The 466,106-nt window shown below is 42.4% G+C and overlaps 12 protein-coding genes across 19 annotated transcripts; 9 read left to right on the top strand and 3 right to left on the bottom strand.

Annotated features, from left to right (window-relative positions):
* Positions 1-6,588: 6,588 nt before the first annotated feature.
* Positions 6,589-13,765, top strand: YWHAH (tyrosine 3-monooxygenase/tryptophan 5-monooxygenase activation protein eta). Its single transcript, XM_082293131.1, has 2 exons — positions 6,589-6,899; positions 12,341-13,765. The coding sequence occupies exons 1-2, from the start codon at positions 6,813-6,815 to the stop codon at positions 12,995-12,997; spliced, it is 744 nt and encodes a 247-aa protein (XP_082149257.1). The 5' UTR covers positions 6,589-6,812; the 3' UTR covers positions 12,998-13,765.
* Positions 13,766-40,033: 26,268 nt separating this feature from the next.
* SLC5A1 (solute carrier family 5 member 1) lies at positions 40,034-65,029 on the top strand (the record flags this gene model as incomplete). Of its 2 annotated transcripts, XM_082293704.1 has the most annotated exons (15): positions 40,034-40,120; positions 42,188-42,259; positions 49,632-49,736; positions 51,689-51,748; positions 52,095-52,199; positions 56,706-56,811; positions 57,044-57,124; positions 57,479-57,699; positions 59,527-59,662; positions 60,409-60,516; positions 61,455-61,605; positions 62,210-62,378; positions 63,394-63,609; positions 63,914-64,016; positions 64,806-65,029. In XM_082293704.1, the coding sequence occupies 15 exons, from the start codon at positions 40,034-40,036 to the stop codon at positions 65,027-65,029; spliced, it is 1,944 nt and encodes a 647-aa protein (XP_082149830.1). The 2 variants fall into 2 exon arrangements, with proteins under 2 accessions (XP_082149830.1, XP_082149831.1); XM_082293705.1 differs by lacking the exon at positions 60,409-60,516.
* Positions 65,030-71,993: 6,964 nt separating this feature from the next.
* Positions 71,994-140,416, bottom strand: RSPH14 (radial spoke head 14 homolog; the record flags this gene model as incomplete). The annotated part of the gene is made up of 6 exons (XM_082293426.1): positions 71,994-72,253; positions 73,244-73,380; positions 74,688-74,913; positions 138,560-138,678; positions 138,863-138,965; positions 140,218-140,416. The coding sequence occupies 6 exons, from the start codon at positions 140,414-140,416 to the stop codon at positions 71,994-71,996; spliced, it is 1,044 nt and encodes a 347-aa protein (XP_082149552.1).
* On the top strand, positions 107,905-133,351 carry GNAZ (G protein subunit alpha z; the record flags this gene model as incomplete). Its single annotated transcript, XM_082293191.1, has 2 exons — positions 107,905-108,627; positions 133,007-133,351. The coding sequence occupies 2 exons, from the start codon at positions 107,905-107,907 to the stop codon at positions 133,349-133,351; spliced, it is 1,068 nt and encodes a 355-aa protein (XP_082149317.1).
* Positions 140,417-144,765: 4,349 nt separating the features above from the next.
* On the top strand, positions 144,766-155,027 carry RAB36 (RAB36, member RAS oncogene family; the record flags this gene model as incomplete). The annotated part of the gene is made up of 10 exons (XM_082293707.1): positions 144,766-144,837; positions 145,993-146,081; positions 148,564-148,629; positions 149,284-149,385; positions 151,002-151,066; positions 151,650-151,701; positions 153,086-153,167; positions 153,974-154,064; positions 154,611-154,730; positions 154,963-155,027. The coding sequence occupies exons 1-10, from the start codon at positions 144,769-144,771 to the stop codon at positions 155,025-155,027; spliced, it is 801 nt and encodes a 266-aa protein (XP_082149833.1). The 5' UTR covers positions 144,766-144,768.
* A 5,865-nt stretch (positions 155,028-160,892) lies between these two features.
* BCR (BCR activator of RhoGEF and GTPase) lies at positions 160,893-259,995 on the top strand. Of its 3 annotated transcripts, XM_082293243.1 has the most exons (24): positions 160,893-161,312; positions 161,460-162,563; positions 208,000-208,184; positions 218,040-218,144; positions 218,645-218,830; positions 222,410-222,517; positions 223,907-223,967; positions 224,424-224,476; positions 224,820-224,960; positions 233,654-233,775; positions 235,014-235,182; positions 236,504-236,623; positions 237,564-237,639; positions 238,223-238,327; positions 238,926-239,000; positions 239,579-239,676; positions 240,345-240,476; positions 247,528-247,587; positions 247,722-247,831; positions 248,660-248,799; positions 250,221-250,355; positions 250,955-251,060; positions 251,865-252,027; positions 252,745-259,995. In XM_082293243.1, the coding sequence occupies exons 1-24, from the start codon at positions 161,054-161,056 to the stop codon at positions 252,832-252,834; spliced, it is 3,903 nt and encodes a 1,300-aa protein (XP_082149369.1). In that variant the 5' UTR covers positions 160,893-161,053; the 3' UTR covers positions 252,835-259,995. The 3 variants fall into 3 exon arrangements, with proteins under 3 accessions (XP_082149369.1, XP_082149368.1, XP_082149370.1); XM_082293242.1 differs by having other exon boundaries at positions 160,893-162,563; XM_082293244.1 differs by lacking the exons at positions 160,893-161,312; positions 240,345-240,476 and having other exon boundaries at positions 161,636-162,563.
* Positions 259,996-263,509: 3,514 nt separating this feature from the next.
* SPECC1L (sperm antigen with calponin homology and coiled-coil domains 1 like) lies at positions 263,510-326,937 on the top strand. Of its 3 annotated transcripts, XM_082293502.1 has the most exons (16): positions 263,510-263,644; positions 277,330-277,519; positions 282,778-282,937; positions 283,661-285,294; positions 286,688-286,895; positions 292,987-293,060; positions 293,550-293,725; positions 294,944-295,110; positions 296,746-296,837; positions 301,536-301,626; positions 303,533-303,616; positions 304,793-304,949; positions 308,336-308,438; positions 317,404-317,520; positions 318,058-318,117; positions 319,876-326,937. In XM_082293502.1, the coding sequence occupies exons 2-16, from the start codon at positions 277,367-277,369 to the stop codon at positions 319,963-319,965; spliced, it is 3,366 nt and encodes a 1,121-aa protein (XP_082149628.1). In that variant the 5' UTR covers positions 263,510-263,644; positions 277,330-277,366; the 3' UTR covers positions 319,966-326,937. The 3 variants fall into 3 exon arrangements, with proteins under 3 accessions (XP_082149628.1, XP_082149629.1, XP_082149630.1); XM_082293503.1 differs by lacking the exons at positions 263,510-263,644; positions 277,330-277,519; positions 282,778-282,937; positions 283,661-285,294; positions 292,987-293,060 and having other exon boundaries at positions 286,775-286,895; XM_082293504.1 differs by lacking the exons at positions 263,510-263,644; positions 277,330-277,519; positions 282,778-282,937; ... (4 more) ...; positions 294,944-295,110; positions 301,536-301,626 and having other exon boundaries at positions 296,765-296,837.
* Positions 326,938-349,513: 22,576 nt separating this feature from the next.
* On the top strand, positions 349,514-358,201 carry ADORA2A (adenosine A2a receptor; the record flags this gene model as incomplete). The annotated part of the gene is made up of 2 exons (XM_082293122.1): positions 349,514-349,952; positions 357,241-358,201. Exons 1-2 carry the CDS (start codon positions 349,603-349,605, stop codon positions 358,199-358,201), a joined length of 1,311 nt encoding a protein of 436 aa, XP_082149248.1. The 5' UTR covers positions 349,514-349,602.
* Positions 358,202-383,094: 24,893 nt separating this feature from the next.
* Positions 383,095-395,773, top strand: UPB1 (beta-ureidopropionase 1; the record flags this gene model as incomplete). Its single annotated transcript, XM_082293213.1, has 10 exons — positions 383,095-383,195; positions 383,844-384,015; positions 385,442-385,529; positions 386,231-386,325; positions 387,292-387,453; positions 390,280-390,449; positions 391,118-391,199; positions 392,044-392,086; positions 392,786-392,940; positions 395,690-395,773. The coding sequence occupies 10 exons, from the start codon at positions 383,095-383,097 to the stop codon at positions 395,771-395,773; spliced, it is 1,152 nt and encodes a 383-aa protein (XP_082149339.1).
* Positions 395,774-396,834: 1,061 nt separating this feature from the next.
* Positions 396,835-406,384, bottom strand: GUCD1 (guanylyl cyclase domain containing 1). Of its 3 annotated transcripts, none has more exons than XM_082293616.1 (6): positions 405,989-406,384; positions 404,305-404,389; positions 402,676-402,841; positions 401,857-401,948; positions 400,020-400,261; positions 396,835-399,542 (listed from the first exon to the last, which is right to left on the bottom strand). In XM_082293616.1, the coding sequence occupies exons 1-6, from the start codon at positions 406,362-406,364 to the stop codon at positions 399,451-399,453; spliced, it is 1,053 nt and encodes a 350-aa protein (XP_082149742.1). In that variant the 5' UTR covers positions 406,365-406,384; the 3' UTR covers positions 396,835-399,450. The 3 variants fall into 3 exon arrangements, with proteins under 3 accessions (XP_082149742.1, XP_082149743.1, XP_082149744.1); XM_082293617.1 differs by lacking the exon at positions 405,989-406,384 and adding an exon at positions 405,643-405,743; XM_082293618.1 differs by lacking the exon at positions 400,020-400,261.
* On the top strand, positions 406,332-409,860 carry SNRPD3 (small nuclear ribonucleoprotein D3 polypeptide). The gene is made up of 4 exons (XM_082293632.1): positions 406,332-406,392; positions 406,908-407,057; positions 407,661-407,853; positions 408,693-409,860. Exons 2-4 carry the CDS (start codon positions 406,932-406,934, stop codon positions 408,752-408,754), a joined length of 381 nt encoding a protein of 126 aa, XP_082149758.1. The 5' UTR covers positions 406,332-406,392; positions 406,908-406,931; the 3' UTR covers positions 408,755-409,860.
* Positions 409,861-419,705: 9,845 nt separating this feature from the next.
* Positions 419,706-439,284, bottom strand: LRRC75B (leucine rich repeat containing 75B; the record flags this gene model as incomplete). Its single annotated transcript, XM_082293127.1, has 4 exons — positions 419,706-420,228; positions 430,877-430,989; positions 433,853-433,981; positions 439,027-439,284. 4 exons carry the CDS (start codon positions 439,282-439,284, stop codon positions 419,706-419,708), a joined length of 1,023 nt encoding a protein of 340 aa, XP_082149253.1.
* Positions 439,285-466,106: the final 26,822 nt, after the last annotated feature.

The raw sequence follows: 466,106 nt of genomic DNA, 5'->3' as shown, positions 1-466,106 counted from the left end.
GATCCCAAATAAGGTACTTTAGTTTTCATCCCTGCTGATATGACATGTCAGTACAATGACTATGATTTAGGCAGTCAGTGGTATGTGATACATGTGGATGAAAGCCAGGGAGGTTCCACTTTCCTGCTGTTGAAGATGTATTGGAGTAAAGAGGAATGACGCCTCTCTTACAAAGAGGTGTATTTTCAGTTCCTTTCAAATACTTAGTTCTGTTCCCTGGTAAGGGAGATAAGATTAGATTAACATTGCCGGTATAGAAATTTTAGATACCTGTCATTCTAAATAGGTTCTATTGTAAAAAAGCAAGCCATGCTAGGGAATGCACAGATTCTGGCTTTGCATATAAGTGACCTTTGTTCTACCACCTTAACAACACCAGTGTCCTAAGGCCTTGTAAGTTTTTTAAATAGTTCAAGAACGCAGTTGTTTTGAGTTTTTAGTTAAAAAGAAGAGGCTCAATACAGCAAAATTCCTCAGGAGTGCTAGAACAAGTCTCTTTTCCAAACTTAGATATGAAAAAGGATTTTCAGCTAAAGCAGAATTAAAGCCTTTTCTCTTATACTTCATGAATTTCATTTTTGAATTTGTGCAGTTGTTCCCTGGAGGACAACTGAATTTTCTAGGTAATTTCCTGTAAATTTATCTTAGACAATTCGAAGCTTGATATGTGAAATCAAGCAAATTAAAAGTATTGCCCTTTAAGAGATGTAAAGTACAGTGTATTCTGGCCCACTATTGCCCCATGTCATCTGCATACTGAACCTGCACAAAGCACCTTTGAGGAGCTAATTGCATTTGGACAGGAATTTGCAAGTGGTGCCTACAGGTGATCTCACAGGACTTGGCCAAGCTGGGTTACAGGGGGCTGAGCAGAATTCAGGGGTGGGCTGCTCTTCCCCATCCATGAGCCAGCACTGATGGGGTGCCTGGCCATGCAGTAGAGGAAGAGAACAAGTGAATCTCTGCTGAACGCCAGTGGTGCTTTAGGCCTTCTCTGCCTGTACTGTTGGCTGGAGTTAGTCTTTCAAGGAGAGCCTAGTGGAGTTCTTTCCATTGTATTTACATTGGGGTAGCAGTTTGTTCAATTTGTGTCTTACCTCATTCTGGTTTCCTAGATGTGATTTGCGTCCCCACCGTGTTCTGCTTTCCTTATCCTATCATCTATAGCAAGCTCTGGATGTGTTTATTTTGTTCTTCCTTGGAGCTGTACTTGGAAGCACACTGAGCACGTGGCTGACCTGCCCTGAGCTGAATGTGCTGTACCTGCTGTTGTCATTCCTCCTCCTCGACATGGCATGGCCTAGCAAAGAAAGGAGCTTGCCCTAGATAGAAAAAAACCGAAGTTATTTTTATCCTAAAATGCATATAAGGGCCCAGAGAACAGAGCCTGTATGTGTTAATTGGTCACAGAAAGGGGATGGAAATCTAGGAGCACTTTCAGAAGTTCCGTTACTTGGCTCTCCTGAGGCGAGAGGGACACTTTCCCAATAGGCAGCATCCACGTCTTCCAGCACTGCTGCTAGAGGCAGCTTTTCTCTTGGCAGTTCAGCAGACAGCCCTGAGCCTGGCAAGGTCAGAGGCTGAGGATGGTTCTACCCTGGAGGTATGGTGTGGAAATGGCTGTGTGGAGGACCTGCACAGCAGCTGCCATGAAAACTTCCCTGAACTAATCCAGGAAATTGCTAGAGGAGACTGAGGACATGAGTAGCAGCTTTTTCTGCTTGCAGTCCCATTGGCAGTTCCGCTTGCTGTCACAGTCACTGGTGCATCCAACACCCGCTCAGGACAAATGCTGCGAGATACAGCTTCAAGGCAGTATTTTCAGGCAGTCTCCCATTCTGGATGCCTGGATTACCTTGCTTGGGGCCTCATTTTTAGAGGAAACGAGCTCTTTACGCAGTGACTCAAGTAGGGCACCCAGAATAAGAGGCCACTTTTGAAAATGTTGGCAAAGGCATTTTGTTTTATCTCTGCACTTCATTAGTCTTACCCCAAAGTCTTTCATGTTATGTTCTACAGTGAAAGGTCATTGTTTCAGATCAATCATTTTCAGTGGGATTTAATCCCGTTCTAAGTCAACTAATCCACTTTGGTAAAGGTTGAAGGGCAATAAAAATTCATTTGTTAAGACAGATCTGGTTTTATTTTTTTAATGTGGCTGCTGATGCTGAGTCCTTAATTGTGTATGCTCAGCATGAGGTGTCTTCAGAGAGGTTCTAGAAATCATGGGCATCCAAATTCTGATCTTATCTGTAGGCTGCAAGCGCTCAGGACTTCTGGAAAAACCCTGGGATTTAGTCGGATTGAGTTATTTTGTATTCATATTGGTTTTTTACTTCCAGTATTTTCTTAACACAGGTTGTTTCTTCTTCCTTTTACCTGTAGAACCTTTTTTCAAAATGGTACTCTGGTGGCAGCTGCTGATAAGCAAGCTTGTTCATGTTTTCCTGTTGAAGCTTGTGAATTCTGGTTTACTTTCCCTTCATTATATAAAGAGTAAAACTGCATTCTTCTGTCTGGGCAGGACTAGCAAACACCGTAGTCTGAAGTAGCTCATGAGGAGTTAAAGCTGCTTTCAAGTAGCTACTGTGTTCTCACCACTTAAAGGAACCCCCACAACTGAGCATGCTTGACAACCCCCTGTGCATATCCCTGAATCATTCTGGCAAGGAAAAACTGCCATAATCTTTTATTCAGACATAGTGCTGTTTCCTCACTGGACTCTGAAATGAGCAGGTGCTGGAAGATAGCACATTTTGCCAGAGAGTTCTGAGGGTTTATCAGCTTGTGTCTGCACAGGATTTTGAACATCCAAAAGGCTACTGTGTGTGAATGCCAAATGATATAAAATACACTGCAGTGATCCCAAATAGGCTTCGGGGTACAGACCTACCCTTTCTATGAGGGAGCAAGAGCTTTGCAGGTTTTGTACAAATCACTACCCTCCTTTTTTAAAGTTCTTCCCCTGCAGGGGAATAGATACACAACGTACTTCACCACAGTGTATGGTATGAACCCTGTTGCTGTTGTTGAGCAGCACTCGGGCAGTGTCATCTTTCTTCATTCCAGGATTTACCCTTGAGTTATGAGGGAGGTTCTGTGAGAGTGATTCAAGATTAATATGAAACTGAAATATGACAAAGAGTAGAATATTTTCACACACTGTGGCAGCCTAGAGGCTTGTTGAACTGTGGTGTATGGTTTGGCTAGAAATATGTCTCTGAAATTACAGTCCCTTGTGGTTTGGGAAAGAATCATCACTCTACAGCTACACCCACTGCTATCTCATGCTCTGATCTTGTCATTGGTTACAACACTTATCCTCCTGATGCACACTTATCTCACTTTACTGGGGGAATGTGCTGCTAGAATTCTAACAATAAAAATTACAGATAGTCCTAAGCCTGTGGAAGAATCTGTCCTTACAGCACTATTTGAGCATCATGCCCCATGTAAGGGCCAGTCACAAGTATTTCCAAGATCAGATGTTCACAGACTCAATCTCTCTTTCTCTTCCACAGTTGTCTCTATTTCATTTGCTGTGATGTGGAAGCTGGTTAACCTTCCCCACCAGTGGGTGGTTTCTCTGTTCTCTCTCTGTTTTTCAGTATCTTGTCCCCAAGACTTTCATCATTTAGCAGCTCCCTAAATAAAACGTTTCCTTGCTGCAGAAAGGAGAGGGAAGATCATTTGCTCCAGGGATCAGGAGGATGTTAGTGGCAGGGACTTTTTTGCAGAACTGCTGTAGTTCCATGAGTCTCAGAATACTACAAAATGTGTGTGCTCCCTCAGTGCTTCCAGGACAACAAAAGGGGAGGTTTTCCACCGTGGGGAAAGCCTGGGAATGGCACATGGTGGTTTCCTTGTGGTGTTGCCTCTTCACCAGTGTCCCTGCAGCTAAACATTAGCACTGGGGAAGACACCCTCTGAGACTGCTGTGGTGTCCCCAGTGCCCCTATGTGAGTGAGCACTGAACTGGAATGGCATTTCAGCAGGAAGCTATTTATGGAACATGGGTGCTGTCCAGTAATCAGATATGCCTGTGGAGCAGAGCCATAGCCTTAGGTCACAGTGCAATTTTCAGTGCCATAAATTTCTCCATCTACAGATTCTTGCTGGGTGTGGTCACTTTGGGAACAATTCTGAGTCCTGCCTCATGAGAGCAGTATTCCTGAGCTTTGATGGGAATCACGGAGTGCTGCCTGGCATCCAAGCTCAGCAGGGGAACCACAGTCAGGCACTGTTTGCACCCGATTCGGCACTCTAATAAAAGGCCTGCTGATATTTCCATTTCCTTTCCATTTTTATTTTAAGACATTGTGACTCATAAATATTGTAGTAGATTATAAAATTCATTGCATGAGCTCTAATTTCTGTACCTCAGTAGATGTGTGGAGCCACTATTGAGGATGAAGATCCAGAGCGCTAGGCACTGTATGCGCAGGAGAATATAGGTACTCTCCTCCAGACCTTGGATGTGAAATGCAATCTCTTCCCTTTCTTTAGGTTACAGTCAGACTGTGGAAGTGCTGCACACAAGGTTGCCTTATTTTAGCACTTCTTCTTGCTGTTGAATTTAGATGTGTATCTGGTTTTAGAACAGTGAGGTTACACATGACCTCATGGATTCAATGTTACAAAATTTTGAGATGCTTTAGACTGAGAAATAGCTCTTTTAAAGAAGCCTCAATTAAGGGAACCAAAGCATTTCACAAGAATGTTTGTGCACGTGTAGCTATATCTACATATATTTGGCAGATTAATGCAGATTGGTTCAGTGGGTGAATAACTCGTTTTAAAAATACTTTGTAATCTGTTTCCCTGGGGAGTCTGAAGCTGCTGTACAAGACTAGAAAGCTTCTGCTAAACCCTGCATATTTTCAGAGCTGTTGGAATGTTTTGCAAACTGACTAATCTCTACTGAGAAATTACTACAACTGCAAAGGTTCCCAACTGAAGTGAACTGGTCAAGTAGGATTGGCCCGTCTCTCACTATTCTTGCCTAAGGGTCAGATACTTTAAAATCTCTATTTTTACATGGATTCATATCTTTTCAAAATCATATCCCTTCTGTCCTCAGCTAAACATTTATTCTAAGGTAAAATCAATACAAGTTTTACAATAATTATGATAATAAATTGAAATGATACTTGGGATCTATTCTGTTAAGGTTTTAGATGTCACTGCCGTCTCTTAGATAGTGAGAACAAAATCCCAGCAGGAAAAAGCCTCATTTGGCTTGCTGCTATGTGTGCACAGTGGTGTATGTGCTTCACACTACTGCAAAGAGCTGTTTCCAGAATGTTCTGCCAATCGGTTTTTAACTTGCTGGGTGTAATTTTTATCTTTCATGCCTTATTACATATAACTATCATTTATTCTTATTTGTCATATTTATTTATGTCCATTAAAAAGATAGCAATATTCATCTAATCCCTTTTAAAACCGCAGCATTTATTTTAAATGGCATTAGGGCTTAATGCACAAAAGCCAGCAGCATTAAAGTTAAGGCTAAAAACTTTTGTCTGACACAAGGGACTGGATTTACTCATTTGAGGTAGCACAAGAGTACTGAGGGTAGTGGGAGAGCATCCGGAGGAGTGAGAAAAGCCTTGTCCGTGTTTCCGGGGTGTGCTAATGGACTTTCTTTCCTTGTCTTTGGGGGGCGAGGACAGATGTGAGCTTAAATTGCCACAGGTGCTCTGGTGCTGAACTGTCTGCTGGTGAGCAAACCTTCCACTCAGCTGTACAGCAGCTCCCCATACCTACCGCGGTGCAGGGATGTTTAAATGCTGGCCAGGGTTGAATAGGAAACTTAATCCATGATTTTTTGTAAGAGATGAGTAACGGGGCTCCCAGCGTGTCTGTGGATGCCAGCAGTAGTTTGTGGTTTGTGCAAGGTTCTCACCTTGAGATGATTTTTATGTAAGACTGGTACTCTGTCAATTTATGAAAGAGGAGCTTGACTATTACACATTAAAATACATGGTAAAATTGAATTTAGCTGCATCTGTTAGGCAAGGTAGTAGAATCGGTCCGTGGTACCACCCCCACGACTAGGGCTGTTTCAAGGCAGCCGGGATGCGAGATCCATTTATTTCCCTGAAAGAGGCACAACCGTGCCACTACTGCAAGACAACGCTGGCAGGCTGCGGCCGCACAAAGCAGCCATGGCGCTGGGCAGGAAGGCAGGCACACACGAACGCGGAGCGTGGTCACACCGAGCGCGGTCACACAGCCGTGACCCACCAGTGCCTCTGCCAAGGCCAGGCAGGGCGGGTGAGGCGGTGGCGGTGTCCAAGCCCGTGTCGTGTCGTGTCGTGTCATGTCATGTCGTGCCCTGCCCGGTCCGGTCCGGTCCGGTCCCGTCCCGCAGTGCCCGCACCCCCCCACCCACCTCCACCTTTGCAGCAGGAAAATGCAGCACTCTCAGCGCGCACGCGCGTCCCGCGGCCGGCGCCCCGCGATAGCTATTTATAGCAAGTGACGTCACCTAGAAATAGAGCGCGGGGGAGCGGCGCCCCCTCCCCTCCCCTGCAGCACCGCGGCTCCGCCCCCTCGTTGCCTTCCCGGCGCGCAGGCGCGGGCGGCGGCAGCAGCGCGAGGCTCCGAGCCGCACACGCCGCGGTCGGTCCGGGAGCGCGGCCGGCAGGCGAGGGAGCGGCGGCCAGCCCGGCACAGCCCAGCGGGCGGCTCGGCTTACGGTCCCTGCTCCCGCCACCCGTGCGCGTCCAGCCGCACATCCCCGCCCGCCTTCCGCTCTCTCTGAGGGGCGCGCAGAGCCCAGCCCGGCAGCCACCACGGAAGCGGCCATGGGGGACCGAGAGCAGCTGCTGCAGCGAGCCCGCCTGGCCGAGCAGGCGGAGAGATACGATGACATGGCCTCGGCCATGAAGTCGGTGAGTGGGGCCGGTAGCCTGGCGGCCGTGGGGCGTACTCGGAGAGGAGTGTGTAGGGGGATAGTAGCGGGGGAGGGAGGGAAAGGAAGTGCGGGCTGGTCCGAGGCGGGGTTGGGTCCGGGGAGGATGCGAGCCGCCGGGTCCCACCCGTCGCGGTGAAAAAAGGAGGGCGGGAGTAGGAGCCAGACCATCCCGCCGGGACACCTCGCCGCCGCGTGGGGCGGTGCCCAGTACTACCTGCCTTCGGCACAGATGAGACAAAGAGTAGCCGGTCCAAACCGGACCTAGCTCTCCCTTTAAAAATCTATTTCCTTCCCCCCTCATTCCTTCCGTTCCCTCGTAAGGGCTGTCTCGCAACCCTCCCGCTCCCCGGCTGTCCCTGTCCCGGGGGTGTGGCTGTTCCCATGCCCTCCTCTCTGTCTCCCCACCGCGCCAATCGGGCTCGCAGTGCGGCCATTTGAATGCCGCCCGCCTCTCCTCGCGGCGGGAACGCTGTGCATTCCTTCTCTCCTAGAGATGGGGCCCATCCTCGCCCACCTCGCTTCCACCCCGATGGTGTGGTGGGTTTGTCCTTGGGGTGCGTCTCCCCTTCTGGGCACACGCCAGCGTTTGGGGGCGCTGGTTCGGTGGAATGGGCACTGCGGCGGGGGCTGTTTGGGGACACAGCAAAAGGAGCCCCTTCCTCTTCTAGACGTTTCTTTTATCTCGCCGTAAAAGACGCGAATAGAGGCCTCACTCACTAACGTCAGTGACTCAAAGACAGTAGCTGCATCCAGGTGTCAAAGCTACCCCCTGTTCCAGGAGCATTTCACGAGCTTTAACGTTGCCTTTTTGCCTCTTCTTTGTAGAGTAAGTTTCTCAGTGCATTCCGTACCCTGTTGAATACTGACATATGTTTAAACAATGTTACATTTACAACTCTGCTTCTTTCAGAACCAACCAATGAAAATTATTTGTATTGATCTGCCTGTACTGATATGTAATAAAATTGGAGAATGATCAAACCTATTATGTCTAGTCCCTTTTTTGAAAACAAAGTATTCACACGATCCGAATGTTATGGGTAATGTTAATGCCGTTGGATGCTTAGCAGCATCTTTGCTGTTATCAGTTTACAACTGGTTTGTTCTTGCTGATCTGTCCTCTGAATACCAAAGGCCCTAAGAGGAACTTTTTCCTGTGAGAGTGCTGCTGTTTGAAGGCACGAGATGATTTTAGTTTGAAAGAGCAGCTTCAAATGGAGTCCACATTTTTGTTGTAAGAATGTCTATGTCACCTCCCTTAAGTGAGGGCAGTAAAAAGACTCTTAATTTTGCTGCTCTTGTTCACTTTTGCTGTTATGTTGTAATAAATATTACGACCAGTCCAGTTTTAAAACAGTGATACTTCTGAGTATCTCAAACCAGAGCCACAAGATGTTAAAATAAGTTGTATTTTAATTGTATCTCTAGAGTTTTTAATACCTATAATGTAATAGTAACAGCTCTGCTTTTGGATGGTAATTTTAAAAGATGAAATAGAGAAACCACTAAAATGTGCTGTTCTAGAAGACAATTTCTAGCTGTTGTTAGTAGAAAGCTTTATATTTCTCTAAGAGCTGCAGACCTGCAGTGTATGTATGGTTTCTGGGCACATGTGAAACCATGAGAACACAGCTGCTGTGCTTCAGGAAGTGTGTAAATAAAGTACTTACAACTAGTGTGTATGTCCAGTTGTTTGTAAACTGTTCTAATTACTATGCAAATTTTCATTCATCTGGAGCCATGGTATTCTCATCTGTAATGCCACTTCTGCTCGCAGATAAGTTGTGTGATTGGGAGTTTGAGAACACTGAGGGGAGTCTTGAAGCTTACAGAAACTTTAACTTTTAAAATACAAATGGCAATCTCAATTTAAAAGGCAACAGTTCCCTTATTTTGAGCTGTTCATGTACTGTTGCATATCTGTAATGTAGCATCTGTTGGCTACTTGGCTTTCACAGGTGTTCACTCTAACACGGCAATTTCCAGAATGCTCTTTAGTGTTTGAGGTTGATTTTGTAGGTCTGAGCATAAGCTTCTGTGGAATGCTCTGAGGGCTGTCTGTCCTCACAGCTCATGCTTCTGTTTCAGTGATTGGAAATAACTGAGAGATAATTAAGAGAGCTTTTTATCCATGTAGGTTAATATTGAAGTAATATTGCAATCCAGAGAACTTAGACTTCCTCCAAAAGGAATGAAATCAGTATTCTAACTCTAATATCTATTCTCCAGGATACCTGGATTTGAAAAGTTTATTTAATTTTTTTCTTTTTTAAAATCTCTGAATGTAACACATCTGATCCTTTAAAAAGGTGCTATATGAAAGTAGTGTGCTTTCAGTGTACACTGAATTCTGAACAATTAATTTCACTTTTAGATATTACTACACTTTACAATACAGAGTATAGCCAACAGCCTGGTAGTTACTTCAGAAACATAAAGTAACAAAGTATTTGTTTTAGTGAAAGTGTATTTGCTTGATTTTTGATTCTGCCACAGAAGAAAAAAGTGTGACAGGGCTGCCATTTCATCTGTCAGCATAAAGCTGGAGAAACATTTATTTTTTATTCCCATCAATTCCTTCTTTAAAAAAAAAAGCCAGACCAAGTAGCAGTTGTAGCTTAAATAAGGAATTTACTGCTCAATACAAATTTTTTGTTGCTGTAAATTTATTTTTCATAGAAGAACTCCAGTATTTTTGCTTGTAATGTGTAAACAGGAGAAGAAAAATAGTTTGATGGGTTTAGTTTACTTTTTCCCAGATGAAGTTATTTTAATAGAAAATACAGTCATATGTAAATGGCGTTCTTCCAAGGGGCATGGCGTTCCCATTGCATTAAATGCTGCTCCAGGATTTCAGCTATTTCAAATAAAGTTTACATGGTAGGTACAGAATTGTTTCTCAACACACTGGAGAAAGATGCTTTTGGCGTACGTGTGAAAGGTTCCCAGTTGATGCAACAAATCAGATGCCCGAGATTACAGGATTGGGTACCTTTGGTTTAGATAATTCCAGAAATCGTGAAAAATGTATAAGCCCTTCATTTTTCAGACATTATTAATCCTAATATGTAGTGCTTAGGACCTCCATTGGTTTATGTTGCTTTTCCAATATAGCTACATAGTGGTAAAAAATAGTTTACTTTTTACAATTGGTAACATGAACAATGGGCGATACAGAATTTTAAAATTAGTCATATGAGAAATACTACATAGTGAAATAAATGTAAGTCTTGAACTAAAGTTTTTGAAACAAAATAGTTTGAGGTTCTAGTTTGTTATATAGGCTTTTATCTGTATATATAAATGGACTTAATTTTGGGATGTTCTGTATTTTTAGTACCTATCCCTGAGTGTCTGGTTTGGGCTTAATGAAGGGTGTTTGTGTAGGAGAGGGGAATGAGTTGTCTTTAATGTAAGTAGTGCCCTCCCCTGCTGGGAGATGACTTCCTCATGGGGTTCTCTAGGGTAAATGTAGCTATAGAACCTCCAATGCTTGGTATATAGCTCTGAAACCATGTGATGCAAGAAATTGATCTGGTTTAAATTCATTAGTCTGGTTTCTATTTGTTCCAAAATTATGGACTGTGTAAGTTTCTATCAGGCAAGTTTTATTAATTAAACCTGACTTTATACTGGCTCAGGTACAGTCATTTTTGCAGCAGCTGGCTCAGAACTGGCTCTAGCTGTGAGTGATGTGCTCTGGCTGACAAAACAAGTATAATCACAGACAGTCAACTCACCTGGGTCAGGTTGTGGATCTGCTCTCCATTGTGGAACATTCACTTTGGGGTGTTTTCCATGTGGAAGGAGCTCAGCTTGATGTATGGCATATGTGGGATCAAACGCAGAAGTAATTTCTGAGCTGATGGAGTACTGCCACGCTCATTAGCATGTGGAGTTCGGAATTTCCAGGGTTATATTCCTTTTATATACTCCCAATTTTTGGTCACTAAACTGCAAAAGAACTGTTAATATCTTTATTAGAGAAGATGAGTTAGGTGAGTTGTAGTGGAGATTGTTGAGGAAAATATTGATTGGGAGCTATGATAAAGATTCTCAAAATGTCATTAGAGTTGACTCTTGTGCATTTTGTCCTCTGTAGGTTGCCTCTAATTCTATTAGGACAAGCAGAGCAGTGTCTTTTGGGAGTTCAGGTTCCTGAAGTGTGGAAAGGCATTTTGGAGATAAAACTAATTGACATAATATATTTTAAGAACAGAACCTAAATTTGGAAGTAAGCTCTCTGTTGGTCTAAGAGTTATAATTTGCATAAAGTATTTTTTTAGATCTGCAAATAAGCACATTTGTTAGAAGGTTCACTGTCTATACCAGCAGTCTCAGAATAGTGCAAATAGTTGTGACTTGATTGTTTGTACTATAAGTATTCGGTGCCTGTCAAGTAGTGTAAATGTGCACATTTTTTAAAAGAAATAGTTAATGATTTTAACAGTGTCTGAACAAGGATAAGTTTATTTTCACACCAAAGTACATATCCTTAGAATTCTAGTGACTACTTTTAAAGCAATATGCTTGAGGTAGGGGAGGTACATTTTTCATCCTAATTCCTTTGAGTTTAATTTCATGCGTATAAGTTTTAAAAAGTAGAACAATTTCAAGTGACTGTGAGTCTAATAGCCTAAATTAAAACAAGTGAAATAGGCCTAAATATACAGTATTAGAAGTATTATTCTTCTATCTCAGCTTTTTGAAGGAGGAGTTTGAAGCTGTTCATGGCTTCGTTCCCGATTTGCTGTCCTATTTCTATGCAGTTTCATGTTCTATCCCTGGAATTTGTCTGCAGCCAGTTAGCAGAAATCAGGGTAACTTTTGTATTACACTGTATAATCGCTAACTATATGTCTGAAAGATACTATGAAACACTAATTCCATTTGTACTGTGCAGAGCTTAACGGCTGCAGCGCTTCCATCTCTGCTGTTGAATGGAAGCAAGCAGCAAGGGAAAGAAATGCAAGAATTGCACCAGCTTCCAGTGTTGGTGCTGTGTTCCAGATTCAAAAAACTGGTGTTCTAGGTACATTTAAATTCATCACTAAATGTGTAGTCTGTATCATTATAGCAGACTTCCTAAAAAAACTGAGCCTTCCTCTGTGATTGCTTCTCAATTACACAAACCTGACTCTTATTCAGTGAATATTCTTTGCGATGGCTTCTAAATACCCCTTCTATTACAGCAGAACTGTGGGGATTTCACTGGTTTAAGTCCTGACTGCAGAACAGTTTTAAACTTTCAATGTTGTAAAGTTACTCCAGTCTAGAAGGAATTTTGGGGTCTAGGAAGAATTTCGGCATCTAGAAGAAATTTGGAATATTGCACTTCATGATGAAAGTATTGAAGGAAGTTTGCACACTCTTCTCTAAGACAAACCCTTTAAATTTGCTTTTTGTCTGTATTTCCAGGTAACTGAGCTGAATGAGCCCCTCTCAAATGAGGATAGAAACCTGCTGTCTGTAGCCTACAAGAATGTAGTTGGAGCTAGACGGTCCTCCTGGCGGGTCATCAGCAGCATAGAGCAGAAGACTATGGCAGATGGCAATGAGAAGAAGCTGGAGAAAGTTAAAGCCTATAGGGAGAAGATAGAAAAGGAGCTCGAGACAGTCTGCAATGATGTTTTGGCTCTCCTAGATAAATACTTGATCAAGAACTGCAATGACTTCCAGTATGAGAGCAAGGTCTTTTACCTGAAAATGAAGGGGGATTACTACCGCTATTTGGCAGAAGTTGCTGCTGGAGAGAAGAAGAACAGTGTTGTGGAAGCCTCAGAAGCTGCCTATAAAGAGGCTTTTGAAATCAGCAAAGAGCACATGCAGCCCACTCACCCCATTAGGCTTGGGCTGGCCCTCAATTTCTCAGTGTTCTACTATGAAATCCAGAATGCCCCTGAGCAGGCCTGCCTTTTAGCCAAACAAGCCTTTGATGATGCCATAGCAGAGCTGGACACACTAAATGAGGATTCCTACAAGGACTCCACTCTCATCATGCAGTTACTTCGAGATAACCTCACTCTGTGGACGAGTGATCAGCAGGATGAAGAAGCAGGAGAGGGCAATAATTAAAAAGCTTTCCTCTGATCCCTCTTTCATCCACTTGGCCATCCCCATCATCACCAATATTTCCTTGCCACAGTCACACTAAATATCTAGTGCTAAGCATATCTGTATTGTACAGCTGTTCAGATCTGCTGTCTACTTTATCAAGAAGCAGTTTCAGATGAGTCTTCATGGGCATTGATGGATTGATTGGTTTATTGGCCCTATTTATCTTAGTTGCACTTGAGCAGTGCAGAAGGAGGCATTTTTAGTTTGCCTGTTGATTGGAAAATATGGGAAGGAATAATGGAAAGTGATTGAGGATAACTAGATTCCAGTTAAATTTTTTCCATTTGAAATGAGCTGACAGTTCTGTTAAGCAGTACATTTTGTGCATGCAAAATAAATTAGCCACCCCAAATTTTTTTCAGTCAATGAAAACAGTTAAGCTGATGTGAAATGACAACTCTGTTCATCAGTTTACAATAAACTCTTTGAAATGTGAGGTTTTGGTAGCAGTTTGTTTTTTTTGCCTCTAACTTATGTGCACAGTTTCTTTAAATGCAGTGCATCTACCTAAGAGTTTTGATACTTGTAACCTTTTGCAGTTGTTTTGAAGAATCATGAATTTATTTTTTGTAAACTCTTTGGCTGTTTAGTTGTCTGTGTATTCTGACAACTCTATGTCAATATTTGCCCATGTTAAGATGGATGACTGGGAAGCCAGACTTCTAAATTAAATGTTTTGGAATTAAGTGAATAAAATAAAATGCTGCTTCAGGGATGTTATCTCTACATGAGCTGTCCTGTCTTTTGTTCAGAGCAGAGATAGAGTTATATAACACATCACTTACAGGTTAAAACATATTTAATCAAAAGTTTAATGAGAGGTTGACATATGCTAAACAACACAAAAACACAACATAGTATGCTGAAAGAAGAAAAACCCAAACCCACAAAACCCCAAAGCACCCACAGTGGGGGTCACCTCTGTTAAAGTGGAGTTTCCCAAGGTGGTATATTTAGTTGTTTGCTCAGTAGAAGAGTTGCTGAACAACTGTAAAGCCCACAACTTACATCAATGCAGAGACTTGTATTTGCTTCTGTCCACTGTAACTTTTAAGCTGTTTCTCTGAAGTGCTGATCACCAAGTCAGCTTTACATGTGAATATCCCAGTAGCTATTTCATATTTACCTGCTTCAAACAGAGGCAATACTTGTTGCTAAAGACTGCCTTTCTCTATTTAGCTCACTTAAGTCTAGTGCACAAACTTAACACTGTTGTTTTTGTTTTCTCCCAGCAGTTAGTGTACATGTACATTTATTGGTGCCGTACATACTTCTGTAATGGTATATCCTAGAAGCAGGAAAAGTTAGCTGTATCCAGACTGCCACTGGCACCCGAGTTAGCTCAAGAATCATTTAAGTTCTTATTTATCAGAATTCTTATTCTTTAATTAGTGCAACGATTATTACTAGTCTGAATTACCCACAAAAACTGCTCTTACTTTTTAAAACAGGTGCACTAGTTGTTCTTAAGTATATGGAGTTTTAGAATTTTTTAATGGTAGATTTGTGTGCATTTATGTATTCTATCATTCTAGCATCTATGTATTCTATAATTCTAGCTTCATTATATCAGTAAAATTGACAATGATTGAAAGAGTAATGCAACATTTGAAAAAGATGAAAATACAGGTACACGCCTACCTACCTGCCCCTGTGTAACCAAGGTAACACTTGGCCATAAGGTTGCCTTTTTACATTGAAACACTCTGGATGGTTAATAATTAATAATATTGGCAATCAGTAGGTTTATTTCCCTGTTGATAGAAGTACCTGTCTTTTTGTTACCTTTTTTAATTAATGTTTTTCTTAATTCAAAAGCCAAGGAGTCCTTTCTCATTTTAGTTACTGTCTTGTGCAGACCCTGTATCACAAAACTATGAGCATTATGTAGTTTGCAAGTGAGTCAGCAGGCCTGGCATCTGGACTGGGCAGCTGAAGGTTGGCTGTTGCCTTGGTGCATAGGATCCAAAGTGGAGACCAAAGGGTTTCTGCAGAATGATGCTGTGTAGCAGTGAATTAGATTCCCAGTATGAAAGCAGATACTTCTCCTGTGTTTTCCAGCTGTCAGTGAATGAGCCAATGACATGGAGAGCATGTTTTTGTGGTTGTGTTTTGGTAGGAGTTAGTAGAGAGTTTTCTGTAGAGCAAGAAAAAAAATGCTCCAGTGCAATCCATATTCTTGTTTCCACTTCAGCAGCTTTTTCATTTCCTGGGCCCTAGGATTGCTAAATGCTTTTTTGTAATCCTTACTGTGATCTGGAGGAAACCAAAGCCGATGAATAGCACATGTTTATTCCAATATTCTTCAGTAGACCACAGGATTCAGGTATTTTGGTACTGGTATTTCTCATAGGTGACTCCCAAGTCATGTCTTCTGCCTATCACTCTCTAAAATAAATAAAATCCTAGGGTATGCCCAATTTATTGTTTGAAAACACCAGATATATTCACCAAAGGTGCTTAGTTGAAGTTCACAACATTTTTTGAAGCAGGGGTAATTCCATTAGAAAGACTCAAAACTTTCCCCCCCTGCCCCCAGGAGGGTTTCTTTATGTGTCCTTGGAGGCATAAAAGATTGTTTGCTGCTCTTGACATGGTGAGGGTTTTGTTAGGGTCCATCTGAGCATTACTCTTGCCCGGAACCATACTTTTCGTGTCCTTCACAGGCAATCCTTGTTGACAGATTAAGTCACTCTGAGGGTGTTGATATAATATTAACAAGGCCTGTACATATCCTTGAATTTTTAGCAACCTGACAGCTGCTAACAGTAAAGCAGCATTTTCTGTAGTGTTAAAGGAACTTGAAAGCTATGGCACAGTCAGCCCTTAAATTAATTATGTGGTCTTTATAGGGACAGAGATGCTTTCAATCTATGTCCTAATCTGCTCAAATATGTTCAAGTTTTATAGAAATGGTTGTGTTCACCTCTCAGAGTACAAACACACCCACACCCTATTGAACCCACTGGAACAAAATGTGCTAATGCTATGGGACACTAAGCTATGTACCAAGAGGCTGTTCTTCAGCATAAGCAATGGCACTGAGAATGTGAAGATTCTAGGGAAGCAGAAACCCTAAGAAGAGTGATGAGACTGGTTGTCCATATGGATAACATATGAAAGGACCACAGCTCCTCTGGTAAGTAACAATTCACTCTTACTACTTTGGTCTCACTGTGAATTTGAACAGTTTTTCCACATTCCCTTTCCCTTGCTGTAACTTCTGGCTGTGGTTTTCCATCAGTAATACTCACACTTGTGATCTACATCTGTAAGTTGGATGGACTGACTTCCAGAGCCAAATCTATTTCCAAAGGAGCGTGAGGGTATTTCCTAACCTACTCTTGGGGCCTCTTCCAGCAGCTGCAATAGGCTGCTTTATAATAATCTAGAAAAAAATTATGTGAGTACACTTCAGGTTGAGGGAAATGAAGTCTTGGCTGTATTTTAAGTCATACAAGAGAATGACTTAGTGATAATGGAAGTTAGAAGAGTGAAAACTGATGTCATTATAAAACATTTTCTGTCAGCATGGGACCAACCGGAAATCTTTCAATAAACCAGTTCGAGTTTAAGGACAGAGAGAAAACAGGAAAAATATTCCAGTGCTTTGGATCCTTGTGGTTTTTTAATTCTGTCCCCACCTCATATTTGAATTAATTTAACGTAATTGATCAGGGAAAATTGGCTAAAACACTTCAACAACACGAGAAACCTATTTGGATAGGTCTTAGGTTCATTGAAGTAGCTCCTTGAAATCAGTGGCAGATTTTGAAGAATGTGAAGTTGATGATACACATAATTGACAGAAGATGTTTAGATTTTGTTCTGAACAAGCCTAAAGTACTTGAAGTTCCATGGATGCAGATGGTTTAGTGTCTGAGCCTTAATGATTTCTGAGATAAAGGAAGATGTTTTCTGAACACTGAGTTCAGGGCAGGTAGATTTTTAGTTGGTGTTAGAAATTGAACCATCTGTTAGAAATAACAGTGTTTATTATGACTCTTTCCTATGCCAATTGTGATCTAATATTGCATAACTATAAATGTAGTAATACACTTATATATATAAATACATACACTTCAAGTATACACATTTCTTTTTTCTGAATCTTCAGTGTTACTAGTTGTCTTATATTTTAGTCTAAATGATTTTAACTAATGATTATGAACCAGCTTGGTCAGTCCCAACTCAAACATTATAGCCAGATGAATTATTTTCATTCAGTTGGGTTTTTATAAACCCCAGAGTGCACCAAAGCAAAGTACTGTGAGTACTTCAGCAGTGAATATATATTTTTTATGGAGGTGATCATTAAAAAATCGCTTATGTACAGTGATGTACTTAAATTAGTATGAGCTATTTTCAGATAATTTGAGAATGTGATCGATTCCACTTTAGGATTCAATCTAATAGTAGTTGAACTCTTCCATCTCTGAAGAATTAAGTGGTTTAACAACATGTCTAAGAGAAGAAACACTGTCCATACACTGTCCATATGACTTTCAGTGTTTTGCCAGTTATAAATATTAGATATAATAATTATTTATAAATTATAGTAAACATATATGTTGGGGCCCTCGCCCTGCCATGTGGTCCTGGGAGAGGGGCCCTGCCCCTGGGCAGCCTCGTTCCCCATTGGTTGTTTTGTGTGTCCCTGCACGGGCAAGGACCCTCGGTCCCAGGACTGCAGGAGTTCCTCGGCAGAGCTCCGGCCATGCGGCTGGAGAAATCAACATCTCTGAAACATCTATCAAGAATCTGTCCATATATATTTCTTTTCCACGGGCCTCGTTGTCTGATACGCGTGTTACAGTATCTGCACTGTAACACATATATGTTATTAGAAATAGAAGCCAGTTATATTTGCAGTAATTGTCTATAAAATTTGTGGCATTTAGAGAACTGCATCCCTGTTTGAGCATCTGAGGAATGTCCTTTATTCAGGGATTTCTCCAGCAGAGGCTACTGAAAGAGCAGGGATGGTAGTAAAGCGTTGATTCCATTCCCAAGTACGTAAGGCACATTGGAAGGAAGCAGGAGTTGTAGGGGGTTGGCAGGAGGAGCATTTTACTAACATGCTTTGTGGCTGTTGTTGTGCCCTCACAGCACAAAAGGACATCTGACTCTTGCAGAGGGCAGAGAAGTAGAGGGATGACAGTGATTAACTGGTTTCCCTGCTGAGTAAAATGGATCATATTCTCTCTCTGCAAAGAGAAACTTGTGCTTGTCCATGTTTACTTTGTTTTGACTCCCAGCAAAAAGCCAGATCCCAGGTGGTTATTTGTTTTTGAAGTACAACCCAGTTACTCCAGTGACACACCTGCCCAGGGTGTGGGGCCTTAAAGCACCACCCAGAGGGATGCAAGGTGTGGGCACCGTGCTGGGGCAGCCTGGCCACCATCTGTAGTGGTTTCCTGTCTCCATGGCAGCCAGAGGCATCCTGGAGCAATCATCTCTGTTCCTGTGACTGCATCCCAGATCCAGAGCAGGGAGCAGAAGGCCAGGCCTGCGTTTGGCAGGAAATGGCCCAGGTCTCTCCAAGTGTTTGTTGGCTGGTCATCCGTGGGGTGAGCGAAATTCCAGCATGTCTTTAAAGGGCAGGAACATCTCCTCTGTTCTCTTGTGCCACCTCAAGCTGTGTAAGGACTGCTATTTGCCTCTTCTGAAACAAGTTCTGTTGAGCCTGTCTGGGCTGTAAAATGGTATGGAAGGATTGGGAAGTTAAGACTTTTCCTGTCATCGTTATCATCAGAGCCCAACATTGCTAAGAGATGAACATGCTTTGGTACCACTGCTGAGTCATTCTCTGGGTTTCCACAGCTGACACTTCCTCACTTTGAGATTGGCCACGAGCCTAGGCTGAAATGGGTCAGAATTAACTATTATTTTTAGGTTAGTGAAGCCCAGCTTTAGCTGAGTTTATTAGCCCAGTGTTAATTGTGTTTAAGACAATTGCTTTAAATTGTTACTAAACACATTATGTGTTGTTAATTCTGCCATAAAGATTATGCTGAATCCTTGGATTAGGAACGGATTAAGAACCACTAATGTGCCAGATCTCTGGATAAGGTATAATGAATTATTCATCCTGTTATCCCAGTGCAATCACAATAATGTCTTGGTGCTAATTAGCAGGTGGATAGGCTGACACAAAGTTAGGAATACCCAGGAGATATTTTATTCAACCTATATTCTAATTCCTGATGATAAATATATTTTCTGGCCTTATAATTTATTTCTTACTCAATGTAAACAAGTCTTATTTTTCTTTCTGTTATTTCAATGTTCATTTTTAAAAATCAATTACTTTTTTAGGGCTAACTGTCCTGAGAGCTGAAGCTTTTAGCAGCTTCTGGGACAGCTGTATGCCAGTTTTACTATTATTCCTCACTATAATACTTTGTCCCTTTTGGTGAGCTGCATGTTACCATTTCTTTTATTATGTGTGATCTTTATTGTCTTGTACCAATCAGAGCAGAATTTGTCTTATTTTTAATTCATCTATAACTTGTATGTTCACTTGTAAAGCATGGAACTTATTGTGGTAATGAATTAGATATTTGTGCCTATTAATCTTTATTACTTAAGGCAACACAATTTATAATAGATTTTGGTTTTGCTTGGCCATTAGTAATCTATTTTTTCCTCTTTCTCCCTTGTAAGTAAATTCTCAGCATTTCATTTTGTTTTACTTAATGTTTGCATATATCACTGTTCATCAAAGGGATTTATCAGAAGTCAAACTAAAGGACGTTATCTTTCATTCTGCCACAATTTCTTAAAGATTTCTAGTTTTTGAAATAAGAATGCAGCCTGAAGCATAGCTTAAGGCAGATGTTTCAGTCTCACAGCTCAGCCTGAAAAAACCCAACCCACAAATCAAAACAGTCCTCACCACCTATTTCCCACTTGATTTCTTCTCTAGGAGTAATTTCCCTTCATTTTTTGCTGACCCTGCTGAGATATCCTTCCACTCCCCTGCAGAAATACATTCTGATAACTCCATGAAGATGTAACTGGTTGATGAGACCTGTTGATTGTCTGAGAATACCCAGCTTAGCCTGATTTTTGTGTGAGATGTGCAGCTGGCTGCTCCATGAATATCTTTTGATTTAGGGAGGAAGTGTATGAGGACAGAAGAATAACTTGGGGAAACCGCTGCTGGCCTTCTTTGTGTCTGTCTCTGGTGTTTGTGTTTCTGCTCATCAGCAGCGTGAAATATTTATTCTCCCTTTCCTCTCCTCCTCCTCCCCTTTTCCTGTTTCTCTCCCTCAGCCACCACATCCTTGCTAGTGCTGCCTATCTCTGAGAATTTTCTTCCCTCTCTCAGTTCCCACTCTGCTGTGTGTGATTAAGCACATGGAAAATTTCCAGCCTAATGACTGCAGGGTTTTGCAATGAAACGCCTTGGAGATTTACTGAGTGGGCTGCTCTGAAGGAGTTGGACCTATGAGCCCTAATGCCTGCCTTTGTAGGGATTTGGAAAGTGCTTGGCATATTAAACGTGTTGTTGCTACCTGAGTAACAGCAACAATCTGCATGAGGTCTTGAGGTACAAAAATGTTTCCTTGTGATGAACTGTACAAAGTCCTTCATATAGAAATCTGCTCTTTTCCTTTGTGTTGAACTGTACAGACAGCTGAACTGATGGGCACTGCTGCCAGTGACTTGTGAGAGTCTGTGGGTTAGTCTGAGACAAATATCTCATCTGCAGCCATGCTCAAATTAGGTTTCTAAACTTCACATTACTTGAATTTTGGGTCTGAATAGACCACTAGAAGTTCATCTTCAACTGTAAAAAACAAGTCACTTTTAGTAGAAGATGTCACAGCTGCAACCCTACATTGCTGAACTGCAATGTTAAAATCACAATCCCTAGATCTGATTCTACATTAACTCCATCTGAAAAGAGTGGTGGGGGGCAATTACTGTGCTGATTAAATTATATTAAGGTTTTGCTTTAGAGAGAGACTATGTGAGGATGCCTTGCTGGATGCTGGATAGAAAAAAACTGTGTGGTGGACTTGAAAGCTTCCTCAAGAACATTGCCCTAAGCTTTTAGCCTGCAGGCTGTCCTCAGAAGGCAGAGCTTTTTGTTACTTTATCTTGCACTCAAGGCTGTGTACACGGATAAAACACTGTGTATCAATAAAGCTGGGCTTTTATTGCCAAGAAGCTTTTTCCCAGGGGTTTTATAGCCATTTAACATAAAGCTGGTAGTAACATTGTCTGCTGGCTGAGACTGTCCAGAACTAAAACAGGATTGAATGCAGAAAGGGTATTTGTATTCAGTAAATTCAAACATATGAGAGTATAACAGAATTAAAATTAAAGAAAATTAAAGAAAATTAATCTAGAAAATTAGAAAGAAGGGACATTCTTCCATCTTGGTGAGGGTCTGAAGGAGCTTTCAGTAAAAGGAAAACACATTTTCATTTGCCAGCTGGCCAGGTTCTTATTATTTGGCTTCAAGTACAAAGAACAGAAGGAAGAGGGCAAAGAAATCTTCTCTTCAAGTCCTGAACAGGTGTGGCAGCAATACCTGGTTATTGGCATTGCTGTGACAGAGCCCTGGGTAATCATCAGAGAATGGAAATATATTAGAAAATGTACCTATATATTCTATGTAGTGGGATTTCCTTCAGTATCTCTGGAGATTTCTGACAGTTTCTTCTGGATTTTCAGAAGTCCCTCCAGTAAATCAGTATTTCAACCATGCCTAAACTTCCTATGACCATGCATGCTTTGCTTCAGCATCCTGACCTAAATAACATATCAGCAGTTATAGAATTAAGATTTTTTAAAACAAATCATAGTTCAAATTACTTAAAATTTTTCTTCTTTTGTTTTCTGGCTGTCTTCCAGTCCATCCATCCATTCCTTTCTCTTGCATCTGTCCCTCTTATAAAGTTCATATTTTTACCTCAATTATCTTTTATCCTGCTCTTCCCTGAGCCCTCCTTTGTCCTTTCTGACCTATCTTCCCACTTAAAATACTTTCTTCCTGGCCTCATGGAGCATTGCCATGGTGACCACATGACATCATTGCACTGGGAACAGTTGCCTAGGAAACCATATGATGTCATTGCACTGGAGGCAGTTGCCGTGGTTACTGAGTTGGCTGAGGTAACTGGGAAGAAGGGTTTGTCATCTGACGGGTGCCAGGAAATGTTCCCATTAACTGGAATAAAGAAGAGACTTTTATTTATATTTTTGTGTTTCAGGGAGGGCCGCCTGTGACTCAAAGACCCCATTGCTTTACGTCCTGTAACATTCTCCGGCTGGGCCATTTCCATTGGTCTCTGGGATCTTGCCCACTTGTTTCTGCTGTTGAATGTTACTGTGAACATCAAGCCACAATAAAATGGAGAAAAGCTGTATTGTCCTGTGTTTCTGCATGAGATGGAATTGCAGCTTTTACTGCTCTTTGATTTTTCCTGTTTGGTTCCTTTGGTTTCTGAGATAAATAGCCCAGCCCAGTATTCATCCCAGCAGACATCAGAGGTGCAGTAACAGTGAATGTCACAGCCTGAGCTTGCTGCGTCTACACCAGGCTTTGTGCGTGTCTATAATTTGTTTTCCACTTCTTTCCTACCTTTCCCAATTTCTATTTCATCACTGCTGACATGTACCTGTCTTGTTTTAATAATTCCAGCAGTTCCCAGAAATGTCCTGTGTGAAAGATGAAGCAGAGGTTAAATAAGAAGTAGGAGGCAGCTAGGAGAGATGAGAAAGGTACGCAAGAACAAGTTTAGCGAGTGTGTGTGATTCATGTAAGGATGTGGGGAAGTAAACAGTGGTTAGCACTGTTCGTGACGTGTAGATCTGTACCTCTGGCAGCTTTTGTGTATATACATAAACATACATGCAATTGCTCTATGGATAAATAAGTAACTTCTAATGAAAATAAGCTTTTCCAAACTTTCTGCAATTTGACTGAATTACATGTCTAGGGCATGTTAGTCAACTTATGCATGTATAAGTGTCTGTCTCCACATCTCAGATAAAGTCTCTGCTCTCAGAACCCCTGCAGATGCTCTGGAGATCACTAGAAACTGGAATGAGCCCTTCTTTGGCCCCACTGTGTGCAGTCATCTTCAAGCTGAAAATCAAAATCCTTACAATTACTGTGGAGCTGCAAACAGGAATGCAGTCAAAGAAGCTATGGAGAGTGCTGGTGGCAGGCCAGGTAATGAGGAGTTTTGGGGCACCTGAACTATTCATTGAAATCAAGGACTCCAGAAATGTTGGGAGTAGGCTGGAATGGGGATAACATCTCAGTTCTGGCATAACTAGGAGAAAAATCCAGAAGAGGGAACGTGACTTCATTGGGCAGGGAACAGAATTTCCACTTAGGCGTGGGGGGAAGCAAGGGGATAGAGGTTGGGGTTTTTTGATATTTGTTTATCTTGGATTCCCCTCCTTATGCTTTACAAATACTGTCTGATTGACTGTTTATTTGTTCAGCATACTGAACAAAGAAATCTCAGCCTTTGTGCCAGAGTAACTGTAAAAGAAAGTTGTCCTTCATACCTGAAATAATTTAATTTAATTTTAATCAGATGGCAAGGAACAGAACAGCTCATAGAGGGGGAAAGCAGCAGCCAGTCTGTGCTCAGGTGTTCCCAACAATCAAGTGAGACATTAATAGTCACTTGCTTGTGCTTCAGATCTGCATGTAAATTCTTGAATTCCAGTTTGGTAACAGTGTCTAGTTATCAACATACAGTGGTGGGGTTTGCAGATCAGGCTGTTCTGTTCATGGTGAGCAAAGGGACTTGAATCACTGTAAAATACGTGTCAGTAATCACGGCCTTTCCTGGGCTTTAAGGGACTGGAACAACCTTGCAGTTACTCGTCTGGGATGCTGCTGAATCTGTAATTGAAGGGATATTTTATCCTACTATTAATGGCCACTTGTGTTACTTTTTCTGTTAACTGAACTTCAGAATGACCCCTGAACTTGGGTTTGTTTTATTTCAACACTCTACCTGGCAATTTGAGGTTATTGTATTTAAGTACATTTTAAACATTTATGTTTGGATGACATTTATTGGTAAAACATGAGAAAGAAAGCAAGAAACTTGGCTGTGTTTGTTTAACTGTCAGGGATGTGTGGGAAAAGGTTGGTAGAGCTTATGGGGTTTTGGTAAATTTTACCTGAAATCCACGTTTGTGATTCATATTCCAGCTTTTCCTGTCTCTGGACTTTCACCAGTGTCAGGTTTCTGTAAATATTTAAATAATAATTGTATGCTCTGCAATAGCAATACTGGAGATCTCGAGGGGTACAGAATTATAGATTTGTTTTCCACCAGTGTGAACCACTTGGAGTTTTTACATGGTGAAATTCTGTGAGTACCAGTGGAGCTGGTTTGTGGTGCTGCAGGACAGTCCTGTGAGAGCTCAGCTTTTGCTGGCTAGTGCTTCCATCTGCTGGAGAACTTTGTTTGCACAGAATTCACTCTGTACTGTACTCAGAGATATAAAATCTTGCTCGTTAAAACCCCAAAGATTTAGTGATCATTAGTTACTATAACAAAAACAGTTCATCTGGGATTTTAAGCAGCTAACAGAAATCACTTAGGCGCTCTTTTAGTTACGTCTAAAAGATGTAACACTCTGCCTAGCTGGAATCAGTACTCTTATGTTTTATTCTAAAATATAATAACTTACACAGTAGTAATATAAGTTAAAGTACAGATACTACAAACATCTTCCCAGTGGGTGATTTTGTGACTTGTGACTCAAACTGGTGCTTTCACTGAGAGACTGCAGAGGCTGCAGGACTGTCCCTTTCCACATCATGGCCAAGCAGAATGGGGGCAGATATCCATTGGGACAGGATGTATTTCAGTGCTGGGACTAGAAAGTTCACTCAGTATTATTTACACTGCCACAGTACATCAGGATCTGTGCTCCTAAAGCATATTTTTGAATTTTGGAATTAACTTATTTTGCAGTAAACTTGAGAACTTCGAAAAAACTTGTGTCTGTAGACACTCTAGCCCAGCTAACAGAGTACTTCCCAGCCCACCTTTATCTCCTTAATGAGTTATTTTCTCATTCTTTCCTGCAAATACATTGATTTATTGAAAGAACAGCATGAGGTGGTTATTCCATCCTTCATTATTTTTTTATTCTTACTAGGTTGTGTAAGAAAAGTGTGCAAATAAAAAAACCCCACCCCAAATCATAAAATGTATAAATAGGGTTTGTTCTGTGTTACTTGTTGTTTATGACAGTGTTGTTAAGAGTAGTGATATCAGAACACCTTTGGACTTGATACAGTGGCATTACAAATAAATACAGCATTCTTATATTAGATATAGATCGTAAACTTATAAATATAAAATTAGATATGAAGTAAATTATAAAGTATATATAAAATTTATAAGCTTATATATAAGATTAGATGTACAAGTTAAGGATCATTTTAGAGGAATTCATACAAACTATGTAGGTTCTTATATATAGTATAATCCTAGATGAGGATTACATACTGAGATATGTTTATTTATATTTATTTAAAAATACTAATTCAATAAACAGTAAAAAGGACAATAAACAATAAAGTCAGAGCACTTTGCCCCTGCTTACCTTCAATCTCTGCAGTTCTGTGCCCTTTGGGATCATTATTTCACTTGATAAGTATCTTCCACTGTGCTCATGAAAGTTTGACATGTCCTTCAACAGCCAACCCTGTGGAACACATCAGCTTCGTCTCCTTGAAATCCCTGGGTTCCACAGGGCGGGTGTCATTTGGGTGTTGGGCTTTCCTGTGCAGGGACCACACCAAGTGTCCTTTGCTTTAAGGCAGGGAGTTGGAACATGGTCAAACACCAAACACAGGGATGGGTTTCAGAAGCTTAATGTTTTTAAAATGATGAGTGGTAGGAAATAGAGGCTTTAGATTTGCTTTTGTTGTTCTTCTATTGCTAAGGAAAAATAATTCAAGGTGTCTTTCACTGATGGCACTATGTTTTCTAAGTAAATTGATTCTATATGTGTGTGGGTTTGTGCTTTTTTGAAAATGAACAGCTCAGTACTTCTAGGCAGCATATATTCTGCTCTGGGTGTTGAGAATGTGGGAAAAGAATTTGTAAATGGTATGAACACTACAGTCTATGTCCAAAATCTGTAATTGGTGTGGACAAACAGCTACTGTTTACCTTAGCAGCCATCAGAAGCTATCTTTGATGAGGATTAATTGAGCTGGATGCGCAGTTTAAAAAATCATGTGGAGCCCAGCAGCAAAGCTTTAGGCAGTTATTGTTTTCCTTGTATTGTAACTTCATTTGCAGGGCAACAATATCAGAAGGTCCCATTGGTAGTAATTTAATGAAGAGGATTTCCTTGGATTTTAAGAAAACCCCCAGGCTGTCCATCCATCGTGTTATATATGCAAATAAAGGCAAAAGAAGTGCTTTTCCCTGAGTGCCCATGCAGGAGCACATTCCATTGCTGATGTGTGTGCTTTCATCCTCAGAGTGTTTTGGCTATCAATATCTTTATGGCTCACATACCTTAGCAGGCTGTAACTCACACCTGCAAGTCTCTACACAGGAGGCTTTAATTTCTTTTTACTGCCTGTGGACTGAGATGAAGCTACTTACTCTCCTTGTTAATGGATGCATTTGTTCTTGCTGCTTCAAACTGTTTTCTCAAAAAGTGATTAGTAATTTAGTATTTAGCCAATTGTCAATTTTTAATTTTCACTAAGAATCTTCTTAAAGTGGCCTTAACTGCCTCTTGAGTGATGTCATAACTTTGGACAGTGCCACATCCCAGGGAAATTATGTTTTATGTCCTTCATATAGTCTTGTAAACACAGAGATGTTGGGATGTTGGGTTGATGGACATGATTCAAATCATAAATTGGCATAAAATTTCAGAACCAGTTCCCTAGCGGGTGAAGAGCGCGAATGCAAAATTGTCACCCCAGCTGTCCATGATCAGCGTCACAAGAACTGATGACAAACTTTTCATTGGATAAAGTAATAGGCAGAAAATGTTTTCCACTGAAAAATGTATTTATGCCAGATTAAACACAGTAATGCTCCTTAACTTTGAAGATAATATTGTTTATTTTAAAGGAGGAAAAGTGTCTGTGTGTGTACAGGAGGAGTGGGAGGGTGAGTATTGATTTGAGCAGTTGAATCATGGAAATCAATTTACTTTTCAGTTCCTGGAGAATGGCATTGCAGCTGGTGGTTCTTGACTGCCTCATCCTTTGTGTCATTGATGGGGTAGAGAGCAATTCTGTTCTGAAGCAGAGAGCTGCTATGCCTTGGATGCTTTGTTAAACTGGGAATAATGATTTATTTCCAGTGGTTGAATGATGTCAGCAACATTCACAGGTGAAACTGTGGCTGATGTATCTGTTTGCAAGCTTTATAGAAATTGTCTTCTCTACACTTTTGCTATTATAGAATATCCTGAGCTGGAATGGATCCACAAGGATCATTGATTCAAAGTCCTGGCCCTCCACAAGACACCCCAAGAATCCCACCATGTGCCTGAGCATGTTCTCCAAATGCTTCTTGAGCTCTGGCAGGGTTGGCGCAAGCTGGGGCTGCTCTGTTGTGCAGTGTCAAGGTCGGTTTTCAGTGTCATTCTCTTCCATCTTGTGAAGCAGCAAACAGAGGCAGTTTTGTTTTAACATTCTAAATGTTTGGTGATGCTCAGCTTGGTGCAGAAGCAGTCAGGGAGTCCTCATTACACTGATCGAGCCCAGTGTGATGGGAGAGAAACGAGACAGGGTTCTCTGCCTACACAAGCTTGCCTGATGTAAGAGTTTTGCTGTATTTTTCCTTCCCTGTGCCACCTGTACTGGTTCAGTGCACACCTTATCTATTAATATCAATTATGTTCAGTCTGATTTGCAAGATGTCTCCCATACTAATTGTTCCATTGTAAATTTTGGTGCTCCTTCCACCTTCTCTTTTCCTCCCTATCTATTAGATCTTGTTTCCACATGTTTAATAATCCTTTCATTGTGTTTCTTGGTTCAGATGCAACAATAGAACACTCTTTTTCCATGTTTGTAATTGTTTCTTTCTAAGTTTCTGATTGCTTTAATAAATAAGCCAAACAGATGAGTGCTGATTGTAACTTTCCTCTTTTTTTCAGTCCTGATGCCAATGGATGTCAGGCTCCCTTAACTCTGAGCACTGCATGGATTACTGGTTAGTAAATGTTTTAAGGTGCTTATGGATCGCATGGTTGTACTCTGCTACTTGCATCAGCTACTATGTGAACGACAGTCTAAGAACATAAATGACTTAATTACCTGACACGTTGTGTTAGGGTGTCCCACCCCTTTTTACCTTTGCTGTTGTCATAGTGTTAGGAAGGTTGGAGCCAGCCAAGACTTATATGGTTGCTTTCATGGACATGATACTAAAAAAAAAGTCTTCATCTCTATCACTAAACTTTTCCAGACTTGTACGTGGAGCTTTTATATTTGTTGTGAAACAGAATGTTGAGGTGCTTAAGAGTGGCACTGTGATGATCTCTGCTGACTTCAGCCACAGGAGTTCGCTGTATCTGTGCATATTCAACACAAGTCTCTTTTTTCACCAGTATAGTTTGTGTAATTTAGGGGTTTTTTTCTGTGGATACCCTCTTGTGGATCACAAAGCATGTTGAAGTTCTGTAACAGAATGCAGCCTATTTCCTGTAACAAGTTGTTCCATAGAAAAACATGAAATTAGATAGGTAACTTGTTTTTTCTCCAAGCTTTCTTCCAGATAAACCACAGTGCAGCCTTACTGGACAAATTTAATTCCTGGAATATAATTATGCTGCTTTTTTTATTGTAGAATATTTAAGGGGATAACCACGGAGTTAATGAAATTTACTGATGTAAAGTAAGTGAAGATGGTCTTTGCATGAATAAGGACTTAGATACTAAAAGCAGGAAACTGCAGTTGGAGCACTTCTATAAAGACTAGGGAAGGCTCTTGCTCTTCTGCCAGTGTGGTCCTTGCTTTGTCAAAGGGTAGATCCACTCTTCTGTATTCATGTTTTAGAAACCTTATCAGCAGGGATCTCTGGCATGGTACTGTACACAGCTCATGTACAAACCTTATTAAAAAGCACATGATGTGTTTGTTGCCAAGGAAACATAAGCCATTAATCCCTAGAAACATAATTCATAAAACCAAAATTTTAGCTATTAACATCTACTTTCTCCATTAGTGCCATGAAACCTCCATGAAACAGCCTTGCAGTCTCCAGCTAATGGGTATGACATAACTGGGAATGAGGAGGGGAAATGAGGGATTGCAATTCACTGAGCTCGAAGTACAGCTGGAGTAAGGAGAGGGCAGGACTGGGTATGTTTTCATCTCTTGTGTTCCTAAGCCACTGAGCACCTGTTTATACCACTCCTGTTACTGTACATTATCAATCACATTAAAGACAAGTCTTTGCTAAGCAAGGAAAGATCAGGCCTGTATTTTCCAACAGGTCTATTTGGAATATGACAATAAAAATTAGGAGTGGGAAAGGAAAAAGTGAAGTATTTTCTATTGGTTTCAGATTTAATATCTTAGTAATTTTAATTTTTACTTCTCTGGATTTAGTATGTGTATTCTGTTATAATTAGCTCACAATGAGTTTAACAAGAATTGTGGTTATAGATAGTTTTTGTTTTGTTTTGTTTTGGTCATTCTCAATTTGTTCTTAAAATCTGGAAGCTCTATTCTTCCTCTTCCTCCTTCTCTTTTTAGAAATTAAATTGTATTCATTAATTTTTTTTCATACTAATACTGAAAAGCACTTAGAAACTTCTTGTGAAGAATCCACTGTGGCTACACAGGTGCTCTGTGCCAAAAATCCACTGTACTTGTATTCTAGGAAATATTTCTTGCAGAAAAATGAGGAGTAAAGTGAATGTGGCTCAATTTTTGTCTAGTATAAACTGTTAGTTGCCACTCCCAAGTGCTGTCCAGGACCACAGTCAGTCAGGATCCCAAGGCTGGCCTGAGTTATTGTTGACACCTTGTGGTCACGCATGTTCAGCTTTGGGATCAAGAAGCCAAAGGGAAGTCAGGGTCCTTACTGCACCTTATCCTCAGGCATTCCACCGATTTTGAACCATCATTTCTGTATTTGAGAGCAGAATTAACATTGCTGTCTGAAAAAAGTGCTGAATTTCTTGTAACGGGGTGAGGCTAATGTATCACTGCGATATGTAGCCTCAGTTGCCAAGTCATCCATCAACAATTAAGTGCAATAAATCAATTACAGTCAATTGATGAAGTCCATTGCCAACTTTGTCCAGACTTTTTTTGGGCACCTCTCCTGGAGCTCTGGAGAGATCTGTGCAGGAACAGAGCAGTGATTAGGAGCTCCCAGACTTTGCACCCACAGCCCTGGTATGGTTTCAGTCAGCTCATACACAGTTTTTGCTCAGATTAGTCACAATGAAGTGTGGCACCAAGGTACACTCTGCTTTCTCCAAGGTTTTATTGGACTTTGCCTGATAACCTCAAGGTTACTCACTTTTACTAGTGAGTAACCTCAAGGTTACTCACTAACCTCACTGCCTTTGCCTCAAGGATTTGGCAGTGAGTGATTAGTAAAAAATGAGTATATGACACTTCTGCCTTTTTCCATGGCATAACTGTGAGAATGTGCATCAAAACTCTGACTTGTGAGCCTGTAGACCTGAGTGCAGAGATGAGCTTGTCAAACAGCCCTATGCAGCAGGGAAGACCTAAAGAAAAGGAAACGTGTCAGAGATCTCCAGATAACATAATTTAGTTTGAAGTGGTCCTCCAGAGACCATGAAGGGCAGGGCTACCTTCAAAGCTAAATCGATTGCTCAGGGCCTTGTCCAAGAAATTTTGAAAACCTCCAGGAACATAGATTTCTGTCTTTCTAGGCAACCTATTTCAAGACTTGAGCACTTATACTGAATTTTTTTTCTTCTATATCCACTTGTGATTTTTTCTGCCACAATCTGTGACCATTGCTTCTTGCCCTTGCACTGTTACCTCTAAGAAGTGTCTCTGTCTTATGTGTAATTGCCTTTTAAATGTTTGATTATGACAACTGGATTCCTCTCCCAAACCTTCTCTTCTTGAGGCTGAACACACTCAGACCCTCAGCCTCCCCTCATATGCCATGTGGTACAGGCACTTCACTATTTAGTGACCCTTCCCTGAGCTCTCTCCAGTTGATCAGTATCACTTGACAAAAAGCCCAAGGTGGGACACAGTGTGCCAGGTGCTGCCTCACAGGTGCGAGCAGGGCTCCCTGCCCTGCCTGCTACCTGTGCTCTGCCAGTGCAGCCCTGGGTGCCCTCAGCAGAGATGTTGCCATCGCAGAGTTTGTGCTTGCTGCTAGCACAGTGTACCAAAGGATGTCCTCAAATGATCTGTGTCCTTATATCCATGTGTTTTCCTCTTCAAAGCAGGAAATCAGGACAATTGTATAATGCAGAAGTTTGTGGAGAAGTTTGATATTAGCTTTTTTCCAGGTTCAATGTCAGGAAAAACACTGAACTACTGCAAGGGTAGTTGAGCTTCATGAGTGCCTGGATACTGTCCCATTTTTGATCTCCCATTCAAACACAATATGCTAGGCTGTGGCAAAAAGCATCCTGAGACTGGGAGAGACAACATTTCTGTTATTGGTGGGACTCCAATGCGTATTTGGCAAAGCAGCAACCAGCATGGAGCAGGGACTAAGCAGTGAGAAGGGAAGCCTTGAAATCTGGGCCTGCATTGCACTATTTTCGAGCAGTTTGGGACTTAAAATCTGCCACCACAATTTGGGAGGTGACTTCAGCCACGTGGGAATTTCTTGGCCCGTTGTTATGGATGCACAAGTATTAGTAGCAGGCTTCCTTTGTGCGGCTGTAGGGAATTGCCTTTACTCCTCTTACCTCTGACAGTGAAGGTATCCCCTTCTGTCCCCAAAATGTTGAACAAGTTTGTCTTGATGGATGTTATTTAACAGTGATTTGCTCATAAACGTCACCTTGGCTCTGACATGGTCTGAGGCCCTGTGTTGGATTCACTGGAGCATCTGATCATGATGAAAAGTCTTACATGGTAAAATAAGTCTCCTTTCTCTTACTGCCAGTTGTTCTGGACTCTTAAGGAATCATTAACAAGTAGCAAAACAATAGCCACTCTAAATCAGTTTGGTGTCCTGTGATTGTACAACAATGATTACTATTCTCTACCCCTTGTGATCTCTTTAGAGAAAGTACAATTTAAATACTGTTTCAGTCAAGTGAGGTAACTTCTAATGTATGAACATGTAAAAGTAGCTTTTTATGTGTTTCCTAATTTGGATGTTCAGCTTTCTTATAGAAACTCCTGTTACTGATAGGTAGGAAATCTCTTAGAATTTTTCAAAGTGGCAATGTAGTGTTAAAATGAATGTTTCAGGACATGGAAAGAATACAAACAAGTTGCAAATATACAGTTTTTCAGCAAACACGTGCTATTCCTTTGACAACTGAAAGGGCCTCACTGGTATTGTCATCAAATTACTTTTTTAAAAATAAATGTGTGATTTGCTTGCCCTCTAAAGTATTCAAATCAAATTTTATCTGCAAGCACAAATGGAAGCTCAAACTCTTAACTGTCCCTCTGGGCTACACCCAGAGTGTTCTGGAATGTGCATCTCCCATTCTATCTGTGATCTTTGCATGATGTTCCCTAAACATTTACTCTTCTTTTGCATGAACTTGAGGGAGGACCACTGACATTTGAGGAGTTAGAAGAGATTTTTGGTCTTCTGGGACTAATCTCTCAGAGCAGATTGTGAGCTTGTATTCCAGTGTGATGTATTCCCTCTGGATGTGATCTGTCTGGATAGTGTTGGGAGCTACATTCTTAGCTGGGGTGACTTCAGTACTCCCCCTGATCTGCACAGGTCAGTCTTACAGTCCTCAGCACAGTTTCCAATAAGCAATGTCCTGATGATATGAAACTTGTTAACTGATGCTGAAAAATATGCTCCACATTCTACACACCCTTCTTAAATATAGTGTACTACACTATGCAACTGCATCTGAATCACCCCAGTTCCACACCTGCAAGGTTGTGAAAGTACAGGGCTTTTCAAAGCTCTCCGCCTTCTCCCCCTGTAAGCAGGTACAGAGAACCTGTCATCAGTGCTAATCACTCTGCCCAGTTACCACCCTCTTCACACTCCCAATCTGTGGTATGAGCTGGGCTGTCAAAAGCTTTATTCCAGGATCCTTGTTTCTGATAGATCCATATATGGATTTTACATGCTGTGTTAGTGTATGGGGGAAAAGCGTAGGAATTATTACTATAGGTACAGGAAACAGAACAAGTGTAGCTGCTGAACAAACTGGATGTAGTTACGGCCTGTTCTGTGGATCCATTACAGATCCTGCTGGGCCCCGAGCTTCCTGGCAGCTAAACAGGCTGTCAAAAGCTATCCAAGCCCACAGGAGCTTTTCCTTGTCAGCACTATTACTTGAAAAAATAGGTGAAGTTGTTATATCCTCCTGTTAAAACTGTTCTTTATGAGGCTCTTATTGATTTCCTACTCCTAATTGCTAATAGTACCCTTCTCTGGCTTGAAAAAGTAAATTGGAAATGTGGAGTCCCCATAGGACCAAGATTACAACTTCTATGAGGGTTTTTTTGGAGGGGGTGGGGAGCAAGGGAAAAGCATACCAGTAATTTCTCTCTGTTCCTTTAGTATTGGTATAATTATCCTATATGTGGATGTGTCATTGTTTTCATTTAACACTGTTGAGCTGAATAATTTGGTATATGGTAGTAAATGTGATTCTAGGCTGTAGCTACAGATTGTGCCATGGATTGGATGAATGAAAAATATTACTGTAATGACTGGTTTGGGTAGAAATGATAATTTTGTAACAAATCTTGGAGCAAGAGCCTGGCACCACTAAAGAGAAAGAAAAAAGGATACAATGCTGAATTTTTAGTTTTTTTATGGTAATCCTGGGATGGCAGGATGCTCCAGGAGGTTTTCTCCCTTAAGAACATTTCTTCTGGTAGAGAATATCCATAACTGAGTCCCACTCTCACCCCCTGTATTCCCTAGGTTCTGTAGTGGTTTGGGGAATACCTGCTCATCCAGTCAGTCGGGCTTTCTGCCGTTTTCGGTTCACAGATAACAGGAAAGATATAACTTTTGAAGCCAGTGTATTCCTGAATATTTTCCTCCTTGTGCCTGAGTGGTGCATTCTTAGGCGTAATCAGCCTCTGTGCTCCTGTAACAAAGGGGCAGGTGGCTCTAACTTTGGGAATGCTGATGGTCCTTGACTGCTGCCTCTGCTTTGAGCACCGATTCAAAACAGCGCTCTCGGCACAGTTTGAAACGTGACATCTAAAACATCAGCGACCTGCTTGCAGCAGGGGTTTAGCTGTGCCAAAACTGGGGGAGCTGATTTGTCTCAGCAAGAGCTATAGACATTTTGAAGAGTTTCCTTCCTGTAAAGAGACTATTATATTTAATTATCACTTTGTCTGTCTCGGTGTAGCTCCTTACATCATGATGTGAGGAAATAGATCTCATGGCACCTCTAAAGACCAAGCAGGGGTTTTTTGATGTGCTGCTGTCAGCAAACACTCATCTGAAAATGTAAGCAACCAACTCGTGCCTCAGTCAAAATCCTGGAAACATCCAGACCTATCAAGACGTCATCTCTCATCGTGTCCTGATGTTCTGATACACATGGAGAAATCCTCACCTAAATGCACACATAGACTGAAATAACATCGATCTAATGGATGAAACGATTGATCTCTGAGGCCCATGAACTATAAATCCTTATAGAAATGTTCTTCTTCATTCAAAAGAACGTTTAAAATCTATCCAAAGACTGTGTCACAGTTTTTTTGGGGGGGAGGTACCTCTGCAGAAATATATCTGGTAATTTATTGATATTATTTGTTTTCAGATGTCAGTATTTTTTTCACACTCTTCCTTATTGCTGTTTCTCTCCTTTCTTTTTCCAATAGTAATCTGTGTATAATCTGTTTTGTTGTTTGTTGGGGTTTTTTTGTTAGTTTGTTAGCTTTTCCTTTGCCCCAGCAGGAATTTGTTTGCAGGCAAATTTTTTCACTTTTATCCTGACCAGAGTTTCCTTGAAGAGTATTTCCGCTGGGTTCTCTCCAGCAATGTTTTCTGTTCTCTCTCATTTTCAAGAAGTTTCATATGTATTTTGTACAGTATTATTAAGATTTTGTCCTCATTTAATTTTACAACCAGACACTTTGCAAACACTTTTAACTGAAGAGCCCCTGGGACCCTGTGGAGCAAATTGGACATTTTATTAGGCTATGACATTAGTAGATTATGATATATTTCCCCCCTCACTGAGATTTCTGTAATCAAATTAACCTGTCAGATACAACAAATAATAATATATTTGTTGCTGTTTATTGCTGTAGGGCAATCAAAACATACCAACAAAGGCTGAGGCTGTCTGTTTTTCAAGAGTAATTACATTGGTTTTGAGAAAATGGAATAAGGCAGCTAAGGCTTTCATTGGGTCACCTGGAAAAGTGGAGAATTATTTCAGTGGAAGGGACATCAGCAGCTCAGCTCCTATTAATTTCTCTCCTGTGTTCTATGCAGTGGAGATACTGTTTTCCCTAAAGCATTTCTGAAACATGAGTGGTAAAAGTATTTGTGAGAGTTGGGATGCTGATTATGCAGCTCCTCTGCATAATTACTTCTATTATTTAGGTTAAGCAATAGTAGAAGTGGCAGCATGCATCCATCTCTAAAAAATGTTTTTCTGGACATATTGTTTCAAGGGCCCAAGAAGGATTAACAAGACTCGAATGTATACAAAATATAATGGATAATGTCATGTGTTATTTACTCTATTATTTATGAGATAATACTACTACTAATACTACTACTACTAATACTCCTGTTTTAATGAGAATGCTACTCAATTGAGAAGTTGCTTGTGAGGAATAATCTGCCCTGCTATCAGGTGGCTAAATCTTGTGACAGCCCGGATTGGCTTTGGGGAGTAATTTTTAATGTGTTATTCAGCTTTATTAGTCCCAGTGGAAATTTCAAACCCATCTCTTGCCATTAGTTCATCCCTATTAACCTCCTGAAATATAAGAATTAATAAAACACTAATAAACAAACAAAAAATTAAATTATTTGCTGTCTTGGCCTGTCCTGTAGGAAGAATATAGCCCTGAGACTGTTGTTTTTGTAAGATTGGCAATGCTGAGATATTGCAGGGCTGAGTGTACTTTAGTGATCACACAGATAGTTTAATCAGTTGCTGGAGAAGTGAATGTATTTCCTTGCTTCATTTCTGTTGGTCTATCTGCATATAGACCTATTTTTATGTCCTCTGGTATTTCTCCTCTGTGGAGATACTAATCAGAAAATTAGTCTTGAAAGTGTTCATTTTTGTTATCTCTTTTGTCTCTTGATAAATATGTGGTTTTGTTCATGTTTCTTAATCTGATCCTCTCAGTGCATAAGAAAAGAATGACCTTGCGTTCTTTCTGATAACCTTTTAGGAAAGCACCTGTTTTCCTACTGATTTTTTTTCTTCTATCTACATCACACCTACTGGACTTCGGATCTTTTTTCCTTTTAGTAATTCCTCTTCAATTTATTCCACATTTTAGTTTCCCACATTTTTGTCATCCTTCTGTGACTAATTCTTCTAATTAGAACCAAGTTTTTCTCACTTAATCAAGATTGCAGAAAGAGAAAAAAGACTTTTGGCATCAGCAAAAGGTGTTAAACATTCTCTATCTGCCACCCCCTATTATTAGAACCATTTCAGGAAAGCTGTGCTGAGAGCCTTATTTTGTCCACTTGCAAATATGAACTCTTTTCCAAATTCATACTGCATGACTAGGAAACCATTAAAGGAGGGTAGAGAATTTACTGACATAGTATATGGCCTCCTGCAAATAAAATAACTGCAAATTTTTGTCTGTTTTTGTCCTTTATTACTTGTACAATAAATACTGTATAAATTAGCATTTCTGAAGAGCATCCCCAAAGAAATCTGCTTGCTTTATCAAGAGAGGTGGAGGAATGCCAGGGAAAAGATTAGAGGAGTTCCTCCGTGGGAGGTACTTTGCATGCTGATGCATCTTTCTCTTTGTTTGTAGTTTGTTTTACTGTTGCTTTATCATTTGTCATTTCTCAGGAGGAAAACTTACACATGAGTTTGGAAGAGCCTTGGTTAAGTGCCAGTAACTCTCAAATTTTCTGTGCTACAGTTCCATTTTCTAATGACAACACAGCAATTGCAGCTTCTACACAGTTCATGAGCTGCCCTGTGTCCCATCAGACCGTTGTGGCTGGTCAGTCAGGAATGCAGATCCATGACATTTATCCTGTTTGGTCTCCATCAGCAACCTGGGGTGGGAATTTGAACCAGTTCCTCGCTGGTCTGTAGCTAATTGCCCGCTCCTCCATTCTCTGTTTTGTCTATCAGGTATGAACAGGCATATTCATGATAAGCTAAATGTCATCAGGCTTGATCCAGAGGGGAGCAATCATTATAGATGTGGATCAGAGGCACTGTGTTATGTTACTTAAACTACTTGGTTTTCTCACTCCCCTTAAAATCTCTCTTACTTCAATAAATTGCCCTGGCTCACAGGCAAGAGTAGAGAAATACCTCCAGTATATCAAATTATTTGTCAATCTGTCTAGTACTGGAACCCTAAACCTGCTTGAAGAGACCCTCCAGGATGATGAGAGACCCACTGAAGTACATTGCTAGCTGAGAGGAAAAGAGGTTACTGTTGTGTTCTGATGCAGTGTTCACTCATCACATCAGGAGATTTACTCATGCTTATCTTTCAAAGCTTTAACACAAAGGAAGATTTAGCCTATTTCCAAACTTAAAACTTGCCTGACCTTCCAGAGATCTTTCAAATGCACTGAATTCATGCAGTGAATCACTGGGTACACCAACAACCTACAGTGCTTCCAAGTTTTTCTTTGGGCTGCAGATATGAGGATGTGGAGATGAGATATTCAGAGCCTTGACAAAGCTGTCTCCCCTTCTGACAGTCTTGTAAATAACGTTGGTTTCTGTTTGGTTTCTGTTTGTGGTGTACAGAAATAAAATACCAATTGTTTCCACTGTACATGAAGATAGGAATTGTGTGATTAGTATTTTTTAGACATTGATTCTCCATTAGTGTTTCAAACCTTGGAATGTTGTTGGTGTGGCCATACTAGGAGCTGTGGACAGAGGCTGTGGTACTGCTCAGCCTCTGAGCTCTCTTCTGCAGAGGCCTGGATGAGAACACGAGGCACATTAGAGTAGATCAGTTCCTGACTAATGTTTTCTTTTGCTTGCCTCTGTAGACTGACACAGAAATGGAATTAATGAAAACCAAACTTTTTGTTAGTTGCAAGGACTCGGAGGAATATATGTCAATCTCTGTAAAGAAGTGCCATCTGCAGCCTATCTTAGGAAAACTGTTTCCTGATAATTAAGGTTAGTAAATAAGTCTTTTATTTTCTACTGAAATACACAGCGGAGAAGGTCAGAACTAATGGGAATTCTGGATGCTCAGCAGCTTCCAGGGTTAATTTTTTCTCTGTTGGATTTAAAGCTAACATTTCACAGTCATGTAGAACAAACTGAAGAATGTGTTTTGGGAGAGATGCCTAAACTATGAGAGGGTAGCATTGTTTTATAAGAGTATAGGTGCTCAAACAATAGAGAGATTTTAATTTTATTCTTATGAGTAATCCCACTGTATTATAGCTTCTTTGCTGCTTTTTATTAGCCACACTTACCACAGGGTAGTTTGCCTAGGAAAAAATCATTGCCAATGAACAGAGTGCCAGCCCTCGATTTCATCTCCAAGGAAATAACACCTGCAAGATCAGTCAGACCTGCTGTGCTTCCCATGTCCTGGACTGCTTGTTCTGCTCAGTGTAACTTCAGGGTCACATTTTACACCCAAAAAGCTGTAAATGAATAATGAATGATTCCCTAGTATCAAGCAGAGAATGGGATTTTCAGATATCCTCAGAACCCAGAAATGTGCCTGGCACCCCTATCTACTGTTCTAAATACCTTGGATTTCTCTGACCTCTTCAAGCTCAAACAGAGGATCATGGGCATCATTTGGGGAAGCTTCCTTACACAGAGCTGTGAGGATCTGTCTGTAACCAGTGTGTTCCACATCTTTGTGACCAGTTGCTTTGCTTAGCTTAATTCTGAAGTCAGAGGAGCAAATAAAGGGAGAGCAGACCCAAGCTCTGATGAACTTTGAACTTACTTAAACGTGAAGCTGATTAGCTACAACAGAGAGAGCCAACACCATGGTCTAAACAGTCTGAAATTCAGCCCAGTAAGCTCCTGGTTCCAGGTCTTGTGTTCACATGCATCTTTCCGTGTATCCATGTGAGAGATGGAAGCAGATTCAAGTTGTCTCCTTCCCATAAACACAGGCCTGTTTCTCCATTGAGTAATGCTGCTGAGTTGAGAGATGACACAGAGGGTGTCCCAGATCCTGGACCCCTGGGTTTTCCCCAGGTGTCAGGTCACTCCTCACAGATAATTGCTTACCATCATCAACTAAAAGAACTACATCTTCCATGACTAGATTTACAGGTACAACCACTTAAAAAAAAAACAAACAACAACCCAACAGTATTCACCCACAGCGAGGTAAATATGCGGGTTTATTGCAGCCAAGCCACTCCTTTCCGTGTCATTCCTTCTCAGACATCTGCTCGTGGTTGTTAAAACCCCGAGCACCTTTGGCAGGGACACTGAACTCTGAAATCTGCAGCACCTGTAACAGAGGAGCACTATTTGGGAAAGAGTTGTTGCCCAAGGAAAAGCAGCAGCTTCAACTTGTGTCCCATTGGAGACAAGTGAATCTGAAGTTATATATTATATAAGACGTAGGGGATGACAGCAGTTTATCATTAACCTGAACTCTGCAAGAAGCACATAAGGAGAGAAAGAAGAAGAAAGCCAGAGAAGCAGCCAGGATGGAATCCACCATAAGGATCAACAATCCTGTGGACATCTCTGTTATTGTCATCTATTTTTTGGTAGTTCTGGCAGTGGGACTATGGGTATGTTGGGATTTTATTTTGTTTTACTTAGCAGGTAGTTTATAGAGTCTTGGCAAAATGGCTCAGTAAGTGAGAATGTGTAATTGTATAAAGATTTTGATGCTTAATTGAGATAGTTAACAACTGCATGGTGGGCAAAATGTGGGCACTTATTTACTGTAGAGGGGACAGTGACCCAGGGAGGCATCCCTTTAGGTGGCTGAATGGAACTAGTGGGAAAGGTGGAGTAATGAGGTTTGTGTGGGACAGAGCAGAGAGACGTGATCAGTAAAGATCAGCCAGGGTCCCTCTTCGAAACAGGCTGGACCTGAGAGGTGGCATTTGGCCACGGAGCACTGGGACTGCAGGGAGAATTGGTGATGTGAGGTGATGCCATAGGAAATAGCGGGAAGGGGGAACTGCAGTGGTGGGAAGGGAGGTGTGGGCGGGGGTGGGGTGGCCGTGTGGCAGCGCCGCCGCCGCTGGGGCTGGGACGGTGGCAGGGACGGGATGGCAGCGACGGGATGGCGGATCCGCCTCGGCCGGGGCTGGGGGTGCCGTTTGAGGGCAGCGTTGCCGGGGCTGTTTCTTGACTCCAGGGTGCAAAATCATTGTACCTGTGAGGCAGGAACAGCTCCGGGGGCGGCAGGTGCTGGCGGTGCCTCTGTGGTCTTGGCCCAGCTCCGCGGTGCCTTCTGGCCTCGCCCGGCAGCGCTGCGAGGCGCGCCCGGAGCCGAGGGAAACAGAGCCCCGGGAACCCGCGGAAAGGCAGCCCCCAGCCCAGCGCTGGGACCTCAGAGCTGGAGTGTTTGGAGGGAATGGGACAATACTGAGCTACAGTGGTATGAAGAGTGGAATGTCACTGAATTCGGGTTTCCCTGACTCTCCTGGTGACCTGAACACCTGACCATTAACAAGCAGAGAGGAGGTATGCCCCTCAGGAATCCTTTGCTTTCCAGGAGCATCCCAGGAACATTTCACGGTGCAGAAAAGTCAGCTGCAGAACCAACTTCCCTTTCTAACAGCCTGGCAATATTTTGAAGGCCACCAAAAATTTAGGGTTCACACAAAGTAGACACAATCTTTTCTTTGCCTCCAGCATGGGAGTAGAGGCCAAAAATATAGCCAAAAATTTGAAGCCCCAGTCCACCAGAACACCTTGTTGTCTGGCAGGAGGGAGCTGGGTCTTTGCCATGAGAGTCTGGCTGTTGCTGTAGTTGAACTTTATGTTAAAAATCTCTGACAATAAAGGGCTGATCTGTGGCTTCTCAAGCCATTGTGTGCTGAGTTAATTCCTGGAACTGTTTCTTTCCAGCCACGATGACATCATTATTGGACAAATACTTAGTTGCTGTGTGTAGTTGAATGTAAATCCATCATATGTACTTCATTTCTTCTGCATCAGAAGAAAATATATGGCTGATTTTCCCAGGTCTTCTTTATTTACTTGTTCAAGTCCATCAGAGAAGACAATGGCAATCCAGTAAATAATGGCTCAGGGTCATTAACAAAAATTGGAGGAAGCTTCCCTCTAAAGCCCATCCCTTGACAAAGACAGAATGAGTTTGTGAAAAGGAAATTTTCACTGGCTTCTTCTTTTGGAACTTCAGAGGGAATCAGGCACAATGCTGATATCACAACAAGAAAACAGATGCCTGTAGAGGCAGGATGATATTGAGTAAAAAAAGCTGCATACTTTCTGTTAATAAACTTGCACCTTATAGTCTGTGTTGATGCCTGAAATCAAAGGCTTTTCACCCCAATGAAAAATTAATGTGAGCTTTTATTTGTGTGATGACTTTTCTTGGTTAAATTTAATTTTATTTTAGTGTTTCACACTATAATGAAAGGTGAAGCAATGAAATTCGAATGGCTAATGTAGACCTAGATAAAAGAATCATTGCTACATTGCATTATTTTCTTCATCATAAGATTGTTCTTTTCAGCCACTCTGTTTCTTTCACTTTACCCTGCCCCCATGTATTTTATTATCCCTTAATTCTAGCTGTTTGTTCTCAGTCTGTGTATAGTACTCTTGCCTAGTACACTTGAAATACAATTAAAACTTTCTGTTTTCCTTTTTTCCAGGCTATGTACTCCACCAACCGAGGCACAGTGGGTGGGTTTTTCCTGGCTGGACGGAGCATGGTTTGGTGGCCGGTGAGTGCTGTGTAGTGTATATATAAAACACAGGATGTGCATCTGCACCCCTGGGACTGTCCTTACATATCAAGATCTCTATGATACTGCTGGGGCTGTGGTAGCTTGGTTGTGTAAATGCAAATCCAACTCTTTCTCCAGCCACGGTGTCACAGGGCAAACTGCATAAACAAAGCCACTGGATGGGCAGAGAAAAGTGTTGGCAGAACTTGTCTGCGTTCAGCTCTGATCTGTCTTGATTATGTGATCAACTTGTTTGAACATAAATACATTAGTAGTGTCAGTACAGACAAATCCAGTGCTTTGCCTTTCATCCTACTTTAAAACTTTTTAATATTTGGAATATATTCTTTCCATTCCACTCAAAGAAGCTGGTTCATTTTGAGGTTATCAGAGACAGGAATTAATTTATTGAAATTTTCCCATTTATTGCTCTATTGTTTCTACTTTTGATAGCAAGTTCTGGTCTTATACAAGGAGAAGAATCCTGGAAATGTTCTGATATGTTGTTGGTAAAATATATTTTAAATGTATTTAAAGATTAGCTGTGGCTTACATTGTTTGTCTTCTGTGGATCTCTATTATCTTCCAAGGTAGAGGAGTCACAGGCACAAAGTGTTCTTAGCCATCCATTCCATCAGGCCTTTAGCAGAAATTATATTAGAAACAATTACCTATTTCTTCCTGATCATACAGTCTCTTTAATATGAAAAGCAGAAAACTTAGACAAACGTGCATTTTCTGTATTACTTGTGTTTTACATGATTCCATTTGTTTGAATGGAATTCCTCAACATTCCTGATCTTGCATTCAGTTTCAGAAAATGTTTTTGTACTTCATTAAGGTTTGGGAGTCAAGACTCTGCACACATTGGTTCAGTTACAGGACCAGAAGAGTGAGAGTAAATATTGGTTCCCTAAAGATTTAAGAATTTTCTTGAAGTAGGCTGCAGAAATACCTACACACCATTCAGTCTTGTGCTTCAGAGAGCTGCCCTCTGCCTTTAGAAGACATTGGGACAGCCTCTTTAAGGACAGGAAAGGATTAAACCCCAATGACAGTAAAAGGTTTCCTCATCTGATGTAGTAGATCTAAGAAAATTCAGGTTCCATTGGAAGATTGAGGAAAGAGAAAGTTTCCAAGTTATTTTAAGATAAAACCCATAATTCTGGGAGAAGAGAAAAAAACTAAAACCAGATTACTTTGCTTAATTGTCACTTTAATTGGTGAGCTGGTTTTAACCTTGTGCAATTCTGTCTGCCTGTCAGGGGGAATATGAATATCCTTTTGTGCAGATGTAAATTGAGATGGAGGCAGCAAGGCAGCAAAGACTCACCATAGAAAAGTTCTGTCTTGCTGCAGTGGCACTGAGAACTCCTAATGAGTCCCATGAGACTTGGGGGAGAGGATCTGACATCGAGTCCTCTGCCAACACAAACCCAACAGACTCAGCAAGCTCTCCTCCTCCAGGGGGAAGCTAACAGGGATCACCCCATAGTTCCTGCCAGGATCCCCTCTCTCCTTCCCAAACTCTGTGAGCTCGGCATGGACAAAGTGCTAGTCCTCAGTGGAGTCCTAGATCTCCTCTTCAACCCTTCCCTTTGGAATGCCAGGAGTGTCTTCCCATGCCATAAAAATAAACCCTTCTTGCTATTCTTCCTCTTATCACTCAAAATAAACAAAGAACAAGCACTCCAAAACCACTAACTAAATACCATGTCAGCAGCATCACCCTGGAAAGTTTGCCTTGGATAAAAAGAGATTCCAAAACACCAATTCCCACAGTTTAGCATGTAGATGAGATGTCCATCACCCAGAGCAAACTAGGCTGAAAGGATGAGGAAACCAATGAAAGTATAGAAAGTTTAGTCAGAGATGTGATCTCAGTTCTGCAACAGCTAAAGCTGTGTGTGATCTTTTACTTTTGTGCTTTGACTTCTCTTTTGTTCCAAGTCAGGGCTAACCTGGAATAACCTGGAATAGCTCTGAATAGACCCAGTGCATTTCCACAGTCAGGGTGGGGGCAGTTGTTTCGGACTCTAGTTTATCAGATTTCTCCCCTGCCATTTCAGGATAATGACCCTTGTCATGTAATTGCTTTCTGGAACAGAGAAAAATGAAGAAAAAAATCCTTCCACAAACTTGTTATAAACGTACTGCCCCTAAACTAATTCTATTTTTCAGTGGTTGCCTGTGTTCTATGCTCTGCAGGGCACCCACAAATGGCTTTTCTGACCCCACGAGGAAAGAGGCTCATTAGCAGTGTATTGGGATCTGTTACTGACAAGCAGGGAAAGGGATTCTGTTCACTTAAACCATATAATAGCTGTGGTTTGGTAAACTAGAGGAGACGCTGGTAATGAAGGGCTAGAGGTTACTCCTACTTTTAATATGGATTTTCAATGTTTGTCTGTCACTGGCAAACTGTGTTTGTGATTCAATTTCTCAATGTGTAAGGTAGGACCAAGACACATCCTGGGCCAAACCTGTCCTGCTTTGGCTCTGTTTGTTCTGCTTTAGCAGAATCCAAGAAAGTCATTCAACATTTTGCAGAACCAAGCCCAGAGATAGTTTTCTGGCTGAGATGAGAGGTCACTCCCTTGTTAGTTCACTGGAATCACCGCCCTTGTGCAGTGGCTGAGCCATCTCAGTAGTTCCAGTGGTTAATTAGGAATAAAGGTATATAAGAACATTCTCACTGATTACTAGAAACTGGTATCTGTCGTTGGTTAATCATAATGATATGAAATGCTGTGCCCTTTCCACAGTCTTTTTACAGAAACTGAGAGAAGAATCTTCAAGAAACTGGTTTTGGTCTCTTGGGTTTTGAGGGAAATACCTTCAGGAAAGATTCATATGGCTCTTTAAATCCTCATAATCAGCTCTGCTTTTTCCAAAAAGACACAGAGAAGTTCAAGGCAAGTGACAGCTCTGTAGCAATGGGCCTTGCTAACTTCAGCTTCCTTTGCCAGATGAAGGAGTTGGTTTCAGCAAAATACTTCCTGCCATTGTACGAAATGAAGATCTGTTCCTGCAGAACAGTCAGCTTTGGTAGCAGCCACTCTCACAAGATTAACAGCCTTTCACGCACAATTAAAAATCCCCAAACTGTTGAAGTTCTCCTGCTTTTGAATTTTCTTCTTCAGGTTCTGTAGTTTTGCAGACAGAGCTGTCTGCACAAAATTATGGGTTACCTTCTACACCTCAGTTCATGAGGCTTGAATGGTAATAGGACAAAGAGTTATCTGCTGGGCATCTGAAGCCCACGTCTGTTAGAAAGATATACTGAACAGTAGGTAGGAAGGATGCAGGGTCAAAGGCACTCCAAACAAAAATGTAACTCAGCTAGTTTGTTGTCATGTACATTTAGATCTTTGTGAGACAGATAAGAATTAGGGGAAAAAACCCAATAGATTCTTGCTTTGGCTGTGCACAGCTTATCTTTGTGGCCATCAGAACTGACTACTGGCATGATTTCTCTGATCTTTGCAGCCAGTTAAGTTTTACATATTCTCAGAATTTTCCCCACTTGCTGAATCTGACACTGCTATGAGGAACCAGGAGCGACAATTCTGCTGTGAATAAGATTTGCATTTCCTTTTCTTAGGTAAAGTAGAGTGAGAAATTACCTTATTTTGTCAAGTTCCATGCAAAAAAATATAGGGTTAAATCAATAGTTTTCAGGGTAAAAAGAATAATAAAATAATCAAAGCAAAGCTCTGATGCAAAAGTAAAAATTCAGTGAAATGGATTTCTACAGAATCTGTGAGAATTCCAGCTGGCTGGGAGGTGTTGTTTCTGTCTCAGAGTACAATGTGGGGAGGTACCAGATCAGCCTTCTGAGCCTGTGCTGTTCCAGTAACCATCGGGTTTGTCAGAGCACAGACATTTTGATGAGTATTGTATATCCATCCCTCCTGCTTAGCACATTGGGAAATGTAGAGATGTGGTTTAGTTGGGTAATAATTCATAGAATTTTCAGATTAATCGGGAAAGAAGAGTAAAACCCCACACTTCCTTCTCTGAGTCTCAGAGCCTTGGAAGCATGGCAGTAATATTGCATTTTACTGATTTTTCCAAAGTGGCTAAGAATGATCCCAAAAAACTCAGGCAAGAAAAATTACACCTTTGCATCAGAGTAAAGCCACATGTTGCAGGGAAGAGCTGTGAATTAAAGAAAATCGTGAATGGTCTCAAGTAGTTCTCAATCCAGGTAATGAGAAATGTGTCAGGGAAGAGGGATCTGAGAAGCAGCTTCTGCAGGTGACCCACGAGGAGCGATAACTCAGGGCATGAATCTCAGGACCCAGTGGTGTGAGAGGAGCCCCTGCTGTTCTCTGGAATGGGGCTAAGAATCCATTGGGAAAAGGGTTTGGTACTGAGCTAATGCCTTCCAACAGGTGGGTGGGTATGGGGGCAGGGGGATGTGCCGGCAGGTCCTGGCAGGGAGAGAAGCCACAGGCTGTGCATTCTGCACACTGTCAGTGCAGCTGCCACTGCAGAGTGCATCCCATTTGACTGGGAATGGCCAGGGCTGGGGTGTCAGTGCATCCTTCACTTCATGAGAAGAGCAAGGTGAAACAGTTAATGAATAACAGGAAAAACCACTCTGATCGTCATCTGTTTCAGGGTGGTGTTACTTCTGCTGAACAGAGTGCTCTTGTTAAGACCTGACCTCTTAAAATATTTTAAAAGAGTTAATGTTCCACGTTTGCCTCAGGTTAGTTCAGGTTTTTTGTCCTCTTTCCCTCTTAGCAGTTTTTGTCCCTTTCAACCAACTTTCTACTTTACCTTTCCTCCTAGATCTGTCTTTAAAATCAATTCACTCACACATTCACTGAGAACAGTTAATACTTCCAGAGATTGTTTCCCTCTGCCATTCCCAATTTCAGCCCAGAGTTCTTTAGATGTTCAGCAGCATCTGCCAATGGCAAGTCAAGAATTCCAGTAATCAGCCTTTCCAGCACAAAAATACCACAGCAGTAAGTTCTTCAGCAAGGCACCTCAGGCCCAGAGCCCATCTGCCTTCTTTCCTCATCCTTAAAATAAGGCAAATGGGAAATTTCCCTTCTCCCTCTGGCATCAGCAACTAATGGGGTGTGAGGGTATTTGGTCAGCACTGCTCTTGCTGTGACTGTGCTGCAGTTTAAAGGGTAATCTGCATTTTCCTGGCTATGAAGCCATGTTCTCCCTTCTCATGTATACATAACTGAAACCCATTTTTAAAATTGCATCCATTATTGGTATGTGTTGATCTTAGAGTTCTGCTGCACTGGATGTTCCCTAATTCAGTGAAAAAAACCTTAGGATGTGAATGTGGGCTCTGCATTCACATTGTTTTGTCCTTGTGCTGGTCCTGAATATGTTGGTAGTTTTGCATTGGTTTGGTTTTGTATTTTTCACCAGCATTGCCCACAGGATGTCCTGGGGTTTTAGGCACTGAGCTGAAGCTTGTGCCTGTCAGTTCTCAAAGTTCTTCCTTATCTGCTTTTGTTACTTGGATCTGCCCTTAAACTTTTGGAACAGGAGAGGGAACACATTAAATAAAACCAGAGATTAATGTGGTTAATATTTTCTGGTGATTGCATTTCTAATAACCTAGATTTAAGTTTAATTATTTATCTCCAAGGAAAGCATTGGGCAACAGTGCTAATGCTTGGTATTAATGGTACTTTTATCTTCACTATCATTTCTGGAAAAACGGTTGCTGTCACAAAGAGGTTAGAAGAAACACAGGTCTTTTGTTTGCCAATGTTTGTTGCAAAACTTATCATTCCTGTAGAAATATGTCATATGACAAACTGGTTACAGTTCTGTAGGGCACAACTGACTTTTAGAAAAGTGTAAAAAAACCTCAAATCCAAACCTAATGAACTTAGAAACATAAATTTCCTGTCACAGCAAAACAACAGTTTGTAAAAAGACTTGAAATCAAGAGGTCAAATTGAGGAAAGAGAAAAAAAAAGTAAGCCTGGAAAAGAAAGAGTGGAAACCTCTGAATTTTATTTGTATGTTGCATGTAACTATTTGTTATCAGAGATCAGGATTGTGGGTTGAAGGGCATGGTTGCTATTTCTAGCTATGGCATAGCTCTATAGAATAAATATGCTCTCTAGAGGTAGATTTCTATGATGAAATCCTTCATCCTCCCAAAACTCAGGTGATCATCCCTGTACTGCCAGAAACATTGGTTGAATATTTGCTGCTATTCAAATCTGTTAAACTCAATGGTCCTTGTGGGTCCCTTCCAACTCAGGATATTTAATGATCCAAATGACAGCATTAGAAGAGGTCAGCAGAAGTTCTCTTGCCTGCTTTCTGTGTGGTTTTTCTTTTTAACCCTGTCTTGGGGTTTTTTTATTGTTTTTTTAAGCTTTCACAGGACATAAGAAAAAAATAGAAAAGAATAAAAAAATGTTCACTTCCATTTTTTCATCTTGGAACTTCTCCAGCTTCCTTGTCCTTTGCTCACAACACCCCATCCAATCTCTTTTTCATGCTCGACTTCTCACCCTGCATCCTTCAGTACCTGACCCAGTAAATTATCACTAGGTATTTCTGCTGCCTTTAATGTGTTCATTTTGAGGAAATGAAGCTCATTCCTTTTCATCTTTTCTATTGTCTAAGATACTGGATTAAGAATTAGATCTTTGTGAATGGCTCCTGCCTGTCTGTAAACCAACAGGAACCTTTCATTTTTTAATCTCTCCCTGTTTATCAATTCCCATGTTGCCCCTACTGTTCTGTTTGAATGATCAGTGCAATATTTGGGGGTCTTAAAGATTCAGACTTCTTAAATATAACTCCTTGATTTGCTGTTGTTTGTAGCTTCCAGAAGCACTTTTTCAGCAGACATTTCTGCTGTGCAGTTTTTAGAATTTAATCCAGTAATCAAATACCTTTTGGCTAAAAGTGAACCAAGCCCAGCTCTCACGAGTGACACATTTGGATGCACAGGCTGTGCAATGTGGCAGTGCAGGTTTGACAAGTGGGGATGTCCTTGTCATTTCCCCCTTGAACAAGGAAGATCAGTCTTCTTCCCTGATTGTCTGGATATCATCCCAATGTCAGTTTGGCAAGTTTTGCAAATATTTTAAAATCTATATTGGTGTAATATATTTTCTGACTCAATTGGAAGACATTTTATTCAACATCCTATTCTCCCTTGCTGTTGTAGATGTGATGGCTGGAGGACCTGGTTTCAGTGGGAACAGTGAGTGGAAATACTGAAAGTTATCAAGGAAGTTGGTTGTCAGTCATTCTCATCATCACCACCACCATAGACAGGCATGAGTTCAATGTGCCAAATGAAGGTGATATTTTTAAAATTACCATGAACATAAGAGCCAGTTTTTGTTTTTTCTCTTTGTAGATTGGTGCTTCTCTGTTTGCCAGCAACATTGGCAGTGGGCACTTTGTGGGAATAGCAGGAACAGCAGCAGCTGGAGGAATTGCCATCGGAGGATATGAATGGAATGTAAGTGGCATATATGTCAACGAAAGTACTTGTGACATCTGGATTGTCTGCTCAGCTTAATCAAAATAACATTGCCTAATAATTTAGGACTGTCAAAGTTTGGGCTTGGCAACACTCGTTTTCTGCACAGACACGTAAGAGCCAATGTAATCTACTATTTAACCTGTCCAAGCCACTGGAAAAAGATGACACTTTTCTGTTGAGGCTTTTTAGAGAGAATTTGAACCAAATAAATTGGTGGATTCTCTTCTCTATGCATACCTTTTTATTACTTTTAAAGTATTTATGAAGAACATTTTCAGTCTGCAGGATGCTGGGAAGAATTTATCAGGTTTGTAATCCATGGTAATTTTTGCTTTGTAGAAATTATTGAAAGGGCTTTGATTTCTTCACAGGCTGTAAGGAATTTTGCACATCCTTCAGAAGCACCTGCATTCCACAAATCTTTTCCTCTTTACCTTTTCCTTCCTGTTATTATGCATGTGTTTTGTTATAGTTCCAGTTCAGGGTAGAGATATCCAAGCTGACTTTAAATGAACTTCCTGGAGTGCCAGAGAAGTGTAAACTGCAGCAGCACAGAGACTCCCATGAACGACTTCGGTCCATTTTCTTGTGTTCTCAGGCTCTGTGGGTGTGGGTGACAAGGAAGGGATTAGACCATGACACAAAGGGTTCAGTGAGCCTCCACAGGTCGATACTTCCCTCACATTTACTTTTGAGCAGTGAAAGAATCATCCCACCCTGAGGGATTTGGCTTGTGTTCCTTAGCAAATAAATGGTTGTTGCAAATAATGAAGTACTGGTGTGATATAAATGTTTAAGAAGGACATAACCTAAAATGAACTGTACAAGATGTGCAGTTTATCTGTCAGCTCCCTCTTCTTGGTTATATTAGGCCTGTGACAGACTTGATTTTCCAGCAAAACAAAGCAAACCAAACCAGAACACAAATCTCTAGGGCCCATGTACTTCTTCAAACATCTCTAACACTTCATCTCCTGGGAGATTTCTGGTGGCCCAATATCAATGCACAGTGTACAACAATGGTTGTTTGGGAAGCAGCAATGATATCTGTGTGTGTTGGAGCAGGCACACTGTAGAGTTCATGACAGTTAACAGACATAGTGGAAGTAATGAAAGTAATACCAAATTTGACTGTTGTCATCCTCGTTTATCCCTGTTCCATTGAAATTGTTTCTTTCTTGTATCAGAATGACAGCAGAAGCTGACCCAGTATTTCTTGTCCATCTTACAGTTTTGACCTAAGATCAGAACTTAAAACATAGAGCTTTAAAGCCCTCTAAGCCCTGCGGACAAAATAAATACAGAGTGCATCTCTGAGGGCGGGAATTTGTTTTATATTTGTTGATTTAAGGATGTACAACTCGGTATTGGACAGCATTCCAGCCATTTAAGTCAGAAAACTGGCACTGCTATACAGTAAGATCAGCAGTTCACAGAATACACATGGATACACAAAATGTATTATTAAATGGTAATATGAAAATACAAAATATTTTACAAATTGCATGTGGTGCATCCTGTACAGTCTATGAGATTGTTATAAAACATTCAACCATCATGGGCTTGCTCTGAAGAGAGCTGGGATAGTCTGGTGCCACTGCTGGAGTTGTGCTTCAGTACTAGACGGCAACCCTGTGAGGAGAAATCAGCTGGTCTTGTAGAAAAGACATAATCATGTGTGCTTCTTCTTTCATGCTTTAGCATGAAAGCCGGGCTGCATTATACCCGAAGTTTTTAGCCAAGATTTCATCCCCAAATTTTCAACTGTAAATCAAAGGACAGAGCAGAACCTCCCCCCCCACACCCCCGCAGTATGCAGCTTTTTGTGGTTTCACTGGTGTCTAGCTGCTGTTGGGCCTGATAAATGGTGTTTGGGAGCAGTGTCTAGAGAGAGGAGGCTAATTCAGCTGATCTTGTCTTGGCTGCAGGCTCTGATATTTGTGGTGATTCTAGGATGGCTCTTTGTACCCATCTACATCAAAGCTGGGGTAAGTCAAACCACTACATTACACTTGTCTTTGCTGCTCATATTCGCAGATCAGGGCTGGAATACTGCAAAGTCATTATGAATAGCATGAGATCTGAGTGTGCCAGAACAGCACTATATCTGTGTACTTGAAAAATTAGGATTTTCTGTTCTAAGACCTGAGCTAAGAAGTACTTGGTGCTTTCTCCTTGTTCTCCTTTGATTCTTGGAGCTGCTCTTCCTTGAAACTGCATTTGCAGCTCCCCTAATTTTGTGCTCCACTCTTGCAGTATCTGAGCACCAAAAATCTTCCTCTGATTTGATTTGTACCTGTTCCCCATTATCTAAAATCTTCTCCACCCCCACAGGTGGTGACAATGCCAGAGTACCTGAAGAAGCGTTTTGGTGGGAAACGGATCCAGGTCTACCTGTCAGTCCTTTCTCTGATGCTGTATATTTTCACAAAGATCTCAGTAAGTGAAACTTCTACAGCATTTCTTCCGTTCTACGGTGATCTAAAGAAAAGAAACTCCCTTTTACAATATTGCTCTCACAACTGGTCAACAGTTTCAGGTTTGGGACCCTTGGTTGAATTAACAACTGTAAAAGTATGATTTTGTGTTTTCTTTATTCTGTCCAGTGAGACTCTGTATCCAGATCTGTGCTGCAATTCAAGGTTTTTTCTTCCTGGCAGTGTCTCTTGATGCTTTTTGTACTTTGTCTTTCTTTTTAAAGTTTTAGGGTTTACTTTTACATTTGCTCTCTTCTAGAAAACATCAAAGTGGAGGGAAACTTGTATTGTATTATGGCCTGTTTCTCAGGGATCTGTGAAACCTGGAGCAGGAATTTTTGTCCCTCGATTTTGTATTTATCTGTTTTAGTATCCTCTGGTGAACATGCCATCAGTAATACAAATAAGGGAAAAGAGCAAGTGGGCTATGGATAAAAAAAGAACAGCAGGAATTAGGAAATGGAAGACTGGGGAAATGGAAATGAGAGAAATTGTAACAGCTGAGGTGAAAGGAGGGAAGAGGACAGATTCTTTTAATGGGCAAGTGGTTGGTGTAAACTTTAAGGTGCTATGAAGTTAATGTTTATTAAGTAAATGGATGTGTTTCTGTGAAGTAAAGGGAGCTGGTATTTTCCATATATCTTGAAACTACCAAGCTTCTAAAGAAGTCCACAGTTCAGGCATACCTCAGTCTGTTGTTTTGCAGAAATTGTCATAGCAGATTACTCTTTGCCCTCTGAATGGGAGCTGAGTGATAATAGTGCAATTTAAGCTAAAAGACTGGCCTTTTGCTCTCATTCTCACATCATGATAACTGATCATTAGAAAGGTTATAAATTAAACAGGCTGGTAGCGTGAGCTGGCCTCAGAGCTGGATTTCTGTGTATTTCAAAAGGATTAGACAGTTTGCTGTAGTTGTGCTCAACTATCATAATCAGAACTCCCAGGTACAACACAGAGTTCTGGAAGTTCCAACAGCAGAGAAACTCTTCTAGTGGGGTGACTCAGTCCTTTTCAGCAACACGTGTTTGTAGTGAGCCTATTAAGGTACTATGTAGGTTCTGAATTTACTGTCTAGCTTTGATTTCCAGCCTGTGTCATGCCTAAGGATCTGATTATGGGATTTTACACTTTCAGTTGGAGTGTCCTATTTCCAGGAAAGACAGGTTCTGAATTTAAGCTTCCAGTGTGGTCATGAGGATGAAACACCCTTTCCATAGTCGAGGGATCCATACAGCAGCAGGTTACCTGGGCCCCACTCTACCATTGGCCCATCCCAGCTTCCCATCAACCCATTTATTCCAGGTGTTTGTGGGGAAGTGCCATGGAGCTGGGTCTTTGTGCTATGCAGAGGAAAAATAAATATGTACAAAATAAGTGTATAATTTCCTCTAAGGATTTCTTCTGTTTTCCCCACCTGCCCCAAGCAGCTCTGGCAGTGTCTATGCCTGTACAAGTGAGATTCCTGTAGTGTACCAACAGGTCTCTGCATTGCTGCCTCATGTCACTGCATTTGGATGGGCAGGATCTGCCCAGGACTGATTTACTTGCTATATCTGATTCAGATTAGGCAGAGCAGCCAGTCCTTGGAGGTTTCAGGTGCTGTCAGAGGATCTCAGAGTAGGTTTTGCCATGCCATGCTGTGCAACACCATGTCCACGTGGTACCCAGAGAAAGCAGCCCTGGAACAGGGAGGGAAGGGCTGTTCCCTGCTGGGCTGTAGGGAACTGTGCTGTGGGAAGAGGCGCAAACACAGGGAGAGAGCACAGGCCTCCCTTCCCACAGACACGTTGGATATCCAAACACATGCACGTGTTGGCAAGCCATTGTACTTTACTTCCCTGAGTGCTGGCCTTGGCAAACAGTCCCTTGTGATCTCTGGGGCTCTTTGAGATTTGATAGAGAAGGATGGGCTTCTGCCCTGCCCTGAGGGAGGTCACACCTACCAGTGTGACTGGCAGTGATTCTCACTGCCCTTTATTCTTGCAGAAGAGTGGCATCTCTTGCTTCTGGGGTAGTTACTTCATGTGCTTCTTCCTTGATGTGTTGAAATACTACCGTAGTGTACTTAATATAGTTATAACAATGCATTCTAGTGAGCAGTATCACACATCAGGTTGTGTGACTCTTGCTGTGCTCTTTCTGGCACAGTGCCACCACCATGTGAGGATCAGATTCCCTGTGCACACCTCTACAAGGTCCTCACCATTTCTCTTTCCCTGCAGAAACCCATTTTCTGTGGGTTTTGTTGATTTCTTACCTCGCTTTGTGGCTAATCAGCCACTTGACAGACAAGGACATGCTGCAAGGAGTTCATCCTTGGGATCAGGACACGTGATCTTTGAGCCCAAAGGATTTCTGTCATACAGGGGCCTCGCCTGTACCTGCTCCCTAAGTGTGCAGCACACTGTGAGTAGTGCCCACAGCAGCTTGCAGAGGCTTTTTAGCCACAGTGTTGATGATATTGGTCATTATGCCAAAGGAAATGGTCTGGTAAAAATAAAGTCTTGATGGATAGCAATAGACTAAGTTATGACAAGACAAAAGGCAATTAAGGTCTGAAATCAGACCTTGTGTTTTGAAGAAATCAGAAATAGTAAACTGGAGCTTCTAAATCTGTTACAGCATTTTCTTTCTGTTCATTGTGCATAATTTCAATAGGAAATCTATGGGCATAGACTTGCCAGGGGGAAGAGGAAGAGAAGGATAACCTCCTCCTAGGAGTGCACAGTGCAGAGGTTAAAGAGTAGGTGCCCCTTCCCTGATGCCCACAGCTGTCATGGGTCTGGCCAGTTGCTCCTTTGTGATCCATGCCTTGTAGAGACAGCTTGTAACATAAAGGAATGAGTCACTCTAATAAGAGTGATAAAGATTAAATAGTGTCCATAAAACAGTATAAATGGAGAAACAAGGAAATATTGGAAGGCAATAATCTAACTGGGAAGGAGGAGCAGTGAAGTTGGAAGGTAACTCAGCAGTTTGAAGAAACCAATACATTGCTCAGAATGCTCAATAATTAACTACATTTCTTTCTGGGAATCATTTTAGGACCATTAATATGTAATGAAAGGTAGGCTAAGCTAAAGCCAAGAACAATAAAAGAAAGCTCTGGGACATAGACTGACTAGTGGTGTGAAAAGATAGGAAAGAAATTACCATAGAGAGATGGGGCAAAGGATATGGTCTGACAGCCACCGGGGCAAGGTCCTGGTGTCCAGTTCCAAACTAAAGCCTATAAGAAATCTGCTCCAGAGTCAGAGTTTTGGGAGTGGGATACTCTGTTGTGACTCACACTCTGATCCATAGAAGTTGCTGTATCATGCCAGGGCAGTGGGGCCACAGAAGTCCGGCCTCTTCCTCGTTCTTCAGCATGAAGCAGGGTGAGGTCCTGCCCTACAGTCTTATTAGTTTCAGTGTTTGGAATGAAGATGGTTTTTCTCTCTGGAATCTCACAGCTCCCAGGCTGCATCACTCCCTGTGGGGATGTGTGCCCTGCTCTCCCCAGGGCAGCAGCGGGGCCGGGGCTGTGATCCCTGGCTCTGGCTGGCCCCTGGAGCCCCGGCAGGGATGGCTTTAGCCCAGGGCTCAGGCAGAGCTGTGTGTCTTTGCTTCAGCTTGTGATCCCACGGAGACTTGCTGTTACCTGGGGATAGGAGCCCCTGTGCAGAGCCCTCAGACCAGTGGTGTGGATATAAAGGGAGGAGGGCGGGTGGGCTGCACAGGACCCCACGAACTGGATGAAAGCATAATTTATAGTACTGCATCACAAGTGCACTGGGGCAGATGATTCTGATTGCAAACTTGTATAAATGACATTGATGCAAATTATCTCTAAATCAGGAACTGATTTAATGTGATTAATATCCCAGTGTTACTCTGAAACATGAACAATTCCTTTCTTATGCAAGAGCTAAATAAAGGTCTCCTCTGTTAGCCAACTGCTGTCAATTCTTGTAACAGGAACTTAAAGGCAGAAACAATATAAGATGTTTGCCTTTAATGCAAATACACTGTTTGTCCCGAACCAGCAAGATGAGCTACACCACGTGAGCAGTAAAGGGACAGAGACTTGTGGAGCGGCACTGAAGGAAGAGAACTGTGCTGTGTCTTAGAGGTGTCACACAGTCCAGCCCTGCACAAATGGAACTCACACTTGGTTTTAAACAGTTTGTTTTGAATCTGTCTCTCAGTGCCTAAGCACTGATCAGTGAGGTGACTGTCTAGAGAAAACACTCCTGTTGAAAAAGGCCTGGAAAATCTCTGAGAAGTGTTACACCTCTGGTACTAAGAACTCCACAGCTCTGAGGGGACATTGGCAAGGGCACAAAAATGGCTTCTCTTTTCTTTTTGATTTGTGTGGGCAGTACTACAAGAGGCAGAGTTGTGTATTTCAGTGCCCTCATCATGGAAGTGTAACATGTCATCATGAACCTAAACATTGCTGAACCTATCATTTTTTCTTTTCTAGGCCGACATATTCTCTGGAGCTGTATTTATCCAGCTGGCCATTGGGCTGAATCTTTATGTGGCCATAATTATCCTGCTTTTAATTACTGCTATTTACACCATCACAGGTGAGTTTGCAGAGCAGTCTGATAAATCAAAGAAGTTGGGGGAACCAGAAGAAAGAGAAGACGGAAGGTGCAGAAAAAGAGAGAAATGAAAACTTGAAAGGGAGGTTATTTACAGTGGTCTTTGAAAAACAGAGATGGTGAGAAAAGGAAAAAAAAAAAAAAAAGCAGCGCATATCCACAGAGACATTTGCCCAGAGCTGACTTATTTGTCCTGACTTTTCTCTGCCATCAGGTGGCCTTGCAGCTGTGATTTACACAGACACCTTACAAACATTCATCATGGTAGTGGGATCCTTTATTCTCATGGGATTTGGTAAGTAAATCAGATGACTTAAACTGGAATGTTCAGCCACAAATCCTGGAGTGGATATGGGAATGAATCCTGCAGAGTGAAACTGTTACCTTAACCAGCAGGTTTCAGCTCATATATCTATTTATCAGGGAAGAAAATAGGCATGTTGCCAAAAGTCAGACATATTGCCAAAGCCCTTTAGTCACTGAGTCACTCTGTCTCCTAAGCACAAGTGAATGTGTAAGGTAATAAACAGCATCCCATGACAATATTTTTATGTCCACATTAAGGAGGTTTCCCTTCTCATTCTCTCAAGCTCTATTTGAGATTTCAGTAATAAATCCTTTATCACTACTTTTATTTTGTATTTTTCAGCATTTGCTGAAGTAGGAGGGTACGAGGCTTTCATGCAAAAGTACATGGAAGCAATTCCATCCAACATCTCCTATGGAAATACCGTGGTGGATCCGGAGTGCTACACTCCTCGTAAGGATGCCTTTCACATCTTCCGAGACGCTGTCACCGGGGATCTGCCATGGCCAGGGCTCATCTTTGGCCTGAGCATCCTTGCCATGTGGTACTGGTGCACGGATCAGGTACTGTGGGAGCCAAATGCCTTGGAAAGGCCAAACACAGAACTCTGGGGTCCAGTGTGATCTTCCCCTGTAATGCAAAGCTGGGCCACAGAACTGGCTGTTATTTCAAGACTGGTGTCTCGGTTTTGAAAGACAGGTGTCTGCTAAGGAAGGCAGAAGCCCCCCTTGAAGTGGCAGATATAACCCCTTTTCTCTCTAAGTTATTATATTTTGAAATCAAGGGCCTTTAGGCAAAGATGTGGGAAATAGGAATAACAGTTCTTTACTATTATATATATAACCAGTCAAACAAAACAACAATAACTATGGCAGTAACAGCACACACAAACCCAGTCCCAGCCTTCTCGGCTGTCGGGCCCTTTCCCCTCGGGTGCAGTTCCGCTCGCAGCCGGCAGGGGCGCTGGCGGCTCCCGGTGAGCAGGGCAGGTGCGATGGTTCCCCCGCGGCTGCAGGGGGCGCTCCGGGGCGAGCTCGGGGAGCACGCGGCACCGGTGCCCCGGGATCCCGGGGAGGGATGGAACAAAGGCTTCACAAACCCCTGGGCAGCCGATCCCGGACTCTCAGGAGCAGCAGGCTGGAACGGCAGGCTGGAACGGCAGGGACGAGCACAAATCCCGGGTGGCAGACGAGATGTATCCAGATGGGAAAACCCCACGGAGGCCCAGGCAGGCAGGGCGAGCACGGCTACAGCGTAGCGAAAGCTCGAAGCAGCAGCGGGGCAGGGCAGGGAAAGCGGCTTTTGGGGTCCCGGCGTTGTTTCCAGCAGGAAGAAAGAACGGCCAAAAGAAAGAAGCAGCAGCTCCTTTCTCTGCAGCTCCTCTCCCCGGACGCTCAGAGCGAACTGACCCCACACCCAGGTGTAGACAAAGGAGTAGCCAGGCCCACCCCACCCCTTTTTTTGTCTTTCTTAAGTACAGCTATTTGTCCCCTAGCAACATGCCTATGGGAGAAAATTCCTTTAACAGGAAAAAAAACTAAGACTAAACTAAAACCCCAACAACTGGTCAGTGACTTTTCAGTTCAGTTTTCTAGATACCTCTCACATGAAAGAAAACGGAATGGGTGTTCTTTCAAATCTTCCTGCATAACTGTGCCCAGCAGATTCTGTGTCTGCTTCCTTTCTCATTTTTTGTGTGTGACCATGTGTGAAAACACAGAGATGTCATGCTGTGAACACTTACTTAGGAAACCATGCAACAAATGACTCTTGTTAGACTGGGTCTAGGTACCATTCCCTTTTCAGTAAGACAAGTTTGTTTCCTATATATGCAGCTTTCCTCTTTGTCTGCATAGTCTTGGGGGGATGTTCTTTATATGTCTGGTCTTTCAGCCTGGAGACTCTTCCCCAATCATCCTTCTGTCTAAAACCTACTGTACAGTTTGCCCAAGAGATCACACTGACATGAGTAAAGAAAAGTGTGCCTCTGCACCTGCAACATGTGAATGTGTCTCTAACAAGTGATTTATCTGCATCCTGAATTGTGAGAAAGATCATCCTCACAATTTCTAAACAAATTAACAAAACCCCCAATGTAACTGTATTTACTGCTCAGTTAAATATTCTATTCCTTTTTAGCTTTTTAGTCTGTCTGCTTAAAAAACTGTTTGTGAGAGAAGTCTTACCTCTCAAATATACACCAGATAAGTGATATTTTCCTTTACTTATTTCATTCATATCCTTTGATTTTCATGTAGTTTTCATTTTTCCTAGGGACAGAAATGCTTAATAGGCTCTTTTGCTATCATAGAAGTTAAGAAGCACCTTGTATCTGGAACATGGCATGGTGTGATCATGGAAATGTTATATCTGCCATGTCTCATTGACAGGTTATTGTCCAAAGATGTCTCTCTGGCAAGAACATGTCCCATGTGAAGGCTGGCTGTATCATGTGTGGGTACCTCAAACTCTTGCCCATGTTTATCATAGTGATGCCTGGAATGATCAGCCGTATTTTGTACACAGGTATGATATGGATACAGAAATGCAAAGTTCTTGCTGCCTGCCTTTCATTGCCAATCTCTCTGTCCCTTCCAAAATATCTGTTAGACTGTCATCTTCTCATCCAAATAGTCCAGGCACCTACAGCTAACTACACTGTAAGAAGCCACAGGTCTTCCTGTTTTCCCTGTTCCCAGATTTCTGCTGATGCTATTGCTGTCTGTTTTCGGGGAAAGAAATGCCACAGTGTCCCTCCCCAGCTGTCTGTTATTGAATGAGTGGAAAATGCTGTCGAGGATGGATACTCTGCTGGCAATTGGAGGGACAGGGCCATCAGTCACAGACTGCAGGGTTTGGGCCATGGGCAGTCCTGAAGGCTGAGTGGGAAAATGCCACCCTCCCAATCTCCCTGACCAGCCAAGAGTTTGGCTGTTTGGCAGCAGGCAGAGGAGAGAGGTTCAGGCTGCAGCGAGTGGGCTTTGTGTTCCTCTGCTTGATTTTCTACTTGCTCTCCTTGTGTTGTTCAGCCCTGGTCTGACAAATGACTGCTGATTTTCTTTTGACCTGCAGCACCTGTCAGTATTCTTTTAGAGAGGAAAGGAGGGAAAAAGGCTTAGAATCACCTTCCTCCCTTCCAGAAAACCAAGGATGAAATCAAACATAACAATCCGGTGGCTCAACACAGAGATACATTCTAGAAGCTCTATTAATTTGGGAGCAATCTGTTGTTTATAGGACCTTGTCTCAGTGTCTCATTATCCTCTCCTCAGATGTGGTGGCTTGTGTTGTGCCTGAAGTCTGTCAGCAGCACTGTGGCACCTCAGTGGGCTGTACAAATATTGCTTATCCAAAAATGGTAGTGGAGCTCATGCCAAAGGGTAAGACACTGTCTGTATTTGTTGTTTCTTTGTTTTAGGAAAGCTGAAGCTGCCAGACTGTAAAAACAAGTGATAGAGGGAGTCCAAGACCCATCTTTAGTTCCAAAATTCTTGCTAGAATTAAGTACTATTAACCAAAGTGGTTGTCTGTATTAGCTGTGGGTGCAGAATAGCTCCACACTGACAGTGTCAGTTCTCAGCTGGCAAATACTCGGTGTCGAAATGGTAAATGAACTCCCTTTTTGTGAAGGTAAAAAATAACTTGCTTGGCCAATGATTTATAAAAGACTCCTTGCCAGATGTCTGAGCTGGAGGCCTATTCCTGTGGTCCTCCTGCCAACCCCATGGAGGTGGGTGCTGGCTCATAAGGCAAAAAAGCCAGGTTATTATTATAGAGACCATGGCACTTCCCTGATAGCTTTGGTACTGCCCCATCATATGATAACTGTTGTTCATAGGATTGTTAAAATCCTGCAGTACTTCCCCATGCTCTGTGACCAGACCACACCACCTGGAAAAGTGTCTTACTCTGGTTTTTAGACAGTAAAAAACTTGGGGATTTTGGCAAATACCTGGTTTACAAATATACTACAAGCAAGTGAGCACTCTCTTGCAAACAAGAGGAATTATTTTTATAACTGTTGGGAAAAGTCTGCTTAATACTATTTTCTTTTTATTCCAGCATTTAATCAGGCAGCATTCACTAAAGAAGTAGCTATGTGCTAAAAGCTCAAGAGTTTCCCTGGCACTGCTGTAAATAGCTTTTTCCAAGCCCTGCTTGCCCGGCGAGGGAATGTCAGGCAGGATTTTACGTCAGGCACATAAATGTACCAGACACGCTCAGAGCTGGCCGATGGAAAGGGTCGGAGAAGCACCTGGTGCCAGGTACTGAGGCTCTCCACGGAATGCTCACCCCCATTCCCATCTTCTTGTTTCAGGTCTGCGCGGTCTGATGCTGTCAGTCATGTTGGCCTCCCTTATGAGCTCCCTGACTTCCATTTTTAACAGTGCCAGTACTTTGTTCACGATGGACATTTACACCAAATTTCGGAGCCGGCCATCCGAGAAGGAGCTGATGCTGGCTGGCAGGTGAGCGCAGCCGAGCCTCCCCTCTGCACAGATCCCGAGCACTCCATGGGCGCAGGCTGCCTCCTCCCAAAATCCCAGCGCCGGCTGGAGCCTGCCTGGCAGAGCTGCAGTGACCTCCTGTGGCCGGAGCGGCTGTCCCGCCCCACGCGCTCCTTTTGGGAAAACGCACCGTGCTCCCGAAGGAATCGGCGGTGTGCAGGAAGCAGCCAAGCTAATTCCCACTGCTTCCCACTGTTATTCGAAGGGAAATATTGTCCATTATTTTCCTGGGCTCCGTGCTGCACCAGACTGCAGCATCAATGAACTAGTTCTAGTTGATCTGCTATTGATTTGTCTCTGGACATAACAACCATAGGAAAAAAGTGATTTTCTATGTTTTGATTGCACATTTAACTGTGTGCTGATGGATAGTTGACAAATACAATACCTAACTTGGATTTCTTTTGTTTGTTCAGTGCTAATTGGCCATTATAATTGATTTCACTAGTTGAAATACAAAATGAACATGTAAATTATTGATTAATTTACATGGGGTTTTTTCTTTCTGATAGATCATAGATACTTCTAAGCAGATGGCTAATTGAATATCTGGCTATGTTCACAGGGCCTTTATGTTACTTTTAATTGGCATCAGCATTGCCTGGGTTCCTGTGGTGCAGTCAGCTCAGAGTGGGCAGCTCTTTGATTATATTCAGTCAGTTACCAGCTACCTGGGACCTCCCATTGCTGCTGTTTTCCTGCTTGCTGTCTTCTGCAAGCGTGTCAATGAGCAGGTAAGTGCAAATTAGGAAACAGGTATGCTGCATGTTCCTTTAGGAATTGGGAGAACTGGGGAGTTTTTTTGTTATGAGCAACTGCTTCTTGTTTATTTTAATCCCAGTATAGCCCAGGGATTCTGTGTCTCCATACCCCAAGGCCTGAGATTTCAGACATCAGTTTGAAAAAGTTCTTTCATAGTCTGATAGATAAACAGTCACCTAGGAATTCATAGATAGCTCTGAAGCTTAGGTTATCTATCACTTTGCCAAGAAGTGTGTTAAATGGATAATCTTTGGACTCATATTTGAAAGTTATCATTTAGGATATTGGTCACCAAGCTGCTTTACCAAACATATCACCTCTTACCTGTCCTGTCCAGTTCGGTTTTGAATATCCCCAGGAATGAAGACTCCACAGTGTCTCTAGGCAACCTGTTCCAATGGTCAAGCATCTTTACAGTAAAACAAAAAAAAATTACGTTTAAACAGAATTTCCCATATTTCAATTTGTGCCCACACATGTGTCTATTATACTTTGGGCTGGAGTACTGTACACCAGGCACCCACCAACACTACTGAGAATTAACTCATTACTCTCAGGACCATTGGCAGGTAAACCAGACACATATTTCAGAAAGGATGACACAACATTCTGGCTGGTTCCATTGTGCCAGAGCTGTCACAGATTAGGCCTTCAAAGGTAAAAAGGTATGAGAACAGCCCCTGGGGTGTGCAATCCATGGCTGAAGCCTGTCCTGTAGGAGAGAGTTGTGTGGAGAGCCAGATGGACTGTGAGAAATGGACGAGGTGTCTTGAGGTGTGCCTGACATCTCAGAGCTGGTCATTGCCCCTTTCATTTGTACTCATACATTGAGCTGTAAATAAGGTCACTAAAGTATCTGGGTTAAAACCCGCATGCCAAAGCCATTGTAACACATAACTACAACTGTGTTTTCTCCAGCAACTGTTTGAGAGCTCAGAGTTTATTTCCATCCTGAAATTACTCATTTTGATCCCTTCTTGTCCGCAGGGTGCCTTCTGGGGCCTAATTGTTGGGCTGCTGGCTGGACTCAGCAGGATGATTGCAGAGTTTGCCTACGGAACTGGCAGCTGTGTGGCCCCTTCCAACTGCCCCTTCATCATCTGTGGCATTCACTACCTTTACTTTGCAATAATCCTCTTTGGGGTTTCCGCCATCGTCATCCTGTCAGTCTCCTTCATGACCAAGCCCATTCCTGATGTACATGTGAGTATTACTGCAGTCCTGCTCCCCCAGAAATGGAACACAATGAAATCATCAGTTTTAAAGCCTGGAACTTGGTGTATTACCTCTTGACATTTCAGCTACCCCCAGCATACGGCTCTTGTACAAAAGCAAAGGAAATAGTCTTCATTTACCTGTCACAGATCTTCAGTGACTCCTAACAGCCTTAGACATACCAGACATTTGAGATGCTGTGGTCTTACAGCTGGCTCAGGTGCTGGCCAAGTTGGTTGGTCTCTGTGTAGTCAGACCATGGATCAATTAAACTCCTTTTGTTCCATGGCAGCTTTACCGCTTGTGCTGGTCCTTGCGGAACAGCAAAGAAGAACGGATTGATCTCGATGCAGATGAGGAGCAGGACAAAGCTGATGAAAAAGATGATGAATCAGGTAACTGTTGAATACCTAGAGATTCTGTCATATATGTGAGTATCCCTACTTCATTCCTGAAGGAACATTGACGTGTTTGATAGTTGAAGATGTCCTCCCTTCCCCCAACAAAACCTCAGCCCCCACAAATTTAAATGGCTCATGAGCTGCCTTTACCAATTTGTCAAGCTCAGTGTAAATCAGAAGTGAAGTGGATTTGAAGGGAGAAAATCTTGTTCTCGTGGTAGCTGGGTGGCAGCTCTAGGACTAAACCAATGGCAGTGCTCTGGGTCAGAGGCACTGTGCATTGGCAGAACTGTGTGACTCCAGCACTTGGAGGGAATTCACCTGGAAATAGTGGGTTGTGGTCAGGATTGAAGGCACCATGAAAGCAGACTGCAAGCCCACCTGCTCTCTTTACTGGGTTTCTGGTTCTGCTCCCAAGTTCATTTTCATCAGTATCCTCAAATTCGTTTAGTTGTCTTTCAATTAAGAGTGTAGAAAGTATTGAAAAAATGGGGTTTAAGCTTTGAAGCATAGTCTGCTTCTCCAATACCAGGCCAAGTCTCTTGGCTGCAAAAGGCCCAAATGCCTTCTGCAGAAGGCTCTCTTGGAACATGTAGAAAATCCCTCTTTTCCCAGGTGAGCTGTGAAAACACAATATTAACTTGATTCCTGTACTGTTTCGTACTAAAATGTTTGCACTGAATTATGACCATAAATTGGAACGGGAATGTGCTCAGTCCCAGAGATCAAGTGCATGCCATGATCTGTACTCACTTTTCCTGACCAGAGTGTTATTCCTTCCAGTTAATGAGGAAAACCAGGAGGACCCGGGATGCTGCAGGAAAGCTTACAACTGGTTCTGTGGCTTGGATCAACAGAAAGGCCCCAAACTGAGCAAGGAAGAAGAGGAGGCACTGAAGAAGAAACTGACGGACACCAGTGAAGTGCCACTGTGGAGAAACGTTGTGAATATCAATGGCATAATCCTCTTGACTGTGGCTGTGTTTTGCCATGGCTACTTTGCATAAAACCCTGATCACAGTCCTGAAATTATATTGCATTGTTCAAGCAAAAATGATGGCTTGTAGATTTACAGAATTAGATACACATTGTATTTTCATCATCTACATTTGTAACACATCAGGGTGATTTACTCAGTGATTTTGTGATCATAATTTCAACAATGTAAACATGAAGGCGACTGGGATTTCAAGAGAGAATTTCTATTTAGACATTGAACCAATCCAGGGCTAAGTGAGGTTCAGAATTTCCATCCAATGTTCTCTCTGCTCATGATACATTTCATATTTTAGGTTCAGAATAAGGCTGCGTGAGCCATATTTCATATCAGGTTTTGTGAACTATCTTTTAGGGTTGACGATACTATTTTGATTTTCAACCCATCTTCTGATCATTCAATTTCCTTTTCCTTTGGCTATGATAATTTGATTGCAAAATACCAACAACCATTGAGGGACTGTATTACAAACTCAAATTAAAACATTGTTTTTGTCCCTCCAAACATGGGATATCTTAAGTAAAGGATTTATGTATATATCAATGTATTTGACCCTATATATAACTTTCCATATCACTTTCCCCCCCTTTTTCTCACTTTCCTTTGGGTTGTGTTTCTCAGCTATCAGTGGAACACTAACCTCTGAATTGATCACATTTTGAAATTGGGGAACACCTGTCATGATGATCCTAAAAAGAATTTTGCTTACATTACACTGTCTTTTTAAGGTTAACCCCCAAACGTCCTCCTCTCTTGATATTTTAACATGTACTTATACTTGAATGTGAAGCTTTTTATACAAAATACATATATATACACAGGCAATACATTCTATATATGCACTATATATATTACATATATTTTAAATATATATTTATGTGTGTGTGTATATATATTTATTTTTTACTGATCGGTTCCCACCCTGGTGTGTCAAGGACCTCTTTACTGTGAGGTTAGAGTGAATGCACTGCCTCTCTGTATGGACTATGCTACAAACCAGCCCATGGTGAAACATCCACAGCATTGGAATGCTGGCTGCATTTTGCAAATACATTGAAGGGCTCTGTACCACTTTTCTGCAAAGCTATAAATCGTTCCTCTAAAGATTTCATTGAGAAATAGGATTCCTGCTGCATGGCAGCATGAGTTAGCAGTTCAGGAAGGAGAATAGTCACAGCTGTGGGATATCAGCTAAACCAGGCTGATTGTCTCCACTTGATAAATTTGGTACCAGCTGGGGACACAGGAAAAGACAGATTTAACACTTCAAAGCAAAAAACAATAGATCTTCTTTTCATTTCATTCAGCTTCCTGGGGAATCAAGTGTAGAAAGAAGATGCTGGTTGCTCAATCAGGCAGCACCACAATTCCCTGTTCCTTGTTGCACGTGTTGGTGGGACTGTGGTGTCCCAAAGCATTCCCGAGGTTCTGCCACAGGATCCTCCGGACTGGCAGCAAGTGCAGCAGAAGGGGAAAGCAGTGCAACCCCTCCATGTGCCACAGCACACTGCTCTGGCTCCTGGGCTTTCATCACTCGCACTTCATAATCTCCTGGCACGATCTTTGCTTCATTTGGACCTAACCCCAAATGTTCTGGATTCCAGCAGAATTGCTGCTCTTCAGTAGAACTGCTTCTATTCAGCATAATCCCTGCAGGGTCCTTTGCATACACCAGATCAAATCAATACCTCAGAAATACCAGTGCAAACCTTGTTTTCCTTACACTTAACACAGTGATAAAGTATTTTAAAGACCATGGAATTAACTGTATTTAATGAACTATGAAGACTTCTATGTATTAAAGTATTTGTATATTTTGAAGTATTTGGTATCCACAAAGTGATGGGGTTTTTATATAATATGACAGAAGACAGAGAAACTTTATTTGGTGTCTAGGTTTCGGCTCTGGGTAATAGTAATGGATGAAAAGCAAACAAGGAAGATGTCACTGAGGATTGCCCAGATCCCTCTTTGTCATTTTTTGCTACAAAAATACGGTGAAATTATAAAGCTATTTGAATAAAGACAAATAACACAAGTGATTTTCTGGCAGTCTGAGCAGTCTTTGGATGACCTCCTGGTTAATCAGGCATTGTTGAATGATTTTGCTCCTCAGAACTACAGAGATTTGAAAATCTAACCTGCAGTTTCCATGGGATATTCACTGTATATCCTCAGCAACCTGATTTCATTCTGGTCTGAAAGTGAATGTTGTGGTGGGAAGAGCTCAAGTGTTTACATGAAGTTTGACAGCTACTGTTGACTCCTGTAATTTTGTAAAATTTCAAAGAAATATTGCCTGATATTGTGAAAAGCTGATAAAATTATAATGTTTAGCTAACATTAAATGCCAACTCAGGTTGGTAGCTATTGCATTCAAGGATAGTTTCATGATTTTAAGGAAGAAAATGTCTTTTCTTCAGTTCTCAGGGGAGCTCTGTCCATGAGCTGGTTTTGGGGACACTCAGATAAAAGTAGTAGCTCACTGTCCTGGGCATTCTCATGCTTTAGAGATGAGAACTGTGAGCACACTCTTGTCCCCCATGTTTGACTTTACATTTGAAATACTTCCGGTTAGTGATGAGACTCCAAATAAATCTCTGGCTCACAGCACAAAGTACCTGCATGGCATGTACAGCGTAACACAGCTCTGTTTCAGGGGATCTTGAGACAATCTGATCTTACCCTGTCAGGTAAGATACAGGGTTAAAGTTTATTTTAATGGACTTTAGTTAGATATGCAGAATTATTTTAGTAAAATAAAATAGAATAAAATATGCACTTAGTAGCACTGTCAGCCAATTGTGACACTGCACTGTAAAAAACACACACTAAACAAAATCTTCCATTTAAGAATTACTACATAGTTCTTGGGAAAAATCCTGAAAAAGGGTAATCGCTGTTCATTTATGTTTTAATTTTTCTATATGGCCCACAAAAATGTATCCAAGCATCTCACAAATGTTTAGTATTAATGATGATGAGAACACTCGGTTCTTAGAACTCAGAATTTGGGTTTATTCCTATTTTGTTACTGAAAAAGCTCATGCACTGGAATGCTGGGGGAGGGAAGGCCTGTGACTTCACTTGGAACAAATTGCAGTAACCATGGCTTGGTTTTAAGGAGACTGTCTGGCCCTGTTGAATTAGGCTATGGCACAAGGCTGAGTTCCTCAGGTGCAGGCAGTTGTGGTGACTGGAGCCCCATCAGCAGCTGGGATTGCAGGCCTCAGCTCCTGCTCCCTGACCTTCTTAATTGCCAAAACCAGGAGTGTTCTATGAAGTAAAAGCCAAAACAAAAACGAGGAGCAAAGGTAAACAATAAATCCATGTGTTGTCAGTCATTGAATTTGAAGGGCACTTGAGCTCATTGGTTTGAAGTGTTGAGCCAGAGGACTTTAGAGCTGATGTTTCTGGGGCCAGACTGCACAGAGAAGGGTTGGTCACAGGTTGTGGGGTGACAGCAAAGCTGTTCTCAGGAAAGCTTCTGGGTGTTTTGTTTAGTGGTCTTATGTGCCAGCTGCAGGTGTCTGTGCCCTGCCCTGCAGTGTTCTCTGGGGGAGCAGAGAACCCATAGTGAAGGAAGGGAGCAGCAATCAGAGACCTTCACTTGTGCTGAACTGAAAATCCATAGTCCCAGATTTAATAACAGTGGGCAATACACTGCTGAGAAAGATGGGTAATGCAAAAAACCCCAGGTTTTACTTGGTGATTTGTGGCATTTTCTCATGGAGTGTGTATTGCAGGCCTAAAGGACAGAGCAAGACTTCACTCACTCCAATTTCTAATTGTTGTTCTGATGCAAGACAGTATAACCAGTGCCTTGGGTTATCACCCTTATTACTAAAAAAATAGGGGGCAGCTCTGAGAAAGAATAATTCCCCTGGAGCTCCTATGCCCACCCTCTCCCCACCTGGCAGAGTTGAGGCCAGAGCAGCTGTGCCTGCTTGGGTCAGCACCTCCCCTACTTTTATTAAGGTACCTGGAATAGCTTCAAGCTGTGGTAAGTGAGAGTTTGTTGTTACTCTGTGTAGTATTTTTGTTTACAATACTGGACCCTATAACTTTAAAAATGTAGCTTATATGCTGAGCATCCTAAAACAAATTAACAAAATGTGTTTTATTCATTCAAGTTGCAAATTTTGTCTTGCTAAAAATAGGTCCCGTGCTTTGAGCATATTACCTTTGTGTGTAGCTGTCTCTGCCCTTCTGGTTTAATGTAATTAGGCAAATCTGACTTTTCCAGACTATTTTGTCCTTAGACAAATCTCTCACTACATGGTTTTCTAATATTTTTTCAATAGAAAATGTAGTGCTGGGAAGCAAATATACTTCCTGCTTTGGAACATGAAGACATGGAATTAAGAGCTGCAATTTTCCAGAGCAGGACAGAATGGTTTCCACCCCTCGGCCTTCTGAAAGCATATAAGGACAGGGGAAATGAGTCTGTAGTTTCAAGAGCAAAGAGCCATGACATTCTTAACCTTCTGGAAGCTGTTAGAAAAAATTCAACATTAACTCTGCCTGGGTGGGACACAAGACACCACAGGAGGTCTTGTTTCCCATGGATGCAGCTGTCTTGTCTTCTGGTGTTGCTGAGGATTGTGGGGCAACTGGTTTGAAAACTCAGTCTGTATAGAGTGTAACTACATTAATTCCAGTATTGATTATAACTGGGCCTTAATAATTGTTGGCTTCAAGCTAAAAAGGCAAATCGCTTTCATTGATGTTAAAAATCTGCCTTGGTGCTAAAGCCATTGGAGCATAGAGCACTGGGGAGGGCAGAGTGCTAAAACCAGAAACTTGCTGTAGACACAGCATTTCCTTTAAAACAGTGAGTTTAATTAGAGTGTGAGGTGCCAGATCCTGAGATGTTAATTTAAGTATTTATAATGTGCATGAAGTGATTCAAAAAGATCTTCAGCATTTTTGTGACCGAGTCTGTGGTGGCTATATTATGGAGTATTCTCAGCTGAAAGCTAAGTCAGTCCAGGGAAAGTGTTCATCAGCTGTTTCTTTGATCCAGGCAACTGTTTCACTGACACCTACAGTGCTAATTAATTCCCAGCCTCATGAACTAGGGACTCTTGTCTCTCATCCCAAAGTAGGGAATTAGCCCTCGGCAGAGCATGTGACTTTCAATTATTTTATCTGCAACCTTTTTGCCAACAATGCAGCTTTGTAAGTAGAAAACCCAAACTAACAGTGTTTTGTGGCTGTTCTGTATGCAGACTTTGAATTCTGGCGTTTACAGAGGGAGCCTGTGGTCAGAACAGCCCAAGGGAATTCCTGTCGTGCTTGGACTATGATGGTTTCATATTGTCAGGTGTAACAGTGCCAAAGAATTGCTGAGACAAAGGTGGACATGTGGGAGGGCACCACTAGTGTCCATATCTCAGAGTTCACCTGCGGCTTTGTTCCATTTCTGTACTGTGTGTGTATGTAAGATGAGAACACTGATCCATGTAGGGGCTTTTTTGGGAGCAGTTGTCTTTAAAGCACTGATCAGGCAGATATTTGGAATGCAGTACTTAAGGTCCAAGTCAGCTGAATTTCTTCTACTCAGAGAAGTTCAGTGTGGATGGTCTTACTTCTGCATGTGAACAAGCTAATTATTTTGGGAACTCATTGAAGGGCAATACCTGAATTATCGGGGAAGGCCGTGACAAGATTGGAACTGGGCTAAAATGATGATTGTTACCAGTAAGAGCAGCTGAGCGCACACTGTGCTGCTCTAGTCCTTCAGCATGTTATTAAAGCTGCCTGGCTTCTCTTATTGAGTTGGATGCACTCTGGCACCAATATGTATTATGTACAAGTGCCTTATGTGTTTAAAAGGCAGAGTTCCTCCAAGATCCTGCCTGGAGGGAATGAATCCAACTGACTCAATACGTTTAAATCACATCTTTATAGGAGAAGAAATTCACCCTTTGGTTACATTATGGAAGAGAAACATTTTAACTGTAATCATTCCTACAGGAAGAGTTTATACTGTGTGTAAGGGTAATGCAGTGTGCAGTGTGACTGTGGGTTTGAATGGAAAAGCAGCCCTGACAAATAACCCCTTTTATAAACCTGATGCAGCTTCTTTGTAGCTACAATTCTAGATATAAAACTTCTATGTGAGAACAAAACCCAAGTGAAAACAAATGGGATGTGCTGTGAAGCTGCACCAGCTGCTCTGTCACATCGTCTTTGGTGGCTGAGAATGGCCAGGGTTGTCCTGCTCATTTGTGTTATTTCTTTGCCCAGGCCTCGTGCTGAAGCCTCTTAAACTACACTCTTGTAACTGCAGACAGAAGTTTGCAACATGTCTGTAGTGACCAGCCTCGAACTCACAGTGAATAAAATGCTACTGAAACTTCCCACCACTTCCACTGCCTTTCAGCTCAAACCTTGAGGTGCTTTTGTTCTGTACTATCAGCAATTCCAAACATGGGCCAGACCCCTCTCCTTCAACAGGAGAGGGGTCTGGCCCTCTTTTAGTTTTACCGGAGGCTACCCTAGTAAAGGCTTTTCAACTTTGGTCTTAATCCCATGTTCAATAAATGTTTGCAGCAAAATTAATGTAAATTTCCGTTGTTAGATCAATTTGTCAGTACAGACAAGACTGCTGGAGGGGCTAATTGCGAATCTTTCTGTCTAATATAATTAATTATTGATTAATGCTTGATAGGCTGAGGTTTCAAAAAAAAGAAAAAAGAGAATATTATGAAGAAAACAAAAAAGGTTGGTGTTTCATAAGAAATTCTTGGTAACTTAGGAAATAACTTCTACTGGAGAACTCCACACTTCCTAACTTATTTCTCCATTTTTTTCTCCACTGTGACACGGAATATCGATGTGAAATTGTTGGCAAGTGACTTTTCAGGAGGAACTGATCCAGAGTAAGTGAGGAAGAGAGTTCTGGTGTTGAAGGTCTCATGTAATCATGTACCTTTTACAGCCAGACAACAACAGAGGGCAATAGATCTCTAGAAAAGATCCCGGCTGCAGAGGGGTTTCCATTCGATCACGGTGATGGCGATTTGGGCAGCTCTTTGCACGGCCTCGCTGGGATCATCCAGACACCGCTGAAATGTGTCCCTGTGATCCAGCAGTGTCTGGCGGCCCTCTGGCAGCTCAGCCAGCAGGGTGAGGGTTTTGATTGCATTCAAACGGGCTTTGCTGGTTTCCTCAGCAACCAGCTTCAGTAAAGGTGGAATGGCTTCAGCACCCATAGCTGAGGATCTCCCTGTAGGGAAATAAACTGGCTTTGAAATGTGTTATGACATCTAATCAACATCCTTTCCGACTGATACGTTCCATCCCCTGCCCAGCTACAGCTCTGAACAGCCCTGGGGGTGCAGTGCACAGAGGCAGAACATGCTCTTCTTTCAGAGACCAGGGTTGGCTCCCAGCTGTTCATTTTTAAGGAAAAAGATCTTTCATAGTTAAGTTTATCTGCCTTGCACATTAGTATTTCATTTGCAACAAATTATCTAAGTGAGGCACCAAATGATAGAATAAACTATGTTTTGGAGGGGGGTGAGGGGGAGTGGAGTGTGTTAGATGCCTTTAAGAACATCCTCCAGCCTTTCATTTTTAAAGATACTTCAAAGACCGAGATCCATTCCTGAGTTGTCTTTGGAAGCCCGAGAAAGGTTTGCAGAGGAGGACTGGAACACAACTGCTGTTATTAAGAGCCCTTAATGTCTAATTACTCATTCATCACACTGGAAATTTAGCAGTTAGTATTTTCAGTGTCATGTAAGTTACTTGGGAGAGCTACAGACCTTATTAATATTCATTGCTCTCCCAGCTGTGAGAGAGGAGCTACCTCTAATCCCAGAATGTTTCCAGAAAGCAGCGCTCCTCTGCTGAGCACTGGTGATTCAGTGTAGCTCCAGGTATGTGGATCTCTGTGTGGTCTGGACTTGGATGGAAAATGTTCCCCCTCTGGACGGTAATGATGCAGGTGAGGTAGATAAATAACTTCTCGGCCTACTTCAGGGGAATGAAATGTGGAATATCCTGTCCCCCCTAGGCACTGAGGAAGCAACAATAGTTGCTCAAGACAGTTATAAAGAAATGTCCCAATCTTAGAGTTTCTTGACGAGCATTAAAACTGTCAGAAACTGAGGACTTGGGGGGGGGGGAAGGGAAAATGTTTTGTTTTGTTACTGAGTTGCCCTAGAATTGGATTTCTAGGAGGTACCCCAACAGAATTGCCTCTGTCTCTCACCCTGAGGTGTAACAGCAGCAAACATCAGCGCTCCTGTTGTGTTAACTTGAACTTCGGGCTGTGTGTCTTCCAGCAGGCTCACCAGCAGAGGAATCACCCCTTCTTTACACACCGCGATTTTCCCCTCTGCATGAGAACTGTGTAGAGAAGATGGTTAAGTTGCTTCCTTGAACAGTGCCTGCTGCCCGAGCAACCCCGCGGCCTCTGTCCACGCCTGGAGCCCGCAGCCCCGCCCCCGGTGCCACCAGCACTGTCCCACTTCTGCTGTGCTGCCCCTGGAGGGACTGTCCTGCTGGGAGGCACAGGACAGGTGCTGCTGCCCAGCCACCGAGGCGCCCGAGGGGATGGCTGTGCCTGGTGGCTGCTGAACCCACGTGCTGACGCAGTCCTGAGGATACCACACTGACCTGAGTGGATGAGCTTCACAGGATTTTAGGTTATTCCTAGGTGATATCTGGATTTTTTAAAAAAGCTTTCTATGGTACACTGTAGGATTAAGGGTGTTGCTGGTCCTAATTGCAATGGAGTTACAAACCTCGCTGGTGACGCCTCTAGAGATTTTAAAACCTGCTAAATCAAGGGGCTGAAATGAATTCTTCTCCCAGGTCACTTTTATCTCTTTCTTTCCAGCCTCTCTAATGAGGAGAGTATTTAATGTGGCCCAGCTATTGCAGGGACTGAGAATGTAGCTCATGTCCATATTTCAGTTGCATTTTGCTTTTTTTCTAAGACTCACATCAATTATACTCTTTTCCTCTAAGACCCCGCTTTATTATAGGCCATGAGGAAAAGGTTTTGTGCCAGTTGATATGTAAACTACATCATCTGTAGACCTTTTAAAACTAGACATTTGTTGAACACCTTTATTATATCTTCTGACTGCAGGACAGTGGACTTAAGTTGTTCCTTTCATCCATTCTCTGATACACAAATTTAATATAAAGATTGCTTTTTCTGATCCATCACTGACGTATGTGGCAGCCTGTGGCAGAAAACTATTTCTGTCTTCAATCACAGTGAAAGTTTCCCAGGACCTTTAATTTTCTGAGAGAGAGCACTTTTCCAAAAACATAAGGGAGCTTCTCTCTTATCTCTGTAGTGGTCAGAATCCTGTTTCTACAAGATTTTTCAACCAATAATTTTTTCCTAGCAGTGCCGTACCAGGAAAAAATCTTGACTCCACTGCCAATATTGAAAATGAACAGAAGGAGAAGGAATGACTGATCAGCATCTGCTTTCTTCAGAGATTTATAACAGTTAGGAATTTTTTAAGTCTCGTGTGTCCCATTTTGTTTTACCCATGTGTGCATTCAGGCTGATAGTGCTTTATGTGTGAAATATGGCAGCTTCAGTGTGTAGTGGAACACAGCTGTAAGTGAATGGCATTTATTTACTCCTGGAATTAGTTCTTTTTTGGATGTAAGCATTAGAGAGGTTTCTTTACCTGATTTCTAACAGGACCCAGGCTGCTTTGCTCCTGGTGGCTGTGGAGGGGTGTGAGAGCTTTTCCTTCAGGACAGTAACAACACCAGCTGCCAGGGCTTCAGAAACTTCCACATGGAGACAGTTGGAGAGGGTATCAAGGATTAACTCCTGGATCTCATCCAACTCCGTCTTCAACTTCAGGACCAGTGGGGGAATCAAATTGGCCCGCAGGACACCACCAGCCCCTGCAGAGGAGACAGGGAAGGAACGTGGATGAGGGCTGAATGCAGTTACTATTGCTACCTGCACCTGGAATCTTCAGAGGATCAAAAGACATGTGGGAACTCAGTTCCTTACACAGAAGTGGGATTGAGAGATGGAAACTATTCCAACACTGCCCTGTTTATAAATGTCATCTTAGCATTGCTTCTTCAGGAAGCTTCCCCAAAACGCCTGTAAAAAAATCAGGACCAGGTAATAACCAACATGACAACTGCTCTGATGTCCCCAGTTTCTTCCACTATAATATTTATGCCAAAATTATTCTTGCAAGGAAAATATAGGAAATATATATACATTACAAAGTCACCTTCTATCCAGCCTTCCCAACTGTTCTCAACATGAACAGATATTAAGAGAGGCAGAGATGTTAGCCTTTAGAGCTCACTCTTTGATTCTCCATGGTGGTTTCTGGGGGGGGGGGGGGGGGGGAAGTTAAGATTTTGGGAACAGTCAGCTTCCTCACACATTTCTTTGTAGTAGTTCTGTCCAGGCAAAAATTTAAATCCAGAACTTTCTAGCAGTCAGTACTCTTGCACTGGCTCCTAATATATAACATCAAAGGCAGAGACATCATAATTTGTCCTGCAAGTGATGTCTTTGCTATGAGTAAGAGTCTGATTTTGTACCTTTTCTTACCCTTTACTAAGTCAACCCTGCAACAGCAATACCAGGGGAAAGCAGAATGTACTGTCCACAAGTAACTATGTGAAAACAAAATTCTCTAGCTTGTCTTGTTGCTAGGACTGATTCTTTGGTTGCTAAGAGAAATGTGGCTCCTTTCAAAGTGATTCATATGTGGTTAGATAAGGAAGTTTTGTGGATAAGAGTCATCAAGGTATTTTCAAATGAATCTCCACAGCAGAGACAAGTGGGAAAGAGATTTTAATGACCCTTGGTAGTGCATAGGAGAAATCCCTCAATTTGACAATTGCATGAAAAACATTATTCTAATCTAGAGGTTATTCTGTTGTACATATTTCTGAGGCTTTGCTAACACTGAATAACTTCTTCTGTTACTGACTTATTAGGATCCACGTTACAATGCCAGAGCAAAGGAAATGCCTTGGGGTGATACTACAGCTTTACTACCTGTACTACATTTGGAGGTCAGTTTCTGTGAGAATTCAAATAAGTAAGGAAAACCAGTTCTGAGACAATTTACTTTGAAGGCTAATAGCATCTTACAAACAAGGATTTCTCCTTGTGCCAGAAAGGCAAAGCAGGAAAGGACAGTGAAATAATGTTCTTTGAAGCTGTGGCTCTGTGTGTCACTGCACGGGGGAGGTGGCATTTTCACAGTGAAAAAACCCCCAACCAACTCTATATTGTTCCCTGGAGGAACAAAAGAAAATTGTCCAAGAGTAACTCCAGCCCATTTATACTGTCCCTGCAGAAGGATGTGATAAGGGGCACCTGCACTATTGCTCTGGCAAAGGACTCTGTTGGAGGGTCCCTGAGAAGGAGGCCCAGCGCTATTGCTCTGGCAAAGGACTCTGTTGGAGGGTCCCTGAGAAGGAGGCCCAGCTCGCCCATCCCCAGCATCAACCCTCTTGACAAGGATTGCTGGGGTTTGGATTGGACATTGTAGTACAGAAAGATTTTGGTAGGTTAGACAACAGCAGGAATATGTCTGGGAATTCTTCGTGCCTTATGGAACGCCAGGCAGTAGGGAACCCACTAGTGAACTGCTCCCAAGGAAGCAGACTAAAGCAGTCTCAGATGACTTTAAATCGTGCCCAGAATTCCTTTAGCCACACTTCTCAACAGTCTTTTGAAATGGCCTGTGAAAGACAAGATTTTTCAAAGGCAACTTTCTGAACTCCTCCTGAAGTTTTTCATGAAAAGAAACTCCATGGCCTGAGTGCATGAAATTGGGATCCCTAGACTGCTCACAGTCACCACATGCACTTCTAAATTCTGGGTTGCTGTGGAAATCCATACAAAATCGCAATTTGGGAGGCACAGTTTCAGAGGAAGAGTAATGAATCGGAGGTGACACTTCCTGTCACAAGCACCTGTGTGTAGCTTTAACTCCCATGGATCCCACTGTTCCTTGGGACAAACCTTCATTGAACAGAGCAGACACACTCTGGCTTGAGCCCAGAGAAACCACTGCTTGATTTAACTCAACATTCCATCTGACTGTAACAACTGCTGCTGTAGCATTTCCTCTACCTCCTTCATGCAGGGAGATGTACTTTGTTCTTTTCCTATTTTTTGTACTCACTTTCAAATAATTACTAGCCAGTTTTTAACCCATCATCTTCATTTTCATTTTCCTGCAATTCCCTCTTTTTCAGGACTTCTTGCTAAGTTCTCTCAATTCTCTCGATCACTTTATCATCATACAGCCAGGAAGTACTACCAGCATTCAGGTTTCACTTCTTAGTGTCTGTGTGTCAATTATCTTTAATATATTCCACCAATACATTCACCCAGCCGGGGCTGCTTTTACTGGCCCTTGGCTTTATTCCTTGCAATTAATGTTTATTGACTTTCTTTGCCTCAGTCATCCCTCATTCATTGCATTTGCACTTCATGTCTTCTTTTAGTGATGGCCTTTACTGTTGCACTGCAGTCCTGGGTGTGAAACCCAACAAAGCCACTTTGTGTCTATGTCTATAAGCAGCTGAGATAATGTACAGTGTTGTCTAGAATAGCTTTGATTTTGTGCAGCCATTAAGCAGTAGTTATTCTGGGGCTACTGGTGCTTATTTTGTCTGAACATTTGGGATGTTCTAATTTTTTTTTTAAATTAATTTTGTTTTACCAGGCCAGGTCTCTGTACCAGGAGCTTTCTGGTCTACTGTTTTTCTCAAGCTGTCGGAGCTGAAATGCTGTCATGCTACTAGAGGGAGCTTCCCAGATATAAATATAGAAAAAAAGATTAATTGTTTGACCTCGTCAAAAGTCTCAGTGTGGTGAAGACAAAGAGGTTGGAGAGGAAAGGCCATCAACAACAACAAAAAGACTACCTAACATTGAGACTCAAATTTCCACATGGAAATTTGTCATGGTTTTACCAGGGGAACTGCAGGTTGAAAGGTCTAGGGAGGGAAAAGGGAGGAGGCAAAATCAGTGGCAAGTTGTTTGGGAGTCACTTGTAAATTAGAGCAGTCTCAGATCCATGGATCTTAGTGAGCGAGCAATAGGAGGGGAAGGTAAGCTGGGGTTTTGAGTAGTCCTATACTGAAAAATACAGTGGCATCCGCAGGATATCGAATTTTTCATTAAAATACTGCCCTTTCAGAGGGGATTTATCTATTGCAGAGAGTGTTCTAGATACCCTGGGCCCAGTGAAGTAGTTGGGAAAAATGTTTTCAAAATGCAAATAGTTGCATTTGCAGCTGCGTAGTTAACATCATTATTGATCTGTTTTTCTGAGAACTTCTAATCTTCCCTTGGGCTGCTTTTTATCTGAGAACTCATCTTTTCCTTCTCATAACCCTCTGGCCACTCTCATCCTCCCTTTCCTGATTTTTTTTCAAATAGGCCCAAAGAGGAGTTGCCATTTATTCTGTTCTCTGAGTATGGCTGCAGGGCATGTAAACAAGTTAAATTTTGTAGAAGACAAAGGAGTAATTTATAGTACATAACAGGGGTGTTTTGTTTTGATTTTCAATTACATAAATCAATTAAATCACATTACAAATCCTTTTCCTTAAAAATGCTGGTTTTAAACTCAATATGTTTGTTTTGGTCTGAAGCATATGCCTCATGCATGGCCACAAAGTGACGGTGTAATAGAACATAGAAAAATAGTATGGAAACACAGATTATCTAGAATATGAATCTTTGCTGGCACTCTGGATATCTCTCTGCGATGGTCACACAATTATTTGAAATCCTCAGTAAAAGCATTTGTGCTTAGGAAGGGGCAAACCAGGAAAAGCAAAGCAGAGCCAGACATCACGAGAAGGTAACCTGCTGCCTGGCATCACACCCAGCTGTGACAGCCTGGTGGGAGCTCACTGACTGAGGAGCCAAATGATCCTGACAAAACTCCCAGACCAGCAGCTCTCTTGCTCACCCTGCAATAGTTTATCATCATTTTAGAGGGAATAAAGGGTTTATTAACCTTGTGAGTGCCACCCTATATTGCAGACAACGGCAAACACAGTGATGCTTTCGGGTGATGCTTCCTTTGTGACAAGAGTGATACCTTGAGTGGCAAGATGAGTGCAGGGGATGCTGCCCCTGCACACCTTCCTTAATGACTCCTTGCTCACTACTGTTTAAATGGAAAAAATACAATTTATTCTGGGAAGATCTCTGAGTCACCTGTCACAAGAGCACAGTTTGAGAACCTTGTAGTAGCTTATTTAATGTTAAGATTCAGCATTTTGATTCGCAGTGCTTCCAGCATTATGGCTGTGTCAGGGAGTAGATTAAATATAATACTATAAATACTATAAAACTGGGCTGAACTTTCTGGTGAGTTTGGAGCAGGAGGCAGACCACATTAAATGAATTTAATCACCTGCCTATAACCCAGAAGGCTTCACCAAGCCTTCTACCTGAAGAGGAGAATTCTCTTGACGTCTTTGAAAACCAGAATATTTTCCTCTTCTTTGCAAGAACAGTTCTCTATATTTCCATGACAATTTAGCAGGAACAAACAGTAGTGTCCCAAAGGATGATTATGCCTAGAGACAGAGGGTGTCTCTTATCTGAAAGGACTGAGGGGTAGGAAGTCTCTGTTTACATGAACTGAAGAGCTACTGGGATATGAAGAGAACTGAGGAAAACACTGCAGAGATTGGATCAGACTAGAAATAGTAAACAATTCTGTATCAAACCATTTCAAATGTGAGCATTGGCTGGGTGTGTTTATCTTATGAGAGCCCTAGGGTTTTACCAGGTACAAAATCACAACCTCAACAGTAGTGTCTGTCAGATCCGTCAGATCCTTATTAAAAATACAAAACCTTTATAAAACTTTATAACCTTTATAAAAGCCTTATGTGATCTGCTTTTGAAGCTACTGAGAATTTTTCCCATACTCAGGATTTTGGGATGTTGTCTGAATGAAAGGCATGACAGAAATTAAGGTTATAAAAATAGTATAAAGTCTGCAGTACCCTGCAGGAACACATAATGTGGCTGCCTCTGGGGATGCTTTAAAAACCTAAAACGTTTCCAGCATTAACAAGGAAGAGGAAAGATTGGTCTGATAAACAAGAGATTCCTAAGCCTCAGTAAAGAATGAAAGAGATTCCTGCATATCTTGTTTTCGTTGTTAGAAACTTTGCTTTATAGTGTGTGCAATTGTAGTATCAAAGCACCACTGAAAAAATTAAAATAGAAACTACATCTGATATATCTGCATTAGCTTCTCTGGTATAATTTAAAAATCCAAGAAACAAGTTACTTTAAAAAAAATTGTCATTTTGATAGTAATTAAGACTGCCTGTAATCAGCTGCTTGAAAGGAGTGGGTTTAACTATTTAAATCATTCAGGGCCAATGAGATGACCTCCTATGTACCTAAATGTGTGAATGCATGTGCATACACATAGTATGCATTCACCGATCTTCCATGCATATTGATCACACAAACTGGGAAATTACTTGGATTTTATTTCTCTGACAAAGTATCTTTATCATGAGAACATTTTTTAAAGGCAAACATTGGTTTCAAGTAAGTCAGTTGAACAGCTGAGAAACCATCCAGAGCCATTTTACAATGTTTTACACGAATAAAAAGAGTTTTAACCTTTTAAGTCCAACTGCCTTACAAGCCCCTAATGTGAGACCAATGCACAATTGCAAGTTTTCAGAACTTCTGCTGAGAAAATAGATTGAAAGAAAAATAAATCTTTCCTCTTTTGGGACAGAGGGCCAAACAATTAAAGCAATGTGAATGAAGTTCAAGAAACAGTTTTCTCAGCGATCTTAAATTTCTATACCTGGAAGTTATACCTGTGCAACTGGAATTCTGCATTACAAAATGGCATTACATAGCCAAGTAACCATGATAACATCTTGGTTATCTTTAAGGTTCACCTTCTGTAACTAGTGAATTAATCCCATGCATGCTCAGGCATTAAACAGCAATTTTTCAGTTTTGTTCCTTAGGAGAAACATGCCATTAAGATGGTGAAAGTATTCTCCGAACTTCCATAGTACAATTGAATGGCAATCCATCAGAAACAGAGGTATATGAATGAGGAAGTTGCCTATAGAGATTTGATTATACTACTGTCAAACATTAAAAGTGAGAGGCTTAAAGCAACCAAATATCTAGAATTAATTATGTGTCATATTCTGAAGAATTTTGTCCTGAACATTAACACAAACTTACTTTGAAGATATGAATCAGTGCACAGACTGAAAACTGAACAGACTGAAAGACTGAAAATAGTGGCAGAAGACAACAGGAGGAAATTAATGGGAACATGAATGCAGTCTCATTGTGTAAGCACTTCTTTTTTACATTTTCTCCATTGTTAGAAGGGTGGGAGGTTTTATGATTTGATTTAGTTTAGTTTAGTTTAGTTTAGTTTAGTTTAGTTTAAAAAATGACCTGATAGAAATTTCAAAGAAGGAACTGGAGAAATTGGTGTTGACAAATCCACTGCTTATATTTGCTGGTCAGACATGCTGGCAAAGCTGCAATAAGACAATTTTATCCTACAGTTCACACTGCTTCCACTGGTGCCAAGAGGAGCATAATTGACTGGTGAGAACTGATAAAACCTCCTGAAAAGAAGAATACAGTACTAGAGGTGGGTGAAATCCTTTTCTGCTTCAGATGCTCCGGCTTGGCAATTTTGTCTGAAATGGGAGTAGAAGAAACACATCTTGATTAGAACCGCAGGCCCAGATGGCTGCACGACGTGAGTGGAGCTGTGTGGAAAAGGCAGATTGAGCCTCCCCTTTCCACTCTGCTACTTTGCAGATTTCATGTTTTCCATGGGAAGCCATGTTCTTAAGGAAAACTACTTTCTGCTACTCAATGAAAATTGCATTCTGTTCTGACCGAGGTTCTACAGTAGTGCTTTCCAGTGTGTTTTAGCCTATATTTTATTTCAAGCAGTGAAAAATTTAAAAATCTTAATTGAATACAAGCCTGCCAAGGTGTGGGCTGCTTTGAGGATGATTTGTTTTTTGAAGTACCTCCCCAGTAAATGTTGGGCACAACAGCAAAATGAACCTGTTACTTAACCTGGACTAGAATATTAGGTCTAGCTTCTGTAAACATGTCAGATTAAGCACAGGTACTTCAACAGTACTACTTATGTGCTTATCTATAAGAACATTATATACAGAGGATTCAAAACACTGTTAAAAAGAAACAGAGAATACACTTTGTGTATCTACTTTGTGCTTCATAAACGGGTTGGTAGATAGATGGGAAACTCTTAGAGTTTATGTAGATGCAAAACCACCTGTGGACCTGACATCGAATAAGTGGACAATTGTCTAAACCAATTACTTAGTCCTGACTGCAGTATTCCAAATTTTTTGAAGAACTGGACTGGCATTTGAAGTCCTCATAATAAAGCTACCTGGATGTCCCCAACTCTTCTTCCATAGCTTCCCAGAATTACCTTTGCTCCTCAAAAAAAACTGTCAGTCTTTTTCTTTTTTTTAAACTACCAAATCATTTCTGTTAATCAGACACAAGGAGGTTATAGAAGAGATAAATAACAGTGCCTGGTGAAATTGTAGTTACATCTTGTGGTTCTCATATGAAGTAGAGGATACAAGAAAATGTGAAGTCCAATTATAACATTTTTTCCAAGTATCTATTAAAATCTATGTAATCCTTCTGAGGTCCCAGTTTGATGCTTCTTTAGCTGTTAAGAACGTAAGTGGCAAAACTAAATATATTTGAAATCAATACATTTCTTCTTTTTGTTCGTTTGTTTGTGTTATTACAAAAATTTTTAAAACCCACTAAATGCCTACCTGTATCCTCAAGTGGGAGAGACCTACTTTCAAGCCACTCTTGAGTGAATATTTAATCATTCTTATGAAGTAGAAAACCCCCAGGAAGGAAGACTGCAGGATGGAAGTGGGTACCCTAGGAGTAACCAACAACACATTGCTCAGACCACTTTAACAGAAGATCTGAAGCTGGTACAATTTGTTTTAAAAGCTTCGGTTTCAAAAAATTCCTGGCACTCTCTAATTGCATCTCCTGGGTGTAATTCCCAAATATCTCTGTATTTTGATCTCAAGTGATTTTGTCTGTTCAGCCTTCACAGATCCTTTGTTGTATACTTTACTAAGTGATCCCCAATTTGGGTTAAAGTTTGAGGGGTTTTGTTTTGGTTTTTTCCCCATTCCTTTGCCCTTAATAGCGAAAACTGAGCATAGAGTACTTTAATTTGCCTTTTTTTTTTTTTTTTTTAATAACATAATAATGCAGCCTTGAAGGATGGGCTCTTTACAAAGAACTATGTTCCTTTACCTTATTTCACAGTATCTCTGTTGCTTTCTTCCTATGGAGGCTCTGAAGGTCCATGTATCCACCCAAAGTTTGGATAAGCAAGGACTGCTGTGTAGTTTCCTGCACAGGAAAGCCAGGGTATCTTCCAGGGCTCCAGGAGAGCAGCTCTCCTACAGCTGCTGGATTTAATGTTTGTTTTTCTAAACTTGGCTTCAGTGGCAACTGGTGATGCAGCAGCTGAAACAATGACTGAGCTGCAAACACAGTAGGTACATAATAAAACTTTGAAGGAAGGTACGTAAAGCACTCAACTTGTAGGGCTTGTTGTTTTCTTTTTAAGGGAGCCCTTTTTCAGTTGATTCTGATATTAGAGGTAATGCATTGTCTGGGTTCACATTCTCAAATGTCTCTCATGATTTGGTCTCATAGGAAGAGTAAACTGTTGATACCAAGCAAAACTCTCAGTTACCTGAAGGGTGAGAGAAGATAAAACGGTGAAATCCTGGTAGAAAGTGAATTTTCATCCTAAATGATAAAGCCAAATGATGTCAGGCTGATACTTCCTGATAGAAGGTGCATTCATGATTTTTTTCCCCACCATCTCACAGTCACTGATAAAAAGTAACAATATATCAGATAGATATAAATATCAGATCCCAATCATCTGTACATGATGCTATTTTAAACTCTTCCACGTGAGAAAAATGGTTAAAAATAAAAATACAGCCTTTTTATTCTCCTTTAAATGTTCTGTTCAGTTCTTCATGCTGAGAGAATCACAGACCTGTCTATAAATATCTAACCCAGATCTACAATTGCTTGTTAAAAAGAGGGTGTTTGGTAGAAGACTGAATGAAATACAAAATGTCTTTTATTATATTTTTTATTAGAGACCAGATGTGGCCTCTCAATTTACCCTCTATCATTTGGAAATGTACATTCACCAAGAACATTGCATGTGTGCATGTAAATATTTTGATGTTGTCATGATATAATAAAGGGTAACTGATTAGAAAAATCCCCATGGGATTTTCCACTTAAGAGCACGCTTTTGTTTTAGTACTATTGTCTTCAAAATAAACATGTATGAATGCATCTATTTTGATTGATCCAGTAGAAAGCAACAGTAAACAGGCAAGGCTTTGGCTTTTGGTCAATGAACAGCACTGGCAAGTTGAGTGAAACTCTGCAGCCAACAGGCCCAGGAAGTTGCATTTTGGATGCTGCACCTCAACAGTCAAATGCTGCTCCCTTCACATTCAAGCCTGCTCTGGTAGGGGAAAAATGGTGACCTCCCTGACGTGGGAAAGGGAACTGAAAGGGAACCAGTCAGATTGCCACAGGTCCCTAACATTACTTTTTATATTTCCACACAAACGATTCACTTTCTATAGTTATTTCTGTGTTTTCAGTCTATCCATATACAAAGCACAACATTCAGAGTCCTGAGCTAAGGACCTGGATTTCTGTGCTGTTTGACTTTGGCATTTAATCACCTGTCTATGCTACTTGGAGACGTATTTCTCTTTAAATTCCTGTGGGAGCTTAGCTAGATGTAATGCAATCAATACATGCTGAAAGGCCCTAATTGAGAATTTCTGGAAGCAGGACAAGGCAAGACTGAAGAAAACTTAGACATATCTGCTGAGGCATTTTTTGGAGAAGTTGGTTTTTAACTCTGCCATTAATCAACAGCAAGCTCCCATACGGTGGTGTTGAAACAATAGCCCCTAAACTTCTCAGACCTGTCCCGTCCCATTACTCAGGTACTGCATGTTTGTAATTCCTTCACTGCCAACATTTGATCTACGGTCTGGTGCCTCCCTCAAAGCTGGAGAAAAGCAGGTGTTCTGTTATAGCAATGGAAAATGCCTAAAAGTGCTCTCTCTGTAGACAGCATGCAAACGACGATCTTCCTACCCAGGATGATGGTGGTTGGTGCTATTATTTCTGCCACAGTTGGTTAGTGTGTGGAAGTTGCCTTTTCTCACATATCAAGTACTATACTAAAGATACATGTAATGTGACAGTTTCTATAGTAACTACTTTATGGAATTGCAGATTAAACCTGTACACCTTGTTATTGTTCTTTTATCCTATTATCTAGACTACTCAGTTACCACAGATACTTTTTTTTATTCTATTCCCTTGCCAACATAACTATATCAGGGATTTATGCACTTGCAAGTAGAGAGTATATATAAAAAACAAAACACTTGGAAGTTTTAAATTGACCACTGTCTGATCTTGTAAATGCACTGAGATGTTTGTGCATGTATATCGAAAGCAAAATTTCAAAATAAGACTGTAGAGATATTTTTATTAAAGCAGGTCAAATTTATGATTTGAATATTGTTTTGCTGGGAGAACAATGCAAGTTAGGTATATGAAATTTCTTTTCTAACAAATTTTACTAGAACAAATTTGCCAGTCTACATGTACTGGCAAACTCTTCTAATATGGAACAATGTCTAAGATTCCTTATTATAGGAAAATTTCCTCTACATGGTATACTGATTTTTACATGAAAGTATTTCATTATTATAATTCGTCAATGCTACAGCTCTGCAAATAATATCAGTACTGGAAGTGCTATCATTCACAGGAATCAGATGCTTTCTGCTTCGTATTATGTTAGCCTTATTGTGGGAAAAAATGCCTGCATCCCATCTGTGTGAGACTCTCTGTTGCTATCTCCAGCAGAAGTGTATCAGTAACAAATCAAGCTTATAAAATTAGCAGTGTAGGGAGAAATCAGCTATTTGATCAGGGCTGCAGATTCAACAATGCAACCGGTATTGTAGCCAAAAGGAAAAAAACACGAGGAAAAATGTAAATTGGGTAAATCAATTAATGAGATTTTAAAAAATTATACTCATGGTTAATTTTATAAAGCTGTGGTAAATTACACATACACAAATGCAAAAGGCAGAAAGGGAAAATCAGAAAAAAATATATGCCCAGTACTGAGAGCAACTGAGTGATGGCAAAAGTGGAAAGCAAACAGTAGATAAATTCCATGTAACTAAAGAAACAGTTTTTTCTCCCTTTACCCTTGACCGCATCCTTCCAAGATGTATGTGACTCGTTCCCCCAAAAACATGCATTGTGAAATCAATCATAAAACTCCTGCTGCTGCCAGAGCCGGGCACTGCTGTGCTGCAGCGAACATGGACCCGCGGAGCGGCCCCGGGTGCGGATGCAGTTGTGCAGAGGCAGAGCCCGCGGCACGTCTGTACCCGCACATTATGTAACGAGCGAGTGCAACGGAGCGTACGAGCCGGGAAAAAGCCACAAACCCCTCGCCAACACCCAGCTCCTTCTGCGCCGCGGCGGGGCGGGGGCTGCGGGGGCTGCGGGGGCTGCGGGCCCGGCCGCGGAGCCGGAGCCGGAGCGGAGCCGCCCGCCGGCCGCGCCACCGCCCCGCCCGCGGTACCCCCGCCGTTGGCGTGGAAACGGGCTGGCGGCTCCGGCTCCTCCTCCAGCGCCAGCCCCGCGCTCCCCCTGCCCGGCTCCCCGGCGAGAGCACGGAGCACCTCCCTGTCTCCCGTGGGGGGCCGCCGGACAAGTGTTCCCACTGCCGCCTTTAGAACAGCCCGGGTTTTTACGGTTGTGTTTTCTAAGGAGAAGATGGGAAAGGGTAGGTTCCTGCTCCTGCTGGGGCTGTGGGGCTAGTCCCTGCAGTCGCGGTGTGTCTGCTCGGCAAATCACAGATGCTGATGTGAAAAAGGGCCAAAGCAGGGGAGAGGCGTCAGTGGATGCGGGCGTTTGTACTGATGGATTGAGGAGGTGGAGGCGCCCTGCCTGGTGCTGGAGAGGTGAGTGCAATATTCCGTATTTCCTTCTCTCTTAAATCAGTTCAGTGATGAACATTTCCAAAATAAAAAGGCACTGCTAAAGCAAGAAGGAAAAGATGTCACTTTGAAACAATCAGCTATGCTTCTGCTGGATAAAAAATATGAGTGTCACTGTGAGGTAGGAACATTTCACTGTGTGTAGACAAAAAATAGTAAGGGGAGACAGGCTGCTGATACATTGAAAATGACCTTCTCAAGGGATACTGGCCTTCTATTAGCTGCTGCTTCAGCTTGGGCCCTTTTTCTAAAAATGAAGTGGTCTCCCTTTCCTAGCCTGAATCGTAACGCATTAATAGCCAATACCTGAGCCTTAATAAGATTCGTTGTGTTCTCTTAATGCTTCAGAAAGATAATCCATTAGAATCTGCGTGTTGGGAGAAGAACCTCCACGCTATGTAACACCTCCTCCCAGGGAAATGCTGCCTGGATAACATTCTATCAGAAAAGGCTCCTGCTGCCGAATTTCTGTAATAAATCCTCCTGGTAACAGTCACTCTGCTCATTGGAAGGATGTGTGGCTCTGCAGAGCCTGGATGCGTTCCCTCTCCATGTGTGCCCATGCATGTGAAGGAATGAGGAGGGCTTATATTAATCTGCACCTGTGGACGGCTCCCATCTGCACTTGTGAACCACAAGTTTTTTGGTACCTTTGCATTTGCATTTTGGGTGAGTGATTCATACACAAAACCCCCAAGCCTTCAATGTTAGCTAAGAGAGCTGCAGATAAATACATTTGTTTTAATTTCCGCTGATAGAACTGATCTGATCTGCTTTAGGCTGTTTCTGTAGAAGCTGTTTAACGTGTGTTCTTGCAGTATTTATTCTGCAAGATACAGACCTATCTCCACATTTTCCTGTGAAGATTTGAGAAAAAATCACTAGTTTTCCCTCCCTCATTTCTTTATAATTGTTTATATCCATTTTCTGATAACATCACACCCACAATTTGATTTTTATTTGGGCTCTGTATTTCGCGCCATTGTGGGTCACACCCTTCGGGTGGCCATCAACATTTCATCTATAAAGGTCACAGCAGCAGGTCAGGTGCTGTGAATACCTACTTGTGGATCACAGAGGAGCAAAAAATGAGTGTGTATTTTGAACTTAGGGGAAATTTTTCTGACTTTATGGATATAGATGTTCGAAGTCCGAGCTGATGGCTTAGGTGCTGTTACAGGCAGAAATACTCGCTTTTCTTCAACAGGCACAGATTTGACAGCTGAACAGACACAGCTCTGCAGAACAGAGAGTGTTTTGCCATTTACTTGGCTGTCTCCATCAAATCATTTGTTTGGAAGCTATCATACAAAAAGCACAGATCCCTGCCCTTGGATAAAGGACATTATCAGAGGAGAGGCCTATGTGTATAGAAGGATGAAGATCCAGTCTTCAAGAAGCCAGTGACAGGTGTAATCAAAAGGAAACCTCTTAGTTATAAGGCATATTTAGGAGAAAAACTCATGCTATCTTTCATTACCAAAGCACTGACTTACATTTTCAGACAAGAATCCCCTTCTGTGTAATATGTATGCTTATAAGTAAAAACAGCTGATTAATTCTGTGTAAGCCATGGAAATTTCATTCTGGCAATGGACCTTACAGAGATGAATAAACTCCGTAAGCTGCATAAAGAATGCTACACCTCTGTCTGAGATTATGTGCTTGTCACTTCACAGGTCACTGGTGAGCAGAGTTGAGTAAGTCTTCTGGAGGTACTACCTTGAGTTTTGTAAGCCTCCAGTACAGTTTCATATTTCACTTGCAGGCCTTGGTTTTGAATTTAGCGGTGATAATCTAAAAATAACCAGCCAGGTAGCTCTGAAGGACTGAAGTGAAAGTGTTCTGGTTGTCTCAGTTCTGATTACACACAGATGAAACAAGGTATGTTAAATTTTAAGAAATGTAGACAGAAACAGAAATTTGTCCCTTCTTAAGGAATCTACCTGCTAAGCAGTGGGGAAGGGGATAAGGATAACAGAAAATGCAGTAGGCAATAAAAACCCAGATCCTTAAGTGGTGAAGTCAGCTCTTCCTCTCCAGCTTAAGCAGATAAGGATTTTGACAGCAGATAGAGCCTTGGTTGATATACAGGGGTGAGGCACTATAAGGGAATGATGTCTTTTTCTCTCTCCCCCTCCATGAATTAAAGAAAAATACTCTCAATTCCTTTGGGTTAAATCACAGTAATCCCACTTATTTGAGAAGAGATTATTCAGATTTATGTAACTGAAAATGAGAGTTGAATCTGACTATTTCTTCTAAAGTTTTGGTCCTGCTTTCACAGGAGTCACTGGAAGTTTTGTCACTAATTTCAGTGGAAGAGAGCCCAGGCCACCAAACACGGTTTCACTGATCAGGTTCTCCCTTGCCTTTAGGAACAACAATGTTGAACAGTTTTGTAGTTGGTTTCAGTGAAGTCAAAGGCTCAATGACAAATTCAGTAACTCTCTACTTGCATCACAAACTTTAATTCATAAATTATCAGTGATTTGAATCATGCTTTTTTTACTGAGAAAATTGGAGTGTTATTCCCATGTTGATTGATAGTACCCACTTTCAGCAGTAACATTTTCTACACAAACAATCAACCATTTTCTTTTATCTAAGAGAAAACTTATTTAAAGGCCCTTAAAAATCAAAATACTGGCCTAAGTGCATAAAATCATATTTATACTTGGAGAGAAAAATTGTCCTATTTTTATTAAAAAAGAAGGCTAAATTTTGTTCTTTGTGATCCACAAAGTATTCAGAATAAATCCACATCCATTTCTAGTTACAACAGATTCCCTTCACTCTACTTGACAGGATAATACAACTTATATTTTGTAAGTTATATTCAAAGTTCACATTTTTATTAAAACTTTCCAGAATTCAAGAGTGGTGATCAGGAAGTCCAAATTTAAATTATTACATTGATGAAAGAATAATCCCAAGAGGGAAAAACTATACTGTTCCAAAGCAACCAAAATTGATTCTCTTCGCAAAGTTCCCTGGCAATTTAAGGTATGTGGAATAGACAAGAAGACAGAGAAGGGCTAAATTCAGCTTGACTTATTCTGTTATTGAATCAGGAGTTGATACATATTAGCAATTTAAGTGGTTTATTCAAGTGTAATCAAGGACAGAGTTTCACCCTTGACATGAAAGCTACAGAGAAAATACTCTCTCAACTGTTGCTTTTCCTTAACACTGAAGGGCACTGGTGGAGTTGGATGGAAGGAACAGATCAGTGATGGCAGCCATCTCTTCCATCTTACTCAGACTTCAAACATTTGCTAACAACTGGCAAAAATTCAGAAGGCAACCGTTTGTTTTTTGTTTTTTTTTTTTTTTTTTTTTTACTTCTTCAGCTCAGAGCATTTTCTGTGGTTCAGCAGAAGCTCGACTCTCCTCAGAATCCCATTTTATTATTTAGTATTGGACACCCAGTGAATCATTAGGGAACACAGTTTTACCCAACAAATCCTATTTGCCTTTTGTTTTCTCTTTAAGCCCCTTAAACCGGAGAGTTATTTCTTCTCTGGATTCCTAAGTCATCATATCAAAAAGACAAATGTAATAACACTTCCACATGATTCTACATTGCAGAAATAACCTGTTGGATTACCAGTCAACATCTTAGCCAATAGAAAAACTTAAAGAGGCAAATGCGAAAATTCTAAGTATTCATTTTGCTCACACACATCAAGAATAATGACCACAAAGTAAATAATAATTTCATAGGAACTACAATTGATTAATCTGTTATTTTTACAGTGGATTTATTAAATAGTAATTGCCTGGACTTGGCAGTTGGAAGGATATATTCTCATCACTTTCAGATGTCTATAACATTGACACGTACATAAGGAGTAGTTGTTAACGCTTCCCTTTTAGTTGGTGGAAGAAAAAGAGATTTCTCCCTTGGAGTTAACCAGACTAGCTTCTGGCTACCATGTTAGTGTGAGATCAAGTGGACCTCTGGAAATGACAGCTCCTCTCCACAGCCTCTAAGGGAAGCACTAAGTGAGTAGCTCTGAGGTAGCCACCTACATGCAGATGCTAAATCTGCACAGATGAATCCCACTCTTACTGTCTATAATGTAATGTTTAACCAAGCTTTACTAGTTAATTATGAAGATATTTTCATGGTTCACCATAAATATTTGTAAGTCATAATACAGTTACTATTCCCTACCTACCAGCCCTGTTTCCTTGATAGTAACTAGGCTGGTGCTGGCTTCTTCCTCGGAGTATCTCAACAATGGTATTGCTCATGGCACTGGAAAGACTTCACTGAAACAGCACCAGTAATCCAAATCTTTTATCAGCTTTTCCTGGTGATCCAGGCAGTATTCTAGCATACATTCCCAGTGGTTTTCTACTGGTTTTCTGTGCCTGCTTTCAATATTTTCAAACCTTACCCAGACAATGTGGAATAAGCACCTTTATCTTCATAAATTGCACGAACGCAAATACAATTAGGCAGCATAGCAAGTGTTGATGTACAAATACAGTTGATACAGTTGTGTTGTGGAAGGAAACAACACAATTGAGCTGAATTGATTACAATTCAGTGTTATGGCACAGTAACAAAAGCCCAACAGGATGTTTAGCTCTGAGAGGGCTTGCTGTTCAGAGGGGTATGCACCTGGTTATTATACTTCTTCCTTTAAAAGAGAAATGTATGTATGATTCAAAAGGATACTTACCTACCATCTAAGGGAACATCTTTCTGATGATAATACAATTTGAGTTACTAGGCTGGATTTTTTTGTCTCTGAATATTACCAGCTCAAGTCATATAATCCAAATATTGGAATGTATTAACAAAACATAATTTCTTTTGGATATATAGTATCTATTTATACATATATATGCATTAGAATATTTTTTAGTTTGGATGTCTTATGAGGAAAGAAAGACCAGGATATTGGCTGTTACCCCTCTTCAGTGTTTACGTTATAGGAGAAGATTCAAACCAATACTACAGGGAATATTTTTTATATCATTTAAACCACTCAATTCAGTAAATTAATGCATATGATGCTAACCAAATCCATTACAAACTAAAATTTTCCAGAATTAACACTGTTGCACTGGAGCATCTCTCTGTACTGCCAGCAAGTTGATTGTTGCAATGGGGCCTTGGCAGGAAGATTTTCTCTCAGGATGCCTTTCTGTGCCTGACCTTTTAAATTTGGCAGAGTTCAGGGTACCACAGTAGAAGCCATTTTATAATGGGACGATATTAATATATTCTTAAAATTGCTAAGAACCTATTGAGCTTCCATGTTGTATTGCTCAGTAATGGTAGAACCTCACCTTAACCAGTCATTTCAGAGACATGTTTTTAATCTTTTTCAATTCATCTATGTCCATCAGCAGATAAACTCACCTTAATTTGTAATTCAGTGACATTTATGTAGGTACTTAAAATTCTAAGGCTAGTCTACTTCAAATTTGAAGAATTGTTCTATTATCATACTGTTTCTGTTCCCTGACTAGATATGCAATAAGTCCTCTGATTATGTTTCATGCTGTGAATGTTACCAAAAGCAAATCTGAACTTTGCCTCATGGCTGTGATTACACAGGTGTGTCAAGTTTGCTTTTTGCGTGTGTAGTCACAAAAAGAAATGGAATACTGAAGACTTTATGTATTTTTTTAAAGTAACAGGAGCAAAGTTTCAGCTTCTAGTTTCAAGGGATCAACAATTGTTTTAAATGTGGCAAGACTGGAGGTTGACATGCAGTTCAGTATTATATCAGCACAATATTATTTGGTCTCAGAGGTCAAGTAAATATACAATGGTCTAAACAAATTAAAGTATCAGGTATTGGCACCAAGAAGAGGTAGGAACCAGTGACTTTTAACATTACAGACTACAATTCTCCCTTTTTCCAGAGGCCTGATTGTACATTGCAGTCCTGAACGGTGCAAATTCTATATAACAGAAGTTAAAACATCGATAAAGTAATAACCTACCATACAAAGAACTGAATTATTGAATCTCATACAATCTCCCGTTCTCTGTCAGTGCAAGCAGGTTATAAACTAAAATTAAATGTTTACAGAGGATATTACCCTGGTCTGTCATAAGAAAAACCTCTCTCTTTGCTATATCCATAGCATAGCAATTCTACCCTTTCCCCACTTCTGCAGTCAAGGAAACCAAGAACAGCCATTGATATGGTGGCCTCTTGCGATCATACCTGGAAACTGTTCTAATTCATGCTGCGATTTAGGCAGCCCCAGCCTGGCTCTACAATAAAGGCTGGATCATGAAAATTCCTTTCTCCCTCAGATTAAGACTAGAAGTATCAGAGTTTCTCTGTATATTTGATTACTTTATGTTGCTTTTCTAGTTGTGTCTTCTGATACTGGAAAGCAATGAAGCCCAAGTAGAAAATACCGGAATATTCTAATTCAGAAATCATTTAGGCAGAATTGATCTGAAAGAAATGGGTGATGCCTATTATAGTAAAAGTGTGCTTTGAAGGGGAAGTTGCACAACAGGCATATGGAACTCTGGGAGTACCTTTAAATATTGTAGACATAATTACCAAGTGATGGGAGAACTTCTCAGTGAGCAGCACAATTACAGTCTCTAGGTATTTTCATTCACTCTTTTATTTGTGGCTCTGCATATCTCCAATGACAGGAGTCTATAACTAATCAAAGTTTATCTATACAACTGTAACTTTGGATTTTGGATACTTTATGTTTTCATGATTAATCTGTCAAGAATTATTCATAGACTTCATTGAAAGTTTACATAAACAAGTCTATTCAAGAAAATAGTAAAGTGTTTGTTTTAAAGGAGACCAGATGGAATGCTGTCAATCTATGCAGCACTGTTCTTACTCAGCTGTGAGATATGAAGTGCAAATGGAATTTCTTAGACGTGGTGTTTATGTCTTTATCTATGTTGTAAAGATTTATAGTCGATGGAGGTACGTTAAGAGTACATCAATCTCATTGTTTACTTGGTGCCTGCAGCTTATTTAGTTACAAAATACGTAGAAAATACTATTTTTCACTACAGTTTCTTCAGCTTCTGTTACGATTGGTCAGAGGCACGTGGTGATCAACAGAATATAAGCAGTAGAAGGTAAAGATTAAAAGATTTCAGAAAATAATACAGGTGTGCAAAAGGTCAAAGACTCGTCTCTTCCTTTTAACTTTTGCAAAAACCTTTAGAAATGTCACCCTTATCAATGAGCTCCCTCCTGCAATCAACACAAAAAATGAGAAGGGAGAGTTAAAATTATTTTTGTGCAGAGCAGTCATTTACACTACTTAACAGCAGACATGAGAATCTGAAATACAAACCAAAACTGTACCTCATTCTTAAGAACTGAATAAAAAAAAAGAGTTCTCAGAATAGCCAAGGAGACACAATCAGTATCATGATGACAATATACTGACTTGGTCAGTGCCATTCCTGTGTCTCTAACAGAGCAAAACTACTTACAACTTTTAGTGGAGGTTTCCGTATTGCACTGAACCTTCAGCCGGCAAAGAGGTGACACAAACTGGGGTTTATTCCTCCTGAGCTATTTGGCACAAAATATACTTTGGGATGGGGAGACTGCCAGTAGGTGTGTGTCAGTGGCACTGCAACCTAATGGGATTGCAGCCAGCTGGAAGAAATTGAAACCAAGTTGGAATTGCTGTAAGGTGGGTTTGGGCTGAAAGCTAAGTCAGCTGAACTCTGTAACTACTGCCTGCTTTTGTGCCTTTGGCCAAGGCGGGAAGACACCTTATCAGGCATTTTCCTGGAGTTGAGAGGTAAGAAATTTTATGCACCTTGTTTTCTGGAATGCCTGTAGCTTTTTGGGTTGCTAGTAGATCACGAGTTGTTCTCTTGCTAAGGTGCATCTAAGGTGCATCCTGGGGGGTAGAATTTTTCAGCCTTGCTACAACAAAGATGCAAAAGCTGTTTGAAAGACAAAGATGGCTTTAAAAGGCAGTAGCCCGTGTCATCTTTTCATAGTTATAACCCTGATTCCAAAATGTCAATTTAAAAGTCTTGAGGTGTGTTGGAAATGAACCGAAACATAACAAAAATTCTGCTTTTAAGCACAATTATCCTGGTAGTTATCAGTCAAGGAACAGTGTTATACCTAACCAGTAGTACCTGAGATCACTCAAAATGCAGACCCCGCACCTCATCCCAGTCAGCCAAGTAATCTGAGTGCCCTCAGAGGTGTCCTTGTAGTCCTTTAATGAAGTTTTCAAGATGATTTATTGTTCTGCTGTGCACTGTGGACATTTCCCTCCCACCCTCTCCCCTTGGTAAATCTGCTTTGTAAGTTTAACGTAGATTTGGAATCCCTGCAGCTGCAATAGCTTTTGCACTGTTTTGACCCAATATGGCTTGCTGAGAAATTTGTGTATAACCCCTCCGCTGAAGGCCGGATGTGCTCTGGGTAACCTCCACCATATGTATTATTTTGTGTCCCAGATCTGTGCCTGTTTCACATAGTTGTTTTTACAACACTATCAACAGCAGATTTTTAGTGAGCAAAAAGAAATAAAATGGTGAGTCATCAGCTTTTTCCCTGCATATCTCATCTGTGTGAAATGCAGAATGCTAACTAGAATAGTTAGGAATCAGCGATAAAATTTCAGCTTTATGTGCCATCTTAATACTAGGCTAGAATGTTACCAGAAGTATTTTTTTCCTGGTAATATGAGAAATGAATAACTAAGGATCCGTTGCTGAATAATGAATAAACTAAAGGCTCGATTAGCACCTTTCAGTTTTAAGATAATTTTAGTGCTGCAGCTACTTGAGTCAAGAAGAGATGTCACAGAGAGTAAAAGGAACAGAAAAGCAACTACCTGAGATGCTGCTGTTAAACCTGTGCTGTGAGGGTGGCGGTGTACATTTGGCTGGTTAATGAGGCTCCCCCTTGAGCTGATAGGACAGCCTCATGCAGAAAAAACCTGCAAAATTTGGGGGTTTTACTGTTAACAGTAGCAGTAGATCATGTGTGTAGGCTCATAAATCAACCCATCAGTTCTCAATATATGATTCAAGAGCCTGATTCAAACAAAATGAATGAAATTATAAGGGTCACAAAATGGTGAGCTGACCTCTATGACCTTAAAGAGGAGGAGACAATTCCAGTTGAGGTGTGATACAAAAGGGAAACTTCTCTGACCTCAGCAAAGGAGAACTTGTACAACAAGAGAGAGATGAATTATTTAGAGACAGAATTGAAGGGCTAAAGGATAAGTAAAAATATAGACATATTGGCTGCATACCTAGGAAGTTTGCAGGACTATAGAGAATTAAAAAATTGTAATTGGGGGAAAATATCTGAAGGATAAGAATGCCCTTACATACAACACAGCTTGAACAGGAGCAGTCATTACCCTCCTCCCCCTCTCTCTCCACATATATACACAAAAGTACTGGTAGCATTAATAGAACACCAAAAAATCATCAGTATGTGTAACTAAGTTTGAAGCTACACCTGTTAATATTATTAGTAGTAGTACAGTTACCAATGAAAAATAAAACATCAAGAAAAATTACTGGATTCTGGTTTATCTCCAATAACAAACATAAATCCATCTATCATTTATATGTTTCAGGTTTGGGGAAAAATAACTATTTACAAGCTTGCTTGAGGCTGAAAAATAACAACTTTGCCCAGCTAAATCTAAATCATGGTACTCCTGTGTTGGAGTAAATACCCAGATTAAAAATCTACACAAGCTTCCTCAAAAGATGGACTTATATTTAGTAGCTTATTTTGTTAACTATCCATTTAAAAAGTAATTAATATTAACCAATATACAATTTAAAAAATATTTGTTTTATAGGCAAAAATCTATTCTTGGCATGATATGAAAGCAATCCACAATACTGACAGAATCAGTATAGCCCTATGAATATGTGAAGCCATCCGGCCAAGTCTTGTCATAGTATGATTCCAAATGTATGTGGTCAAATCTGGCTTCTGTTCTTCTAAGATTGATGAGACCTATGAATAAACACAGTGAATACCAGCAGAAGCCAGGCTGGGAACATGTGCACAGAGGCAAGAAATTAATGTTGAAACACAATGATACTGATCATGCTTCAGCATTTCCTAGTAATACAGTAATGCTGAGATCATATAAAAGTGGGGAGCTGAAAGTTAAACTATTTTCATATCTATTCTTACAAAAGTTCTCAGCATAGATATTCTGATATATGAAGAGCACTAAATATCACGCACTAAATACTAAATTTTCATAAGTAAAACAGTCTACATTGCTGGCACTTTGGTATCCTGCTTGCAGTGTTTTTAAATACATTGTGTTTATTTTCATCCCGTTCAAAACCTAATACAGGCTTATTTCAAAACCTACTGAAGTCGTCAACAAAATCACTACTTTTTATGGTAAGTGGATCACAGCCACAGCACTTTACAGGGTTTGGGATGTTTTTATTCTTATTTTCTCCTTAATAAATACTGTCTCTGTTTCTTATGAGGAAGAACTATGAATACCCTCGCCCCAAAGTGTCACTTACCATAGGGCACCATTTCAGCACAATTACTTAAGTTCCTCTAGGTCACTTTGCATTCTCATTTAGTGCCACAGAGAAATATTCTTCATCTCAGTAGAAAAAACAAGGTTGAATAAGAGGAAAAACCTAACACTACCTAAGGAACTTAAACTCTTCAGAGCACAAGTGGTGAAAAACACACTGAGACTATTGCTACCGATGTTTGCACTGCTGCTTTGGCTTCACTCTTTGGATAAATCAGGCCTTCAGCCTCTTCAAATCTGCAACCTGCATCTCCATCCATGACCAATTTGCTTATTAAAAGACTTTTTAAATCTGATGAAAGGAATTTAACCACTCCAGTGTTCTCTAATATTCACTGTATGTTTAACATAAGCTTCTTGAAATCACTCGTGAGTTAGGAGCCAGCAGGGAGTGACTCGGATCCCTCTGAGTGGTGGTGGGTGTGTAACTGCAGCAACTGCAGATGGGGTGTGAGGAGGGTGTGATCACCCCTCCAGGGGGAGGGAATTGAAAGGAGAGACTGAAGAGAAATCCTAGTAGCTGTTAAACCTCAAAAGGATGTTAGGTTCTTTCTGGCAGCAGCAATTAGTGGGTGGTGGGGTTTTGTGTTGGTGTTTTGTTTTTGTTTTGTTCAGCAGGAGGTGTCAGTGAAGGAAAAACGGGAGCTAAAGAAGTTGACGCATCAGATACCAAGGTCTTTTTGCTTTACTGTGAGTGAAAAAGAACTTAGTTTCTGTAGGTCTACACAGAACTTTATCTGGACGGCAAAATGATGTACAAGTCTTGGCTTTTGAAACTAGGAGCTTATTAGCTATTGTACAGTGTTGTACTTAAATGTTTCTGGTTGCAGAGTTATGTTCTGTGAAGTAAAGTATATCTGTGTTTTGCATTTGGCACAAAGCAATTTCATATCAAAACCAGAACATGGGTAACTTCCTTCATATTCATCTTACTAAAAAAGCTCCTTAGAATTAGAGAGTAACTCCAACAATGGCTCAGCTGTCTGAGATGTACCTACTGAAGCTCTTGCAGGCAGCAGGATTGTATGACTGTCAAAGCTTCTGAATTTCAAAAGAGAAGCAGAATGAGACCAGGCGTAGGCTGCAGCTGTAATCTGTGCTTGGTAGCATCCAAGTCCTCTCCCATGAGTCACACTTCTGAGAACATCGTGGATTCTCTTTAGCCTCTTGGGATGTTTTCTTTTTGGCCCTGACTGCAGTGTAATACTTCTTCCACTTCTCATCTCCCTTCTGTGGATAAAATCATGTTTAATTTGAGTTGTTAAGATGAAACCTAGAAAATCCACAGTTCTGATGTAGATACCTTCTGACATAGTTCATATGGTTAATTTTACATGTGGCCAAAGGCTGGAAAATACTCCCTACCCTACCTACCAAATTAATCCCTGATGATAGCCCTGCCTTTCATGCTGATTTTGACACTCTTTCTTCCTTTCTTGCTCTTATTATATTAGGAACAGCATTTTAATCCATGATTCAGTTTTCTTGTGAGGTTCATAACTTGACAAAACTGCTGAAGTTTTCTTGTCTGTCCCTAAATTAGACCATTATGAGAACTATTGGCTTTATTCTTTCACTGTACTCCTAGTCTTCCATTTTGACCAGTTCTTTGATGCTTTTTCCGCCCCATGTTGCTCTTTCTTCTCATGCTTTCGTTGAACTGCTGCCTCTGAACTCCCTTATGATTCAGGTGAATCTTCTATATTCCTTTTTTGACTTTTTCTCATGTTGGTAACTTACTGCTCCTGCATACTCATTCAATCTATGTCTGTTTTTCTGTTTTTTCATTCACCATTCTTTTGATTTGTTCTCTGTGAAACATTACTCATTCTCTGTTGCTTAGTTTCCAACTTCATCACATCGACAGTCCTCTTCTCCCATGCTTTCACCCAGCCTTTCCATGAATTCAGTGTTTATTACTTCTACTGAAACAGTTCCTGTGTTTTGCTCTTCTCCTTCCAAAACCTTTTGCTCTGCTTCTCCCTGCAAGGTCTATTCTTGCCAACTTTCTAGTCCTGACCCACTCCCAGCAATGTCCTTTCTCTAGCAAAACCATTCTGATCGAAGTCTGATGACCTAAGCAATTTCTTCCACCATGAACACCCTGGCACCCTGGATTTATTCTCTCCCTTTTTTTTTTCCTCCTAGTGTAATTAAATTCCATATGTGCAGACCCATCTTTACAGATTCTGAGTCAGTCCTTTCCCTCTGGTCTTTTTTTTTTTTTTTTCTGTGTGCAGATTTCTGCTGATCTTATGCCAGTATGATATAGTAAGATGTGCCCATCTGCTCTTCTTGCCTCATCTTTCCTTCCTCTATTGCTCTCTCTTCCTTCTTTTTTTCAAAGATACAGGAATTTCTCGCTTCCTGTGTTTATATACCATTCAGTTTACTCAAGAAATCTTACCTAGCTTCTGTGACTTTATTCTCTCATTCCTTGCCTTAACCTTTGCCTTTCCTCTAGTTCTTAAAACCCCAAAGCAGAACAATTGTGATATATTTCTGTCTCCAACATGCCTTCTTATGCATCACCACAGATACAACTCATCCCATTTACTGGAGCATCTTCTCCTTGCCTCTTGCTTGGCCTTGAGCATCAAACATTGCATCTTCACTGGCTGCTTTTCTCTATTGCATTAAACAAACCTCTTGTATTCAGGACACTGTTATCTGTACCCAAACTCTCATGCTCTCACTACAGAGATTGTCATTAGCTCATGCCTGTCACTGGAACAGCTAAAACAAGCATGGTTTTGCTTTATTATGTCACCTTTTATGCACAGGAACAGAAACTTCCTTTTACAAGGCTATATTGTTCTCCTGTTACAAATCCCTCTTAAAATTTCTTTTGCTATAACTACCAAAATGTCCTTATCTTTCATAAGGCATTGTGTGCAATAAGGTTGAATGAGTGATAGGAAAGTTGCCATTATATTCACGAACAAACCTAATGTTTACTAGTGCTTTTTTTTATGTAATAAAATAATCTCCTTAGCCCTGTGAGATTCATGAAACAGCAACCCTGTGGTAGTGAGTCTTAGCTCTTGAATCACCCACATAAGGGTTATGGTCCCACTAACGACAAAAGCCAAACAGCAACTCTAATGAACGCATAACCTACACTGCTGTCATCACCTGAGGTGCTTACGAAACAAGAGTGGCTACTGCAGTTTGTTTGTTGCTTTCCTGCACACTTTTAAACGAGTCTGATATTTGTATGTCCCTAAAGCAGATGCTGTGTGTGGTGTTTCTTCTCACCCTTGTCTAGCAGCTGGATTTCCTGCACACCCACTGTTAGACCCACTGTAATATTCTTGTTCTTGTAATGCTTTTTTATGCCAGTCTAAAGGTCACCTCTAAACTGGTTGCTGTGGCAGACTCTGGGCTTAGTCAAACTGCTGTGAAGCACAGGCAACTCCCCGTGCAGTCACTGACACTGCTCTGCTTTTTTGGCCATGCAGCTCAGAACAGAACTGTTGTGTATCTGGCTCTACTCAACAGTCAGTCAGTCTTATGTACTGGTTGTGTTGGTGCTTCTTCTCACTGTTTCACAGTAGTTTGTGGATGTTGCTAAAACAGGTTGTAATTTAAATACCTACCAAGTATTTTAGGTATTAATGCTTCACAGGATTTATGTTTCCAACTTCCTGCAGTAAGTGGGGTGTGCACAGTTAAAAGAAAAATAACTAGTAGGTTCTTGTTGAATGCTTGGTTTATAAGAAACACTATGTTCTTAGGTTCCAAAAATCTTGGATGAAGCCTGTATGCTAAATTTTGGCTGGATGATATACTTAGCTAGCGGATACCCCTAACCAGCATAATTTGTGTTGTGGTTCTGCTAAGGTATGTTAGATATTTTCCAAACAACAGACAAAGATGTTTAAGCTAATGAATATAATATCTCGCTTCAGCAAATCTGTTCTATCCCACGTCAGGTATACTTGGTTACATACTGATAGGTCTATGCCTACACAGCAAGTCAGTTTCTTTGGGTTTGCCATTATTTCCTTGCTAAACATCCTTCTGTCATGTATCACAGAATGGTATCCCTAGGTGGCAATTCTATTAGTTGAGCTCAGATTTCATGCCACAAATCTGAGTATTTCTATAAAATCACAGTGAGAATCAGCAGATGAGAACCTACGTGACCTACCAATTATTCTTCTGGCAAGTGTGCTGGAAGCAGTTGTCTGCAGGGCTGGTAACAGTCAGTGATGGTGACACTAAGGAGCTCATGGTATGGCTCTAGTTCTGGTCAATGCCCTTCTCATCCCCTGCCTTGGGCTGAGTTCCAAATTAAATTTTTTAAATCATTGTTCTTTTACCTTCTTCAGCAACCTTTATTATAAGAATCCCATCCTTACAGAGCAGCTTCTGTTATATGATGTTGTTTACTGTGGGCAAGGTCCTGTGCCATGAATATGCATTTCTTGACTGACTTTGCTATTCCTCTCATTTTGTTATTTTTTGCATAGACATTAATAATTTCTTGGCTCTACCTTGGGGAGTTGGTATAGAGGTTAGGCCCTATTTCTCAAATAGAGATCAAGATGGATCAAGTGAAAAAAGATTACTTCTTCAATATTTGAATATGTAGAGCACAGCTATCACTGAGGTTGATTATACTTGAAAACTCAGTGCATTTTTTGGTCACAAACAGTATCTCGAGTTGGGCATCTAAGAAATGAAAATCACAAGCAGAGATATCTTTGAAAAGATGTGCTTAAGGGAGTTAATTAATGTCACAAAGAACCCCCATGACAAAAATGGACAGAATTTGGCAGTGTCCAGTCAAACACTCAGCTAATTAAATAATGACACTTCTTTCTTCACTCATCTGACTAACAGAATATGCATTATAACTGCTGCAATAAATAAATCACAAAAGATAACAGCTTTCTCTGCTGTGTTCTTGTTCAACAACCACATCTGGCCCATCCTTTGTTTTGGGTGGGATTGTAGTGCCTTAATGTGTAATTACAAGTTTTGTCATAACTTCAATATACTTTCTTGTCTTTCAGGTTTTAATGATTGTATAAAGAGAATGTCAGTAATATCTGTGGCCACAGATTTAAAATAACTTTCTTCTGTAATAAATGGACTTCAATCACCCTACATTAAACAGTAAATTAATTCCTGGGAAGTTATTTCAACCTTGCATTTCTACTGCATGCATCTCTAGGACTCTTTTCTGGATGCTTCCCAGATTCAAAAATCTGGACTGATTTTCCCATTTCTTCTGAGCCTCAGTTCTTTTCTTTTTCTCTCTCTCCCTCAAAAAAAGCCTGCTTAGTAGAACACTTGGTTTCTTCCTCAGTAAATACCTTGGGTATGTCCTGATATATCATAATCCCTTGTGTCTTCTTCTCTTTCATTAATAGTATGAGAAATGACTGAAAGTTAAAACGTGCAGAACTAAGGTTTTGTTAAAGTACTGGAATTCTCAGTGGGTATGTATAATCATTAGAAGCTGATTACAGTACCTTGGCTTACACTTGTGAGTCTTAGATGTGTTCTGTGCCTCTTCTTGCTAGATTTGCTTGAGTTTGCTTTTACATGGGTGTAAAAGCTTTTTACTGTTTGTGAGTAGGCTGGTGGTCATGAAGCTACATTATCAGACTACTGGTACCAACTTGCATTTGAGGGATAATACAGCTTTGTGCCTACAATTCCAGCTGAAATTCCTGCTGCCAGCAGCATACTGTATGCTCGGTCTCTGTGCTGTGATAGCCACAGCCACTGGTTTTGTTCTCAGCTTAGGAGTCACTACCTTTTTACAAGATTGTGGGGGAAACTTCTGAAAGTTCTGTAACTCTGCACTCCATGATGATGTGTCAGTAGCTAATGAATCCAGAGATAATACTTGGATCTTTCCTTATGGAAGTGTTTACAACTGAATTGTGGTGGTGTGTCATTCTCCTTCCCTATCCCTTCTCCCTCTGCTGTCATAACTTGGGAACATGCTGGGAAAACGGGTAAGTGTTTATGATTATACACACACTGATCAGTTTGCACAAGCCAGAAGTGATGGATAGGGGCAAAGAATGAGCCTAGATATGAAACCAACAATAATGACTGTTTTTTTTGGCTACAAATGGGTGGTCAGAAGAACATGGTAGCACTAAACAGCTGCTCAGCTTAATGAGCTTCAATGCTTTAATACAGTAGCCAGTGCAGAATTTTGTTCAAGTGTCCTTCCCACTCCAGAAATTGGTAGCATTACTCTTTTGATAATGGAAATAGATCAGTGTTAGGTCAGGATTTGGGGCATGTTAATCTTATCTTGTGGGAAAAGCTACCCATTCTAGTCATGACAAAATAGCCCATCTATATATCAGACTTAAAACCCAGTATCTTCTTAACATTTTGAGCCTTCAACTGTCAGAAGAAGGCAGATGTGTTAGTTTAGACACACATATACGGTATAATCTGGTGATTCCAATAATAAGATTTTTTTAAACAAACTTTAGACAAGTGTGCACAGTGAAAGGAAGCAATGAGGCTTTCCACTAGAGTAACTGAAAAGACACTTCTCTAATTAGAAACTTGCAGCCATAAAACACTTACATGTTTAATACGAAATCTGATTTTAAAAACCCAGCCAATTCTAGACTGCCTTATTTTCTGAGTGTATTTCAAGAAAAAGTAAACCCGATGAGAGAAAGTTCATCTGTATGTAGCCAGGGCAGTAAACTGTAGTAATGTAATAATTTGTGAAGTTTCCTGAATTTTAGAAAGTATTGACTGTGAACATGAGAGATGCCTTTCACGGTATATGGGAAAACTTACTCAAATAAACCAAACTTTCTTACTGTAGTGCCTATTTGAAAATAGCATTTACTACTCTGCTTCACAAAGCAATAATATAATTACCTCATTGTCTTACAACTTGAAATAGCGATATCCAAATATCATTACAGTGTATGCAATAAGAATGACTAGAAGTCAAAAAAAAATTTGAGAGTGTAAAACTAATGTGTATTTACATATTCCTGGTCTTTCCTACAATAAGGAGATCCTAGTTTACCTTTTTTTTGGTGTTAAACATATTCATGAATGGCAAACAAAATAGCTGATATGTAAAACACTGTGGAATATGAATGATGCATCCGAATGTGTTGTGAAAATAGGCAATAGGGAATATTCTACAGAATGTTTGAGCTGAATGAAAAGAAAAAATTATTCTTGACAGAGTCTTACTACCAAATAATTTGTCATAAGTGTTTTGAGGCAAATAACATGAAGTTTAAAAAAGATCTGCTTGTCTTTATATAGTCATAGAATCTCCATATTTATCCTAAGCACTGATGCCTCTTGGAAGGAATATGTGGCCTCTTGCTGCTCCTTGCAGGCAAGCCTCTTTTGTTCAGGATGGAACTACAATAAAGAGAGGGAGTCTTATATGTGTTTCTTGCAAAATTCTTCATCTGTAATCACACAGATACATAGAAAATGTCATAAAGAATTCAGCAAGTGGTTTTATCAATGACATGAAAATGAGGCCTGTGATGATGAGGATTTAAAGGAGAACCAGTTTGAAATGTCCTGAATGTGTCAGAGTAAGTGTGATTAATGGAAGAAACTCTGATTTTTATATATGTAAAATAAGAATCTGGCCTGATATCTAATACAGGAATTTCATTCTCTCTTTGTGGCTAGAAAGTTATTCAATAAGAAAGAGCTTCCTCAACTCTGATTTTTCATTTTCTGTGACTATTGGAAAAAGTGAATTATTTGAAGAAAGTGTGACTCCTCCCTTGGGAGGGTTTTTCTTTCTACATCTTCAGAGTAAGTAAAGCTGTGCTAATTACCATTCTATTAATGTGTACACTATTCTTTTAATTTTTCTCTGATTAATCTGCTCCTCATGTGCTAATGTCCTGTCATACAAAGAGAAGTAAGATAAATATAGCTGATATTAAGACACTCTTGTAGAATTTTGGACCAGGTAAGAGCAATACATGGTGCATTTTGCAAAGGATTTGGATGTCTTTACATTTAAGATACCCAAAATCCTTAAATTGCCAACGTGTTCAAGCACTGTGGTCCCTACAGGCAAAGACAACAGAAAAGCACTTCAAGCTACTATGGAGAGGTGACTCTCTGTACTGACTGGATAGTTGAGAACAACTCAGAATAAGATTGTCATGGTTAGTTAGAAAGTCAAGTACATGAGGCTGTAAGTAGTTGTAGTTATATTTCTTTTCTCACAAAAGCTTGAGGTTCAACATCTGGCTTGGAACATTCTATCTCTCTCCTGGTAGTGTGGAATCATTTTCTTTAATATGTGTTTTAATTTATTGTCACATCTACATTTAAATTCAAACAGGAAAACTTCTGAAGGCTTTTAGGGCAACTTTGAAAATGGTATTGGGAGACTTAGTTTTATTAAAATGTAGTAGAAAGTTTTCTTTAGTATCCTCTGAAACTTTCTGTAAGGCTGCCTCTGAGGGGATCTCAGCAACATGTAATTTCGTTTGCAAATATACTCACTGAGGACCCTCTAAGCACAAGTAACTAGGCAGCAGGAGAGGTGCCAAGGTGTGCTGGGGCAGCACTCGGTGAGGAAGCCCTGACATCTGTGATTCTGCTGCCCACTGTGCTCAAAGCTTAGTGGGAGCAACAAGCCCTTCCTAGAAGAGAGGCAAATGGTCACCAATCAGCTGTTAGTAATGTGTTTTCCCTCTGTGAGTAACTGCTTCCTGCTGTTGCCTTCTGCAGAGTTCCAGCTAGTAGGCTTAAACTCTGATTTGGGAAAGAATAATTGCTCTAACAGTCACTGAAAAGCTCTCTGCCCTTGCTTGGGATGGTGTTTCCTGTGCTTCTTGTATGAAAAATTCACTTTGTAGTCACTGCTGCCTTTTATTGCATCTCAGAATTTCCCGTATTGAAATGGAAGGAGAGGAGGCTCATTAACACTTAGCTTGGCTGTGGAAAGAACCTTACTGTGGCTTGCTGTGGTAGTGCATCTCTTTACTGATGAAGCAAGATGCAGGCACTGTGTTTAACAATACTGTTCTCCAAGGGGAAAAAAAGAGCTGTTACAAAGATCAGTAACTCTTTCTTTCTCAAATTCATGAAGTGAAGTTAATCAGCATATTTTGCTTTTTAATTTAGTTATTTAAATGTTCAGTGGAAATAGATAAGATGAAAGAAAACTTAGGAGGACATCTGTCTGAGTACAAGATATTGATATAAATAGAGAGGCTGAGAAAAGTAGTTGTGAGTCTTCCATTTTCTACTTCAGACAAACCAGTCGGAACAGAACTGTGCAGGAAAAGCACTGCCATAAGCTCTTGCTGAGGGAGAAACTGGGGCACAGCTCAGCACTGTTTGTTTTCACGTAGGTTTAGATAATAAAACACAGAAGGCTGAAAGGGAGATTTGATTTTCTATTGTTCAGAAACCACATTTTCTTACTCTGCGAGCTTCAGCTGTCCCTATGCTTTTACTATAATTTTAGATATTTGCTTTTCTTTACATAATTTTTCGATATGTATTTTCCATTTGGCATGTTAAAAGGTTTAGAAGCCTAGAAGAGGAGGAGAAAGTGAGTGACTTGCTGCAAGGAAGCAGAGTCTCTCATTCATTTCTTTTCCCGTTGTTTGGCAGGTGGAAAGCACAGATTTACAGAGCTGAACTGGATCAGCTGAAGAAGTGGGGGAAGAGAAACAAAACAAGCACAGTACCAGTGAAAAGAGCTTCAGCTTTATCTTGCAGCATCACCACAGCAACCAGAGAATACAATCAGAAGAAAAGGCTAGAGCAGAGAAGGCGAAAGTGTGGCTTCTTACCTTTGGACAGAAGGCAGCAAAATAATTATGCAGAACAGAAAAGGGTATTTGATGGTTCTAGACAAACTGTGGCAAAGGGAAGTGTCCCGTCATTAACAGGAATGTGCCACAGTTTATGCACTGGAAAGGGGAGTGCCATGAGATCTACTGAAGAGACTATTTCTGTGGTTGCATATCTACATGTGTTTGCACCCCTGCTGGGACTCAATTAGGTATCTGTAGGCATCGGGGATCATCAGGTATTGGATAGCGACCTTTTTTCCATTCAGGGTGTACCTGGCACAAGAACTGAAAGACACCACAGATCTTTTTGAGAGACGCCACAGAGTGAGACAATCTGCACCCTTTCCCTTCTGTAACTGCCTGCTGTACCATGGGATGTCGGCAAAGCTCTGAGGAGAAAGAGGCAGCGCGGCGGTCCCGTAGGATTGACCGCCACCTGCGCTCTGAAAGTCAGCGACAACGGAGAGAGATAAAACTCCTTCTCCTGGGCACCAGCAATTCTGGGAAGAGCACTATTGTAAAGCAGATGAAAATCATTCACAGTGGTGGCTTTAACTTGGAGGCCTGTAAGGAATACAAACCTCTGATTATCTATAATGCAATTGACTCTCTCACACGTATCATTCGGGCTCTGGCCACCCTTAAGATAGAATTTCACAATCCTGACAGAGCATATGATGCAGTGCAGCTTTTTGCCCTGACAGGCCCAGCTGAAAGCAAAGGTGAGATTACCCCGGAGCTCCTAGGGGTGATGAAGAGGCTCTGGGCAGACCCCGGTGTGCAGGAGTGTTTTTGCCGCTCCAACGAGTACCACCTGGAGGACAACGCTGCGTACTACCTGAACGACCTGGAACGGATCGCAGCTCTGGACTACATCCCCACAGTGGAAGATATTCTGCGGTCTCGGGACATGACCACAGGGATTGTAGAAAATAAGTTCACCTTCAAAGAGCTGACTTTCAAAATGGTGGATGTGGGTGGACAGAGATCTGAACGCAAAAAGTGGATCCACTGTTTCGAGGGGGTTACAGCAATAATTTTCTGTGTGGAGCTGAGTGGGTATGACTTGAAGCTGTATGAAGATAACCAAACAGTAAGTACAACTTCTGCTCCTTGTTCTCTTTCCTTCTTCTCCTTTCTCCTTCACCAGTATTGTGGTCTTTTATCTCCCCCTCCTTCCTTCCCTCCCAGGGCAGTAATCCCCAACCTTTTGGAAAACCCAGAAGCTATGGTTCCTTTATTTGGATAATTCTCCCCGCTGGACATAGTTAGTTATTTAATGTTACTTTCAGGAAACTGAGGTGCTCCTCACATGACAGCCAATTTATTATTTTTTTAGTGCCTTTTAGCTAAATGTTTACATGGTTAACTGTTACTTCAAACACCACTTAAAAAGGCAGGCAGTGGTGACATCCTGGTGTACAGGGATGGTTCATTTGGGCACCATGTGTGCAGGTCCTGGGAAATGTTGAAGGTAAAATAATAATAAGTAACAATCTCCTCCCCCTGCCCTGCCTTTTTTTCCCCCAGAATTTTCAATAGGAATTTGGGATGAAATTAATTTTTAAAAGTAATTAAATATGGTTTTGAATTAATATAACATTTTTGTATTTAAAATTTGCTTTGACTGTTTTTGGTTAAATGGCTGATTTGCCTTGTCTGAAGAACAGCTATTCCCATTTAATAGTCTTTAATGTTGTTAGCTTCTGGATTTCACAGCATGCAAATACAGTTTTGTTGGTATATCTTATCATATAGATAATATTTCCCTATTCTTATCTTCTGTAGTGATTTTACAGTTTATAAACTGCTCTTCTATTTTCTTCTCTGTACTATTCTGATGAGCCATTCCACTGTCCTGTGTGTGGACTTACGCTTCATTATCTGGAGATTCTTGTCTTAGCATTAGTACCTTCCTATTGTAACAGATTCCTGTATTTGATTCTTGGTTAGTAACCTCCTGTTGACATGAGAGAAATATTGCCACTAATTCTTTCTCCTTATTTTCAGACATATTAGGAAAAGTATTTTACATCTAGACCCTGACTAGGAGTTAGTTTCTTGCAATTCTTTTGACTTTTCCTGCCTTGCTGTTCAGGTTTAAAAATCAAAAAGTGCTACCTGAAACGGGAAAAAATCAATATACCCTGAAAAATCCTTGTGGACTTTGGTCCATATAGGTCCAACAATAGTACCTACATTGGTATGTTACTGGAACTGCAACACTGAGACTTCCACTCATGAGAAAAGCCCTACAGATTACAGAGTTGCAGAGTGTAAAATGCTTCCTGGTGTAGTATCTATGGTGAAGAGAACTGCTAAATAAAACTAGTCTACTGCCAAACATAACTTACTGCTTGAGAGAGCATGTAAGAATCTGGCTGATTTATAAACTGTGAAAGTTGAGCAAATGATCTGCATGAATACTATAACTTCTGTGATCCTGTTGACAGGAGTGGAGAAATGCTATGCATGAACTCTGTCTTTACTGCAGATGCATTAAAGTAATGATTGACAGACATGGTAAAAAATGAGGGGAAAACCAGTTCTGCACACTGTGGCTTCTGATTATAGCTGAGTCGTGAAGTCTGCTGAAAGTGAGATTGTTGTAGTGACACCAGTGTGCAGAAGGGAGAACAAAAATAATGCCTGAACTATCAGCTGCCTGGACAACTTTTCCTTTGAGTGTAATTTGAAGTGACTAAGTTAAATTTATCCTGCCTGAAAACAAATAACAGAAGGGGAAGGCTGACTTTTTCAGGAGCTTTTGTCTTTCTCCTGATATGCTTTATTCTGAGTAACATCACGTCCAGGAACAAAATCACCTGAGTTGACAGTTTGTGGAACTGGACAAACCGATTTTTTACTTGTCTGGTTAACGTATATGATATTTAGCTGTTTACTAAAGAGAAAGATAAATGAAGAATTCCAGTTCACTTTTTTCCTCCACCTTGTGTGTTTTCCTCTGTCACCTTGTAACAATACTTTTCCTGCTTATCTAGGGTTATCTGGAAATATGATCTGTGTCTGGTTTCATTTCTACAATGTTTTGGGAGGCTTTTTTCCCCTACCTAACGTAATAAATATAGATTTAGCATTCCTTGTACCATAGCTAGTTAGCATGACTCAGCCATATAACAGCCACCTCTTCTTTTGACACAGTTGCAAAATTGGTTTTTAAAATACCTTTGGATTGGTATTATTGTATGCTTATTATTCCTGACCAGCACTCTGAGAAGGTTGCCTTAAGTTTTTATATCCCATGCTGATTTCTTCTCTATTATGTCAAATAAATTACTTGTTCTATTTTTCATGGCCCTTAGCAGCTGATTGACCCATTTGTTGGGGTCTCCTCCCCTGCCATGGAGCCCTGGGAGATGGGCCCTGGGTGGGAGACACGGGGTCTCCCTGCCCCTGGTCAGCCTCATTTCACATTGGTTGGTTTGTGTTCCCTGGTGTGGCCAAGGACCCTCGAGTCCCAGGGCCCATCTCCCAGGGCTCCATGGCAGGGGAGGAGACCCCAACACCCATTCTATCTTTTATTACATATTAAGATGCCATCTCTGGTCTTTGATAATGTTAAATTATCAAACAATTTTTGCCTTCTTACATGTTGCATCGTGCACTTTGAAGGCACTACCCTTTAATATCTAAGTGTCTCATCTTTATTTAAATTTCTCCTTAAATTAATGTGTGCTAAAGAATGTTAAACAATCTCAAAAGATAGTGCTGCTGCCTGTCACCATGAAAAGCACTTTTGCAGTTTCTCTGTGAGTGTCCCCATCTGTCCAGCTCTGTCTTGCTATACATTCTCATGGATGGTTTTCTTCCACAGCCTGTAGCTGCAACAGGGTTTGAGACTATTGGAAACACTTCAGAGATGCAATACTAAAGTACATAATGAACTGAGTTACACATGAGTGTGTGCCTGAGAATTCCTGAGGTCAGTAGTCACATGAGAGAGTCACATGGTGCAGGAGATACCAAGTAAAGGTTGTGCAGATCTAAAAATGACACTAGTTCAGTAATTTTATAAATATGGATGTTAGAGGAAAACTGCTTGCAGGTAACAAGTAATTTTTGTTCCCTTTCTTCCAGCCACTGCAAATGAATATAAAAATTAAATTTTAGGTTTTTTGAAACTATTTTTTTAGTATCTTGTTAAAAAGAAGATGCAGATGAAAAAGCTAAAATGCTTCCGCAAACAGTTCAGGCTGGAGTAGGCTTCATGCAACACTAATTGCTGGGGTCATAATGGAACCTCTCAATTATCTATTAATAACTGGGAAGCCTTCTGTCATATGTTAATTGTATGAATTCTGAACAGAAATCCTATTTCTGCCAGGAATTCTTTTATCAAGTAAACAACATTGGTAACATTTTTTTCTTCTTTTTTTTTTTTCCCTGAGGCCAAATACTTAAGGGGCTTATTTGCCTTTCCAGATAGTTCAACTTTTTGAGTAATACAGGGTATTAAAAATCCTTTCTGGCATGCAGCTCTTTTCCTGAAATGCTAATACTAACAGTCAGGACAGAGGGGAAATTGTGATCCATGTACCCATAGCCCTTCCAGCACCTGTTATTATCAGTGGTAAAACATCATGTCAGAAAACGTTTTTCTGACAAACTAAGTCACTTGGGAATCCTAGAAAAGGATTGACCTAAACTGTTCAATTTTTTTATGAAGCTTTTCCATTTCAAGATTTTTCAGAGTGAAGTTTGTGTGGGAGAAAAGCCTAGATGACTTCAGCATTCATGTGTGTAATCTTTCAGCACTGCAAATGAAATTCTAGCCTTTTTTCACTTAAGAAAGTAATATATATAGTCCCTTACCAAAATTTAACTTTATATAGTAATGCACCACAATTCCAGCCTCAGGACTTGTATGCAGGTATGTACCTTCTAAAATATGTAAACAGCAGTAAAATAACCAATATACATAACAGGAAATGATTGATCAACTGCCAATTTTCAGGTTTTTACTAGATATTCTTTCAAGTCTAAAGATTTCTTTTTGGTTACATTGTTCGTTATAACTGCATGCTCCTTATGTGGATATTCTCACACAGAACACACAGGACAGCATTTTTTAATATTTTGGATTTGTTGCCATACCCTGAACTTTACATTCTATGTAAAGATACTAACTTCAGATATAACTTCAGATACTAACAATAACTTTATAGGCAAATAATTCTGTGTGTTCACTAAATTATTTTCTCTAGTTGGAAAAAAAAAAGTCATAAATATGATAATGTGTCACATTATGGAATATAAAAAATAGACACATTCTAATGCCATTGTGTGATTGCAGGAAGATACCAATATCAGATTGTAAAAGCCTGCGAAGCTTTCCTGTGAGGCTTATCTATTTCATGTCAATAGACTAATCCCTAAGACAATCCCGTATTTAAACCTACAGATAAATAAGTATTTCTGTCACTGTAGAGCAGGAGGCTTAATTAGCAGAAATTCACAGGGGCAAAAAGAAAAGAAAAAAACAGAAAGACTTTTATGCATTCTGGAAAACCATGACATGGAACTAATGGTCCTACTGGGCAGTATTTGTCTGCTTTGGTATCCAGTGTTGGTTGTCAGACTTACACCTGAATTAGATGACTGAATTTCCCAGTGTATTTAGGTAACAGCAGGCAATGGCTCAAATCCCCCTATGACAAATGCCTGAGAAATTATGTAACTCTTTTTTTGGTCTCTCTGACTGGCTGTATTCAAAACTCCTAGACTAGGTAAGGTGTTTTGCTGTGATTTTTAAATTAAATTTCAAGCATTACAGCACTAAGGTAAATAAAACATTGAGGCATCAGGAGTGGCAGAATGCTCCTAAATATCCTATGAACTTCAGGCTCAGAATAGTTCTTAGGTGGAAAGATATGGGTACTGACAGATTAATAAACAGAACCTAAGTTAAAATCTTGGTTACCCAGTAACACTACTGTTCTTCAAACTATAAAAGAAGGAAAAGCCCCCAACCAAAACCCAGCTGAATTACAGTAATGCCTATCAATGTAGAGGTAGTAAAGCTTGCTCTGTAACTGCAGGGTTAAAGCAGCCACCAGCGTAGTACACATGAACACAAGGCACCTGTCAAGCACTAGGAGAATTGTAATGAGTCAGAAAGCCACTGACACTGACAGGCAGAAGAGCTGATCATATACACTGGATAATATCAATTGGATAAAGAATCAGTTTGTGAAGGAAAGGAACTGAATGTCTCTGCCTCTCTCAACAGGGTTGGAAAGCCATGAACATCTTCCCAAATATATTGTCATAGAAAAGATACAAGTGAAATCGGAAAACTGGTTATGGGAAGGCAATGACAGGAGTTAGAAGAGGAATACACCACAGCAATACAAGGTTCTTTGACAGCATATTGTCATCTTTATGCGCAGCTGTCTAGATGACTATATTGCAAATCATTTACTTAAAAGCAAATTCTAAATTTTTCCTTGAAGAATCCCTTGAACAGTAAGGAATGCCCCATAATTTTAGGGCTGTGAGACACATGTGACAGGCCTAGCCTAGCCTTATGGAAAATATGCTTCCTGGACATTTAGAGGTTTAATCTTCGTAAGTTAATTGGATTCTCTGAAATTTAATGCATATGAAGTAGAGTGGCATAGTTCAGGCAATCAGTGTTACTTCTTTGAGATGAAAATATGTAGCTTTTTATGCGAACTTTACAATAAACTGAGCAACTTTTAAAAGACACGTGAGAAACACTGATGATATAGATGAAGCTTGGAAATTCACTTGACTGTATTGTAAGGGGTCTAGATCCCACTTGAAGTCCAATGCCATGAAAAGAATAATGTGAGTTTCGAAACTTAGAATCAATCCAGTGTAGAGAAGTGCTGATATCATCTCTCATAATTCTGTATGTTGTCTACTTAACCATCACAGTGAATAGGAATGTGCCAACATGAAAAAAAGGAAAATTCCATCCTGGTCTAGAAAAACAGCTACTTTGGGTTATTTTGTAAGTGTATAAGCTGTAACAACTCTCTGTGGTATGCCAACCCTGGAGAGTGTAGTGGAGCCCAATTAGCCTTAAAAACAAGCAGAAATGCTGGAACGAAGGAGGATCCTTGCTGTTCATACAGCTTCAGAGCGAGTTTTGGTGGTAGTGAATTTTTCAGAACTTTCTTCCATTATTACAAGTCAGTAATTTAGATTGCAGGTCAAATCAACTACGTTGTCAGGTCAGCACTGTCCACGGACTGGTCCCTGAGCATTCTTGTTCTTGGAGGGCTACAAGATTCATCAGGTTCTCTTTTTAAAAATTTACTATTAAGTCTGTCTACTGCCTTTATACTAACATCCTTGCAGGGTAATCATCCTAATAATCTTTTACACTAAATGCAACACTGTCAAAACCACTCGGTGGTTATACTATCAGGATGTTCTGGCTGAGTTGAATGGCACTGGTAAAAGGAGCTATTCTAGGCCCTCAAGGAAACTTTAAAGCTTAAGAAAACATAGGGGTTTTTAAATAGGTTTCTGGAGAGGTGGTCAGTTTTATTTAAGCTATAAAGTTTTGCAAATACAAATATTTGACCGCCATACCATATCTAGAAATATTTTCATGGGGCAGTTTCAAGTGGTACTTAATCTAGACTAGAGCCTTTCAGATACACTTTCTTTGTTCTTTTTTTTTTTTTTTTTTGCATTGAAAATATTCTGTGGATGCAAAACTCTTATCCCAATTGGAAACTCATTTTGCTCGTTTTCTTTGTAAGGATAATTAGTGACTACGCTCTGTCAATTCTGCAAAATCCCTGAATTTAATTACTTATATGAATTTTTAAAAATCTCAGTGACTTGGCATGCAGCTGAAATGAATTCTAATTCTGCTATATTGTTGTCTTAATCCTGGCCTGTGTTTATGGCATGTTTTAATGTAGAGTTATCTGTGACTATAGTTACTCTTTCTGTCATTAACTGAGATGTTAAAGAAGCTTGGATATTAAATATATCCTGTACACTTACAGAGATTTAGTACTATGTGCTTGTTACTGCAGTTTTACTGCTTTCAGCCTTTTATTTTCTTTTTTTGATTGTGCGCTGCCAAGACGGAATACCTATGTCTGTATCTTGGGAAAGATTTTTGAGCATCAAAATGCATTTTTGAAAGCTATTAATACGCTCAGTTAAACTTTTAACTTGTCAACCAATGACAGTGTCCCCTGATTATACTTCAAAATTAGCAGACAATGAATAACTCCTCTACTCCAATTAATTCAGCTCTCTAACTCCTGTCACTTATTTTTTAGATATTTAAGCTTGATACTGTCCTTTCTTTCCATTATTAAGCTGATTGAAACAACTTGCTTTTAAAATACACAGTCCACATATACTTTTTCTCATTATTTACTGATTTGCCTTATTTTACTTTGCATACAGGAACCAACTCCCAGCCATTTACCATCAGAAGAAATAAACTATTGATAATAGTTTAAGACAATTTAGCATAAAATGAGAAGCAAGAATCCATCAGTCTATCAGTTATGGGGAGAAAGCTTGTGACTAAACTGATTTTCTAGAACACCAGGATGGTATGTCAGACATGTGCTGCACCTCCTCCAGGACAGCCGGGCCCTCCAGTTTAACACCCTGATGTTCTCTCCCTCTGCTGTTTCTCTGGCAGCACAGCACTGGGGTGTCCCAGCAGCTGACAATGGGCTTCAGCTGTGTCCTGCCAAAGCTCCCAGTGCTTCCAGCAGCCTGAGCTTTCCCACTGCAACTCTGACATAGCAATGAGCTTATTTCCATTAATATTCCTCCAAATCAGTTGGAATTCCACTGGTGTAAATGTTTATGCAGTAGCGCCCTGATAATACTGACAAGGGATGTCATTTGACTTGTCAGAGTACACTAATTTTTATAAAGCCTGTATTAGGTGTAGTCTGATAGCATGGATTCTCATGGCAGTGCTACAGAGAGGGATGGTTCTAGTAAGAGCTTGCATAGTGCCTTTGCTGTTCTTCAGAAATCAAATGAAAGCAGGATTTAGAAATAAATAAATACCCCCCCAACAACCCACACACGGAAAAAGGAAAATAGTCCAATTGAATTGGAAATGTGAGAGGTTAACAAAGGTGGTTAAAGATATGTTAAAAAAAAAAAAAATGAAAGGTCGACAAGAGTAAATGTTTTGTGGCTGTGCCTAAAATGTCCTGGAGGCAGTGCTCTGCAGAGCATCTGGCTGTCATTGCTATCCAGCAATCCAGACTGAGACTCACAGCATTTTAAAAGGTTTCAAAAGGTTAATTAGTTTTGTAGAGCTAAAAAGATTGTGAAAATACCTGCTTAGTGTATAAATACCTGAAGGAACAAAAAAATGCTCAATATTTAAAGAAATAAGTAATCTAACAGAGAAAGGCAAAGTAAGAACAAAAGGCTGGAAGTTAGATTGGATAAATACCAGCTTGAAATAGTGGGGATTTTAATTCTATTTTTTTTAGGAAAGGGACTGAACCACCTTTTCTGGAAGCTAAGGCTGATGTGGGTGCAGCAAAGACATAAAGGTCATTAATCTGTTAGAAACCACGGAAAAGCCTGACAATGGTCGTGTGTAGGAATGAGTGCTCGTTCCCCTCCCAAAAGTTGGTGAGATCAGTAGCTAAACTGAAGCGCACCTACACCAACACCCACAGCATGGGCAACAAACCAGGGAGCTGAAAGCCACTGCACAGCGGGAAAGCTGTGACATAGTTGCCATCACAGAAACGTAGTGGGGATGACTGCCACAAATGAAGTGCTGCAATAGGTGGCCAGAAACTCTTCAGAAGGAATAGGGGAGGTGGTAGGTGATGTGCTGCTTGGGGGCTGCATTGGCACAGCAATCACAAAATGACAGTTTTCAATTCTCAAAAAGTAAGAAGGGAGGTCAGCAGAACTGACACCTTGGACTTCTCCTGCTTAGGAGACTGGTTGACAGAGTCCCTTGAGGGGACAGTCCTGAAGGGCAAAGCAGTCTGGGAAAGCTGGACGTTCTTCAAGAAGGAAATTTTAAAGGCACAGGAGCAGGGCAGGCTGTCCCCATGTGCCACAAGATGAGCCAGTGGGGAAGAACCTGCCTGGCAAAATGTCTGCTCCTGGCTTGGATGGGTGTAGTGGTTTAATAGAGTCCTGTAAAATATACAACTAGATGATGAAAATCCTCATATCATCACACATGTAGCTTAATAGTTGAAATCTTTGTTTTACTGGAGAAGAAGTACTGGGAAATTGTACAGAATTCCAGCAGATTATATTGTAGATGCTGATTTTATTTTATTGACAATACTTTTTAAACAACAAAGTGAATGAAAATATTATTGCCACTGATTTTAATATGAGCAAAACCAGGCTCCATATTTTAATTCTTAGTACTTTGCTTTCCTGATTAATACTTCTGTATTTCTGTGCTCTTCGCATTCATTAGTTGCTGTGAGGAAATTGCTAATTTTTATTAGTATGAATTTTCTTTATTAATACTGCACATTCTCAATTGTTTCCTTTATTGGTAAATAGATCCTGGATGATATCTTGCTTTCTGACTCATAAAGCTGAATTTCCTATTTAGAAGTCAGTTCTATATGCAATTTGTTGTATTGCTCAATGTATAGGTACAATATAAATAGGGACGCTTTCTCTGTTATGAATATGATTATCCTCTGAACGATAGGGAAATTATGTTATTATCCGAAAGTGCAAGCTGGAAACCAACGGGTTTTTTCCACAGTAATAAATCCTGGACATAAAATATCTCCACTGTTCTTAAAATTAAGTGGTAAAGTGGTATCTGTCATACAGCTCTGATTAGGGCATGTGGCATTTCTGGTGGGAGAAAGAATATAAGTTTTTAAAAAATAGAAGTGTAATATGACTGAAAAATGCACCTTCCAGAAAGAATGACTGAGCCATTGCTGTCTAAATCCTCTAATGTATCCTCAAAGGATCTTTCCTTCAGTAGTTGTTTTGTGTCCTGCTGTTCTTTCTCGTTGTTCATCAGATGACAAATGCTTCCTCTAAATCCTTGCTATTCCTTTTGATGTGCTCCTCTTGATTCAGTGTTTGTCACACACTGCCATTCAGGAAGGAGCCCAATCCCCAGAGCTGAGCCCTGAATGGCAGCATGAGAATACAGAATGGTGTATGAAAGGGTGTGTATTATCTTTTAATTATTAAACTTCATAAATGCGGTCAAAATAGCGTATCTGCAGTGACTGTACAACAACAATTCCTAAACTTTTATGTGTTAAAATGTTCCTTTTCTGTGGTAGAGCAGTGGAGATGAGGGCTTTATTTCTTGATTGTTCTATCAACTTGCATCAGTGGCTTCATCTTTGTTCTGTCTTGTTTTTCCCAGTTCCAGAGGTGTATGGCTTATTAAAAAAAACAATGTTCTTGAAAGAGATACTTCTTTAAACACTTTTTGTAGCATAACAATATCTTGGAGTATTAGTTGCACACAGAGCTTGGATAATAAGTTTAGCAGGCTGGTATGTTACCCTTGTTTGAATGTCTTTCAAAAAAAGGATTTACCAATAAACATGCCAGAAGTCATGCTGATTTTATAGGTAAAGACCAATAAACATTTTGATAGATCTTCATTAATATGCACTGGTCATCTGCCTTATGATTTGCAAGTTTTTTTGAGAGTAATTTCATGCAAACAAGTCAATACCACATTCTTGACCTCCACTACTAAAAGTGACAGTATTTTGACACACTGAAGTATTTTTTTTCATAAACTTATATTTTAAAAATACTTTTTTCTTGGAAAATGAAAAACACACTAAGTGTCTATGCAGTAAATATTCTAATAGCAGGGTTTTAAATTATACATCTCTTTACTGTTTGTTTCTCATAGATTTTTAAAAGTTGCCTTTATTTTACAAATTGTATTCCATTCTCCTTGAGGATCAAAGTACTACAGTGGAATCCACCCATACTATCGTCTTTTAAGGACTGGAGCTTATATTTTGAATCAGAAAAACAGATTTCCTAGAATATAAATGCTTATTTATACTACTAGAATAATTTTAGTAGTGCTCAAGATTCAAATCTCTATAATGAGCAAACAACCAAAATAATTAGTCTGAGTAAGATTCATGAATAAAAATATAGATAAGTCAGTGTATTTCCTGCTTCCAATTAGATTTTCTAAGATTAAAAGAATGTTGAGGTTTTAGAGTTATTTTAGAACATTAAATATACTCACAGCTCAAATGTATGAGAGTCTTTTCAAAAGGGTTAAATTTTAATTTTGTACCAAATATTCTATTTGCAGTAAGTGAAAGGAATTAGAAGCTTTATACAGGTAAGGCTTTAAAATTTAATTAAAATAGTTTGGAGTTGTGAAATATTTTTTTCAGTTACCAAAAGTAATTCTACAAGTTTAAATCATCTTCTGTGCCCTTGAGAAAGCTTTCAACTTCTGATAGCAAAAACTTAGCAGCTTTTTATTTTGCATTGTTCTGGGAAATCTTACATTCCATTCCTGCTTTTTCTGCAGGTCAGGTTTGTCCTGCCTATCCCTTCTACTGCTGTCAGGAATTAATTCTGGGTCTGCTCTCTCCACAATGCATTCACTCACACACATGACCATTTACAGACAAGAACCCTAAATTTGACTGCCTGCTTCAGCAATACAGCATCTGTCATTTAAACCATCTCTTTATCCCTTTTTATGAATATTTTAATGCCAAGAATATAAGCACACTTCTCTGCTATTTCCATGGAAACCTGAAGAGGGACTTGAAATGAATACAGTAGAAAACAGAAGTTGGAGGAGAAGGCATCTCGGGTTCTCTCTCTGTGCTTAGGACAGGTTCAGGAGTCACTGGACCAAAATTATTCTTTGTTATAACTGGGTACAAAATTAATTACAGTATTTCTGATCTAATATTTAAACACTAAGTTGAAAATAGGAAAGCAGTACGCAACCCAAAATACAGCCTTTTCCCTTTTAATGGATTGAACAGAAAATCAATCTACACTTACGTAAGAAATCCAAGAAATGGACAAGTGATAGGCAGCCTTGCAAATAAATGAAATCCCTTCCAGCCTGCAAAAACTGGTAACTTGGTTAGTTTTTCCTTGTTTCTTCTGGTATAAATAATTCTCAGAATGCCTCTTTCTTGATTCAATCCTAGATCCATCAATTAAGAGTCCTCCAACCAGACAGCAGCTATTTTACAGAGACAACATTACGAGTTCATTTGTTGCAAAAGACATCAGGCAGGCTGCCAAGGCTACTGCATTGTTACTCACATGGAGTAAACATTTTTTAAAAAGTTACTCACATGGAGTAAACATTTTTTTAAAAAGTTAGTATGACTTGTAGTTCTGTATTAACAGAAAAGATCAAATGTTCAAACAGCTTCCCTGTTGCTTATTCTGTTACCCAACTTGTCCTTACTCTACCAGCACTTCCTATGATTCCCCTTGTCATCCCACAAGAACCAATACAAGTGACATGGTAATGTTTTTGAAATAAGCAAATAATGCTGTTTCTATTGTCTCCTGAGAGCAGGAGCATCCCGTGAGACACTTCCTTGGGTAACTCAATTAGTCTCAGCAATTCTGACACTCCTCCTGATCTCAGTTATCAATTTCAGCTGGAATTGTTAGATGGCAAGTTAAAATAAATAATGTGACATACTTAGATGTATAGAATTCTGCGGTTTAATGAAAAACAATCTAGTCTACCTGGAATGCACACACACAATGAATAATAAAATTTGGTGATGGATGTACAAAAGGCACAGCCCTATCTTCTAGCACTGCATATTCTAGGATTAGTGTAAAGTACCGTAAGAGCTTTTCCCCAGTGTAGGAGAGAAGGAATTTTAGAATAATACAGTAGGATCAATTTAGAAGTAGCCACAGCCAAGATTCTTTATCAGATGCCTGATACCTAGAGACACACTTAAATACACCAAACTGACTGACCCTTGCTGTACCAGACTAGTCATGAGGAAGCTGGGGACAGAAGACAGTAATTCTACCTTTCTGCAAATGGTAAAGTGTATGGTGATTTTAAAAAAATACTCATTTGCAGGAAAAAAAACCCTTTCATTATTAAAAAAGAAACACAATTAAGAATTTCACAATTTTAACAAGATCTCCTTAATATTTGGCACAGACATGGTCTCAGAGATGCTGGGTTTTTTTCTTAATTCCTTTGCAAGTTTGAATTATTTTAAACTGTGCAAATTTCTGTGCTAATATGAATGGTATGAACCATTATTATGGAGATCTGATTAGCCTCTAATGGTACAAAATTATGTAAGCACTGTTTCTCATATGGAATGTACAAGTCAGGGGAGGAAACAGCACTGGAAGAGTGAGAAGGTTGGGAGTAAGTTTAGATTGTGAAGCATTGTGAGTTGAGGATGAGGTGGAGAGGAGTTTAAGTGCACTGGTACAATCAAATAATCAAGTTAGTAAATGGGAGAACGTTGTTGTAACCTTATTTTGACTGTCGTGTTTCTCTATATTTTGATTCCGACTATATTGATGATGAGTTTTTTTCCATAGGTTTTATGCCTCTTTCAATGAATGCAATGATTTTTCTATGATTGATGGAGGCTTGTGATAAATAAGACTGTCAACTGCAGGAACACTGCCATCATCCCTAGCAGGAGGAAAATGTGAAATGAATGGAATCTTATGATAATAGGAAAACAGAAAGTTAATATGGCTAAAGCAATGGAAGGCTACTGAAAAACTGTACTAGAACCTAGCATAGGTCCATGTTCCTTTTTAGTTCCAAATGTGTTTATTAAATGACAATTTTCTTAGATAATCCCATATTCTTCTTTACTTTTCTCAAAGGGACCTAATTTGAGATTCTGTGATTTGATGTGTAGTAGGTCTGATTATTCAGAGCTACATCAGATATCACTGATAGCTTGAAAAACCTATTAAAATTTGTTAAATAAATTAATGTATGTGCTGAAAATGTATGTTCTAGAAAATGAGATTGGGTGTCTAGAATTACTGGGTTCCTTCTAACTATAATTTCTCATTGTATAGATTGTTTCATTCCCTATTTGTAAGTTCCTTTTAACAGCACCGCTTGATCTGACAACATGCTGTGGAAACAAATGTAGTCAATGAAATACTCAGATACGATAATTATAAGCTTGAGAAGAAACCAGTAATTCTGTTTTTGGAGCAGTTCATAAATAGTAAGTCTATAGTAAAGCACAAGTTTATAAATTGAGTTGTGACTCTAAAGACAAATACTGACTAGCACATGACATTGTCCATCTTGCAAGTTGAATGAGACAGAGTTCAGTGAAGAAAAAATGTGTTCCTGTAACCAGAGACCACAATGTCAGGTTGTTTGGGGTTTTCCTAAATACAATCTTATCAAACAAAATTATTTTTACTTTGTCTGTAGCCCAACAGATTAGAATTTCCATCTCAAATACGAGAGAAGCATTTTTTTCAGCATGTATCACCATTTCTTTCATTCTTCTCCAACTGCTCTAAAATAACTTCATAGAAATTATCTCTTGAAACTGATTTGATCTGAATCCCAGTAATGCTGCTTAAAACCAGAAGAATTTATAGAAAGTGAAGACAAGATTCTCCATGATGATAAACATGCTGGTTTTGCACTCTTAGTACTTTTCTCAGCTTGCAAAAAAGGCCAACATCAGATCCAGATTTAGACCCTCTGCTTGAGGTTGCTTTGCAGTTTTCCCTTCAGCTTTCTTCCTCTTGCCTTCCCATTCATGACTCTGAACACTGAACTTTGTGCCCCTCAGCCTTTGTTTCTTCCAGGTTAGCATGAGGCAACCTCAGAACACCCATGATGGGAAGAACTTTTTTAGAATTACAGGCAAGGGTGCTAAAAATAACCACTTGCTCCTGCTATCTTAATTTTGCAACATGGACAGGCTACAAAGGGAATGCAGCTGTTGTTTCCACAAGAACAACACTAATAACACTTGCTGGACTAAACTCTGTAAGCATCCTATCTGAACTATCCTTAAAGGTGCAATAAAACAAGAAGACAGTGCTCCTGCAAGAATTTCAGCTGCCTGAGGGCAAAATGCATCCCTCTCCAGATGTCCCACAGTCTGAGAAATGGTCTCAGGGTCTGTGGGAATTTTTTTTCTCCCCTGCAGTAAATTTCTCAGTATAAATGGCTATTTACCTTTGCTGGTGTATAATAGGCTGCTTTTATTGTTCAGATTACTACTGAAGAATGAAACGACTGGCCAACTTTTTCTGGTGAAAACTGGTTCAGCATCAGTGTGGACCAGTCTCTCTCTCTTTCTTTCTTTCTTTGAGAAAATGTAGTTATCTTCCTGTCATTCAAGCACTCCAGCACTGGACAATGCAAATTACTAGAGGTCAGTACTTCTAGTGCCAAGAGCCTTTGCCTACCTTTCAATGAGAAACACTCACTGCTTCAAATGATAGAGAAGTGTGCGAAACAAACTTTTTCTAAACTGGGCAAGACTAATGGGAAAGGCAAAATTGCCTGGGATCTGAAGCGATTTTACATGGGTTACATAAAGAAGAGGTTTTCACCAACAGGGAAGTAAACAACTGATTTCTCCCCAAGGATGAGCTGTTCTGACAGCCAAAACACATAAACCAGCTGTACTAGGTCACAGCCAGTACCTGCAGCAGTCTGTGTCTGACTGTGGGCAACAATGGACATTTAGGAAAGAATATGGGAACAGATCAAGCATACACTGATATTTCCTGCAATTTACCCTCCCAGGTAACTGAACAGCAGATTGCATCAACATCTTTCTGTTTAAGTGCCCTTTTAATTTAATTGCTTCTTGAACCCAATTACACTTTTCTGACTTTTACTATTATCATTATGATTCTCTAACATCTCATGACAGAGTTTTACATTTAATTATGCACTTTATGGAAGGAATACTTGTGTGGTGTCAGAGAAATGAATTTCATGTTTCTTCTTGCATTGTAAGAAATGGTGAAAAAATCATCTGCTATTCAACATTTCCATACCATTCATGGTTTTGTGAGCTCTCCTGTATTCTCTCTCAGCTATTTCTTTTTCCAGATTGTAAAGAACTAGTTTATTTAATTTCATATGATATTCATGCCATGCTTATGATAACTCTTGCTGTTTTTCTCTGTTTTCTAATGCTACGGCTACAAATGATTCCTCATCTTACATCCCTTAGCTTTCAGAAAGATCCAGAGAGTCTTGTTTGAAAGATGGACTTGACTGGGTTGCAATGAAAACCTACTTATTTGATAAGCCCTCTTTTCTTTATATCATATGGGTTTTTCTCCAGAGAAAGGGCATTCACAGGCATGAGATTTTGCAATCTGTCCCCCTGACATTTTTTCATTACACTAGATTACTGAACTCACTAGTGCATTCTAGTAGCACACTAATGGGAAAAAGTAATGGAGTCCTTTCATTAAAAAAAAATTAATTTCCTCTTATGTATGCAATATATTGTTTTACTTCAATTAAGACAGTTGTCAGGAAGCAATATTCACCCTATTAATACCCTTTACCACCCAGCAATGTATTAGAAAAACGCCCATTTCAAAGAAGGTGCGATGAAAAGCATTCTCTCCTTTTACATACAGTATCAGCCAAAGCTTGGGTTATGAATAAACTATATGAAAGGTAGGTTAGTCAGTAGCCTGCAACAGTGAATAAACATTTCTCTTTTTACTCGTGTATTTCCATGTAGTTCTCTTGCAGAATTCTGCACTATCTCAATAGCTTAAGGGCTATTCTAAGGATCAGAGAGCATAAAAGAACAGAAAACAGTAAATCCTGGGTATTCCACAAAGGCCACAACTCCATTTGTTAACTATTTCCTTTTCATCCTGCCTCAACAACAGGATAGTGACTCTTTCCATCAAATAACCCCTGTCCTCGGATTTGTCTCTTTGGAAGGCAAAGTCTGAGACCTGCTCAGAACTGTGGGCATAAAATTGACTTCTTATTTATGCATTCAACTATGAATATGGTTTTACATTTCATGGAATTACAGAAATGTAGGCTGGATGTGATCTCTGAAGGTCTGAACTATTGCCAACAGTAAATCAGGCCAGCTATGGCTTTATCAGTTAGCTGAATGAAAATCCTCTATGGATGAATATTTCACAAAACTCAGCAAATTCTTCCAGAGCTGTGCTAGTCTTCTAGAGAAAAACTAACATCTAATCTGAACCTCCCGAGCTTCAATTCATATTCAGTGCTGTTTACTCTCTCCTCTGATACTGCTGGGAAGAGTTCTGCATCACCATTACTTCAAGTAATTGTAGGCTGTTACCCTTTGGCCTCCTCTTTCCCAGCCCAAACAAGCCCAGTTCCCTCAGCCTCTCCTTGAAGGTCAGTGCGGTGTTACGTCTTCTGGGTAGACAGAGACTGGAATTAGGAAGAAATTATTAACTATGAAGGTGGTGAGGCCCTGGCGCAGGTTGCCCAGAGAAGCTGTCATGCCCCATCCCTGGAAGTGTCCAAGGCCAGACTGGATGGGGCTCTGAGCAACCTGGTCTAGCAGAATGTGTCCCTGCCACGGCAGGAGTTGGAAATAGATGATCTTAAAGGTCCCTTCCAACTTAAACCATTCTGTGATTTTACGACTGTCTAGACACAGAAGGCTGATAACAAACTTAAGGGTCTCAAACAAGGACAGCTAAAGTCCCAGACCACTTTATGTGGTAAACTGTGCAACACAGGAGCTATGTGGAATATGTGTTTGAAATGTTCCTTTTGCTCTTGAGCTAAGCAAGTAATCTAAATGCCTGGAAGAAAACAAAAAAACCCACCCCACTTGAAAACACTGAGTAAGTGTTGAAAGCAAGTGAAATATATTACCAGAAACAGAAAAGTTGGATTTTATGACCATATAGAAAACTCAATCTAAGGATAAAACTTCCAGGTGTTTACAACTGAAATATGGATGTTAAAGATACTTTGAATATATTTTCAAGAATTGTGAGATTTTAAATGAATATGCTTTTATCAAGAAAATGTTTTTAAGCTAGATTTTTGCTAACCTCCAGAAATATGCAGTTTGCCTGGGATAATGTACAATGCTTAAAAAACTCCACCCCCCAAAGCAAGCATAGGTATTATATGCTGCAAATTTACTTCTTAGATCTATGTGAAGATCCTAATTTGTACTTAGAAAATCTTAATTTTCTGGCACTGTGAAAGACCCTAGAGATTTATTTTTATATTCCTTTTTTGAGATGTTTGCCCTCTTAGAACTGCATGTGCCCCAAAATGATACACAGAGAAGCAGAGCACATGCACTCATAACACAGCGTCCAGAGGCTTCTGTAGCGGGAAACTTTGCTGACCTTTGAGGCAGTAAAAACAGAGTATTAATAGTCGTTTGCTGAGTAACTGAAGCACAGAAAGCCCTCCTTTAAGGAGAAAAACCAAACTACCTGCCCATTTCTTAATTCTCCTGGGTACTTTTACTGCAGCCCTAGCTGGACACTGTCTGTGAAATGCACAGGTTTTAATATGCTGGCCCATTGCAACATTAAGTTTCTTTTGGCCTGTGTCAGCTGCAGCAGCATTACTTTGGCCAATCTATTACTGCTTTCCAGAAATCTTGACTTGCGTGAGTGTCCTATCAGGCACAGGACCAATACTGACTGCCCCATATTTCTATTCTCTTGAACATACCTTTCTCTAGAACTTTCCTCTGGACTTGTAATTCTCTTACGGGTAGTGATAAATATAACACGTACCACATGCCCATTTTGTGACATCTAAATATAATTTTCCTCTACTTCATCTTACTTAAAAGATATGTATAGCCGGTCACAAGCAATAAAACAGTCTATGAGTATGCCTCCACTTCTATTTTGCCCCTTTCCTTGTTTATGGAACAGCCTTTAATACCCTGGCCAGACATACAGGAGTAGCTTTTATCTGTATCTTCTAGCATTTCTGTGGAATGATGAATGTCCCACCCTTTCTGATCCTTGAACTCAGTAACCTTTTCCATTGCTCTTCTAAGAGTTTTCTATATATCCTTTCTTTAAGTTCCCTTCAATTTATAGGTCCTAGCAGAAGCACCTGTTGTCCCGCTCTTTCCTTGGAAATCCCCTGGCTCAAAATCTAATCCTCCAGTCAAGAAATTTAATCAAACTTCTTTCTCAGCTCAGCTTCCTTTACTACAACCATAGCTTGGTGTCTGACTGCACTTAGTAGGATTAACAAATCTGCATTGTTCCTGATCTAGGAATATAAAACAGTTTTGATAGATAGTATTAAAGATTGCTTTACCCCAGTCTGTCACTGGCTCATGTATTACATGTATGTAACTACTATATACCAATGTTTAACTTAGCATGTGCTCCTAAGACATGACTTGTTGTTTCATTGCAGGCCTGAGAAGTTTCAGGCACCAACTTTCAAAGACAAATGCTCAGGACTCTTAAAGTAATACTCCCAAGCAAATCTGCTTTGTCTGGTCTAGTCCACAGTAAGGCTTAGTAACACTACAGGGTTTTCTCAGTCACAGAGAACATACATGATAAAATATTCATAATGTTGTTCATTGTCATCCTATACAATAGCCAAGACTAAAGGTCCTCTTGTAATTCTCATTCATACTGCCGGATTCAGTTATCATCTGCAGAATTTTATGTAAAGACAATAGCAATATTCAACAGGAAACCATCATGGGAGATAGTATGCTGCATTACCACTTCACAAGGTTTATTTTCCCTTGCTTCTCTGAAAAAGAGGTATCAAATACTGACTACTGCCTCCTCTACCAGTTCTACATGTACGCACGTACAAACTGTAAGTACGAACAATTACAGGACACTTTCTTTAAAATAAAGAAGAATTAATTTGGTAGTTTACAAATTTTGTTTGCTAATATATTGTTTCCTCCTGATTTGAAAATGAATCTGATTTAAAAAAACCTCAAAGCAAACTTGTTTCATGCTTAATTAATTTTTTTTGCCCTCACCATATAAATAGATATCTCCCTATCAAAATCACATGAGATTTCTTCAGGGCTCCACTTCATAATACATATGTTTTTCAGCCTTCTCTAAGTTAATTTCATAGGATTTCATAAAGATTCAATATTCCTATAATATAAAACCTTTTACAATCTTTTTCAATTTCCCTTCATTGTGGTGGCATAAACTAACATGCTACATTAGATTTCCACCTTTCTACACTTCACAGTTCTCATATATGCAAGATGCTGAAAGGAATTTGGGTAGGAAGGACATAATTAGATGGCATGTGCATGTATGTATGATAGGTGCTATATTGACACAGCTGCTTCTAATTATCCTGAGCTCCTTCCTGTTTTGTTTACAGCATGACTGGTCAGGACTTCCTGCAGTGGTTGTAGACCAGTGTAACAAATTGTTTGGGTGACGGGATAAAGAGTTTGTCTGCTTGTAGAATAAGTTAAGCTGCTAAGTGATATAAGACCACTTCTTAGTGAATTCACAGTGGGACTTACCCTTCCATGCCACCCCTTCTAATTTTGACAGTTCAGGTTTCCAACATTTTCCAGGAAAACTTTGGGCTCCTAGGATTGGGAAAAAAGGTCTGGAAACGGAAACAATTTTGTCTAGTCAAATCTTTATTGCTTACCCTGTCCCTTCTGGGAGATACTAAGGCTAGAAACAGGTATATACAGGACAATCCAGGTAAAGTGTTTCATCTCAGTTTAATTCTACCTCAGTGGGGTTCTTAATTTCTTTGAGAGAGGCTGGATTAAGTCTATTTACTTCCCTCCAACAGATAGTTTCTTTTTTTTCATTTTTAGATGAAAGGAATTTTTAAAAACTCATTAAATTATCATAATTTTTCCCATTTAGACCAGCAGCCACCTCAGCCTATACATTCTTGTAGAAGTCTTCTTCCTTTGAACAAAACACGAATCATACAATAGTCTTGTATCCCTCCCCTATCCAGCACTCAATCAGGACTGCCTGACTGCTACACTGGAAGGACATTTCAACAGAACCAGAAATGAATGCTAACTCATTATAGTCTTTTCTACAAGAAAAGAGTGTCTCTTTGTATTTACCCAAGCTATCTCTTGCTTTCTGTATTTTTGTTTGTGAAATTCTTCTGCTTTCCCTATGGTTTTATTCAAGCATAGATTGAATTCCTGAATTGCTTTGACTACGACTGTCCTGGGCAATGGTATTTCCTTCATTTATTTTGTAGACTGTCCTTATTTCAGAATGGATTCCATTATTTTTGCCTATTAACCTTAAGGAAAAAGCATCCAACTGATTCAATTACCTTTTTACCTCACTACTCCTTCTTCAAATACTTTAGCTTCTTCTGCTTTCTTCAGAAGGTCTTAAGTCATGGATCTCTAAAGAAGATACTTGAAACAGAGAGTGTCATGCCATTTTGTGAAATAGCTCATAGCTACCAGTATATGCGAAATGCCAACCACTATTGCAAGGAAAAGCCTCTACAGGAAAATAGCAACAGCTTCCACTGGTTATTCCAAGATTTACTGACATTAAAGATTTCCTAACTTTTCTGGAAAGCAAATATTACTATTCCTTCACAAATTTTATTCATTATTGTTTATGGCTTACACAAGATACATTTTATTTGATTTAGTTAAGGTGTTCAAATCCCCAAGTGCCTACCAGTTTTAAAATACTGATGATGAAAGAGAAATAATGACTGAAAGATTAAGTTCTTAAGATTTTAATACAAATGACAGCTAATGCCCTTATTTGTGATAGTTTCTCTCTTCATAATTTTTCATTTTTAATTTCAAAGTTCTCCCAGCTGTGATTAGAAAGCTTTAACGTGAGAGCTGTAAGGAGATACTACATTGCAATTTGGCTCCATTTACCAACTCTGTTTTTTAATTACTTGCTATCTTGATAACTGGGTCTTCCCTTTTGGAAACGCTTACTTGTTCAGAACTCTTTCTCCTAAGCACACCTCTACTGTTCCAGAGGATGACCAGGGATGTTTGTGCATCTGCAAAGTATTGGAAGCATAGAAACAGCCATCTGTTCCTTAGCATGTTCTTTCCCTTAAGCAACCAATTCCTTGTTCTTACGCTCAGAGAAGAATTTGCAATTAGCCCCCAACAAGGCCATCTGGATAAGGCATTGGCATTATCTTGCTTATACCCCAGCTTGTGTATAATTATAAAAATTACAGCACCACTTTTTTTTGGCCACCTGGCTATATACTCCCTTCAAGGTTCCAGAACTGGTAAAGACACTGCAGAGAAGAATGCCTATCATTATTTTACTACATTTTATTACACCTTTGGGAGTCATACAACAATTTATTCTATTTTTATTATAATAAGCCATAACCCTCTCAAGTTCACTTTTCCCTATGATATGTAAAGTAGTTTTACAATATTGTCAAAACCAGAAATGAGCTTGTTATGCTGGGAGTATATGAGTGGATATATAATGTATTTTTACTGTCAGCCTTGACCTTAGAACTGTGGATATATCACTTCTTAAAATATGGCAAGACCTTCAGATATTGAGCCAATATTATAATATTACATCGAAGAAGAAATTTCTTAGGTGTCAAGATCAACAATTTACTAATTTTTTCTTTACATCACACAAGAGATCACCAAGTTTACAATAATTTAAAACTGACTGTCCTTTTGTACGTGTTCATAACACTTTACAATTTATGGAAAGGTTTTAACTCTCTGCTTTTGTCCATGGATTACAGATTCCAATGGAGGATTTGGTAGTAGAGGGACAGTGTTATGATTCACTACAAAATACAATAATGAACACAAACCTCTTAAAATGCAATATCCTGTTGGCATGATTGTTCTGAGAATTGGCCAAAAACCTATATTAGCTCTAAAAGACTTTTTTCAGAGTATTAGTAGCAAAAGCATTTTGACTGAGATAAAAAATTCTTGCTTGGTTATTATCAGCTACAAAATCAGGAAAGGAAACTCTGAGTATTTGAAAACAGACCTATGATGGTTTTAGGGGATTATCTGTTGTGTCAGTATTTTCACTGTGAAAAGAAATGCTCAAACATATTTTAAAAGCTATGTTTTTACACCTATAAATCGGTCTGTATATACAGTAGGCTGGAGTGTCACCTTACAAAGGAAGAAGTAAACAAACAGTCCCCAATATCAGAACTGTCTGACTTAGCTTGTATTTCAGTGTGCCTTAAGAGGCTCATGAGTCAGCTTTGCCCCTGGCTACCAAGGCAGTGCCAGCCCTCCCAGTGCACCCTGTGCTCCTGGGGCTCCGGAAATGGCTAGGAACTGCCACCAGCCTGTGGGTTTCACCTGTAAACACAGAGCTAAATCAATGCCTTCATGACACTCAGAGAACACAGCATGCAATTCTGACCAAGTCAATCCTTAGCAAATGAAAAGGAGTAATAACACAAAGTGAGGAAGGTGTAAGAGATAATTTGAAAAGCTTATGTAAACCAGTCTGCTCCCATTTCAGCAACCTTGCATTTTTAAGGGGTAATGTTTTCAGTATACAGCTTTAGTATAACGGTAATGTTCAAAACATTATTTAATGATGTTCAAAACATTAAGTTGCAGATTTTCTTTGAAATAATAACAATACAATGTATTTTCATTCCCTAATTAAAAAAAATTAGATTTTAAATAAGTAATATTTTCATATTAATTTCTGTGTAATAAACAATGAACGATTATTCTCTCTTCATCTCACCAAGTGACTCTAGTGAAGTCAAGGGAGATGAACTAGACACAAATTTCAGGAGAATTAGGCCCAAAATACTTCATTTCTATTAAAAGCCAAAGTCATCCTCTTGCCTCCACTGTTTGTTCCTTCAAAACTGAAGAACTGGCCAGAATATTTCACAGTTAAACAACAAAAATGCCCAGACTCTGATTATTTTCATCCCCTCTGAACACAAGCCAGACAAATGGAACACATACATATTTGCAAATAGTCTTGTAAACAAAATATACCCTTGGTTTTTGATAGCCCAAATCCCTGCTGTTCACTTACCCTGGTTCGCTCCCATGACTCATGATGTATGCATAACATTTTCTGAAACCTAAACATGATGGAAAAACACTGACCTTGCCAAAAATACCTGATTAAGGTATTTTCTGTATCTACTTTTGACAATACTTGAGTGATATTTCTTTTAATAATCTAGAATATTTTCTATTCAAAACATTACATCTACTTACACCTATTTATAGGTGTAAACCAAGCAATAAACTCAGCCTCCCAAGAGCCTGGTACCATGGACAGCTCCAGCAGCATCAGTGTAAGTGTCACAGCAGCAGCAATACCTCAGGAACATTCAAGATGGCTGCTGATTTCTAAGGGGCCTCTCTGCTTTCAGTCTATAGCAGCATTGGATTTTAATTTCCAAACGTAATTGTGGTAGTCATGCTCAATTGTTCACAAATGGAGTTTACCTGCTCAGGGCAGCAGACAGAGCTGCATTGCTGACACTGTTGTTTCCTCTCCTACAGAGTCGAATGGCAGAAAGTTTGCGTCTGTTTGATTCCATCTGCAACAACAACTGGTTTATCAACACTTCCCTCATCCTTTTTTTGAATAAGAAAGATCTGCTGGCAGAAAAAATCCGACGCATCCCCTTAACAGTCTGCTTTCCTGAATACAAAGGCCAAAACACTTACGAGGAGGCAGCAGTCTACATCCAACGCCAGTTTGAGGACTTGAATCGCAACAAGGAGACTAAGGAGATCTACTCACACTTCACCTGTGCCACTGATACCAGTAACATACAATTTGTGTTTGATGCAGTGACAGATGTCATCATTCAGAACAATCTCAAATACATTGGCCTCTGCTAAGAATCCTTGGGCTTAATCTGTTTTCCTGGAGTGATAAAAAAGGGGCTAACCTCTTCCATTTCTAGTGGAAAAAAATTGGGCAACGTTTAATAGCCCAAGGAGAGAAAAGGGGAAATCTGATACATGAACACAGTTCCTCTTATTGCCCCTTAACCTGCTACATCATTTTCCCCAAATATTTGTTCTGGAGAGTGAGAGCCTCCTCTCCAAGAAAACAACACACCCCCAGCAAAAAAAAACCCCCAACCAACAACTCAAAAACCCCAAACAAATACAAAAAAAGAGATTGAGGCCTAACTCTGTGGAGATGTTCCACCACAGTCACTGCACTTTTATTCCATTTGTTTCATTCCATTTCCTACAGTGGGAGTGTTACCATGTTCTGTGTAAGAAATGACTCTTTATGCAGTTGTCCTAAAATTTTATTGACATAAAAATACGAATCTGGTGAGTGACAGATGAACTCATTTGCAGGGTGTGGAGCAGAATGCTTGTGTTGGGGAGAAAAGCTAGTTCAAACCAGAAGCTACTGAATGAGAGATTTTAAGAAAAATACTACTTAAATTTGTAGAGAATGGGCATGTGCCCACAATATTGGTATCCACAGTCAAGAGTATGTACACATCCATCATGTATGCACATGCACATGACTCTCAGCATATACTATGTACACACTTCTGCTTTACTTTACTGTTTCTCATGGACACCTTGCCTATTAAAGGAATTGTTGGTGCGCAACTGTTTTGTGATTTCCAAACTGACTAGCAGCTCTTTCTGCTCTTTATGGCTTCAAATATGCAGCAAAACTACACGAAATGAGTCTTTGAATAGGCCAACCTAGGTCGGTGTTTCTTTTACTGATAAGGAGTTTTATACATCAAAACAGTCTTCTTTTACATCTTTTTTTGCCAAATCTTGTGGTGTTTCATGAAAAACCAAATTATATTTAAGAAGTAGGTTAGTGTTCCTTTTTTAATACAGATTTAAAAAATATATCACAAAGCAATTTTTTAAATTATTGTTGTAGTGTCTGGATTGCTGAATGTGAAAATTGCCAACGGACAATTCTGTTCCACTGCTCCAAATACTTTCTGGGTATTGTAATATTGTAACAGATTTCCCAAGAAGCAGGAGCCATGAAGATTGTGTAGTATATAGCCTCCAAAGTCTTTTTTTGTTGGTTTTTAAAATTATTTTTAAAATGTGATGTGTTATTAGAAGGTTAAAGATGAGCGATATGAACAATAACTAAATGTCTTGATATTTCAATTTAATAATTTAAATTATTTAGAGTTTAGTGAAGTTAAGGAAACTGAAGAGATGCAATCTTCAGCTCCAGGTTTCATCTCCTAAGGAAACACTACTGGATGGAGTAACATTACGGCAAAAGTTTGAATGCATAAGAAGCTCTGTGGGACTATACTGGAAAATCTCATATGGATCATATAGACCTAAGTCTTTGGTCAGTTGGTTCTTTCCCCTGCCATAGAAAAGACTTCTTAAAGACTTCAGTGTAAAGTTGGTGTGTAAATATATGTTTGATAACTGTAAAGCACATACGTACACAGAGACACAGACACACATGCACACTGGAAAATCACCTTCTACTTTTGTTCCCCTTATGTACTATGATTAGTGCAAGAAATCTCAGCCAAGGGCTCTAAGAAAATTAAAACAAAATGGTTAATAACATCAACATCTAAATTGTCCACTTCAAAAATAAACAATTCAAAATATACTGAATGTGTCTACAGTGTGTTCATTAAGTAGTGTTATGACAGTTACTTAATTGGATAATGCTTGTGAAGTTTTCTTCTAGTCTAATTTTGAACAAGATATTTTATCCCTGTACTGAAGTCATGGGGTCCCTTTAAGCGTTCCCTGCCAACTGTTACACCTGAAGAGTAGAGTCAAAAGAGCCAATGAGGTACAAAATGAGCCTTCAAGGTATAAAAGGTCTGTCATGGCACACAGACAGTTTCTAGGTCTCACTTGTAGTGAGAAGGTACTGCTGCCTGCTTGTGATATTTGCACTCAGGCTGCTTAGCTTGGCAAGTTTACTACAATCTATCCACAGTAATTGCTAGTACAGGTTCCTCTAAACTTTGTTTACTATTAAATTGCTATCATTTACCTGGGAAATTGTGCAGTATTTCCAGTCTAATCTGTTTTTTCCATGTAATATCCAATTATTAGCCAGTTGAACTGTGGAAAAGGTGGAAAGTGAGTCAGGATTCCCTTTTCCAACGAATGGTCTATTAGAAGCTGTGCCTCCTTCACCTCTTTCTTTCACTGGACTGTGGCCATTTCAGAATAGTGAAAGAAGTGACAAGAAAACACCAGCATTCATTACAGCATAGCTTCGAGGTAAGAAAGCTGGATAAAACCAAAAGTGTAGTCAATTATCAGGAGGGTAACAGACACTTTATATTAAAAACCAAATCTTTATTCAACTAAGAAGGTCTTTCTACCAGAAGTATTAGAGACGATGAAGTGGAGAACTCAGGATATTTTAACAAAGGCCCAAGGGGATTTCTAAAGGAAAGCAGCCAGTTCCATTCCTCATTGAGTGAAAGCTATCTCGGGAAGGGGAAAAGAAAGTGAAGCACCACCTGTGCTCCTACTTGACTTAAAATCAGAGGCATATGGAGGAACAAAGAAGTAAATAATTAAGTTCAAATAATCAAGTCACATAATCATGTTAACTGAATAGCAATTTCTTGTTATTAACTCTCTAATAATTTAATTCCTGTGATTTTTTGATCTTAGTATTCTGAGTAATTCATGGTTACTCTGTTTTCTCTCTGAAGAACTCAAGATGTTAAAATAAATTCTGTTTTATACAGTGTTCTGTATAAATTCTGATGTATAAGAAAACTGAGGCATAGCAAAGTTAAAACTAAAAAGTCTGTTGGCTGAAGACAGGTGCTGAAATTAAATCCCTTGACTCTTAGTCATCCACCTGGATAAATCATGCAATTAAATTTGCATCTATTTTCTCAGTTCTCAGGTTTATCAGTGATGCAGTGCACTGCCACCTGTAAGAGCTGCATTAATACAGCTGGGATTTCTCTTCACCTGGGCAACAATGACATTCACAGAAGAGATGTCCCATCTGCTGCAGTAAGAATGCCATCTGTCCTTTCAGCATTTGCACTCCATACAGCAAAACAAGTTTTGAAGGGAAAAAGGTATCCTTAAAGAGTCCTTATCCACACATTCAATTGGTTATGATTTTTCGAGAGTGAGAGTAGAGACACTGAGAGTCAGCAATGTAGGAGAAATACTATCTCTTGGGCTGTTCCCAAATAGAGGTTCTGGCAAGCTTAAAAATCCATTGCTCCATCCATTCCACCTCAATCTTTGCTGAAAAGGATTAAGAACCCATAAATGACAGGATATGTAATGGGTAAGAATTATTAAACCTTTCCAGTGTTAACCACATCATAATGAAAGATATTTTTTCCTAGAACTATTTTTGCATTTGCTATTGCTGAGGTCATTTATCATTGCATAACACCTTTTCACTAACATTGTCAACTATTATGTATACAAACTAACTGTTTTTACAAAGACAGGAAGTTTTGCTAATAATTTCTTTAATGTTTTTAATTTCCTCCTCCTGCTGGCCCTTGTCCCTCTTCCATCCTCTACTGAACACATATATCTATCTATTTTTGTCTTTTTTCTGCCCATTAATTCTTTTCACTAAGTTGTAGTTTCTTCTGGAAATGTTACTCCTTGGTGTTCTTCCAGTCTTTGTGCATTCTCCCACCTTCTGGTTTTTAACTATCCTACTGTTCCTGGAAGATACTGGTACACATCCTTAAATTTAGGAATCGAAAATACTCTGTAAGTGGATTTGCTTAAAATAACCACATTTTCCTAAATTACTCCTATTTGGAGAGAGACCAGGCGGCCTGGCGTAGAGCTAGCTGGAGTCACTGACCACTTCCCAGTTAAAACAGCTACACATCATGCCAGTGCTAGACATTTTTGTCTAGCACAGAACACATTGCTTTATTTGCCTTGCAAATTACCTCAACTCTAGAGAACAGCAGAAATTGAGCAGTGGAGTGGTGCATTAGTTGCTGACCTCCTCCAGCCGATACGAGGTACATCCTATCTCATTATCTGGATGTGAGGTGTAGAAGTGAATGCAAAGCAAAAGACTCTTTCTTGGCTAGCTGAAAAAGGCTGAATTACCAAGCAGAGACTAATTCTGTATCTGTAATATGTCAAATGAATTATGTCAGGCCTTGTGACTCTTACAATTTATTGAAAAATATTTGTGGTTATTTCTGATAATTCCCCAAATTGTCTCATGGCAAAAAGTTTTGCACCTTTTTGTTTTTCTTTGAAGTAGCTCTCTGTATGTGAGTCCATTCTACAGTGACACAATTCTGCTCCAGGATTTATCTTCCAACCCTTAAATACAGGCATGTATATTTTTATATATACATTATATTTTTATCTAAATAAACAGAATACATGACTCAAAAAAACACCTTTTCCAAGAGTAATTACTTAGAGCTGCTTTTACAGACTTTTCAAAAAATCTTTTTTTCTATACCGATGTTCACAAAGTTGTTTAGCCCAACATAGTAACACCCTTCATATGAATGGAATTATTTAGGATTTTAAAAAGGACTGCATGCATGTAAAAATACTTCTTTAGATTTTTTAGAATTTATGTACAGTTAGCAAGGCTTTAAACATTCATTTAATTCTTTTTAAGCATCAGTAATGAAACTGAATTTCTCAGACAATATACTTTGCTATGAATTTAAAGAGGATGGCTTTTTAACTGATCATTTGCACTGAAATTTTAATTTTAAAATTGTAACTTTGATCAACCGGAAGAGAAGTTTAAGACTAATGTTCAGATTGGGACACTTATGAAACTAGTGCTCTGTGATGAACAGCTGATCCACACCTTGAACAGAAGGGACAAAGTGAAATTTTGATGCAAGATTCTGAAATACCAATTCAAGCATGCAGCCCACAGAATCTGTATCTTGAGCAGGTAGTTTTAATTTGCACAGGGCTTAAGAAAGTTTACTAAGGAAAACTAAGATAAGCAAAAATAGACATTTAAATATGAGTTTCAAGGGAAACGGAATAAATTAAATCTGGAGCACAGGTGAATTTACCTGAGTTCCTCTCTGCGTTGTCTACTTGAATACTTAACTGCTTAAAACCTCATACCTTCAGGTAATTTTGCCATCATGTCAAAAATCTGATGGACGTTCTTCCGACAGATATCTACTGGATCATCCAGGAGCCCAGTGAGGGCAGAAATGACTCCACTTTGTATTAGCCCTTGCCTAAAAACAACAATGGAGGACAGATTTAACACAACATAATAAAACTTGTATATATCTGAGATATTTAATCTTAACTGCTCTTCTTCATGCGGCATCTGTCTGACAAAACTTAGGAATTCTGTTCTTATTTCTCACTGAAACATCACTTCCCACGCCATTCAGTAAACTTTGGAATTGCACCTACCTGCCAATACTATGCAAAGCCATTATAGAGAGAACTTCTGTTGTTTTTTGGCGGACAGTTTGGTCATGATGTACCAGCAAAGTCTTCAGGTTATCCAAGAATCCTATGAGACATCAGAGTTCATTTTGACGCTTCTTACCTTCAGCATTAATTTGAAATAGCAATATTCATCATTTATCTCACAATTTGAAGGGCCTCAGAATTTTCAGCCTGTCCTGACAGTGAAATTCTCATTGTCATATCTCAAGTAAGGAAGAAACTTTCAAATTTCAAGGCCTACTGCCAAAAATGCCATGCTACAAACAAGCTCCTGACTCCTTATCAAGTTAAATCCTAATCCTGCAAATATAAAGTGACATAACTCTAAAGATAAGTCAGTAGAGCTACTGATGTCTTTAGAAAAGCGTATTTTTTCAGGATTGACACTTGGTTTTTTTGAACAGAAATAAATGTGGTGAACCATTAATGACTGTGTATGTACATATGGCACTGACCAAAGCCAAAAAACCTAACAACACCAGAAAAACAACAACCTCACATTGCTTTGGCAATCAAATTGTTCATAAAACATTAACTTTATAAATTTTGAACATGATTATTCTCTTTTAGGAGAGGAAAAGAATACAAAAGAAGTAAATGGAGAAAAAAGCAGTAGCAAACAAGGATTTTTTCAGTGTTACATAATGAGCTATGTAGATTCACCACAGACTGCTAAAAATTGCATAAATAAGCTTCTGGTTGGGTCCCCCCCACCCCCCCACCTGAGACGAAACTCAGGATTCTTGCAGGCTTTTGAAAATAGTGGTGGCTAGATGTAGTCCTGATGAGTATGATAAATCTGGTTATATTCCTTTCTTTTTTAATTTCTCATTAAGTTCCAGGCAAGTGAGTGATGATGGTGATGGGGCTCTAATTTTGAACTAATTACGTGGGGGGTTTTTTATTAGCCTATGTTAGGAATTAGCTAAAATCAGAACAAACTCTGGGGATATGGTTTAGTGGTGATCATGGCAGGGCAGAGTTAACAGCTGAACTGGATTATCTTAGAGGTCTTTCCCAACCTTAACAATTCTATGATTCTATGGAAAGAAAGATTCTGCACTATTTTTGTATTTAGGGGTTGATAAAACATATAGTGAGCCACTGATAAATGCTGAAGTGACAATAATTCTTAAAATAACTGTCATACATATGGTACTATAATATTCTTTACCTTTCTAAGATAAAACAAACAGAAAATTTTTCCTGGGCATCTTGAGTCATCAAAGATATTGTAAGGAAAATAATGGAAGAAAGTAAAGTGGGGTTCCCCTCAAAGCCTGCCCCACTGTGTCAGAGCTTGTGAGATAACTTACCTAATGCTATTGCCTGGTAGACTTTTTCTGGATCGTGGACCAGATCGCAGAGTGCCATCAGTGCCCGCTGCTGCGTCAGCAGCTCGGGAGACTGCAACTCCTCATTCAGTTTAGGAAGGGCCCTCCTCCCAAATGCCAGAGTAGCTTTTGTGGGGTCTATATCAGGGGGGAGGTAGGCTGAGATACGAGGTTGTGCCATCACAAATTTTCCTCAGAAGGATTCTCCCTATCCCTAAAAATACTCCAAAATGGCTGTACTTGGTGACTGGACAGATAATGTACCATAAAGACGCCTACTGACTTTAAACAGTGCTCTGTGTCCCCAAGGAGCTCTTTTAGCAAACATACACTGTCAGGAAGCTGTGAAAGAGGCTGGAATTCTGTGTGATCATCAGCACCACTGTGTGTTCATCTGAATTGTCTTAATCTGGTTTAATTGTCACTGAGCACTGAAAAGGAAACAGAGAGAAAGAGATCTTAAAATTGCAAGGAGGGAATGCTTTTTAAAGGGTTCAAGTGAAGCAGCCCAATGCCCATAATAGGAGTGGGCTCAAAATAATAAAATCAAAGCAAAGGAAACAAAATACCTTCCCCCCCCCCTCCCAAAGAAAAAACCATTTTTTAAAGGGATCTGGTTAAAATCTGCCCGCAGAATTCGGTAACGTGAGGGCTGCTCTCCAACCACCCCCCGCCCCGCCCTTCCCTCAGCATGGAAAGCGGCTCAGCTGACTGAACACTACGGCCTCCAATATTGAAAACTGCTAACAACAAAAACAAAACAGCCTCTAAACAACTCCACTTCTCCCTTCACAGCAAACGAAATAGAGTAAATAATCGAAGGCGCCGTGTGCCATTACCAAGCCCCGGGCTGGCCGGCCCTCAGCTCGCGCGTGCCCTGGTTGCCACAGCGCCCGTTTCTTGCGTACGCGCCTCTTCGTGAATAGCGACTAACGCAGCCGAGCCGCGGCTCCGGCCTGCGTCACCGGCGTGAGCGCCGCGTCTGACGGTGCCCGCGCTGAGGCAGTGAGCTCAATGGCGTAGTTGGGCGCGGGGCGGGCGGGGGCTGAGGCGCGGCCGCTGAGAGGACCCGTGAGGCGAGAAGGATATCGCCGTGAAGTCCCGGCGTGGCAGCCGTTCTGCCTCGCTTCCCTGCTAAAGTGTGGAGTCTCTCTCCTCGCCCCTTGTTTTCAAAGTAATTTTAGTTGAACAAAATTGAGAAGAATTCAGAGTGAACAAAATGGTGGTCGAGTTAAGGGCAGAAATACAGCAGGCGAGTACCGGCGAGCAGCCTTGGGGTACAAGAGCTGAAGGGAGCGCAGTAGTTTTGGTCTAGGTTTTCTTTCCTAATCTTCTCCAGAGTGCCACTATGAACAGCTAGAATCTGTAGTAAGGGTTTCCATTATTACTTAGTTTCACACAACCCTTCACAGAAAGGTACACGGGAAGAACGGATCATTGTAATGTGGCACAATTTAAGGGTGTTCTGGGTTGTCAGATGTGATCTGGCATCACGAAAAAGCTCTGAACAGCTTGTGCTATGAAAGGAAGTGCAAATAGTGAAGTCGTTGGGATGTTTTTCATTATGTCTGAGTAACAATTGTAATAATCAAAGTTCTTAAACAGGATTTTACAAATCCAAAGTAATTCTGATCAGCCGGATTAAAATGCATCACAGGAAGAGGTTCTGGTTTGTTGATCTTCAAAATCCATAAAAGAAAAATTACTACTTTAAAAAGTATTTTCTGGAAGGGATTAATTTTTCTGCAACATTTTAGAGCAGATTATTTAAAGTAGAGGTGATTTCCCCGAATTAGATTAGACTTCCACTAACTGTGTACTTGTAAAAGTTTACCTGATTTCCATAGGAAGAACATGACTTCTTCTCCGAAGGAGCAGGACAAAATCAGAGACTCGTCCCTCAGTGCTAACTCTGCTTTTGGTGTGAGTTGTTCTGTCTTGTCCTTCACTGTAGCTTGGAATACTGATTTTGCTAGTGGTCATGGTGTTAACTTATTTTATGTATGCCTTCTGAATGCCTTCCTCACATCCTTTGTCTATCCACAGAAGCTGCTTGTGCTACTGTTCTTGCAATGTTAAGATAAGAACGTTGTGATGCCATGGAGACACTGTGTTCCCAGCCCTCCCTGGTGACTGAATCCCCTTTCAGCTCTTTAAGAAGAGAAAATAAGCATCATTCTCAGTATTTTTAGCAGTTTTTGATTTCTTAAATTCTTTTCCTGTAATGGGGTGTCTTATCTGTTGATTTGGTAAGTTGGGATATGCTTATGTGTGTGTGAGATTTAGATTAAATACACTAAGTATAAGTGAAGATGGCCTCTCAATTTTGAAATATTTCTGTGTGGTTGCCTTGGTCCCTCCTGTACTTTGTATTCACCGAGATTGTTGAACTGGGTTTTTTGTAGCTTCATTTGTGAAAGAGCTCTAGGAGAGGAGCAATGAGTCAATCTGTGTACACATGACAGGTGATTACGATGCTTAGGAGGTGTTGAACTAGAACTAGAAAATGCAGAAAGCAAGTTAGTGTTTGAAACTCTTACCAACTCATGGAGTTTTTGTTTTCAGAACTATACTAATAGTTCTGACATTAATTAAGACATTAATATTACCATAAAATCATTCAAGCTTGCCAAAAGGTCAGAAGGACAAGGATCTAGATCTCTCGACTTCTATATAGTCAAAAGTAGCATAAGTTGAACTATCCATATGGTAATAGATAAATACTGTAATGTCACCTTCTTTGGTGAATAACACATCAGCTACAAATCTGGCTTCTTTGTGGGGAAGTGGCTGTTTGGGTATGGTTGAGATCATATTTGTGCCTAAAGCAATTTAAAAGCAATTCTTCATGGAAGAGAATAAAACATTAATTCTAAGAAGTGGATTAGCAATTTTGTTAAGCGTTGTTCTTTGTGTGTGCTTGTAAAAACACAAGTGTAGGGTTTTTTCTTCTGTACTTGCTCACTGTTTAAAACTACTGGGCTGCATTGATGTGCCCTTTAACCTTTTTAGTCTGCTGCAGAAGTGGGAGAGGCTTGTCTCCTGGTTCAAAGCCTGTTCCAGCTTTATCAAAAGATGACTGTTAGAATGGGAGAGCTTTGCTTTCTCCTGAAAGTTGGAAATTTAAATCCTAATAAAATACATAGCAAAATCCCTTAGCATCCTAAATTGCAGTCTGGCGTACTAAATGCTGTCTAAATTAATGAGTTGATTGACAATACTCAGGTAATGCAAAAGAGCTGTGTAATTTCTTATTCCTTGTCTTTGGTGTTCTGTATATTAGAAAGCAAGATTATTAATGAGTAGAAAGACATTTATATAATTCAGAATGTCTCATTAGTGACATGCGCATCCTGACTTTAAAGCTGAGATGAAATCAAGTTGAAATGCTGAAAAAATCCCTAGGGAGTTTCTTTATAATTGCTGCTATGCTTAATATTAGCACTGTAACAGTTCCCCACTCCATTAGTTCCTTTTCTGCCAGGTTAATCCTGCTCTTTGTATCCATATATACAACGATTTTTGAAAAATTTTGGCTGTTTCCTTATCCAGAATTAGGGACCATTTGGTTTATTGAGGAGCAGTTTCTGATCAAAGGAATCTGTATGACCACTAAAATGAGTTTGTTGTTTCAAAACTACGGCTTTATGTATAGTTAAATTACTCCAACTCCGCCTTCCGGGTCTGTGGAAGACGGGGAGGAAGGGAATTGTTGCAAACCTGTTGCTATGGCCACGTAGCAGGGGCTGAGCTGTTTGTGCGGCTGGAATCCTGCTGCATCAGCTGCTGCTCGGTGAGTCCTTCCTTACACTTTGCTACATGATGAAAATGCTCTCATTAGAAACGTTCTTTTGAACACCAGTAAGAAATCGGTACCCTAATAAGGGTCTCCTCCCCCAGCAACTCACGAGGTTTCATTACATAACCAAATTGATATGTCTCAGGTGAGACATCTAAATGCATTTGTGATTTTCATGTGAACATTTTTCTTTTTCCATGTCAGATGGATTTCATTCTTTCTGAGCTGATCTTGGATGAAAGTTTGATGTTGTGCCTAGAAATGTGGCAGCTTCATCTCTTCTTCTTTCTTCTTCTGACCACATTAAATCTGGGATCCTCTAACATTAGTTAATGTGCTTAGTGCAGAGGCATTTGAAACAATGATGAGCAAGATTTTTAAATTAAACACTGCAAAATCCTTTGAGGGCAAGCAGTTAGGTTGAATTAAGTGAACAATTCTCCACCCTCCCAGGGAATTAAGAGTTGGTGCCTTGTAGTTTCAGAAGACCGCTGTTTGCTACTACAGCTATGCACACTGAGGTGGTCCTTTCTACATGAGAATCAGGTTTCCTTGCATGCAAACTGAGTTGAAGAACTGCCAATTTTACCGAAAAGAAAAAAGGAAAAAAAGATGACAAGTCTGGAAGAACTTGGTTAGTTTCTATCATGTGGTCCCTGTATTGAGGTAATTCCTGAATATTGTATTTCTCTTTACATACTTTTTGTCTCATAGAATTTAACTGAATTTGGAGGATGAAGTCCAGCCTAATGCATTTGGTTCCTCCACTGAGTAGAGAAAGAATAATCTCCCAGTTTCCCAAGGTAAGCATTTTTTATCCCTCTGATCACATGAAGCCCTTTCCACACTGATCTATCTTTCCATTGTGCTAATATGGTATTTTAATTTAATTTAATGTACACTTGTTGTCTTCTGTTAAAATTACGAATTATTTAAGATTCTTTCAAAGTTTAATGTTATCTTATATTCCCGTTCAATGCTGATTTCTTTAATAATAATCTTCATTCTTCTTTTTAACCTTTACAAAAAGTGACTCTTGTTACAGAAGTGTCATCTTAAAACATTTATCTTGTTTTTTCAGCAAAACAGTAATAATTACATGCTTAAAGAGCTCCAACACCGAGGGCAAAGAGGAACCACAGCTGACATTAAGTTTGCAAAAAAATCTAATTAGGAGGCTTTGGTTGAAGAATTTGAGGCAATTTTAATTTTCTGTTTGTATAAGAACTTTAGTCATAAAGTAGATCAAATCTAGTAGGCACTGTAGAAAAACACACACAAAATACCTTTGATGTCTCCAAAGACTTGTATTTGAAGTGTAAGAGAACAGTTAAGGGCAGGGAAGGGCAAGGAATTACCACTTGTTTTTTTCAGTTGTTCAAAAGATCCTTGTAAGGGAGTTAACATTTTTTTCCATTCTTGATCTCAGCCATGTATTTTGCTTTCTCATGAAGAATACTACAGGTATTTTAAGCAAATGCAAAGTAAAATATATTTTCCTCATTTTTAACTAATTCCTACTTAAAGGACTAGTAATAAAAACAGTGCTTCACACTTTAAAAAGATTGAAAAAACTTCATAGTGATAATGACTTGCTGGTGGTATGCTCCCATCTGTGTTTGTCTTGTGTGTCTTTGATCATTGGGATAATTGAAGGCACTTACTGTTGTACAGAATGCTGAGCAAATGGATTTGGCCATGGGCGCTTAGGCAGTGCTGGGACACTGATGCTCAGAATGGAGCTCAAAGGATGGTGTTGTCCCAAGGGGCTTTTACAAACACAGCTGTGGGGAAACCTTACTGCCTTCTAACCCAACGTACTGCTTTTCTTATGCCAGGGTAACCCTGTTCTTGGCAAACCCTTTGAATAATCATTTTATCTGTTTTTCCTTGCCAGTTTGACTTCTTGCCAAGTAGCTATCACCCAGTTTGTCCCAGCAGCTGTTCTCTCTTTTCAGTGGTACACACCTGAGGCCTGTCTGCAGTTTAAAGAGCACTTCTATGCACAGGTTAGGAGTGCTTGTCAGCAGAGCACTGGAACGGCTGGGTAAGTTTGTAGTAACCCAGGTATGCAAGGAAGAAAGTATTTTAAGCTCTTTACAGCCTCCTTTCTTCATAGGCTTCCCACCCCCCATTCCTCGTGTTCCTCACTCCAGTATGTTTCGAGGCAGCTAAGCCCCTGCATGTGGCAGTTCCACAGTAAATGTGTCAAGTGCCTCTTCGTCTGCTGGTATAGATAGCATTGAAAAAAGCGTGTAGTAGTTTAGCAAGAAAAAGATTTTTAGCACCCTTTAAGTAAACACTTAGTTCAAAAGATCTAACAGATCAGCCTTGCAGTGTTCTCTGTAGGTGTTCCAAAAGAGCAGTTAATAAAGGCTTTGGAGGGATATAAAGGCAGCAGTTCTAACTTTCTCGAAACATCTAAGAATCTAGTTGTAGTCTTTTTGAAGTATACATTCTAAGAAGTTCTCTTAAATAGTTCCTTAAAACTGGAGCAAAATTCTGGTAAATATATAGCATTTAAAAATCAAAATAAGTTGGTTTATGCTCTACTAATAATCTTGGAGTTGTTTTTCCCCCCCACTTTATCTCTCCCCCAGAACTACTACTGATTTAATCTCTGAAGCAAGGCAAGAAAGCTAAACTGTGTTAGAAATCATCACTATTCAGTTAAAATAAATAGCTGTACATCTTAGTGATAAATGCTTCTGGTTTCACTGTGAAGGATCTTCCATAAAGCGGAGCTCCTATGAATACTGATAATTAGCTCACTATTCTTCCAGCTCTAGAGTTGCTGACATGAGACTTGTCATGATACCCATCTTTAAATGCAACTTTTTATTCATTTCACTAGGGAGTCTTGCTAAAAAAAAACACTTTTAAAGCCAAAATATGTCACCCTGAGAGACATCAGTGACTTCGTTCCTTTTTTAGAAACACAGTCACTATCTTAGTTTCATATAAATTTGTTATAAGTGTCTGGACAATTTTCCAAGTAAGACATACTTTATTGAATTGAGGTATTTTTTCCTTCCATTACTAAGATGTATTTGTTTGGGATTTTTATTAGTAGTATTTTTTTTTATTTCCATAGTAAACCAACTCTTTAAGTAATTTATTCTGGTAACAGAGTATAACTAAAAAGCTAATATTTTGTCTTTGTGAATTGAATTAAACTACTTTTCTGTCACTGCTTTCTAGATAGGATTATTATTTGGTCATTTAGGTCATTTTTTTGGTGGAATGGGGATAGGAGGGCCAGCCAGAGTGTCTTGTACAGTACTAGTAAAGCTTGACAGGAATAACCATTATCTTCCTTTTTAATTATCCCAAGTAATAAAATATTTCTTTGTCATTTGGAAAGGTAGTCTGATAAATTCAGTAGCTAATGGCTGCATTTAATACTCTCCCAATAGTCCATCATTGTGTTAAATGGTCTAATCTAGGGAGTTTTTTCCCCAATACAAATTAATGGAACACACAGCTCTAAACCATCACTTACTTTTTGGCTTTTCCCTTAAGGTCATTGATTTTATTCAGTATTTTCTCAGTAACAGTTAATCAGGAGCATAGGGGCCTGTGGTCACCCAGTTAATGTTGACTGGCACATAAAACTGGTGGGGGTTTTTTGTTTTGTTTTGTTCTTTAAATATTAGTCATGCAGTTTACTAGTCAATTTTTCAACTATTTAGAATAGATAACTTGGAATCAGCATCACATGGAAGTTGATGTAACCAGAAATAGTATTCAATAGAAGATTAACTCCTTTGTTTAAAAACCCTTCTTTGATAGAAAAGAACATTAAACATCTTAAGCCATTTCTATAGCATGTGCACAGGAGATGTCAATCCAAGTTTAGGTTAACAAATATACTTAAATTCACTTATCCACTGGTATGTCCTAAAAGAGATACAGTTTCAATTTTAAGAATGCATGTTGAGTCACCTAAAGCCCATCCGCTGTATCCTGTGGGAGGACCTAGAGCAAAGAGGATTATTTGCAAGAAGCCGGGTTCAGATTAATATTATTCCAGATAGTCAGAAAATGTATTGGCTCTAACCCTGTGGGTTGTTTTTCCCAGAGACACATTCTGCAGTGGGTTATTTTATTTTCAGCAATTTCTTATTTCTGCCCTTGGGACTTCATTTGTACTATTAAAGTCAATGAGAACTGTGGGATAAATTGGAATGCAAAGGATGTAGATGGTTTTATGTGTAAACTGCCAAATGTATATACTTGTAGTCAAAGCAATTTTAATAGAATAAAATTTGCCCCACTGAATTGAAATTAAGAAAAAAAAAAATAAACAGAGTAAGAAATGGACTATTTCTGCTCCAGAAGGGTTTGGTTCTTTTGGTGGCTTTCTTTCTCACAATTTAAGACTCTGATCGTGCAGCGCAGGGGCAGGTAGGTAAACTGAAGTCACAGGTACATGTGCTTCTCACTTGCAATTTAAAGATCCAAATCAGAATTTTTAGAAAGAGAAATTACTACTAAAACTATATAACATTTTCAAATATTTATAACAGGCTGAAAGTATCCAAAGTGGTTGTGGTAGGAGACCTGTATGTTGGGAAAACCAGTCTTATCAACAGGTACAGTATATCTTAGCTGATGGTTTGATTCTCCTGTTTCTCAAATAAATGTTATAACGTTTCCATTTCCAGCTTTAGAGCAGCACTTCATGGTTCTGGTTTGAACCTGAACCAGTACTTCGTGGTTTTGTTATTAAATGAAGACAGAACGAAGTCAGGAGTATGAGACAGGCTTGATAACATCAACACAGAAAGTTGTGCTCTAGCACTTCAATCAGTATGTTATATTCTGAAGTGTTTGTATCCAGTAAAATATGATACAGTGTTTTCTTAAGGAGTCCAGTCTAAAGGCTAAACAATTGGAAAAAAATTCCGGTGTCTGAGTCTTGATTTCATTTGGCTCATTATTTATGACCCAAAATATATTCCTCTGTAACTAAAACTGAAAAATACTGTATCGCCCTTGAGAGCCCAAAGATGTTTTATTGAGTCTCATACTATCCTGAGAGCTTACTAGATATATGTGCTTTCTAGTTTGTTAAATAGTATCTCCTTTTAATTAGTGTCATGATGTTTTTATGTCTACTTCTTCATTATATATCAAATCCACAATTAGTTTATTCTTTTTTTCATAATTTACCCTAGACAGTGTTAGTTTTGCAATTATTTGTAATTGTGTCTTACTAGTATTTCATTCCCTTTTTTTAATTGCAGATTTTGTAAAGATAATTTTGACCGCGACTACAAGGCGACCATTGGAGTAGATTTTGAAATTGAACGTTTTGAGATAATTGGAATGCCATATAACCTCCAGATGTGAGTTGAAAGAGCATGGTTAAGCACTGCACAGAGTACAGTCTCAGCAGAGCTTGAATTGCTGCAGGCTGTAGTGGAATAAAGATTTTAAAAGTATAATACAATTGCACAAAGAATAATGTGATCTGAAGAAAAGATTCTGTCTCTGGACTTGCAGTTTTAGTAGAAATTTTACTCTGGGATTTCTCATCCCTAAAAAATATTACAAGTTTGTCAGTGAAAACGTGTCTTGGATGTCTTGCACTATTTCAGTGGAATTCTATCTTTTTTACTCGAAGTTCATGAAAGAGAAGTGGAAGCTTTTCCCACAGCTTTGTCTAGTGCTAGTGTAACCCCAGTCTGTGATTCGGGTTTAGTAGGCACAATGAGCACTGAACTTGGCTTTACTAGGAGTTTTATTCCTGCAGTCATTGTAATTAAGGTTAAGCTGTCCAGTGATTTCAACATCTCTTTATTAGTAACTAATTAATTATACCTAAATCGTAGAAAGGCTGGAGTGGTTTTATTTGAATATGAACCTAATGTCTTTGATTTTCAACTTTGTTTGTCAGACTAGTGGGAATCCTGCCCTTCTCCCACCTCTTTGGGTCTGCAGAATGGTGTCCCTTTATGTTTCTGGTAGCCAGAAACATTGTTCTGTAGAGGGCATTATTGAATCATCTGTAGTGTGACCCAGAGCAGAAATAAGATGCTTTGCATGAGGTGTTTTAGTGTATGAATCTTAAAAACCTTTTCACTGATGTAAATAGATGGCTTGTGATATTTATTGAAAAATATTTAGAAATCCATTTCCCACTGATTTCACTGCAGTTGTGTTTGGGAAATTCTGCCAGGTGCTATCCTTTTGGAACTTGAGTCCCTCTAAAAATCTAGACTCATGCATCAGTATTTTGCAAACTGAAGCAATAGGGTCAGGTTGCATTATCTGCAAAATCCTCAGAAGCTGGGTAGAACATTTCCATATGATAAGCACTAGTGCCCCCTCTTGCTGAGAGATTTCCATACCAGATATATTTGCAAGTATCCATGACTGGCAGTACAAGGCTTCGACAGAACCCAAACCTCTGTAGTGCTGGCAGTAGCTGAGGGCACTGCATATCATATTCATTAATAAGAAGGACATCCTTGATTTTATTTCATGGTGTCATTAGTACCTGGTAGACTGAGCTGTTGGTCTCTGATTTGTAGTGTAGGGACAGATATCTTATCTAGCAGTTGCAAGATTCTAACATGGGCTAATACATGACTTAGCTAGTATTAGCAGAGAAAATTGACAAAATTAGATTGTCCTAGAAATGCATGCAAATTACATTGATGAAAGAAAAAATGTTTTAAGAAAATGATATTACCATGCAGAAGACAAATATTTGAATTGTCTCCAAAATTATTAGTATTTTTTTAAAAAAGGTAAAAATGGAGTTCGCATGTCTTCATTGAATAATAGAGCTTTACTGTATTTCTATCAGTAGTTAATGAATAACATGTTCCAGATGGTGACACTTCTCTGGTATCACATTCTTCTCTGCCTTGTACAAGTCTGCTGATTCATTAGCATGTTTACTCAGGTTGCCCTGGGTTTCATTAACCTGAAATTTCTTTTTCTCCCTGTTGCACAGATGGGACACAGCAGGTCAGGAGAAGTTCAAGTGCATTGCATCTGCTTACTACCGAGGAGCAGAGGGTGAGAACAATATTAATTTGATCTTGCCTGTGTCAGGAGGCTGTATTTTGTACAGCAACATATATCCATATATGCCCCTCAGGAGGGTACCTATAGACACTGTGGTGGAACGGATTGTCCATTATTGCAGGGAAGAAGGGATGAAGAAGTTTATGACTTGATGTGTTGTCACATCTGCAAGCTCTGAGTGTTCTGATGATGCAGCGATAAAAAGTGGCACTTGTGCCTAGGAGGAAAAGAATTTGAGGTTGGGTCAGATTAATGCTGGAGTTAGAAGTGGATATTTCTGGCTTTTCCTTTGGTAAGAGACAATCCTGTGGGAATTAGTGGTCCCAAAATGAAAGGGTTAATAGCACTATAGACTGCAGACTATAGATATAAGGTTGAAGACTAAGGACTTAGGTCTTATTGGGTGCTGGAAAAGGAATGAGAAAATGGATAATCCTCCACCTTCTATATGTTAAATCTGTTCTTACACCTTATATGTAAACATTCTCTCTGTTTAACAAGATGGGTTGGAGAGACTTCTGATACACTTTCTAATTTAATTACTTTTTTTTTCTGTTCTTGTCTTTTATTGCAGTTATAATAACAGTGTTTGATCTGGCTGATATCCAGACTTTGGATCACACCAAGTAAGTTTCTGCATTTTGGCTTATCTTTTAAAGGTTTTACAACAGGTTTAATTGCCTTGCATATGTAGGTGTTAAGAACTTGCTGGATCATGACTGTATTTTCTATTGAGCTAAGAAATGAAAAATTGCAGTCACTAGTTTGGATTACATAGGGTGGGATTTTCCTGAAGAAATTGGAGGGCATAAATTTGAACTAGTTACACTTGACTTCTTTTAAAGTCAGTACAGAGAGAGAGGCACTTCAGTAAAAGCTTGATTCTTCCAAAGCTAGACATGCAGGAAGAGATGAAGTGCACCCCAAAAGCATTCTTTTTTTTATTTTTTTTTACTTCATTTGCTACGAATAGAATAACAGGCTGGGATCTAATGTCAATGATAAAATTGATGAGATGCATGTCATGCATAATTTCTCATGAGCCTTTCATTTTTTAGGTACGCTGTTATTCCAAAATTTTCTTTCTCTAGTTTCTGTGATTCTGATGGGAGACCGACTGTCAAAAAGAGGATGGAAAATAAAAAACTCCAAGTATATGTAGATATAGCTAAACTTACTAGTTCAGATCCTTGTAATGATTTGGTTACAACAACACGGTAATCGTTATTAGTAAACTTGTTCTGGTTTTAGTGCATGCTGCAAAACCCTGCATGGATCAATGATCCACACTGTTGTCGCAGCTCAGAGCATATGTATTTCTAATGTGCGGTTGTGACTGTAATGCAAGTACAGACTTCTTTACAACCTGTACTCTGTCTTATTTGAATGTGTACTATGGTGCTTAGCTCATTTACATAGGACTTTGTAAAATAATATATATATTAGTGTCTTTGCTTGGCTGAAAGTAATTGAAGCCTGTGAACCTGATTTCCCACACATGCACACACTCCCTTCCCTCCTTGATTTGTGTTGGATGACTCAAGAGAAATTTGACTGCCAGAGTAACAATAATATAAAAGCTTGTGAGACAAGAATCATACAGCCTTCATAGGGAGCTGTTTTATAATGCTGAATAGATTATTTCACTCTTCTTTATTCCCATTTGTATCTAACCTGCTATGTGGTTCATACCTTGTCATTTGCTTCTTGCTTTCTTATTCCTTATCTTGCACCAAACTTTGCCCTCTCCCTTACACTGAGAAATATCCTCCCTGGGTGCTAAAATGATTGTTGAATTTGTACTCTGCCACGGGTATGATTTTTCCGTAGTGGAAGATGTGTATTCAAAGGAGTTGGAATAGCTACCACTCTCTCCGTCTAGAAAAAAGGCTTTTGATACTCTCACATAAGTTCTTCTCTCACTTTTCTTGTGACCCTATTATCTGTCATCCTTCTCCTGTACTCCTCGTTCCCTCTGACTGATTCTGTCATTTCTCTTTTGTATTTCAGACAGTGGCTAGAAGATGCATTGAGGGAGAATGAGCCATATTCCAGCTTCATCTTTCTGGTTGGAACAAAAAAAGATTTGGTGGTAAGTAAATTGAATGCAGATAAGGAAATCAGATTTTCCCTGGTTCCTCAGGTGATTTCCTTTACAAGTTGTGCACAATGTCATTGAGATAAAGACCTTGAGTGAAAAATTTCAAAAGATAAATTGAACAGCGCACTTGGAACCAATTTAAAAGACTTTCTGAAAAAAATGGGTAGTTAGTGAAATATTTCTTACATGACATTTTTCAAGCATATTTAAACATATCTAGTAATCTTAAAGGTTTTGTTGTTTTAGTTTTTAAGGGATAGTGTGTTCATTATTCAGGAACAGGGAAGATTTCTTACCTAGTTGAATATCACATAATTTTCAAAAGAACAAGCTGAATGCAGTCACTCCATACAATTCTCAGTCTTGTGTTTATCTTTCTGTAGCTATCAATACTTCATTTTTAAAGCTTTGAAAACAAACTTGTTTCTTCTGTTACTGGTTGGTCCCCCAACTCTTCTGCTGAGAATGATGGGGTGACAAGAATTTAAAGACCAGTAACTGGACTTCGTACTTGATAGCTCTTTACCAGGCAATGTATTAGATACAAGGGTCACTTGTTAACTGTTGTTTTGTTTCAGTGCTGTGGGAGACGAGTGGACACATCCATTTAAAACCAGTACTATATACTTGAATGTTCTTTCAGTCATGTCTGATTGCCCAAGTCTAGGCAAGGTCAAAAAGGCCACTGAGAAAACTGGAAGCATCATAGTGTAGGTGCTATGGCAGTACCTCTGTGCTGTTACCAGCCCAGATGCACTTCTTATGTTCAAGTTGTTCCGTGGTGTTTGTTTGCCCAGTCAGATGCTGTGTGTGAAATGACAGAGCTGGATGCAATCCGTTTTGCCAAGGAGATGCAGGCAGAATACTGGTCGGTTTCAGCCAAAACAGGTAAATTACTGCAAAGGATGTAAAAATAGCATAACCACAAGGTCTGATGTTGAAGTGGGAGGAACCTATTATCCCCCATTGCCAGGTTTTTGTTGTTGTTCTTGTTCTTGCATTTTGTTGCTATTAGAAACTTCAGGCTTATTAATGGCTGATTTTATTTGAGCATTTGTATGTATGCTTTCACTGTCGTGTTTGCAGAAAGAACTAATCAAGCTGCTTTGCAATATCTGAGCATGTTTAATTCATAGATAGTTACATAAATACACATGTGCACTACTACTCAATGTTTGCAATGGAAAAAGATTATACCACAAACTCAATTCTCTCTGTTGCTGGCTAAAAATAAAGGTGCAGCACACGGTACAGTATTCCAGAGTAAGGAAATTAGAAATTCTTTCTGCAGTGATCAGAATGGGAGACAGATTGTTGGAGAGGCCTGTTCAGTCCCAGTATTGAGCAGTGAGCTGTTCACAGATGTGCTTGTTATGCTTGATCATCTGTTGATGTGCCTTTATAAAAACACAAAATTTCTGTCTTGTTTCCTAGGGGAAAATGTCAAAGAATTTTTTTCCCGAGTTGCTGCCTTGGCCTTTGAACAGTCCATGATGAAGGAGCTGGAGAACACTCCTGGGTACAGGGCCCAAATTGGGGCAGGAAATCTGATCAGTATGTGGAGTTTTGCTTTTTGTGTGCATTTTCCTTGTTTATAGTCCAAAGGATTGGAGAGGTTTTTCAAGCATTAGAGCCAGTTTCAAACACCTGCAAGCATATTCATATCATTGTCTGCCCAGGTTTTAGCCTACAGGAGTGACTGGGCCTGCATCCAGCTTCTGTTACCCTTAATATCAGATGGTATAATTTCTTGTAAATTGATTTTATAACTTTTTTGTTTCCACAGAACTAGAGAACAACATTATGGAAGTTGCAGAAGACAATGCTCAAGTCAGCCTGAGTTGTTGCTAATTGTCAACTGTTTCTGCAAGTGCCACACTTCTCTGCAACAATGCTCTCAAACCAGAAACAGAGCGCTTTAATTTTAGAAATGAGGGAGGAAAAACTTACCCAAACTTTCTTGCTGAGAGTTCCCTTGCTGCTGCAGGCTCACCATGCAGGGTGGTACAATTGTTAAGTAAGCCGTTCTCTGTGTAGTTGAAACATAACATCCTTGTCTTAATGCAAGAAGACATTGCCAGTGCCATGTGCTCACCTGTCTGCCAGAAAGGCTTGTAGTCAAAAATTATATCATTTTAGTGTTATTCTTTGATAATTCTCTAGAAGTCTTAGCTAGTGAACTGGCATTCTTGTGGGAGCAAGAAACAAGTGGCAGTTCAGAATGAAGGGTGCTATCAATATGGTTTTGCCTTTTAAAATAATCACGTAAAATAACTCTGATTTGCTTTTATGCATTCCAAGTATTTTAAAACTATTTGAAAATAAATTCTTTTAAGTATCGGGTCTGGAAGTACACAAATGCAGGCTGCATAGTTTCCACTATGGTTTCTCCATCCAGGAAAAATCTGTATTACTTTTCATTTTCCACTTGAGAATCAGAGCCCAGTATTAAATATTTCCAAGATTAGAAGAAGTCCAGGTAGGAACTTGGTTATGTTAACACAGCTGTCTAGTATTTTGAAAACGTTGCCAGATAAGAATGCTATTCTTTTCCATTCTCTTGAATAAGAAAGAATGGTCACACAGGTGCATAATGTGGAAAATATATTAGTTCGTTCTGTTTTTTCCAATAGCTCTCTGAACTCTAATATTTAGTTGTGAGTATTTAGAATTCCATGTTTCTAGGATTCATATTCAGCATTTCAAGCTTGCTGGCATAAAAAAAATTACATATAATGCTCTAAATTTCATACTGCAATTACTTTAAATGGAAAGAAAGAAGAAAACCTATGAACAATTACAAGGTACAGTTTCTTGAGATATTTATTCAATCATTGCAGAAACAACAGTATCCGGAAAAATAATTACAATAGGACCTTTTAGATTTGAGCTGCTGAGAAATAAAGACATTTGTTAATAAAGAAATGCATCAATCTGAAAATATTCTGGTTTCTCTGCCATTTTCCCCACTTTGATAAGAAATGGGAAAAAGTGGAGAAAAGATATCTTGAACATCCTTTTTATTACTTTTTTCTTATTACGTAAGTTAGAGCAGCTTCCTAGAATATGATGAATAGAGATCTAGGAACTCTGTGTCTTTTTTTATCGGACAATCTTCACTTTGGCAATTGTGCTGCCTGTTGGCAAGGGCACAAATGTAGCATTTGGTGGAAAAAATGAATCTGTGAGGGTACAAAAGGAGCTCTTTATCCAAATGTGTAATATTTTGACCTTATGATTTTCTATGCAGTTGTTCAGTTCCCAAGTCTCACATGGAAGGTGAATTTACGCTGTGCTTGTAGCATATGCTGTGCTGGGTGGGCAGCGTGGCCACAGCCATTGTGTTTCCTGAGCCTGAATGAGAGTAGAGGAGATGGTTCACTCTGCTGCAGCAAGTCATGTTACCTGGGCTTCAGTGCTGACATGAGATAGTGTTTACCCTGCAAAGTGAGTCAGGAACAAATCTAAGAAAATATTCAGTTTTTTGTTTGGTTTTTTTTTTCCCACCAAGGGAAAAGGTTTCTCCAAAGGGTTTCTTTTGTTGCTGGGTTCAATTATTGTACGAAGTCACAGAGATGCAATCTCTTCAACAACATGATCATGTTGCCTGGAAAATCTACTGGGACAGTTTTTTCCTAGGGATTCAGTACACTGCATGATGTCATTACTTTTTTGTATCATCTGAGGCTCCAAAAACTCCACATACAAAGGCAATACTCTGTGAGTCATCAGCTATCATGGGACAGTGGCCTGTCTATTAAATGATGAAGACTTTGAGACTGGGTGTTTTTTTGGTTGGTGGTTTGTTGGGTTTTTTGTTGTCTTTTTTTGTTTGTGTGTTTGTGTTGTTTGGGGTTTTTTTGCTTGCTTGGTTGGTTTTAAGGGTGCTTTTAGCACCATTGAGGCCTCCCCTACAAAGAACTCTGTATTAATAATTCATAATCTAAAATGAATCTTGGATCATGTTGCAAATGATGAGTTGCTTAGGAAAGCACAAAGGAAACTAACTATAGAAAACAAATATAAATTTGTAAGTTCTACCTGGCCAATGTTTTATCTATGTATGTTAATCCATTCTGTCAGCAACTCAATGGACTTTGAAGAAGCCTTAATATTTTGAAAAACAGTGTTGAAAAAACTTTATTAACTCTAACCATAGGTAGTCTAAACCACAATTTCTATACCAGTTGAAATCCCCACAGTGATCATGGCAACAGTCACAGTTTCAGCTTCCTTGTGGAATTTACAGGTGAGAAATTGAAGTAAAATTTGGAGTCAGTCTGAAGCTAAGGTAAAGAGCAATTTTAATAATCCATTTCCCAAAAGAAGTACATGTTGTGCTGTTTCTTGTCTTTAGTAAGTAAAAGCTAACATGTTAATGGGCTGTGGATGCATTTGTGCTGAGCAAACCCACTGGTAATGGATCAAAAGCCATTTAAGAAAGCCACGTGACAAAGTTAATTTCTTACTATAAAAGGCCATTCTTTTAATTTTTAATAGTGCTATTTCACCTTTTGAGTTATTATTTGACTCTTAAGGTATGGTTATTTATATTCACATGGGATTCAGAGCTTTCTGAATCCTGTTGGTTCCCAGCTCAGGTTTACATTGCGGTGGAACTGGAGTCCATTCTCCATGACTAAATCTCTCCCTCTCTGTGTGTTTTCAGCTTTCCATCAATAGTTAGAGGTTGTTCTAATGTAACACACTGGTGAGTGAATGCTCTGAACACTGTGTCACATCCTCTGAGCATGCACGTTAAAATTAAATGTTGGGCAGATTGTAGGAGAATCTGTGTTTGGTAGTGGAGAGGGTTGATCACTTTCCTGTGGTTTTGGTCGGAAAGCTGTTCTCACAGCGAGGGATTGCCATTGTCTGAATTTGGAGAAGGAGTTCATAGAATGATTTAAACTGGATGGGACTTCCCAAGACTTGTCAGCTTTGTTAAACTCTACCAAGAGTGCTGCTTTGTGTTAACAAAAATACGATTTTTTCGTTTAAGCCACATATTAATTAAAAATTATGTTTTATTTCTCATTTTAAAAGCTCAGCTTATGTCCTACAGTTTTTTGGTGGTTTTGTTTTGTTTTGTTGTTTGTTTTTTGTGGTTTTTTGTCCTTACAAAACCCCCGGTTCTTCCGCATGGGGTGACGCTGTAGAGCAGTTCCCAAGTGACAGCTCGAGAGCTTTCAGAGCCAAGCGGCTCCTCTTCCCACAAGAGGGAGCCCGGCGGTCACTGCAGGATCCGATCTGTGCCGGCTCGGAAGGGCTTTGCGATCCCTCGCCAGCCAGCAGAGGGGATGTGCTGGGCAGGCCGGCCCCAGTTTATCCCTTCATCGCAAGATTCTCAGTCTCAAATCACAGTTGTGTCTCTGCCACCGTAGTCTTAAAGAAATTTTGTATCCTATTAAAATACTACTCTGTTGAATGCATAAAGTATCAGCAAAAATTCAGAGAACATTTCAATTCCCAGTGGAATTTCTGAAGTTGCACTACCTCAGTAGATAAATAGGGTGTAGTTGTTTAACAGTATTATTTACTAAAAGGTAAGTGTGCATAGAGAAATCCCTCTGCTGACTCATCAGAATTCTTAGTCTCTCCAGAAAGGACACAAATGTCAGAAAAGTGAACCCAGATCAAAACTGCTCTAGAAATAAATCAGAATGGTGAGTCTTCAGTAAAAGTTCTTTATGAATACAGAACATATCCCAGTGATGTGAGATACCATTGTTTATAACCATACCAGTACAATCTTATTATTCCTAGAAATACATTGCATGTCAGAATTTTGTTGGTCAAACTGGCACTAAGCAAACAAATAGTATGAATGGAGAAAACACATTTTATTTTATTTCTGTGACAGATTCAGAATTCTTGAAAGATTTATAGAGTTATTTATTAAACATATAGATTTTATTACCATTTAGGTCATAATCTGTTTTCCATATAGGTCAGCCACTGCCTGTTATGTGTTAAAAGCCAAGGAAACAAGTGCAGGAAAAGCAGTTAAAGCCAGGAAACAAAAACCAGGAGGGATGAACTATGCAATATGAATGAATACATGATTTGCCATTTGTGATATATCTGAAAATACCCCAAAATATTTTGATTGGCATATAAAAAAGCATGAAGAGGAAAACTGTTTTATGTATTTTGAAATAGTACATATCTCAAAGGTGAGAGAACTACTCCTGTGGAGCTGTGCTTTTCCTTCCTATGGGATTTTATTAGTTCTTATCAGGGCTATATCCCACTCTCTTTTCTAGCAACATGTACCAGAAAAGATATGCTTCACCACAAACATGAAAGAAACAGTTTTATGGGGATATGAGGGATACATATCACCTTTTCCTGTCTTCCAAACAGGCAAGATGGAACTTTGATTGTATTCGTTACCCTTTTTCTAGAGGTTGAATTAATACATGAAAAGGACACACACCTTAAGCAACATTGTGTACTTCACAAGGAAGTGTGATTTCAGAAGTAAAATAATACCCAGCAGCCAGAATTCTGTTTAAATCATTTGCCATCCTTCATCCAGAAGTGAAGTGTGGGACTGAGTTACTGGGGCTAAATAATATACAAGACAAAAGTGAGACTAATGCCCAAACAAAGCAGCCTTTATTTTCAGTATCAGAGTTATTTTGGAATACTAGTTGCCCATTTCAGAAATCCAGCTTGTCATTTATTGGCAAGGAAGGTAGGATTGAGGGAATGACAAGCTTGCTACTACTCAGTACTTAAATGAGTGGGGGAAAACGTGACCTTTGAAGGTGAGCTGCATCAGTGCCTGGGGGGCGAGCCTTGGTGTGAACTCAAGAGAGAGCAGAGAGACGTGCTGGCGTTTATACATAATATATGAGGGCATGGCTGTATGAACGGGAATGGATACCTCCCTGTGCACACAGGGCTGTGTGCACGGCATGTTCTTAACCAGGCTTAGCTACGGTCATGTCTGCATGGTGTGATGATGCCCAGGCCTGTGGCTGCAAGTGCGAGCAGGCAGGACCGCTCACGACTTTGCCTTTGTCTCACGGGCAGCCGTCAGGAAGACGCTGGGCCCCCCCGGCCCCCCCCAACCTCCCCGGGATCCCCCGGCCCGGCCGGCCCGGCTGCCCCTTTAAGAGGCCCCAGCGCCGTGTCAGTGCCTGCGCCGGGTGCTTCCCTCCCCTCCCCTTCCGCAGCGCCGCCGGAGCCGGGCCGCGATGGGCTGCCGCGGGCAGCGGGGGCCGCGCCGCCGGGGGGGCTCCCGCGGGGCCGCGGGGCGCTCGGGCACCGCCGGGTAACGGCGGACCTCGGCCGGGACGCGCCGCCGCATCGCCGCCCCGCGCGGGGACCGTGTGCGCCCCGAGCGCAGCACAATAGCCGGGAGGAGGAGACAGGGAAAGGGGCAGGGGGAGAGGAGGAGAGAGAAATAGAAAGCACAACACGGGGGCTGGCGAGGGAGCGCGGAGCGGAGGGCTCCGGAGCGTGGCCGCGCTGAGGACCGTGCCCAGGACGGCGGCGACAGGAGGTGGGTGGGGGGCGATATTTACCTTCCCTCCCCCGCCCCGAGCCCGCTCCTTTGTCCACGCGCTTTGAAGTGCTGGGGGATCGCCGGGGTGGGAGCATTGTTGTTCGCCAGCAAACGATCAGTCATGCTGGAGAGAGAGTAGCGAATGTGCGCGGGGCTGGGGCCGGCAAAAGCAGGAGACGGGGAGGAGAGAGGATTGCCAGAGAGGATTGCTGCCTGCCCTGCATGGACCGTGAAAGAGACGCGCTGAGTTGACCCTGCCCGAGCTGTTTCTGCTTCTACATGTGAGATCCGGTTGGTTTTTTTCTTTCCATCTCTCTCTCCAGCCTCCTTCTCGTATCCTCCACTTACTCCCGTATGCAAAATGGTGGACCCTGTGGGGTTTGTAGAGGCTTGGAAAGCACAATTTGCAGACTCTGAGCCTCCTAAAATGGAGCTGAAATCTGTGGGAGACATCGAACAGGAACTGGAGATGTGCAAAGCATCTATCCGGAGACTGGAGATGGAGGTTAACAAGGAGAGGTTCCGCATGATTTACCTGCAGACTCTCCTGGCAAAGGAGAAAAAAAGCTATGATAGACAGAGATGGGGTTTTAAACGTATTTCTCAGTTGCCTGAAGGGGGTGCAGAGCAGCAGATCCAGGACCTGCATCATAACCAGTCTGCTGACCAAGACGAATATGAAAAAAGCAAGTCACACCATGGGGAGGAAAAGTTCAAACCTAGGATACCCTCTATGCGGAAGCTGTCTGCCCAGAGTGATGGGTCAGACCTGTCACCTTTGGACAGCCCCCACCATGGAGAAGGAGAGCAGGACAGGTGTAAGTACTATGGTGAAGAGAAACTGAAGAGAGTTGTAGAAGATATGGAGAATCGCTGTGATACAGATGGCTCTCCTTCAAAACACAGATCGGCTTCCACTCGCAGACTAGTGGGATCTGCTGAGAAGGAGGGGTCATTTGAACCTAAGGAGAGAGGGAACAGCACCAGTGTGGCAGCCCTAAGGTCCAATTTTGAGAGAATGAAGAAGGTTAATTCGCATTCTTCTGGAGATAGCAAGGATGTTATTGAAAAGCCCTTTTATGTGAACATGGAGTATCATCATGAGAAGGGCCTAGTAAAGGTCAACAATAAAGATGTTTCTGATAAAATAAGTTCTCTTGGTAGCCAAGCCATGCAAATGGAACGCAAAAAGTCTTTGCACTCCCTTCCTTCTAACATGGTACCCAGCTTCAGCGAGTTCCAGAGGCCGGCCTACAGGGGAAGGTCTTCAGAGAGCAGCTTTCTCTATGATGGAGAATATGAGGATGCTGAACTGAACCCCAAGTTTCTTAAAGATAACCTGATTAATGCCAATGGCAGCAACCGCTCACCTTGGCAGCCCATGGACTTTCAGCCGTATCAGAGTATCTATGTTGGTGGAATGATGGGGGAAGGAGAAGGAAAAGGACCTATTCTGCGAAATCAGGGCCCAACTGACCAGGAAAAACATCTCACGTGGCCCAGGAGATCTTATTCCCCCAGGAGTTTTGAAGATATTGGAGGAGGATATACTCCTGATTGTAGCTCTAATGAGAACCTTACCTCCAGTGAGGAAGACTTCTCCTCAGGACAGTCCAGCCATGTCTCCCCCAGCCCCACCACTTACCGCATGTATCGGGATAAAAGCCGTTCCCCCTCCCAGAACTCACAGCAGTCCTTTGACAGCAGCAGCCCACCAACCCCCCAGTCTCAAAAACGTCACCGGCAGCAGCAGGTCATTGTGTCTGAGGCCACTATTGTGGGTGTACGAAAAACAGGACAGATCTGGCCAAGTGATGGAGATTTGCCCTCTGGGAGATGTCACCAGGACAGCTGTTTGCATGGGGATACAGGTGTGTACCAGCTTTTCGCTTAGTCTTTTAAAGGTACAGAGCAGGGAATGGCATCGTGGAAATGAATGGGAGGCCCTGGGTGAATCACTGTGAGGGGGCAACTGTTTCATGTGAGATTTCTGTGTTTAATTTGTAGTTTTGCTGTTTTAGGAAGATCCTATAGAAGTATATGTCAGACAGCATTTTAGGAATTCAGGATTCCCAGAAGGGTTGATTCAGGCCTCTATTGAGAGGATCAATGGAGTCCCATGTTAATCAGTTCTTAAAAGTTTCAGTGTGAACACTGAGGTAAAAAGGGGCCAGAACTTCACCAAGTATTCACCATCTGTGGTGAATTCACCTCCAGATTATTCCCTCCCTCGTATTTGTGCACTATGGAGTACATAAACTCTACCTCAGAGGTGGTAGTGTGCCAGCAAGCCACAACCTGAGGGTTTTGCCAGAGCTTTACCGATAATGATGCTGCTCCCACAATCTTGTTTTTTCCTGTCTGTATTAATTGCAGTGTTAGTTTCTCGTTCTGTCTCGTGTCTGCCTTCAATTAGAGCTGATTGGAGGTGATGATTGTGCAGCCCTGTTCTTGGAGCTTTCTGCTATCTCTGAGTGAAAGAAGAACTTGGAATATCAGGAAGCCCTGAGGGAAAAATGCTAACTAAGTTTCAGCAGAATAAAACTTTTCCTTTGGGGAAGAATGGGCAATGTTTGAACCCGTTCTTATGTAAATCATTCAGGCATGCAGGTGTGTCTGTGGAATCACAGTGAGTTTATAGGTGGAAGAGACAAGGAATTATGTTAATTCAGATGGATTTTTTGAATGTATGTGGATGTCTAATGTATTTAGCAAGGCAAAGCATGTAATGTAAATAGTACCTTGTGCTAACATCAGTAGTCTCCTATGCAGTAAATGAAAATCAAATCCAGGAATGAAAAAAATAGGAGTGTTTGTTTTGAAAGATTTCTTTAATTACAAATCTGTGATTACAAATCTCTCATGGGTTTTATTTGTCTCTTTGAATCTTTCATTCTAATAAGGGATTAACATGTTATTCGTCAATGGGACCAAATTGCTGTAGTAGTGGGTGAATTGAGAGGCCTGTCAGAGATGTCACTTTCTCAGGTTGTGAGAATTTGCTCTATTACTTCTCAGAAGAGTAACTTTGCTGGAAGAAGATGCCTGGTTTTACTTTCCCTGCTGATTGTTTTTGTCAGCTATACTTCTGGGAGCAACTATGGAGGGAGAACTCTTCTGTCCCCTGCTGCCATCCTCTTATCCCATTAGCATTATTAGAAGGCTGGACAGTTGTAGTGGATGTTCAGCGTACATGGAAGCTCTGCACCTTCTCACAGTGACTTCTCCCATATCAGATTGGATGTACATCCCCGTTTTCTCTTTGTGACTGCTGCGTTCTTCCTGGGTTTTAGGGGAGAGGCTGAGTCTTGTGCTCATTTGAACTGAGCTCAGCCATCTGTCTCTGCTCTTGTTTACTGATGCTCTTTAGATGACTGGGAAGCCTCCTGGCAATTTCAGTTTTTGCAGAAGGAAACAAAGGGGTAAAAATAACAAAGGTTGAGAGAGCTTGAGGATAAATTCAGTTTTCTAAAAGGCAGTAGATAATTTTTATTTTAAATAATTCAGCGGGATGCAGTGATAAAAAAAAAGGCAGCTGAAAAGTCAGAACACTTAAAATTCCTAGATGTGCTGGAAAGCTTTGTGTCATGTTCCTAAGGATGACCACACATTGCAGGCAAGGACAGAATGTAACTGATCCACCTTCTGCTTTCCTCAGCACAGGGGGTGACATGGCAATCTTAGCAGGAACTTTCACCAGATGGCTAATCAGTACTGTCTTGCACATTAGCTGGTGGCAACTTTTTACTTAACCGAAAAGGCTTATGCCTTCAGGAGGACTGTGTTTCTGATTAATTCCTACTGACCATCATTTTATATGGATTTTCTTTCCTTCCCAATTAGGATGAATTTTGATCTGAAACCAGTTGGCAGAACCTCCTTTTCATAAAACAAACAAAAGGCATGAGAGACCACTGTGTGATTAGCTGGCTGGCTCCCATTCCCAGCTACCCTGCTCTGATGCGGACTGTTCTCCATGACCATGTGATACCAAAGCCGTTCACAAATCCAGACAGATTTTCCAGCACCTGTGGCTCAGTCACTGGTTCTGCCAGGCTTCTCTAAAGTTTTCCTTGAGCAGAGTGCAAGCTTGAATCACAGTAGGTTCTGGCCAGCCTTAATGTTAATTAGCATCAAGTAGGGTTTGTTCAATAGTATTTGACTTCCCTGTGTCAAATTCAGATTGTTGTGTGTTTTCTGGCTTTGCCTTTGGTGACTCTTCCCATAGTAATGCTGAGTGTGCTGTGGACAAGTGCAATGTGAAATTTCTGTCTGGATCTGTCCCAATGTGCCTTGAGCTTGGCCAGCAGACACGTGCTGTTCTGTCCAAGTTGTTTCATGAGTTCACAGTTAAGTGATGTTTTCCTGATTTTGTATTACAACAAAAGGACGTAACTCTCAAGTGAATGGGGTCTCAGCCAAAATTGGAATCTGGGTTTTTGAAGATGGATTATCAAAAACCTTAAGGCAGACCAAGGTGTAGTAGACTTTCAGTTTTTTCCAAGGAGCAGCATGAGAGCTTCAGGGTTGAGATTTGGTAACAGCTGTACTTTCTATTAAATGTACTTAATGGATCCTGGGCAAAGATATTTATATTAGGATTAATTATGTATCACTAATTTCCTGTAGTGGGAATAGAAAAAAATGACATCTTAACTTTGCATTAAGCTTGAGTATCTTTACTATGATTGTGAAGAAAGAACAAGATTTTTAAAATTCTGCCTTCTGTTAAACATTAGTTGCAGAAATAGACAGGAGAAAAGTGACTCGTGCATTTCTGCTTATGGTAAAGGGGAAAGTTGCACAGTGCTGTTACTGACTGATGAGGCCTTGACATGGCCTCAGCTGGGACAGTTTTTTAACTAACAGCAGTTTGTTAATGAAGGAGCACACTGGAGCTGTTGGTTGGCTTTAGAGTTTGCTGCATAAAATCAGTGCATGCTCTCTCACTCTGTGTGAAATGATTTTATCTGTCTGCATAATAACATGGAAACTATCTGGAGTCCACATAAATAATATTTACCTGCACAGCTGCTTCCCTCAAGGTGCCCCAGGAGTAACTTCTGTTCACATGAGAAGACTTGGTGGTGCTCTGAGAGAGTCATGCCTGCTCTTTCTCTAGACAGCCACCAACCACCACAGTGCTCAATATGAGGTCAGTTTGGGGATATGTGTCATTTAATTCCATTGGAGTGAAGTTTTACTTATTTTAGCCTCTACTAAATGTGGGAGTTCTGAATGTCCCTTTCTGGAGAGCATGGAACGTTCTCTATATTTTTAGTGAGTTCAATGTAGGGAGAGAAAAGAGCAGTGGAATTTATGCACGTGAACTGCAAACCTCACAATTCCTGTTCTGTCAGCAGAAGGCCATTTTAAAACTCCGACTTACCTAAAGCTGTAGGTTCTTCAGTTTTTGTGTGCCTTAAATGCCTGACCAGACAGGCAAGTATCTCAATTTCCCGCTTCTAAGGCAAACCTTGACACTACTTATTTGTAAAGCCCCAAGGAAGCATGTACTGCATCATCATGGAAGGACCTTGTTCTGTACCAGTTTCTGCAAGGGTTTGCTTCCAGAGTTATGTGCATCTTCTGAGATCTTAGACAAGTTTCTTAATTTTGCACTTCTTCCACCCACTATTGTATTCTGTGAATTTTAGTTTCAAGATGTAATTTGAAAAGTTCTTTGCAGGATTTTGCAGACTCCTGAGGCAACATGCCAGTCCTGTTGCTGTAGTTCAGGAGCACAACTTTCCTTTGAGCAGCTGAGGCAGACTTCAGTCCACTGTGTAGAGATACTTCCTTTTGGGGAGCTGAAATGTAGGAACTTTTAAAATGTGCAGATTGCTTGTTAATTTTAAGGATTGTTAATTTAAAGATCCTGCTTTCCATCTGTGACTTACATTGGATTAATAATGCAGTTTAAATTTTCTCTGACACTTGTTTAGTTCATTTTGCTATTACTTTTTAAATGTTTCAGTTTTTTCCTGTGATGATCAGTGATTTCCTAGGAGCACTGATGCCAAGATGCTATTTAAATGCAGCCCCCCACCCTGCCTTGCTTTTCAGCGATTTAGTGGCTTTTGAGATTTTAGACATTATCAGGATGCTTGTACTACCACTCCCCTCTTCTTAGTCTGGGGGAGTGAAGAGCTCCCTCTCTTTCTCTCTCCCTCCCTCCTGCAGAGTTTAATAGATTCTATGGAGCTGCTTTATGTTCCCAGTGATTATAGTGGACTCTAAAGTGTTCGTTTTGTTCCTTCTTCCACAAAGAGTTGCTAATGTTTACCTCAGGCCTACAAGAAGTAATAGCATGTAGATAGGTTTTATTTTTTCTTTTCTTAGGTTTGCCCTAGATCGGGTACTTCTGCAGTCACAAAGCACCTACCTTTGAAATGGGAGTGTAAACCAACCCACACAGGAGTTGTCTGGTACTGGGGAGCCCTGGAGACTGCTGGTGTCACCTCATCTGCCTGTGTGAAGCTCATTTTCATGGTCTGTGACAGGGAGATCAAAGTGGGACTGACTTTCCTATGGAGTAAGCAGACAGAGAGCTATGAATTCTGCAAGTAGTGGGTCAGAAAGCTGCTTGTCCTCACTGCGCAGTTACTAACAGTTTCAAAGTGGTCTCTCTGGCAGTGCAGATAAGCTCACTTTGTGCAGCTGCCATTGCTGCAAGAAGACTTGGGCCTATTGGAGGCAGCAAGTGGGCTGTAGCTGGGCAGGTGAAATGTATTACCAGTGCAGGCTTAAAGTTTGAGAGTGTTGTAGGAACTCAGCTAGGACCGAGCAGCCCCAGAGTCACAGGGATGTCCATGCACCATCCATACTGTCATGACCACAGACTGGAATGCTGTGCTGTATACCAAAATGATTGGACCCAGGTGATTCTAGCATGGTGATTTTGCAGAACCAGGGGCTAGAGCCCTAAAGCTTTGCAGTGACTTAGGAATGATTTACTTGTGTGTGTAGGTGATGGACTTCAAAGCAGTGAAATTATATTGGTGAATGAAGTGCTTTGGTCTCCTGTGTTTTCTCATCTCTAGCAAAGCAGTTGATGGGTGTGGTTTTAACCTTGAAGATTTTTATTGTTTATTGTAAATATACATGGCCCCATGTACAGACTTCCAGGGTGCAAAACTGGAACATTATACTCTTGATTCTTGCAGTTATGCTATCTCAAGCTAATGCTGAGAAAAAGAAAGCTAGGAGCTTGCTAATTTGAGGATCTAATTGCTCTGCCGTCTTTCCTAAGTGCTTCCATTTGTCTAATATCTCTGGTGTGGATATTTGGATAAAATGCTAAGTTCCACGTTCAGTCACTCCTTCATGGACAGCTTGCTTTTCACTGCCATCAGAAAGCTCCACTGAGACTTGAGCAAAAGTAATAAAATGAGTTGACTGGAATGGCAAGGAGGCATCCTGAGTAACAGATTTGGCATGAAAGAAAAATAAGGTTTAATTAGAGAATTTGCTAAACCTTCAAGTGTGTGTTAGGAAATGCTTTTTTTTTTTTTTGACTACTGGGCAGCACACTAGAGCTATATACTGACTCTTAAAAGAAGAGTTGTGGGCGGGGAGTGTGATTTGTAATCCAAATTTGGCTCTGCAGGCTATCTGAAAGAAGGGCCAACAAAGGAGGCCTAAGCTTGTGAAGGTTTGGGCTCCATTAATAGCCTGGAAACAGTTCTTCTTCCAGTTCTAGCATGTTTAGCAGTTTGCTCTCTAATGCCCTCCCTTGCTCCCCAACCTCTTAGGGGTAAACAGTTATCATGCAGAGGCAAGGGGGACCTGTATTTCAGCTTCAAGGAATTTTGGAGGTCAGTCCATAAAGGTTAATGAGGTGAGACTTGGCAAGCTGTTTGAGAATTGCTCCATTTCAATTACCATAGGGAAGCATATTGCTGGTCATGAAAATCAGAGTGTTGATTGGAGGCACAGCTTATCTGGAGCTTGCTTTTCTCCAGAGAAACCACAACCAGCAGTTTGGGGTTTTTTTTACTGTCTCCTCTTTGATTTATTCTGCTCAGTCAGATAAGCATGGAAAGAATAATAAGGGCCTGATCCTGTTCTTCCCTGATGAAATATTGTTGGCTTTAATAACCTTTTGCTGGCACATGTAGGAAAAGAAATGGTGTTTTAGTCCAGGTTGAATGGCAGATAGATGGAGGGGTAGACTGCAAGTGACTGGAGAAATGCTGGCATGGATTAGTTTGGGTGAGCTGCATGTGAATGAAGTACTTCCAAAACACCAGTTTGAGTACAAAGCAGGTTTTGGCCAGTTCACTGATGACAAAGTGGATTGCTTTCCTGATCATAGCTTTAAATTACAACTGATGTGAAAGTAACCATAAGCTGTAAGTAATTCCTCGAATGTTGTCTTACTGCTGAGACAGTATTACAAATCTGTAACTCCTCTAAACTTTTCTCAAATTGTACTGTATGTGTTTTAAACGGTAAAATTGTCCTGTGTAGGACAATGTGGTGTATTTCTGTCACAAAATCTGGCTGCAGTTTGCAAATCTGTCTGTTACTAAAACAACAAAGCACATCTCCATCTCCCTTCTGTCTTCTTCCTAACTGCCAGAATGGTATCTCTCAGACCCTTTCTTAACCAGGTTATGGCTCATGTAGTAATCAGATTATTGCAAATGTAATTGGAGTCTCTGCTTTAGAGAAAGCTCTGCCCAAATGTGGCAGCTGGAGTCAAGTTAGTTGCTCATGGGTACATGAGGAGTATGTGTGTGAGAATCCACAAGGACTGCCCTGTAGGAGGAGTGAATTGGTAAAGTTCAGTGTGTTGGTTTATACTACTGAATTACGTCTGTTGGTATTACAGGCCTTTTGCCTAGTCGTTACCTTCTGTTGTTACTTGCAGTCGTTTCACCCATCTCTTACTACTGGATGGGGTGGGGTTTTTTTGATTATTATTTTTTTTATCTTGTGGAAGATAAGGATTCTTTTCCAGGAGAGTAGATCCACCACAACCTTCCTTCTTCTAAAAATAATATATTTTTCAAACCCCTAAAAAACACCCCATCCTCCTCAGGAACTTCTGCACAAGTTCTGAAGTATCCAAAAGCCTGAAATTACTTGCAGATTGATCTGTGACAACAGCACAGTAGCAACTATGGCAGGCTGCTGTGGATCACACAGTATTATCTGAAATCTAAGCAGGCAGCCCTTGCAGGAGGAGTTATTAATAGTGAGTAACTCGTGTACTTGGTTTCCAGCTCCTCTCCTTGATGTGTGGAGAAGTGCACTGTGCAGCCTTGGCTCACTGTGTGTGTTTACTTCTTAAGAACTTCAGAATATTCTAGACTCCACACTGAAATGCAGCTACTTCTCTGATGGAGTATTTGCCAGCTATTTTGTTATCAGCGATTACGTACTCCCTTGGCTGCAGAGCTGGGGAAGGAGTGCCCATTTTGAACCCACAAGATGGGTGAGGCTGGAGCAGGCTGTTGTTAGGACAGTTTTAAGAAACCCAACACACAAAAAGCCACCAAAAAACCAACAAAACCCTCAGTTGCCTGCAGTCACATCTGTGTGTTCTTTTGAAATGGGCCAGCAGTTTCCTAGAGCAATCTGTTCTGAAGGAAAATACCTTGTTCCTTGGAGCATCAGGCTCCAAATGTATCTGAGCTGCTGGAAAGTGAATGTAATTGGTCTGTTGTCACTAGGGAGGTGTCACATATGAACACAGCACTGATTTGCTGCAGCGCAGTTACATCACAGGGTGTAACTGCCCAGGAAGACAGTCCCTGGCTGGGCTCAGGGCTTCCCAAAAGAGGTTAGGTTATGGCGCTTAGAGTGAGCAAAGGCACAAAACACTTGTTTCTGTGACTGTTAGTCCAGCTGCCTCAGTTCATAATTCACTGCCTCATCTTCAATTCTGCTTCCTGCTAACCTAGAACTGTTCCAGAAATTTTCTTACAGTGGTCTGAAGTGACATTATGCCATAAAGTTTCAGAAAATAATATGCTCAGACCAGTAGATCACTGTTGGAAGACTTGGATGTGTTTCCCCTGTCTTTGCCTGTCACTTCTATAAACTTTCCCCTTTGTTTGAATCCTTTTAGGTAGAACAAGTGTGGGAGTCCCTTCCCTGGGTAGGACACTTTTGCTTTACACTCTCCTGAGGTGGTTGTTGGACCTCTCAGTCTGACAGGGATGAAATCACTGACATCACTCTGAGAAAACACGATAATACCTCAACTGTCTTTGAGGAAATCATGGTATTTGGATGAATAAATTTGTCTTTTCCAGCTGTATCAATTACTTATTTGAATTTCTAGATTAGCCAGCAGAGAATGTCCAGTTGCAAAATTCTATTGCAGTTCTCCCACCTAAGCCTGATTGGAGTGGATACCAAAGCCAGTGCTTAGCTGGGATTAAAAGTGTCTTGTATAGGTGATGGGCATCCTGCACTGCATCAGAGGCTGCAGTGAGGAGCAGCATATCTTACAGTCCCTTCCTTGTTTTTTCTCTATTAGAAAGCTGACGAGCGAAATCTGAACTGCAAGGAGGAAAATCTGACAAGCTGTCATATGAAAATACACTCTTTACCCTGGGGACATACACCATTTCTCTAGTCCTAGTATTGATCATCTGTGTCTCCTGATATGGGGAAATGGATATTGGGAAGAGAATGTTTTAGTCAAATCCAGAGTATTGTCTCAAAGGCTTCCTAAGCTTGAACAAGTATCTCTCAGCTCATGTAAGCAAGATCCTCAGAGGCCCTCAAGAGCTGCTTCTAACTCTGACAGAAAGCTGGTGCACTTAACGTGAGCAATACATTGGGCTTAACAGTCTCCTGAGTAATTGTTTGGGTGAATCTTTTGTTCAGCCTTTTCTCCATTGGCATCTTTCCTGAGGAACTTACTCATAGGAATGGAGTATGCTGAACTGAGTTCTCCATGGTCTGCTGTTGCCCTCTTTCCCGTGAAACGTGTGACTGTAATGGGCCCAGAGGCAGGTGCTGCTGTAACAGAACTCATGATAAGCATGTATCTGATCAGGTGAGGGGGCTGGTGTTTGACAAAGAGGACTGTGTTTAGTTCTTGAGGATATCTAGAAGAGCCAGTGTGTGCTCACCTTAACAGGGAACCTGGAAACCATTTGCTGTCTTACACTTATGCAACAGTTCCGTTTTTTTCTGGCAAAAGCGCCATTGGCAGACCTGACTGATGGTCCCCATGCTCTTTTCAGATGGTAGGGATCAAGCAAATTCCCTGGTTTTCCTTTGGTGTTTCAGGTAGTGTATTGAGCTACAGGCCTGACTGCCTTCTTGAATTGATCTGTACTGCATGGCAGGGGTGAGAGACTGATTGCAGTTTTGAGACGGTTTACATGGTCTGGTGCTCTTGCCATTCAGATGAGGACTGGGTTCTGCTTCATGTGAAAGCAGAAGGTCTCTGATATCCTATGAATTTGTATGAGACCACAGTGAAGACAATTATTTTCCACTTCCCTGTATTCTTAAGCGATGTACGAACACACGGCGCAGAGAATGCAGACCTGTCACTGCACCCACTTAGGCTTTGGAGAGGCACTTCCTCTATTTGGCTTGCTGAATTTCTTGAAGGTCCTCATGAGCACAGCTGAGCAGTTCCACAGACCCATAAGCCTTTTCTTTTGTAGTTGTTGAGCAACCACGCTGCTTTGTATAGAAATATTTACATAGGATTTATACATCACTTTGACCCTTCCTAATCCAAATGGATTTTGCAACTTCTGTATGCACTGAGTGAAATATGCAGTCCCAGAGCTGAAGTCAACTTGCTATTAGCAGTTTTTTCTGTATTGCTAAAAGGGTCAGTGTTCTCAATAGGAAAAAAATATCAGGAAAGAAGGTATGCATTTGGATAAGTAGCAAGGAAGGAGCAAGAGACCTTAACAAATTTTGATTGGTTGGTTTTTTTGCTTGGATTATTGTTTTTGTTTTACTGAGTAGTTGAACACACCAGTGGCTACTCTTAAGATCTCTAACAGTGTCTTGGGAAAGACTTGATCGAGGTCTTGCTAATGCCAGGGAATTTCTAGTGACTGTTTTGCTGTGAGTGAAACTCCACAGCACTAGCTGTTTGTTTCTATATAACTACCCAAACCAGAATTTCCCAATATACTTTGATTTTGAAATTCAAAAGTGGGCTTGATCTCTGACTTCAAAAGAGCTGATAGGGTCTTCACAGGCTTAGGTTATCAATGTTTTAAAACTGACATGCATGCAAGTTACGCTGTTTCAGTAGCAACACTGATGTGGCTGAGACCTGGCTCAGAGCTATGCTGGGCAGGCAGTTCAGAACTGTAATTTTGTTTTGAAGTTTCTTGTACCTCTTGGAGGACTGTGTTAGCTGTCCATATGCATCTGCCATGCCTCCTGGACAGGTGCTATGGAAACAGTAATGTAATTTGGAGAGCATTTTTACTTTATTTAATAATTCTTTTAGCTATACTGCATCTGCCATCTTAAAAGGGAAAATGGCCTGACAAAGCAATAAAATGGTGTTTACATCAAAACATCAGGTATGCGCTTTCCATTTTACCCAGTCATCTGAGCTAGGACTCTCTCAAAATCAGTTTTGGTTAGGTAGGGTTTTTTCAGTATTCATGGAGAGAAAAATATATTTATTATGTCTCTAGAATATCTGTGACACCACCAGAAGGTGCCTTCCTCTCAGCTGGGCCATTGTCTGCAGCCAGCTGAGGTTGTGTCACACCCCGGTGTGATCGGGGCTGTTTGAATGGGACTGACCTGTCATGTGTGTGCTCAGCAAACGTGCCCTAGGCCTGACCTTGACTACCCCAAATTCGCTCAGGCTTGAGCACTGACCTATACATAATTTGTTGTGGTCTCTGCTCAAACTGAAATACGTACTAATGTGATTTAAGCTCTGCTTTGTTCTGTGCTGATACATAAACGTAGTAAAATTTCTACTGCAGATAAAGGGTTACACATCTTCCTACATGTAGTGCCTGTCCTCCATTCCAGAGCATGTTTGAAATTCAGTATCACCACTTAAAGCAAGGAAGGAGACCTGATGATCTGTTATGTAAATGTGTTCTGAATATATATGTGCACAAGAAGAATCTGAAGAGGAAGAATTTTTAATTTGAATGTTTTATTCTGTATATTGGTATTTCAGACTGGTTTCAATGTATGTGCAAATATGCACTGATGCAAATACACAAGCAAATTTAGAGAGTTCTACCTAAACTTTGTTAGGAACTTTTCCTTGTAATTTTTTCCATGTAAAACTGCTGGTTAAGGAAACATTCTGATGCTAAAACTGGTTTTCCCATTAATAGACACTTGCCATGTAAGGCTGACACACATTGAAACAGGCTTGTTTAATAGTACTTAATGATTGGTTGCTTTGTGGTTGTGTTTTCTGGTTTGTAAGGAAACGGGTCATTTGCAAGTTTTTTTCGAAACACATGTAAAGAATGAAAAGGGAACTTAAAAAGAAAAACAGCCTTAGGTTTATAGCAAGCTTTTATGTTAATATAGTGATTTGCATAAATAGATTTCCCAGTGTGTTAATGAGGAAATATGCAGCTCAGTCTTTTGAGTTGTTGAAACTCAGGGTTTTAGCTGAATTTTTGTGAGCTCTAGTGTCCTGGAATCAAATTTGGTGCATTTCTCCTGGATCACGCTTTAATTAGTAAATTGATTAACTTCCTCTATAGGTATGTGTTTAGAAATTAGTTTATATCTGTATTTAACTTTTAAAGGAAAAACAGAAAAAACCAAAACACAATGAAAAAACCTGAGTTCTGTTGCTGGAGGGCTTGCCCTTTCACTGACTTCTACAATTCATATGCTTGCTTCCACTATTTCTTTTTTTCTCCTTAATTCTGTGTTCATATTAACCCATTTGGTTTCCTGTCTAAGTCCAGAATCTGGATTATGTTTGCCTGTGGCTGTGGTTGCTGCGTATGTGTTAATTTCTGGGTTTTCTACTTCTTCCTTTTTTTGGTTTATTTGCTTAAAACCTGAAGCATGAGCTGCCTTGTCTTACACATGTATCTGTGTATGTCTTCCAGTATTTTCGTATTATGCCCCTTGAGGCTAAACCTTGATTTAAATTGTCTCTGGTGCTAAAGCCTCATGCTGTGACCTGCTGCCCTGTCAGTCGTGCCAGCAACTGCTCATTTCATGGTTCATGCTGAGAACTGGATCAGGGAATTTATCTGTGGCATTTTTGGGGGTTTTGTTTGTTTTTTTCTGGGCCAAAATCAATCAAACAAAAATCACAAAACTGACCCAACCAAAGCACAAAACCCCCCTAACCATGGATCCTAATTTATCCTCCTACAAATGTTGCTGGTGGAGCAGTAACTGATGGGTTGGTGTTGGGGGCGAGAGTGTAATGCCATGCAAGACAATTTACACTTGAACACCCAGTCCCCTGCGACTCCAGGGCTGTTAATTCAAGTAACAATGGAACATTAATGCTGAGGAGTCATGTTTAACTTCAGCAATTTCGCTTATGATTATCCAGCTGCTTTGGAGTTTCACAAAGAGGTTTGGGGTGTCCTTTGAGCAGAGTACTACCTCTTCCCTTCCTGCTGCTGGGGGAGCATGAATGAGTAAAAGCTGCCTAAGGGCTTGCAGATATTTGAAACTGTTTTGTAGAATAAATCTAAGTGGAACGCTAGGACTGAAAATGGGGGGAAGGGTGTATTTACAGTATTAGCAAGACAGACCTGATGACGTCCTGGTTGGTATGACTGACTCTCCTTCCAGTTGCCTATGTAAGTACTTTGTGGTTTTAATTATTACATCAGCAAATACATTGGCTGCTTATGACCAGGAGAAAATGGAAACAAAGATACAATTATTTGGTTTTACTAAGACTTGAAAAGGTCTCCAGCTTCTGCCAAATGGTTGTTTAGGTCATAAATCATCTGGAAGTAGGACAGGATGAATGCCAGGTCAGCACAGCTTTTAGAGGTGAGTGGACCTCCTTCAGTAACTTGTGGTTGCTTTCTCGGAGTGTATGTGTGAGTGTTCATGGGCTGAGATTTCATGTCATTTTTTATGATGCAATTACTGTAATGAGACATCTGTAATATTACATCTTGTAACTATGTGAATATTTTCCCTTGATGAGTGTTTTTGGGAAAGTGGAGGCTTAGAGGTTATTCCTAGGCCTTTTTACATTTGTTTGCTTTGAAATATAAAATGTCATGTCCTGGTCTAATAGTCCAACTAAGATTTCTGTCAGATAGTGTGATTTCCTTTAAAAGCTCAGTCTTGAACAAGGAGAGGGCAAGAGTCATCAGGAGAAAATGCAAGTAGCTTACAGCATTGTAATATCTTTACAGTTTCTCTGTTCAGTTTTACTTTGAATGCTTATGTGACTCCCAGATAAGACTTCTATTTTTACCTGTGACTGCTGGCTCTGCAGAGATTTGTGAACTCTTCTGACTTAGCTCTGCTGAATTCCTGCCTGTGCACCAGCCAGGTGCTACATTTCTGGCTTCCAGCTTCTTTTGCTTTTTTTTGTTCCTGTTCAGTCCACAAACATGGAAAAAAAATGCCCCACCCTGCTGACTCATTGAGCCCAGAGCACTCCCTATATTCCCGAAATAGGATTACTATCTGAGGCACTTTGAGCAACTCAGCAGAGCTGGGTCTGGTTCTCCACTGTCGAACCTTTTAAAATAGCCTATTTCTTGTTCTTGGCTATGTGCTCTGCCTCAGCTCCAAGGTGATTTCCTTAGCTCGTATTCATTTAAAGGGCTTTTGCAACAAATACAACTGTTGTAGAAATCAACTAGTATGTAGAATAATCCTTTTAATGGGTTTATTCTGATACTCTCTTGGGTATTTAAGTGGATTTGACTGCATCGTTTAATATGTCCTTGAAGGTGGCTCCAAATGAAACCTGTCAGAGTGTGTCCTATCTCTGCGTGCATACCAGGTGTGCCTGGGAGATGTCAGCCAGTGCCATAGGCAGTGGGGAGGGGTTGCTATTTGTAGGGGAAAACTGGGAGTAGCAAACCACTTCTGTTTAACACTGTGCTGTCTACAACTCGGTCTCTCAGATAGTCCTGAGAAAGCCTCGTTGCTCTGCCAGGACTCAGCACCCTGTTACAAGGGCAAACTCATGTTCTTTTGCCTGTTCTTTTCTTCTCCATCTTGCACAGCCTGCAGGTGTCCAGTGCCTCACCCCAGGGGCAGCTGTACTACTGAATGTATCCCTTTAGCTTGATTTGCTTTGGGATCAAAGGACTGTGTGAAGGCAAATATCAATTATTAATTCTCAGTTTTAAAAATACACAAAGTGACACACTTTTTCTCTTTGATTGAAGTAAACAGCAATCTACTTTCTGTCAGCAATGCTGTGCAACCCTGTTGAAATGTCTCCAGTTTTGAGTTCCTGCAAAAAAGTGCATCCTGTAAAGGGCCGTATTTGGCACTGAAATAGTCAGCAAAATGCCTGGAAAAAAGCATTACAACCTTGAGCACAGCCCTTTGGAATGTAGCAGGTTCCTGATAAGGCAAAAATTGGGTGGGTGAATGTTTTTCAGAGAAGCAGGCCTGGAGACAGGAATAGTGTTAAGGGTGTTGGGAGTCCTGTGCTTAGAAAGTCCTGGGTTTTGTTTTAAGTATATTGAACTGTAGTTTTAATAATATGAAAGTCTGTGTGAAACTTGTGATTAAGTTCAGTTATTTACTTTTAAAAGGATAACTTGTCATTTCATGTTACAATGTGCTGTATTGGAGGTTGGCTTAAAAAAATGTAAATAAAGATCCTATTCCTGACATGGGAGTGGGGGAGGAGAAAACTCAATCTAAGATTTTCTGCATGAAAGAGGAAGGATACACACTGTTAAAACTGGGGGTTTTTTTCCATATATTGACTTACACTGCTGTAATTATATGGGCTTATTTGCTCTTGGGATCTGCAGGTGTTTCAGAAATGTGGGTACATTCCCTGTCCATCCAGGGAAATGGAAGGGTTTTCTTTTCCAAGATCATCTACAGATGACAGGTCTGGGATCTTGGCCCTGACCTTTAGTTTTTGGTTCTAGAACTTACTACGTGCATCTCATCCATGAAGTGAGGTGGTAACATCGGTGCTAAATCAGCTTTATCCCTGCTCATCTCCGCCTGTAGTGGTTAGATAAATATGGTTTAACCTTTCTTTTCACTGTTTCTGGTAGAGCCCTGCTGTGGATAGGACCTCAAGGGAAACATTAGTTGGATCTATTGCCTTTTTGTTGGTTTATGCTGCAGTATTTGGATGATAAAGAACCATACTGGTGACCACGTTTTCTTTTATGTAACCAACCAAACAGCTATTTTTTAATTACTAATGCATGTAAATGAACTGAAGCTATAAAGTAGTTTGTGTCTCATTACCAGGCTCCTTTCTGGGAAGCTCTTCTGTCTTTGTTTTTTTCTCCCAGAATTTCTATGGCTCTTGGCACAGTAGAATCCAGGGGTCTGACTTTTGTTCACTTATTACAGTGCAAGAGACACTTCTTTTGACCATAACTGTTGTTATTTGAATGGTACATTGCAATACGGAAATTTTGTGGCAGGAGAATATTTCAGGGAAGTCCAGTCTATTCTCCCACTGAGTTTGCTTAAGAAATCAACCAAGCCTTTAGCTGGCAACAATAAAGGAGACAGGAATTGAAAAAATTCCATTTTTCCTGTGCTACAGGATTGACTGCTAGACTAACCGGCTTTTCTTATTTGCAGTTCTCCAAAGGCAGATCTGTATGTTGGGGTTTTTTTTGGGTTGATGTTTGGTTTGGGGTTTTTGTTTGATTGCTTTGGATTTTTTTTTGGTTGTTTGTGTTTTAACTGCTTAGAAAGATGCATTTACATTAAAGGTAATTTGTGTTTCAGATTGGCTTACTAACCAGTAAGTTCCTGCCAGAACAGTACTCCCCTAAATTTTAGAGCCTTCCAGGTAGGTCTCATTAACATTCTCTTGCAAGATCAGTGAGAGAAGCTGGTGTACTCAGCCAAGAATGCAACTGTCTTGTGATCTGTAGTATATTAGCAAGCCTAGAAACTTTCAGTATCTTCCTTGCAGCAGCTTTGTCCAGGTTTGCACTGTGTGGTTGCTTATTTATACCCTTCGTACCTATTATTTTTTCCAAAACTCTGCTGTGTGCTCTGCTTGTTCTGCCTCTCAAGGAGAACTTTAAAATGTGAAGTTGCTGATGCTCTGGATCAGCAGCTCCCTAAACCAGTTCCTGTGGTGAGTCTGTTTACAGTAGTAACAAGAAATAAGGTGGCACTGTTCAAAGGAAAAACAAATACCCAGCCCTCAGGGAATGCATGGTTTGAGAGGAGCAGTACGTACACAGCTTTCTTGACTCTCTTGAGAACAGCCCTGCTGAGCTAAGCCCTCCTGCATGTGCACCATGTGTTCCCCAGCATGGCCTTTTATCAGCAGCAGTGCACTCTGATGCACAGGCATTGCTGTGATGCACTTCCACGGTGGCACACTTTGCTAGAGAGGACTACACCCTTTTTTAGCTGGTATTGGTAGGATATCTGCCTTTCCTAATGCAGTGAAAGGGTCAGCTGGGTTTGTGCATTGGGAAATTGCTTTTGTCTTCAGTGTTATTGTCCCTTCTGCCCAGCTGTGCAGTCTGAGCTGTCAGATGTTGAGCTTAGGATCTCCTGATGCTTTGGTGTGATTTTAGTTGCTTTTTTCTTCACTGCTGAAATATGGTCATTTTTGCAGTCCCATAAAGTGAAGGTTACTTTTGCCTGGGAGCAGAAATGTATCTTCTCCAGGAGTGGCTGTTGCCATCTCAGATGCTGATTTCTCTCCTTGTTGACAGTTTTGGGTTGTGGCGTTTTTCTCCCATCTCGGTGCCCTTTACCATTCTGGTATCCCTGGTGTGTGTGTGCCATACATGATTCAGTTTCATATGTAATAAGTTTCCTCTTTGGTGTTGATTTGTCTATCCTGAGCCTAATTAAACCTTAATTGTTCTCTGATACCTGTGTAAGGATTCTTTCTGTGTATGATTTGCTGCTGCACAAACTGTACTCCCCCATTAGACTAGCTTAGCCATACCCTGAGCTGACTTAAAACCAAATTTTATTTCAGAGTCTTTGTGTTCCTGTTTCAGCACTTTGCTTTTTATCTTTCCTTCCCTCCATCCCTTGGCCATCATCTGCTTCTAGTGCAATGCACTGTCATCTTAGGGGCAGCCCCACGGTGTGATTGGGAGAGAGGAGGGTGGGAAGGTTGCAATTACAGCAGCAGCCTTGGGGAACCATAGAATCATGCGAATAGGAGCATGTGAACTCTTGGAGGGGGCTAATGGACTTGGCAGAAATGCTTCTGACTCTGCTTCTGCTACAACAGTTATTCTTTATCCTTCATGGAGAGCCCATGTGTTTGAGTATCAGGTGATGGATGGGAGTCAGGCTGTAGTAAAGAGTGTATGATCAGAGAGCAAAGAGCTTTGAGATATCTGAAAAGGTGTTAAAACAGCAAAATGGCCCTTTATCTACTCAAAGCCAGTTCTGTTACCCTTAACCTTTGATAGCTTTGTGTTTATTGTCCTCAGGGGCCACCGTACTTCTACAAGTTGCAAAAGAGCTGTGCTGAGGAGCAGTAGAGTAACTACACTGCATCTGAGTTATTCAGTACAACCTTCATCAAGAGGGTTTGTGAGACTGCTGCCAGCACACTTGTAAGCAAAGGCTTAAGGAAAGGGCAGTAGTTCTGTGGATTGCGTCCTTCTAACTTGTTGCCAGACCCTTGGGGTTTTTTGTTTTCTTTTTTCTCTGACTACAGTTCCCTGAAAACAGCACATCCAGTGCTGAGGTGGTAGGGGGGCAATGTCTGCAGATCAACAGCATAACAAGAAAGAGTATCTGAGTTCTATTGTTCCACTTTTGTCTCTAAAAACTTCTGTGGCACCATTTCTAGCTCCAAGATACAGGCAGGGGTTTTCCAGAACAAGTTGCTTGTGATCCAAAATGGACCAGCCAGAGGGAGGGTAAGTAGCTGTCACAAACCAGGATGAATAGGTTGCTTATCTCATTCATCCTGAAATGTCTAATCTGTCAAAGCTGTCAGAATCTGGGTATATGCTGGAGGGTAAGCCATATTTACGTAACGTCTTGGATGGTGTTCAAGAGAGAGGTGAGGCTGAGGGGGGAAGAGGTGACATTTAATCCCTTGCTTGCTGAACCCTAAAGGTTTGCTTTGTGTTGGTCTGCTCCCCTGCACTTCCCTCCTACTTTAATGGCTGTGTTGAATGACAAATGGAGGCAAAGCAGTGAAAACAGGAAACATAATCCCTTAAAAATAACTGGTGGGAAAGGAGGAAAGAAACTGTAAATAAAGGAACCCCTGCTTTCATAGGGCAGCTCCACAGAGCAGCTATTTACTCGTCAATGAGAAGGAGTTGATATTCTCTGAGGTCACCAGAGAGTCTTTTTGAACTCCTGGAAGGGTGAGGAAGACCTAAAAGCAGGGGAGCTGTGTTCTGTTTTCGTTGTTTGTTTTGGTTTTGTTTCTATTTTAAAAGAAGGTTTAGAAACCACTTGCCTTGACTACAGTGTGAGGTTTGGATGGGATGTGATTTATATTCACACATTGTAGGCTGCAGAGGCCCTCAGTTTTCTCTGGCTGTGAGAAGCGAGCCTTACTTCTGTATTGTCATTTAGTCATTGAGAGCAGAAGGGGGGGTGGAGGAGAGCTGACTGCAGGAGTTGTATCTGCACAGGGAGGGAGCCATTTAGAGCAGTGAGGGGCTGCTCAGCATGACCTGTTTTGCCTCAGACTGGTTTTCTCACTTGGCTGACTCTGGACCCTGATTCCTGTTTCTGCTATGCAGAAGGGGGTGGGAGTGTCACAGCTTTACTGCACACCGAGCAGTTACTGTTTGAGGGATGGACAGAAACAGTTGTGGTGAGCACAACAAAAATCTGTCAGTGGAGCATTTTAGGAGGCATCACGTTACTGCTTGGCAAAGTTGAAGGCTCAAGATTTCCACAAAAATTGGTTAAAGATGCCAGATAGAGACATCCTACCAGTTTAGGTGGTTTATCTACAGTTCTTTTTTGATGCCATAGCTTTGGGTGGGTGTTGGATGGAGTGCCTTCAGTGGGAAATTCTTGAGGTTGAATGAAAGTGAAGAAAGCAGAAAGGGGAATCTCTAGACCACTCTTACACCCTCCGTGAATAGCAGGTGCTGAGTAGCTTGCAGAGAAGTTACTTAACCTAAACTGGTGAACAAGGTTCTCCTAGAGCCCAGCCCAGCCTTCCCAGCTCCTGTCTCCTGATCACCTTACTGGGGATGGTAAAAGGCAGCTTGCCTTCTGACTGTGCTGATTCCTGTTGTACAGGAAAGCCTGAAGGGATGGCACAGGACCGTGGAAGAAAGTTGAGGGGGATGTGCTTTGCCTCTTTGCACCTCTGTCATCTTTTTGTGGAAGATGAAGGTTTTCTTCGTAAATAGTTTTGAATGTCACTTACTGCAAAGGGAGACCAAATCCATGTCAGAACCGCCTGTGGATGTGTCTGAAATGCACCCTGTGGCAACTGCCTTCATTAGGAACAGCCAGTGGCACTGCCAAGCTTTGGCTGTGCTCACATGTTCTAGTTAACTTTGACTTGGATACCTTTCCTGAAGCAAGCTGGGCACAGCTTTCCTTTTTTTTCCTAAATCTGTAAGGATGAGGGAGCTCCAGCAGCTCTGTAGTATTTCATCTGTAATAGCTAGAGGGAGAAAATAAGTTGCATGGATCAGTCCTTTGAGCCTTTTGTTTCCAAGTGGAGCCCATGTTAATGGAAAAAATGGTTCCAAACCTGTGCACAGGAATTGCCAGGTGAAGGCTCTTGGCTGTAGTTGCATGGAATGTGGCAGCAGCTTGGATGCTGCAGAGTCTGGGCTTGATAAAGGGATACAGGAAAGGTGGGTGATAAAGTTGGATGACTTGCCTGTTTATTTCTTGTTTTCTTAGGACTTCTGTTAATGGGGTGTGGATCTATGGTAGTGTTAATTTAACTGTAATTAAGTCAGTGTTAGAGAAATTTGCCTGTGCATATCTTTAGGTAGTTTCAGCCACTGCTTGTATATGTTTAAAGAGTTTGAGAAATACTGTTTGTGTGGCTCTTGCATTCTAGCCTCTGCAGCTACGCTTCCATTCTTGACGTCCTCAGAGTGCTGCTGCTTATGCATTTGCCTCATCTAACCCCTGTTAATCCAAGAATTTAGTGCTCAAACTTCTGCTGCCTGGCCTGCCCCTTAAGTTTGCAAGAGTACATGCAGAAAACAGCTGGTGGACCAGCTGTGACAGGATTAAAAACCAGAAGGTGCTGTCAGAGCTGAGCTGATGTTCATTACCTGAGCTGTGCTGTGGAGTGAAACTCCCTGCTTAGCTTGAAAATTGCAGGATGGGCCTGAGAGGAATGTGATAGGTATCTACATTTGAGTATCACTGCTTACCTGAGTTCAGCAGAGTAGCAGTTTTTTAGCTGAAGAAACACTGATGACTGGAGTTAAGGCGCAGAAGAATTTTTAAAAGGGAATGTTACCCAGGCATGCTTCATTGGTTCTCCCATTGTCCCTCCTATGGTTACTCTGTCAGTTTTGCTTTTTATCTTATGTTTTATGGCCTGAACTTGGAGGACTTGGCTCGAGGGAAAGCTGCAGCTTTTCCTGCTGCTTAAATTCACTTGCTGTGGCCACCACGCTCCCAACTCACTGCGTTGGGCTCCAGCTGGGTTCTGCTGAGAGCTGTCACCTGTTCAGCTGCTGCTTCCCTTCTGTGGCTTTTTCACTTTGCCACTTGTTCTGACCCAGCTGTTGCCTGCAGTATGGGAGCTGTCACACACCCCGGGGTGGCATCTGGTGCTGGCTCTGGGGCAGGACTGAAGCCCTCCGGCCACATGCCAGTGCTTACGGCCACTTGGGTTTGTTCTGGTCCTTTGTCACCTGCATCTTCCTGAAGCCTGGCTGATGGAAGCTCTGGGTGACTAAGATGCTTTGTCAGACAGGCTTCTCTTCACTCCTTTTCCCAGAAAGGCTGAAGGCAGGTAAGATTGTACTGTGCTTCACATTTTCTTTTTAAAATTCTCTAGCCTTAGGTGGACTTGGAATTTCCCCAACATTAAACATTAGCCCTCAGAATAAATAACTTCAAGCTGGAAGGAAGGAGAAGATGTCAATACATGGCAGCTGTGTGCTTGCTCTGTTGCCCCGTTTTCTTGAGTCCTTTTTTGTCCTACTTGCTGATGCTCTCCCCTGGGTGTGTTGGGGAGAACACCCAGCCCCCACAGCTCTCCCTGCAGCTGCCAGGGGAGGGAGGCACAAAAGCTGTCTGTCTGCGGGCTTCGGGAGACAGCTGATGGCTCAGCAGTGCTTTAGAAACTTGTGCTCTGCTACAGGTGCTGGGCGGGGGATGAACACTCTGCTGCTGTTTCCTTGGGGACTGGTGGGAATTTCTGAACTTTTATCCACTGCAGTGGGGAGTAACAGAAAGGGATCCTCCACAAAGACGCTTTGAAGGATCTTCATCCCTTTCCTGCCCAGTGTAGCAAGATGGGATTTCCTCTACCGGCTACACAGATTAATTTGTTGAAAGAACTGTGGGTTGATTTTGGAGCACAAGCACTTTTGTCAAGGTTGCTGTGCAGGTCTAGAACAAGGGTTATTTCTCTCTTAAGGGGAGGAATTTGAAGTCAAAATTTGCATTTTGAAAGTTCTGTGCATTGTCTCAGTGGTACCCTGTCTCTCGTAAATGTTCATCACCTTTAAAGAGATTAGTGAAGGTAGTTCTGAGCCATTCCTGAGAAAACTACCCTAGAAATCCATGTATTTGTTCAGCTCTGATTAAGAGCTATTTGGATCAGTTTGGAATCTGTTGTAAATTGAAGTGTACAGGCAGACTTTGTCCTTCCATATTTGTTTATATAGGGATAGTGGAGAATGGTGAGAAGTGGAGAGGAGTATGGAAGACAGTACTATTTTTGATTGTGATAGGGATACAAAGAAGTCCTTAGTGTAAAGGCTGAGGTGAAGGAGTATTCATCTTTGATAATGGCTTTTTTCTCTGTAGTCTTTGTTTAGGTACTGCTGAGAGTGTGCCATCTCCAGATACAAAGGAGTGAGTTAAGGACAGTGTAAAGTGTGACAGAGAATTTTCTGCTTGTGTTTTAAATAGAAAACTGTCACCTTATTACATGAATATAGTTGTATTTAAAAAGCTTGAGAAAATTACTGCTTGGATAGACAGGCATTGAAAGCTGTGAAGATGAAACAAAACTGAAACTGTCTTTTTTTGTGTTTGTTTTCACTGATAAACTTCGTGCATCTTCCGGCAAAAACTTAATCCTTAACAGGAACAGAATGTCTGGCTCTCCTGAAGTGCAGTCAATTCTGTAACTTTTGCACTGCTGAAGGTAATGACACTCAAAATGACACTTAGTATCTGTTGCCACAGTTTCCAGGTTTAATTTAGTGTTGTTTCTGTCTCCCTGACAAAACGTGAGCCTGTTCTTGCATTGGCTTGTTTCTTTCAGGTTAGTGGTAACCACACCCAGAGTTCCAAGTCCCAGCATATTTTACAATCCTAATTCTTTAACTGCTGAAATACTGGTCAGAAAGTGCCAATAAATTTGCTTGGGGGAGTATTTTTTCCTGCATGAGTCTGAAGTATGTGGGAATGTACTGTAACCTTAAAAATCTAAATGTGTCATGCACACCTGTGAAATCCTGATAAAGAAGGTTCTTCAAAGCTCTGCCTGGCACATTTGAAGCATTGTCTGGGTGAAACTCCGTGATTTAGAAAAGCCTTGTAGTACCAGCTCTAGAATCCTGTTCATTGTCTCATGTTGATTTGTGAACATAACAGAAATCCTTCTTGCTTAAAAGACATTGGTCTACAGAGTATGGCATCATATATTGAAGTCTGATTCTACAGTGGATTAATGCTAAATTGTTACAGCTGAATCAGTATGTTCCCTTTGGATGATGTTTAATTGGGGGATACACTGTCTTTGGGAGACTGTGTCCTCTTTTAGCTGCAAAGCTGGACTTAAGAATGAAAATTAATGGATCAACTTAATGGAAAATCTGTATCTCTTGGTTTATTTTTTGTATCATTTCTTTGCCAGTCTGTCTTAATCAAGGTCAGATTTTATACTGAAACTGAAAAATTGTGTTAGACAAGGGTAATTTATTAAATAAGTGTTACTGAAGCTTTCAAAGTCATGATTTATCTCTGAGCAGGAGGCCAGACTCCTTGTGCTGGTACAGCAGAGTGATGTTCCCACAGTGCTATCCAACTGGACAGCAAGCTGTGTCCTCTCCTGCCAGGAGATGCTCCTTCCTGCCTTTTAGTGTCCCCTCCTCTCTGGGGACACAGTTTTGCTGTGATCAGAACTGAGACTGCAGAAATACGTACTAACTTCTTAATTCCCTGTGTCAGAAAAGCAGCATATAAAGCAAGTAACATCACCTGTTTTTTTCCTGTCGTGATGTGTAATTTGTGATTATGAGTTGGCCTGGCATCAGGCAGGTTCTTTGTTGGAACTGGCATCCGTTCTTTTTGCTCTGTGTTGCCTCTGGGGTGACTGTTCTCAGAACCATCTCTTTGCTGCACTCCTGCTCTGTCAGTGTCTACTTAACCAGACTCATGGCTTGTTCATTGTCCCTTCCTTTGATGTCCTTGCTGTCACTGTAAGGTGATACAGAGGGAAAGAGGTTTTTATCACTGCAGTAATCCTCAGACAGCTGGTTCTGCTGGTGGTGAAAAACTACTTCATACTCTCCAGGAGGCTGATGTCTTCAGAATTTGTTGAATAACTGTGTTATGACTGCAGCCGTAATAAGCTATAATTGCAGATAAATGCATGTACAAGTTGGCAACTGACACCATTTTTATGTATGCATAATGTCCTTATCTGTGTTCTTTTCGATAGCTGTTGCAGTCTGGTCTCACTTGCTCTACTGTGGCAAAGTTGAGAGGCTTCTTCCCTAGGAAATCTGGATTTATAATGTTCTGATAGCAAGACAGATACATTCCTTCACATGTGCTATAAAAGATGTGGTTCTGATGTCATGGATTGCGATGCACTCATTATCAAATGTAATAAAAGCCCTATAGAGAGTGTTAATGGTTTTTGTGGGGTTTTTTGGTATTGCAATGTGCAGAATACTTTATGGTTCAGCAGTAAGGCCTTTTCTCCTCGCATTTTTGTGGTGCATGAAGTGTGAGTTCATTTGAAAGTCTTGTGTCAGAAAATACACAATCTCATTCATTGACATGCCAGGTTTTGACATCCGGTATTGTCTGTATGCATATAATGTAAATTTGTTTGTTTAGTCAGCATAAGAGCTCTGACCCTGGAAGTCTTTGGCACTGCATAACTTTTTCCTACTTGCTAAGTGTACAAGCCTTGAGTGGAGTGGTTTGGTCACCTGGAGCATCACAGCTCTGCCACAACTACCCATGAAAGGTGAGAGTTATCCTTTCTCAGGGCATAGTTTGTGCAGAGGCTGATGCAGAGCTTCTCTTCGAGTCAGTGTAAGGAGGCAATGGCTGCTGCAGAGCTCTGTGGAGGCCCTAATTTCCCTAAATATTTAATTGCATGGTGTAGCTTACCCATCGATGTGTGTGTGTAGCGTGGTCTTCGTTATCTGTGTGTGCTGCACAGTGTTCTGCTTGTACAGCCCTGAGCTCACTGTGTGACTTGTCAAATCTAAGCCCCTTTTCAATGACTTGCCCCAATCATTGCCCCAGGGTTACTCCTTTTCCTCACTGAAGGGTACTTTCCAGCTTGTTTTAATTATGAGTGTTTCTTCTTTCTATTTTAAATAAAATGCTGTATCTTTTTTTCAAAATTGACAGGCAGTGTTGTAGCACACTGTTAGGGGCCATTAATTAAACAGAATATTTGGATTTGCTTATCCAAGTGCCTTTTTTTTTTTTTTTTTTTTTTTTTTTACAGAAACATTTTAAGGAATTGCAATAGGTCAAATGATCTGCAGATCTTACCTGTGCCTGCTTGTACATACTGAGAGCATCTTGCTTTGTGTGTTTATGTTCCTGGAGGAGTGGTTTTGTTGTTCTAATTTGGATTATTTTACAAATTACTTTCTGTCTCTTAAGTATTACATGCTTCAAAGCACTGGAATATTTGACTTTTTAGTGTTTCTTCTGATAAAATGTTCTGAGATACAGTCCCACTAGGTTCAGTGAAAAGAACTTTCTCAAATTAATTATAAGAATCTTTTTCTGGTAACAATTTCTTTCATATTTCTTGGTCCTGGCCCACAGGTATCTCAGACTTTTCACTGGGGGAAAAAAAAAGAGTCTCTGAGGGAGAGACCTGGAAATTTTTAAGCCCACAGTAGTAAATATTTCAGTGCATTATGTGTAGGGATCACCTTGGGAGTTCAGTTTAGAAATGTCTCTGAAGTGTAGACTGTCTGCTGAAGATCAGGCCTGACAAGCATCCACATAGGATTTGAGTTAGTAGAAGAAACCAGCTTGGAAGTGGAAGCATAGAGAAAATCTACTTAAAGTCCTGGGCAGCATTTTGATGAACAGGGCACATTATTTGAGTGCAGAAACATTGTCTCAGCTGTTTGACTAAGAGTTTCCAAATGTGTGATAGTACATCAAACAGATAGTACTTTGTTTTCTTGCATCTCATTTCTGTGACCTTATTTCATGTTAAGTCTAAAGACGGAACTGCAGCTTTGTAATGGCAATTGCCGTGCTGATAGCTGTCTTTAGGAATGTGGCAACAACTAAAAACCATTGGAGAATGCAGCACATGAGCATAAATGAGAAGCACAGTTGTTGAAATGGGTTTAGGAATTCACTTTATCTGCTTCTGTATTTCTTCAAATGCTGTCTGCCTTCTTTTATTCCAGGGGACAAACTTTATCTATAAAGATGGGCAGGGTGACAGGGGTATTAAAAGTGCATCTGTTCCATTTTAGCTTGAGGTGGTAAGAAGTCCAGGCTTTACAGTGCCACCATGTTTGGAGTACATTTTCTTTGCCTGTGGGCAGCAGCATGCACAGTTAAGGTGCACCAAGTAAGTTTTCACACACCCTTCTTAAATCATACCCTTGTATTTTGGGACAAAATAAAAGGCAGGACTTGGGAATTTCCTGGCATTTGTTGCAGTACTAGAACTACAGTGTATTTTAAATGCCCCCCCACCTCTTCTTTTTGCTCAGTCATCTCTTTGATACTCTTTAAGTGATGCTACCTGTGCCTCCCCGCAAAGCGTCCTCGTCTGTTAGACTGTGGTCTTCAAATTCCTTTGTGTTAAAGGGAGTTAATGTGGCTAAAGGCTGATTTGAAAAGCTTTGCCAGTATGTGTTGCTCTCCAAAGAATGGTTATGCACATCAGCTATTCACCCTCATTTTTTCTAGGGAGGAGAACTAATTTTCTTTCCTGTGGAATCACACGATTTGGTTACTTCCTGAGCCTAAAATAATGCGCCCTGTTGCTTAAACCTTGTTAGCAAGCTTAGGCTTGCTGAAGAAGCATTTGCTTCTTCTACTCCTCAACCTGTCAGGTTTTCAGATTATCCTTGCTTGTGTTCTGCTGGTAGAGCCAGGTGGAAAATAATAAAGCCCCTCAGCTTATCTGTGGTCAGCACTGACTGAAAGGGAGAGCTTATCTCTCCTCCCCATGTGTCCTAGAGGAAGCCAGGCTGAAGCAATGAATCCCTGTTCCTAACAACAGGAAAACCCAGAATCTGACTTAAAGGGGATGATTGATTGGAGAAAACAAACAAACAAAAAAGACACCAAGTATTTGGAATTGGTATCAAGTGGCTGAAGCTGTATTTGTGGTCTGCTGAGGGGTGCCAAAGCCCAGCTGCCTTCCCACTGCAGATACAGAGCTCCCAGAGCAGTGCTGCTTGGGCTGCACCAGAAGTCTGGTTATGTGTGCTGGAGGTCAGAGCAGCATCCCACAGATTTATTTTTATTTGTTTTCTGAAGTTTCATTCTGGAGAAGCATGTGTAACAGGTTTCATCTCAAGGAAGAGCAGAGACTCCAGGTGTGAGCAGAGGGATGGTGCAGGATATGTACAGGAGCTTGCTCAATCTTTGTTAAGCTTTCTCACATGTCGATACTGTGACAGCAGATGTGATGTTGTATTGCAGGGCATGATTTCAGGAGAACTGCAGGTTGTGTGGGAGGCATGCCCTTATACAATGACCTTCCTGCCTGTAAGGTCTCAGAATAATAATACATAAGTATTCAAGAACATGTCAAGTCAATTACTCTGTAAGCTTGTCTGAAGACCAGCTGCTGGGACTGGCATCCGTCAAGTCACAGCTCAAGAGGGTGTGGAGGGGTAAAAACTGTAAACATAGTGAATTTGAGACTGACGCAGATTTTTCTCCATGCCCTTGCAGAAGCTTTGACTAAAGGATTGGTAGTAGAAAAGGTAAAAGAGGAGTAAAGTACCACATCCAGAAGAGCTTGATTGCAAAATAGTGCCTTGTGGCTTGGTAATGAGAGGGTTATATGCAAAATTTTGGGGGTCTTTGATTTATGTAATTCTGAAATTCTTCTGTTATGTATGGCAGTGTGTGTTGCTTGTTTCTATAGTAACTTAAAGCTGTCTAGTTTTTCTTGTCTCAGAAGGCTGTTCCTGAGTGATGCTTTGGAATTTTCTCTTCTTTGCTGAATTGAATAATTTGGCCTTTAACTGTATAGGTTATCCTAATTCGCTTACCAAACCCTCCCTGCTATGAAAAGTGCAAGTGAATAGCCTAAGAAGAGTTCGTTACCTGTAGTAAGTGACTTTTTCCCAAAAAAGTGCAAATATGGGGTTTTTTCTAGCTTTTACTTTACAATTCTGAGTATAGGTAGATATTATCTCTGTTTAAAAATGGAGAACATCAAGACATTGCTGGATGCTAATCTGGCTCTTCCTAGAGTCGAACTGTTCACCTGCAGAGCAAAAGACCCTGATCTTAGCTGTTGTCTTTCTGTAATATATCCTGATAATAATGAATAAAATAATAAATTTAGCACATCTATGCATTTTAGAAAGTTAAAAAACAATGGAAAAACTTGGGGTGTTGTTTGAAAAGCCACATTTCTAAAATGCCATGGCTTTTCCCTATTACATGAAAGGAATTGCTGTCCCAGATGGTTAGACACAAAGGGATTTGGTATACAGAAGGCTTTTGTGTCATCTATTATCTTAGTAACCATGGTGCCATGCTGTCAAACCTTGCAGAAGTTTCCTAGACACTTCTCCAGTGATTGCTGTGAATCACTGACTCTTTTTTTTTTTTTTTTTTTTAGTTAGGCTTTGTACATCTACAAGATCCAGAGAAGTACAAGTTCATGGTGCCAGTCTCATGAACTGCGCGGGTGATACTGGAATTAGGGATTTTTTTTTCCAGTTTCCAGAGCAGTCTGCACTCAGAGAGCTGTGATGTTATAAGCAATTGAATTTAAGTTACTGGAATACTTCTAATTTCCAGCAGTCCTGGAGGCGTGGAAAGTGCTTTCTGCCTTGGATTTCCTGCATGCCAGGACTTCTTTTCTCCAGCTGTCATTCTCAGAGAATCCACCTTCTCTTTGCCATCCGGTCTTTTTGGATTGAATTCTCTGTTTGTCACCAGCTCTTCTAGCCTTCTATGCCTCCTCAGCTGAAATTTTTGTTCCTAGCCTTGCAGACAGAAGTGTACCTAAATTGGGCTTTAGTCCTCCTGATTTGCAGCTCTAGCTCAGCACAAAACTGTTTCCCTGTAAATTAGTTTTATCCTCTGTGGTGGAATTTTGATACAATTCTGATGTTACCAGGATCATTTATTAACCACTGCCAGGAGAGGCATTAACTTACATGCATTTATAATCTGTTACACAGCTGACATTAACTGTGTTCCCCAGGTAAGGGAGAAAAAGGTTTCAATTCCTTTAACAGGGTAAAAATCTGTGTAGCTAGGAATTCCTGACCCTTTGATTGAAATACTGAGGAAACATTTAGAAATTACTAGGATTTGTTTGCTTGTGCAGAAGAAAGTTGTTTGCTGTGCTTCTGTTTGAAGCAACTGTTTTTGAACTTCTATTTCAAGCTTTTTCTTCAGTCTTTTCTTCCATTTCTTCTGGACAGTACTGCAGGATGTCTGCTCCATTTCTTGCAAGGAATGGCATCCCCAGAAATGCCACTTCTTTTTCCACGTGTAAGCTCTTTTCATCACTGATTGAGAGTCTTGCTCTGTAGGACCACACTCATGGGCTCTGCTGTTTAAAGAATGGAAGAGGTTTTGGCATTGGTTGCCATTGGGTATAGTACTCCTTGTATCTGGCATGAGAACAGAGGGAAAGACTAGCACTGGGAATAGGAAAATAGGTTTGACTAGACCTGTTGTTACTATTTAAAAAAACTAAGCAGAAGGGGCTTGTCCAAGGTGGTTTCCTCCTTCCCTTTTATCAAACTCAATAACCATGGACAGTGGAGAGGGAGATTTAAATTACCCAACAAATAGATAGGGAGTAACTCCTGACATGAAAGCTTCTATTCATGTCTTCTCCTCCTCCTTGCTTCCCTTAAATAATATGTATTTTTTACACAGCTTTTGGGCCTATTAACTGAGCTGGTTTTGGTAGGTTAAAAATGGGAATGCGGTGTTTAGAGGCTGGGCACTAAACCAGAGAGCTGAGCTCATTGAGTGGTGCCTGATGCTTTGTGGCCTTGGCCTTCCTTTGCTTAGATGCCTCCAGTTGTGGAGGGCTGTGTGCATGACCCACACTGGCATTCTTAGGATTTCTGTAATTTATGGACAGCATTCAGTAGGAAAAGCAGATTATTAACAGAATTTGAAGGAAGTGGGATCATCAGTGAAAGTGTCCTCTTCCAAGTTTCTTACCAAGCTGCGTAGGGCAACCTGCTGTGCTGCAAGCCAGGTTTCCTGGCCTCTGTGCAGCAGTAGGGTGTAGCATTCTTCCCAGCACTTTCACAAAACAAGGATAGAGAAACAGGAATATTCACATCCAAAAACTTTTCCAGCCTTGATTTTTTTGGCAGACCTTGTAGGCTAAGCAAGAGGAGTCTCAGCTTTTTGGAAGGCAAGAAAAAGCTTTACATTCTGTTCAGAGAGAGGCAATGAGGAGAGGCAAACTTGTCCTCTCTAGAGGGCAGATTAGAGAGAAAATACTGTTACTGGGAGAGAGGGATATTTTAATTCTGGACTGTTCATATGCCTGAAAGGTGAGTTTGGGTTTGAATAAGAAGTTGTACGTCCAGAAGGAAACTCATTTTGCAATATGGTCATTCCAAGTTTTAGCTGAGGAGTGGATTTTAAACCCTGTCTTTTGAAGGCACAAGTCTCCTTAATGCCAGCTGGTGTCCATCTTGTCACATTCCCAGTTATAGGATGGAATTGCCTGTGCTTCCATGTGACAGTGGTATCTGCTGCTCGTTTACCATACCTGGTGAAGAATAGCATTGATCTCTCATGTCCTTGTGAGACTGGGCTTGGGATGCCAAGACCTGCTGGTCTCTGGTAAGCATGGGTTTCACCTGTGCCATTTGCCTGCCCTGGAGTGTGGGAGTGGGGCCTAAGCTCCCAATGTTTAAGGGCTGCTCTGAGGTTAAGCCCCATTAGGTGCACTGTTGATAGCTATAGAGTTAATGCTGTCATTTGGCAAGGCCCCCTGCTGCAGTAACTGCATTGCCCTGATTCTCCAAGGGGGTTCATCCCTAGTGAGCTGGATTGTTGTGGCTGTGTTCCCTCGTGTCTGTGCCATCCCTCGTGCTAGGACAAGGGCCAGCCTCATGTAAAGAGCCCCCTCTGAGAGTGGCTGATAGCCAGTAATCCCTTTAGAAAAGTCTGTGTGCTGTGAGACTGTTGTGATGCAGATCCCACTGTTACTAAATTTTACGTTTCACCCTTGGCTTTTTGACAGGTCCCATGGGGACCTTGGTTTCCAAGAAGATGTTACAGAAAAGGAATAGTGGCTGCTGGACCTGCAGTGCTTATCCTTCTCTGGGAGAGGGAGGCAGCTGTGAAAGGAGGGATCACATGTTAGGCTCTAACAGCAGCAGGGATACTTTGTGGTACTAAATTAAAATAGTCCCTTGTGTGAGCACTTCAGGTCCTGAGACTCTCACTGCCTTTGCTCCCATGACCCTTTGTACCTCTTTGAGGCAGAGCATGACTTCAAGGTAACTTCAGGTTTAGTCCAAGACTAAATCTCCAGGCTTGGGAAGAGGGACCTGGCAGTTGAAGGTCCTGCATTGACTTGTAGAGAACAGGGATAGTGAGTAAGGAGCCAAGTCCTTTGGTTAACATCCAGCTTATGTGATGTCCTGGCCATTGCAGTGCTGCCCTTTGATAAGCTTCAGCTGTGGTTTTTGGTTTTCCTCTTGTTCCCTTCGCATTTGTCAACAGCAGGTGCTGATCGTAGGTGCTGGAGGACTGTCTTGTAGCAGAGTTAGAGTGTGGGTCCTTGTGCCCCTGCTGAAGGGGGACATAGTAACCAAAGGCAAGAGACTCCGTCTGCTTGACATACAACTGAGGATTGAGTACTTTACCCTTTGAGATGTAGCGGGTGGGCACAAGGATATGCTGGCTTTACCTGGGAAGTCCTCACCTTGCTTGCTGAGTTCAGCCTTCAGCTTCATGAAAACTTTGTGTTTAGATTAATTAGTGCACATGGATCAGCAGTGCAGGTGATTATGAAACTTTACATTTTTTTTCTGAGCTGTTACATTCAGGAGTAATATGCAAATTAAGTGAGTTATGCTTGTTTTGTTTCTCTTCTCATTCCCATCTGTTAAAAACAAACCCTTAAACAAACATGAGGCTATTCCATCATCTTTCATCTCTACCAGGCTGCTGTTAGAAAACAGCTTTCCCTTTAAAGTGCTGAGGTCCAGCCCATTTTTATTTTAGGATAGAAGAGACATAGAGACTTGTTTCACTTCCTGCAGCTCCTGCTGTGTGTAGCCACTCGTGGTCCCCAAGCCCTTGGGTTGCTGATGTGAAACTAACAACTTAAACGGTTGTGATTATTAACAGGAAGAAAGTGCCTGAGGATATTTGTCATCTCTTTTGCGTGAACTGTGTTTCTTCCATTACAACTTGATGTCATTCTCTATGGCATCTTTAACACCTGCTGTTTTTATAGTCTACACTTATTTGATTGAAAGCTTCTTGGCCAAGGATCTAGGCTAAAATTTGCTCAAATAGCTTGAGTCTAAGTCTTACTTTTATGACTTACTTGGGCTTTTGAGGTACCAATGCGGTCCCAGAAATTCCCTATTTTAACTTACCTTCCCAAGATCCTTCTTTTTTATTTTTAGTGGTTTTGGTTTTAGAAAGAGTAGTTAATATTTGAGACAGAAAAGGAGCCTCTTGAAGGTGGTGATTGTTGTTTTATGGTAGTGATGTCCTGAACAGGGTTTCCATTGCTGCATACAGCTTTTGTAATAAAATATGTGCTTGCTGTGCTGGGTGGGTGCATTTTATGAGCTGTATAAAATCTGGACTGGGGCATGCCCCACTCTGAGGAAGTAAAACAAATCCCAGGCTAAGGTTTATTTTTTGGAGGACTGTCTGTCAAACCCTGTTCTTGGGGCAGGATCAGACTTTCCTCTTTATGTGAGTGGATGCCGTACTTGAAATAATTGGCTGGCTAGTCCCATATAGCAACTTAGAAGTAGTGTTTGTCTTTCTGCTGTAGTAATATTGACAGGAATCTTGTCTTATCCTATTACTTCTTCAGTATTTCAAACCTATCAAAGTGTGTGAGTCTGCCAGTGTAGTTGTTTAAAATTGCTGCTGAAAATTAAAGGAAGCGTTAATGCAGGAAATGTAGCAGTGTGCAGAGGTTTTGTAGAAAACAGTTACTGTGCTGTTGAACAGTATCTGCTCTGTGCAGCTTGCAGTCTGAAACGTCAGAACTTCTATTTCAGGGCTATGGCAAATTGCTTGAAGCTTTTTAGGGCTGGACCAAGCATCAACACAACACGTCTTCCAAGTTTCTGTAAATGTCCCAGTAAAGCAGTATCTAAATATAGTGCTGATGTACAAGTGTTCCTTTATTTTCCCCCTGTTGTGTTTTACTTGCTTCTGGTTGTACGTGTATTCCATTTAAAGATGGTTAGGTTTTTCTCTGAAGTTTTCACTCAAAATATTTGGCTGTCTGCAAACACGATATAAAAGGCAGGAGATGAAAATAAAAAAATACATTTCCTGTAAAAGGAATGAAGATTTGAGGCAGCTGTGCTGCTTGGAGGAGTGCAGCCATCCTTCTGGGTGTGTGCTCCCTTACTGGCACAAAGATCAGCTGTACATACAATTTACTCAGTTCAGAGCAAGTATCTGCGCCTGGCTAATCTTTTTCCCTTTCTAAATGGTCCAGTCAAGTCAGAAACCATGGTCTGGATCCTCTCTTTCTGACAGGGGGAGCATAACTGTGAGGATTTCTTGTGTTGACAAGTGATTGATCCCCTTCCAGTAAGCAGTTTATCCCATCTAAGATTTTTGTTTGCTTCCGGACATGCTTGTGGACTATATAAGGAGTTTAGGTTGACATGATTTCTAAATCAGTTCCTTGGGGGTAGGTGGGGTTAAAGTACCTTCCACTGCAATACAAATTGCTGTGAGTTTCTATACCCCCACCACTGTTTACTTGAATTGAATGAGGCCAAAGAATCATTTAGGTCTATATTCTTTCTAAGGTGTCTGGTTAAGGTGCTAAGACCATATGTGTACTTGTAATGCATTTTGGCACAAAGTTCTGTTATCTCTTGCCTGACATAAAGGGCTTGCGATCTTGAAGATTTGGGATTTTGTCTCAAATATTTGAATTTTTTCTCTTCATGGTTATAGCTTGCCCTCCATAGAGCTTCTCTTTGCGTTTCTGGGTTTGTAGAACTGTTCTCCTCTCAAAATACTGATTTCAGTGTCAGTTCGTGCAGAACATGTCATAGCCAGGGTTTCCACAGCCACTGGTGTGGTGCCAGTGACAGGCAGTCAGGCCAGCTTACTGCTCACTGCAGCACTCAGCCAAATCAAAAGGCTCAGGGGTCCCTGGCACAAGGGGAGCTGGTTCTTGTCACCAGCTGCCCACTGGGAGCTGCCCAGAGCAGTGATGTGGGTGCATTGGGGCTTGAGAGCTCTTGAAAACGGCCCCTGTTCCTGCTACTCCCACATACTTTCCTTTTTAGTGCTTTGTTCTCTAGAAAAATGTTGCTTGTAAAGGGGGGGAGGGAGGAGATCCCAGGCTATTATCTGCTAAGTAGGTCATAATTCTGGTAAATAATTGGGGTTTTTTTCAGGCTTGAAACCAGAAGCAGGCCTTAAGTGCCAGTGTCAGACCACTGTGATTATCACTCCTTCTGGAATTTCAGTGCTTCAGCTTGAAGGATAGTTGTCTGGCTCTTTTGGGAGGGGTGTGCCACTGGAAATAAAAGGAGAAAGTAATTCCAAAACCATATGGAGAAAGCATTTCTTTTGCTGCTGTATTGGTTTTAAAGTTTTCTTTCTGTAAACTAGCTCCTATGAGAAATCTTAGCTTCTGGCTTCTTTTATGCTCTGGAATAGCTGCTCAGACTCTTCACCTGTTTTTATTAAGCAGTGGAATTTGGAAATGAAAGTGTTAACAGCAGTAAGCATCATCATTGGCTGTGTCTGCTCTGTATGTGACTGTCCATGCTGTACTGCTTAATCTTTTAAAATCTTATCCTGCTGTGCAGACTGCTCAGTAGGAATCTGCTGTGGATTGCTTGGGTTCAGCCTGTATTTTGGCAGACCAAATCCTGCTCCTAGATAGCTGGGACAACTGATCCGTCTTGTTCTGTGGGGTGTACATGTATATGTATGTGTGTGTGTGTGTTTATGTACAGATACTTGGTGTATATATTTTGTGGTTTTTAACTCTGTGTCCAGAGTGTTTCCGTAACAAGCTTTTTCACCTCAAGGGAAAGAGGTCTTGTGCAGGGATGTGGGGTGTGGAGACACACTCCCCTGAAAATCTGTTGTTTATTTTCTGACTTGCCTGGGGATGAGTCCTCACTGTGGGCAATTCTTAGTTCCATCATCTGCAGTACAGCAATAGTGCAGAGGCTGCTCTGGGGCCTGCAGCAGACAGAGCTGTTCTCACAGGTAAGTCCTTCTGCTTTGCCCTCTCCTGCACCAGCTGAGCTGAATTGCAGCTTCTGGGTGCCCCTGAAGAATGTGTGTGTGTCTGTGTGTGTGTGGCAGTCACAGCTGTCTGTGCAGGCAGCCAGGTTCTGATCCTGCCTGCCTCTGTGTGTCCCTGCATGTCCACAGCTCCCCTCAAAATTCTGGGGAACTGCAAGAGCTCATTTCTTGGCCTTGATGCAGAGTTACTGAGTGAAACTGCTTTGTGACTTGCTGGGCATGAGAACAATCAGTCTGCTTTGGGAGCTGCTGTCTGAGCAGGAGCTCTGCTTTGTGTGTACAAGTCTGGGTACAGAACAAAGCTCTTGGGGGACACCATCATCTACACAGGTTGTTTTGTCTTAGTTAGGACTGCTGTGGTCCTGTTTTCCTTTGGCTGAAATTTGTTGGCATTTTAGTGCTTCCCCTTGGCACGGCTTCAAAATCACTTGTTGGCTCATTCCTGCTGTGGGATGGCAGGGCTTAATGAAGTGGTGGTGTAACACATCTGTGTTACCAAAATAAGCTCCCTCTTATCCCATGTTTTAATAAAATCTGAGCAGCAGTGAATCAGTCAATAATGCTGAAGTGTAAACCGGCATTGTTGGTGTCTGATGAAGTACACCACGAGCTCAGACTGAGCGGTCTTTCCTCTCATCTGCTTTTTAGCTTCTCGGAGAACTCTGGCACCACTCTGTTGCTTGTTCTTGAATCATGTTTTTCTAAATTTATTCTTAATATTTAGAGGAGGACTTCCACTTCTAAAAGCAGGTTCTGCACAGAAGCACACAGTTTGTGAAAAAGGTCTGTCAGCTGAGAACTTACTAACCCAGAACAGACCTTGATGTGTGACACCTTCATCTTAATAGTAGTTTCAAGGGGAAAGAGATAGGGAGTAGATGATGTTTATTAATGCTGGTAGGAAGCTGTGTTCTACTTTCAGCATGTTTAAGTAAAAGGAGTTCCTATAACTATCTTGCCGTGATTATGAATGACACAAAAGTGTTTTTTCTTCTTCAGCCAGATGACAGGAAGACACTTGGGCAGCAGCTGTGTTCAGAAAGGGTTGTCAGTGGTGTAGGCAGAACCATCTGCCTAGCAAGGCATTTAGTTTGGATTGCTTTTTGTAGGCCAAGATAGTAAATCAATAGCTTATTTTTCACAGTGTTACCAGTAAGATGTCAGTGGGTAGATTTACAGTGTAAACAGGAAGAGGGCAGCTACCTTTATTGGCTTCTTAGTGTCCCAGCTGCACTAGTGAGAACATAAAACAATATTGCAAAAAAATAAAGCCAAAGCAACTCATCTTGAAAGAGGTTGAAGATCTAGAAGCAGAACAGCATTCTTACCAGACATTTTACTGGTTTTTAAAATAGACTTTAATACCCCACACTGCCTAGGGCTGGCCCTCCCCTTCTCACAGAATTGTCAGTTCGGTTAAACTCTTGTTTGAACAGGCCCTTTCCTCTCCACATGCCAGGACTGTTGGTCTGCTCTAGTTAAATACAGGAAAAGGTATATATAAATGGGGAGGGGGTTTAAGAGATCACAGGGTGACAATTGCTCCATTTTGTTTCAATTAATTTTATAATCTACTTCTCTGGAGATTTCCTGCTGCCAAATGTTGTTTGAAGTGACTGCAAAACTCTGAGACAACTGTGAAGAGCAAAATAGTAAATAGTATGCTGATCACGGTTGGAATTTTCTTCCATTCACCTGGCAGATGACAGAGCAACACTGGGTATGAGAGAAGCAGCCCTCCCAATGCAGTCAGTACATGCAGTTTCCACTTGGGCTTTGTTGCTGGGTTGTTTTTTTTAGAACTGAAATGAAGGCTGTAGTTTGAGCGCAGCAGTACTGCTGACCTGACCAGTTACATTTGCTGCATCCCACCTCCGTGCTGTTATGCTGCTGCATTGTGTGGAGAGGATCAGTGAAATGGAATAGGAACTGCTCTGGGTTATAAAATAACACTCTTTCCAGTTATTTTTAGCTTAGCCAGCTCCTACTGTGGTTTGTCATGGTCCCTGCAAACGTGATTTAGGGGACAGTGGAGGGGACATGGACAGGAACATACACAAGGAAAACTGCTTGAATTGTAAAACTTCAGCCCTCATAATGCAGGCCCTGACTTTTTTGGGAGATAGTTTGACTTCCAGGTTCTTCTCCTTACAGCTGTACATGGTTCTTGTTGTTTACTTGCTTGATTTTGCTCTTGGTGTTTTTTACCTTATTTTTCATGGAAACTTTTTCTCTGTTTCAGTCAGTTTGCACCTCTGATCTAGTCAATGCTAAAGCTCCTGGTGCCTTTGGCACAAAGCCACATGTACTTCTGAATATGCCTACCTGTACATGTATCTTTGTGCTGAAAAGTCTCTATGTGTGAACAACTAGGCCTAAAATTTGCTTTCTGCCTGTTAGACTTGCAGTAAATGAGGACAGCTTAACTTGGTGCACAGTCCTGAGTGAGGAATGAAAAAGAAAACTGCAAAGGTGTTCCAGTTTGCTTTGGAGTTTTCTTTGCCATGGACATCTAGTGTCATCATGTTGCTGACTGCCAGTATGAACTGAACATGGAAACCTTTCCAACTTGCCTGAGAAAACATAGAACAGGAGAGGAATCTAAAGACATAGATGCTGTAAGGAAAGAGATTCAGCTTCTGCTCTCTCTAAGGCAGGAATCTGAGGTATTCATCCATGTTATGGAGTGTAATGGTGTGCCATTATCACTCAGTGGTAAACAGTTAGGAGGAACAGTGAAAAAAGGTAACAGGAGTTTCACTGCTTTGGGCCTTGGCCTGCCTGTGAATATTCTCACTTTCTTCCTTGAATGGGTAGTACCTGTGTAATTCAGGCTTGACCAAATTTCTCTGTCTTTGCCTGTTGGCAAGATATTTGCAGCCAGTCATGCTGGGAGCACACCTCGTTCATGTATGTGTGTGTTTGCTGTTTAGGCCTCTAAGTGGGGGTGATTAAACCTTGTCAGTGCCTGGGAGGACGTGCAGCAACCAGTAGGACATAGGCACTGTGAGCTATCAGAGACATGCTCAAGTCGTGCCTTCTGCAGTGACAATGGGTGTAACTTTGTCTCCTAATGTTAGTCACACCCTACTGCTTGTAGTATATCCTAAAATTTACAAATAGCTGTGGAGACACCCTGTATTTGAAAGGCCACATCTTCTCAATGTGTAACCTGTTGTCCTCCTAATCACAACTGTTGTTATCGGTTGGACTCCCCTGTCTGGTTTGTGGTTGTGCTTCCCTCCCAGTATTTCAGTTGGATTGAAACTGCTCAAAGTGTCCGATGCCTTGGAGAGATGGGAATTCACACCTCTGCTGCTCTTGCCTTGCTGACTGCTGTGCTGTGCACTTCGTGCAGGCCTGGCTGGGTGTGAGGTGTGTGTGATTCCTCAGCGTGCAGCACTCCGGGGCTGCTGACTGGAGTTGTTGGGAGTAAAGATGAGCAGCAGGGAAGTTGTGCTGGCAGAAGGGACATCGTTGGAATTTGCATGCCACAGGGCAGTCTTGTCTGGAGTCTGCTGGATAATCAGGTTAGCTTCCTGAATTTTTCTAATGACTCTCAGTAGCTGTAGTGAGCAGCTCTTTCTGTCCTGTGGGAGGATGCCTTAGGTTTCCCTGAGGTGGAGAATGGCCTCAGTAGTCCCAGCTTTCGCATTATGGCTGGATCATGGAACCTCTTCTGTATGGGCATTAGATCTGTGTGGATGTTTAATCTGTCCCCACAAATACACCAGTGAGAGCAAATGCAGCATGTCTCAGTAACAGACTGCTACAAATAGATCAGACCTGTCCTCTAGTCTCTGCATGAACTCTTCATGGAATATATGGGCAGATTAAAGAACTCTGATCTTCTTTTTTAGATGTTTAATGATCTGGGTTTGACACACCTAAAAGATTAAAAGTGGACTGCGGTTAATTCATCTCCTAAAGGCTTAAGGGCGCTGTCTGCCATGGGGATAAAGCTCATCTGTGGTAGAGACAGAAGTTTCTTGGAGGCTGGTTAACATCCTTGGCCTGGGATCCCCCAGGGGAGGGAGGGTGGAGAGAACCACCAGCTGTCTTGCTGCTTCCATATGCAAGGTACATTGCTTTCTCCTCCTTCCATCTCAAAAATAAGATGCAGTTCTCTATCTGTACATGCACATGCACACTTGACTCCCATCTGAGGGCTTACCCTTCCTTAGCAGACATTGAAGCATTGTGTAAAATTTATATGTGACAGGTCTTGTTTCTGCAGCCACTCCACATGATTGAGAAATTACTTACAGGAATGGGAGAGCAGAAGATGCAAACTTGAAATGGATATTGGTGATTGTTGGAAAATCTGCTGAAATTTTGGATTCACAAACTCCTTTTTTGCATGCTGCAGTTGTCATTCTAGTGTTCAGCAATGTATTTAGAAACCTCCCTTCCTGGGTGCTGTTTACCTTTTGTTCTGTTCCCTGGAGGGGGTTTCATGTCTCCTGCAGAAGGGACAGTGCAGCCTGTGTGAAATGGCTTGTTTAACTCTGGGTTTGAGCTGATGGGTGTTTCCTGGGGGCGAGCTGTGTTATGTGTTTCACTGCAATTCTGCTTCTGCAGCCCATGCTCCCAGTCAGCTTGCTCAGCAGTGTGCGGGATCATCCTCTGGACATTTTCTATCGCCAGTGATGGGGTGCCTGGTAGGAGTCTGTCAGCACTTGCAGTTGGCTTTAGTTCATGTGTCTAAAGGAGAAATATGGTCTGAGGCCATAGGCAGGCTTGGAGCTAACTTGTGATGCTTTTTGTCTTTGTTTTCATCTCATACTAAAGAATGGGTTTATAAATTAATGGGACTTTTTGTTGCTAAATGAACTGGTTTTGTACTTGAGTGGGGACCTCAGGGTTCACTAAACATCCTTACGTGTACATGTACTGTCTTCACATAGAGAAGAGATAGAAAGGATGAAGAAAACTGTATTGAATCTGTTTAGCATCCTAGCCTAGCCTTTTCTTCATACATCTGAGAAAAATAAAATTGTAGGGATTTGACATGCCAAATATATCTGTTCTTTTTCTCTTGATATATGATCTTTATGGCCTGGGAGACAGGCTCCTGGTGTAGGTAAACACCATAATTATCATTTGTGGATCTCAGTTTGGTGTGAAAGGGTACATATTAAGTGTACTATTTCCTGGGTTTGGAGATAATAATTCAGGATATGTCAAGGAAATAAGCAAGATGTTTAGCTTTTCACAGCTTAGTTATTGTATCATTTAGAGAATGGTGTTGCATTCCCCAGGCAACTGCATTCACAGCCCATCCACACTGATGCACTTCCACATGTACTCAGCACTGGGCCTGAATCCCTGATCCTTCTCCAAGTAGCCTGGCCAGCACTAAGAAATAAAATTACATGCTTCTGAATTGTTTATCACCAAGTAAACAGTGATATGTAAAAGCTGGAGCTAAGGTTGGAAGGCACATTAGTAACTTAAAGGTTACAAAGGAAAAATAAGAATAGAAGCGGTGTTGCATTCCGGTAATTTATCCCTAAAGCAGCCATGTGTAAATCGCAAGAATCGACTAAGCTTCAGCCTAAAGGAAATGAAGCAGTGTTTTCCTAGTATATTCTTTAGTTGCAGTAGAAGCTTTTAAGTGTACCCACCCCTGATCTACCGTGCGTGTATCCTTCCAGTTTGGATTTCTGAGCCATGAACTAGATCAGAGAGCTGATCCAGCTTAGAAGGGAAGTGTCAAAGATATTTTTCTTTGAGCTGGCTGAGTTCTTTATCTGGACCACAGGCATCTGTGGGGTTGCAGAACTAAGGGGATAAGAGGGGAAAGGGCCATGAAGTGGTTTATGGCTTGGTGGGGGAAACCTAAAACCCTATTGCTGCCAAGACAGTGCATTGTCAAACTATGGCCTCACACATTCCCTGGCACAGAAACACAAGGGTGCAAACTGCCTCAGCTCTGTTCTGCTTTGCAGCTGTGGGGATGTTTTTGGAGTGAGTGTAGACATTACAAACTTGTGCTCGCCTGGGTACCATTCACAAAGAAGCCACAGTGATGTGGGGCTTTGGCAGGACATACAGCTCCCTTCCCCCTCCAGGATTCTAGGTATTTACTTAGGCAGGCAGGTCTGAGCTGCTGTGGCTTCACTGCTCTTTTAGCGGGATTAGCTGGAGCACAGCTCTCCTGGAATCTTCTCTGCATGCTGCTGTTAAGCCTCTCAAGCAGCTCTGGATGTTGTGCTGCTGTGAAAGTATGACACGTGCATTTGAACCATTGTGTGGCCGTGGATTAGATGCAGATAATCTTTCTTTTTACTTAGAAGTTAATTTCTTTTACCCTTCCTGCTTTCACATTAGGTCTATGATTTCATATTTCCAAAGAATGAATGCAGCACCCAGCAGGAAGGGTGTAGGCAACAGGACAAGGGAGCACTGTTGCTCTGCTCTGAATGCCTGTGAATTTGTAACTGTAAATTTGTTAGATTCTTCCTTACCCCCCAGCCAGGTGAAATTTGAAGCAGTGAAGGAGGGAAGCAGTTTAGAAGAGGGGAAGCACAAGATTGTAGAGAAAAGGAATATTACATTTGAGAAAAACAAAAGAAAATGAAAATGGTATAGAGATGAGAAAGATGATGAGAGGATGGAAGCAGTAACTGAGGAAGGAAAAATGCTAGAACAGACTCATATAAGCTGAAGCAAAGCAAGGCCAGGCTGTTTCTGTCAGAACCAAAGGTAGAGGTAAATGCTTGAGAGGTTTTTTTGCAGAATGTGTGAATTAATGATGAGCCTTTGTAACCCCAGGTGGTTCACCCGCCCGTTGTGCTGGTGCAGGAGAGTGGTACTGTAAGAGAAAGGCCAGGGTAGAAATAGTTCCTCTTGTGTCCTGAGAGGGCTCATTTCTCTAAGTCACAGCTGCTGCTTTTCTCTATGGGATGAGATCTTTTTCAGGTTACCCAGAGAGGAGGAGAAAGGGATGTGCCTGGTGGTGAGATGAGAAGCAGAACCCTCATTTCGCTGTGTCCTTGGTGTCTCTCTCTGGTGCTAGCACACCAGAGAGAGCCCATTGGAGCCCATCGTCCTTGTTTGCCTGCCCTTTTTCTTGTCAGCAGTTGTCTGTTGTTGCTGTGGTTCATCTTCCTCTGGCCTCGATGGCTCAGTTATTGATAGTAAGTCTGAGACTGGCTGGCCCTAACATGAGAATAAGAACCCTCTTAATGCTCTCCTTAACAGAGGCACTGGCTAAGAAACCAAGTGCTCTTGCTTGAGCCCATCTGCTGTCTCCACTTGCCATCAAGCATGGCAGCACCTAGAGAAGCTGGAAGTGTCAGAGCAGGTGAGCTCCTGGCTCTGCTCTCTTTGCTGTGGTCTATTTGCTCCCAGGTGGAGGCTGAACAGCCTGTGAGCATTGTGCTGGGCTGAGGAGATCTGAATAACCCAGTTTCCGTGGCAACAGTGGGCTCTTTAATCACCGAGATACAAGGCTACCTCTGTTCCTGGTGTTCAGGCTCGTGCAGTGTATCTGGCTATGGCAGTACTTCGCTTCTCTTGGAAAAAAAGGCAGAATAAATGCAAGAAGGTCTTTCTGCCTTTGTGATAATTAAGATCTCCATAGGTGGATTTCAGTGCTGTATGCAGCAATAATAGAAAGAGGGATTACAACTACTTCTAAGCTTTTTAATGTGTGAAGAATCCCTGGAGGATACAGAAATAAAGTTTCAAATCCCGTGTGGAGCTCTATGAACAGATCTCATAGCAGTCTGCGACACTGATAGATTCATTCCTTGTTGAGATGTCTTGTTTACTTTTTTTATGGCTAGGGAGACAAAATGATTCAAAAGTAGACTGAATCTTGTTGCAAAGCTGATCCTCCACCTGTTGTTTCCTCCAGTTTCAGGTAAAGGTTTTCCTGTGCAGTAGGAGACAGAACACATTATGGGAGGTAGAAGTGCAAAGCTGGTTTTTAGCTGGAGAAAGTGAGGAAAGTGGAAATACTGTTATTTGCTGCAAGCCTTTCTACTAATGTATTTTAGTCTGCATTTACTCCCCCACTACAAAAAGTGGAGCAAACTATTCATTCTGAGAGTGAGCACTGGGAGTGAAAAAAATATTCCTGCCTTAATTTCCACACAGCGACTTGGTCTTGTTACTGCATGAGTGTGGAGAAATTGGTTTGCATAAGATTAGTTTGAAGAAACTTCTGCAGGAAAAGGAACTCTTCCTTGAGTAGGCTTGAGGCCAGCATAAGTGCCCAGTACTGATGTTCCTCCTTGGATAATGCCAGTGTTCAGTTGGCAGTAATATATCACAGGTTTCTTGGGTTAGAAGGTCCTTTTTTTCAGTAGCTCCCATTCAAGCCGCTGTTTAGCAAATCAACTTCTATGGTGTTTTCTAAATGGTTGTGGACCCTGGAAACCTCTAACATCTAGACCAAAGCTCCTTCCAGAGAGCAGATACTGCCTTCCCTTTGCCCTTTGTTCCTTGGATTGCACACAATCTAACACATCTTTTGAGGAACTCTGAGAGCTTGAGCACAAGGTAGTAACTCAAGCAGGTGGGTGACATAAAACTCACTGAGTTTGTTAAAATAATATTGCCACAGTCTCTCCGCAGCCTAAAGTTTTTGTGTCAGGCTGTTACTTAGCTGGGTGGCATTTGGTCCAAGCTGAGACAGAGGCTCACATCTACAGTGAGTTTATTGTTGGGTTTTCAGTATATTGTTTGTGTAAATTCCCCAGACCAGCTCTCCCTCCCGAAAAAGCCACATAGATCAAGTTTTATTCTGTTCCACATAAAGTTCACATCTTTTACTGAAATGAGTCATACTTTAACTGAGTTTACTGTGAGGGAGGAAAGTGGGCTTTAAAACGTTACTCCTCCACCCTGCCTAAGTGATGTATAACCAGATTATTAGTATGCTTGGCAGCAACTGCTTATTATTTTCATATTATTAAATATGAAAATAATATATAAAATAATCTTTTCACGATACTATTTTTTGTGAAAAAAAGTAAGAAATTGGTTCTACATCTGTTCAAGTATAACTGTTTTTTCTCTTTTGATGGCTTTGTCTTCCATTAGGCTCATTGGCTACTGTAAAGGCAGATCTAGCTTATCTTCTTGGGGTTATTCTTCAGTTTGGGGAGAAGAATGGCATTCTGTGACTTGTAGCTGAAAGAGAAGAACAACTCTACCATTTTGTGGGCAGTGGTCTGTGCATCGCTGTTACTATCACACACAGGACACTTCTGGGCATTGGCAGGTGAAAGTGCTTCACAGGCCCGTGGAAATTGTGGTGCGGTGTCACTGTAGAGACACCAAATTTGGGTCCTCTGTGTATATTTCTTTGTGCAGAGAGGTGAAAAGCCTGTTAGCTTATGGCAGAAGGAGCCATGTGTTCTTGTTAGAGACTTTTGCAGGAGCAGTCTCTGTACGCAGCAACTAAAGATGCCATAACCAGTTTTGCTACTCATTTTTCCTGCAGAAGTTCATTGTCTCATGCAGTAATGGTTAACTTGACCCTTCATACCACCATCCTTTTCTGCTTGTGTTTTGGATGTGTCGTTTTAGGGTTTTTTGGGGGAGGGGAGACGGGATGTATAGAAGGGAACAGTGTGGTGGTTTGTTTATTTGTTTAAGGGGTTAAGCTCAAAATAGGAGGTGGGGCAGCCAACAGAAAAGGACCTTTTAGGATTTTATTTTTGGCAGTAGGTTGGTTCACTTGACATGTAGGACCTTTCTTTCCTAGTCCTCTTGTTGCTGAGAGGTGTGGAGAGAGTTACAGTTCTCCCCTGAGCTATGTATTACCTATCTTTCCTAAACTGGCAGGGGCATCATCTGCTCTTGATCGACAGAAAACCCAGGGTCTGTTACCCAGTATGTTCCTAAACCCAGACTGGTATTTTGATGCTCATGCTTTTGAAGGAAAATGTGAGGGAAAGCGCTGTAATTAAATGACCACTAATGCTAGAAAGGACTTTGCCTTTTAGGACTTAGAATAAGTGAAATGAACTTTTGGTGACAACGTGAATTTAATTATATTTACTCCTCTACTTGATCTGTATTTAACCATTGCTGACTCTGGGTTTACTGATAACTAACCACAGCAGCTGGGAGGCTGCACCTGTTGCCCAGCCTGTGCCCTGCCCAGCTGCAGGGTGAGCAGACCCTTGTGTGTGTGTTTTGCAGATGCCCCGTTCGGGGGAACCCCGCCTGGCTACGCGTACGATGCTGACCGCGCCGAGGAGCAGAGGCGGCACCATGACATGATGCCCTACATCGACGACTCGCCATCCTCCTCGCCCCACCTCAGCTCCAAGAGCCGCGGCAGCCGGGACACGCTGTCCTCGGGCTCTCTGGAATCCACAAAATCAGTGAGTCCTGTCCTGCCTCTGTGGAGTCAGCAAAGCCTTGTAGGTTTGCAGGGGGGTGGACAGCTTGAGCAGGGGACAGACAGGGACTGCCAGCACTGTGGGACACATTACCTGACATAATGCAGCACTGCCTATTGATGGTGTACATTTAAAGCTAAACTGAGGCTTCTAGCTGATGCTAGGCCTAAACTTCAGGGGTCAGTGTTGTATATATGATTTTTTGAGCCCTTTGTGCATTTTAGGGGAGAGAATTGGTGACTAATTGCAGTTGAGAGGGTCTCTAAACAGCAGATATTTTGGAAAGGAGACCATGGAACGAAATACATTCATACCTCTCTGCATGTGAGTTGTCATTGCCTTTCACTAGGAAAATAAAAGTTCTTTTCAGGTAGGTTAAGGATTTTGATCAAGCATCTGGAAGACCTATTTCCTTCAGCCTGTGAAAATGGAGCAAAAAGAATTAAAACTGCCAGCTCTGAAGTGGTGACTTTAGGTGGGAGATGGCCACTGCTTGTGATGGATTTGACTATTCACTAAATAGCTGTCTGTATAATCAGTTATCATAGATAAAAAGTACAGAAGGGGCTGCCTTGCCTAACCTTTGGCTTAACATGGCCCTTCAGTCTGCCTTGCTTTGGTTTTGCTTCAGGTTGAATAGCATGGCTATAGCTTGGAACTTCAGGAAAATTTCTTTTTTTGTTTTTACAATAGTCTTGGTAGTGAGTCATCTGTATGACTTGGTAAAGAACTATTGGCTCTGCTGTCTTCACAGTCCAAAATGTCTTAGTTTCAGCTTGGATTAATCTCTTTGACTTTCAACCTTTCGCTTCTTTTTATCCTTTTGCAATAGATTGCAGAGCACTTGAGTCCCAAGTTGCTGTTTCCCTAAATATCTTTGTCATTTTCAAAGTTCTGGGTTCCCCAAATCATTCATAAAAATGTTTAATAGCGCAAAGCCAACTGTCACTTCCTTCCTACAGTATTTCTATGAAAGTGTGCCAAACAACCTTGAATTCCCACATTGTAAATGACACTTTGAAATCTCTCATCCAAGTGTTTTAACTTGTGTTGCCTTTATGTTGTTCTTCCCTCTTAGTTAAGAGGTCATGGAAGATAATTATGGATATTTTAGAGATATCAGTGTACGTGTAAATCAACACCATCACCATTATCAGGCAGTTTTATTTATCTTGCACCAAAAGGCAAGTCTGAGAAGTTCCCCAAACCACCAGTGCTCAGAGTTCATTATACACATCTTTCTACTCTCTACTGGTTACTGTCATATATCTATGCTTACTTCTTCCAGGATGAATTCTAGGTTAAGAATCCTTCCTGATACAGTGTCCTCTTTCTTTCTCATTTATAAAATTCATTGTCAAGATTTCTTGAAGCATTATCAAATACATATATTGTTAGTGTTTGCTTAATTTTATTTGACTGTAAAGTGTGGAACCTAGTTAGCTGCTTATGCTTTAGTCTATTAATTATGAGATGCTTTCTTATCTCTCAAGATGAGAATTCTTGTGATATGTAAGAGGCTTTTGGATGAAGAAATTATCATTAGTAAATTTAAAAAGCTCCAAAACCATTTTAATATTGGCTTGAGATTTCCAGGTTATGTTTCTCAGGATGAAGGAAAAACACCGTGTGACTACACATGGCTGAGAGTTATCTTCAAAGAACCAGTTATGATAGTGCTTGTGACTGGAGGCCTGGAAGAGACACTCCCTAATAGTTAATGTTGTGCTTTATTTATTTAAATATTGCCTCATAAGCATTTAACAGTAGTTAATTTAAAAGTTACTTTAATAATGCTTGAAAGCTGCTTATTCAAAAATAGTTTTTAACATAAGTTGCTGCTTTCTTTTCTCTGACTATAAAAAGATGTTTCATGGCTTCCAAAAGAAAGGGGTGTCCTGATACAGAGTAGGCTTTTAATCGTGAACCTTAGTTGATTCAATTGATCCTGTCTGTAATCAGTCCACAGATGACAGTCCCTGGACAGTCCATGACAAAGATAAAGAGACTAATTTATGTCCAGGTATATCCCAAGCAAGTTAAAGTTTCAGTCATCATGAGCTGTTCGATGGCTTTTGCTGAGTTATGTTTTCAGCTCTAGTGGAAAACACATCAGTAACAAAATTAGGTGTTAAACACATTGCTGAGCCAAATGCAAACATGTGTTGGACCAGAAATATCAGGACGTATGTCTCTGCTATTTTATTTTGCACTAAATTTGATTAGCAGAAAACATGTTTTGTTTAGATGCGTTTGCTTTTAACGTTGTCTTCTTGTCCTTTTACTTTTTCATTAGGTGCCTGCAGTTACTTCTGAAAATTTCAGGGTTTTTTTATGACCAGTCTGGGAGTGAACTGTATGTAACACAATGCATGCACTACGTACACCATAGCAAAACATTAGGGTTGTAAAGTAATTCAGAAGTTAAGAAGTCTTGAATCTTTGTGATAACTTTGAATTACTCAATTGTCCCATTTTTCCTGTGGGCTCCTGCCCTGTGCAGTGGGTATAGTGAACAATACTCACTGGAGTCAATATTTTATCTCTAGAGCTGCGTGTGCACCTTATTTACAGGACACTGCAGACTCTGGTCTGGGTACAAAAGTATTCATTTCCATTAACTTCAGATACAGCTGGAATGTCACACAGATCTTAATTATCCTAGCAGTGTTTCTGTGAGGTAAGAGGATGGTATGTTCACTTAGCACAGGTAATGAAGGCAGGCAGGTTATGGGAGAAGCATTTGCTAGTTTTGGGGGCTTAATGTGAGATGTGTAATATTCTGCAAAACCAGGTTCTGACTTTTAACACAGCTTTCTTCACATTAAAGTAAAATTCCCTTTATTTCACTTGGAAACCAAGAGTTAACAGCAATCCAGTCAGGCACCCAGAAAACGGAAAATGTTGCAAACAATGATATTTTAAATTTATTTTTTATAAATATAAATCTAAGTAATTCACTTGTCACACAGACTTTGCAGCATTTTGCTGTGGTGGTCATCTGCCTTATCCATGAGACCTGCCTCCCTCTTGGGGACTGCATTGTTGCTATCTGAATATTAAGGGCGTTTTGCTTTGATTTCTTTTATGGGCTTGCTCTGGGCTTTGTATTTTTCTGCCAGGTGTTTGACTGAGTTCTTCCATCTCCCTAAAGCAGCTAAAGCCTTTGGTTGGGTAGCACATCAGGGTTCCCCTGCTCTGTCCAGCCACCATAGAGAAAGTGCAGAGTGCCAAAAGCATTGTCTCTTGCTAGAAGAGACTCAAGGGAAACCTCCTGGACTATTTGTGAAGGGGCTTCCTGTTGTTCCCTCAGTGGGTAGGGTGACCAACTCCCAGCACATTCTGTTCCAAGAATTGAGGGTTGCAGTTGACTTCCAGAGGTTTGCGGGGTTTACACTTTGTCATCTGGGCAGGGTTTTCTAATCCCTCCTGCCACCTGTATCTCGTAAGTAGATGAGGAGATGCTGCCTGCTTGGCCTCCAAACAGTGCCACTTCAGCCACAGCTGGTGTATTCCCATTCCACCTGTTCCCTGCCCACTGCACAAACTGTTGCTGTCTAAGGAGGAGGACAAGGCTGCACTAGCATTAGTTTTGTCTGTGACCCAGACAGGGACAAGCAACACAGGCATTTGTAGTGTGGATCTCAACAGCCCTTGACTTGTCATTTTTGTGGTAAGGAGGCCTTAACAAATGTTCGTATGGAGCAGGTTGGGTCAGACCCTTTCTTCTGGCTCTTCTAGAATCTCAGGCTGGGCTGCTGATGCATGTCCTGCCATAAAACCAGTGCTTTTGCCAAACTTTGCTCTTAAGCAAGCCTACAGGGAGAGAGGAAGAAGGAGAAATAGGTTCCACTAATGCCTAAGTTGTTTGTTTATTTAACTTGAGAAGTGATTGAATTTTCCCAAACCTTCCTTTCTGTAACAGCTGAACTGTTATGATTGAACACTACAGAAATTCTGGAAACCTCTCTTGGAAAATGTCAGCCCAAATGTTTGCCAAATAATGTTTGCTGACCTCTGAAGCTACAGTGCTGGTAGCTTCAGAAGGTGTCTGAAGACTGTTGGTAAAAAGTAGTGATAATTCACTCCCAGAATGAGAGAGAATGTGTCTGTCTTTCCCATACAGTGAGTGTGAAGAGCAGAGAAAATACCTGGATAAGGTTAGAGGAGGACAAAGGGAGAGCTTGCTACAGTATTTTTAGGCCACAGGAAGGTGTTGGCACAGCTGGAATGTCAGTGACTGACACCCTTCAGTAGAGAAGAGTTACTGCCAGGAGTTTTGGAGTGGGTAGTTTGCAGCCTGGAGGCAAAAGAAGGCTAGGAGAAGGGGGAAGCTTCACCTACTGTCATCCTGTTGCTGCTCCTCATATGAGGAGAGATTGCAGCCCTGGGAGGTGCAGAAATAAGAAAGGCCTTTCAGGATGCTCACCAGCAGAGCCAGGCTCAGAGACGTGCGTGGCGCTCTGTGGAGGTGGGTGCAGGGCAGGCAGTGGAAGGGCAAAGCTCATTCCACTGCCTTAGGAAATGAAGGGAGTCCCTTCTCAGGAATTTAGAAGGTGAGTTTTTGACAAAATAGATCTCTCCAATTCTTGCATATATCAGAGCAAGTGAGGCAGGAGTGCTAAAGCTGAGTGACCGCCTCCTACTGTCTGTTCTGTTTGGAGAAGAAATTGGCTGGTACTTACAGACTTTCAGGTAGAATTTCTCTTTCCTTTTCTGCTGTGCATTCATGGTTGGTGCAGCATTGGCAGCCATTGCCTTTCCTCAGATCAGATCTTTTTGTTCCTGCTGTCTGCCAGCTCAGCAAGAGCAGGGCTGTGGCAGAGCAGGTTGTGGATTTTGCTCCTAGCTTGGTCCCAAGGGGATGCAGAGAAGCTGACCTCTGAAGCTACAGTAGTAACTGGGATTACTGCTCTTCTTGGTACTACTCTTGCTAGCTTGTCCTTCCCCCTCCAGCATTTCTAAATCATTCTCCTTTCTTCCTCTCAGTATCTGAATTGATTTGTTTGTTTTTTTACTGTCACTTTCCCCTCACCACCCCCAACAGATGCAGGTTTTCCTTTTTATTCTCCCATTCTTTGCTCCTTATGCCTGGATGTACAGCCGTTCCTGAAGAGAGCTGGCACACCAGTACTGATGTTATAAATAATGTTGGCTTCTCTCCCTGCTCCTTCCCCTCCCCACATGGAGCTTGATTTTCTTGATTACAGAATTTGCCCTGTTTAATATCACCAAGACAATGAGACACCTCCAGCAGAAGCTTGTAAATATATTTACGCTTCAAAAATGGAACTGAATGTTTTTTCTCCTTTGTAGGCTGTCAGCTTCTGTATGGGATTGCAAACTGTCCTTATGGGAAACCTTGCCTTTGAACGCATTCATTGCATGGCGTATGAACACCCTGTACCAAAGGAAGAGTTAAAGTGCCTTTTATACACCCACTTTGAATCACTGATTCTCTTTACGGAGCTGTGCCAGCAGCAGCCTCTTTGCAAAATTTTATGTGTTGTGGTTTCTAGATTCTTAATCTGTGCTCTCCTAGCATTTGCAGGAAAACAATTATTGCCGTTAATTTAAACAAGAACCAGGAAGCCCCGAGTTCTTTAAACAGTCAGGAAGAGCTGAATCTGTGTAAACCTTGGAGCTGGTGAATGTCAGCCTTGCAGTAATTGAACACAACATGCGATGCCAACCTGGTTAGTAAACTAAAGTGCTTAGGCTGACAAGCTGTAAACACATTCAACCCAGCCATGGCTCAGGGCCAGTGTGTGTGCTCTGATATCTGCGGAGCTTCCAACCCCTCTCACTGGCCATGGTTCAGGTTGCAAAATTGCACTGTGACTCAATCTTTTGGTTTTTAAGACTGGAAAAGCAAAGAGCACCACCCAGTTGAGAAGAGGGGACACCAGGATCTTGTAGGCATGAGATACCTGTGTAATTTCCTGTAGCCTGCTTTCTACCTTCCTTATTGTTTTGGTGTTTTTTAAATGTAGTTCATGAGGAGTGGGAACAAAGCACTGGTATTTTGCTTGTTCAGATCTGGCTGGGTGCTCCCATGGCAGGGAGACAGGAATGCTCTGGCTGCTGCCCTGGTACAGTCCTGTAAGATTTATTCTGAAACATGTGGGTAGAGAGGTAGCCAGAAAATGGAAGGGCAGGGGAGAAGGGCTAAACATGGATGCTGGCATCAAAGAGTCAGGGACAGACAGAGCATGAAATACTAGTCAGACTTGTACAAGTGGAAAACAGGCTAACCAAGCTGGGTAGGAAGCATGGGATGGACTGCTGACCACCTGGCACACCCTGCTGAGCGGTTAGAGTTTGCCAATACAGGCTGCTCCCACTTCCTGCTGGGGACATCCCATCTGCACTTTGGTGATAGGTGTATTTTCCCCATCCTCTGTGGTCTGGTAGATGTGGTACCAGCTCCTCCACTTGCTACAAGCAGCTCAAAGAGTTCAGACTGCTCCCTTCTTGCCAGGCTAGGGGAAAGGAGTCCTGAGCCTTGGCAGGTCTCCCTGTACTGATGGGGAGCTTGATTCTGATGCCCAGGATGTTCCCTCTTAACTGTCCTGGCTGGACTGCAGGAACAGAGGGGCAGCGAGGCTGTTGTAGTCACAGTGTTGCTCTTTGTTTCCCTTCTGTGTCAGGTATGGGCAAAGCAGAAATGCCCTTGGCCCTGAGTGCATCACAGCTTGGCTGCTGTGTGGGCAGGGTGGGAGGACAGTCCCACCCAGTCTCTCCCTGCTCACTGCTGTCCTGTCCTGGGTGAGCAGGTGAGCCTGTTCCCAAATCTGTGAGTGAGGAATGTTATAATACCAAATAATAAACTTACTCCTCTTCCTCCTGATTTTGGCACCAAGTGACTTTCTGAGTCTTGGAGTACATTTCATAACAAGTGTGACTTAAAAAGCACCCTGAGGCTCAAGAAGCACGGGGGCTGTTTTCCAGATGTTCCTCGTGCTCCATGCAGCCCCAGCTGACGCTGTGAGCAAAGGCCTCCCTCAGCAGGAGCTCTTGTCAGCACACAGCTCCCGGGAGGGAACAGGAGCAGCAGCACAATGCACAGAGCAGCACCCTGGTGGTGCATTGATCCCTGGCGCAGCAGGAGCAGGGGATCATCTTTTCTCACTGGAGAAAGCCGTATGTAAATTTGAGGTTCTGCATTGGAGGTCTTGTAATGTGCCCTGTGATTGTTGGATAAACTCCCCTGAGGGTTTCTTCAGCAATTGCTGTGCAGAGCATAAAGCAGCCAGGCTCTGCCCTGTGTCCTGGCTGGCTGTGGCTGAGGCTGGACTTCTGCAAGCATCACACTTGGAAAAATGCCCCTATTAAAAAAGGGTTAGGACAAAACTGTGGACTTTGCACAGTGCCCTTGTGGTAATGGCCAGGAAGGAAGGCCTGCAGTATGTCCTGGGAGATGTTTTTCTCTCTGAAAGTGCATCTCTTTTAACGGGAGGAAATTAACATTCTGGCAGAAAATGCTGTCTCCGTCAGCTGACGGTGCCCAGCAAGAACTGGCTTGTAAATTAAAGCTTTTACTTTTGAAGAGGAAAACTGTTCTCAGTGCTATAAGGAAAACTGTTGTGCCACTGTCGTGATGGGGAAGTTTAAGTCATTTAAATAACTTGTCATTGTGTGCTGCTCTTTACAGATGTTACAAACATACCCAGCTGGTTTTTAAATCCTCACCTCCTCCAAGAGAACCTGGTAAAGATAATTATAGTGCTGTGTCAATATTGACCGGTTACCTCGTCCTCAGCAGTGGGGACTTTGGAGCACTGTTAGTTTTTCTCAATGCTTCTTTGTGTAGCTGCACTTTTCTTTTGTAAGTGTTGTAAGAAATATTTGGAAACCAAGAGCAATTGTGTTTTTCTTGCACCAGGGCTGCCACATCCCTTCCTCTTTGGATGAAGGCAATGTTTGTTACATGTCTTGGGGCTGCCTGTCTTGATTACGTCTGTGTACCATGCCTTACAAAATGGTCCATGAGCTGGACATCCAGGCACTCCCAGCACAGAAACCCTAAGGAATGGTCACAGCCTTGTCGAACATTTCTGTGACAGTCACACGAGTGCTCCATAGATGCACAGAGTCTAGTGCAGTGTTCATTTTACCATGTAGTTTGTCACTGGTGTTTTTCTGAAGTCTTCTGAACACTGACTGGTGAATTACAAATTTCTGTCTTCTTTGAGATGCCCTTTCAAGATTTTAAAAGGCACTGCGGTTCTTACTGGATGTCACTGAAGGGCGGGATGCAAAGAGAAGTTCTTCTTTCCATGTAGTACCTAACGTGTGTGTATATCTTACTCATTTCCTTAGAACAGCTTCCGTCTGCCACTTTTATATAAGAGGTGGTGGTGGTATTTGACACCTCACAAAATTTTTATGAAGTAGTTGCTGCAAGTCTTTTAGGCTAGAATATAGCTTGTGAAATTTAATGAAACTGTTCAAAAATCAGAACGGTTATTGATGAGACAGAATCCAGAAATATCTGGGAGCATGAGGATCTGTTTCTTTCTTTGTGTTGTGCGTAGGCTCAAAGTCACACTCAGGGTGTGATAGCTCCTGCAAACTGAACCTATAGCCCAGGTACCTCATCTATACATCTGCAGAGGGCCCTAAACTAAGTGGAGTTTTTTTGGGGGCAGCTATAGGGCTGTATGTTCAGTCACTAGAGTGGAGTGTACTGCTCTGCTTCCTAATCCTCCCACTGTGAAATCAAAAGCTGAAGATTCCTCTGGATATTAAGAGTAGGATGGAGCCCCAAAAAACCTACCCATGTACCCTTTCAGAGCCAACTTCTGACTCTATTCTTAGAGATATTTAACAACATAAAAAGGTTGTGAGAGTTTTAAAATGCTATTTCTGTGAATGACAGAAATAAAAAGAACTGGAAATAAGACTCTGTAAAAGGGGAATGTTTCTCCTTATTTATAACCTTCATTGCCTGACCAAATTTTTCTAGAGTTTTTGAAAACACTCAGTTTCACTTTATCAGGTTAAACACTTTTTCAGGTAACAGTTTTGAGAGGAAGGATAATTGAAATTCAACAGAAGGGATTACTACTTCTCTTAACACTTCACGCTAGTCTTCCCCATTAGCCCATGAACATATTTATGTGGGGCTTTTTCCTCCCTCTCTTTGGTTGTTTTGGTTAAGAACTCCTTAATGGAATCCCAATAAGAAAATCAGCATGTGCATTCCAAGCCATGCTGATTATTCCATCCTCTCACTAAAAATAGACACTGTGTGAGCTGACACTGAAAAATGAGTTAGGGAACAGTAGAGAGTGGGAGGAAGAACAGCCCCGTGGAGACCAGGTCAGGCTGTGACTGTGGCGTGTTCATGCACACCTGGGGAGGTGCAGAGGAGTGATCCTGTCTGCTCACAGAAACATGGCTTTGGAGAGCTCCTGTGGGAGGAGGGAGGGAGTTGCACAGAACAAGGGCACTAGGATTTGTTTAGGAGGATGAATTCTGAATTTTTAAGTTCCATGTTTTGAATTTTGTGAAGAGGTCTGGGCACCTAATTGAGGCACCATGGTTGGATGACTAAAGCTAACACCTGTAAATAATCTAAAAGGCATCAGTTTCTGGTAAATAAAAATTTCTTTAATGTTTTACATTTGCATATTTCTAGAAACAAGATGCTGAGCATAGGTGGATTTTTTGTTTGGTTTTTAGTCTGAAAGTAAACAGAAAAAGCAAGTATGCTCTGGTCAACTGAATGGTTTTTATTCTCCGTCCTCATTCTTGGTGTTTTTTCTTACTCTCCCTGCAACCTGCTCTTTATTTTTTTTAATTTTTTTTTTCTCTTAAACAACTTCTTTGTAGAGTGAGCCAGACCTGGAGAAAGGCCTGGAGATGAGAAAATGGGTCCTGTCAGGAATCCTAGCCAGTGAGGAAACCTACCTGAGCCACCTGGAGGCCCTGCTGCTGGTAAGTGCTGGGGACAGATGCCAGTTCAAACACTGGTACTTGAATTTTCACTGCTGCTTCTATCCAGAGTTCCCCTGAACTTCGTGTGCCATGGATTACAAGTTGCTGGGTGCAAAAGGTACCTGCTACTCCTCCAGTAGAGAGAGAGCCTTAAAGGAAGGACTGGATATAGCACAGTTTGGGAGTTGCTAATGTGGTAGTATCCAGGAGCTCCATCTTTAAGTATCCTGTGATTATTATTACACATGTTGCTGTACAGTGGGACAGAGATTAGGGAAATGGAGTGCAGAGGGATTTTAATTGCAGCATTAATATCCAGGGAAAATTCATGTATGAGGGGTGGCTGATCCCCATGAGAGAACTTGTTCATGTATAGCTTTCAGGAGTTGTGTGAATGCAAATATCAGTTTTTAATAGGATAAAAAATGACTTGCAGTGTGGCAAAGGTGAATGTTTATGGTGGTTTGCATGACAAAGATTTCCTTCTTTCCTCATTTCAGCCTATGAAGCCTTTGAAAGCCGCTGCCACCACCTCCCAGCCTGTGCTGACCAGTCAGCAGATTGAGACAATATTCTTCAAAGTGCCTGAGCTCTATGAGATCCACAAAGAGTTCTATGATGGGCTCTTTCCCCGAGTGCAGCAATGGAGTCACCAGCAACGTGTTGGGGACCTCTTCCAAAAGCTGGTGAGTCAGCTGCCATCACCAAAGGTGCTGGTACCCCTCACCCATCTCACAGGAGCTGAGACCAGAGGGATCAGTCTGTGGCTGGAATAAATGAGAGACTTCTCACCTCCTCACTTTGCCACTGCAGTGAGGGCCCTACAGCAAAAGTGACTCTTTCACTGTCTTAAATTAAAGACTGCAGCAAGCTGTGGTGGGAAAATAAATACAGTTTCACATAAATGTTGAATCTCCAGGGTTTCTGCAGAGTCCTCAAAGCATTTCCTTTAGATGAAGATGGGAGAGTGGCAGTATTGCAAAGTGAACTTCTTAACACCAACAGTGAAGTGTTCCTCATTACTGTTGAACTCCCTCACTTTCTCTCTGGTGCTTTGCTCTGTCTGGTGCTGATTTATGGTCATCACCTTTGGCTTTGCTTTTCTGCCACTATCCTGGCCTTTCTGTTCCCCTTGCTGTTATGCTGATGCAGTTAACCTGCGGCTGAGAATCCTCCAAGCAACCTCAACAAAATTCTCTGAGTGCAGAACAGGACAAAGATATATACAGCATATTCCTGAGGCTGAATTAAAATTGCTGAGTTTCGGAGCCAGATGACAAATTGTTTGCATTCTAGGAGGTTTTTTTTGCCCCTTTAGCCTCTCCCCTAGCATGTGCAGAGAGGAAAGGATTAAAGGAGCTGTTTTTTCCTTTTTAGAAAAGAAAAGAAGCTCTGCATTCCTGAGGTGCCTCTGGTTCTCAGGGTAGGAGTGACATTCCAGTGAGGGGTTTATTGGCTGGGGAGTATGCTTTACCAGGGTCGATCAATTGTTAGCAGCTGTGTAGCTCAGCATCAGCTCCATCCCCTGTGGAGCAGGGGGAGCTGGCCTGGAAGATGATGTTTTCTGCACATGCCAGCAGCTCAAGATGAAAATACAGGAATCTGCTTTTCACTGCCAGCATGTTTTAGCCAGGAGGGGTCAAGTTGGTGCTTTGGTGAATAGTTCATGGTATGCAATTTGAGCAGCTGGTTTGAGAGGACAAACCCAGCTGTTGCTGGGTGCCGAAGCAGACACAGAAGGCTGCTGGAAGTGGCAGCCTCACAAGCTGCACTGGACGTGTGGTCAGCAGTGGGAATAGCACTTAACTGGAGAAGACCTGAATGTATTCCTCGGCAGGGCTGTCCAGCATCCCTCTGCTCGCTGCACAGCTACTCAGGCTTTTGTTTCAGACTATTTCTTGTTGCTGGCTGATCTTGGGTGCAGGAGTTTGGCCCTTCCTCCTCTCTTATGTTCCCCTGATTTTTCTGCATTTGTGGCAGAATTGTTGATTTTGTTGGATTAGCATTGGAAACAAAAGAACAAACTGCCCTAGTGCAGGAGACTTTGAGCTGGCATAGCAGTTTCAGTTTTGGGTGGTTTGGTACAGCATCGGTGGGAATTGCAAACACTTTGCTGGATGAGATAAAGCTAATAATTCTTGGCAGGCACTGGGAAGCATCTAGATGAGAATGACAGCAAGAACATCAGGCTTTATAAGGCATCTATAGTAGATGTACATCAAATCTTTTGGAGCAGACTGTTTACTCATGGTCATGTCAGGCAGTCTGATGATAAACACTGAAATACTTGTTATTATCCAGATGTCCTTGAGGACATTAATTTTCTGTACTCTCACGCAAAAAACAGCACAGTAGATTGAAGTTACAGATAGTGGATGCAAAGAGTTTTAGAATTTCATGTATATCATACAAAGTATGATCTATTTGCAACATCAAATTGACTGTTATTGCACCTTTTCCTGTTGAGAAAAAGAAAAGATGCCAGGCATGTGGGAGTGAAATACGCTTCTCATTTTTGGGGAATATATTGTACATATTTTTTTTATAGCTAGGAAGGAAACTCTTTAGAGCTGTTTTTAGAAATGAAGAAATATTTAGCAAAGTCCTCCCTGATAGGCCTCAGAAATAGAAAAAAATACATCCAAAAGCCAGCTATTTCTACCAACTCTTGTTTCATTTTCAGTGTGTTCTTTTTAATTGAAAAAAAATAAATAAACCAGCATGAAAATGGTGTGTGAGCATTATTACTTTGATTGGAAGCTCAGTTTTTAATGAAAAAGATGTCTTTGTGATGGCACATTCAGAGGAGGAAAATGAAAGCTTAAAAAGACTGTTTAGGAGTAGCAGGAAATGAAAGAACCACATGGGAATGGAGAAACTTTAAAGCTCTGCCATGTTAGCTGGCATCATCCAAATCTGAATGGCATAAGCCCTGCAAATGGTCAGTAATTCTGACTGCAGTGTCTTCACAGGACTGTGCATCAGTGGCAAATGCAGATTTCTTTCTCTCCATGCTGCTGGGGTAATCCCTGGTATAAGTGAGCACAGTTTTCTTCAGCTTCAGTCACAACTGTGTAATTCTGTATGAGAGTTGAGATTGTTTTCTAGTCTTTCAGTAAAATGTGACCTAGGAAATAGTTAACTGTTTCTCAGCCTCTGTTAACTAAGTTTGTGCAGGGAATGTTGTCCAGAGCGTGGTTTTTCCTCTTCCATCACCTCTTGCACAAAGCTTCACAGAGAATGGGGAGCACAATGAGAGAGAGCAGGAGAGGGAAGGAGCAGTGGCTGTGAGGAAGTTCCCTGCTCTGCCTCTTGCACGTCTCGGGCAGCAGGCTCAGGGATGTGCAGCAGTGCAGAGGTGAGTGCCGCCCTCCTGGCAGTGTCTCCTTACTGCACCCTTGGCTGCTGCCGGCACTGCAGGCTCAGGCTGCTGAGGTGTTCCCAGCCCAGCCTGGCAGCTCTGCAGCACAAAGCCAGCTCTGCACTCCAGACAGGCTTGGAGGCTACCCAGGGATTTCCCATGCTGGATCCTGTGTTCTCTGGCATGAATATGGCTGCAGTTCCTAAATCAGCAAACGGGATCAGTGCTAAGACTCTGTGGTAATAATGACTTACTACTGCACTCTGAGGCCTGTTCCATCCTCTTCTAGACCAGTTCTATGTTCCTTCTGCTGGAAAATATGCCATTTTCTGTCACCTAGTGCCCCAGTCACTGCCATCCAAACAGATTGTGCTCTGGATCTCTCTTCTGTATTTTCAGCACTCCACTGCTCTTATAATAATATTCACTAATGCAGATATGGGTGGTATCTGGGTTTGATTTAGTATATCCATCATGCAAAAGCCAACAAGTAGCTTAGTGGGGTCACATTTGTGCTGTTGGGCTGAATCATTCCTCTCTGATTCATATGTTGTGGCAAAAAGCCAGCAGCTCCAGTTACATTAATGAGCTGCAATATTAATAGATACTAATCTGGCAGTTCAGAAGGGAAAAATAGATGTCAGAAATAAGGATGTGTCATTCTCATAGGCTTTCACATCCTTCACCAGTAAACTTGTTCCACATAGGGCGGAACTGGGCGCACGGGGACAACAGTGCTGGTTAGACAAAATTGACAGGTCAGAGATGTCATTCTGGGCCTGCTCAGTATTCCCTGTAGTTGTTTGGTGTGAAGGAACATGATCTGATCATTAGATACCAAGGCTGACCATCTCAGACTGCCTTCTTCCCCAGCATTTATTTTATTTTGTTTTGCTTCCTGCAGGCCAGCCAGCTGGGAGTGTACCGGGCCTTTGTGGATAACTATGAAGTTGCTATGGAGACAGCAGAGAAATGCTGCCAAGCCAATGCTCAGTTTGCTGAAATCTCTGAGGTAATGTCACGGTGTTCAGACACACGAGCTGTCTGGGGCTGACTAATACCCTGCCATGTCACTCCTGTCTATTCTCCAAGTACCTCTGCAGCCCTGACTTCTGGAGGAGTTGTGAGCTCCCACAGACTCCCTGCTTCAGCTCCTGTTCTTACACTGATTTGTACCTTGGGCTGGTCACAGACACAGCCTTTGTGTTCTGTCCCCACCCAGGGAATCTGGTAGAAACTGGCATTGCTTTGAACTCCAGCTCTGTGCCACCTTCATGCATTTCTAGAAAGGAAAGCTGTATGTGAGTTTCTCAAGTCTTTCTCTTGCTAATGATGATTCTGGCTGTGGTATAGAAGCCATCCTTAATGGCTGGCACCATGGCTGTCAGTGGGATTGCAGGCTTCACTGGCATGGAGAGGAGACAGTAATTCTCTGTTGAAAAAGGCAAGTGTGTCAACCATAAATCTGTAATACTATTCTTTGGCCTGCTCTGATTTCCTCCCTGTCAGAGGAGTACCTTTGTCAAAGCATTTTGAATACTTTTTCAGGCTTCCCAGACTACCAGCTTTCCCTGCAGTGCATGGTCTCATTGACTGTTTGGATTGTAGTGATTATTTCTTGAAGAACTTAGTTGCCAAGAAAACACGAATTTCCTATGTGTCTCCTTAAAAACAGATGAATAATCTGAGCTGAATACTACCAGGGGTGTTTAGTGGTCTGAGAAAACTCCTGAGTACATTCTATATCACACGTCTCTTGAGACTTTTATGATAAAGAGGTAAAATATGATCCCTCAGTTTTGCTGTTTCTGAAGAATAATTCTGAAATCATGCCAGTATCTACTGTATTTGGAATAACAGTGATGGTACTTTTGCATTTGTGTCCTGGTGAGGATTTTGGAGCTGAGCACATTAATGCATGTCATGGCCCATGGCAAAGAGCAGAGTCACAGTGTTCCTTTGCTGCTGTGAAAGAACTGCCACCCGGCTCTGAGTACAGGAATAAGAACTATAACCTGGGGGTATTGAATCCCAATCCTGTACTTTATTTATTGGTGCTGGGACGGTGGCTTTGTCCTTATGGATGTCTTTCTTCTGCAGGTGATTTAAAAACTCCCCCATCCCTGTTGCTGTAGGTGGTTCCCTGCTTTGCTTCATGTCTATTGACAGGTGCTCCTTAGAACATTGCTTAGTATTTGAGATGTGTGGGTGCCTGTGACATGGCACTGGTGGATTTACCAAGAAGGAAAGCACATTTTTCCATCACTGACTTGAACTGTGATAGGGCTGTCCTCCTTTCACATGGAGGTCTTCCCCTGGAGGAGCAGATAGTCTGTTGTGTTCCCATGTGATATTTCAAGGTGACTGACCATCTGCTACATGGTTTTTTTTTTTCTTTTAGAATCTAAAGGCCAGAAGCACAAAGGAATCTAAAGATCAGACAACGAAAAATTCCTTGGAAAGTGAGTGATCCATGGAGAGGAGACTGGTCTGTCAGGACTGTGTGGAGGCTGTTGCCAAACCCCCACTCTCCCTTTTTCTTTTCAAATGCTGGAAGGTTATGGAGTCTGCTGGCTCCACCTGGGAAGTCAGTTCCCTTCTGCTAAGTAGCAGAGCTCATGCAAAGCCTGCTGCATGCATGGGGAAATGCCTCCTGGCTTCAAACCTCATCAGTGCCTTTGGGCAAAGCCAGCCCAACCACAGGGCTGCTGTGATTTTAAGAGAACATCTGCTACCCAGTGATAGCACAAATGCAATCCCAGCAGTGATGGTTTTATGGGGGCATTGAGAGAGCCTGGTCAAGATCAGGTTCCATGGGGCTTGTCTCTGTGCACATGAGTAGAAGACAACCCATGCTAGAAGAATGGGTTCTTCTTGATATCACTCTTCTTGATATTCCTGCTGCTTTGTTTTCACAGCTCTGTTGTACAAGCCAGTGGATCGAGTGACTCGCAGCACACTTGTCTTGCATGTAAGTATCTGAAGGGGAGTTTTCAAACTTTAGGCCGCTGTCCTATTTTCTTTGACCTTCACATTTTCCATGGAGCTGCAGGACTGCAAAAATAAACCTGTGCTGCTTAAGAGCTTCTTCCCTTTACACTAAGGAGATGGAGTCTGTAGGTAGGATGCTGCTATCTTTTCAGTGATGTCACCAAGTGCAGAGTATTATTATCTTCTAGAGATAAAGCCTTGCTCTAATCTGTATGAAGAACCTGGAGCATTTTGTCCTACAGCTCTAATTAGGGGCACTTGAACCCTTCTGCCATCCAGTGCTGTTCATGATTGTGTTCTCTGTTTTGTGTTCCTACTGTCAGGATTTGCTCAAGCACACTCCAGTGAGCCACCCTGACCATCCCCTGCTGCAGGATGCTCTGCGCATATCACAGAACTTCCTCTCCAGCATCAACGAGGAGATCACTCCTCGCCGGCAATCCATGACTGTAAAGAAAGGGGAGGTGAGTCTTCCTGCTCTTGTTATTTTCTCAGTTTCTAAATACTAGTTATGTCTTTTCTGTGGAGCTGGCTAGGAAGTTATGCTGTTAATCTGTTTGTTGCTAAGATACAGTTTATGCAGTGTCCTTGTTCTCTAAAGGATGTGGTACAGCTCCCTCTGTTTTCTCTTCAGAAAACAGTTTGGAAACCGAGAGGAAAAGTATGATTAGAGTTTTGTCCTTAGCATTGTCATAATCATTTGTCATACATCCATTTCTATGATGGACATTGCCATGCACTAAATGGATTTGTATTTTACCCGCAAACTGAAACCAAATGGGAAGCCTGGGAGGAGAAGAAGGTGAGGAAACATCAGAAGTCATGAAAGATTAGGAAAAGCTGTTTTCCAGAATCTTAATTTTCACCATAAAATTAATTTTCTGCATCCTTATTTCTAAAGGAGAGTGTTTTAAATGTGACTGGAAAGCAAAACAAATGGAATAGGTTGGGAAAGCCAGGGAGATGACTGACTCCTAAGAGTGTAATATAACCCTTCTCAGCTCTGTTAGGAGCTGGACTGCACCCAGAAAGGTCTAAGATGTGCAGATCCTTCACTTGCATGCAGTGTTGTGCAGGGAGGCCACAGAGTTTCTCTGTGGTGGAGTCTGCATTCCTCAATGGCTTGATTCGGCTGCCTTGTAATTTCATTAAAAAGGGGTTCAGTCCCTCCTGATGAAGAAAGGCCAGGACTGGCAGAAGTGTTGAGAGAGAGAAGGATGTAGGAGGTTGGACAAAGGGAGGTGCAGCTCAGATAGTAAATGTGTAAGAGGAGCTATGGCAGCATTCCAGACATGGGCTGATCAACAGTGACCCAAATTACCCTGTGCAAAAACATCTCTTACAAAGCCCAGGAGATTGTTAAGATACCATGAACCTTCATGATTTTTTCTCAAATCCTGACAACTAAACGTGCTTGCTTTTAGCTGTTAAACTGATTTTCAGCTGACAAAAGGTTTGCTGGAAGCTGCAGTTCTGGGAATTTGGTGCATTTTGTCTTGCTTGTTGTCTCATTTTGTCAACCGAGGACACCTCCAGCTGAGAAAAGAAGAGGAGAGAGGCTGAGGCTCAGCCATCAGTCACCAGTGCCTCAGTGACGGGGGATGGCCTCGTTAAAGTGACTGCTGATTGAGTCATAACAGAAAGCACAGGCTAGAATGCCCCTCGAAGGGGAGGGAGCAGTTTGTGTTCTCTGGTTGTCTGTCAGCATCTCAATGAGGGGTGCAGGCTTTGAAACGTGTCATGCAGAATCCTAATGAGGTGCCCGAGCCCAGGCAGAGGGGCAGGCTCAGGAGGATGAACCTGATGATCACTTTTTGGAGCAGTGTATTTGTCAGATCTTAAAAAGCAGGAAGGGAGGCACGGCAGGACTGGGCTCAGCAGGCCTGTTCACACTCTCACTGGTCCTGCAGTGACTCCAGGTATGATGTGGGGAGGGAGGAAGAGGACATACCTGAAGAGAGCGCCGTGGGTATGCTGGGGGGTACTGGGAGCCCTTTGTGCCCTTCCTCACTGCACACAGCTTTTACTGAGCCCAGGGAAGAAAAGGACTTGCCTTCCACTCTGGGAATCTGACCGGGAATATTTTCTTTAGTCATTTGGCATCAATATCCCACTTCTATCAAAGCAGTAGTGCCCCAGTTGAGCCCTCTGTGTCCTGAGAGTCAGTATGTTCACTCCCCATGTCATAATCCAGAGACAGAAATCTGCTCCCGGCTACTCTGTGTGGGTTAGTGATGGCTGTTCCTTCTACAAGCTGCTCAGCTTGGGGTCATAGCTGGCTTTTGTTTATGCCTGTAAATCTTCCCTTTTCTACTTATCCTTTCCTCCCACTCGCCTTGCTGGTGCTTCCCCCGGGGTGACAGGACAGTGTGTGGATTGCATCTCCTAATTGACTGCTCTCAATGCATAATACATTTTTTATTTTAATGAATCACCAGCTTGCTTTGATGGCTTTTTTCATTATTTGTCTTCCTCCCATTGAAGTTTCCTTGGTGGAAAGGAAGGAGGGTAAAACAGCCTTTTCCCCTCATGTATTGCTTAGGTGCTGATCTCAGTTATCTTTTTTTCCCAGTCCTTGCCTTTTATGTGGAATATTTTTCCCTTTGAGTGTGTTGTGGGGAGGAATCAAATCTCCTTTGCCAGCCTCTTGCTCCAGCTCTTTTTTTCAGGATTGCTTTGAACTGGGGAAAGCAGCCAGTTGTTAATCTCCCTAGTGACAGGCTGCTAAGGAGGGGAGTGTAGGTCAGGAGAGAGTACAGGCTCATCAGCACAGTGTTCTTCTCTTTTGCAGAGGTGATTCCCTGCTTTGGGAGCAGTGACTCAGCCTGATCTGCCTGCTGGCTCCCTGTGTGATGCCAGGTGTCCATCCTGTGCTCCAGCCCCCTGGTTCTGCTGGGCTCCAGAGGCTTTGTTCTAATCTATACTTATGCATAGGAACTGGAAGGTTTCTGTCATGTGGTTTAATTTGCTGGGCTGGATGAGTATTGCAGGTAGTGCAAAGAGATGGGAACAAAGGGAGTAAAATCCCTCACCAGAGGGCCAGAAAGAGCTGCAACAGGGAAGGCAATATTGGTGGAGTAAGAACACCACTGTGTTACACCGCTGTGAACAGAGAATTTGTTCCTTGCTGACTGTAGCAGACTTTGCTAAGGACCACGGTATAGAGGAGCCAGGAGAGCGCCAGCCTGGCAGCACAGGGGAGCCGGGGGGGCCACCTCTGGCCTTTTGGGTCTGTTTCCATTCAGCTTGATCCACTACATTCTCTTGTTCCCCTCTTTTCTTCCCATCTTTCTACTTTTATAGTTTTACCTTTTAACTGCTTTTTAAGGAATAATCTACAGGTATCCACTTTGCTAACCCTCTAAATAACAAAGCAAATGCATGGAGGGGAAGGGGATCTTAGTAGCTCTATACTTTGTGGCTTGGAATGTGAGTGGTGGAGAGTCACCCACTGGGGCCATGGAAGAGGCATCTTCCTTATTGCTGTTGATCCTTCTGCACCCCTATTGTTGTCTTGGTTTAAACAGGGAATGAGGTTAAGGTTCTGCTAGGGACAGTGTCTTGGGGAAGAAGGAAAACAAATGCTTTGAGATGAAGGATGTGCCACTATTACGTTCAGAAGGAGGGCAGTAATAACCTTCTCTAGTCTTACTAACAGAACAGCTCTAGGTACTGCATGTTGGGTTTTTTTCAGCTAAGCCCAGATGCAAATGACTGTAGTGCTTGTGTCTTTCCCTGCCAGAAGTCAAGGCTGGTGTTTCCGGCTGATTCAGTCCATTTGTGCAAAGCACAAATGAAACTGCAAAAAATTGCAGAGTTCACTTGAGAGGTGGTGGTCCCTTTCTTGACTGCTGCTCCTCTCGTGCTCTTTGCAGAGTGTTGCTCCAGGGCAGTTCAGATCAACCTGAGTGTGGTGGCTGCCACTCTGCCTTGCCCTGACCATGTACTCCCACCCTCTCTGAAGTGTTCATACCGATGTTTGTGTGATCCCACAGTGGCACAGAGGAATGGAACCTGGAATTTTGGATCACTGCTGGCTGAGTGGCTTCATGTCTGGTCTCATCAGCACCAGTCCAGACACAAGGGAGCTGACAGGCAGCTTTTTCTGCGATCAAGCCCAGTGGATCACATCACAGATCAGCTTGTGCTACTGTACACCTTTGTCCTTGCCCTGGAGAGAAGAGGCTGCTTGGCAAGCTGCTCTACCATGTTTCTAAATGTGGTTTTAAACTGCAGTCAAGGGACTGGGTATCATTGCCTTAAGCTTCTGTTTGGCTTTGTAGAGACCAAGTGTGCTAGAGAAGGAAAAGAACAAAGGACATGTGCAAGGGAGCAGAAGTGCAAACTGAAGCCTTTGAAAAGCTGGAAGCGAAGCTTAGGCACAGCCATGCACACCATGGGGCCTGGTGCCTACCGCTCCTGGAGGCCTTGGGCAGATGTTGGCAGTAGAGCACTCAGAAGTTATCTTGGCTGCTTCACACTGTCTTACAGCTGGAGCCAGAGAGCTCCTGGTGACAGGAGCTTTGGGAAGAAGAAAAAGACTATTAAAATGCTCAAAGAGCAGCCAGTCTAACTCCCTAGGCAGAGCATCCCTTTTGGTTTTTCTGCAGTGCTGGTCTTGCAACACACACACACGAGGAATCATTTTCTTCCTACGCTCTGCAGAAAGCCAAACCACCTCTTCCTCACTGACACGTGCCAATACCCATCTCCTGGTTTTCCCCTCCTCCCTCTGCCTCACACATGTTCCAGCCCTTCTTGGGGCTCTCACCCACACGCACTGCAGGCCTCTGCTGTCACCACATCGGATGAGCTCTTTCCTCGGCACACAAGCAGGGAGATGGCCTTTTGTGCAGCTGTGGGTCTGCTTGAGTAGGTTTTTAAATTCCACTTTTGTAATGTGTCTCAGACAAGTTGGCCACACTTCCTGAAGTTAATCAGTCTGTGACAGCAGCAGGATTTATCATATGCAAACAGCACAAAAACACTGTAGGATGAATAGATGAGCACAAGGTAGTCGTGAGCTTGGTAGCAGAGGAGGGGAAGATGTTCAGTGACAGAGGTAAGAGGAGGAGGAGGACAGCAATAGGCAATCCAAACAGGATAACCAAGCACTGGAAAAGGTACAGGGAGAGCTCTTTTGTTCAGAGCACTGAAGCGGGTGGGAGGAGCAGATGAAAACACGCAAAGAAAAGCAGGGCCTGGAAAAGAGACTTGGAACTTATATTGCACCAGTACAGGAGCTTTGCAAGAGCCACTGAAGGTAACAGCACAGGCCTTGTGCGAGAGACTAAAGATGATCCTAATTCACTCTATTATGATACAAAATCTTCACCCACACTTCGTGGAACATCTTTCTGAAGCTGTGCTGAGCTCCTGTGCTGGACACCTGACAGTCTTGGAGGCCCTCTGTGGAAGAGAGGGGGTCACTCTGCCACTCTCCTGCTGCTGTCGCCCTATCACCCTAATCTTATGTTCTCTTGGATGTTTATTTGGTGTTTCTGTTGTTAGTGTTATTTCAGGCTATTTTAGGAAATCTTCAGCACCTTTGGTAACTGTAACAAACAGTAACTCCGGGAACAAGGTAGAGAGATGGTTTCCAACATGAGAGCTATTGTATGGCATGTACAGCAGGATCACCCAGCCAAAAGACCTTGTGTTTCAGGAGACCCCGTTTAATGGGAGGCCACCAAAGGAATAGCTGTTGGTGGCCCTGGGTGGGAGGAGTTGACCAAAGTGTTGGTTCCAAAACTGCAGAGCTGAGGAAGCCTCCTGGGTGGCACAAGTCCTGTCTGAGGGGCCTGCTGGCTCCCCCAGAGTTGGGAGAGGATGGGCTGACTCATGTCAGGAGGTCCAGGAAGGTGCCCTTTGCTCCCACGCTGTGGGGTTTGGCAGGGATCTGGTAAGCCATTGGGAAATCCTTTTATTGTTTCCCTCTGACCTGCTGAACCTTCAGGCAAGATGACTCATTTGCAGCAAAGGATGTGCCCCTTTGCTGGAAGTGCCCCTCCTCAGCCCCACGGATGCTGAGCAGCCTGGGGCATGCCTGTTGTGCCCAGCCCTAATGAAAGCCCTCTTTTCCAAGAAAAGCTGGTAGTAAGGAGAAATTTCCTGACTTGATCCACAAATGTTTTCTCCTGTACTCTCCTCCGCAAATGCTTGGTTGCTCTTGTTGCAGTTCAAACCCACTGCTTGCTGGAGGCAGACCTTCCCAACTAGCTCCCACGAGCAAGAAGATATGAAGAATGAAGGGTCTGGGAAGCTCAGTGTTTCCTTCTGACTGACTGGAGTATACCCCTTTCATCTCTTTCCTTCTGTTCCAGCCCAGTTTAGGAAGTACAGGCTTGTCCTCTCCCACCCAGCTCTCTTTGTGGGATTTTTTGCTGCCTCAGGATTGCACTGTGTCTGTGTCAGTGATAGGGTTTGGTTCTCAGGAGTGCTAACCCAAATAAATTCAGTGCCACCTCAGCCCCAGGTGGGAACTGTGAAGGTTGTTGAGTCGTTTGGCATGGAATGGCTGAGCTTTCTGCTCAGGTTCTGGGGAGATGTGCTCTCGGCAGGGTGCTGGCCTGGGGGCCTTGGCTCATCTCACACACTGCCAGTGCCTGGCAGAGGTGGACAGAAGGTCAGGTCAGGACTGTGCCTTGTCACTGCCAGGCAAGGGAAGGACAGTGCCACATCCTGATGGGTAGCAAAGATGAGTAAGCCGTGAGAACATCTTTACACCTACGAACAATGTGCAGAGGTTGAGCTGGCAGCAAGCAGCTATTCTCATTGCTCCAGAGGAGCTGAGCTGATTTGCAGTGTAATTAATATGCATCAGATCTAGAAACTTGAGATCAGGGGTTTGGCTTGCTCACAAAATATCTTTCCCTGCTTATTATTGCTCCCAAATGAAATTCTTTGCAGGAGAGGAGATTGTTCTTGCTACTGACAGCATACCTCCTCCTGTTTATTTATTTTCAAAGCTCAATGTTTCTAGTTCCCTATCGGGGCTTGCTCTCCAGGCAGGAGGGAAAGGCGTGCTCAAGTGCCCATCAGAAGCAAAGGCATTAGTGCAGGCAGGAGTTATCTCAAAAAGCATAGAGAAGAAGCCAGGAGGATCACACCCACCTAAAAATAAACACTAACATATGTACAGGCCTTTCTGAGCTGAAGCACTGCTGGATGCCGATCTCCCCAGAGTCCTGCCCAGAGATGCTGCAGCAGTCTGCCAGGGAGCAGCCTTGCTTCCCGCAGTTCTGAGAAAAGTGCAGTTTTTGCTGCCCTGCTCACAGATTTCCAGGACCTTTGTGTAATGGAAGGCAGCACCAAGATGAGCTGCTGACTCCATGTGCTTTCACAGTAAGTTGTGGTGCTTGTGTAGCTGCAGACAGGAAAATGCAAACTCCTAGTCCCTGTCAGGAAGTGTAGGGTGCTGTGGGACAGACTGTGGAAAGAAGAATTATGTCTGCAAGGGCATTTCTTTGTCACGTGTTCCTTGCCATGATGCCTGCTAGGCTCAGGACTGATGTGGTTTGTTTTCATTTTGGAGAGCCAAGATGGGAAGAATGGTAGGCAGGAGAGGCAGCGTGGGGCTTTGCACTCCCACGCCCTCAGCAGGGAATGCGTTCAGGGTTTGTTAAGTCACGCAGCAAACAGAACCCAGGGGCCTCACCTGAGAAACTGAGGCATCAATTCTGGTGTGGGTGTCCTGACCTTGCCCAGGGGAGCTGCTCTCGTGGTGCTGCCCCGTGGAGACCCTTCTCTGTGTGTGTCGCTGGTGGGGGTCACAGCCATGGGGCAGGGCAGCAGGGCCTCAGGGGCGAGTCCTGAGCATGGGGGTGGGCAAGGCTGGCAGTGAGACAGCTGGGGAGATGCTGGTTAGCCCTGGACAGGGTTAGCAGAACTCTCCTGTCTCCAGCCACAGTGCTGTCTAGGCAGATGTGGGACGTCTGATGTGTCACTTAGTGGTGTCAGAAGAGCATCCTCTTAGCTGGAATAACAAAGGAAGTACAGGTCAGGGAAGAGTTCCTTAGCATGTGTGGGGAACCTGGTGGTTCCTGCTTGTACTGGCTGTGAAGTGAGGCAACACTGACAGTTATACATATTGGTGGAAATAAACTTTGCCCAGAGCTGAATGCCTTGCCTTCTGTTTGAAAATCTGTGGGAGGTATCTATTCCAGGTGTGCGCTGAGTCCTGCTGATTCTGACAGCACAGTGGAGGACCTGAGCATGGAGCAGGGCATGAAACTCCTGTCATGGTCACTGAAATGAGCACACAGCCACCTGTCTAAGTGCCTACATTCCAGCCTTTTGGTCTTTCGACTATGGAGTCATTCATCCCCCCTGCCTCCCCCATAAGGGAACTAGGAAAGCAGTGTTTCTGCCTACCAATATGTGCGCCTTCTTTAGGAGGCTGTAAAACTCCCTGGAACTAGAAACACGATTAAAGGCATCAGAGTTGTGCAGCTTCTTTGCATCTTCTAGGTTTGGGGAATCTTTATATGGTATATAAAGAAGATTTCAATAGGCACATGGTGAGGGTAGATCCAGATGGTTCTTTTAAAGCACAGACTGATAAGGGACTCCTGAGAAGTTTGCCAGATACACGTGTTCAGGAATTATCCCTTAACAGCACTTGTAATGAAGGAGCAGCAATGGCATTCAGCTGTTAATGTTGACAAAGTCGTTATGGGAATGGGAGAGGAGGGGGTCGAGGAGAGTTTTGCTATCCCTGCTGGGGTGGCTGAGGCTGATGCTGGGAAGTGACTCTGGGAGAAGTGACTCTGGAAGAAGCGGTGTTTGCTGCTCTCTGCTGGCTTGGGAGGGGACGATCCGCTGGCAGGGATTCAGGGATTCTGGTACGAAGGAGCTGGGCAGTGACTCACAGCAAACTGCACTTGGGTTCAGGAACGGGTGATGGAGAGAAGCCCGAAGTCTGACCCAGTACCAGGCAGGGGAGAAGATGCATGGCTCTTTCTGTCTCTGGGAGAGAGGGCTGCAGCAGGGAGCAGAGTTGACAGCAAGGAGTATTTAGTAGGCTTTTTTAATTTTCTGAATTAGACAGATTTACTGAATTTGCTCTGGTAGGAGTCATGTCTAAGGACTGTGCTGCCCTAGTGCCACATGTGGAGCTCATATTGCACTGAAACATTTTCCCTGTTTTTTTTCCCAGCACCGGCAGCTGCTGAAGGACAGTTTCATGGTGGAGCTGGTGGAGGGGGCTCGCAAGCTACGTCATGTCTTTCTTTTTACTGATCTCTTCCTGTGTGCCAAGCTCAAGAAGCAGATAGGAGGGTGAGAGTTTCCTTTTGGACTTCGTGCTTTGCACCTCAGCTGCAACAGAACCCTGGGTTTGGCCTGCAGTTTTAGTTGCATATGGATGCACCAGACCTGGGTAACCATAATCCACAAGATGTAGTTAGACAAGAAATGATTGGCAAGCTGGGAATGTTTACTGTATGAGATCCTGTCTAAGTCCTGACCCCTCAGGAAAGGTTAATTTCTCCCATCCATGCCCTGAACCTACCCTAGGAGAGCAGGATATGCTGTAGCTGCTGGTATTCTGGACAAATGTCATTCATTTTTCTACTTCCCCTTTCTTTTAATAGGTGACATTCTTCAGTTTCTTTTGTGACTGAGGTTGTTAATTTTGGCTTTGCAGCTACAGCCTGTTAACAGTTTTACAGAAAAATGGTAAAGGTGCAGTAAACAGACTATGTGTCAACCCTAAAGTGCAGCTAAAAAGCAGTTTTGTTGGCATTTTTCACAAGTGAGGGGTAAGGAACCATTACCAATGTACTTGCCTCAAATAGGGCTTTTCTTCATTTGGTAAATGTTCTTCTTGGGGAGACCTCACTCAGCTTATTGCCCTTCTCAAGCAAAAAGTTATGCTTGCCCTTTTCAAGGCACGTGCTAGTGAGGAATGAATCTTCAAAGGGGTGGGACATTCCCAAGAGTGGATGTTCCTGACAGTAGAAGTGAAGAGGGAATAAATTACATTAAACATTTAAAAAGGGAGCTGCTTATCCTGGTGAAATCCCTGGAGAATGGCAGCTGTGAGCTGTAGTTTCTCTCCCCAGTTGGATTACACAGAGGTTTATATCCATTGGCTCACCTGCCCCACCTTGGCCCCAGCTTAGGCAGGAGAGACCCAGGTTCAGATCCCAGGGGGCCACCAGGTCACAGGTGTGGCACAGCTTTAGAACTTTGCCACACCAGGGGCTTTGAAGAGAGAGCACACAAGACTGAAATTGTCTGCAGGAGATGGATGTGGTTCCTTAGGATGAAAAGAACTAGATAACAAAATAAGTTGCCTTGTTATATGCTGTGCTGGCTACTGGCCCTGCTAGTCTGTCTTGCTGAAAAGCAGCCTTTTGTCAGACTTTCTCCATATGGGAATGACAGTAAAGTTGGCCCAGTATCTGTATGTTATGCACTATAGCAGGGAAGGACTTGTGGGAAGGAGTGGGTGTTGTCAAACCAAGTGGGTGTTTACCAGTAATAGTAAAAGGTTTGGACCTTCTGCCTTTCAGAAAAAGCCAACAGTATGACTGCAAATGGTACATCCCACTCACTGACCTCAGTTTCCAAATGGTGGATGAGTCTGAGGCAGTGCCCAATATCCCATTGGTACCTGATGAGGAACTGGATGCCATGAAAATCAAGATATCCCAGATCAAGAATGACATCCAGCGGGAAAAGGTAAAGGAGTTGAGCACTCCAAGGCAATGCAGACTCAGTGTCTGTGCTCAGATGAGGTGCTGGTGGCAGCAGCTCTCCCAGGGCTGCACAGTGTAGGAAGCCAAGCTGCAACAGACCATTCAGCAGGGGCTTGTGATAGCCAGGTGCTTCGCTCATGCTAGTGCACAGCCTGGGTGATGCTGCCCTTTGAGGAGGCACAGATAAAAAGACCCTGTAGTTGTACCCAGCAGCTCCTCTACTCAGCAAAACCACCTATGAACATCAAAGTGGAGGGCAGGGATCTTATGCTGAAGACATGAGAAGGACTGGAAGTGTTACTTGCCAATTTCTGGCTGTTAAATTATGATCCTGCCAGTGATTTTGATCAGAAGCCATTTACTCTTGAATTTTAGCAGGCTCAGTTATGCCTTTAAAGCTTTTTCCTACTTCACAGATGTCAAAGCACCAGCAAATATATGGAAAACAGCAATTATGCTGACTGGACAGTCTGACATGGACATAGTGTCTCTGGCCCAGGCTTCTCTTTGCTTGCAAGACATGTTTTCTGAGAGTTGTTAGATCACAAAGCTTCCTGGACCCTAAAAGAGAAATAAGAGTTTGAACACTGGTGATGTGTAGAGCAGGATATGAGTAACATTGATGTGCTGTGAGAAGATTATTCCCCACGCTTCCAAAGAATACGCTTCTGCCTCTTGGTCCTGGCTGGCTTTTAAAGAGGGCTTCCTGGAAAAAGTAAGGTATTAGGAAGAACACTTTGTGGAAGCCTTTTACTCACCAGCTGCAGGTGTCTAAGACACGTGCTTTGGTGCATCAGCGCTAAACAATACACATGGCTGGGTTTGGGACTGGATTTTATCCAGGAAAAACTGTATTTTTAGTGGACCTCTGATGAAAATGGATCAATGGGTGGTGAGTAGGAGAGTTCTGGGCGGCTTCTAGAGAAGTTCCTTAGAGTCTTCTTAGTTAAGAACACTTGGAGGACCTGGCAGTGATATGGCTGCTCAGTGACATGATGCTACTGCAGCCTCTGTAACAGAAAATACAGGTTACAGCTGGGACAGTGGCCACACACCTCTGCATTTCAGCTGGGACAGCTGGAATCAAAAAACAGAGCCCAGTCCAAGTGGAGATTCTGCAAGTAACACCTTTCTGAGCAGCTGGGAGCCCTGTGGATCCTGTTGACAGCATTTCTTCTACTCTGGGGCCATTTACCTACTCACAGGGTAGAGACTGTGGTTTTCAAAATGGTGGTTAATCTAAATGGGGGCAAATTTGGAGTGTAACACGTGTCCTCTGTCTCCCTCTCTCCCACACCCTTCAGAGGGCCAATAAAGGCAGCAAGGTCATTGAGAGGTTGAAAAAGAAGCTCTCGGAGCAGGAATCCCTCCTACTACTGATGTCTCCCAACATGGCCTTCCGGGTACACAATCGCAATGGCAAGGTGAGAGAACACCCTGTCACCCTCAGGGGCCAGAGATCAGGGGCTTGTGTCTGTGACTGTACGTGTTCCTGCACAGGGAGGGCTTTGTGGCCTCTGCTGTGTGTCCTCAAAGCACTTTCCAAGCAGCAGACACCTCACCCTTGCTGTGCCCAAGGTTATGATGGCATCCTATAAGGCTGTGACTAATTTGCATACAAGACTGGCATTTAAGAAATAACCATAGAAATGAATCCCCTATCTCAGCACCAGTCCTGGTGGAGCAGTAGGAACAGCCCTTCACCCAAGATCCAGCTCTGCAGCAGCTGCCTTCTAAATTGCCCTGTGACTTCAAGGCTTGGCACACTCGGGGCAGTGTCCTCAGGGCTGCAGCTGCCCCTGCCAGGGTCATCCTCTGTCAGGGGTGTTCCCTGCTATGGCAGTGCTGTAACCTCTCACCGTGGCCTTTCCATGCACATGGCAAAGGAGTCTGATAAGATTGTGTTGCTGCTCAGTGAAAATCCTTGAGCTGGTCACTGCTTCCTGACTGTCACTGCTTCATCAGTGTCTAGGCCTGTGCTGGAAGCTTCTGGCATTCCTGGTGCAACTGAATTCGGTTGTGAGGAATAGCACAAGCTGCCATGGGAGCTGATGCAGGGCCACAACTGCCCTTGGCAGGGTGGGGCTCTGTTAGCTCTGACTGTCCGTGTTGGTGCCACGGGCACATCGCCAGAGCCCTGCCTGCCCCGACAGAGATGTGATGCAGGACAAGTGGCAGGACAAGTGCTATACATATATACACAAGCAGAACAGTGTATCCAGCAATTTGCACTGGAGGATGGTGGGAGCAGGCAGGCCCAGCCCGCAGTGGTGCATCAGACTAATGCATATTTTTTATATTCTTCTGTTTCCTATAGTCTATTCTGTTTTCTTATATTCTGTTTTCTTCCGTGTTCCTGGGTAGAGTTACACATTCCTCATTTCATCAGACTATGAAAGGGCGGAGTGGAGGGAGAATATCCGGGAGCAGCAGAAGAAATGTGAGTATCCCTCAGCTGTCATTGGTACAGATACTGTGATCTTAAGGGAGCAGAGGTCCACAGGATAAGGTGTGGGACAGGCTTCCCTGCCAAAACAGAGATCTGCGTTGAAATCCACAGTGCAATATGGATGTCTCCTGTCTGAGGCTGTTTGGGGAACTTCTGGCTGCAGCAACATAGGAGGAATGTGTAGAGAGAGCACTTAGTAAGTAAATGTGTGTAGAGATTTTCCCATTTACCCTAGAGATCAGAGCTCAGTGCAGTTCCAGGGAGAGGGAAGAACCACATCCTTTTACCTGTCTCCATTCAAAAGAAACCTGCTTTTTTGGCATGGTGTTCTTGGCTTTGCAAGGAACTAAGAACCCCTCTATTTCCTGTGAACCATCCTGAGACTTTACTTGGAAGAGGAAAGAAGTATGCCCCCAGTAGAGCTGGGCTGCAGCAGCAATACTGCCCTGAGCACCCCGGTGCAGCCACTGAGCAGTGCCCAGGGAGCACTATCATATGTGTCCCAGGATGAGGGGTAATGCATCCAGCCTCTCCTTGGAATTTTAACTCCTCTCTCTTTCAATCTCCATGGCAGGCTTTAAAAGCTTCTCTCTCACATCGGTGGAGCTCCAGATGCTAACAAATTCCTGTGTGAAGCTTCAGACAGTCCACAACATTCCCCTCACTATCAATAAGGAAGGTAAGATTTTTGGGTTTTGCTTTCACATGTTGCAACTGCAGTGAAACTCTCCCCCTGCCTGATTTTGTGCTTTCCCCTGGAACTGCTCTTGCTGTTCCCTTTTGCTACGGGTTGCAGGCATCCTCCAGTATACATTAATCAACTATTACATGTTCCTTTCATGCAGCTGTTGTGCAAGGTTTAAGAGTGCCTGGTGGAGTCCTAGCCTGGGACAGCTTTGAGCTATGTCTGAGAATCCTTTGGAACAACACTAGTTGGCCAAAATTGTGTCAGGGACTATCCTAAATTACTGCTTAATCTGCTAGTGTAGACATAACCTCTATAATTTACTTTTTCTCCTTGGAATTTCTTCCATGCTGTCTTGCTGATGCTAGAACTGTCACTGTAAAAGCCCCCCAGTGCCAGAAGGTATTACAGGTGCCACTGACAACGACTATGGAACGGTCTCCTCTCTTGCTGAACCGGCTGTTAACGTGCTCCTGCCATCCTTGGGGACCGTTCACCCTCTGCTCATTAACCTGTGTAATATCAGTTTCATCACTCTTTCACTCTTGGCTCCACTCTGAATGTAACAAAATTTCTTGGATCTTTTGTACAGATGACGAGTCCCCAGGTCTCTATGGATTCCTGAACGTCATTGTCCATTCTGCCACGGGATTCAAGCAAAGCTCAAGTGAGTTATAGTTCTGTGACACACAAAAGGTACTGATAGGGGTTGGATAAGCCACGTCCTGGGACAGCTGGGCATGGATTGCAGCATCTGTGATGATGGTGAAGAGGAAAGGTGTTTTGGGGAACTGGAAGTTCCCACTCTTAACTCTGAAAAAGATCACCATAAAGGATCAAGCACACAGCACTTATTTTTAGGCCTAGTCTGTTTGAAGTTTTAAGCAGTGTTTGCTGATTACCCAGCTGTTCTAGAAACAATTCAGGACTTACCCTGAATTCTTTCAGCTGTGTTTTGTTTTGCAATGAAAGAATGGAGAGTGTTCTCTGACATCCAGATTTTTTGTTGTGAAGAAAGTGGTGTTAAAATTCAGGGGAATGAGTTGACAGAAGGACAAAGAAAAGTGACAGAGCTTCTTAAGGACAGCTGGGCTGATCAAGGTGATGAGATTTGTATTGGGATGGTGTTACTGGTACTAGTACAGAGATGACAGAAATGAAGACACCCTGTGCCCAAGTGATTAATGCAAGTTAGGAGATTCTAGCTATTACTTAAAAGTTTTTGTCCCTGTCTCCCCTCCTCAGATTTGTACTGCACGTTAGAGGTGGATTCTTTTGGGTATTTTGTGAACAAGGCCAAAACTAGAGTTTACAGAGACACCACAGAGCCTAACTGGAATGAGGTAGGTTTGATCTTTCTGGATATGACTTGTTCCATGTGCCAAACATCAATGCATGATGGGCAGAAGACCTGCCAGTGGAAGAGCTTGCTGCATGCTCAGCATTTGTGCTGTGTATGCTGCTTTTCAAAAAACACTTTTCTGCCAGGTTCATTTGGCTGTCAGGGCTTGCAGATTTTCTCTTGATTTGCGGTAGTTAAACAAACAATTTGATACAAATGAGTCTTGTCCAGTATTTAATCTTTCAAACAGATGCATGCTTGATAATTTTTTTAAAAACACAAGTAAAAAATGTGTTGAAGGAGATGGTTTTGTTTATTGAGAGGGGGAAGAATTAGCTATAGACATTTTGCCTGTTTACAGCCAGCTCAGACCTGCTGCTGAGCAAAATTTCTTACAAGGAAGGTGAGCAAATTTGTGTCTTTGAATAATGCTTTGCTGAGACCTTTGAAACCTGACTAACGAGTGAACCATCTTAGTGTCCGATTTGACCACCTTATAGATACAAATACAACTACAGCTTATTTCTAGACCAATTCCAGTATGGAGGAGGTTTTGGCCAGTCCTTAAGTTCTCTTCTGATGAGTATTAAGGAGACTGTATTGATTATTCTGAGACTGGTGTCCTGCTGTGATGCAGCCATTACTCTTTCCTTTCCTGGTGCCCTGCAGGAGTTCGAAATTGAGCTGGAGGGCTCACAGACACTGCGGATTCTGTGCTATGAAAAGTGCTACAACAAAACCAAGCTCACCAAAGAGGATGGAGAGAGCACAGATCGCATAATGGGGAAAGGACAGATCCAGGTAAAACTGCTTAGCTCATTCCTGATACCCTTACAGCAGAACATCACAGGACTTTTGAATCTTGGAGTTCACTGCAGAGGTTTTATTCTGCCTTCTGATTGTCTCAGCATTGAAGATTTTTCCCACAGATTGTGAGGTACACAGGGTGATTCACAGGCAGGAAATCAGCAGCTTTGTCCCTCTTGCTTTGTGCCATGTGCCTACTTCAGCACCCTTATGGAATAGCTGCTTGTTTTGATCTCTCATTTGCCCATTAACTTCAAAACTTCTAGACCAGTGTGTAGGAACTGCACTGCCCCTGGGCCCTGGGCACTGTTGAGGATGCTCCACTTGTGGCAGGAGGATGCAAGAATATAGTGTCTGCTCTGTAAGTCATGTGCAGAAGGGCTGCCATCTGTGCATGCTGGAAGCTGATGGATGTGTTGGCCAGGCCCTGGGACAGCCTGACTGTCGTCGTGACTGCCATGTCCAGAGTGTGGTGTCCATGGCAGCAGGCAGCATCCGAGGAACATTTCCACTGCTGAGAATTGGCCTGGGACACTTTGTGTGGCAGATTTGTAATACAGTAGGGGAGGTGATGATTCCAAAGGGCTGCTTCTCATGTGGGGCTGTTGTGTGATAGAGCACTAAAGCTGGATGTAGGAGAAATCAGGCCATCTGTGGAGGAAAACATGGGGAACATATGTCCCCCATCTTGTTCCAGTTTGTTGCACTGTCTGTCCACAACTTTAGGAGGGTGTTTAAATGCCTGCTCTGAGAACACATCCTTTGTGTTGGAGTGGCTGTTGAACAGAACTTTCTGGCATGTTTAAAGACCTCACCAGTTCCCCTCCATTTACGTCTGGCTGTCCATCTCCCCATGGATGACAGCTTCCCCTGGCACTGGAGCGATGGTCACGCAGGCCAAGGCCATTTGTGGGATTGCAGAAGCAGCTTGGGGTGAGGGTGGCCTGTGTGATCACATCCCACCTTTGCTATGGCAGGGTTCATTGCCTAAATGACTTTGATCAGGCCTCTTCCTTCCCTCCCTCCTGTTTTCAGGGAGAGCTTTTGTCTCAAATGCATGGTGGAATTTGGAAGGGAATGCGTGTGCAGATCAATAAATGCCAGCACAGGGTGTCTCCTCTGCGTGTGTGTCTCGGCTGACAGAAATCCCTATGTCCCTTCTGCTAACAAAGGCTGTTTTCCGCGGAGCTGAGCAACTACAAAAGAGCAAGTTTTCAGCCCTGAGATCCCCTGGAGATTTGTGTGCTCATAACAGAGAACCCTGAAATCACTGACCCGCTAAATTCTACAAATATTTTACATAGAATGATTAAAAAAAAAAAATTAATTAAATTTTTAGCAATTTTTTTCCTTCTCACAGGATTGGGCATTTTTATGCACAGCAATTGTATATTCTGTAAATATATTTTGTACTTTAGTAAGTAAAATTATTCTTTGGTGGCAATTGAATATTAATTGCATCTTGATTCTTTTAGAGAAACCTAAACAGCAGGAAAGTTTAAAAAAGAAAAAATCAATTAAAATGTTTTTAATTAATGTACAAATGTTGCATTCTGTTGTATCATAAAAGGCACATGCCAAAGTTCTGTTGCTTTCTGTAAATCCCCTTTGCAATTTATAAAGATACTTGATGAACTACCAGGAAAACCTCTTAGTTCTCAGTGATTTCTATCCCATCACAAATTTTAAACACTTTTGAATCAAAGAGAAGTCATATGACAGTCTGGTAAGATTTTGGATTGATAAAGATGATTAAATGTTTTGATTTTGGTTTAGTTCTATTTTTGAAGTAAACACCATTTCTCTATTAAGAAACAGTAATAATGCAGCAACAAAATCTGATTACAGCCTGCGGCTGAAGGTTGGCTGTGTTCTCCCAGGTGCTTTTGTATCAAATTTTGTTTACCTTAGAGTTTGTAGTTTATCCTGGGCTTTCTGATTTCTTGTTGTTGTTGCACTGTCATTATTCAGCCCAAGTCTGTCTGTCTAAAGGCAAGGTCTGTGAAGTTGGATGAGGATTTTTGTTTCATAAATTCCCTTTAGTTAAAAGCTCTGGGAACGTGAAGAGTCGTGCCTGCATCCTCCTGATGATAAAAGCAGAGAAATTTCTCTGTTGGCTAAATTGCAGTGTATTGTTAAGCCATGTATTATTGTAAATATGCAACTTCCCACTACTGGGAATTATGACTCACCAAATTCTGAGCCTCAGTGATGAAGACAATCAAGGAGACGAGGACTGTTTTGGCTGTGAAAATGTTTATTAAATCTCTCTGTTACATTATGGCAGTGAAGGAAGGAAGGAAGGCTGGAAATTGGTCCGTGTAGTCACAAGTTTCCAGGAATGAGCAGCAATTTTAATAGCTCCCATTGCTCATATTTTCTTTTCCTATGGAATATTTTGTTTGCCTGTCTTTATAGCCAGATGCAAGAGCTGCTTCTTTCCTGCCAGTCTCCAAGTTTTTTATCTCTGAAACATAAACCCATGAGGTTTTAATGTGGGAGAACCTCCTGTAAATGTAGAAGTGAAGTCCTCACCAGACCTGGGCACAGCAGTGCTGGGTGTGCAGTGTTGAACTGACTGGCACACATGGCTGGGGGCTTCTGGTGCACCTCGGGCATGAGAAATACTGTTCCTGGGTACACTGTGAAACTGAAATTATTGGGGGAGTTGGAGGAGGAAGGAATGGACATCACCTGATAGGAGGAAATGTGAGGCTTAGTTCAGACGTGGGCATAAGCTCCTCTGTGAGCACCCCGGGCTTTTCTTTCTGTTGTTACCTTGCAGTCCATCTTTGGTGCTTGGGCTGACCCTTTGGCACCTTGAAGTTTGCACTTCACGTGGCAGACACATCCCCATGTTTGGAGTGTAGCAGCCTTTTGTCTGGCGTTGAGACTGTACCTAAGTGGGCACATTTGTCAGCACGACCAACCTCTCTGCCTTGGGAACAGACTGCGTGAGTGAAGTGATAATTCACCCTGTGATCCGGCTCCTCCCACTGGTGCCTCCTAGAAATGCCGTTTCCTTTGTTTTCTTTTTCTGCGTGATCAGCTCAAGCTAAATATTTCCTTCTCCCTCACAGCAGTGCTGGAAAATCAGGGAGGATGTGACCTTAGATCACTCATTCTGTGGCGCAGCACCATTCCTCTGTTGCCTTGCAAAACAATCACTCTTATCTTAATTATCTGGGATGTCTCATAGCAGTGCCCATGGCTATTTCAGGCATTAAGTTGTTTTCCATGTAAACCAGATTGTCCCATGCTGTACCTCCCAAGTGTCAGCTTGGAAACCTTTTACTCACTCAAGCTTGTTTAAGCAGTTTGCTGAAGCAGAACATTGTCCCAGCAATGAAAATAGGGGGGAAATGAAGAAGGCAGTGGGTCATGGCTGAAGGGTGATGGTGGGAAAGATTAACCTGTCAGTGGGGAGCTGTGAGAAGAATGGGGTTATGGCAGGACTGGGAGTTTCCAGCAGCAGTGAGACTCTTGACAACATGTATGTCACATCAGTTACAATTCAAAACTGATGGAGTGTAAAGTTGCTTGGGAAACTTAATAAAGGGAAGAAGTAATGTGAATGAATGTATAAAACACACTAACCTTAATGTTCCTCGGTCCTGCCTCTTTCGTTTCCACTGTGGCTTCTTTGTTTTTCCCTCCTTCTGCATGTTTTCTTTTCTCTCTGGGGAAAAAGAAATCATGATCAAGCTCTCTGTAGTGGTTTCCTAGGGCAGAGCACAGACACCCTTCCTTAGTGCCTGGCTTGCATTTGCCAGAGCAGCATCCCCAGTTTGCCTTTTTCAAGGTTCTCACCACTCGGCTGTGCGCTCTCAGACTTTCCTAACTGCTGTGCCCTGTCTGAATTGAGTGCTGAGCTGCTGCAAGGGCCAGAGACCTGCACTCAGATACCCCTGTGGTGCTGAGCTGCTTGGTTCTGTTGTGTTTTGGGCAGGATACAGAGAGGTATTGGCTTGATTCATTAGTGAATTTGGGGCTGTAGCTTGCCACTGCAAATATCAAAGGCCACAAGGGGACTGGAGGAAGCAGCAAACAGGCAGAGTGGTTGGTTTGTATTTTCCTGTTCAGCATGAGCTTTTGGTGGGGACTGTGCAAACAAGCCCATGCGATAGTCTGTGAGGGTTTTAGCAGGTCTGTCCTATTTGTACAGGGCATGGAAACAACACAGTGGCTCTGTTTCAATGGAGATGGGGCAGGTCACTAAAACCAAGCAACTCTTTGGAGGAACTGCTAGAGGAGCAGTAAATTCTACTGTCAAGTGCAGAGGCAGCAATTGCACACTGCCTCCCCTGCTTGAGCTAGCACAACTTGCTCGGAGCTGCCTCCCTTTGCCATGCTGGCTGTGGATTGCATTCTTCTACTTGGTGTTCCTTCTTTCAGGTCACTGATCTCCAAATCAGGCCAGAAGACATCATGGCCCCATTTGTCCTCTGTGCTGGAGCATCACTCTTGCTAACTCATTGTCCTCAGTATGCTCTCTCCCTGCCTGCTCCAGCTGCCCTTTCCCTCTGTTGCTCTTGCTGGCTTCAGAAGGTCAGTAATCAGTTGGGATCAGGACTGAAGCTTGATGGAAGTCTCAATGACAGTTGAGTTTCCTGTTGACTCTGTTATGTCCTATTGTGACTTACCAGACTTAGACCTGATCTTCCTGTCTCAGTGTTGCTGAGAGTTTATTCAAGCTTTGCTCTTTTAATAGCTTCCATCATTTTGCTTTGTTATTTAAAAAGCACCTTGGAGGAGTTGGGGTTTGGTTTGTTTCTTTCCTTAATTGCTGTTGTTATTGCCAGTGATTTATGCAGAGTTGGCTGGGTCAGCCAGCCCTGATGCCTGTTCTCCCTGGCTGCCCCCACTCAGTACAAGGCATTCTCCAGCAGGAGTCAAACAGTAGGAGGGAGTGCAGGGGTCCTGCCAGCTCTGTAGCGGAGTTCAGAAACAAGGGAGCAAGAGGCAGCAGCAGGTACATGGAGGTTTATTCGCAGTCCTGGCTCAGCCCCAGCAGGTACCCAGCAAGGAGAAGTCTCTGTGAGCTCTCAGCTCCAGGAAGGAGAAGTCTTTGCAAGTTCTCGGCTCCAGCACTCTGCTTCTGCTTGTCCTTTGCAGCAGTGTGAAAGTCACTCTTGAGACAGAGCAGGATGGTGTTTGGTTCAAATTTTTTAACAGCTATTGACATGCTTTTGTTTTGTGCAGTGGTGGGAATTCCCTGGTCGCTACTGAGACATACTCAGGAATACCTGTTAGCTTAAATAAGCTGTAACTGGGTTCTGCTGGACTCCTCCTTTAAAGTTTTTGGCAAATATTCAAACCCTCTTTCCTCTTTAGTCTTAAGCTGTCTCTCCCTGCTATAAATAATACACTCAGTGACTCCATTCTAAAAGTGTATGAAAAACTGGTTCCCAGCAAGAGGATTGTCTGTTACTGTGTCCATCAGCAGGGCCATTTTGGCAGCTTAACCAGATGACTCTTTAGAGCTGGAGATCAAGCTTTCAGGAATACTCAATTTCATGGTTGCTCCTCATAGGAAACCAGACACTTCAGAAGTGGTTTCCTCTTGATTCTGGGAAAGAATGCAGTTGTTGAAAGAAACCAAACTTCCAGCACGGAAGTTCAGGGTAGAACAGCCTAGAAACTGGCCAGCTCGTAGGGCCCTCGGCCAGCCCTGCAGGCGGGGGCGGATCTTTTCTGCTGGAGTTAAAAGCAAACCCCCTTGGCGAGCAGTCCTGTGTTCAGGGTCACTGAGGCACTGAAGCCAAGTACTGCTGCCCATTGGCCTTCTGGACCTTTGCACAGTCCCAAAATGTGGGAGCTGCAGGTTACTGACTATTCCTTACAAGGGCTCTTCAGGAATTTCTGCCGGAGTTGCGCCTATAGGAGCCGGTCCAATTCGACAGGGAAGCATGTGTGTGCCAGCAGCATCCCGCTGTGGGCTCATGTCCGTAACAGAGTGCGCAGGGATAAGGTTGGCCTCGTTTGTTCTGTTGCTGCTTGGGGTCTCTGCAGTGGGAGGAACTTCCCTCTCTGCTGCTTGTCTTTCTTTGGGGAGTGGGGAAGGGTATGGGGGGGATTGTCTCTGTAGCTGTCAGCAGCATTGGATTGCTCTGTTGATGATCTGACTGTGACTGTGACCGTGACCGTGTCTAAGCTTTCCCAGAATTTCCTGCAGCTGCCATTGTTCCAGCATTTCCCTCCCCTGCCAGAGCTCTCTGGCCCTGCACGGGGCTCTGTGAGAGGGGGGAGCTGTGCTGCAAAGCAGCTCTGGTTATGACTGTTTGTTTGCTGACAGCAGCAGACTCAAAACAGGTTTGCTGCAGGTGCCTCCTCCTGGTCTTACTGTGCCTTTGTGTTAAAGAGCCCAGTGTTACAAAGCTGTCTCAGGAGGCACTGAATTCTCGCTTTGGCTGGTTCCAATGGCTGATCAAGCCCCCAGGCAGACAGCTCTTCCTCTCTTGCCAGTCTACCTGGAGCTGAGTGCCATTCCTCAGGCATTTGGATGTGTTTGGGCTCTCCCAGGCAGTACTGGAATTGCTGGGTGATGTTTTATCACTTGAGTCAGCTGCTCCCCAGCTCACAACTGTCCACTCAAGAGATCAAGCAAAGCTGAAAATAAGAGATTGGAACTTGTTATTGTTTAATGAGTTCTTGCAATAGCAGGGCCTGGTGGTCTTCCTGCCTCTGTGCTCAAATAGAAATTAAAAGGAAGAGGCTGGTTGAAGGAGGACAACTTTCCAGGATTTCTCAGCTGATTCAAACATTGATTGTGCTCCCTGAGGTTGCCTTTATTGTTGAGCTGACACTGCTCACGTGTTGCTGGATTTTTCATGTGTATGAAGCCTCATCAGCCCTGTTTAGAGAACTGCACAATATCCAAAACCTGGTTTCCCTGAAACCAGGGAAACCTTGGAGTGTAGGTTTTGCTATGGAAAAGAAATAACAAGGTAAAAGTGATTGTGCTCTGCTCACTTGCAGAGGTCTTCCAGCCTAGCTGTTTTCTCTGAAGTGTGTTCCTAGCTCATGGGTAACTTCTGTTTTCCAGCTGGACCCCCAGGTGCTGCAGGACAAAGATTGGCAGCGCACAGTCATCTCAATGAATGGGGTAAGTGTGGCAAACAGAAATTAGCTCTGCTTCTGTACCTCCTGTGGGCTTCATTTCTTTGCTCTTCATTGCAGCATGAAAAAAAAAAAAGAAAAGAAATGTTTAAGAAGTCACATCTGTTCTCTTTGGTTCAGGTGGAAGTGAAGCTGTCGGTGAAGTTCACCAGTCGGGAGTTCAGCCTGAAAAGGATGCCGTCCCGCAAGCAGACGGGCGTGTTTGGGGTCAAGATTGCTATTGTCACCAAGTGAGCTGATGGGTCACGTTTCTGCCCATTGTGTTTTAGAAGACAGCTGGCCAGTGGGGTGCACCTGCCGGTGTCCTCCTGAGGGATTAGGCAGTTCAGTCAGTCTGCTCCACTAGTCTAGGAGTGTAGATGTGGCTGCAGACAAGAGATGCTTTACAATCTCTGAGCTTCATTTTTTGCAGAGATAAAAACAAATGTGCACACAGGCTGTTTACTGACAGCCTATCACTCCTCTGAATCTAGACATCCTCCTTGCCCTTGCCTTCTCTGTAGTTAGCTGATGTGGTCACAAATTTCCAGAGCCACTGACCAGTGATGTTTCCTTTCCATAATCAAAAATGTTTGAGGTCTTTGGATCCCATTGTATTATTTTAACCCTTGATCCTTTGTCATGAATCATTTGCCAGCAGAAACCTGTTTGTTCTGTTGTATGGTTTGGGAAGTGTGGTATTTCCTCCCCATGGAATTGCATCAGTTTGAAAGCAACAGAGTTACTAAGTATCTGAGGACTGTTTGGGAGTCCTCTGATTACCTGAGCAGAGCCTGCAGGCTCTAGGTGCACTGGGACCTGGCCAGGAGCTCAAGTGCTCAGGGAAGCTGCAGAACAGCCAAAGCCAGGCTGAGACAGTCAGAAAACCCTCTCCAGTTTTAAAAGGAGTTTTTCAGCTCAGTCCTGACTGCCTGCTCAGACATCCTACCACTCCATTTTCCAGAAGAAGTTTGCACAGGGAAATAAATGTTGGGGTGCTTGTAGCCATCCTGGCTGGCTGGGGAACAGGCACTGAGGGCCTGGGCTGAACTCTGAACTCTTCTCTCTGGCTTTCTTAGGAGAGAGAGGTCGAAGGTGCCGTACATCGTACGGCAGTGCGTGGAGGAGATCGAGCGGCGTGGGATGGAGGAGGTGGGGATCTACCGCGTCTCTGGGGTTGCAACCGACATCCAGGCTTTGAAAGCTGCCTTTGATGTCAGTAAGTATTTGTGTCTGATGTTTCCTTTGCTCTGTGAGAACCCGCCTGAGCTCCCTCTCAGGTGGCTGTGCTATTTTTAATCTTATGTTGCCCAAGAAGCATTAAGAAGTAGAGATTCTCACTCAAGGAAAATAATTTTATCCCTGGCTGCATATTTTATTAATATTCTTCAGCTGCTGACATAACAGAAGGCACACAACAGGATGGATCCTTGCACCAAAGCATGCTTTTTTTTTTCTTCCCATGACATCATGGGTTTATCCGCCTTGCCATATCTCTGTAAATGGCAGACACCTTTCTTGGGGGAAACATCACCAATCAGAAGTCATAATTTCCTCTCTGTTGTGAGGTGTCCAAATTAATAGAAGTCCTTAAAATAAAGAACGTTTTGTGAAAACCGATGTTCCTTAGAACTAGTAAGGGTATTCATGAAGCTGGGGTTGGGTGGTCAGGGCTTCTCTCCCTAACTCCATCTGGACTGATGTGCACAGCCTCAGAAAATTAGATCACTTTGAGCAACCCTTGCAAAGCTCTCTTTGATCTTGAGCAGAAAAAGGCTCCTTACTGGTGCTACATTTAAAAGTGTGGCCTGTATGTCCCAAAAGACACCTGAGATCAGGCAGGTGAAACATCTCCAAATTACTGAGGTACAAAAAGTGAGTTTCTACCCTACTTCCAGCTTCCACATGATGGTCCAAGAACTGTTCAAGCCACATAAGGCCTGTGCCCGACACCCAAATTCACCCTTCCTGCGCTTTTCCTTCACTTTTTTAGTGAAATTTCCTTCTTGTGCTTTCTTTTCAATCACCCTAAGCTATCAAAAACCACTGATGAATCACTGCTCTAGTGCAAGTAAGGGTCTTTCACAGTTTGAAAAACAACGTTTTTCATTTCTGTTAAATGCTGGCTTACACTGTTTTATGAAAGCAGTGCTGATCAATGCTTAGTTTAGGGAGAGGGGGTGGTTTTGTTGTTCTTAATAGTAAAAAACAGAAGTGTAAGCCCTGAATTGCCTGTGTACTTTAGCTGCAGTCCATGGGGCGTTGAGAATCTCAGAATCTCTTATTCTAAGCTGTTAGAGGCAGGGAGTTGGAATAACAACTGCTGTCAGTAATAAAAGTTGAAATGTGTATAAATACAGTCAAGTGGGGCTTGTTCAGATCCGGCCAGGGTCGCTGGCACAGCACAGCTAGCCCTGGGAGGGTGAGGTTCCCTGGCTTGATGTAAAGCAATGAAGTATTTGCAGTCATTTGTGCAGCACTTCTCAGCTGGAAGGTTGCTCATTTAATCTGGAGAAATGTAAACAGGAAAACTCCCAGCTATTTGGGCAGAGACAAAAGATAAACAGACCCAAAGCAAGGAAAAGAAGGAATGCAAGGCCAGGAGTTCCTTTACCTTGCCTCTGCTCTCCCCTCTTTCAGATAACAAGGATGTGTCAGTGATGATGAGTGAGATGGACGTTAATGCCATTGCAGGCACCCTCAAACTGTACTTCCGGGAGCTGCCGGAACCCCTCTTCACAGACGAGCTGTATCCCAACTTTGCTGAAGGCATTGGTAGGTGCCACACAAGGAACCCTTGATAATGGAAACTCTTCCATAGGAAGCTGCTCTTAAAGCAACATAAACCCCATTATTTATAGTGTTGGACAGAAGCCTGGAACAAGTTGTGAGGGGAGTGGAATGGAGCTCAGAATGGAGCGTTGGAATGACATCACCTTGCCACGTGGTGGAATATGGGCACTTGCCATGCTGCTCTGCAAGCTGCAAAAGCCCAGGTTTCTGAAGGATAGGGTCAGGACAGAATGCCAGCCTACCTGCTGGGGCTGTGCACACTGTCTGCCCAGGCAGGCTTCAGGGAAGCCCCCTTTGGAGGGAAGGGCAGATATAGACCTCATCTTATCTTGATGCGGAGAAAAACATCAATGATTGAAAGTCTCAAAGCACTTGAACTGCTTGAGAGAAAAGGATTCTTAATGCATTTGTGAAATAAAGGAACAAGATGCTGTGGGGTATTGATGTGCAACTCTGACCTTCCAGCCTATGATGATGTAATCACAGTCCTTTTGGGACCATCTGTATTGGCTGTTCTGGGACATGGCTCAGTCAGATTCACGCTTGCTGCCTGTGGTGATGTTTCGTTCTCTGTCTTGTAGCACTTTCAGATCCTGTTGCAAAGGAGAGCTGTATGTTGAATCTGTTGCTGTCACTTCCAGAACCCAACCTTGTGACATTCCTTTTCCTTCTGGACCATTTAAAAAGGTAATATGTGGTTCCTTGGGAAATGCATTTAATGTGTAAAGCATCGCTATTTTGAAAAGTGGAGCCTTTTCTTTAAATGCCTGCTGAATCACATAAATGAAGAAGTATTTGCTGATCTGCTGTGAATGCTCATCAGATATTTATTGTCTCATACTCACTTAGTGAGGCAGTAAATCCTGAATTCCATTCCCACTCATACTGAAAAAGGATTAGAACTGGAGGAAAGGAGTAACAAAAGAGTCAGGGCTTATCTATGGCAAATGTAAATTCCTGCTGCAATGTCACTGAGACTGCACCTGCATCTGGATAAACAGACCAGGAAAGGTTTTTGTATAAACCATGAAGCTTTGGCCATATTTAAGATCTAGGGAGCCCTGTCTCAGAAGGTGTCTGAAATCCAGTATGATCTATTTTTAAAATTCCAGCACTTTGCTTAACTGCAGTTGTCAGTTCCTTTTTTAGTCAAGTCTTTCTGATTTTGTCTATGTCTTTGTAATATGATTGTAACTGGGAAGAAATATTTCCATGCTTTTGATATTAATGCATTAAGCTGGCTTAATGCTTGCCCAATGTGTTGATTTGCCTAAGTATGTTGTACATGCCAGAGACTGTCCCTGGAGACATGAAAGATCATCTTGTGATTGAGATTCTGGATTAAAATCCAGGAAATCTGGGCTTTACCTGTGTTTCTGCTGCAGACTTTTCTGCCCTTGGGAAAATTTTTTAAACTTTGTGCCTCAGTTTCTCATTTATAAAACTCAGATATTTATAAAGGTCTGGCTTGTGCATTGTTTCTTCTCCCAGGGTTGCTGAGAGGGAAAGTGTGAACAAGATGTCCCTGCATAATCTTGCCACTGTCTTTGGACCAACACTGCTCAGACCTTCGGAGAAGGACAGTAAAATCCCTGCTAACCCAACCCAGCCCATCACAATGACTGACAGCTGGTCACTAGAAGTCATGTCCCAGGTAAAATCCTGAATGTGCCATTGCATCTCGTGGAGACACTTTCTGGGAAAGTGCAGTCCTGTGGCAGGCCTGGCTCAGCTATCCCACTGGGTTTTCATGGTAGTTTTTTTTATAAACATAAAACAACTTTTGCCCTCACACAGACATTTTAGACTGTCTGTAGCACAGTGTTCCTTCAGGCAGGTCAGTTTGCATCTGTACAAATACAGCTTTTCATAAAGGAATGTCTGTGTGTGTGCATCCTGTGTTTGTTTGTGCATGGGAAGTTTTTGGGAAGCTGTGTCCCAGCACCATGCTGCTGGCCTGGGGTGAAAGAATTGGCAGTGTTTCCACAATGCTCCTCGGCATTTAAACCACCTTCACTGGTGCACAACAAAATGCTTTGGCCACTGTGGCCTTTGAAGGCGATGCAGAGGGTTGGAGCACAGAGCCTGTGTCACTGGGTCAGACTGGTTTATACGTTCTCTGTTGAGTAATGGCGAATTCTAGATTTAATTTTTTCAGTGCTGGAACACCAGCACCATTGTTCCACCTGGAATCTAAAAAGAGTGTCTCTGAAGCACTGCAAGTTTTACTATTTCTACTGCTGTTATACAGTGTATTAAATCATAGCTGCTAGATGTTCCCTGAGAGAGCTGTATCACCAGCTCTCACATAGCCAGGATGAGAATGAGTTCTTGCAGGGCTTTAGTATTACCTTGTAGTTTCTCTTTCCAGGTTCAAGTTCTTCTGTACTTCCTGCAGCTAGAGACTATCCCTACCCCGGACAGCAAGAGGCAAAGCATTCTCTTTTCCACAGAGGTGTAGGTGCCTGCGGTACCAAGAGGACACAAACTGCTTTTGGCATAACTCTGTCACTCCTGGGAAAAAGATGACTGGTGTTTCCTCAGACTGGCCTGTTCCTGTGCCAGGGAATTCCAGCCCTCAGAGCTTCTGCTGTTTGTTAACCAGAGACAAGCTGGAGAAAATGGAAAAAAACCTCTCCTTGTGCTGGTAGAACCAGAACTAACCGGAGATAGAGCTGTGCGGAATCTCCACTAGAAGGAGCAATAGACACTTGGATGAATGCGCACGGAGCGTGGCAATTATTCTTGTTGGGATTGTGACAGAAAGTATTCCTCATTTTATGGTTTTAATTTATCATAAAGAAACTTCAAGATTTCTACTGGACCACTTGGTAGGACACCCCTTTTTGGGTGAGGGGGTGTTAAAGGATATATCACAACTGTGTCTTTAATAACTGCTGTTTTTCAAGTACTGTTCTAGACCACAAAAATAGCATTGCTTTGCAAGAGGAAGGAGAAAAGAAGGGTCTGGGATCTAAAATTCTCTCCACAGAAATTCAAGTCTTGAATATGGTTCTAAGGAAATCAAACAGTTTTACATACAGCTAGAACTGTTGTCTGGTTGGGGGCTGGGGTTTTTTGGCTCACCCACCCTTTCCCATACAAATGTTTGTACACCCCAGGGAAGGAGATGCCCTGCTCTTGCTTATGTTGCACTTCTGATGGGTTTTGTTGGGTTGAGACAAACTCAATGAAATTAATTAAGTAAATACAGCAAATTAAAGAGAGGCAGGGAGGATAACAGTCAGTGATTCTGTTGTTTGTTTGCTTATAGAAGCAGGGGCAATATTATCCTAATAAATTCCTTAGACCCCACCAAACTTAGTGTAAATTAATTGGGAAGATTGTTAATTCCCAACACTCCAAAGAAAATACGTTATCTCTGCAAAAGTAATTGAAGAATTTGTGGATTTAAAAAAAAAAAACAAAAACAAAAACAATGGCTCTCAGTTTGGCTGGCTGCTTACTCCAGACTTTTGTCAGAACATCTTTTTTTTGATACTTGAATTTTTGGAGGCTTTGTACATTGTTTCTACAAGAGTCTTTTTCTGATAGATATAAACACTCTGAAAAAACACCAGAATGTACTTCATGGACAATCTAGCAAGTAGCATGCCTTGTGGATTCTCCAGAAATTCCAACTGTTTTAAATAAGAGCAGTGGAAAAATTTCTGTGGAACTCCATTTAGCAGTACAAAAGGTCTGGCCAAACACCAGTTTTGTATTTCCCTCCCTAAATCAGTTGGAGCTACAGGGGTGAAAAGGGCAGCAGTATTTGTCCAGGGAATTGAAACTGCAGAATCTAATTGCTGGTATCCAGAGCCCAGATTCTGGCTCTGAAGCAGTTGTGCCAAACATCCTGCAGGTGGGAGTGATGCCATTTTCCTAAACTATTCCAGCCCCCGCTACTCCTACCCAGTTATGCAGCATCCATTTAATGGCATCTGTCCATCATCATCCCGGTGAGAAGAAAAGTATGGCTGGAAGACAAGGGAAGGAATCGGCACAAAAAGGGAAGGGAGGGAAAGATTTTGAAAGGTTGGTAGGGTCAGGTTGTCGACATCATTTGCAGGGAAATATGACACAGAAAGCGACCCCTCTTTGTGCTGAATTGCACATTTTCTGATGGGTGATCTACAAACTCTCAATTTAAAAAAAAATTGCAAAGGAGTGTTTCAAGCAAATAGAAAAAATTAAAGGGAAATGATTTTGTAGTCACTGTAATTCTGACTGCTGCAGAATATTAGAAATTATTGTACTGTGAAGTTGCAAAATCAGAAAGGAAAAAATATGAATTTCAATTTTGTGAGTATATCAATATTTTGCATGCTTTGTAAGGATTCTTATAGGAATTTAACATTGCTTTAGTATCCCTCCCTCCTTAGGTCTGGGAGCAAACCTCTTTGTAATGTAATGTACAACTAGAAATTCCTTCTCTCTTGTATGTATTTCCATGACATTCCAACTTCTGAACCCGCAAAAAAGAAAAAAATGTCTGTAGTAGGACGTGCTGTTTTGGGGGAGGGAGGGAATGAAGGCAAGGAAACTTGAAGGCTTAATATTTTGATTTTTTAAATTTTTATTTTCATTTTCTGCCTGTTTGAAGGTAAAAATTAGTCACAATCCTGAAAAACATTAACTTGAGCCATGTTGTGCAGAGCAGTAAAACATTCTCTGGGTTTGTTTCTCTGTATTTGTTCTCCCTTTTCCCTAGCAGCTCTACAGCAATCCTTGCACTCCTGCCTGCTCCCACTCTGGGGGCATGGACCTGAGGCAGGAACACTGCTGATGACTCCATGGAAAAGGGAAAAACCCCAAGCTACACCTGGTGCTGGGTGATAGCCTTTTCCTTTGGTGTTTGGAATCTGTGGCTGCTCCTTGCAGGTTGAAACTGGAAAGCAATACCACAATGACTGTGCCAATTTACTTTTGCCCAAGTTTTAAATTTTTATTTATATAGGAAGTTAGTTTTAATATTAAATTACTATAGTATGTAACCATGAGAAAATTGCTTTTGCTTTGGTTACTGTGACAGGTTGTTGCTGTCAGTCTCTCATTACAATGCTCAGTTCTAATGTAACATTATCTAACATGCAGGCATGTGGATCAGGGAAAAAAAGTTAATTTAACTTAACCCGTTAATTATTTCTGTTAAGTATGAATATGTTTTCCCCAAAGCTGGTAATTTTGGGCTGGAAAAGATAGTGGATCGTATTGCTGATGATGAAATCGTGGACTGATTTGGAATACGAGAATTGATTTCTTGAATTTCCTTTAATTTTGCAATTAAGTTTTTTTCAATAGTCTTATGTTTTCAGAAATTAAGTATTTCCAAAAAGCTTTTATGTTTTTTCCCCTAGGATGTTGGTTGGGTTTTTTTGTTTGTTTGGAGGTTTTTTTGTGTTTTATTTTTACTTTTTTTTTTTTAATAAGCCTTATCATACTTAAACAAAAAGGGAAATGCAAAACTTGGCTGTAGAGAAGGCCTTCCAATTTCTCCTCTTACACATTCCCTTGTGAGTTTTGTCAGAAAACTGAACTCTCTAATTTCTATGTTAAAGATACAATATAAACAACACAAGAGCAAACTAGCGAAAAGTTATGCTTTATGTGTGCACTGGGAGATTTTGCTCCTTCAGTTTCTAATGTTTTGGAGAGACTTTTCTACAAATGTCACTTTCAGGAACAGGAATCTGAAATGTTTAAATTTTCAGCTAAGGAAATTCAGGTGACTAGGATAGTCTGTGTCTCTCCAGTCTAAAGAGGGGAATAAGCATCAGTTTCCTGGCATTTAGAAACTACCTTAAAATCCTGGTGGGTTTTTTAACACTGAATAGGTTTTTAAGTAAAATTTTAAAAGGTTAAGCAAATGAAGGGAAAAGTTTTCAAAGATGGACAAGAAGTAACAGTTACTAGCTCAGAGTCAGCTTTGTGTTTGTGTATGCTTTGTCTGGAAGGGAAGTGTTGGAAACCAAATTGAAATACATCCATTCAAATGCTGCTGGTGTTCTTTATTCTTGCACATTTTTAACAAGTTGAGGTAGTAGCTAAGCTATTTCAGGCTGTATCTTAATGCTGCTATTTTTCAGTGTATCAGCTAAGGGCAAAATCCAGCAGTGTGGTGCCTGTCCTTGCCGGTGCCCACTGCCGACCTCGGCTCTGCCGTCATCGTGCGCACGCAGAATCGTCTGGCACCGTGTGGAGCCACATGGCTCTTGTGGTGTTGGCCATGAGGTGGTGGAACCACAGAGGATATTTATGGGAGGTGCAGGATTTTTACAGTTTATTCGTTTTACCTGTTTAAAACTGTTTTATGGTTGTTCCTGTTAGTTTTCTATGAGTTTGTTTAAACATGTGGACTATTCTTTAAGGCAGACGTGGATCTCCAGATTAGGTTGTCACCTGTGTAACACTGGAAGGCATCACAATGTGTTCATTTGCCTTAATGTGCCATTCTCTCAAGTGTGTATTAAAATGTAAACTGACCAATGTGGTTTTAAAAATGTTTAAAGTCTGATGGCAAAAACCCAACCTTCTCTAATTCCTCACTAGGTAATCCTTTTGTTTCAGTGCTTGATCACCTACTGGGATAATTTTATGAGATGTGGCATTCTTCTTATGGAAATTTTAGTATAAAGTGGGAAATGTTTTAAGAAAAAAAACTTCCCCTTTCTCTTTTTACCTTAATTCAAGATGACAGGGACTTGTAATAACAGAAGACAAATACATTTATGCAGGAACTTGGGGGGGATTTGCTTCTGTTCCTTGAAGAAGAAAAATCTGAAAGGGCAATCCCTAGATACAATCAAATTAATCAAATTCTTGGAGATAGTCACTTGTTTATGCCCTCTTAAATTTCTACTCCAGGGATGTTTTTCTTTGTAGTCTTTGCTAATATTGTCCTACTACTGTTAGTGAAAAATAAACATGGGACCATTCCCTTCCTTTAACACAGGGCCTGTGCAACTGAGATACTGGAGCCTTGAACTAGTATTAGCAATTCTGCATTCTCACCTAGGATGAAATAAATGTTCATGTGTGTTCTATGAACTTTCTAATTGAAGAGAATTAAATCCATGGATTGCCCTTAAAATCAACAGAAGCTGTAAAGGAAGCACTTATAGTTAATAGACTATTCCTTAACAATCTTTAGGGAATAAAACCAACAAAAATGGAAAAGGGAAGTAAAATTAGAAATTGCTCAGGTCACATTGCCTGGGACTAGAATGAAGTTCTCATTTTGAGTTACAGAAGGTGGCTCATGCCCTAGATAACTGAGCAAAGGCTCTTTTGCCAGTAAATAAACATGAATATGGGAATGCCAGGAATTTAGCTACAGCAGCCTCACAGTTCCGATGTGCTGCAACCCCTCTTTCTTGCTCCTGAACATTAGTTCAGTGTTAAGAAAGCAAAGCTTATCACTTGCTCTCTACCTTTTCCCCGCTGAGGCAGCAGCCATAGTGCCTGTATGTTAGTGTAGGTGAACCACCACCACAAGGAAGTAAAAAGCTCCTAGAACCACAAACCTGGTCTGTTGTTTAAGCTAGAAGTCTGGTTTTGGGCTGCAAGGATAAAATGACACAACAGCTGTAATGACAAAATGGTTGGGGCAATAGGACCAAAGCAAACCTGAGTGTATGTGTCATCTTGATTCTCCTCCTTCCATGACCGTATCATTAGATTTATGCCTCTCAGGTCAACCAAATTCATAAATGCTCTTGTTAAGAATTAGAAAATTATTAAATTGACTAGTTTGCCTCCACTGTTGATTCTCTTTGTGTTACCATCTTACAGTGACATCGCTGGAGACCACTGCAAAACGTGCAGCAGTTTTTACACAGTTTTTTTCCTCCTGCCATGTTTCATCTCACAATAAGACAGACCCCTCCTTTTCCAACAGAACCACTTCACATCATTCTGCATTATAGCAACTACCACACCAAGAAGTTCAGTTTGTAGCAGAGCTACAGAGCAGAGCCCTGAAGATAATTAAAGTATTTCCAGTCTTCTTGTGCAGAGTGGGACAGGTACTGCTAAAGTTCTAGGCTCACACAGGGCTGTGTTGTGAGCTAAGTAAAATTCTATTATTTACAGCATTTCAAGCATATTTGGGAATTAATATGATTACAGAGTGCCCAAGCCTAGCAGAAGTGTTTGCTCTACTGCTTTGTCTTAATCACAATCATGTTCAGATCCTCTTGTCAAAAATGGTTCACCAGAATAGAGAAAAGTGTATTTTGCGCTAGAGCTTTTGCTTGTGTAACTGCTGTGGTCTTTTCCCCAGTGGTAGGATGTTCTGAGAATCTAAGACTGTTTCTCTAATCTGTGGAATGATTTATACCACATGTCATTCTATATCCCTGTGGATGTACAAAAGGGCAGGTTTGTGTACAAAACAGCTTCCTGCCTGAAAGGAGACTCCAGCAGCTTCCTGGAGATGCCCACTCAAGTGAAGATCCAGCCCACCAGTGAGCAAAGGCCTTGCTGCTGCTTGGGTGCTCCCATCTCCCCTGAGGCAGTTTGAGAGGCTCAGAAGGCAGTTGTGAGTTCCTTCTTACTGCACCCAACCAAGTGATCAAATACTGATCTAGAGTAGCTCAAACTTCCTCTATTTTAGTCCCATTTTGGGAGAAACAGGGACTATGCTAATTTGGGATTATACAAATAGCTGAAAACTAATCTGTATCTAAACCCTATTTCATATATAGTAGAAGGTAATGTAAAAGCTGCCATAGCAAAAGGTCACTTCTCCACAGGAGCCTGTTCTACTCCCTGCCTTCTTTACTGCTTCTCACAGTCTAAAAGAAATCTTGTCTTGGGACTCACAGTCACGTACAAAACTTGCAGAATCCTGGATAAAACTTAGCTATGCAGGGACCAATGTTTCAGGAGTACTAAAAGTGATTACCAAGGTAGCAAAAAGAGGGTAAGGAATTATTGTGTTGGGATAACTGAAAAGCATCACAATGAAACAGTGAATTTAAAAATGATGTCACAGCAGGACACTGAAATGTTGTCCTTTCTGTGTCTGTCCAGCAAAAAAACCCAAAAAACCTCAGCCTTCTCTTGCCTATGTAAGTTGTGTAGTTTGTTCTTATCTCTAGTATTATAAGTGTTTATAATCCATGAAGAATTCCAAGGAAAGGAGTTAAGACTATTTATTTAAATATAAATACAATTAAATTATGTAATTAGTCCTAAATTATCAGATGTAGAAGACAAACAACTTGTTATTGTTTGGATAATTTCGGGTTTCATCAGAGATAATACTGTTGGCATTATTTTAAACACTACCATGTTAGGGAGTCAGTTTTTGACATTTTATCCTGCTGTTGCTAGTGCTTCAGTATCTCATAGTGCTCTGTTTTGGGGAAATAAAACCTAATCCTAATAGTTTAATACTGAAAAGTGTTGAAAGCATACTGCTAAATGTCTCCCAGTTTAGGCCCAAAAAGAAGGAGAAAGGGAAAAATTGTCATTCTGGATTTTATTTTTTTTTTAACTTTTTGAGAAAAGTGGTATGAAAAAGGGATCCAAAAACTGTATTTGGGGGAAAAATGTCTTAAGGCATTTGTAGCCTTTCTTTGTACACAATGTTAAATAAAAACTCCTGTATCTATGTTGTCAGGTTCTTTTGGTCTTATTTAAATAAAAGTGAGCCAACATTACTCTGAATGTGTGAATTGCATTCAGCTGAGTTTGCTGGGGGTATGGAATTTAACACTGCTGTTTCAAAATAAAAGCTGTTTCTTGTTTTACAAGGTAAAAGCTGTATCACCTAAAATCTAGAGGTTAATACAGAGAACTAAACTAGAACAACTTTAATGTGTGGAAATAGTTTACACGGAAGGTAGAGAAATAGCTAAGCAACCCAGTCCATGTTCAGATCTGTATGAATCCTTTTGTAGGAGTTCGGCTTCAAAACCCAGCCCGTCTCAGACTTTGTCAATTTTACATTTGTGTGCAAAGCACTTGAACTGTAGTCAGTATTTGCTAAGAAATCAGCTCTGGCCTCCAGTTCTTCAAACACTGCATGAAATTAGTGGGATTTTGTAGGAATCAGTGTGGAAGCTGAATCAGTTATTTAAATCAAGTTAACATGGTGCTTTATTTAAATATTGTTTAAACTATTAATGTAATTAAAGTACATTTATGTTTGAATATAGTCCAATTTAATATAATATATATAAACCTTTCTACAATAAAAAGATACCTGCTTGAAAGCTCTCTAGCCGATTTCATTAAGTGTGGATCACAGACATTACAGGACTCCATTTCAATGGCAGAAGTAGGTAAAATGTAACTAACTGACTGCAGTGTTTAGAACTACACTGAGCATCGTGCTTACCCCTGAACTGGGTAAAGAAGGGGAAACTCAATGACTATTACTAATACTTCCGACCAGTGGTGTGGCTGTATAATATAAAATTGTTTTCCAATAGCTTCAATGTGGAATTCTTCTGCCAAATGGTTCTCCCTCTCCCAGAAAGTGAACCCTTGAAGTGCAACCACATGGAACAGCAGCCCCTGGATGAGCCTGGAAGGGATTGTGTCCTGCAGCAGGCACTCTGCCCCTGTGCACAACCACGCTCCTACCATGTCCAGCTCTCTGCTGACTGCCAGCCTGGAGCTTCTCAGCCACTTCTGCTTTTCCCTGACTGAAGGCCCCAGGTGAGCAGAGCTGCCCTGGACTGGAGGCGAGCTGTGGCGTGCAGGCCTGTGCAAAGCAGCCCGCACACACCTGCGGCGCTTGGAATGAGAGGGAGCAAACAAAACCTAAGGCTGGAGCAGCATGAGAAAGACCATGAATATAATACCCATGGATATTCTGTGCAAATTGCTCCACCTGAGCAGGTGTCTTTCCATTTTCCAGGCAGCCCTGAGGCTCGGACAGGCTGCCCTGGGGGAGCAGCTCCCCTGATGCCCTCAGGATACAGATGTCAGTGTGAGGCAGGATCAGCCATCCCTGCCTGACTCCAGAGAGACATTTGTCTGCTCTTTGTTAGAAGCCTCCAGTTATGGAGATTCTGTAATCCTCTGGGGCAATCTAACTCAGAGCGTAACCACAATGAGAAAGCTTTCCTAACAGACAGCTGAACCACTCGCACACATTACAGCACATAATACTGCAATTTTACTCATTTTTTTCAGCATCTTTTTAAGTTCCAGAACCAAGATCCAAGGCATATGCACCGTCAGCTAGCAGCTTGTTCGTTAATTCACTGAGCTGAGTGACTACTTCCTGCTGCAAAACAGAAAGCTGAGCCCTTTATGGGCTACTGTGAGAAATACATTGCACAAAACAAATGCAGTCATTTTTCACATCCTTAATACAGAAATAGTGCCACTGAAATGCCATTTTTTAGCTGATAACTTAAAACTCAGTCCAAAGGTGGAAACACAGGACAACATTTTGCTGAAGGTATCATGGATCAGAAAATCTAGCAGAATGACATTGGTCATATTGTGAAAATAAACATCAGGATTATTACTTAAGCATAAAGCAGCATTTCACTGTCAAATGAGTACACCATGTCCGTGCAGCCGTCTGCCGGGGGAATCCCCACCAGGTAGGAACAGGCAGAGTGACAGAGAAAGTGACAGGGAAGGATATCTCAGTGAGATGCCTTTGTAAGACACATAAACATTTTCCCACCATGTAAATCAAACTGTTGCAATCTCTGGCAGCATACATCCTGTCAGTTTTAAAGGCAATTCTGACGTCACAGAGATGTCATTTACTTAGATTTATAATATTAAAAATTTAACCAAAGATAATGAGGGGACTGTAAGTCATACTTGCCCTACCAGTCTGCAGCCTACAAATTCCATATTCCTGTGAATTCTGTTCTTCTGAATTCGGAAGGAATTCAAGGGAGAAGATGCAACTCAATCTTACACTTGAAATGTTTCTTTTGCTAAAACAGCTGAGTTGCTGTTGGGAGAGAAGCTTTAACCTAAACAGAGGGGAAACTTTTACAGGGATGTGTAAAATCAGCACATTTTTTTCATTACTGTATTTGTAGCACTTCCCAGCCAGTGCCTGTAAATACAAACTCTGCTATACCTCCCACCAACGCACCCACGCTGCAATTTGGGTTTATTAACTTCAGTTGCTGGTTATTCATGACAAGTCAAACATCCTGCACTGTGATGGGCTACAAAGCTGAGCTTAGTTTAGAGCGTTTGAAGGCAGCTCAGACTCTGAAAGCTTGTGTGCACATACGTTCTTGTAACCTAAGAAGACAAAGCTATTTCCTACCACAATGTGCTGGTTTTGGCAGGGGTAGAGTTAATTTTCTTCAAGGTGGCTAGTATGGGATATGTTTTGGGTTTGTGCTGAACACAGGGAAGAAAACTCTAGCCCATTTAAGCCACGACACACATTTAAACATCTACTTCTCACTCGAATGAAAAGCTGCAATTATAGATCTGGACAGTAAGGCACAGGTTTAGAAGACCCACAGCCCCCTCACTCACACTTACGTTGCCTGCCCTGCGCACACTTGGTGCCAGAGCTTAAAATATGCATGTTTATTCCCCCACCCAAAAAAATCCCACAAAATAATTGATTTTTTCACCAGCCCCAGATGCGGCCCTGGGCCGGGGCTGTTGCCGCCCTCCCGCCCTCAGACCGGCAACGAAGTTGGCGAAGGGTCTGGAGCACGAGTGTGGTGAGGAGCGGCTGAGGGAGCTGGGGGGGTTCGGCGTGGAGGAGGCTCAGGGGGGATCTGCTCCCAGGGAACAAGGGACAGGATAAGAGGAAACGGCCTCAAGCTGTGCCAGGGGAGATTCAGGTTGGACATGAGGAGTAATTTCTCCACAGAACGGGTGATCAGACATCGGAACGGGCTGCCCAGGGAGGCGATGGAGTCATCGTGCCGGAAGGTGTTTAAGGAAAGACTGGACGTGGCGCTCAGTTCACTGCCATGTTCTAGACGACACGGTGGTGTAGGATCACATGTCGGCCCCAACCACCTCAGATCTCTTTTGCTACCTAACTGATTCCAGTCCACCGCGTTTCTGGGACCCAGGTCCGGAGCGGCCCCGCCCTGACGGAGGCACCGCCCCGCGCACGCGCCACCCGTGGCCGCGCCCCGCCCTTTCCCCCTCACAGCCCCCGGGCGCGTGCGCGGTACCGCCAAGGGGCGGGGCGGAGGCGGGCGGAGGGGTCCGTGCTGTGCGCGCCCCCCCCTCCCGCCGGCCCGGCCCGCGCGGCGCCCCCGGACCCGGGGCTGCGAAGCAGCGGGAAGGAGGCGGCGGCTGCCCTGGTAAGCGCCAAGCGCCGGCGGGCACAGCCCGGCCCCGACCCCTGCCCGCCTGCCCACCCGGGGGTCGCCCGCGGCCGCGCAGGCTCCGGCAGGGCCTGTGTCCCGCGCCCTGGCCGCAGCGCCTCACGGCCGCGGGGAGCCCTGGGCTCGGCCCCTCATCACCGCCGTCCCCCGAGGGGCCGCGCTATCACCCCGCGGCGGTGACACCGCCCCGCGCCCTGCTCGGGTACCCCCGCGGCACCCTCCGCCCGCCCTGCCGCGTCCTCCCTGTCACCCACCTCGCGATGACCCTGCGGGAGCGCCGCGGGGCGCGGGGCAGGCGGTGAGGGAATGGAGCGTCCGCCGGTCCCGGCTGGCGGGGAGGCGCAGGTTGGCCCGCGTTTGCATCCCGCGGTGGAATCATTCGCTTCACGCTGCTGGCTGGTGTCTGTGAGAGGGATGGTGGGTGTGTGTGCAGCTCCCTGAGGAGAAACGCGGAGTGCCCGCGTTCAGCATCTTTCTAGCTGGGTTTTGGTGTGTTTGGGAGCACCTTTGTCTGGATTCTGGTCTCATGCTTTTCTGGAGCGCGGGTTTTCTGCCTTTTTATAGCTGAAAGAGCCTCTAAGTTCCAGTTTTGTGCCTGCAGTCTGCCATCCTGTGCCTCACAGTATTTCAGCTTCCAAGTCTGTCATGACCTGGTATTACCAGTGATGTAGGAAGGCAGGTTCCTATAGCTGGGCCAAAACCAGTCACCAGCCTGTTCTGAGAGGTTCTGTACGCTGTGTCTTCAGAGAGAAAAACACTGCAGTGCTGATACTCAGCAAACTGCACCCTTCTCTCCACAACAGCATCTCACTGTCTGTGATTGCATGAAGTGTTTGTCTGTGCTGGGGTCTGGAAAACACAGCTCTCTTGTCACAGAAAATGTGTCATGTAAGTGGTTCTGCTGGGTGAAAAAAGCTCTAAGAAGCCACGGGTTCTGTTGAAGGGCATAGTCTGTGTAAGCTCTGTTCACCCCAAAAGCAAACATAAGCTTTCTGGAGCTGCTTCCTGCTTCATTAGTGGTGTGGACTTTGGCTGCTGAAAGATAGGCAAATTAAAGCCAGTGTCTGCTTTTAACACTGTGGATCGCAATATAGTGCTGCAGTACAGTAGCTCAGAAGTACAGTTTCTTCTCCGTCTCCAGCCTAGTTGAGTGTTGTTAGGTAGTTGTTAACCAAAATGAAAAGAGAAGGTCATTGTAAATAGTCTGAGATTAAAACTGGGAAACTGAGATGGGAGTAGTCTCATGTTTCTTGTAACACTGCCACTTCACTTTCAGCTAATGGAAAAGCCAGATTCCAGGCTGGTAAACTAGGTGAAGTAAGGAAAAACCCCCTTGATTTCTCAGATGTTTTTGTGTGGCTGAGGATACTTGTCTTTTTCTTTCTTTATTGAATACAATACATAATTGGGAACAAAACATCTCAAATCTTTTTAACGTATTTTTCTATTTCTGTCAAATGAAGGGCCATCTAGTTAGAGAATGCAGCCCATATTTTCCCAATTATTTCATCTGCTCTAGCTAATTGTTGACATGTGTTTTAGTGTGATCATTGGTAAAGATCTGTCTTCTCTCTTTGCTTGTATGAGGGATTGTTTTATCAAAGTCTGATGATGGTGGAACATCACAGTGGGAAAACAGTCTGTGCAGGGATTTCCAGGTGTCATGGACTATACCTTGAGGCTCCAGGGTATTTTCCCTTTCCCTCTGTGCTCTAGGGTGGTGTGATATCAGTGGCCTTCCAGGCATCTGCCAAAGGTGTCTTCTGCAGCAGGTTGGAGCAAAAGTTTTCCTTAATGGAGAGTGTGTCCATAGTAGCAAATCAAAGACAACTTGGGTGTTAGACTGAGGTCTGGCACATGATTTCCACATCTTTGCCAGCATGGACATTGGCGTGGCTTGCTTGAGCCAGCTGGCATTTCCCTGAGCCATACCTGGACATCATTTAAAGGTGGCAAAGGCCAGGTCTAAAACTTGTTGAGTTTTAGAAGTTTCTGTCTAAGCACATGTTGGGATATTTTTATGCTGCAAAGATTTAATTGTACAAAATAAATGTGATGTACAGTCAACATTTTATATATGAATAGATATATACTTAGAAGTAACATTTTGAAGTCAAACAAATTTGTGTCGTTTTTGCTTTACTGTTGGTATGAAAGAGGAAAGTAGATTCTCAGTAGGTGGAAGCTACAGAAACTCCTTTAGAGATTTTTCACTAACGTAATTCAGAAGTTCTTTTTGGCCTTGTGATGTTGGAGCCTGTCTTGCCAACAAGGATCCAGTCCTAGAAGTGTGTAATGCTATTAATGGGACTGAATCACTATTGCTCATTGGGAAAAACAGCATAAGAAATGTCAGGCTTGTACTTCCTGGCTTAAAAAATCACCCCATTTTGTCTTATTTTCGGTCTTTATACTGAAAAAGGGAGAAAAAGCAAGTGTTGGAAGCTGATTTATGTACATAATGGTATCCTTACATGACCAGTTACAAGGAACCTATTACTTGTTTCTTTTGAGCTTATTCCAACCGAAGTGATCCGAGAAGCCACCATTTGGGGCACTTAGCAATAGTGCAGCCTGGAAGTAATCACAGGATACTATCTTTAAACATAAATAATTCATTAGTAGAGTTTTCACACGTACGTGCATGATTTTCTTTGGGAAAGAGGACTTTACTGTGAAGGTGCTACAACTTTTGGTCTTTGTCTTTGTAACTGTCTTCGGGTACTTCAGTTTTGCAAAGAACTGACACTATGTTGCAAACTAGTGGCAGAACTAGTAGCTTCCCAAATTGCAGGCAAGAGTAATACCAGAAAAAATTCTAAAGTTAGGTGAAAGGAGACTTTTTGAAAGGGTTCAATCTGCAAGGTTTCAGTACCAAAAAGAGAGGAAAAAAAGTAGAATTAGTCATTTGTTGCATATTAAATGGTTATGAAGCCACGAAGGCAAAATTTCAGAAGAGTAAATAACAAGTTTTTACTTACTTCAAGACTTGGTTTGACATTTTTGAAAGATAAATTTTGCATCAATTTTATTTTCCATCACTGTTTGCCAGAATGGAGCCAAGAGCCAAGCTAATGATTGGCTGTAACTAATTGTTACATATGCAGTTTTATTCAGGAAAAGAAACTGAGCACCTAACGTGTAGTATTTAAATAATGGTAAAAAAGAGTTAAGGTAGAGTTGAAGTACTCGAGTGATGTATTTGATTACATCAGTCTGAAAGTATTTGTATTTTTTTGATGCTAAAAACATTTGCTTGACTTTGGTCATTTAGCCAGTGTAGGATACACGTTCTTCACAGGTACATGCAGTGAGTGAGGGCTTTCTGTGGGATCTGCGTTTGGGGAGGTGGGTGGAAAGCATGACCAAGAGGCTGGCGTTCTTACCACTCCTTGAAACTTTGTGTTCTTCTTAATACATTTCTATGTATGTTATTAATTAAAAGCACACAGTGGTTTTGGCAGATGGAGCCTTCTTGAAGCTTCAGCTGCAGAATTTCCTTGCTGCATGAGGGTTGGTGCTGGAGAGGCTCCTTCAACATATTTCACTGTTCGTTGCTAGAATGTTGGCTATCTTTGTATGGACGGATCTTAAGTGACATGGGCAAGTTTATAGAAATGATCCACTAGAGCTTGACTTTCACTGTTTAGGCAGAGGATTTAAAATTTTTTTTGCTTTTTACTGAGCTGCCAGGTTATATGGAACTAAAAGTTTATTTAGCAAAATAAATTACACCGAGGGTGTGCATTTAAAGTAGCATCTGTTGTGCAGTGTCTTTTCAGACAATGGTCTTGCCTGTTTCAATATGCTCTTCCCTAAGAAGTAACCAGCAGTTTAAATAGTTAATGGCAAATATTTCCTTCAAGTCCCTAAAGGAATACAGGCTTTTCTGAAGGAAAAAAGAAAAATTAAAGCTACTTTTATAGACATGATTCCTTCCACAAATCTGAGTAACTCTGTATACTTGAAGTTTTAGTTTTGTTTTTATTTCTTTCTGTGACAAAAAAAAAGAACCTTTTTTCCTGTCATTGACAGAACCATGCAAAGCTACTTTATATGTGCACTTGCTTATATGAGATGGACAATTAGTGTCTCTTTTGAAAATGATGAAATTCATAAATACATACAGTTGCTGGTAGTTGTTGTCATCAAATTATTCTTGATTTAGGATTTGTAAATATGACATACATCCTTGAATGTGGCAGTATCATTGGATTTGACTATACTGAGAACATTTCATTGAGAATTAACATGTTAAAACAAAAACTTTGTAACACAAACTTTTCCTCCGTAACTGTTGCTGTTCTTTCTGTTTTATACAAAACTACAAGAAAGGGTTTCCTCACCCCGTAGCATGGTCATGCCTGTGACTTTGAAAAAGTTTAAAGGTGCCACCATGCTGTTCTCTGAAGGTTTTGATAGTTTGCAGGGATAGATATTACTGTAAACAGTGTAAATTCTGTTTGTGAAAACTCAGGAAAAATCGTAAAGACATTTTAAAGGGTATAGATCCAAGTGTGCACATGAAATTTCAGTCTACTTCATTTCATATTCAGAACTACATTTACTATATTAAAACCATGAAATCATACAAATACTTGTTACAAAAACTTCTTGAAAGTTTCCTGAAAGTCTTTCTAATATATACATCTGTAATAAGTAAATAGTGTCTATCTACAGAAGAAAATTAAGTCTATCAGTTATGGACATTAGTGTTGTAATATAAAGGATATTTGAAAGAGAAGAAAAATACTTCAGTATAGCCTTTTTTAATAGACTACATTTTTCTGGAGGAAAAGCTATTCTGAGGCCTTCAGTCACACATCAAAGGCTTGCCAGGAAACCTGGAGATACAGGAGCTTTTCAAAGAAATACTTTATACTTTTACAGTGGAAAGTGCACTTGGCATTCCATGGGGATATCAGCAGTTACATCAGTTAGGGATGTTGTATTGGGATTTTAGTGCTTTCCTAGGCTTTGTCCCATGTAGAATCCCGCATTGCTCCAACAACTAAACTGTCCCAGGGAACAGGAACTCCATAAACTGGCTGGTGATTCACCCTTTTCAGGAAGGCTTGGAATAAAATTTGGAAGAGGAATAGTCTTACCCTTTTCCCCTTGGGAAATAAAAAGTTGTCAGTAGATGGGAGCCTCTCCATCCTGTTGCAAGGACTTTTTTTCCATATGACTCAAATTTATGTCCTTGAGCTTCCACACCAGGGCAGGTAACTGCTCCTCCCTTAGTGATACCAGACTGTTTAGGAAGGATTTGCATGTGGCTCTGTCTCTTCTCTGTCTGCCAAGCCTGAAGGACTTTCAACTATGTAATGAGTGTGCTGTTGACAGATCTTGGAGGTGAGGGAAGATGTCGGCCTCTGCACAAATTCAAACCCATAGATAGCCAGGCTTCAGACCTCTTAGTGTCCTGTTTTGTCTTGTGTTGATTGCTTAAAAATAGCACAGGTCATTTGTGCCCTGGAATAGTGTGGCTTGGAAGGTGTTGGTGGTTTGGTGGGTGGCAGTAAGAGGTCCATTTAAAGCAGGACTGTTGCTGAATGTCCCATAGCCTGAAACTAAATTAAAACAACTTTGGGGCTACACTGTCTCTGAAAGGATGAGACTTCCTTCTTGTTCCCAGTCCCACTGCTTCCTTTTCATAGTATCTAGCAATTATGAGGTGAGTCAGATCAGTCCTGATCTGTCTGAAAGACCAACTCATCAAAAATGAGCTGTGATCTCTAGAATGAAGAGAAGGGAGAAGACCGAGGAAGGGGTGGAACTGCCTCTTTAGGTGGCAGGGTACAATTAAATTATTTTCATGACTTAACTTAAGCAATCCCAGCAGGCACTTCCCACCCTCAGCCTTAGCAGGATTGACTTGTGCATGAGGCATTCCCATTCAGGCCATTCTCTTGGTGCATCTGAGACCAGGATGGTTCTTCTAGGGTTGGGAATTCCAGAGCTGTAAGCACCTGAGGCCTGGGAAGGTCCTCAGGGGATGCATCTCTTTATGCTTCTTCTGTTCTCTGGGACTTTTTTGTTGCAATGCCTTCAAGAATGTTGTCAGACCAGGCTGGTGGTGAAGTGGACATACTGAGCACCCAGTCACCTCCCAGTTCCAGAAGTCCCGGCAACAGAAAGTCCTCAAGCTGATAATTAATCAACTGCTGGTAAGAGCAGATCTATCATCATAACTATCCTAGTATCAGGATTTGGAGTGTTTGGATTTTGCATGAACTGAAGATCTGGTGGAGTGTTTTGGATGAACATGAGACTTAGTCAAAGTTAATCATTTCTCTTACGGGTTTTACCTGTAACTCACATGTGCTGGGAGCCACTGGTCTGCCTCCTGAAATGGTCCATTGCATGTCCTTTCTCTGTCCCCCTACCTGTGATGGAACCTGGCTGCTGCCTGCCTTACTCCTCCCTAGGAACTTGATGCGGCAGAAGCCTTTGTTGCAGTTGTTGATCAGAGTTCAGCTGACAACATTTGCAGTGAACCGAAGGGAGGAGGTTACCACTGGTCACCTGCTCTAGGCAGCACTTTTGGGAACAGCTGTGCTCGAGAGAGAACATTGCAATGAAATGTTGTACACTGAGCGAGTCAGTTTGAAAGGGAAGAAAGCTGTTGTGTTGGTTGTACACTTTTTATTGTGCTATTCTACCAACTCCTCTGGTTTCAAAATTGACATAGCTGGTTTTGAAAGTGCTGCCTGGCAGTGCCAGGAGAACTTCCACGTGTGTGTTTGTCAGTAGGACTTATGGCTGTAGCAATCACAGCAATTAACAGTGTAAGCATTCCACCAGTGGACTTTGTTTGTTGTGTGAGGAATACAGTATATACTTAAGATTATAGGACACTAAATACACCTTTGTAACTGAAAGGTTATTGATTTTTGGAATAACACTTGCTTTAGAGCATGCTTGGAATAACAGGTAAGAGCACTTCCAGTTAATGGAGTTAACTGATCAAGTATCATTTTTAGTTTGGTGTGGTTTGTACTTAAAGCTGGCCAGTCCTTTGGCTGGAAAAATGAGTGTGTTAATTTTTTTATTTTCCTGGAAAGCCAAAGTGTTACTGTAGGAGTTGGCTCTGTTTTATTGCAATATTAACCTAAGGGTTTTACAGGGAAGGTTGATATTTCTGATGTTTGTTCAAGCATGTAAAATCTGACATAGAAGTGTAACCAAATTACCTATATTTTCAACACCAATGAAACAAACCCTACTTAATAGTGATGTGGATGGTGTTTTGATCTGTAGTGTGAGCAGCTGTAGTTAATGGGAATGCTGAGGGTACTGAGCCTACATAGAATATTTTTTAATTGGCTCAGTGATGGATACCAGTAAGGTATGGATTTACCTAGTCTGTTATTCTGTTTTTCAAAGCTATAATTTAAAAAAAGTCTTCTGAAGCTGCAGTCAGTGTAGAAGCTCATGCTGAGACCGAGTTATGTCAGTGCTCCCCTTCCCTGTGGAGCAGTTTCCCTGTGCTAGTTGATGAACAGTTGTTTTTTCTTTCCTTGGTAATGGTTTGAAATAGCAGTTGTTTGAAATAGGAGCTTGAAAACAAGACTACATAATTTAATTTTGTTATGAAAAGGCTTTTAGAGCACAGTTTGTGAGTTCAGGAGTTCTGTAAATGTTCCTGTCACTTGTCTGGAATGTTAAGTATTGCAACGGCTACACATCACTCGCAGCAGCTACAGCTCTGAAGTTTTCTCCAAAGAAGGAGTAGAGAAATTGAGGTGTGTAATAGGCAATTCTGGCCCAAAGCTCTGGTCTTTCCTCTCTTCTGTTTGAGAGAAGTAGCAACAGCAAATGTGGCTTGAAAATAGTGGATGGATAGCATAACTTGAATGCAGAATTCCTATTTTTTAATTCCACAACTTGTAATGGAAAACTGTAAAGGCTCTTCAGAATTTTTAAGAGAGAAAGTAACAGAAAGGTCTTTCCTGTCTAAATGACTCCCTGCAGCTGTTGTTCCGGGAGCGCAGCCCTCTGTGCTCCATCTGTATTGCACTGCAATGCACAGTTGTGTATTTTCCTTGCAGCAGAAGAACAGAGCAGACACTGCCCACACTGGCATAGGGATCCAGCCCACCTGGAGTTCCATCCTGCCTGCAGCTGTGAGGAGATGCCTTAGGAAAAAACCCAACCCCAAAGTCTTCCCTCCCACCCTGACTGCTTTCCCACCCTGCAATTAGTTTTGGCTCAGAGGGGTTTCTGAGCCCTTTGCACTCAGCTATTTAAGAGCCATTAGGAAATTTCTGTACCTTGTGCATGACCAGTCTCCCCATCCCATCACACAATATACATTAAAAATGCAGCTCACTTTTTTAAATTTAGAACCTGGCTCTAAATTTGTTTGCTGGTCCTTAGTTTTAATATTGAAATAGATCATTAACAGCCATTCCCAGTCTGCCTTCTTGATGCCATTCCAGATTTGATAGGCTCCCTGTGAGGTATCTCATGGGAGCTGTTATATACCTTTGATCTTATTTTTGCCCCTTGCTTGACCATTTTTAGATCTGTAAGAAAACTTTTTTTTGAGGTTGAGAGAAGAGCTGCACATAGCAATTAAAGTGTGGGTAGATGGGCAAAATATTGATTTTTTGAGTGTGATATTTGGGTTTTATGGTTCATTGTCTATTCCTTTCTTTAATAATTCCTGGAATTGCTTTGCTTTTTTTCCTCTTCCTTATTCCAAACACTGTACTGATAGTTTAATGAAGCTATGAATCAGAACACTGTAGTCTTGCTGAGCAATATTGATACACTGAGAGCACATTTATAGTTGAAGCTGAGGTTGCTTTTCCCCAAGAGATAGATGTGTTTGTGTTTACCGATATTTAATTTTATTTGCTGTTTCTATTGTCCAGTTAGTCTCATAAGAGTCTTTGTGATTCCATGGACTCTCCTGTTACCCTTGGTGTCTTAAATTACCTGCTAGCACCAACAAACTTTCAAGTCACTAAAACTGATGTCTTGATCTTAAGCAATAAAAGAAATGCATTATTTGCTCTGGGCTTCTGGAATCCAGTGGTTTATATATCATGTTTTTGGAATTATTGAGCAAGAGACATTGTTGCAGAGGGCTTGTGCAGCTTGCAGGCTGAAAGTTATAAATGTAGAGAGATGTGTCTCTTTCTATATAGCTTATTTCATACTCCAGATATGAGGCTTTTTGGTGTCTGTGCTGTCTTTTCTGCAGAGACTTGGGAAAGTTCTGTATCTGTGTTTTACAGGGGGTTGATGAGGCTGTATTTTATAATCTCTTCGCTTTTCTGCCTTTTGGGACTTTATAAGTGACCTGAAAATGTCATTCCCTAATTATTTGGGCAAAGTTGTCAGCCTAAATATATCAAACACAAAGAATTTGCACAGATAGAGAGTGAAAGTGTACTGACTGTATTGCTCTTAGACATGAGCAATTTCCCCTGTAACTTGGGTTATTGATTTTTCAAAAGTGCTCAGTATCCTCAGATTTGAAGGATCACTTGCTTCTACTTCTTGTGGTTTCTTAAAAGAAAATTCTAAGATTATTTATAATTTTCTTAATAATTTGCAATTTTTAGCAGGTAACACTACTTAATGGCTCTTGGTGCCTTGTATTTTCAACCAAGGGAAAAAAATACTTTTGTTGCTTGACCCTCTATTGTCTTCCAGGCACAGGAAACTATATTTTGTACTCTTGTAACTGAGCTTTACTTTTTTGACAGCAATATTAAATAATGGATGAGATTAAAATAATCACAGTAAGAAATCATACCCTCCCTGCCCTGCTTGAGTGCTCAGGGTTCTGAAGAGTAATGCTGAAAGCATTGTGTGTTGGCTGGGTGGATGTATCATATCAGTTTACAGTCAGGAGCAGAGCCATGCTATTGGGCAAAACAGTTTTAAATTATTATTTATGCAGTTGTGTTTGCAGCTGGTATAAAGTGCAGGACTGGTTTCACATGCCTCCACGGAGCAGGGAGAGCACACTCCTGAGCAAGGTTCTCCTGTTTCCTGTACTATGTGTGCTGTGGAAAGAGAGACAGCTGGGAAAGCATACAGGTTAGAGTGAATAGTTACATTTTAGTTTAGGAATGCAGTCTTTCTATCTGATATTTTGGCATTGTTTTGGCTTTTTTCCATTTTGATTAATTGATACTGTTTGTGCTATCATTAATCAAATATTTTCCAGTAATGTCTTGTGCCTGTTGATGAGTATTTTCTTTAGTAGTGGCTTTTTTTTCTCCTTCCTTTTTTTTTTTTTTGAGGATGGAAGAAGTGTATATAAAGGGAAAGGAACTCCTCAGTAATTCCTTCTTTCTCCCTTGGGCAAAATATAAACTACAGTTTTATATGCAGAATTTCTTTTTAAAACAATAGTGAAATAATATTTTAGTTCTCATTTGAATTGTTAGTGCTGTATGTTACTCTTCAGAAAGCTTTCTTTGGTTAGAGAGTGTTTCATTTCTTATTTTAAAATTAATTGTTGGGCAGAGACAAGATTATTGTTGTCCTAATACAGTTTCTTCCTAAGGAATGTAGTGGTGTTCTTTAGAAGCATAAAGGTAGTCTTTATCTGCAATACCTGCCTTTTGAGAAACTGGATGAAGTAGGGCTTTTCCTACTCCCAGTCCAACAATATTGATGTCTTCTGTTTTCAGTGCTGAAACCCCGTCTTCTTTTTCCTTCCTGGAGAAGGCAGGAGGGGAGAAATTGGTACAATGAGGACACAAATTCACTTTAGGAGTCTTAGTGAGCAGCTGCTTTTAAAACCTGTAATGCCAATTGATGTCTTGTTCTTACTTTGTGTGACCTGTTTGTATATTTTTCTCAGTTTTTAAACTAAAATGACATAAACTTCTTTCATTAGGAAAGTAACTACTTAGAGCTTAGTTTCTCTGGAATTAAAACAGGCACAGTGGTACCAAAACCTTCTTGTCCTCTATGTATCTTTAAAGTTTCTGGAAAGGTGGGTCTACCTTTGAGTTTCAGTGAGTCAAAAATAGTGGTCTTGCGTGTCAAATTTATGGTTATTTTAAAATAATGCTGTGATGAAACATGAGGATTATACTTAGCTTACCTTGCTGAGCTTCGCTTGCTTCCATCACTGTGCTTTGTAGTTGCTGTTCTTGAAGCAAATACTGTGGTGTGTTTTCAGGAACAATTCTCATGGATGAGAAACATTTGTGTTCACAGGGTCTTGTCACTGCTGACCCCCTGAGATATACTGATAACAGTATAAATGGTTTGTTCTGTGAAAGCTAACATTAGCCTGCATTTCTTTCTGATGCCATCCATCCAGTGGGTTATGTTATTGTCTTACTTGCTGTAAGAAACAGATCCAACTGTATTTACTGTGCATGCAAAGCTCATGTGTGCTGTGTCTGGCTTGGCAAGGTGTGTCAGGGCTGATGAATGTGCTCTGTAGACCTGAAAAATGTGCATTGCAAGTGGCCAGTGCTGGGTGTTTCCGTGCCAGCCAGAGCCACTGCTTTATTTACATTGCCAGGCAAGGTTGTCAGGCTTTGCCCGAATGTGTCATAGTCATATCACTGCCAGTGCCCTAACGCTCCTTGGAGCACTGGCCTTCTCTCTCTGTGAGCTGTCAAAAAGTGGTGGTTTTGATTGACTGGATTTATCGCAAGTGTATAGTTCTTCTTTGGGATAATTTTTTAAGTGCAGTGAGCTTCACTATAAACTGTGCTCTGGAAATTCATTTGGTTATTCCTCAAGCATGCTGTGGGCAATTTATTTTTATCTGTAGAACGTCAAAATACCATTCAACAGTAAAGATGCCAGTTTTACTAAAGAACTCTATCCTCTTTAGTCTTTTCAGTTTTAGTTTTCAGTTGAATAAGATCAAAAGCACAAGTAAGTGTTTGACTCATAAACATGAAAAAGGCAAGAAATAGAAGTGTGGCAACTTATATGGTAACCAGTGTTACCATCTGCTTCTGGAATCTAGTAGGCAGTTGTACCACTTTATATTATGTGTGTATAGCAAACATATTACCTTCTTGGGGCATTTCTGGTTTGGGTTTTGGTTTTCTTAGGAGACTCTCACTTCAAATTATCTCTTAGTTATTTAGTGTTCTGTGAAGGCGTTCTGATTACTAGTAGGTGGATGGCAGGACTGGTGCATTTTTGACATCATGATGATGAAAATGTAACAGCAAACTAAGTTTTCTGTGTCTGTTCATGGCAGCTTTCAGAGCTAAAGGGAATCTGGAAGCTATAAACAAATATTTTCAGTGTCTTACAATGAAGCTTCATGTTGCTTCTGTTAACAGTACTTAGGGATCTGAGGAGGCAAAACTCCTGGAGTTTTACTGACTTTTATCAAAGTCAGAATTGAAATACGCTTGTGTGCAGCTGAGGTGGTGTTCAGAAGGAAGGAGTGTTTGTAAGGGTATGGTGTTAATTTTGTTAGCTGAAATTATTTAGTACTTCTGATCACTGTGTTGTTATGTCAAATATCTGAAGCGCACAGTCATCAGTCTGCTTTTTGTGCCTTTGAAATGCTTCACTTTTTAAGAGATGGAAATGACTAGATGTGTTTCATGTTTCTAATCAGCTGTGAGATATTGGGCTCAGCTACACCTGATCACTTACTTCCACCTGGAGTCTGTAAGACTGAAAGTGGAATGGAGATGTTGTCCTCTTAATCTTCCATCCCATGACATCTGACTCAAGTGTGATGAAGAAAACAGCTGTCAACTCTCACTCTTACAGGAGGAGAGCATCCTGATGTGTCTGGTCTTTCTGGTAGCCCATGCTTCAAGTCACAGCTGTTCTGTGGCTGTTCTCCTGTTAGCCTATGCTTCCTTGGAATTAGCAGTTGTTGTGATACCTGCAGTTTTTGGGTCTGCTGTGGCTGCTCCTGGTATGGATAAAGTCAGCTTTGTTTTCTGAACTTTCATCTGTGCTTGTGGGTGGAATGGCAGTGCTGGCAGTTCTCTGCTGTTGGAGACAGCAGGCTGAGCCAAGCTGCAGGAGTATCCTCACTGTGGGCCATGGAACCCAGTGAGCTACTTCTGGTTTCTTCTTGGAGATAATCCTTGTAATCACACGACTTATGTTAAATTTTGTAAAATTCCATGTGTTTATTATTGTGATTTTTAATAATAAATGGTTTGAGGGAATCTGAATTTTTCAACTTCTTTGGATTTTTTGTAGAGTAAGTTTTTTCCTGCAGCTGCCGTTTTTCTCTCAGTACTGTAGTTACCGAGCTGGTGGTAATGTTTTCTCAAATCCAGTGTTGCTGGTAGTTAGGCTGTTGCCTGAATACTCCCACAATGTTTTCCTTCCCACAGTCAGAAATAAAGGACGTTGCTCCCTAATAAGCCTTTCTTTTGCTGGCTAACGAGTGAACTCAGCAACATGGGTCACTTATAAAATATCCTCTGTTCAATGCCATTTGTGGAACGAGAACTATAAAAAAAGATTATAATTTGGAGTGGAGCTCTAGGAAGTGCTTAGTCCTTAGCAAAAATCCCCTTTAAAAAAAGGCAAAAACCATTGGTCAGTCACATGCATTTTGTTTGGCTCTAATTTGTGGTCTTTTCTGCTCTTCTGGATTTCTGATCTTTAATAGAACATTATAAAAAAAGACATTGCTTTTCATCTGTGTTTTATATTTAAAGTCTCTTTCTTTCTGCTTGTAGATTTGTTTGTAAATGCATCATAAACAGACAGCCCAGAATGAAGAAAGCAAACAGGAGTGTTGGCTCAGTGCCCAAAGTGCCTGGAGTAAATAAAGCTCAAACAAGTGAAAAAGCCAAACCAGAAAGCGGCTCCTCAGTGTCTGCAGTAACAAAACTCTCCAAAACCGGGACATCGGCATCTCTTTTGAAGGTAATAACCGGTAGAACATTCTGATTATTTGTATTTTTTACAATAAAGCTTTAAAAAGAGTAGAATTTCAAGGCTTGTCTGTAATGCAGCTTAGACTAGAGGTTGCATGGGTAGCTGGAGGGAATCTGGGTAGTTACAGAGCACTGGGCAGGGTGACAGGATCTTGTGTGTCATTCATGCTGTACTTCTCATACTGCAAGATGAGATGGAGAGCAATGTGCTGTGAAGGACTTGGCTGTTCTGCAAAAGGAGAAGAGTGGAAGTTGTGTTCTGACCAATGTTATTTGTGTGATGTTATGCTTGAATGGTGTCAGTGACTAATAGGATTTGATTAGAGTTATTTACTAATTCTGAAAAAAGAACTAATGAAGTATCTAACATCAGAACTTCTTTATATCAGTGATCCATGTCGGGTCAGTGCAGCTGAATTCTTCTGGCTGTTTTGGCCTTTGCTATGTGTTGAAGTACTGCTTGAGCTGAATTTTCACAAGTTGGTTCTTGCTCCCAGAACAAGTTCAAAGGTAGAGGTTTTCTCTTACAGGGCAGTATATGTAGGAGCATATGGTTTCCAACAAACAGACATACTGAGGTGTGCTGGTGTGGAGTTTTCACCTGCGAGCAACCACGTCTGGGTTGGGTGGATGGAATGATCCTGCCTGGTCTGCCTCCTTTTCCTGGCATGGAGATGTGGCTGGATCCAGCTCCTTTTGCTCTCTGCAGCCCAGTGTGCAGTGCTGTGCTGCTGCTGCCCTGGAGCAAATGAACAGAGCAAGGAACAGGGGACCTGGGACCTGAACCACTGTCACTGACATACAGGAAGCCACACAGGCCATTTAAGTAACTGGCAAATAAAGACCTAAAATTAAAGAAGTGTAAGGGTTGAGGTCTCTCTGTAATAGCTCAGTAGGATTACTGAAGTCAAAAGGTGTGTTCCATTTCATTTCCTTTTCTTTTATGGAAGAATGGTTAATATTTTTGGTGATGAACTTGCAAGCCAGGTTTCAGGGAGGTTTTCTCCCAGTGCCCCTCCTTTCTTCCGTCACCCAATGCATCTTGCAGTTTTTCTTAGCTTTAAATATTCTTTTGATGCTTGTTGACACTACTTACTTTATATTCCTAGAAACCTCTCAAAGCAACTAAAGTCCTTTGTAGTTTACTTATCAAGTTTCTTATGTCATACCTCTCAGGGAGATAAAGGAGGAGGATGATCTAACACTGAACAAATTTGACCTGGTATGCTTTCACAATTTTACTTATATTAGTAACACTTCTGGCTGTGTTTGGGTGTGGGATTAGAATTCATGACGACTTATGTTTGAGGCACAATGAAAGTTCTCTCTTGATTACTAAGGCTTATCTCAGGTTTATGTTACAGCCAGGCTTACTCATACAGTTGGATGTCTTTTACTTGTTATGGTGGTGTTGTGCCAACTGTGTGACTTAATGATAGTGATGAATCTTCTTTGAGTGTTCTGTACTTATATAACAAAGTTAGTTGTTTGTGGGGGTTTTTTATTTACTGTTACTGACAAATCACGTAATTACTGGCTTGAAAGAAGTATCAATAAAAGTTGCATTTAAAAATTTTTTTTAGTATAATTTTATATTTGATACTGTTGATGAAACATTTGGCACATTGTTTTCCTCACAGAGGTTGTAATGTATTCTCTTAGAGTTGATGAATTGGTGTGTGTTCTGAATTTCATTTAATGTTCTTTGACAAAAAACAAACACTGGCATTAAATAACTTCATTGCAATGCTTACTGATTTATTCAGTCCTTTGAGTTGGATATTGAATGAAAGGCCCCTATTAAAGAGTAGAAATACAGTACTATAACAATCTTGGTTCAGTCAGAAATAATGTTGCAAAACTGAAAATTATTTTGTAATTATAGTATCCTCCTCATGATATAACTATAGGCCAGTGTTCAGCTTTGGGTGGGCTTCTTTGACTGCATTGTTCCATACATTTGTCCTTTTTTGTGGAGTTTTCAAAGTGTGTGGACAATGAGCACAGGAAGAAACTTTGAGACCCACTCTTCAGTACAGCTGAGCCTGCCCCGGGGTTGGTTTGTCTGGCTGCTTCTGAATGCGCTTGGTCGGTTCCTTCTCTGTAGTTTTTGTCTCCCACTTTGCCCAGGACTTGTGTAAATGTTCAGGACCCCACACACATTATTATTATAGAAGTTTAACTGCCAGCCACTTTTAGTTTTTAATCTGTCAAAAAATACAAATAATGTGTTCTTATTTTTAAGATCATTATTTTTTGACTTCTTCAGCTAATGAGCTTGTGATCCTGCTAACACTTCCAACTGCAATTAGACAGCAGCTGTAGTTCAGACGAACTGCAAAATCCAGTGTCCCTGAAAAGCCAGGACTTGGAGACCAATATTTGAATATTAAAAATTAGAGTGTGTTTTCATCATTCATGTGTCTAGGCTTCTATTCTGTTTGCAAAATGCAGTAACTTAATTACAGATTGTTGTGAAGTCTGATGTTTGAAAAACTCTAATGCAGCACAGCAATCATCAAAGAACATCTGAGGTAGGAATAATTATATATATATAAAGGGATTTGAATGAGATGCAGTAAATAGGATGTACCTGTTGAGAAACTAAGATGAAATTAATTGCATAGGTCATTATTCAAGTTTCGTTGCACTGAAAGAAAGTTGTGAGAGGAAAACAGAATGTGAACTGTATAATTATAAAGTGGCTTTTTATACAGAAAATCAAAATAGGTCTGGATGAACATTTCTAATTATGATATTTTCTGATTTTTCATATTCTAATGTAGGAGTTTTAATGCCAAGCAAGATGGAACAGTTCTCAGTAAATGGGAAAAAGTTGTTTAATAAATATACACCATTGCTTTTGCTTCGATTAAAAAGATATGCTACAAAAATACTTTGATTTTAAAAGTTCTGAATGGTTGCCATTGTGGGCCATTAAGAAGAGAGCTGCTGGTTTGTAATTTTTCCAAAGCTTTGCTAAATAGTTTTCTTTGCCAAGAGTATAATGTTACAGCTTTGAGAAACTGTTTACTAATTGGCTTCAGTGGAGGCAGTGCCTTCCAACCTAGACCAGGAATAGTTTATGGGTAAGTCAGAAGAAGAATGGCTGTCTTAAATTCCTTTGTTCAGCAAGGACTGGAGATGACTAATGTCTGAAAGTGTGTATTTTACTTAGGTTTTTTTTTTCTTCAAGCTGAGTCACATCTTGACCTATTTGGCTTGATAACATGTATTTGTATGTGTCTAAAAGCTTAATCTAATTTCCCCACTCTTTCAGCAGGGTAAAAATGCTGACAGCTCATAGTCTGTTTGAACTCTCCCGTTTGCAGGGGGGTGGGCAGATCCAGGAGCAAAGCAGAAAATCACTGTTCTGTGCCTTTTTGTAATACCTTGGTTTAGGTAATAGTTCCACAGGGTTGTTTCCCTCCCCCTCTACCCCCATGCCCACAAAATTAGTTTCAATTAGGTACAAAATCTAATTAGATCACAGGACCAGGACTGTTGTACACCCGTAGTTTGTGCTCAGCCCATCCTCCCCACCTGACTTGGGTGGGCTTTATGGGTTTTGTAGCCCTCTGACCTGATTGCTTTCCTATTTGTATTTCCATTGCCTATGCCTGTTTGCATGCCTGTGTGACACGGCAAATCAAGGAGCTGGTTTGACTCCTGGGATGAAGAAGCCCTTGGAAAAGCCTTGTTTGCACAGCAAACAACAATGGCATTTTCACAGCAGAAAAGCCAGCTTTAGATGCACACCAGACTAGATCCTTGGAGTGATGTGTTCTCTTCCAGCCTTTTATAAACCTTTTTAGAATGCTACACTATTTCTGATATGGTTCAATAAAAGCATTCTTGTCCTAGAGGATTTTACCCTTACAAATAGATATTTCTATCTGTAAATTTTCTATATTTCTATCAATTGCATGCAGAGCAAATATGTTCTCCTCCCAAGCTCCCTTTTGTTTTGCAGCTGCTCTTTGTAAATGGCACAGATCCCATCCCTGCTCTTTCCACAATGTTGTGATCAGTGTTCCTAGCTGTTCCGGAATTGGCACTTGCAAAAAGAGACTGTAGAGAATAGTGTGACATGCAACTATTTTTTAAATTAAGCAAGTGTACCTTTTTTCTTAATGTATAGAATTGTAATGTCTGGCATATAGTTTTTAATGTGAATATGTGTGGGAGCTGGAAGTTACAAACTTGCAGACGTGATGTAAAGCAAGTGGTTAAGTCCTAAGCACTACCTTTTAGCTGGGATGTTGGAGGAGAGTTCAAATGTGTTATCCAGCTGAATAATTTAGTCGCTCAAGGAATGCTGCTAGCACAGCTGTTTTCTTTTAATTTCTTTTTTTGCCCATATAATGGGAAAAATGTTGAGCGTATTTTGATTTTCACCATTTGAAATATTGCATTTTAAAGAGTATAAAGTCTGCCAATTAATGCTTAAGAGCTTAGTATTTCCAGAGTTTGCTTTATTCTGAAAGATGTGTTCTCTGTTTGGAAGAATTCTCTAGTTGTTGAGAATCCTGTGCTTGCTGCCTTGTCACCTTCCAGGCAGATTTTGTGGCTAACAGTAGTTTCAGGAACAATCATACGAGGTTAGACAAAAAGTTCATCAAACAAATACCCCATTTCTGAGAGTTCCTAGTAAAGAGCATGAAAGCAAAGCAAGGATATATGGTGAGGGTGGCTTTCCCCCTGCTTCTGTCCTAGTTTCTAGTGATTTGTAGTTTAGTATTTTGAGCTAGAAATTGTATTTTGCTAATGTTGGATTGATTTTTGTTCTTCTTTGATTTGATGTTTTTGTTGTGAATTTGTCCACCAGAAAACATTTGATCATATTCAATTGAAGGATATTATACTAACTTCCTGGTATTTGGCGGCTTAATTATCTAAGAATTGCTTTCACTTTGATGCATAAGCAAACTTTCAGTCAAAATTGAGAAGTTTTATGCTATGATGTGTTACTGTGCTTTAACTGATTTTTTTTTTCCCCTTCTCCTTGGTACTTGAAACATTAAGAATTTTTTGGGGAGGGAGAGAAGACTCAGTTTCAATGGTCACTTGTATGTAAGGAGTTAAACTTTCATTTCAGTTTACCAACTCTGCACAGTGCATTGCACTTACACTTTTCAACATTCTTGCATGTACTTTTTAAACTGAGGGAATCTTTAACAGTAGAAATGTTGGCTATGCAGACTTCTGGGTCAGCTGCCTTAAAGCTGCTTCTTCCCTTTCTTTCAGACTAAGAGTAACGATGACCTCTTAGCAGGGATGGCTGGTGGTGGTGGAGTGACAATGACCAATGGTGTCAAGACCAAGAAGAACACTTGTGTATCAACAGCATCTCCAGCTCCAGGGACAACCATGAACAGTCTGGAAAACAAACCCAAAACTATTGCAGGTAAATGGATATATTGATTCTTAAAGGTGGAAGTTGGGGAGCTTTTTATTTTCATTTAATATATTGAGGATCCAGGCTGCCTACTGAAGTGCTCAGTAACACCACGGTCAAATCACACACCTTCTGAACTCTTTTCCTGTTTTTAATAATGTAATTGGTTCTTTGGAGGGTGTTCCTTTTAATTTTTTTTCAGTACTGACTATGCAACTATCATATAAAATGAAATAATAGAATTAATTTAGAGAATTGCAGATTTTTCTAAAATTGTCTGTTTAAAAAATCCATGCCATAAGCACTACATCTCTAAGATGGTGTGTTATAGTGAACATTTTGGACATTTTGTATTGCTTTATAGAAATAAAGTAAGAGGGCTTTCAGAAGCTGTTCAGAAAAGTGAAATCATTTAGTGTGTTATCGATATGGATTGAAATAGGTCTTGCTTTCCGTTGCTGTGTTTTGGATTCAGTAACGCTTGCAAAGCTGTAAAGCATCTGGAAATAAAGTAATAATAATCTGTCCTCATTTTTATGCAATGAGATGAAAATACAGAAAATAGAAAATGCTGAATGTTGGGTTAATGTTTACTTTCAGTGTTTTCTATGAAGTGTATTTACCAGTGTGATTCAGAAAATCAACCACTGTGATGCTGATACCAGGCACACAGCCTTCTGTGACAGGTACTGTATTTTAAATTCATGTTCCTAACTTTCAAAAAACATACAGGTACAAGTTCTACAACGAAGCGTAGCATTTCATCTGGAAATAAAGAGTCCAGCTCTTCTAGAGAGAGAATCCGGGATCGTTCTCGTTTGAGCCAGAGCAAGAAGCTGCCTCTGGCGGGCCAGGGGCCCAGTGACACGGTGCTGGCAAAGCGCTCCCGCAGCCGCACCAATCCGGAATCTGATATCCGGATGAGCAAGTCCAAGTCAGACAATCAGATCAGTGACAAAGCTGCACTGGAAGCAAAGGTGAACGATCTTCTGACATTAGCAAAAACTAAAGATGTGGAAATCTTGCATCTGAGAAATGAATTAAGGGACATGCGTGCTCAGCTGGGACTCAACGAAGATCATCTCGAGGGGGATGAAAAATCTGAAGAGAAAGAAGCCGTTGTTGTCCATCAGCCAACTGATGTAGAGTCTACACTGCTCCAGTTACAGGAGCAAAACACTGCCATCCGAGAAGAGCTCAACCAGCTGAAGAATGAGAATCGAATGTTAAAAGACAGACTAAATGCTTTGGGCTTTTCTTTGGAACAAAGGCTGGACAACTCTGAAAAGCTCTTTGGCTATCAGTCTTTGAGTCCAGAGATTACAGCTGGCAACCACAGCGATGGTGGGGGCACTCTGACATCTTCAGTGGAAGGTTCTGCTCCTGGATCAATGGAAGACTTACTAAGTCAGGATGAAAACACTCTCATGGACAACCAACACAGTAACTCCATGGATAATTTAGACAGTGAGTGCAGTGAAGTTTATCAGCCACTGACATCAAGCGATGATGCCTTAGATGCTCCATCATCTTCAGAATCTGAAGGAGTACCAAGCATAGAAAGATCTAGGAAGGGAAGCAGTGGCAATGCCAGTGAAGTATCCGTAGCTTGTCTGACAGAACGGATACATCAGATGGAAGAGAATCAACACAGTACAGCTGAAGAGCTCCAAGCCACGCTGCAAGAGCTTGCAGATTTGCAACAAATAACGCAAGAGCTGAACAGTGAGAATGAAAGACTTGGAGAGGAAAAAGTAATCCTGATGGAGTCTTTGTGTCAGCAAAGTGACAAGTTGGAACACTTCAGCCGTCAGATCGAGTATTTCCGGTCCCTTTTGGATGAACACCATATTTCCTATGTAATTGATGAAGACATGAAGAGTGGGCGCTACATGGAGTTGGAGCAGCGTTACATGGAGCTGGCAGAGAACGCTCGCTTTGAGCGGGAGCAGCTGCTGGGGGTTCAGCAGCACTTGAGCAACACTTTGAAGATGGCAGAGCAAGACAACAAGGAAGCTCAAGAAATGATAGGGGCATTAAAAGAACGGAATCACCACATGGAACGGATTATTGAGTCAGAGCAGAAAAGCAAAACAGCTCTGGCTTCTACCTTAGAGGAGTACAAAGCCACAGTAGCCAGTGACCAGATTGAGATGAACAGGCTGAAAGCTCAGCTAGAGCATGAAAAGCAGAAAGTGGCTGAGTTATATTCTATACACAACTCTGGAGATAAATCAGATATACAAGATCTTCTGGAGAGTGTCAGGCTGGATAAGGAAAAAGCAGAGACCTTGGCCAGTGGTCTGCAAGAAGAGCTGGCACACACCCGCAATGATGCCAATCGACTGCAAGATGCCCTTGCTAAGGTAGTGCTTAAAACACTGTTGCATTCTAACATCCCATGTACATGATGACCTATTGGCCTCTGTAGTTCTTTTAGAAGTAAAAGATTAATTGTGAGGTTAACTGGATTACGGTAATGTTAGGACTGGTTACTTCCTCTTTTGTTATGAAAAGGATGGCAGTATTTGAAAAAATTATATGGATACATTGAGCTACAGGGTAACTGTTGTGTTACTTTTTAAAAATATTTAAACTCCACAAATTATTTCTATGGCCAAACTTAAACAGTATTTAAGATACTGTACTAATGTAGTGCTTAAATTGCACACCTTCTGCAAGACTGATTAGGTTTTGGATGAACATGTTTACTTCCAGTTCTGTTTTGATTCAAATATTTCTAATTTATGCAGTAGATATGTCTAGTAAAAGCATTTACTGTAATTTAATATAAAAGCAAGAATCACACAATTTATTAAATAACTTTACATATGCATTTAAAGGTCTGTCTTCCTGAAGAGACAATTTATGCCAAATTTAATGTGTGAACTATGTATTAGCTGCAAATGAACATGTTGGTCATGATCACGAACCTGTTAGAATCAGCCTTAATTTGGGGTAAAAAAAATAAAATAATTTTAATAATTGAAGCTGGAGAGTGCTATTAAAATAAAAACCACTGAAACAGACTTAAAAGCAGGGTATTTTGTCTATTAAACTTGGTGCCTGCCTGCATTGCCCACCCCAAGCCACAACCTTATTTCTCTTGTTTTTCTGACACCTTATTTTTGCGGTTGGGTTAATGTTCCGGTGCCTCTGATCGTAGCCTGTTACTTACATTACAGTTTTATGAGGTAGGATAAAAAAGCCTCTTCCCCTGCTCCTGACAGGGAGAAGTCAACCACTTCTTCCCTTCCCTGTTTTTCTTTTTCAATTTAATAGTTTATCAGACTCTTCTGAGAACTGCCTCAACTCACTAATGCACCTCGCACACAAGTGTGAAACTTGCTTAAGGAAATCACTCATGACACAGGTCCAGCAAGCACTAAAATTGATGCAAAAGAGAGCAGGCTTTTTCTTTTTTGGCAAGAGAAAGGAAGGGTAAAGAGTTTTCCCCACCACCCTGTCCCTTTTCCATGGCAGCTGGATGTCAAATTGGATCAGCTGCTCATGAAACCTCAGCCATGGTACAACTGCTTCACTTGTATGCAGGGCACTGCTGTTAGAGTAGCCAGGAATGCTCATATACCCAGCCTGGGAAAAAAGTTTAACTTTGGCTTAGGAAAACAGTTGCACTAGAACATTGCGTAGTCAAAGGCTTACACTTCTATATTTTTCTGTTTGCAGAAATAGATTGTTAAATGTGGTAGTTACAAAACTGAAAGTATGTTTAATATGCAACTAAGATATATTCTTCAGGTTGAAGATGAATACCGAGTGTTCCAAGAAGAAGCCAAGAAACAAATTGAGGATCTCAATGTGACTCTAGAAAAACTTCGGGCAGAACTAGATGAAAAAGAGACTGAGAGGAGTGACATGAAAGAAACAATCTTTGAGTTGGAGGATGAAGTAGAGCAGCACCGTGCTGTGAAGCTTCATGACAATCTTATCATATCTGATTTGGAGAGTAAGTATTACGCATTTCTCTTGAGAGAAAGGATAATTTAAGAAAAGCTCAAGTAGAACACTGTAATTCTGAAAATATTTTCACTTGTCTTTTGTATGTCTGAATTCAAGTCAGACTGGGTTTTGCAGAATCTTTACACACTGGGGGAGAAAAAAATCAAGTCGGCTTAGCTATTCTAGACCCACTTGGTGTGGGAATACAAACCTGTGAATAGAGAAGAAATACGAAATCTGCTAATACTGTTTTCAAGTTGTTCTTCAAAGTAGAAAAACATTTAGTAGAAAACATGTTTACTGTGTACCTGTCTAGCTCTCTGTGCCTTAGTTCCCCCTCTGATCTTGAAGACCTGCTCAGACATTCCTACCACGGGCTGGAATTCTGCAATTAATCTCCATCTAAATAAGAACGTGGGCAACTCTACCCTGGCAAGCTGTATTTGCACAGTGCTACTTACAGAATTCAAATATCTGTTAGTCTTCCATGTTATTCAAAGATGAAACAAGATAGCAAAAAAACCAAAGCATGATTCCTTTTAACAGCAAGGGAAATATTCATAGAAAAGGTTCTAAATTGGTCTGCTATCAAGAGAAGTTAGTGTCTTAAGCAAGCTAAATTGGTTATTCAAGCTCAGTATCTTCAGACATGGCTGTGAGTGTTGTTTCCCTGAGCAACCCTTTATTATCTTGAAAGGCAATCACTGTTTCTCTTTACAAAATTGTTCTAAGGTTTTTCCCTTTCTGTGCTAAAAGACAGTCATTTTGTAGCAAAGACTCAAAAAGGTTGAACAGTTTTCTACTTGTTTTGTTTTGTCCATTAACTGAAATACACTCATACAGGGAACAGCACCATAGTCAAGTAGATATTTAGGTATCTGCCCAGCAATACCTGATTATGAGACAGCTCTGATTTTTAGACTCTTCTGCTTTGTGGGTACAAACTAGCTGTCAGATACTTAATTTCAAACGGTAAAAATTCAGGCGGACAAACCTCTGCCAGGGGAGAAATTCTCAACAAAAATTGCGACAGTCTTTGTTATTCATTGGTCTTGAAATAGTTTGGAAAATTCATCTGGACCAGCCAATGTCCTGACGTGATCTTTTCGGAGGAAGCAAGCTGTTATTTTAGTTACAGGCTGGAAGGAGAGTGGCATCTAGTGGCAGTAAGAAAGGATGGCACCCGAAAAATTATATCGACTTTAAAAAGTGTATTTTTTCTGACAACTTTAAAATGCTGTTTATTGTGGAGTCATAGTTAAACCTCTTACAGGGTTTTTTTGAGGCAGTCTCTAAGTACTGACAGCATAGAACATTGTGAAAAATCTGGGACTTAGAGGTAGTACATACAACATTTAAAAGATAGAATTCTAAACACAAAATGGAAAATTATAACTTAAAGGATTTACCAAAGACAGACTTTACACTTAGGAGAAAGATGCCTCATAGATGAGGTGGTGAGTGTTAATTCAGTTTAATGATTAATCAACACAAATAGTAATGTAGGAATGGAAAAACTCCAAGCACTGGTACTTAGGGCACACTTCATTGTGGGCTTTTCAAACACCAAAAAAAGGCACAAGGAACCTAGAACGGAACATTTTTCACAGTAATCCGCATATTGAACTGTCATATTTTAGCTGTTAATATGTCTGGCTGCAGAAACAGGGATCTCTTTGATGTGTGCAGTAGGATGCAAATTGCATTGATTAAAAACACACAGTATGTTCCTGACATCCATCCAGATGTGGTGAGAGCTGCAGTCACTGCAGCTGAGCTCGTTACTGGTGGGATGAGGAGTTTTAAGCATAGTGCTAAAAGGGCCTGGAGGGGAAACCTAATGAGGACCAGCTGAGGGCACTTGTTTGTCCAGCCTGGAGGAGACTGAAGGGAGACCTTGTTGTGGTCTTCAATCTTTGCTCTCTGTGACTGGTGACTTGAGGAAATGGCTGGAGCTAAATCAGGGGAGGTTTGGGCTGGATACCAGGAAAAGGTTCTTCACCCAGAGGGTGGTTGGGCACTGAACAGGCTCCCCAGGACAGTGGTCACAGCCCCAAGACTGACAGAGCTCAAGGAGTGTATGGACAATGCTCTCAGGCACAGGGTGGGTTGTTGGGGTGACCTGTGCAGGGCCAGGATTTGGACTCCGTGATCCTGATAGGTCCCTTCCAACTCAGGATATTCTATGATTCTATTTTATGTAAAAAGTCTAAGAAATATTAAAATAACCTGTATGTTTTATATCCTCCCTACTGTGCTGAGCTGGAACAGGCAGTGGGGAAGGCTGACACTGCACTAGATGGCGCGTTCCCTCTGGGTTTCACTTCTGACTCTCAAAAACTCAGTAGTCAGGTAGCCCAGCTGGCACATTAGTCATCCACAGTAACTAAGGGGGAAATAGAAACCTATTATTCTCCCAAGCAGTTAATAAGAGTTTGTGAGGAAATTTTTTCTGGAAGAGTTTGACTCCTGATGTGCAGAAACTGTGTATTTATAGGTTAGCTTACCACTTCTCAGAGGTTTCTTCTGAAGAACAAAAATAATCATTGCTTGTTCTCTTAGCACAGGGTGCATGTGCATGTAGGTTCTCCTAGTCTGTAACTATGTAAGTCAGTAAATTTTTAGGACAAGGGTAGGTGAGCTAGAAGGTGGATATATTTAATTTTCAGTGAATAGTTCTTTTATGGAGCTGACAGCGTTAGTTTTAATTCTGCTATATCTCATTTGAAAAGGATCTTGACAGCAGTTATGAAATGAAATGTTTACATTACCATATTTTGTTAGTACTTTTTCTTTTTTTTCTTTTTTCTTTTTTGTTTTTTTGCTAATGATGGTCCCTTAAAAAGTCAGCTTTCTTGCTGTATAGGTGTATTGTCTGACATGATGAGCTCAAAAGTAAGATTGATCTACGAGTTGCCTGAGCTTTGGTATTTGTACCCATTTCCTCTTCCTTACAGAAGGAAGCTGTATTTCTTAAACTATGCTGTGTATTTGTGATTGTGCTGGGATAGCTATTTCTACGCTAAAGAATCAAAATGCTCTCCCAGTAGAAGGCATGCCTGTGTTACCAGTACAAAAACTGTGAGTGTCCATTGTGGAATTGCCTGTGTCAGAATGACTTCATTTAGTGTCCTTTCCCAGGAATTGTCATGTCATTTTTTTCTGAAACTACTGCACGTATCTGAATATTGTTAGTATTTTTCCCTTATGTTTTCACCAGAAATGATTGAAATTAAACAACTGAACGTTGATACTCATTTTTATTTCAAAGTGATAAATTCTAACTGCTAGTTATAATTAGTAAAAATTGCAGATATAGAACATCATGATACCTTTTCCCTGGTAGCCTTACAAAATTCTTCCTCCCACCCCCAGCTCTAGTTGTAATGGTTTTCTTTACCATTTGTAGTCTGCACATCCCATAATTTTTTTTTCTGCCTATTAGGTAGAGGCAAGGCCTTGTCAAACTGTGGTTTAAATTAATATAATTTTGTGAAATGTAGATGTAATTGGATCATGCAGTAAAACACAAGCTTGCTGATTTGCCATTTTTGATTGTCCTATTCATTCATCAGAAGAGTCTCCTTGTTCTTCATTTACCCTAATGTGTAGTTACTTTTTCTTTTATCTCAGTCTTCTTTATTGTCTGTGATCCTTAAAAGAAGGCGACTGGATAATGCTAGAAGTACCTGTCCTACCATACTGAAAATTCAGGCATGTGGAGGTGGAAAGAGTTTGTGTGTGTTAGAGAAGAATGTGGAGTTTGTGGGGACGCAGAAAGGAAAGATGCCAAATGGCAACTTCTACGTATTTTGACTACTTGAATTTTCAGGCTGTAGTTGGTGGAAGAGGTGAAATCACTTCTATTAGTCATCATTTCTCACCGCATTTCAAATTCAATTGCAATTTGGTGGGCTGTTTTTTTTTTAATCTCCTTGATTAATTGAGGAGGAGAGAGAGCACTGTTTCCAACAGCTGCTGTAAACTGCTCTGTATTGTTTATGGTACCTGCAGCATATTCAGACCATTGTGTTTTACTTCAAAGCATAAATACACTAAAATGTAATGGTGCATTTCATAACTCACAGAAGCTCAAAACAGTGGCACTACATAAGCTTTAGCTGTGGGTGCATTTATGGTTTCTGGTTTGTAGTTATTTTTAGATAGCTTGCTTTTAGTACTACTGCAAATTTTGTTTTTAAAAACATTTTTTCTTTGAACTGTTTTAAAAGTGAAAATGAACATCAGCTTGATTTGTTCCAAAATGTATTTAAAGGGAAAGGGGGAGATGATGCCTTGAAGTGGCTACCTGAAAACAGAAGCTAAACAAGAATAAGAAAATAAAAGTAGCTTTTTATTTGAGGGCCTTCAAAGGTACACCTTGGGAGTGTAAAGCCTACGAGGGGCTCCACCCGAGATGGGTGCTGGGTCATGGGTTCTTCACACTTTTACAAGTTTGGTCCATTTGCATATCAGGGTTAATTCTCCAATTATAACTTCAGTTAATGATGTAATTACCCCAAGTTTGCCCCTCCTTTTCAAAGGCTTTTAGTTTACACATTTTGGGGACTGGGACAATCAAGGTGTCCTTGAAGAGCAAAGCTAGAGAGGCTTTGTTACGTCTGACCAGCACGAGAGAACAGTAGTTAACAGGCCACGTGAAACTTCAGAGTTACACACTAGGCAGTACAGGATTTGAAAAATATAAAAGTTAAAACCTAAGGCATCAGGGGGAGCAAGTTTTATAACTTTGACCTAAAGCTGGCTGCTTATTTCTGAATTTAGCTCAAACAAGTTGTGTATAAAGAGACAAGCTAAAAATTGGAGGGCTTTGCTTGAGTATCATGGTAGCATGAGATTTGAGTGGCCCACCCTGTAGGCTTATCTTCAAAGCTTAAAGATCAGCTGGGTGCAACTTGAAATGGGCAGTCTTACAAGGAGGAGATAAATACAGAAGTATCTGTCTAATGTTCCAACTTTTCCAAGTTTGAAAGGTTATCATGTTTTCAGGCCAGCTGAGGTTTATATGATTCTTGTAAAGAAATTAACTGTGCCTTAAAAAGTCCCTGTACTTGGTGCTGTTGAGGAAGGTTTTGTGTTTTGAATAGCCTAAATATATTAGGCATGTTCAGTCATGTTGTGGAAAGAGCATTCCTAATATACAGGAAAAATATTTGTTTCCAGCAGGTGTTAGGATAATTAACTTGAACAAAAAAAATGCATTTAGTCAGTTTCTTCATCATTTTTACAGTTTTTACGGTCACACGATACTATAGAAATAAAACATCCTAGAATCCAAGACTCAGTGAAGTGACACACCAATTAGAAATTTATGCTGTGTTCTTCTTCATTAGTTGCTTTGTTTTAAGAATGGAGTCATCAATCACATTGTCCTTGTGTATTGAATAAAGTCACAAATGAATAATAATTGCAGTAGCCAGTCTGTCAGACGCCACACAGGAGCTGCTGGTGATCGGGCTGTGAACCCTTTTGTGTTGCTGCTGACAGATTTAGGGGGACCATCTTTCTCATAACATGAGCTCACAGACTGTTTGGCCTTTTGCTGTAAATATAGTTTGCTTTGACCTCAAATAGTAGCTTGATAGACAAGAATGTCAGATTCTTGGGGACATGAGTTCAATTTTATCCCTGTGGAAGGCACTGCTGTGAGTGCTGTGTCAGCTGCTTTGTGGAGAAATTAAACTGTGAATCAAAAGGCTTCGTGTAGCTGCAGCTTATGTTTGAGGAGAGAAAACCCCCAGACATCCATGTTTTTAGGATCCTTTCATGTTAAATTACCTACCTTGTTTACTTGCTCTTTGTTATTGCTTTGTCATTTTAATATGGTGATTTGGGATTTGTATAAGAATTGACTTGCTTATGCTGCTCACCTTACCAGTCACAGAGAAATGTGTACCTATTAACACCCTCTGGCAAATTTATTCCTTCTCATACTGTGTTTCTTCAGATGTCTTTGGTTATAAAAATATCTTCTCTGAGTAAGTCTTCAAAAATATTTGCAGGTCTTTTCAGTTACTCATTTTTAGGTAAATTAATCCCTGACTAAGATCTTACAGGGAATTTAACTTTTTTCCCAGATACAGTTAAAAAACTTCAGGACCAAAAGCATGACATGGAAAGAGAGATCAAGAATCTTCACAGGAGACTCCGGGTGGGTAGAAACCGAAAAAGTTAATAAATTGTAAGCTTAGAATGTCATAAGACCAGCACATGAAATTGTGAAAAGATAATATGATTAGATATAATGCCAATAAAATAATTATTTCTGAGAGACAGGCATAATGGGAATATATTTACTAATCTATAGGCACCAAACAATGTTAAAAATTTCTCAGTGTCACAAAGATATGATGTTGGGCTTAGGAGAAAATGTTCCTGTGTATTTTGATGTGGAGTTTAATATTATATATTCTTTTCCACTACTTTGAACCTTTTAATTTGTCTCCAGAAAAGAAATTAATGACTTTCAAAGTCTAGTTACTTCCAGCAAAACTTCTTCAATTTAACTTGTGAGTTAGGTTGTGCCTAACACTGGACAAGTGCCTCTGTCATTCCTGTAAATCGTTTCCTTTAACAGCATAGGAAAACTATGAATAATAAGGATAACTTTTATTTTTAACTTCCAAATTCATGCTTCCAGGAGGAGTCAGCAGAATGGCGTCAGTTCCAGGCAGACCTGCAGACTGCAGTGGTTATAGCCAATGATATCAAGTCCGAGGCCCAGGAAGAGATCGGGGACCTGAAGCGCAGATTGCACGAAGCTCAGGAGAAAAATGAGAAGCTCACTAAGGAGCTGGAGGAGATAAAGTCACGCAAGTATGCAAATGACAACAGGGATATATGGTCTCTTTTGCAGGGGAGGTGCAGTTTTGGAAATCCAGATTGTTAATTATTGAGACTCCAGATGTTTTTTAAATCCTCCCACTGTGAGGATCCATATTTGAGCAAGCTGCTTTATGCTGCTTTCAGCGGTCAAAATAGGTACACTTACAACAGCAATATTTGTTTCTTTATACTGTATACTTCATCCACACAGGGTTTTACGAAACCAGGTTGGAGTGGAGGATTTTTTCAGTTTAACAGCTAAACATGATTTCGCTTCCCACAGTGTGAAAAACAAGCAGTGTTGGCTTTTCTGTACCATCATTAGTATTTCTTATTAGCAGCCAAGGCTTTTGGCGTGGTTAAAAACACAGCTGGGTTTTTACCTGAGAAGAAACCATCATCTAGTTCTGGATATAACCTGTACTGTTTTCTTTCCACTGATAATTAGAGGTGCTTTGTATATAAAAACAAAAATAATCCAAATTGTGATGTATTGTGGCTTGAATTACGTGCTCCAGATACTTAGAAACTGAGTCTTTCAGAAGTATGAGTGTCCTCAAGCAGGAGCATCTTGGACAGCACCATTTGAATCCTGACTGCATTGTCTTTAGGGGTCAGATATGTAAAAAGCTTACAGTAATGATGTTTGTTGTGTATATAGTGAACAATTGTTTTCTACATGAATGGGAATTTTGTAGGATTTACATCACATTTAGCCCAGTATCCAGCAGGATAGGAGATAGCACAGGCTGTGAAACTTGCGGAAAATCTGATGCTGCCTGAAGATGTATGCCAGAAATATATTCTTACCTCCTTAGTATTAAATTGTTTTCCATTTATTCAGGTGGAAAAAAATTCTCCCCTCTGAGATGATTATTTTAATGTGGAATCATGAAATCCTTGTCTTAATTTTTTCCATCTGTGTGTGTGAGAAAGATAGGAGCAGGAATTAAGCCTTATATCAAATATTGATTTGATAGACTTTTTTACCAGATACTAAGCTCTGTTGCTGACAAATAGTAAGAATTTACAGTGATAATTTGGATTGATAATCTATTTCTAAATTACAGTGGGAAGAAAACTAGGTTAATGTAATAACCCATTTGGACCATAGATTTTAATTCAGCTTCAATTTGTGTTGATTTTTTTAAGACTTTGCATGTTAAAATGTTTTTTAAATACCCTAAATGAGCTGCACATTGACTTCAGGCAGGAAGAAGAACGTGGTCGAGTGTACAATTACATGAATGCAGTAGAGAGAGATTTGGCAGCTCTGAGACAAGGAATGGGCCTGAGTCGCAGATCATCCACCTCCTCAGAGCCAACTCCCACTGTGAAAACACTCATCAAGTCCTTTGACAGTGCCTCCTCCCAAGGTGAGTTCCACCAGCCAGAGCAGCAGCTGCACCAGGCTGCCTTTCTGCATGTGTTGACATGGTCACGTCTGATGGCTCAGCTAATTCAGAGGCAAGCTGCTTTATCCTGTCATGACCTATAAGTGATGGCTGAAACAAACCAACCCAAACTGGACTGCAGAACAGATTGTTCACTGCAGTTAAGTATAAGCATCCTTTTTTTGTCTTGTCTTTTTTTTTTTCTTTGCTATCGCATTGCCAGTGACTCATATGCTGGATGCTTTGATTCAGTGCTCCTGTATATTAGAAATACATAAACACATATGACACACATAATTATAGCTGGAAGCACAGCTGATTTCAGCCTGATTATTAAAATGTGAACTTAATGTACCAAATTAAGCATTTTAAAAGCCATGTAATAGCTAGAGCTGAGTTTATTTATTTTAATAACTTATATTCTTATATTCAGAGCTCTGATGAAAGTTAAAAGTAAGATCCAGTCAGTATCACCTATTGAAAGATATAGGAAATATTTTCTAACATGAAAGGAGTCTCACTCTTGAGACTTTACTATGATTCTGATTGTGGGAACAAGTGCTGTTCTTCTCTATAGATGACCAGAATAAGGAGTCCAAGTTATTATTCTGAAATGAGAAACACTTGGGTTTCACCTTTAACTGCGTATGAGACCTTGTATGGATTAAAATATTGCCCTTGCCAGGTCTTTAGATTTTGAATTTCATGTGCAATAAAGTCTGATGTGAAAAGGCTTGGTCTGAAGCAGACTAAGTTAGCAGAGACTTACAGTACAGCACTGTATACAGCAAAGCTGCTTTTGACTGCTTAGAACCAGGAAGTTTAAGATACAGAACCATCTCCGTTATTTAACGATTCTGTAAATGCTTCTATTTCCATGCTTTCTCTTTTTGTTCATAGGTATTTACAGTTTTTTACTTTTCTGGTGTTAATTTAGAAAGTTTTTTTAGTGTGTTACTGGAGGAAGGTACTTTCTTGCCAGAGTTAGTTTAGTTAAATGATAAATCCCCTCTTCCTTCTTTGTAATCTTTTATTTCAAACTAATATCTGCCTTCTACCTCAGTATTCATGCTAATCATGTTGTTAAATAATCAGATTACTGATTCACCAATTTAGAATTTTTCTGTTTCGTATATTTGTAAACGCGTTACTTGTTTAATCCCAAAATTTAGGTATATAATGTCTAGTGCTTGTGGACTTTGATTAGAAACTAGAAAGGAGAAGCAGGTGATATCGTTTATCTTTCTTGTATTGCTGGCAGAGCCAGGAGCCTGCTGCTATCTCTTTAATTGCCTGAAGATCAGAGAACTAGTAATGCCATGATTTACATCTGCCAAGGTAATAGTATCCTGCACCTTAGCCTTGTCCACCCCCAGCAAACTTAACGCTTTTACCATGGATGATAGAAAGACAGAAAATGAAGGTAATTGCAGGGGAGTAAATGTGTAGGCATACTTTCAAATGACTTTTCATTCAATTGCTAATTGAAATTCTGAAAGTGTGATCTGGTAAAACTGGTAATGTAAAGTACAAGGTGAGAGTTGGCTTTAGCAGTCTCCTGTTGCACTGCAGAACAGTGTCATGCTCACAATGGCTTCCTTTCCATGTTCCTCCTAGTTCCAAGCCCTGCTGCTGCCACAATTCCTCGCACTCCCCTGAGCCCAAGTCCCATGAAAACTCCCCCAGCTGCTGCTGTATCCCCTATGCAGGTGAGTGTCTTATGGCTGCACTTAATCCTGCTCTGTGAAGAAGATTGTGTGAAACTACAGGTGGTAACATACAAATATTGGCTGACTTGTTGGGGAAATAATGATAAAATGTTGCCTTAAGTAAGTAATTACTAAACTGTTCAGTCTAACAAGAGTCTTTCACTCAGAACCATGTTGGAAATTTGGAAGTTCTTGTTAAATATTCCCAGCCATTGCTATTCCTGTGCTACTAAAAATCATGAGAGGAAGACTTTATTTGCATTCCTTAGCTGTACAGTTGCTGTTAGTCAGTTCTTAGTCCTGTGCCTGGCAGGGAAACAACAGTAATCCCCTTTGGCAGTGGACTAAGGTCTGTGCAGAATCTGTCAGCAATCATCAGTGTAAATGTATCTTTCAATACAGGCCTGACGAGGGAGGATTGAAATAATTGCAAATTTATGATCTTTGTTCATTTTGTACTGACAGGATTTGGCCAGTGCGTGATGGTGCTGTGTATTTTGTGCTGTCCCCTCTGAAGCTTTGTCCTTTTGCTCAGGTACTGCAGCAGCCTGGGTGCACTGAGATGGCATTGCCAGGACTCTGATGTTCAGCTTTATAGATCGTTGCTGGTTTTATTATCTCACTTGCTGCGTGACGTGAGATTTTGGCAGAACCCAACAAGCCTAAGGACAAAGCAGAGGGGACCAGATTCATAAAGAAAAATCAAAGAATGTACTTTGTTTTACTCCTTCAATATCCATGATTCTCCTGTTGCCTTCAAGACACTGCCATCCAAAATTCCAAAACTTGATTTTTACTGTAGGTCAGCATGATTTGGTAATACATTCTCTCTGCCTGAACTGAGGACTCTGTATCCATATTAGCTTTTAGTCCTCAAGGAACAGTACCTGGAACAGATTGACTGTTCTCCTGTTCTCAGACTAATGCAGCTTTTATTAATTTAAGAGTGAATTTCATGAAACAAATAGATAGCCTTAAAGCAAAGAGAAAGAATGAAATGTTTTGTTGGGAGAGCTTCTGCTGCTTCTTGTGGTTCAGTCACTCTTTACAGCAGTTTTCTAAATTAGTTAAATGTGACAAGTTCGCTGACAGATGCTTTGTTCCTATTGATGTGTCTTTATATTTCTGTTTGTTTCTGTGCTCTTGTAGGAGGAGGCAGACTTAATCTCATGTTCTAAAGGGCTGAACTAGACCTTTGGCAGACAGAAGACTTTTTGGTGAAGCCTAAGGCTTATCTCACTTTATTTACCCGTAAATTAACCATGAACCAAAGTAATCTCTTAGAATACAGCAGAGCTGCTCAGGTTTACAAGCTCTTGTTTGATGTACTTGATCTGCCAGAATTACTTGAATTTTGAATGCAACTTCTGGTATAGACCCAAGTCATTAACAGCTGGATACTCATTAGTGGGAAACATTGCCTGAAAAACAAAAAGGAGGGTGTGTAAATGAAAACAGCTTCTATTGTCTTTCTGAAGATAGGTGGTTTTCTTCAAAGTGCTTATCGAGTAATTATCGAGAAGGCAATTTGGTTTCATGACCTCAGTTATGTGAATATTTTCTGCTCGAGAGAAAGGGGGTTGAGTTTTCTTTGTTTTCATATTGCTGCCTTACTTTCTACTGTTGTGTTCTGTGGTATTTTTTTAAACATTTTTTTTGTTTGTGCTCTCTTGAAATTGAAAAGCAAGATTTTAATAAGTAATCACAATGTGAGTTGACTTATTGGCTCCCACCTTATAGAAGCCATCCATAGCTTAGGGTCTTTGAGGAAAGGTGGATCTCTATATGGGTGTTGCAGTGTTTATTATCATTAATCTCGGTTGCTTTTAAATGCTATCACAGGGGAAATATTTGCATGAATACCTACTAAGAACCTGGCACAGTGTTGATACTTTGATAAGATGGATTGGTTGCAAAAAATATTGTCCAAGTACAAATGCATCAACCATGTGCTTTGTCTTTGGACTGTGTCATGAATTTCCTCAGTCTTGAAGAGTTTCTGTTTGCTTGGTTTGTTTTTCTTTACAGCTGTGTGCGCATGTGTAAGGAGATAGATTCTTGGATATTCTGCAACTCAAAACAAACAAAACCCTTTCTGGCTTCAGGTCCAAGTCTGCAGTGGAACACAGCTGTGTTTTACTATGGCTCTTAGCAGTACTGTAGAACAATTTAGGAAGAGAAGTATGAAGAGAATGCTCTTCAGAATGTGAAAACACCCTTGCTGGGTTAGCCCAAAGCTTAGCTGGTCTGGTATGCCACTGGGAGTGACTAAAGCAGATGCCTAGGGAGGAATGTAAGGACAAGGGAATATATCTGCTGCTTTCCCTGGGTACTTTCTTTTTCTGTTTTGTAGCTGGAGGGCTCTCTGAAGCAGACATGGTTTCAGATTTACAGGTCACCACTGAATGTCCTGGTTTGCTTTGAGCGTATAAACTTCCAGGGTCCAAGCAATTTAGTGTCAAAGACTTCCTATATCTTAACTAGTTAATATGTAAAAAACTGTGTTTGTTCTGCAATTGTCATGTGTAGGTGCACTGGCATGAAGTGCAAAGTGATCATAAAGAGGTACCTGGATAGTGGCCGATGTTCATGTTTCCTTCCATAGCTGACAACAGACACAAGAGTGACAAGTCAGAAGCCACATATTTGGAGTTGAAGTGATTAGCTCATCCTGCCATAGTTCTGTTTCAAATTTAAAGCATCTCCCAGAGACCTGTGCACTGCTACTAATACATAGATGAAGGCAGGTGAAAGTAGATAAACATCAGTTGGTTCATTTTCCTCTGGTTTGCAGTGTATTAGTCGCTGTGTTACTGCGGGCAGCTGTAAGATATGTAATAAGGAACCAAACAGTGCAATGCAGCCCTGGCTGCAGTGTCAACAGGAGCAAAAAGACAATCAGTTTGTTTTATTGCAAAGAGACAGGACCAATACACAGTAAGTTATCAGTTCAGTGATACAGCTGCTTTCTGACGATATCCATAAAGGATGTTTGTTTTTAAGTGATAAAGGTACATAGCTATCCAGCTCTGTACATACCTGTGTTTTCTGGTTGAGCTCTGTACTCTCCTGTCTTTGCAGTGCCAGTCCCAAAGCTAACCAAAATGAAATATTTTTATTTTAGCCACATTATCCATTTTAGCTGTTTCCTGGGATGGGCAGATGCAGTTAAATGGCTCACTTTGGTACAGTTCTTGTCCTTTAGTTAGGAAATATTTGGGGTTTTTTTAAGTAGATGATGTAAGTGTGCAATACTAGCTCTTGGGGGAAACTGTTGTGGGCATTTCTGTGCATGGCTCACAACCACAGTCACTTTCACCTTTAAAGGTATAATCTTTGTCATGCATGTGCAGGACATTGGATATATGAAGTGATGAAATTCTTCATGCTGTACGTTGGCAGTTGTTCTCTCCATTTGATTTCTAGCACAAAAGCGTAACTCTAGTTTGATTCTAAGTGATGAATAAATAGCCCTGTAATCCTGCCTGTGCTATGGGGTGCTGTAAAGTATATACCGTTAACTTGTTTTAATCACAATTCTGGATTTGTCTGTCTTGCCTACATAATTTGTCATGAGAAACATCTGACCTTTAGTATTTTATGAAGATAGGACTCACTTAACCTTGGGCCAGATGGAGACCTGAAAGAGTTTTCATGATAAACATGTTAGTGGACTGATTATGATTAAATATTGGAATCTAATAGAAAGGACAGGGTGAATAAAAAAAGGAACTATAATTTGCAATAGGCTCTTTGAAATTATTAATTTGAAATAATTTTGGGTGATCCTCCATGAGTCTTCAGCAACTGAATCTGAGTTTCAGTAACTGTAAGGGTAATTATTGCTTTGTACAGTTCACCGTGTGAGACTAAAATGCTTATTTCAGTCCTATTCAGTGCTTACTGAATTGTGTTATAAGTCTTAGCATATCTGTGATCATGTCCTTGCTAAAAGTCATACATTGCTAAATATTTTATATGAAACTTGAGAACAAAATGCTCAATTCGTAGCTATTTAGAGGATAACAAAAATTAAAGTGACCTGAGAAGGCCAAAAAAAAAAAAAAATTGTGTTTTATTACATCTTCGACAAATAATAAAATGTCTCTCTCCATTTGTTCCCAGAGCATCTCAATTAAATATGTGGGAACAAAAGCTCTTGACATTCTGAATAAACCCCATTTTTTCAGTAGTGTTTTTCTTAGCAAAGAGTACTTTGGGTCACTGTACCCATTACACCATTATCCCAATTTTCCAGGAAGAGGCACAAAGCTATAAAGGCTTATGTTAATAACACAAATCATGTACTAAACCCTTGGCTTTATATAGGGGGTTGTATTGGTTTAAATAAACACATCAAGTTTAACCAGAACAGGTTTGTTCAAACAAAATATAAATGAAGGTGAGAATTAATACAAAAACTGCAAGAGAATTCACAGCCTTAATTTTTGACATTGATCTGAGGAACAGGTTTCAGTTTAAAGAAGTAAATGTTGCAGGATTAAGGCATAGTCAGACTGGCAAAAGTAAAGGTTTTTAAAGTAAAGAAGGAAAATTTTTCAAAGGTTCCTTTAATTTCATAGTTCTTTAAAAATTAGTAATACTGTAATATCTGAGTTTCTAAAGCTGATTCTGCAATTCCACATTTGGTTTTTTTACCTTCCAGTTAGGTTTGACAGAAGTATTTTTCCATTTCAGAGGCATTCCATAAGTGGGCCAATCTCGGCTTCAAAACCCCTTGCTACACTGACAGACAAAAGACCAAGCTATGCAGAAATTCCTGTTCAAGGTACTGATTCAAGTTCATTTAAACTTTGGTTTTAGCACTGCTATTAATACTTTTAAAAAAAGTTATTTAGTATCCAAGACATGATCATGTTACATACTTTTTATTATTGAAATATCTTCATAGAATCATAGAATGTCTCATGTTTAAGTTCTTTTTACTTGTGTTTCACCACACGTGGTGGTGTAACATAAAGATGCTTTTTTGAATTTTCAACGGAACCACAATTGCATGCTGATAACTTGATATTATTCTGACAAGTTTTAGTGTGTGCATAAACTAAGACCACTTGTAAAATCAAGATAAGATAATTTCAGGGACATATCTTGCAGCCGTCCCAGATACTAAAAAATCCCACCTCTGGGGTTACATTATTTGTGTGGTTGCAGGCTTTTTAACCCCCCGAAACGAAACAAGGATGATGGTTGGCATTGTATTGCATGTGAATAATAAAATAAATGTATTAAGTATTGAATCTTCAGGAGCCAGATGAAAAATTGAATGGAATCAAGTGTTGATTTATCTATTTCCCAATATTTCCCTGTTCTGTGAACTTTGTTTTGTCTCTCAAAACACTGTTCACAATGTGCTCTTCCTGTGAGAATGAATGGCTATCATGTGTTGGGTGTAGCTCTCTGATTTATGCCTGCTTTAGGGGCTTTTTGTGTGTAGATGTTTCTCAAGATAATCCCCATATGACTCCAGGCAGAATATTTCCTCTCAATTTGGTATTCCTGAGGCCTGATGTTTTCTAAAGGGTTGGGTTTCTTATTTCTGTAGCACTTCACAATAGTCTGTATGTGCCAGATTTCCTTCTTGCTTTTGTTGAATCCATATTGAGGCTGTTTGTACAATGCAGCTGCAGTTTTAATTTTAGAAACTTTGATATTTTTAGGAATATTGAAATGCCTTTCCAAGAAGATAATTCAGGATTCTTTAATTATTACAGAGTTCATGGGTAGACATAAGCTTAAACACAAAATGAATGGTATGTTTTACATGGCTTTTGTGTTTTCCTTAGAGTCAGTGAATGCAGGAGCAGGACTGTGTTCCAGTAGTGAGGGTGCCAGACAGAATTCCTGTTTACAGCCATACAGATATATTTTTTATGTATGTCTGTAGCAATGCATGTTTCTTACGTCACATCTTCAACTAATAAATGGGGTTTCACTTTCCTTAATCCTTGTTTCCATGAGGTTTTATATTCAAATCACTGTCTTCTAAGTGTTTCTACATAGGAGTATGTAAACCTTTTGTTTGCAGTTTTTACTTGAAGGAATATTTCATAATAGGAAATAGCTTTGTTTTGTTGCTACAGAAAATTAATTTTGATGTAGTTTTTTTAAACTCATTGGCGTTAGGCAGAACTAATCTTGCAATACAATATGTAAAGGCACCTTTTAGACTCTGCTCCATGGAGGAAGAAAGGAAAAAATGTGTAGTTTCATTTAATAATAAAATTTTTAAAACCCCTAAAGCCCAAAAAAAGCCAATACAACAAACCAGAGAGGAGGAAAAAAGAAATAACCTGAGGGACAAAGCAATCTGGTTTACCACTGAACACTGTGAAGGGCATGTTGAGTATTTTTGGCCATGTGCTGAATGGGGTTTCCTTTCTCAGCCCTTTGGTGTAAGGGTTTTTTGTTTGTTTTTTTTTTTATACCAGGGCATGTGGATTAGCAAGAGGCTTTAGGGAAAAAGGATTAAGGTGGTCATGTTGTATTCCTTGTGCACTTCATTGGCAATGGGCAATTTTAGGCCTTCTCTATCTTCCAGATTAAATCAATTGCTCTCCCTGAAATAGCCAAACTCAGGCAATGGTGGGCAATATTCATGACTCAAACCTAAATGTCTTACATTTGACTGGAATCTTCAGTAATGATGATCTCCCTCCTTTTTCTTTGTCCAGAACATTTGTTGAGAACATCCTCCACCAGCCGGCCAGCGTCTCTGCCAAGAGTCCCTGCTATGGAAAGTGCCAAATCTATTTCAGGTAATACCATGGGTTTTAGGTGATTAGGAAAATCAGGAACTCTCATTTCAGCCATGTACTTACAGGTCTACTTTGTGACTGGCATAACCTACAAATATTCTTCAGTATTGCTGATGGTGGTTGCCAGACATTTGATGTTAACTTTGGATTTGAAAAAAAACCAGACTTGCTAAATACAAGTTTATGCAGAGTGTTAATTTACTATCAAGCTGTATATACTAATATGTCAGTATCAGCAGGGGCTTCTAAAAGCAAATCTTTATGAATTATAGCACGAATAGTGTGATACTGTGAAAATGATGCTTTGTATAATCTAGGCAGAATTGATTTTAGATAAATATTTTTTTTAAAAGCCTATATTTGTGTAAATGCTTACAAGTTTTAGGTAGTTTTATTTGTCCTAAAAACCAAAATTCTTGTGTCTGGCATTTATAAATTAATGTACTTGCTTCCAGGTCATTAGAAAATAAGTCTCTGATTTATGTGGAGAGTTGAATCTTTGATTTGCAGAAACATAAACAATGGTGACCATTTAAGTATAAAGGCAAGCCTCATACTTTTAACTGAAAACTCTTCCATGTAGAGAACATGTAACAATTCCAGATTTGGTTTTACAGAGTACAATGCTTGTGCTTCCATTTGAAAGAAAAATCATTTCCTCTGATAAAATGAGGCAAACTCTGTGGAATGTGTCTGACTGGTCTCAGGTCAACGTTTGATATACTTGATGATATTTAATTAATGTCCAGAGCATCACATACATGCAAATTCTTCATTAAAATTAATTGGAAATAAAACAGCTGTCATCTCTAAACTGATTTGGTTTTCTTTTTCCTTAACTACGTGAAGCTTCGCAATGTAAGTATATGGACTAGAGGAAAGTAGATGCTTTGATGTTAAAATTCCTTCTCATTCATTAAATCCTTCAAATGGAAGCAGTGATATTCCATTAATATACATCCATGAAAATTTTCTTTGCTTCAAAATACAGGCTCGATCATGAATGTTTCTAGTGCAGTCTAAATCCTTCATATTTCCAAAGTGGAAAGAATGCTGAAACCTAGTATTAGATATAGGTTTCTATGCTTGGTTTCTGAACTAATGCTTGTCTGAGAGCAAGTTTGAAAGTTTTTATGTTTGCAAATGATAAATGTATGGGCAATCCCCCCTGCTTAGTGTCTCGAAGAAGTAGTGAAGAAATCAAGCGGGACATCAGTGCACCTGATGGAGCATCTCCAGCATCTCTCATGGCAATGGGTACCACCTCACCACAGCTGTCCCTCTCATCTTCTCCTACAGCATCAGTCACCCCTACAACCAGAAGCAGAATAAGGTAAAAATCCTTTATTTGGGTTAATTCCACAGCTGTCTGTCTGAATACCCCTAGTATATAATATTGGTGTTGAGACTGCAGACCCCACACAGTAATGATCTTCACTAATCTGTAAAAGCTTCAGAAAGGGTTTTCTGCAGCTCAGTATATGTTTTAAAAGTTAGACTAAAAGTTAAGCTTTTTAAAACTTATGAATTTATACCAGAACTTTATAGTCCACTAGAAAAGCAAGCGAAGTCATGTCACTAAATAATAATACCAGTTCAAAATACCATGGAGCCAAATTCAGGAAGTGAACTTACAGCACATGGAGTCGATCATGCAGACTGGCTTGGACCCAGGGAGACCCTGATAAACCTTAACTTCTGTAATCCCAGTTGAAGACATAAAGCAGCATGCCCAGGTCTTAATCCCAGACACTGGCAAGTCTTTTTTAATAACCATGAGTGAATGGGCCTGGGGTTTTTTGTCCCACAGATGGAATCATAGTGCAAGTCTGAGCAACAAATGGCCAGACAACCTCCTTTGATTAGTAAGACAAAAGATAAGTCTGTGGTAAATTTAAAGCTGTTCCTCTCTGTTGTGTTATCAGTCAGAGGACTTCAAAGTATTTAGTCCTCATGTTATCCAAGTGAAGTCTGTCCTCAGCTCTGCTTCATAGGTTGGAAAACTGGCAGACAAATGTTAAATAACTCTGTCAAGACCATTTCTCACAGAGCTTCCTGACAAAGCTTTTGTACAGCAGAAGTATTAAACCCTTAATATTCAGAGACACTTGCAATATGTAAAAAATTCTGATGTATTCACAGCTTGTGGGTGCTTTTGAAAGTGATTTCCCTGAAATCAGCCTGGGACAGGCCTCAGTGCTGCCCTCCTTTTGTTGTGCAGAAATTAAACTGAGTTTAATTGTGGGTGCTTTACTACCAACAATTAATGTGTATGTTAGCACCTACATTTAAACTGAGTACATCCAGAAATAAGTTAAAAAAAAATGTAAAACACCTGTGTATGAACTTTGAACTGGTAACATTGAGATGTATTGGTGTCAGCCTGCACACTGGAGCAAATAGTGTGGCATTCCAGGGTGAAACTGTACAGTTATAATTGTGAAATCATTACTGTGCTGCCCAACCATTGCCTGCAATGTTCAGTACTACAAAAGACTTAATGGACTGTGCAGCAGTGGGTGTGTGGTGATGAGTGTGGCCTTTGGAGCCACTCGGAGTGTCACTGCTGGAGTTCAGTTTGTTACATGATCATGTTTCTCTGTTTTCCCCTACCTTTTTCTGAAAGTTATTGTAAGATAAACAGTTATCAGTGCAGTTTTCTCTTCCCTCTTCTAGTTGAAACTTTATTAGCTCTGTGATTTGAAATGCAGTTGACCTAATGTGTGAACATGTAAGATTTGTATGTCAAGCCGTTTTTCATTGTCTCCATACAACTTAATGCTAATTTATTTTTTTCAGCAGTGTTTTCATAACTGTGAGAACCTGATATAAGCCGTGTGCTCTTGCTGGAATTTGAGAACAGGCTGTACAGCTCCCTCATGGCTAAACAGTATGTTTAGCGTAAAGAGAGAGGGATATTTTTATTTGAGTTCTATTGTTGCCCCAGATCTCTGTTCTTCAGTTCTCATAGTGTTGCATAACCCTCATTATAGATTGAATATGCAATTCCATTGTTACTTGTTTCAATCACCAAAGGAAAAAATACACCAATGTAAGTTGTTGATATTTGTATTGATTTAAGAACTGAAGTACAGAATTTCTTGAAGCATCATTCTGGCTGTGTGGTGCCTATGAAATTTAGGTACAGTGACCTATTCAGATAATTGATTTCATATTTAAAATACACAATTATTGACTTCCTTGTTGTGTTAAATCAAGATAAGCAGTTAGGTTTGAAGGCTCAGCATCAAAGATAGCAGTTACTGTTTTGTGTTTTCTGTCCTGCTGAGCATATATTTTCATGGGTATTTCAGCTGTTAACCTCTTTCTAAGTAACTTTGAGATCCTGTCCATCCATATGTCGGTGAAGACTGGCCAAGAAAATTGCAATACATGTACTTAAGATTAGTGCCTTAAAACATTTCTTTGTCTATTGGGCCATGATGTCTTTCATGCATTGACCAAGAGATGCTGATCCATGGAACAGTCTCTGGTGTTCTGTTTATAGCACACACGCAGGAAGAAATCCACATTCCATGGATGCTTTCTTTTCCCTTAGCAGGAGCTAGAGAATTGCTACCTGTAAATCTGCAGCAGATGATATGTAATTCCACATTCCACCTCTCTTTGCAGTCACCACATGGGCTGTAAAAAACAAAGAGTTGAAGATTTGAGACTGAATGTGTACAATCCCTTTGTCTTTTGGGAAATATTCACAAAGAGTAACTTAGGGTATCACCTCTGTGAATGCTCTGAAAATCTTGCTTACATCTGATAGCGCTCTTTAAAAATGGCATATGGGGAAGTCTTTGCAGTTCACTGATAGCTCTCTGATTTTAATTTTCTAAATGGAGATTATTAAAAATAAGAACAACTTCTGGCACACTTTACGTGCAGTAACTAATATCCATAGTGGTGTAGTACTTGCTCTTTTTGTCAAAGACTGTTTATTCTAATATCTATAGAAATACTGAATCATGTAACTAGGCCACTAAAGAAGTATTAGTCTCTATAATATATGTTTTTTAATCTAAGAATTAATTTCTGAAGCCTGGTAAAGAGATGCTTTGTAATGTAAGACTCCTGGAAAAAATGGCCAACTTAGTTAGGTTGTTCTTTTCTTCCCCAGTTTTTTCTTAAGGAAAAAATTACTTAAGATAGCTTGACAAACTGGAATTGAAATGAATTGACTGCTTTTATTGTGCTAATAGCAAATGGCAGATCAGCCTACATAGATCTCCCCCTTCTTTTTTGAGAACTCCAGGTCTCAGGCAAATGTTCTGTTAATAAAGCCGTGCTGCTCATATGCAAACTTGTTGTTTCAAGGTGACATTTGTAATCAGCCATGAAATGCAAAAGAGATAGCATCAGTTTATTCTCTTTCTAAATACAAAATAAAGTCACTTGAGTTAGCTTAATGGCTCAGGCTAGAACTTACTGTTTGTCAGTTTAATTTTTCAAATTCTTAGAAAGAAATATAATTGAGGTGGAAAGATCTAGTAAAAAAAAGCTTAAAGGAAAAAGAAGGATGATTTGCTAATGAAAGAATCACTCCAAACTAACTCTCAAGTCTTTTGTAGGTATTCCTGTGTGTTCTGTTTCTCAGTCAGTAGTGCTGTATCCTGCTACTTTCAATGTGCCAAGAACTTGTCCTTCTATTTAAGCCTTTATAAATACCTATTTCTGTTGCGTTATAAGCTCTTCTGGCCTTGTTCCTAGGGAAGAGAGGAAAGATCCCTTGTCTGCCCTAGCAAGAGAGTATGGAGGCTCCAAGAGGAACGCCCTGCTGAAGTGGTGCCAGAAGAAAACAGAGGGCTATCAGGTACCTGCAGAGCCGGCTAACGCTGCGGGCCAGCAGTGGAGCCTGCCCGTGACACAGCCCAGGCTGCTCCACACCTGACTGCATTATACTGAGTGGCCCTGGCATGTACTGTACCCTCCCCTTGGAACGTGTGCTCCGAGTCCTGCTCCAGCACCAACAGCTCCTCAGTCACTTTGCTCCATGCAGTAACAGCTTTTTCTTAAGGGGGCAGCTGCCCTCCCATTGAGGCACTTGAAATCAGCCTTTCACAGGTTGCACTTCTGAAACTGGAGCTGAAACTTTATCAACTTAAGGTTTAAATTAATGTTTTCCAAATGCAGCTAGAGTACCATTTCTCAGATTCCAGAGATTTATTTTATTAATAGGTAATTATCGTAGGGGTATTTTAGGATCTTTGAATGCACTCCCATTTAGCCTATTAGGGATAGTTTGTTTTGTGAAGGTGGCATGGTCTTGCATTTGAACTTGGCTCTCCACTGTGGTTGCAGACTTTCTTTTTTTTTCACTTGGTCCAAATGTTATCAGAAGCCAAAAGAACTAACAAGATAACTGTCCAGAGTTCTGCTGATTACATTATTTTTTCAAAAGAATAGTGGCTTCAGCAAACTAAACCAGGATGTTAATAGTCTGACCATGATGTATTTGTTTGGTTAACTTGTATTGAAAGTGTTTGGAGTTCCCAACACAATCCTCAGTTTAAGAACTTTACTCTTTCCATGACTTGAGCCTCACAATGCAGAAGGAAGTTGAGAGCCGCATAACAGGATGGTCGCCCATCCATAGGAAAAGTCTTCCTTCAGCACAATGGACAGGCTGTGATATAAGCCCTCCCCCTCTTCCTGTGGCACGTCTGGTACTCAACTGTGCTATTTCTGAGGATAAGCAGCTTTGTGGAAAGAGCCTTTCTCCTTCCCCACGTTTTAAAAAAGGCAGGATGTTATATTTCTTTATAAATCCTCGAACTAAGTGCAAAAATATTTTCCCATATTGTCTTGAAATGAAAGATGAATTTGACAGCTTCACTAATCTGGTTAGGAAAAGTGATAGAAATTATTCCAAACTTTTAATTCTGTAGTTGTGTGCACATGCAAGAATTTGCTTCTGATTCTACAGATTGCTGCTTATAATTTCTTGAGTTTTATAAATAGTGGTAAAAGGATAGGTTTTGAGATTTTCTGTACTTGCTTCAAAACCTGCAGCATGGTACTGAGCACAGAGCATCTGCAGAGCCACTGCAATGCCTTCATTGAAACTGCAAGATAGTATCAGGAGGTTATATTAAGTTAGTTCTTGTAGAAGAATGTCTTTTGCTTTAGGCACACTCATTTTTCATTTCTTTGTTGTACAGAATTTGATTATTTTCAGCATTGCCTGAAATTCAGTTCTGGTTGAACACCGTGTTGGTGGTGTTCTAATGTTTTAAACATACCCAGCACTGTATTCATTGTGAGCAGTGCTTATCCAGCTTTCTGGCATCTCAATGTTATCAATACCAGATAAGGTTTTTTTTCTTTTTTTATTTTCAATGAATGTCTGCTTCATTTTAATTTTTTAAAAAAACTATATGTATTCAAAACTGACGAACAGTAAACAAGCATCAGTGTAATGAAGCTTCTTCATTCAGTCCTGCTTAAAGGTACTCACCTCTTCTTCCTTCCCTGTCCTCCAGGCATGGACAGGATACCCTCTTTACCTCCAGCTCTTCCTGGTGTCTCACACTCTGCCACAGTTTCCTTTTCTCCCCAGCATTTCCTATCATTAGAACTTCTATTTTTCCTCTGTACCACTGTTGCTTTTGTTTGGTTTAGCACCTGGGTAAGAGCCAGCATATGCTTTTCTGAGCTGCAGGTACATGCTGGCTGCCCAGCCCTCCTCTGTTGCTGAGCTGCTGCAGGAGCCTCACAGAACATGAGTCCTAAATATCAGAGCCTTTTCCTCTAGGAAGAGAAGTAGGTCACTTTCTATCCAGTCACCAATTTCTATACAGTTACCAGTTTGGCCAATATTAGCTGTAAATATGGCAGGCTAAAGGAAAGATACTTGCAAATTGAGTCTGTAACAAGTTCCAAAATGACCTGGAAGATGGTAACCATCCTTTGGAAACAAAGAAAAGGAAGTGTTAGAAGCCTTTTGCTTCAGAATAATTATTTTGTTAATTTTGTCCTATTCATATTAAACTACCCACACTTAAGTAAAACCCTATAAACCAGTATTTTTCAAGTATGTCTTTGCCAGCATAGAAAGATGTCTCCTTCTATATCCATTGGCATCAGTAATCACTTTTTTGTCTTGTTTTCTCCCTCTTACCTGGAGGTGATGTCCCATAGCTGTAGGTTTTTACGCATAAGTGCATGTAAGGTTTTTATAGAAAATTATTTCAGCTGTTGGTGTTTCACAGGGAAGATAAAACCATACATGTTGAGTTAAAGCTCCATTTCTAACAGAGACATGTTTGCTCCTGGCACTGTTTTCCCTTTCATCCCTGGCATTATATTTTGCACTGGATAGTGGAAAATAGCTAATAAATACTAAAAAATAGTAATCACACAAGTAGCCAGATGCAAATCTTAATTTCTAAAATTTTTTTAAGGTGTACAGGGTTATAGGTGAGCTGCTAGTGCTTCAGCCTGTTAAATACCAGATGTGGTGGAGTTGGTTTATCCTTATCAACAACAGCAGGATAAAATACTAAAGAAGAAAAAAGCCACACCAAAGTCTGTCCTGTTTCAAAGAGAGAAGGTTTTCTTTATTCAAATGATAATTGCGGAGAATACAGCACTACAGAATTGTCTGGTACGACTGGTACGGGGTTTTTTGTCTGCTCAAGTAAAATGGAAGAGAAGTAACTCCTGCTTTCCTATCCCTTCCAGAAAATTGCTTTCAAGCTTTTGATTAAAAGTCTTAAGTACTTATTTCTGCTTTAGAAGCCTGAAACTTTGCGGATGCTAAATAATTCAAATATGATAGTGTGGTGAAGCTCTTGATTTCAGTCCATTATAGTGGAATAAGCCCTGTTAAAAAACCCTATAAATTACTTCATTGTACACTTTTCTTGATTTATTCAAGCAAATTTGGAGGGGAATAAATGAATAGTCACCTTTAAATGTAGTTGTTAATGTTTAACTGTGTTCCAAATGTTTTTTCAAGACCTCAATAAAAAAATTAGATTGATAAGCCAATGAAAATAAGAGAAATTACTGGTGTAAAAACCTGAATGACTTAATCTCTTACTGTATTGTAGCTTTTAATATGCTGTCTGAATGTTGTTTGCAGGCAGAATTTCTCCTTGGAGCTTAGGTTTTGAGAATGGTGATCTGCAGAAGGTCAGTGCAGAGCTAGCAGAGGCAGATTCTGTATTAACTTCCACCCAGAGCCAGTTCAGTCTTGACACAATTGCACACATTGAGTTACTGAGCTGCATTATACTCTGAGCTGAACAGATCTCTAAGCCATGAAAGAGGAGAGCTGCTCTCAAGATAAGAATTTAGATAAAAGAGCAGCAAATCACCTTTAGTTTTCAGATCAACAGTCACAAAATACTTGAAATTTCATCGTGTGTTAGCTTTGCTCAGGATCTGACACTGCTTCAGAGTACAGACCCAAGTCCTGCATTTTTCAGAGGAGAGAATCCTCCTGGCTGCTCTAAAATATGTGCAGTGTCATGAAACTGTCATAAATTCCAGATATCTTCAAAGCATAAAGTAATCCCATCCAGCTGTTGTGGATCATTTACCCTGGCTGGAGTACAGCTACTTTCATTTTGAGTACGCAGCTAATAAAAGTCCCAAAAAGGATGTGAGCATGCATGTTTCATGTTAAAAGAGGACCAATAAACAGGATACACACGTCCTTACCCATTCTTATCTCCAGCAGTATTTCAATTTATTTTCCATTTTTGTCAGCATTCTGAGAGATAATTCACTTCCAGAAGTCTTGACACCAAAAAAGCAATTGTCGCAAAATAGCAACAAGAATTGACTCATTTTTTGTTTAAACTTTAAGCTTTCCACACTTCCTAGGTACAGATACTCTTAGTGTAGCCCTGTAGTACCTGTCCTCTATTTCATGCAGTGCTGCTTTCTGCTGGAAAGACCACCTAATTTTTACCTCCTGTACAGATCAAAGCTACATGTCTTACAAAACATGGAATGCTATGCTCAATGCACCTTGAAATCAAGCAATATTTTCATTTGTGCTTGAGCAGTAAGTGTAGAATAACAAAACTAGATGTAAAAGATGGTTCAGGTTGCCTTTTTTTTTTTAAACTTCTCAATGCTAAGCTAGGTTATATTCTATTCAAAGTACTACATTGATTTTAAAAATGCACAAGAAAAGGACATGACTATGCTTATGTAAGCCTGTGTTCAAATACTGACTCTAGGGTGTGCATTCTGTGCTGTCTGGTTGATTCATCAGAGTAGTCAGGAAGCCAAAACACTTCTCTCCTTGGTTTAAGCTGATGCTTTAGCCAAAAATTCTTGAGTTAAGGAAGGACATGCATCCTTTTTGTGTTTGGATTGGATTCTGATACAACAGAAATGTCAACTTGTTAGATTTAATTATGACAAAATTTAGAATAAATTATGAAGCTGTCTGTACCTCTAAGCGTTTCAGACATTAATGTCTGAAGCTATTACTGGATTTTGTGAGAATGACTGCTTCTTTTATGGTTCTTTTTCGTGCCCAAACTGAAAAATAACGTGTTTGGTATGGAAAGGAATATTACCAGTCAGTGGTTAAGGGTTTTGATGGTCTATGTTTGCCATTTACTGCCTTTGCAGAAGCTGGGGTTGGAGAGGCAGTAGTTGGGACTGCTGCTAAGTCTGTTTCAGATTATGTTCTTACCTACTGCCCGAAGTAGATAGCCACAGCTTTATTCCATGATTTGAGAGTCAGTGAATCCTGATTGAATGGAGCGTGGATAGCAGTTCTTTCATAGTTTACCTTTGTAATCTTCTGTAATGGGTACTCTTTTCATTTGCGTATGTATCTGTAAAAGCTTTTAAAAGCATTTTACTTGCATTTTACTTACATTTTACCATGGGAAGAAGCCTGCCAAGGTCTGTACACTGAAACTCCAAATCTTATTTTAAGGCTTTAATATATTATAGCACAGAACCATATTAATGGTTTTGCTTTCTCAACCCACTTATTTAATTAACTAATACAACAGAGACATAGACATATGTTTTTATTTTCTTCATGTCCTGACTCTTTTCAGAGCCAAACCAAGTTTGGATATGGGAATCTCTCCTCCTTGTGCAGAACAAGGGATGGAGAAATAGCTGCTGTGCAGGATGCTCTTCTGCTGGAGTTCTGATGTCCATAGCTCAGGGAGATTGAACCTGTGGCTGTGTCTAAACAAGTGGTTAAAATTACTTTGTTCTTAATTTGTGAGTTAGAAAACATGTTTTGTATAGTTGGGTTTCTTGATGTTTTGGGGGTTTTTTAGCTGTGGAAGTTTTCTGGGAGGCTAAAAAAAAGTAAGGAATTACTGGGTTATAATAGTTAACATTTGTTTCTTGCTTTTTTTAAAAAAAGTATTTCACTGACTTTAGAAGACCCCCTGTTAATTTAGGATTACTGCAAAAAGCAATAGAAGAAAATTTTTAAATTAGCAGTATGCTGGTTAAAACCACTTTTAAATGGTGAATTTTAGAAAAGTCATAGGTTTGCAGAGATCTTTGGTTGATGTTATGCAGAGCCCAGTCTGTTAAGCAGTCTAGTGTTTCATGGGGAATACTGTTTTTAGTCTTTTTTTCTGTATGAGCTCAAGGGAATACTTATTTTGTGGTGAGAGAGACTCCTACTCTGCAGTTTCGAGTTCAACAGGGGCTTGAGTAATGCTTGAAATGTTTCTTGGTTGTGGATCTACCAGGTTGTTTAATTACCATCTATTTTTCACTTTATATTTTTGTGTTCTGTCTCCAGAAAGGACTTAAAAATTTTTAACTCTGTTACTTACTCCTGTTTGGAAAGTGGCTTCTACAGATCTTTTTATTACAATGGTCTTACTGGTTTAACTTTCGTTAGAATTGCCTTTTTAAAAAACATCTACCCCAAATACTAGAGGTAGCTTCATTCCCATCCTACGTCTTAATCACTAATAGACAAGGGCTGATAAATCCCCTTCTAGTTCATCTATCTCCAGAAAGGCTTATTCCTCATTTGACAATTTATCTGAAAGTATGTCCTTGAGTTGCTTTAATACTTTGTGGTCTGAAATGTCTTGAAGAATAATTCTAGATTAGATTCCAGCAGAATTGTCTTAATAGAGCCAATTACTTAATAAAAGCAGTAACAAAGAAGAAATTATGTCAGAGATTTTAGGCTGATGTTCTGTTTACCATCAATTCTTTGAGAAATAAGAGCTTAATGCAAGATTGATTTCATTATACTGGCCAAGCTTTTTCAAAAAAACCACAAGTAGTTAAAAGCCTTTAGGAAATAAAATTTGCTGTATTTAAATGTGCCAGTTGTGTGCTCAAAGCCCTACATGAAAAATTAAATTTTCAGTTTAAATGACAATCTGTCCCATTTCTAGATTTGTTTTTTACTGTCTGACCAATATTATACTTCTTTTAGTCTGAGAGGTAATAATAATTCATAATGCTTAGAGCAATTGGAAACAGAAACCAGTCCCTTTTAATTGTTTCCTTCCGTTGTATTTAATTCAGCTTCTCTGGATACATTAAAATTCTTGGATGATGGGTTTGTTTTCTGCTTGTTGTCTTAATAATAAAAGCTGGACCCTACAAGATGATTTAGAAAAAAAGGGTTTTCTGAGTTTGGTTTTGTTTGAGAACCAACCAAACTTGTAGGTGTACTTTAAGTGGCCCTTTTCCCCTCCAGTGTTTATATTAAAAATTCAGCATTCTATGGATACTTACTAATAGTTAAAGCGAAGTTTTTAGTTTATACTATTGTAATGTTTAAGGGAAGATGACTTTTGCTTGCTGTAATTTCACTGTGGCAATGCCAGTTTACATCTTTCTCCTACAATTCCCACATCACTTGGCCGTCTCAGGGACAGAGGGAGAACATTTCAGCCAAGAGGTGAAAAGCTCAGGACTGAGCTTTTTCTCCCTCAGTGGATTGTATAGCAAAGCAAATATGATCATTCACACCTGATTTACATAGCCAGCTTGCCACACATGACTGTGACAAGAAAAAGCTCCTCTCCCTACCTTTATCCATCTTACTGACACAGATGTGAGCTGAGGCGTTACTGGTTACAGGATAGGAGGAAAGAACTTTCCAAAAAGTAACTTCTGTAAATGGACACAAGTAGAAATTTATTGGCTTTAACAAGCTGACATTTTTCCTTTTTTTTTCCCTTAAAACCTCAGACTATGTGTTGCATATGTTTCCCTAATTTAAGTAACATCGAGAAAGTTTTAACCAGGCATTAATTTAAATCCAATTTCCTGTCTCTCTTGAGGAGAAAGGAGCACTTTTTTTTCTCCCTTCTTTTTTTTCCCTTTTGCTTTTAAATTTTCCCACCCCTGTGGCTGGAGGAAGCTGTGTGCAGAGCTGTTCCCACAGACTGGGGGTCTCCAGCGCCGCCGTTTCCGTGTGCGGCAGGAGCGGCTCTGGCCCCGGGCACTGTGAGTCCCAGCACGTACACTGATATCAGAGCCTGGACCTGCACCGGGGCCACTTCGCATCAAAAGTGTTAAAGCTGAGCAGGAAACAAAGATTTCCCTCACATTCTTCTAGAAATTGTCCAGAGTTTTGGTTTTGTCCTCTTGTTGGAGGAGACTGTGGTTGTTGTTCATTTGAAGTCCAAAGCACTGCTTTGACAAGAAGTACAAGAGTCTTCATTCCCACTCTGCCTGGCACAGAACACTGGCTCTGGGTGGAGTTTTCTGCCTCAGGAGTGCCAAGTTTTAGTGTCTTGTCAAAGACAGGTGATGATGATGACTAAGTTGCTGTCAGGTGAATGGTTTGCTCAGGTGATTGTGATTCTGCACTTCTGTGACTGGAGGTTTTAGTTCCTGCTGTTAAAATTTTGAAAACTAAGTAAGCTTCTGCTTGAGCCCAGTTAAGTGAGTTAGATATTAAACCATATTTATATTTCTCCATGGAAGTGTAAAAGATAGATGATATATTGTTGTTACTGGTTGTTTCCTAACTAAGGTTTAAACTGACTGCTATCCACTTAGCCTCTCTAACCCTGTTTAACTGCCAACAGTCAAATATACAGTCATTTAAAAGGTCACTGAGGCATCCTATTCATAATTCTTTTGGACTGGGCTGACTCTACAATAATTTATACAGTCTCAGGAGATGCATTTACTAGTGCCACTGAGTTTCCTACGGGAACTAAAAGATCAAGAGTGCAAGACAGCAGTTTTCAATTCCAGTTTCAATCCCAAAGATTCTCTGCTACTGTCAGCACTGAATGTGCTGGAACATCTTTATTTCCAAATGAAAGTTAACTTTTGTTTGTGATCTTTTTCACATCAGTTTCTATAGAAAAATGGTTTGTTTAGAAGAGAAAATTTGTCCTCATCTTTTAGAAATTTTGTCTGGATATGAATGTAGTAGAAGCAGAAAATAGAATGAACCTTAACAGAGACACGAGCACATTTCCTGATCAGGGATTTGGGATACACATATTTATTAACTTGTTTGCTTTTCTGTTTTGGGGTGTACAGTTGCACCAAATCCATTACCTTCTAGCACAACATTTTACAGCTTTTAACACACACTCAGGCATACATTTTGCACTTTCTTTTGAGGGAGGGCTTAATATTATCTGAAATTAATATGTAGAATAACTGACTTTCTTATCACTATATTTTTTAGTAGTGCAGTTCTTACCACAGAATGTTGGCATTGGGCTGTCCGCTTTCTCTGCCAATTTCTTCAAAGGCATTAAAAAGAAGTATTGATGAATTGGTAGCATGTAATAATTCTTAGATTATGGCTTTGATATTGCTTATATTTTTTTCCCTTCAAGAATATTGACATCACAAACTTCAGCAGCAGCTGGAATGATGGCCTGGCTTTCTGTGCAGTTCTCCACACTTACCTCCCAGCCCATATTCCCTATCAAGAACTGAACAGCCAGGACAAGGTAAGACATTAAAAATCCTATTCTGAGCACTGCAATGCTTTAATTAATATGAGTTATTAAAGAACAATGAACTAATTTGAGTTCTAAAAACCCCAGTGTTACTAGGATTTCCAAATAATCTCTGTGTGTTCTGGTCTGCCACAGTTCCTACCTATTGGTGTGTTAGCCCAGAATGTACAATTAATAACAGATCCTAAAAACATAAGATTATTTCACTAATGCATGAAGAGATTTTTTTATTTATGCTTTTTAGCGAATAAATAATCTCTTCTTTAGTATTTTATAAATCAGTTGTTCTTCACTGACAATGATATTCAGCATTATCTTCTGAACAGGCAATTAATAAAAATCTTTCATAAATTTTTGGATGATATCAAAACACATTCATTCCTGTGGTTCCTTTGAATTACTGTAGTCAAATTATAGACTCCATTTGAAGCAAAAGTAGTAGCATTATTATGAACATTCTTAAGATCATTTTGTTATGTTTGAAATAATATTTCCTTGTTTTCTAACATGTTTCTATATCTCATGCAGAGAAGAAATTTTACTTTGGCTTTTCAGGCAGCTGAAAGTGTTGGCATCAAATCTACTCTGGTAAGATTTAAATGCATATTGAATGAATTATGACCCATTTATAAAAATCAAAATTACTCTATTTTGTAGTCTCAAAAGATTTGGATGTTTATACTTAAAAATAGCAGCAGATGAGCTCAGCTAGAGGTTCTTGCACTAAATAATGACTGAAATACAGACCTGTTAAGCTTTAAAAGGAAGGTTCACCAACACTTATCTCTCAATACAAAAAGAAATATTAATAACGGCAATGATTTGTTTGAGAATAGTTTGGGAAATAGTTATGGGATACAGTTTTCAAGAGTCCATTAAATCTCTCCTGTCTCTGACATACTTCTAAATTATTTGGGATTTCTGGAACTCTGGAGCTACAAATCAAGCAATGTAATTTGTTTCTTTTTCTCAGTGTACTGTGAGAGTTGAGATTTGCCTCTTCAGTTTAGACTTTTAATTTTTCAGCATTGCAAATAGTTGTAAGGTTTTTTCAGTGGTTGTTTATAAGTTGTCTTACACAAATTTTAGAGAAAAATAATTAGTTTTCAATAGTAGAGTGTTTACTAGAAAAGGAGTATTTCTGAAGGTGCGGAATTGGGAGTATCCCAAACCCTTGTGAGTGGTCATGAAAATGTTGAAATGGCCATTATCAGAAATTATACTTAAGTGATACTTTTGCAACCTAAATTCTAACAAAGCTGCCATAGTTAGCAACTAACAGTATGACAGAGTTTTTAAAAATAACACTTTCCTTGATCCTTATCAGTGCTTTACCCCCCCCAGCATTGTGTTTGCTAACAATGGCAGTGCAGCTCCTGGGCTTTCGTACTTTGACTTTGGCACTGATTTGAAATGTGGAAGTTTCTTACCAAGCGCTGATGTAAGAATGAGATTGTGGAAAATAACTGCAAAAATTCTTGCATAATTCAGCCTTAATCTAAATGGTTGCTGTCTGTCCTTCCTTTTTTCTGATGTACTTCATTACTGATACCATAAACAGACAAATTGAATGGAATCAAGTCTAAGTGCAAATTGTATCCATCTTAATAAGTTATTATCTATTTACATACCTACATGCACAGTGTATGTGATGTGTATGTTTGAGGATTTTTTTTTTAATCCATATTACATGAGTAGAGGGTGAAGAAGGGTATGAAAACTCCTGTATGTAAATAGGAGTGGAATGCAAGTAGAAGTTATTCATCCTCTGAAGGTGTTCAGCTAAAAAAACTCACAACTTCTTTTTTGAGTTCTGGAGATTCCTGCATCCAAAGCTTTCAAATAGAGCTTTACAGTAAACAGAAATTACTAGAAACTACATCACTCTGTTTTGCTTTGTACACGTGCTGAAGAGAGTAGGTGGGATTTAAGTATTTATTGATGCTTAACCTGATGGGAATTTTGAACTGTAATTAATATCTGGGTCTTGATTCTGTGGCTCACAGTTCCTGGGGTAGGTTGAGTTGATTTGCAAGGCTGATGCAGGGTTGTGTGAACACTAAAGTCTGACTATTGTACCAGCTGTGCTCAGTGGGGGACAGCTTGAGCATGCACAGCATCAGACATTTCAATCTTAAGTCAACAAAAGAACTATCTACAGATATGCTATTCATTACATTTTGTAAGTAATACCAAGATATATAGAGGAAAACAGAGCTTTCTTCATCAGTGCTTTAAATTGTGGAAACTTGACAGATTTACCATTCCCAGGAATGTGTGAAAACACTGCTGCATTGCTCTCAAGGTTTTCATTTCTGATTTTGACCAATCTGTTTTCTGTGACAGGACATCAATGAAATGGTGCGAACTGAGCGTCCAGACTGGCAGAATGTCATGCTGTATGTTACAGCAATTTACAAATACTTTGAAACCTGAACCCTAATCATTCGGCAGATCCATGGAATACAACCAACATGAGCTACCAGATGGAAATCTTACTGAAATGCTAATCCCCATTTCACTGAAAACCGGCAATATTTGAGTCCCCTCAAACTTCAGTGACTCTATCATGGATTGCCTCAGATTGCTTCAGCTACTAAGCATGGAAACAACTGTTTAAAAGCAAGAACTTGTTGCCACAGTGCTTGGAATAACCCAGGTTATTAAGCTATTCAGATTAATTATGTAGCCTAAAGAGCCTGGACTACTTATGTGCTGCCTTTCCAGTCAGACTTCCTGAAACTTTCTTTCCTGGGAGAGTGAGATGAATGCTTCCTCTAGCATATAGGAGACTAAATGTGCAGATAAAGCTTTGAGAAAGAAAAGGATAACATGGCATCATATTACTGGACTTTCTGTAGTATCCTGATTCCACAGACTCTGAATATTCTACCCACAGCATATGGCAGCCCAATACAGTAGAGTTCTTAATGGTAACTTAGTTACTGCCTATACAGCTATTTTTCATCCTTTAAAATGTGCACAGTATTCTAGGAAAACAAGCTTTGATTCCATAATGATAAACTGCGGGGAAAAGTGCTCTCAATACCTCGAAAAATCTGGCACAGAAGAAGTCTTCATTCTAAAGCTTCATTATAAGCCTACCTCTGTCACAGTGATGTGGCTTTCATCTTTATCTTATGGATTGTTAAAGACTAGCACATGCAGCTCCTGGCTTTCAGGGTATACTATACTTCAAGGAATCTGTGCAAACTCCCTGTGCTTCCACTGTAACAGAAATGAATCAATAATCACCCCTTGTCTGGCTTGTTCTTTCCTCTCTTCCTCCTTTGCCTGTGCAGCACACACAGCTACCCCGGGCTTTCCTCTACAGCAATATGAGCACATGTCGTGGATGTCTGTGGTAGAAGTTTGGAACTGGGATAGCATTTCCTCTGCAGAGAAGATATTCTCAATAAGTTGTAATAATGAAATAGTTTGTCTCAAAATCCAGCTTTGCCATGTTTTCTGTGTGTTTTTCATTGGTCTTGCACATCCTCATCTGAGTGACAGAAGGTGAGATGTTCTCTGGGAAGGACTATGGAGGAACTGATGTAATGTGTGTACACCCAGTAGTCTCAAATATTGCGTGGAAATGACTCACTGTCACAAGGAAGGAATTGAGAAACTTTAGTCTGCTCAACTTCTTTTTTTTTTTTTTCTGAAAATGTACCTGAATTCATTTGGGCAAGAGAGTTTAAGTGCCTTAGCGATCATTGAGTTGATATGTCCTGGCACTTCAGGGCCTGGTGTGGAATGTTAATGGCTCCCAGTGATTTCATGGCTCCATTTGTCACGAGCTGTTTGTTGTAATCTTGCTTGTCAAATCGAGGGGAGACTTCACTCTGTCATTGCTTCTGCCTCTTGCTTTTCTGAACACTTTCCAGCAGTTCAGCCACGGAACATCTCATTAATATTAAGCAGAAGCCAACTTGAGCAGTGAGTTCTGTAACAGCTGCTATTTATAAGCACAGGCTCTTTCAGCAGTAACCCCATTGTAAAGAAAATAAATCTGTTCTATGGTGCTCTTACGACTGTTAAGGACAGTTTGAATGTCATAGATGTTAACCCAGTGAATGCAACTGTGCTTGGCATCTGTGAAACTTCTTCATGGTATAAAAGCACAGATTTAACTCAAAAGTATTGCCAAATCCAAAACCCCATCCATCATCTGAAGAACATGGCCCATGTGAAGAGTAATAATTCAGCATGTCTCCAGCATTGTATAAGAATACACATTTATACTGATATGTGCCTGTGAGAACTATGGAACTTTGCAGAATAACTACTTAACCTGTGCTGAGGGCCTTTGGAGAAGTTTTCAGAGCAGCAGTGTCTCAAACATTCTTACAGCTCTTTAGAACTAGAAGTAGATACTGTCAGATTATTAATTGGTGCATTTGAAGAGCCAACATAATCTGAAGACAGTTGTTGCAAGAGAGGTTTCAAGTGAAAAATCTTCATTAATAGATTTTAATATAAGTCTGAAATGCATTTTCCTCTCCTCTATGTTTCTTCAAATTTTTTTTTTACTTCATTTCTTACTTTCCAGTAAGAATAGTCTTACTGGAAATATGCATTACTGCTGTCTTGCATTCTATCTCCTACTATTAAATTCCAGATTTTGCCAGTCAGTGTTTAAAAAACCCTTCTCTTTATCCTCTGAACAGATATCCTTATTTATGATTGTCTTATTCATTGCCTTAGATTTAAAAAAAAAATATTTTTCTAATGAAAAGGATAGCATTTCTTGATCTAAAGTCACTCATGACCTGTTTTGGTGAGGTAATTCGAGCTTTGAGCTGATTTTTTTTCTGTCCAATGGTCATCTTCGTTTACCTGGAATGTTGTCAGAGTCCTTAACTGCAATAACACTGAGAGTGTAACCATTTGTCAAAAGAGAAATCACATTTGCCAGATCCTTTCTGTAAAAAACATGAGCTGCTGGTCTTCAGAAAGGAAGAGAGAGAAAAGCTAGCAGTAATTGTAAAAGGAATCTTGTTACAAATTTCAGAGCTCTGTAAACTTTTTCTTGGTGTGATCTGTCTGATAAAACTCTGTGAATCCAGCCCAGGAACACTGGGCTTTGTGAAGAGTTTTTTTGTGTGCTGATGTATCTGAGCCTTTACAAATGAGGAATGAAGCAATGGAAGATCTAAAGCAAACATAATGCCCTGCTGCACTCTACAATCTGTTTTTTTCTGAAGGTTCAAACCACATTCAGTTGTTCAAGAGGAAAAATAGCTGTAGCCCTTCTGGATGTGGAATAAATATACTGTTGTGCTTGGTTTCTGTTCATAGTTAATCCTGAAACAGCCTGGGTTTTTGTTCATGTGAAGTGCAAGTTTATGCTGATTTACTTTCCTTTTAATCCAGAAAATATTTCTGAATGTACTGAAAATATTTTGTTATCCATTTATATTTTACTGTGTGCCTTGCAAGTGCCTGTGCTGTAGAATATCAGGGTTACTCATGGCCAGCTGTAGGGTGGGCAACCAAGTGCAGCTGTGGGACATCCTGATGCAGGTACAGCTGTGTCAGCCTCTGGATCCTGTGGATGGAAACACTTCTATGGGTGTTACACTTGATTTGGTTTCCAGTTGGTTTTGTTTAATCCAGTTTGGTTTGGCTGTCTATTTAAATAGAAACACCAATTTAGGATCTCCAGTGTCTGGCCCTCACAAAAAATGTCTTATTCCCATGCCTCTGAAAAACTGAGTGAAATTTTCACTTTTAAATTTGTGTTTGTGGATAGTTTATCCAGAATATAGTATATAATTATCACAGATTCTGATTTAAAGGTAGATTTTTTTTCTCTTTTGCATAAAATATATTCTTTAAGTTACATGTAATGTTTCTGATAATTTTTTGTCTCCAATTTTATGAAATATTTCCACTGTTTGTGTTTTTCTGTAAAGTCCATCATCATGTCTTAGGAGGCCCTTAATTTGCCAGAGCTAAATGAACTCTGCTTTAATTTATTGGTGTAAACTCCTGTTAATATCCCTGGCAGCAGTGCTGCTCTGGTTTTACGTGCATGGGGAGAAATAAATTAAACCCCTCCTGTAATAATGCAGTACAGTGGTTTAAGCTGCTGAGGATCTGCCTTGTGAATCGTGTAGCTGTGACATTGGAGTCTCACTTCTATTACTAATCTCAGTGTTTTTTCAGTTTCAACACTTTAGACATTTGGATTCTTTTGCACCACCAAAAAATTACTTTCACTCAATTCTATTTCTGTACAGATTTGGCCCAAGGCACAATTTTTATGCCAGTGTAGTTTTAACCAAGATTATTTGGGAAGCTGGAGATTTGGAGAACTTGTGGTTGTTTTTCTTACTGCCTGTGCCTGCTTTGGGGACACTGCCTGGTGTTCAGACGGTTCCAAAGCTGCCCCGGGCTGGCTGAAGTGATGCAGTTACACCTTTAAACTGTGCTCCTGTGACTCCTGTGGTGGCTTGACTTCTTGTTTGCCTCTTGCAATTAACGCAGCCCCAAGCAGGAGCTACTAAGGGGCAAAATTCTTCTGGGAAGGAATGCAGTTGTACACCTTCATGCTACTTTTTGCCTATTGTGAATTATGCTGAGGTGGCCTAGAAAGAGGACCTTAAAATAGTCATGTCCATATATGGACTGAGTTAACTGTATAGCTTGTCTGTGGTCCTTCCCTTGATTTGGTAAATATTTATTTCTGTTGTATTTTTATGTTCTACCAAGCTCTATTTCTGCAATTCCTTTCTTTAAGCTACCATTATTGTATCCCTTTCTTTAAGCTAACATTAACCAGTTTGAGAAATTACTTGGTGAGAAGTGCTATTAAAGTCTCTTCATCATCCATGAGTGCTGGACATGCCATTGTGCTTTCCCAAGTTAGTGTGTGTTGACTGGCAAAACACAGACTTCTCTTAATACATTTAATTGTCCCTATTTAGAAAGGTATCTTAAATAGTGTTTCTGCTTTCACAGGAGAGTGGCTGGATGGGTTTTAAATTACTGTGTGGCTTGCTGTGTCCCTCCTTACATCTAAGTTCCTTCTGTTGTATTCCCTGATTTCAGAATCAGTGTTGTAGTACGCTCTGTAATTATCAAACCCGTGTTGAGCATCTGGAATATGTAGCAAGTATGCTGTGGATAATTAATGCCTACATAACTTAAAAGGTTGAGGTTTGTAGAGTTCGAATTTCTGTCAATTGATACAAGTGTCTTTTTTTCTTATGTTTTTGCTACACTTTCCAGTTGTTTGGATGCAACACCCTTGAACTCAGTTTGAGAAAGCCACTGTCCTAATCTCCTTGAGCTAATTCATTCTGTGATATTAGAATTATTTCCTAACAATGAAACTGTAGTAAAACCTATGAATACCAGATGACTTCCTTCCAACTGACATTAGCTTTTGCTTGGAATATTCCTTACCACTGGGAATAGGCCAGTGTCTGCCTCAGAGTTGCACATAAAGTTCCCATCGGTCCCAGCAGGACTTGAGGATGCAGAGCAGGAGGGTAAACTTCTGGCAGAATATTGCAGCAGCCTGATGTAATTAAGCTGGTTTCATTTTAATCCCCTATTTTCAGGGGTTTTCAGTTTAGGCAAAATCATTTACTAAAAGCTGAAATGTGGCCTGTTAGTTCTCCACTGGGAAGTATGCTTCTGTTTAATAATATTTTTATGAGATTGTATTTATGGAAATGGAAAGAAAAATGTCATAAAGCTAGTTTTGTTGCACTTTTCTAAGGCTTTTGTATTTTGCATAGTTCTAGAATATAAGGAAGCTGCTTGGGAATATAAGGAAGCTGCTTGGGGAGGCCAAGGCTTAAAACCTGCTCTGCCCCAGCATAGCAATGTATTATGTGCATTTTCACCCTAGTGATACATGTATTATTTTAATTGCATGTAACTGGTGTATTTATATGGTAGTGAGGGAGCCCAGCAGACATTTCCTGCTGCAGAGGAGCCATTGGCAGTCCCAGTTCCACAGAACTGGCCTGTTCTGACTGTAGACTGCACTTGCAATAATGGAATAGTCCATTTTTGATTTTGAACTCATTCAACAAGTGGGGAGAAGACACTTTCAACAAATGGGGAGAAGGGGGCTCTTTTTTTTTGTTTGGTTTTGGTTTGGGGGTTTTTTTTTTGTTGTTTCTTTTTGTTGTTGGTTTGGTTTGGTTTTTTGTTGTTCCATTGTTGAAATTTCTCTGGAGGCTTTTAATGGTTTCCAATTATTGCATATGTTCAGTTAGGATGGTTACTTGGGAATCAGTTCAGCTAGGCACAAATACATGTAACATACTCAAGTAATTAATCCTTGTAACTTATAGCATTTCAGTTTGATAGACACTTTTGGTTTTATATGTATTATAAAGTTAATTTTTCTGTCTATGAGTAGCACTTTTATGTGTATCTGAAGGGTTTTTTGAACAGAAATGTGTTTTTTCTGTATATTATCTAATGGGAAGAAAGTATAACACTACTAAACAAGGCACAGACTAGTTTGCCTCCAGACTGTAAGTTCATTTTAGGTCAGGAATGATCAAGAGTTGTTCAGTGTATCTGAAATCAATCAGTGATCCAAATTAATACTGGAGAACTCTCCCGATCAAACCCAGAAGGGCATTAATTGGTACCCTCCACCTCTCGGACGAGGGTGCTTCCAGTTCAGGTGTGAGGCAGAACTGACAGAACAGTGTGATGAATTTTGGACTTAGTGAAAGAACGGAATTTTATTGATGCCTCAGTCTGACTTCACAGCACTATACTGGATAAGGAGTAACCTTGTTTGAGATGACACTGCAGCCAGTAATGATATCTCCTAAATAGCTAATTTAAAGCTTACTTTCCATGGCCTTTAAAGATGATGTAAAACCCAGTGATTCTAAAAGCTCTTCTCATCCATCCAGCTTTTCTGATTTGTATTGGTTTTACTCTCCCTTGAAACAGCTGTTGTATGTCAGTGTATGTGTTTAGTAATTCTTCTTCTAGACAAGTACAAGTACTTTGCTTTTTTCCCAGAACCCTTTTGAATAGTTTACACACGTCTTACATAGAGAGAGGCTTTGCATAAATGTATAGATGTACCTATATGCACACGCATAAATGTGTGTGTACAGATCTGTACTCCTGCAGGTTCTGAGTAACACAAACATGTTTCAAGAAGTGCTTGTGTCTTGAATACTTAGGCTGGTGTATTAGTGTATAAATTTAAATGGCAAGGAGGAAAAAAAACATTTTGTTTGCTTCTGGCTAGAGCTGAGAAATAAAGGTTTGAGGAAAATTTTGATGAGTGTTCCAATTGTATTTCACCCTGTTTCTGGTTTGAAAGGCACAAGTTGGTAATCATTGGACCTTGAAAAGTCAGCAAGCCTATGTTAAGCTAAACCTTTTGAAGGACCCAATATGCTTTCAGTTTGCAAGGACCACTGAAGATCTGGGCATTTTACTTTCTCCATAATGTATTCTGTATGAGTATTTAGTATGTATGCCTTCAATTTGCCAATGTTGCCATGTTTTCTTCTTAATTATTCATGAAATAAAGGTTGCAAATAGCAGAACGTGTGTTTGTTTTCTTGGGTGAAGCTGCTACAAGAAGGGGCTGTTTTAACTCTGGTTTTGGCACTGTGTTTGTTCAGAAGTGTTGCAGGAAGCAACTGTGGAGGTTCATCCGCTAGTGTGTGTGTGAAGGGCTTGTGTGCACATAACCTCAGGATTTTTTTTGGAAGTCATATCTCTCTTGGGATACCAGCAGCCTTTACAGGATCTACCCCCAAAGGGTTTTAAGTGATAAGACAGTGAATACCCCAGATAAGAGGGACATGTTTAAGGCATCTGCTGAGCCTGTATTGTTCTAGAGAAGGAAATTGCAGAGAATATGTTCAGTTTAGGCAACTTCTGTAATACATTGCAGGATTAGAATTATTTAAATGTTACTTAGCCCAACCCAAGTAAGGCAATTGTGTGCTCACTCCCTCTCTGTCTCTAAAGGAGTTGGGCTGGAGAGAGGTTGGGGACTTAAGCTCTAAACAGTTCACACTATTTAAAGCAGATGCCTAAACATAAATTTTCCAGGTGAAAATAAATCTTAGAACACCTTAAGTCTGGTTTGGTCTCAAATCATCCTGGATGGTAACTGTTTTCAAATACTCGTTTGGAGCTTTAATTTCAAGTGTTCTGGAATAAATTGGACCCAGAGGTTTGGACTGAGCTCCTAATTATTGTAAATATTGTTCTGGAATGCACTGGCTAGTAAAGGTATTTTAATTCTGCCTTTTTTTTTTTTTTTTTTTTTGAGATTTTTGTGTGGTGTATTCTGACTGTTCAGCAATCCAGGAAAGTCTTTGTCTCAGTAATGCTATTCTGCAAGAAAATGTGTTGTTTCTCCTTTCTTGAGGTGAAATATTCTCCCTGAGATCTCCGTGCCGTCCTTCCTGCAGTGTCTGGTTGTGCTGGAGGTGTGTGGTTTAAGAACATGCCTGATTTAAGAAAACTCTTTTTAGTTCTTAAAATGGATTTATATCCTGTTTTTAAGCATGGATCTTCAGTTTTCATACTTCTTTTGCAAATATATGTTTCAGAAGTGTAGTGTAGTAGACTGATATCAGAAAATAGATATTTTTCTTTTCTGTAGCAAGTGCATGGCAGCACCATGGGAGGGACTTGTCCACGTACATGGGCATCTGGACTGCAGGACATGGGCCAGGCCTGAGGGATGCTAAAACTGCAGTGTCTGCACAGTCTGTAGAGCTGCAGCTTTTCTTTCCCATATCCACTGAAATAACATTCCCTCACCAAAGTATTTTCATGGATTGCCTTCCAAGCTGTCACTAGAAAATTTTGTTAAAAATGTGAAACCAGCTCCATAAGTGTGTCTAAGTTGAATATAATAAAATTGGTTCATTCATTTCTAAGATCTTACTGTAAGGAAAAGCTGCAGCTATATGGAATAGTAAAATAAATACCTCAGAAGCAACAGCAATATAATATTCCACTGTATTAAATCACAAAAGCTAATATTGGAGTCATGGTTTTTCTGCAGTTGAATTCTGTGGAGGAACTAGGTTAGCAATACAGAACTTCTGCTAAATTGTCATTCAATTGTTTCACAATTGCTTTGATCAACAGAAAAAATAATGTATGTTGCAGAGAGCTGGGTGTAGTTCCACAAAGGGCAGAGATCAGAGGGGCTCATGAAGATGTGTGTTATTACCACACAAAATTATTTGAGAGGAGACCCTTATTGAAAGCTAACTCCTTTCTTAACTTTCTTATTAAGTAGGAAGCTATTTACAGCCAGCGGCTACTGATGGAACTTAAAAAACAGACAAAAAGGGAGCTGAATTCTGTGCCCCTCTCAGCTCCCTCACTCAGTGCTTTGTCTGTGTTGTTTTTCAGTACTATCTTTCCTTGAGCCCAGCATTTCATGTTGAGATGTTCTCATATCTCAAGCCGGTTTTTGTTTTCATCCTCAATACTAAAGGTTGAGTGAATTCTTCTTTGAATTTGCTTGAAAAGTTGTGATGGCATTGAGGAAGCTCCGGTGCCTTCTCTACGAATTACTGCTTGGTGCTGCAGCCCAGTACCTTGAATGGGGAAGTTGGCTAATTAGTGTCTCTGTTCCTGGCAGCTGAAGATTAGAAGAGCATTTATGTCTAATTAATTATTTTTATTAGTTTCATTTCTATTAGAAGAGTTTATTTGAAACTTCTCCCATGCAAGTCTTTGTTCAGAAAAAACTGTCTATGAATTTTTAAAGAAGCAGATGAGGGATGGGTGCCACCAATTCTAATCCAGGTTAAGGTTTGTATTAGTCTTTGACTGCTATTGCCCTCTGTGTCACCATCATTTAACCCTTTTTGTAGAACTGAATTTCTGTATATGAAATGTCCTATTTGAAAAATATTATGTCGACTTTTCATAAATGGTCTTTGTTCTTCAGGATTTTCAGTTCTTTGGAACCTTCTTAATCTCATTATGAAAATAGGGTTGGACACAGTAGTGTCTTATCACAGTATTTTTGCTCTTAGATATTTGCATTGATTCTATAGTGCGGGGCACTATTTGTGCTTCTCTCCAGTGCTGTGCATAGCTCAATCCCTCGTTTATGTCCTTTTCTTAAACCATTTTAGGCTCCTTCCTCACGCCAGAAGCCTAAAAGTTAAGCTCTTAAAAATGAAAGAAACTTGAGAAGGAGACATAACAGTCTGGAGACAACTTCACTAAGCTGTTGACAATATCATATTTTTCAAAAATAAATATCCCACAGAGCACCAAAATGCCAGTGCGTTGAGTTAAGGCTGTGTCTCCATGCGGCCACACTCGGAGTCCATGGGCTGCACCAGGGCACAGCCTGTACTGGCCATAGCCAGGGCTTCTGCAAAATCTCAGCTTTGCATTGTCAGCTTTGCAGTTCAGGAGCTGCAAAAAAATCCCCCCTTGAAACGGCTGCTCTAAGAAATTAATACAGCTGGACTTTGGTCTGGGCACAGAAGAAATGTAAAGGGAATGTTTGCTGCCATTCTCCTCTTGGCCAGAGGTACAGCTGGCATTGGAATGGGGTGCTAAAACATGAGCTCAACTTTATAAACCTCTGAAGTTGTGTCATTTTGCACCAACATTTCCAGCACACACTATTCCCTAACAGGGAGTGGTGGGGAGCAGGGTCAGCAGTTACTTTTTGTCTCCAATTTGTGTTGTGACAAAACTGGGTTAAACACAATGTGTATTTTGTCAAGTTAAATAAGGGTTGCCCTCTCGTTGCTCCTCAGAATAAAATGAGAATAGTTCAAGTGAAGAAGAATCAAGTGACTTCTGCTGGGCCTTTCAACTCCAACAGTTCATTTATTGTGTAAAGGTAAGTTATATTTTAGCTGTTGCTCTGCAGCTCCCACATGATGATTCATGCTGCCAGTTTTTCTTCTATTAATAGTTTACAGAGAGTGCTTAAATTTAGATTGAATTCCATCTCATAGTCTGTCATGCTGAATAGCATTGAGAGAAATAAAGCCACAGTCTGTTTGGGCAGTGCCTTTTACGGAGAGTAGTCAACTCCTGATAAGAAATTACTGAAAATCCTTCCTTCGTTCCTGACCCAGACTGGATTCAGACTGTGTTGGGGATATTGTTTGCATTTCCATGTGAGGGCAAATCTTACCTTGACTTCAGCTTCTTTTCCTTAAGCCTTTGGTAAAAGCTGAACTCCTCCTATGCTGGAATTGAACAGTTTGTGCAAAGGCTTCAGTCTTTGTCACAGGAGTGTCCTTCATTATGATTTTAGCCATGGGTATTTTCAGAAAAATTTTGCATGTGTAACTTTGTTAAAGGAGACGCTCTTCAGAAAAACCTGGATTTTCCCAATGTTGATTTTAATGCTATCAAATATTTAATGTTGAACAATGTGAGTGAAATAATTGCATATATACAAACACACAGATTTTTATTTATGTATCTATATCTGTATCTATATCTGTCTTTAATTTTGAAGGATTTGCTGTTGTATTCAAAGGACCTCAAGTAACTGTGCCCTCATCCTTTCTTTTAGACTAACACAGGTGTCTTTCATTGCTTTTGAGGAGATTCAGGGACTATTTGTGGGAATGGGATATGTTCAAGTCAGAACACACCATTTTAAATGTCCTGTTTAACAACATTGAACGTGTGTGCTAATGCAATACTCAGTTTGATGTTTCTTGGCAAAATATGCATCCCTGAAATGTAATTTTGCACATATTAAATAATTCATTCTTGTTAGAAGGAAAGGTTTCGTGACAGAGAAGAGCCTCAAAACTGATAAAGCATTCATCTCTTTGTAAAGACAGAAATAATTTTTCTATTTAAAATAAGATTAATTCTTCCAGGTTCTGTTTTAGGCAAACTGATCATTTCTAGTCCTCCACATGGAAGCCTCAGTACCTGGGTATGATTTTCTGCTTCCCAGAGTGACAGGCTGCATTTGGTTCTGAGCCTGTTTTGTGTTTCAGGGGTATCCTTGACATGCCCAAGGTGTCGCTCATGCAGTGCCGGCAAAGAAAAGGGTGAGTTTCACAATAGGTCTTAAGCATGAGGTTTTTATTTACTTTGCTCTCACCTTTTTGAAGGAAGTATTTCAAGGGTTGATCTACACAGGCTTTCTAGAGCTTACTGCTTGAGCTGAGTTGCTAAGTCTGAGAAGTGCAAATACTCTTATCACTACTTTTCAGCTGCCCAAAACTCTGGAGTTTGGCTTGTTCTGTGAAACTGTGAACAGGATGTTACTGCAGCTCTGCTTTCCAGGAATGAGAAAGCTTTTCTTGGCTCTACAAGAGAATCAGAAAATTTGGTTTCTGTCCTTGCAGTCCTGGACTCCTTTCACCTCCGAGCCAGCTCTGAACATGTGGCAGTACGTTCCCATGGCTGCGGAGGCTGCTGGAAGCTGTTTTGTTTCCAGGTGGTTTCAGCCTGTCTCTTCATGTCATCCCTTCTCAAACTGTGCCAGGGCACAGCAGTCATAGTAATGCTGGTTTATTCTCCAGAGTGACCAAGGGAAGTTGCACTCCCTGGTGCTGCCACCACTGCATATATTATAAAAAACAAAAGATATAGAAGCTGTTTGTATTCCTTACTGTCAATTTACTGTCATTGGCCACTGGTAAGGGAGGGCAAAAGTAGAAATACCCAGAGATAAGGACAATGCACATGAAACATGCACAAGAATTATGGTCTGATACTTGACAGGGACAATGACATAAAACCAATAGAAAAGCAGTTAATTTTTTAGTTCAAAAGAGAAGCAACAGATCTATTCGGATCTTATTATAGTAATGGAAGTTATCCTATCCAACTGCTGAATTGGACATAAAACAGCAGCTGCTCATTATAAACACAGTTACTTGTACAGAAGTGAAAAATGAGCATGCAGAAGACATAGAGGGTCTGGCCCAGTTGCTCTGGGAGGTGTTAATACTGATTTTTAACATCTTGGATCACTGCAGAATTCCTAGCTGCACTGGGATAAAATCACTGGGTAACAATGGGGATCTGATCTGCTATCCATACTGGCATGGCCAGTGAGGGAAGGAACCAGTGGTTTGGTGCTTCTGGTGTCAGAATGCTTTTATGGAAGGAAAGTAATTTCTAAGAAACTTTAGAAGCTGGTCAGGGAGCCTTTATCAGCCAGTCCTGTGAAAGTACTTGGACATTTGCTCTGGATCTTCTATGACTTGCTGATTTAAAAGAAAATCTACAGAGTCTACATCAAATAATCTTAAAACTGGTTAGCTGCAAAAATCAAAGAGTTGCGACTGGGAAAAGAAACACCCAATGATGCATTTCTGGGGTCCTTCAAAGGTATGGTGATCAACATTTGTGACTTGGGAAACTTGTAAGGTGATATATTGAGGTTGGAATAAACCAGCCTGACAGTTCAGCAAAGGGGGTTGACTGCAACAGCTTTGGGTTTACTGTATTCAGGAACAAAATAATATTTAGAAATGCATCCCTGCTCCTTAAAAGTATTTTGATTTCCAGCTTTAATTGATTTCTGTGGCAGAGAGTAATTTGGATGGCTTTGAGGCTCTTGGGCCAAAGAGTGAGGCAGCCTCTACAATACTGGAAATACTGCCCTGGAAAGCAGCAACACCAAGCAGACACAGCAGAGCCTGGCAGGCAGCTGATTCTGACTTGCCCCTGTAGTTTGAAAACAATTGCACAGCATAAAATTTCCTGGAATATCAACTAGGAGTGGGAAAATACTACCTCTTGTACAGGGCAAACATGAGGCCATTGCATCCCATTCCTAGTGTCAGCATTTTTTAAAGAGCTCTGGTAAACATCGTGTAGATGTTTCTAAATCTATCCTTTATGCAGCATGTTTTGATGAGGCTTCTAATTTTCTCATCTCCCACTTTTGCTTTTTCTCTTGACTTGGCTAGTCACTGTATGTGTTCCTTAAAATCATTTCATGTTACTGTGTGGTAAATTACTCCAGCCTTTTCTGTAACTTCCTGGGAAAAATTACTTTTTTTTTTTCTCCCCAGAGGATTCCCATTGTGTTTGGAGCAGCCTTCACTCCGTGCTGTAGTTCCCAGCTGCGTGGCTGAGACAGCCCATGAACCAGCCTGCCTTCCTGACTGGGGTAAGAGTGGAGGGGAGGGTGGCTCAGGCGCTGGGTGCTGCTGCCAGTGCTGAATTTTTAATGCTTAGATGCTCACAGATTTTGAGGTTGGCACTGAAGGGGCTGGTGCCAGTTCTGCTACTTCTTTCCTACTGTCTTGTTACACTGAAGAAATGTAAAGCATCGTTTATGCTGGTGCTGCCAGGAAAGGCAGGGTAGGTGGTGCTGTGTGTCAGTGATGTGGGAATGCTTTTGGACAAGGTGGCAGGGGCAAAGTCTCTCTGGAGTGGGGAATCCTAGAATAAAACCTCACTGCATGACACAAGCACCTGACCTGTGGCAGTCCCTGCACAGAGGGGCTTGGGCTGGCTAGTCACTGAGATGGATCAGTCTATCAGAAGCTGGGACCTGCCATGGAGTTGCTGGGAAGTGTGGAGTCACACTGGTGGTTTTTCCTGTTTGTAATCTCCACCCAATAGGAACACGTAGATTACTTACTTACTAAGAGGTAAACTTGAAAAATAGAAGTTAAAAAACTTAGGAGATGCCCACAAAGACCAGTGGGACTAAATTCTTGAGAGGTTCTCTCCCTGCTTCAAAATTGCTGTGAGATGAGTCATGGCTGTCCCCAAGTCCTTCGGAGGAGCGGGAGCTGGCTGGGGGACAGGCGCAGCCCCAGGGGCACCGCAGGCAGGAAATGTGCTGTGTGCTGGTGGGATCCACAGCCACCTAGCCGGTGGGAATGTGAAACTGCTGTCAAATAGTCAATATCTCTTCAGAGAACTCTTAAACACTTCCAGAGTAGTAATGCTCACCTCTCCTCTCTCCTCTCTCCTCTCTCCTCTCTCCTCTCTCCTCTCTCCTCTCTCCTCTCTCCTCTCTCCTCTCTCCTCTCTCCTCTCTCCTCTCTCCTCTCTCCTCTCTCCTCTCTCCTCTCTCCTCTCTCCTCTCTCCTCTCTCCTCTCTCCTCTCTCCTCTCTCCTCTCTCCTCTCCCCTCTCCCCTCTCCCCTCTCCCCTCTCCCCTCTCCCCTCTCCCCTCTCCCCTCTCCCCTCTCCCCTCTCCCCTCTCCCCTCTCCCCTCTCTCCTCTCTCCTCTCCCCTCTCCCCTCTCTCCTCTCTCCTCTCCTCTCCTCCTTTCATTGTATGCAGATCAAGCCCAGTCAAACCCGCTTCTGTCACTTGCAGGTCCCTCACGACAAGCGAGGACTCTCAAGTAAGTGGCCTCTCCTCCAGCCCCGCTGCGAGGATGCTGCTCCGGGCTGTTCGTGTTGGCACCGAGCCCCGCGGTGCCGGGTCGCCGCCGGCCGCCAGGTAAAGCTGCGGGGCTGCCGGGCGCCCATCCTGCCGGGAGCGGGGCCGGGGCCGGGAGCGGGAGCCGTTCCCGTGGCCTCGAGTGCCGGTGCCGTTCCCTTGGCCGCCGCCGCGCCCGCCCCGCGCCGCCCTGCAGGGGGAGCCGCGGCAGCCGCGTCCTGCGCGGAGGCGGGAGCGGAGCGGAGCGGGGCAGCGCCGACACCGCCACACGGCTCCGGGCGCGGCCGGAGCGGAGCGGCGCCCTGAGGCCAGGTGGGTGAGGCCGGCGGGCCCGCGGGGAGGGGCGGCGAGGGCCCGGGGTGCAGCTCCCGGGGCGGAGCGGGACTTCCCGGCCGGGGCGGGCTGCGGGGCTCGTCCTGCTGGAGCATCCCGAGCGCGGCGGTCCCCGGCCCCGGCAGCCGCGGTGCGCGGCTCGGTTTCCCTCACGGCGTCCGCGGTCCCGCTCCTGCCTGTTCCGCGAATTTGAAAAGTGGCTGCCCGCTGCTCTCTCGGTGCAGCCGAGCCCCCAGCCCCAAGACGGGGCGATTTTGCCCTGCTCCCGCTTTCTCCTGCTCCGGCTCGGATGGTGTTTCCCCCGTGGAGCCGGTGCTTTTCACTCCGTGCTGATTCCCAACTGTCAGGCCCTCGACACACCCCCGCGCTCCAAGATGTTTGCTCCACGGATCTTCCCTCAAACATCAGGTGCTGGACTTTGCCTCCCTGCCGCCCTTCAGCGGATAATTGTGCTTATCATAAAATAGTGATTCCATAGGAGCACCCCTCATCCTGTAAACTACTCCGTAGTGCTTTCAAAAGAGATTTCCATGCACTTTCATAGTCGTATTAAGGGGGAAAGGGTAGAGACGGAATAGATGGTTTCAAACCTGTGCAGTCTTATCCTATTCCTTGCCCCCAAAAGCCCCAGCTCTGCCTTATCTCTGCCGAGCCGCTGAAAGTTTCTCAGCGGAGTGCCTTTCCCTGTGCCCGGGAGCGCTCAGCCTTGGTACCCTGCTAGCGTGTCTATGGAGTCTCCACTCCCAGAGGGGCCTGTACCCCTGTGCTGGGAAAGAGGGTGGATGAAGGACAGGGAAACAGGTTGCAAGGTACGGGGTGTCCCCAGAGCTGTGGGCAGGATGTGGATGCAGGCTTTTTGCCCTGGTGGACAGGGCTCCGGAGCCCTGTGGGGTGACCTGCCCTCACGGAGTGCCCGAGGCAGCAAGTGCTTTCCCATTCCGCTGTGTCAGTGCTGCTGTGTGATGCCGTTGCCGGGGATGCTCCTGGGAGTAGATTTTCTGCATGGTCGTTTGTGTGGTCTGAGAGTCACGGTTGCTTTGTTGCTCTTTTATGCCCTGGTCAGTGTGAGTCTGGGGGCTCTCGAGTGCAGGGGGACTGCAGGCTTTGCTATAGCCAGAAAGGAGGAAAGGTGGTTGAGCACCTTCTTCAGAACTGCTTGGGGCACTGAGCCCAGAGAGAGACAGGAAGGGTTAACTTAAAGAGAATAACATGACTCACTTGGTAAATAGTTAATAGAATTGCTGTAACTACTTAAAATTATTTTCCTAAGCAGATGGCCAACTATTAGATAACTCGGTCTTTGGATGTATTTGTTTTCAGGTTTCTTATCAGGCTCGTAAGTCTCAGACACATGTAACTCAAGAACTGGAGTAATTGATAAATTTGTTCTTCCACATGGGGGAAACTAACAGAAAGAGAGAAAGCATGGTCAGCCCCTGCTGTTAGAGACACCCCCGGAGCATATTGCCCAAGTGAAGTAGAAAAAGATTAGATAAAGTGACCAGCAGGGATATGAGAAATATTTCAATTTAATTAGGTCTGTGGAGGAAATACCTTATTTTGAATCTCAATAAAAAAGTCAATATAAATGTAATCATGTATCACAAAAACCTATGGAAATGAAATCCTGTCTAATGTGGCAAATTGATTAAATTCTGAATTAACCAGGAAAGCTGTGAACCTCTGAATTTGTAGAGAAAACATGTGGGTACAAACTGCAAACATGTATGTGTGTACATAAAATAAAAACGACCTATTGCAGGGTGTGAAAAAAAAAAAGGCAAGCAGGTCTCCTTTTTAATGGTGGCCATGTTTGTCATTTTCATGTGTATATAATCTATGTCTTTCCATAAGTATTTTTCCATATGGTTTGAAGCCATATGTATTTTTATACATAAAAATAGAATCCTCATCACCCTGTACTAGGTCAAGGGGTGTTGGCCCAATAATGATGTTTTTAGCCTCTGCCCTTCTATCAGTGGGTGCAAAAGGCACTAAAGGTCTGAGCTGGAAAGCATCTGCCAGGTCTACCCATGTTTGCATTTCTGCTTTTGCTGGTATTTTAATAGGATGCTTTCATAAGGACTGCTGGTGCTAGTGCATTTGGATATACTCATCTTTTGAAAGTTTTTCATCTTTTTTGTTTAATCTTCAGTAATGGATTTCACGTAGAGCCGTGTGGTTTTCTCTTAAGAACCACTGGGAAAAGCTCAGCCCCACAGAAGGTTTGGGGGGACTGCTTTGAATCTTCATGCTTCCTTTCAGTCCTGTCTTTTGGAAGGCTCTGGTCCCCCTTTGGTTTTGAGCCTGGCTGCTTTTCCATCTTGTGTTGAGCGAAAGCCTCCCCCTTTACCACTTCCTTTCTGCCTGGCAGACTGATGGCTGTATAATTTCTTGTCTGTACAGGATGTTTAAAGTTTCACAGACTTCATTTTCTCAATGCTTCAGGTCTTCACTTTGGTTTGACATTTCAGTCTATGTGAGATGGGACAAGGCACAGTTTGGGGAAGGTCTCTGAGTTCTGCACAGGTGGGAGTGAGGTATTCTCCATCCAAAGGCTGGTACCAACATCTCTCTTGGTGTCCTGCAAAGTTTGTCCTTGTCTTCAGCTTGGACAGATTCCAGCTCTGCTTGTTCATTTTCTCATCTGATCTGGATTGTGATTAACTCCCAAGGTTGTTCTTTATTGTGTGATTTCCATCTGAAAATGGAGATGGACTATTAAACATTTTATTGTTGTTGTTGGACTCTAAAGTAAAAATCAGGAAAGAGATCTTGATCTGTGTGTCAAGGAATCAGAGAAGATTGTTACAAATCAATGGAGGGCTATTCCCTTTTATTCTGATATCTGGTATTTAGGACCAGAAGGTTTGGTTGCTTCATGGACCATCTTCAGGTTTTGCATGAGTGCACCTGAACAGCCTTGGTGAAGCTGCTTGAACAAAATAGCACCAGTTCCTTGCCTCTCTGCTCATTTTAAGAATGGAAGATTTTAAGAGAAAGCTGCCTACTTAATGAGATGCTTTTGTAGTTGAATATTGAGGGTTGGACAGTTAGGGGTAGAGAACTGGAAGCATTCTGTCTTGGAAGGGTGGGAGGGTCTGGGCAGATGCACAGAAGGTGATTTAACCTCTGAAGGCTTCGGTTCCTTCTGTAGAGTCAGAAGGTGCCTCTCCTTTCACAAAGGTTTCATCTGTATCAGGAATAATTATTGGTTGTATTGCACTTTTTTTTTCTGCAGTAAATCTCTGCAGATCAGAATGGACAGATGGCACATACAATTCTCAATTATGGAAAACATCCTTAGGAGGCACCTGGAGGTCATCTAATCCAGGCCTCTGCCCAAAGGAAGGATCTGCTATGGATTTGCCATTTCTGACATCTTTCTCTATCCTGCTCCTAAAGACCTGCAGTGGAGACTCGTTACTTTCCTGGTGTGCAGGAAACACCCTGATGCCCAGGTTAAACCTGCTTTGCTCTAACTCGTTCTTCATCCTGACCACAGTGGGCAACCCACAGACTATCAGCAAAGAGTGTGTCAGAGCACTTCACCAAATGCAGTTATTTGGTAAATGTGAGCAGGTAAAGGTGTGATCTCTTTCACTCCTCAACCTGGGTCCTGGGGCTCTTGCTGATGGGGATTTTTAAATTTTTATTTCTTTTAAAGTTATACATTTCAAGCCCAAATAAAGTAATTTTATTACCACTACAAATGCAGCTGCGGAAGGCAGGGTTTGAAAAGAAATGACAGCTACAAGACAAATTGTATTTATCTTAGATGGTAAGCCAGGGGTTGCATGCAGTAGGTTTATCACTCTCTGACAGGTAACAAGATAAAGTCCAGGTGTTACACAGGGATGTGAAAAGACCTGAAACAGGAATAAAGAATACTTTACAAAGCATTTTTAGGGAACATTTGCAAACAATGCATCTGAGACAATGGAGAAGTTAGCAGGGAGGGAACTTCTTGCGGGGATGGTTTGAGCCAGGGACAGGGGGAGGGAAAGGCATGCAGGGGATGAGGGAATCTTCCTGTCCCTCTCTGATACAAGGAGAGGAAAGGGGGGTTTTCCTGGAGCTTTGGAGACGTGACGGGTGACATGCTGGGCTCCTGTCTATGTGTTGATTAGCATTTGTGATTGCTCCCAGTTCCAGGGGGAAGGCACTCCGGCATTCTAGTCCTTGCAGATTGGGGCTGTTTTATCTGCGGCAGGCTGCGATACGGCATTCCCTGTGCCCGGTGTTTGTGGCTCCCAGCGACAGCCGTGGCCCTTGTTCAGCAGCGCCCTGGGGGGCTTGGCTGGTGGAGCTTCTCAAAGCGCAGCCCGAGCCGCCGGGTCACGTCTGAGCATCCCCCCGGGCAGGGCAGCCCCTCACCCATCCGGGGCAGGAACGCAGCTGAACGGAGCAAAGTGCAATCTTTTAATGCATCCCTTCGGGAATGGTGAGGTTTGCAGTTTTTCCTGTTAGAAGTTTCCTCATTTAGTATTCAGACCTCAGAGTTTCCTCCGTTTTTCTCCTAGCTTTGCTTTGTTGGGGATGTTTTAGTTTGGGTTTGCACTATTGTGTTCTCCTCTTGCTTCTTGTCTCTCCTTTTCCCCCCACCCTCTTATTTTTTCTAACTAGGGCAGCGTAAATGTTTCTGCTCTCTCTGCCTGTTCTGTAATGTTGGCCTCTTATGCAAATCCCCCTTCTTGTACTTGGAAAGTCTTCTACGAACAGCCCTATCATTTTGGTTATTGAGTTTTTCTCAATAGAACAGGACTGTGAGATCCTGGTATGAATCAGCTGTTGAGCTCAAGGACTTAAGAAAAGTAGGTGGTTAAATGTCATATTCTGTGATAATAACAACTTTGGTTTCAGTATGAGATCCATATACTTGGGCACAGACTGGGATTTTCCATAGGAAACATTCCCCTGGATAAAAGACAGCTAAGAGGTATGCGGCTTTTTAATAAAATCTTTAGAAGAGAGACACGTGATTGAAATTGATTTGAATAATTGCAGTTTCCACATACGTCCAATCCACAGATCAGTGCCCAGGTTCAATGGGACGGTGGAAAATCACATCAGACTGACCTGGGCTGGCACCAGCACCATTACAGCTCCTGGAGCACGTGTGGGGAAGCACACTGACTTTTAAAAAGTTCGTAAAATGTTCTGCAGCCCAGATTTTGGTAAAAAAAATTACCTGTGCTAATGGTTGCCTAGTGAGGGATAGTCTGGGACTGTTCCTGATAATCCCAAAACTCAGACCTCTATAGCTGAACCTTTTAAATCTGAGGCACCTAACTTTGTCAAACACCTAAAAAACAATACTTTCTTTTATGTCATCCTGTGTCTTATGAAATGTTGATCCAAATTTTGCTTGACTATTATGATTCATTTAGGGTTCTTGTTAACTTTCCCACCCCATTCCTAAAGGGAAATCTTCCTTTTTCTCCACACAGCCACTGTACAGCCCAGCTGTATGATTACAGCAGGCAAGAGATGGACACAGTCCACGTGGGAGAAACCATCCTAAAGGCTTGGGGGTATCTGTTCTGAGCACCTCCCTGGGATCCATCTCTGCTTGACTAACATCTTTTGTGTTTGGAGTCAAATGTCACAGTCCCTAAGGAATTTGCCTTTGGGGTCTTTTTTGGTTTATCCTTGTTTGGCAAGGTGTGAGGATCATGGTTGTCATGCATTTGAGAAAAGATCACAGGTTTCTTTACAGATGGAGCTTTTCTATGATGTCTTGTTGTGCAGAGGCTGTAAAATGTCTAAAGTTTTCATTGGACAGAAGGGCCACTTCCCAAGGGTGGTGGAGGTATCTCTGCTGTAGTGAGTCCTGACTGCTGTTCTCCTCTCCTTTCTGCTCCCTCTGGACAAGAACAGCAGCTCATGAGCAGCCAGCAAATGCAGTAAAATGGTTTCTGAAGTGATTTATGAATGGCTGCTAGTTCTCCAGTGTGACGGCTTGATGTAGAAGGACAGCAGTCACTGGTGAGGAGTGTAATTTCCCCAGCAGCTCTGTGCTCTCCACCCCAGCCCAGCAGCAGCTCCAGCTGGAGCTGTCGGAGCAGGAAGCGGGGAGAGGTACGAGGCTGTCACTGGAGTGGGTGTGCTCTGACCACAGCACAGGGTCTTAGGAAATGACAAAAGGACTTAAGAGTCCTCAGAGCACCAGCTCAACACTGACACTCTGGGATCAATAATAGTGACATTGGAAAGTTCTTAATAAATCGGATTATAATCAAGGACTTGGGGAAAAAACCAGTCCCTTTGAGTACCTCTAGTGTCAGTGTGGCTGGCTGTGATAGTGGAAGTGCAAGTCACCTGACAAGGGTGACAGCAGTGTGGTGTAAGTCACATCAAAGAGGAGAAGGAATGACAAAGTGAGGGCATGTGGCCTTGGGGCATCATCGGAGCATCAACTTCTTATCCACAGAGGGTGGCAGAGTCCTAAAAATGTCTTAAATAGCTTTCAGGGTGCGACAGAAACACTGACAGGATGGTGAGGCTGACACTGAGCAAATAAGCATTAGCAGTCAGAGTACCTTACAAAATGGATGAGGGAAAGTTGCTGCAAACAAACTCAAGGGACAGAAAATTTGCTATTGTGGCTTTTGCCTGCTTTTGGGATGAACAATCTTGTACCATGCTTTCATCAGGATAGAGAAGGACAGCTGGGGAATCATTTTAAGTTATGTGGAGAGAGATGGAAAGAGTTATGTTCCTTCTGCTGTAGAAGGATGTTGGTTGACCGGCTACAACAGCCCTCCCTGCACTGGGGTGAGTTTTTGTTTCACTCTCAGGGTTTACACAAACACTCCTGGCAACCTGCAGGACAGTGCTCGAGGGAGCAGGAGCAGGGATCACAGGGCATGGTGGAGAGAAAACCTGTACTTAGAGAAGGCAAATAGGGTTTGGGAATAACTGGATAAAAATGCAAGAAAACTAACAGGTGTACCCAATTCTCAGCTGCCTGTCTGGAAACTTCATACAGAAATGAGAGGCAAAGTCACATCTGGAGAGAAGTCTACTCCATTACTTTAAAATAGACCAGAATGGACACATTAGCAATATGATAATATCTTCAGAGTAAATTCTTCCCTTGCCTGTATTCCTCAGTGGGTCACCTCTTCCTTATATTCTGTTTCCTCATTTCTCTTATTTTGTCCTTGAAGGAAATGCTCCTCATGTGTGAACACAGCTGGCTTTAGTAGGGCTGTGAGGAGGCAGAGTTTGCCTTTGAGTTCTTCCCTCACACAGGAAAGGAAAACTGGCTCCTCAGAGACATTGTGGATGATGTTGGCAATATTAACTTGTTTCTGGCCATGGTACATGGTTTTAATTATGCTTTTTTACTTGTCTGCCTTATGAAAGCCTATCCAAATGCTCTGGGGTTTTTTTTATTTTTAGAAATGCCACCATAGATAAATGAACATCAGCTGTCCTGAGTACAAATAGTTTGCTCAAAAATCCAACATGTTTCGGTGTCTTTTGGCAATATATCACGATGCCTGCTGCCCAGTGAGACTTTGGTGAGCACAGGGGAGCCTTTTTCCCTTCTGTTTGTTTGATCTGGCTTATTTAACTGCTGGTCATTCAGCCTTACTTAGTTTTGCCCTCCTTGGCTTTTTGTGACCGTTAGAATTGGAATAATTACTGTGAGGTTTTTTCCTTGCTTTTAAACATTTATAGCATCCACTTAGGAAAAAAATATGGTCAAATGTGTTCTGTTCTAATCTTCCGCTACCACAATAAAAATTAATCCACTTCTAGCACTTGGAGGGCAGGAGGCAAAGCTGCAATATTGGTTTGGGATTAGCCATTCCTGTCAGCCAGCCCATCTGTGTTATGACCTTTGCTTGATGTCCAGTGGGATTTCACTTTTGAGGAAGTTTTTGTTTTAATTTTTTTTTAATGGGCATAAACAGGAGAAGAGAGACACAGGACAGGCTCACAGGGTGTGGTTTTGTCATGGTTTTGGTTGCTGTCACTGATTCATTAGTCTGGGTGTCTCTGGTAAATCAATCAAGACTTTACACCCAGGTTCACCATGCTTGTTGCTGGAGTACAGCCTCCTTTCTTGGCCTGGACTGCAGCAGGGATGGAAATGTAAAAAAGAATTGTTGCCCCTATTACCCATTTTCAAACTGACAGACAAAGTTCAGGGACAGTGCAGGTCTCTGAAGAGCCATTTCTTCTGCTTTTCAAAAGTACGTGGAGGGAAGGTTTTAAGTCTTGGAGGGCTGTGGCTTTCCTGTAAAGAGGGGATTACACCAAATTTAGCAAAGCTGAAGCTCTCATTTTACTTATTATTTCAGGAGAATTTGCAAAGCCTATCCAGAATGCTTGTTACCCTACTGTAGGCTTTATATTACAGCAGACTTCACTTCCCAAGAGGAGACAAAGTCTGTGCTTCCAAAAATCCTTGGCCTTGCATTTTTGCAGTCAGAGCATCAGTGGTTCAGATGATGTTTTGGATAAAATCGGAAAGGTGCCTGGAAGGGTCAGACTGGCATGTGGAGCCCCTTGATAGAACAAAAATTTCCACACCTCCTTGTGTTCTGCACTTGCAATGGTGTCCACACAGGCAGGCGTGCAAGGGCCTCCAGGAAGGGCTGAGGGAAAGTGCAAGTGCTGCAGGTACCTGAAAGCCAAGACCACGGTGTGCTGATAATTTTTCCTGCTTTGTTTCTCTTGTATCCTTTGTTAACAAAGAGCAGTCTAGAGGGAAATAGTCTATTATTAATATTTAATTTCCTCCTATTACTGTAAGCAGATGACCTAAAAGATCATTTAGACAGCAGCCAATAATAAAGCAAATAGAGGAATCAGAAAATGTATGTCTTGGTTAGGTGGGTGATGCCTCCTTCCTCCTCTTTCCTGCCCCACCCTGCCACAGCTCTTCATCCTTCCATGGGAGGCAGGGCTGAGGATGCTCCCTACAGCTGTGTGTGAACAGTCAGGGACCCAGGGAAGCTGCTCTATGTGAAGTATTCATAAAATACTGAACTTCAGAAAGGAAACCCTTGAGAAACACAGAGAAGTGCTCCTGCTCCCTTCCCTATCATTCTCCCCAAAGGACACCTGTTTTCATTATGTTTTACAGCCCCAGTTGTTTTGCAAAATTGTGTACTGCCTGTGAGCACATCGGCTCCTTTATCGTGACTTGATTCTCTGAAGTGGCAGGGAGAGACAAGATTTCTTGGAGTTTTTGATTTAAAAGATAGGGAGATTCTCTTTGAGCTGAAGGCATTTCAAAGAGAGGATAAAAACTGACAAGCATCTCCCCCTCCAGGCTTTGGAAAGTAGGAAACAAATTATTTAGCAGCACCAATTTTTCTGCTTACGGCCATTCGTGAATTCAAGGATGTCCCCTAAGGGAATTAGGTACTCTGCATGTGGCTGGTACCTGGGAAGGGCCATGTTGTCGAAAGGAGATGCAAGATTGTGATCTGTGGAATGAGCCTTGATGAACAGCCCCCATAGGCCCATGAGCTGCCTCTCCTGCCCCATCCTAGAGCAGACACAGAAACCAACCTCTCTGGAGCCTGGGGAAGCTGCAGTCTGTCACCTACGTGCCCACAGACTGTCTTGGGTGCCCTAAGGGCTGCTGATCATCTGGAGATTTTGCTAATATGTGAGAGGAGCTGTCAAACTGAAGTGTCACAGGCACTGTGAGCCTGGCAGGTACAGAGGGTGCGTCTGCTCTGTACCAGCTGGCAGAGCCTGGGCAGCCAAAACCTCCCAGAGCAGGATGGACTCAGCCCAGAGGGGCCAAGAGCAGGAGATGGGCTTGTCTGAGGTGGGTGATTTGAACCAAGCAGTGGCCAAGGGCTCAGCTTGTTCCTTTTGGCACTCAGGAGAGAGAAGGGGCAACACCTTCATTCAAAGTCAACTGGAGATGCCAAACTAAAGCTTGCTTAGGCTCTGCTGGTGAATTGCTTCATGGGAACGTGCTGTGCAGATGCTTTATTGAATTTTCAAGGAGGAGTTTCTCATTGGGACTGAAATATGAGAGAGAACAGAGTGTTCCAAGTCACTACAAATGAACAGAACACCAGCTTTACAGGTTTGTGAATGACAAAAAAGGTTTATTTAATAATGGGGGAAAGGCCAGAACATAGCCCGGGGTATCAAGAAGGAATTAACAACATAAAACAAGGGCTTATAAAGAAATACTAATTGTAGCTGTCCACCCTGTTGGGTGATACAGGTTATTTTTCTTAAGTTTCAAGAAGCTTGCCATGCTGATCCCTCAAGGGCCTGAGATGTTAAATACACACTTCCCCAGTGAGTAAAGCATATTGTTAATTAATTTTTTCTTATTAGACCTGGTTGCTGAGCCTTTGGGTCTTGCATGAAGTAGACAATTCTACAATAAATTTCATCTTGCCTCTGGATCTATGTCATCTTCTCTAGGTGGTCTCTATTTCATTTTGTCCCTGTGCAGTGAATTTCTGGCTGTATAAGCAGAAAGACGGAGCCTGTTCTTGTTTTAAAGCAAGTTGCACATACTCCTAAAATGGAGATTTGCTGTGTCAGGTGAGCACTACAGCACTGACACTGTGAGAGAGGAATGAGGGGATGTGGGTGAGCTCAGGTTGAACATGAATCCTCGCGGGCTGTGGCACATTCTGTCAACAGCAGGTGAGGCTGGGGTTGTGTGGCCAATAATTTGTTTTTCTAATGTCAGTGGCTGCTCAGCAGTGCTGAAGCAGACACAAAATGTTGTTTCGTCATGGCTGGGACACCTGCTCAGCTCCAGCCATTTCTCCCCTGAGATGTGCTGGCTCTGCAGAACTCTTTCCGGCCCATCTGAGAGCAGAGAGTGGAAGGACATGCTGTCCTTTTCTGGACATAACATTCCGATTGCTTCAGAATAAATGACTGGGGCTTGGGATGAAGGATCAGGCCACTGTTTGCGTAGGGAGATGGGAAGCAAGGGACTAAACAAATTCAGAGATAAAACATTCAAATTTAACATCAGGCCGTGAAACGGTTAAAGTAGAAGGTTAAAAGCTCTGTTGTGTCAGAAAACTGTGTGATGTAGTCATTAAACTTCAGATTCCAATATTGTGCTTTTTCAGGATCATGCAGAGGTGTAGGAAATTTTAGCTTTGTGCTGAGCAATTAGTATGTGCAGGACCTCCACAGTGAAGTTTGTAATTTTCCTCCATGTCCTGTTGGAGTTTGAGATGAGCCATTGAAAGAGTCAGGTTAAACAAAATGCATCTAGGATTAGTATGGATTCGTGATCCTACTCAAGGAAGCACTCAAATGGGGAAGAATATCCAGTAATTTTGCTTTGATTCTCTTCACTGAGGTGTATGAGCTGTGAACATGATGGGCAAGAGCAACATAGCAGGATTTCAGGTAAATTCTCTGAGCATCAGGATTAAGGTGCCCTGTTTTCAGGCTGGCTCCTTTCAAACAGGGGCTCCTTCAGTTCTTCTGACTCCATCTCAGAGCAGCTTGTGGCAGGGGATTATATTGGGTTTATTTTCCAGAGCAGTAGTTTTGGCCTAAGTATGTCACAGTAAATTGTTACGTTTTTCTAAACTTGGCCTGGCACTGGAGTTTGGCTGTGCTCTCATCCTGCATGGGGAGGTGTGAGCCTGTGGGAGGTGTGAGCCTGTGGGAGGTGTGTGCTCCCACTCTGTGCCCAACCCTGTCCTGCTGAGGGACTCAGGGCTCACACCTGCCTCAGAGTCTCAGGTGTCCTGCACCCCTTCTTCCTCTTTGGGGCCTGTTTTGCTCACTGCTTCCTTCAGTTGGTTATTTTTTCCTCCTACCAGCTTTTTCCTGTCTTCTTTTTCCTCCCTTCTTGCTCACCCACATGCACAAAGCATTGTTTATTTCTCATCCTGCCCCTTCTGTTCTCTCTCCCTCCAGATCTTCTTTATTTCTACTTTATATTAATTCCAATCCCCTTCCTTGGAAGTTGGGCTGGAGGGTTAGATTTCAATATCGCTGCTTTGAAACAAACCTGTTGGGATTTGTAATGGACAAGCAGATGCTTGCAGAGTGATGTAGGGGCATATCACTGACATCCCTGAAATCAAGAAAGTAGAAGCCATCTTTAGGAAGTCACTGAAAAATTGGAGGTTTTGCTGTAGGAGCATAGACAATATAGAGACTTCTTGGGGTTTTTCTTCTTTAAAAAAGATTAAATGGATGATCTTTATCTTCCTCTTCATAGCTAGATCACACACTAATCTCTTCTGTTGATTTCTTCCACCAAAACCAAACAAAACACAGAAACAAGATAGCCAAAGGTGGAGAAAAGCAAGAGTTTTGAAGCACATCCAAACCACCAAGAATCATTCACTTTCCTTTCAAATGCAGCATTAGCAATAGAGCTCTAAATCAATGAAAGGTCTAAAATTAGATTATATTCCTGAGATCAGATGTGAATCACAAGTTAATCATATTTTCTTTTATTATCACTGTCTTTACCCTTTTATTTTATCCTGAGAAATTAGGTTTCTGATTTGAAAACAGTGAACTGTGAAGGCATCAAACCCTGATGGATCAGACCACGCCAGATCACCCATGGATGGGGCCCAAAAATCTTGTGTTTTGGAGGTTCATGTTGCATCCAAAACTGAGCTTGGTGATTTATCCGTTAGTGCTGTGTTCCTCTGTCTTCCAGCCCTCTGATGTATCAAGCTGTTTCTTAAATTTATGAGAAAATATTATTGCTAAAGCTTACTAAATAAGGTTTGAAACCCACTCTGGAAGTGACAGGCAAGGATAGCAAGCAATTATCTCTTTACTGTGGCACAAAGCTCAGGGAACTGTTCTCCCCTCTGTATTTTTAGCTGAGGCTGTGGTGAAATGCACCCATATCTGAAGCAGAGGTATGAGGTGACCTGCAAGGGCGTGCAGGTGATGTGTATCTGCTCGTATGAAACACGGCTGCAGGACTGTTTCCTCACGAGCAGCACCAGCTTTACTCCCAGAGCTGTGTGCATGACACTACAGGAACTCAAATGTAGCCCTGAGACATGACACTGGCATCGTGCCTATGTGTGTATTTCTGGGAGAGGTGTGTTTTGGTGGACATGTTTTTGTCTGCCTGTAGGTGAAGAATGATGCTGTCCTGGATGCAACAAACACTATGGACAGTGCAGGTATAATGAACAAATAGTTTGCTTATAGGATACAGATTTACATGAGCAAAAAGAATGGAGTTGCAGGAGGGAAGCCTGCAGAGACCCTTGCAAAGAGTGTGCATGGTCAGCAGGAATGTCCTCAAAGATGTCCCTGTCTGGCATACCTTGAACACTTCTCCCAGCCATGGATCTTGTTCCAGGGCCTGTGTGTGTGAAGGCCAGACAGGTATGGCCACAGAGGGGTGACCACACATGCCAGCAGTATAGCCCCCCTGTGAATGAGGGTTCATGTCCTTGCAGAGCAGGGTATTGGTGCAGCAGTTCTGTGGCAAAGCACGTGAGGATGGGCAGCACATGATGGCTCAAATCCAGTGTTTGCAATCAGAGGGAGACAGGTGTGTGTGAAAGGCTCCTCAACCTTTCCTCTGTGCAGCCTCAGCACTTGCCAGGACATAATTAGTGGGGCTCTCGTGTTTCAGGGCGGGCTACGGAGCAGCTGCTGAAGTGCCAGCTCAGATGGTAGCCTTGAAAACAAAACATCCCTTGTTTCTCATCACCACTGTGAAATGCTGCCTTCATGAACTTGGGTTTGGCCCTGCAGCTTTCAGGATAGACAAAATGTGAGAATTTTGCCGATAATGTATTCTTCTAGGTCTGTTTAATATCCGTTATCAATTTAATGTGCCGCTTTAATGAGATTTTGCTTTCTCCATCTCCTCCGTAGAGCTGATTACTTAGTGTATGTGGTTGGTGTTTTTTTTTCTTTTTAGAGGAAACTGCAAGTGAAGAAGTTTAATGTTTGCTTCAGCTGAAGAGAATATTGCCCAAATCCTAGTGGGAAAAGGTGAAAAAGAGAACCGGAGGATGTTGCTAGTAGGTATGGAGATGACAGGAAGCCATGACTAGAAGGGTGACTGTCAACAGGAAACAAAGCATCACAGCTGATGTGACACTGCTGTACAGTACAGTTGCTGTGCTGTGCTGCCTGCTGGACTCTGAGGTCTGGGGAGCAGTGTCTGTCTCCGAGAGAGACTCTCCTGTCTGTTTGTCTGCTGGAGTTTGAATTATTCTGCACCTGGTTAATCACTTTGCTGGAGTTCGCAAACCCTGGGCTTTTTTTTCTTGACACCAGCTACTGTAAAATCCTTGAACAGCTATGGGGAGAAAAATGTGTGTGTGAGCAGCCTTCCTGGGCTGGCAGCCGAGTGCTCCATGGACCCCAGGCAGCTTTGAGGTGTCTTGGCTGTTCAGTGCTCTGCAGATATGAACGCTGATCTTTGGGCCTGGTTGTTCTCACCATGCTAGTACATGGGAAGGACGACTTCCTCTCAGACATAGCCTACATCATCCTGGAACTGATCATCGCAGTGCTGGCCATCCTGGGGAACATCCTGGTCTGCTGGGCCGTCTATTTGAATAGCAACTTGCAGAACGTCACCAACTATTTTGTGGTGTCCCTGGCTGCTGCTGACATTGCCGTGGGCGTGCTGGCAATCCCCTTTGCCATCACCATCAGCACTGGATTCTGTGCCTTCTTCTATGGCTGCCTTTTCATTGCCTGCTTTGTCCTGGTCCTGACTCAGAGCTCGATCTTCAGCCTCCTTGCTATTGCCATCGACAGAATCATTGCCATACGAATACCCCTCAGGTAAGCATGGGCTGGGCTGGGCTGGGGTGGTAAGGGCTCAACATCCCTAGAAACCACAGGTCTGGAGATGAATCAAGGAAGGAAAAGTTAAATGAGGATCAGTGCTTTTTCTCTCGTATTTTGAAAAAAAACTTTTCTAGGTCCTAAAATCTGCCTTGGCTGCTGGATTTTCTGGTTGCTTCCTTTTCCTGTTCTTCTCTGTTCTCCTATGGTGTGTGTCCATTGCATCACAGAGGTGCTGCCTGGGAGCTGCCATTCCATACTTAGGCAGCCTGTGCCCTGAAGCCAGTGGCACCAGAAGGATCACTGGGAAGGTAGAGGGCAGAAAGGGGGTGAGGTTAGCTTGTCCCCCTCCCGTGGGGAGGAGGGAGGTTCTGCCTGAAGCTGTAGCAGCAGACTGGGGAGAGGGAGGTAGGGTTTTCTCTCAGTCCATTAAACATGACAGGAGAAGAAGCAGCAGGCTACCAAGAAATGGGCCTTAGGAAGATTTGGACTGGCTTAGGCCCTGCCTCTGGAAGCACAGCATATATTGGGTCAAGGTGGAGGCTTGTCCCAACCCACGTCTGCAGATGGTGATTTTGTGGTCTCTGCAGTTTAAAGAAAGTAAAGGACATTTTAATGACAGGCTGGCTGCTACTTGGTGTGCAACCAGGGAGGCTGACATGGAACAAGGGGAAGTTTTGCCACACACACAGAGGCTGCTGCTCAGTTCAGTTTTCCAGGAGCGCGTTGTTGGGATGGGCTGTGTCTGCCTGTGGGCGCGAGGCAGCGCCGCGTTTCTGTGACAATGCTCCGAGTCATTCACTGAGCTCCAGAGATGGGGAGGAAGCCCCTGGGGAGGCTGGTGCAGGAGAATTGTAGGAGTCTTCTTCCTTCCTGTCTTGTCCTTAGGAGGATGCAGCACGCTCTCAGGAATGGAGAGACTGCCTTCCTCTCCTGAACAACCAATGTGGCTGCAAAAATGGAACAAATTTCTGATTTTTGTACTCTTGAGTTTGTGTTTTTGGACATCCTCACTCTTCTTGAGCTTAAATCACTTGTGCTGATCTGTACAATTTAGTTCTGTTTCTTCTGAATAGTTTGGACATGCAGCATTTATGTCAATTAACACAAACCTCCTGTTCAAAACCAGAATGGGAGCCCTGGAGAGCAGAAATTGCCTTTCCATGTGGATCAGTGCAGCCAAGTCTTTCCTGAAGCCTCGCCTCAGCAAGTTTGTGCTGCTATAACATTACCTTTAATGGGTGGTTTCCAAAACCTGTTGGTCATACTTGTTACAGCTTCTATAGTTTTGGTGTAGATGTAAGAAATAACTGTTCCATTCCATTGCAGAGAAAATTCTGTCAATATTAGTTACCTGTAAAATGGACTGTCTTCACTTTTCTACAGTCCTGCTATAGATGATTTCATTTTATGAACCAAAATAATGATAAATGGTACAAGGAAACATGTAGAGTAGCCCCTGGGAGCTGCCTCTAAATGATTTTGAGAAGGGCCGATGTCTTGATTTCGTCTCTCACGAGCTAACTCTGAGGACGCCTGCTGACAGTTTAAGCACTCTTATTGCTAGAGGATGACTTGCCAGGAAAGGGATTTTAAAACTCTGGATTTCTGCCCACTTTTTGGGCTATCACTGTAACTATATTGTCTTGAAAATGTAATTTCCTGGAAGAGCCAAGGTAAAGAGTCTTTTCAAAAAACCAGACTACATCAGTGCTGGGCACAGCACAGGTTTCACTATCTTGTTTTGGAAAAAACAGAACACACCCTCTTCTGCCCCAGTAACAGAGGGATTGATTGGATGCAGAAACCCACAGGTACATCCATGGGTTCCTCCTCCTCCCTGTCCTCTGCTGGTTTGTCCTTTCACAACAGGAGTGATGAACTTGTCAATTGTGTTTCCCCTTAAGAATTTATGGATGAATAAGTGCTAGATTTATAGCCTCAGACATGCTAAGAAAGTGAAAGCTGATTATCTGAAGAGGGAAATGTGATATAATTTAGATTGCCCACATCCTCATGTTTTTTTCTTCTTCTAATACCTGTTTGTCTCAAACATGGGTCAAACAATTTGAAGGAAAGTTCTGCCACTAACAATGTGTTGTTTTCACCCCATCCTTTAATACCTTTAATAATTCTTCTTACAGCACATAAAAGGTACCACCAGGTATTCCTAACATTCATTAGCTGAATCATTAATAAACCAGACTTCCTTCACTCTAGTGAAACCAAAAAGGGTCAAACCTGTGTTTTATTCTTCTGTTTCTCTTTAAATATTTCATGTCTCATTTGTCCTAATGAAGGTAGCTGCATATGTGGATGTGTATACCCACAGAAATAAACTGTCAGTATTAAGAAGGCAGAAGAGTGGGTTTTCTGATACTGCTTGGTTTTGGACCCCTCAGTACATTATTAGTTACCTTTGAAATTATTTTTCTGTGGAGAAGAGACCCTCCTCCAAAAAACTGCAATGGGAAAAGACATTTATAGGTGAAATTTTAAAATGGATAAAAACTAATTTGTGAATATCTTATGTGTTCTGCCTTTCAAACAATTAAAACGTTTTGTAGAGTTTGGTAACTTTTCCACAAGTTCTCAAGCACTTTGCTGAATTCGGCCGAGTTTTATAAAAATGTAACACTCTACAAGTGGCAGTAAGGCTCTCCCAAGGAAGGGAGCCCGAGCCATTGTTCGTTTTAGGACTAAATGAGGTCTCTCACATGGCAGCTACCTGAAAACCTGCATTGGCTAGTATCAAACCCCCACGTGCTCTGAACAAAACTGGCCCTGAATCTGAGCCCCAGGATGAAGCCCTGGGCCAAGAACAATTGCTGCTTTCCAGGCTCCATGGTGCCAGCAAAGGCTCTGTGGGCGCCGTGCCCAGCCACGTGCCCCTGTGCAGGCATTTGTGTAAAGATATTCCCAGGGGGAGAACAGGTAGCTCCAACACCCTGGAAAGAGAGGGGAAATTTTCCTTCCTGCAGCCAAACAGAAAACTGTTCTGAGGTTACTGAGGCTGCTGCTTGCTCTCTGTGCTGGATTCAGGCACGAAACATGCAGGTCATACAGTGCCAACTGCAGGCCTTTTTCTCTGATGAAAGCTGCTTTTGCTGCTGCAGTGCTTCTCTGGGGAAACATTATTAAGGTGCAGATCCCAGATGTTTGGAACTTTGGGACTGATTTATCCCATGTGGTGGTGATTTAAACTGCAGCTTTGAGGTGGCACTGGGATGTTTTTCTGACAGAGGACATGAAGAACTGGCTTCTCAAAGTCTGGAGTAGGAAGAATAGGGGAGATGAACACCAACCCTGAATAAAGTATAGGATGTGCAAGGGACCTTTGTGCTGAGAACAGCCTGTTTCAGTAGTTGCTTTAATTCTCTAGGGCTGCCTTCTGAAATGCTCATATGTGAGCATCTAAACCAGTGATTTAATGTTTTATTGTCACTTTGAGCCATATTTCTTTCCCTGCTCACCATAAACCTTTTGACTTTGTGGCAGGCATTTGCTACATATGCTCATGTTAAACAGATTTAGGGCAGGTTCAGCCTAATGGGAGAAAAGAGTAATTCCCCTCCTTCTTTGAATATGGGTATGGCTTTAAAAGCAGTGGCTTCATGGCCTGCACAGAACTTGCTGTTACCAAGGTTTTATTCAGGAAGCTGATCATGTCACAAGCAGAACTGTGTCTGCCCACCATTCCTCTTCTGCTGTTTAGAGAAGAGCTAATGCTGGGCACCTGTGCCCACCTGCAGGACTCCACCTCCCCCATCCCCATAGCATGGACAAGCACCAGGATCAGTTGGTACCTGGCAATAGGGGAGAAAGGTTCCTGACTGAGGGGTTTGGGAAAGGTTGTTTAGTTGGTACATGTGAAGGTGTCAGTTTTATTTCTTGCCCTGCCACAGATTTCCTAGATGATCTGGGATTGCCAGAGTCTCTCATTTCCAGATACATGTAATAGGGATTGAATATCCTGCTTGGTCCTGTCCCTGATGGCTGCAGCTGCCTGAGGTGTTTGGCTGTTGAGTGGATGTGTTCAGGGAGCAGCATTTTGTAGTGATTTGTTAAACACCTTTGAGCACTGCTGGAATTCAGATGAAAGCCCTCAGCTGAGCACAGGCTTTCTGGGTGATGCAGTAGAGGTGTCTGAAAAATGCTCCACACCTGGCAGAGGATGTGCAGTGCTGTCCAGCAGAGGAGGGTTTGGAAGACAAGCAGGATGGCTGGACACTGTGATGGTGAGTTAGGCCAGCTACATACCGTGCAATGTATTGAAAGATTTTAAGTGCTCCCTGAAGTCTCTGTGGACAGAGTACGAGCTCTGCCTTCCACCCAGTCTCACAGACTCTGTGCAGGAATCTTTGTCTCCATGGCACAGAACTTAATCCAAGGACCCAGAAGTGTCACATCCACAGCCAAATTACTTTAGGCAGTCCAGAGGAGCTGTACATTCACCAAGGGCAGCTATTCTCCTGCAGTCATTTTGCCAGCTGGGTGGCTGGGAGAGCAGCAGGGCAGGTGAAACTATTTTGGGGAAAACATTCGCATTTTCATGTGTTTGCAAAAGTTGGTTTTGCTTTTTAGAGGAGGCAGGTGACCCTATCCCCACACCCAGTGCCACCATGAGCATCCCTGTGCTCTGCACTAACGTCCTTTGTGTAATTTCACAAGTAGAAGTGTTTGTTTGTGTGGCAAGTGCGTTATTTCCAGGAAGCAGGACACAGACAATCCAGTGCTGTCTGGACACATCAGACGTGCTGCAAAGTCACCTACCAGCTGTGCAGAACATGAGCTGCAGGTGTGACTAGCTCCTTTCAGCAGCTTGTGTCTCCTGCATGGTGCCAGCAACTCACAGGATAGGGGTTGTGTCTGGGAAGCCCTGAACTTACCCTGTAGAGCTCTGCAGCATGGAGAATATGGAGAGTGGCTTTGACCTGGCTGCTGTGAGCCTGCAGAGATACTGAGACAAAGTACACAAAGATGTACACAAAGTCTTCAATGACATCTCTAAGTGGATAAAAGGAAAGAGTCCAGGAAAGCCCATCTGGACTGTAACCCTACCTCAGCCAAGTCAGTCAGAGGTGCCTCATGTGGATCCTAGAAATTAAGCTCTCCTAAACAAATTAACACTTCTCAGTGGGTACCTGGCCAACACAAGGCCATTGACTATGTCACGAGATGCTGTGAGCTTTCTGTCTTAACCTTTGGAGATACTGAGCAAGGTGTTATGGACACGAACTCCAGCACAATACCCTGCAGCTGGAAAGCTGCTTGGGTTGAGTGCTGTTCCAAAGCCTTGTAAAGTTTCTTGCATGGGAATTCCCAGAGGGTAAGAGGGAGGGGGAAGTGGGGGGAAGTGTTTGTCTGGAGAAGTAAGGAATATATTTTTAGTGGAAGGGAAGGGACATCTCTAGTCGTGGGATAACAGCTGCACAATTTCAAAATTCCTCTGACAAGATGTAGCTAATTCCAGGGCTGCAGGGTTTTGATGGGTTTTTTTGGTTGGTTTTTTTTTTTCTTTTTGTTTCTTGGGGGTTTTTTGTTTGTTTGTTTGTTTTGGTTTTTGTTTTTCCAAGCTTCAAGGGCCTTCAGCCACTCTCTTGCTCCCTGAGTGTACATTTCAAAGCGAAGATGCTGTTTTGATGTGTTGATGAAGTCTGAATGGAGCAGCTCTTTGCTACCATTCATGCTGTGCCCTTTGCATCCCTTAAGGACTGGGCAGGATCCACTAATTGCTGGAAAAAACCTTTTTCTCCCTCAGAATCAGCTGAATTCCTCCCTCATTTCTGGAAGGACAATTTAGGTGTGTTTTGCATGCTGGGAATTGTGTGGTTGGCTCCTTTATCCACTCACTCTTTTCTGATTTTGAAATGCAACTGAGAAAGGGAAATTCAAGCCTGATGGGTCTTGTTTTTTCCAAGGCCCATTGTCAGGGATTTAAAGCACGATCTCCATTCTTTACTGTGCAAAAGCAGCCTCTCTCCTCCCCTGTCTTGAAGTTGTGTTGGGATAGGAGCATGAACCTGTGGGAGTAATTATTTCATTGGGAGATGGAAAGATTTCTGTGGCTTGTTATATTATTTCTTTTAATGTTTGTTTTCTGAGAGAATTCTGGGGACAGAGAGAGAAGGAGCACTGGGTAAACACTGGGAGCCCAGCGCTACCATCGGATCGCAGACACACGGGGTCAAATACAGTGTGGGACCCATGCTGGACAATGTGGGAATCCAGCCATCTACTTTCCATGCTGAGCATTACCCAGGGAAGGCAATTGCACTGAAATGTTAAACTGCTGCCCTGATTTACATTTTCAGAGGGAAGAACTGGTGGAGTCAGCTCAGGACTCGCAGTAACCTGCGAGGCCTTGGAAACTGGCTGATATTTCAAACAAACCAAGGTCTCTGCTACACTGTCAGATTCTTACCATGTTGCTTATTTTTTCTTCCAACAGATCTTGGAGAATTTACTGTTAACTGGCTTCAGCCAGGTGTATCAGTGCCTCCACCCCTGAGGTCCCTTTGGTGTGTGCAGTGCAGCCCATGGCACACCTGTAGTCGACAATTGTCCTCAGCTTAATTCCTCCTTTCTGAGAAAGACATGGGGTTGGCTTAGCTGGGCTGGTGAGGAAAACTGCTGACTTGTCTCAGTTATTTCAAGAAGGTTGGTGGTGCTGGTCTTCCTAAAAGTGCCATTGTGGAGCAGAGTGAGATGCTATGCAAAGCAATGCCAACCTGGCTGCTGCAACTGAGCCAGCAGGATTTCCCTGGAGCACACCAGAATGTGGACACAGGGCTGGTGGCACTGTGCCTCCAGGTTCTTTTGTGCTGTTTGGTTTACAGATCTACTGCAAGACAGACCTAACAATTCCATGCTAAAGGCTGCTCTTCTGCCAGGAAGGAGACACTGCCTTAGCCTTTGGCAAGAGACCCACAGTGATCTTCATCACAAGGGTCAGAGCAGTATTATTGGTTATCCAGGCTGCAAGATCTGTGTGCACACCCAAGTGGACTGGTGGAGTGAAGGAGCACAGATGAAAACTGAATTAATTTCCCTGCTTTTCTGTCAGCTATTCACTGCTTAAAGAAAAGGGGAGGGAAATAGGTGGCAGACAGTGTCACCATGGAGTGCTTGCTGTGCTGCATGAGTTCTGCACAGCAGAGAGCCCTCTGATCAAGCAGGTGCCTTTCTCACTGTCTTCTGGAACATGGGGCCATTGTGAGGTTGCATGGGTGCCAGAAGCTTGTTGAATAACACTGATATAGCTCCCATCTCCTCTGCTTTACAGGTACAATGGCTTGGTGACCGGCTCTCGAGCCAAAGGCATCATTGCCATCTGCTGGGTGTTGTCCTTCATCATCGGCCTGACCCCAATGCTGGGGTGGCACAACCGCGCCCAGATCGAAGATCTGGGTTCCAACAGAACCTCTCCCATCAACTGCAGCAACAGCATGGTGGCGTGTCTCTTCGAGGCCGTGGTCACCATGGAGTACATGGTCTACTACAACTTCTTTGCCTGTGTGCTCCTGCCCCTCCTTCTCATGTTTGGTATCTACTTGAAAATCTTCATGGCAGCCCGGCGCCAGCTCAAGCAGATGGAGAACAAGATGGTACATGGGGAACGTTCCCGCTCCACGTTGCAGAAGGAAGTCCATGCAGCCAAGTCTTTAGCCATCATTGTTGGGCTGTTTGCAGTCTGCTGGCTTCCACTACACATTATTAACTGCTTTACCCTTTTTTGCCCAAATTGTGCCCACGCTCCCCTCTGGCTGATGTATCTGGCTATTATCCTGTCTCACGCTAACTCAGTTGTAAACCCCCTTATTTATGCCTACCGGATCAGGGAGTTCCGATACACCTTCCGTAAAATCATCAGCCAGCATATCCTGGGCCGGAAGGAGCCGTTCAAGGCGGGAATAGCCAGCTCCAGGACTTCCACCCATGGTGGGGACACAGAGAACGCCAGCATACGGATCAGTGAGTATGCACTAGAGGTATACACCAATGGAGAGATCCACAGGGATCCCGAAAAGCAGGACTTAAGCAAATGCAAAGCTGGCTTGGAATGGCACCAGAATGGAAATGTTCTGGACCTGGAGACAAATGGGCATCTCCCACATTCCTGCAAAAATGGGATTCTCTCAGATGCATGCCTGAACAGGGAACTTCAGAGTGAAGAGCTAATTGATGCCCAGGTGTCTTACTCAGATCTGGAAAGAGCAGCCTTTGCTGCAGCTGATGTTTCCTGATGAGACTTTCGAAGTTTTCCTGGTAGAATTATTTTTTTTTTCCATTGGTGACCTCTGCCATGGCAGAAAGGGAGGTTGGGGGGCGGGGGGAGAGCAGTGTATTCAGATTGCTGTGGAGAAAGGGGTCCATATCCAGGACTGTTGGATGATCCTAAACACCAGACTGGAGAAAAGCCAAGAGACCACTGAAGTGGACTAAGGAAGGAGGGACACGTTACCCATCAATGACCTGTCACCAAGAGCAGTGCCAAGGTCAAGGATGGCATTCCAAGTTCAGCACTGGGAGACTGCTGATGCAGGGATTTCGTGACATTGTCCTGTACTGTGCCTGTGGTTGTGTGTTGGTTTCACTGTCTTCACCAGTGGAAACAGAAGCGTGGCTGGAAGTATTCCCTGAATAACAAAAAGCAACTGGGAAGGGCCTCCTGTGGCACTGCAACAAGCAGAAGGGGGGATAGCAAAATCTATTGTCAGGAAGGATGCCAAGAGCTGCTTGGAGAGGGAAGGAATTTACCTGATGGGAACTCTGGATACTTTCAACCATGGCACTTTGTCTTTCAGTTTGTGTTTTTAAAGCTTATACTGCAACAGGTTGCTCCAACATTTTTTTTCCACATGATGATAATGTTACTTTACATTAAGTTACAAAAGATGGGCAAGAACTCATACCCATTCCCTGAGCGCTCAATGTTCCAGATTCCCATGGCAAATATAACCTCTTACCTCTCCACTTTGTCCAACAAGTCACCAAAGCAGAGCCTGTAATACAGATGTCCCTTGGCAAAAGGGCTGTTGGCAGGACGTGGTGCTGCAGGCCAGGGCTGTGGGCTGTGTCCTCCCGGCAGGGCTGTGAAGGGCTGTGGGTGTGTGAGTTCTCTGTAGGCTGGTGGCACTTTCTGCTTTCCCCCATCTCTGTGCTTGTCCTCCTGAGCTCCTAGAATGCAAGTTCTTTCCAACGGCCCCAGATGTGTTTGAGGTAATACTCCAAATTTCAGTCATCTTCATCTTCACTCAACAGGCTGCAGGACTTTTTCTTCTTTCTTGGGATAGGAAGCAATCCACACACACACCTTCCGCTTAATTTTGAAATTCCAATGAGCTCTATTTAAACACCTTTTCTCCTGTGATTTCAGTTTTTTCCTGTGAAGCCTGGTGTGTCCCTGTGGTGCAGAGGCCAGCAGAGCTGGGCCTGTCTGGTTAGAAGATGCTCCTACTCTGAGAAGCTGAAAGGTGTCCGTAGTATTGGAACTCAGCTTAGAAACTGCAGTTTCTACTTTCTCTAGAAGAGAACAGGCAAATTTGTGCTGCAGCGAGTGTACACACTGATGTGGTTTGTTGCAGAGGTGTTTCACAGTAATTTGATAATTTTCTGGGTCACAGGAAGTCTGGCAGCTCAAGGACAGCAGAAAACCACATCAGCTTGAATTCTACCTGAAGATTTGGTTCTGGGTTTTGTTTTTCAGACAAATAATCCATGTTCAATACTACCAGCCTTCTGGAGAGAGAGGCAGCAGTGGTCCTACTGGGAAATGAAAACTCTGGTAATTCCAGGGATCTGAAGCTTATTCCCTAGCTGAAAACATCAGAAATATCATCCCCCAATCTGGTTCCTCCTTGTGTCTGTCCCCTAACATTTCAGAAGCCAAGGGAAACTGGATTTTCGTACTTGAGGAAGAGCAGGCTAGGTTTGTGTGTTCTTATTTCATGTTTATTTTATATATTGTGAACTATTGAAAAGAAAAATCAGTTTTATTTTGAGGAGAATTTTCTTTTTGCCAATTTCCCTACATGAATGTAGGGAGAAGTTTGTGATGCTGAATGTGTTTGAGTACGTAGCTGCTCCGGGCTAGCACAAAGCTTACTGTGAGATGGATAAAAAGATGTGGCTGCCACCACAGTCTTTAGCAGAAAGACAGGCCAGTTTGTGAAACAATAGATTTCATGGTTTAATTGAACTGCTGCTTTCTTGGCAGGGCTCTTCCCCCTTAGTCTGATGTCAGAGGAGAGGATTATCACTGCAGCACCATTAAGGAACACTAAGCCATTTCTCTGTGACTGATGTCATAGGTAGCTCCTCCGTAGGGTGACTCGAGATCTCGTTACTCTTTATCTTTCTTGATGGAATATTTCTGTAGGTTATTTGTGTGATGGCTCTTCTGACCTCCTGTAACAGTGGCAGAGGAACTCAGGAAAATGGGGGACTGTTCTCTTCAGGCCTCAGCTGGGAGCTGAAATGGTTCTAAGAATAACACAAGATTACATCCGGCACTCATGTCAATAACAATTAGGTCCACAAAGACACAGAGCAGGGAAGGAAGTGTGGGAAAATACCAGCACGGCTCTCGTGCTGGAACACACGCGAGTGCAGAAGTGTTGCCTATTGAGCTTTAGTTACCATTGTGAAGGGATGATTTGCACCACACTGGATCAGGCTTTCAACAGCTGGTGTGGATTGGTTGCTTTCTATTGTTTCCTGAGCATCTCCACACTCACTTGTGGCAGTTTATTGCTTGGTTGCCCGAAGAATCAAGTTGATCTATGTTGATGGACAAACTTAGGATTGTTTTGCTTTCCAGATTGCTCTGGAAAACTTTCCTGCCCAACCAGATCAAGCTTACTGACTTTCCAGATGTCTTGAATTTAGCTTTTGTGTTACTGCTTGAGCTGCCCTCCAAGTGTGTCCAGTCTCTTTCAATATTAGTGATCCAGACTTGAAGTGAAAAGGGTGTGTGAAGGGGGTGGGCTGCGTGCAGGAGGAAGTGCAGGGCACAGAGAGTGTGGTTTGTGGTGCTCTCTGCAGTCACAGGAAGGAAGGGGTGGCAGCTGCACCACATGCTAGGACTTACGGCAAACATATGGCTGAGATGGACCCTCAGCGGATGTTTCTGAAGCAGTTGTTGGGGAGAGCAGGAGCCTTTTGAACAGAATTTTGGACTTCTTATTTCTTGTTTCCTAGTGATCATAATTTCAGGGTTTCCTGCTTTTTGGTTTGTTTTCCTTCAAAAAAAAAAGAAGCAATAGGTCCCATCAATGAAGTGTGCTCTTTCCTTCTCCTGGCAGCTCTCCACTCTTGAGAAAAGTACCCACCTTCCAGACTTCCTAGGACCACTCATACCCCCATTTTTCTTCCAGCTGGAGAACATTTAGCTGATCCAGCTGTTCTGCATAAACAGAGATGGTGCCAAGACAAAGGGAAGAATGAGGTGACTATCAGGAGAGGCTGGAGAAGACCTTGGGAATCCCAGGTGCAGTGGGTCCAGAGAGTAGGAGCTGGGGTCAGAAGAGACTAATTTCATTGAATGAGAACTTCTTGCTAAAAAATCTGAAGATGCATAGAGACATGTGGTGCCTGATTTGGCGTGAGGGCATTCCATGAATTTCATCATTCCCTGAAGACTTGTAGGCTCCAGGGTTTATTTGCTTTATGAGAGTTTTGAAGAAAGCAAAGTTTGATCCTTTGCCAGGAGTAATTTTATCAAGAGTTCTTGGGGCTCTCTCCTCAATAGGGCACTGGTTTTTGTGTGTGCGAATAAATGCACTTACAGCTGAGTCCTGCAGAGTCCCTTTTGGATCGGTGATATTTCAAAGCTCTGTGCAAGCTTGAACTGCAGCTCTTGAACAGAGAAGCAATTTGGCATGGTGGGACAGCTGGGAATACTGGAGGCAGAAAGGGTTTCTTACTGGTCCCAGTTGGTATTAGGGTGCAGGTGGACTTGGAGTGACATAGAACAGTCTGAACCTTTGATCAGTTTTTGAAAAGAGGCCTCAGGAGATGCTGGTGGATATAGAGAAGTCTCTAAGTTGTGGGAGACTGGAGGGTCAGGATGGACAAGAAATCTTAGTAGTGAAGGAGGATTTGTAGAGTAGGTGTTTGGGAGGATTTCAGGGGAGCAGGAATGTGCTGGGAGGTGCTGTGGGGTGTAAAGATGATGCTGGTTTGAGACCTAGTGTGTGACTTGGTGAGGGAGGACTCTGGAGGGGATGTACAGACTTACAGCTCTCCTGGGGTCATTGCAAGGATCAGCCCTGCCTGGGGTGTGCAGAGGGTTGACTTTGTATGGTCTATAATGACTGAGGCAGGGATGGTTCTTATGGATTCTGGCCTTTCCAGATACCTTGTCCCCTTCCATGAGCACATCCAGCTATAACAAATCCCATTCTGCTTCCATGAGCATGGGCCCTACCTAACACCAAATCCATCCAGCCAAGTTCTGTGGAAGGACAAACAGGCTGCAGTGGTGCTGCAATGCATTAAACCTGCATGCAATACTCTCTGGTGGTGTTTGCTAAGTTCAGCTGCCTAAAAGTCAGTTCTCTCCCAATTTGTTTTGGGCATCAAATTGCACTGAGTCATTTCAGAGTTTTGTCTTTCCAGCCCTGAGCTTCTTGGCTGCATTATGGCGAAACACATCAAGAGTAACAAAAATCACCAGTTCTTCATTTGCATGAGAGGTGACTAACACTGACAGATGAGAATCCCCAAACTGGGGCAATGCTGTGTGTAACTCCCCATCTTACTTGCCTGCTGGGGCTGTTCACACAAGGGATGTGTTAAAATCAAGACTGGGACCTGGGAACATCCTTCGCTCCCCCCACTGTCTCGGGAGCTGGTGTTCCTGCCCTATGAAGAAGTTCTCTGTGGTCTGCAAACCAAGACACTATGAACACCCTGCTGCACATGCTGTCAGTATGAAACAATTACTCTTTTAATTTAAATGTTTTATGATATAGGTGTTGTTTTCCCTCTGTCAGTAACCATTGGGAGGGGGGAAGGGGGGAAGGGGATAGGAGAATCTGTGCATGCAAATGTATTTCAAGTGCATTGACCAAAGGTTTTTTTGAATCTGTGAAGTTTTCATATCTGTGAAGTCACCAGACTGCTGGGCAGTGAGGAGCCGCTGGTGCTGCGGAGTCTGTCTTGGTTACGTTTCTTAATAAGCATTAAAATAATAAAATATATTTGTAAAAGAGAGTGTAAGTGCCTTTGTCCCAGGAAGATCCGGCTGGCTGGATCTTGTGTGTGAGTATTTTCTTATTATATTATTAGCTGTCTCCATAGATCGATCCTTCTGGAGCGCTCTCTCCCTGGTGCTGCCTGTACTTTCACAGAAGAGATTAGCATGGACTAAGGTGACAGACCCAAATGGACTAGAAGGCTCCTCCCATCTCTGACGTCCTGGGATCTGTCATCGTGGCAGTAGGAGAAATCATTCACAGCTGTGTATGGAACACAAAGTAGAGTTGTTTTCACCCAAACCATTTCCCTGGCAGGAAGGGGGTGTTCCACAGCAGGACCTGAGGGTCCAAAACTGCACCGTGCAACAGCTTTGCCAGCTGTGACTGGGCCATCCCACCCTGCTGGCTCTCCTTCCATGTGGCCCTGCCGGTGCACCTCAGACCATTGCTCTTTCAGACTTCCGCCCAGTTCTTGCCAGCCAAATTAGTCTGGAAATGGAGGCAAGAAATCTAGATGCTATTGTGGTGTTTCTCCTGTCAAATGTGAGCAGTGCTGAAGAAGGAGTAATTTCCAGCTTTTTCCGGCTGGCAGCTACTAAATGTGTGTCTAAGGAGGTCAATGAAAGTCTGTTCAATCCAAGAGCACTTGGAATTGGGAGGTTCTGAAATGAAAGTTCACCAGATAGCCATCAACCCTCTTTTGGTCACTTTGCAGCTGTGCTCAAGGCCTCCTCATGGGAGGCCCCAGTTTGTGGAGAGGTGCTGGCACCCTGGTGCTCTGCAGCCAACTGGCCAAGCTGTTCAACCAAGTGTGTAATTGAAAATCTTTTTGATTTTCACTCCTTTCACAAACACTGAGCGTTTTGTTCTGCAGCATCAAAGGCTGGGAGTTGTGGAACAATGGGCATCTGCAGGAGCCCAGCGGGAACAATGCTCGTACCTAAGAAAGAGAACTTGGAAGAACAGAGAGAGCTCCCAGCTTAACAACACAATTGGCCTGATCGGGAAATCTCTGCTCAGAGATCCACGCCTTGGCTCAGTCAGCCGGAGCAATTAGACTCTGCAGGGCTTTTGCTGTAGACAAGAGCTGACTGCAGCACTGGGGAACTGCTGACATTTCTGAATGATGGAGTAGGATGGGGCTGTGGAGGATTACTAGGTTTTCCCTACTAATGGTAGATAATGATTTTGGCTAAAGAGCTTTTCACAGTATTTAAAGCAGCAGGATCTTCCTTGCCACTTTTGCCCCCAAACAGGAGGCCTTTGCTGCTAAGCAAAATACACATAAGTGCCCGCATGTGTTTCAAGAAGTTTCAGGTAGTTAAAAAGCTCTGAGCGCCTCCTCTGATGTCCTGTGCAATTCACAGTTTATTTTCACAGGAAAGATGCCTCCAGTCTTGCATTTGACTGTGACCACGTGAGAAATGAGATTCTCTGTGTGTTCATTCATGGGAAGGAGACAGACTTTTGCCAGCTTGGAGTGATTCTGGGAGGAATCCACTTCTCTGATCCCACAGATAAATACCTCAGGTTAGATGACGTGACACACTGTGGGTTGGAGTCTCACTGAATAGTAAGTGGAGCTGTGTTCCTCCCTGACTTCCCAATCTCCTCTTCAGTGTTGTTCGGATAACAAAGAGGGGCATCTCTGGATATCGGAGATGTTTCCTCAGAAATGACCCAGTGGGTGGAGTTGTTGGAGGAGTTTTGGCTGTAAGATGCAGTCATTTCTCTGCTTTGGGACTGCTGCAGTCACTGCTAAGATCCTGCAGTATCAGGAAAGTGCTGTCTAGATCTCAGAAAATCAGAATTTCATTTCAAGAGTTGGAGTCCTTGCAACACGTCAAAGAAAGTAATTAAACCAAGTTTGGGTCTGAGAGTAGCATGCTGATTTTTCAGCAAGTGAAAGGCAAGGAGAGGGAAAAGAACTTTCCATCTGCAAGTTCAGAGTCAGCTGTGTAAAGATGAGGTTATGTGGAGTGCAGATCCATACTGTGTGGTCCAAGACTGTTACGCTGACATCCAAAGCAGGGACTGTGGTTTTTGGGAGTGTTCTGCTGCAATCCAGAGAGGTGACTGCAACTTCTACAGGTCCCAGGGAAGTCTTTAACCTTCTAGTTTGGACACCGACAGCACTGGAGCTGCAATTGCCCAGGTTTTGCCAAGGATTTACCCAGAGCCTGAGGCAGCACCAATCTTTTGCCTTTCCCAGGTAGCAGCTCATAATGACAATGAAGTGCATGGGGCATCTTGCTGTCTTGGCTGTTGATGAGATCGTGGGGATGTCTTTTGGGCTGATATTGGTCCAGGATGTTACTTCTAAATGGGAGTTAAGCATATCTTCGTGTTGCTGGAGAACTTGCAGCTGCATCATTTGGGTATTTGGTATCATCTGGGCTGTGAAAGCTTGTGCCTGTTCTTTGGGATCTCTGTGGATGCAGGGCTATTGTGCAGTGTGGTGATTGCATCCAGGGAAAAAACCACCTCCTAATAAAGAGAATTGAGCAGCCTGGATCAGTTCTATGAAGAATGCAAAACAAGCCTGGGCCATTTCAGGGTAAGCTGCACTCATGGTGCCTCTTGAACCCATGTCCTGTTATTGTTGGTGTGGAACGTGAGGGTCTGGGCCAATGAAAATAAGGAAGGTGACTTGAGAGACACAGATTTTATCTTTTGAGATTCATCATGACCTTTCTAGTGTATAATAAATAAAGTTGACTCAGGAATTGGCAAGTGCCCTATAACATGCAGTCCTGGTGTTGGGACTCAGCAGAATGTTCTGCTTAGCAATGCACTCTGTTAGCTTTGTTTGCCAAGTTCCTATTTTGGAGGTGCTGAAGGGCTGAGCAGTGGCAGATGCTGGAGCCTCCTGCGGGACAGGTGCACTGGGCCCGGCACCTCTGACCATGCTGATCTGGCCTGGGTGAAGGCCGTTTTGACACCATGCTCATACAACCTTTTACCACCAAGCCATAGAAAGAAGAGTCCTGCCAAGGAGAAATGCTGTTTTCTGGGGTGTGAGTCTTGGGCCCAAGCGGGCTCTCATCCTTCCACATTACTGTATAACCTGCCAGGCAGTTAAGTCAACATGGAACAATATTGCTTCCTGTGTTAATGTCTTGAGCAGCCCTGCCACACACACACTGGATCCTGTGATATTAAACCATTCCATCATCCAGAGAATTTGACTGGTTTCACAGGTGACAGGAATGGTAGCTCTGAGCCTTGCCTGCTGCCAAGTGACTGCCTGACATCCTGTCTTCTCTGATAATGTGACTGTGAGCAATCACAGGTTTCCTGATCCAGCCTTGTGATACACAAGGCTCCTTTGCAGGCAACTGAAGATCGTGCTGCTGACTTCAAGCTGTTCTGTGCTGGTAACAGATGTGATTGTGAAGTTATTCTGCAGATCCAAAAGGCATCGGGGAGAAGAGGGCTAATGTTTGCATTCCCAGTCCCAGAGAGGCTATCAGGGGACAGCTGCAGTTAATTCACAACGATTGTGACTAATTCAAAGGCAGAGTCTCAAGAGGAGAGCACCCAGCACCAGTACAGGGGTGCTGGGCTACATGGCACCCAGCGCCTTAAGGGACAACTGACTGCCTCATTTCTGAGGTGCCGGCCATTTGGGAACAGTCCAGTATTCCAAGTGTTTCCTGCCTTTCTTTATATCCATGCCAAAAGCACTAACAGAATAGGGTGGAGACAAAAAAAATCTCAGACCCTCCTCAAGATCCTCCTCTAATTCCAGAAGGATCAAAATGCTAAAGGTTGCATTCGAAAAACAGAAACAGTATTTTCTCCCACCATCAGTAATGCAGTGCCACAAGTAAAGCTGAGACTCAGCTGCTTGTTCTACAGCTGCGTCCTTTCTGAAGTCATGAGAAACAGCATTTTGATTTCCTTCCAGAGGAAATACACAATAATATCCCTAACTTGCACTTAGGCCTTCCAGTCTGCAGAACTAACTCAGCTAGCATTCATCTGCAACAAAATTAAACCCAAGATCCCCTATTCCTTATGGATTGAGCCAATGCATAGGAATCAAGTCTCTTCATCAGAAACACTTCTAGCTTGCTTTCTCTGAGCACTTGCTTCCCAAGCAATTTCTCTCCCATCCTAAATTCTACATTTGCAGATGATTCCTTCTTTCCTGCCATATACCAGACCTAATGCTCAAGAAGTTTATCCAAGATGTAGGGGCTGTCTGTGCCTTTCCATAGTTCAGCACTACCTGCACTTTCAAGGACTGTAGCAACCATGTTCCTGTAGATTTTCACTCTGTAGCTGGAGGAAAGGATGGGCTCTCTATGCTAACAGAAGTCTCTGATTCCCTTGCAGGAGGATATTTCCATCAGCATTTGATTTGGAAACACTGTGTGGGACATTCAATCCTCCCAGGGAGAGTTTAATACCTTCTTCCCATCAAAAGCATGAGGCTGTGTCCTGGGGTCGGGATGTCAGTGACATGTGGCTGACGCTGAACACTGAAGCCTATGTGTCAGTCAGGTCTTGGAAGAGCTGTGCTCTGTCTGCTGCACAGACATGTTCACACTCTCCAAAGAGAGGTCCTTGAGGACAGGGCCATGAATTCAGTGTTTTCCAGGTGGCTTGTTCTCTCCATGCCAGATGAATCCCAGCGCTGTGAAATGTGTCCCTGTTCTTCTTCCTAAAGAGATGCATCTGCTGATGTCAGCTTCCAGGTAAGGACACACAGGAACCTGCTCTCCCTCAGCATCTGTGGCCTTTGGCTTCTGCTGGTAGTCAGGCATCCTAAGGAAACTAGAAGTGACCTAAAACTAATTTTTTTTGCTAACCCTTGGCCAGTGTTGCAGATAGAGAAATAATGGCATTTTTCCAGCAGGTGAGACCCACCAGCTAAGCAGACAAGAAAAATAAACACAGGAAATAGCATCCATGCAATAAGATAACAGAGAAAGGAGAGGCTGGGAGAGCTTTCTGCTGCATGTGTGTTGGGGGGAAACACAGAGCTTGGAGCTCTCTCCAACAGGAGCAAGCAGATGTTGAACCTCAGCTCAAAGGAAGGGGTTACTGCCTGGACAGAGAGGAAAGGAGAGAAAAAGAGGTTTCTGCTTTGCCCAGACAGAGGAGTTGCCCTCTAGGGTGTGGGGTCTGTGGAATGAAGATCTTGGGTCTAGATGTGGGGTGAGTTAGTGCTTTGCTCAGGGCAGAGGCTCTGATCAGCTCTGCTCTGTTTTTCTGTCTCAAAAGCAGTTCTTGGTGTTGATGGAAATTCTGCTCTGTCTCACCTGTGAAATCCACTCCCTGAACTCTTCCCTTTGTGTCCCATCCCCCCAGATCCAATGGGCTTATCAGAGCCTTCACACTGCTCAGTTTACCCCTAGTGGAATGGCTGAGCACTATTGTGGTGAGGCATCTGCTGGCTCCATCCCTGTGCTCAGTGAGATGGAGAAGCCACCTGTGGTGCCCAAAATAGCCCGTGCCTGGGCAATCCAATCCAAATGGTGTTGATAGTGCTGGGGGATTCCCATGCCTCATAAAGAGGCTTTTGTTGGGAGGATCTAAACTGAGCTCCAGGCCTTGCCAGCTGTGGAGAGAAGCAGATGGATCTGCAGTATAAAAATAGATGGAAGCAGACTTGTTCTGCCTCTTTTCTTCACCAGCTCAAAGTACAGTCCCAGAGGTGCCTAGTCAGTGAACTGCCAGTCTGCCTGGAGCCCATTAGCTATTGTCAGAGACAGAAATTTCTCTCTCCTCAGTTCCATTGCTTTACAGCTGCTGTGTGGACAATCTTGTTTGCCCGCAGCTGTTGGCAGCAGGTTACATCCCATTTCTCTGTGGCAATGAAAGCAGGAGAACGGGACATTTCTGTGAGACACCATGTCCCTAAAAGAGGTGTTAGTCTGTGGCTATGTCCTCTGAGGTCTCTGTTCATCACTTTAGGAAATGTGCTGAAGACTTGCACCAGTGTGTCAGGGGCTGTTCCAATAGCTGGCAGGTAGATTTTGCAGCATCTAAGACCTTTGTGTATTGCAACTTGGAAATCTCACCTTTTCCCAACCACAGCTACAGGGGGAATAGAGATTTTGGACTGGTATTGTCTTCGTTGTTGCTCCAAGTGACTTGGCTGCTTGTTTCAATGCCATAAGTTCATACCAAAACTCTTGAGATTAAAACACCTTCCAAAGGCATCTAAGGCTCATCAACCTTGGTCTCTTATGTAGATTAAAAGGGGATGTCCCCTGTGGGTACCTCCAGGCCCAGTTGTTCATCTCAGCACTCTCCATCTAAGAATTTTTTCAACTCTAAAATATGATGGGTTTTGTGCCCAAAAGCAATTGTGAGGCTGCACCGATATTTGGTACAGGCAGGACATGTCCCTGTCAGTCCATCAGTCCTGTGTTTGCATAAAATCCCCTTCTCAGCTGGCATCCCCACTCCATCCCTTCCTGCTAACTGAATAAGGAGCATGTAGATGTTTCCTGAATGGGCTTTCTTAAGGCACTAATTTGATACACACAGGGCATCTTATTGTAATGCATGTTCCTGAGGTAAGGTAATTGAAGCTGACTCTGCATGGGTGGGTGGAGGCAACTGCTGGCAAAGATCACAGGAAGAATAGATGAAAATTTATTGTTCCAATAAATTCAAGTATGTTGTGTCTCTTTATGCTCCCCAACTTCTACCTGTGCTGTGTTTTGAAGGTGGTTGCACTCCTCCTCTCCTCCTCACTTTTTTATTTTTTTTTTCATTTCATCTTGTGAATCTGTTCTGCACTTTTTTCATTTTTTAGCTTTTTGTTTTTCTGCTGGTTTCTTCTCCTCTGCCCCATGTTCTCCTGCTTCCTGAAAAGCTGCATGCTGTAATGTGTCAGGCAGAGGCCCTGAGGCTGGCCATACCTCTCTACACTGGTATCCAAGGGTATACTAGCTGATTCCCTGATAATTCTTTGTGCCAAATAGCAGCAAAAAGGGAAGAGGGAGAAAAGAATAGCATCACTGGAAGAAACCAGGTCTGAGGCTCAGGTGGGTGTGCAGGCAAACAGGGCCCTTTTAATAAGAAATTTCCAAAAGGTCGCAGATAGTTTGTCATCAGGAATATTCTCCTTGATCACACACCCCTGTGCTCTCATTTGGTGCTGGGAGTCAGGAAATAGTGGCAGCATTGAGCCTTTCTACTTATTTACAGCATTTCCTTTTGCTTGCTAGGGGAGCAGAAAGGGTTGTCTAAAGGGCTTGTGTTTTATCTGAATAAGTTCGATTTGCTGAGTAGAGGCAATTGCTGTTCCTATACCTTGCGAAACACATGGTGGGGAAAAGGTGACTTCTGGAGCCCAGGGATTGGAGTGTTTCCTCACACATCTAGAAAGCCTGGATTGACAGGACTGCCGACAACAACCCACCAGTAAGGTGCCAGTAAACAGACTAGGAAGCATCTGTCCTGCACTTCAATAGAGTAAACTTGACATTTCACCCCTGACTGTTTCTTTTTTAGCTGCTTAAAGTTTGGTACTTACAGGAATGTTTCAGCCACTAAATTGATGGGATTCAGCTCACAAAATGTTTCATCTCTAGTGACTGTCATGAGAGGTCTCCACACTTCATGAGGGAGCTCAGTGTTGCCTCCACTTTCAACAGTTGGAGGCTGGGATGTGGTGGGATGGAGTCTTCACAGGAATTTCCAGCAGCACTGCAGGAAAGGTGGGACCAAAACTGGTGGCTCCAGCAGTCCAGTCCAGACCTCATTTCCATCTCCATATCTCCATTGAAACTCTAGATACAAACCTGAATCTGGACTAAGTGTGTGCTGTGATCACTGTGTGCTAGGTGCAGCACAGCAGGGGAAACATCCTCCAAAACACAGCCCTTCTTAAGCACCTGATTTGGGCATTAACTTGGTCTAATAATTGAGCAGCATTTGAACTACAGGTGCAGTGTGTGCATAGTGGTACCTCCATTTTTCCAGCTGGCCGCCGAGGGTAATTTTTACTTTTGGTTTTCGTTGGTGAACTCGGACAGGATGTTCGAGCTGAGGACAGGAGCAGTCAGTGCTCCCTCTGCTGTCTGTGGTCTTTCAGGTTCCCGGCTAATCTGGTCCCTGCTCAGATTAAATATTTTGCCAGGCTGGAGATGGCACGGGAAGCTGTTTGGTCTACAGATGGCTCTATAAAGAACCCATCAAATATATTTACTGCTGTTTATATGCAAGGCCCAGTGTGACTCACAGCCTGTGCGTGACTGTGAATTCAGGTTGGGACTGTTATACCCCAGTGAGAAGGGATGGACATGTCAGTTCTGTATTCAGTTGAGGATGGACTGGACTGGGGGACACTCATGCAAGTGGTCTTTCCTGCGGAGGTGACACCTGTGATGTGTCATTCTGCGTGAGGCAAGAGGAAATAAAATCCTGTTCAATTTTGGGTAGAAATCTCAGGTGTGTAAAGCAGCTTCTTCTGTGGACTTCTCTGGTGGTTTAGTTCAGGGAGGTTTCTCCACTCTTAAAGGAGAGAACGATGGAGACTCAGACTCAGGACACATGACTTGACTCAGCATCAAGACTAAGGCCCTTAGGAAGGTGCCAAGAAGTCAAGGGGGAATGGGGCAACCACAAAGGATTTTTAAAAGCAACTTAAGACCAAAAAGTTCCTATAAATGACTCTGAATGTTGGGTTTATTAAGCTTATTAACCCTGGTCCCTATTTGTTTGGTTGTAGATAGAAAACATTCTGGCTAGTTGAACTGGACGGTGCCTTGCCAGAGTGCAGCAGCAAGTTGGGTGGCAGCTCTTCCCTTTGCCTTGGACTCGTGTGGCTTCTCACTTCATGTTTATGAGGCCTCTTTTTTCTTTTGGAGGGTCTTCCCCTTTGCTTGCTTTGTGGTTGGTTTTTTTTTCTGCTCAGCACTCTCTATTTGCAAACCACATTCTGGAATTGTGCTCAGGAAGACATTTCTGTGTTTCTCGGCTGTAACATAATTGATCCTTTGTTATGGTATTTCATTTGGTTCAGGTGCCCCTGAAGGATGAGTGACTGGTTAGAAGCAACAAGGTTTTCTGGCTGTGATTGTTCACTGGCCTGGCAAGTAATAAAAGTGCTATTTTTCTTCACCTTGTTTAAATTGCAAACATGTCCCTGCATGCACAAGACGTGGAGGTTCAATAAACCCAAATGGCTCATTGTTAAGCAAAGTAAGTCATCCTGAGAGGCTGGGCATTAGATGGTTTTTTACATGTAAGAAAGGAAATTACCTTAAATATCTTTGTTGTTGTTGTTATGTTCGGCTCTTGCTTTGTTAGCAGCTGTACACATTAAACAAGCTAAAATAAAATATAGCCTAAAAAAGATGAGATATAGAAATAAGACAAAGGAATAACAGAAACAAGCACCAATTTGATCGTGTATCTGAGTTCATCCAGACCATATGGAAGCTGTGAATTGTAAGCAGGCAGCTGAGAGACAAAATGGTAGTAATTTTAGAAGTTTTGTTCAAGTTTATGAAAGTAAGTGAGAACATACTTATAGGCCAAGTACACGTGGATGAGGGAAGCTGAATCACTGGCAAATCAGAGGCAGGAAGAAAGAGGCAGATGCGGAGGTCTGAACTGGGAAGGGTTATTGCCTGGGATATTAATATTTTGCCTAATGCATAAGGAGATCGAAAGGTGAAGAAGGGCCACAGGCATATTAGTTATTTGCAAATTGCACTATGTCTTCCCTCCCTCTGCCCAATTTCAGCCATTGTGTGGAGCAGACAGCAATACATGTGCATGCTGCATCCATCCATCTTCATAATAGCTGGGTTAAATTGCACAATCTTTAGGAACAGCCATTTACAGGCAGCTTTTATTGCTGCTCCCAGCCTCTGTCCAGTAATCTATGGCTCCAGGGGCAGGGGACATTTTGAAACTGTGGTGAGACAGAAGGTATTTGTATACTGCTGCTTCTATCACCTTTATATTCTATTATTCTGTTAAATCTCTGCTTTGTAAGTAAGCATTCCTCTAGGACTGGTAATTCAAGATCCTGTAATTCAACATGACTAGAGCATGATTCTTTTTACCTGTAGGAAGTGAGGAATCTTTCCACTGAGATTTTACTTATAATCTTGGGGAGAGCTTCCACTCTGAAAACTACAGCTTTGTATATGCAGAGCTTCCCAGTGGTTTGGTTTCTGAAAGATCTTGCTTGCAGTGGAAAATTGCATTATGCTAGAAGGAAGCTTTGAAGACCTGCAATAGTTAACATGAAGTTAGGCACAGAAAGTGACCAGAGAAGCACAGACCAGCAGATGTGACAGTCAGTGTATCATTTTTTCATACACTGAACGCAAGGTCCAAGCGAATCTCTGAAGTGTTGCAATTCCTCAGGACCAGAGCCTACCTGGATGTTGTTTTGCAATGCTGAGCAGCCCTTCAGTGTAATTGCTCCTTCCCTCACAAAGCCTAAACATCTGGATTTATGGTGACAAAAGCAATCCAGCAAGAAAGGGCATGAGAAATGGTACCCCTGTGGATTAGAAGAGATACTAGATATGGTCTGAGTTACAGCACATGTTAAGAGACTCTCCAGCATCCCCCAACTGTCCCATCCCTCAGCAGCAGTTCCACTGCTGCTCTCCTCTGTTGGGAACTGCTGCTCACAGGGATGGCTCCTCAGCCAAAATATCTCTCAGAGCTCCTCTGCCATCATCTAAATGGTGACCCATCAGCCACTTGCAGTAGGAACTACTGATAATAGCCTCCACCATTTTGCCCTAATATCAATTTATTAATTACCTTTCTGTGTTTTAGGTGCATGTTGGTTAATTTTCACCTGCCACTGCCCACCTCTCTGGGGAGAACATACAACCCGTGTGTTACAGGATCATAAAAACTCTATTGCTGAAGGGGATGCAACAGTAATTGAGATGAACACTGTCTCTTCCTGGGACAATTATGAATTTTGGTGCCTCTCGAAGGAGATGTGTGGACCCTACTCACACATCTTCACCTCCGCTTGAAGTGCCTGCTAATGCTCTGTGGAGTCAGGGTGAGGAGTGTGGATGTGTAGGTGAGCAGGTATGTGCTCTTCACTGCTCTTTCTGATTAACACAGGAGGAGGCTGTGCTAGAGGGGCTTCCGAGCAACAGCCTGGCTTGATGGAGGCTTTTAAAAAATATCTAATTTTATTCAGTTCCTGGAACTGAGCTGATGCTGCTGTCATTATGCTGGGGCCAGGAGGAACTGAACTGAGTGTCAACATATTTGTGAGTGACACACTTGTGACTGCTTCCTGTTGTGGAACAGGGGATGTAAAGGGTCAGTAAGCAGATAGCAAAAATCTCCAGGCATGCAAATAAAGGGGGGTATGCGTTTTTCCAAAAACATTTATTTTTGGTATGTAAAAAGAAGGGTTCTTCGTTCAGGGTATTTCTCACCCAGAGTTGCATCCTGGAGAAAAGCAAGAGTTAGTGCTCTTGTTGTTGCTAGTGATTAAGAACTCCCACAGGAGATCCTGTGTTATCTTTGATGCAGGCTCATTCCTGTGTGCTGGCTGCCTCCATCCCCAACAGTGGGGCTTTCTCTGCCTCTCTCTCTTCTCCCATTGCCTTCTACCCCTACCAACTTGAAACAGCATCTTTTGAATAATCTTCGTTGACACAAGTTGTCTTAGTTATAGATGCTGCAGGGGTTGGGAAGGCTCCTCAAGCAAAGAAAGTTCAGTCCTTGGGGTCATGGAAACCAGCCAGGAATTTCTGCTCTCCCATTCCCAGGGGCATGAGGAGCCCGCAGAGGAAAACCAAAGGTGACCATTTCCTCAGTTTAAATGTCATTGACCTGAATTGCAGATGTTTTCCAAGACTTTTTAAGATCAAGAGAGCAGTTTTGGAAATATGACTGGTATCTTGATGGAGGATCATTTCAAATTACAGAGTCCTATAAAACAAGAGAGGAAATTTCTATTTGAAAAGACGAAAGCACCCTCACTGTCTTTTTCAAGTCTTCAGAGATATTTTTTATCACACCTGATACATGTGTGCAGCTTATTCACTGATGGAGCTGGATACTAAATGGCTAGATGTTATTTCTTGAAAGTATGAACACAGAATATCATGATAAGCTAAAATGTTAGCTATGTGCTATAGGATCACTGAGGATAGTGTGTTACACAGAAGGAGAAAGGAGGTGACAGTGGGACTAAAGCTGCCTTTTTTCTGTAAGGGTGATATCTTAACAGCTCTCGTGGGAGGAAGGACATGTTCAACCTAATAGGATAATGGAATAATATGTTGAACATATCAGCTTTGACACAGACCATCTGGTGGCTGTAGACACAAATAACCTAAGGAAAACAAATTTGAAATGTTTCAGGAAATGGCTATATGCATGAAGCACAGTGGGGGAGCAGGAGGGTGCCTGTGTGTAGAAGGAAAGAGATAAAAGCCCCTCTCTTTGGCTGTGGGAAGAGTGTCTCACTCGTTCCTGGAAAGGACTACATTCCATCCTTAATGATATTTGGGCTATAAATTTAGTACTGTCATCTCCTCTGGACCCACAGAACTCTGCACTGTGAGGTTGGACCAAAGGTCTCATATGGAGTCTAGCTGGTAAACAGAAAAATCCCCAAAGCCAAACAAAGAGCCTTCCTAGAGTTACTGCTGGAAATTTGCTCAGAAGTTGTTGGTATGGTAACTATTGCTCAGCAGGGAAATTATCTCCACCAGCAGGTCATCCACAATCTCTTCCCTTCCTTCTTTCTACTTTGTGTTTCTAACACATCCTGTCTTCTCATCTCTGTCCCACTGGTTTCAATTCCAGCAACTTGCGCATCGCTCAAGTCAGGTTACGTGTTGTGTCTCGAGGCACCACGTGAGTCTGTTTTGTGCACACAACCCGACTGGCCACGTTTCAGTGTGTTGTGTGACCACCGTAATGTGATGACCCAGAGTCATCACTCTGGGTTCTCTCTGCTGTGGCTGGGAACATGTCACCAATGACAGTATCAGTGATGTAAACTGCTAACAAGCCTTTAAAAGATGCTGAAAATACCCAAGATGTTGAAGAAGCAAATCAGTCCTTGCAGATCCCCTCTTGCCTTGGTGCACAGGTGCTGTCTCTCATTTGGAAGTTTTCAGTTTGTGCCATTACAAGTCTGCAGAAATTCATATGGGCTCAGGAAGGACAGTAGGATGTGTTACACTCTTCAGAAGTACACCTTCCTTCTTCCTCATGTGCCAGCAGCACGTCAGCAGCAAGTATCACTTTCCTGTGCAGGAATGGCTTTGATAAAAGGTATACTAATAAGATATACTCCATTGATGAGTTATTTCTGGCACAGACAGAGCTGGAAGGAAGTCAGCATTAAACACAGACGCTCTTCAGCCTGGGAAGGTCTGAGAACCCTTTAAACACTTGGCTTAGAAATGGCTCTTTTCCTTTTATCTAGGAGATTTTTCCTTTCCTGTTAAGTTAATTACACTTCTGTTTTATCTTCCTCATGCCCTTTTGCCAGAATCGAGGCTATTCATGAAGACACTAGTTCAATAACCATCACTTGGAGTGTCAAGATGATGTTACAACTATTTGTTTGCCAAGTGCAGCTGCAGCCGCCTGCCCAATTTCACATGTTGCTGTGAGCCAGAGATATTGGCCTTTACTACACAAATGTGCTGTTGAGGCCTCACAGCATCTCTTCCATGAGTTGTCCTTAAAAGATGGCAAGCTTTGCTGTCTTCCAACTTCTCTGAAAAAAGGGCTTGTTTACAATGAACAACTGATTTGGGTTGCAGTGGAGTCTGCAGTTTAAGTGAGATACTACTTCTGGTTAGCACCCTGTATTCTCAGTAATGTCACAGATATTCTCACCGTGGAATAAGAATATTCACAATATCAGAAATAAATTCTAGAGCAGATCAGGTTATTCTCAAGCAGAAGTTTCCAGGGTGGGTGTCAGTGTAAGTCCATGTGTATAAAACCTCTAAAATCCTGAGAGATTGTTCCCAGGTGTTGAAGGATTGAAGCCCCTTTGCCACTTGTTAACACAAAATTGTGCTCCCACATCATGGTGCAGCAGGTGGATCCCACAGATGCTCCCTTTTTTTCTTCCCTTTCCTGCCACTGAGATCACTCTGCAGGTCTAGTTCCTTCTGGTTAGTGGGAGCTGTGAGTTGAATGGCTTTGGTGAGAAACTGAGGAAGTACTTTAATATGGAGAATGTCCTGTCTTTGGGCCACCCTGTGCAATCTGCACTGGAAGTCCTTTTATACAGGGCCTGTGTGAAAGATCTAGCAATTTTCCCCTAATAATTCTAGTGGTGGGAAGGATCTCATCCTCTGTGAGAGAGAGCCTTATTGTAATTTCTTCAATCTCAGCTTGAATGCCTTCCCAGAAAAGCAAGGTGTTGGCTGTTAGTGGATGTTGCTGTTCCTTTTGTGCTGTCAAGTGTAAAACTAAAGATTAATGTAGTACTTTATTGACTGCTAGGTGCAGGTTTTGACCTCCCTGAAAAATATTCAGTGCCTATCCTAAAAGTTACCCATTAGGGTCCAGTTCAGTGGGCAAGCTATGGGAACAAACCTCTTCAAGGTTCTTGTTGAGTTGCTTTGAATACCACCAAACCCCAAACCACTGAGAGCCAGGGCAGTGTATTGAATCATTTAATACCACTTTGCCACGGGTCAAGCTGTTAACCAAAGCTCTCACCTAGAAAATAATGGGTCCTGGAGCCATCTAATAAGCTCGCCTGCAACAGTTTGCAGTTCTTTGCATGAAATACTTTTTAAATTACTTTTTTCCCCTTAAGGGCAATGTAAGGCTCCTGTATTCTGCATTTGGTTTTAACTTGGATGGCTCTGAGGCAGCTGTTTGGGATTACATTACAATCAGATCCTTTATACAGGGTTAAATGACTGAAAATTGTCCTTTTCGGATTTTCAAACAAGCTCCCATTCCTTTCAATATGATATTCCTATCAAATGCTTTTCCAAAGTTCATACAATTCACATAGCACTTCCACTCAGAGGGGAACTCCTTGAGGATTTTGAAGTTAGCCCTGTAATAAATTCAAATCCATCTTTCTCAAAATCAGATTACTCAATTCCAAATTAGATGTTTGCTAATTCCATTCTCTAACAATATTCTTGACAGGAATCTGCCAGTATATAAATGTCATGTTCCAGATTCTTCCTCATCTCTCCAGCTCTTACACTTTGAAATACCTAATTTCTGCAAGGATTGAAACAAAAGATCTTTCTCCTCCCATGAGGAGAGGGACATCTTCCTCTTCCAAGATTATGCCTAAAATTCATTCATTTTGGTATAGACTACTACCCACTTTGATGAAGGATTAGAACACTATTTATAGTAGGTGCTTAAAGACCGGGCTTCCTGAACCCGTGGAAAACAAATGCGCCAGATTTCATTCTTTTGTTCTTTTAATAAACTGTCTGTAGATTCTTCCCCTCCCCTCCTTTCCTGCTGGTTTACTTGCATTCTTATATGTTCAGTGTTTTTCTCTTCTTTGTTCCAGTTTATCAGCAATTTACACACAGTTGTTTCCCAGACTCCATGATTTCAACAGCAAAAATAACAATGACCTTTTGAGCCCATGAGCAATCTTGTTGGTGGTAATTTAGCAGAAAGTTACAGTAATGAACAAGAACTCTGCTCTTAAATGTTAGATCACTAAATGTGTTTTATGAGTGTTTATTACTTCTTTAATGCACTTCCTGTGCACCAGGGAGATAGCCATATTCCAGGGAAGGATGAAGTCTTTAATTGGCAAAGTAGCCAATTTGTGAATCTCTTCTGCTTTAAAGATACATTTTCAGGTATGATTCCGTCAAAGCAACCAAGGAAAATGTTTCTTGCTAGAAAGACAACAGCACTAACAGAAGGGATCTTCCAAAGATACATTAATTCTGAAAACTGTAAGCTGGGCTTTTCCTGTGGGAGGGAGGGGAGAGTGGCTGAAAACTTAGATTTCACTGCCCAGATTTGGGGCTGCCTGGGGACTTTGGCTGCCATTGGTCCCAGACATGCCTGAGAGCAGACAAAATGTATTGTCAACAATAAACTTCCTCAGTTTTCAGCCACTTCCCCTCACCCAGTCTTCAGAACTGCAGGAAGCCAAACGCAGAGGACGCAAAGCCAAGTAGATGAGGTTTATAATTTGTCTCTCCTATCTCTAGGTGATTGTAACTATGACTTTTGCAGAGTTCACAGGTGAGACAGGTAATCTAAATGCTGGTTGGAATTTTCCATCCATATAAAAATCCTCAATTTCACTTCAGCTTAAGTTTACATACAGACCCATTTCTAAAACTGATAACAGTGCTTGTAAGGATTTAAAGTAGAATTAGGAGGAGAGCTTTGTCTGTAAAGGCAAAAACCCTAAACCCCAAAAACCCCACCAAAGTTAAGCATTATTAGCAAGAGGTCATGGTACAAAGGAGTGACTTTAAAACAGAGAACCTTGGTTTTCCTGCATCGCAGAACCCTTAAACCAAAGCAGGACAGACAGCTTCTTTTAGCTGTGTATTAAGGAGCCTGAATTTAGTGTTTTATCCTCCCTCTATATTTTAGACCTTCTCCTCTCCTACACTTCTATTATGCTAATTCCCCTTCACTGCCTGTCTCTTACACTTGAAATGTTTTGAATCAGGTGTGTTTCAAGATAATCGTTTTATATTTCCACATGAAGCAAGGGAATTTGTGTTTGAGGTGAAGCAATGTAAAGACCTGACTGGAGTACAATTCAGTACTTTACTTTGTGGCCACTGGAAAAGGACATTGTAGAAGATAATTGTAGAAGATAATTGTAAAGGGTGTTGCAGCATCTAAAAAGCAAGCTTAGACAGAGCAGCAATATCATGTGCCCTTGCAGGACACATCTGTGTCCACCCAAATCCCTTGATAGGTGTTCATGACCAGCAGCATGACATTGGGGGTATCTGAGGCAGCTACTGGATTAGGGACATGAGATATTAATTTATTTAGCTGCTCTGGGTAACTCTGTGTGACCCATGTCAAGGACTGACAGGAGAAGAAGGTGTCAGAAACATGATTCACATGATGATAGTAGCAGGGTTTGTAAGAAGCTGGGTCTTTCAGAGGGAGTATATATACCTACTACTGCCTTAGGAAGGACAGACAGAAATGCTGCCTCTAATCCTGCCTAGAAGCACTGATCTGTGATGCTGTTCAGCCTTTCCTCCTATCTTGGGCTACAGTGGAAAGACTTTGTTTGTTTGTTTAAATCTTTTCTTGGGTCCTTCCCAATTTTAGCCTGAACTCCAGATATTTGGCTCTTAAATTCATTCTCCAGGGTGCTTCTGACTAATGCCAGGGTGCTATTGTGGGTTTTTACAGGAACTCTTGGGAACAGTCTTGCAACACAGAGTTGTGGACCAGTATTACCAAAGCCGTTTTAGCTCTGCCATGGTGTCTGTGCAACACAGGGTTTCAGCAAAGAAGCACACGAGAACCGTTTCTGTACAGATTGCACTGTGTGGTCCTGACTTTTACACCCAACTTTATGGACCACCCTGACTGAGGGCAATAGAGATGAAAAGCATGTGCACTTCAGAACTGTTTTGTAGGAATTTTCCCTCATTTTGAAGAGCTTTTGTTCCATAAAATACTTATTTTCCTCTAAATCAGTTATTACAGTTTGGGTTCATACCAAAAGATTCAGCTGTTTCCCAAAACAATTACTTGGTCCAGGTAATGCAGAACGGGGAAGAAGTTTAAATACAGAGGTTTGAAGAAGTAAGAATCAGAATTGGGATCTGGATTCAAGCATCCTACTTAACAGATAATTGCAATGACTGAGGTGGAACATTCAGACTTAAATGCAAGCCCTCTAATATGCTTTGTCTGGGATATGGAAGGCATCTTCCTTTATTAGGTTACTTTCCTGCTCAACATTAACATTTCGTGCTTTGAAGGTTTATTGTGTTGGCTGGAGTTATACCTTTATATACACGCAGTCCCTATGGAATAGCCTGATCTCCTTTCATCATTATTAGTAATTTTAGGCTTGTCATTTCCTATTCATACAGTCTGGACCTCCCTGTGTTGTTGCAGGATGGTTGATATGGTGCACAGGAAATGTTCTGTTTTCTCAGGTCTCCACTGTTCCTAAGTATTCTTTTCAGGGGCTTCAGTTTTATTGCCATGAAGTCCATTTCCTACATGTAGTACAATTTACTAAATTACAAATAAACAAGGCACCAATAGAGAAGTCAGTGAAAGTTCACACTAAGAATAGAACTTGAAGAGAAAAGTTCAGTTATGTGACCTTCTTCAGGAGCTAGATACAAAATAGACCTGCTGTTTTTCCCTTTAATTTGCAGTCCAGGCAGAAAAGAACTTGAACAGTTCCCAGAGAAATCCAGGCCCTTCTGTTTGTTTCTATGAATCCTCCAGAAATGCTTTATCTGTTGACATCCTGAGTATGCTCATATGGAAATGAACTTGCTTGGCCTCCTCATTTCCCCCCTGTATTGTCAGCTGATTTTTGTACTGATCTCCCTCCCTGCAATGTTTAAAGATCTGCCAGGCATGAACAGAGCAAAATGTTACTGATAGGTACCTTTAAAATTGGCCATTAAAGCAAATTAGGTTCATCAGATGAAAAATCTGATGTATATATCAGTCACTGCTTATACTTGCCCTTCAGAAATATGTTTGGGAAAGAAAAGTAATTTCACTGAAACTTTTTCAGTTAAAAAGGGTGAATTAGAGAGAAAGAATCACGTATCTCCAAATGCCTTGATGAAACCAGACTACCCCTGGGCATCTTCTGCCCAAAGTTAAATATTAGACACTCTCTCCCTGACATTCTTTTTTTCTTTAGTCTAAAAGGCTTAATATTTAACTCAAAATACCTAACAACTGCAAATGCTAAGTGCTGAAAGTTGTTACATCCTCAAGCAGATACATAAAGCAGTGCTTAAGCTCAATGGGATACATTTAGAGATGTGTAGCCATCCCTGGACTTCGTGTTCCACTCCAATGAGAAACTCAGTTGCTATGTTGCGAACTTCTGTGTGATTTGAAGCAGAAGGCACAGCCAGTGGTTCAGTGGAAATAACTGGTTTAAACAGGGTGTCTGCCTGGTACCTGCAGAAGGAAATGTAGAAGAAGTGCATCTTTTATTTGATCACTTTTATTTTGTCCCAGATCAAGGTCTTAATAGGTTCAATCCTTTGTGTGACATTAACTCTGGTTTTGGGATGGATTTCCAATTATAATGGGCCTCAAAATCCATGTTAAAGTCAAAGTTATTTATTACTGGCTCCTGTTCTGAGTTTTACTGCAACTTAAATGGACACACACATATCCATGAGAACCACTGCCATTTTATGACCTATTTCCAAGCCTTTTTGTTGGAAAGGTATCATTAGAAAAAGCTCCTAAAGATGTTCTGCTTTTAGATGAGTTCTATCTGAAGACCAGGACCCTGGACATTCCATTGGCTGGACCGATGCTGAAACCAGGGCTGGTGATCTGGGTGATCTGTCTTTTACCCTTCCTTTTCCCATTCCTTTCCTTCCTTCTTTTTCTTTCTCTCTTCTCCTTCTCTTTTTTTTTTTTTTTCCCTTCCCCCTCTTTTCTCTCTCTTCCCTCCTTTTCTCTCTTTCTTTCTATTCTGTGCTCATATAGAAGGTCAGGGACCAACATAATCGATTTCCACGCCAAGTGACTTTTTGCGGACTCTCCGACTTTTGTGGTTCCTTTCGACCACGAGCATTTACGAATCCTGGGCGCTCCCTTCCCCTTTGTGGCCGCACTCGCTCCAGGAGCGGCGAGAGTCCGGGAACAGCGCAGCTCTGCCCTGAGGGCACCGCGGGCACCCGACAGCACCGTCCCGCCAAAACCCGTGAGGGGAGCGGGGCGTGGCCGACGGGGCCGCCCGGGACAAAGTCCACGGGGCCACCGAGCGCCTGAGGGGCTGCGCGCGCCCATCCTCCGCCATGGCGGGAGCCCTGGAGTCGCTGGAGTCGTGCCTGGAGCGGCACATCCCGCCCGGGGAACTCGCCGAGGTGAAGCGGATCCTCTATGGGGGCGAGGCCAGGTGCGCCACCAGGACGGGCTCGCCCCCCGCTTTGCGGGTTTCCGTCCCTCCTCTCCCCGGGCTCCGCGGGGATGCCCAGCCTGGGAGTGAGGGGAAGGAGTCAATGTGAGGGCGGGTGTGCAAGACACAGTGCTGGGCTGAGGGGAGGAAGGAAGAGTAGGGCTTTTGGTGCTGCAGTGAGGTGACAGGGGCATTTTGGAGGTGATTCAGGTGTGGGGAGCAGGGCAGTGTGAGAAGGTGATGGACAGGGATGGAAGACCTGACGGGAATAGTCGAGGCATCGGGGTGATGGAGCTGAAAAAGTAGGGTTAAAACTTGAGGGAAATACATTGGAGGGAAAGTGTTTATAATCCAGGTATGGCAGGTGGAAGTTTGTGCGTATGTGCGCCTTGATTTCTGCAGCAAGGTGTTAGTGTCTGGAAATGACGGAGGAGGACAGAGGGAGATTGCTGACGTGGAGGTCAGCAGTGAGATTGGCACATGAGCTGGTCACTGCCTGTCCCTTGGCTGATGGATGAATGTTGGGGCATGAGAGCTTGGGTGTCTCTGCAGGGTTAGACAGAGTTGTAATCCCCTTGGCCCACTTCATTCAGAGCAGAAAAGGAGAACATCTCATATCGAAATGTCTTTGTTTTCTGTTTAATCCAGAAAACTTGATTTGCCAACTGCTGCACTGTCAGCAGCTCAGGAAAGAGATTTTGAACTACAGGGCTATGGATTTGAAGCCGCTCTGGAGCAATTGAGAAGGCCACGAATTGTTCGAGTGGGACTGATACAGAATAAACTCCCTCTTCCCACAGACACAGCAGTGGCAGTCCAGGTATACAAACTGGGACTGGGGCTGTTCGTAACTCCTCTTCTGCTGGATTGAGACATAACACAGTTCAGTTGTTGATTTTAGGAACTGTATCCTGAAATGTCTAATGATTGGCAGTACAGGACCCATCAGAACTGCAATAGAGCATCCTGTAAGAAATTTGAATGACACATTTGGTTTTATCGTTTCTCAGAAACATCTCTTGTGTTTACCTAGCATGCCCAATCTGCTCGCAGTTTTTCCAAAGCTAAATATTTAGTAGCTCATTTTGTACACGAAAATCCTTTGCCTCTAAGATGAAACATAAAAGCATTTACACAAAATCAAAAGGGATGGCAACCAGTGGAAACCACAGGTGCAGTTCTAGTTTTAATTGAGAAATGTTCTGTTATAGGAAAATCCATTAGAGGAAACAGATTAATAAAGCTGTGTTCATTATTCTTTGTACAGCAGTGAGTGAAATCTTATTACAAGATAACATGGTTTAGTGGTGACTTGGCAGTGCTGGGTTAATGGGTGGACTTGGTTGATGATCTTAGAGGTTTTTTCCAACCTTAATGATTCTGCATCCATCTTTTGGACCCAAAAGCATGATGTGACATATATGTACAGAAATAGCCTCCTAAGAGTAGCTTTAAAAAAGTGAAAGAAAACACTGCATTTATAAAATCTCCTGGAGTAGTAGTTCTGTGCAGTGACAGGACAGAATATTTCTGAAGTAGTTTGTTTTGGAAAGATTACCTATCATGGATGCAAGTCATTAATTCAATAAACGGATCAAGTTTGTGGATTCTTTATAGCAGCTGTTGAATAAAGTACCAGCTGTATTAATGATTTTACCTTATAAATAACTAGTTAACTATTTCTGTAAATCAGCATACAGTTGTTGAGTTCATAGGTCAATGCAGTCTTGTCTTTATTCATTTATTTTTGACACCTGAAGGTAGAAATGTAAAGTGCTACACCTATGCTTATCTTTAAGTAGAATACTCTAGAAAACTAATTAATAAATGCTTTGATGATTTTTCTTGGTAATAATTACTTAGCTCTTAGGACAGAGGGCTTAACATCGTCCTGTAGGTTGTTTACAATGAGCAGCAAAATGACAGTTTTTGTTGTTTCTGTTAAGATTTTTGGCTTTTTGCTAGTCAGGCAACAATGAGTTGCCATCTATATAAATGTTGCAACCATGAAATTAGAATCCCATTGGAATGCTTTCTCTATTTTCAGCATCTAAATGCTTTTAAAAATCTATATCTGACTCTATTATCAGTGTTCAGGAATGATAGCTTGAGTTACTCCCCTTGAAAGCAATGGCACTGAGTATAGAACAAGATAAATTCAATATGAACAAAGGTTATAAAACCAGGCAGTTAATACAAAGATGAACATGCAGCTGTTTTTATAGTGTGACATTTCTCACAATCAGGTGGCTGCTCTGCACAGACGCATCGAGGAGATGGTGGGAGTGGCTTCAATGTGTGGGGTCAACATTGTGTGTTTCCAGGAGGCTTGGAGTGAGTATTTTTCTGTGATTCCTTGTAGGCTGTCAGATGTCAAGTGCCTTCTATTTTAACAGGTGTCCTGTACTGCAAGTATGTCTTGTAAGTGAACAGTAGAAATCTTCCAAGATAACAACAATTGACCGTAGTGATTTACTTCCTAAAGGACAAACCACAGAGTCTGAGGTAGCAGAACTGTATGGAAGAGTGGGGGTCTGTTATGTTGAAGACTGCCATATGATATTTGGAGCTCCTTCATGGCATCCTTTATGATCCTTTCCTCTTTTTTTTTTCTCTTAAAACTTCAGGGTTTTTTTCTAGACAGGTGTCATAATTTTAAAATCTATTTTTAATTAACATGGGGTGTTTGAGGCTTAATGGAAGCAAAACCCAAAATGAAGACCCATTAAATGTTTATGAAAACAGGTTATTCATAGTGAACACTAGTGACTGGGGTGTATTTTGTCTTTTTACCCCTGCTGAGATTTCACTAAGTGCATCCATTCTCTTCTGGTTTGCTCTATATGAGCTCAAAACTCCTTGCCCTTGCTAAAAATATTTTTAAATAGCTTTTGCCTTTAAACAAGAAAAACAGTTGAATCATTCTTAATTATTTAAATTTTTTTAATTTTTTATCAGTATTCATGCAAATAGCTTGTATTTCTTGAGTGGCATGAACATTCTTGTACATTTTGCCTTGCTTTGGTGTTTTCCAGCCATGCCCTTTGCTTTTTGTACAAGAGAGAAACTTCCTTGGACTGAATTTGCTGAGTCAGCAGAGGATGGGCCAACAACAAAGTTCTGTCAAGAGGTAAAAAGCCAAGCAAGCAAGCAACAAAAAAACCAACCCACATCCAGCCCCAGCCCATAACTGCCACTGATAATGACAGATTTCTTCTTTGTGTACCATTCTGGTATCACTGAGAAAACTGAAGAAACAAAAAATAAATTTTCAACTCGCTTGACAAATATTATGATAGTGAATTGAAATAGAAATGGACAAGAACAATTCTGCTCGATATTTATTGTTTAAACTACTCTGCATTTAAAGATTACCTTTTGCCATGAAAATCCTATGAAACTGCTCATTTAACTATTCCTAAATCTTACAAGGGAGGAATTTTTCTTTGTACAGATAATTTTATTTTCTTTTTAAAAGGTGTTTCTTGCCTAGAACAGTTGAGCATTAAACAATCCTTGTACAAAGGTGTGAGGAGAATAATAGCCTTTTCTGAACAGGGAACACTGTCACACAACTGTTTGCATTTTCCTCTGGAATGACACAAATGTAGGGAACTTTTTTTGGACCCAAGGAGATTTGTTATTGTCAGGCTCTTGTTTCTCCAGAGACTGTTGATTAGAAGCTTAGTGACAAGAGTTTTATTTTCTGACAACTTTTTTTTAAATAAGAAAATTGGACTTGTTTTGGTGTAAAATTTGCCCAGCTATGACTGAGCTATTAAAAATTTTGTATCCAGCATAGTATCTTTAGTCTGATCTAGGGCAAGTACATGTTAACAGCTTCTCACTATGGAATTAATGACACTGGAAGTTTGGAGAAATAAAAGAAAGGGAAGTGATGTGAAGGAAAAGGCAATGTACCGGTAAACTGGCAGGCAGAATTTTGCTATATTTCTCACTCGTACCTGTGTTATTTAGCATTTGTAGTTAACATGTAATGCTGTTTCAGTTAACTGTTTTCAGCTGGCTGTGGTGTCTGTCATTCTGGGGTACTGCAGGTTGGTGTATAATAGAGGAATTGTGTTCATTTGTACAGCTTGCAAAGAAATACAATATGGTTGTGGTATCTCCAATCCTGGAGCGAGATGAACTGCATGGTGGAATTCTGTGGAATACTGCAGTGGTCATTTCTAATTCTGGAGCTCTCCTTGGCAAAAGTAGGAAAAATCACATTCCAAGGGTTGGAGATTTCAATGAGGTAAGATGCAGTATTGTGATAATTAAGTTAGTCTTACCTGGCAGCTCTGGTTTGTGCCAGCGTGGGTTGTGTCTGAGTCACAGTGGCAGAAAATGCAGTGTGTTTCTAGAAAATGTGGTTCACTTACTGTCAAATCAGTTTTTCTCAGATGAAATGATGGTAAGTAAATTTATCAAGAAGGAATAATTTTTGTGAGAGTGATGAGTGTTAAAGGAAGAATAACATTGAATCTTGTTAGGTACTCTTCCTTGGCCTAGTGCAAACTTCAAAAGTATCAAGTATCCTTTAAAAGAATTCTTTTAAGTTACAGATGTGTTGTATTTGTTGTGCATGATTGGCTTGGGTTGTTTTGTCATGTGTGCATGTTGAACTTAACTTCAATTTTCAGGGCAATTGTTTCATGGTTCAAGCATGAACATTACTTACAGTCTTTCTCTATTTCTCTGTGAGGTTGTCGTGGAAATGACAGTTCTTTTGCTTGTGTTTATTCAAGCAGAATCCCTTAATTCATTATGCCTCTGACTGAATAGCTGTTTTATGGCATCTTCTGTCTACTAATCACATTATTGCGACTGAAGCCCCCAGCAGGTTTTGGGCCATCCTCCAGAATCAGCTTCAGAAACTGAACTGGCAGTAAAGGCAACATCAGAGGAAAACTGGTAGATCTGAAATGTATTTATCCATCCATAGAATTATCACAAGCAGAAAGATCAGGATTAAAAATACATTGTCTTACCTAACTAAATCTCGCCTTGTCAGCTAAAGTGAGTAATTAACAGAAGCATTTCTTCTAAGCACTGGAGGCTGCTATGTACCTGCAGTTGCTTTTGCAGACCTGATCAGGCTGGTTTGAGTTTCTCCAGAGGAGGCTGTTAATAGAGTTCTAGACAATGAATTTCAGGCACAGTCTGTCAGTCACCAGTGTTAACTTGTATTTTTTTACAATTATTTTTGATATTTAATATTATTTTATCAGGTCTGTCCTTTAGTTAGCAAAGTAGTAACTAACAAATCCATTGGTTATTTTCCACATTTTTTTATTTGTTCCTTATGTAATCCAACAAAAAATAAATTCCTGTTGCTTGTGCTAAAATATGATGTCTTTCAGTTTTCCAGACAGTGTTTAGTGGAGAATCAACAGATTCCAAGAAACTCATTGTTTCCAGCTATGAAACTGTAATGAGAGACACCTAAAAAAAGAAAGTATTTTTACTTTTTCATGTGAAGTATAAATAGAGTTTCATTAAGAGTTTTGCTAAAATAAGTTAGTTCTTAGAATCCTAAATGCCATAATTACTACAAAACAATCTGTTTATAGCTTCCAGATATACTGTAATGATCTGGCATTTCTTCTTGTATCTACTTTGTTACAGAATCAAGTAGTGTTTACCCAAGACAACACTGTCTTCAGCTGGCTTTGTTAGCAAAGCATTAAGTTCACTCTTCTGAGCTGAACAATTCTGATAAAGCAACTTCAGAAACCAGGCTACAGGAAAGGATTATATTCATCTGTGTTACTTTAATGTTTTCTTCATCAACAAAGTTAAACCTCAAAGAAATACTGAATTTGAAATTATTTCTTGTGGGTTGTCTTTGTAGGGCAGATGGAAAAGGAGCTTTGTTAAAATCGTGCCAGTTGAATCAGTAAGAACTAAATGGAAAGGGTGAAGAGATTGGTCTGTGGCCTATTCAGCCATGTGTGGGAGGCCATATAGATAAAAATCAATTCTTCTTGAGACATCACAGTGTATTGCTGTGGAGATGACTGTAACCTCTGGTGAGAAATAAAGAAATAGGAACTGATGAATTCCCTGAAGCAACAGCATTCTTGTTTTTCTTCTCCTGTTGTAAGAAAAGAAACTGAGAATAGGAGAAAAAATGGAAGTATATTCATTCAGCAGAATTGTTTTGAAAAATGATTGTGTGAGCACTCACCATGTGGCGTGCTGTCTACAGACATGAAAGGAGATCAAATCAGTGCCCAAAGGACTGTGCAATTTCATGAGACCTGATAATAAATAAGAAACATGAGATGTTACTTTTACTGAACCTCTAGACCTTGGTTTCGGAAGGTGACCCTCCTGTATCTGTCGTGCCATTGGCCCACAGTTACACGAGGCCCAGGTTTGTTCCGCAGCTGTAACTTCTTGCTTTAGGCCTCAGGTGTTTCTATTTCCTTCAGGACCAATGGCGGTGGTGGTTACAAGGAACAGATAATTTCAATAAGGAGGGGTTTGCTTTATAACACACCTTCCTTGTCTGATAAGAGCCATGTCTCATGGGGTCAGGATGATGGATTGTGTCCCTTGCTCTTCTGTCTCAGGTTGGCACCAAAGGATACTGTCAGGGATCAGCCTGGCCGCTGCAACTTCTGTACTCCTTTGGTATCCACAACATTGTATAAGGAATGTTGCATGGCATATTCTGTCTTGTTCTTGTCTGTGGGTCTTTATCACTGTCTCTGTCTGAACCTGGTGATAGTACTTTCAGAAAGCAGCACATTTTGGAAGTGCACTGCCTGCTGCATAAAAAAGTTACTTTGCTTGAAAGCAGGTATAAGAGTGTAATTTCAGTGAATGTGCACTCCTGCTGCTTTGGCATTTCTGTATTCATCTTTTCTGCTGCCTAGTGCTTTTGTAAATCTTATTCATCCTGTTATCCTCAGCCTTCTATCTACAGATTAAAAAGCTTTTTTAGTTAGAGGTACTTTTTTGCACTTTTTTGAGAAGTCTGCCTTTGTGGGTTTTTTTGTTTGGTTGGTTTTTTGAGGCTATTTTTTGGCGGGTTTTTGTGGTTTTTTATTTGTTTTGTTTTGTTTGTTTGTAGTCTACTTACTATATGGAAGGAAATACAGGACACCCAGTGTTTCAGACACAGTTTGGGACAATTGCTGTGAATATCTGCTATGGGCGCCACCACCCTCTGAACTGGCTCATGTATAGCATTAATGGAGCAGAGATCATCTTTAACCCTTCAGCCACTATTGGGACACTCAGGTAAAATACAAACTGGTCTGTGCCATTGCTCCATTTCTGGGTTAACTGAACCTCTGAGCCCCTCGCTGGGGCCTAAAGGGCACCTTGCTGAGGTCTTGAAAGTGTAGTCTCCTTGTTTTGTCTTCACAAAGGAGCCTGCATTCTCATCCACCTGGAATTTTGGGCTCCTGGTCTGCTCCCAGTAACCGATTCTCTTTCAGAAGTTTATTGTACATCAGCAGGTCTCCTGTCTTTAAGATAGCATTAACCAGCATCCAGCTGGTTAATGAAAACTGAGAGTTTATTTAGATTTTTTATGTAATATTTTTGCTATATAATAGGTAGTAGTCGTGTTCAGGCTTATTTTAGCAGCTTGCATTGTCCACCTAGGAGTGTGGGATCAAACTGCAGTTTACAGAACCAAGCTGAGATACCCTTTTCTCAGAAACATTTTTTTTAAACTGTTGTTTATGATTATCAGGCCTCTTGAACCAGACTGGACCAGTGTAAATTGTCCCTTGAGATTAATCTTCTGCAGATTAACATTAACTGCACCCTACTGACTTGATTTCCTGAAAGCTAACTTTGGCTTCTGTGACAGAAAATGTGCAGTGTGAGACAGTGAGAATCTTGATTTAGCACTGAAGTGTACAAGTAATGAATACCTGCTGCCTCTTTGTGTGTTGCAGCGAGGCACTGTGGCCAATTGAAGCCAGAAATGCTGCCATAGCCAATCACTGCTTCACGTGTCCCATCAACAGAGTAGGAACGGTTTGTATCTTCATTGTTTCATCTCATTCCATAATTCAGGTGTTGGAGCATGAGTTCATTCAAGGCAAGGGGCTGATAGCACTGGAATTCATGGATTCCTCTGCTGTGTAACTACTGTACTAGGGTTTATGATGTGATTTGAAGATGGACAGTGATGAAGAGATTGAGAGCTGCCTTCGTTGCTGGCAGCCCACTTTTTGGTTGCAGCTGCTCCCTGTTATTGAATTGAATCTTTGTAGTAGGCACCCACCCTTTTGCTAACTCTCCCAGTTTCTCTGGTGAAATCAGTATTCTTTTAGCCAAAATGACTGAAAATTTCATATACCCTCGAGTCAGTGGTACACAACTGGTGGCTGTTGTACAGATACTACCTCTTTCTGGACTGTAAAATTCTATAATGAAAATTGTAAGTACATGCAATCGGTCATTCTTATCTTCAGGTTAGTCCAAATACCCTATGTGTGTGTTTTTTAAATTAGATTCCCTGCAAAAATCCAGACTTGTTCTTGATGATATGTGAATATGTTTGCCTTTTTTTGTGATCTAAAAAGATATGTTTGGTTAAATATCACCTCTTTTGCCTCTTCAAACTTGTGAAATGGGTATGAGGCATGTTCCCCAAAGTGTATGAACAACAGTCAGTGATACAGAAAGACCTTGTGTTCTATCCTATCCATCAGAGAAACTAGGCCTCTCTTACGACTCCCTTTAGACAGTGCTGATTGTGTGCCAGAAAAAAAATCTTTGTAGATTTATATAAACTTCCAAAATATGATAGACTAGCAAGGATTTCTTGAATTAAATGGAATTATACTGCCACCTATGGATTCCTCTTATTTCACAGGAATACTACAAAAACGCCTTTACTTCTGGAGATGGTGGAAAAGGTATGTTCAGAAATCACATTCAGTACCAGTTCCCAGATTTGCTGGGAGTTAAAGAGAACGATCAGTGAGGAGTATGAGATTTTCTTGTATGTACTTCTATGTTGAAACATGATAATTTGTGCTGTGAGAACCATGGCTGCCTGTGGCTCCATCCAGAGTGGGCCTGAGCCTTTTTTTAGCCAGTTCTTAGCAGCTGCATGAAAAAGGTCAGTGGTATCCATTGCTTAGTAGTACAACAGATATGATTGATTTTTGGCACAACTCAAGAGTTGTGCAATAAGACATAACATCTTTTCTGTGCCTCAAATCCCAGTGTTTTCACCTCTGACCTTTCATTGAAAATTGAATGGATGCATCTCTGTCAGCTGTTTTGAAAATGTATGATTTGACAATTAGAATTCATTCAAATGCTAAGTAAAAAGCAATGAAAGCAAAGCCTTAAGTCCAGAGACTTAATAATGAGAAAGCATAACAATGCATTATTTGAAAGGCAATGTAGTGAGATTTTCCAGATAATTTGATGGTGTACTGTGCATGAAAGTAATTACTGGCCAAAACTGCAGTTATTTTAGGGTCATGCTGTGACCTCTTCATGATGATTATCTTGCCTAAATGAAGTCAGGTTTTGTGGGACACTGCATGTTAAATTAGATACCTATTTGCAGATGGCAATACATGCTTTTTAAAAATCTCTTTAAGCACACCATGAGTTGGGCCATTTCTATGGCTCGAGTTACGTAGCTGCGCCAGATGGCAGCAGGACCCCAGGACTCTCTCGCACTCAAGATGGGCTGCTGGTGGTAGAGATGGATCTAAACCTCTGCAGGCAAGTTGGTGACAAGTGGAATTTTAAGGTAAGCCTGATTATAAAGAAAATATGGTATTAGAACAAACAAGCTTTGATAATGATTCTGTGATATTACAATAGTTAAAAGGCAGCCTTTCTTTTTTCTTTTTAACGGTTCAGAGCTTGAATTGTTGAACTAATTTAACAGGATGGAGGCCAAAAGCATAAAGAGATTTGGAAAAGGAGTAGACAAATGCAGGGAAACTAGGCCAGTAGCTTTCAAATGAAAACCTTAGCCTCAGGACCTTAATGTGGACTGCCAGGAGCTCTGAAGATTGCTGGGGAAGAGTTTATGCTTTCCTTATGCAGTGAACATAGGTATTTGTTGCTGAGCTGAGCCAGGCATCGGATCTCATCTAATATGGTACTATTATGTATTCATAAAGGCCTTAATTGTCAGTTTTGGTGACATTTAGTGAAAACTCAAACCCACAAGCTTCAGAGAACTTTCTGAAGGTAAACTTTCTGCAATGTTAACTTCCTGAATTTGTGGATGTGTTGAAACTTCAGAGAAAGAACTGTGTACTGTGTATATTCATTTCTGAAGCATCTTAACACACTTTTGAATTTATCTAAATCAGATTAAGATGGCTGCAAGCCACTCCACATGGCTTTAACAAATCTTATTTATTACTATTTTTTTTTTTTTGTATTCTGAGGTAAAGCTAATTTGGTTCATCTTTCCAGAGGGCATAATTGGATTTAATTTGTCCAGCAGCAGTGCTGGTTGAAGAAATGGCTGCCTCAGCACAGCAGCTTGCTAACCCTTCAGCTGTGCCAGTACAAGCTATGTGGGGGTGCCATATTATATGCTGATTTAGTGGAGTGACCGGATTTTTTTTTTTTTTTAAACAAATGACACTGTAGTTCCTTTTTAAATCTGATCAAGTTTACAACAGGCCACACAAAGATCCTGTTGGAACAAAAAAACAAAAGAAGCGGCAACTTTGGAAATAGGTTTTGTTGATGAAGAAAACATCTTCTTGCTTCTGTGGAGACAGATCTTTTGTTCTAGTCCTCAGTATTGCTAGAGACTAGAACTTTTTCCCATTCACTCTTAAGATCAGCATCATTTGAATCCTAATAAAGTAGACCAGAACTCCTGGCTAGCAGCTATACAATATATGCAGGTTCTTCAGTGATCACCTAGTATTTAAAATAAGTAATCATTTGCAAGGAGTGTTAATTTTTGAACATCATGCTACTGCAAGCAGACATTTATTTTATAGAGCTGGTTTATTTGCCTGTTGAGTATTACAATATGGTGCAATATTCAACATGTTTTATTTCAGTTTAACATAAAAATGAAAAGTCTCTGTGGACTTGAAATAAGCTTTCTAATTAAAAAATAGCATTTTCTTATCTAGAGCTTAATTTCTTTGCTAATATTGCTAATCCATATATAGGGGCAAAAACCAAGAAGTGATTTCAGGTCATCTTCTGGAACAGAATTGCATTTGTTATTTTACAGATGCCTGTGTTAGGCATGTGGTTGTTGCCGTAATGGAATTAAGTCAGGCAGGCATTTAGTTTTCCTTTACCATCAAAGTCTGAGGCCCTTACTGCAGAGTAGAGGCTTAGTGTGTCAGGAAGCACATGGAGCAATGCTTATAACAGCTTAGTAGGGGTATCTGAACAAAAGCAATTGTATTGATTAGGAAAAATAAACAGTAAAAGCAAAACACTGCCCTTTGGCTGTTTTGTGTAGAATTGTATATTTTTTGTTGTCTTCAAGTCTTGTGCTGTCAGCACCTTAATTTTATGTTGATGGTGTGGAGTGCTATTGTTGTGTTTTAACACATAAGGCACAGCTGTGGTTTTGTTTATGTGACAGGGGAGAGCCGTTTCCTTTTCCTCTCAGTTGTGGCCAAGACAAAGGTAGTTCTTGCTGAGGGGAATGAGGAAGAGTGGTCTCCGGTTACCCACTGCAGAAAAAGAACCCTTAACAGCAAGTAGGAACCTATTTAACCTGCTCTGGTATCTGCAGTTTGCACTCAATGGTGCCTGAAAGGCACATTCAGTAGAATGTCTTTGCTAAACTTAGAGTAGCAAAGGGGTTAAACAAATAAAATAAAGATGTAATTTGCCCCTCCAGAGCCAATGCTGTGGGCTGTGCACTTCAGAAGAAGATGACGGCACTACATCAGGTGCTGTATTGCAGCACTTCCAGCACGTCTCTGTTGCCCAAACCATTGATATTTTGTATTATTAAAGGGTGAAGTAAGAGGAACTCAAACACTGTCAGTGGCATATATGCAAACTTACTGCTGGCAGCAGGGTTCCTTGGTTGTCAAGGACGTGACATGAAGCCCTAATTATGGAGACATTCCTTTGCCTTCATTGACGTAACTTAAAAAATTGTTGATGCATAAGAAAGCAAGTCCACCTTTCACATCCAACTTTCAGCAATCCAGAATAACCAGAATAGCCGTAAGTCAGCAGACATGATTGTCACTGAAGGAGAGCTCCAAGACAGGAAGATGTTAATTTAGAAGTTTGACTTTTTAGGGTGGAAATAGACTTCTTTTTTGGATAGAAATACAGTCCTAGGCAACATAATATGAGTTCTTTATAAAAAACAGTTTGTGCTAAGGCACTGGAGATCTTGAATTTTGCGTGAATTACGGTTTTGATGTTTGGGACAATTAAATCATACATGGTCATAGAAAAAACCAACCAGTGGATAATAAGTATTTTCTACTGAAGTACTTTTGTAGCTCACTGAAAGAACTGAAGCTTTGATTTTTCTTTTACAGATGACTGGTAGATATGAAATGTATGCAGAAAAGCTTGCTGAAGCAATCCAGCCTTACTTTATACCCAATATCATCAAAGAATAAGAGAGAACATCTCATTACACTCAGATGTTACAAGACAAATTCAAAGCTACTGTGGGATAATAGCTTTACTGTGAATCACAAGTTGTTGTTTTAAAATGTTGTCAGTTTAATTTCATGTAACCAACTTTAATTAATAGGATTCAAAACTGTGTTATGTAAAATAATTGAAAATGGCTTCTTGAGTGTTGTTACTTACACTAATGTCTGAAGTTTTGTTCCTTGCTAGAAATACATCCAGTGTTTTTCTAGTGTAGAAACACATACAGTGTACTGTGATATAGCTGATAGAGAGGATGAGTTCAGAGGATATGAAACTTTTTACGTAAGCTTTGCATTGTACATCTGTTTATTTCCACTTTCCAGTTTTTACCCTCTGCCCAAATGCATAATTTAGGGAGAAAGGAGGCAGAAATTGTTTTCATCTGGGTTTTGTTTGCTTTTTCTGCTTATGAACTACTTGATGCAGTTCTGTTATAGCTGAGTAATGTCCCAGACACCCCCGTTATTTGAAGATCTGTGGGTGCTGTAAAGCAAGACCGCTTTGGTTCTGTTGCCTTTTACACAACCACAGCTGGATCAGTGTCTTTGATGGGCCCCTTCACAGTGTAGAAGTTGTGCTCAGAGAGATGCTTTGGTATCTTCTGAAGCTCGGTGCCCTGATGGGAAGCAGAAATGAGACCCTAGCCAATGCATAGGCAAGGCTGGGGCAGTTGGATGCTTTTCACTGTGAACAGAAAGCCCACGATGGGTAAGGAAAACCCCTTCCCTGGGGCTGCACTCCAGTAGGATATGTGGTGGTTGCAGAGTACACAAACCAGCTGTGGAATAAAGGTAATAATAATACATTTGCTATTCTTAGGTAGTACTGTATTCTGAAATTTTGCTTCATATGATTTGGGTAATGGCAATAGGTGTTCAGGCAATGCAGACTGAATACAGCCCAGCAACTATGAATTTATAGCTGTAATAAATATTTGAAGTCTTGTTTTTATCCAATTTACAATTTCAGATTTTCAAAAACCATTTTTCCTAATAAGTTGTTAATAAATACACTTGCTACATTATGTTACAGGGTTATCTGTGAGTTTAACCTTTATTGAGAATGGCTTAATTACAAATAAAAATATATTTATGTATAAAATCCCTGCATGTAAAATCCCCTTCCTTTGCTATTGACATCCTGACAGAAACAAAGCAACTGAACATTTTCAGAATGAGTGTTTTGATAGACGTCTTGTAATGGGAAACCAAGTTTCAGAAAATGCAGATGTTCTGAATGCTTGTGCAGTGAGCTGCTTTTTCAGCTGAACTTGTGTCATATACTCTTTTCGCTTGGCTTTTATTTCTTCCTTGTGTTTTCATCTGTAGCTGTACACGATCCTGCTGTAATAGTGGACCTCTCCTTTTGTCTGCACTAGCTTAGACAGCTTTATCTTTCACTTTTGTTGAAGCATTTAAACCCTGGGTACCAAACACTTACCAGTCAATATTGTTACACTCATCTGTGCACTTCAGGACACTTAGCTTGCCCTTAAGCTCATGTTTTCTATAAGCTCAGGATTCACTTTTGGTAACAGAAACAGTAAGATGCTAAATGTCAATTACAAGCCTTTTGTGAGAATTGATTTTATTTAACTAATCAGGCCTTCTCTAAGATAAAGCCTGTGGCAGTTTAATGGTATTGAATTAACTACCTACCTGAAAATGCATGGTTAAGAAGTACTCTTAACAGCCTGCAGCTTACATACCTGTTAGTTATTAACAGAGCTAATACAATCTCTCTAAATCATCATGATTTTTGCCCTGGACATAAAAATTCTCAGATCAGGAGTCTTCTGGTTACTTACTTTGGAGGAGTTGAAAGGCATTATTTACAATAGCTTTTGTACCTTTCTTCTGGAGGGATTCTGCTGGTGGCACTGATGTACCGGTTCTACACAAATCACATCCTACCTCTTACTCATTTTGCAGCTATCAGTGCCAGAATGTATTTAAACTTCACCAATGATAAGCAAAATTTGACATGCAAAATTTCCTGTCATGTACTTTTGTTTGGAATTTTTAAGGGTTGCTGCATTTTAGATGTCTGTTACTATTTTTTGCCTTTGTACAAAGAAGCACTCTTGATTCTACTAAGTACTTAGTGAACACTGTATAGATCTTTCCAGTTAGTCAACAACTGATGAAAGAAAATGTTTATCCTGGTAAAAAAACTTTCTATGCTGAAAGTATATTCCTATTTATTATATCCACCAGTAAATAACAATATCCTTTTACTGTTATTCCACACAGTTCCAGAACTTGAACAGTTCTTTTCCTAAAACTATGCTAGAGGTGTGGGATCTCTGTCTTAAGTGCAAATTTTCCTAGTTTTATATCAGTGCTGATTTTCCTACTCACTTTCATATAGGCAGGACTGAAGATTGAGACTTACAGGAAATTATGATGGATGAAGCTGAACTAAGTGGCTTTTTCTTACACTTCAGAGTGCTCCTTGTGTAGCAGAGGAAAGGGCTATGAATGGGCTGCTACCAATTTCACTTAATGTCTCAATACAGGAAAAACTTAATCCAAATACAGCTGTAGTATAAGAGCTAGAAAAATCTAAGTTCCTGGCTTCTTACTTGTAGCAGAGATGCTTGTATTTCCTCTTTTCTTAATTGATTTTAGCTCTTCTTAGAAGGTCACTGAACTAATACCAACAGCAAAATTTGGCTCAAATTAAGATTCAGCATTTTAGCTACAATGTAGTAGATGCTGTCAGATATTTACACTTTACACACAAAATATATACCATTAGTGTGGATGATAATTTTCTGCATTTGCTTAATAAGTTTAAAGTTCATATTTAGAATGGATTCTGCAGAAACTGGCACATGTGGGTGGCATAACATTCAGAGCTTTTTGCAAAGAGCAATAAAGACTTTTCAAGTGCAAATAAAATTTTTCCACTTAAACTTTTGGAGCAATATGGAGCTCTGAGCACTCATCCAAGAGGATTTAGCCAAGAGATGGATTTTGTAGTGCAAGGGAGCAATTCCAGTATTGCAGTGCATAAACGCTAAATCTCTGTTAATTTGGTACATGGGAAGTTTCCTACATTGCAGACAATACTGATGAGCCAATAAGGCATTTTTTTGTTATTTAAAAGTGGTTTAAGTTAATATTTTTTTCCTTTTATAATACTCTGCTGAACTTCAAATCCATAGATTTTGGATGAAGAGCAGCCCTTGATGCTTTGACAGAGAGAGAAGCAGGTATTTTCTATTTTTTTTCTTTGTTTACCTAAACCTATGCAAATATTACCAAGTGTTAAAGTTCATAAATGTGGTGCTTTTTTCTTACGTGTTTAATTTTAAAATAAGCTGAAAGTGAACAGGCTCTGTGCCTGTAGTTCAGAACTGCTGTCAAATGTGCAATGTTGAAAATTAGGAAAAAAAAACAAAACCAGAAACAAACAAACCAGAGACAGACATTGCAAAATCAGATACATCATCAGAAAAAAAAAAAAGGTAAAGACAGCATTGCAATATAGGTCCTGTCAATGTCTATAAAGCCTCCCTTGTTGAAGGTCCCACTGCAGTTCAGAAGTGAGGTGTGTGCAGGGGAGTCCTGAGACAAGCAGCCAGCTGCCGTGCAGGCTGTGCAGGAAGGGGCAGGAGTGTCCTCTGTGGATGTCAGCTGTCTGTGTAGATGAACAGAATATCTTCATCAGTGCCATAACTTGTCCTGGCTTCCTCGAAGTTACTGATGCTGGTGCAGCATGTTCCTGGTAAGGAGGAACAAAATGTTATGAAAAATTCAGAAGGATTTGCTGTTGAAAGGTTCTTACACTGGATGTAACAGCCTCCACAAACAAAACTAGTATAGAGACTAGACCCAGCAGCTTAGGTTACAGCTTTACTTGGGTAGATTTTTTCACCTTAAAGAGCTCGCTGAAGTAATGCTGCAAATAGGTACTCAATTGGCCCTTCTGTTACATTCTGCACACAGTTCAGCATCTCTCACTAATCCATCTGAAAGCCAAACAAGCCATTTGCTAGAATGCCTCTATGAATGCTTCAACTAAATCACACCACAAAATGCGGCACTGATGTAATTAATGTGGCAAAACCCCTTCTGACAAATTGGGTAACAATGCTTGAAATGCCTGCACACTGTGAGGGGAGGTCCAGCTGTGGCTCTGTGTTAGACTTGTTAGTAATGCACTGGCTGAGAATCCATCCAAAAGGGACAGGCTACTTACGGTCAGCATAGGCAGGGTTATTGTAGTAAATACTCCCTGAGGCTTTGTTGTAGCCACATAACACTATGAAATGGCCCTGGTAGTCAGGGCTCCTGCAGAAGCACTTCTGTCCAATGGGAAGGAAGCAGCAGTATTTGACAGGACTTGAGCAAAGATCACACAGTAGCAGGACTGCGTTCACAAGGACGATGGCTACATGACCCTGGGACAGGTGGTTTTGGATGTCTTGAACGGTTACTGTGCTGCAAGGAAAAAAACAGACACACTTATTGAAAGAGGCTGGCGTACAGGAACTGCGTGATGGTGGACAGTGCAGCTGGCACAGCTACTTCTGTATCACAGGTACAGGTCTTTGCTGTTAAACCCTGCAGGCTTCGCTATGGACAAAGCCTGACAGAACCTGCAGCATTCAAGGCCTTTTCATTTCATTGCTGCTACTGAAGTGCAGAACAACGGCTCTGGATTCTGCAGTAACACATTCTGAGATGACATTCATATCAGATGCTCCAGAGAAGAGAATTAAAGGAACTGGCAACTCAGTAACTTGAGGGACTTCTGTTGTGGGAAAATTTTAAGTGAAGTGTTCTCTCTTGCGGTTAGAAAAACTTGCCTCTGAAACACCAAATCTTTATTGACTGAGTGGTTAAATATTGTGTAACCACTAACCAAATTAAGATGTGCCCAAATTTGTGTGTGTCACACAGGACTGTGTTTCTCCCAGTTGCAGTTTTGAATCACCTGATACTCTTGAGGCTTTATTTCTACAGTACCTCCTACAAAGAGTAAGTATCCACCAAATATAACCTATAACCTCATCTGTTAAATGCTGTCCTTCATTGAGGCAGATGGTGTGTTCTGTATACATGAGAATTTCATCACTTGGATCTGTTCCAGATGTCTGTGCTGTGTGCACCACCTGATTGAACTTACGTGCTTTTTATTTCATCTTTTCCAATGTCACTTCCCCACTCTGATGCCCCAGCCTCAGTACTGCACAGGTAGATATGCCCTCTGTCCCTGCCTTAATCAAGGCCACAATCTTGCAAAAGCAAGAGGAACTGAGTGTCCATTCTGTCCTGTCACAGCTGTAGTTGGAGTGATGGTGACTCCACACGTGTTAGAAAGGGCACTTGAGTCTGCTAAATGTAAGTTACACTCCAGCATTCAAATGCTGTTGCGGCTGCCCCATATCCTGTCTTCTTTGCTTACCCCATATCATTTACCCCACTTCAACAACAGGGATCCAAATCCAGCTTCCCTGTAAAAATGGACGCAGCTCAAGTTGGATGCTTAGTCCTTTCCCAATAGAATTCCACTGCTGGTTGTGAAACAATTCTGCAGTTTTTCCATTTCTTCTGGGTTTGCAGTTCTTTCATGGAGTTCCTTCTTTCATGGTCCCCTTGGCAAAAGCTCCTATGCTAACTTGTACTTTGCATGTTTGTGTAGGAACAGAGATCCATAATGTTTGCATAGCTCTGGGAACAATGAGTTCTGTACCCACACAGAATTCTCCTTAATTCCAGCAATGGCCAGTTAGAGTGCTGTAGGCACTCCTGCTGCCTAAGTGTAATGGATAACCAAATTCAAAACATGAACAGTCAGCTCCTGTCAGCATTTTCATATGACTTATTTTACATCATGACTAATTTTTCTTCAAGCTTCATTATTAGCTCTTGATGTGCATGGGGGTTTTTGAGACAGATATAGTAGGAAGACACTAATTTGCAAAAAAAGGCTTAGGGCTTGATTTCAATCTCTTTCAGCAGTTTAGCTTGGTGCCTCCAAGAAAAGCAGGGGCCCACAGAATCTCCAAAGAGAAAGAAAACTATAAGCTTACCATTTCTCCACCAGCACCTTGCAGTCTTTGGCTTGTGCAAAGAGCTGATTCACTCGATTCTCTTCTGTGTCAAAGTGCTTCCTGTAAAATGACTGTGGAAATAACAGAAGTTCTGAACTGGAATGGTGTTTACCTTGGGTAATCCACCACTTAAGAGTCTGCTACAAGGGGCCTGCATAAGTTGGACATCTGGCTATGGGATAGAAGATCTCTCCCTTAGTTCACTGGAAGCAGATTTCTGCTCTGAATTACAAATTAAATTCACTCCTGGTCAGTTACTGTTGCAGTTTCTATCCAGTGGCTGTTCAGCTGCCTACGTGAGAGAAGCCTGTCTTGTTTCCCAGGGGAAACTGGGCAGGAGCTTGTATTAAAGCCACTGCTGCTACAGGCCCTCCTTGGCCCCTTGTTGGCAGTCCTGGAGAGGCCAAGCTCTTAGTGGATGGGAGGCTGAGTTCCCCTCTCACCTCTAGAGGTGGATCTTCCAGGTCAAGGCTGAGGCACGGTGGTGGGGAAAGTGTGGAAGCTAAACACTGCTGCTGCCCAGGCTGTACCTGTTCTGTAGATAAATACAGGGCTTCAGTCTCCAAGGCTGTCAAATAGGTTGGAACCTTTTATGAACACTACATGCAAACTTTTTAAAAATTCAAAAGATGGAATCAATATGTGGGATCATACTGCCTTTGGAACAGATTTGTACCACCTTTGGCAGTAGGTCAAATTAACCGTGGTTGACTGTCAGTAGCACAGCAGAGCTTTTATAGCATGATACTTGGGGCTTTTAAAGCTGCCTGCTCTTCCCCTACAGATGAGAATACTAACCTGATTTTTGTAGCCCTTGTCCACTCCGAGTGTCTGGGTGCAAAATTTATGCTTAACTCCGAAGTGCCGCATTAGGTAGGCCAGGTCAATAGTCCAGATACTCTTTGTTAACTGGAGTTCCTGGATGGCTTTCTGAAACTCATCATTGTCCAAATGATTCAGGTACCTATGGTATTAGGAAAGGCAGGGGAAGGGAAGCACAGATCTTAGGAGAAGTAAAATGTGTGCTGTAGCCCAAGCCTCTACATCACAGCACATAAAAACTGAAACAATGGGCTTGGTTAAGAAATAACCAAAAAAAAAAAAAAAAAAAAAACCAAAAACAACAAACCAAACCAACCCACAAAAGAGACAGAAATTTAAGGGAAGGGAGTAGGGAATATTTAACTGGATTTATTGCTGACTTTTTAAAATTGGAAATGTGTGGTGCCTTGACTGTTTCAGAGTGTTAGAAGTGTACAGGTGCTGTACCAGAGGCAAGCTGGTATAGAACTCTGTCCTGAAGGGTTTACAGTGTAAATGTACAAGTGTATTAGAGTCAACACAGAAAGAAGAGTTAAAAGACTAAGACTTCCTTCAAACAATAGATGGATTTCAAAAGGAGGAGCCGTAAAGGAATTCAGTAAATATTCAGAGGACACTTGTCTTAGGCACTGATGACACAAAAGGAAGAAAAGGGGAGATGAAGTCAGGAGGAAGCTTGGGACAGGCTGCAAAGGGGTGGGGCGAGGCAGTTACAGGGAGTCTGAAAGTAAGAAAACAAATGGAAGTAAATGATAAAAAATAAAAAGGGACTGGAATTGAGAATGCAGGGCAAACAACGTCAGATCAGCAGGGTGAGAAGATTAATCTTGGAAGCTGAGTTTTGGGCAGACTGGATTGGCAAAGAGGTAAAGGGAATAGAGGTTAACAGTAGTCAAGATGGGAAATTACCAGCACACGGACTAACGTCTTGGCAGAAGGGATGGAGAGAAATGAAAATCTTCTGCTTCATATCTACTAAGTGGACATCTAAATAGGTATTTCTCCTGCACCTAAGCTCATGTTCCTCTGTGGAAGGAAAGAGGAGTTCAGCAGGACAGCTACTAGTTCAGAAAAAAGTAAAACCAAAAATAAAACAAAAAAAAACCCCAAAGGGCAACACAGTTTTGAAGCTGAAACTACTCCTGGAACACAAACACTCATCCCACCAGCTGGGGGCTTAGCAGGACAGAGGTAGTACACGTACAGCACACACTCATAAACTGGGATACACCTACCCATCATTTGAAAACACAGAAAGGAATCGGGTGAGTCACAGCTAACTATCAGTTCTGAATTGTAACAACAGGAAAGAGGCAACACTTTCTATGAGTTTATGAGTTATGTCATAGAGCTGATTTGGTATTCTGCATCTGTCTAATCAGTCAATTATTCAAAAACGTCTGAAGTTCAGTTTACTTTCCCTTGCTCCTGCCAGAGAACTGGGTCAGGCCCAAGCAGCAGTCACTGCCCAAGGGTATCTCAAAAACTGGTGCTCTCCCTAAGACTGAACTCATGGCTGCTTCAACACACCTCTTCTCCCTGGGATTTGCTTTCCGCTATCCCTCCCCATGGAATGGGATTTCCCACACTAAGAGAGCCACTTACTGAAGCACCATCCTGGAGCAGGCCAGCCCGCAGTCCCAGTGGTACAGCTGCTGAATCACTGGCACTTTCAGCTGGATGCAGTCAACTGTGTGAGTAGAACACAAACGATGTCAATCCATATAGGAATGTTTTGCCATGCCACTAAAAGTCAGCCTGTCCTCAGCACTACAGCCACAGAAACTTAGGAACATGTTTTTGTCTGATTGGCAGGTAGATTTTTTTCTTTCTTAGGGGAACGTACTTTTAGTATTTCTGTATAGGTAAGTATTTGGTTTAATCTCATACTCCCTTATTGTTCCATACCTAGATCACTGCATTTCCACCCCCTTTTCCCTTGGAAGTTTCTTTTTTTTTTTGGTGGGATGACATACCCACCAACCCTCAGCTGAAGCTCTATTTCCTGGATAACAGCAGGTAAGACACAGGTATTCATCCTTTCTCTTGTGTCTGAATATACTTCTGTGCCACAAGAGGAGTTAAACCAAACTGGGAGAAAACATACCAAGACCTCTGGGCTGGAATCTCTTAGAAGTCCCACAGATTTAAGCCTTTTCTATAGATGTCTTTTTTCTCAGGGATGGTAATTTACAGAATTTTAACAAAACTCACAAGTGGCACCAGTTGCCCTTTTGTATTAATTCCATCAAAACCTCAGTAGAGAGGGGAAATTAATAATATCTACCAAAAAGTCCCAAAATACAAGCTCCATCCTCTGCCTTAGTTTTTATTTTTATGGAGTTGGCAATGTGGTGGTTTCAGTTTCAGGAACACCCTCACCACCGGCAGGACTTGGAAGAGCTGTGCCTGTCATTGCTACTTCAGCACTGACCAAAGTGAGTTAATCGCAAAGGGCTTTTCTCAGTAACCTTTGATCTAGAAAAGGCCTTTGAGCAGTTTTTTTAACAAGGTCATCTACATTTTATGATGGAAATAAAAATGCATTTGACATCACGTGGACTTGTCAAGTTTTGATGTAATATTATTTATATTTTTCCTAGTTGTGCCCCTGTTTAATCATGACTAGTGGCATACCAGTTGATATAGTCAGTCTTTTTAATTCGTCTAGCTTAAGGTGCTCTCAAGTATCATAACAAAAAAAAAAAAAAAAAAAAAAAAAACAACAAAACCCAAAGAAAATCAATTCCCACTTGTCCTCAAAACCAGGACTTCTTAAATGCTTTATCATCATTTTTTTCTTGGCATGTTATGAATCAGTCCCCTTTTTGTTAACAGCCAGGGCCTCTAGCAAGTCCCACGTTAACCAAGGGGTACATATTTTCTACGTGAAAGCTTCAGAGAGCACTAACAAGTTTTCTTGGCCGTTCAGTTTCCAATCACCTGTTTCCCAACACACCCAGAGCTCTTCAGGGATGGCTGTCGGCTGTCCCAAGACGAGATACCAGCCCATGCCTGTAAATCACCCTGCGAACCCCGCTGCGGTTTGCCAGATCCCCGCCGCCACGACCTTAACGACGGAGCCGGCAATTCCACATCGCTGCTGCGGGCGAAACCCGCAGCACAGCGGCTCGGGAGGACGGAGAGGCGGCCGGGGGCTCCGGCGGGGCCCTCAGGAGCCGTCCGCCGTGACCACTCCCAGACCTGTTCCGCGGGCGGACCCCGCCGCCCCCCGCCCGCGGAGGCCCCGCCGCAGAGCCAAGCACCGGGTTGGGCGGGCCGCACTAACCTGGCGGCGGCTCCCCGGCCTCCCGGGGGCTCTTCATGGCGGTGGCGGCACCCGCCACCCGCTCACTGCCGGCCCCGCCGAGCCGGCGGCACAGCCCCGGGGCCCGGCGCTGGCTCCTCCCGGAGGCGGGGGCTGAGGGGGGCCGGGCCCCGGGGTGCTTGCCCCGTGCCGTGGCGGCGGGGAGAGCGGCGAGGCAGGCGAGCGGGCAGGGGCATGACACGGCGGGCGGGGGGCGCGCGGCCCTGCCCCGGGCACGGGGCACCGCGGGGCTGCCGGGCTGGCCCCGGGCGGGAGCGGACGGGACGAGGCCGCGCCGCCCCCAGCGCCGCGTTCCGGTTCCGGCGCGCGGAGCAGGGCGGGAGGCGGCGGAGGCCATTAGCGGAGAGCGCGGGCAGCGCTGGGTGGTGAGTGCCGGCCCCGGGCCGTGTCCCCCTGCGGGCCTTTTCGCTTCCCCGGGCGCTGTGGGGACGCGTCCGAGCGGCGCCGCATCCCCTGAGGGGGCCGGGTCAGAGCGGCGGTGTGCGGGAGGGCTGGGGTGACCTCGGCTCCCTCACGGCAGGGCCCGGTGCTTGGCGCTGCGGCCCCCGAGCGCGGCCGTGCTGCCTGCTGGGCTCGCAGGGGCCATACCGCTATGGGGTGTACCTGGGGCTCTTCCCACGGAGATACGAGTGGTTCGTTATGTGGTACTTAAAAGTGAATTTCTTAGAAGAGACCTGGAAATGACTGGCTATTGATATTTAGTCTTTACATGGGTACGTTTCTGGAGAAGTGTTATTGATGCATAGTCAGAGCGTTATGTTGTGCTTAAATGTGAGAAAATTGGTGCTTTACACTAACGGGGAAGATGATGGCTTGCGTAGGTGGAGCTTATTCTACATCTTTCTTTGTAATAACAGCTTTTGTTTTCCTTTTGCCTCAGGTGTAGAGCCACAGCACTGCAGCCATGTCGATTGGAGTGCCAATCAAGGTCCTGCACGAGGCAGAGGGCCACATTGTGACGTGTGAGACCAATACAGGAGAAGTTTATCGAGGCAAACTAATCGAAGCTGAAGACAACATGAATTGTCAGGTATCTTTTGCTTCACAAGGATGGAGGGAAGTTTAGCTGATCTGGGCCTGGGAAGGCTGAAAATTTGATTAAAAGACTGTTGCTTTTAGTCCTGGGATAAAGAAAACTGTGCTGCTGCTTCTTACCATGGTGAAGTGTATTCATCATTACAGAGTGCTCCAAAGAGGCCAGAGCTTATTTCCAGTTTCAGAGTAGGATTTGGCATCCCTGTCAGTAAGATTAGGGATTTTAAGATTCTGTTCTGTGAACAGTGTTTTTATGGAGTTCTTTATTTAAGGCCATTAAGTATAAAGAATAAAAAAACCTTGATTTAAGAAACGGAAGTTTATTTAATGCACGTTACTTTAGTCATTTCAAGAGGGCCTAATTTTGACTTCAGGCAAGTGATTGTTGAAATGCTCTCCTAATAGTTAGTACTTGAAGAGCCTTATTAAAACTATTTGCATATGAGAAAACAAAAATGATGACGCTGATAAAGCTAATGTGTAAACTGGGGAGAAAGCAAAAGTCCTGGGCAGCAGGCATGGAGTATGTTTAAATGGTCGTGATGCCTTGTGTCACAGCTGAGGCCTTTCTAAGCACTGACTGATTTTTACCTTCCAGATGTCCAACATAACAGTGACATACAGAGATGGACGGGTCGCACAGCTTGAGCAGGTGTACATCAGGGGCAGCAAGATACGGTTTCTCATCTTACCAGATATGTTGAAGAATGCTCCTATGCTAAAGAGCATGAAGAATAAAAACCAGGGTTCTGGAGCTGGGCGAGGGAAAGCAGCTATTCTCAAAGCTCAAGGTATGTACAATTTGTTCATGGTCCCTCCCCCTATTTTTCTGTAGAACTGGAAAACTCATCTCTGTCACTGAGGAGATTAAGCAGTAAGAAGTGAAAAGATTACTGGTTCATACAGTGTTTTTCTGTATGTTTCATCTTACGGTGGGAGTCAAGACTCAGATTGTCCCACTTACCTGAATGTGTAATATTGATGCTACAATAATTTAGAGGTAGTGAGTAGTCTTGTTAAATAGAGCCTTTCTTTTAAACTTAAGAGTTCTGTTTTCCAGCAATTGTGGCCACTCCACTGTTTGGAGTACTTAGGGAAGGATTCAGGTGTTCTTGTTAAGCTTTTGTAGGAAAACAACTTTATTTATAAAGATGGTACTTAAGCTACTGGAAAGCTGTAATTATTAGCTTTTCTGTAGTTCTCTCTCATTTGTGCCTTTCTCAGGGGCTCAGTCTAGTTATTAGTTAGCTGAGTAACAATGATGTGCCACAAAGCCCCTGATTAACTTCAGTGTGCAGTAACGTTTAAGTGGGGGAGCAACTTACTGAGTAGTGTTGCAAAACCTTGCAAGTGTGTGGGTTTCAAATCTCTTGGGTGACACAGATTTGTGTGTCAGAAGGAACATGAGATGTATGAACATGTACTGCAGTTGTTCTGAGGAGACAGTCTGTGGGACCATTAGGTTCTGGTTCTTCTCACAGAAAGCTTCTTGCTCTCACATCACTTTCTGAGCATTTCCTTGCTTCTGAGCAAGAGACCTTGAGTGTTGTTGATGTTTTGCTTGTCAGTTGTTGAGATAAATATGCAGGTATGTCAAATTCATGTAATTCCTGATGTTTTCTTTCTTCAGTGGCTGCAAGAGGAAGAGGCCGTGGTATGGGCCGTGGCAACATCTTCCAGAAGCGAAGATAATTTTGGTCTTGGCTGAATTGCTTTTTTTAATAGGGGTGTTAACTTGACTATGTGTGCATTGGTATCAGTTTTGTTTAATAAATGTTTCTGACAAAAACTTGTGTGCTTTTACCTGACAGGACAATTCTTGGGCAAATACACTGTAGGTTGATTTCAAACTCAAGCCAGCTTTGTCTGGAAAGTAGTGGATTTTGTTATATCTAGGTTTGACCACTTTGTGTGATGCATTGGTTTTTAAAGATCATTATGTTTCCTTTTTCTTGTTTAATCCTGCTGTCATTTATTCTCTGAAGAGTTAGAAGGCATTCTTAATGAATAATTTTAAGTCATACATTATAAAGTCTTATTAGCGTTTATGGAAAATACAGCAAAACAGAGGGAGCTTCCTGAGAAGCAGAGCACTGTGTTCTTTTGCTTTATATGGACCTACAATAGATAGAGGTCCATCTTCAGATCTGTATATTGAACTTGTATTCTTGCATTTCTTTTTTTTCTCTTCAGATATGGGGAGAAATTTTAATTAGGAGCACACAACTTTGATAGCCCAGATCTATATTTGCAGTGAAAAAATCTATTCTGACTTTCTTAGCAGTTTTTCCCCGTGTCTGGGAAAAGACGACAACATAAAATAGGCATTTTCCGGGATGAATTTGAAATGTTTTGTAGATTTGAAAGGTGGTGCAGGTGTATGAGGAAAGTCTTATAAATAGTTATCCATTAAACACAGCTCAGTACAAGTGCTAATGTTTTGAACAAAACTCACGATCAACTTCAGCTTTTGATCTTATTACCTATACACAGTTGTGTATAGATCAGCTGATCTGCAGGAAGCCAAATGTAGTTGTAACTTCAGTTTACTTTGCTTAAAGTGTAGCATGGTTGTTTTTAGTGACTTAAATGGTTGAAATGTTTAAATGTAACCCTTCTGTACCTAATCACATACTTGTGTACAGTCAATTACCAGTCTGTACACACACAAAAGAGCTGGTCTTGCTTTTCTGCTTGGATGCTGTGAAGACTCTCCCTTGTGTGCAGACAGGAAAGTTGAACTCATGTATTAACTTGTTGAATTGTGTGTAAATAAAGCTGTATTTGGTCTCACATCACTAGGGAAAACCCTGCTGCATGTTCTTCTGGGTGGTAGGGATCCTAAATATTTGCAGTGGAAACCTCCTTAAAATGTGTTTAAGGGATACTTGAGCTTAACTATAGAAGCGTTGTAGTGTCGTCTTACACCTCTCCTGAGGAACATGTCCAAAAGACGGCAGTCCTCACAAACAGGGACTGTTTCCACTAGTGGTGATGGTTCACCTGTTTTAAAGTCCTTGTTCAATCTTGAGCAATGCCAAGCTGCTGTTCTCTCAGCAGTGGATGTGGTGCTCAGCAGCACTGAGGGCAGGGAACAGCCACGAGAGAAACAACCCTCAGGAGGTTTGATGGAACAAACTGTATCTGCTTTAAGAAGTTTGAAGTAACATCTCTAATGCCTATCAGCTTTGAAGAGGATACTGGATTTTTCATAAACAGAAACCTTTGCATTATGGCCTCAGGTTGAGGCTGAGTCTTGGATGAACTGTTCACAAAGATACCATGAATTTAAGTGTTAAAAATGTTGAAGTTTCACGCTGGTAGGAATTTAAGTCCCAGCCAAGACAAACATACCATTTAGCAATTTCTGACTGGAGCAACTGGAATGCTAGTTTGTTACAGGCTGCTTTGCAGAGCCTTCCTGTGATGCGTGTATGCTTACAGTGTGATAAATTAAAATTTCCTTCTCACAGATGAGATCTCATTCACTAGATGGCTCTGTTGGGAAGAGAGTGAAGCTCAGGAAACTAGAACCCTCTGAAAAGGAAAGATGCAAGAAATGTGACTTCTGCTATAAAATCCATAAACTCAAGACCTATTACTACCTCTAGCATGAAAATACTCAGCTCATTTTCTTTCTTCTTCAGTGTTCCTGGAGTGCTGGCTTCCTGCGGGGCTGGGTTATTCCAGCTGCTGATTGATGCTGTGTTTCCCTGGTACTTGGTTATTTGGGCGTATGCACTTAGGTTGTGTAGATTCTTCAGTTCAGTAACTTAAGCAATCTGTTTCCCTGGGATAGCAGATACTAAGGAGAGATGCAGCTGTTTTTAAATCTGCACTTATTTGTCACTGTTTTTAAATCACAGATTGCAGCATTTCTTTTCATTCTTTACCATCACTTTGTGTGTGGGCTTGTAAATCTCTCTGTTCAGTGGGTTCAGGGCTCTCCTTAGCTTCCTGCTTTTGACAGAGAGAGACAAGCACTGGCCTAAAGCCTTGTTCTAAACTTGCCCCTTTGATAACACCAGTGTAGGTACCCTTGAAGTACTTGTGGGATAGAGAGTCTGTACTGTAGCCATGCAAAATGGTGTGTGGAGAGGTGCAGGTAGAAATTCACCCAGTCTTCCAGGGTCAAAACCACACTTGTGCTCTGATATGGAAACAGGGCATAGCATCAGAGAAGAGTTAGGGAAAGTATCACTTGAAAAAATTGCTTTGCACAGAACTGCAGGATCTTTCCTCAGTGACCAGGTGCTTTCATCCCATACATGTGCAGTTCTTCTCTCCAGGTGTGTCTAACTTATATTTGATCCTAAAGCTGTACTTTTCTTTAGTTCATTTTTCAATGCTCTTCAGAAGACCTCTTCTAGAAGGGCAGAATGGAGTGGCAAATGTGAATTTCTGGTGCTGATGGTTGGGATAACTGTCCAGTCTGTATCTCTTTGCTACCTGAGCTTTACTGTAAAATAGACGTGTCCTATTTCTTTTGCCAGTAAAGTGTGAGTAAGGGTGGAAGACTGATGTCCCAGTGGAGCAATGGTTTGGTAAGGTACTCTTGGAATATATATTGGAATTCTGAGGTCTACAAGAAAGCGTCAGTGATTCAGTTGTTTATTTCTCAGCCAAGGGTCAAAAGTGGGGAAAGAGTTCTCCCAGGGGTCCTTGATGTTTCCATCCTGACAGAAGCAAAAATTTAGATTGGATTTTCACCTTATTGCAGCCAAACTGATTTCAGACAGGCCTGGTCTTCTTCCTCTAACATTAGATAAAACTTTATGGGACCCTCCTGCCTTCAGTGTTTCTTTGGTAGGAAATACAGATATACCACGTTTAGAGCATGATCTGAAATAGCCTTGAAGCAAATGCTGGTGGGTCAGTGTGTGGCAGATCACTTTGCAAATGAGCAGATACTTCTCCACCTGCTCATGCCTGCAGACAGGAGAGCTACCAGATGACTGAAGTGTGCTGGTGCCTGAAGTAGCCAAAGCACTGCTTGTCTGCAAGTATTTGCCAGGTCAAGCTGTGTTTTGACTGCTCCAGGTGTCCTGTTATTTCTTAGACCTGTAATAAGAGCTCTCGATAGAGTCAAGAGTATTTTGGAGGTGATGAATAAGGAAGTGCCACCCTTCCCTGCTCGTGGTAACTGTTCATCACAGACTGGGGTGTGGGATTATTTAACTCGCTGTGGAGGCTGACATTAGTGTGCAGTATGAGCAGTAGGTTTGGGGTGGGTTTATGCCACTTAATTCAGACATTTAATGAAAAAAGTATTTGGTGTTTGTGTGTGAGTTACTTGTTCCTAGTAGACAGGCTATTATTCCTGGCACAGGACCAGTCATTGCATAAGCAAGTATTGTGCAGCCTTCTGCTGCTCAGCAGAGACTATCAGAGTCTATGAAAAGTGGAGATTTTCCAGCATCATTAATTCAGGGGAGAATGCCGAAGCCCTGGCAAAGAAACAGATTGTATCCAGAAGATGTGTAGTTATGCTGGGAGAAATGAAAAGAATTGCAGGAAAATGCTATTATTGTTCTTTTGTTTGGTGAACTGCTTGCAGTGAGCATTTAATTTGTTCTTCATTTTCCTTTGCCTGGGGACTTAAAATCTGTTGTGTGGTTGGGGGTTTGCCCTAATTCCAGCTCAGTGGAGAGCTGCTGGTACATCTACTCCAGAGCAAACCACTGCTTGTGAAGCAAAACTTCTTACATTTTGTCCCTTGGTGCCCAAAATGTTAATAGGGAGTGGAGCCCACAGCATCAGAGAGGTTTTGGAGTACTGCAGCTGATGGCCCTCAGCAGACATGCGGTGAAGCTGATGTTGTCATAATGCATAGACCTATGTGGTGGCATTTTAGAATGCTTGTTAGTATCTTTATACTCTCCTAAAAACTTGAGTAAACTGTAGGGTGAATAGGGTTTTTTTTCCCTGACACCATACCCAGCTGAGACACAGAACTGGCACGTGGAGATTTTTACTTTTCTCTAACAAAGAGGCATTGCTGTTTGTTGCTTCATGATCAAATGAGCTCCTTTCTGTCTCATGTCTCCAAAATAGCTCCACAACAAGCCCTTTTTTGCAAAGCTCAGCCAAAAGTCAGTGTTGTTCCCCTTTGAAGAACACTAAGATCAAAGGGCACATCAGATGCATCCTCAGAACCAGACAGAAGTGTGTCATTTGCCTGCAGTCTTGTTCACCTCTTGCTTTTGAGGGCAGTTTGGATACAGCAGCAGCAGTGCTGTGGTTTGGGAAAAGGAGTGCCTGCACTTAGAGGAAATGTTGCTTCTTCATTTTCTCTTGGTATTTGTTAGCATTGGCTGTCTTTGTTTTGTCTTTTCACAGCAACCTTTTTTTTTTTTCCAGTTAATGATCCAAATTTGACATGGAGAAAGTGGATGAAGCTCTAGGGAACTCATTAGAGGTTTTTCATGTCAGAATTTGACTCCAAATACATGAAGCACATCCTAAACCTAGGCAGAGATTTATACCATGGCAGGTGCTGAAGCCTCTGGCTGGAGGCTGTTCAGGGGGTCCACACTGGAGATCTCACTTTATCTCTGTGGCCTCATTTGAGCCCGGCTTTTACTGGTCCTGTAGCCCCCGGGTGAGCTGGATACCTTGGAAAGGAGCTCTGGGGGTGCATCCTGCTGTCCTGCTCATGAGAGCCAAGCATTTGCCCAGCTCCAGAGGTACCTGGCCCTGTGCTAGCAGGAGCTTTGGGGGCTGGCAGTGACACTGTAAAACACTGTGATTCATACTGGAGCTGAGGGATGGGCCAGGCCAGGACTGAGACCCAGGCAAGGGGACCTGGAGACTCTCTGGGCTGCTGTCTCTGAGTATCTGATTAGACATCAAACCTGTTCCTTTAGTGCCCTCCACTTTGCTCTCTTTCCATTGCAGTTTCTGAAAACTAAAACCCCAAAGAACTGTTGGTAAAATGAGCAGTTTGGTTGTGACTTGCTCAGTTTTTCAATTGCAGCAGAGTTCAGACAAAGGTGCACACATCAAACTGTTGGCTCTGCAAACCAAAAGATTTCAGGGGATCAAGAGTAAAGCTCTGCTCAGAAGTCTGACATGGAGACCCAAAGGCAGCTGCCTCTGCTATTCTGGGAAAGGGCCTTTTCCCCATTTTTTGTGCCATGTTTTTGCTTGTTGAGACACCACGTGTTTCAGGGAAGTTACACAGGCTGAATAAGGCCCATGTAGTTTTTGATAGCTTTTCAAATGCTTCCCCTCATTGTGTCCAATGTGGGGCAGATTGATACTAAAATAGACTGGGAGGAATAAACCCCCCAGAAGCTGAGGAACTGCCTGATCAGAAAGCAGGGAAGTATCTCTCTTCCACTTTTGTGACACACCCTGCATGCAAGCAGAATGAACCTGATGCTGCTGTGGAAGGAAATGTCAGTGCCATTGTGGTTCACTTGCTTTTGAGGACAGTTTGGATGCAGCAGGGGGAGTGCCAGGCTTCGGGAAAAGGAGTAAATGGAAGAAAAGCTGACTTTCCTCTGATCTCTTCTGCTGAAGAAGAGTTCCTGTGTGGTTATTGTGGTTTGTGGCTATTCTCATTTTGAATCAGTATCACTGAACTGGAATACTGTCAGATCTGAGAGGAACTGCAGAGGTTCACAGTCAAGTACTTGATGTCTCAAAGTGGATCAAGATGCAGCACTGGCCTCAGCTAACGGTGTTCCAGCCTCTTCTGTTTTATGAACTACTTCTTGGCAGCCTTAAACCAGCTACTGCATCTATTTTGAGAGTACCTGTTTAACGCCAGTAAACTGCAAAACAGGTTCTCTTATCCATGGATGATGTCCCCAGCTGGGGTGGCTGGGCTTCCTGCCAGCTGCCCTTGGAGGCTTCTCAGCTGCACTGCCAGGGACTCCATGATAAGAGTTTGTATTGAGGCACTTTGCCTCTTCCAAGCTGTGAATCATGTCCTCTGGTAGGGAGCAGAGCAATCTCTAAAGGCAGTGTTTAATCTTCTCTTGTTTGTTTTCTTAAGATGAAACAATTTATATTTTTGACATCTTTGTCAGCAGCTGTCCACTAAGGAGCTTGTCAGCCTGCCCCAAACAGTGCAAACTCCTTTATCTTCCTAGTGCTTGTGATGAGAAATGAATTATAAGTTGAAAAAAGAGCCCTGGCAGTGCAAAAGAGAAGGGCCTTGACAGGTTTTGAAGTGTGCGAAATAAAAAATAGATAGACAAGCCAGTGCTTCCAGCTGCTTTTTGCATCCTTACCTCAACAAAATAATTACCACTTATTTAGACAGAGTCACTGAAGTGAGGGAGGCTTTTGCTGAGCTCAGTGCTCAGCATCTTGCTACCTGGAACATGCCAAGGTGCTTACCTGGGCTTTGTGGTCAGAGGCTGAGGTAAAATACAGGATGGAGGTGCAACAAACGTGTTGTCCTCTTAGGTAGAGAAAGAACAAGTGCTTTGCTGTTGGAGTAACAGGAAATGTCTGTCCTGTTCCTTCCTCCCTCCCTCTGCTCTCTGACACCAATGGCCTCATTAGCTGCGGTGCTGCTCGTTATCTCCACGTGTGTGGTTGGGCTCTGCAGGCTGGTGCTGCTGGAGCTCTCTGCTGCTGCCTGAGCCCAGCAGAGCCCCAGCTGACAGTGCTCACCAGCATCTTCAAGGGAAATGCTTTACACCTGGTGACCTCTCCTTCCAGCAGCCTGCTGATGAAAAGTGTGCTTAAATGTCTCAGTGAGAGCTGTGGTGAGACTGATCACCTGGTGGGAGGTCAGGGTGGGGAAGGGGCTGTGGTACCATCTGTGCAGCTGCAGCTTCAGCTTCCTTCCTGCTACATGACACAGGTTCCATCCCAGCCTGACCATCTGCAGCCTGTACGGACAGGGAGGCTGGGAAACTGAAAATGGTGGAGAGAGCCTGGTGCCTGAGTCTTGGTACTGAGTGCTGCTCTAAGTACCTGAGATTACAGCCCTGCACCAGGAAGTACCTCCTGAGGAGAGTATTCAGTCCTGCTGTGTTACCTGACAGGAGACAGGCTCACTGCAGGGCAGGTGTCCCCTGATTTAGGGTCATATCTGAGCTGGTCCCTCTGGGTATCTGTGAGGAGACTTAGCAGCTCATCCCTTTAATATCCTTTGAGAGCCCTGAGTGTTCTCATTCAGTGCAAGGAAATGCTCATTTCGGTTGTGTCATCCTCTCTGATTTGTGAACTCAGCTTTTATGAAAATTGCAGATTTGGGACCTGCAGGTCTGCTCCTTGAGCATGCACCTCATCTGTAGGGGGCTACAGGAGCACTTCCCAGCTTTGGAGCTGGATGCACTGTGCTCCTCAGAGTCCCTCACCTGTCCATGTGATCAGGAGCTGGCAGGGAGTAGCTGGGTGTGCTGGGATCGTTTCTGCACAGCTAAGTTGCAGCCCATCAAAGTTAATCCAAAAAACAGTGGCAGGACTTCATAATTTACATTTTCACATATTTATTCACAACCAGTTCTCCACGGGGAGCTTTCTGTGGCAAAGCAACCAAGTGCATATGGAGGAATAAATGGATGCCACAGCTGCTCAGCTGAACCAGTGCGTTTCCTGCTTTATCTCCATATCCTGGAGTTGCCAACTGGCAGGTGGCATCGCCAGTGATCAGCACAGAATTCCCCTGCAAGGGGCTGAATGTCTCATCCCTGTCCTGCTCGGTAGCAGAGCTCAAACTGAAAGCACAGCTTTGATCAGGGCTGGAAACAGGCTGGGGCTGAGCCAGGGGCTCTGCAGGGAAGAGCTGTGTCAGGGGTGCACTGCACACTGAGGGTCTCACCTCATTTTAGGGGGGGTGCTGCTGTTATGGAAAAGCTGTGAAGATGCCTCAATGCAGAGCCCTAGGGGGACAGTGCTCAGAGCCGAAGACCAAATGTTCAGCAGCACTGCTCCATCTTTCCAGATATGCACTGGCTCACCAGGCAGCTCCAAGCCTTCATTTAAATGCTTCGTGCCCGAGTTTTCTTCTTGGCACAGAGCAGATTGCTGCTCTGCTTAGACTGTAAGAGTTTAAGCAGATCTTGCTGACATTTTAAATGCTTTTCATTTTTGCTGAAAGGTATTTTGGAAGGAAAAGAAAAAATTAATACCATCTCTTCCATTGCAGGGAAGGAAACCGAGGGCTGAGCCTGGGGAATGGTGGTAAAAGGAGCTACAGCTAGCTGGGGCTGGTCACTAGTGGGGTTCCCCAGGGCTCAGCATTGAGGCCAGTTCTGTTTAATGTCTTTATTGATTATCTGGATGAGGGGATCGAGGGCATCCTCAGTTAAAATCACAGATGACACCAAGTTGGGTGGGAATGTTGATCTGCTGGAGGGTAGGAAGAATCTGCAGAAGGGTTTGGACAGGCTGGATTGATGGGTGAAGGACAATTGTGTGAGGTTCAACAAGGCCATGTGCCAGGTTCTGCACCTGGGTAACGACTACCCCAAGCAGCACTCCAGGCTTGGGGAAGAGGAGCTGGAAAGCTGCTCAGTGGAAAAGGCCAGTGGCATCCTGGCTTGTGTATGCCATAGTGTGGTCAGCAGGACTGGGTTGTCAAGCACTGAACAGGATGCCCGGGGCAGTGGTTGAGTCACCATCCCTGGAATTATGTAGAAGAGGTGTAGATGTGGCACTCAGGGACATGGTTTAGTGGTGGGCTTAGCAGTGCTGGGTTAATGTTTGGACTTGATGACCTCAAAGATCTTTTCCAATTGAAATGATTTTATGACTCTTTAAGATACTACACTGAGAAGGGAAAAATGAGTTGTGAGAAGAGAGCAGGTGGTGACCTTTGTGCAGGTTAACATGAAGGTTATGAGATCCTGCACCTGTGACTGGAGTGCAGCTAGGACTGGGTCCAGCATTTGCAGTGTCAGGTTGTAATGCTTAGCACAGTGACTAATCCCACCTTTCCTCCTCAGGGAACTGGTTTTATTTGAGGCTTTTGGTGGTTGATCAGAGACACCAATACCTTCCAGTGTCCTCACATTCTTGGTCCAAATGGAACAGATTGCTTGAAAAATATCACAAATTTACTTCTTGCAATGTCTTGTAAAATTAGTAAAAAGCATGAAAGGTGTATCTATTCTATGTGGATTTGGGTTGTTTCCATATATGAGAGTTGCATGTATGTGTTGCTCTGAGACTCACAGAGGCAGAGGAAGGCAAAGTTACCATTAATTTAGAAGGCTGAGGATCTCTATGGGTTTTTTTAAATATCTCTAATTTCTTTAACTTTTAACCCTTTCAAAAACTCATCTACTCTGAATTCCTGTGGGGACAGATAATTGAGAGGACTTATCAGCTAAATCTCATCAGTTTATTTCTATCAGCCCCTTGCAACACGAAGGATGGCAGCCTACCACAAATGATTTCCCATGAAACCCATGTTTCTCTTTCCTGAAAGGAATGAACCACACTGACCAATGTGAATAGTACCTGATCCTCTCCCTCAGGCACTGCATGAGGGCTCTGGTCCATATTCCAAGATTTACGAACAGCCCAGATACTCAGACTCTGAAGTGCTTCACGCGCATATCCAAGAGAACTCTTTATTATGTTTACATAGAGCATGAGCAATGTGGAAAACACTGGAAATTCTGCATCAGTGGCTTGGGATTTGGACAGCACTGGAAATGGCGATGCAGCTGCTCACGTTGTGTCTGTATTACGAGGTGTGCAATGTGCCACAAGGAGCCAAAGCTTTGCGCTTCCGATTGGGAAGTGCCCACCTCTGGTACATTCACTGCTTGCTCCTCTAGTGTCACAGTCAGGTGCTGAGCTGTCAGCTTTTCCTCAATTTCACTTGGAACTTGCAATTGTAGTACCTTGGAACTTGCAATTTTAGTATGAAAGCACAGTTTTTGAAACCAATCCTACTTATCCCTTCCCTCTCCTCCCCCCTCCTCCCATCCCATCCCAACGCATCCCATCCCCCATGCTCCCACCAACACATACCTCCTTCCCCTCCCTCTCACCCCGGTCACACAGCAAATATCCTGATGCTGCAGTTCCAAGCCATGTGTCCGCCCCAGCCTATGTGATCCAATGGTCTCTGACCAGGTCCCTTTGTTCAGACGTTCATACAAAACACACAATAGGAAAAAAACAAAACAAAAGGAGCCAGACACAAGAGGGAGACACACTGCCGGGCTCCAGCTCTGGCCTCTGAGCCCTTCCACTAAGCTCCACAGCACTAGGCTCTTGGGGTACCTCCTTTCACACTCAAGGCTGCAGGTCCCAAGGTTTCCAAGGTGCATAGGAAAAGGAAGAAAGGAAGTAAACTACAAGCCTGTTTCTGTTTTAGGTTCCCCCCAATTCCTTTCCCTCAACCCAATGGCTACTGGAGGATATTCTTGACTCCGACAGGTCTTTTCCAGTCTTCCAGTGAGACCCTGCCTGGGGACCAGGTTCACTGTAAGTCACTGGTTCCGCTCTGGAACATGGGCAATGGGTTTGGCAGTGAGGGGAGGGAGCGGAGCACGTTGTGGGGGGACAACAGGCTTTTGTCTCACAGCAGGTGGGGGGGAGATGTCAGGGAAGGCGAGAGAAAAGAGCCAAGGGAAGCCAGTCAAGCTGGCCCTCTGCTTGATGTTTGTACTCAAAACTTCTCCTTGGGGTGGCTTCAGTGTGCCAGCGCTGGCCTGTTGTTCAGTCACCTCTCACAGCCCTGCTGAGAAAAAGCACGTGGCGGGGTGCTTCCGGCTGCTTCATCCTCTGGCTGGCTGCCCTCGTGCCCGCCGGCGATCTCAGAGTCGCAGTCAAGCGCCTCATAGATGGTCGGCAGCGTGGTCTGCTGGCTGAGGCGCTTGCGCAGGCCCACGAGCAGCGGCTGCGGCATGGAGGAGACGTCCACGTTGTTGCCGAGGTCAACCCAGGCCAGGCAAGGGAACTTATTCATGTCCTTCATGGTGTCAGTCAGCTCCTTCATGGTTGCCCGCGTCAGCCGGTTGCCGTTGAGGGACAGGTGGGTGAGCTTGGGCAGCGCCCAGAGGAAGGGCAGCAGCAGGCGCACCATGTCATCGTTCAGCTCCGTGAAGCTCAGGTCCACCGAGGTGAGGTGGTCCCCGTTGTTCTGCAGGTAGTAGGCCATGCGGTGGACATCCCGCATGGTCAGGGGGATCCCTGACAAATCCATGGAGTCCTGGCTCACCTTCTTCTGCAGGCTGGTCTTCAGGCTAATGGTGAAGAAAGGGAGGCAGAGAAATCATTAAGGGGAGCACTCCCACCCATCTCACCCAAGTGAGAGAGCACTTGGGACAGGGAGAACTCATTAACAACATGGGCCAGAACGTTAAGCAAAGGGTTAATAGAGCTCACTGGGGAAACAAGCATTTACACCATAACTCAGGGCAGACTGTCCTGGGGCTTTGCTGTGTATTCTCAGCACTTACATATAAACTTTGCCAGAACTGGCTAAACACAGGCCACTGAAGTGTCTGTATTTGCCCGTACAGGCGCTCATGCATAGAAAGCAAAAATAACCAAGGCAAGCAAACTTTCCAAGAGCACTGGTTTACACTGTGTGGGAGGTGTTTGTGAGCCGCCTCTCCAGGTGAATGCCAAGGTCTGTGCTGCAGAGGAGAGCAGTGTTAAACGTCTGAGAAATTGATGTTTTATCAGGAAAACAATAGATCGGCAAACTGCACTCCAGGAATGGATTTACTGCATGTCCCTTTAAAAGTCTTCACAAGCAGCACTTAGTCAGTAAGCAGCACCAGTGGCTGCCTATTTGGGTCTCTGTGGTCAGCAGATCATCTGGGATCTGCTGCAGCTGTGAGAAGGTGGGGAGGGCATAAGGGTGCTAAGAGAGCGCTTTAGCAATTTCTTTTATTGTCTGCCTGGCCAGGGGAGTGGGGAGGAGGTAGGAAAGCTGTGTTGTGAGGCTGCTGGGTATGCAAAAGGAGTGGGGTGTGGAGCTTAATGATGGACTGTGGGTTTGTAAGAGTGCTGTGAGAAGTGGGAACTATGGGGCTACAGGGGCTGCTGGGGGATATATTGCAAAATTGAGTCGAAATGTGTGTTGGTGTAATATAGGAGAACCAAATCCCTTAGTGGAAATTATGTTAATCTTGCTGCTCTTTCAGGCACATCTTGCCTTAAGGACATGGGGGCCCTTGTAGGACCCCCCAGTCATGTACTCAGGGGGTCTTGTAAGTGCCTTATTGAGTTTGGGAGGATCAGGGTGGGTTAAGCATTAACCTTTGAAGGTCCCCACTCTTCCTATCTGGCTCTCTGTAGTGTCCTGCACACCTGTGGCACAGCCAGTCCCTGAAAGCAATGGGTACATGGGGACATGCAATTTCCTCGGAGGAGGCTGCAGCACCGCAGGAGCTCCCATGGCAGGTGAGAATGTCCCTACAAGCCTCAGAATTGCCAGGCTCTGCTGGAGCTGTGCAGAGGATGTGACACTGCTTCTGTAGCTTTGCTTTACATATGCAGTTCATGGCATCCTGGAAATCTCAGCCCTTAATAATCCTCTATAAGCATGTATTGACACAAGGGAGTAAATGTGCACCAGTGCAGGCAACAGCCCTTTGTGGACACATTCAACACTGGCACAAACCTGTAGCTGCACTTCCTTGTAGGACCATGAGGCAGAAAGATCTCATGGCCTGCCCAATCAATTCTTATGCCCACAAATTCCTGCTCTGGGTTTAGCAGTACTTTGCTTAGGCTACTTCTGTGTGTCCTTGTATTTCCTATGGGAATTCACTGTGCAAGGCTGAAACTGTATCTGCAAGCATGTATTTGGACATGGCAGAGAAGTAATAACAGCATGAATTAACTTCTAGTCAGACCTAAAGTATTGTAAGTAAAATGTATTACTTACTAAGTATTTACACATCAGATGACCCACACTAACCTCAGGGGATCACAGGAGGGGCAAGGGGAGCAGTGCTCATCTGTACTGTCAAGCGGCAGAGACTGATGTACTGGTGAATTATAATTGGTTTAAAAGCACGTGAGGGAGGTTGCCAAAGAGCCTTGAAGATGGTTCTTGATACCTCTCCACTATCTGGGCCCCAGAGATGGGATTGTGAAGAATTAATCCACCACACTGCTTGTAGCAACAGTGTAGTTGCTACAGTTCTTTCACCTGCTGTAGCAGCAGTTGTGAACTGTGCATGCTGTGCTCTGGGTAGCACTGGGCAAATCTCCCTTTTCCTGCTAATCCAAGAGATGCTTGAGATCCACCCAGGCTCCCTGGGACCTATATTTCTTCAACTCTCTTGAAAAACAATATGGGTCTTTTGGTATAGCTTGTCACCAATCACTGGCAATGGTGTAGGACAGTCTACCACAAAAGATGGTTCATCTTGTATGAAATCTATCAGGGACCAGCCTCGAAGCTGGAAAAGTCTCAGGTTTCCCGTAGCACAACGAAAGCTATCCTTTTAGCCGTGCTAGGTATTTTATCTGGGTGTTTGATCTGGAGTACTTGTTCTAGCAGAACAGAGCATCCAATACACAGTGAAGGTGTGCATTCATATGGGTCAGGTGAAACAGGCAGAAATGAAATCGAGTGTGAACCTGAGTGCACAGGGTAACTGTCCCCTGTATCCACAAGGGGCTGGTACAAGAGATACAGAAGCCTGCTCTGGCCTGTATGGGTTTAGAATAAGTCTTTCTTGGAAGCATGGGGAATACAGGATATGCAAGCATAGAAAGAAGCCTGTAACTACTTCAGTGCCTGTTTTGTATAAACACAGCCTGTGGCTCCTGGAAATTCTCTTCCCCAGTGCTGTCAAGCTGCAGCAGATTCTGGGTGGGTGGGGGACATAGAAAGGAGATATGAGCATAGGGGCACCTTCCCCAGCCCCAAGCCCTGTCTCAGTCTGTGCAAAGCCTCCTCAGACCTTCCTTTTTATAAAGCTCCAGGGCACAAGCTTAGTTTGGAGTGGGGATGGGAACCAGGCTGGAGTGGGGACCACTGGAGGGCACGTCTGAGCCGGCACCGCTCCCGCTGCCGGCCCTCAGCATTCAGGTGCCGTTTTTCCTGTCGCGTCTGCAGCAGCAGCTTTCTTAACAGGGGGCAAGTTTGAAAGGCTCTTGGGGTCCCCTTTGGAACGACTTGGCTCCGAGTGCAGACAGTGATGACTGAAGGGAAATGTCTGAAAGACAAAAGCAATGTGCTCGTCTGTCCCTGCCCGTTAAGCCTCCCCTCCTGTGACTGCTGCGTGGAGACTGCAGTAATAAGTCACGGATCGTGCTCTCACCAGAGCAGGTACCTTCTGCTGCTCTCCTCAGCAACGAGCCAATACCCCAAGAAGGCTTTAATCAAGCAGACAAATTATCTTACCATAATTTTCCATGATTCTCCAGACTGGATTGCTCCTGGCTGAATGTGCTTAAACCCTCCTGTCCTGTGCCAGAGCCCGCCCTCCCTTCTCTGCTGGCTTGTTTTTCTTTCCTTTCCTGTGTTTTTTGCTGCTTCCTTTTGCCCTCATTGCTGTACCTGCCAGGGTGACTCTGGGCCTCCTGTCTCACGACTGTGGGCTTCTCCCGGGTTTAAGTTGTTCTCTTGCCTATAAAAATGCCTCTTGTAGGGATGTGTCTGTAGGAGCCTCATCCTGGTGGACACAGCCCTATGCTGCAGCCAGGCCCTCAGCTCTCTGGTAAGTGCTGAAGCATGAGATACAACACCCCACGCATGCTGTGAACCCTGGCAGCCTCCTCCTCGCCTCTCTGTGCAGCTCCAAGAGGCACAGCTAAATCCCATCTAGGGAAGGGCATAGAAAAGCTGCCCACTATTTTTATATTGCTTTAGAGGTGAATGTGTCTGCTGTCAAAAAGGAGTCAGGGAGATGTGGGTAGATGCTTTACTCTGAATTATCTGACACTTGGTATTTTTTTTAGCTCTGTTAAGCTCTATTTCTTGGGGGGAGAGGGGCATGATACACAGGGCACCAAGCTCTCAGTCCCTTGTGCAGCAGCTGAGAAAATACTAGGTTTATTTCCAGGGAAATGGGTCATCTATTATCCCCTAATTTCTGCACGTGAAATAGGCTTTAAGATTGCTTCAGCTGCAGAAGTCTTTTTTTCCTCTGTGGGAGACAAAACAGCTACTTAGCAACCTGGCTCTTGATGCCCGTGGGACTTGTGGACAGAGGCTGCAGAGCACGGGGGGCTGGATTAACCTAATGCTTCTGCAACTGGTGCTCGGGGCACATTTGTAATTGAGAGGATTTGCATCTAACAGGGATCTGGACCCTGGATGCAGGGCAGCAGACTGTGTTTGTATTATCTGTAGCGAACTTGGAGAGGAAACAATGCCCCGCTCCCTCAGATGCTGGAGAAATGGCTGCAAGTGCGAAATTCTTGGAAACTTTGAGCAAGAAAAGAGGGCAGTCAGCAGCCCGTCCCCTACTGCCTGCCTGGGGATGCAGCATCCTGTGAGGAATGGTGCTGGCCCAGAGTCCTGTTTATAAGGGATCAGCACTCTGCTTGCAACTGTTGTCCAGCCCTGCTGAGAGATGGGAGCTCTTTGAGGTGCATTTCCCTGTTTGTCATGTGAAAGGTTTTACTTTGCATTGTTCCCAACTCACTTCTTGGGGTCTGGCCTTTCTCCCATGGACAAGCAGGCAGTCTTCCTTTCACCCTCGCTGCCAATTATCCCTTCCCTGGGTGCCAGCTCTACTCTTCAGCAGGCATTACCAGCAGTCTCTAGACTGCACTTTGAGCCTGGCTGTGGAAGATCCACCCTGGATCAGTCCAGACAGAGCAGGGGCCTGAAGGACCTGTGGGTGTCCGGAATCAAAACCCTCTCAGTGAGATATGCAGGCTAGGAAAGAGGTGAAACCATCTTGTGCCTCCCCAGGCTTTATTTTGGGATAAAAATCTTCCTCTTTCCACTAATACTCAGCCACTGTTCCTGCCTCCTGGGAACTCAGCTAGCACAAGCAAATTCAGAGCTGTCTTGGGATGGAACAATTAGGAGACCTGAAATTAATTGCTAGTTGTTTGTCTCCAGGACCTGTCCCAAGGGAACGAACCCTTAGGCCATCTTCCAGGTCCTTCTTCAAGTCCATGAAGTTGCAGGCTCAGCACTTTTTTTTTTTTAATTAGCACTGGATCCCATCTATTTCTTGCTCATCAGCTAAATTCTTTGGTGGCTGGAAGGAAGGGGTGTAATGGCTCCTGACTGTTGCCCTGTTGGGACTTGTAGCAGTCACAGTGGTGTCTGACCTCTTGTTAGTTTTGTGGGGTTTGGAGGAGCTTGTTCAGCCCAAGAATATTTCCTGGAGTCCCAACTCATTTCCTCACCTCCATGCTATGGAGAGAGGCTGGGAGGAGACAGTAAGAGTGAGAGAGAATTTTGCTAATGAGGGGTGCTCACCACTCCACGCCTATTTCTCTGGAGAATTACCAGCTTTCTACCCCTCTGTCTTTTATTTTTATATTAAATTTGTCTCCAAATATAAAACTTGATGCCAGAAATTCCCATTACTGCATATCCCCTCTGTCACTAACAGGCACTGCCAGTAGTGGCTAATTAGCCATGAGTCAGGTATCTCTCAGCTGCTCTTTCTTGCACAGAACCTCAGGCATGTCTGGATGGCTTCCCTGCTTTGAGCAGTGATTTAGGGGATGGATTCTGAGCTTTTTAATTGCCTACTTAGCATAATCTGCTTGCTTCGCTTCCCAGTGGCACAGGGTGCTGCTGTGCAGGGCTGACTTTAGCTGCCTCTAATGCAACATGAAAATGGAAAGAGAAGCCTCAAAAGTACTGACCTAGACTAACCCAACCCCAGCTGATCTGAGGCTGGGGCTGGCCTGGCTGCGAAGATGGAGGCAGTGCACAAATAGATCACTTCCATGAGAAGTCCCTTGGTCACATCTCCATCCTTGAGCCCAAGCTCTTTTGACCAGCTGTGAAGACAAGGCAAAGGTAGCCTTTCTCCTATCCTACTCCCTCTGCAGCTGGGGTGGGACATGCAAATCTGTAGTGTTGATGCAGCTGAATGCCTCTCTCCTCCTGCCTCTGCTGTCATCTTCATTTTGTCCTTGAAGGTGTGTTCAAGAGAGCTGTGAACCCTTGGCCTTCCTCCTCCTGCCACTTGATCTGTCCAAGGCCTTCGGTTGTTTCCCTTCATTATTTAGGCCTATCTTAGCAAAGCAGGGAATAATGCTGCTTCCTTACTGTAAATATCATGTATTGACCTATGTCCTTGTCAGACCTTCAAATGAGTAAGAGTCACAAACGTACAAGGTCTCTGCTGATTGCTTTTAACTACCACCTGCCACCCAGCCTCAGTTACTTCGCTCCTTGTCTCTCCATCCAAGTGTCCTACTTCTGCCTGCCAGCCTTGGCCTTTTTAATCCTGACTCTGACAGGGCAGTGTCAAGCTGCTGGGTGACCCTTTCTGCCGCCTCTGACAGCCTTTCCCAATGTATGGGCCTCTTGATGCTGCTGGGAACCCTCCTCAGGGTAGTGTTTGGGATGAGGATACAATTCCTGTATCTGTCCACAACTCATCCACCAGCTCATGTCCATCCATCTGACATCTCTGTGAGCACCAGCTTCTTGGAAACATTGTGTAGGGCAGTTCCTGTACTCTCATGTGACTATTACCATGTGGCTTTAGTTAACTGACTTGGCTTCCTCTCACTAAAGCAGGAATGATGGTGCCTATTTACCCTGTTGCATAAGGGTGACATGAAGCTGTAATTAATATTCACCTCATGCCATGTGAAGGCTAGGATCTCATCTGCCAGAACTGTCAGCCACAGCCCTGAGTGATGTTTTCAAGGAAAAAAAAAAAGATCTGAAGCCCTTTAGAGCTGTTTCCTTGAAGTCCTCTAGACACAAGCGCTTTCACTGCATTTTAAAAGTGCACCTAATGCCGCAATGTCTGGCCAATGCACATCAATAACAGAAAGGGAGCAATAAGCCCACAAGGGATACTCTGCTCTCCACCCACTTCGGATTAGCCATGATGAAATTCACTCAGATGAGCAAAGTAAAGCTGTGGTGAGATTTGTGAAAAGGAAAGGCCATATGCATGTGGTTTGGGAGTTAACTCCATACACACAACTACCTTTGCTCTTCCAGAACCAGCCACTGTGTGAAAAATCTGGGGGTTCTTTGTCACAATTTAAAGCTGTGTTTACTGCCTGCCTGCTTTGTGGATTCAGGTTTGATCCTTTGCACACAGGAAAGGAAGTAGTTACACTGAAATTGCCAGCTCTGGGGATGATGCAAGTGGAAGATACATTAAGGTTCCCTGACACGGCCTTGCCAAGACAGTTCAGTTGTAATCCACAGCTTCCTGATCACAGTACCAGACTGTGATCCAGCTCTCCAGACAAAGGCTGTCTTCACCTGATACCCTTCCCCCTCTCCGCTCTGAACTGCAGCCCAGTGTGTCTGGCTCTCAAAAAATAATACACCCTCTGGGTCCCACCCTGTTCTGGCAACAGATGGTGACAGTTTTCTTGAATTCAGCATGGCAGGAGGCCCCTGAAAACAAGAATTAATAATATCTAAAAGTTCTGCATCTGTCAAAATGCCAGAGAAGTAGCACTGATAGCCTAAAAGGTCTGTGTCTGTATAAAGGAGCATTTCTTAATCCATTACTCTTTACACACTAAACATCAATTTAATGAGAAAGCGAAGCTGCAGTTATACAACACTCTAGGATGTATTCTGCTCGTTAAGTGGGAGTGATCTATACAACTGTAAAATGGTGCTAAAACAGAATTCCCTCTAGGATATGAAGGACTGAAAATTGTGCAGTAGTTATGCTAGTCCCTGCTGCAGAAATCTTATCCTCCAGCTTTTGAGCTTTTAATTTTAAAACCCCCAGAGTAAATCTGCAAGAGCTTGTCTTCCTAGTTGGTTAGGCAGCCAACCCAAGTAGGGCAGTGCCAGTGGGGTGCAGGCTGTTAGCTGCAAACCTGAGACAGGATTTTGCAGGAAAGGAGAACTGAGCTCCTTCCTTTCAGCATGGCAAACTTGTCTGAGTATCACCTGGGCAGCCGAAATAGTCTCTTTGGGTGACTGCACAGTTGGGACACTGCTAACCCTTCCTTGTACAAGGCATACAGCCACTCTAAGGAGCCCACAGGCATGGATGCAGAGGGAAAACTGCCTCCCAGCTTCACCTTCAGCAGTTCAGTCAAGCACAGAAACCAGACAGAGCCTGGGCTGGATCTCTCCTGCTCCCTCCAGCTGCTGTTGCACTGAGTCCATGGACCTGCAAGGAGCTTTCTCCTTCCATATTTCTGTACAGGCTCTGCCTGTGTACTCAAACAGCAGTGCTTGAAGAAATGTATCTTAACCTTTTTGCTTTACCAGTTCATGTGTGGCTCAGGTTTGTACCTGCTGGATACGGGTCCCACTGAGAGTAGCTGGGGACGTAACTACTGTTTGTCTGTGACCCACTGGTTTGGCAATGGGGACGAACACCTGGTGTATGATCTGACCCCAGTATTGCAGGTCCTCTCCATCTCCCATACCACATCTCCATAACAGCTCAAATGTAATTGCAACCTGGCAGATGCTCCAAGCTCTCTGTGTGGCTAGGCTTGTTAATTATCTCCTGGACCCATCTAACATGCTGCCAGAAAGTAGAAACTGCACTTCAGAGGAGAACAAGGGAGTCTGGCATCAGCTCTATGAAAGACAGATGCCAAAGTCCAGGAGGCTGCAAAAGTGAGAGGAGAATTTGGTTCCTGAATGTGGTCTCCATGCACAGATTCCTCCCTGCTGTCTTTAACCCCCACTAGATTTTAGAAATTCCTTCAAAGTATTGCTGCTACACCCATGCTCTTTACAGGGCCTCAATAGCAGGCAGGATGCAAGCCAAGGGCCCAGGGTTTGAGACATATAGTAAAATACTCCCACTAGCAGACAGAGGGAAGTAGAGAATTTGGATCATGTAAAAACAGCCTGCCCAAACAAACTTGGGCCTTGATATCTCCAAATGAAGCAGCTATTTCTTGCCTTCCTGCTACTGACAACACCCATTTTCTTGCAGCAGCCTCAGATGCCAACTCTGCAGGCGTCTTTTGCTGCAAACTGCAAACCATTTCATCCCCACACTTAGAAGAGGAAGCTCTGCTGTTAAATATTTAATCAAAATTAATTTGTGCCTTATGTAACACATTGTAACTGGGTGTGGTTGCCAGGCAGGGCTGCCTGTTTTAGACCTGTATTTCCCTCCATTGCACATTGCCTTGTTGCCCCCTCCCTGCCTGTGCTCACAGATGTTCTGTACCTGGCCAATACTTCGGGCCTGGCCCCTCTGTGTGGGGTGCTATTGGACCCAGAGCTCTTCCTCTGGCCATAAACCTCCTCTCTGTTGTTACTAAGTGATGAGTTTGCAGCAGTTTGCAGTCCTCTGCTGTCCCCAGGCTGTGCAATCACAGGGAACACTTCCAGTTTGACTGTCCATCCTGAAGTCCAGCCAGAGAAGAGGTTTGCTCTATCTGCAAGCAGGAATATGGAGTCCTGAACTTCTTATCTTTAAGCTTATCTTGGGAGGGGACAGGGATGAGGTCAGAACCGTCATCTATATCCTGCATCTCCAGTATTCTGCAGGATCCTATAGGGAAAATGTCATTGAGTGGGTCTGGAAAAGGAGTCGCTCAGCTCTGAAACCTGTCTTGTTCGGTGCTGTGGTTGCTACCTGCAAAGCAGCACAAACAGTCCTGCCCTGTGGGGTGCTGGGGGTGACAGCATTTGGGGTGCTTATGGTCGGTGGCAAAGTGGGGCTAAGGGTACAAGAGGCAGATGGCCTGGAAATCATGGTATTAGGGATTTTATTCCTTAAGATGAACTGGGAACCTGCCTCTGAGTCAGAATGAAAGGTATGATGGAAATGTCAATTCCCATGGGGGATTTTAAGTTGCTGGCACACACATCAAAGACCAAAAGCATCAGAAAAGCCCAAGGCCTTTCTCAGAGTGCTGCTGATTTGGCATTTCTTTATATCCAATCCTGCATTTATTCCTGTGAAGCTAATGGGGCTGACATGAGCTCTTTTCTTAGTCACTTCTCTGTCTTTTCTTCAGCAGTGGTGATCTGTGTCAAAGGAACACGGTTTGCTCAAAGAAAATGAGGAGAGAAGGGGTGGATTTAAAAGAAGTGGGGATTGCTTTTTATCTGGACAGAAAAGGCAGCAAGTGTCAAGGAGGGAACAAGTGTGGATGTCTGAATATGCTTCTAGTAGTGAAAAGCAGCTGCCATCCAGTAGCTGTCAGTGGGCCAGCATGGTCTGAGCTGGGTTCTCTGTGCATCTGCACCATCCCAGAGCCCTCTCCAGGTGGTGGCAGAGAAGTGGGAGGTAAGAAGGATGCTTACCTCTCTGCCAGCCACCCCAGAGTGGTTCCTGCTGAATGGGGTGATCAGCTGGTGGTAGTGCCTCGTAATGGGACACTTTTCCCACTGTCAGGGAAGCTTTAAACAAGGACAGGGTGTGATGCAGAGCCAGGAACGGCTCAGTTTGGCACGTGGGTGTTTTTGCAGGCTTCCAGCCCTGGCCATGCTCCCAGGGCCAAACACCCTGCAAGCCCTGCAGGAGGGTTGTCTGTGCTGTGCACTCGGGGGGATTGATTTCAGTGCACTTTGGAGAGGGTGAGGAACTGTAACACCACACAGAAAGGAGCAAATGGCAAAACAGATCAAAGAGAGAGGTGTTGGGGCTGACCCTGCTGGGGTTTTGGGAGAAGTTGAACAGCAGCTGCTGTGCACTGTTTTCAGTTCTGCCTCTCTCTGAGGAGGGTAGTGGTGGCAGACTGGGATGGTGCTTGGTTGCAGCACTGTTTGCCCAGGCAGATCCCTCTCTGTGCCCATCCACACGGGCCCTGCCAGGTTCTTACCACACTTGGGACTTCCTGCGGGGCATCCCATGCCGGTGCCATTTCGAGTGCGGGGTTAGGTGGTAAATCAGCTGCCTGCAGATCCTGTCGGAGGATTTCCAGGGGTCGTATTCCTGAAAGCAAAGGGACAGCTTAGACTCTGCCTGCACAATAGCAGAACATGAGAAAAGGAGGAGGGCAGAGGAAGATGGGAAAGGAATAAAGATGATAGTGGAGCAGGGGCATGCATATAAGGGAGGAGATGAAGAGAGAATGAAAGAGGAATGGTGAGAAGGCCCGAGATGCCTATGCCACATGCCAACTCCTCCTGGGGTGGAGGAGGAGCAGTTGGAGTTCTGTACTACCAGGAAGAACCCCAGCCCAGCCAGCATGTTCCTGCCCAGAGTGGGGCTACAATTTCACACCCCACCCAGGAGCAAGTGAAACTCAGAAGAGGGGTTCATTTTCCAGGGCTGCGGCAGGGGTGGCTGACAATGCTCTGTTGCAGGGATCCCTACACTGCCAACTCCTTGTGTTACAGGACAGTACTAGATTTCTAGTAATTACCTTGTTGCCATGCTTCCCCAAACTCTGTCTCTGGACCGACTATCTGCTACCCTCATGTGGAAAGGTCAGTAAGCCATCCCTGAGGTGCTTCCACGACCTCCTATGCTCTAGCTGGGAGGTGTCATGACAGGCAACTTTGGCAACTTCCCCATAGCCCATCTTACTTCCTTGTAGTTCACTCTGCTCCCGGAGGTTTGAGTTTGGGAGCTTCCAATGCCAGCAGTTCCCTCCTGCCCCTGCAGTAACTCATCAGGAAAAGAGGGCACCCAGATGATTGCTGCCTTCCTGGGTTATTTTTTGTTCTTTAGTGCCATGACTTGGAACAGAACCTCTTCCTCTGGTGAAACAGAATGGCAAATGGCAGCTGCTGAAGGCTGGGACTTCTGCCTTGTCTATTGTATTTTCCAGTTGCTGACAGACACTTGCATTCCCACCCCTCAGACGTCCAGCCATGGTGCAACATGTGCATTTAGGGAATTGACAGGTAAACACCCAGTAAAGCTGTCAGGGAATGCACTGATTTATTCCTTACTGCAAGCAGTTAAAGCGCTGCACTGGGGGCCAACAGCTGCACTGTGACTTTCCTCAGCAGTCCCTGAATCAGCTGAACTCTCCAGGGATGCACTGCCAGCATGTGGCAGTTCTCCTGTGCCAAGGGGAGGGGGATCCCAGCCTTATGCTCAGCTGAGCATTCCCTGATCCCCATCCCAGCTTCCCTAGGTACCCCACAGGGACTGGCCCATGCCTTTAGCTTAGGTGCCTTGTTCTAGACTACTCCTGTGCTGGCAGAGCTGCAGCTGGCACTCTGCTGTCACCTACCACAGCAAACCTCTCCAAGTGGGTGCACGTGCACACCAGGCTCCAGTACAGCAGCTGGCACAAAGCTCTGTGAGCGATTGTTGGCTCACAGCTAAGAGTTACCCTCCTGTTCTTTCCTGTGTCCTCACTGATTTAATTTCCACTGACAGACTGGGAATTGCACTCAGCCTGCTTGCCTGTAATGCAGTTACACCCACCAGATGCTCAGCCAGGGTCAGAGAGGGGACGTGGTCTGGCATTGTTCTGGGAAGGGTGCGTGTGCTGTAGGTACTGAATTCTACAGCCACTTAACTAAACTTCTGTTGCCTTGGAAGGGCAGCTCAGGTGCTCAACATCTTCCTTAGGAATGGGGAAAATAATTTCTTATGTAATGGTATGTGTGTCAGTGCATCCATAAGGCATGAAACTAGAGTGGAGGTATAAGCAGGTGTATAAAAATGGTAATGTGTTATCTGCCAAACACATGGGTACTGGATTAGGATAAGATCCCCTCCTGCTGCCTGCCCTGAGGGGCACTGCACAGCACAGGCTTGGAGATGATCTGGTAGCACAGCTGGAGATGAGGTCAAGTGAAGTGTGGTTAAAGAGATACTACTGCTACAACCCACCCCTTCCTTATACGAATTACACAGATATTACACTTGGAAAGATTTTTTTTTTCAGGCTGTGCTGCAGCCCAATAATAATGATTAAACTTTGGCTAAATGTAGTTTGTCTATTGAGACATGACTGGTTAATTGTTATCAGTGAGCCTCAGGAGAGGGCAGAACAAGGTTAGAAATGCCACTAATCTACACCAGGCATTCGCTGTATTCTCTGGGGCACTGCTGCTTGCTCTGAGCTGTGTGTACTTAATATTTCTCTTTGAATAAAGCAATTCACTCTATTCCTCTCCTTGTAAAGCAAACATGACACTTGCCAAGCCTAATGAGCAAAGGGATACATTGCAAATCCAAGTGCCTGTGGTGGCAAAGGGTAACAGAAATAGATGCTGGTGTTGCAGTGGGACTGGGACATCTGTGATGTTTGTCTGTCCTCAGCCCTGCCTTTCTGTCTCTGCTCTCCTCATCCTCTGAAGGAAAGTGCTGGAGCATGCAGGGACCCTGTGCATGTAACACATTTACTTCTTGAACCCCAAATGGCAATATATTCCTACAGCACCATCCACCTGGGGAAATCTGAGAGTTTATGGGGGGAAAAAATGCTGGGTTGGGGTAGTTACATAAGGCAAAGGGCCCAGGAGGAGAGAAGTGGTTTTCCTGCAGAGATCTCCATGAGCCTCCCATGAGCTCTAGTTGCTTTGAACCCCTCTGATACCAGTGATTATGGCTCTCTGCCCTGTCACTGAGTTTACTATGGGCACAGAAAGTCATTTCCTAATTTCTGTGCACATAACCATCCCCTCCTTCAGCTGCATTCATGTTCTGAGATAGTTTTAACTGATTTTTACAGAAATATGCCCCCCAACCCATATGCTGCCACTCCCAGGGCACACACTGCCTGGCTCTGGAGGATTGATTGCAGGGCACCACTCAGCACCAGCTGCCCCAGTAGGGCTCTCTGCATCAGTGCTGTGCCATAAAGTGCTCACTGAATTGAGGGAGAATTCACCTTTTTGGGACACTGCAGATCTCTAGCAAGGCTCATCAGCAGGTCATGGGAGATGGGATCCACCAAGTTGAGGAAAGTTGCATTTTTGTAGAGCACTTCATTGAGAAATGTTCCTTCCAGTCCTAGGTCCTACAACAAAAATGGACAGTCAGATACACAGGCTTCCTCAGAGCTATATCCATGGGATGTTCTGAAACCAGAAAGTAAATCTGATGAGATGCCAGCTGGATGCCCAGTACAGGAAATTATCCAGCAGAGGTGAAGCAGCCGTGTCTGACCCAGCATTACTGTGCTGGGGGGTGCAGGCAGCCAGAGAGCTGAATGAGATGCGGTGTTAATTTGAGCTAGTCAGCCTTGGGCTGACCACCTTATTTCCACCTACCACAGGAAGGTGATAATTCTATCATTATCATTTCCAGGCTGGCTGGAGCCTGGAGAGAATTAACTTCAGAGAAACACAGTTTTGTCAGCCTCTATGTGTGAATCTGCTGAAGAAGCCAAGCAGAAAGGCTGGCTCTAAAGCTGCTTCTCCAATCTCGGCTTTTCTGGAAGAATCAGACCTTTCTCAGGTATTTAGATGCTGCCATACACCCTGGTGGTGGCTGGCTGAGCAGAAGTCCTGTCCATCTGCATGAGTTTAGCTGTGCTGTGAATTTCTCAGTAAGCACTAAGCACTGGCAGTATGGGGCGTAATGGTAAATTTAGAGGTGGCTTTACACCACAGTAAGAGGAACTCCTCTTCCTGTCTTCCACGGGAACATTAGGGGAACATCTGTGGTCCATGCAATTTATCTGTGTGGACCAGGGGATGGGGCAGCTTTGGAGGAGACCTCAGCATCTTTGGGAACAAAAAGCCTCCCCAGGGCCAGATGAATGATACTGCAAAGAACTAAGCTGTTTCTTGGTAAGAGGAAAGCAAAGAGCTAATATATTGACACGGTTATTACAATCAGGAGGTACCACAGAGCTGTGGAAAACAAACAAAATAAAAAAAATGTGGGAAAGAGAGATCACATATTCACATGAAAGTACCACATGGGCAAAAAAAAATACCCTAAGAGTAGAAATGTAGAACAGAAAAGCTCCCTAGTAGGGATAGTGCTGGGTTTGATTCAGTCAATAAGGAGGGCTCAGCTGAGGGAGGAAACAAGTCTTTTCCCCATTCTGTATGCGGCTGACAGGAGAAATGAATAAGCAAATGGGTGCCCCATATGTTCACACTGCTCTACTGAGCGTGTGCTTCAGGCACCACCCAGTGACTGAGAGCTAAAAAAAAAAGTGGAGTGACAGGGGGAAAAAAAGCTGGATGTATGCACATACATCACCAACAGGGATAGAGCCGTAGCTGGCAGAGGTTTGGGATCTTAACTCTAAGCACCAATCAAAGCCAGTGCTGTATCCTGCTCTGGATAAGCTGGATTGAGCAGAAAGCACAATCCCAAAGAGACCCTGGCTATAGAGACAGAAAGGGAGAATAAATTAAATACTTTACAGCCCCATCACTCTGGGTACACAAATGACACCCATAAGTAACCAAGGAACCCAAGCAGTGGATCAGTCCTGAAGGACGGACAGCCACAGCTGGATATGGGCCAGGAGCCTACCAAGGCATCATGCCAGTGTCTCCCTTAACCATAAGGCTTCAGGGAAATGGAGCCTCCTACGTCAACTGTAATGTGCACAGATGAAGAAGGCTGCTGTGAGGATGCCATGGCTGGGCATGCAGCAGTAGATGTCAGAGCAGTAATTAAACTCCCCCAGTTGGAGCTATACCATTAAGATGAATCTGCATTCCCATTATAAATCCTGCCTGCGAGGGTTCTGTAAGTAATATAGCTGTAAATATTCACTTCACATTGATATTCCATAAATTCTTAGCCCAGAGGCATTTTCCAGTTCATCTTACTTATTTCCCTATGTCCCTCCCTCTCTCTCATTTCTTGAAAAAATTTGTATCACCTAGAGGGTGGCTGCAGACAGCAGAATATTGTAACTCTTGCCAGTTCAGTTGGCTTAGTGGTGTTGTCTTAAAAGTGACACTTTGCCATTGTCTCAGCACAGAGAAAACAGATTACACCAGACTTCTTGCTGGTGTAAGTCTACTGTCTCCCTGGGCTTCAGCTGAGTGATGCCCACCTCGATCAGCAGGAAAGCTGATCTGGCTTCTGCTGGTGGGCATTTCTAGGGCTCATGTCCAATTGTTCATGTACAAAGCATGTGTGCACCTGAGGTTTGCAGTTGTTATCCATGCAGTCTTCTAAAATGCTGGGATCTCACATCTCTGTTAGTGGATCTGCTTCTGCCTGGCTTGCTTGCTTTACATTATCGTACCCTCTGAATATCCTAGGAATAGCCTGCAGCCTTTTGAAGTCTGCAGACCACAGGTGAAAAACCACTGGCAGATACATCAGTAGGGTACACCTGCAGGGCTGGGCAAGCAGTGTGTGTGCTGGGAACAGCAGGAGGTGTACATGGGATCCCGTGTCCTCCAGTCCTGGCTGCGCTGTCTGCTCTCCTGAGGAGGCTGCAATTGCAGTCCCACCATTTCTCTGCCTTCTCTCGGGTGTTTGCACACTGGCCCAAGGCACAGTGACGAGGTGTGGTGTTAAATATTCTCCCTGTCCACTAGAGTGAACAAGGTATCTGTCTTTTTACAGGTAACAAACAGACCCTCACTGGGACACATTAATCCGTGACTCCTAAGAGTGTGATACTGCCAAGGTAAGGAGGGACATGCTGGGGACCAAGCTAAGGAGTGAATTTAGTTGTGGAGTGAGGAAAATTTGTAAATTAGAAAAAAGGCTGATCTGAAGCTGACGTTGGACATGTGAGGAGAACTGGTGGTGATTGTATGACCCCAGACTGGGTGACAGTTGGGGGTGTGGTACTTAGTGGTGTAAACCTCTGTCTCTGAAACCTCTGAGCACTCAGTGAACCAGAGGCTTTTGGGTGTTGCTGGATGGGTTCCCATCTTGTTTGGCAGAAGATGTTGTGATTACAGAATGCATGTCCCACTGTTCTGTTGTGAGCAGATGGATAGACAGTCACTGTTTCAACATGGACAGGCAGAGATGGGGACCAGGAGTAACATGGGGAACTGGAAAGGCAGCAGGCAAAATGTGAACGTTCAGGACATGGTAATTCTCAAGCACAGATGTGGGGAAGCCAAGTGTTTAACTGATCCTGAAAGCAGCTTAGAAGCGACCCTCCATTCCATATGGCCCTGTGACTTAGTACTCAAACCCTGTCTGTTCACAGATGGACCTTCTGGAGATCTCCAGGGTCTGTGGAGGGTTTCAGTGCTTCAGTCTCCAGGAGAGGTGCTGAGCACTATAGAAAATGACATTCTGTAATTCTGGCCTCTGGCACACCTGAGTAAAGTCTGTTCATGTTACATCGCCACGTCCATGAAGTGAGTGGTTCCCTCTCTTTCTTCACAAGCTTCTTGCAATAGCACCTCTCCAAAACTGTCTTTGAAATCTTATTCAACCCTTTTCTGCCATACTGGTGCACACATAGAGGCTCTCTGCTTTGAGTTTATCTGTCTACACATGTGGCAAGAAGAGTGTGGTGCTGGTAACAATCTTCAAGTGAATGCTAAAGTAGTGGACAGGAAAAGCAGAGATGTAATTTTTGGTCCTATATATTCTTACTTGTGAGTGTGCAACTTGCTGGTAATCCAGGGCAGTGACCACCACTCTCGTGACGCCTGAAGTGGCCACCTAAAAACAGAGGCTAGACAAGAGTAAGGGAATAAAGGTAGGTATTTATTTGAAGGGCCTTCAAATGTACACCCTGGGGAGTCCAGAGGCTACTCCCAAGATGGACCCGAGTCACTAGTTCTTCACACTTTTATAAGTTTGGTCCATTTGCATATCAGGATCAATTCTCCAATTACAACCCCAGTTAATGATGTAACTACCCCAGGTTTACGCTCCTCTTCAGATGTTAGTTTACAGATTTTGGGCCTAGGATAATCTGTGTGTCCTTGGAGAGCAAGCTTGGAAAGGCTAACCAGCATGAGAGAACAGCAGCTAACAGGCCACAAGAGACCCCAGAGGTACACACCAAGCAGTACAGGATTTGAAAAATATAAAAGTTAAAACCTAAGGCATCATTCGAATGTGTTGTAAAACCCTGGACATGCAGAGCAGACAGGGCTGTTCATGCAGCTCCCTGCAGCTGGTAGTGTGGGTGAACAAGCATCCAGTGAGCCAGTCCCTGCTCCACTGTACTCACACCCAAAAGTTACTTGCTACTAAGGCAAGAAATAATGTTTGTTCCCAAGATGAAGTAGATTGTTATCTAATGAAGCAACATGATAAGCTACAAACTGGTGGTGCTTTATGTCCACATCAGAGGTGGATTTTGTCCCTTGTGCTACCAATCACAGAGTTGCCTGCAGTTTGGGGCAGCTGAGTTTGGCTGGAAAGTGATGGTAGCAGTGAGCGATGGAGGAGATGGCTCTGTTCCAGCAGCAGGGCTCTGTCCTCAGCATCAGTTTGGCACCGCACTGTCTGCACACTGGCTTTTCTGTTCCTGAATGGCGGCAGACAGAAACATGCTCCCACTGATACACTGACCCCTTTACCCTCTCCTCTCAACCTCAATTGTCCCAGAGGTGCCCTCCAAAACCATTCTGGGTTTTCCCAGACATATCTCAGCCAGTCTGGCTGAGTGGGCATAATGGGATGTGGTGGCAGTGGCTTTTTTCTGGGGGGCATCAATCCTGAGCACACCCAGGGACTGGCATGAAGGGGTGTGGATGAGCACAGCCCAAGCTCGGACCCCCTTTTCCTGCGTGCAGCACAGCCCTCCTCACAGCACCCTCCCAGCCCCTCTCTCTGCCCCCGGCAGTCGAGCCAGGTGCCCCTCGCCCAGGCTGGGCGTCGGGGAGGTGGCTGATGTCGCCTGGCGTGGTGGGGACCGAGCGGGGAAAGGACCGGGGCACGGAGCGGAGAAAGGCAGCACAAAGAGCCCCGCCAAGGAGGACTGCAAACCCCTACACCGCGGCTCCCTGCGCCAGAGCGCCGGGCGAGGGCTGCAGCCCCCGGCCCCGCACGGCCCTTTGTCCCTGCCCTGCCCTGCCCTGCCCTGCCCTGCCCCGCCCTGCCCTGCCCTGCCCTGCCCTGCCCCGCCCCGTTGCCCCGGGCCCGCATCCCCGCAGCAGGTACCTTCCTAAGCAGCCGGAGGATGTGCACGGCGTGCTCCCGCTTGTGCTCCCGGATGGTGGCCTGGATCTCCCGCAGCCACCCCACCCGCCGCACATAGGGCGCAGGCGAGGCTTTCCGCAGCACCCCGGGCAGCTTCTGCGGGTGCAGGAGCAGGGAGGAGAGGTGGAAGTCTCCCCAGCCGCTCTCCAGCCTGCCGAGGCAGGGCTCCTCGCCACTCTCCTCCTCTAGGCTGCTCTGCCGGCTCAGCCGGGAGCCCATGGCCGCGCTCCGGACCGGGCGGGCGCCGGGCTGTGGGCCGGGGGAGGCGCCGGGGAAGGCGGGGGGTGCGGGCTGCCCCGCCCGGCCGGCCCCGCCCCGGCTCCCCGTGCTCCCGACGTTCCCGCAGGAGCAACGCCCCGGGGGTCTGGTATTGCGGGGCTCCGTGCTCGGCACCCGCCTCCCTGGCGGCCGGGCAGCCCCGCTGCCTCTGCCCCCGAGGCGCCTTCTCCTCCTGGGTTTGTTCTGCCGGGAGATGCTCGGTGGGGAAAACAAAGAGAGACGCGGATGCTGCCGAGACTGCTCCTTCCATCCAGGCATTTTGAGGAGCTTTTTTATTCCTGGACAAACTCTTTGAACATCGCAAAAGGTTGTCTAGATTAATAATAGTTCAAAACACACCATCTGGCAGTGACTGCTTCTGTGGGCTGTGTTTTCTATCAGTCTGCTGTTGATCCCAGAGGAGGTGTTTTACTAATCTAGAAAGTGGTAGGAATTTTGCCCACCACCCATCATCTGCAACTGATAGTACGATGCTGGCACTGTTCCTTACCTGCTGTGGGTAGAACTGTTTTCCTTGTATGCATTCTTCCCTCCTCCAGCAGTGCACAGCAAGTTTAGCACATGCTTTTCCTCAGACAGAATCACTGCCATCCAACAGGATGGTAAAAAACAAAGCCTGGATCCCATCTCCAGCCACCGAGATTTTGCAGGCAGCTCAATCATGCTCCCAGTATAACCAGTGGCTCAGCCTGACCTACTTTTTTGGAATTGGTGCCATAAGCTTGCTTCTATCACCACAGTGAGCCCAGGTGCCCATGGCAGACTGTGAGTCATGCACACGGAGCAGGGGTGTCTGGTAGCTGTAATGTGAAGGCACATAGCTATAGGAGCAACCTGGAGTTCTCACTGCTTTGTGCATCCGTAGACAAGTATCATCCAATGCATCTGTAGAAGAATGTTGTGGCTACAGAGCACAGAGTCAGCAAGGATAATTATCTTTCTCAACCTTCCTCTGAGCCATGAATGGGGATGAAGATGTGGATGCTTTGCATCATGACAGCCTCTTTCAAATATTCTACTGGTGACCCCTGTCTGGCTTGGAGAGACAGAGACAAAAAGGGGCTGAACTCTAAAGCAGCCTGGCTAACACGTTAATTTTGTCACAGTGTTTGTGCAGCTCTCTAACCACGGTAGGCCAGATTCTGAAGGCCCTTCTCAGATTTTTACTGATGCTTGATCAGACAAAAGCCCTGACTGTCCATCTTCCCGTTGGTTCCCTCTCTGCTCTAAGCACCTGCATGGGGGAAATTAGCATCAACAGATCTTGAGATATGGCTGAGGCTGACTCAAGCTAATCCCATTTGGGGGAAGTAGATGCTGAGTAAGGACTTTTGGATCTGGTCAGAGAGCTTTGAGAGAGGCTGGGTCAAGAGAAAATCACTCCTATGGGTTGCAGTTACAGCCACAGAATTGTCACTGGGAGCAAAGGGAAGGACCAAAAGTGCTGGAGCCATGGGTAAAGGTGTCAGAGGAGGGGTGCACAATGGCCTTTCCCTACTGTCTGGCAGCTGAACAGGCTGCCACAGATCTGTGCTCCTGCCTGCTCTGCTCTGAGTGCCGCTGAAAGGAGCAGCAGCGATAGTAGGTTTGGAACCAAAGGATCAGTTTATCGGCAGAATGGCTTTGTGTAGCTCAATTGTCTCACACCTTATCTCTGAGAGTCAGAAGGAAACACAATCTGCAGTTTACTTGTCCTGGGGATGAAACCGGCTGGATTGTTCTGAGGCAGTGGGAGAACCAGGGCACACGAGTGGCTTGGAGGATGGCACCGTTACCGGGATACCCACTCCTCTGCATGTGACTTGGAAATATCCTGGTACAGAGCAAATCCTCTTAACAAACAAACAATTGCAGGGGCAGTTCAGCTGTCTCTCGGTTGTGCTTTAGCAACACTTTAGGGAACACTACAATAGCATGGATAATAGGAGCTAATGAGAAACACACCAGTGCTCCACTTGGCTTCACTGAAGGAGAATGCCTGGCCAGCAGCTCTCTGTAGACTGAGATAATCCTGCCCTATCTGTGTGTGCTTTCAAAGGGCACATGACAGCGAGTGGATGTACCTCTATAGCTGAGATGGTCAGCAAGGGGAGGAGGCAGGAGTTTGTCTGGAAAGAGTGGACTCTTCTGTCAGTCTGCACCCTCTGGTCTTAATGCAACCCTAGGAGAGACCAGCATCTAACTGCTGAGATGAGCATGCAAGACCTGGGAGATACCAATCTACAAGAGTGTCCCCACCTTTCCTTTCATCTCTGCTGCAGTGTCAAGTACACCGGTAAACTTTACATAGAGATAGATCAAGTCATGAGCTTGTTTGGTACAACAGAGTGGGAACTGTGGGGTGTCTCACAACGACCACAAGCTGTGGGTTTGAGACTTGGAAATCCCATCCCAGTGGATATTTTAGCATATCCCAGAAGGATGTTATCTTGTTTCTAAACTGAATGCAGGGTACATGGTGCTGCCAACTGCATCTAGCTGGGTGCAGCATGACTGAGTCAATTTTACCAAGAATTGCTCCTAACATGAGAAATGGGAAAAATAGAAAGCAAACAGAGATCCTTTCACTATTCACTCAAATTCTGTGCTATAAGCACATCTCCCTGTTGTCACCCAAGTGCCCAGGAATGGGAATGTTCCCAGTTTCTAGTCTTTCAGGCAAGTAAGGAGAGCTCAGATCAGTGCCAACACAGAAGAACAACTGTACTGGATCAGAGCACAGGTCTCTTTCCCCTGGGATCCTCAATTAGCAGTGGTTAATGCAGGATGTCTAGCAAGGAGGATAACAACAGGGGGTCAGTGTGTTGCTGAATATTCTCCTTACCATCAGCCATCTGTAGTTCAGGAATTTCCTGAGATGTGGATCTCTGCATTTGATAGTCTTTACAAGTTTTTCCTAAACCCTTTTTTCAGCCTGAGAAAATTTTGGGTATCCACAGCAACTTATGGCACTGTTCAGCTGTGTGAAGAAATATTTACTTTGTTCTGAATCTGTCACTCACTGTTTTCATTTGATGCTTTTGTAGCTTAAATATTGTAAGAGGCAGCAGGCAGCCATTCCTCATTCATTTTCTCTAAGCCACTCTCGGATAAACCTCTGCTGTGTCCCCTCTCAGGTTTCTGTTTCCCAAATTGAAGAGTCTTGGACTTGTACAGAAACCATTTCAGCCTTTAGTTCATCCTTAACCAAGTCCCTGCCTCTCCTCTAGCCCTGCCGCAGCCTCTACTGCACCAGGACAGCAGCCATGGGGCTGCAGCTGCATCCTGGAGCTACCTGGGAGCACACTGGATTTGTGATTTTGCGCTGGCTCCCAGCACTCACTTGGCTTTTCTTGATTGCACTTGAGCCTTGGGCTGATGCTTTCACTGAACACTCCTGCCTTGCTCTTGCTATCACTTAGACCCCGTGACTCAGTTTCCCATTAGTAGGCTGGGGAGGGGATAATCATTTCTCGCCCCTTATGAATTCTCACTGGCAGTCATGGTCAGGGATTTCCAAGGCCTCGTTTCCATGTTGTCCATCCCTACAGGGTCTGTGGCCTGTGCAGCACTGGGCTGGGAGTTTGGGCTCCTGTCTATGGCTGGGGAAGGTTGTGGCTTCTTCCCTGGCACGGCTGAAGGGGCTGCCTTGCGTTTGCACTGCCTGATGTGCCCCTGGCCTGTTCGTGCAGTGCTCAGTGCCACAGCACTCCCTGCAGAGCTGGATGGCTGCAGTCAGAGCTGGAGCCGCTGCCCTTTCCCTTGGAAAGCCGGTGGTGCCGGCAGTGTGACTGCAATTCCAATTGCCCCTGCCTGGGAGGGAGTGGGCGCACGCGCAGGCCTGCCCGCTCACGGGGCTGCTCTGATTTGTATGCTGGTCAAGCTGACTTCGAATGACAATCCTAATTATGTTTGCCTTGTGTATGATGAAGGTTACATTTCTGACTGATTTTGCTGGGCTGGAAGTGTAATTGATTAATTTAGTGCTTAAGAAGGGAAAGAGGATTAAGGCGGAGGTGAGGCTGTGCTGCCAGACACTGCATTGACTGCCTCACACTTTTACAGCTTCAGCTTTTGTTTGCCTGCAAACCAGCTTGTCTGAGCTCCCGAGCTGTTATTTCTCGTGGCTCTGAGCTTGTTGTCAGATCCCTCAAAGCCAAGCCTCCTGCTGGGAAGGGAGCTATTGCTCTGGAGAGATACATGCAAAGAGCTAGTGCAGGCTCCAGATTTGATTCCATCATATCTAGGGGCAAATGCACTTGCTGTTTGGCCATGAGCAATTCATGTGGGAGCTCCATATCCCAAATACCTATAAGCTCTTGACTTGAACAAAGCAGCAGACCTGGAGAAGGTCCATCTGTCCATAGTGCAGTTTTGGGGAAGAAGTCCTCTTAATTGCAACCATTAAGGGGATTTCTTCCTTGAAACTGCAGAATACATGGAGATGGGGAGATACAAGATAAACACAGCATCAGTTGGGCTGTAGTCTTAGGGACTTCCTGCAGCATCAGTGCTGGTGGAAGCTGCTGCATGCAGACAGTCACTGTTGAGGCTCTGCATTTGATGGAGAAGTGGTAGCAATTGCCCATGTAACATTCCTTAGGTCTTAAACCTTTTGCTTCTAGCAACTGAAGCTCTCTTTGCAGCCCACGAGGCCCTTGGTGGTGTTCTGGGTCTGAGGGGTTTTCAAAAGGACAGAGTTCTGCTACATAATTATGGACACTGGCCTGCTCATTATTGGGCAAATTAATCAAGTTCTTGCAGTGCCCATAAAAGCAGATTTGTTGGGCTGTATATTGCCTGCACAGAGAATATCAGCAACCTGTGATCTTGAGGTCACGGTGAGATTGGACAACATTGCTGTGAGCAGAGGGAAGGTCACCACTGCGCTCCAGTGATGCATGGCATTACCTTGACTTCTTAAGCACAGGGGAATTCTGAGCTTCCGCTGTATTCATGGTGAGTCAATTAGGGAGCTGAGATGCATGGAGGATTTCTGTTACCTCCATTGGGGGAGCATTCTGCACCCATTTCATTTAGATTAATTTTATCTTGATTAAATTAAGGTGGGCTGTGAAGATACTGTGAGGTTTGGACTCACAACCTTGCGCTGAACCGCTGCAGTGGCTGTAGTGCCTGGCAGAATGGCAGGGCAGGCAGCTCTGAAAGCATCACCAGAGATACTCCTCACTGCTCTGGAAGCAGTGGGGCTGGCCAGACTCTCCTGTCCCAGTCAGGAAGTGAATCACACACCTGCATTGTGGGGTATCTCTTCCAGCCCTGTGGGGGCCTTCAGAGGGAGGTGGTGGGAAGCTCTGGCTCATCTCACATCCTGCTCCAGGCTCACACTTCCCCTCTCCTTCCTTCCACCTTTTGCACCTCTCCCCTGCCACCTGGGCCTGTGTGTGCTTTTCAGACACCTTTTGTGTCCTTCCCAGCCCTCTCCTTTCCCCTAGCAGAGACACATGACCCTCGGGAAGCCCTCCAGAGAAAGGAAGAAGAGAGGCACTGGGACCAGAGGGGGGTCTTTCAAGGCAGCAGCACAAGGTCCCCTTTGTAACACCTTGTGCTTTTGATCAGCCTGTAAAGGGGAGCAGTAAAGTTAAAAATATAGCAGATCAATGCAGTTAGTGAAGCAAATGCTGGCAAGTGACACCTCCAGGGGCAGCCTGTGGTCCCAAGGGGCTGCTTTTCTGTTCAGCCACCTCCTCTGTTGGGAGCACAGAAATGGCTTTTGCCTGCAGATGCTTTCACAAGGCTGATGGGATGTGTAGGAGAAGGCCCCGAGACCTCTCCAGGCATTACCATACATTAGACCATTTAAGAAACTGGTCTAAGACAGGAGAAGCAGTGGAGGAAAGCCTTGCAAGGACTTAAAATGCTTGCCATGGGGCTCTAGCATTTCTGGCTTTTAAGAGGCAGAAATGTCTGATCTTATAATACATCCCTCTGGAATCCCTTTTTATTTTTATGTCTCATAAAAATATTTCTGAAGAGCTTTTAGAAAACCTGGCTTAGAAGCGCCCCAGTTTAAAACTATGGGCTGGAGTTATGGTTTCATAAAAGAATTAAATCATCTTAAGTCCATGCATGAGAGGCTGAAGGCAGCACCTGGTGCTGCTAAGCTTCTTTTGGAATTTGAAACTACTAAATGCATAGATTATAGTGGCTCTAAGCATCTTAGCAAGCAGTTCTAAACCGCTGAGAGCAACCACAGGCTCCAGGGCAGTGTACGGACCAGGCACTGGAGGCGAGGCTGTGGAGTCTGACCTGAGTAGACACAGGGCATGGAAGCGCTGGTGGCTGGTTTGAGTGGTGGCTGCATGGGAAGCTCAATGCTCTCCCCATCACTGGCTCTGGCAGAGGGAAGTGAGTCCAGCCAGCAGATGACACATTAGATGTCCTCCTGCTGAGAAGGATGGCACCACTAAGACTTTCATGTTCTCCAAAGACCTCAGCACTTTTTAAAATGTGTTTACAGTTAATGGGAGGCCTGAAAGAGCAACCAGCTGGTTTTATTTCTTTTATGTTTGAATATTTTATCTCCATTTACATCCAAAGATAAAAAGACATCTCTTGTCTAAAAAACCCCAAATGTTTGAAGAGTACAAGAAGCAGAGCTGGAGTGGGAATTGAAGCATAAAAGCCTTCTTTGAGCATTTCCTTCTCTGCCCAGGAACCTTTCAGAGCCAGGTTTTTACACACCAGTGACCCAGCATTTAGATTTAGATGGCTGATCAGGAGCAGGTCTCCAAGTCTGTCAGTGAGAGCCCGGTGTTGAAAGGGCTTCTCTGGCTGTTCTGTACTTCTCAGCCTCTGGACACTGGACCGGAGCTGTCCCCAGGATCTAGCATGAGTCTCTCCCCAGGTTGTGCCCAGGTCACCAGTGTCACCCACTCCAGCCTTTACAAGCTAAGAGCCACTGAGCCAAACTGACCTATTGCCCTGTTTACACCGTGGATGAATTTGGATTTTACAGTGCAGGCATCTGAATTATGTTTTGTCTGTCACCTATGACACCCTGAAGGATTCACTCTGTGGGGTTTGACCTAGGTGATCCCTAGACCCACTGCAGTCTGCAGGGCAGTGCCATGAGCAGGCAGACAGGAAAGGGTAGTGCTGCTGTTTGTTTGAAAAGCAAACAGGCTTTTCCTTGGAGACTTGTCTGTGTCATTAATACCTGGCATCACTGAGCTGCTCAGCACAAAAGCTCTTTTGGGCTTTTCCAGGCTCAGGTTTGGTTTGGATAACACCCATGTGTGCCACTTCTTGCCCTGTGCACAGAGCTTGCTGCTCGCCTCAGTGCCATCCCGCACATGCTGTCCCTCGCACCGTGCCACGGATGGAACTGTTCCAGGCAGGCTGTCAGAGCCTGTGATCTTCAGCAGATGCATTAGCTGTGTTAACCTTTGGAGTAAAGTGAATTTCTAATGTCAGAACAACAGAGGCCAACATACAACCTTCCACCTTCCCATACTTTTTTTTGGTCCCCATAGAAAATGCTTTGGCTTTTCCTGTGCTTACTACAGCAGTTTTGTGTGGCTTAGCTCATGTCTGTCTCATCACGTCAGTCCACACAGTTCATTTGTAAAGAATTTCATCCACACCTTAAAGAAATTGAGGAAGATGAGGCTGGGAAAGCTCTGGGGTGCAGGTCCTGCCTCAGTGATTGCAGGCAGCAGTGCTGAAAAGGAGGAAAACCAGGAGGAAGAGCAAGCTGCTTTAGAGGAGCTACCTTGTGACAAATGCTTTAAGAGCAGTGACTAAGTGCTTCCCTCCTTTGCACCATCATCCCACAGGGCAAAGGAAAGGTGCTGGGGTGCCACTCCCCAGAACTGGCTTGAACCCAGGGTTCCTGGCACTCGGTGTCTCTCTCCACACTCCGGGTATCAGATGCTATTTATTAACCTGCAGGCTGATGACCCAGGTGCAACCTCACAGTGAAACAGGACAGGCCCTCCCAGGGAGGATTTATGCCCTCTTTTTGATGCAGTTTGAGCTAAATATAGGGCTACTCTGTGAACCAGGTATGTTCGAGGCCGAGGCAGTGAGCCTGATCTTGGTGAGGAGTAGCAGGTCGTGTCCAGGTGGCAGGGGCATGGATGCCACAGCCCTTGCCGAGTTACGCAGCTTCCCTGCAGCACGGGCGGCGCTTTGGCTGGACAGGACGGGATGTGCGGGGGTGCAGGGGGGGTACCCCGTGGAGAGGATACCCCCGTGGGATGATGCTGCTGGCAACGCATTCCCCATGGCAGCAGCCCCCCTCGGACAAGTGGCAGCCCCCCGTGCGGCCCGCCCAGCCCGGGCTCCCCTTGAACCGCCTCCCGTCTGTGCCATCTAGTGCCCAGCACAAGAACTGGGACTGACCCAGCCTCTCACCCACAGGGGAACAGCCCGGCTGCTCTGGAGAAGAGGCTCTCCTCTCCCTGGGCCAGTCGCCAAGCCCTGGGCCAGGCAGGGATGTGCTGGGAGGACCCCTGAGATGCCGCACCGCCTGCATGGAAAATCCCACTTAGCTCCAGGTAGGATCGCAGCGCGCAGGTGTGTCCGTGGGGCGGATGGAGTGAGTGGCTCTGCTCGGAGGCTGGAGGTGAGATGAGGCTGGGCAAGACCTCGCTGCCAGAGGCTCCAGGTAGGGAGAGGAAGGCTTGAATCTCTTGGGAATCCTGCCTGTGCTTTTCAGGCTTTGTGTTCCTGTGGCATGCTCTAACGCTGCACACGTGTTTTAAGGGGTGAAAATAATGACCTCTGACGGGAATTCTCCTATTTGGACAGATTTCAGTGCTGTTCCAAGGGAGCTGCAGTTAGCTGTACTTGAGTGAACACCCTGGACTGAAACCACTTTGTTTTTCAGTGTGCATAATCTTTGTTATGTCATTTCTTAGGTAAGTTCTTTGTACTAAGTTATTATATATTTTTAAAGAGTTTCCGTAGCTGTAGCTTGATTTGCCAGTTTTGATTCTTAACTCTGCCTCTGTCCTCTTTATCCTTTTCAAAGGAATACTTTTCCTTTTTACAGACCCAGTTTCATTTATAAGCTCCAAATAAGAGCCAATGAATCAGGAGCTAACAAATTCTTGCTTCCTTCTTGCTCCATTTTTCCCCCAAATCTTTGTAAGAGATTTAATGGTGGTATAAGGAGCTTCCAACTCAAACTCATCAATATATATCTATCCTTTATATTGGTTTATCACAGCCAGGAATTATATATTTTTCTATATTGAATTCCATCAGCTATTATTTGTCCTGTTTCACAGATGTTTTCAAGTTTTCTACAACTGAAATTTTCCTGATGCCTTTTGCTAGCTCCATATGTTATCCTTACTGTTTCATTACTGGGCCACAAGTAAATATATTGAACATGCTGCCTCTGGCATCCATAGGACACCCCACTCAGCTTTTTCCACGTGAAATTTTGATCATTCATTCTTCACTTGTAACTTGTAGTGGATTAGAAATGATCACCTGATAGCTGCTTCCCAGGGTTTGGATAACCTTTAGGGAGTTAGTAGTAAAACTGTTCAAAGAGCAGATGAGCCTGTCCTTGTTCCTGGGATCACATCCAGTGTCTGTGAGCTCTGCTCCTCTTCACTTGTGAACTCGATCTGTGCGTTTGCCTCTCCAGGATATATTGCACAGGCACATCATGCTGTTTCTGAAACATAAAATTTCCTACTGATTTTTTTTTCCTTGCTACTTAAGTAAGGCTGATTGCTTAGGAAGTCTTGGTAGCCTTTTCAAATATGAAAAGGTAGCAGTGCCCCTTGGCATCTGATAGGTAACTGACTGTAGTAGAAACCCGGTGATTTTGGAGCTGGCATGATTAGAGCTCTCCTGGGTCTGCTATTGATCTTGGCATGTTGCTGCTGCATTTGAAGGGGCTGATCTTTGAAACTAGGCTCCAGGAAGTAGTTTAAGGATGTGTTTGCATCCTGCTGAGCACTGAAACCGTGAGGATTTCAGTGGGAAGGAAACTCATCTTGAAAGAGATGCGGTCTTTATCTGCTTTCCCTAATTAGTGCTTCATCTTCCGGAAGGTGGTATTTTCCACAGCATCCCCTCGCAGCAGGAAGCCAGTGCTGGGGTTAAGTGCCCACTTGCCCAAAGCTTACCTGGTCCTGTGTCCTGAGAGCTCTGTTTCCGAGGTGCCTGAGCTCAGGGCAGGTGTTTGCTGTGCTGTCCCCACATGGCTGTTTGCACACCTGTGGTGGCCCTTCTGCCAAGACCAAGTGTTGCAGAGGCACAGTTGGTTCTCCAGCGGGCTCCCAGCTCCTCACAGGTCTGTAAGCTCTTTTAGTGCTGTCCCTCAGTTCTTTGGAACTCATAGTTTCTACGGCTTCACACCTTCCCCTGTGTAATCCACTCCCAGGTCTGTTGTGTGCCACAGTCAGGCTTTAAAACGTTTGTGTGAGGTGGGTGCCAGCAAGCGTCCATTCTGTGGTTTGTTCCCAGAGCTGCTTAATTAACAGGGAAGCCCAAAATCTCTATTTTGCATGAAAGCAAATGGAGGCTCAGACAGGCAATGTGATTTACTGCAATCATTTAGCAACCGATACAGGAGAAAACCCCCTTTCACTCCCTGCACCTCAGTGCTGTAACCCCAGGGCCGCATGTATGCCTTACCCCAACCCCTGCAGCAGAGTCAGGGTGGGTGCCCAGGTATAACTGGGGAGGTTTGGTGCAGGGCCCCCCCATCCCATGTGCTGAGGAGGTGCTTGGCCTTACCTGCATCATCTCCTGTGGCATGACAGGGCTGTGCCTGGGTGTCACGGGGGCCAAGGCCTGAGCAGGGCTCAACTGAGCCCAGCTCAGACCAGCACAGGAAAGGCTTGTGGACAGCTGTATCCCCAAACGCCCATCCCAGCTTTAATTACACTGACACTGCTGCCTGCGTGTAATTAGCAGTTGAGAAACTCTGAGTGTGATTTTAATAAGCTGAGAGTAATGCAATTTGTCTTTTCTATAAGAGATGCTTTGCAAATAAAAGCTGTAATTAAAAAGCACATGGTCAGGGCAATCAGCGACTGTGCCGTGGGTGTGTGACTGCTCAGTGTGCAGTGTGTTGGGCACGTGGCCTGGCCTGGCCTGGCACAGGGGTCCCCCTTTGGGGCAGTCTTCATCATGGGGTTCCTGAGAGACCAGCATGTAAAAACTGCAGGATTTGGCTCAGTTGTGGCTTTTACAAAAGGTTCTTCTCCATCTTCACAGATCTCCGTTGATATACTGTTGTTTTTTGATAAGAATAAGTCTCCTGGGTGTCATCCTCCCCATTGCTTTTCATTCCTGTCACCATTGTGTTTCTGTGTTCTCACCCACAAGCCCAAATTAGCTTGAGGCTGGTGGGATCTCTGTGGCAGAGGCCAGCAAGGAAGCCAGGGTGGCATGGGGAGAGTCAGGAAGCCTTTTCAAGAGCAGCCAGCATTTCTGGTAGCCTCAGATCTGGTCAGACCAGGCCCTGGACTCTGCCTCTCTTTCCTGCTCCTTCCTGCTCTCTTAAAAAAAAAAAAAATCCGTATCTATAAAAAGATAATCTCTTTTATCTAGTATTCTGTCTCTGCACAATTCTGCCCTGCCCTGCTGGAGTTCAAGTTCATTTCTGGCTGTGGGAGCTCTCATGGGGGAGCAGCCCTGTTAAACCCCAAGGTCTGTTTCCCCCAAACCCCCATAACGCACCAGGCTGATCTCACCACAAATTGTTCCTCTTCCTCAATGCTATGGGGCGACTGTGAGGGGACAAGGTGGGCACAGCAGCTGTCAGAAAATGGTTATACCCACAGCATCAGAGGGCCAGAGTTGTTGGCTGGTGTGGGGAGGGGGGAGAGTGGGAACATTGCTCCAGCCTGTTGGCAAGCCCTTTTGCCTCCATCTGCAGGGGAAGGTGAGAGCCTTTCCCAGGGAAGGCCAATCTACCCCCTGCAAAGGTCCATTTGTGCCTGATGGCATTGGTTGCCATGGCTCTCAAAATTTAGGGGGTGTCTGTGTTTGTAGTACCCCTCCTCTTGACCTGTGGGAGACACCTTGATCCTTGAGAGTGCAGAGCCAGAGGTATCCCATGCATTGCCATTTCTCCCTGGGAAGGTCAGGGGTCAAGGGGCTCATGTCGATAAAGGGGGTTAAAGCAGCTTTGTGCTGTGCCCTGCAGGTGTGACTGGCCCACTCTGCCTGCTAATTGCAGCCCTGGCACATTGGGCAAACAAACAAAGCCTTCCCCAGAGATCAGGTTGAAATGTGGCGAAGGCATCTGTGGCTCCCAGTGGCAGTGGAAATGGGAGCAGGTGTGGGCTCAGCAGATGGGAAAGCACCGGCATCTGCCCCGTCCCAGCATGGAGAGGCTGTGACGTAAAGGCTGAGCAGCCCCTGTGTGTGGGGTGGAGGGGCAAAGCTCCTGTGCAGGCCTGGTTGCTGTGCAGTGCTGTGTGTCCAGCCCCTGCAGCTTGTGTGCTCCTCCCAAAGCCAAGTGTGTGTTCCCAGAACTGTGCTGCTACAGTCTCTGCCTCCAGCCCAGCTGGCCCCCTCACACTTTCCTACACAGGTTCCAAGTGCTTTGAGGCAGAGGTTTGTGATTCTGATCTCTCATAAGCAAATGGCCATTTCTGGTGCCTTTTGCAGCACCTAAACAAACAAGTCCTGAAGGAGATTGGGCCAGGGGGGAGATGAACCAGACAGGGACTCTTTTTTCTGATCTGTACTTGAGATGTGAGTTCTGTTCTTCTGGTAGCATGAGGCATCTCTCAGGACAGAAGACTTGTTGGTGTTTTAGCACTTACCCTTTCCTTATTCCTGTGTTATGCTCTGCCCAGGGGAGGAGATGCCGCAAGCACCAAACCTGCCAGATTTCTGCATTCAGGTGCAGAGGCCAGTCAAGACAGGCTCCTGTCTCTGGGGTCTTCTTTTGTATGAATTTTGTGACTGCCTGCCTGGAAAGCACAGAGTCACCCAGTGATTTCAGGGTATAGCCTCAGGCTGGTGGAAGCTGAACATACTCAGCTGCTTTGCTGTGGTGGGCTGTGACAGGAGCCTGTTCCGTTGTACAATGGTGCCCATCCCACGTGTGGGCCATGGCTTGTGGTTTGCACTAAGAGTGGATCTGTGGTGTGTGTTTCTCTTCTGAGGTCAAAACCAATGGGTTGCAAATGGCCACACAGACATGAACTGGATTGCCCAAGCCTTAGTTGGACTACATGTGAGCCTGAAGCAATAGGGCAGTATTGGAGCTGCAGTGAATGACTTCTTTAGAAAGAAAAATTCGTTTTTTTCCTGAGGCCGTTGTTCTGGGGAGCAAACCCAGAGAGTATGAAGTGCTGAGAGCCCCTGGAATAAGAGTTATAAATCCAGATTCTCTCTTAGGGTATGAGCTGTCTTGCATGGTGTGCACCTTTCCTGTGTAGTGCTATATGAACTATTCGTATGGCTGCTGAGCACCCTCCTCACCTGCCCACAGCAGAGAAAAGGGTCCCAGTGTAAAGATCCATGAAACTCTTGTTTTTGGGTGTTCGTCCTAGGGATAGGTTTGCCCTCTGAGGCCAGGCAGTAGTGTAGCCAGAATGTACATAGCCCCTGCCCACTCAGTGCCAACTAGAGCTTTATCCACAGCCTTCTCAGGGACTCAGTGGAATTTCTTCCCTTGCAGCACCTGAACAGCCATCAGTGGCTCTTTGCTGGGTTGATTCCCACCACTCTGTGAGCTGAGTGGCCCTGCAATGCCAGCAGAAGGCACCCCCAGGGCTGGGTAAGCAGGTTGACTTTGGGGATAACAGATTTGGGGATGGCTGCACTGCTGCTCTGCCCTGTCCCTCTCTGAGAGGCCACTACCCTGACCCTGCCATGGGGTAGGAGCTGCTGAGCGGTCTCACTGAAATCTTGTCATACTAAGGTAACCCGGGACAGATTCTGGCTTACCAGGATGTGCTGAATTTTATGCTGAGAGGTTTCATTTGTTGCTCCGAGAGCAGTAGAGCTGATCCTTCAGCAGAAACTGCTGAGAAAGGAACAAGAAGTTGTGGGGCTTCCTGAGAAGCACAGCTCTCATGAGGCGAAATTTGGGTGGGCTGCACATGCAGATCTCTGTGGGTCAGTGTTCATTCATGTCCAGGAATAACTTCTGAGCCTCACATCTCCAAGTCCCACTGATTCTTAAGCAGAATGGAAAGTGGACCTTGGCTCTTGCTGGGGAGGTCTGTGTTCTTCTGGTTGTAGGGCCTTCTTGCTTACGTTAGACTTTAACAGTAATTAGTTACCCAACAACTTTCGGTAATAAGGTGCAATTTTTCCATTAAGTGGCAAACACTTTGAACCTCCCCCCAGCTCCTCCGCTGCAATCTAATCTGCTGTCACTTTTCACAAGGAGATGGAGGGTGCTACCTTCACGTTTTATTAATTTTCTGTTTGCAGTGGGGGAGAGACCAAAGCCGTGAGGAACACTGAACACAACATCCCATGAAGCTCCAGGCAAGGTGCTGTAGATGTGTCAGCCTCTGCACTTGTCGCTTCCAGCTGCCTCTGGGTTTACTGTATATATCAGGCATGTGACAGGGAAGAAAGGTGATGTCTAGGAATATGGTTAAGGAATATGGGGGGAAGATTGCTTATTCTAGCCCAGGCACTGACCTGAAGCTCTGGGCAAGATTGTCTCTGTTGTCCTGTCTCTGAAGTGGGGATATGAATGCTTTCCTCATGTGGGCCTGTAAGGCTCCCTGGCCCTGATAGTAGCTTTAAAATGCTGTTAAATAGTGAATTTTTTTGTGGTGATGATAATAAGAATTTGGCAATCTGGACAGGTTATGGAGTTTGGAGATCTTCCTGGAGGTGCAGCAAGTACTGGAGGCTCATTATTTGGCAGCTTTACACAGTCTCCCCTGTGTCTATCTCTTACCATGAGTGTTGGTGGAGAAATAGGGGAAGGGACCTATTATGACTCTGTTCTTCCTCTTTGTGCTTACAGTTTGGTTGGAGTTTACTTTGTCACCCACCCAGAGTGTTTAGGTTGTCGCCAAACAAACTAAACTTGTCTGTCAACCTGTCTCCTGTAAAAAACATGCTGCACCTTGAGCAAGTGAGGAGCTTTCCTTGGGATGGATGGGCCCTGCTGCAGTTGTGGTTGTACTGAAAAATACCTGTTGGGTGCACATTCTTGTTTGGATAAGGATAACAGAACAACTCAATGTTAATTGTTTCTGTTTCATTTCCAACGACTCCAAAGCCAGGACCCCTCCAAAACAACAGAACAAGAAGGATTCTGTAATTTGCAGGAGAGTGCAAATATAGTAGAGCAAATCTTGCATCTATAAGAGAAAGCTAGTTTGTCTTGGATCTGAAAAAAATCTCTTAGGCAGCATTCCTGGCAGTTAAAAGGGGTTCTCAGTCATCTATCTGCTTTCAAGTCCCTTGACACTATCAAAGCAGACCCATTCCTCAGGATCAGTGAGACTCAGACTGTGATGTGCAAAGGAATGCTCCTTACAGTGTTGCAAATAGCTCCTTTACTTGAGATGTCAGTGTTGTGTAGACAGGGGACATCTCTGGCTAAAAAAATAACCTGTGAAGGGGTAAAGGTACTGTTGTTCTCCAGTTCACTGTGCATTGCAGAAGCAGCCCTTCCTGCAAGAGTCATTCCCACATCTCCCTTCCCCATCCAAATCTAAGAATTACCCATGGAGGTTCCTGTCAGTACGAGATTTTGGTTCTCTGAGCTGGTGGTATTTATTTGGCTGCTGTTGTGTGATCCTGTGGATCTTGGTGCCATTCCTGGTAGATGACAGTAACTCCATGAATTCCACTTTTTGAAAGCCTGGACTGGCCCCTGCCTTTTCCAGTTGCCTCATCTGAGAGCACACAGGAACCTTTTGTTAGACCTGGAATCTCCCTTTATACAGCAATCACAGAGCTACCCGACTGATTGTTTATAACCTTTGAATTAGGCAAACCTTGTCTCAATGCCTGATGTGGCTTTTCATGGTCAAACAAGCCCTTCAGTGAGCGATCAACAAAACTGAAATGAAGGAAGTCAAAAATTAATTATTTTCCCTTTGGACAGCAGTGGTACATCCTTGAGAGATTTCCTCTCCATTCAGAGAGTTCAAAATTTCCTCTGATGGAGAAGGGCAGGATGTGCCTCTCAAGAGCTTCCCAGGTCAGTGTCCAAGACACCACCTTTTATGGGATGCACATGCCTTCACTACAGAGCTCTCAGCCCCTACAGCCATGGAGCTGGGCAGTGCTCCAGCATCAGCCAACTTGGAAGAGTGCAGGAATGGGATTTTCTCTGTCAGGATGGGTATGGGGTCCCAGTGCTCTAATGCAGAGAGTGTCCTCCCTGTCAGGATTTGTGCCAGGGGAAACCAGCAACTTGGCAGAGAGTTGTTTGATGCATGAAGAAAAGAAACAACTCCGTCAGTACAGATTCACTCCTGGGACTATCTAACATCAAAGTATTGTCTCCGCTCAAGCCTGATCTTTCCTTGCTCCCCACCCTCTACACTGTTCCCTTTACCGTGAGAAAGTACGGCATGGAAAGTGCTGGACCACTCTGTTCTCATCTTGCCCTGTGAGCCAGCAATTCTTCAGGGACAGGGAGGGGGAAGGGTGGCATGCCTTTACTGCTCAAAGATAGGGCTTCATTACATCACCCTCCCCTTCTGACCACTCCCATATATGAAGCCTTGCTGCCACTCAGCTCTGTGTGACTGGTCTTGTTTTTGGAGTCCCTGCTTCTGGGAGCTCTTGAGGAGTGAGAGAACCAGGCAGAAGCGCCTTCTTTTGGTGTCACTGGCTGAAGGTGAACTGCATCCAGGGAGAACAGAGCTTTTAAAGTAGTGAGTAAACAGTGTGGTTTTATCTTATTGTCTCCATATTTTGATTGGATTGGGGTGTGAAATAGAGGAGTTGTTTCCCTTTATTGCGTACCTTTCCCTCTCACTAATCCCACTTTATTAAAGGGTACCTTTGTTTCACAAGCCTTCAGGCTCAGGTTTGAAGAGCAAGTGTTTCTCTCTTGCAAGGATTGACAGGACTTGATCTACTGTGTTGACTTTAGATTGCCTCAGTTAGCGAAGGCAGCAGGGTCTCTGTCCAGGACACCTGGACTGTCACCCTTTAGGGGAGCTGCTGTGGCTTGATAGGGTCAGGAGTACATGGACTTCAAGAAGGATTGGGGTTTCTGACAGGCCAAGATCAGAGCCAGGAGCTGGAAGTCTAGTGACCTGGGATCTCAATCCCATCACTGGGGAAGACATTTCATCTCTGCATGGCCTATCCAACCCTTTGAAGGTACTATCTACCACCCAAGCTGATGTTGGTCTCCTCTCCTTTTTTGGGTTGAAAGGGTCTATGGAAAGCTTGGTGCAGGGTCATCGGCCTGAGTCAATTTGACCCTGGTAGTGCAAGTGACAGGTCTTGCTGATAAGAGAAGTGCTGTTTTAGCAACCTGACACAGGAAAGGCTCCCAAAACAACCAGAGAGATCAGAGCTACACAAACATGGGAAGGCAGATTTCATGGGGTCCTAAACATGAGAAATTCTTACTTCAGTCAATGTCCCTCTGGCAAGTGGTGTTCTTCAGAGAAATCGAGGTCTAAGAAGTGGGCTGAAATCCATAGATCTTGGATATCTCTTCTTTCCATGTCATTCTGGGCTTCTAAGTGGTAACCTGAAAAATGTAAGCTCTGTCAGTGTGGGAGGTTAGGCACTGGCAGGTTTCTTACCTGGTACCTAGGGGAAAGGCTGGGAGGCAGGTGCAGAACCAGAAAAGCTGCAGGGACAAGGGGATGATGCTGAGGGTGTGAACCAGAAGCAGAGAGGAAGGGCAATGCTGTGGGAGAGAACAGAGCTCCTGATGCAGAGCAGGCAGAGCACAGGTCAGGGGATCACTCATGTATGTGGAAACTGGCCTGTGAAGGAGAAAGAAATGTTCTGAAATAAATTAAGCAGTCCACATTTAATTCTTTGTAAAAAAAATTCTGTTGCAAAGAACTATCAAGGGCAACTGTATTTGTGTGAAAATGAGCAGATTCTACCCAGGAAAATGAGTATTTAGACACACAAAGGACCAGAACAGTATGTGGGAGACCCTGTGCTCATTATATACAAATAGAACAAAAAGAATGCCCTCTTCTCTGTGTGTTTGGAAAAAAAAGACCTGCTCCTGCTCTTGGCTGGATCCCCTCTAACATGTCAGAGGTGGGCTCTCCAGGACCACAGCTTTTCTCTGAAGGTCCCAGTCCTGGGCTGCATTTCCTGAGCCAGGTGTCCACAGCAAAGAGGAGTGAGATCAGGAGAGGCAAAGCTATTCAAACCAGCTCTGCAGTAATTAAGGTACTCATCTACCTGTAGAGTCTTGATTTAGCAAAAGCAGGTGAATTTAAGCAGGTAGCTACTAATTTTTTTCAGTTGGAAATAGCTCTTTTCCAACTTCAGCTGAAGTCTGTGAAACCTCTTCAGTGAATGCAGTCTTGAGTTCATTTATTATAATTGGAATCCAGGGGTTTTGGTGGCCTCACCCACTCATTCAGATGCTCTACAGTCTATAAAATACGTAGTTATCTGCTATGGCAGGTATAACATTACATAAACCTTACATAAACCCTTCTGCAGAGCACCAAGAAAGTCCAAACTTCATCTATGATCTGAGAGCTTCAATGTGCATGTGAAGGACAGGTCCAAGTGCAGCGGTCATGCAAGACTGGGGAAAACCTCTAGCCTTGAGAGAGGGCATAGTTCATTTTTTGCCCTTCTGTTTCCCCTTTCTCTGTTCTTTCACCTTTTTTGTCCTCCTATCTTCATTCATTTATTTTGTCCTCCTTCATTCCCACTTTCTCCGTTTTTCCCTTCATCAGTTTAGGTTTTCTTCTTTCCCCTGTCTCCAGTACCCCTGTCCCCTTTTATTCGGGGGTAGTGAGTTTGAGGGGAAGCTGTGTGGGACTGTGCTGCTGAGCTCATTGCTGGCTGCTGGGGAAAAGGCAGTTATGTCAGCTGCAAGAACATAGTCCCTTTGGTGGTCTGACAGAAAGGCTTTTCAAAGATTAAAGGGCTTTATAAAACTGGTAGATAAATGGTACAGATTGATGTAGATTTTGGAAACCGCAGAGCTTGACATAAAATTAATGAGTAAGACTGAGTTGAGGTAGCAGAGAGATAAAATTGAGGAAAAATGATAAAAGAAGGCAGAACCTGGACAGAGGACAGCCACCCTTTTCTGCAAGGGAGGAGCAGAAAGGTTTCTTCTTCAACAGCAACCAACAACCTGCAAGCACTGAGGAGCCCTGGTAGCTCACACAGCCCTGTCCCAGCAATGCTGCTGCAGCTGCCTCTGCGGTTAGAAGGATATAATCAGAACTGGTTAAGTGTGGCTGGCAAGAAAGGGTTAACAAACGTCCCTGTTTACCAGTTATCTTCCATTTGCTTACCTTTGTCCCAGGGAAAAGTGTGCACCTGTGAGTGATTATGGGAAAACAGATCCATAAAATGAAACCATGTGAGTTTAGTGGGTTGCTCCATTTGAGCAGGCGAGTTACAGTGAAAGCAACTCTCACTGGAGGGAAGGAGGTGCTTTGGCTGTGGACAAACATCTGCTTGTTTATTTTCAGCTCTGAAAGTCAACTTTTGTGTCCCTGCTCCTAGTCAACTTGACCTCTTGCACACCAGACATCTTTTCCAGTTCTTAAAGTACCTTTTCTCTAAGAGTCTCCCCTAGTGACTTTTCCAGGGTTTTTTCAGCAGTGATCTCTTTTTTAAATCAGTGTTTCTTAGGTCGTGTTAGCTTAAATTAGAATTGTCTGCTACCTGTACAGCTGGTACTTAGCTTCCACTGGTTGCCCTCATCATGGAAGAGTGGAGCAAGGGGTCAAAAAGGGAACTATTGTTTAGCAGGAAGAAGCCTCACATGGTTATTAACATGTCTGTGTTAGGGGGCACTCAAGATACTATTTTTGATGTTCAGGTAGTATTGGATTGCAACATTGCTCTGTTAGAGGGGAAAGACTTCTTCATGGGAAAAATAATTAGCCTGCAACAAGAGGTAAATCTACCTAAGCTACAGAATCTTGTAAGAGTGTCTATTCCAATAATGCATTGGGATGTTAAAACATTGGGAAATTGAGGCGTTGGGTTGCTTGTTCTGCTATAAAAAGTAGGAGTCTGAACAGGAGATGTGGTCTGTGCTCTGTGAGTCATTGCTGGTGTTGCTTCATGGAATTCCTACAGAAAAAATCAACAAGGGTGGGGGGAAGAAACAAAAATAAAAACTCCCCAGAAGTGTCTTGGGTTGCCTGATGCTTTTCAGTATTTGCAAGTTCTGTGACAAGAGGTGTGAAGGCATTTCTTCATATGCTGAAAGATGCACTTCTGTGTTGCTCAAGTTTCAATGTAATAGTGTGTGCTAATTTTTGGGGAATGTTAAAGATTACCATGTCATGAACATCACAAATGGAAGGAGGTGGCAAGTCCTTCAGGAAGTTCTTTTTTCTTTATTTGCAATGGGTTGAGAAGAGCAAGTCAACAATGCACCTGCATTAAATATGGCATTACTATTTGAGGTGTGGCTTTGCAGCTTGAAACGTGTAAGGCTGAGTTATAACAGGGCTCTCCATTATATTAGTGCCTAGACAGAGATACTTGATAGTTGCCAAATATTCCGTACAGCTGAAATAAGGTAGCTGTGCACAGCACAACCTGTACACAGCAAAGTGTTCACCCTTTGGACCTGAAGGCGCTGACTTCAGGTTTTGTAACTTTCTCTGACCCCATCTTCAACTCTACTTGTGCATAAGTGAAAGAGTAACTTGCTGAGGAGCATCCAACTTGTTCTGGCTCTGTGCTGGTGTGAATATGCCACAGATGAGGCTGCATTGTCCTTGAAGAAGGACAGAATTTGCTTAGTTTTGGTGGCTCACTGATATAAACCCTGCCTTTCAGCACTGAAGGTGAAGTACTACAGTGGGATAAATATGATTTAGGACTGGGCTTTCTTACAGCCTTTCTGTGTCATCTTGCACCCTCTGAGACAAATGTGACAGGAAGACTCTCTTCTGACCTAGACCCACTTCAGGGACATAGCAACTTTAGAACTATGAAAATATTAAGCATAAATCCTGGAACCATCACAACTACAGGGTCAGTAAATTAAGAAAAGGGTTCTGCTCAGTAGACTGCATCTTAAATTCCCTTGTTAATATCAAAGGTGTGACAGACTGAAAGTGCAGGTCGATTTGTTTGGGGCAGAGACCAGACACGTTTCCACACTGTCTGCTTTTTCAGAGGATAGTTGTGTGCTCCTGTCACAATTTTTTCTGTGGAGCATCAACAAATTAGACACAGTGAGAGGGGTGTGTGTTAACAGCTGAATGTGGCCTGCAGTCTGAATATGTGCTTCAGACTGGCTGGTAGGAACAGCAGATACATCAAATCCTTCTGAGCCTGCAGAATATTTTCTGTGCCAGTATCTATTTTCCAGAAAGCTTCCATTTTTTGCTCAAGACCTCTTGGACAATAGCAATATAACTGAAGGGGCCTGTGCTTTTCATGCAATGTCTTGAAAGGGGTATTTGAAAGTCATCTTTGAAAGATGGGCATAGGCTATATTCCTTCCCAATATCTCAGGGCTGAAATGCTCATCTTTTATAGTACTGTTTTTTCCCCATGTAAATGTTAAACAGAACTCCATTTTGTGGCTATTATAGAAAAGAAGATGTATTTTTAGGCAGAGAAAATATCACCCTAAAGCTTTTAATCTTGGAACTAGGCCAAACTTTGTTAATGAGTCAGTGTTGTACAGCTACTATCCTTCTGCATCAAGTGGAGATCTGGTGTAGCAAAGGTTGGTGTGGGGCAGAGGGACTGGGCTGGTTTGGAGTTGAGACATTAACCTCTTGATTGATCCCTGTAAGTCCAAAGATAGCATCTAATGGTGCTGACTGGGATCCAGGCAGCCTTTGCTTCATCCTGTGTTTCATCCTATAAAGTGCCTTCTGGCTAAAAGTCAGGCTTAAAACATGTGGGCTTGAATCCTCACTGTGGCTGAGTTTCAGGCAGGCTGTGGTTTGCTTCTGTTACATTCTGGATGGGCATTCAGCATTTCTGGATGGATATTGAGCCTGTTTTCAAAGGAGGGTCTGGGGTTTCTAGCAAGCCATGGACAGAAACAATGGCCCAAATTTTAGTGGCTGAGTCTGTAGAGTCTGAGGACGGTTTGTACAGCTCCTTACCTTCAGTCTGTGTTCTGCTGGCTTTTGTGCTACACTCTTCAACAGCCGGTGAGCTCCAACCTTTGACCTGCAACTGTGTTTCCAGACTTGGCCCAGGGACACATGTAGGATTGTTGCTTAAAATCCTCAGTGAGGTTTGGTGATGGAGGGTGTGTTTCTTCATCCCTGCCTTCCTGCTCTGCCATCCTTCCTGCCAGAGGGTGCTGCTGTGGGAGCAGGCATGGCAGAACAGGCATTACATCTTTTCCTTGCAGCTGGAGGATTAATCTGATCTGAACCTGATGCCAGTTTAGGGTGGTGTGGCTGTGATTGCTGAAGGGCAGGTGTGTGAACTGATCAGGTGCTCTTGCACTGCTGGCAGCTGCCCACACTTAGCAGACAGGTTATTCCCACCAAGTGTAATCACAGCTGAATCTGGCAGTCCGGGTTTAAGCTGAAGGGACAGACACAAAATCCAGTCTCTCTGTGAACACGGGGGTTTAGGCAAGAGTGGTGTGAGGGTACTTGACCATGTGGAGACACCATGTACTTAGAATCACAGGACAATTTAGGTTGGAAAAGACCTTTAAGATCTTCGAGTCCAACCATTAAGCCAGCACTGCCAAATCACCACTAAACCATGTCCCCAAGTGCCATATCTACGTGTCTTTTAAGTCCCTCCAGAGGTGGTTACTCCACAACTTTCTGAAGTAGCCCATTCCAATGCTTAACCACCATTTCAGTGAAGAAATTTTTGCTAACATCCAATCTAAACCTTTCCTGGTGGTGCTTGAGTCCGTTGTATTTGCTGAGTTGCTTAATCAGAACTTCAGAGCTAGCAACAATGTGAGGAAAAACATTTGTACCACATAGGAACCAAATCCAGGAACACAGAATGATTCTGCTCTTGATAAACAATCTTCGTGGATCCTGAAATATGCATTTTAAGAGGTGTGGGTTCTTGACTCTTCACCTAGTCAATGATTACTTCTGCATTCCTCTGATACTGTGAATTCAAACATAATGAGTTTCATCTCTGTGAGCAGTACAAATACCAAATAGTACACTACGAGTTTTAGAGAGCTTTTAAGGGAAGATAAGTGGTTACTGCTACAAGGATGTTCTGCCCCTAGAAAAGGGTTCACTTCCTGAGAAAGGACATTCAGAGGCGATCAGTACACACAGATCTGTGCAAAAGGACAGGACCAACTTGCAAATATTCTGGAGAGGTAAGGGGGAAATAGGAATTACCTTCATTGAACCATTCCCCTCAGCCTGAAAGTGCTGTGTGGGATTTCTTATTCAACAGAATGTGTGAAAATGTGACTTTTTTAGTAAGCAGATGAAAGCTTGCCAAAAGAGAATGATAGGACCTGACTAACCAGTCTGAATAAGCTCAGGTCTAATAAACAACTTCTAGTTTAATGGCAAAAGAGCACCTGAAAACATCTTTTGCAACTGTTAGAAGAACTGAGCTATTTTGATGTAGCATTTTGACTTTAAATTGGGAGTGGCCATAACAATAATGTTTTAAATGGGTTTATAAAACTTTGATAACTCACGTTTTTGAGATTGAGTTTGCCAGCTGTGGATTTCTGTGAGGTCCTCAACTAGGAAGCACTGTGAAAACCATGTGAAATGGGGAATTTTGTATTTATTCTACCTTTCTGCCTTTTTTTTCCACTTCATAGTTTATGCTGAAGTGTCTTAAAATAAAAATGTTGGATTTGATGCTAAAATTTTTGCAGGAGGACATGAAGGATTTTTGAGGAAAAAGTTGCTTCAAGAGGAAATTACTGTTTCTTCCTCAATGAACTCAGTTTGATCTGCATTGGGCAGAATACTACATGCCATTAGGCTTCAGAAAAGCCTGTGCCTGTGGAGGAGTCACAAACTGTGCTCACAACATCTCTGTTTGAGTCACAAGAGCTCTCCTTGAGCAGCACCTGAGACCCGGTTGAGCAGCCCCTTCATTCATGGACTTAGCGCTCAGCTCTTTTCAGGGTCGATTATCTCAGCGATAAGTAGGGACCACTGATCCCCACTGAGGCCTTTCTCCTGCAAACCGATGTGTATCTACACGAGTCTGCAATGCTGGGATTAACAAAGAGGGGGGTGCTGGCTGCTGGACAGGGACCAGCACAGAGGCACCATCTGTGAGGAAGGCTTTTGACTGAGTTGAATGGAGTAGCTGGGTTTCTCTAGGGACTGCTTTGTCCTCCTGCTTCAGGTGGGAGCAGTGCCTAGGTCTGAATTTGGAAGCCTCTTTGAGCTTCTTCATGGCTTTGCTGAACCGCTGCTTTAGTTCCCTTATCACTGGTGGAGTTGAAGACTGTGTAAGGCTTCAATTAAAATGTCTCGTGATGGAACTTCATTGTTTGTCACATAATGCGAGAGCATCGCCTGTGTCCTGTGACGAGAGTCGAGATGTCCAAACTATCCTTGCGTATCTTGTGCTGCCTGGGGAAAGTAATATGGGCGGATATCTCAAAGCTAATGGTCCAGTAGTGGCTACTGCAGCTGGGAGTACTCTCAGGAGCAGGTGCTGAGGTATGAAGCTGTTGCAAGATGGGTTTAAAGCAGAAACCTGTTGGGTTAAAGTTTGTGGTTAAAGTTTTGTGTGTCGTCAGTGGATGCTTCATTTACTACTTCATTTGGGAACAAAGCAGTGCCTGACCATGCCTGGAGTCCTTTGTCATCCTCTGGTATCCCACTGTTCTCTCCCCACTGATTTCTGGCTGGTACATCCCCTCCTTCTCCTCTTCCAACTCTCCCAGCACTTTCCCTGGCCATGGCAGATTCCTCATCTCTACAGAATGCCCCAGCCCTCTTGGCAGAGACTTGACACTAACTAGCAACCCCCTGTTGCACTGAGGTTCTTTTAATTCAAACCCAGTGTCACGTTTAAATAAGGTTGTGCATGTTGTGACACATCTGAATACAGCTCAATGGGGCTGCTTGTACAAGCATAACTCTGCTACTTGCTGGTCCTCCCCCTCTCCTGATGTAAATTAAGGCAATCAGGCTACTTTTTGAATTCCATGGCTAAGACTGGCTGTTGGACCTTTGTAACAGTGAGAAATAATTGTATTGCTTTTAATTGCTTTACAGCTCCTCTCTCTTGGAGATCTATTGCTGCTGCCAAAGCACTCTGTGACTGAAGCCAAGCTTCCAAACAGCTGGATTTGGCAGAGATGTGGAGGTTAAAGCCAGCCTAAGCAGACAATAGCTGGGGAGCCTGTTCAGGTGGTGGCCTGCAGCTGCTGCTCCACTCCCAATAATAAATCATAATGGGGACTCAAGTCAAAGCCAAGGTTCAAACAGACCATTGGTCCAAAAACTCAGCTGTTTCTGCAGAGTGCCTGCCCACGGCACAAAGAGTATGCAGAGGTGGGTTAGATGGTGGATATCTGCAGGTTCCTGGTCCATCTCCTGATTTCTGTACATCAAACCAAATGCACATTTGGCCCTGCTGTGCTACAGTTGGGAAGGCAGTGAGGGCTGTGCTTCCCTCTAGGGTCAGGCCTGAGATGAGCTAAGGAGTTTATGGGAGTTGAGCTGGCAGCAAAGGTGGAGAGGATTATTGTCAGCTGGGTTTGCTCTCTCTATTGCTGAAGAAGAGAAAGCTGCAGGATCTTGAACTCATACATCTGCTGCTTTCTGATCAGGATCAGTCTGACAGATTGCACAGATACACCTTCATTAAGGTCATTCACTTGGCAGTGCCCAGCAGTCAGTATTTCTGCATGGCAGCCTGTGTGTGTTCCTGCCCAGTGGTGCATGTCTTATCCTCATGCCTGGCAGGCCAGGAGCTGTGCCTGAGTCATATGAAGTTGGTTGGAGGGCCCTTTCCAAGGTCTGTGCACTCACCAGGCAGCAGGACACAGCATGGAGCTCTTGTGAGTCTAGGGGATGCTCACAGGTGTGATCCCATTCCAGAGAGGAGGTGAAAGGTGAGAGCAAAGGTAGTACCTGAAATTTCCCCTTCTCTCCTGCTGTTAGAGTAACTTGCCTGATGAGGCTCTGCAGGAGCCCAGCAGTGAGAGACCCAGCTGTGGAAAAGAGCTGCAGAGTCCCAGCCAGAAGCCCACGGGTTAACACAGCACTGCGGGGCTTGAGTCAGCCCAGGCTCAAAGGACAGCCCAGCACAGAGCAGCCTTCAGACCAAACAAAGTACCTTCTGCCGAGCTGGGGCACAGATAAAAGATCCCATGGCATTTCTTGTGAAGCCTGGAGGAGACTGCCAGTGCTGAAGCTGAAATCTGCCAACAAACAAAACTGTCTTTAAACTCTGAGGCTGTGTGTGAGCTATTGTCAGGGACATAATGGCTTCTCTGTTTCCCTGCACAGTCATTGCTCTGCAAACACACCACTGGTCTCTTTTAAAGGTAGTTGAGTGTAAATTAAGTTCTAGAACCTGGAAAGAATTTTCATCCATTTACTACCCTTGCCTGACATTTGTTTAGAGAGCAGCACATACAGTAGATTTACACTCTGGTTTGAGCTGCTTTACCTGGATCAAGATGGGCATCTCTAGTACTCGGACTGAGACTCACAGATAACAGGGCTTGGATAGCAAATGTGTATCTCCTGGTTTAAGCTGGGAGG

The sequence above is a fragment of the Coloeus monedula genome (assembly GCF_965178545.1).
Source record: "Coloeus monedula genome assembly, chromosome: 18".
Classification (NCBI taxonomy): Eukaryota; Metazoa; Chordata; class Aves; order Passeriformes; family Corvidae; genus Coloeus; species Coloeus monedula.
The sequence above is the reverse complement of the archived record's forward strand: the minus strand, read 5'-3'. Positions and strand labels throughout refer to the sequence as shown.

What these genes read in the sequence shown, in the direction of transcription:
- YWHAH (XM_082293131.1), top strand. Translation starts at nt 6,813, where the DNA reads ATGGGGGACCGAGAGCAGCTGCTGCAGCGAGCCCGCCTGGCCGAGCAG. An exon ending in TGGCCTCGGCCATGAAGTCG is followed by an intron (nt 6,900 to 12,340) that starts GTGAGTGGGGCC and finishes CTGTATTTCCAG; the next exon opens with GTAACTGAGCTGAATGAGCC.
- BCR (XM_082293242.1), top strand. Translation starts at nt 161,054, where the DNA reads ATGGTGGACCCTGTGGGGTTTGTAGAGGCTTGGAAAGCACAATTTGCA. An exon ending in GGGACCTCTTCCAAAAGCTG is followed by an intron (nt 218,831 to 222,409) that starts GTGAGTCAGCTG and finishes TGCTTCCTGCAG; the next exon opens with GCCAGCCAGCTGGGAGTGTA. An exon ending in CCTCACTATCAATAAGGAAG is followed by an intron (nt 238,328 to 238,925) that starts GTAAGATTTTTG and finishes TCTTTTGTACAG; the next exon opens with ATGACGAGTCCCCAGGTCTC.
- SPECC1L (XM_082293502.1), top strand. Translation starts at nt 277,367, where the DNA reads ATGAAGAAAGCAAACAGGAGTGTTGGCTCAGTGCCCAAAGTGCCTGGA. An exon ending in CAAACCCAAAACTATTGCAG is followed by an intron (nt 282,938 to 283,660) that starts GTAAATGGATAT and finishes AAAAACATACAG; the next exon opens with GTACAAGTTCTACAACGAAG. An exon ending in AACTGAACAGCCAGGACAAG is followed by an intron (nt 317,521 to 318,057) that starts GTAAGACATTAA and finishes TATCTCATGCAG; the next exon opens with AGAAGAAATTTTACTTTGGC.
- GUCD1 (XM_082293616.1), bottom strand. Translation starts at nt 406,364, where the DNA reads ATGGCCTCCGCCGCCTCCCGCCCTGCTCCGCGCGCCGGAACCGGAACG. An exon ending in ACAAGGGCTACAAAAATCAG is followed by an intron (nt 401,949 to 402,675) that starts GTTAGTATTCTC and finishes TTATTTCCACAG; the next exon opens with TCATTTTACAGGAAGCACTT. An exon ending in TAACCCTGCCTATGCTGACC is followed by an intron (nt 399,543 to 400,019) that starts GTAAGTAGCCTG and finishes CCTCCTTACCAG; the next exon opens with GAACATGCTGCACCAGCATC.
- SNRPD3 (XM_082293632.1), top strand. Translation starts at nt 406,932, where the DNA reads ATGTCGATTGGAGTGCCAATCAAGGTCCTGCACGAGGCAGAGGGCCAC. An exon ending in AAGACAACATGAATTGTCAG is followed by an intron (nt 407,058 to 407,660) that starts GTATCTTTTGCT and finishes TTTACCTTCCAG; the next exon opens with ATGTCCAACATAACAGTGAC. An exon ending in AGCTATTCTCAAAGCTCAAG is followed by an intron (nt 407,854 to 408,692) that starts GTATGTACAATT and finishes TTCTTTCTTCAG; the next exon opens with TGGCTGCAAGAGGAAGAGGC.